This window comes from Erpetoichthys calabaricus, chromosome 5, assembly GCF_900747795.2.
Source record: "Erpetoichthys calabaricus chromosome 5, fErpCal1.3, whole genome shotgun sequence".
Classification (NCBI taxonomy): domain Eukaryota; kingdom Metazoa; phylum Chordata; class Cladistia; order Polypteriformes; family Polypteridae; genus Erpetoichthys; species Erpetoichthys calabaricus.
Genome location: NC_041398.2, coordinates 41,583,829 through 42,143,828, shown reverse-complemented (window position 1 = coordinate 42,143,828; position 560,000 = coordinate 41,583,829). Strand labels below are relative to the sequence as shown.

Here is a 560,000-nt window from a genome sequence, read left to right as displayed (position 1 = left end):
ACATTTAGGATATTTTTGCTGTTTACAATCCTGTTCTCCATTTTTGAAGCCTAGAGTGGCCAAAGCCTGCCAGTAGGGTTTAAGGGTTGGCTACTGTGGTGAAGCCTATTTATGGACAGGATAAGGAAGGTCCTGGCCTGGTTGACGGGTCTTTTGGAGGGCTTAAAACCCTTTTCTATTTCTCATATACTCATTCACAATTCAACAGTAAGCACTATTATCATTTGTGGTCAAGATCATATACTACAGCCCTTATATTCCATAGTTCATTGGCCACATCTCTTACAGCATCCACTATTGCATTTTGTGACTCCAGAACAGCATCCGTCATCACATAGCCAGATGGCCTCCCAGCAGTTTCCAAGGCAAAGAGGTGTGTGCAGCCAGAGCTCAAAGACGTGCTCAGCACAGCAGCCCCATCACCGTTTGACCATTGCATGGGGAGCAGTTTTTGTAATACTGTCTGTAAACCAACAGTGGGCTACAATTTGCCTTTTCAGATTGATTGTGATATCAGACCACTTTTTTTATTCTCGTCACTGTGCGACTTTCTGAACTTGAATTTTTGAGTGTCTCCGCCATGATTTTGTTGCTTATACCACTGCATAAGCCAACAAATAGTTTTACCTTGCCTATTCTTTGCAGTCGTTGAAATTCTTCTTTTTTTCACATGTCTTTACCATTACCTTTTAAACAAACACTGACTGGAACGTGCTATTTATACTGATTTGCACAGTCAAAGGGGTGTAATTAGGGGACGAGTTAGGGTGAGGCAGCTGGCATGTGCATTACATTTCATGCTGAACCGGGATTTATGGAATGAAAGTGCGTGCAAGTGGCTTACGCATGGTTTTGTGCGTACAAACATTTCCACTTTTCTCTGTAGGCCATGTTTTAGAGTGAATTCTACATGCGGCATTATAAATGAGGCCCTGGGCCTTTTCTGGCACACATACATTATAGCCCCAAACTGCCTTTGTGCCAGATCTGGCCCCAGTAGAGTGGAGTTTTTAAAACTATATCAGCTTATAATCTGGATATGACAAATAGGACTAACTTCTGCAGAAATGTTTAAAAACAAAATATATAGATGAAACAATGATCTTGCCATAATGAATGAGTAATACAGGGTCAGCCTTCTAATATTTAATTAATCCTACTTTGGTCTATAAGAACAGCCTCAGGTAATTAAGGAATGGACTAATCAAGGTGTCAAAAGCATTCTGCAGAGATGTTGACTTATTCCAACTCCAGTATCCCTTTGTGGGTGGCAGTTTCCAAATACACAGAATGAAAACAACAACAACAAAAATAAACTCTGGAACTAATGACATACTGTACTTAATTTATAGCAATGTCACCTGCGTACACTCTTGACATGCTCTTAAATATTGTTTTATTATCCATATTCCCTTTCACATACAATTTAAGTCTCTAGTATCCAAGTTAAGAAGAGAAAAATAACTGAATGACAACTTTCAGTAGTTAACTGGTTTATTTATTGTCATGTTATGCAAACTCAACTCATTTGCATGGCTCAAAAGCTGTTAACACACAACTACAATACCAAACAAACACAACAAATTAATATATTGAGCATCTTAAAAGTTCAAGCAGCCAATAATATGGTTAAAATATAGAAATATAAAATGAATATGTTTGCACAACAGTGTAGGATGCAAGTACAAAAATGAAGAAATCTGGTCTAAACAATAAAACAGGCAAAAAACGTGACCGCTAATGTGTATTTACATCAGTCCTGATTGAGAAAGCACTGGTACCTGCACTCTCCTGCAGCCCTTCTTGTAACCACTACTGTGGTCTGATGCCAGCCTGAACCACTCAATGACATATTTATTAATGTCCACATCTGTGGCTTTGGCTGTCATGTGACTCTGGTGAACTGCACCTACAGGCAAACACAGAAAAATAATAATCAGAAGCATTAAATAGCAAGCAGTAGCTTTAATGCACTTCCCACAGTAATAAAAATGGTGATGTAAGGGCTGGCACTTGCACTACAGCATAATGACTACACAGCAAAGCTCTTTGAACAGAGGAGAAGCAAAGATTTGACTAATGATATGATTTAAGTAAACCCATTTTTAATACTGATCAGTAAAGGCTATGTACAGAGTGTGGACTGACCTATTCAAACCCTGAAGATTTTTTTGAAGCAAGCGTAAAAACATTTAATATTGAATACAATTCTAGTGTAAAGTTCAATTAAGGTTGCAGGTTTTCTCTTATTCTTTACTCAGTATTTGGGCTTGTGTATAAAATAGTACAGTTAGCTCATTTCAAATACATGATTCTGTGTTATAAAAGCATAAAAACCTGAAACCCACTTCTAATGCTCTTTCGTGATGTAGAGGAGGCTCTAACTACTCCTAAGGATGTAGATGGAGTTTTAGGAGGAGTGGAAGGTATTAGAGAGAGACCTGGAAAATTCTGTTATTTAATAATTGCTATGTTCCAGAAATCTGTAATATTTAGACTATATCTTAAAATAATACATCATGTAATTTTCTAACCTGCTTAATCCAGACCAGGATCATGGGGGCCTGGAGCCTTCCCAGCTAGTATAGGGAGCCAGCAGGAACAAACCCTGGACTAGGTGCCAGTCCATCACAGGACAAGCACACACAGCAGCCAGTTTAACGCCACCAATACACCAAATCTGTATGCCTTTGGACAGTGGGTAGAAACCAGACCACCCGGGGAAAACCAATGCAGAGATGGGGAGAACATGCAAACTCTACACAGAGAGGACCCGGGAGGCTAACCCTGGTCTCCTTTAGTGCAAGGTGGCATCACTACCACTGCCCCAGCAAAGGTATAAAATATATTAATGCAATTAGATTCATTTCATGTAATTGGACTTGTTGATACTTACACATAATAAGAGTTTTGGTTACCATTTGACTGAAGGCCCGTTTTCCATTCACTCCCCTCCAACTTCTTTTTCGCAACATCATCTGCAAAAATATATGAAAGAATATTCCAAGTGACACGCTCAGTATCTCATCCTCCAATAGATGCCAGTCCAGAAATCTACAAGGACAAAAAATAATACACAGGCAGTGGCCTAAGAATTAAAATAATAACATATATGCAAAATTAGCATCAATAGTTACTCTCAAGCATATGTTTGTTGACTTTGACTTGATGATTGGTATTCTAAAAAATATTGCTAAAAAGTTACAGTTTGCGAAGTAAAAAAAAAAAAAATAGCTGAATATTCATTTCATAATTACCCATAATGTTAGGCTTATTTGTTATAGAAAAAGATGATCTGCTGTGGCAACCCCTAATAGGAGCAGCTGAAAGAAGAAGAAGAAAAAGTTAATTTTATTTGTACCATAATTTGATCCAGCAGACATAAATTTTCTAATACTAATAATACGTAACAAAGGAAACACAAATGCATGGATTGTAATGTTCACAAAGCTCAAATGACATCAATTAGTTTTGTAACTCTTGTTATTGTACAAGGAAGTTTTCATGTAACTGTAGTATACTATTTAGCTATTAAATATTTTTGTTTAAATGCAGTCCCTTGCAATTCAAACATCCTGCAACTGCTAAAGCGACTACATTAGTGTAAATTTAGGATGACACTTAATTTAAATACTACAACTTTATGCAACAATGGTTAAACTGTTCTATATTTATATGGGCATTTTATGCAAAAAATATAGTATTGCCCTGTGAAAAATAATTGCTAAAGAAAAAAAAGACATTCTGGCCCATGTCAAGTCATACCTTAAAAGTAGTTTATTTACAAACATGGAATATTTTTCCATTGAGAATTAACTTAGATTTGACAGTTTTTTTTATGTTGCAGATGATGTACAGTAGATTTGTTCTTGTCCTATTACATACAAAAATTAGTCATTATTTAAAAATAGCGAAGAAAAATCCAGTTGAATATTTTAAATTAGACTAAACCAGAAAGAGAGAAAAGTTTACCTTTGCAATCCATACCATGTTCTTTTTCTTCAAGGCATTGGTTGGTTGTTTCAACCAGGCCTCAAAATCATCCACTTCCTCCAATGAGTCTAAAGGAAACTGGACCTCCTCAGGCATATCAGGTGAGCATTCAATGTTTAGCTGCCCAGATAGTGAACTGATCTTGACAGCCAACTGTGACAGCTGGTGCTTCATTTATTCAAGCAATGTGATGATATTAAATTTTGAGGCTGAAAAACAAATACCAACAAGAAAATTTAAAAAGGATTATACTAATGTGAATACTTTGTTCTTTACTTTATTGGAAAAGGCAATAGATGATACTCCTGCACTTTGGAACAAAGACAGATCTCATGTATGTTAAAAGAACATCCTTTGGAACATATAAAATTAGACATCTTAAAAGTGAAAACACTATCAAGTAATATTAGTGGCACAAAATGAACAAGGCAACAAATACGGTAATGTAACTAAAAAATTGTTGACTTGTGCTCTATTATGTTCAAAAGGTTGTTGAATATTTGAAACAAGTACTATCAACAGAGTCAGGTCATACCTTACCAGTACAAGGTGTTGACAGCACCCGAGTTGCAAAATGTGGGGATAACTTGTGAGGTTCAGTTAACTGTCAAGGTTTTATCAGCTATGTCTTATCTTATCAAAACTATGAACATTCCTGAGTATGTCCAAACTTTGGATTGATACTGTAGCATTAGTTTCATTATAGACCAGTTGCATCCATTTTTAATAAACAATAAAACAGGAGGTTGGTCTGTGCTAATCTGTTCAAATAAAACATTTTATTAAAGTGGAATAAGTAAGTGTATTACTGTCTGAGCAATAAATGTTATATTTGTTCATGAAAACACCAGAGAATATTACATAAAACAGATATAAATAAAATACAAATTAAAAAGAGTATATATAAAATCTTTTTTTGCAGGAAGAGCAATACATTCTAAAATAATGCAAATATTGATAAGAAATACTCTGCTGTTATGTTTTTGACAAAGTAAATAAAGATAAAAACCTATCTAAATAATTTCAAAATAATGCATCAATTAAAATACTCAGCAGTTACATTTTTGACATCTTTGTATCAGCAGAAAAACTTTGGTGCCACCTATTGGTCATAAATAGACAACTCACATTCAAACTTAAGAGGCAGCTCTTCATGAAATACAGCACATGCTGTACATTAAATTAAACCTCAATTGGGCCTTTAATTTTAAATTATTAAAAACAGTAACAACTACACAGAACAAATACAATACCATGTGTGAAAATTAAAAGATGTTAAACGCAATGGATTACAGTAAAATTATTATTATTATATTTTCTTTAAGAAAAATTGCTTGGTGTAGAGCAGTGTTTTTCAACTGCAGATCCGGCAGAAATATCCAGCTGGTCTATGAACAAGTTATTGCCGCTTATACTCCTGGATAATGTGTGAGGTGGCAGTGTGTAGGGATACTTACTCTCCGCCAAGGAGCTATGGAGGGGGCAGGTTCATGCTTTTGATGACAGTACACTGTTATGCTAGTATTCTGACAGCTTGTCTGTCAACAACACATACATATTATTTGTAAATTAAACTGCTTAAAAAAATTAAAGGAACACTTTGAAAACACATCGGAACTCAATGGGAAAAAAATCCTGCTGGATATCTATACTCATATGAACTGGGTAATGTGTTAGGAACAAAAGGATGCCACATCATTTGATGGAAATGAAAATTATCAACCTACAGAAGGCTGAATTCAAAGACACCCCGAAAATCAAAGTGAAAAAATGATGCAGCAGGCTAGCCCATTTTACAGAAATTTCATTGCAGCAACTCCAAATCATACTCAGTAGTTTGTATGGTCCCCACGTGCTTGACAACGTCAGGGCATGCTCCTAATGAGACAACAGATAGTGTCCTGGAGGATCTCCTCCCAGATCTGGACATGGGCATCACTGAGCTCTTGGACAATCTGAGGTGCAACCTGGCGGCATCAGATGGACCGAAACATAATGTCCCAGAGGCGTTCTATTGGATTTAGGTCAGGCGAGTGTGGGGGCCAGTCAATGGTATCAATTCCTTCATCCTACAGGAACTTCCTGCATACTCTCACTACATTTGGCCGGGCATTGTCGTGCACCAGGAGAAACCCAGGACCCACTGCACCACCATAGGGTCTGACAATGGGTTCAAGGATTTCATCCCGATACCTAATGGTAGTCAAGGTGCCGTTGTCTAGCTTGTAGAGGTCTGTGCATCCTCCCATGGATATGCCTCCCCAGACCATCACTGACCCACCACCAAACCGGTCATGCTGAACGATGTTACAGGCAGCATAGCATTCTCCACGGCTTCTTCAGACTCTTTCACGTCTGTCACATCTGCTCAGGGTGAACCTGCTCTCATCTGTGTAAAGCACAGGGCTCCAGTGGTGGACCTGCCAATTCTGTTATTCTATTGCAGTTGAGCTCCACGGTGCCGGGCAGTAAGCACAGGGCTTACTAGAGGATGTCGGGCACTCAGGCCACCCTCATGAAGTCTGTTTCTGATTGTTTGGTCAGAGACATTCACACCAGTGGCCTGCTGGAGGTCATTTTGTAGGGCTCTGGCAGTGCTCATCCTTATCCTCCTTGCCCAAAGGAGCAGATACCGGTCCTGCTGATGGGTTAAGGACCTTCTACAGCCCTGTCCAGCTCTCCTGGAGTAACTGCCTGTCTCCTAGAATCTCCTCCATGCCCTTGAGACTATGCTGGGAGACACAGAAAACCTTCTGGCAATGGCACGTATTGATGTGCCATCCTGGAGAAGTTGGACTATCTGTGCAACATCTATAGGGTCCAGGTATCGCCTCATGCTACCAGTAGTGACACTGACCGTAGCCAAATGCAAAACTAGTGAAAAAACAGATGGGGAGGGAAAAATGTCAGTGGCCTTTACCTTTTAAACCATTCCTGTTTTGGGGGTCTTCTCATTGTTGCCCCCCTAGTGCACCTGTTGTTAATTTAATTAACACCACAGCAGCTGAAACTGATTCACACACCCCTCTGCTACTTAACTGACCAGATCAATAGCCCAGAAGTTTCACTGACTTGATGCTATACTCTGATTAAAAAGTGTTCCTTTAATTTTATGAGCAGTATATTTTGTTGCGGGATGCTGGAAAGCAAGTTATTTCTTGTGTCAATGTGTTGAAAAAATGTAAGCCCTACAAAATTGAAAAAGAAAACACAAAACATTTTAACCTTCTTTAAAAGCAAAAAAAATAGTACAAAGTTGTGATTACACTAAAAGTCAAGCATGAATGCTTCAAGTTTAAAAGAAACAGTGAAAAAGTAATGTGTTGATACTTTGGAATGTGCGAGAGAAGCCAAAAAAACAAAAGGACGCCTTGTAAGGAATTATGGTACTTAAGACTATCTGTAGACCCTGGCAGTGAACTATCGCCACGGCTATTACATTAAAATTTGTGGGAGAAGACATTTTCAGCCCTATCACTGATAAAAAATATCAGAGAAACTGAATGGATGTCAAAGCAGCGCTTTGTCTCTCGAAGGCAACACTGTAGCCACTGAACTGTAACCACTGTCATCAAGTATTTTTGCAAAGAAGCAACAGCAGATTTTGCAGTAAAATATTATGAATATGAATTATTATATTGTTTTCTAAAAATTTCAGTTCTATTATATTCAATTACAGTTTTAAGTTCTTTTATCAGCATTTTTTTCTGCTCGGTTTCTGGTTATTTTTAGAGTATTCATTCTATAGTGTTATTTTTATTTCTGCCTTATTGTGTTCCAAAATAATTGTCCTGTTTTCACCAGACCCCATTTGTAAAAGGTTGAAAATCACTGGTCTAGGGTATTTTGAGATGAACTCTTTCATCTCAAAAACACTATGTTGGAACTAAACCGAATATGAAAAAAACTGATTATACAGAGATACAGAAAAAAAATATATTAAATGTATAAAGAAGACTGGTAAGTGAGACTTAGCACTCAATCATTTAATTAACCATTACGAGTAAACTCCTGGGCAGCACAGTGGCGCAGTGGTAGCGCTGCTGCCTTGCAGTCAGGGGACCCGGTTTCGCTTTCTGGGTCCTCCCTGCGTGGAGTTTGCATGTTCTCCCCGTGTCTGCGTGGTATATCAGTTTTTTTCTGGTGAAAATGGTGGCAGGGTTTTTCATTACTCCAGGAAAGCATCAGCTTATTTACAGTAAGAAAAGTGAAATTCTACATCTCAAGATTCAGATACCATTTAACAAATTTGATCTGTAAAAGTCCATCTAACACAAGTCCATCATGTGATTGGCATTGTACAGGTTTTGCCATCCTAGTGCTATCAGAACAATTGGGCATAATTAATCTAGTTTTTTTTTTTTTGTTATTAATTAGAAATAGGGTGGCACGGTGGCGCAGTGGGTAGCGCTGCTGCCTCGAAGTTAGGAAACCTGGGTTCGCTTCCTGGGTCCTCCTTGTGTGGAGTTTGCATGTTCTCCCTGTGTCTGCGTGGGTTTCCTCCGGGCGCTCCAGTTTCCTCCCACAGTCCAAAGACATGCAGGTTAGGTGGATTGGCGATTCTAAATTGGCCCTAGTGTGTGCTTGGTGTGTGTGTGTGTTTGTGTGTGTCTTGCGGTGGGCTGGCACCCTGCCTGGGGTTGGTTTCTGCCTTGTGTCCTGTTTTGGCTGGGATTGGCTCCAGCAGACCCCCATGACCCTGTGTTCGGATTCAGCGGGTTGGAAAATGGATCGATGGATGGATCTGTAAAAGTCCATCTAACACAAGTCCATCATATGATTGGCATTGTACAGGTTTTGCCATCCTAGTGCTATCAGAACAATTGGGAATAAATAATCTCGTTTTTTTTTTTGTTATTAATTAGAAATAGAGCGGCACAGTGGCGCAGTGGGTAGCGCTGCTGCCTCGCAGTTAGGAGACCCGGGTTCGCTTCCCGGGTCCTCCCTGCGTGGAGTTTGCATGTTCTCCCCGTGGTTGCGTGGGTTTCCTCCGGGCGCTCCGGTTTCCTCCCACAGTCCAAAGACATGCAGGTTAGGTGGATTGGCGATTCTAAATTGGCCCTAGTGTGTGCTTGGTGTGTGTGTCCTGCGGTGGGTTGACGCCCTGCCCGGGATTGTTTCCTGCCTTGCACCTTGTGTGGGCTGGGATTGGCTCCAGCAGACCACAGTGACCCTGTGTTAGGATTAAGCGGGTTGGATAATGGATGGATGGATAGTAAACACCTTAGAAATGTGACAGCCTAATGACACTCTCTAGTGAGTGGCTTCTAAACCAATCCCTTCCACACCATATACAAAGCAGAACCACAATTTTAGAGTTTTTACTCCTTGAAATCATTACACAAATATCTGAAGTATCTTTCAAACTGAATGTAAAAAGAAAGCTTCTGCTTTTCTGCCTAGCAGACAGAAAAGAGAACAAACAAGAATGATGACATTTACCAAGAGCTATGCCATTAGTTATTTATCTGTTGAATGAGAAGTTGGAATGGCAGGGGATCCCTTAATCTTCTCAGCTCAAGTTGAGCCTGAGCTAGTGCATCTTTTGAATGGTTTTATCTTCCCATATCAAATTGGTTCTTCTTCACTCCTTTGTGAAAAATGTGAAGAAACTGCCTCTCCCTTAAATATGAGGGATGTTTCTGTACTTTTCTAAACTCTGTTTGTTTAGAGTTTCAAAAACATATGACATCACTTTTCTACACAGTCACTTTCATTTGCGATATAATTTTCCCAACATCATACCAGCTTTTTAATGCCTAATTACTACTCCTCCTCCTCAATGGGCTGTGCCTTGAAAATCTTCTTTTGGAAGGGATGGGGTTGTTCAAAAACAACTGGGAACAGTTTCATGTTGGATTTTCCATTTTACAAAACACATGTAAGCAGGATTGGCAAAGTCCAACAACACATCAAATATCTGCAGAGGGAAAATGAGTTAATGTGCACAACCAGAATATAATCCACATTTCACATTCTGATTTAAAATGTAGCTATTGTCCCACTACCCTAGCATAGGTTTTACTTACCAGGTAGGCTGAGGAGCATGAATTCTCAGTGATTGTAATAGACACCCCTGTGCTCATTTTTAAAAATGCAGATCACTAACTGAGCCTGCCAATCTCAAGAAAACATACACAATGGAAATGGTGTGTTAGTCACATACCCTCCTACAACCTTCAGTGTTTAGGACATCTGGGGAATGTAATTCTTCCTAGTGAATGTGAAGAGTGAATACTTTTAAATATTTCTAATTATCCATCCATCCATTATCCAACCCGCTATATCCTAACTACAGGGTCACGGGGGTCTGCTGGAGCCAATCCCAGCCAACACAGGGCGCAAGGCAGGAAACAAAGCCGATATATTCTCCCCGTGTCTGCGTGGGTTTCCTCCGGGCGCTCCGGTTTCCTCCCACAGTCCAAAGACATGTAGGTTAGGTGGATTGGCGATTCTAAATTGGCCCTAGTGTGTGCTTGGTGTGTGGGTGTGTTTGTGTGTGTCCTGCGGTGGGTTGGCACCCTGCCCGGGGTTGGTTCCCTGCCTTGTGCCCTGTGTTGGCTGGGATTGGCTCCAGCAGACCCCCGTGACCCTGTGTTCGGATTCAGCGGGTTGGAAAATGGATGGATGGATGTACCATTGTCAGACATGCTTTTTTGCTATACCAGTAAACATGATGAATAACTCAATCCACAGTATTTTGGTGGACAGATGATACAATATTTTTTTTCTCAAAACATTGTATAGTTTCATTTCTATTTATAAAACTAGGGGGGCTCTGCCCCCTGCCTGCTTCGCTCGCCCACCCCCGGGTTTGATTTACCAGATATATAATTTAAAGAGATTGTTAGTTTCATTGGAATTGTTACATATGCATTATTTTCACTTTTACTTTAAAACTTTTGTAAAAACAATACTTGTCCTTTATTTCCGGCCCCGGGCATGGTTACATCTCTTCCATGCAGGACGTATAACGCTGCTCACGTTGTGAAGGGGGTGCAGCTGAACACACGCTAAGGAAAAGCAGTCGGATCATCTGCTGGCTTTCTGTTGCTGGCGAGCTGGATGTTTTGCTTGTCGCTTGTCATTGTTTTAAGAGCTGGGAGCACATGCAACAGCAATTCAACAACTGCTAGGTTAGATGTCTGTGGACTTGTTTTAAATGATGTCTCACTGCCTTATCTCACGTGATGTAAAAACAATACTTGTCCTTTATTTCTAGCCCCGGCCGTGGTTAAATCTGATTCTCGCAGGACGTATAACGCTGCTCACGTTGTGAAGGGGGGGGGGGGCGGCTAAACGCATGCTAAGGAGATGCTGTCGGATCATCTGCTGTCTTTCTGCTGCTGTTGCTGCTGTCGTGCTACCTGTTGATTATTTTAAAGCCTATACAGCAGCTCTCCTTTTGCTACTTCGTGTTCTGCCACTCGCGTTGTGAAAGGGGGGGCTGATCACACGCTAAGGAGAAGTGGTTGGATCTTCTGCTGCTGGCGAGCTGTGTGTTTTGCTTGTCGCTTGTCGTTGTTTTATGAGCTGGGAGCAAGTTAAAGTGTCTCTCGCGGGACTTTAAATTGTCTTCTGAGAAGATCACGTCTCGTCTCCCTAGTCTCCCTCCCGAAGATTTTTTTTTATAATAGAGAGATAACTAGCCATGAATAGAATAAATAACAAAATATTTGCTATTTCTTGCCCTACATGTTCCTTCGGCACCTTTCCTCTGTATTTGCATTTGAGAACATCGCTGTTCCCTTAACGAGAGTTTCTCAGACTCTGTCATTACTTTCGAGGCACCTTTCTCGCCTCCTGTCCAGTTTTATACCTATACCTGATGTCTATAAAGGCAACTTTCTCAGCATGCCTCATCCACCTCCTGTGCCTCACACTCCTCTTTCATTACCAAAGCTAAAGTGGCCAAACACACCAAATCCAAAATGACCATTCAGATTGCTTAGGAGGAAAGGACACACAGACCTTAGTATTTTTACTACTACTTGGGGTGGGAGTTTGATTGAAAAACAGAACACAAAAAAGTCTGAGAGAAGTCGAACAAGGAGAGTCCAAAGAAGCACGGAAGAGCAGTATAGTTTTGAAAAGAGGGAAAAGGGCAAATAGCGGTCATAGAGAATGCACAAGCGGCTGGAAAATTGTTTTTGGAGGAGACAGTGTGTTATAACTGGCATTAGGGTTGTTTTGGAAGTATGTAACTACCTCTCAAAAGTAAGGTGTCTTTGAACCCTGGAACCAGGCTACTGATAGTGGCAAAGCGGTACACCATTTTGGGATCAAATAATTGGTGCCCATACTTTGCTATTTAGAAAATTTTTCTTCCTTTGTATTGTTGTCTGCTTTTGCAGCTTTTACTCACACACTGCAGTCAAATGGCTGTCAGTAGGCTTTAAGTATACTTGGAATTTGATCCTCCCCCTGTAGTCGAGTGCAGTACTCCTTGATGGCTGAACAAGTGATTAAATACTGTGGGAACATGGACTGTTATTTATGGACTGCAATTATTACATGGGAAGTGTTTTAATTATTTTACTGTTTTTGATATTTTTTATTGTAAAATAGCTGTAAAACTCTGCTTTTGGGGTCATTGCGAGTGCCTGTTTCTGGCCCCTGGAGGATGAATAAGAAAAGTGGTGATACTTGGCAATAAAACAAAATATTACAAATTAGAGGAAAGAAACATGGATCCAGATAGTTGGATCTGTTCAAACATTTCCATTTAACCAAAAAAAAAAAAAAGAAAAGTAGGAAGGAGAAGCTGCTCACTTTTGCACACTCACCAAAGAGAAGTGTACACTGACAACATCAAATAACCCAGAAGACAGATTAGGGAAGTAAAATAGAAAAAAAGAAAGAGAACATACATAATAAAAATGCTTTATGATTTGGTGAAGCTCTGAATGGCTACAATAATTATTTTCATACATGACTAGAGAGCACAAAGCTTGCCTTTGCATATGCATGAGAAATATAGTAACAGCAAAAGTGCAAGTTTTCATTGATACACCACTTCAGTCCTTACAATTATAAACCTATCCAATTAGAAATAAAATGTTTTTCAAAAAGATATATGAGTCTTGTTTGGTTGATGTAGTCAGACTACAATCAAACAGCAAATCAGTCTAACTGATCACTTTTATGAGACTGCAGACTTGATGAGTTAGTCTGTTGCAAAAAAGAAAACATTCACATGAAAACATTATTCAAAACAAAGACCCAGTGGTGCAATGAAAAAAGAGAAACAAATGACACCATTGTGCTGTAAACTATACCAAACATTAGACAGAAAGAAAGATGGATGATTTGAGCAAGTATTTTGAAAAAGACGTGAATGCCGCAATTGTAACGAGAACGACTGTGCAGTGTAGGCAGATACAGTATGGCAGGCCGATTTAACATTTAATCCATTTTCTTGATGTCAGCAGTTATAAAGCTGATATCATTGGTTTTAATTTGATACCAAGCTTAAATAATACATCGGGTACAGAGATTGAAGTAGGGAAAGTTCAAAACTTAATACAGGGTCAACTTCACCTTTTCTTTTCTTGTTCGTTTGTGTATTGCAGTGAACTTATGAAAACAGGCTGTACAGTGCAATGCAATATCGTAATAATGAACGTCAATTAAACATTCTTGAAAGGACCACATATCTTTATTGTAAACAGATTACATGTATCTGAGTGCTTCAGTACCTCATACCTAATTGAACTGCATATTGATGCTAAACGGGTAGAAGCATGGTAGCCCTCTGCCTATGGCCCGGTAAAGGTACTAAAGTTGGATCTTAAAGCTGCTTTGATTATAACTGTCACTTATTTTGTCTGTTTATTTATTTATTTTTTAATAACTCTGAAGTGTATTATTATTTTAGAAAAATATTACTTAGGTGAAAAAACATCTAATGTGCTGTGTTAAATTAATTTTCCACTCTGGAAGCCGCTACATGTAATGCAATACTAATGGCATGTCAATTATGAAGGAAAAGCAGTGTACTTTAGCAAATCCTAAGTCTGATATTTACATGTCAAACATTCATCAAAAGAAACTAAAGACAGCAGTTGTGCTTTCACTTTGCCTGCATAAACTTTGAGAAACTTCAGTGCCGTTGGACGGGGTGTTGAAGCACTGTGTGTATCACTCTTAAAAATAATGGGTCTTTAATGGCACTTTATGGTTCTTCATCTGGTCCTGTGGTTTCTCCTAGAGCTACAGCATTGCTTGACAAATTACCATTTCATTCTGGGAAGGATTCTTTGCATATGAAGTTGGTTCTTTTGTGCTTTGAAAAAGTTCCTAATACAGAACTAGAAAAACACACTGAAATCTTCAATATACGGTAGGCTTCCTAGTGGGACACTAACAGATTAAGAAAACCTGGACTTCGCCGAAAAGGCAATATAGTATTTTATGTGTTTTCTCTTTAATTAAGTTGTAGTCCACCTTGAATTTATTAGTCATTGTGATTGGCCTGTACTGAGTTGGAACCTGGCCAATCAGAGTGCTCCACGTTGAACCTTGTAGATTACTTAGGTGGTGTCTTAGCAGTACAGTGAAAGTTTGCATAAGTATATATATATATATATATATATATATAGATAGATATAAGTATATATATATATATATATATATATATATATATATATATATATATATATATATATATATATATATATATATATATTCACGGCATTCGAAGTCTGTGTCACAATCTGATAGTGTGGGTGGTTACTTCGCTTTGTGGTTGGCCAGCAATCTGCTAACATCCGCCACGGTGCCCTCAGTTTTGTGAAGAGCAGATCATAGAATGGTTGAAATAGTTTACTGTCAAATAAATGCAAAGAGTACATGACACGTATTTCGCCCTCATTCTGGGCTCATCAGGCGTACACACTCCACTGCACTCCCTCTCGGGAATCGAACCTCAGACGTCAGCGCCAGAGGCGATGCTCCTAACGTTGCGCCACGGCGTGTGGTTCATTTATTTGACAGCATGTAGATCGGGGTAATTACATTCATGGCATTCGAAGTCTGTGTCACAATCTGATAGTGTGGGTGGTTACCTACCAGGTAACGCTTTGTGGTTGGCCAGAGGTTCGATTCCCGAGAGGGAGTGCAGTGGAGTGTGTACACCTGATGAGCCCAGAATGAGGGCGAAACACGTGTCGTGTACTCTTTGCATTTATTTGACAGTAAACTATTTCAACCATTCTATGATCTGCTCTTCACAAAACTGAGGGCACCATGGCGGATGTTAGCAGATTGCTGGCCAACCACAAAGCGTTACCTAGTAGGTAACCACCCACACTATCAGATTGTGACACAGACTTCGAATGCCGTGATTGTAATTACCCCGATCTACATGCTGTCAAATAAACGAACCACACGACGTGGCGCAACGTTAGGGGCATCGCCGCTGAGGTTCGATTCCCGAGAGGGAGTGCAATGGAGTGTGTACACCTGATGAGCCCAGAATGAGGGCGAAACACGTGTCGTGTACTCTTTGCATTTATTTGACAGTAAACTATTTCAACCATATATATATATATAGATATATAAATATATATAAATTAAATGTAATTTAATTGTTTGTTCTAAAAGTATGTTTTTATGTGGTTAAGTTTCTATATTTGAATGTTTATATAATGTTTCAGTACAACTTCTAAAATGTAGAAATTTTGAGGAAACTAAAGTATGTTTGAACACTCTTTTACTAGTGTTTCATAAATGTTGTTTGTATTAGAATTATAGTGTTATTGTTTCCTCATGTGTAATATACATATAAATTAAGAGTGATTTATTTGTTTAAACAGATGAAATACTTTATATTGTTTTATGTTCTATCAATTTCCGATATTGATGTTATCCTCAGTGTAGTGCACCACCTAGTGGATGAAGAACCCTGTTAATAACTATTGTTAACATTGACACATTTCACAGAAAGAAATTGTGATAGCTGGTTTATGTTTATTGTTAATTTTACACCATACCTTCATATTTGTTTTTCTTTGAAAGAAATTAATAAATAGATTTTGGACATCTTCATTAATTTCTTCATTAGTGGTTGTAATTTAATCCCGAACCAGCTTTATTCTTCACAACACTTTAAAATCTTGAACCATATTTCACAAATCTGCTATGCATCGTTAATTACTGTAGGCGATGGTTATTGACCTAAACAAATAAATGTTCTTTGGAACCTTCATGTGGATGGGTCTTTTGGAAACTAAAAATGGTTCACCTATGGTATCAGTCTGTAGAACCACTCCAATACCTTTATTTTTTAAGAGTGTGATGTAAGCCACTTGTCAAATCTGTTCTTGAACAGCTGTGCCCTTGGAAGTCAATTATTAACCAAGTAATAAAATGTCTACACACACTCCAAATTGCCTATATGTGCAGTCCAACAGAAAGGTTTCTTTATAATATAAAGCATCTAAAACACAACCTACTGTGTTAACACTATATAGACTTAATAGTGTAGTTGCATTACAAAAGGTGACATAATGATTTTATCCCTTTCAGAAACCAATTATGTTTCCTTCTACACTGAAATAGACATGTACTTTTATATAAATAAACATTTAAATCAATTAATGAATGGATATAATGATTAGCAAAGAAAAATTATGAAAGAACCGACTTAAAAGCTAAACTGCGTTGGGTGGTGAGAGGTGGGGATAATTGGAGGCATAGTTACTCATCTTGTCCTCTTTTTTGTGAGTATGGTTTTCATTTTAATAATCAAGCAAACATACAAACATAATAACAAAAAATCAAAAACACAAAAGGCAACAGCAACAAATACAGCAGTAGGACTCTTGTGGTGCGCTCTTTGCCTTTTCTAGATGGGTGAGCAAATTAAACTTTTTGCTGGTTTACGCACTTTTTATTTTTTATTTTTGTTTTTGGATGCACATTCAGAGTATGAGAAGTCTGATGTAGATATAGAACTTTAGATGCAAATTCAGGTATATCAGAGAGCGTTTTGGAGAGTGTGATTATAAATACTGAAGGATTAGTGTACAGTTAAGTCATTAAAGCACACAATGCAAAGTAAAAGTTGAATGTGCAATATAATTAATAGTTTCACGATTATAGTTTTGCCATGACAATTACACTCCAAATTCATTAATGCAAAGACAATAACATTGAAAAAATAGAATATGTCTTCCCTTGGGCACATGCCTCCCTTTGACCCTCGTGCGGATCCCCATACATAAGTACCCCCTTTTTATCAAGGACCATCAAAATCTGAAAACCATGAGGACTGATTTAGATCTTTTATGTTAGGTAGAATGCCCAGTGTGGGCTGGATGGTCTCGTGGCCTTGGAACCCCTGCAGATTTTTTTTTTCTCCAGGCCTCTGGAGTATTTTTTTTGGTTGTTTTTCTATCCTCCTAGCCATCGGACCTTACTTTATTCTTTGTTATTTAGTATTGCCTAATCTTATTTTTATTTTTTAGAAACTTTTCCTTCTTCATCTTGTAAAGCACTTTGAGCTACATCATTTGTATGAAAATGTGCTATATAAATAAATGTTGTTGTTGTTGTTTCATTGGCTCAGTATTACAACCTCTCACTCAATTTATTGGTTTTTATATTTGTGATTATGCCTGTTTAACTCATTCATATACTTGAGATTTCACTGGTTTCACATGTCACATACAAAACATACCATATTGTTAGGATTACATTTTGGCGACTCTCAACATCACATTATTGTGCACAAATATCCCATAAGAATATGTGTTACAAATAGTTCACTCTACCCTTCTTATGAAATCAGTATATCAATTGAATTTTATTGGTCTAATTTACGATTTAACTAAAATCATACTTAACTGGAATTATTTTGGTTTTGACAGTTGTTCCTTAAGACAACATACTGTAAAACGGTGGCTATATGGGTGCTGCTTTCAGTTTCAGTACTGCAAATCTTTATACTTGCTTTCAGAGCTTTTAAACTGAAGAACTTCAGGGGCTTCGATAAGATCTAGCTTTCAAAGTTTTTCTTTGATTTAGAAAAGAGACAAGCCCAGAGCAACATGATCCATACACCAAAAATGGTAATGGACAAAAAACTGAGTGATTTGGAGAACATTAGGCAGTTTGCTGTTTCCTTTTATTCAAATCTGTTTAAAGACCTTAAAATTGATGTCTCTCCAATGAAGGACCAATGATGGGTTACCCAACATCTTGAAGGGATTTGTTTTAAAACTGGATACTGAGCTTAGCGTGCCAAATCTTTCAAACTTGCTTGAGGGTCTAAATGTTGGTAAAACACCAGGGATTGATGGTCTTCCCATTTAGTTTTAAAAAGAATTCTGAAGGATTTTGGGATGGGGCATTCAAAGTGTGCTCACTGAGAGTATGAAAGCCTGTGACCATTTTTTAAGCTGGAGGAGGGAAGTGGTCACATTAATTCCAAAGACAGAAGACCTATGCTAAATCAGGAACTGGTAACCTGTCAGTCTCCTCTGCATTGATTACAAAATCTTCTTCAGAGCTTTGGATGACCGTCTCAAGTCTGTTACAGACTTAATAGACATCTTTGTCAAAGTTGTTTTCTGTCTAATTGATTGCTTTTTGGAATATGTATGTGACATCATTACAGCATCAAAATTATTTGGAAAGAAGTTAATCATAGGTGTCTGTCACTCTGAATAGTTCTGGTTTTGGTGATGATAGCAAAATTTGGGCTGTATTGAAATTTACAGTTCTTAAGTACCATTTTTTTCAATTAAGAGGAATATTAGACCAAAAATTACAGGGCAGAGTTTTCCAAGTGTGGTGTCACTATTTTTGTACAGTGCAAGGATGATATTAAAATGATTGTTTTTGTGCCAACAAACATTTGAAAAAAATTATTGCAATGCATTTTTCCTTGCCTCTTGTGCAAATTAATCTCACCTTAAATAGGCATTGTTTCTGTTTTCTGGGGATGGTGATGGGCAGTGATGGCATGGATGACAGTAACTGGGTCAGGCTTTTAGATAAAGTAACTGCTAATTTAAATCAAATTGAAGTGGATTGTTTCCAAGCTTTCTTTCAGGAGCCAGGTTATCATTATTAATAATTTGGTAGCATATATGCTGTGGCAGAAGTTGATGTATGGGGACTGTTCAAATGGTCTCTTACCTAAATCCAGTGACTGCTGCTCAGTTTTTCTGGGGTGGGCTCAACAAGATTTGGCAGAATGTTTTGTTTTTACCTGTAGATGAAGGACGTCAGGGGCATATTAATATTTTTTTCAAAAGTCACAGGTTGTTAAAAATCTATTTTTTTTTTTTTTTTGCTTTTCATTTTTGGAGGGACTTGGCAGGTGTGCGCGTTTGTGTTTGTGTTTCTGTGCTACAATAATTCTACAAGGATGATTTTAGCAGTTTGCATTTTATTCTCAAAAGAGATTTTATGGTGTCCAGCTGGATGCTTGACAAGTCTTTTGTTTTCATATCTTTGTTCTTGTTTCCTGTAATATAAAGTGACATTTTTATTAGCTTTAATGAAAGACAAAATACACATTTTTATGCATACTTATCACGAAAGAATAAAGTTGTTTGTAGATTGTCCCTTTTTAGCTTCATTCTTATACATGGTATCTTTTAAAAGTATTTAGCTTTTTTTTTTTTTCTTGTATGGCTAAATATTACTTTTGGCTTAATGACTCTATGTGTTATCAGAAGTTTTAAAACAGATACTACAGGGCTAGACATGGAGGAGCAGCCTGCTGATGACCAATCTGTCTTTTATGTCTCCTAGTTCCCAATCTGAGCTCCCCGACAATGCTATCGTGATAGGTTTAATAATGGGATCATCATAAATGTGACTTCTATTTCTAATAAAGAATTATACAATTTTTATTTAAGAGTTATTATTTTTTTTCTTTACATAATGTGGTGGGTACACCTTGGATAGAAAACCTGGGTATAGTAAATATGCCACCTGTTTGGAAGCAATTTTATAAACCTCCAAATAACAAAAGAGCAGGGTGATTTACAGTTAAGTAAATGATATATTGATGTGAGAAAGACAATTGATTAATCAGATTTTTGTTTCCTTTGGCAATGCAAGTAATTACTGTAATTAAATCATTTACTGTAAGAAGGCTTACACTTTATTTTCCTTACCTTTCTCTCTAGGGTAGGTTTCCAGCTGTTAGGCTTACAGTATATGAAGGGAGGTGAAGCACACTTCTTTTAAGAAACAGATTTAAACATTTTTTGATGAATTCAAGTATTATGGAAATATGATAACTGCCTATATATCAACAAGACAGCAGACTAGACTGGCAAGACAGACAAACATATCATACAGAAAAGGCTTCCTGTTTCTTGCTATTTACGTTTCTCATTTATCTTGGCAGAGAGAAACAGTTTTATGATACCAAGTCTTCATGGGTGATAACCAGCGCTGTGTGAAGCTGAATGTTGTTGTTCCAGGTTCAACTGCAGGACTCTACTTGCATTGGAGGGCACTCTCTGTCTTTCTGTCATGGTCCTCTGTCCATGGTGTGGTGTAACTTTGCCTTCCTCAGCTCACTGTTAGGCTCTTTGCGCTGTGCTCTGCAACTTCATAGGGAAATGTACTCCTCTTTCTAGCACAAAAGTGTATGTGCTAAAGTTTCATTTTTGAAGTAATGCTGCTTTTCAGTCTCAGACTTGGCTCTGTCACTGGCACATAGCTTTGCTTGGAAGAGTGGATCTTAGAGATAGTTCAGAATGTCCATCTCCAAGGCTCAATAGAGAGTATAGCTTTCAGGTCAATGAAAGTTTATGAGCTTTTTGCACCGCAGACAGTGAGTTGTGTATTGCTCCAAAGACAGGAACTCATTAGCTTTCAGCTCTCTGAAAAAGAATGACTTGCCAGCTTTCAGCACCTCAAAGACATAGCAGAAATGAATGAAGTTTGTTTAAAAGGAAGGTGTGGCCTCTGGTGACTGAATCAAACTTACTTCCAGTTACACATCCAGTGCTTGTTTATAGGTGCCTTATTTTGTCCATACAATCCAGCCAGAGTTCAGTTTGCAGTTACAAGCAGAAAACAAGTTTCCATTTGGGTGTCTTTTTGTCTGAAGGAGTCTATGCAGAGGTATCAGCTCAACTCTTATTTACACCATTGTTATCTGATGAAATTCAGAGATTACCAAAGTGTTGGTAAGAGCTTCAGTTGAGCCATTCACTTTAGGACTCTCTCAGGAATGCAGGTGAGGTGGTGAAGCAGGGTTTATGCAGCCCTTTTAAATCTGCTGTTATAACAGGCCTTGTGTGTCATTAAAAGCTTAGCAAAACAGGCAATATCCACTAGGTCAAACACAGTGGAAATTATGACATAGCATTATTGCTACAAAATGTTTTCTAAAATTAATACAAAAAACCTGAAGACAAGTGTGTGTTTAGTGGTGAAAAACAAAACAATATTTTGCTTAGTCTTATATTGTTGTAGACTGAAAGTTTTTTTTCACCTTTTTGTGATTTTATGTACAAAATTAGTAATATGATTTAACAATATTATATTTAGTTTTGTATAATGTCACACCTTAAGGTTCTCCAACAAAGGCATTTCACAACCTAAAAACGTTTCATAAGGATGGAGGACCAGCGGGACAATAAGGTAGGCAGACAAAAGAAGTTTATAAAAGAAATTAATTAAAAAATGTATGCCTTTATCTTGCAATAAATTATTTAAAAAAGTTTCTAGTGTTCAGCTTTAATAAATAATATAAAAATAAATAACAGCTATTAAAATGGTGACACAGGAAGACATTTGTTGTATAAGTTTGACTTGATTGAATGCAGTGTTATTTTATTCAAACAAAGAAACATTTTTTTTTAATCTATTCATTTCGCAAAATATGTTGATGTGTTTATACATATGATTTTGTATTGTAATTTTGAGGTAATGAAGTTTTTTTTTAATAACGATCTATCTATCTATCTATCTATCTATCTATCTATCTATCTATCTATCTATCTATCTATCTATCTATCTATCTATCTATCTATCTATCTATCTATCTCATCAGAAAGTTGGCATATTCACTTACATGCCCATGGATTTGTTTGTATCTTTTTAGTCTTAAAACTGGTGAATATCATTTGTTGGAGCAAGTGAAAAATATGTAATGGCTGTGAAAAGATATTTAACTATAGAAACAAAGTCAATGTGATGAAATTACATTTATAAGCCTTAAAATATTATAAAGATTCTAATTGTATTGCAAGCTGTATACCTGAAAGAAACAGGAATCGATGTAATTTACCTCACAGCACACAAAGGACTGAACATTTTTGTAACTGAAAGTATTACTGACACATTTGCATTCATCCTTGTTAAAACATCTGTCTTCCACAGTTAAACACACTCAATGATACCAATCCAATAAGTACTAACCTTCCTAAATCTGATTAAAACTAAATGTAAGCTTATAACGTTGTTCAGTTCTTGTCAATGATTGCACACTACAAACATTTTCATCCTCTCTCTCATAAGCTTTCACTCGATATATCTATGTTTTATAAGTTTGTATAGATTTATTTATGTTTTCTTGATTACCAATTCATTAATACTCTTATCTAATCTTATTTTTTACTTTTCTTTTAATTTTCTCTTTACCATCTTGCAAAGCACTATGAGCTACATTGCTGGTATGAAAATGTGCTAAATAAACAAAATGCACACACGTGCATGATGATACCATCAAAAGCAAGCAATATCATTGCAATATTTTCTTTGTGGTGGTAAAAAGTTTTCGTAGATAGTATCATAGACATAACAATTAAAATAAAATATTGAACGTGTATTTAGAAATCAGCATTTTTAAACCTTGTGGGTCATATAAATTACCAAGCTTACTATATTTACCCCAAAGATCACTCCATTAGCCAATGGTTCCAGGCACAATGGTCATCGGTTCCTTAATAAAAACACTTTTGTACTTAGAAGTGCAAAACCTGATTACCTGCACTACTTTCACTTAATGAATTGTGTGTTATATTTTTCTTTATGTACTACAGTGACACTTTGATCAGGTTTGAACAATAAGAATATTGCTCACTGAAAGCATTTAATTGGTGTGTGGAACTAATATTGTATTTATTGGAAAAACTGAAAAAAAAAACATAAAATAAAAAAACTTATAAACTAATGGATCTACAAGAGAAAGATTAGATTTGAAAGGTTTCTTTGTCATAAAAGCTGTGAAAAAAACTCACTAGCACATATAGCAATTAGCTATCTTAAGAGGACAATAATAGTAATAATTTTACATTATTTAATTTATATAGAGTCTACAGCCTTCTTTTCATTGTTTTCCAACATGCATCATTGGTCTGTGCAGCAGATTATTATTTTTTGGAGGCAAGCCAGTGAAGGTGGGACGTTGGTCTGTAATGAAATGTGGGCCACTAACCTGTGAGGAGCAGGCTACTGGTTCACAAGTGTGGCCTGTGAAAACATAACATTACGGTACACTCAATGCACTAACGGTTAGCAAGTCTAATCTCCCTTACTGCTCCGCACCCCCAACATTCGGCAAAATGTTAACCCAATTTCCTTTTTCGGAAGTCCTCAAACATTCACCTTCATGTATAGGTAAAAAAGTAAAATAAAATAAAGCACAAAAACTTTTACTAGGAGAGAAACTGTTGCAAAAACGTCATTCAAGGCTGCTTAGTGGCAACAAAAAAAAGGTTAAACTTTCATTAACTCTCATTTTACCAAGGATAGAAAATTTTGGTACATCAGCTCAACAGTGGGAAATCCAGTAAGCGTGTAGAGATATCTGTGAGAGCAGGCCATTGACCTGGAGAAACGTAACAGTTCAGTGCTGTAACCTTTGTTTTTCATTGATTATGTTTTACAGCTGTTTTAAATTCAGACGTTACGTATTGTGACGTAATGTTCTTTAAATTCACAAGAAACAATACATTATGAGTTATCACTGCAACTGAACGAGCTAATGGCCCACTGCTATTATAATGAGCATTGTTTTGAATGTGAAGACATGTCAGTAGCCTGTAAGACATGGCAAGCCACTGGACTGTGGAGTCATAATATTACAGTAGACTCAGTGCTCTATACTGCCTGGATTTTAGACTGAAAAAATTAAACTAACAGTAGTTCTAATAGTGGCCCTACTTCCCACATAATTCATAAAACCTTGGCAAAACACTTGTACTCTAAAATTAGTCATGAAATTGCCTTTGATTATTCTTTTTGCACCAAATGTCATTTGAAGTGTACTATTAAATTTTCTTATGGAACTGAGAAAATGTTCCAAGACTGAGTGCAAATGAAATATTAAACTTTTAATAGGCTCTGGTAAGTCTTCAAAATGTGATACTTGATTTTTTTCCACTTTTGAAATACGTTCACTATAAAAAAATAAAATAAAATCCAGCATTTCGGAAGAGTTAACTGTAAATTTTCACAATAAAATACAGTAATGAAAAATATTTTGTGTAACCACAGCAGGCTAAGCCATCTTAGCTTAGCTGCGCACCTCTCTATCTCACTGATCTCCTACAGACTTACTATGGCAAGCCGAATTAACATTTAGAGATATCTCAAAATGAATTTCAGATATCTTAAAATGAAATCTACACTCCCTCTCACTCCCTCAGATCCTCATCTGCAGCTCTACTTTCTGTACCACACATCAAACTCGTTTCTCTGGGAGCTCGAGCGTCTCTTATAGTGCTCCTCAACTTTGGAATTCTCTTCCCTCTCATATCCATCAACTGGACTCAATAACACATTTTAAAACTGCCCTCAAAACTTATCTCTTCAAACTGGCATACCAATTATGAATTTAACACAGTTACTGCCTGTTAAATTTGATGTTTGCTACTACCTCTGTACCTTATTGCTATTTGATTTTATCATCCTCTTTGTTTTATATCTTATTACTGCTGATTAATTTAATTTTAAGGTGACCCTGAGTGTTAAGAAAGGCGCCTATTAAATAAAATATATTTTTATTATTATTATTATATTTTGTCATAAGACAGCAAATTACAGTAAAATTGTATCTGGACTGGTCCACGTTGCAGTGTGAGACATTTTTAGTTTGTACATTTTCATACTGCTTCACTGGGATGTTAAACGTCGTCCAAACATTAGAAAGTTTCATTTACATAGACAACAAAGAATAATTGGCCAAAGAGTGAAGTGGACAGCAGAAGGACTGTAGGGATCTTTAGAACTCAGCTTGAGATAATAGGTGAATATTGTTTGTTACATTTGGATTAAGCAATTGGCCAGTAAAAACAGTGCGCTTGACATTTTGATGTTTTACGAACTTATTGATCTTGCTCAAACTGAAAACTAGTTACAGAAAACATCGCAATTAAGTATATCCCCATACTTATTTGATATGATACTACTAAAACAGGAAAACATAAGTGCTGTCAGCTACAAAAAAAAAAAAATACCAGACTAAATGATATATATATATATATATCATTATGTATATATATGTGTGTGTGTGTGTTACAGAGTACCTGTCAAATAATACAAGTACTGTAGTACATGACACGTATTTCTCCCTAATTGGGGCTCATCAGGTGTATGGACCTTTATTTCCTCTTACTGGGATCGAACCTCCGGACATCAAAGTCCGAAGCAAAGCCTTGACGTTGCACCAAGCTGGCTGGTTCACTTACTATATCCATAGGTCTCCAAATACACGCATGAACATCCAGAAACTCACTTACTAAACATATCTCAAAATATATTGATATGAAAAATTAAACCGCTGGTCGACATAGAAATCAAAAAAGATATCTGACATGGTTTAAAACATACAAGTTTAGATTTAATCGTAATTCGCAAACTGATTATGAATTTAATAAAGAAATTCTAAAAGGATCAATGAATGTTAATTGTCCATATTTGTGCATTGAAATGGTCTAGATCAGTGTTTCCCAAACTCGGTCCTGTGGACCCCCAGTGGCCTCAGGTTTTTGTTCCAACCAGATTCCTAATCAGTGACGACTCCTGATAGCACTGAGCTCACTTAATTAGCTGCTATGTTTTTTTCTCTTATTCTACATTCAGAAAAGCACAGCAGCATGATTTTTACATTTATAAGACATTTAGAAATATTTCTGCTTTTGCTATAGATTTAAATGCTTAACTCTGCTTTTGTTGATGTCATTATACTTTGGCCTTTCTCTCTGCAGTTTTCCCCCTTCATTGTATCTTAATAATGCCAATTTAAAATGAGCAGAGCAGACACCCAGGCAAACAACACTGAATAATCAAAGGCTGCAACTACTTTAGAGTCAGACCCACTAATTAGTAAATAATGGATTAATTAAACAATTAGAAGACCTAGAAATGTAGAATGAAAATCAAGATAAAAATACTGTTAAAAAGAAAAAATTACATTATTCCTATATGACTGCTTGGTATATTTTAATATATTTTTTTTTAGCAAACTTAGTTTTCAATTTCTATTTTCTATATTGTTCCCTAAACACAGAACTTTGGGAAATATCAGTTCACTTAATTAGCCCAGGAGTGCAATTTAAAACAGAAGCTGGTTGGAACAAAAACCTGCAGCCACAGGGGATCCCAGGACCGAGTTTGGTAAACACTGGTCTAGATGAACCACCTGAACGGTTAAAAAACTTTAACAGAATAGTTACAATGGTGATTTTAAAAAAGACAAATGCACATAAACTCATTTAAGCAGTGTTTCAGCTGATAAAATCGATTAACTGTGTCAGTGAGTATGAGTATTTTTTGTACTGCTGTAAAATCACTATATGTCACATCATTTCCTTAAAGTTTAGTATATTTGCATAAGGAAGCAATACAGCAAATTGTTCCTGATGAACCTTGCACCTTAGCACTGTGAAAACCAGAAACTTAAAGATGGCAAGCAAGCTATTTATGTGTGCTGAAGGTTTTTTTAGAGGATACTGATAAAAGAAAGGGAAGTCAAATCCTCATAGCTGGCGGATGACACCAGATTATTTAATTTTATATGGAAAAACAAGCCCCACTATTTAAAGAAATACATAATATTTGGACCCCAAAATAAGTGTGGTTTAAATTCTCTTAATTTTAAACTTCTTCTATGATATTTCAAATTAAATGTTTACAATATCTGCGGTGGGCTGGCGCCCTGCCCAGGGTTTGTTTCCTGACTTGCGTCCTGTGCTAGCTGGGACCCTGTAGTTAGAATATAGCGGGTTGGATAATGGATGGATGGATGGATGGATGTTTACAATATATTCTCAACAATAACTGGCACATATTCTCCAGTTTAATCTTTAAATGGGAAGGGAATTGGAGTTTCTTCTTAAATGCTACTTTGAAAACGGTAAAAGTCCTCTAAAACAATCTAATTTTCATAAACAGGTTCTTTTACATTGGACACTAATTTATAAACATAACTTTTCACCTCATACATATACCATATAGAATAAGGATTTTAAATATCACAACAAATCTTTATTTTTTAAAAAACCTATTTGAAAACAATATTGTATTTGTTAAGCAGATTATTAACAAAGAAAGGAAACTGATGAGCTATGAAGAATTTATCACTAAGTACAATGTTACAATCTCACCTTATGAATTTAGCATTATAAGAAAAGCCCATTTCCCCAAAAGGTTATTCAGTTGAAGGGTTATCATGGAGTCTCTATAGTAGATGCCACAGATTTCACATCATCCCTTTTTTTAGATGAAATTCATAATAGAAGTATTGATTGGAATAAAACATGGTTATTACCTATGAACTAAGTGAAAGAGGTTTCTTTTAAATGGACATATATGATTTATCCTGTTAAAGTTTTTATTCCACATAGATTTAAGATTGTCAATACTCTAAGATGTTCTGGACGGAGTTACAAAACTTGCTGAATTACTCTGTTAATTCTGCATTAAACTTAAATGATAGCAATATATTTTTATGTTTCAAAAGGAGTGATGTTAATCCCAAGATAACATATCCGACAAATCTGTTAATAATTCTTGGACAATATCACATTCATAAAATGAAATGGTCTAAAGGAAAACCACAACTGTAACATTTTTAACACTGAACTTAATCATTACCTCCAGTCTATAAATGGCTGCCAACGCTATGAGAACACTGGATATTGTAAATGCACCGAAATTTCAAGTTGACATAACTATATAATGTGCCTCATATATATATTTTTGTATTCTGTCTATATTGTGTATGTTTTGTACTTCAGATGAATGGAAAGAAATATATACTTTTGATTGTGTCTTGTAATATCTTAAAGTATAAAAACCCCCAAAAACTAGCTTTGGCCGACCTCAGTTTTTCATATGCTGTTTACTCCTCATTGTATTAGCAATCGTGTCATTGCATGTGCCAGGTAAAAGCAGCTAAGCCTTTGTCGGACCTCCAAGCTAAGTTCTGCCCGTTAGTAAAGTGAAAAATGGAAATCGTTGTAAATTTCAGATTAATTCATGCACTTTTGTATGATGGAAAAATACATATTACTTTTTAATGACTGCAATCCATCCATCAGTTTGCTAAACCCACTTTATCCTGAGTAGGATCACGGATTAATAGATTTTCCTGAACACGTTTAAGATGATGCCTTACAAGGTAAAAGGCATACGTTTTAAAAACCATTTTATGAGAATATTTTTGATATTAATAGTCAAATTAGCCACATTGCATTAGGAGCAGTCTGACTTTTCTTTTTAACTAAAAGACATTTGATACTGCATGAAATGTTAAGTTTAAAAAGATCTTACTTGCAAATGCATAGTGCACAGTGAGTTTAAAATCATATTAAAGATAAATATTTTAAATATTAGGCACCAAAAGTACAAACCTTTCAAAATGAAACTACTAAATAATATGCAAGTTCAATATTGAGTTTAAAAATAGAATTTAAAAAAAAATTAAACTGTATTAATTATGTATTAATGCATATAGAAAAAAAACCAATAGAATACAATTTTGGATTGAATAGGATGTGAATATCTTTCATCAATGTTTAAAGTAAGTACCCTTTTCTTAACTGATGAACGAGGAAATAAGTGTCCCCTCCAGCATAAAAGGACCTAGGGGTACAAAAAAGTGCTAAAACCTCATGCGAGCTTACTAAAGGAACTCTGCACATTTTTGCTTGCTAGTATTTATTTTGCAAATTTCAGACAGGGGGCACGCATTTCTATGGCAAATGCCCCTCTGTGGAAACGAGTGTCTCCTCATGGGGCGAAGAGCACAGAACACGTGAAAGTGCTGCGCTTGGGCGTCTGCGAAAGCCATTCCGAGGTTAGCTTTTTCTTAAAAAAAAAAACATTAAGCCAAGTTTTTGTTTTGTTTTTTGTTTTTTTTTAAAAGTAAAATAATTTCCACTTGCTGGATGTCAATGACCCAGATTTCGGGGTTCGCAAGCCGCACGATGCGAGGGACACACATACAACAATACAGCCTACATCCCACCACTTCAAAGTAGGTGGAGTTGACGTCAGTAAGCCAATAACATCTAACAGCGGACCTCCCCTTTATGACTTAAGTGATGACGACTGTCTCATAGCTGCCGAGATTTTAAAAGTGGCTGAGAAACTTTTCAAATATAAACTGTATGTTATTCTTTCAAGTGCCCAAACCACACACACACACCCTCTCTACCGACTTAACAATACGTCTCCTTCTGCTTAATGTCGTATTACCAGTGTGACTACCCGAATCCACGCGTCAAAAACGACCTCTTAACAGGTGGGTGCTGACTTTCTCACCCCTCCAATTCCCAATAAACAGGAGGCAACAGAGTTAAAGATGATAAGATTTGCACTGGGTGTGACGAGGATGGACAGGATTAGAAATGAGGACATTAGAGGGTCAGCTCAAGTTAGACGGTTGGGAGGCAAAGTCAGAGAGGCGAGATTGCGTCGGTTTGAACATGTGCAGAGGAGAGATGCTGGGTATATTGGGAGAAGGATGTTAAAGTTAGAGCTGCCAGGTAAGAGGAAAAGAGGAAGGCCTAAGAGAAGGTTTACAGACGTGGTGATAGAAGACATGCAGGTGATGGGTGTAACAGAACAAGATGTAGAGGACAGGATGATATGAAACAAGATGATCCGCTGTGGCAACCCCTAACGGGAGCAGCCGAACGAAGAATTTTGCACTGCATGTGTGTGGGTGTCTTTGTTCAGATTTAATTCAAAAACGTTTCCATAATTTCATTTGGATAACGTTTTTATTCCTTCATGATTTTTAACAGTTGCAAAAACTGTCAGACTAAGAATGTGTAAAATATCGGGTTAATTATTATTAATAATAAAGGAATCTAATACTTCATTTTACAGTTTATTAATATTAATCAACAGTGAAAAGCTTTTGTTTCGGACACAGATGGCAATGTTCTAGATCCTTCATCCTTCCTTAAAAAATAAACGCAGGAACAGAACCGACTTTGAGATCAGAAATGTATATAAACTTCTCGTTGACTCCGTAATTTTGCACTTTTTTACCTTACGTTTATGTAAGGAATGAATACTTCTTCTGATCGAAATTCATATATAAAACTGTATGTTTTGTATATATTTAAAGAATATACATTTTGGGATTTCTATTTTTTTTTTCTTGTTTATTTCATAACAAAAATATTTGTCTTACATAAGAAAAGATTAATGACGCACACCCACACTCCAGTTAGCATCTGAGCAAAAGAGCGCGTCTTGGTTTTAAGAGATGCAACGATAGGCAACAGGTTTTGTTAAAGCAAGGCTGCTATACTGTCCCATATGGAAATAAAGTTTGGGCTATTATCTCCACATACAAATAAAAAGCTATGAATAATGGTGTGCTGATTGTGTTGTGTTAATGTGACGACGTGCAAGATAGCTGTGATACCTTTTGTCATAAGCCGCGCATATCTTTGATCATAACCTTTTTCTTTTAATTTGCTTGTTATTGCTTTCAGCCATTAATCAAATAACCGTTTTTCGCAGGGCACAGCGTTTTCTGACTGTCAGTTTAATTGTATTACACGGAGATGTACGGGTTCAAAGGGGTGTCTGCAGGTGCGAGTAAAAGAAGAATCCACAGTGATGTAAAGTGCACTGTTTATGTGGTTTTAAAAGAAAATGTGCGACAAATTACAAGATAAATGATGGTCACTGTAAAAGTGTTGCGATGGTGTTATTGGTTTGACTTTTTTACTGAGCTGACATAATATTAATTCTTTAGTATTGCAACATAAATTTTCAGTATAGAACAAGTTAAGCATTTGAATTTGTCCCATCTAAAGAGTAATCATTCCTTTACGTTAATTGTATTGTGCTCATGCGCCCAAAGCATAGGCCTATAGGCTGAGGAGAAAGCGAACAGAGCTTGTTGCTATTTACTTAAACCTCCTTCAATTAAGTCCTGTTTGATCCTACGATTTTTCAGGTAACGCAGTCACGAAATTATAACGGAACATTTTATATTAAATTACCATGTACATGTCTACATTTGGGGCGGCACGGTGGCGTAGTGGGTAGCGCTGCTGCCTCGCAGTTGGGAGATCTGGGGACCTGGGTTCACTTCCCGGGTCCTCCCTGCGTGGAGTTTGCATGTTCTCCCCGTGTCCGGACGCTCCGGTTTCCTCCCACAGTCCAAAGACATGCAGGTTAGGTGGATTGGCGATTCTAAATTGGCCCTAGTGTGTGCTTGGGGTGTGTGTGTGTGTTTGTGTGTGTCCTGTGGTGGGTTGGCACCCTGCCCAGGATTGGTTCCCTGCCTTGTGCCCTGTGTTGGCTGGGATTGGCTCCAGCAGACCCCCGTGACCCTGTGTTCGGATTCAGCGGGTTGGAAAATGGATGGATGGATGTCTACATTTTTAACTGAATTAAGGATTTTAACTCGTAACAACATTGGCAGCTATTTACGGCGCTATACATCGTGTGGACGCAGTTTCCAAAGTATGCTTCGTATTTTTTAACCAGCAAAAAATTAATAACAAAATATGCCAAAATCGTTTAGAAACATTTTATTACGATCATTTATTTTCCTAAAACTAATCGGTTTTTAATCGATCTGAATACGGTAAAGTGTGTATATTTTTTACATGTGCATTTTAAGTAAGCGGTTTGTAAACGGAGCTTGAAAAAAAAAGTTATATTTTTTCATTATTTTATTTAATCTACATAATTATATATCTTGTTGTTTATTATGTGGGTATTTATGAGTTTAGAGAGGTAAGTGATAAGCATAACGCATAACAGCACAGTTAGCTTTTAAAGGAGCCCGATTGTTATAGCTTGTGACGATGAGCAGCCGAGTGAGGGATGCTATTCATGTCATCAGATTCTGAATGCTGTTCAGAACGCAAAGAATTGTAGAGAGCAGAGGGAAGAGGGTTTGCAGGGAACTACAGCAGCTGTGAAACAGCAGCTGCCACATCGCCTGAAACAGCTTCTCACATAAGCAAAAGTAGACAAAAAATGCAGAAGGTGCCACATATGTCCTTTATCACTGGACTGCAAAACAGTTGACCAGGTGACATATTGCTGCGATCACAAAGTGTAACTCTGGTTTTTGATTATTGTACAAAGCAGCACAATATGACTATAATTTATTATTTAGATTTTGTTGAAAATACTGATTTTTTTAAAGATATATAATTTTCAGGAAAGAGGTATTGAAAACATTTTGCACCGTTATGGTAATTTTTGGCTTGATTTGTCTGTAGTTAGCGAGCTAGTAGTCTGCTTTCTGAACAAAATTTATCAGTTGATACAATTATATAAAGTACAGTTTTGTGTGCAGTAATTTATCATATATTTAATTGGTATAGACTATGAGTTAGACTGGATACAGTGCAGTTAATGTGCCAATGTTAAGCTACTTTATCCCATGCCACTGAATGATCAATTTGTAGTGTGTAAAATTAATTACTCAAGTTATTAATCTTTGCGCATATAGTGTTTTTAGAAAATGTCTGAGCTACTGTTAAATGTGAAGCAGTATTGGTGAGTGGAGTGCAGACCATTTTAGAGTGTTTGGATATGATAATACATCATATTAATCAAGAAACCAATGCACAGTGCAAGATGCGGGTAGACATCAGCTAATGTTCTGCGCCTATGGTGGAAAAATAATTTTTATTATATACACAGTCACACACATACATACATATATACATACATACATAAATACATACATTATATATGCGCTTGTAAAACTGAAAGTACACATCAGATGCACAAAATCTGCTGATCTGCAGTGGTGACACTTTGACTTTCGCCAGTTCTTTTTCCACTTTGCTGATAGTTTGCTCCAGCTCCCGTATATTAATGGCAACAGCATCAACTGCATCTGTTAAATACAAAAATTCTACATTTTAAAATGAACTAACACATATCAATCAAAAACAAACCAAAGACAATTTTATTACATAATTTAAAGTCGGAATTGATATTTTCATTATTCTTAATGTTATCGGGTCCGACTTGTATTTGTTTAATTTCTGTGTGAATAATACTTCCTGAGTGATGAGTGCCGGCCAAATGAGAGTGTAAGTCATTGATCTTTTGCCAAGCAGGTGACCTGAGGCTGCCATTTAATTGGTTTCTTTCAGGTTTTTTCCAGGGACACAACTCTCTGCACCCTGGACACTCTCACATTTATTGGCAGTGAAAGAGTACTGTTTTAGGTTTGTTTTTTAATCGAATGTGATTGGACAATCGTCAATGCATTATTTTATGTTCACACCTGCCAAACGAGCGAGCGCGATTTCAGGAAGATGGCAACTTCAAGTGGAACTGCAGAAATCAAAGAAAATGTGGTTATTTCTTTAATGAAACACCCTTCATAAATCGACCACTTTAAGAAAAAAAGAAGTCAAATGAGTTTGTTCTTGACCGACCTGCTTAACAATTCAGCAGCAGGCAGGTGATCCAGGATGAGCTTACAGGCGGACTTTTCCAACACAAGCTCCGCAAGTGACCGAGACCGAGGATGATAGGTTTACATGGAGAAGCTGGCATAAAAGTAGCCATGTTCGAGCACTTTGGATATGTCTACTGGCTGAAAAAGTTCACCCATGCAGCCCTGGGTGTGTGGTCACCAGCTGCCATCAAAGAGCTGTTGCTTGTGGGGACATAAGTTGTCTGTGAGGCAGAGAGGGGCAGGCAAAAGGGCGAAGCAGCTTGGAGGTACCACCAAAGTTCTGACTAAGTGACGTGTCCACGAACACTGATCTCGGAGCTTCCTTTTTAGCGACTTCTTCCAGTATTCTCACCCCTTCAGAGAGTTGAGCAAGTGTCTGAGACATTCTGTATAAGTGTTTGTGGTCAGTAAAATAGTGGTGTGACTTGGGATGATTTTGGTTACAAAAAGTGTGCCACTACAGATAAAAAGATTGGGTAACACTGATTTAGATAATGGCATGTTAGGCCGACTGGCAGACCAACCACAAGCGTTAGGCATCAGACTGCGGTTCAGACCAATAAATGTAATACTCCGATCTTCAATGTGTCGCGTAAGCAAACCAGCTGCTGCGGCGCAACGTCAGAGGCTTCGTCTCAGGTGCTGAAGTCCGAGATTTGATCCTTGTGGGGAAGCAAAGGTGCGTACACCTGACGAGCCCCAAGTTAGGGCGAAACACGGGTCGTGTGCTGTTTGTATTATTTGGCAGGTGCATATATATATATATATATATATATATATATATATATATATATATATATATATATATATATATATATATATATATATGGAAGACATTGTACATATTATTATAATCACAACAATCACATTGTTATGCGCAAAATTCAAAAATGAACTCTAAAGTAGTGTATTGCGTGTATTTGGTTTGCAAACACTTTAAACAAATAAGGTGCATTTTAACAGCAGTATTCCCTTTACACAGCAGCAGTTAAAATATTTGTTATAATCTCAATTTATTCATTAATGTAATCAAATCCAATATAAAAACCAAAGCTATTTGCCACTGCCAGGGCATTAACATTTTATTTAGTTTGTTACAGAAAACGAGTTACCTCAGAGTCCAGAGCCACGATCATGACATTATAACAGGCACCTTCCGAGCAACAGCAAGTTGACTTTTTTTTTTCATAATTCAACGTAATTTTTTGTGTGAAAAAATTTAATGAATTAACCAACACACCACATTAAAAAAATGTCTACTGAATCCAGTTAGTAAATTATTTAATTGTACAGTTATACAAGAGGTAAAAATAAACGTCTTCTTGTTTCTAACATGAATACAAAGAGGTTCCAGGCCATATAGTGTCTGAAGTGCTCGGATCTGTCGGAGGCCTAAAACTGTCCTGACTGCATACTCTTTTTTTGGGCAGGTTTAGTGAAATCACTAAGAAATTATGTTCATGGAAATATAGTTAGATCGTCAAGGATGACTAAGATTTTGGCTGGACTTGTCCTGTGGGTGTAGTACAAGTAAGGTGTGTGTTGGGCGAGGCTATATTTTAAGATGGAAGGGTCTGAGGATCTCACAATGTGAATTTGTGCCCATGTGAGTTAAGCCTGTCAAACTTGCAGTGTGCAATAAAATTAAGGTGGTAATGACTCTGTGCTTGTGGTAAATGATAAGATGGGGTGCAAGACTTGAGAAAAATCAGAGGTCTACTGATTGTATGATGTGGATTTATGGAATACAGTGGAAATGGCCAAGGACTGGGCACTCTATTAGCAGAGGCAGAATAAGATTTGTATTGCAGTTATGCTATTGATGTGTTATGAGACAGAATTCCACCTTATTGGAAGATTACGGAGGTGGGGGTGTGGACATTATGGTGTAGGTTTTGGCAGAATGGGGAACTGGGCAAGTTGGCAGAGGATTGGGCAATTTAGAGATAGTTGTAGTTTAAAATTTGAGTAGGAGGTACACCTGCTCCTTTCGACATCTATAGGGCAAGTTATGGGAAGAATAAGGGTACTCTGGATGTCACGGAAAGAGGTTTTGGATCACAGTAGAAATGAGAAAGCTGATATCAGATCGGGCAGCTTGGTGAAAAGGGTATACAGTAATAATAATAATAATTCATTACATTTATATAGCGCTTTTCTCAGTACTCAAAGCGCTATATAATACATTTTAGTATGGATTTGTCCTTTGGGTCTGGTACTGGACAGGCCAATATGTACATTGACACTATGATGACTACAAGAGCACGTGGAATGACCAGACAAATAAATATGAAAGGCACTATATAATAGATAGATAGATAGATAGATAGATAGATAGATAGATAGATAGATAGATAGATAGATAGATAGATAGATAGATAGATAGATGTAAAAGGCACTATATAAGGAAGGCGCTGCTTCAGTTTGTCCCCCAAAAAACTGCAACCCCGCCCAAAATTTTTTCACCAGCCGCCACTGCCAGCCAGTTTAGTTTTCCTTATCTCCTACACTGCTACCTTCACCAGGCTTAGGCAAGGCAGCGTTGTGAAGATTACTCTTACTAATAAAAGAACCCTACTATACAATATCACATCGTCTCCGTGACCTGCAAAGAGAAAAACTGAAATGAAAACCGGGGTACATTTAATTGCCGCTTTGAATAATAAATAATCCAAGGCTGCATCTCTCGCTTCGTTTCATTCCGCTTTTACTTGAGCTGATCAGACCCAAACCCCGCTACGCCAGCTGCTGTCTCCCGCCCCTCCGGCATCATCTGCATGGCTTCCAAGACAAACTAACCGTTATAATCCCAACCCCCATCCATAGGGGCATGCCCCGAAACTTATCCACATTCCATGACAGCTGATTAGGTGTATCAGCTCCCATTCTACTGGGGGTCCTCTTTGTCATCGAGCGCTAACGCCCTCTATCTCAATCTTTCAGTAACAAAGGTAAACCAAAAATTCTTTCGAAGACTCCCGCCTTGTTAAAACTGTCCAGTGCCAACAAAACTGTCGCTGCTGCGCCGATTTATTATTTAGTGCTGTGATTTTTATTTACTGTCTGACTTCTGGGCTGTTACGGAGGCTTTACTTCTGGGCACGTGCGTCGCCTCCTTTTCCTGATAAAAGTGTTTTTTTCCCCCTTAATTAACCAGCATCAGTGGCACAACCTTTATTTTATATAGTGCTATTCACTAACATTCCGACATAAAATAACAAAATCACACGAAGTCACAGCACGTTTGCTCCTCCCCTTTCGACTTGAGCTGAGGTTCACTTCATAGAAATCGCCAGTGCGCCATTCCAATACAAAGTGCCGCGAACCGCCGCGCACCTGCACTCCTGAAGACAATACTTGAAGGTTTTTATTTATTGCTCTCCGTATTTTAGTCTAATTGCTGGTGGGAAATGAGAGAGCGGTTACGGTGGCTTGGTGTGCTGCTCTGCCTGACAGATCCCGCTTCATGATTACGCTTTCCGCACCTAGTCATTGACTGTGTAGAGTTAGTGGGGTCTCCCCGCGTGTGCGCGACTTTTCCTGCCACATCGAGGGGATGTGAGGGAGGTGTCGACAGCAGCTCACGTTCCAGCTCTTGTGAACATTTTTACACCATCCAACAGGGATCTAGACTGCTGAGGTTGGGAGGGCAATAAGAAACTAACGCAGAAATTTGACACCTTTGACTATGCAACAGCGCAGTACCAGCTTCAGACTAGTGAGTGGGGCACATGAACAGATTAGTTTTTAATGTTTTATTTTAATATTTTTAACTCTGCATTATGTTCTCACAGTCATCTCTCCGATCAAGAAAGACATCCCTCCATCCATTGTCCAACCCGCTGAATCCGAACACAGGGTCACGGGGGTCTGCTGGAGCCAATCCCAGCCAACACAGGGCACAAGGGAGGAACCAATCACGGGCAGGGTGCCAACCCACCGCAGGACACACACAAACACACCCAGCACACACTAGGGCCAATTTAGAATCGCCAATCCACCCAACCTGCATGTCTTTGGACTGTGGGAGGAAACCGGAGCGCCCAGAGGAAACCCACGCAGACACAGGGAGAACATGCAAACTGAAGCGAACCCTGATCGCCAGGTCTCCCAACTGCGAGGCAGCAGCACTACCCACTGCGCCACCGTGCCGCCCTCAAGAAAGAATTATTATTATTATTATTATTATTATTATTATTATTTCTGATTTATCTGAAGTGCATTAGATAGATAGATAGATAGATAGATAGATAGATAGATAGATAGATAGATAGATAGATAGATAGATACTGCTAATCAGGCATAAACGTGACTTATCAACTGGCATAATAAAGGAAAATTTTGAACTCAAACCCATGAGCTGATAAGAATATAAGAATAAAACATGTAAAATGAACAAGAATATAGTGGAGGGATCTTTCCCAAAGACAAAAAAAAATCATTAAAATTTACTAAACCATAAACAAACTGGCTTTGCAAATAAATTTGGAATCTTTGTTTATTTAATAGACAAAAGTGGAAAAATTAGAAAGCTACTAATGATCCTGCTGTAGCCTCTAACCCGTCACTTCAAAGCACCAGTCTTCTGTATTTTTGTTTGTTTGTTTTTGGCAAAAGCTGTAACAAACTCTTCCATGTGTATGCCTTTTGTTATTAATTTTTCATGAGCCAAAATCACCAAATTCTTTTTCCATAGCTTGGTGTGACAGAAAGGGGTCAGGACATGTGACCAGCATAGAGAATGAACACTCACATGCAGCTGAGGATACCCCCATCATCAATGCAGTTACACACATAATACATGAAGTGTAAGAACCTGTATTTGTTGGCAGGCTTGAAATGCTAATTGTTACTGGAGAATTTCTTTAGTGGTATGGATTTTGCTAGGAGAATGTCATGTTGCAGACTCTTGGTTGAAGCATCCATATCAGTGAGGGGAGTGGGGTGGTGGTGGGCTAAAGAGAAAGAAGACAATTTACAGCTCTCATCAGATCAAGATTTTTCTTTGAAAAGCAATTTTCTATTTCTTCAGTAACTCCACCCAGAATGTTCAGAAGGGATTTCCTCAAAGACTGGTTGGGAGTGCTTAAAGAATCCAAGTCACTCTGACCAAGAATGGAGAGAACAATGCTGTCTGTAAGCAGTTTGACCATGGCTCTCTCTTTGCAGCAGGGCTGGGCAGTTTGTGGGAAGAGGGGGATATCTGTTGATATTTTAAGATCATCCCATGAACCTCCTCCTCAGATATCTTTCATTGCTTCCAGAGAAGCACTGATGACCTCCTCAGCATGGCACACATCTATAGACTGTGTTTGTACCATAGAATTTACAGGCTTCAACGTACTTTTTCAAGGAATTTTCCATAGTCACAAAAATGATGCTTCCTCAACTGTACTGAAAGCCCTGCTGCCTCTGTGCAAATAGCCATCGTAATCCCACTGTTTTCAGAAACCTCAGACAAAATGTTCAGGAGAGCCCCCCGATTCTCAACAAGGCATTGTGTCACGTCATAGTGACCTTTAAGTGAGGGGCTGTTATAATTCCAGGCTACATAATAATGATGAAAAAAGAATGGAGTTACCCAGAGAGGTCAAGGAAGTTTTTTGCACATGGCTTCCCCTGATCTGCATGAATCACTGCTAAGTGCAGTTGATGGTTATTGCAGTGCACACATGGAATGTGTCTACCAGGCTTCTTTTGCAGGAATGCCAGCACCCCACTTTTGATCCCACCCATAACTGATGCCCCATCGTAACATTGGCTGATTATATTATCAGGACTGTAACCCTCGGTGGACAGGTGTCTGATTATTTCTGTTGTTGAATATTCAGCATCTAGCTGAGTCAAATCCAGCAAACCAATTAAATCTCTGTAACAAAGTTGCACACAAACCGTATCACAATTGACAGATTCTCTGTGTTACGTCTATCTGAAGTCCCGTCACTTTCATACAGAATCCGGTAATGGCTGCCTTTTCATATTTCTTTTTCACTTCATTCAAAACTAAAGTAGCAAGAGTTTCAATAATCTCATTCTGTATGTTTTCTTATGTATACTGTACATTTTGCAGTATACTTTTTGGTATTTCAGCAAGTTTCCTTGGGCAATATACATTCAAATAAATTAATGAAAAGACCAGTAGAGATGTCTTAATCATTACTTGTGTGAGACTGGGTGGATTCAATGCTCTAATTCTATTTATATAGCGCCTTGAGCACAGAGTCTTAGAACAAAACAGCAGGGTATATGTAACATTGGATGCCTTTAATGTAGTATTGATTATTTTTAGCCTGTGTTTCTCCCAATAAACACAATATAGTTTCACCAGTTTTTTCTCTGTATTTCATTTCTGCCCATTTCTTTGCTGTATTTAAATGTCATTGATTGGATGTGTGCTTTTGGAATCCCCTTTGGAATCTCCTTTCCTTTTCCAACTCAGTTTTCCTGTCTTGGTGAACACCATACTGTGTCTCTGTCAGTTGTGCCAGTAAAAAAGTTCTGACAGGAGAAACAAAAGCATGCATCTAGTTTGACTGAGTATTCCAACCATGACCGTGATTGGCACCACACTGTAAAAAATCAATGCTACTCCCAATTAAAAAATATTAAGTAACTGATTACAATGTGCTTTTTGAGTTTGCTCAACATTACGTTGACAAATCCTGCCAATTACAAAATTTGAGTTCACTGGATACAAGCTACACTATGCCAAACTAAGAAAATTAAATTAGCTCAAGTAGAAATAACTAATATGTAAAAACAGCACTAAGCCCATCTAACATAAATTTTAGGGCTTTGTCAATGTCATCTCTAATTGGCGCAACTAAAAAACCTATGCTGAATAAATGTAAGTAAATTTAGGCAAACTTCAAGGTAGTAATTCAAGAAATGAATATATTTATTTTTTGCAAACTCAAAAAAGCACATTGTAATCAGTTACTTAAGAACTCTGACTTTATTGAGCAACATATTCTATTTTAACAAAAAGAAAAAACAGCTTTTTTGAAAATAATGCAGCTTTATTTTCTTAGACATGGCATTACATTATTATTACAATGTGAAATATGAAAATCACTTATACAAATGTATTTATATTCAGTACGTTCAAATTTTGTCTTAATAACATTGTTATCATTACTAATAACCACAAGCCATGCCATCTCTGATGTTGTGGAATCTTAATTTGAAAAGTGTTACATCAATAATTCCAAAATTTTTGAACAGAACCTGCACAGGGTAAAGAGATTCTGTCATAACATTAACACTAAGGTGCAACTGAGAAAGAATTTCACACAAAGAAAAGTAGCTATCGCAATGTTAATCTAAAATCAAAAGACAAGCACATCCCATTCTGCAGATCTGAGACATATTTGCCTAACATTTATACAGCATATTTTTGAGTGACAATACTCTATGTGAGTATAAGTCTCCAATATTTAGAAACACCTTCTGTACTGTTTCAAAAGTATATTTAAGTTCTTTTGGGTACTGAATGTTTCGAGCATACAGAAGACCAACAAGTATGACAAATGCAGTTGTGAAGTCGACAAGCTCTTCAATTACTACTCGACCTTCTATTACCACAGCCACATTCATTGCTGCAGCTCCAGGATGGGTCTCATGGTGCCTCACAACCTCTAATATTCCTATCTTCATTTCATTTGTATATATTTGAAGGGAGTCTGTATCCTAAAAATACAGTATAGAACAATATAGTTAAAGTGTGAAAAAATAAACCATAGTTGACTCTTTTCCAAAGCCAAGTGAAAGGTTGTCTACCAACTTAACTTTCTAGTTTGTTAATCATTTAGTTTGACATTTCCAACAGAACTTACATGACATGTTGTTGATAACTTCTTGTATTCTCTTAAGTACAGAGGTAGTCCTTGTAGAACCGTTGCCCTCTTGTGTGTGGTAACATCCATAGTCTGAAAAGTACAGTAACAAGAATGATAGTCATAGAGGTAGAATATACAAAGAAATAATATTTGAACCGAATGACAATTTAAGAAAACTTTAAACAAAACAACTAAATATATTTGACATATTTTCTTTCTCATTACTGTACATATACAAAAATCCATCTTTGTTAAATGATCCAAATAATGAAAGGATTTTGCACTTCTGCAAATTATTTAAAATGTATGCACAGATCCAGACACACACAAAAAAAAAATGCTATTAACCTGGGTAATTTAAATTGTCAATTTATAATAAACAGAATAGCTCAGGAATTTACTTTTATTTCTGGTAAAATATTGTTTGTGTAAATCTCACCATCAAATAAAACTGTAAATTAATACATTATGAATTTGTAGTCCATGACATTGGAGGGAATATGTGCAGTGCCAATGACTCAGATATAAACATATACAGTATAATTCACCTTGTTCTATAAAATCATTTTGCATACATTTGATAAGTCTATGGGTTTGCCACATGCACCTTCATAAGCAAACAGTTTAACAGCCTTAATTACAACACTGCCCTGCACATACTACTTTAAGTTCATGCTTATGAATATAAAACAATTCTTTCCTGATCCTTATTACGTACCTGTTCATCTAGTAATTCTAAAAGTGATTTCAATTCATGTGCCGTCTTGCCTCCTTTTGCTCTGTACATTTTGATCAGAGCTGTCGAATACTTGTCCAAGGATGTCAGCGATGTTTCTTTCAATTGCACCTGGGTAATGCAATAATATTCTGTATATACCTGTAACAAAATTCAGGAATTAATAATGTACTTATTTTCAAGATACTAGCATCGCTACTCGACAATTAATTTATAAGATTAGATAAAACTCACCTGTTGCTCTATGAGAAGGCCTGGCCATCTCTGTTGGACTACAGAGACCAGCGGTTCATCCATGACAATCTCCTTTATTCTCAGGGAAAAAGTGAGGTCCTGAAAAAATATCATTTAACCCTTCAAGTATTTGCTGGGTAGCACTTTTTGACATGTGAAGAACAGTTTGCATACAAAAAAAGAGAGAAGCAAATTTGTGCTCAAATGCATCTCCTAAATCCTCATTGTAAGCAACACATCCACTACCTACATGATCATCCTCACCATCAATAAGAGGTCCACTATTGTCTGCAGCTGAGCTACTATCAGGACTGTCTTCTTGGCCTGCATGATTACTACTTAAAATGGATAGCCTGAAATCATGAAAAGACTGACCCTTATGCTTCCTAATTTTATGTACATTAAATGTGGTATATACATTGGTCTGAAAGTCACAGTTTACAAAAGGACATTTCACATATTCATAGTTTTTAGATGTTTTCTTATATGGCTGTAAAAGGTCTTCCCATCACAGATATCTTGAAATTTACAAAGTTCACAGCTCAAACAAGCCAAATCCTTGCTAACTTTTGAAAGGGTAGCATTGGGATGTATTCTGTTGAGATGTGTCCTTAACGCACCTGCAGTCCGGAATGAACAAATACAGTCACTGTGAATGCAAGGAAACGATGAATATGGTCCACGCCAGTGCTTCAATCTGTAATGTCTGAGAAGTGTGTCCTGAGCTGTAGTACAAAATGTACAGAGCTTGCAATGCACGAAGACCCTAAAAATCACAATAAAGAAATAAGAGCTGATTTGGATGGCCTTCAAAAGAGTTTGTATACCATAACACTGCATTAAATAGAATTAAAGTAGGTTCAGTTAATATATGAAATCATATCTTAATAATTCTATCACAAATGTCTAAGGTGGTATCTGAAAATGAACACAGTAAACTACACATCACGTTTACACCTGAGCAGTCGTGTGGTGCGACTTATATTTATTAACATATGTTTGTGAGGGTATATTTTTTTTTCCTTGAAGGAGCTAAGAATTGTTGTTGAGGTCTGCTCAGTGTGTTAATTTTAGGCCCTTCCCCCTTTACCACTCGCTTTCTCCCTCTATGACGCACACCCCAATTTTCCTCTATAAAAGAAACAGCATAAATTGAATGTACACAAGAAAGAAAGGAGTACTCCAACCAGTAATCGTGCGCCTGCCTTTACAAGCTGTTATGCATATGCACCCCAGTGCCCGTAATAATTTACTAGAACATTCAGTTGAAAAAAAAGCGCCGTCACCACAGAAGCGTGCACGCCATCTTTTACTTTTTTTCGACTGTATGCAATTTTACGAAAAAAAACGGTACAGAATAGAATATTGATGTCATTTTATTAATTTACCGTTTAAAAAAACAAAATTATCTGACCGTTGTCGTACTCTCGTATTGCCCAATCCACTTGAATAAAGTGTAATCATCTGCGTTCAGTCTCTACTCTAAACTTTAGTATGGTGCCTCAAAAGCTCGAGTCGGTCACCGCAGCTACTACGGGAATTCAGACCTATAACTTTATGTGAAAAAAGTGTCCTGATGTCGGGTTTTGAGGTATAAAAACACAAGTTGTTATAGTGAAAAAAGGAAAGAGGGAAATATCGCAATTGCGTGGCTTTTGATAAAAACTTATAGCCACCACAGTAAGCACAACTGACCTTTCATTTTATAATTATTCATTTTTCAGATTCTGTTATAGTCACTAAAATCTTCCGTAATTAACGGACCCGCCGTCATTACAAGTTGCAAATAACACAAGCGAACATTAAACACATAAAAAACTTTTTTACGTTCGGCAGTTGGTTATAATCGATGGTCGTCGAAGTTAGTAAGGTTACTCGCGTGGTAACTGTTAATACTTCGTACCCCGATTTTTTATGGTTTTCAACAAAGGAAAGTCCTACTCTTGTAAATGTATGTACTTACCTTAAGTCGGGGCTCTCAAACGTTAGTAATTACAGATTGTGGAGTCGTGGATTCATACACGTGTCCAAATCGCATAAATCAAGAATATTCTCGCAGGACATGCGCATTTCGCACAAGAAAAACTCGCACAAACAACAGATTATTAATTCTCACAATGATGATTTTTACATTTGAACCCAAAAGAAAAATAGAACTCACATCTGCGCCACACAATGAAGAAACGATTGTCAAGCCAAACATTTAACACAGAAATGCTGGAACAACAAACATTTTTACCCTGGGTCGACTATCACTTAGTTACATTTTTTACAGTGGCAGCTTAGATTAAAAGCACAAGATGTCTGACTAAATATTCATTTAGGAAAGGCTTTTAGTGTTGTTTGGGATGGTTCACTATTATTGAGATCGCTTAGATAATTTTCAGTCACAAGAACTACACTGCTATCTGCACTGTGTTGGTGTGTAATGGGCAAGGAAGAAGGTGTAGCATTATTGCTTGAACTGCTTGCTTGATCTGAAGGCGTCAATCCCAAAGCCTGGATGTTACAGTTAACAGCAGGAGTGTCTGAATTGCTGGTAACAAGCTTTGATTTGGGAACCAAAAATCACTGAATGGTGTTTATGGCTTCTTTATGGGATGTCCAGCATGGACTCGATTTAGGTAAGTTTGATTAAACTGAGTGCTAATATCAATTTTAGTAAATGTGTAATTTTAAACACATCAATGCTAAATAATGTCCTGTGAGGTAGCAAGCTAACAACAACTTTAAAACGTAATTTTCTTATTCAACCCAACAATAAAATGAACTACAGCAACAATAACAGAAATTTTAACAAAAAAAACTTTATCAACAATACATAAATATTGTCCTCCAAATAACAGGTGCCCAAAAATGTTCCATAAAATGACATTGGAGGGTCAAGGCAGCACCATTATTTATTGTGTTCAGTCAGCAAATCAGAATTTAGGAAATTGTGACAAGAGCAGAGGAAATAGATGTGAATGGCATTTTCAAATGGTGCAAAATATAGTTGATCGATTAGGTTGGCAGAGAATAAATATGAGTGGCACTACCCAACTCAGCCCCTTTCTAGATCTGGCCGTGCTCAGTAGCACAAGGTATCTGAAGCGTAGGCTAATAATAATTTTGTATACTGTAGATCAGGGGTCCCCAACCCCCGGTCCGCGGCCCACTACCGGTCCGCAGCCGTCTGACAGTCGGGCCGCGAGAGAACTGCCGGCAACGGCGACTCACTCAGACTTTTCAGAACGCTTGGCGGGCGGGGCTTTGCAGCGACGCAGAGAGACAAGAGAGACCGAGGTGAGAGAGTATTACAACAAAGTATTTTTATGGTCCCGACAGTTTCCCCATATGACACGAGTCTATAGAAATCACGTTACTACGAAGTACATTCAACAGATGCTTTCATTAAAACGAAGTGAGCTGGAAATGCTTGGATGAATCATCCACAGAGCAGTTAGATCGTTTGCACAACGATCCCCAAACAGAAACATTGTAAAAAAATCCCTTTCTTCGAACTTTCCTCGTACTGTTTTTTTTTTTTGCTGTTTTTGTTGTCTGTGGTTTTCATTGATTCCTTTTGCTTATTGCTTGTCAACATTTGAAAATCATCCATTGGAATTTAACTCATTGTCACCCTCCTATAGAAACGGCAGACACGAAAAAAAGATTGCAGTGTTAATGTTTGTGATGTGCAATCTGTTGGATTGGCAAATGTAAAGCATATGTCTTTGTTATATGCAAAAAAAGAAGAAAAATCTCAGATTGCAAACGTATGCGAACTGCTTAATAACTTTAATAATAATAGAAATGTTATGTAAATTGTATATAAAACTGCCCCCACCACACCCCCAACCAACCCCCACCCTCCCGACCGGTCCGTGGAAAAATTTGCATCTAATAAAGTGGTCCTTGCTGTCAAAAAGGTTGGGGACCACTGCTATAGATGACAGACAGAAAGTCACGCACGTAGACTACCAAAGCTACACGTGTTTGATATGAGGGGCCAAACAGGCCAAAAATCATATATTTTTGTACGTAAAGTATTGGTTTACGCATGAACATTATTGGTTTATGGATGATTACTATCGGTTTGCGTGCATACTTAATTGGTTTGCGTGCAAACAATACTGGTTTCCTTCATATGAACCATATTGGTTCGTGTCCGTATATTATCGGTTTGTGCGTGAACTATATCCGTTTGTATATGCATAGCACTGGTTTGCATATGAACTATATTGAATTGAACTTTATTACTGGTTCAGGTGCGTTTGCTATCGGTTTGTGAGGGAATTGCATTGGTTTGCGTGCGTATGCAATCGGTTTGCGTATCAACTATATTGGTTTGTGTTCGTATACTACTGGTTTGCTTACGTATAGCACTGGTTTTTCATATGCACTATACTGGTTTCACGTGGGTAATATATCGGTTTCGCATATGAACGCTATTGGTTTTGTGTATGCACTACATTGAGTCCTTGTCAGTCTTCTACCGGTTTTATGTGTGCGTACTATGCCGGCTTTGTGAAAGTAACATGCTGGATTTATGTGTGCACTATATCGGTTTTGCGTATGAAACATACTGGTTTGCAAACGCACACTATCGGAATGTTGTGTATGAACTATATCGGTTCTGCGTGCGAACTATATTGGTTGTTCACGTGATCTTCAGTGGAAATGGGCGGGGCAAGAAACAGGAACTCAGGGGCCGGTAGTGTCATGGAGCGTGACTTACTGGGCTTACTTTAAACAGCGCCGTATTTTTTTCCACACGATAGGTTTGGGAAAGGACTTGGTGGTAATTATTACTATTTAATAGAATCAGCCATTAAGTGTGTAATGAACACAAAGCTGAAGTTAAGTAATAATAATAATAATAAATTTTATTTATATTGCACTTTATATTTTAGCAATCCCAAAGTACGTATTTGGTCGTCTTTTTATTCACTTCCAGCTACATTTACATTTACATCATTTAGCAGACGCTCTTATCCAGAGCGACTTACAACAGTGTTTGTTAGTTTTTTTTTCGCATACCCCTTGGGGTCAGAGCGCAGGGTCAGCCATTGTACAGCGCCCCCTGGAGCAATTACAGGTTAAGGGCCTTGCTCAAGGGCCCAGCAGAGTAGGATCTCTTTTGGCAGTGACGGGGATTCGAACCGGCAACCTTCGGGATACCAGCGCAGATCCTTAGCCTCAGAGCCACCACTCCGCCCATGCTCGCTTGCAACCCGCGACTGTACTTTTTCACACAGCTTTTGCAAACTAGTTACTTATTCTAAAGGCAAAATATTCTACATTTACGACTGACGCCTTTATCCAGTATACATTTAGTTACTACTGGTTACATTTCTGATGCTCAGCGATCCCCGCACCGTGCCGCCTAGACAGGTGAAGTGACATGCTCATGGTCACACAGTGTCACTATCAGGACTTGAACCGACAAATGTAGGGTTTAGAGGGACAAAAGCCCTAACCACAATGCCCCACTGCTTGCACATCTGCATTATTTGACATGATATGATCGTGTCCATTCTTTGAAAAGCTAAATGTTTCCATATTTAGGACCAGTATATGTGAGTTACATCATATTGGGCCACCTTACCTTTCACAGTTTTGTGACAAGGCATATGCGTTTTTTAAGATGCAGCCGATTTTTGCCCTGCCAGGTACGAGTACCTGCGTATTTCCACTCCAATATCTGATAAATAGGATTTACTGTGCTATCATGGGCACTGTAAAGTGTTAAATCACGTTCAGCCACCTTAATTTTCACAGTTTTGTGACAAGACAGATTCCTTTGTTAAATTAAAGTTGTGTTTAACATTTTTGACCTGTGCAGAACCAAAATGTGGAATATTTATTTTTTCAAATAATTGATCGGTTTGTAATGATTCTGATTAATGTACATGCTGTAGAATATTTTGCCATGCTGTTAGAATAAGAAGCTGGTGTGCAAAAGCTGTATGAATAAGTAGCTGACTGCAAGCATATACTGGATGTAGCTAGGATTGAATAAAAAGCCAGCAGAATGTGCACCTCACGTCAGCCCCGTGAATATTTCAGAATTACGGGAAAATACTGTTAAAAATAATAACCACCAAGCCCTTTCAGAAACAAACAGTGACATGCAAAAGTATTCAATCACTTTAAAAGTCATCCTAATTTTCTGTATGACAAAAGATTTTTCCACGTTTATTTATTCATTCTTTTTAATGTGAACTCTTGTGCTGTACCAATACATTTCTAAATAAACCATTTTCTGTAGATATTTAACTGAAGAAGAAAAACTCCAAAGTTGATGTTTGCATTAAGTATTCAAGCCCAACACATACATACTTTGTCAAGAACCCTTTTGTTGCCATAACAGCCTTCGTTCTTTTGTAAGTAGGCCCCAGTTCTGCACACTGCTCAGGAGTGATTCTGCCCCTTTCTTCTTGGCAGGATTTCTAGAGACCCTCTATGTCGGTGAGATGGCACCTCTGAACAGCAGTTTTCAAACAGTTGCACAGATTCTCAACAGGGTTAAGCTTAAGGGCTTTGACTTGGCCTCTCCAAAACATTCACCTTTCTGTTTTTGAGCTATCCTAGTGTCACATTGTCCTAATGCTTAAGGTCATTATCATGTTGAAAGATGAATCTTCTCCTGAGCTTTCATAGCAGACTGGAACAAGTTCTCTTGCAAAATTGTGCAGTATATGTGTCCATCCATTGTCCCTTCCAACTCTGACAAGATTGTCAGACCCAGCACATGAAAAACATCCCCATAGCATGAGACTGCCACCACCATATTCCACTGTAGGAATGTTGTTTCTTGAGGCCTGGGCAATGTTAGTGTTACACTTCACATACCTCTTACGTCTGTCCCAAAAACTTCTATTTTGGTCTCATATGACCATAAAACCTTCTCCCCACATTTTAACTGGGTCTTTCTCATGCTTTGTGGCAAACGCCATACATTGTTTTATGTGGACCTTCTTAAGGAATGGATTCTTTCATGCTACCCCCCCCCCCCCCCCCCCCCCCATAGAAGCCTGTTTTATGGAGAACTCTTGAAATTGTGGACCCCAGCACCTTTACTCCAGCTAAAGATCGTCGCAGACATCTGAGAGTGACAGTTGGATTTCTAGTCGCCTCTCCCACCAGTTGATGTCTCACTCTGATGTTGAGTTTTGAGGGACAGCCTGTTCTAGTCAGAGTCTGTGTACTTTTGATGAACCTTCCACTTTCTGGTGAGAATGCAACAGTGCGCAATGGGACATTCAAACTCTTTTGATATTTTTTATAGTCATTCCCAGTCTTGTGCATTTCAATAACTTTGTTTCTCACATCAGTAGAATGCTCCTGTTGTTCATTTTTGCAGTGACTGTCCACCAAAGATTACGGCCCTTACAAAGGGGGCTGTTTATAATCCAGAGGAGACAGAAAGGACTCACAAGTAGCACCTCATCATTTTAATTATGACTGTTAAACGACTGTCACCTTTTGTAATTAATTTGTCATTGGTGTAATGATGGAGCTTCCAAAGCACAAAGGTTTAAATACCTATGCAAACATTAACTTTGGAGTTTTTTCTCTTCAGTTAAACGTCTACAGAAATGGTTTATTTGTCTTTGGAAATGTTTTGTCACAGCATAAGAAAAATACTGAATGAATAAATGTGTATAAATCTTTTGTCTTGCAGAAAATTATGACTTTCAAGGGGATTGAATACTTTTGTATGCCACTTAATGTTTGTGAAAGGGCTTGGTGATGATTAACGTTTAACATCTGAAATGATCACGGGACTTAAGTTAGGTACACATTCAGGTGGCTTTTTATTCACTCCTAGCTACACATATGCTTGTAGTCAGCTACTTATTCACAAACCAGCTTCTTCTTCAATGTTAAGTGCATGGTAAAATATTATACAGCGTGTACATTAATCTGCAAACTGATACATTATTTGAAAGAATAAATATCCCAGATTTAGCTCTTGAACGGGTTGAAAATGTTACACTCAACTTTAACAAAGGAATCTGTCCTGGACAAGATTATATTATGTCAAATAATATACACATTGCAGATGTGCAAGCATTGGGGCATTGTGGTAAGGGCTTTGCCCTCTAAATCCTACATTTCTCGGTTAAAGTCCTGATAGTGACACTGTGTGACCATGAGCATGTCACTTCACCTGAATACGCGGCACGGTGCGGGATCGCTGGGCATAAGAAATGTAACCAGTAGTAACTAAATGTTATACTGGATAAAGGCGTCAGTCGTAAATGTAGAATATTTTGCCTTTAGAATAAGTAACTAGCTTGCAAAAGCTGTGTGAAAAAGTACAGTCCGCGGGTTGCAAGCGAGCATGTAGCTGGAAGCGAATAAAAAGACGACCAAATACGTACTTAACTTCAGCTTTGTGTTCATTACACACTCAATGGCAGATTCTATTAAATAGTAATAATTACCACCAAGTCCTTTCCCAAACCTATTGTGTGGAAAAAAATACTGCACTGTTTAAAGTAAACCCAGATCCGTCTCCTGTCAGCTTCTCTACACGCTCCATGACACTACCGGCCCCTGAGTTCCTGTTTCTTGCCCCGCCCATTTTCACTGAAGATCACGTGAACAACCAATATAGTTCGTACGCAGAACCGATATAGTTCATACACAGAGTTGCAATAGTGTTCGTTCGCAAACCAGTATGTTTCGTACGAGAAACCGACATGGCACACACATACAACCAATAGAGTTCAAGCGCAAAACCGATATGTTACCCACATGAAACCAATATAGTGCATACACAAATCCATCGTTAGACCGGCACAGAACGCAAGCCAATATAGTTCATACGCAAACCGATAACATACAACCGAAAACCAATAACAAACGTACTGGAACCACTGATATACACACGCGAATCAATATAGTTCATATGCAAACCAGTGCTATGCATATACAAACGGATATAGTTCACGCACAAACCGATAATATACGGACACGAACCAATATAGTTCATATGAATGAAACCAGTATTATACGCACGCAAACCAATTAAGTATGCACGCAAACCGATAGTAAATATTCATAAACCAATAGTGTTGATACGTAAACCAATAGATTACACACAGAAATATATGATTTATGGCCTGTTTGGCCCCTCATAGTTTGAAGAAGTGCTTCTGTTTGCTACGGTATCTCTGTCATTTTAACTTTTGAATCACTAAATGGCATAACAGCAGTATTAAGTGTCAAAGCTCTGCGGCTATTTTGTCATGACGTTTGCATGTCCAGTTACACAGTGATGTTAACTTCCTTTAGTTATTCATTTGGTTGTGCAATCGGAACGTGGATGTTGTGCAACATTCTGCATGCATCACGCGGTGTCGTTTGGTAGATTTGTTGATTTGGGTGTTTTTGATTACTGAAATCGGCATCTCCTGTGTATCTTTGTGACCAGCTCTCTTAATGGCACTCATTTTGATGGAGTGTGACACACCATTTACTTCAAATGCATACTTTGCAGTTCACATTTTCATGAATACAGCTACAAATTCTTTCAAACTTACATCGACTCCTACACTGTCGTCGTAATACTAAACAACTGAGAACACACACAGCCCATGCCATAACATATCTGTCACGTTTACCATTTATCCTTTGTACCGTCAAATGCCAGTGTATAATTTTGATGCTACAGAAAACCTGATGCAAGGGAAATACCTATGTTTCTTTTAAAATTTACAATGTGCACTCTGCTCATTTGTCGCACACTTATGTCTAATATGTTTTCTTAGGGGAATTTTGAGAAGAATCCAGCTGCGAACCTCCACAGCTCTGCGATTCAGCAGCTCCGCTGGACAGCCAACCAGATTGCATCTTTATGTCACATGGTTGAGACCAACGAGATCTGCGTGACCGCAAATCAAATTGTACCTCGACAATTGGCTGGACTGCCAATGAGATTGCAGCTTTTGTCACACGATCTAAGAAGTACTGTACCTTGTAAATTCTGTAGAATGTATCTACATTTTCAATTGCGCTTAGCAAAACAGGAGAAAATAAACTTTGTGTGTGAAGAAGCATTCAGAACAAAAATAAACAGTTAAGTGCCTTTTGAATTTGTTCAAAAGTCAAGATTTTAGGAGACAACGTTCTTCATAGAAATAAACTTTTCCAGGTATAATTGTAATGTGAAGGAAACTAAACGTTTTTATACTAACTTGTTTGCATTCCAGTAAAGTTAAATATCATACAGTTCTCGCTTATCGTTTTATTATATAGCTTCAATTTAAAACAAAAAATCCCCTTTCAATGCGGTATAATTTATGCCAAATATTTTGACATTTAAATCTTATACTTTTTTGTAAAGTGTTGCATTGCAAACTGGGAATCAAACAGTTACGTGTAATAGCAGTATTATTAGTAGGAGTTTTGTCAAATGTTAACATGATGCTCACTCATACTTAAGCATTTTATTTTTCGATGTACAATTCCGTCATCAAAATTGAACAAACACCAACTGTGACCCAGTGCACAGAATACAACGGTCTTTACCACTGTCCATTGTGTCCAGTAGGCGAGTATACTCTATAGGAAGAGTTATAAGGGCACAACTACTTTTGAGAGAACCTTAAAAAAGCAGTATTAAACGCAAGTACGTAGAAGTTATTTAAAAAATGTCAGCTTCTGTGTATAATGGTACTGACTGTTATTTTCTTTTTCCAGCATTTTCCCAGCTGGGCAAATACCCTGGCTGTCCAGGACAGAATATACACACATACAAAGTCAAACCTGCTCAGAGATTGTCCTTTCAGCACTTGGCATAAAACAAGAAACAACCCTGGACAGGGGATCAGTCCATCAGGGGGCCTACTCCAGCACCCACCAACACTCACACAGGGGTCATATGCAACAGATGATTTACTTAACCTGCACATCTTTAGGGACTGTGAGAGTAAAATCAAACTACAATGAACATCAGCACGGGGGGAACATGCAAACTTTTTTTTTCTTTTTCCAGCTTTTCCAATATGTTTATGCAGTTTGGATTGCAGGGAAGAATCTCACAATCATTGCTATCTGAACATCAATGTTATGTTTGAAAAGAACACGACTATGACAAGCATGACAAGTTTCAGGTCTGTGTAATACCAGCGTATCAGTTAACATGCTTGTGGGCAGATCTTTCTGGAAGTTGTATTACTAACATTTTCTAAAATTAAAAAACAAATATATGAGACATTCATAATTTCACTGAGTAATCTTAGCATTGAGCAGCCTGTAAACAGGAGGTTGTTTTTTGAAGATAGAAAGATGGACAAGTAATTATTAATAAAAAAGTTAAAAAAAAATGCCCATCTTGTCTCTGCAAACAAGTGTCATTCTAAGGCCTTTATAGTAGACATAAGCAGAACTGCACTGTATAGTGGACATAAAGTTGCAATACATGTTCTCTTCTTCTTCTTGCAGGAATATTCTGCTATCTGAAGCCTTACAGCAGCCCATCAGTAGTTAATGGATAATACTGATGAGCTGAAGTGCACCATGCAGGAGCCGTTGTTTTTGAAAATGGATTCAGAGAGAGCTCAGGAAATCATTGAAATGTGGAAGAATAGTGAAGACATAAGATAATTTTTTTAATATTTTTAGCATCAGCAGGACATGAACAAGTTCCTGTCTGAACTGCATGATGAAAAGACTGTCTTCATGCTCAAGTTCTGAGCAACGGTGACAATAAATATTCTGAAAAGGAGTCCAAGTAAAGGCGAGTCACCCGCACTCCGATGGTTCAATGACTGTGGCCCACTCACTCGGCCTGCTTTCCTGTGTTTCTTTTTTCTTTCTCTCTTCCTTGTTGTAAATATGCATGTATTGTCTGAGTTGCTCTTTTTGGATATTTCAGCACACCTAATTTTACTTGCAGATAGTGTGGTGGTGTTGTTAAATGTTCTCCTTTAATAAAATATTGCATTGATTGTTTTGTTCAGAATGTTGTTTCTTGATTTTGTGTGTTTTTAATGTACAAACAAATGTTTGTGAAACAGTTGACTGTAGGTTGCTGTTGAATTAGGAACTTTACACAAAAAATAAATAACATAGGAGGCTGTTTTTTTTTTTTTGAGTCAATAGCATTACAGATATCTTGAACCTTGTAGAGTGATTTATTTCAATTGATTTCAGACTTGAATACTTTTACATAAAAATAGCCAAATTTGTAGATACCACTCTTGTTACAACTCGATATTTGTAAAAGTAAGCTTGAAAAATAAACTTTCATGCAACATGGACAGGTTTTCCATCCATTTTCTAACCCGCTGAATCCGAACACAGGGTCACGGGGGGTCTGCTGGAGCCAATACAGGTTTTAATAAATGGCAAAAAACTGAAGTGTGGCACTTTTTCTGAGATACGATACTTTAAGCTTTACAGTGGAGCAGTGGTTAAAAATGGTGCATCTCTGAAATTTCAGCCAAGCTATGGAATTAGACAGAGCTGTCCGATTTCCTTGTGTTTGTTTGTAGTTGCTGCTGTGCTTCTCACTGCATTTGTCACTAATAGAAATTACAGACCTGTATTGTTGATGCAGATTTCACTATTAAAGGTTTAGGCTAAAGCTTTACAGCTGGATGCCCTTCTTGACACTAACCCTCTGTATTTACCTGGCTTGTGACCAGTGCCAGCTGGGCTGGTTTGCCCTTTGGTAGCTCGATTTTGAAGGAAAAGAATCAGACTGAGAAGGAGGTGCGAGACAGAGATTGATGGAAAGGGATCATCAGTTATATAAACCCTACATAGAAGTAGGAAGAGATGAATAATAATAAGAAGAAGATAGTTGATGAATAGACAGTCATCAGCCATCAGGCAATGACAATATATTGGTTTTTTTTTTTCCAAAATGGCTGGCAGGTTATAGCATTAAACTTCATTGAACATTATTTCCTGTATGCACAAGAAATTTTATTAATTATGAACTATTACCCATTAAAGACTGAGTTATCTAATTTGTGATAATATAATTTCCCCTATGAATTGTGACAACTCTAGGGAGCATAGCAGCCACCCAACCTAACAAACACAGATGCAGGCTGCACATTGATAAAAACACCTGTGTTTTTATTTTTCTTTTCCTAGTGGGAAACGCCTTCCCCATTTCCCACAGGTCAAACACAGTCCCAAAGCACAAACACTTCACAATATTTTCCTCCTCCTTCTTTTCTCTTTTTCCTTCACTCCTCCTTGGCATGCTTCGTCCCCTTCCACCCGACTCTGGCTCCCCGAGTAGCATCTGCTGGCTCCTTTTATACATTATCCAGAAGTGCTCCAGGTGCTTGATGACCCATGTGAGCTCAGGAGCAGCTGTAGCACTCCCTGGCAGCACCCACAGATCCCAACAGGGCTGCACCAAACTCCCTACGGTAGTCACAGGCAACGCTGCAACCCAGGAGGGCTGCCATCTAGTGCTCCGAATGAGGTAATGCTCAGGGCATGCTTGCTCCCCTGGTCTTTCCAGCTTAGAGGCGTCCCAGCTGGGCAAAGACCCTGGCTGCCCAGGACAGAATATACATACATACAAAGTCAAATCTGCTCATAGATTGTCTTTCAGCACCTGGCAAAAGGCAAGAAACAACCCTGGACAGGGGATCAGTCCATCAGGGGGCCTACTCCAGCACCCACCAACGCTCACACAGGGGTCATATGCAACAAATGATTTACTTAACCAGCACATCTTTAGGGAATGTGAGAGAAAAATCAAACTACAATGAACATCAGCACAGGGGGAACATGCAAACTTTACACAGAAAACAAAGAGGCACAGGAATCAAACCCATATCACTGCGTCTATGAAATGGCAGATTACCTGCAGGTCATATTATATTTAAAAAGGAGGACAATTACTTGAGAACTGCCATTTCACATGGCAGTAACATTTGATGCTCTTTAAATTTGCATTCTATTACATCTGTAGTACTAGGGTGTTGTACCATGTTAGCCATTATGAATATAGAGAAAAGTCAAACAAAATTACACCTTTTATTGGCTAACTAAAAAGATTACAATATGCAAGCTTTCAAAACAACTCAAATTACGTTTTGCTTGAAGAAGGGGCCTGAGTTGCCTTGAAAGCTTCAGTGTCTCCCATAGGCAATGATGCAATACATTTTGAAGGTCACACATACCATCTTCTGTGCCATCTTCTGCACTTTCGCAACAGCGTCAGAATGTATGGAAGCGTATTTGAGCCACAGAGGAAAAAAATTAGGAACACGGTGATGAAAAAAATGTCTATTTCGTGATCAAGGTGGAAATCTCAACTTTATTTTCATAGTTTATTTTGTCATTAAAGTAGAACGTCATAAACATCATCCTAAAACCTACCTAATTATTAATCGGTACGTGTTTCTGGCAACCCAGCTCAGCAGCAGGCAGTGATACCTACACAGAACACTTCAATTTATGATATTCCAGCTCTCTGCACATTTAGAATCCTTAGATTTATACTTGATATCACTTTTATGATAAAATGTGTTAAAGCATGTGTGTTACATTTTACAGATAAATCGTTAACTTCATTTAAATAATACTGTTAATAATTACACATGTGGGGACGGCACAGTGGAAGGGTGGCAACGCTGCTGCCTCTCAGGAAGTCACATCCCAGGTATTCCCTTCTGGAGTTTGCATGTTTTCCTGGGGGGTTTCCACAGTGTGCTTTGGTTTCCTTCCAAGGACATGCAGGTTTGGGGATTTAGTAATGCTAAAATAATACTAGTGTATATGTGTGCTTGTATTCATCTTGCAATGAGATGATGCCCCTTCCAGGTATCATTTCTGCCTTAAGCCTGATGCTTACTGGAATGGGCACATCCCTTTGATTGATGGATGTAATTATTAATCATCCTTTTCAGAGATACTGGGACAAGGTGTCTTGGGAATTTAATGGATGTTTCAGGCAATTCACAACACAGTTAACCCAAATATTGCTTTCTTACCGTGATGATATTTCGCACTGCTACCTGGTGAAATCTTCCCGTACAAGTATAAACAGTACACCACCACTTGCGTAGAAGTAGTGTCCACAGGTGCATGCGTCGCATCATGTGAAGTATAACCCCGACCTTAGAAACACTGTGCTGACATACACACTGAGAATGAAGTGCGGTTCAAAAGTCTGAGCTGACATGCACACTGGGACTGAAGCATGGAGTTCAGTTTGAAACACTGAGCTGACATGCGCAGTTCAATGTACGCTTTGTGAAGAAGCCTTGACACATTCTAAGCCATTGCGCTGTACATTGTTGTGAGTTTACCAAACAACTGACACTTAACCCTCTAGTGATATTTTGTAATTTGTATTGACACTACACACTTCAGTTGATATAGTTTAGTGACCACTGAATGACAATTCAGGTAGTTGCTGGCAATTCATTATTGCTATTGTGGCTCACTGTGATTTCCTTTGTCTGATATATAGTGTCAAAGATATTTTATATTATATACATTAAGAGCTTCACTGTAAAACATATAAAACTTCATTTCTCAGTGTTTGGAGACACTGGTGTCATACAGAAATTTATATTATAGAAAAACATAACATAAACTACTGTCCAGCATGCTTAAATGTATGTTTTTGTTTCTGATTGCTATTCGGCACTTCCCTTTCAGGACATAGCACTATAAATACTTTCAGCCAATTAGCACCTTCAAAATTTTCAACATGACAGAGTGAATCATCATTGTTATAGACAGAGCTTCATTTACAGTAAGTATTGTTTAGGTTACTGTTTAGTTCTTAGTTCTATACATTGATAAGGAAATGCACACAAACACCTCTTAAAGTATATACTGAATTGCTTACATTTACAGAGTCCATTTTAGAAAGTCGCAATTTTTACTTGGTCCTGTTATTAGGCATTATAATTCTTCAGTGTCTTATATTATTTGTCAATACTCATAAGTCCCGCTTCATTGAGATTCTGTCTCATATGCTGTATATGCAAACATTTTAAAGAGAGTGTTTATTGAACTGATTGTAACAAACTTGTCATCTTTTTCAAATTACTTAAATTATACGATATTGACAAAGAGGTTGTGAGTTTCTGTGGACTGTGCTGTATTTTTTTATTGTCTCAGTGGAGTGTACATGCTGTTAATATTCTGTCCTAAATGATAGCTCACAAACTTTTTTTATATTTCCTAAAGGTCAATGCTTCTCAGTTTGTTATTAATATATTTCAACAGTGTTTTATTTTTAATTTAATCTGAATTAAATTTAGATTTACATAGAGTTTAGATTACTTTAAACGGGTGGCACGGTGGCGCAGTGGGTAGCGCTGCTGCCTTGCAGTTGGGAGACCTGGGGACCTGGGTTCACTTCCTGGGTCCTCCCTGCGTGGAGTTTGCATGTTCTCCCCGTGTCTGCGTGGGTTTTCTCCGGGCGCCCCGGTTTCCTCCCACAGTCCAAAGACATGCTGGTTAGGTGGATTGGCGATTCTAAATTGGCCCTAGTGTGTGGGTATGTTTGTGTGTGTCCTGCGGTGGGTTGGCACCCTGCCCGGGATTGGTTCCTGCCCTGTGTTGGCTGGGATTGGCTCCAGCAGACCCCCCGTGACCCTGTGTTCGGATTCATCGGGTTGGAAAATGGATGGATTATTTTAAACATATCATCCATATTCATTGCATGTGTAGATATGTAACATTTGGTGAGAATAAACAAAAAAGTAACAACACATAATTAGTTATGATGCTTTTTTATAATTAACAAAACTCAAAGTTTGTCTGAAATGTTATGCTTTGTATTTTATGTTTGGTAATGGAATGCTTTAGCATACAGTTGATTTGTTCCACTACTGAAGATGTACATTGTCTGTGTCCTCCATTGCATTTGGTCCCAGGGTAATGTGTGCCAGTGTGGCTGATAAACGGATTGGTGGAAGATGAGCTTAAGTAATGGGAGAAAAGACACATCCTCACCCTGATGCCCAGGCTCTTCTCATAAATATTCCCATTTTGTCTTTTTACTCATTATTGCCACATTACTATTATTAATAGTGAACATGTATGTAGAGAAAAGGTGTGTCTTATTTTGTTTACAACAGGAAGGATGGTATAAAGCCTTGAATAAAACTCAGTGTTCATGATCAGTGACAAGTGACAGCAGGTGCCTGCTTTGGGAAACAGGACAGGAAAGGAGCAGGGGGGGAATATGACATTAAAAGGCATCACCATATTCTCTTCCATGATCTTGGGAACTTTTTTCTTCTCTCTGAGCTCTGCAAACTAGACCTTTATTGTTGTTCCAATCATTGACGGCATAACATGAGACCATTTTCCCAGTGATGCATCTGCAAAAAGGGTGGAATACCGAAGAACTAAGTCTAATTTGTTAATTTGTTTTACTGTACATGCAAATAGAAACTGGCACATAAGAAAAAGGGACACGCATCCACCCACCAGAACACCTGAACTGCAACTTAAATATATAACTCCACAGCACTTTAAAACCACTTAAATTTAAACAAGCACTCAGATAATAAAAAAATCTTCATTTCATACAGTACAGATAGAGTAACATGAAGAATTACCTGTTAATAGTTATTGTCATTTCAGTTGATTTTGCCAACTGAGCAGGCATAGCCAAACTGTAAGCTAATGTCAAATGGCGTTAACCATCATTACTTTCACACGACACGGCACTACACTGCAGCACTTCAACTGTTCATTACTATTACATTAACCAAAACAGAAATTGTAATTAACCATATAGGCAAACATTTTAACGGAAAGATCTAAGCTGAAGTTTTAAACCTTCTAGTCTTCCCACTAAGAAATTAGATAGATAGATAGATAGATAGATAGATAGATAGATAGATAGATAGATAGATAGATAGATAGATAGATAGATAGATAGATAGATAGATACTTTATTAATTAATTATTAATTCCAATGGGAAATTCACATACTCCAGCAGCAGCATACTGAAACAAAAAAAATCATAAGAAGTTACTTTCTGTATCACAACGCGAAGTAGACAAAACGTTTAGAGAGCTACTGGTGAAAACGACACGAAAATGGCAAAGCGCAAAATTTCAAACGAGCATAGAACATTTAACAAAGCATGGGAAAAAGAATTCGCATTCACTGAAATAAACAATAAACATCCATATCTGCTTTGTCAGAGAAGTATAACGGTACCAAAACGCGCAAATATCCAGCATCACCACGAAAGCTGTTATGCTGACTTTAGAAAATGATATCCCCCTCAGACCAATTTAAGAAAGGATAAAATTCGCTTACTTCTAGACGGCCCATGGCCAGCAAAATTTACTACGAAGCAGAGTAAAAGAGTGATTCCATTACAGAAGACTCATATAAAATAACGTGGAACACTGTAAAGAACCGCAGACCTTTTATTGAAGGCGAGCTTATTAAAAAATGTTTCTTGGAGTGCAGTAAATCTCTTTTCGCTGATTTTAAAAATAAAGACAACATCATTGGTCAGATATCCAAATTGCAACTATCAGATTCTACACTAGCCCGAAGAGTTGAAACAATTTCTGATAATCGTTTTGAAAAGCTTGTAACTGACCTAAGTAACGTGGAACATTTAAGTTTGGTCATTGACGAGTCAACCGACATATTAGACATGGCTCGGGTCATGGTGTGGGTGCGCTTTTTTAATGGCGCGAATCTTGCTGTGGAAATGCTCACACTTCTTCCACTTAAAGGCCGAACAAGAGGAGACGATATTTGTTGCTAATAAGCCTCCTGATTGTATTACCGTTTGTATTTATGGTGGATCATGGCAGTATTCATATGTTACTTACATATTATCCTTACATACAGGTATTTAAAGAGCAAAAGTAGATGGGGCAATAAAATGTTAATTGATGTAAATTATATTAACGTTTCAAATAGCTTTCATAATTATTTTAAGATGTATTTTACTTTACTCCCATTTTCAGAAAAATGTTATTTGTTAAACTTCTTCTTATCTATTGATAGGATTACAACAAGGGACATCTTATGTTAGCTCAACTTTAAAGTGCTAATTTCTACGTTTATTATTCTTTTGAAGGATTGTCTATTAAACGTAACCCCAAATGCAAAGAAAATTTGTTAAATAGATTGTTAGCTTTAAAACATTCTAACTTAAATATTTAGGAAAACAACGCCAAAAATGTCAGAAAATGTTAACTTGCTTTGCATTGTGGCCCTTAGTCAGGCTAATTCCCAGTTTGTTGGCCCCTGAAGTACATGAAGTTGAGTAGCACTGGCCTAGACCATCGAGGGCGTGCGCGCGCGCTTCCTCGGGACGCAGTTCACGATCGTCTCGAGTTTGGGCTATATTGCTTTGCTAGATTTGCAGCAGCTAGTTTCTGGTAAAGAAAGCCCGAAGGTTTAAATTAACATAAAGTTGCAATGTCAAAACGAAAGCTTTATTGTTTGTGACAAGATGAAGAGTTACAGAAACAAACGAAAATCCCAACTCGCATAACACGATTAAAGAAAGTTAAGTCTGTGGACTATGCCGTTTGCAATCGTTTTATAATGTATACTCATCTTTGTGTGTGTGTGTGTGTGTGTGTGTGTGTGTGTGTGTGTGTGTGTGTGTGTGTGTGTGTGTGTATGTGTGTGTGTGTGTGTGTTGTTGAAAACATAATAAATGAAAATATACAGAATAACGGTCTTGTGTTAAAATGAATGGTGGTAAAATAACACTAACTTTAGGAAGACAATAACACCCACCGGCCATACATAGAATTATTCCAAAAAGTATATTTTTCCTGCTAACTGCTGTTTTTGTAGTTAATGAATATTTACATTTTAAAGTTGTTTTCCCATAAACAACAAATGCTGTATTTTCATATCCATGAAGAATTGTATTTCTTGCCATAGACCCAGATCTAACACAGATAGATTGCAATAGGAAAGGAAATTTTAAATGACCTGCCTAAACTTATGTATGACAATAATAAATCGTAGCATCTCAAACTGATTAACTGTTTTTTTTTTTACTTTTAAGTGTATATTTATTACAGATTGATTTTCAAATGCTTATACACTTCAGTTGTTAAGAATAGATTTAAATGTTTACTTATTGAGAAAATGTCTTATTATAAATTAGGCTAAATATCCGTGTTTTCCTTATATAATCCATTATTTTACATTAACATGTATCACTTGCACAATACATGTATGTTTAATACTACATATATTTAGTAAGTATTGTGTATGAACAGGGACAGCCATATACTGAGCATTTACTATTTATACAAAACATATTAAAATTATAGTCAATGATTATAGAACTATTTCATATAGGTAATAACGTTTAATGAGGAGTGTCTTGAGCGTATATTGTAAACTTTAACGTAAAGCGTCTCTCAGACTTTCTGACATGATCGACATGGGGTGGAATAGAAGCTGGAGTGAACACGCGTGTTATCTTACGGCAAATACGCTCATCAATTTACGTTGACAAGACTCTACGCCAAGGAACGAAATCCTGTGTAAATCTTACATAATGTATCTTGAAAATATTAGTTAAGTTATAGATAAGAACTACATAACTGATTTTAAAAAAGTCTTCGCTTTTGCTTTGATCGGGCGCGAGTCCTACCTACGGCAACCGCAAAATTCGAACTCATATCAGAGCACCGCTCTTCTGGAAAAGCCGCCGCTTCTACTTTTGAGCTGAAGAAGACCTGGCCCCGCCGCCTGACCAATAGGGCTTCTTATTACGAAAATGCCAGTGACGTTATGGCGCTACCGCGGCTCAAAAATCACGTGACAGCCTCATTTAAAATACGCCTCGAAGCAACGCTTCGATTTAGTACGGAGCAGTCTACTATTACCACTAGATCCTAGACAAGAATTTGCCAGTTTGAGCGAGTGTATCCTGCGATGAACGGCCACCAGCTCCTGCAATCTGCTAGAAGTTGCCGGGTTAATAATAATTAATTACATGTATGCACGCATTTCTAACTACTCAAAGCGCTTTACACATTCAACGAATAGCCGCTTCGGCCACCTGGAGGATGCTACAGTAGTCATTTTTTGTGCCTTTACGGTCACCACACTTTAACTAATGGGTGGTGAAGGGGTGAGAGCGACAGTAAGTTAGATACAGGGAGCAATAAGGGTGGCAGAATGGTTAGTCTCCGACCCCCGAAAACCTGAATTAACGAAGCATGTCACCATTCGTATGAGTGCAGTTTGTTCGATGTTTCAGGTGTTCTTTTAGTGACGAGGTCCCTCGAACAAACCGACTAGAAATGCCACGAGGTTGTCCTGCGGCTCGGACTCCTCTGCCGACGGAAGTGAAAAAGCCTTGGAAAGTCACGCGCTAGATGCTTCGAAATGCATTTAGAAGGTAACGTGAATCACGAGGGAGAACCTCGAGGCAGACAGGCGGTTCCAATTACACGCATTTGTTGGATTCGAGCATTTTGAAGGGTCAGTGCTGTGGTGGACTTCTCAGAAGCGATTTGCCGCATACACAAGCCTCATGTCTGGACATTTACCAGACCGAAATTGGGGACGGAATGGTCAATTGGTACAGTGGTCTGCTTCACCCCGAGTTCTCGCTCATCCTGTCCGCAGACGTTGTACTTGTACCCTCCTGGTTTTCTAAAGACAGCCTTTCATAACACGTGCACAGGTGCTATATAAAAGAAGAAGCAGTTTAGCTCAAGTTCACAGCAATGGGGTGCGGCGGTTCTGATGTGTTAAGACCGCCAGATTTCATAGGGCATGTAGCGTGGAGGGGAAAAGTGACAATTCACGGCGGACATAGCAGCCGCCCTCTGCCCATGACACTAGAATGAGAAAAATAACAAGGTGATGATGACTACAAAAGAGTGCACGTTTGAGGGGATATGTCGTCGCCAGTCATATTGGGAATATTGTGCTCAGATCCATTAGAATTTACTGTAGCGCTGGTCATCTAGTGAGGAGTCAGCCATGTCAGTTTTTGCACCAATGCAACTTAATTCAAACTGTTTTTTTTTAAACACTTTCATAGTGATCGTCATCTCCACTTATATCATAAAGAAGTCACTGTGTCAAAGGTCTGACCTTCTCCATCTCTGGATTTAATGCGACAGCAGCTTCTGAACTTTAGGTGGACATTACTTGACCTGCAGGTTCCTCCTCCATCCTGGCCACTGTCAATTCCGGCCATGAGCATCTTTATCCTGCATTCAAAGTCGCTTAAATGTGCCTGCAATTTACAGATCACTTTGATTACCACAAACCGCTTAATTCAGTTAATGTTGCATTGGGCGAAGAGTTATTAATGCAGCATTGTCCATGAAACCATCCCAGTGGTCCATTAGCCAAACATGGAGGTATTGCGAGATGACACAAAAAAGCCAGGCAGACCAGGGGAAACGTGCAAAGTCTACATAGACAAAAAAAAATCCATATTTGAACCCGGGATACTGACCCGAGACAACAGCAAAACTTTGGGAACAGCTAAATAAGCCAGCCAAACTGGTGCGTCTACCTTTCACTTAACGAATATAGCGCTACTCGTCTTCGGTATTCTGCAGTTTAGCCCCATCTTCACCCCAGACTGCTGCTGAATTCCAGGAGGTGGTCTTAAGAGTCTGAATGTACTTGCCAAACAATTAAATCAGTTGATCATTTTCTACGGAGGTGAAAATGACCACTGCCCGTGGGCACGGACTTGAGGAGGTCTATTGCTTTCATTAAGTCTTCATTTTTTTCTGATACCTTTTCGAGGATTTACTCCCAAAGTCATTTTATCAGTACTTTGTGGCAAGTTCCTGTTGGGCAGTGCAGGATTTATGTATAAGCTACACAAGCTATAGCTTAGGGCCCCCGCCTTCTTGGGGGCCACCAAAACAAATTGTCCGAGTGAGCAATTGTCATATATACTTAAATATACTACAGCATTATTTGTCCCAATCAGGCCCGGCCTTAGGCATAGGCGAAGTAGGCGACCGCCTAGGGCCCCGGCGTCCAGGGGACCCCGGATCGACTCCTTGGTCTAATTTTCACGCATTTCACAGAGCTTCCAGTGGGGCTCCGCCCCCCTTAGGGGGCCCCTGGACCCTCCTTTCGCCTAGGGCCCCATAATACCTAAGACCGGGCCTGCTGTTGGGAAAGGTGCTATATGAGATAAGCATCGATAGGCTGCCTACATATGTATTAATTCAATAAGGGTGACTTAAATTGTATACAGTACTGGTACTGTGAGAGTTGTGAAGAGTGGAGACAGAACCTCTGTGTTTTTCCCAGGTGAATCTGGTGTTCGTCAAGGGTATGTTCTTGCTCCTACTTTGTTCAGTGCTTGCATGGACTGGGTATTGGGCAAGGTTGTGGGGTCCCGCGGCTGTGGGGCATCTAGAAAGATTCACTGATCTTGACTTTGCTAACAATGCTGTGATCTTCGCAGAGTCAATGGAAGCTCTGATCCGCGCTCTTGAGAGACTGAGCAAGGAGTGCGAGTGTCCTGGATAAAAACCGAAATCCAGGCCTTTAGTGAACTCTTAGGCACAGCCATCAGCAGTGTGTCTGTCTGCGTAGAGAATGTCAACCTTGTCGAGAAATGTACTTACCTCAGCAGTGGCATTCATATCTCTGTTGACTCTTCCTATGAAGTTAGTAGACAGATTAGAAGAGCATGGAGGGTCATGAGTTCACTGGAGAGGGGTGAATGGCATTCCTGATATCTATGCAAAAGTACGAAGGTCCAAGTCTTTAGAGTCCTGGTGCTTCCTGTGTTGCTATAAGGTTGTGAGACATGGTCTCTATCCAGTGACCCAAGATGAAGACTGGAATCCTTTGGTACTGTGTCTCTTCGGAGGATCCTCGGGTTCCACTGGTTTGACTTTGTGTCGAATGAGCAGTTGCTCGCGGAGTCCCAATTGAGACACATTACCTGCATTGGGTGGGAACTGCAGTTATGGCACTGTGGCCATGTGACACGATTCCCCAAGGGTGATCCGGCTCGCAGAATCCTCATTGGTGAGGACCTGAGTGGCTGAACCAGGCCAAGGGGATGCCCACATAACACCTGGCTGCGTCAGATAGATGGTCATTTCCGGAGGTTGGGACCGGACCATGTATCTGCCTGGGGATTGCCAACCGGAATCCCAAGCTGTTTCATCATATGGTGGGTGCGGCAATACACTGTATCAGTGCATTCTCCCCATCCTGACCTGACCTGGTAGCAGAGTGGTTAGCGCTACGGCTTTCAGCATCCTGGATTTCAATGACATGTCGGATTGCTCACTGTGTGGATTTTGCCCCTTCTTCGTGTGTGTGTTCCTATTTGAGTGTTAGGTTAGGTGGAATCCCTTCCAGGCTTGGTTCCACTCTTAAACCCGAAGCTGTAGGGATTGCAGTTGGATTGGATTTACGACTGTTTATATATTTCTCACAAAGAAAGACGCTTTATAAAATAAGAGCTGACTTGCAATATTCATTAAGTGCATAGCCTTAGTCTGTTTGCTTCATCAACAGTTTACATACAGTGGTGTGAAAAACTATTTGCCCCCTTCCTGATTTCTTATTCTTTTGCATGTTTGTCACACAAAATGTTTCTGATCATCAAACACATTTAACCATTAGTCAAATATAACACAAGTAAACACAAAATGCAGTTTTTAAATGATGGTTTTTATTATTTAGGGAGAAAAAAAATCCAAACCTACATGGCCCTGTGTGAAAAAGTAATTGCCCCCCTTGTTAAAAAATAACCTAACTGTGGTGTATCACACCTGAGTTCAATTTCTGTAGCCACCCCCAGGCCTGATTACTGCCACACCTGTTTCAATCAAGAAATCACTTAAATAGGAGCTGCCTGACACAGAGAAGTAGACCAAAAGCACCTCAAAAGCTAGACATCATGCCAAGATCCAAAGAAATTCAGGAACAAATGAGAACAGAAGTAATTGAGATCTATCAGTCTGTTAAAGGTTATAAAGCCATTTCTAAAGCTTTGGGACTCCAGCGAACCACAGTGAGAGCCATTATCCACAAATGGCAAAAACATGGAACAGTGGTGAACCTTCCCAGGAGTGGCCGGCTGACCAAAATTACCCCAAGAGCGCAGAGACGACTCATCCGAGAGGTCACAAAAGACCCCAGGACAACGTCTAAAGAACTGCAGGCCTCACTTGCCTCAATTAAGGTCAGTGTTCACGACTCCACCATAAGAAAGAGACTGGGCAAAAACGGCCTGCATGGCAGATTTCCAAGACGCAAACCACTGTTAAGCAAAAAGAACATTAGGACTCGTCTCAATTTTGCTAAGAAACATCTCAATGATTGCCAAGACTTTTGGGAAAATACCTTGTGGACTGATGAGACAAAAGTTGAACTTTTTGGAAGGCAAATGTCCCGTTACATCTGGCGTAAAAGGAACACAGCATTTCAGAAAAAGAACATCATACCAACAGTAAAATATGGTGGTGGTAGTGTGATGGTCTGGGGTTGTTTTGCTGCTTCAGGACCTGGAAGGCTTGCTGTGATAGATGGAACCATGAATTCTACTGTCTACCAAAAAATCCTGAAGGAGAATGTCCGGCCATCTGTTCATCAACTCAAGCTGAAGCAATCGTGGGTGCTGCAACAGGACAATGACCCAAAACACACCAGCAAATCCACCTCTGAATGGCTGAAGAAAAACAAAATGAAGACTTTGGAGTGGCCTAGTCAAAGTCCTGACCTGAATCCAATTGAGATGCTATGGCATGACCTTAAAAAGGCGGTTCATGCTAGAAAACCCTCAAATAAAGCTGAATTACAACAATTTTGCAAAGATGAGTGGGCCAAAATTCCTCCAGAAGCGCTGTAATAGACTCATTGCAAGTTATCGCAAACGCTTGATTGCAGTTATTGCTGCTAAGGGTGGCCCAACCAGTTATTAGGTTCAGGGGGCAATTACTTTTTCACACAGAGCCATGTAGGTTTGGATTTTTTTTTCTCCCTAAATAATAAAAACCACCATTTACAAACTGCATTTTGTGTTTACTTGTGTTATATTTGACTAATGGTTAAATGTGTTTGATGATCAGAAACATTTTGTGTGACAAACATGCAAAAGAATAAGAAATCAGGAAGGGGGCAAATAGTTTTTCACACCACTGTAACTTCAAGGCATTTCAGTTGTCCAAGTCCTGTAATTTTAAACAATGAAAGGTGCTATATAAAGTGAAAATTAATTAGCTTTATACATGGAGTAGGTACCCAGAGTCGATCTGAACTTTAATCTTCATTGTTGATTTTCATCACTTATTAGAACATCATACTGATTGATTAACTGAGTTATGTGCATGCTTAAAGTATTCAAGTAAAGGAACTATATAAAACAAAGATGCATACACTATTTACACAGAATACATTGCCCAATTTAGCTATCCATCCATTATCAAACCTCACTTTGACCATTTCAGGGTCTCAGGAACTGGAGCTTATCCCGACAGCATCATGCACAATGCAGGAACTGACGTGGTCAGGTTCAGGGTTATATGAGATGTGATGTTATACAAGAACCAGAGACATGTATGTCATCAAGCGGTGTGATGGAGAGTAAGGACCTGAAATCAGGGGAGCAGAATTGGCAAACTTTGTTAGGATGAATGGCCTTTTCCCATCAAAATTGTTCTAATGGAGAGGCTCCTCATGGCTCTGGACATAAAGGTGTAGACAGTCTGCTAGTTACTAAATTTATTATGAAAATTCTAAAATATTCTGCAGTTATTACCACTCTGACAAGCACTATATAAAGATTGATATAGTAGTAACATCCCATGGCACTGTTACAGTCAGCATTCACTAATACACCAATGCATTTTCACTTCACTTTAGAAAATGAAGTTTAACATTTTTGCTTCAGTGATCCAAGATCTGTCGGACTGTCACCGCACATACCAGCTAACTGGACACTCTAAATTGGCCAGATGCCCTGCAGTGGATTGATTCTCACCAGTTGCCAAGTGTTGTCAGAATCTACACAGCCTTTCCACAACCCTGAATTGGGATTAGCGAGTTAGGAGTTGGGTAGATAGACAGATTCAACATGAAAATGTGGGTGGGGCCACACAAACATGGGAGGGAGTTGCTGTCAGAAGGGGGGAGGGGGTGGGCACCCTGAGAAGCAGAAGTGCATCTGCAAGTGATGGCAACTTCAGCTTTAGTCACTCTACACAATGCTTCCAGCAATACTGAAATCACTGAGCATATTGTACTTTAACATTTTTATGGATCAATAGTTTGCCTTGCATTACTGGTCACTTGTCTGGCTGAATGCATAACAAAGGCACAGCGTCATGGCACTGGACTATCGTTACATTTGCGCTGGATCACCATTCCACTACATGTATAGTTCAACAAATTACAACTCATAGACCAGGGAACTGGGGTTGGCATTATGGGGTGATATGCAGTGGGGATACGGGCTACTTTTAATCTATTATTAGTGCAAGAGATATTTTAGGTAATATAGATAGTAGTTTGATTTAATACGTGTAAAGTACAGATACAAATAATTTTGTGATCTTCTTATATAATACGTTACCGTGGCTGTTCGTTTATCTGTCTTGGATTTTAAATCACCTGTAGCTCACAAACCGTTTGAGCTATTGTCCTGAAATTTGGTACACATATACTACTTGACGTCTGCTATCTGCTTTCTGGGTGATGATTGACCTCCAGGATTATTATTCTTTTTAATTTTATTTTATTGTAGAATCAACTCTCGGCAGCGGCCAGCAGGGCGGCCATGCAGTGCATGTGTATGGGCGCCGTTCTAATTTCCTACCAACTTCGCCATCACTTTCCCTACCTCTTCAAATCTTAAATCATTCCTGAGGCAGATTGAAGACTTACAGTAAGTGCCATCTTAAGTGAAAAATTAAGGAAAACGTACTAAGTAATTGCAACACAAAAACTGACAATTAGTTTTAATGCAAAAAAATACCGATGAAAGAAGAGAAAAGTGGGCCGCTAGGGTGGAGAAAAGAAGAGCTGCTCAGGAAGCAGCAAACGCATCAACCACTGAGCAAATGAATGATAAACGCACAAAGAAAGAGTATGAAAACTATGAATGCTCAAGTCAAGTGTATTCACTGCACGTTATTATGCAGTGTGCCGTTACTGGGTGTATATAATTCAGTTCAGTTGTTTACGATCTCTTAATTGATTGCTTTTCCTTGGACAAGGTAAATAAAAAGGAGAGGAGTGTTACAAGTGTATGAGAAAAAGAGTCTTTATTCATCTTTTACAAGCTTATATTAGTTAGGAGCCAGCAATTTCGAAAAACAAACAATTTACCCCTGCAATTGTGCAACATAAGGACTACATTTCCCAAAAGACAGTAAGAGTGTGCGGTGGCTGAACTATCGGCACACACAAAGTTTTGTAGTGGCCAGAGTGGGTGCTCCTCTCACACCGCAGCTTTTTTTTGTTTTTTTTACCTCAGACACTTTGATAGATCTTTCATTACCTTGCTCAGTTAGTTCTTGTACGTTATTTTCTTCTCATCATTGGTGATGTTTAACCATGTTATATTTCCAAAATACAATTTATCTCTGTCCTCCCCGCATCCCTTTCTTTTCATCTGGACTCTTTTAAGGGTCCAAAAGGGGGTATAGTGTTAACAAACCCTTAGGGAACAATGCTTCTTTAACACACCTATATAAAACATTAAAAGCCACAAAAGAAGAAGAAGAAAAAAAAAAAAAAGTGAGTTTCGCAATTATAAAATCTCAAGCGAAGCCAATTTTAAAAATCAATCCTGCAAAACAGTATGCAGACACCCGCAGGTGGAACGCATTAAATGATCATTTTCCTTTTCTGCATGATGATCGCACCTATTGGGTTTTTAAACCTTTCAATATTAAAGAAATACCAGTGGAACTACTTCAGAACTTTTTGAATTTTTTATTTTTTTATAAATGTATTCAAAAAGGCAATTTGTTGTTTATTACCATTACATATGTATGTGAAAGTAGATTTTCTCCCTACACTGTAAGAAAAAAAATAAAGAGTTGGATGCCACTCCTGACATTAGAATTGAGTTATCCACAATTTAAACAAATTTCAAAAGGATACGAAAGTGAAAGAAATTTGATACATCACTTTAGTTAACTTTTTTGTATTAATAATGTCTGCATTTTTTATTAATCTGTATATATGTTTTAGTATGTTCAATAAGTGATTTTGTTTTATCTAAAATAAAAAAATTAAAGGTTCGAAATTGTTTGCCAAGTAAAGGGTTCCATGATGTTAAAACAATTAGGTGGCCACTGCTCTTCAGTGTGTCAGAACTGGTATTAGACACCATAACATATTGTACCGTACTTCCACCAGCCTAGAACCTTCTTAACAAGGTGTTCCAGCTGAAGTTTAAGGATCACTTGTGGGCATGCCTCCAGGGGCTGTGTCCATCCAATCAGACTGTTAGGGTCATCCATTAGTAATGCTTTTAATAAGGAGAGAAAAAAAAACTTTTGTATAGAACATTCATACTGTATGTACTGTACCTGTAGATTCACAAACAACCAAAGAGGTGATTTTCTAATTGATATTTAGCACAAGTCCAGCATTTAAAAAAAAAACGCTCATGCCATTAGTGTCATATAAATAACATTTATTACAAACCGGTAACTAAATGAATGACTGGTCAAGGCTTCTATGAATACACAAACTTTGTAACATGCAATAAAACCTCACAAACCTCCAACCATTATTCTTCTTTGGTTGAGATGGTGTTCTCCATACTTCAAAATCTCTGTAACCTTCACTGGAAGTAGACGTGGCCAATGATACTTCCAGTGCTTAAGGGCCCAAATTCTTTTCTGAACACGGCTGAACTTCAGGGCAGAGTCGCAATTCAGAACAGTGTACATTAAGAGGTGGGTTGGACCCATTTACTGGAACAATCGTATACACCAACTAATTATCCAAAACATTAAAAAAAAAAAAATTATATATAAAATATATCTCTGTCTGGTTTCTGCTGTACCAATCGTTTAAGTTCCCGACCTAGGGCGTTATCATATACATTTTCTGCCAACTGATCCCTTAGCATAGCATCTTTATCAAGCACACTCCCCAGGTTTACATCGAATTACCCCTCTAACGATGACATGAATACATACATATTCTTTTAATGATCCCCCTTCATTTGTCTACGATCAAAGAAGCATTTCTGTAACGTTGCAAAGGAATGTGAACCCCCAAAAACATTTTGCAATAATTGAAAAATATTCTACGATTTTATTACGTTCTGCAGTAGATATTTTATCTCCTCCTGTGCCAGTCCTATGCTCGTAAACAACATCTGCTTGTTGTGACGGGGTCATCCGACGAGCGCTCATAACATTTTCACTTTAATCCCTCCATTCATACAGCGATATAGCGTTGGGACCCGATTGTCAGAACATAAATCTTTACCAGGTTCCATCACACCCGACAACCTCTCATTTTCTTGCAGTAGAGCATCCTTTTCAGTCTTCTAATTAACATTTGGAGTTGCTGCTTCAGGTCCTCCATTACAAAACAACGCGTCTTCTGTCCAAGAGCGGTACAGGAAATTTTCAAGTGCTCACCAGACGAATTTTCAGTCCTTGTCACGTTTTTACCTCCTCTGACTACCAGCTCCGATTTGACCACGAACGAACACACACACACACACACACACACACACACACACACACACACACACATACATATACATAAATTCAGGTGAATTCAAAAACAAGGCTACCGACTACGCCAACATTTCTGTAGCACAAGCCGGCATTAAAAACAAATGCCCATGCCCTTATGGAGTCATATAAATAACATTACAAACAAAAGGTACCTAAATACACTCGCCAAGGCTTCTATGAATACAAATTAACTTCGTGAAGTGCATTAAAACCGCAAATAAATAAATAAATAAATAAAAACTATCTATAAACAAACATTGCGGCAATAACAGAGCAAATCAATCTAACAACACAACATTGTGAAAAACGTAAAGAAAAAACGTGACAAGCCCCATTGTATCACATAAAAATGAGCTTTTAAGGCACGAATTTCGCTTCCTTACTGCAAACAGCCAGTTCGCCGTTGCTCTCCTGGCACAACTGCCTTCAGACTGCTTCTGGGCCAGTTTATACAAGTGGGCGAATTAGTCTCTTAAATTCACCCTATTCACAAACCACCTGTACTATTAAGGCCATCCATCTTTATCAGTCCTACAGATAGGCGCCCTTTTAGCGAGTATTTTGACACATAAAATCCAAACTGGTTCATCGGCGCGGGTAGTAACTCGAAATTATCTTCTGCAGGATGTTGTGCGTACGTCCAAAGTCACTAATTGGACTGTTAATAATTACAAAGTACACCGTATCAGTTTTTAAAAAGGCAGACATTGCCCAATCCACCTCCCCAGTCCATAATTACATGTCCATATATTTCATTGGAAGATCCTCATATTGGCAACAAAATTCCACTAACATGCAGTAGAAGCTAAGGCGCCATACAGAGCCGGACCGAATAACGTGTTCCAAGTTCGATCACTGTAGATGACCTGGGCATGGACAACTAACCAATCTGTACTGAGCAAATACCGAGGGACCTGCATACGGGACAAATGTGTACTTTGATCTCCACCTGTAGTTTACTGCGTATGGGGGCGTGTCCAGCCGAAGCCGCCATTTCTCTTTTGCTTTATGCACACGTGCTGTCTGGTTTGGTGATGCGCTATTCTGATGTAGATTGCATTATTAATATACTCCATAGTATTTCATTAATATTCTAAAGACTGAAATGGTTTATTGACTGGTTTAATTATCATTTGTTGGCCTCGGGTTATTACTTTTGTGCGGCGATTGAGCGCGAGGTCTGCTCATTTGCTCAAAGTGGCACCACCGACCTCTTTCACCGACAAATCATCTCTTTAAACTAGCGCTTGACTGATTAATGCGTCAGTAACCTTACCGTTCATTTATTCTGAAATCAGAGCTTTGTTAAAATGGTGCATTAAAAGAGAAAACATCTGACAGTGTGTCCTGGTTACACCTTTTCAGGTTTGTTCGACAAATTAATGAACAAATATATATATATTGTATCCCAAATATGGGCGAACCACGTGTCGCGTACTTTTTGTATTATTTGACAGTAAACTATGCAACAGTCCATGATCTGCTTCTCGCAACTGAAGAGGGCCCCGTGACGGATGTTTGCCGAATGGCAGACCAACCACATGCGTTACCTGGTAGGTAACCACCCATACAATCAAGTCGGGTCTCAGACTACGAATATATATATATATATATATATATATATATATATATATATATATATATATATATATATATATATATATATATATATATATATATATATATATATATAAATGTAATTAGAAGCATTTTCATCTAAAATAAAAATGACCCTCGATTTCTTTTAGCAGTTAAAGTTGCCGAAACTGCATGGGGTATTGTTTTTCTCTAGGGTCCTACCTATAGACAGACAAACGGTTTGTGCTGCTTTAGTACAATACGATAAAGAAAGGCGAATGAATTGAATACGTAAAGCTTACCGTGTCCATGGAAATGTGGAGGCAACTTCTCTAACCGCTGCGCCACTGTGCCGTTCTTTACACTCGACAGCCACCAAGCTCGCTTCTTCGGTAACTGAAAGTCATGTTAATTATTAATTAAACATGTTATACTGAAGAACAGTTTAACGCCGGACAGTCCATCGATTAAATCATTTTTTAATCGGGTAAAACTGCAATGCGTTTTATAAGACTGCGACAGGATTTGAACCCGAGGCAATTACGGCACCGGTGCCTACTGATAGTCACAAGTGGATACTCTTTATAAGCTGAATGAAAGTGGCCATCTGATGTCAGACTGTCACCCAGCCTGCACCACCGCCAACTCATATACAGGTAGATGGAGGAGAGCCAGGCCGGGTGTGCTCTGACGAGCTGCGCCTTTAAGAGCTGCTGACCCGATCACGAACTGGAGGAGTGAGAGAGAGAGAGTGAGAGACAGAGAGAGGAGGACGACAAGCGACTACTGCCTCTGTGAGTACAAACAGAAGCAGCTGCAGCAGCGCAAGGTTGGGACGCACAGTCTAAGACCCTGCTAATTCTACGCCCCACGCCATGCTGCGAGTGTTCATCCTCAGCGCTGGCAACGTGCAGACCCCTGACACGGACATCAGCGATGCCTACTGCAGCGTCCTTTTCCAAGGTAAGGCGTGCCGAGTCACTGGGCACTGGCTGCCGGGAATGCGCAGCCCCCTCATGTCCAGCGGAGAGCTGCGAGCGACGCGAATAAACAGAAAGGCATGTGCACAGGCAAAGGCAGGGGCGGGGGTGCGCCCGGCTAGTCGACAAGGCAGCTCTGCTGTATGGTTGTCCCGCAGCTAGTACCCGATAGTCCGGTAAGCTCTGGCTGTCTGTTATCCTCCTATAAACTTAAACGATGTTCCGACACGATGCGTCAGCTGAATACAAAATTAAAGGGCGCATCTGTTATGCAGACGTCTCTACTGCTCTTGTGCCAAACCTACACGCATCCTGCCGCCGGTGCGTAATTCTGTCTTAAGGATCGAACGGCGGTCTGCTCTCCCTGTTCGCCCGTTTGTCCATAGCGTACAAAAAGATTTGACCAGGATTTTCAAGCCACATACAGCATGTAGGTCCAAAATTTAGTCCATTTGCTTGTCACTCATACAATAACCAATCAATCATGCAGTTTAGGAATGAATTCAATTCAATTTTATTTTCCCAAGAGAGAACTGGATTTGTTAGCAGAGCTTACAAAGAGACTACTAGGTAACATTAAAAGAACATGACAGAGAACACAGCCATCAAATATAAACTTTGTGGAAATACATAAATAATAGCAGTAAACATAATTATAGTGTGACATCAGATTCTGCATATTGCACATAATAGTTAAATGAGTCAACCAATCACCAATTCAATGAATTAAGCAACTGATCAGTCAATCGATCATTCAGTCAGCAAATCAATCACTCAATCAACTAAACAATAAACAAATTACCCAGCCAAAGAATTAATGAATGAATGAATTAATCAATCAATCAATCAATCAATCAACTAAGCAATAAACAAATTATCCAGTCAACGAATGCATTAATGAATCAATCAATCAATCAATCAATCATTCAATTAAACAATGCACAAATTACCCAGTCAACAAATGAATGAATGAATGAGTCATTCAGTTAGCAAATCAATCACTCAATCAACCAAACAATTATCCAGTTAGTCAGTCAATCATTTGTTAATGCATCAATCACTTAATCAACCAATTAATTAACCAGCCAATGAATGAATCAATGAATGATACAATCGATAATTTGGTCAGCAAACAAATCAATCAATCAACCAACCAATCAATCAATCAATTATCCAGTCAGTCCATTAATCAATTATTTTTACTCAGTCAATCAACAAATCAATTACCCAGTCAATGAATGAATGAATCAATCAATCATTCAGTCAGCAAATCAATCAGTAAATCAAGTAATTAATTATCCAGTCAGTCAATCAGTCAATCATTTGGTTAATGAATCAATGAATAAATTAATCAGTCTATGCAGCATTTCGGCAATCTCAGTCTTTCCCAGTGCACTTCAGAGGCCCACACAACTCCATTCTGAACTCCTGTAAACCCTCCCAGTATCTGACAGTTCACCAGGGGGTGCCCTATCAGCTTCTCTGCGCCTCTTTTTTCTCTCTCTCTGTGCCTTTTATTTATCTTTCATTTCAGGTCATCACTTTTGCCCATCTTCCAATTACTTGGTTCGTCTGCCCCCATGTTAGATTTATGTCCTGTTCTGCCTGCTTTCGGCTGCTCTTGGCCAAATCTGTCAGTGGCCATTTCCCTGTGACTGTCCTTCTGCCTGTCCTTGTTTATGTTTTTAGGCCATTGCTTCTTAGCTCGTCTGTTGCCCTTCAGCTTGGACACACTGCCCACTCTTTCACTATAGTGTGTGTCCCACTTCACTCCATACCCTGTCTGTCCATATCAGATGATCACCTATTCAAACAGGTTGATCTGTCTGATATTTCCCCCCAAGCCCTGGACTCACTGACCTTAAATTGCTGTTAATGCCATCCCCAAATGGAGGTCATTATTTCAAATAAAGTTTGAAGTCAGATTAAGACTTTCTTAAAATACAGAAATTAGAAAGGTGCTATGCAATCAGTACACTTTAATAAGTATGGTTTGAATTTATCATTCACTAAGGGGTGAGTGTGGTAGTGTAGTGCTTAGTGCCATTACAACCATGAACTAAAAATTGCTGTTCACCATTCTCTGCAGACCCCCAGATGGCTCACCATGTGACCGTTCAAACCTTCAGCCAGCTCACCAGGTGACTCTTCATTGGTCAACGCTTTTAAATAAGCTGTAATGTGTGGAAAATTTACAAGACAGGCATTTTAGGTCATTTGGTGACCCTGACATAACCCTATAAGGTGAATATGGGTGGAAGCTGTGGTGGACTGGTTCCTGGGCCAGGGCACATACGTACTATTGATAAGTGCTATATAAAGTAAAAGTGAGTGTGCAGGTGTTTCCTTTTGACTTGATCAAGGGGGTTCTGACCCTGGCATCACATAGCTTTTTGTGCTGAGCCTGGCTAGCAGACTTACAGGAGTTGGCATCAGGTGAAGATCTCTTGAGTTTTTTGCAAACCTGTTCAAGACAGAGTGTAATGTAGAGGTACACTACTAAATCTAAGGCCTCAGCCTCTTCAGGACAAGAGTGGAAGGACCACTGGTAGATAAGAAGTAAGCTTCACACCCAGACTGAAAAGTTTAGGTTCTTCAGATGAGAGTATGGGGAACTACCCAGTGGTCAGGTGATGAATGATCTGCAGTGGTGCAGATAAAGACAATGAATAACTTCTCACTTGTAGTAATCAAAAGAAGGCTATCTCGGGTTCAAGTGGCTGAAATGAGGTGCCCCTGAGAGCCTATAGTTCTCGCTGCCCGTGACAGGGCAATGGGGGACTTGAGCTGCTAAGGGTATCTATTGAGGTGCCCACAAAGAACAAGTGCTGACTCACAACATGCAGGTGGGCTTACATCGTTCAGCTCTCTTTGCTGACAAATCAGAAATATCTGAAGAACCTGGAGACTTTTGGATCAAAGAAATGGCTGAGAAGGTCGTGTGTGTGTGGCCAGCAGGGAAAGTGGAGCACAAGTGAGGCACAGCCAGAGGTGTGTCTTTTATTATTTAAAGCAGTCATTAATATTTGAGTACAATAGGAATATTCAGTTTCCATCTCTGAATTCTTTTAACTGGTTTTCATCTCTGTTTTTTTTAGTAGTCAGCGTTCATCTCCATGACACCTACCAAGGCGAGCGAGAGTTGGCTCCTTTCTTAGATGTTCCCAGATATGTTCACTGCCATTCATAAATGTTTGTGTGGTATATGTTTGCATATGTCTGGGGGGTACATTGATGTTCTACTATCAGGTAACATAATATTTTAGTAAATAAATTGAAAGCTTGTGACTATCTAGTGCCAATGTTTGTCAGGATGAGTCACAGACTGGTTGGACTGAGCCGCTGTTAATGTCAGACTACATGACAGTCGGTCACAGTCAGTCGGTGCCGTGCGAACTCTCTCCAGGATGGCGAGTTTAGCGACAATCTTCTAACCTTTCTTTTATATGATGCCGTGGCACATAATGCACAAAACATCAGACAGATGAGCATCTTTTGTGTTTGCAAGGTTCAAACCACCTGTGCTCTTTATTGCTTTATTTCTATATTACCCTCTCATTATTTGTCAGCTGTTGCACACAAAAACTCATCTCTGTGTGGGGCGAGTTGCAGGCTAGTTGCACTGAGTCACTGGATATGTCAGACTACACGAGCAGAAGTCATGGGAGCACAACATGACTGCCCCTAAGTCTCTAAGATTGTTGAAATCAAGTCTGCGACAGAAAATCGAGTGGGGTAAGAGAGTCTTATGGTATAATATGTGTTGTGATTATCTCAAACAGGCCAAACCTGACAAAAGCACAGAATAATTATTATTTACTTTAAATGAGGAGCACATTCATAAAAGGCTACTTTTAAAAATATAAAGACGAAAATCAGGAAAATAGAACCAATAGAATAAAGAACTAATGAAAAGAAATTAAAGGTGGATCTGGGATGAAAATCCAAGCAGACTTGGAGAAAGCATTCAGACTCCACATGAACCATGATTGGGGTGCAGGATGTGTCAAATTACTAACAAAAAGGCAAATGAGTTAAAACTGGTATCACACTACACAACCTTTTCAACATTTTTCAGTTGTAGCCTTGTGTGGAATCCCCAGTGAGTCTGTCATGGAGGTCTACGTGCAGCCACCAGTTTTGATTGGCAGTGAGCTCATGAGATTTTCAAAATTTGAAACTGTGATAAAACGTTTTAAGGAAATTGTGTAATTGGTCATCTCCTGCAATTACTCGTTGTGCAGTCTGACATCCTCAAAGTAGTAAAATCCAGCGAAAGCAGATGTCAAGTTTGACATGCACCCAAATTCAAAATCAGCTAGTGATCTACCAGTCAGTGATGAAGTCAAACTTCACAGAGCCAACATTTCTTAACTAAAAGCAGAATTAACCAAACCAAACAGAGCACAAACCTCCAACAAGCACAAAAAGATTTTCTGCCAATGAATAGGATCATGGTATTATTTAGATAGATAGATAGATAGATAGATAGATAGATAGATAGATAGATAGATAGATAGATAGATAGATAGATAGATAGATAGATAGATAGATAGATAGATAGATAGATAGATAGATAGATAGATAGATAGATAGATAGATAGATAGATAGATAGATAGATAGATAGATAGATAGATCTTTATTGTCATTGTCACTTTTACAAAGGAACAATGAAATTGAAGGTGCAGTCGACTCAGTGTGAGGCATAAGAGTTAAAAAGACAAGAAGAGAGAAAATAATAACAAACCAAATAGTAATAAAAATACTTTACAAAATATACAAATTGCACTGCTTAAATGTACAAATTGCACTGGTTGACTTAAGGTCTGTATTGCACATTGGGAGAATGATATGGAGCAGTTTTATAGATGGAGCAGTTTTAGATAGATAGATAGATAGATAGATAGATAGATAGATAGATAGATAGATAGATAGATAGATAGATAGATAGATAGATAGATAGATAGATAGATAGATAGATAGATAGATAGATAGATAGATAGATAGATAGATAGATAGATAGATAGATAGATAGATCGCATTGGACCAGTTCAGTTTGTCCTACTTTTTGCTCTTAATTGTGGAGGAGGCTGAGACTGCACAACTCTGAGGTATTTGACAGGCAGATGCTGCACTGCAGGGCTTCCCATCACCAACGTGTTAGATGCTTGGGGTGGTGGTTGTGGTGTTTGGAAAGACAGCTAATCGACCTCGGCATTAGGGGGGGTGGAGCAGACGGTTATGTTGGAAAATGCTGCCTCATCGCAAGCAGTGCAGAAAAGAAATGACAGTGAAAGTGAAAGTCAGACAGCTGGTGAACTCGATGGAGGGCCCCCAGAGATTGGACAAAGAAGACCACCACTGCATTTAGCCACGCTGTATTGTTCCATTATTATGAACATGGCATCAGTATGGTCTTACAAAGCTGGCAGCATGGGCCTGTTTTGTAAAATATTTAGCCATCTGTTCATCACCAAACCAGATTAGTCCATTTCAGGTTCATAGAGGACTAAGACTACTAGATAATGTTGGACAAAGAAAGGAACAAAGCTGTGAAAGACATTCACCCACCCACACTCACTTTCCAATTCATGTAATGCACATGCCAATGTAATGTTTAAGGAAAATGGAACAACCAGAAGGAAGACCTTCAAAGAAACCAGGAAAACATGCAAACTCCACATAGGCAGCATGTGGGCAGGGAAACTGAAACTGGAACACTGGAGCTCATAGAAACTGCCAAAATACTCATTAGCATACGGCTACAGTATGCCCAGCTCACCATTTAGGCATTTAGGAACAGGCAGAGGGCTAATTTCAGCACATCAAGAGTCTCTTCAGAAGCAGGTGCAGGGCTATTTATAAGACACATGCAGAAATCTATTTATAGGTGAGAAAATCCAGTATAGCAAACTCCAGTAGAAAGTCAAAAAAAACTCTTGAAAAGTTAACACAGTGACACTACAAAGGGGATTCGATCAACCATCTATCTCTTGGAAGAGACATAAAGTATCATATGAATATGAAGGGGGCTTTTTGTAATCAGCAAGGGTTCTGTAGGAGCATACAGTAAACTAGGGCTACTGATTGGTCAATAAGAGCTGCTTAGGAGCAAACTCAGTGTGGCACACAATATTCCCGAAACCCAACTACCTACTGTCCAGCACACATACAACACAATTTTTTTTTGAAAGGCAAGCACAATTATTAAGGTGCTCAGCCACCCTGCATAGTCATTGTTCTCCCTACTTCCAAACAGTACAGGACCACTGACTCCTGCACCACTAGATTCAGGGACAGTTCCATTTTATATATTGTAAGGTTACTGGGTAGTTTATTATAATAACAAGTACAGAACTGTAACATTAAATAAAAATATCTCTCTCTCTTTCTCTCTCTGTCTCTCTATTAAAGATTGAACTTCAAGGTTCTCATCTTAAGAGTGCCTTGTCAGTTGAAATGAGTCTCTTGGTAGCTTTTAAGCCACCGTATGTTCAGAAAGAGGCACCAGATAGTCAATCATAGGTGTATAAAAATTTGATGGTCTGCTCCCAAAGAGTACCCCAGTAAACTGTTTCTAGGGAGACTCTAAATGGTCGATAAAGAGATCCTCCTTTGGCACTCTGAGTCTGATACTAGGAGCTCATACTCTCTAGTTAATATTCCCCAAGTTATTTAAAACAGCCACCCTATGTTCTTAAAAAGGCCCCAATAATGACTAAAGACAAGATGCCCCCTCCTACTTTGTGCCTCCTTCTAGTGACATGCTTACTGACCAGTCCAGAGTGACCTAATCATGTACAAATAATGTAAGCTTTGCTGCTAACAAGCTCTCTTTGACCAATAAACAGTCTCCATCTTAATCGTAACAGCTTCATGTCTGCTCCTAAAGAGACACTTAATGACCAATAAAAAGTCCTCATCTTATATATAGAATTACATATATATACAGTGTATATATATATATATATATATATATATATATCTATATATATATATATATATATATATATATATATATATATTATATAATATATATATAGAATTTATAACAGTCACTCACCAGTTTATTCTTAAACAGGGGCGGCACGGTGGTGCAGTGGGTAGCGCTGCTGCCTCGCATTTAGGAGACCCGGGTTCGCTTTTTTAACTACAAAAATCTTTAAAACCTAACCTCCTCCTTGATATGCTTGGGTAATGTTTTGGTTTGGACCTGGGTTCGCTTCCCGGGTCCTCCCTGCGTGGAGTCTGCATGTTCTCCCTGTGTCTGCGTGGGCTTCCTCCGGGTGCTCTGGTTTCTTCCCACAGTCCAAAGACATGTAGGTTAGGTGCATTGGCAATTCTAAATTGTCCCTGGTGTGTGTGTGTGTGTGTGTGTGTGTGTGTGTGTGTGTGTGTGTGTGCGTGCCTTGCGCCCTGTTTCCTGCCTTGCGCCCTGTGTTGGTTGGGATTGGCTTCAGCAGACCCCCATGGCCCTGTAGTTAGGCTATAGCTGGTTGGATAATGGATAGATGGATGGATGGATGGGTTTATTCTTAAGCAGGGTCATGGAGGGTGCTGGAATCTTTCCCAGCTTGAATATCGCGCAAGGCAAGAACAAACCCTGGACAGGGTGCCAGCCCATCGCAGGGTGAACACACACGAACCACAACCACACACTAGCGCCAGTTTAGTTTAGCCAATCCATCTAACCAACATGTCTTTGGACTGGGAGAAAATTGGAGCACCCAGAGAAAACCCATGCAGACACGCAGAGAACATGAAAACTCCATGCAGGGAGGATCCAGGATATGCACACTGGTCTCCTTACTGTGAGGCAGCAGCAATACCACTGCACCACTGTGCTGCCCACATTTATAACAGTTTGTTTTTACTATACATTTCTTTTTTGTAAATTTTGTTATTTTCATCCAGTTCTCTTGTTTGTTCTCTGCTGATTTTTTAATTATTTTTTTTTCCTAATCTACCTCAGTCCCTTCCCCAAAATCAATCTAGCAGGCCCTTCAGGTGCGACCTAAGATGGCTCATTTAAGCTACTTGTTGGTCTCAGTTTGGCTGTAAGGCATCAGTGAACTTTTTTTGCTGTTGTTGTTTTGCTCTACTGTTGTAACTTGTAGTTTCCCATTACTGTGAGCATTTTCTTTTTTTGCTCCTTTGATCATTTCATATTACTCATTTTGGCTCTTGTCTTTTGCTTACTTCTTGGCTTTCGCTGTTCATTTCTGCAGGCTTGCTTTTTGTTGTTATGGGATTGTCATATTTTTCGTTTATTTAGCGTAAATATTTTTGAAATTGGGCTGCATGGCAGTTCAGCTGTAGCACTGCTGCCTTGCAATAAGGAGACCAGGGTTTGCATATTGGGTCCTTTATGCATGGAGTTTGCATGTTCTCCCTGTGTCTACATGGGTTTGCTTCAGGTGCTGTGGTTTCCTCCCACATTCCAAAAGACATGCAAGTTGAGTGAGCTGGTGATGAAAAATTGCTACGTTTGTGTTCGACCTTGCGATGGATTGGTGTTCTGTTCTGGTGTCCTGTGCTTGCTGGGATAGACTCCAGTCCCCATGACCCTGTTCAGGATTAAGCAGATATAGAAAATGATATGATATTTTGAAATGTATTCATTGTTCTTGTATTTTTGTGTTGTTTTTGAAACTTTTTGAGTTGTTGGATTTGAATTTTTAATAGCATGATTTTATACATTAACCATTTATAGACTTGTTTACTGGAGCCAGGGGTTTTAGCAGTTCCCCTGTCCCTAAAGTGATTTTTTTGGCTAGTGTTTTTTGGTAGTGTAAACTTTGAAGTGTATTTGAAGAATCAAGACATTTTTTGAGATTTTGGACCCTGAATCACAAAACCAGTGTTTATAAAAAGCATTGGCCCTCAAGTTAAGTTTGAGTTTATTGTCCTGCTTATATAGTATATAGGAGTGGTTCTCAATTACTGGGTCATGATTTGCCATCTTTTGGGTTTAAAAGCCATTTCAACTGCTGACTTGCCCATGGTAGAATAATCTCCCACCATTTATCTGTAGGTATGAGCATGCTGCTTATTCAAATTGTGCTTGTATTACCATGGGAAAGCTCCCCCTAACCTAAAATCCCCCTCAACCCCCACAAACCACTGTTCAAATTCATTTCCCACTGGTAATTGCACTTATTCTACTAAGGACTGGGATAAACTTGACGCTAAACGACGCATACACTTGCGGACACTACTGCAAGCAGTGTACTAACTGTACTTGTGCGTGTATTTTATGTAAATTTGGAGGAATGAGGGATGCTGTTGTGAAGGTGCAAAAAAAGATGCCAACAGTGACAAAGAAGATTGTATGTGAGACCTTTAAATGTATTGTGTTATTACGATGGTAAATATGCGACACTTGTATTACCTATTTGAAAAATGGAGGAAGAAAAGCACCATGAATACTTTTGTATATCAGTATTTAAGTTTGATGATTTACTTCACTGCATCAAACCACTGATCAAACATCAAAGCACACACATTGTTCCTGTTGGCGCTGCAATGTGGCTTGGCGTCATACTGCATTATCTTGCAACAAATGAATCCCCATTTTTCTTGGACATTTTCAGCTTTACACAGATGCATCTATCTCGAAATTGCTTCCATTTCATCTTGCACATTTCCACATCCACCTTCAAAGAGCTGGTGATTTGATGCCAGCTGTTCTAACTGGAGTGTCTGTCAATATGGTGATGTTGATAGTAAATAATGATGCTGATGTCATATACCAAAACTTGAATACACCCACCACCCAAATTTTTGCTGAAACTGCAATGTGCTCGGTGGATGCAAGATGGTTAAGATTAGGGTATGTAAAGGTTAGGGGTTAGTGTCATGTGTGGTATAGACGTGAGGTGACATGACTTCCACCATGAAATTGTTGGTGTATACTTGCGCTACAGCTCTGTAGTTGGATACTTATCTAACTGTTAAGAGAGTGGGACACTCAACTAGTCATTATGGGAATTTTTAGGAACAGACAAAGCTGCTCATAACTGTCCAGGAGTCATTGAAGTGTAACAAAGAAACCTACATATGAAAAGGAAAGGTTACATCAATGACCCAAGAACTCCTTAGGAGTAAAAGTATTTGTAAGTCAGCCCCTTTACTAGTCACCATGGAGCTAAAACCAAATCATTTAGTAATGATTAGTGACTCTGAGGTGGCTCTGTAGGTGTGTATGCAAAGTTACTTAGAAGGTAGCGAGAAACTCTTAATTGGTTAGCAATGCACCCTTCTAAATAAAACCTGTGAAGACAAGTGTTAGTGAGAAAAGGGCTCTTTAGGAGAAGATAAAGGAGTATAATGGAGAAGGGGACTGTTGACTGGTCGATTAGACCAGTTTAGGAGCAGACTCAATACTGTTTATTTATTTGCTGGAAAATCTGTTAAGGAGTAGACACATTGATGCTATAAGTAAGACATGGACTGTTTTTTGGTGAGTAAGGGTTTCTTTAGGAGCAGACAAAAGAAAATCAAGGTGAACTCTTTCTGTTAATTAGGAATTGCTCTTTGGATGAAAACTCCATACCACGGAGGCAAGAGTAATAAAGCACTAGAAGATAAAATGTTTGTCTATAAATGAGAGAAATTCAACAAAAAAAATCAAAAAGAGAGTTTGTTAATTTCAAAATTTTAGATTGAACAGAGGTAAAAAAAACTTTTCCAAGAAAAATCTAATCTTTTACTAAGCAGTACTATAAGCCTTTTAAGCAGATATATCCACAATCTTGGACATTGCATGAATTGCTGTGCTTGTAAAGCATTAACTTTAGGTAAAAAATACGTTTTTAAAGTTTACTATATCATAATCATTAGCCATTAAGATGCTCTTTATGGTTGTACACAGAGTTATTGTATTTAAGACGGGCTGTTTACTGGTTATTAAGGATTTTTTAGATGTAGATATTTTAAAGTCACTCAGAGAACCTCCAGAATTAAGTACATATCTCACATATGTGAGTAGAGATTTCTTCCAGAACATGAAACACATCAAGCAAAAAGCTCTTTATTGAACAGTGACAATACAGCTAATGTCGATGTATAGGAGCAGACTCAACAATGTTTAATGACAGGCATGAGGGTCTATATCAGCTGGTAAAGGGCTCTTAAGGGGGCAGTAGAAAAATTTTGAAGTTTTCAGTATGAGTGAAAACTTCAGTTTGAATGACAAAACATTAGGCATGGAAACCCAGGCTTATGTAAGGGTCAATTACCTGGAGTAACTTAGAAGTAGGACAACGTCTGTTGAATACAGAGATCATGATACAAAGAGTAAGGCTGAGTGCTGACCCAGTAGAGCAGTGAGGGCATAACAGTGCTCATACAGGCCTGTGCCAGACACCGTCTAGGCACTGAACTGAATCTGTAACCTGATCCTGCAGTGAAAGCTTTGGTAACAACATAACATAGGTCATGGTATACATCACATCCTTCATGCATGGGTCAGTGGTTTCCTTTGAAGAATCTGATTTCATAAATTAGCTACCAGATAGGATTATCCATGCAGTAGAAAAGAAAAGCAGCTGGTTGCTTCAAAGCCTTGTTTTCACAGGCTTTTGTACAGATATATAAGTGTCCACCAGTGCTGGACTTTTGAGTTTATTTTAGTTTGTGTGGGGACTTTTTTAAAAAAAAGTATAATTGGTGCAAGGATTCAGAGAAAACAGTCCTCTTCACAAACAGGAGGGCGTGCAGGAACAAAAACTAACCAGCAGGTGGTGCTCCGGGTCAACTGTCCCTGATTCATTCAGGAGCTGCTTGGAGTGCTGAGGACCCAAACTTCAAGCAGCTCCCCCAGACAGATAAAACTGACAGTGGCAAAGATGTTCTATTTGGGTAATAAACAAACATTAATGTTGTCATCAGCAATAGGGAGGGAGTTTGGGCAATCTGAAGGAGTCCATAAAATGCAAGGACAAGGGGGTCTGGGGAAAGGAGCTTCAGAGAAAAAAAGTGAGGACAAAATGCAAGGCTGGCTGGTTTGAAAAGAAATGTACATAAATTCTATCTATCTATCTATCTATCTATCTATCTATCTATCTATCTATCTATCTATCTATCTATCTATCTATCTATCTATCTATCTATCTATCTATCTATCTATCTATCTATCTATCTATCTGTTATAATCTCATACATATATACAAAATTAAAGGAACACTTTTTAAGCTGAGTATAGCATCAAGTCAATGAAACTTCTGGGCTATTGATCTGGTCAGTTATGTAGTAGAGGGGCTTGTTAATCAGTTTCAGCTGCTTTGGTGTTAATGAAATTAACAACAGGTGCACTAGAGGGGCAACAATGAGATGACCCCCAAAACAGGAATGGTTTAACAGGCGGAGGCCACTGACATTTTTTCCTCTTCATCTTTTCTGACTGTTCTTTTCACTAGTTTTGCATTTGACTACGGTCAGTGTCACTACTGGTAGCATGAGGTGATACCTGGACCCTACAGAGGTTGCACAGGTAGTCCAAGTTCTTCAGGATGGTACATCAATACGTGCCATTGCCAGAAGATTTGCTGTGTCTCCCAGCAGAGTCTCAAGGGCATGGAGGAGATTCCAGGAGACAGATAGCTACTCTAGGAGAGCTGGACAGGGCCATAGAATGTCTTTAACCCATCAGTAAGACTGGTATCTGCTCCTTTGGGCAAGGAGGAACCGGATGAGCACTGCCAGAGCCCTACAAAATGACCTCCAGCAGGCCAGTGGTGTGAATGTCTCTGACCAAACAATCAGAAACAGACTTCATGAGGGTGGCCTGAGGGCCCAATGTCCTCTAGTGGGCCCTGTGCTCACTGCCCGGTACCGTGGAGCTTGATTGGCATTTGCCATAGAATACCAAAATTGGCAGGTCCACTACTGGCGCCCTTTGCTTTTCACAGATGACAGCAGGTTCACCATGAGCACATGTGACAGACATGAAAGAGTTTGGAGAAGCCATGGAGAACATTATGCTGCCTGTAACATCGTTCAGCATGAGCAGTTTGGTGGTGGGTCAGTGATTGTCTGGGGAGGCATATCCATGGAGGGACACACAGACCTCTACAAGCTAGACAACGGCACCTTGACTGCCATTAGGTATCGGAATGAAATCTTTGGACCCTTTGTCAGACCCTATGCTGGTGCTGTGGGTCCTGGGTTCCTTCTGGTGCACAACAATGCCCGGCCTCATGTGGTGAGAGTATGCAGACAGTTCATGGAGGATGAAGGAAGTGATACCATTGACTGGCCCCCACACTCAACTGACCTAAATCCAATAGAACACCTCTGGGACATTATGTTTCGGACCATCCGATGCTGCCAGGTTGCACCTCAGGCTGCCCAAAAGCTCAGTGATGCCCTGGTCCAGATCTGGGAGGAAATCCCCCGGGACACCATCCATCATCTCATTAGGAGCATGCCCCCCCTGACGTTGTCAGGCATGCATACAAGCACGTGGGGGCCATACAAACTACTGAGTATGATTTTGAGTTGCTGCAATGAAATTTCAGAAAAACGGATTAGCCTGCTGCATCATTTCTTCACTTTGATTTTCTGGATGTCTTTGAATTCAGCTCAATGTAGATTGATAATTTTCATTTCCAACAAACGATGTAGCATCCTCTCGTTCCTAACGCATTACCCTGTTCATATCAGTAGAGATATCCAGCATGATTTTTTCCCCATTGAGATGTGATGTGCTTTCAAACTGTTCCTTTAATTTTTTTGAGCAGTATATATATATATATATATATATATATATATATATATATCTGCGGTGGGCTGGCACCCTGCCCGGGATTGGTTCCTGCCTTGCGCCCTGTGTTGGCTGGGATTGGCTCCAGCAGACCCCCGTGACCCTGTAGTTAGGAATATAGCGGGTTGGTAAATGGATGGATGGATATATATATATATATATATAGGGCGGCACGGTGGTGCAGTGGGTAGCGCTGCTGCCTCGCAGTTGGGAGACCTTATCTTCCACTCTCTGCAGCACTACCAGGGCCGGATTTATATGAAAAGAGGCCCTAGGCTATTCCACTTATGAGGCCCTTTCACCTTCTATTTTTAAATTTGTAAATTACATGAGAGATAATAAAATATGTAATACGCGTTGATCTTAACCAATACATTTTTATGTTTGTTTATTAGTCATATGCGTAGAATTTCTCCTTATTTTTGGTTCAGTGTTTTAGTGTTCACTGTTTTTAGAATAGTGTAATTTTAATTTTGCTAACAATTTGAATGTAGGCCCCTCTTGATCTTGAGGCCCTAGGCTGAAGCCTAGTTAGCCTATAGGAAAATCCAGCCCTGAGCACTACACACTAATAAATAATGAAAGCAGTCTGTTTTGCTTGTGGTTTATGGCTCGTATATCCAATATTCTAACTGCTGCATAGCCTACTGCTGAATGAAGTGCAGCTATTCTGTAGAAATACAGAATTTTCTCTCTGTGTTTTTCATTTTTTGTGTAGGTATATCAGTTTACATTTCTCAGCCCTTCACCTTTTAGATCATTAAAGTTTATAAACATTCTGGAAAGTCAAGAGTTAAAAGGAGGAGGAGCTCTGCTCTGACATGCAGCCTACAGACGGCCACGGCTGCTCCGGAATTCCACTTTTCTCTGCAGCTGTGCCAGGCAGAGGAGTGCCGGCCCGCCAGGGGGGGGATATCCTCTGTGTACCGCTCTGGAAGCTTTTCTTTCCTGCTGCTCAGCAGCCGCTCTGGGATTGCAGCATGCTGAGGTGCTTCCTCGTGCGAGCCAGCAAGCTCCCAAATGTGGAGAAGGGTGACCGGCAGAGCGACCCTGTGGTCAGCCTAACATTCAAAGGTGAGCTCTTCGTCTATAGCAAGGGGGACGTAGTTGCCAGCTAGGTGGCTTTATCTGGTGCCCAACAAGTACTATGTCTGTCACTGGGGAACATACAAACATGAAGCTATTGATATGGATATGAGAGACTGTAGGGTTCTTCGAGTTTTACCTGCACTCTACATCATCATCATCATTGTCATCTTTGGCTTTGTAGTTTCTGTATTTTGGGTGATGTGTGCATTCTGTGCATGTCATTGAGGCTTGCTGGCATTCTTCTCTACATTCATTTTTTTTTTAATGGCTCTAGAAACATGTTGAGATCTTAGCAGGAATGTGCATATGTCAGTGCTATACTCTATAAGGTGGGCCCTTATGCTACAACTGATCCTCCATATGTAATCCCTTATTTGTATTAGATAGATAGATAGATAGATAGATACTTTATTAATCCCAATGGGAAATTCACATTAAGGGCTAATGAAGTTTCTTTCAGTTGTCACATAACATTACAGAAGCTGCTTAATACATTTTATGGAAAAATATATCATCAATTTTGAAAACAAGATGATAGCAAATCCTGAACTTGACATATGTCCATCGCTGGTCACACTTTCCATACTCACTCATTACTGGCCAATTCAGAGTTGCCAGTTAAACTAAGGACCATGACTTGAGGAATTGGAAGCAAAGAAAGTGTACTTGTAGAACATCATATACTCAGGAATGATGAGTTTACACAAGTGAGAGACTGAAAGAAAATTCTGAATCAGCTGGAGCAATGAGACACCTGAAGGTGTTAACAAAAAGTCAATATTGTTTTTTTGTTAATATAAAAGAAAGGAACATTAATTCTGTTAGTATTTTTCCATTGAGGCACATGGAGAAGGCTAGTTTTGGATATGCCATTTTACTTATGCAATGTTCCTGACACATTTCAGAAATCAAAATGCAGAGTGTGATTGAATCTGTATAGACTGCAATGTTCCTCTGACAAGATGATGGAGTTTGGTCTTACTATGCACTGTATTTAGAACAGTTGCTGCTGCACATTTGTGAGCTGGAAGTAATAACAGCAAGAAGGGGATTTGCTTGTACTAGAATGCCAGTCTGCTAGAGGACAAAATTAAAAATGTAAAATCAATAATGCATTACATTTATGAAATGCGATCCATCCTTTCTCAAAGATGTTTTTTTATTAGCATCTAGAGGACATTTACTGTACTTCTGTCCATTCCATCTACTGAATCCATTTATGTAAAATTTAAAACAGCCAAAATATAAAATAAAACAGCTGTGCTCAAATTAATGACTATGTTTAATATTATTTTTACAATCTATGTGCTTTATATGTGCCTACTGAATTCAGCCATAACAATGTTGGTTTGCTTACTCTAATTCTTGGTCATTGATGGTCTGCACTCTATACTGACAGCATCAGATTTAAGGCAAGAACCAAATCTGGACTGGGTGCCTGTCCATCACAAGGCCTACTGACCCTTCACCAGCCCAGTTTAGAGTCATCTTTTGGAGTAACGGAGAAAAAACTCAAGCAGATATGAGAGAAACATGCAAACTCCACACCTACAAGAAGAACGGGTGTAGGATTTGAACCCAGGACTTAGGAGGTGTGACACAACTGTTCCATTTAAATTCAACATTGTGTTAATTATAACCATGATATATAATGCACAAACCTTAATATTATTACTTCTCAAAAGCACAAATGACCTACAACAATTTTATTTTAGAGGTATTCTAATCATTTATGGTAAATTCAGTATTGTTATTTTTAAGTTAATTATTAAATAATGCATATCTATTCATTTTCTGACCCAAGTTCATTACAGAATGGGTCTAAGGTAGATCTGGAAGTTCATCACAGCGCACAGCCAGTCTTCCCAGGCCAATTTCCAATTGTCAGCATACCCAACCTTCACATGTTTGAGATTTGGGAAGGATAAATGAATGACAGAACCAAGAGAAAGACACAGAAAGGCATGGGGAAAAAACACTATCTTAGACAGATAGTCACTGGGCTGGGCCGGGATTTGACTCTGGGGTCTGGAGCTTGGTTGATTTGGAAAATCTGAACTGATCCTGTTTAAATGAATGAATGAGACACAGTGGCCATTGCTAGCTTCTTGTGAGTCAGTGCTGGTAACTGAATGAATGGGTGGACTTATCATAGATAGACAGATGGACAGGAAAGGCACTATATAATAGATAGGTAAACAGATGGACAGGAAAGGCACTATATAATAGATAGATAGACAGATGGACAGGAAAGGTACTATATAATAGATAGACAGATGGACAGGAAAGGCACTATATAATAGATAGGTAGACAGATGGACAGGAAAGGCACTATATAATAGACAGATAGACAGGAAAGGCACTATATAATAGATAGATAGATAGATAGATAGATAGATAGATAGATAGATAGATAGATAGATAGATAGATAGATAGATAGATAGATAGATAGATAGATAGATAGATAGATAGATAGATAGATTATTTGACCCAAGGAGAAAGTTGACTTTTTCAGAAGCTTACAAAATATAAAAAAATTTATTAACAAAACAAGAACAACAATAAAAACAACCATCCCCTCAATCACATACAAAAATTACAAAAAATCTGAGGGGAGGCATTATTTTTAATCAATAAAGACTCTTACTTATGAACACTCAGGCTTTTTGATTCCCAGTAACCTGATTATGTTGTTTTATATTACTAGGGGGTTTTGCCCCCTACATGATTTGCTTTTCAACCCCTGGGGGCAGGTGCTGGGTGCATCTTGCAGTTCTGCCGCTAGAAGGACACCAATGCACTCCTCCATTAGAGAAAGCAATTGTATTTAAAGTATTTCACTACAAGTATCAATTTTAAATATCAATGACTAATAAAGCCTAGTAAAAAATAAAAGAAGTAAAAAAATAAAATGTAATTAAAAGTAATAAAAAGTAAATAAAAAATTAAAGTACATTAACGTCTCGTCAAAAACAATATTATGATTTACTTTATCCTGTAACTTACATTCTATAAATGTTGCTTTTTTGCATTTCTGTTTGCATATTGTTTGGGGCATTTTTCTGTTTTTCATTTATTGGACAATTCTCTTTGTTTTTGATTTGATTGTATGCAGCTGTTTTTTGTTCATTTTCTTGTTTTTTTCGACATTCATTATTAGCTCTTGCAGCTCTTTTTCTATCGCAATCTAAAATTTGACTTTCTTGAATAGATCATTTGCTTTTCTGCTTGCCAATATAACCGACTCGTTGAAGGGTGAATTAGCACTGAGAGTGTCATGGGGTTGTACGGAGAGAGGATGTGCACAGTAGGAGTAATGATTGGGGTAACGGTGTGAAGGGGATTGGTCAAATCTAAATAATGCAGACACAATGGAAACCTTTTATAATATAATAAACACATGCTGTTTGGTTTTAACGTCTGACAATCTAAATGAGCCTGTGTGGGGGGGGGGGGGGGGGGGGGGGGTCTTCTAGATCCCAGGATGTACTATGCTCAGCTTCTCAAAGGCTGCCTTTACATGGAGTGTTCTCATTTCTGTATTTTTTTCAAAAGCAGGTTTATGTTTTTAGGTGTGTTTTATGTTTGTTTTCATGGGTCCTAATGTATCATAGACATGAAAGCCTGGGCTAAAACATAATTCTCAAACTAGCAAAGCGTAGGACACGCTAATGCTGTAAAATAAAATTAAACAATCAAAAATAAAAATGTAGACCTGCAGCTCTTGAATATTTTGCTAAAGGATGATTTAAATAAAACTAATCATCTCCCACATGAGCTTACATTAAAACTTGCATTAAAACATGGAAAATATGATTATCCATTGTTCACTACCACCTTGGACATTTGCTGTTGGAATGCTAAAGCCACTGGAAAAACACTCTAAGGTTGTACATTGAGTAAATAGTTATATTGCATTATTTGCATATGTTAGCGAGGATGCCAGTTATAAGCTTGTCACTTTATTTCAGTAACCTAAAAGAAATGTATTTGTTTATTTAGCTACTTGGGTAATATTTAGACTAGATTATCACCATCATCGTAAGCTACTTGTTAGGATGGTGGCTTAAATAGTGAGCTACAGAATGTTGTTAAAGTTTAAGTAATAATTTGATTATCTGATACATACGTTTTTGTTTTCTTTGAGAAATAATAAATGCAAAAACAAACCAACAAACAAATAAATAAATAAAGCCTGATAGTTCAGCACAATTCCTATGTATTTTCTGAAAAGTCTCCCCTCAGGCTTGTATTTATCTGAGACAGTCTCCATATTTCGCTCTCCTTGGCTCCTCTCTCGTGTCTTTAGGTTTCTCTGTACAGGTGCGGTGGTGATGATTCCACTCAAAGCAAAGGGTCTGGAGGGGTGCCATGTACAACTTCTAGAGCCGACCCTGAGTGTGTCAGAGACAGAATGTGTAGCCAGTTTTGTCTTCCTTCTCTCCTCCACTACTACCTTCAGCAGGGTGAGGCAAGGCAGCTCTGTGATGGTTACTCACACTAATAAACGAAAACGTCTCCGTGACCTGCAAAGAGTAAAACTGAGAAATGGTGTGTGTAAGGATGGAAACATTTAATTAATGTTTCAAGTAATAAATGATTCAAGGCCGCATATCTCGTTTTGTTTCCATCCGCTTATTTTGAGCGGATCATACCCAGACTCCGTTACGCCAGCTGCTGTCTTCCGCTCCTCCTGTATCATCTGCACGACTTCCAAGAGAAACTAACCGTTATAAGCCCTACTGGCGTGTCATTCAGCGTATCCTCCTTCCATGACAGCTGACTGGGGGGTATCAGTTCCCATTCTACTGGGGGGTCCACCTGTGTCACCGAACTCTTTATCGTCTCGGCCTCTTGTGCTCTCGATCTTAATCATTCTGACAGTGAGGTGCACTGACCAGTAGCCCAAAGTTTCAGTGAAACACTCCCGCATTACTAACGCCGTCCGTTAAACCTTTAACAAAACTGCAGCTATCTCCGCCGCATTATTATTTGATGTCGTGATTTTATTTACTGTCTGCTCTGGGCTGTGTCGGAGGCTTCACTTCTGGGTACGTCCGCAGCCTGCCTGTCCTGTGAAAAGTTTTTTTCAACTTAATTAACCAGCATCAGTGGCACAGTCTTTATTTTGTATAGCGCCATTAACTAAATGTCCTACATGGCAAACAAGACGACGATTTCCTTATAAAAAATGAAAACCTCCGACGTAAAATCAAAAGATCACATCAGGAATGCTCCCCTTTCGACTCGAGCGACTGTTCACTTGACGGAAATCTCCAGTGCGCCGTTCCAAAACAAACCGCCGCGCTGCTGCACTCCCGAAGACGGCAGTTGAAGGTTGTTATTTATGGCTCTCCTTGGAGGATGCATATTTTAGCCTAATTGCTGGTGGGACTGAAGGAGATGGCTTGGGTGGCTTGCTTTGCTGTTCTGTCTGACAGATCCCTCTTCCTGACTTCGAGCTCCGCACCCAGTTGTTGAATGTGCGGAATCTGCGGGTTCCCCTCTCGTGTGCGCGACTTTTCCTCCCACGTCGTGGGAATGTGATGGAGGTAACTACAACAATTCAAGTCTCATCTCTTGTGCTCTTTTTGCACTATCCGATCTGCCAGATGCTTTTTGTTTTCTCCGCCCTGACGGTCCAGTTTTAATACCTAATTGATGTTAGCAACGGGCGGCACGGTGGCGCAGTGGGTAGCACTGCTGCCTCGCAGTTGGGAGACCTGGGGACCTGGGTTCGCTTCCCGGGTCCTCCCTGTGTGGAGTTTGCATGTTCTCCCCGTGTCTGCGTGTGTTTCCTCCGCGCGCTCCGGTTTCCTCCCACAGTCCAAAGACATGCAGATTAGGTGGATTGGCGATTCTAAATTGGCCCTAGTGTGTGTCCTGCGGTGGGTTGGCACCCTGCCCGGGATTGGTTCCTGCCTCGTGCCCTGTGTTGGCTGGGATTGGCTCCAGCAGACCCCCGTGACCCTGTGTTCGGATTCAGCGGGTTGGAAAATGGATGGATGTTAGCAACGGGTTTGAATTATGATTATTTTATATTTTAAATGCATTTGCATTCGTAGAGGCACGAAATTAATCTGTGTTCTAGCGTACGTGAACCGATCCTCTGATCGTCTGGTTCAAAAACCAAAACATCCATCTATCCATCCATCCATTATCCAACCCTCTATATCCTAACAAAGGGTCACGGGGGTCTGCTGGAGCCAATCCCAGCCAACACAGGGCGCAAGGCAGGAACAAATCCGGGGCAGGGCACACACACACGCACACATACACTAAGCACACACTAGGGACAATTTTGGATCGCCAATGCACCTAACCTGCATGTCTTTGGACTGTGGGAGGAAACCGGAGCACCTGGAGGAAACTCACACAGACACTGGGAGAACATGCAAACTCCACGCAGGGAGGACACGGGAAGCAAACCCAGGTCCAAACCAAAACATTACCCAAGAATATCAAGGAGCAGGTTAGGTTTTAAAGATTTTTGTAGTTAAAAAAAAAAAAAAAAAAAAAAAAACTTAAAAACAATTAATATATTTTTTCAGGCAAAACAGAAAAACAAGAACAGTTGTAAGTGAAGTATTGATACTTAGCAAAATACACATTCATTCACATTATCTATCTATCTATCTATCTATCTATCTATCTATCTATCTATCTATCTATCTATCTTTGAACCTGTATTTACACTGAACAGTATCATACATCAAATAATAAGCATGTAAGACTAATCCAAGTATTATCGTAATCAAGTAATAGATTAATAACATAAACAAGTGTTTACGATTTTAGAGAATTGTGATCATTAACATCAAACTGACAAAATTCAGTTCAGTTTTTTATTGCCCCAATTATTGTGGAACCAATCAGAGTGGCCATTTCCGCTGGTGCTGATGTTGAATATAATAAGCCACATCAGCTCCATTTTGAGTCACTGACATACAGTTGGGAGGACACGCTTATGGTTAACTGATCGTTTTAGTTTCTTATATAAACATATACAGTACTGTATATATAAAAGTTAAGATTTTTATTACTTGTAAACACTATAATATAAAGAACAAGATTAGTAGAAAATGTATAGTGGATTCCCTTTTTTAATATTTTTCTATGTTTCAGCCATGTGCTAAAATCATTTAAAATGTATTTTTTCTCCACATCAAGCAATGCTCAATAACCCCAAATTACAAAGAGAACAAGTGGATTTAGAAATTTTTGCAAATACAATAAAAAAAAGTGAAATTTGACATTGACACAAGTATACAGAGTCTTTACTCACTACTTGGTTGAAACACTTTTGGCAGCAATTACAGGCTGGAGCCTTCTTGGGTATGATGCAACAAGGATTCCACACATGAATTTGGGGATTTTCTGCCATTCTTCTTTGCAGTTCCTCAAGTTCTGTTAGGTTAGATGGAGATCATCAGTGGACAGATATTTTTCAGATTTCCCTAAAGTTGTTTGGTTGGGTTCAGGCCTGAGCTCTGTCTGTGCTACTCAAGAACATTCACAGAATAGTCTCTAAAACAACTGCTGTGTTGTCTTTGATTTGTTCTTAGGGTCACCATCCTGTTGGAAGGTGAACTTTTGGCCCAGTCTGAGATCCAGAGTGCTCTGAAGCCAGTGTTAATTAAGGATATCTCTGTACTTTATTCCATTCAGCCTTGTCAACACCTAATGATGAGTGGACACTTGTTTCCTTCAGACATAATGCTTAACTTGATTTCATAAAGACAGAGAATTTTGTTTCTCACACTCTAAGAGTTCTTTTGCTGCATTTTTTGCAAACTCCAAGTGAACTTCCATGTGTCTTTTATTGAGGAGAGGATATTGTCCGGCCACTATGTCATTAAGCTGAAGTCAGTGGAGTGTCGGAGTGATGGTTGTCCTTCGGGAAGTTTCTCCCATCTTCACTTAGGTTGACTAGAGCACATCTAGAGTGAACACTGGATTCTTGGTCACCTTTCTTACCGTGGCCCTTCTGCCATGATTGCGCAGTTTGACCAAGTGACCAGCATTAGAAGGAGTTGTGGTTGATCCAAATTTATTCCATTTAAGAAGTATGGATGACACAGTGCTCTTGGGAACCTTTAATGCTGCAAAAATGTTTTTTGTAGCCTTTTCGAGATCTGTGCCTCAACACAATCCTGTCTCTAAGTTCTGCTGGTATGTCCTTTGACCTCATGGCTTGTTTGTGGCTCTGAATTACATGTAAGACCTTCTATAGACAGGTGTGTGCCTTTCCTAGTCATGTTCAATCATTTGAATTGTCCGCAGGTGGACTTCAAACAAGGTGTAGAAACATCTCAGTGATGATAAAGAGAATGGGGTTCACCTGGGCCAAATTTCAAATGTCATAGCAAAGGTCTGAATACTTGTGTCAATATGATATTTCATTTTTTTTTTTTTTTTAATTAATATTCCAAATACAGTGCATCCGGAAAGTATTCACAACACATCACTTTTTCCACATTTTGTTATGTTACAGCCTTATTCCAAAATGGATTAAATTCATTGTTTTCCTCAGAATTCTACACACAACACCCCATAATGACAACATGAAAAAAGTTTACTTGATGTTTTTGCAAATTTATTAAAAATAAAAAAACTGAGAAATCACATGTACATAAGTATTCACAGCCTTTGCTCAATACTTTTTCGATGCACCTTTGGCAGCAATTACAGCCTCAAGTCTTGTTGAATATGATGCCACAAGCTTGGCACACCTATCCTTGGCCAGTTTCGCCCATTCCTCTTTGCAGCACCTCTCAAGCTCCATCAGGTTGGATGGGAAGCGTTGGTGCACAGCCATTTTAAGATCTCTCCAGAGATGTTCAATCAGATTCAAGTCTGGGCTCTGGCTGGGCCACTCAAGGACATTCACAGAGTTGTCCTGAAGCCACTCCTTTGATATCTTGGCTGTGTGCTTAGGGTCGTTATCCTGCTGAAAGATAAACCGTCGCCCCAGTCTGAGGTCAAGAGCGCTCTGGAGCAGGTTTTCATCCAGGATGTCTCTGTACATTGCTGCAGTCATCTTTCCCTTTATCCTGACTAGTCTCCCAGTCCCTGCCGCTGAAAAACATCCCCACAGCATGATGCTGCCACCACCATGCTTCACTGTAGGGATGGTGCCTGGTTTCCTCCAAGCGTGACGCCTGGAATTCACACCAAAGAGTTCAATCTTTGTCTCATCAGACCAGAGAATTTTCTTTCTCATGGTCTGAGAGTCCTTCAGGTGCCTTTTGACAAACTCCAGGCAGGCTGCCATGTGCCTTTTACTAAGGAGTGGCTTCCGTCTGGCCACTCTACCATACAGGCCTGACTGGTGGATTGCTGCAGAGATGGTTGTCCTTCTGGAAGGTTCTCTTCTCTCCACAGAGGACATCTGGAGCTCTGACAGAGTGACCATCAGGTTCTTGGTCACCTCCCTGACTAAGGCCCTTCTCCCCCGATCTCTCAGTTTAGATGTCTGGCCAGCTCTAGGAAGAGTCCTGGTGGTTTCGAACTTCTTCCACTTATGGATGATGGAGCTCATTGCTCATTGGGACCTTCAAAGCAGCAGAACTTTTTCTGTAACCTTCCCCAGATGTGTGCCTCGAGACAATCCTGTCTCGGAGGTCTACAGACAATTCCTTTGACTTCATGCTTGGTTTGTGCTCTGACATGAACTGTCAACTGCGGGACCTTATATAGACAGGTGTGTGCCTTTCCAAATCATGTCCAATCAACTGAATTTTCCACAGGTGGACTCCAATTAAGCTGCAGAAACATCTCAAGGATGATCAGGAGAAACAGGATGCACCTGAGCTCAATTTCGAGCTTCACGGCAAAGGCTGTGAATACTTACTGTACATGTACTTTCTCAATTTTTTTATTTTTAATAAATTTGCAAAAACCTCAAGTAAACTTTTTTCACATTGTCATTATGGGGTGTTGTGTGTAGAATTCGGAGGGAAAAAATGAATTTAATCCATTTTGGAATAAGGCTGCAACGTAACAAAATGTGGAAAAAGTGATGTGCTGTGAATACTTTCTGGATGCGCTGTATTTCTAAAATTCTGTTGTCTATTTGACATTTTGGGGTATTCAGTGTTCCTTGATGTGGAAAACAAATGAATTTAAATGATTTTATCACAAGTCTGTAACAGAGCAAAATGTAAAAAGTGAAGGGGTCTGAATACTTTCTGAATCTACTCTGAATGCATTTATAACTCTTTATGGATTAACAAGACCCACTAATAAAGCATACATATTATAGACCACCATGCCTTATTAAGCTGTGCACATACAGTAGGCTGTTAACTGTCCCCTATGGAAATAATATTTTGTTTTTTGTTATTAAAGGATCTTAGTATTCCAATAACATAGTAGAGAAAGGACTGACACACAGGCACAGGTAGCAGACTTACTCTTACTGTAGGCCACAGGAGACACCCTCTCTTTCTAAGCTTATTCTGGCTGTTGTCATTAGGAGACGCCCAGTAAGTACTTCAACTTTCTCAGGAGAACTGTCATCTTAGTGTTCTGCATATCTTTACATTCTCTCCAAGTCCATCCTGCCACCCTGTTTAGCATAACGCCTTTTATGCTGCTGAGTCCCCTGCCGATTCTCATCTGTGTATGTCCTCACAGATCACAGTCACAGTAGTATATATAAAACACTTTTACGTTGTTCATCAAGATTCTGGATTATACAAAATTTTGCATTTAGATCTAACATTTTTACTTCCTACATGTCATACTTTACATTTATTTACATTAAATTGTGACTGCCACAAATCTGACTAAGTCTAACTGCTATCCAAGTCACTCTGTAACGACTTAGTTGCTTCTGCCTTATCTGCCCTTCCTCCTACTAAACCATCTTAATCCTTAAATTCCTGTCCAAATTACTTTTGTGTATTTAACATGGCAGCGGCTCCAGCACTGACCCTGAGGTACATCACTTCTAACATTATGTAATTAGGAAAAACTCACTATAACCCGTTGCTTATTGTGTTTGAGCCAATTTTCTACCCACCTACACACTGTGCCCTAAATTCCCACTCCTTTAAGTTTGACTCGTAATTTCTCATGTAGCATCTTATCAAAAGTCTTCTGAAAATTAAGATAAAATAACAACAACAACAACAACATTTATTTATATAGCACATTTTCATACAAAAAGTAGCTCAAAGTGCTTTACATAATGAAGAAAAGAAAAATAAAAGACAAAATAAGAAATTAAAATAAGAATGATAATGAAATGAAAATGATATCATATGCACCTCTGCTATCGTATGCTTTTGTTGTTTCCACACAGCATTCCTTGTCTGAACTAATGCTGACTATTCACTAACATTCTTGTCCTAGTGGATCTTTTCCTTAATAATTACTTCCATTAATTGACCTCTGATACAAATTATGTTTACTGCTGTGTAGTTACTTAGATCAGCCTGATCACCCTTTTTTATATATACTGTAATTGCACAATATTTCCATAGGAATTTCCTCAGGGTGCAGTGGTGTCTGAAAAATATGCCTCAAGGGTTTATATATATGCATAAGAATTTTATCACATCACACAGTGATTTGTTGAATTTAAGTCCTTTTAATCTATGCAGTACATCTCCCTATACAATTTGAAAGTTTCTAGTCATCTCCTTGGCAGTCCCTGTAACTGCAAAGAGGTTATTGACCTTTTTGAAAACTTCAGAAAACAGTGAATTTAGAGTTTTTGCTATTTCACAGATAGTATAATACACTTCATCTCCTCCTTGGCTGTTCTTGTACTACTTAAACTAGCTGTGCTACCCATATAAGGTGTATTGATATCTAAGAATTCAACATAGACCATATGTTTTTATTTGATACATGGGTTGTCGATCTGGTGTGTTATAATAATACAGACCTGGGGCCTCATGTATAAACGGTGCATACGCACAGAAATGTTGCGTACGAATGTTTCCACGCTCAAATCGCGATGTGTAAAACCTAAACTTGGCGTAAAGCCACGCACATTTCCACGGTAACTCATACCTTGGCGTACGCAATTTCTCCGCTCGGTTTTGCAGACTGGCGGCACCCAGCGTCAAAGCAGTGCTACTGTTCCTGTGTGCTCATCCTTTCTTTCTTAGCTCCACATTCCTGATGCGGCTTTATAAATACACTGAAATTAACTGCATATTGTTTATTAGTGTAATGCATCTGATTGTATTTTACCTGTAGCAATATAATGGTCCAGGGAATAGCCATAGTATTCCAAATACCATAACTGCTTTAGCGTTGTTACGCTCACTGCATCTTGTTCTTCTTTTTGCTGCTTCCGTTAAGGGTTGCCACTGCGGATCATCTTTTTCCATATTACTCTCACTGCACCACTCGGAGTATTTATATCACTGTATCTGAGTGTGAATCATAGCAGCAGATGATCGGAAAGAGAATTATCGGTATACAGTTTCAAGTACACACTACCTCAAGCACAGCAAAAAGCGTCAAAGCCTTTCCTGTACGGACCTCGCATTTCAGAAACAGTTTCATCCCAAGAACTATAAACGCACTCAATCAGTCCATCAAGTGCTCCTTGTAGAACTGTTTGTACTTATAAGTACAATCACCTCACTGTAAACTTACACTACAGTTATAATATTGCACAACCTGCACTACTTTATAAAGCGCATATGATGACAATATCATTTTTAAGATGAAATGCAGCAAAATATGTTGCTTATAGTATACAGATAAAACTTTAACTTCATTTAAATAATCTGTATTGTTAATAATTAAACATGTGAGGACACGGTGCCGCAGCGTATAGCTAGTTCACGGATAGCTCCTGCCTTGCGCTATATTCTTGCTAGTGCTGACGCGACACTGGAAGGATAGACGAATAGTATAATTAAACATGTACTACGAAGATATTTCAATGTTCCTTAAAAGTTTTGAAGAATCGGCGTTCTAAGGTTACAAATGGCTTAACGTCTATTACAGAGCTGATTGTGTGGCGATTGGGTTTTTGGAGAAAGAAAAGTAAGGACAGGAATTGGAGGTTAGTACATTTGAAAGAGACAGTACTTCTGTAATAAATTATTTCATCGAAGGTCGCACATGGCGCAGCAAGTCTCTTGCGTGAGATATTAACAATCACTGCGCCACCGTGTTCCCATGTTTAATAACATGCTTTCATTCCTATCATCATGAAAATGATATCACGTATACATCTCAGTATTTTAATTATTCAGAGAGCTGTAATATCTCGAATGTAATGGATTCTGTGTCCTGTCGGAGAAAGAGAAAGAACGGAAGCACGTAGTGATTCACACACATAGAGCACATAGAAGATCAAACACAGAACAAAGCATTTAACGTGCTACTTGAGAAACTAGTAAAATAAACGATTTTAAGATGAAGTTTATGATGTTCTACTTTAATGGCAAAATACACTACGTGATTAAAGTGGAAATTTCGAGATTAAAGTTGACATTTTGTGCTTTTTTCCCACTGTGTGCCTATTTTTTTGTCTGTACCCTAATACGCTTTCATATGACACTCAGATGGTGGGCTACGACTTGCCTTTTCACGGCGACTTTGATATGTGATTTCTTTTTTATATCGGGCACTGTGCGACTTTGTGAACTCGATCTTTCGAGTTTCTCCGACACTCTGTCACTCAATCAACTTCCTTTTGTTGATTATACTACTGTTTATACCAACAAATAGTACGTTTTTCCTTTGCCTCCACTTGGTATTCGCTGAAATTCTTATATTTTCCCCTGTGCTTTTCCCATTGTCTTTTCACAGAAGGCTATTTATATTGATTTGCATATTCAAAGAGGCGTAATTCTGGGAGGAGTTGGGGCGGGACAGAAGGCGCGTGCACGTGCGTTACTTTTCACGCAAATCGGGATTTATGTAGTAGAAGAACGTGAAAGTATGCGTGCGCACAGATTCCTGCATCTGGATTTTTCTGTGCGTACGCACAATCCCGCTTTTGTGCTTATGCCATGTTATAGTGTGAGTTCTACGCACGGCGTTATACATGAGGCCCCTGATCCCTTTGCCTCACGTCTCATGTCTCTTCTCCGCATAGTGCCGTCCATTTTCACTGCTTTCTTTTGCTCATCAGACTAACCACTCTTATAGTCAAAGTGTTTTGCTGTGGAGAAAACACTGCCTTGTGCCCTGTGTTGGCTGGGATTGGCTCCAGCAGACCCCCGTGACCCTGTGTTCGGATTCAGCGGGTTGGAAAATGGATGGATGGATGGATGAAAACACTGTTATGTGCACACTGATGTCTTTATGTGTGTTTTTGTGTGGAAAAATTTCAGCAGGGCCTGTTTTTTAAAGGTTTACTGCAGTCCTCCAAGGCAATGTAAATGAGAGGCATAAATAGAACTGATTTTACCAGTTTGGTACGGATTATATGCATTAGGCAGGTGCAGAAAAAAATACAGGTAATGAAATGTAATGTGAACAAGGCTTTGGGGAGCAATATTTCTTGTTTTCCATCCAAACAAATCATTTAAAACACCAAAAAACTTTACTTAACATAATGTTTTACAACTGCGAAATTCAGTTATTTGAATTCAAAGCTTACCTTTTTCACTTCTCACTATTTGCCAGGATGCTGTAATTTCTACACTCTACCATACTACTTGGTAATTTATTCAATCTGACTATGGGTCTTTGCATAATGAAAAGCTTTCTTACATTTGTATATCCAACCAAGTCCCCATTTTCTTGCTGCAGAGCTGATTTTTAAAATAACAACTTCAATCTACTTTTGCTAACTCATTTAATAACTGAAACACTTCAATCATGCCACCTCTTAATCTCCATTTGCTTAAAATGAAAAGACTCTCCTCATTGCTCATTCTTCTCTGTCCTGGAATCAGTCTAGTCACTCTCCTCTGGACTTTCTCAGGCATTGCTATTTCTTTTTAGTAATATGGAGTACTCCAGGTGAGGTCTCACTAGTGTGTTATACAATTTAAGCATAACCTCCCTTGACTTGTGCCCCTCACATTGTGATAAATAACTTAACATCTTATTAGATTTCTTGATTGCTTCTGTACACTAAATGGATGTAGACAGTGATGAGTCCACAATGACTACTAGGTCCTTCTCTTAAGGTGTACTTTCAAGTTTCAGACCTCCCATTGTGTATCAAAATCTAACACATTTACTTCCTACATGTAATAATTTACATTTACTGACATTAAATTTAATCTGCTACAAATCTGCCCAAGGCTAAATGCTGTCCAAGTGTCTCTGTAACACTTTAGCTGATTCTACATTACCTGCAAACTTAATGATCTTATTGATTATATTCTTGTTGAGATTATTTATGTATATAGAAAGTAGTGGCTCCAGTACTGACCCCAAAGGACACCACGTTTATCATCACCTAATTCTGAAAAGGTTCTCCTCACCATAACCCTTTGATTCCAGTAGCTGAGGCAGTTTTGTACCCACCCACAGCCCACTTCCTGAATTTTAATTTCTTTTATTTTGATCACTAACCTCTCATGTGGTGCTTTAGCAAAAGGCTTTTGAAAATTAAGATAAATAATATTGTATTCTTTTTTTTTTTTTTTTTGCATTCTAAAGGAATTCCAGCATTTTAGTAAAACACAACCTTCCTCATCTACTGCACTGGCAACTCTAAACTGTTCCCAATGTGGGGATGCTCATGTCTGCCCTGTTTTGAACTGGCACCCTGTTCAGGGTTATTTCTTGCCTTGCCCTCAGTAGTGTCTGGATAGATTCCAGACCCCCTGTAACCTTGAACTAGTTAAATGACTTTAAGAATATATGTGTGTATGTTCTGGTATTGGGCTGAGACTAATGAAGGTGCCGGTCTGATGGGATGCATACTCTTCCCTGGACATACTGTATACTGTATGACCAGCCTTCTGTGCTATAGGGACTTTGATGTGGAGATCACACGGGTATGAGGGATCTTCTTCCTGGGTGCAGGTACACAAAATGACAGATTAAAAAGTCCATGCTTGCTGCCTTCAGTTACACTGTGCGGATCCTTCACAGGTTGGTGAATAAATGGATGATAAAGCCCTACAAAGCTTTCTTGGAACTGTTATTTAAACTTCCCACCAGCCCCAGAGGTGAACTTCAAGCTTTTTTAACTTTAATTGAAATCACATCTTCCTCAACTGACTCCCACTTCCCACTTCCAATGGCAGTCTGACTCAGTGGCTTCTATAATTACAATGAGTGCTCATCCTTTCTCAGTGTTATGATTCAGCAAGATAGTGGTGCCCTCATGGCTGCTTCCTGATATTGCGCGGGGCTTTCCAGTTATCACTCATGTTCATGTTGCATATACAGATTTGATCTGCTACTCATGCAATTTCTCAATAGGAGTTTTCAAAGGGCAACTCCATTGATAGAGTTTTTGTACTTTTCTGTGAGTCACTTAATAATGTGAGCTAGTAAAAAGCAGAATATAATTATGGCTGTATAATAACTCAGGAGTCCTCACTAAGGATCTCCATGTTCAGCCCACCAGTGGAGAAGCCATTTTCATATTAAGCATACCATAACATTCTCCGAACCACTTAACCCAATTCATTGTCATGGAACAAATAAAAAGTATGTCTTGGTAGCTTCTGGAACAAGGAGGGAAGCAAACCAGAACATGGTGCCAGTCCATTGAAGGGCAAACATGACAACAGCCACGCATAGACACATTAGAGTCACCTGTTCACTTAACGTATACATCATTTGAGTAAGTGGAAGGGAAATTGAAGTTCACAAAGGAAATCGTACATAGACATCAGTCGGCTCTGCATTCTGTTCTAGAATTATTGTATTTAAAGGCAGCAAGCCTAACCAGTATTATATTATGGTGTTTTTCACATCAATTTTACAATTTTGTTACATTTCACTATTAAAGTATATAATACAAGTCAATTGAAATGATGATAATGAGGAATGGCCTGAGTCTAGAATGTCAGGTACAGAATGCAATTGAAAAGCATCACCATAAAGTGAGTGGGGTGGATTACACTGGTCTTGCTCACACTCCTGATAAGAGCTGAGGATGGCACCCATTGAGGCAACAAGGGGAACTCATTGGGACTCTCACATCTACCATCACGCTTCCAACTAGGCACAAGTCAGACACGTTTAGTCTCCAACACATTAGTAATTTGCGTACACTTTTAAAGGTGAATTAATGCTAGGACCTGTTTTTTATAAGATGGCCAAGGCCAAATGCCAAGGTTGATTCCTGGGAGGTACCACAAGTAAGACAATTGGAGCAAATTTCCACTCTGCTCCACTTTTTCCTTGGAGGTAGAGACAACCAGCCATAGATGGAAAATGCTTGAGTTGAATGAAGCTATGTCCAAAGAAAGATAATTAAGGCCTTTTAGAGTGAACCTAGTAACTTGGAGGACCAAAACACTGATAAAAAATTGCAATAGAGATTCCAAATGTTGTCTGGTAAGTTCTCTACCCCAGATACTGGAAGTGCCCGGACTAATTTTATCTTTCACATTTTAGAACCTAGAAATGTTAAGTAAATGTCCACTAATATAATAATGCACTAATATAATGATATGATACATTTTATTTATAGAACATATAACACAAGACAAAGAAACATCAGCGTGTTGGAAACCTTGTGGCAAACCCTGTATAATTGAAATTGAAAAAAATGCAGAAAAAAACGTGTTAGACACAATCAAGACTTCCTCAGACTTGAGTTCCCTCAGGGTGACTGCATAAGATGGCGGCTCGTCCGGTTATGATGTGTATAGGCAGGAAGATGCAGGTCAAGGTGGGAAAACCCAGAAATGATGTTGGAAGAGGAGAGCCATCAATCTTCCTTTTTGCAGAGTGAGGCAAAGAGAGACCATTATCACATAGTGCCAACCCCTGGATCGGTGGAGAATTACCATCACCAAACACTTTAAACTGTCTCCCATACACACATGTGTGACAAGTGCCATACTCAAAGTACTTTGCAAGTATAGATGTGTGAATTTCCCATTGGGATTAATAAAGTATCTATCTATCTATCTATCTATCTATCTATCTATCTATCTATCTATCTATCTATCTATCTATCTATCTATCTATCTATCTATCTATCTATCTATCTATCTATCTATCTATCTATCTATCTATCTATCTATCTATCTATCTATCTATCTAGATCAACCACACAACTGTTCAAGTATAATTTTTAGAGTTGGAGTTTAAGTGGATTGCTTAGATTCACACAGAGTAGAGGCAGAGAATAAGTGGTGACCCATCATTTCAAAGTTCAGCTATTGAAAAGAGCACCACTTAACCTCACACTTCACCTTGGATCACAAATCGTAGATCATTGGTATTCAGAAATACTGATGTCCACTGTCCTGTATGGATAAACTGGTATTTGGATCTCAACCTAAAAGTGCAATCTCTTTTGGGCCGGGCATTGTTGTAATTTGCCATTGTGCCATGTGGATTGTTTGATGATCTTGTGTCGTTCCAAAACCTAATGTCATTTTTCTCCACAAACATTCTTTGTGGTATTTGAATAGTTGAACTAGTGTTGTCAAAGTATCTCAGAAGCACAATGTGCAAGATTTGAATCCATGTTGGATAGGATCTGATGCAATGGTGAAGTAGAAACTAATACCCTGTAACTTAAACCAGTTGCAATCACATAAAAGTAGCTGTTACTCCATTTTGGGTTGTCAGTGTGTTTTTTGTAGTATAATCACAGTGAACAACACCCTAAAGTGGTTTTCCAATCCATGGACACAGCCATACAACTGCAGCACCAGAAGGAGGTATGACTGGTTTAGGGTCCCTTGCAGATCAAAAGTACAGGTATGGGAGCACACACACACAAATACAAAAGAGTTCTGTTTTCTGCTGCAGTGTGTTAGTTTTGAGACACACTGTGTGTCTAAAGATTACTGTGAGAGTCACAACACCAGGAGATGCGACTCTGGATAAAGTCATAGTTAAGAAGAGCAAAGGGTCAAAGAGGAGATCAAGATAAAAAAGAAGTCAGAAACAATAAAAACAATCAGAGAATTTGAAATAAAAAAGTAGTTACCATAAACGAAAACTGAGATAATGCATTTTAAATGCACCTTTATAATTACAGTCTGATGTTAGTGGAATAACAATCAAGGTCACATGATGCATCCCGACTGTGTCGAGAAAACAAGATGGTAATCAAAATAAACTTTTTAAAAATATTTCATAACAAAAAATAAGCCCCAGAAATAGAATCATTTAGTTAAAAAAATATGAAACAAACAAAAACAGTGCTTAAAACTACAGCTAGCACAACTGGGAGATTCCTGGAGGAAGGCATTAAAGCGATGCTTATCCACTTTGGCATGCTCACAAATAGTGGGAATGTGCGAAGCTCAACAGGAAGCATGGGTCATCTGTGTTTAAGTGCCTCACTATGGATTCGGGAGTTTATTTGGGTTGGATGAGAAAGCAAAAACTACTTGTTTTGGCAGGCTGGCAAATTCTGCCAGTCATAGATTCAGACATCTAAACAGGAGATCTTTGGCGTTACACTAGATGGAGGAAGGAATGAGCACAAAATGAGGGTTTTTAAAACAAAGGTGGCTTGAACCATAGCATTCTCAAGCATGTCTAATCCAGTTCACAGGTAGATGCAGGGTGTCAGGCCACACAGGGCCCACTCACACACCTGTACAACTATGCTCATGTCCATACAACAGCAGTTTGGGGTCACCACTATGGACCCCACAATCTTATTTTATGTTGCCTTTTGCAGAATTTATTTCACCAATAAAACTGAAGTTTATGTTTACATTTACTTGATTGGCAGATGGTTTTATTCAAAACATCTTTCAAAAGAGTCCAGCGTTCCAGTCAAGGGGACAGTTTGGGAACAAGTGTTACATGATAAGATGTCAAAATTGATCATAACAAGAGAAAAGCTCACAGCAAAATACGAGTAGGTTACAGATCCTAGATTACAAAAACCTAACAACTATTATAATTTAGGAAGAGATTCACTAAACAAGAGATGCTAACACATTGAGAGAGTTAGAAGTTTGAGTGGAGGTGGACAGCTCATTCTACCATCTAGGAGCTACAAATGAAAAGACTGGGCTGAGATTTCATGGCATCACCACCAGACACCATTCATCAGCAAATCTGAGTGGGCAAGAAGGAGTATAGGACTCACAAGTGTTTAAATCATCTGCAGTGGCTTGATGGCACATGCCAGTACTCCAGTCAGCAAAAGAGATGCAGTAATCCAGATGTATCAAAACCAAAGCATGGAAGAGGAGTTATGCTACATACTTAAATGTGGAGTAATCTTGCAGATATTGTATAGAGTGGATCTGCAAGACTGCAAAACTGTAGCAACTTGGTCAATAAAGGACAGTTGGACATTGATCACCACACCATGGTTGCACGCAGACTTGGCGAGTGTTAGCGATAGTGAGCCAAGTTGGACAGAGATAGAATGCTGAATAGAAAGATGAGCTGGTATAACAAGAAGGTCCGTATTTGCCAGGTTGAGGCAAAGAAGTTGTTACTTCATTCTGGTTGCAATATCACTAAGTTATCCTGAGATTCTTGATGATAACGTGTGGTCCTCTGGAGTTGCATATCATCGGCATAGTACTAATAATAGAAACCATGGGAGTGGATGATAGGGACTAGTGAGACAGTGTATAAGGAGTAGAATAGAGGGCCCACCACTTTTCCTTGGGGTTCCCCCATGCTTGCCCATTGTACCCTTGATATCTTTTCATGCCAGGACACACAATAGGATCTGCCTGAGAGGGAGGACTTAAACCAGTTTAGGGCATTCCCAATGAGACCAAGATCAGAGCTGGTGAGAAGGAGGATCTGGTGGCTGACTATGTCAATCAAAGGAGATCTAGCAGAATGAGGACAGATGACATTTTGGTAGTTCTAGACTGCCGTAATGTGTTGACAACAGTAAATAGAAATGTGTCGGAGGAACGGCCCTTCCTGAAGCCTGACTTATTAGGATGAAGAAGTCTGTTCTGTAGAAGAAAGGAAAATAGTACTTGAGTTCAACAGCTGTTTTCCAGTTTTATCCAAAGGCAGCTATTTTAGGTTTTCATATGCAAAAGTCACCCTGGGTGAATTTGCCTTTCCTGTTTGCATGTGGCCACTTTACTGTCACTGAATGATGATGTGCATCTGGATTTCCTTTTCTCCAGCTCTTCTTTTTATTCCTCCCTTGCTTAGTTTACCCTGAAAAGAAGGAAACTTTGGGCTTTGTAGTACAAGACTATTAATCACTTTAATGATGTTGTCGTGATAGGAGATACATATTCAGGGAAAGCCTCACTTGGAAGTTTTAGAATTCCACACTGTGCTGCCTCTGTAAGATCTGGAGGTTTTACAAGCCCCCCCCCTAACCCCCCACCCCCACCCCGCCAGCCCATAAGAGTTCAGATTTCACAACACGCTAGTACTGGTCAAGTCAACTTCTCAGCATTCATCTGCTTTAATAGCAAAGTGAAAGTGGAAAATCACAACTTTTGTCTAAGTTTCATTTTTATAGTAATGATCATTTGTAAAATTTACAGTTAATCATGAAAATAATCCAAAAGGGTTTTTTTTTAAACAAATGAAGCTAAAACGTGCAAGTATAACAAGATACAGTATATGTCTTATTTTATATAATAATTTTTTTTGATAATTGTCACAGAGCACTTTATAAATCACACACTTAAGCTTTATGTTATATTTTAGGATTTATGATTACAAATCAAGCAAGGTAAAAGTAATAATAAAAAATAATTATATTTATATAGACGGTGGCGCAGTGGGTAGCACTGCTGCCTCGCAGTTGGGGGACCTGGGTTCGCTTCCCGGGCCCTCCCTGCATGGAGTTTGCATGTTCTCCCCGTGTCTGCGTGGGTTTCCGTCCAAAGACATGCAGGTTAGGTGGATTGGCGATTCTAAATTGGCCCTAGTGTGTGCTTGGTGTGTTTGTGTGTGTCCTGTGGTGGGTTGGCACCCTGCCCGGGATTGGTTCCTGCCTTGTGCCCTGTGTTGGCTGGGATTGGCTCCAGCAGACCCCCGTGACCTTGTGTTCGGATGCAGCGGGTTGGATAATGGATGGATGGATATTTATAAAGATCTTTTCCAACTACTTAATGTGCTTTACACAGAAAGTGGAGAGCCACCTAGATGATGCAATGCCAGCCAGTATGCTCATCACACATTAGCTACAAGGTGGTGAAGGGGTGAGAGATACAGCCAATTGAAGACTGGTACAGTACATCATGTGATGAATGGACAAGACAGGCTGTGGTGGTCAATTTAGACAGGACATTCAGAAGTGCACTGCTCAATTCAAAAGATACCCTGGAATCTTTTATAAGCACAGAAAGTCAGGATTTGGTTTTATGGCTCATTAGAAAGATGGCACCATTTTTTTCAGTACAGTGTTCCTGCCACTGCACTGTAATAATAATAATAATAATAATAATAATAATAATAATAATAATAACCAGAGAATTAAGAACTTGTGCAAAATGTAAAGATCAAAATCCAAGAACCAAAAATAAGAGCCAAACAACACAAGCAAGAGATAATGTCTCAGCAATAGTGCTGTATATTTGTGTATTAAACAGCAGTATATTAAGGCTGTCATCTGAGCTGGTGACTCAGGCATCCATCCTTGCTGCTTTCTACTTGAATCCAAATATCCTCACCAACATATGATTCTCCACCCAGCTGAAGAAAGCATTTTCAAATTCTATTTTATCGAAATGGCAACAGTCACCCACTGATATGATTTGGCAGAAATCAGGGAAAAGGAAAGGTCAAATGCATTAAAACATCTTTCAGTAAAAACAAGTAATCAATTTTTGAGATAACTGGGGGCTTTACCCCCTGCTTGCTTCGCTTGCGAAGCCCCATAGCACTGGCCTCTTTGCAGTTCTGCTGCTCGCGTATGGAGATATGGATGTACAGATTTTTATTTTCATTGGAAATGTTTCATATGCTTCAACGCAACATATAACTTCCCATGATTGGACTTCATTTCTTTTTCTCTATTAAATAAAATTACTTTTTCGAATGTTTGGCTCTGAGATTTGTTAATTGTCTTTGCAAAAGCTATTCTAACGGGAAACTGTTAATGTTTTAATACAAATGGCATATCAAGATCTCATTTGTTGTCTTATGTTATCCACGGAAGATGTACTGTATTACCTTTCTTGGATACATCCTTCTTTCTCTAGTAATTCGTTCGTTGGAAGACCGGACGGTGTTAACGATTGTAGATATTCTTCGGGATATTGTAAGTTGTTGTTTTCATCTTCTGCACGATCACCACCAACTGTTTCCGCATAGTCTATTGATACATATTTAACTAATTGAAAATGTTTGAAAAAAAGAAACAAGTAAGAGCAGGCAATTAAGTTGAATAGACAAAGAATCAATGCAGTTTCTACTAAGAACTGAAAATAGTAAAAGGGGAACAAAAATAAAAATTATTTAAAGAATACTAACGTTTTCAAGGAGAATGAAACACTAAATTAGCCTAAACACATCCCTAAAGGATAATCGAAGAGAGAAGTTGTCCTGATCAGTTATTTTCTACTATTCTTTTGTCATGTTTGCATTGAAATTGTCTTATTACCTGCCAATATATGTTTTTGAATTTAGGGTATGTTTAAAGTATTCATTACTTATTTACATTAAACCCACCCCCCAACCGAGTCTGTATTGTTTTGGCAAATGCACTGCCATTTTGTGTAGTTTTGTTTATTGGGTCTTATGGGGTTGCTAGCAGCAACATCAGGGGTCACGAACTGAATGATTAGGAGACATAGAGTGTAAACATCAATACCTGGGGTCACTTGATTGTATGAGTTTGCAGAATTTTCAGAGAAAAAAAAAAGAGCATTCTTTAATTTAAGTTCCAAAGACTTTATTCTGTCCTCTGAAATTTTTGACTACGATTTAGGGTTATGTTTTTAGTTTTGCCACAGGTTTTCTTTTTTTTTTAATTTTTGACTGTTGCCGGGTTTTACTTCTGTTTATCTCCTTGTCCATCACTTTGTCCTTGTGGCCTGACAAAAATTAAGTGACATAATCAAATAAGGCTAAGCACTAGAGCCAGTAATACCTAAGCAAACTAAAATATATTATCCATCCATTTTCCAACCCGCTGAATCCGAACACAGGGTCAGGGGGGTCTGCTGGAGCCAATCCCAGCCAACACAGGGCACAAGGCAGGAACCAATCCCGGGCAGGGTGCCAACCCACCGCAGGACACACACAAACACACCCACACACCAAGCACACACGAGGGCCAATTTAGAATCGCCAATCCACTTAACTTGCATGTCTTTGGACTGTGGGAGGAAACCGGAGCGCCCGGAGGAAACTCACGCAAACACGGGGAGAACATGCAAACTCCACGCAGGGAGGACCCGGGAAGCGAACCCAGGTCTCCTAACTGCGAGGCAGCAGCGCTACCACTGCGCCACCGTAAATATATTATTATTTTTAAAATATTATTTATTTTCTTATTTTCAAAAATCAGAACAATATAATGGTGTGCTACTCAATCAGACTTATAATAACAACATAATGTATACAACCATTTGCTACAAATGCAATACAAAGGAAACAAACAAAAAGTAGAAACATAAAGGAAAAAAAAGCTTTAACATCCATGCAAGTGAAATGTAATTGATCCAAAGCAATTTACTGATCTTTATTATAGTAAGTATAACAGTCATAACAGTAAAATTACGACCTGATCAAAAACTCACCCTAAAAACAAACAGAGAGGGTGTATGGCAAAATACCATAGTGACTAGTCTTTATATCCCTCAGGTAACTGCAGTCTTTTATTATTCACATTATTTTCTATCATGAATCTTTTCTAATATTCTAATATTCTGTTTTTCTTGTTCATTACCATTTTTATCATTTTTATATCAATGCTATTTTTGATAATCTTGCATGGCTGTGGACATGTTGCTTATGGACACTAAATTTCCCCTCCTCTATATATAAGATGGCAGCATTTGGACAGATTTTGAACAAAACTGTGCGTGCCTCATGCTTATTTTTTTGTTGAAGTCTGTTAGTTTTGGCTCCTCTGACCTTTTTGTTATTTCGAGAGTTTGACATTTTGGTCAATGTTTTGGCTTTAATTTTTGCCTACCTCTAGTTGTCTTGGACCACAATTATTGGTTTTTGTGTGAATCTCATTTGCTGGTTCTTGTTTGCAGAATAACAAAAGATAAAACTCTGAGCACATTATCCTTTAGCATGCCCGCTGCAAAGCTCAAATAGCTCCATCCTCTATGGGCCCTGATCCCATCTACAACCACTTTGAACTCCACAGGAAACTGAAAACAATGAATAGGTAATCAGGGTAAGGACCAGAATACAGCACCTAGGGCATAGAAAGTGGAGCCAGGAGTGAGGCACAGGCAACAACCTGACAAGCACTGTACATTTGCCTAATCAAAATATCAAGTTAAAATACACCATTAAAATGGATATTCAAATGGATTTTTGCATTGAACTTTTGTCAAATGGTCAATTGTTAAACCTTAAATATATCAAACAAGAATTCTTAACCTAAGTCCCATTGTTAACCCTTAACCAAACCAAGTAATTCTAGTAATGTCAATACAGCATTTCTGTTGTGATGGATGGCCATGGCCCTTGCTCGGCCGGGAAGCCCGATATTCCAAAAGGGCTTGAGGAGCAGATGTTCACAGGACTCTGCCTCCCCTGGAGCAATAGAGGGGAGGGCCCCCTGGGTTGCTGTGGCTCCACAGATTCCCACATGGCTTCATGGGAGTTGGAGTTTGGGACAGCCCAGTTGAGTTCTGTGTGGTCCACCAGGTGGAGCTGCAGAGCCCTATATTGGGCATCCTCCACACCAGGGAGTGATTCCAGATCCGGCTAACAAGCCACCTGGAGCACTCCCAGGAGCAGCATAAAAGGAGCCACCTCACTTCACTCAGGGAGCCAGAGTCGGGAGGAAGACGGATGAAGCTTGGCAGTAGAGGAATGGAGGTGTGACGAAGAAGAGAAAGGGAAGAAAGAAGGACTGTGTATTAGTGTTGTGTTGCTTAAGGAACTGTGCTGCTGTGGGGAGTGAGGGAAAAGAGCATCCTCACTGAAATAAACGTGTACTGTGCAACGAGTGTGCCTGTGTCTGTTGTGTTTGGTGCAGCTAGAGCAGTCACACTGTCTAAACTAGGAAACAACATCCATGTATTCCTATTGACGTGCCCCAAGTATCAAAATGGTACAGAAATATAATAACAATAAGTTTCAAATTATAAAACCTTTGTAAGTTCCAAATTTTTCATCCACATATCACTATGTAGTTTATACAACTGTACTATGTCACTGTCATCAGGTTGTGCCTGGTTATTGTACACACTTTGGAAATGTGTAATATTAATTGAAGGCTGTTTGCCCCAGCACAGGTGAAAACATCCCTGTCCCCTTAGTGACTGAGCCCCCTACTATCACTACTTGATCTCTTGCAGATGTTATTTATATGTTGCTTATTAGGGGATCTCAGCCTTTCACAGCATTTCAAAGTTATCATGTCTGTTTTAAGTTTCTAGATGTGATTATTCCTCTACTGTTTTGTCTTGTTGTTTCTCAGAGAGTGACCCAAGTGGCTGTGCAAACCTGGACTGAAGTATTCTCACGTGTCACTTTAGGGGGAAACACTATCTGTGAGTGCACTTTCAGTTCTCTGTTGACGTGCAGGCGAGAGATCTCCTTCTCAGTTTCAGAGACTTTCACCTTGTGTTGTGAGAGAAGCTGACACCATTTCCTTTCATAACTCCACAAATTTGACTCTTTAAGAAACACATTTCTGAAAGTTTGGCAAAGTAGTTTTGTTTAAAAAAATGTAAATTTGTTAACAATGAGTCATGCCCAGGCATCTTCTCACTGCCAACTTGTGCGTATCCCCCTGGCTTCACCCTGACACTGCCCATTACACTTTACCCTGCTGCCACACTTCTGGTCACCCCTTTCACGTTCTGTGTATTGCTACCCATGCCTGAATTATTCATGGGTTGGCAACTTAAAACTTAAAAGTGGATGTAATGAGAAGCTGCTATTAGCTTCTAATTTATAGGACGCCATGGTGGATAAGTTCATGTACAATTTCTGCACCTGAAATGGACTTTTCTTCAGTAATAGTTTGTGCTGGTACTCATATTATGAAATGTGCTAGAATCTAGATATCCATCCATCCATTTTCCAACCCGCTGAATCCGAACACAGGGTCACGGGGGTCTGCTGGAGCCAATCCCAGCCAACACAGGGCACAAGGCAGGTAACCAATCCCGGGCAGGGTGCCAACCCACCGCAGAGAATCTAGATATCCTTTTAATTATTGTATGCAATGCGAACCTTGAAAGACATAAAGTTGTTTTCCTCACTAAACTTTGCAAACAATCAATCAATCAATCAATCGATCAATCAATCAATCAGTCAGTCAGTCTTTCAATCATTCAACCATTGTAACATTTAGATCATTCAGTCAATTGCTTTTATATAACATCTTTCCCCCAATAGATTTCTAAAAGGAAATTCATATTAACAGATTTTATAACTGCTCCTCCTCTGAAAAGAAAACAAAGTCTAAGGAGTCTAAGCTCCTCCCGGTCCAGGACTCACTTAATGCCATTCAGGCACAAAGGTAAGGGTTAAAGGGCTGACAGGACTGTAAAATGAACCTCCTGTCCCTTTCTCATCCATTGATTCATCCCTTCAAGGTGACTTCCCTCAGAGAATAACCTGCTTCATTACGAATCAACTCCCTCCTAAACACCCCGTCTGACCAATCAGGACTGCAAAATTCCCTTGCAGTTGCTCCACTTCAGTGTCCGCACTCCTTTTTTCTTATCGCAGTCCTTCCCAGAATCACTTCAGTTTCCTGAAATGCTTAGGATGGGCAGGTGAGTGGAGTTCACAGGAAGCCATTGCTTTAAAATGGCCCTTTCCACACAATGCCTCTTGCTTCCTGCTATTTTGTTGCAGCCTAATCAGCGTGATTAAACTAAGCTATGACATTTATGCAGTGTCTGTCATTCATAACCCAAATGGAGTCCATAAATCCTGGAACTAATCTCCTGTTTTGCTGGCGCCTGGAATCTGCCAACACACCCTCTTCGGACTGCTGCCAGCTGTTGCCACCATTAAGATCAGCAACATGCTAAACTTCCAAAGAATAGGGAGACAGGTCTCCTTTTCATTTTCATGTCCATTCTACAATTTACACTTCAGATAACACCCTCGTATCATCCACATCGGCTAGGTTTGTTGTTCTGTTCTGCCTTTGATTGACAGAATAGATTGAGTCCTTCAGTCTCTCGTAAGCCCTGATGGCCTGATGGAGTTGGGTGAATTCTGTTCTACACTGGATGTCCATCCTCCTGTCAGTAAAAACCTGAACATAACATAATGTCCTCCTGGAGTTTCCCCTTAGATCTGGGTTTGCCATTTGTGTTTAAAAACGAGGACAGCTCTGAAACAGCAAAAAAAGAAGCATAGGATAGTGGTGGCCATTCATAATTAATTCTTATGAACACAATAAACTACATCTTACGGCAGTGTGTTAAAACAGGATTGAGGTTTTGGGTTTGAGGTTTCAAGGTGGAGTAGTGATACTGATCATGTTGAACAGTGGCTGTATATTGCACATTTATTAGCACATGCAGACACTTCTGAAATTATTGATTTTCTCTTTCTAAGAGCGCTGGTAAAATGTTTTGGGGACTTGAGCAGACCAACATTCATGAGACCTTCATTGTTCTTTATTTTCAGATATTTTATGATGAACATCAGTTGTTTTGGCTCATTTTGTATCTCGTTATAGTTTAGGTACTAATTAAGGAAAAAGAAACAATTAAGTGGTCTGAGTCTTCAAGAGAAAATCAATTAAAATTAGTTCAAAAGAAGTTAATTAGCAGCAAAAACAGGACACTCATTAAGAAAAGGGTTGGAATGAAAACCTGCTGCCATGGTGGTCCTCCAAGACCAGAGCTGGTGACCCCTGCTATAAACTATGAATTAAAAACCTGGCGCACTCCTCATTTATTTATTGTTTAGCCACAGATGCAATAATTTCAGGTTTTTCCATTAGCTGTTTGTGAAGCTGCAAGGGTGAATTGGTTGCCTGTTAGTGAAAGCATCATGGATCTGCACAAATGCAAGGCATAGTTTTACTTGATTTCTTTAAATCTAAGTCTCCAGTTATAGTTATATATGAAAGAGGCATTCTACTTCTAAACATATTTCTGTACTCTGGCGGCGACCATACACTTAGTCAATTTGGACTGTGGAGTGGTTAACTGAAACAACAAAAGTATGTTTTAGGTTCTTCATCATTTGGGTGATATTTTTAAAATTATGACACAATGTCCCACTAGCATATTCATTGCATTTCAACATTTTTAACAATGGATTGTATTTCATTTTGGAACAAATAATCTTCCATACATTGTGGCCTAATGTATCATAAATTCTCTTACCTTTTTCCTCAATGAGAACAAGAGAGTAACAATTTTTCTTGGCTAACACTACAAACAACAAGTAGTAAGTAACTGATAAGAAAATGATCACATTTGGGTTGAATATTTCTTTAACTACCCCCAATTTGGCATTAAAAGAGAAGCTTTCAAAATTAAAGAGGTCCAAATATTTATTCAGACAACTTATTTTACTGTAACTGGTAAGAGAATGATGAATGTTAGTATGGAGCAACCTGTCTGATATAGACAATATGTGTAAATATGTTACCCAGCTTACATTAAGTTGTAGATTTAATTAAATTAGTGAGGAAGTTAACATTTGTAAATGTAAAATCCAGTTCACATGTACAGTATTATTCAAAAATAATTTACCCGGAATGTATATAAGTTATTGCTAGATGAAAAGCTGGGAAAGCTGATCCAATGTTGCAATTAACTTTGGGGTTGTAAAGGGGGGCTTGGCAGCACTGCTGGAAAAGTTAACCTGGCAATGTTCTGATTTTTATAAGTGGAAGAAGCTTAAATAACACACCACACAGCAACTTCCTCACTCTCAATGTGTATTGGTTAGTATAAATAAAAATTACATTTTCTAATCAAGAAATTTGAAGTAGGGGGTTTCATTTTTATTATTGCTGCTTCATATCAACCAAATATACAATACAAGTTTGCTTCTCTTTCCTTTTGGTACTCAGTTTTTTCCTATCAGTATTAAATCTATCATATTTTCCTATTAGTACTTGGTCTGTCTACTGTATTTCCTATTATGTCTCTAACAATGTTCCCTGTTTTTGAGATTCACTTTAATCCCCTTGGAAATTTTCCTTTGATCTCCCATGACTAGAAGTATCCATAATTAACTCTCTTAAATAGTCGTACAGTGTCAGGCCTTCTGGCACAGCGTCTGGTCATCACCATCTGTTTTCCTTTCTCCCTAACAAAGCAACAGTTTTTGGAAACCTGGAAAATGTTTCACCGTTTTACCTTTTCCTTTACTATTATTATCTGCAGTGGGGGGTCTGAAAACAATAAATTCACACTTGGGAAGTTGCTGCCTTATAATAACAACACAGGCATAAATAAGTCTCCATCTATCTATCTATCTATCTATCTATCTATCTATCTATCTATCTATCTATCTATCTATCTATCTATCTATCTATCTATCTATCTATCTATCTATCTATCTATCTATCTATCTATCTATCTATCTATCTATCTATCTATCTATTTTTCTATCTCTATCTCTATCTATCTTTATCTATCTCTATCTATCTATTCCTGATTTCTGTTTTTCTCCTTGGATTTTGTTTTAGGCTTAAAATATTTTTCAGTATTTTTGTGATGTTTCCATACCTGACATTCTGCGTTTTGTTTCAGATTGTGGTCGCCTCCATTTTGTGGTTTTTCTGTGGTACTTTTTTTGTTGGTTACCAGTGCCATTACATCATGTGACACCAGCTGTTATAAATGACATCAAGGCCGGGATGGTGCATGACATGGTGACATACTATTATAATTTTTACACCAGTAAATTATTTACCAAGGATTTCACATATTTTTTGTAGTTTTTTTTTACTTTTTTCATTTTGATTTTAAAATCATATTTTTCGAGTTGTACCTCTGTTTACCTCTGCATTTTCCCAGTTCTTTATATAAGGTTCAAATGGCCACAGCTCGTTTCCTTGGTGATGGCACGGTGCAATGGTCACATCCTCACCTGTAGCTTGCTGCAACATCATTATCAAGTGCATTTATCGTGATAGCTATAAGGCAGCATTGTCTGATTTTGTAACTTACTTACAGACTTACTGCAGACAAGCAGTATTTTCCTAAGTGCTAATCTTTCTCGGTTTTCACATTTCTTTTACAAACACTATTTGACTTCAAGTTGTGTCTGGTGTGTTGGCTGTGTTCCCCTTAACAAGCTGATTTTCAACTTTTTCCTTGTTTAAACTCCAAACCTTGGGCTTCATTTCTTGGTCCCTGGTGTTAAAACCTTCTCCCTTAGGACATCAATCTTTGCATTCACATCTGATAATTCAGCTCTTTCATTTACTAGTTAATCTTTCTGTAGAAATGTTATCATTCACAATCCCTCTTATTCAGAGATACATCTTGCAGTGTGTTTAACGTATAAATGCAAGAAGTCACTTCTACAATTCCTGACACAGACTCACATTTTGACTCTAAGTGTGGAAATCTAATAACAGAAATGTGTGATTAATTTATAAATCATCAACTTAATAAATACTTGTAAAGGCACAGCCAAGACTTTCTGGTGAAATTTCTGGCAGAGATAATGTCCTTGGCTCCACCCTGGCCCTGTCATTCATGTGCTTGGGCCCCATCTCTTTCAAGACAACCATTTCAATATTATTGTGAGATGAAGAGTGGATCAGGAGATATAAAACATACACAAGAGATGTGGTCACAATATAGTCAGAGGTCAGAACCTAAGGGACAAAGAAACTGAGGTATCAAAACAAAGGGACAAAGAAATGATCAAAGTCGAGGAACAAAAAAGATTTCAGAAACATATCAGTAGAGCCTACTTGAATTGATACTATTGCTATGTTCTTTTCAAGATTTGCAATGTATATCACTTTGTGATATGAATGCCAGCATGATGTCAACAGTACGACTGAACCGGTCATGTAGTGCTATTAGGAGCATCACATAAGTAATGAATTCAAGACACAAATAAAAATAAACAGTCAAATAAAGTTGAAGTAAAAAACAATAAGAACAGAATTTTTAACATTAAAAGCATTAACTGAATACAATTATATATATAAAAATGCTCTTAAACACAACATTCTCCATGCACACCTGAGAGCCAATAGCAAGCTGCATCCAATAAGAGTAACCAGGATGGAGCCCAGGCATGGATGTGATGCATTGATAGCAGCCAAAAAGATGAGAAACCTAAAGTCCTGACTCCTACAATATCCACAATCTTGGACACCAGAACTATTATTCTAACATGTTACATACTGTTTAAGCGATGACACACAACATAACTTCTACTTATGACGTGATGGCAACAGACCACCATTGCTAACAACAATCCTGCCATTGCCTTAAAAAAACAGCCAATTTGGTGATGCTGGCAATTAACAAGAGCAAATAAATAAATGAAGCTGAAGATAAAAATATCCAACATGAACAAATAATCACAAACATATGATAAAAATGACCATTCTGCAGTCCAAAATTCTCAATCAATCAATCAAATTTATTTATAAAGCACATTTAAAAACAACAAAAGTTATATCAAACTGCTGTACATAGAAACATGTAAGGCTACTATAAAACAATCAATTTTATAAAACAGTTAATTAAAACTATTTATTATCTATCCTCCCCCTCCTGACAACCTCACTCACCATAGAAGGCAGAGGAGAAAAGGTGGGTTTTGAACCAAGTCTTAGAAACCTCAGTCGAAGGAGAAGATCTGATATGGAGCAACAGATTGTTCCAAAGTCTTGGAGCAATAACTGAAAAAGTCCTGTCACCCTTAAACTTTAGCCATGATCTAAGAACTGCAAGAAGTATTTGAGGAGAAAACCTCAAAACTCTCATTCTCAAGAGGGGCTGAAGGAGATTGCAGATATATTTAGGGGCGACGCCATGCAGGGCCTTATGAACAAACAACAAAACCTTGAAGTCAACCAGAAATCACACTGGCAGCCAATGGAGAGAGGTCAATGCAGGTGAGATATGCTCTCTTCTACTAGTGCAGGCCAGAAATCTAGCTTCTGCATTCTCTATCAACTAAAGGTGCAACAGGGCAGGTTTGGGCAATCCCACATATAAGGAATTGCAATAATGAAATAAAAGCATGAATCACTGTTGTCAGATCCTTCTGTGAAGGGAAGGATTTTAACTTTGAAATTTGCCTCAGTTGATTAAAGCTGGACTTTACTACTGTGGAGATTTATTTGACAAAGCTCAGAGAAAAGCAAAGATGGTACCCAGGTTCCGGACATCATTACAAATTTTTGCCCTCAACGAGCCTAAGTGAATGCCAATTTTATTTACAGAAAAAGTAGGGTCAAAGATAATGACCTCAGATTTATTTTCATTTATTTGGAGAAAATTTTGCAAATTGTAGAGTTTAATATCGTCAACACACTCCATCAACTTATTTACAAATTAAACAATGTCAAGGCTAACTTTAATATAAAGCTGAGTATCATCAGCGTAACAGTGGTAATTGACGCCTTTTTTGGAAAAAGGATCCGAGAGGGATCAAGTATACGGCAAATAATAAAGGGGCCAGAATAGAGCCTTGTGGTACGTCTTGAGTGAGCAGAGCTGGCTGGAAGTAGTTATCACTCGTAGATCTATCATTTAAATAGGACACAAACCTAAATAGGATACCAACTTCACACTCAATCCGTTTAGGACCCTGTGGTCCACCATATCAAAAGCTGCACTAAGGTTCAACAACACCAAAGGTTAGTAGAATATCTTTGTCACCTTCAACAAAAGAAATTCTGTACTATGAAATTTTTTAAAGCCAGATTGAAACATATTGTATAAGTTATTTCCCTCCAAATATGAAAGTAATATTGTGCATAAACAACCTTTTCCATAATTTTGGATAGAAAATGGAGCTTACAGATAGGCTTGTAATTTGAGAGCACTGTAGACTCAAGAGTAGGATTCTTCAGTAGTCACTGAACAATTGCATGCTTGAAATTGGCAGGCATTTCCCCATTTTAAAACAGTTGTTAACTATGGCCAAAACAACTGGACTGATGACCCCAAAAGAGTCTTTAAAATGTTGTGCAAGTAAAATACCAAGAGGATAACTGGAAGGTTTCAAGTGAATGACTATATCAGATAGCTGGGAGGAGGAAACTAGTTTAAACAGATTAAACCAAGTATGCACTGGCCTAAGGGAAGCTGGAATCCCCTCACTGTGGTCTGCAGCTGGAAGGATGATGTCCAACCAAATAACTTGGATTTTATCTATAAAAGAAGTTGAGGAAAAACTCACAAGTCTCAGGTGAGCGCATAAGGGAGACCACTGCCTAGTAGATTTAAAAAAGCACTCTAAGTCTTGAGGCAGCATTTGTAATTAAATCCAAAAGATAATTTGATTTTGCTGTTCTCACCACCCTTGGTAGAGCTTCAAGAAAGTTTTCAGAGTTTTATATGAGACCTGGAGTTTATCCTTTTTCCACCTGTGCTCAGCCTGCATGCATTCCTGCCTGATAGCATGAGTTGTGTCATTTAGCCACGGCTGAACTCTGGCCTTAACTCTGGCTCTCCTTAACTTTAAGGGTGCAATCAGGTCAAGTGTTTGCTTCCATATAGACTCTAGGATTCGAACTAGGCTATGAGCATCGCCATGGCAACCACTGTACCAACATGCCATGCTGCCTCATTATGTTGATTTTTTTTAACACATCACTATTTGTTTTCAACAAACTTAATTTTTAACATCACTATGGCACATCACAGCCTCAATTCATTGAGATATCTATTTAGAGAACCTCATGAAGAAAAGTCCTTGAAAGCAACATGTTATAAAAATGAGCAGATGCTTGTCTGAAACGGGAGTGTTTGATTGCAGCTGAAAGCAGTTTTCAAACAAAACTGAGAATAGGTATATACTCCATCTGCCTCATATTTATTTTACACATTGACTTTAACTGGAAATGGAAAGTATTAGGCACATGCTAAGACTGTTGGAGAGTAACTTCAAAAACAGTTAATCTGCCACCTTTTCACTGAAAGAATAGGCCTATTGTCTTTGGTAAGTTTGTTTCTAACCACATCTAGGAAAGGACAGTCTCAAAGAAAATATCTACTAAAAATGCAGCTTCCTGTTATTTGGGATGTTAAAAATGTCACCTGAGTCACACAGAAGTCCAAACTAGCAGAATGAGACTGCATGCTTATTTGGTTTTGAAATTAAGGATATGATCAGGTTAGTTTCTTGTAGTATTGTTCTTGTCGCTTGGCTAGTATTTGGCCATGAGTTAAAAGAACTGATTCGGTGATTTGTCTTGGGTGGCACATTGGTAGCATTGCTGCCTTTCAACAAGGAGGCTGAGGTTCATATCCTGGGTTCTCCCTGTTAGGTATTTGCATGTTTGCATGGGTTTCCTCCCACAGTCATTGGCAATGCTAAATTGGCCTTAGTATGTGTGTGGAGTGTGAGTGTGTTCACCCTGCGAAGGATTGGTGCCTTGTTAATGCCTTGCAACTTATTCTTACTGGGATAGGCTCCAGCTTCCCTGCTCAGGATAAACTGGGTTATGAAACAGGGTGAAAGAATAATTTGTTTTGTTGGAATAAATTTGGATGATCTCTTCCTCTACTCAAAAATTTCCTCTTTGGATGCTAAAAGAAGGGGTTGAATAACCGGCTTATGTTTAACCAGATTCACTTCAGTTCGTTAGCACTCCCACTGGGGTCCCAGGTCACTAACTCATGTCTGTGAAAAGCAGCCATCCTACCCAGTCAAGCTAAAAGAAGAACTCCGGTAGCTCAAGTGGCTGATTGAACTTCTGAGAAAGGTGTTGTGCCTTCTTTGCAGCAGATACAGTGCATCCGGAAAGTATTCACAGCACATCACTTTTTCCACATTTTGTTATGTTACAGCCTTATTCCAAAGTGGATTAAATTCATTTTTTTCTTCAGAATTCTACACACAACACCCCATAATGACAATGTGAAAAAAGTTTACTTGAGGTTTTTGCAAATTTATTAAAAATAAAAAGACTGAGAAAGCACATGTACATAAGCATTCACAGCCTTTGCCATGAAGCTCAAAATTGAGCTCAGGTGCATCCTGTTTCCCCTGATCATCCTTGAGATGTTTCTGCAGCTTAATTGGAGTCCACCTGTGGTAAATTCAGTTGATTGGACATGATTTGGAAAGGCACACACCTGTCTATATAAGGTCCCACAGTTGACAGTTCATGTCAGAGCACAAACCAAGCATGAAGTCAAAGGAATTGTCTGTAGACCTCCGAGACAGGATTGTCTCGAGGCACAAATCTGGGGAAGGTTACAGAAAAATTTCTGCTGCTTTGAAGGTCCCAATGAGCACAGAGGCCTCCATCATCCGTAAGTGGAAGAAGTTCGAAACCACCAGGACTCTTCCTAGAGCTGACCGGCCATCTAAACTGAGAGATTGGGGGAGAAGGGCCTTAGTCAGGGAGGTGACCAAGAACCCGATGGTCACTCTGTCAGAGCTCCAGAGGTCCTCTGTGGAGAGAGGAGAACCTTCCAGAAGGACAGCCATCTCTGCAGCAATCCACCAATTAGGCCTGTATGGTAGAGTGGCCAGACGGAAGCCACTCCTTAGTAAAAGGCAGATGGCAGCCCGACTGGGGTTTGCCAAAAGGCACCTGAAGGACTTTCAGACCATGAGAAAGAAAATTCTCTGGTCTGATGAGACAAAGATTGAACTCTTTGGTGTGAATGCCAGGCATCATGTTTGGAGGAAACCAGGCACCGCTCATCACCAGGCCAATACCATCCCTACAGTGAAGCATGGTGGTGGCAGCATCATGCTGTGGGGATGTTTTTCAGTGGCAGGGACTGGGAGACTAGTCAGGATAAAGGGAAAGATGACTGCAGAAATGTACAGAGACATTCTGGATGAAAACCTGCTCCAGAGCGCTCTTGACGTTAGACTAGGGTGATGGTTCATCTTTCAGCAGGATAACGACCCTAAGCACACATCCAAGATATCAAAGGAGTGGCTTCAGGACAACTCTGTGAATGTCCTTGAGTGGCCCAGCCAGAACCCAGACTTGAATCCCATTGAACATCTCTGGAGAGATCTTAAAATGGCTGTGCACCGACACTTCCCATCCAACCTGATGGAGCTTGAGAGGTGCTGCAAAGAGGAATGGGTGAAACTGGCAAAGGATAGGTGTGCCAAGCTTGTGGCATCATATTCAACAAGACTTGAGGCTGTAATTGCTGCCAAAGGTGCATCGACAAAGTATTGAGCAAAGGCTGTGAATACTTATGTACATGTGATTTCTCAGTTTTTTTTATTTTTAATAAATTTGCAAAAAACTCAAGTAAACTTTTTTCATGTTGTCATTATGGAGTGTTGTGTGTAGAATTCTGAGGAAAAAAATGAATTTAATCCATTTTGGAATAAGGCTGTAACATAACAAAATGTGGAAAAAGTGATGCGCTGTGAATACTTTCCGGATGCACTGTATATACCATTTGAACTCTGCTACAAATATTAAGGTTCAATATGAAACTCTGCTTCAGTTTGGTCAGTGTTTGCTTCCACTGCTGTCATGAAATGCCTTCTACATGTACTGGGTTCTGAGAGAGATGGTGAGAAGTAGTGTACAGGATGAGCAAACCAATGGAAATTGGGACAGAACTAGCAGATCAAAAGATATGAGCATAAAAGCCAAAACACAACACAAAGAATTGTAATCAAAATTTGCATGTAAAATTTAAATTAAATTTAATTTAAAACAGCTTTTTAAAATATTTGGACTATTGATGAGCCAGTTTATATATCATCACACTTAATGATGTCATATAGACATGACTTTTTGTATGCTTCCCTAGCAAACCATTGTTGACCCCTGACAAGCAAATGTCAAAATGGTTATGCATGTCAAAACAAAGATGGTATTATGGGAATGGTAAATGATAAGTAAATATTACATACTTAATACATGAAATATTAGCAATATAAGAGTAAAATAATAAAATCCACAACACAAAGATTATGTAAAAAAATTAAACCATCAATTAGAAACATTTGTTGAATGAGAAACAAACAATTGTAAACAAATTCCAGTTGAACTCGAGATTCATGATGCTACAGTGATGTCACGTAATGATGTGGTTTGGTGTCTGGTTGGAAGAGATGCCTTCAGGTCTAATGTGGATACATAAGAAAAGAGATGATGTTTCGTGCTTGAGTCATAGTGGATCTAGTGTGCAGGAAGTTGAATCAATTGTTAGTACTTCCATTATATATGTGGCTATGCAGGCACACTGTATGTGTGATATTTGCTAAATTTACATATTAGCATATACAGTAGATTTAACTCACATACTATATATATATATATACCAGTAACGGCGTACTGCACAATAACGTGCAGTGAATACACTTGACTTGAGCATTCATAGTATTTATCCTTTTTCTCTGTACGTTTAGCACTCGTTTGCTCAGAGTTTGATGTGCTTGTTGCTTCCTGAGCAGCTCTTCTTTACTCCACCCTAGTGGCCTGCTGCTTCTCTTCTTTCATCGGCATCTTTTTGCGTTAAAACTGATTAAGTTAGTTTTTTTGTGATGCAATTACTTAGTACGTTTTCTTTAATTTTTCACTTAATCTGGCACTTAAGTCTTCAATCTGCCTCAAGAATGATTAGCGAAGGTGGTAGGGAATGAGAACGGCGCCCTTACGCATGCGCCGCATGGCCTCCCTGCTGCGCGCTGCCGAGAGTGGATTCTACAATAAAATAAAAATAAAAAGAGTAATAAAATCATCACCCCAAAAGCAGATAGTAGATGTCACGTAGTATATGTGTACCAAATTTCAAGTCAATAGGTGAAACGGTTTGTGAGCTACAGGTGATTTAAAATCCTGGACAGACAAACGAACAGCCACGGTAGCGTATTATAGAAGAAGATATATATATATGTAAAAGTATTTAATCTTGTACTTGGAATGTGAGACACAATGTGTACTGTGAGACAAGGTCGTTTTGAAATATAAGTATACAGAAATCAAGTAAAAGACAAGTTACAGATGAATACCTAGCACAGAATCATATTGCCAAGAACTTGCTGAAATATTCCATTTATAGAGAAAATGATAGAGAAGAAAGGTAGTAATGTTTATGGAGATACAGAGTACAGTGAAATTCTTACATGAGTGTCCGACCAACATGAAACGTGTCATTACTCTCTGACATGACATAAACAAAAATGTACCAACAACTAAATGTACATTATATGATATAGCAAGCAACATGTAGTATAAATTCAACAAGTTCTTACAAATAAATAAGCTCACCACTACTCACTCCTTAATGAAATGCTTCTCTGTATCATTGGATTAACATCTGAGTACTTTCTTGTTGGAAGTCATTGAGCCACATTTCTTAACACAAGACACCTGGGCATAATGAATGATCTAAGGCCTCAATCACAAATAAGAAACTTGTCCCTGCCATGTCTTGTTTAATGATGTTAATGTGCTGTCTACACATCTGTTTGTTCCAAATGTTAAAAACATCAGTGCAATTTTCTCCAACTTTTGGGTGTTTTGTTCTCCCCTGCCTGTTTTGAGGTGTGCATGATTATATTTTTGAGGCTAGTATTAGGCTATGAGTTAAAAGAACTGATTTTTTTAAACAGCATATTTGAACAGAGGGTTCAGAGGAAATTCTGGCTGTGTCACTCACCTTTGGACCTTACTTACACTTTGTAGGGTAAAATAAAGCAGACATGCTCTACTATCAGAACCTCAGAGGATGGTATTTCTTTTTCAGGAGTCAAGAAGAAGACCAAAGTCATTAAGAATAATGTGAATCCAGTATGGAATGAGGTAAGTTATCCTTCATAATCAGCGTAGAGTCATAGCTGTTCTACCTTCATAAATGACATGGCCAGGCTGTTCTCTAAAATAGTGTTTGTTTGATTCATGGACTGTGTGTATTTCAGGGATTTGAATGGGACCTGAAGGGGATACCATTGGATGCCAGCTCTGAGCTCCATGTGGTGGTGAAAGACCATGAAACTATGGGAAGGAATCGGTAGGTGCTACTTTTAAAATGTTTTTTGCTCCACGGTTTAGAAAATTTTAAGCATCTGCTATATGCTGTTATTTTTTTTTACTGTTTGTTCCTAAGCTTAATTCTAATGAACAATAGAAGAAGATTAAAAGAACTCTAGTGCTCATGCACACAGGCAGGGATTGTCTCTAAGCATTGCCAGCAGAGTGTTTCCTGGTGATGTCAACTGAGCTCTTTCACTCAGTCCCTACCTTTTTGTATAGCACTCCCACTACACTTAGGAATCATATGTAACTTCTTTTTAATACATGCAGACTTTTCTGAAACTCCTGTTCTGCACAGGAACTTCTTAAAAGAAAACCAAATCCACTGTGATCCTCTGATGGTTTGTAGAACTTACAGTTGTATATATGTAACTAATATTTTGAAATTAAAAACATACTAAGCAGATTCTTTGTTTTCTTTGTACTCTTCTACCTTCACTTCTGCACACACAAAAGAAAAAAAAATCTGATGTGGTACATTTAGTGTTTTGTAGTTCGAAAATGTTTGACCAGAGACAAAACAAATATCATGGATATTTGGAGAAGTTGTTAATCCTAGGTGACCGGGTAACACTTTAGAAAAAGGGCTTCAAGGCCTTCCTGTGGTGAAACTATTAGTCACTTATTATCATGCAAGTTAAACAAATCCTTTCTTAACATTTTGTTACACAGCACTGCAGGTCCATTATAGGTATCTCTTATTCTAATATTACTGGTGCTTTATAAGTCTTATTAACAATAAACAAAGCATTTGTTAAGGTTTTCTTAAATGGAGAGGTTACCTGATCAATTAATGATAGGCAGTGTGCCATAGTGGTTAAGGCTTTGGACCCTGAAGTCATTTGGTTCAAATGCTACTACAGACATTGTGTAACCATGAGCATGTCATTTCACCTGCCTCAGCTCCAATTGGAAAAACAAAAGAAATGGAACCAATTGTATTTTTAATGTAAGTTGCCTTGGATTAAGGCTTCATTCAAACAATAATTAAATGTTAATGCACAATTATTTTGGTCAAGCAGTGTGGTATAGTGTTTAAGGCTTTGGACTTCAAACCCTGAGGTTGTGAACTCAATGACACTGTATGACCAAGAGTAAGACACTTTACCTGCCTGTGCAACAATTGAATCTCAAATGTTGTAAGTCGCCTTGGATAAAGGCATCAGTCTAACAACTGTGAACTTCTCTTTTGTCACCTAACTCTCTGGAAGTTTCTTCTAACTTTATAATAGAATTACTTTGTGACCAGAGAGTGATTCATCTCTAAAAAATTATTAAATTCGAGACTTCTGTTGGCTGTCCTATAAGCCTACCAAACATTCTACTGCCTGACTCATCACATTATTTATATTGCAGCTGCAGTCCCTACTTCTCCCTCCATATAAATATACGTTCATTTATTGGTGACTTCAACATGGCATTCAAGCTTTTCCTCATAGTCACCCTCAAGCTCAATACGCTTTCCATTTGTCAATGCAAGTAACAAAATCAACTTGAGTTAAGTTCTCAAGTTGCTCATTTAACACATCAATCAATTTATCATGCGTCCCTAAAAAGGATGCTAGTTAATCACAGTGAAACACACTCATACTACACACCCACTAGGGCCAATTTAGCATCGCTAATCCACCTAACTCACATGCTGTTGGACTGCAGAAGGAAACCCAGACAGGGAGAACCCAGGATGTGAACCCTGGTCTCTTTACCAGGTTTCTCTTTACCTGTTCTCCCTGGCATGATGGCAATAGCACCATTAGTGCTCCACAATACCACCCATATATATCTATATATCTGTAAAGAGACAAACACAAACAAAGTGTTTTGGGGCACTTTCACAGCTAACCCCATATATTATAAGCGCATCAAAATGTGAAGAAAAAAAAAGAGTATAAAGGCGGAAAATGTTGAGTCTTCCTGAATTTCTTAGCCAGAATCCCCAAGATAGCGTCACTTTGTTTAAAGAGGCATTCTGGAAAGAAGAGGTGGGTCCAGGTGCTCGGACCCCTGAAGTGATGTCATACATAGAATAGTGTCAATCTTCCTTTCAGCAGAAGGAGAAGAAGAACAGAGGACGTTATTACATAGCACCACCTCATGTCTGAGAAAAACTGCTTAGTGTGTATAGATATATATATCTACTCTATATACAGTATAAAATCCTAAGCCTAAAAGTGCCAACGATTTTGTGCAACAATTTTAGGTGATGTTTTTATGTCACTTTTTGTCATGCTTTAAAACTGGCTTATGTTCAAACCTACATATATATGTTTGGTATCATTCTTTTCGGGGCGGCACGGTGGCGCAGTGGGTAGCACTCCTGCCTCGCAGTTGGGAGATCTGGGGACCTGGGTTCAATTCCCGAGTCCTCCCTGTGTGGAGTTTGCATGTTCTCCCCGTGTCTGCGTGGGTTTCCTCCGGGCGCTCCGGTTTCCTCCCATATTCCAAAGACATGCAGGTTAGGTGGATTGGTGATTCTACATTGGCCCTAGTGTGTGCTTGGTGTGTGGGTGTGTTTGTGTGTGTCCTGCGGTGGGTTGGCGCCCTGCCCAGGATTGTTTCCTGCCTTGTGCCCTGTGTTGGCTGGGACTGGCTCCAGCAGACCCCCGTGACCCTGTGTTCGGATTCAGCGGGTTGGAAAATGGATGGATGGATCATTCTTTTCAGAATTTATCAAACTTTAATGTGATGTTGTTAGATTTTCAGATTCCTATTCTGTTTTTAAATTATAAACTAAAAAATATTAAGAACTCACGCTCCACAAGATGAGACTTTGTGCCAAGAGATTTAACCATGCCTGGGGCTGGAAATAAAAGACAAAGAGTAGGACAGCTGCTGTACAGGCTCTTAAATGTTGGAAGCGCCGTGCGAGATGCAGATCATGTGCCATGGCAGCAGCAGCAAGTCAGCAGCTGATCAAGCAAAGAGGAGGTAAAAAAAAAACTGTATTTGTTTTCCATTGCATCACCGTTTAAGAGGGGTTTTTGTATATATATATATATATATACTAAGCATTTTTTCTCAGGGTTTGTTTGTTCCATAAGGTGTCAAGTAATATGAACATTGAATGAGATAAGCTGTTTTGTGTTTTCTATTAGTTAGACTGAAGTTCTGAATTTTAATAAATTCTTGAGTATCATGGTACTGGTGAGTAGCAATATGTTGCAAGTTGGTCAGACATTCCAGTAAGAATATTATCATTCTTTGTACACATGGCATGCTAATTTTTGGTGTCCAAGCATTATTAACAGCACATTTAATGTGGGAACTTAACAATAAGTGAAATGTATCTGTTTTATTTATTTTTTGTATTTTATTTTTGAGAGCTGTTCTGATGAAACATGCAAGCAAGAATTTCATTGTGTTATGTAGGTAATGACTATAAATGTGACTTCACTTGACTAATAGATCACCTCAGTTCAGCAGCAAGTTTCATAGAGCTAAAGTTTATAAATTGTTGTGGATATCCAGAGTGCTCTGTAATCCTGAAAAAAGTTGATTCAGTGCTTGAGAATGGATTGTATAGGCCTATTGAGAGATTTCATTGCTCATGTTGTAAATATTCTATTTTATTTTCTATATAGCAGTCACCATTCTGAGTTTATACAAGCTCAGAATGCTTGCATAAATGTATACTCATAATGCATCAACAGTAAATTGCTAGATAAAAAAGTTACATGCACAAACACACAAACTACATCAAACAGAGCAAATTCAATATATATATAATGGGATAATAATGGTGATACTTTACATAATGTGATTGGTAGGAACAGTCCTCCACTTATTCCTCTACTAGTTGTACACTATCAATAACAAATGCTATCTTCAAGCATGTAGCTACTCATTACCTGCTATCAGAGTACCTTGGACCAGACGTGAATGATCAGATTTGTAGTCTCATTTAAGCTATAGCATTTACACTGGAATAAAGTCAATGGCTCAGCTGTCAACTAACCATCTTTCAGATGAACACAAGTAAGTGACCCAGACAGGTAGTGTCAGTCTGTTAGAAGCACCTTACATGGTAATCTTTAGAAGAGCTTTACAGGGGAGATCAGCAGAAGGCTGACGAGCTCAGTAGTGGAGGAATGTTGTGGTTCAGGGTCCTACCTGTCTGGAACTCAGTTGCAGTCAGTTTTTTTTTGTATAAACTTTGTTTCAGAACCTCTAGTTTTTAATTTTGAACTTTTTGTACACTTATGCTACATTTGATTAAAACTTACATTATTTTATTATTTTTCTAATGATGCCATTTATTTCTCAATTTTGATTTGGGCACCACCATTGTGTGGCGTTCTGTGTGTGGCTATGGTCATATTGTTTATTATCATTAAACCTGTTGCTGGTCACATGACATATCTTGTCATCATTGACCTGCCTGTTATAGATGGCAACACCCAGTTCCAGATATTTCTGCATTGGATCTCACTTTTAAATATCTTTGCTTTTCTTGCTGGTATTGAAGGATCCTATGACTTTTCAAGACAACCTTTTTGCCAATGTATTCTGACTCCAGGTTTGGTTAGTGTTTCTGGTTTACTCTTTTGAGACTTTTTGCTCTGATAGCTTTTTTGACCCATTGCCATTTTGTTAGTCCCTCAAACTGTTAATTTCTTGGTTGCAAACTTCTGTTTGATCTAATAGAGATCATAACAAGGTAAGGAACATGGAGCTGTGGTTGTAAGGTGATTGGGGCCTCATACAGCAGTAACCCTAGGACCAATGGTGAGGGAAATTACCAAGTTAAAAAAAGAGGCTTATTGTGCAGATTTCACCAATAGGTCAAGAAGGTGGCAGATACAGTGGTGGGTTAAACTTAGACCCATGAAAGGGAAGAGATCAATGAGTCAATGGAGAATGTTTTAGATTAGATTAGATATATTTCCAAAGGGAAATAAGAGTTTCTGGTAAATCATTGTGAGACTCGGAAAGTGTGAGGTAGATGTTGACTTGTGAGGGTCATGAATCATTGACCTTGACTAAGGATGTTATCAAGAGAAACCCTGATGTCATACCCTCTTCAGAAGAGGAAGCAGTGCAAAAAGCATCTGTTGGGAGTGGGTCCATTTTATTAGGTGAAGTCACTGTTGAACTTAAAAAGTGTGATTGTTGCAGGGATGCAAGGGTGGAATTGATTTCACCAAAAATGTTGTAAACTCTGAAATTTGTTAAGGTAGCTTTGTTAACATATTCCTTTTAAGACTGTGACCTTGGTGCTATGGGGTAGTTTGTGCACCATAGTCATGGTTAGAGCTGTTGTTAGGATGGTTAAGTTAGTCTGTAATCCTAGTTAGGTCACCCTTATCTAAAGATATGAAGCTTAGCAAAGAAGATGTCAGTATAGTTTTACTTGACAAAAGAGAACTTCACCTACCAAAAGGAATCAGGTGCTTGTGTGGATGGAGGACTGTGCTTCAAGATCAGGGATGGTGGATCCAGTTATTTAAAAATGGGAACAAGATTGTGTGTTTCAATTACTGAGCTATTATGCACAAAAGGAGTGGAAGGTGTTACAAGTCATTTAACTTTCAAATTTATTATGGAGATAAATTTATTTTAGGGAAATCTATGCCTAGTTTAGTGGTCTGAGGGCCAGAGAACATTCTGGCAATGTTTATTAATCATTTATTGGTACTTGATTTTTATTATTTAGTGTTATTGTGTAATGCCATTTTTATCTTGTATGCAACCACTAGGTAACCATCAAGGTGCAACATCTGGTTTGCTAGATGGCACAGTATTGAAAGTCTCAGCTCTTGATATCATTGATGTCAACCTTTAAATACCAACATGACAGATCTCTCTTTATCTAATATTGTGGATAATATGAAAATCCTTAATGCAATTGTGTTATGCCTTTTCTAGACTTGAATTCACTATTGACTTGGTTTCTGGTTAGCGTTTCAGCTTTGGTGACAGTAATATTGACTTCTTTTTTTTTTTTTTTTACTCTTTTCTGGTTTCTGATTTATCTCCCTGTGTGACTCTATAACTTTTGTTACTGTGCTGCACACAAGCAGTACAGAGAGATTAGGAAGGATAAAGAATAATGTACTCCAATGGAGAACCTATTTGATAGCTGACCCTCAGATCCACAGACAGCAGTGTGGCTGCTTTGCATTTATATGAAGTCATGAGAGTGTTCCACTGCTCTCTGTGTCTGCTTTGTAGAGTTGGACTAAAACCTACGTGTACTTTCCCAAATCTTTTAACATCTGTAGCTGGAGCATTGGACTTCTCACACAAATAACCATGATGATCATCATTCCCATTTGAAGTGACAGCCAATGACAATAGCAATGATAATGATGATGCGACTTGAAGAAGTCTGGGAGGAAGTCAAGAGGACAAGGGCAGTGGCTACTCCTTGGTGCCACATGATCTCTGTATTTGCAGAGTGGAAGCTGCATACTCTTTGTTAAGTCAGCTTGGTGTAAAATGGGTGTGAGAGTCTGAAAACATATGTCTTATTTGTGATTTTCATGGGTGATTTTCATGGACAGGATATCAAGGGGCAGCTAAGGCTCGAGAGTCCACTTTAGGGACCTAAAGGTTGCATCGTTAGAGATTGTGGATACTTTTCTCCTCCTGGCCTTGTTAGAATGTGGTCTCTTATTGTGTGTGGCAGCAGGAGGACTTTGGAATAGTCAGTTGAGGTTGTTTAGTTTAAGCATGTAACAAGGATACTATTGAGGTCTGCTGTTCACAGCCTTTTGAGAGCAGTCAAAGGGTATCCCTCACAACATCAAAATAAATATTATAAAATATTTACGAGGGACGTTCAAAAAGTTTCCACACTTTTTTTAACTCTGTTCATTAAGAATTTCAAAAACAAATTACACCATTTTTCTACATGGTCACTTTCATTTGCAATGCAATTTTCCCAGCGTCATACCAACTTTTTAATGCCCAATTACTACTCCTCCACTCTTCACAGTTTCCAACAAAAATATAAAAGTGTGGAAACTTTTTGAATGTCCCTTGTATTGTTGAAAATATATTACTACCTGTCTTCTTCTTCTTCTTTTGGCTTCTCCCGTTAGGAGTTGCCACAGTGGATCATCTTCTTCCATATTTTTCTGTCCTCTTCATCTTGTTCTGTTACACCCATCACCTGCATGTCCTCTCTCACCACATCCATAAACCTTCTCTTAGGCCTTCCTCTTTTTCTCTTGCCTGGCAGCTCTATCCTTAGCATCCTTCTCCCAATATACCCCTCATCTCTCCTCTGCACATGTCCAAACCAACGCAATTTCACCTCTCTGACTTTGTCTCCCAACCTTCCAACCTGAGTTGACCCTCTAATGTACTCATTTCTAATCCTATCCGTCCTCATCACACCCAGTGCAAATCTTAGCATCTTTAACTCTTCCACCTCCAGCTCTGCCTCCTGCTTTCTGGTCTCACTACCGTCCTGTAGACCTTCCCTTTCACTCTTGCTGATACTCGTCTGTCACAATTACTCCTGACACTCTTCTCCACCCATTCCACCCTGACTGCACTCTCTTTTTCACCTCTCTTCCACAATCTCCATTACTCTGTACTGTTGATCCCAAGTATTTAAACTCATCCACCTTCGCTAACTCTACTCCCTGCATCCTCACCATTCCACTGACCTTCCTCTCATTTACACACATGTATTCTGTCTTGTTCCTACTGACCTTCATTCCTCTCCTCTCTAGAGCATATCTCCTCCTATCCAGGGTCTCCTCAACCTTCTCCCTACTATCGCTACAGATCACAATGTCATCAGCAAACATCATAGTCCACGGGGACTCCTGTCTAATCTCGCCTGTCAACCTGTCCATCACCATTGCAAATAAGAAAGGGCTCAGAGCCAATCCCTGATGTAATCCCACCTGCACCTTGAATGCATATGTCACTCCCACCTCAGACCTCACCACTGTCACACTTACCTCATATATATCTGAATATTTTTAAAAATGGATTATAAAATATTTCAGGGATAAGTATACCAACACGTATTGTAAAATATGTAAATAATCAGAGTTTTTGTATATTGCAATATGTTTTCCAGAATATAAATATTGAATGATACTAGAAACAATATACTTTAAGATCCATTTTAGAAAATAATTTTGGAGAAGTCTAGTCAAAAAATAGAGACCCTATAAAAAATGGGAAAAGCTATGGAAGAAGAAGATTACAATATATTTTTAAATATACTGTAAATTCCAGTTCTAATGCATTGTGCAATATATATTTCCATCCATCCATCCATTTTCCAACCCGCTGAATCTGATCACAGGGTCACGGGGGTCCGCTGGAGCCAATCCCAGCCAACACAGGGCACAAGGCAGGAAACAATCCTGGGCAGGGTGCCAACCCACCGCAGGACACACACAAACACACCCACACACCAAGCACACACTAGGTCCAATTTAGAATCGCCAATCCACCTAACCAGCATGTCTTTGGACTGTGGGAGGAAACCGGAGCGCCTGGAGGAAACCCACGCAGACACGGGGAGAACATGCAAACTCCACACAGGGAAGACCTGGGAAGCGAACCCAGGTCCCCAGGTCTCCCAACTGCGAGGCAGCAGCACTACTCACTGCGCCACCGTGCCGCCCACGCAATATATATTTACTGTCATATTATATATTGTCATTTTTGTGTATGAGAACATTAGAATGATTGAAAAATTATGAAAAGAACAGGCCATTCAGCCCAACAAGCTTACCCATCCTATTCACCTTTCACCATTCACATATCCAAAATAACTCCAAGTCAATTTACTAATTTCTTTCATAATTTCAACATTTCAATTACCTTATCTCTTAATCTCTGTTTTCTTAAACTGAAAAGGTTATTCTCCTTTAATCTCTCCTCATATCTCTCAGTACTGAGATCATCTTGCGTTCTTTCTTTATGTCAATACTGCAGCATATTTCAAAATTGTGTTAATCTGTAATTTAAAATATTATTCAACAGACATCTATAAGGTGTTTTGTATGTTAAGATCTAATCTAAATAGCACTGTTACACACACAAATTATAGACCTTTTATTAATTGTGCAGAAGTAAGTAATACGGCTGTAAACTAAAGCACAATTATGCTGGTGGGGCTGCCAGCTTAAATTACTTTTAGCGAGTTACAGGGAGCTCAAAATTAATTACAATTATTGAGCACACTGTGTTTAGTTTTTTTCCAGGTAAAAAGATAAGCCATGAACAATCTGTCTTGGGTCTGGACACACAGGATATTTCATGTTTATACACAATATATTTGGAAAGTGTTTATTACAATATACAGTATTAGGCAAATGCATGTTTCCTTATATTAAAAATATACTATATATTTGAAGTACATATATGATACATTATATTGAAAGATATGTCCACATATTTTTGGATATTGCACATGTATTTCATTTTCATAAGGGATGCAGGTTGAATTATACCGATTGCCAAGGATAATGTAGCGTGGGCAGGTAAGTTTAGCGTATTGCATGCCTTCTAGGGTAAACTGATGAAGTGTGAAGATATTGCAAGCAGTCAAACAAAAATCTTAATCAGTCTGAGTAAATCAAACATAAACTTCGGTATTTTTATTGCTAAACAGCTGGTAGAGAAAACTGATCCTGGGAAGATAACAAGCTACTGCTGCTACTTCTTGGAGTCTTATTTTTCTCTTCTTCAGACAACCTCAAAGATTATGCTTACAGTAGCGTTTCTCAACCTTTAAGTATTTGCGTCCTGAGTTTTCATAACAGTTTTAATCGCACCTCCCTAAAGTTTTTTTGAAAGGAGACCACTAATACCAGTTTGTTCTTTTTTAATTAATAATATATCAACATTTATCTAACTCTATATTTATTTTTCTAGTATCTTAATGTAGTTTAAGTTAATTTGTTTTGGTTTCAATAGATGTATTCAATTCCACCCGGGGGGGTAAACGTTAACATTTAACATTATACAAAGTTATTGTCTGTTTTTTACCTGCATTATTATCAATCTTTAATTTAATATTGTTTATTGTATCAGTATGCTGCTGCTGGAGAATGTGAATTTCCCATTGGGATTAATAAAGTATCTATCTATCTATCTATCTATCTATCTATCTATCTATCTATCTATCTATCTATCTATCTATCTATCTATCTATCTATCTATCTATTTTCAATTCTTGTTTTCTTTTTTTCACATCTTCGCGCCCCCTTTTTTGTTACGCCCCACAGTCTGAGAACCGCTGGCTTAGAGTAAGTGGACTGTGCTTGGAATTGAAGTTTGACACTGTCCTTTATTAATTTATAATTTCATTTTAAGACACTATGGAAAATTCACTGGGGACAAGGCAAAACCCAGACTGAATTACTTGGATAAAGAAATTTGTTTTTATCTTTCATACACATATATTTAAGATACAATACAATACAATACAATTTATTCTTATATAGCCCAAAATCACACAAGAAGTTCCGCAATGGGCTTTACAGGCCCTGCCTTTTGACGGCCCCCCAACTTTAACTCTCTAAGAAGATAAGGAAACACTCCCAAAAAAACCCTTGTTGGGAAAAAAAATGGAAGAAACCTTGGGAAAGGCAATTTAAAGAGAGACCCCTTTCCAGGTAGGTTGGGTGTGCAGTGGGTGTCTAAAGAAGGGGGTTAAATACAATACAATACACAGAACACAAGTAATCCTCGATACAGTATAATAGTGAAATAGAAATCTTACAAGATATAATAATCTGTATTAGTGATACCTTCACTGAGAATTACTTCATAGTGAGACGTCGTCTTAACTTAAACTCAGTTCTCTTCTTTGATTTGCGTTTGCTTGCACAATGGCCATGAAACTAGGTTCTACCCCTAGGCCTCATCACATACACATTGTCTCTGTGCCTTAATCGCTTTTGTTTGAGTCTCCCCACAGGATGTCTGGTCATAGTACGGTGTACTTGCACTCACATCTTGCCACGTTGTGCTAACAGAGATCAACAGTCAGCTGCACAGTGTAGTTTGTTTGCTCCTGAGGAAATCCCTGAAAATACAGCAATAGCATACAGACTCTGGAGTATGCACCAAAAATGGAAAGTGAGCCGCATTCCAAGTATAGGGGGGTTGGGCAGTAAAAGCACTGCACTGCTATCCTAAGATTATTATTATTACTGTTATAGCATAACATAATATTCTCAAATCTTTACAATCCAATTATTAGTCACTAGGTAATAATAACCAAGTGGAGGTCCATACAATTGAATATACAAGTAGCATCTAAATGCATGCAGAAGTTTCTTCTGCTGCGGCTGTTTAGGTATGCAGCTGGCTGGAATGCAGCTTTTATCAGAGTGTCTCAGAAGTAGCTGGAGACAAGCCATGTCTTGATCAGTTAATTCTTCAGTGGAGGATGAAGCTGCAGGGCACAAACAACAGAAACAAGCACGTCAGGGCAGAACTTTCTTTCTTTCTTTCTTTCTTTCTTTCTTTCTTTCTTTCTTTCTTTCTTTCTTTCTTTCTTTCTTTCTTCCAATGGTTAGATCATTTTCCCCAAGTATGAAGCTCCTGCACTAACAGACTTCTTTTTTCCCAAATAAGGACATAGCCTTGCCATTTTGTTCACACAGACTGAGTTTACCTTGGATGTGCCAAAACACTCGAGTAAGCACAGACTGGCCATGTGGATACACTTGGAATTCCTTTTAATCATGTTGAGATCACTGCTGAGGTTACAGACTCTGTATTAAAGCAGGCACCCTGCTTTATTTCCCTTTGCTCAGAGTGACTCAAACTGTTTGCAATTCTAGCATGATTCATTTTGTACCATAAGATAACACAGCTCAAATTCTGAGTCTGTTATGAAAGACACAAGGCAAGGGACCGAGGGAACCCTCAAATAATCCCCTCATGTTCATAGAAGACCAATTAGCTTAGCACCAGTGGTGGAGCAAGGCTTTTGAACTGGGAGAGCAAGCTTGTTTGTGCCCATCCCTTTAAGAAATGACCAAACCCTATTTGGAGCTGCTTTCTTCTGTGTTAAGTCTGAATGAGGGTGCTAAGTAAGCATTGTCAGCACTGCTAATTTGAGATGAGCCCCTGAAACCATCATTTACATCACTTACTGTCTCTACTGTATCATTATAGTTTCCATCTGAATCATTCACACTGTCCTATGTTATTTGAGCAGTCACTTTCTTCATCTAATGATACATTTCGCACTGTCTCTTCACATTCCTCTTCTTCCTGCAGTTTGTCATTGTAGCTTATTCCAGGTGGAGTTGTAAGAGGATTTGAATCAAATTAAGTTTTCAAATAGAATCAAAGTTGTGCTTACCCTAGCAGAGTAGCATGTAGGGGGATAACCTTGTGGCAACTGTGTGTGTTTATGCAATCAACTCATGCCCTTTGTAAGATTCAACACTACATTCTGTAATATATATAAGGTTTTATATTAGTACATACCAGATTTCATTTTGTCAAGTTTGAATGGGACCCGGAGCTAATGACCCCCTGGCCTCTGTTGGCTCTTCCACTGTCTGTCACACACATTTTATTTTTCTGTATTAAATATGACCTTTTTTATTTAAAAGATAATTGCAGTTGTAAGCATGAGTTGCAGTTTTCATTAATCATACATGATAAATGATGAAAGAATGAACTCTGTGTGGTGAAAAAGGTTTTGTTTTCTTCATATTTAGGTCTTTGTCATACCCTGTTATCTCACATAGGAAGCTCTATTTCTATGGACTTTGGAACATGGGGTGAGCAGAATCTGAAGAAATACAGTCAGACTCATAAGAGACTGGGCTGATTGATGATTTCAACAAATGGCCCACTCCTTTATTAAGAAAAATTTTAAATGTGCTACATTAGATAGATAGATAGATAGATAGATAGATAGATAGATAGATAGATAGATAGATAGATAGATAGATAGATAGATAGATAGATAGATAGATAGATAGATAGATAGATAGATAGATAGATAGATAGATAGATAGATAGATAGATAGATAGATAGATAGATAGATAGATAGCATTGTTGTCCTCCACTCCCCATTCCCATTTGCCTAAATGTGGATGATTGGCTTCTTCAATCTATGACCCGGGAGCACTTTGAGTATTAGAGCATAGCCTGTTTGCAGCACTTCTGGGTCAAACAAAAGTCTCTGAAATTAGCCCCACAGAACCCAAGAGGGTTGCTCCGTGGGACTATAGGCCCCAGCATGCACTGCGGGTGTATGTGTGGGAATCCTAACCCAGGGGTGTTAGCATCTAGTCTCCCCCAGTCCTTCTGCTGTGTTGGCCACCTCGCCAGGTATGGATCACTGTTCCATCCTGGCCGGAACATGTGTGCCACCCATTATAATAGATGAATGTTTTGTTTTTAAAACATAATACAAAAAAAAAAAAAGGTAAAACAGTGTACCCATAAGCAACAAATAATCCAATAAATAATTCATGTGTTCATGGTGAAGTTCAAGAAACAATGCAGTAAATAAGTTAAAATGCCCGAAGGTAAATTAAAATCAGGATTTCACTTTTTTGCTTAAATCCCCAGATGTAAGACATCTGTTCAGCATCTCTCTCTCTCTCCTCTGCCTTAGCCACCATCCTTCTGCCGATTACCATCCTGCCTCTCTCACCCAGCTTTACCTCCATCCTCTTCTTACTCTTTTCTTCTCTCCTTCAGCCCAGTGTCTTACCGATTCACCCTTCCAGGACATCAGCAACCGCGGGCCCTTCCAAACACTTAGTCACAACTGCATCCTTCAGCACATCTGCTGTGACTCCCCAAGCCACCTTCTCCCATCAAGCTCACACAAAAAATTGCCCCCTGCCTAGGGAGTCCTTTGATCGTCCGCCACTGTCCCATAACTATTCTGAAGGGAACTGATCTGCCCCAAGAGCTATGATCACTCGTTCCTCTATGGGGCCCCTGACCGTACTCCTCCATACGGGCTGACCAAGTAATGCCTTCACCTCCTCATTTGAGCTTTCTCTATTTGCCTTTGCGTTCTTTCAATTGTGTATGTTCTTTTGCTTCCCACTCTCTAGTCAGTACCCCCTAAACCTCCATAGGTGCAGTAATTCTAACACAGACTGCATGAAGCCAATGAATCAATCAAGACAGACCACACTCTCATGTGCGGATGCACCCTGTCTTGATCACTCCACCAACTCTATGCAACCTCGCGAGCCCACAAACCCAGGTAGTTCAAGCTGGCCACTTATTTATTAATCTGAATGACCACTTGCTTCTTAGCCGCGGACCCATTATACCACAGCCACCTGATATTGTTGGTTGGAGACCGCCCCAGTTCTATTTAAGAACCCAGCAGACCACAAGATGGTTGCTGCAAGATGGCCACTTTTACCTTTTGCCTCCCATTTGGATTTTTTGCAAGTGCTGGTTTTTGAATTTTTGGATTGTTTGAAGCATTTGATTTTGAACATTTAAGACTGGCTTTACTTTTTAAAGTTTACTCTTTAAGCATATTGTTTTGATGCTTTCCTTTTTGCTTGTTTCTTAATATTTTTTAAATATATTTTTATATGGAACCAGGCCACCTCATTTATTATATTTCACAGAACCTCATTTAGTTGTATAAGTTAATTGAATAAGGAAATTAAATCAGAAGACACTCATTGTCTAGTGGCCAGCTGTGTCCCTGAGTCAGGTCACCACCTTTCATAATTTTCCATCAGAGAAGATGACATGGTTTTTTGGTTCAATGAGTAAAACAGAAGAGTCCCACTGGCCATATCTCAGTTCAGCTATTGACTTGGGGTGTGACACCATAACCAGGCCACTTCACCACTTTATGACTGTGATACAAAATATTATAGTCATATGCCGCAGTGTGTGAAGTACTTGAAACATAATCACTCCTACAGCTCCTGACTCCCACAGTGTTCTTGCATAAAACAATCTCACCTCTTAATTTATTTCAGAAATTTAAACAAAGTCATCTGATCAAGTAAATACAGGGAGCTAAAACAGAGGGTTTTCATCTATCTATCTATCTATCTATCTATCTATCTATCTATCTATCTATCTATCTATCTATCTATCTATCTATCTATCTATCTATCTATCTATCTATCTATCTATCTATCTATCTATCTATCTATCTATCTATCTATCTATCTATCTAGAAACTAGAAGAATACTTTGTAAAACTGGAATGCAGGAAGTAATGAGAATATCAGAACACAAAAGTACAGTCCAGAGGGTTTCATCTCTATACGATATTATAAAGGCCTCTCCTTTTAATGTCTTGGAAGGGGCAGCAGCAGTGGGAACTGGGGACTCTATAGTAGGAATGCTAAGCTAAGGAAGCCATTACCAACATGCCAGCAACCTGAGTCATTTCCCGGATATCCTGAGTTCATTGGGCTCCTCTGAATGGCATAGTCCATGGCTGCTTGTTGTCTTATTTTAATTTCTTTTTTGTCTTTTATTCTTTTTTTCTTCATTATGTAAAGCACTTTGAGCTACTTTTTGTATGAAAATGTGCTATATAAATAAATGTTGTTGTTGTTGTTGTTGATTTACTGTTCAGTAAACAAAGCAGAATGAATATGCCAGATGGGCTTGAGTACTTCTCTCGGCACTCTCTTTGCCCCAGAACACTTGTTGATCATTAGATAAGAATGTAGGAGCACTAACAAAGTCACTTGCAATTTTAGAGTAATCTTTTAATTATTTGCATGCCATCCAAAATTGCAAGAACCCAGTGCTGGCATCAGTTGATGCAAGGCAGGTGGACTTCATGGTTTAGTGCACTCTGAAAAAAAATTACTCCACAATATACACTTACTGAGAAAATTATTAGTAACACCACTACTTATCCATGCAAGTATCTAATCAGCCAAACATGTAGCAGCATCCCAATGCATACAATCATACAGATAATGGTCAGAAGCTGCAGTTAATGTTCACATCAAACAACAGAGTGGGAAATAAATGTGATCTCAATGATTTCGACCGTGGCACAATTGTTGGCACCAGACCAGCTGGTTTGAGTATTTCTGTAACTCCTGAGATTTTCACAAACAACAATCTCTAGAATTTACCATTGGGATGTTAGAGGAAAATGCCTAGACGAACTGACAGAAAGGCTACTGTAAGTTAGATAACCACACTCTACACCCATGGTGAGCAGAAAAGCATCTCAGAGAATGCACAACACTGAGGCTACAACAGCAAAGAAAGATATTGGGTCTAACTACTGTCAGCTGAGAACAGAAAACTGAGACTGCAGTGGGCATAGGCTCAATAAAAAACTGAACAGTTGAAGACTGGGGAAATGTACCTGGGCTTAATGAATCTTGATTTCTGCTGTGGTGCACATATGGCAGGGTCAGAACTTGGTAGCAACAGCCAGAGACAATACAATTCTTCAGACTTTTTGCCAAGCATTAATCACTGTCTTTCCTAAGAAAAATAAGGACTTATTAAAATGTACATCACCAATTTCACTTCTGAATAATGATGTTAATAAACTCTCCAAAGTTCTAGCCAAAAGGATTGAGAAAGTGCTTCTTTCGGTAATATCACAAGACCAAACTAAGACTTTTTTAAAGGTAGACACTTAGCTTCCAATCTTTTGTGCCTGTTTAATGTAATATATTCATCCATAAAGTCTAACACTCCAGAGATCGTATTATCTTTGGATGCAGAAAAAGTATCAGAAATGGTTGAATAGGATTACCTATTCACCACATTGCATAAATTTGGGTTTGGCCAGAACATGCTGTATGTGTGGATCAAACTACTGTATACTAGTCCAGAAGCTTCAGTTTGTATTGACATTATTTCAGAAAACTTCAAACTAGAATGCTTTACTAGACAAGGATGTACCCTGACACCACTGCTATTTGCAATCGCTATTGAGCCAATGGCAGTTCACTTTTGAAATGCATCTGAGATAAAGGGGGTTATCAGAGAATAACACTAAATGCAGATGATAGGTACTGTATATATTAGACCCATAAAATTCTGTTCCTGCAGCCCTAACAGCACTAGCAGAATTTCTGAAGATATCTGGACTCAAAATTTATTTGGATAAAAGTGCACTTTTCCCAGTGAATTCTCTAGCACAAAACATTACATTTTATCATCACAGATCAGTTTAAATACCTAGGGGTAAATATCACAAGCAAATATAAAGCTCTTTTCCAACAAAATTTTGCCATGTGCATGGAAAAACTTAAACAAGACGTGCATACGAGAGATAGTCTACGCTCAATCTTACTTTTGCAGGGAGAATTAACATTGTCAAGATGAATATCCTTCCTAAGCTTCTGTTTCTATTTCAAAACATCCCCATATACATTAACAAATCATTTTTTTAAGAAATTAGATTCAATCATAACCTTGTTTATTTAGAATTCAAAACATCCACGCATCCAAAGGGTGATCCTACAATGACCTAGAAGGTTGCATGGCTCTACCTAACTTTCAATTTTATAAATTAAGGTTATAAAAGCTATAAAAACTTACACATTGACACAAATAGGTGAACATACACAATCTTGGTCTGTAATAGAAATAAAATCCTGGAGTACTTTTTTATATTTCTTGCTTTGTATCCCAGTAAATACAAGTTATTCATCAATATACTAACAATCCAATTGCCCTTTATTCATTCATTAGAATATGGAACCAATGTAGGAAGCACTTAGTGAAACTTTTATCTGTGGCACCTCTACATGATAACTACCTTTTTCCACCCTCTCAAACTTCCACAGTTTTTAATGTTTAGAAAACATACTGGATTAAATAATTTAGAGATTTGTATATAGATAATGTCTTTGCATCCTACAAACAATTACACTCCAAATTTAGCTTCCCATCAACAATTTTTTCACAATTTCCAAATTAGAAACTTTGCTGAATTAAATCTGTCCAGTTTTCCACACCTCCCACCTATTTCTATTCCAGAAAAAATATTGATCAGTATTGAAAACTCAGACAGGATTTCCATAATGTTTTAAAACATTTTTTACTCCCTTCCTTTCAAAGATCCCAGAGTACAGTGGGAAAACAAATTCTTACTCAATATTTCAGAAAAGGAATGGAAGGTAGCCTTGCACAGAATTCACTCTAGCTCCATATGTGCAAAGCATACAATTATTCAACTTAAAATCTTTTATTGAGCACATCTATCTCGTTTAAAATTGTCCAAAATGTTTCCAGGGCAAGATCCAACATGTGAACGTTGCAATCAAGCTCCAGCCTCACTAAACCACATGTTTTGGATGTGTACCAAATTAACATAATTTTGGGCCATAATCTTTAAATGCCTATCAGACAGACTTGTTGTAATTGCCTTTACTTCACTATTGACACGTAGAGTTATCTTGCTCAACTGGAAGTATCCTAGCCCACTTCTTTTAAATCAGTGGGTAACTGATGTTCTGTACTATTTGAAATTGAAAAAAAAAAATCAAATTCTCACTTAGAGGATCTGTTCAAAACGTTTTTAAAATCTGGTAAGATCTAATCAATTACATTTTAGAATAAGCATTTATATTGGGGAAAACTCTTTTACTCTTTTTGTTGGTGTTTCTATCTTGTTCTTGGGTGGGGGTTGAATTAAATTTAGTTTGTCAAAGTTTGACTTTATTGTACGGAATGACACATGCTTTTAAAAAAATTAAAAAAAGAACTTGGTACCAACAGCATGAATCCATGCCCCCAAACTGCCTTGTGTCAACAGTCTAGGCTGGTGGTGTAATGGTGTGGGGAATGATTTCTTGCCATATGTTAAGTCCATTAATACCTCACTTGAATACCACAGCCCTTTTCAATGTTGTTGCTGAACATGATCATCCTTTCATGGCCACAATTGACCCATCTTTTAATGGTTACTTTCAGCAGTATAATGGCCCATGTCACAAAGCAATGTGGTCTGAAAATGGTTCAGTGTTCTTCAGTAGCTTTCCCCGTCATTGGATCTGAATCCAATAGAACATCTTTGGGCTGTGGAAGAATGGGACATTTGCAATTCATATCTCCCAACACATTTGTTTCTGTTATTTGATTCCCTATCGTTCCATTCCCTGCTATCCTGCCTCCAACTGGTTCTACCAATATTTCCCAGTTCACTGGAAGTAGCATCTTTCCCATACATCACATATGCTTTCCAGGGCCTAATCCCGCTTAGTACTGGTCCAGTTGTCGCCACCAATATTTACAACCGCAAGTTCATATCTCATATCTGGAGTAGTGGAATTCACTCTCCCCATCCTTCAGTGCACACTTGACCTTCAGCCTATAATATATTGGTGGTTTCTAGCTTATTCAGATACATAAAATAACAGGCCTAAGCCTTTCCAGTTTAATTCTTACAGTGCTTGTGTTTAATCAAATATGATACTTATTTCTTTTATGTGCTCATGATTCGTTTTGAATACATATTAATCAACAGTAAGATAAATATATTCCTCTATAGTACAAAATAGAGGAATTGGCCACAAACTAGAGAGAGAGGATGGGAGCATGAGCTGATAGCTTGTTGCTGCACCCACCACACAACAAACCACCTAGATTGAGACAAGAGTGCTGTGGGTGACACCTCAGCACCACACTGGAACACCAAGAGTTTTTTTTTTCCGTTGGCTGGAGTGCCAATCCTGCCACCAACCCTCAAGTATTCCCTGTATGTTGGAGGACCTGCTTGCAGGGCTGGATGCAGATTAATGTCACACTCAGGACGAAGCAATTGCAGGTTAAGGACTTTGTTCAAGGGCCCAATGGAGTAGAGTCACTTCTGGTGTTTACTGGATTCAAACTGGCAACCTTCCGATTCCCAGCGCAAATCCCTAGCCTCAGAGCCACAAACTAGCAATGAGTAAAAAAGTATAGAGATCACAGAGTTCCTATCTTGCAGCACACATTGGCCATGAATGCATATCAGCCACATAGTGCTACGCTATCAGCCGCACAGGAATCAGTTTTATATATCTGGTGGCAGCACTTATTGCAGTCAGCTCATGTACCCTTCAAATGAAAATACTGTAAGTTTTTTATTTGAATGCATACACTATTGAAATCTGTCTCGCCAATGGTCTTACAGTAGCCATGCGTGAAAGTTCTGCACATTGCTGCTACAGTTCTGTGATGTCATGTTGGCCTTACAAAGCATCATTGAATAACACAAAAAAAATGTTCATTTAAGCTGCTACATAGCGCATTTTCAGGAAAATATTTGGTGAACAAGGTCACCCTACAAAACAGCATCCATCCTTGCAGCGGAAAACACTTTGGTAAATTTCACTGATCAACATACAGGAGACAGAGCTGGAGGTGGTAGAGTTAAAGATGCTAAGATTTGCACTGGGTGTGACAAGGATGGATAGGATTAGAAATGAGTACATTCGAGGGTCAGCTGAAGGTGGACTGTTGGGAGACAAAGTCAGAGAGGCAAGATTGCGTTGGTTTGAACATGTGCAGAGGAGAGATGCTGAGTATATTTGGAAAATGATGCAAAGAATAGAGCTGCCAGGCAAGAGGAAAAGAGGAAGGCCTAAGAGAAGGTTTATGGATGTGGTGAGAGACGACATGCAGGTGATGGGTGTAACAGAAAAAAATGTAGAGGACAGGAAGATATGGAACAAGATGATCCGCTGTGGCAACCCCTAACAGGAGCAGCCAATAGAAGAAGAAGAAGAAGAAGAAGAAGAACACTAGTGGTTAATTTACAAATGAGTTTACATATTGCTTCAATTAGAAATGATTTTGGGAAATGGCCATTATCAAACAATCTTAAAATTCAGGCTAATGAAATCCTTAGTGTTATGATGTGTTTGAGAAATTCATATTGGTGTCAGTGAATGTGCCCTTCAATTGACATGTCCGCAGTTAGTGAGTCAGCAATGTAATAAATACTTGAAAGTTTTAATATCTATTTTTAAAAATTCTTTAATACCTGAAAAAATCACAAAGGACTGAACTTTGGTTTATTTTTTTATGAATGTTGTATATAAAAGAATGACCTGCTTAACATTTGTGGGAATTCAGATCAACAGAAGCCAGCTTTCAGTAAATACATAAGAAATTCAACAAACAAGAGGAGACCATTCAGTCCATCAATTCTGTTTGTTTAGCTAACAGGTAAGCATCCAGATACTTCTTAAAGGTTGTCAAGGTTTCTTCTTCAACAAAATGTCTTGATAGTTTTTTTTCCAGAGTCCAACAACTCTTTGCATGAAGAACTTCATCCTGGCTTCAGTCCTAAATGCTCTTCACCTTAATTTCTACTGATGTCCTTGAGTATGTGATTCACCCTTAAGCTGAAATAATTCTCCAGGATCTACTTTATTGATGCCTTTCAGGATTTTGAAGACCTATATTAGGTCCCCAAGTAGTCTCCTCTGCTTGAAGTTAAACAGGTTAAATTCTCTGAGTCTGTCTGAAAACAACGCATCCTGATGTTCCAGTATGTGCCTGGTTGCTTTTCTCTGCACAGTTTCAACTGCTGCAATGTCTTTTTTACAGTGTGGTGACCAGAATTGTGTACAGTATTCCAGAGGTGGTCTCACTATTGCATTATATAATCTGACCATAACTTCCCTTGACTTAAATGTAGCTGCTTTTACTATATAACCTAATATTTTATTTGCTTCTGTATACAGCTTATGATGAAAATGTGGCAACATAAACCCCTAAATCCTTTTCAGAGGTTATTTCCTATAGGACAGTGTCTCTCATCCTATATTTATAATTGATGTTCCTTTTGCCCAAGTTTGGCACTTCATACTATTTTACATTAACTGCATTTTCCAATTGTTTGCCTAGATTTTTCTTCTCGAAATTTGTCCAAGTTTTTCTTGAATTATTTTTGCTGCTTCCTCTGTGTCTGCCATTGCTCCAGTTTCAGCATTATCTGTTTATTTCAAAAGTTTACAAACTCCCCTGGAATATGCATCTTTAATATAAATCTGAAAAAGTAATGGTCCAGTCCAAGTAGGAGCTTTTTCTTATTATCTGTAGTCTTTGACTCCTGCTGGTTAACCAACTTGAGATCCTGCTTTGCAGGTTACAGTACAATAATATTAGAAGACAATCAACGTATATTCAAAGTTGAGGAGAGGGTAGGGTGGAATTATTATTTACTGTCTGTTTAAGTAAGAGGATGTATCAAAGCATTTCTTTATTTTATTATTGAGGAGTATTTATTTTTTAATACCTTGCCTCATGACAAACTAATAATCAAACTGCATGTACACTTGTGTTGGTATGTGAATAAGTCAATGTTTGAGTGTGCACAAATTATTCAGTGCACTTTCAGTTTCTTCAAACTAGTGATGAGTGAAATAATTTGTACAAAATTAAAACTGTATTTTTCTTTACAAAAACATTAGATAAGCAAATTGTGTTTCTCTTCCAGCAAATTTTGTACCATTGATACAAGAAGAAAATAATTTAGTTTTTTCTGGCAGTGCTTCTATGCATTCATTTCGCAGACATCTACCTGTTATTTAGTATTTAAGTACTAGGGTGTTGTACCGTGTTAGCCATTATGAATGTAGAGAAAAGCCAAGCAAAATGACACCTTTTATTGGCTAACTAGAAAGATTACAATATGCAAGCTTTCGAGGCAACTCAGGCCCCTTCTTCAGGCAAGATGTAATGTAAATAAAGGATTACATCTTGCCTGAAGAAGGGGCCTGAGTTGCCTCGAAAGCTTGCATATTGTAATCTTTCTAGTTAGCCAATAAAAGGTGTCATTTTGCTTGGCTTTTCTCTTAGTATTTAAGGAAAGATTTGTATAGAAAATAAAAATCCCCAACTCAATTCCTCTCATGTGTAAAGATTTTGTTGAACTGCCAGATGTGTTTTGGTAGTACAATCCCCATTTTGTCAATTAGGATGACAATCTTGGGGATCACAGTTCTATAGGGAACAGAAAAGAAACTTGAAGCTTCACCACATTTGGAGGATGCATATCTTTCAACTCTCCTGTAGGCCTCAAGAAATAGGAACGCGTGCTTGCTAGGTGATATGGGGCAGCTTCCTGCATAGTGAGATTTTCCTGTGGATAAAGAAAAGTAATATGCACACTGGTGCATTTCGGTGTGTCTTCATTTGGAAAATGTACTTTATGACACAATTGCTTTGCACCTCCATGGTGATATGAATGAGATGCATAAATAGAACTGATATGATCGGTGCGCTATAGGTTACACACATTATGCAGCTGCAGGAAAGGACGCAAATAAGCCTGGAAGTGTGAACAAGGCATTAGGGAGTCTTAACCTTTGTTTTTAAGGACCCATTAAACCTTCAAATAACACTTCATAGTGAGGTTCAAATTTCACAAGAGTGAAATCGCCTGTAAAAATACATTTTAGTGTTAGTTTTCTTTAGGTTTGTGTCAGTTAAAACCGTTTGGCTCATCACTACTCCTCACCCATTTTCTTCTCCACAATTTAACCAACTGTGCCAACTGTCTGTGCTATCAGCTGTGGCCAGTAGCAGGCAGTATACTGGGTGAATATTTGCACTAATACTTCATATGTATTTGGACTTGCAGGTTTCTTGGAGAAGCACGGTTGCCCCTCAGGGAGGTCCTTTCTTCCTCCAGTCTAGCTGCTAGTTTCAATGCTCCTTTACTGGACAGCAAGAAGCAGAGCACAGGGGTAAGTGAATGAGCCATCTCACTCTGCCTGAGTATTTAATGTGAGAATAAAGACAACAATGGAGTTAGCCTGGATCACACTGCCTGGTGCCCTTTATGAGCACGCCATCTTAGTAAAGGATGAAACAACAGCTCACTGAGGTCAACTTTACTTTTGAAGTGTCCACACAAGGAGCACATGAGACCTTGATGAAGGAGACTGCAACTTTTCAAAACGCTTCTTAGCATATAGTAGTGGAATGAGCCTGTGGCTAAAAGTGCTTTCTTGTACGGCGCCACTGTGTTGTCGGACAAGTCCAGTTTATTGTTTATGTGAACCCCCAGGTACTTGTACCTCTTCACCACTTCCACATCCTCTCCCTGGATGGTGACTAGTCTCAGATACTCTTTGGCATCCCAGATGTCCACAACAGGCTCTCTTGTTTTGCTGATGTTGAATTGTAGGTAGTTCTCCCTGTACCACAAAACAAAGTCCTCCATAAGCCTCCTGTACTCTGACTTGTCTCCATCATTAATGCAGCCTATGACAGAGGAGTCATCTGAGAATTTTTGTTGATGGCAACTCCTGGTATTGCACGGGTAGTCTGTTGTGAAGAGGGTAAACAGGAAGGGAGGCAGGACAGTTCCATGAGGTGCTCCAGTATTACACACCACCATCTCTGGCACACAGTCCCAGAGCCTCAGCTGCTGACTGTTGGTCAGGTAGTCCATGATCCTTGAGATTACAGGTATATCAAGATGTACTGTCTTGAGCTTTTTCCCCAGTCGATGAGGCAGAATGATGTTAAAGGCACTGGAGTAATCAAAGAACATTATCCTGACTGTGGTGTTGGCTTTCTCCAAGTAGAAGTAGGTTCTGTGGAGCATGTAGATTAGAGCAGCCTCCACAGCTATATGTGTCTGATAGACAAACTGCAGAGGATTCAGATGTTCTTAAAGAAGGGGTTGTAGCTGTTTTACGACTAGTCTCTTAAGGGTCTTCATGATGTATGAAGCGCAAGCAACTGGTCTTAAGTCCTTGGGATCACCGGAGTACACTTTCCTTGGTTCTGGGACCACACAGGATATTTTCCATAGCTGGGAATCCTTCTGCAAACTCAGGGAAAGAAAGAATGGAGAAAGATATAAATAATGATAACAAAGAAAGTGGTAAGTGAAAGGATCTGTAGCCAAACTCAGAATTTCCCTAAAAAACATTCAGAATAAACGTCACTTTTTGCTTCTAGTTAAATTTGTGCCATTGACGTATTAAGAATGGTGTTTCGTTCGGCAGCAGCAACTTTCCATGCACTGGGCTTCCTGTGTAAGTGATATGTACACATATGATGTGTCTTCATATGAAAAATATGCAGCACAACATATTTTGTCTTAAAAAAATATTTCACTCCTCTGGGACAATATAAAGAAGAGGCAAAAATAAAATATATTTTACCAGTGTTGTACAGATTGCCTGCTTTAAACAGCTACAGAAAAGTATGAATGATGATCTAGAAAGCAGAACCCTTTGTTTTACATCCAAAAAAAACCTTTCAATGCCCAAAATAGCATTTAGTGAGTGTCAAATTTTGGAATTGTGAAATAAATTTTAGCATCAGTTTCGCAAAAGTGTATGCTTATTGAAAATTATCTGGTTCTCTCATCACTAGTAAGAAATCAAATAGCAATAATTTGAATTAGATGCACCCAAACAGGTGCAAATGATAAGAACATCTTTAGAGAATAACTTGGAGGGTTCGAGCCTTAAATAAACATCAAGAAAAACTGTAGTGCAATTTGGTCTTAGAAATTCAGGTGTGTGGCTACACCATGCCAAGATCAAAATAGCTCTTTGAGGCCATTAGAAGAAAGAGCATTGATGCTAAAAAATCTTGCAGTTCCAAGCAATTCATTTTCAATCATTCAACTGTCATCTACAAATGGTGAAAATTTCAAAAAACTGCCAATCTATACACGTTTAGTCCAATGAAATTCAGCCTCAAACTAAGAGAAAGGTAATATGGGAAGTCTCCAAGAACCTTAGGAGACACAAGTGTTACCCCAGTCAAGTTGAAAGTGTCACGAAACACATACATATTTTGTACATACTACACAGTATATACATTGTGACACATTGCTACTCAACTCCCAGCCTAGAAGTATTCCCAGACATACAACAGAGTTCAATCAAAACAAAAGTTAGGTAGATAAAGACTCCAGAGAGTGTATAACAGAAAGATGGGGTAATATGCAATAAAATAACATAGACCATGCTCCTCAGTAAAAATACAATCATCTTCTTTCCTCTTTGCTTTACTTCATACATCTGGTCACTCCTGCTTCCTCCTGGCCAGGTGAGCCCCTATCTTCTTTTTTCTCCTAAACTCAAGTTCACCCAACTGACCGTTTCAGAGATTCTTTTAAAAGTTGACCCTGGAAGAATTCTGGGGCATTAGACATCCAGCTGAGAAGTTCTTACAAATTGCTCAACACCCTGCCTGCGAGAAGAATGCAAATGGCCCGTTAAAGGGCCAGGCGCCCATAAAATATGACCCTTGGATATGATGTCTTGGTAATGGTCCAGACCAACTCCTGTATGAGTTTTTGGAATTTATTCTGAGATGTGGATGATGCCAACTCTCAGCAAGCCCATGTACTCTGTTTCATTTCTCTTCTGTCCTTCACAACCTTTACAAGTATTTAAGTGCTACTGTACTTCATATATGGTAATGTTTTGCATATTTTTCCTCAGCATGTGCAGTTTCTACAGGACTAGCAATATATATATATATATATAATTAATATTAATTAATAAATTAGACTTTTTAATGAATTACAATTAATAATCAGTCTCGATCAGTTAACCTTTACTAATATAGTCTCCTACCCAAAGATGGCACCATCACAAGGCACCTTTCAAAGAACATGAGACTCCAGTTGGATTCATGATCATATTATTCATCTTCCTAGAATGATGTGCTACTAAAGCAGCTCTTGGTTGTAGGCACATAAATTATATGCTAAGGTCATCTTCTGGTGGTAAATTCTGGAATAATTTTGCTCTGTTTGTGACCCCCACGCCAGGCTACTATCCTTCTTCAGATCTCCTACATCCCCCCACCTGGAGCAGCACCAGTGTTTTCCCCTCCTGCTCCGCCTGAAGCTCAACATGGCCCTATTGAACTCGACTCTGTTACTGGTAAGGGCTGCTGTGAACTTCGGTTTCAAATGCTATAACTTCTGCATCTTGGCCATGGCCTTACTTGCCCTTTCCTTATTCTTTACAGTGACATTGCAATATGTGGCCACTCTTACATCCTCCTTCCCATTGATTGTAAAGATGATGATCATAATAAATCTAAAGTATTTGTGTAGTCAGTTAAGCCAACATGTATCAAAAAATAATTTAGCCAATCTTTAGTTAATACTGTTCCTAAAATCAACCTCCTTGAATGATTTTACATTTTGTTGTACAACATTAAACCACAATGGATTTAATTTAGCTTATTTGATTAACAGAAAAACACTCTTTACTTTCAAAGTGAAAACCGATCTGTGAAAAGTGGTCTTAATTAATTACAAATATAAATGTAATGGTTTATTTATTTATTGTAATGGTTTTGTCTGCTTTTATAAGCATGGGAAAGAAACAAGAAGTGTGTGAGAGAGGAAACATGAGTTGCCATGAGCTTTGAAAGGGTCTAAATGTGGAGGACGTGACGTCTCCACTGACCTTACTGTCACCCATTTCCTCCAGCTGTGTAACATCTGGAAACAATAATGCAAAATTATGTAAGAAGAAAACCATTGGTTCTCTGCACCCTATGTTTTAATTAACTTAATTTATATGTCGCCATTTAATTTATTTAATTAGATAGATAGATAGATAGATAGATAGATAGATAGATAGATAGATAGATAGATAGATAGATAGATAGATAGATAGATAGATAGATAGATAGATAGATAGATAGATAGATAGATAGATAGATAGATAGATAGATAGATAGATAGATAGATACTTTACTTTAGTAAGTGATTTACAAATCAGGAGTTAAATGACAGTTTAAGTAGCAGTCACATAATGAGTAGGCAGTGAGGATTAAACCAGTAGCCACGTTTGTTACACTCCAATACCTTTGCCACTGGGTCATTGTCTCAGTTTACTATTTATTGTGTACATTAAATTTGTATGCATGCACTTTACCAAACATCACTCCAAGTGAGCCTTGCTGCTCATTAGAACAAACAGCAAACAAAAAGGAAAAGCTTAATGCCCTAATCTGTGCTCTAGCACTGAATTATAGTGCCCTCCTCTGTCCTTAGCTTACATAACAATCTCCTGTCATTGGGCCCTCCTACAGAGTGACTGGCATTTTTTTTCTATTAAAATTTTTCAACAGTACCCAAAAAAGTTCAGGTTTGCAAGAGGCAGCATGGGCATTATGAGAAATATTAAACACCCCACATACAAATATATCATTTTTTGATTCTGGATCTTTCTGCTGGCAAATTTTATAATTCATCTATCCATTTACTGAAGAGTGGCACTGTGACACAATGGTAGCACTGCAGCCTCACAGCAAGGAGACCGAGGTCCATGTTCCAGGTCCTCTCTGCATGGAGTTTGCATGTTCTCCCTGTGTCTATGTGGGTTTCCTCCCACAGTCCAAAGACATGCAAGCTTGGTGGAATGGTGATGCTAAATTGGCCTGTGTGCTTGTTCAATCTGCAATGAACTTGTGCCCAGTCCAGAGTTTGCTCCTAACTTATGCCAGGGTCCAGAGTTTGTTCCTGCCCTATGCTATCTGGGATAGGCTCTAGCACCCCCCACAACCCTGGTCTGGATTAAGCAGGTTAGAAAATAATCTCACTTAATCTAATTTCATGGTGACAGGGAGCCATTGTGCCCTAACAACTCCAAGCACAAAGAAAGATTTTACCCTGGACAGGATGTCAGTCCCTTGCAGGACACAATCATACCTACTCATTTATCCCATCCCTCTAATGTCCAAGAGGAAAAACTCAGGAAATGATAAATATATTTTTCTAAATAGAGTGAAACTATAAATGAAGACCTTCATTTGGTACCTTCTAGTGAGCCATAATAGAACTTGCAATTGTACTCAGTGTGGCAGTCTGCTGGGGGCTTATGCCCAGCTGGGATGCCAGGAAGGACCGGGAGAGGGATTATACCTCCCCTGGGCCACGAGAGTGCAGCTGCCCTGGTCTGTATGGGGGCCACGGGAACCAAGCATTGAAGCTCAACCCTACTGGGGCCCTTGGCCACCACATGGGGGTGCCCGGAGGATTGAGGAGCCCTGAATGGCAGCATTTCTGCCACACCCGGAAGTGCTGCCAGAAGGAATACCAGGGACACCCAGAGTGCTTCTGGTGCTCATGAGTACTTCTGCCACACCAGATATCACATTTTCATACTTCAGATGAAATTCAGTCTTTGTGATTTAAAAAACATGAAGATATGAGCATCTCCTTGTACTCCTCCCTTTTGACACTGTGTCCTTAACTTATGCCACCTGGATAGATACAGCCGGTGAAGAAGAAACTGAAGACCAAGCTGAGAGCATAGAAGAGGCAGAGCCAGCAGAGGAAACACCACCACAAGAGCCGACAGCCCCTCTGCCTAAGAAAACTCCTGCAAATGGCGTGCAGGGGATCAAGAAGAGGAGAAAAACCCAAAAGCAGCCCCTCTCCAACAAGCCCCAGGACTTCCAGGTGGGTCTGCTGGCATGCTAGGTTTTCTATAGGGAGTGCTGCCTGCAGCTTAGTTTGGAATGGATATATAACACATAGAAAGTAAAAATGTTAAGTCTGAATACACAATGGGTGGTCTGAAAATCAAAAGTTCACCTTATGAGAAGGTGTTTGGAGTCATAGTGGACTCGACTTTATCAACTTCCAGGCAGCGTTCAGAAGCCATTAAGAAGGAAAACAGAATGTCAGGTTATATAGCACGATTTGTGGTGTACAAGTCCAAGGAGGTTCTGCTCAACCTTTATAATGCACTGATGAGGCCTCATCTGGAGTACTGTGTGTAGTTTTGGTCTCCAGGCTACAAAAAGGACATAGCAGGGCTGGAAAAGGTCCAGAGAAGAGCGACTAGGCTGATTCCAGGGCTACAGGGGATGAGTTATGAGGAAAGATTAAAAGAGTTGAGCATTTTCATTTTAATCCAAAAAAGATTAAGAGAAGACAAGATTGAAGTGTTTAAAATTATGAATGGAATTAGTACAGTGGATTGAGACTATTACTGTAAAATGAATTTATTAAAAACATGGGTAAAAAACAAGGGTAAATTTTGCCCAACGTTTTTCTTTATGCAGAAAATCATAGACACATGGAAAAGGTTAACAATTAGTGTGGTAGACAGTAGGACTTTGGCGGCTTTCAAAACTTGACTTGATGTTATTTTGGAAGAATTAAGTAGTTGGGCAGAATGGCCTGTTCTAGCCTGGATTGTTCTAATGTTTGAAAGTTGTATAAGTGGCTACACCAATTGATGGACAAAAGATGAGGATTTGCCTTACTATAAGTGGTCAGAAATTTAGGAAATATTGAAATTCAGCATTAGCCATGTTTAATCTTTTATAAGAAGGCATTAAATACTACACCATTAACCCTTTCTAATATCCCAGCACCGTTCCACACAGAGAAGGAACCCACACAATGTGCCAGTCTATCATCAACAGACACTCATTCACCCTAGGAGAGTTTAGAGTCACAAGTCAACCCAATCTTCAAAAATTTGAGATGTGGGTGGAAATTAGGGGACCTGGAAAAAATACATATGGCATGAAGAAAATGCTCAGTCTCCCCACAGACAGTGACAGAAATCGCGAGCAAGTCATTGGAGCCATGATGCCGCATTTCTAAATCACATCGCCATTGTGCTATCCAAGAAACAAAATCACAGGTCATGTAACGGAGCGCTGTTACTACTTTCTTTAGAAAGCAATAAGGAACCTTACATTACATAAATGTCACATACTGATTTAAACAGTGTCTTACAAAGTGCCTTACGAGGAAATTAACAATACAAGAGCAGTATGATATACTGGCCATCCATCAATGTAATAATATAGCTCTATCACAAGGTTCTTTACCAGCTCTTTATTGGTTCATCCTTTTTACTTTTATCATTTTTCATTTTTACACATTATTTTGCATAGCAACAAAGTAGTTTGCAAAGTAATTAAAGATATAATTCTGCATGCAGGCTATCCTTCATTATATACAATCCCTAACTTCAGTGATGTGCAAAAGCTCTTCATGAATGCCATTCAGTACATTATGTAATTTTAAATATATGTATTTCATGCACTTTTTAATACAGCTTTTACATCATTGCAAGGTGACACAGTGGTTAGGGGTGCAATCTTAAATATTATGAGAAAATGTGATGTATTTTTTTCTTCATTTGATATAGCTGATTTAAAGTTAGAAAATAATTAGAAACTCAAGTTAACATGCATCTTACCCTTTTTGTAAAGTGCCTTATAATATTTTCAACAACACCACTACAAAGTGCTTTCCAAAATGCCATTTTTTCCAGTCAGAAATTTCTCTACAAGAAATTAAAATGAGAACGCTACATATTTATTGCTCTTTTTTATATAATCCCATAAAGTATATTGGACAACACTACGACAAAGTGCTTTCCAAAGCATTTTAACATTACCACCTTTTTTCTTTATTTTACATAATTCCTTTTAAGTCATAAATTCTTCTACAGTTAAAACCTAAACAATCTGACACAAGTGTCGCTGTTTTTCATACAATGTCTCACTACAGCAAGCACAAATTGCAAACTCAGAAAGTTATTTACAGAGAAGATAGATATAGTCGGACTCACCTCGATGCACAGCTTGGACTCTGGAACCAATCTCCTTGAGAGGGGCTGGACTCTCTACCACCCTGGAGTTGCCCCCAGTGAGAGGTGCCGAGCGGGTGTGGGTATACTTATTGCCCCCCGACTTGGAGCCTGTTCATTGCGGTTTACCCCGGTGGACGAGAGGGTAGCCTCCCTTCGCCTTCAGGTGGGGGGACAGGTCCTAACTGTTGTTTGTGCGTATGTTGCACCGAACAGCAGTTCGGAGTACCCACCCTTTTTTGAGTCCCTGGAGGGGGTGCTAGAGGGCATACCTTCTGGGGACTCCCTCGTTTTGCTGGGAGACTTCGATGCTCACGTGGGCAATGACAATGAGACCAGAAAGGGCGTGATTGGGAGGAATGGCCCCCCCCCGATCTGAACCCGAGCAGTGTTTTGTTATTGGACTTCTGTGCTTGTCACGGATTGTCCATAACGAACACCATGTTCAAGCATACGGGTGTTCATATGTGCACTTGGCACCAGGACACCCTAGGCCTCAGTTCGATGATCGACTTTGTGGTCGTGTCATCGGACTTGCGGCCACATGTCTTGGACACTCGGGTGAAGAGAGGTGCGGAGCTGTCAACTGATCACCACCTGGTGGTGAGTTGGCTTCGATGGTGGGGGAGGATGCCAGTCAGGCCTGGTAGGCCCAAACGTGTTGTGAGGGTCTGCTGGGAACGTCTGGCAGAGCCCCCTGTCAGAAGTAGCTTCAACTCCCACCTCCGGCAGAACTTCGACCACATCCCGAGGGAGGTGGGGGACATTGAGTCCGAATGGCAGCTGACTGGAGCTGTGGCCGTAAGGTGGTTGGTGCCTGTCGTGGCGGCAATCCCCGAACCCGTTGGTGGACACTGGTGGTGAGGGATGCCGTCAAGCTGAAGAAGGAGTCCTACAGGACCCTTTTGTCCTGTGGGACTCTGGAGGCAGCTGATAGGTACCGGCAGGCCAAGCGTAATGCAGCTTTGGTGGTTGCTGAGGCAAAAACTCAGGCATGGGAGGAGTTTGGGGAGGCCATGGAGAACGACTTTCGGACGGCTTCGAGGAGATTCTCATCCACCGTCCGGCGTCTCAGGAGGGGGAAGCAGTGCAGTGTCAACACTGTATATGGTGGTGATGGTGCGCTGCTGACCTCGACTCGGGACATTGTGGGTCGGTGGGGGGGAGTACTTCGAAGACCTCCTCAATCCCACTAACATGCCTTCCAATGTGGAAGCAGAGCCCGGGGACTCAGAGGTGGGCTCCCCCATCTCTGGGACTGAGGTCACCGAGGTGGTCAAAAAACTCCTTGGTGGCAGGGCCCCGGGGGTGGATGAGATACGCCCGGAGTTCCTCAAGGCTCTGGATGTTGTAGGACTGTCTTGGTTGACACGCCTCTGCAACATCACATGGACATCAGGGACAGTGCCTCTGGATTGGCAGACCGGGGTGGTGGTCCCCCTCTTTAAGAAAGGGGACCGGAGGGTGTGTTCCAACTACAGAGGGATCACACTCCTCAGCCTCCCTGGAAAAGTCTATTCAGGGGTCCTGGAGAGGAGGGTCCGTCGGATAGTCGAGCCTCGGATTCAGGAGGAACGGTGTGGTTTTCGTCCTGGTCGCGGAACAGTGGACCAGCTCTACACCCTTAGCAGGGTCTTAGAGGGTGCATGGGAGTTTGCCCAACCAGTCTACATGTGTTTTGTGGACTTGGAAAAGGCATTCGACCGTGTCCCTCGGGGAATCCTGTGGGGGGTACTCCGAGAGTATGGGGTACCGGACCCCCTGATAAGGGCTGTACGGTCCCTGTACGATCGGTGCCAGAGCTTGGTCCGCATTGCCAGCAGTAAGTCAAACCCGTTTCCAGTGAGAGTTGGACTCCGCCAGGGCTGCCCTTTGTCACCGATTCTGTTCATAACTTTTATGAACAGAATTTCTAGGCGCAGCCAGGGCATTGAGGGTGTCCGGTTTGGTGGACTCAGGATTGGGTCATTGCTTTTTGCAGATGATGTTGTCCTGTTTGCTTCATCAAGCCGTGATCTTCAGCTCTCTCTGGATCGGTTCGCAGCCGAGTGTGAAGTGGCTGGGATGGGAATCAGCACCTCCAAATCCGAGACCATGGTCCTCAGCCGGAAAAGGGTGGAGTGCCCTCTCAGGGTTGGTAGCGAGATCCTGCCCCAAGTGGAGGAGTTCAAGTATCTCAGGGTCTTGTTCACGAGTGAGCGAAGAATGGAGCGTGAGATCGACAGGCGGATCGGTGCGGCATCCGCAGTAATGCGGGCTCTGCATCGGTCTGTTGTGATGAAAAAGGAGCTGAGCTGCAAGGCTCAGCTCTCAATTTACCAGTTGATCTGTTCCTACCATCACCTATGGTCATGAGCTATGGGTAGTGACCGAAAGAACGAGATCGCGAATACAAGCGACTGAAATGAGTTTCCTCCACAGGGTGTCTGGGCTTTCCCTTAAAGATAGGGTGAGAAGCTCAGTCATCCGGGAGGGGCTCAGAGTAGAGAGCCGCTGCTCCTCCACATCGAGAGGAGTCAGATGAGGTGGCTCGGGCATCTGATCAGGATGCCTCCTGGACGCCTCCCTGGTGAGGTGTTCCGGGCACGTCCAACCGGGAGGAGGCCCCGGGGAAGACCCAGGACACGCTGGAGGGACTATATCTCTCAGCTGGCCTGGGAACGCCTCGGGATTCTCCCGGAAGAGCTAGAAGAAGTGGCCGGGGAGAAGGAAGTCTGGGCATCTCTGCTCAAGCTGCTGCCCCCCACGACCCGACCTCGGATAAGCAGAAGAGGATGGATGGATGGATGGATGGATGGTTATAGCAAACACTATTGCAAAGTCAGAAAGTGTTGTATAAGAATTTTTAAAATGAGAGCTTGACATATATATTGCTCTTTTTATATAGTACCTTAAAGCATATTCTGGAACACTATGCCAAAGCGCATTTAACATTATCCACTTCATTCTTCATTAAAGAAATTTAAAATGACAACTTGATATACTTATTTCTCTTTTTTATATAGTGCCTTGTGATATATTGAATGATGCTATGACAATGTGCTTTCCAAAGCAGTTACCAGCTTAACATTTTTCTTTTGGGTGATTCAAGTGCTGCTGCTTCACAGTAAGGAGACCAGGGGTCCTCCATGTGTGGAGTCTGCATGTTCTCCCTATGTCTGCATGGGTTTCCTCGGGTGTGGTGGGTTTCTCCCACTGTCCAAAGACATACAGGTTAGGTAAATTGGTGATGTTAAATTCGCCCTAGTGTATGCTGGGTGAGTGTGTGTGTGTATGTGTGTTCATGCCATGTGTCCTATGATAGCTTGGGATAGGCTCCAGCCCCTCCATGCAACCCTGGTCCGGATTTAATGGATTAAAAGATGACATGACCTTTTTCTTTATCTTATGTAACTTTTTTTAAGTCATAAGTGTTTTTAAATTAAAACTTTAACAACTTGACAATTAAAACTTTAACAACTTAACATTACTGTCTCATTTTTTCAAGCTACTCACAGAGAGAACAATTGCAAAGTTCTTTATAAAATGATCAACAGCGTTTAGAAATTTTCCACCCTGAACCATATAGAAGACAGCACCCTCTGCTGGCTGTTTTCATACACAATATTCCAAGCGTTAACTGTGTACTGATGGGTTGATTAACAATATTTAGGATTTAGCTTCTTTTTTTTTTTGTAAATAAACATCTTGTCCCATGTGCTCACAAAGCATGGAGTGAGTGGTGTGCTCATCAAGCAACTTGTGCATCTGCCATGAAGTTCTGTCAGATTTAATTCAACATCTGTTTTTCTTGATTCTATAGTCTGTAGCAGTTCAACAGCAGCTGCTCTCAGAGCCATTAGTAATCCTAAGGATCAGATTACAACGTCTGAAGTCTTACTATAGAGGTTCCACTCCAGGGAGCTTCAAACAAGCCCACTTGCTGCTCTGTTAAACAAAATGTAGGCAGCTGTCGTTTAGTCTGTTGTGCAGATGACCTTCAACCGCAGAGCTAATACTAACTGTTTAATTCATAGAGGGGCCACTTGCCTTACATCTTTCCATATGCTTGATATAACTTGACATGACCTACATGTACAGTTTCTCTTTATAGATATGGAGGTGCAATCATATAACATTCCAGTGTAACGCCCCAGGATAAAAAGGTCAGAAATTTTGTGGCTTCTACTCTGCAGAACTGATTCACCTTAGATCCTCTTGTGAGGCACCAAGTTCAAACTGAATCTTTTTTTCTCTCATTTTAAGGCTATTGCCTTTGTATGGATTTGTTTTGGTAGTGTTTTTTACTGCAGAATTTCCTGATTCTTGTTGTCAAAAGTACCTTTTAAAATTAAAATTAATTGACTAATAAGTCATACCAATATTCATATTATTGTACTTCCAGAAAACTGTCACTTGCCACAACTTAAATGGCAAAAGTCCATAATAAATAACTTTCACTTTCTCTGTTTGTGGTTCAGACATGGTGATGGACTACTTTTCAATAAATAACCCAAACACACTTGCCACAATAAACCAACCAATTCAATTTATTCAAAACATAATGGTAATATAAAATATTTAAGTATTTATAGATGAAGGACAATAGCAAACAGTAGAGAAAAATCTATGCTAGCTTATTTTGATATTTTTCTCTCCAATAAAGGCACACAACTTAAGAATCCTATTTCCACAATTCTTATTTAAAGAATTATGTGACATAGTTTGATATTTCTCTCCAAAAGAAAATGGCACATATCTTATGAATTCTGATCTTTCCAATGTGGGCAAGATGGATAAGATCTTTAATTGGTTATTAAGTTTCTGTCACCTGCATTGTGATGTTGGCATTGATTTACTCACAGTTTGTCTTCACAGGATTTCCCTCCACATGCTAGCTTCTCTGTGTCTGTGTGTGTTTGCATGCGTGAAATCCTACTATGAATGTTCTAAATGAATTTAGAAAGAGAAACATATAACAGCGATACACTTATCTTTAACAAACTTCATTTCTTTTCAGTTATAGTTTTACCAATACTAGAATATTTTAGCTCTCTCCATCCTAACCATTAGGTTGCAGTCAATAGTTCTAGGAATCAAATCAGGTGGACTTATGGTTTGGTTCTTGTAAACTCCTGCTTAAACAGAATTCACATCATGACAGATAGTGGAATCATATTTCTAAATCCGTCTTTTCATGGTGCCAGATAATGACAACGTGTTGCATGTTAATTATCTCTCAGAAGTAAAAATTTCACCGTACTCTGTACACATGACAATATCGGCCCAATAAAACAATAAATGTTGGTGACCAAAGACCACCAGTAACATAAGGTACTTCCAATAGTACAAATATTGCCCAGGAGGAATGCCAGAGGTTAGTGGTTGTAGTGGTGGATGGGATTTTGTATTGCAGAATAGCTGAGGGGTCTCCCAAGCCACTTTGATAGTATGGCACATATATTGCAAACATATGATGACAGAAAAGCTGCCCACCCCAAATATGTTCTATTCTGGAAAATCTCTGCAATACAATGGTGTTTACTATAACCCAAGAAAAACAATGCAGTTCACTGACACCTACTACAACTGTACTGTTCTTCACATCCTGTTTATGCCTCAGAGCTCATTGTGTCCCGAAACAACCTCTCATCCGCTCTTGTGTGGAGCATCTCATGTGTCTGCAATACACAATGCCCACTGATTAGGTCGTCTGTCTTTAAATCAGCCCTTTACTGACTTCCTCCACAGTAGCCTCAAGGATTCACTAGTCATGCATACAGGGAGCACAGGAACAATATGAACAGTAATAGAGTGAGAAGCTGTTTCAGAGCCTGAAGTTGCTTTTTAAATTAATAGCACTGATTTGTTATCTATTCAGTCCTGCCTGGTGATGGCATAAACAGTAAAAGCAGATGCATTTCTCAATATTCCAAACAATAAACAGCGAACGTCCACAGTTTTGGAGTATACTACTATATTGCCAAAAGTATTGGGATGCCTGCCTTTACACACACATGAACTTTAATGACATCCCATTCTTAATAAATAGGGTTTAATATGGGATTGGCACACCCTTTTCAGCTATAACAGCTTCAACTCTTCTGGGAAGGCTTTCCACAAGGTTTAAGAGTGTGTTTATGGGAATTTTTACCATTCTTCCAGGAGAACATTTGTGAGGTCAGGCACTGATGTTGGACAAGAAGGCCTGGGTCGCAGGCTTCACTGTAATTCATCCTAAAGCTGTTATATTGGGTTGAGGTCAGGGCTCTGTGCAGGCCAGTGAAATTCTTCCACAGAAAGCTCACCCATCCATTTCTTTATAGACCTTGCTTAGTGCACTAGTACACAGTCATGTTGGAACAGAATGGGGCCATCCCCAAACTGTTCCCACAAAGTTGGGAGCATTAAATTGTCCAAAATGGCTTTGTATGCTGAAGCATTAAGAGTTCCTTTTACTGGAACTAAGGGGCCAAGCCAAACCCCTGAAAAACAACCCCACACCATAATCCCCCCTCCACCAAACTCTACGCTTGGCACAATGCAGTCAGGCAAATACCATTCTCCTGGCAACCACCAAACCCAGACTCATCTATTGGATTGTCAGACAGAGAAGCATGATTCACTCCAGAGAACACGTCTCCACTACTCTTGAGTCCAGTGGTGGTGTGCTTTACACCACTGCATTCAACGCTTTGCATTGCACTTGGTGATGTAGGGCTTGGATGCAGCTGCTCGGCCATGGAAACCCATTCCATGAAGCTCTCTATGCACTGTTGAGCTAATCTGGAGATCACATGAAGTTTGGAGATCTGTAGCTATTGACTCTGCAGAAAGTCGGTGACTTCTGCACACTGTGCGCCTCAGCATGCGCTGTTCCCGCTCTGTGATTTTACATGGCCTACCACTTCATGGTTGAGTTGCTGTTGTTCCCAATTGCTTACACTTTATTATAATACCACTAACAGCTGACTATAGAATATTAAGTAGTGAGGAAATTTCATGAATGGATTTATTGCACAGGTGGCATCTTATCACAGTACCACGCTTGAATTCACTGAGCTCCTGAGAGCTATCCCATTCTTTCACAAATGTTTGTAGAAGCAGTCTGCATGCCTAGGTGCTTGATTTTATACACCTGTGGCCATGGAAGTGAATGGAATACCTGAATGCAATGATTTGGAGGGGTGTCAAAATACTTTAGGCAATAAAGTGTACCTTGTAATCCTTGTAATACAAGGAGACATGACCACATCTACTGTCAGAATATGTCATAAACCCAAATGCCACAAGGATTGCTGATGAGCAGCAATTGAACCAAATCTACCATGAACATGAACTCCAGGAAAGGCCCAAGGAAAGAATCTACTGGTGAAGAATCCACCCGCGACTCTGGTAAATTAACAGTCTTAATTTTCTTATACACAGTCAAAAGTTTATAGGACAACCAAGCAAAAGAACACTGCTCATTTAAAAATCCAAAGAAAGAGGCAGAGAATTACGGTAAAAGGCACAGTACCCTGAGAAGACAGGCAGTAGCAGTGGCAGCTATATTGTGCCAGCCAACAAGTGCTTGGTCCTCATTTACTGTGTTAAAGGAATTGGATAGCACTAAAAAAATGTATTACTGAGCTCCCAGAAAGATTCACAAAGTTAGTGCATCACTGTTTTTTTTAGTGTTTTAACAGAATTCAGCTTACTTTGGGTGGCTGTGTTGTCCTGAGAGCACCAATTACTCACCTCACCAGCTAACAAATTTCTAAACGAGGAACCTTCTATCAGTTATAATTAACTTCTGGCTGACAGAATGACGAGGTAATATAGTTGAATTTTACTAATTTATTATTTTGGTGAACAGTAATAGATAAGATGCTCTGTGATTAAATGGCACCCTCTCCATTTTATACCAGTTCTGTAATGAAAGACACTGGTGTCTGCAGTCATAAATTATCCAATGTGTGCACAAAAAAATGGATAAGTGGACAGAACAAACAAACAAATGTTTTGAATTGTAGATAATGAGCATAAAATGTGCATTCGATTGGTTGGTTGCTGCATATGCTTTACCATCATCAGGCAGGATTTAAGTGAGGTCTTGTGTTTTCAAGACTAAATCTTGACCCATGTCTGTGCTATATACTCTAGTGCAGGGGTGTTCAAACTTTTTTCACTGGGGGCCACATACAGAGAAATATACGAAGGGCTGGGCCACCCACTAGTGATGAGGTATATTGCCTCACCACTGGTGTATTAAGCTAGCAAAATCAATCAAATATAGGCAAAGTATGCTTGATAATTGAATATGCTTAAAGAAAAAGTAGCATCACACCTCTCACATTAATAGGTTTTCATTTATTGTATTACAAAGTGCTCTCATCACATGCAAAAATCGAGTAAAAATCAAAAGTACAAGCTTTATCTGACACTTGATGTTTTAAGTTAGTTAGCTGACAAATCTTCAGTTCGCCACACAACTGCATTTCTGTACAAGCAAACGTTGAATTCCTGCATTTTCTCAGGGCACATTATTCCTGCGACTTTAGTGAGGCACTGTTTTATGAGGTCACCATCTGAGAAAGGTTTCCTGTGATGGGCAGTGAGTTGTGCTACTTCATAACTGGCTAATGTGGCATTTTCTTGTGTTTTGTTAGCATGGAAAAAATACTATTGTTGAGCTAGCAGGCTAGCTGCCATTTGCTTAACTTTCTGTTCTCGCTCGGCACCAGTGTAGGACGTGTAGGTCGGATATTTGGTTTCATAGTGTCGACACACATTATACTCTTTCATCACTGCAATAGTTTCATTGCAAATAAAATAGACACACTTGCCCTTCTCTTCTAGGAAGAAATATTAATTTTCCCACCATGTCTGAAATTTTCTACACTCACTTGCTATTGTACGTTTCTTTGGTTCTGCCATTTTTAGGCCAGTGTCATCAGGCTTTGTGGTGTGGTAAGTGACTAAGGTGTTAGACTCTAAATTACAGGGGTGTTGATTCATTCCCTGTTACTGGCTCACCGTGTGACCATGTATAAGTCATTTAACTCATTTCTGCTTCAGAAGTAACAGGCACTTGTGACTTCTGAGTCACTTTACATAAACGTATCAACTGAATAAGGAGATAATGCTAGAAATAAACGAAAATATTACAAAACCAGGGATGTGCAATATGTGAACACATGAATCTTTAGCCTACTCAAAATCATACAGACAAATACATAAATTCTATATACACAGTCGTTGAGTACGGGAATGACACAGTCCAGAAATATGAAAAGTTGGGATGCTAGCCAGGTCATCCCATTTAATTTCAACAAAATGAAAGCAAAAACCTTGAATGGTGGTGCAATCTCAGTAGTGAGATGAATGAAAAAAGAAAAAGCAGCCTTGATAAATGAAAGTTAGCCCTCTTTGGCGCTAGTCTCTGTTAGTAAGGGAGCTCCATTTTATGGTTATCTCAGGCTGATAATGGAAGCCCTCATTCCCTCTTTCTGGTAGACCCTGGGTTTTCTAGTGCTCTGACTGGAAGGGTTGGAGTCAGTTGCCCTCATGGGGCATATTCTCAGAGCTGTGGAGGAAAAAGGAGGTGACATGGTTGGCATCAGTGCCACCTGTCATCCTGGGATTGTATGATATACCTATCTATCTATCTATCTATCTATCTATCTATCTATCTATCTATCTATCTATCTATCTATCTATCTATCTATCTATCTATCTATCTATCTATCTATCTATCTATCTATCTATCTATCTATCTATCTAGTGTGAGATGGTCTTGGGTGCAAATACAGGTTTATTTATACAAATTCCTTACAAAAAGGCTTTTTGTAATTATAAATACAGGCACAATACTCATCCTCCCCTTTTTTCTTTCTCCTTCCATTCCTCCAGGTGAGGTTTGTTCTGTTCAATCCAAGTCCAGCTTGCCTGAATGAAGTCAAGCGGCTTCTTTTATCTTGGACCCAGGAGTACTTCTAGTACTAGGGCATAGCCCATTGGAAGTGAATCATTGCAGCATAACCCGGTAGCACCCACAGAACCCAAAAAGGCTGCCTCATGGGCTGAAAGTTCCAGCATGCCTTTCAGGTGTCTGTACAGGTAGCAAAGAAAAAAAAGTTAAAGGTTATTTCAGCACTGAAAAGGAAAGAAGGTAAAAAGCACAATGTTTTGGCTGTATAGCCTTCATCAGGCATACTTCTCAACTATACTGCTAGGTATCATACACCTGCCATCTGGTTAATCTTTCCTGATGAATTGTGTATTTCTGGCTTTTATTCTACAATCACGTATGCGACTTGGGTGATTTATTTTTTTTCCAGACTACCATGACAAATTTTCAAGAGACAATAATAACATTTTTTAAAGCTGACAGATTTGTTACATTAAACTGCTGAGGTGCCTACAAGAAAGAATCAGGAAAAAGCTTCTGAGGACATGATGCAACCAAAAGTGGATTTTGCACTATGACACCACAACTGTACATATTGCTTTGTCAGTCAAAGAGCTTTTTACCAAAAACAATGTGCTTTTTGCGATATGTATAGCATATATACTGTATATATCAGGGGTGTCAGACTCCGGGCCTGGAGGGCCGCAGTGGCTACAGGTTTTCATTCTAGCCTTTTTCCTAATCACTGACCAGATTTCACTGCTAATTAACTTGTTTTCCCTTCATTTTAATAGCCCTGTTTTTAAGGATTCAGTCCTCTGAATTGATTGAATTGATTTGTTTCTTCATTAAATGGCAGCCAAACAGAAATGAGACGTGAAACGAGCCAACAGACGACCAGCTAAACTGGGATTTCAAACTCCAACCAATTTCACTCCAAACAGTCTCTTAATGAGAAGCTGATTCTTGCTGTTAATTAAGCCCGTTATTTAATTCAATGGCTTGTTGCTGCTCTCATTTCCAAATTTGTTGATTTTTCTGTTTTTTCTAAGAACACCGTCAAAATGTTTTGGTGACCTGAGAGATCAACCTTACTGAGACCATCACCTTTCTTTATTTTCAGATATTGTGTGATGGGCACAGGTGAGCTGGTCATATGGTGGCTTTTTTGATGTCTCATTATTGTTTGGCTACTAATTAAGGAAGGGTCTGAGTCAAGTTAATTAAAACTAAAGCAAAAGAAGTTAATTAGCAGTAAAAATGGCTCACTAATGAAGAAGATGGTTAGAATGAAAACTTGCAGCCACTGCGGCCTTCCTGGCCTGGAGTTCGACACCTGTGATATATATAATATACTATACTACTGTAAACACTAGAATGAACACAGCAAGAGTTTCTCACTAATGCAATCCCTTCATTTTTACAACACTAGTGGTCAGATTCTGGCCAACATTGTCAAACATACAGTCAGAGAAGTGACACAGGAAAGTATTTGGTACTGGTTAGAAGTAATACAATAACCAATTAACTCTGGAAAAAACTACTGGTGTTGTGTTGCAGTAAAATCGCGCTCTGTGCAGTATGTGTGCTTTAATCTGTTTCTTATGTACATTTAGGCGTATTTAATGTAAACAGAAAACAATGAGGACTTTATTTGTATTTTAATAATGCATCAGTGCCCCATGAAAATCCAGTACCACTTATTAAATTTATCCTGAAGCTGGCCTTGCTTCACAGTTCACTTAAGAATGTATTGTAAAGGAGAGTGTGCATGGGTGAGCGTTCTTGCCAGTTTGGGACAGGGCTCCTTACCTGAATGGGAGGACAGACCTTCAAAGGCAAAAGAAGAAGGTTAGCCAGGAAGTTGGTAGAAGATGCCATTTTGGATGTGGGTATGCTGTCATCCTGCCAGGGCTGGACTGAGGAACAATACCTGGCCAGGAGGTGAGTGTGATGGAAGAACCTGAGGAGATAACCAGTCAGAACTACATGCTCCTCCAATATGTTTGGTGGAAGCATTCTTATGTACCACTTTCAGTATGGACACCTACAAGGCACACTGGAAACTGTAGTCCCATTAGGCAACCTTGTTGGGTTCTGGGGGTGCTGTCATAGGGTGCTATGATGCGACCCCTGCTTTTGGGGACTTCTACTCAACCTGGAAGTGCTTCCTACAGGCTGTGACCTAGTACCAGAGGTACTCCTGGGTCTAAAATAAAAGAGGCTGTTCAGCCTTATCCAGGAAAGACAGAGTCAGGAGAAGAGCTGGACGACACTTTCATAGGAGGAGTGAAGGAATAAAAGAGAGAGAGAGAGAGAGAAGGAACATACATAATTATACAACATGTGAGAAGCATTTGTTAGGTTTTTTGGTTAATAATACAAGTAGGTAATTAACAGATGTCAAAAGAGTCTTGTTTGCAGTGCATATTTATTTTGTTAATTAACTTAGTAAAATTAATGCAATTCAAATTATGATACATTTCCACACGGTTTTAGATAATAAGATTTTCAAATAACTTCCTGTTAATAGTAAGTAGGCAAATTCAAAGGAGATAAAGGAGAAAAGGTTGAAGGAGTTAGTAAGAGGAGACAAAAAGAGTGACAAAGAGGGAGAAAATGGACCAGCCACCTTACCAAAGAGACATTACTGGTAACCTTAATTTAGCTTGGTCCTGTGTGGTGAGATATTTACTATGTTTCAGTTTTTTTGTACTGTCTCCTCCCTTAACCCTTCTGCGATTTACTGCATTTTGTATGTCTTTTCTTGTGTATAAGTTGGCATTTTTGATTTCATTTTGGGTTCATGCTCAGCTCCCTCAGGCCACTCAGTATAAATATATGTTGTTGGTGGTCTTCTGTGGAAGCGTTGGTGCGAGTGGGGCTTGTGTTCATGCCTTTTGGTGTCCTGTCGCCCGGACTGCTTTATTAGTTCCCATCCCAGTATAGTCAGAAATATCCTCAGTTCATCTTCTCCTCTGTCACCCTCTGCTGCACTTGTTGCATGTTACATCTTTGCAAATGTTAATTAACATACAGCATTTGCTCTTAAATAGCTTTGGTCTTGATTTCTAGTCAGACTGTTTTACTTTTATTTTCTTTTGAAGGGTTTGTGCATTATTTTCAGCTGCACAGGAGCACAACATGTTATGGGTGAAGAATTGAAGTTGCAGCAGGCATGATGTAGCACAGTCAGACAGTATGGAAAACATTAAAAGGCTTTGTATCTGCTAGTAGTAAATTAGTGAACACATTTCTTAATAAGAAAGGAATTACACAATAAAAAAGGAATGTTTATAAATTTGTGGGGTCATTATCACCACAAGAGTAAAGTACTGGGAAAGTCTTATTTGTATGTGCTGATTTGCATGTATACTAGTTAAATCAGGTACAGCACCCTCAAGGTGATGAACATTTGCATTAGGAAGAAAGTGAGAGTAAGAAGCATATTTGAAAGGTGGGGCACTTAAAAAGATATTGCGTACATAGTTGAGTAAAGAAAGAAAGAAAGAAAGAAAGAAAGAAAGAAAGAAAGAAAGAATATTCTGTATGATATTAAACTTTTTAGATTTTTTGGAGGTTTGCTTTGAAGAGGTCTGCCTCAATAGACATACTTATGCAGGAAGTGTCAGCTATCCCAACTCATGGAGCTAACTAGCTTGCATTATCTCAGAACATCGGCAGATCTTGCCCAGGTGTCCTTTAGGAAGGTAGTGTGCATCCAAAAGTGGTGTGAGCAGAGGGTACAGTAGCTAGACAAAAACTGAGAAACCATAATTAAAGTCAACCATTTGCCAAACTTGAGATGCTAAACAAAACTCATGAAAGAAAATGACTTTCCTAATATGCTGTAGATGACATAATGGGTGAACAGGCACCTCAAATGGGATGAAGAACAACATTTGACCTGGCTTTAAAGGACAGAGCGTAAGGACAGCATGGATGGAGGTACAACCCACTTGTGATGATGTTTAATTCTTGTCCCAATCAGAGACAATGTTTGATAGGGGGTAGAACGTCTTTGACACAATCCCAGGTTGGATACCCACAGGGTTGCATGGGGACCTGTACGTCTGAAAAGCAGCTCTGTTTGGGTTGTCAGTTTGTCATGTCAGTTTTATTTGACCTACACATGCTGGCTCTTCTGAAGGTGTATATTGCAAACATAGATATGATATGTGGGAATGTAATTATGTAGTTGTATGTGTGTGTTAATTGATAGATTTTTATTGTTTCTAACACTTGTTTATTTTTGACTTTTTTATAAAAATTTTCCTTTTCCTTCTTTAATATTTTTTGTTTGTTGTTCCAAAGTCTATTGCTCTGAGGATGCACTTCACCTATGAAGAAAAAAGCAGCTGTATCTGCAAACATTTTCCTGAATATTTACTATGAAAAGAACTAAATAGCAATGCCCTGCATTGTTTCTTCATCATTTAATATTACCTGCACTGTACATAACTTTTTTTGGCAATTTAAAAGATGAAAGGCACAGTATACAGTTAACTGAGGGGTTAGGCTACCATTGTTTATGTGCCCTATTTGCAGAAGCTTGTGCTCCAATTTTCAAAATTACTTTAGTAAGTTGTTTTAAGATCTGTACAGCGGTGTAGCCGTTAGTACATTGTGTGATTAGTGTTTACATTTCCTACTCATGTCTCTGTGGGTGTTTCAGTAGGTGTTCTTTAAGAATGCCAATGTTGATATGTCGACAATTGATTGGCACCTTGTTTTATCAACACTTCCTTGTATATTGTAATTATATTAAAATTAGTACTTTACATTTACAGTTTTCCATTCTATTTTTTATTTGTTTATGAACTGAGTTTTCAGTCACCAGACTACTGTGGATGTCAATGGGTGCCAACGAGCCCCTAACCACAGACACAAACTGACACCATTCAGTCACGGCTTGTATTGTCATGGATTTTATTGCCCCAAGTACCTTATATATAATGCAGTATATATATGGGTGGTGAATCCTTCTATTTTATTTCTCTCTCCCTGTTCCTCATGGCGGCACCCATGGTATGTAACAGAGCTGCACCACAGGACTATACCTCCCAGCATACCTGTGTGCTGAAAAAGAGAGCAGCAACATAAGAATGCTGCCCTCTACTGTATCAGCGAAATATAGGCTCCAGGATGGCAATCTCCCCCATTCCCTTCATCATTCTGGCCTCCCTCTCTAGCAAGGGATCAATTCTTGACCTGGTTGGGATGCCAATCCATCATTGATCTACCACTCCAGCCTCTCTGCCTGGCAAGGGGCCACCTTTCTCTCTGGATAGGATGCCGGAAGATCCCTTAGGATGCTTACAATGAGGTTATGAGCTTTGGTGTGACGTTGCTAAAAGTGGTAGTGCTGCTGCTTTGCAGTAAGGAGACTGTGGAAGATCGTGGGTTCGCTTCCTGGTTCCTCCCTGTGTGGATAGCACTTTGAGTACTGAGAAAAGCGCTATATAAATGTAATGAATTATTATTATTATTATTATTATTACGACTGCCAGTTCATAAAGTGGTGACTTCACCACTCACCACTCTGATTTCCACTTCTGATATTACAACCGGAACACTCTTGTCATATGTCTGGTTAAACAATCTTGCTGCTCAGACCCCTCTGTTCACAAAATGCTGGAAACTCCAAGGAAACTATCACCTCTATCTACACGTTTATCAAAACTGCCAGGAGACCCTCACTCACTTATTCACAGTTATAAACTCCTACTTTGGCTAGTTTTATAAATATAATAAGCTAAATAGCAGGTTTTACAGCAGGCTGCAGCCAGAATTTTCCCTTGAAAACAAAATAAATAATGATTGGGAAAATGTACCAATTATCAATGCATGAAAAATTCAACAATTTCAGGCCTAGTTTACTTGATTCATCCATATTTCCAAAGATCGAATTTACTAATCCAGACTGACAATTTGTTGTGAGTATAGGTGTGTGTATTCCAAAGCATTTTGATTTATCGAGTATTGAGAATATTTTTTTTATCTGATGCAGCTGGAATAGGCTCAAGTCCCCACAAATAATTAATATGCACAATAAAGGATGGATGGTTTTTGTTTTAAGCCAGCATACATTTTTCAATAATTGTATTCCAAAGGGAAGAGCCCACATATAAAAATCCTACAGCTCAGCCTGAAGCTAATCATTGATAAGGCTAAGCTCAGAATTTTTTCAGTCAACTTGGAGATCAACATCAGCCTATCTTTTTCTTTTCCCTAATTTGCAGATTCGGGTCCGTGTTATAGAAGGACGGCAGATCCCAGGTGTTAATATCAAAACAGTAGTCAAAGTTACTGTGGCAGGACAGACCAAAAGGACAAGAATTCGAAAGGGGAACAGCCCAATCTTTGATGAGGTAAGTGATCTTGATCTACATTCATCTGAAAAATGTATGCTTAGATCTCAGTTTATCTTTTGCGGAAAAAGCTGACTGTGCAGGACTGAAACTGAGACTTTTTTACGTGATCTATAATAATCCCAGAATGTTACCCAGTCATTTTTTTATTCCTGTCAACTCTATATAGAACCTTTTTAATTAAAGGATTGACTTTTATACTTAGTTGTTTTCCAGTATTCATAGTAAGTCAAAGACGAGATTGGAACCCAAAGTCTATTGATGTATCTACTGAATGGCGAAGTGGTGAAGACATTGTGGTGTAAAACATAGATAGGCATATTTTCAGCTTCAAAAAAAATACATAAACAATAACCTCTAAAACATGCTGCTACTTAAATAGTGGCATGTTCCATGTTACAAGATTGGAAATTCGGAAACTACATCTAAGTTATTCTGAAATCTAAGCAAATCAGTAAACTTCAGCAATGTAAAAGTGTGAAATAATTGTGCCATCAAGATTGTGAAGTGGAGGAGGATAAAATAATCAGATTCATGAGTTATTGAGGTGTGAAACATTGCTTTTAATCAGCCTAAGTCATGTTATCCATTACTGGAGTTTGTTGGATTCCATATACCTGCTGGTATTGAATTTCTGGATAGAGTTGTGGGAGTTTTTTTAAATGTACACATTTTAACTTATTAATGAGAGCAACCCCACTACTCTGGAAGACAGTTAGATAAGTAAACTGATTCTTTGCTCAGTGCAGCCTGGACAAGCAAAAACATAATCCATGCTAAGCATGTGCTAATTAAATAAAACCTACAATGTCTCCTATTAAACAGCAACTGATTAAGCAATCCTTCCAGGTTGTTTTTGTTTTTTTTAAAACATTTGCTTCTTTTTCTCTTTGTTTTGCAGACTTTTTTCTTTAATTTTTTTGAATCTCCTTCTGAGCTGTTTGATGAGCCAGTCTTCATCACTGTGAGTATCTCAAATATCAGTGAATCACACAATCCTGGGTCATTGTGTTTAACTTATGAAGTGCAGTGAGTCCTTAAAACTCCACTTCTCCACCCTCTTCTCATTTTGCAGGTGTTTGATTCACGTTCTCTTCGCACAGATGCTGTGATTGGAGAATTTCGGGTATGTAGTTTTCTTTTCATCACAAGAAAGCCAAAGCTCTGAATCAATCTTTCCAGAATTAAACACTGCCACCATGTCACTCTGCAGCATGCAGTCGCAGAAGTGTCACTTAAGAACATCCTGAGGGTATTCTGGGAGCAGGGTAGTGACATTTATTTTAGTGCTCTCCAGTTTGGGCTTGAAACTAAAATGCTATCATGTTTGTTGTGGCATTATCCTCATAACCTTCTTGTGTTTGTTATGTTACAGCTTGATGTGGGTACAGTTTACTCTGAGCCTAGTAAGTTGCTGTTTTAAAAGTTTTTTTTCACCTAGTTTATTAATAATTAATATTACATAATATGTTTGTAAGTAATTTCTAGAGTAAAATTTTTAGTTGAGGTACTGCAAAAATGTATTGATTATTCATTTACTTTTACGTAACAAGACCTTAACACAGGCATGTTTTGCTCTTCATAACACTTATAAAACATCAGTAGATGGGTTATTGATGTCTCTGTAGTGTGGCATACTGACATGACGGTAGAGTGACTTGTTAATATGAAGGATTCACAGATCTCATACTAAATATCTTATACTAAATCGGATGTGTCAAGAGAAATGCGGCTCAATTTAGCCACCTCAGAGCACTCCAAAGTGAAGTTTTGTTAGTCGGTTACATTGCAGAGATGAATAAACACTTTACTGATTCTTTATGAGCTTTATGAAGAACCAAAGAAGTCTTTGTTGAGGTCTTGTGACATAATAGTAAATGAGGTATAGATGCAATTTTGCACTACCTAAACTAAAATGTTTCAGTTTCTAATAAAATTACTAATTTATAATAATTTTCGTATTGTATGTATTTATGATATCTTTAAATTATTTTCAAATGTAATTCTTTTAAATATATCTGATAGTCTACTGTTAATGTATAATAAATAATACAATTTTTAATTTATCATAATAAATGTAGCACATGATGGCCAGTCCTACTGCCTCCCACCTCCAAATATCCAGGTCACATTTCCCATTCTGGTCACTGGTTTGTGTGGAGTTCATGTGCTCCACAGGGCCTTACTCTGCATATACCCCATAGGAGGAAAAAAAAAAATATATGATGGAGCATATGAATAATGTGCAAACAGCACCCAGGCAGTAACTGGTGTGAACGTAGGAACGTAGCAGCCACCCAACCCGACACAGACAGACGCAGGAGGCACACTTTCGAAAGCACACCTGATTTTATTTTATTTCCTTTCCTTGTGGGAAACATCTTTCCTGTCTCCCACAAGCACAACACAGTCCAAAGCACAAACCACTGCACAATAGTTTCTTTCTCTTCTTTTCTCCTCCACTCCTCCTCAGCAAGCTTTGTCTCCCTCCCCCTGGCTCAGGCTCCCAGAGTGGTGGCTGCTGGCTCCTTTTATAGCCCACCTGGAATTCCTCCTGGTGTAGTGGAAAAGGTGCTTTCCAGGGCTCAGCAGCAGCACCCATGGATCCCAACATGGCAGCATCAAACTCCAACTCCCATGAAGCCCTCCGGGAGTCCTAAACACCACTACAACCCAGGGGGCTGCCATCTAGTGTTCCAGGGAAGGTACTGTCCTGACCAGGCTTGCTTCCCTGGTTCTCCCAGAGAAGAGGTGTCCTGGCCGAGCAAGGACCCCGGCTGTCCATGACACTGGCTAGGATTTCAACCCTGGATACTGCAGTTTTGTGAGAGCAGTGTTAACCACCCTGTTTCTTAAGGAAAAAAGTTTAGAAACATAACATCTCAACTGAAGACCTTTTCTGAGTGTATGCAGAGACTATTTAAAGTATTCACCCCTTGAAAGTTTTCACATTTTATTGTTATACAGTGCCGTGTTAATCACAGTGGGATTAATTTGGGTTTTAAACAGAAACATACTCTTTAACAACAAAATGAAAAGAGATCTCTATAGAATGATTTACAGAAATTACAAATATAAAACACTAAATAATCTACTGCATAAATATCCACAACTCAGTCATTCCCAGTGCAGTCAATTGTTTTTAGAAGACACATAATTAGTTCAATGACATTTTTGACTTTGATCAACAGGGAATAATCCTTTATGTCAAAGTGAAAGTTTCCTATTTTAATTAAAAATATAACACACAAAATAACTGCATGTAGTAAATGCACATTTGGCAGCCATGACAGTGAAATCTGTGTGCTCAGATTTCCATCAGTTCTTTGGGCTCAGCCATTGTTCCCTATTCTTTTTCACAAACCTGTTCAAGTTCTGTCAGGTTGCATGAAGATTGTGAATACAATACACAATACAATACAGTTTATTTTTGTATAGCCCAAAATCACACAAGAAGTGCCGCAATGGGCTTTAACAGGCCCTGCCTCTTGACAGCCCCCCAGCCTTGACTCTCTAAGAAGACAAGGAAAAACTCCCAAAAAAACCTTGTAGGGAAAAATGGAAGAAACCTTGGGAAAGGCAGTTCAAAGAGAGACCCCTTTCCAGGTAGATTGGGCGTGCAGTGGGTGTCAAAAGAAGGGGGTCAATACAATACAATACACAGAACAGAACAAATCCTCAATACAGTATAAAAATAAACATTTTAGAAGTACGAAGCAGAATTTAACAGTAGATGATATCACATAAGAAGATTTGGATATATTTAGAGTCCTGGAGACCTCATCCATCAAGCTGCCTCCCCCATTTGGCCATTCCATGGCTGAAACAGCGCTGGGCCAGCCAATCCAATAAAAGGACCCCTGCTTCCTACGATTCCTGCGATCCTCCATCAGGGATGACTTTACCTTAAGGCTAAACAACTTGGCAGGTGGGCCGTGGCACCAAGTGCCATATTTGAGTACCGAGAAGAGAAACAGAATAGGTGAGGGTTAGTATCCAATTCTAACTATCATGTTACTTATGTTTTAGCACTAATGACTAACAACAGAGATGCAGTCTGTCCAGTTAATCAGCAGCTCTAGTCAGGATATGCTAAACTGAAGTAGTGAGTCTTCAGCTGGGATTTAAAAGCTGAGACCAAAGGGGCATCCCTTATAGTAGCAGGCAGACCATTCCACAGTTTAGGGGCCCTGTAACTAAAAGCTCGACCTCCCATTGTTATCTTATTAATCCTTGGAATCATAAGCAGACTGGCATCTTGAGATCTTAATGTGCGCTCAGGTTTGTAAGTCATGATAAGTTCAGACAAGTAAGCCGGACCTTGGCCATTTAATGCTTTATATGTTAAAAGGAGGATTTTGAAATCTGCCCTAAACTTAACCAGGAGCCAGTGTAAGGATTTAAGAACTGAAGTTATGTTTTAGCATTTTCTTGTTCTTGTAATAATTCTTGCAGCCGCATTTTGTATTAACTGGAGGCTGCATAGAGAACAGTTTGAACATCCAGTGAACACTGCATTGTAGTAGTCAATCCTACTAGAGATAAATGCATGAATTATTTTCTCAGAATCCTGTTTATTTAGAAAGCGCCTTAATTTCCTAACATTTTTAAGATGGAAGAAACATGATTTGGACAACTTTGTAATATGCGCTTTAAATGACATGCTAGAGTCAAAGATAACTCCTAGATTGCGGGCTGATTCAGTAAAATTAATGGGGATTCCAACTGAGTTAAATGATGACAAAATATTGTTATGATCAGCGTCATTCCCTCCAACAATCAACATCTCTGTTTTATCTGTGTTTAAAGACAAGTAGTTCTCATTCATCCTCTCCTTTAATTCATTAACAAAACTAATTAAAGACAACATTGGAGAAACTTCATTTGATTTAAATGAAAAGTATAACTGGGTGTCATCTGCATACGAGTGAAAATTAACATTATGTTTCCTAATGAGAGATCCCAGTGGAAGCGTGTAAAGTGAAAACAATAAAGGTCCCAGAACTGAGCCCTGCGGGACACCATATTGAACTTCTGTGTATAATGATGGAGTACTGTCAGCACATTTCTGTACATATTGGAATCGATTTGATAAATAAGAACTAAACCAAGCGAGCACGGTGCCCGTAAGCCCAACATCACTTTCTAGCCTGTGCAGTAAAATAGAATTATCAATGGTGTCAAATGCTGCACTTAAGTCCAACAACATAATTACAGTGGAGTTTCCTTCATCAGAGGATATCTAAATGTCGTTTACAACCTGTGTTCGTGCCGTTTCTGTACTATGACCAGTGAGGAAACCAGATTGGAATTTCTCAAATAAATTGTAATGCGTAAGGTGTGTCTGAAGCTGACTGGCGACTACTTTTTCTAGTATTTTAGAGAGAAACGGTAAATTTGAAATAGGCCTATAATTATTTAGTATGTGTGGGTCTAGGTCTGACTTTTTAAGTAATGGTTTAATGACTGACACTTTTAGTGCATCGGGTACTGTGCCATGCAATAATGAACTATTAATAATGTTTAGAATAGGCGCTGCCAGAACATCCATTGCACTTTTTACTAGTTTTGTTGGCACTGGATCTAGGGAACAAGTATTGGGCTTCATTTTAGAAATTAAAGTTAAGACTTCCTGCTCAGTTACAGGATTAAAATTACTAAAGTGCTGAATGCAATGTGAGGCAGGGTCTGCTAAGCTAGTATTTGGTTTTTAGTGTGATGCAGAGATCTGGGATCTTATATTTTTAATTTTCTCATTGAAGAAGTTCATAAAGTCTGTGAATGAACAGCCTTTGCCAAGTCCCCCCACAAATTCTCAGTTGGATTAAATATGGACTCTGTGGGACCACTGCAGGACATTAACATTCTTGTTTATAAGGCATTCATGTGTAACTTTGGCTTTATGATTGGTGTCGTTATCTTGAGGGAAAACAAATCTTCTCTCAGTGTGCAGGTTTTTCCTGTGGAAATTCTCCATATTTACCTACATTCATTTTCCCCTCTATCTTCAAAAGCTTTCTAGAACCTGTTGCAGAAAAGCATCCCCACAACATGATGCTGAGGCCATGATGGTTCAGAGTGGACATGGTGTGTTTTGATAATGTACAATGTTCAATAATGAATGGTGTTTAGTCTGATAGCTAAAATGTCTGATTTTGGTCTCATCAATAGCACCTTCTCCCAAATAACTTCAGAATCTCCCATGTGCCTTCTGGCAAACTCTGTTTTTTTGTATTTTTTTTTTTTTGTTAACAGTAGATTTCACATTGCAAATTGTGTAGCATCTGGGCAGCAGTTTGTTCAGACTCATCCAGTGTAGCTTCTAATTCCTTCAGAGTTCTCAAAGGTCTCATGGTGGCCTCCCTCACTGTACTAGCACAAGGTTTTTGTGGACAGCCTGCTCTGTGCAGATTTGTGGCTCTTCCTTTCTCTTTCCATTTCTTCATGTTTGATTTAGCTGGACGCCAAGGGATATTCAGTGATATTTTCTTGTCTCCATCCCCTGACTTGTGCTTTTCAGTCACAGAGGTGCTTGGAGTGTTCTTTTGTCTTCATTGTGTAGATCAGGCCACCATGCTGATTCAACACAACTTAGCCCTTCCTAATTTATAGTACAATCAAGTGAAACTTCACAAAGGTGATCTCCATTGAACTAATTAAAATTTGAAAATGTACACGGGTTGAATGCTTTTCATAGGCACTGTATGTAAACAGCATACTTTATGCATGTGTATATATGGAGCTTATATCTTATCCTACATATTTTAAAATGTATTTATTTTTTCACTTTTTTTAACAAGGGATGTTATATATTTCTTTTACTTATTGTCTTTTTCTGCCCTAACATTAAACATTTTTGCCCGTATTGGACATCATTTTTTTCATTTTCAGTAAAGCCCATACATATTTATAACTCTATGTATATGTCTGACTCTGCAGAACATGCCTTCCTCAGGCGGTGGCTTCTTCTTTCTGACCCTGATGACCTGTCTGCTGGGGCTAAAGGCTATTTGAAAGTCAGTCTCTTTGTCCTTGGTCCAGGAGACGAGGCACCAGTAAGTTAGAAAATGGAGACTTTATGTTATGTAGCTATGCATTGTGATCAGATTTGTATTCAGTTCAGTTGTATAATCATGACTACACATTATAGTGTGATTGTTATGTTTTGTAAACACTGAGCCAGGCTGTCACCCACTACCACTGTCTTGCTGGAAAGAAGGACGAGACCAAGTGCTGTTTCCAATGAAGTGCATTTTCTATCATACATGTGTCTTGATTGCCTCACTATCACCATTAAAGCCAAAGTGTTTCTTCTCCTATCTTTTAGTAAGACAATGAGGCTTCTGTCTTTTTGTTTCAATGGAGATGGGTTGATTTTGTTCAGTGGTGTACCTGCAAGGGTATCAAAGGGTTTATTCAACGCTGCCCTTAACCTTCAAGTAAATAAAGCGAGGTTGTAATAAAATTAAATTTTAATTTCCAAAGACTTATCGTGTTCTTCCAAAAATATTAAACCTGTATATGAGTGAAGATGATCCAAAGACAATTACTTTTAGGATTAATTCTTACACAAAGGTCATTTCCTTAAATAGATGATTTGTAGTATTTTGAGATTTTAACATTCTATGCAAAGAAAGTCCACATGTTTAGCAAATCCAGTCCCTATAACCTAATGAGGTTTGGTAAATTTGCTTTATCCTACCAAGTTCTTGTAAAGGCCAGCCAGGTCCTGTTTCTGTATCCCAGAGATGGCTGACAGTTCCCATGATCACTGTGTCTTTGTCCACTGTGTGGATTTGTCTGCATTTTAGGTTGAGAAAAAGGAAATCTCAGATGATAAAGAAGACATTGAGGGGAACTTGCTGCGGCCAGCTGGTCTGGCTTTGAGGGGAGCCCATTTCACAATGAGGGTGTACAGATCTGAGGATCTGCCACAGAGTGAGTGTTCAAGAATTTCTGCATTGAGATTTTAATCTGTCAACACTTCCCTGACCACCTCTTGCATTCCTATAGTGGATGATGCCTTTTTAGATGGAATGAAGCAAATATTTGGCTTTGACAGCAACCGGAAGAACCTTGTGGACCCCTTTGTTGAAGTCAAATTTGCTGGAAAGACGGTGAGTATAGGATCTTTTACTCATGTCTGTTCAGAATGAGAAGCCAGTGCTCAAGAGGCCAGCACATATTAAATTATCAAATTTAGAAACAGGCTTGAAAGGAACAATGGGTATGGAACCAGTTTGTGAGGGGAATTGGAAGGGCCTGCTCACCATTTTGGGGAAAGTGAAGAGATATTCAATAAGGGAAAGGTAGGGTCCTGGTGCTTACTAGGGTAATTTTCCATTTTCACATTGTTAAAATGATGTCAGGCAGAGCTTTGTTGGGAGTGCTAAGAATCAAAGTACTTTTGTAACTAATGCTGAGAGTACTAGGCTAGGTAACTTAGGAATTAAAGAGAAGTGTTCTTTGTGTCCAACTGTTTGATGTCTAGATGTAAGAATATACTAACAGAAGTTCTCAGATTTTTCTTGAAGTCATCATTACTATTACTGCAGTCATGCAATGAGTGTCTTGTAGTACTATGTGCCTCTTTAATTGCTTCTTGTTGAAAATCTAGCTAGCTGGTCAGGGGTTCTGTAAAATTTAGAATCAAATAGATCAATATAGTACTTAGAACAAGAGAAGGTCAGATGTGTTATGTTGTGCTGCCATCATGTGGCTGAATGTAAAAGTGCACCTGACAAGGTATTTAAATACGGATTGGAGATACCCTTACATTTTCCACACAGCAATTTCTGTGTTTAACATACACTTATATACACTTATACTTTGCATTTATATACACTTGTATACAATAGTGTTTTTATTTATGGGTGACATGTTGACAGTATTTCACTGCTGCCCGACAACACCAAGGACCTGGGTTTAATTACTGGCCCAGTATGGAGTTACCACATTCTTCCCTTTTATCCATTGGTTTTCTCGAAGTTCTCCAGTGTCCACACATGTCCTAGTTTCATAAATATTAAGCTGATATGTTATAGGTGATTGTGCAAGTTTATTTGTGTGTTTTTATCAAGAAGGAAGGCTTGCTTGTGCCTTCACATGGCTGGTTGCCTTTTTGTGGATCAGTGTCACACATTTAAGTTTGCTATAACTGTAACACAGTTCTTCTAATGTTTATTTTTCTTTCAGATTTGTACCAAAGTTCTTGAGAAAAATGCAAATCCAGAGTGGAACCAGAGCCTCATTTTGCCAATTAGGGTAATAAGCAAACCAAATTAAAAATGGTAAAATCACATTATGAGACTTCAGTGACTGAATAAATATTGCTGGATAATAAATCCTTTGTATTAAACTTTGTAACAGTGGGCACACTTATTAATCAAGTGATGCAATTTATGATCAACTACAAAGTGATAATCTTTCAGGTCTTAGGAGGTGATCAGGCAGACTCTGTAGATGGACTCTTGGGTTCCATAGATTGAAATCAATGAATTGTATTTATTCTTGGTGTTCTTTTAAGTCAATCAGTTCAGAACAGTGCACTTATTTTCACATTCAAATAGTTTATTAGTGTAATAAAATAATATAGAAAACACAGAAGATGGCTGCCCTTAATAATAGTGTCTCATTCTGTTGACTAACAGAAAAAGAACTTCAATAAAGTTTATAAACACTTTTGCCACTTGGTGTTAAAAGTTGATAGAGAGATTGCACTGATTGCAGAGTTACTTCATTGCTTTTTTAATATTCCTATAGTCAATTTAAAAAATATTTTTAAAGAACTAAAAACTAAAGTCAACAAAGAAACTTCAGTGCACAGTGTACATATATAATGTATATCATTTTTTAGTTAAAGTTATATTGTGTGGAATATGTTACACAAGTAATGCGAGATTTTTTCACAGAGTTTTTTTATATTGTTTCTCATTGTTGGCTAGTGTTGGTAAAACATATACATATATAAATATATTTTTTTCATATCCAGTTTCCTTCAATGTGTGAAAAAATGAGAATTCGTGCAATTGATCGGTAAGTATCCTCATTGAATGACTGTAATACATGGTAGATCTCACCAGCTTACTGTACTGACGATGGTTTAATTTTATTTCTTAGGGACTGGTCAAGCCAAAATGATGTGATCGGCACCAGCTTCCTCTGCATGTCCAAAATCTCAGCCCCAGGAGGAGAAATTGAAGGTATAGTAGCTCTCAGAGACTGGAGCTGAAGCATGTTTTGCTAATTTCCTACATGTCCTAGGTGTGTAGTCACTGGGAAGAGGAGAGACAAGGAAAGAGTAGAGGAGACAAAGAAAAATGAGGATATTATTAAAGAAAGAAGAGGGGTGGAGAAAGAAGAGTTCATAGAAGTTTGAGAATGAAAAAAAAGCTATTTAGAACATAGTAGGCAGGTGGGGCTGAAGCATGGGAGGAAGAAGAGATTTGAAGATCATTGGCAATAGTGTATTGGTGGGTCTACCTCTTGTTCCCACAGAATTTTCATTTCAACTGATCCTCTGCATTAGATATAATTAAAACAATATTCATCACTCAAACTGTTCATTTACTATACTCCAGCTGAAGTTTCAAGAACACTAAAACTGACCACAGAATTTATACATTCATGTTAGGAAATCACTCAGCGTGTTAAAGAGACCTATACACTCATGGGATAATCAGAAATTCTATGGAGTATGAAAAAAACTGTCATGTTAAGTTTAATTATTTTTTTTTACCTGATTTCACTTAGAAATTTGCTTAGTTTGCCATACAGCAGGAAAATGGAAAGTAATTTATACTTTAACACGTGTGATATATCACCTTGGCATGGTTTCATGATGTATAAATACACAATATGACTAAAAGTATGTGGACGTCATTGACAAATTTTGAGTTGTTCTTAACAGATGCATAAAATCAAGACATAGCCATGCAATTGTTGTTGACAATCATTGGCAAGAGATGGGGCCATTTTATGGCACTGTCATAGAATACCACTTTTGCCACATGTAAGTATGGTAAATTTATGTCCTTCTTGATCTGACCTACTCAATTGTAAGTGCTAATATTGTGAAGTGGAAGCATCTAGGACCAACAACAATTTAGCCACAAAGTGGTGGACCATACAAACTCAGAGTGATGCCGCTGAGTGCTGAATGGGTTCCCATTGTTGAGCACACGAGCCTAAGATTACTATGTGCAATGGAAAGCATTGGCTGCAGTGGTGTAAAGCAGGCTGCTATTGGACTCTGGAACAGTATAAGCATGCTGTATGAAGTGATAAATCATGCTTCACTATCTGGCAATCTGATGGACTAATCTGAGTTAGATGAATGCCAGGAGAATGATACCAAATGAACTGCATAGTGCCTGCTGTAAAGATTGATGGAGGATGGACAAAGGACTGGGGTAGTTTTTCCGATTTTTGGGTTAGGCCCCATGGTTCCAGTGAAGGGTACTGCTAATGCTTGTACAAACACAGACATTTAAAAAACTTTGTGGCAACAGTTTTGTGAAGGTCCTTTTCGGTTAGTGGAAAGCATCCACAGAACAGTGGAGGCTGGTATAGCCACAAAGGGGGAGCCAACTTCATAGTAATGCTCATGGCTTTGGAATGGGGTGTCTAACAAGCTCATATCGGTGTGATGGTCAGGTACCCACAAACTTTTGGCCATATAGTGTATAGCTTAGGCATTAAACTGTAAACCACAGAGTTAACTGGTACATTTGCCACAACTGAGTCATATATTAACACTGGGCAAATCACTTAGTTTACTGGACTGTAGGAAAACGGAAAATAGTTTACACTTGTGAATTATAAGGCTTTAACATGTGTAATATATTATTTTGGTATAGTTTACATGATGTATAAGGAATATAAAATATTAATACAGTATATGCATAGTATAATATAATGATATTTATATCATATTTATATCATATATATATATGGTGAGTCAAAATTATGTTAATGCTAATGGTACTGCAATGTATATACTTACAGGTATATACACTTTTTGTGCACAATTTATGTGCCACATATTTTACATCTGTTGAACATGATGGTGAAGAGGTTGAAACATTCCTAGAAATCATCGTGCACATATGAAGTATGTTTTGTGAATAAATTGTTTCCGCCATTCAATTGTTAAAATAATTTTGACTCACCCTGATATATATATGTATACACACATTATATAACATAATGATTTTTATGATATATACCCACAAACATGTATATATATTATGTATTGTAAGAATAATACAAGAACACATTAGAAAGGGTTTGGGGCAATTTCGTGGGGTTGAGGGCACTTTCGTGAACCTGTATATTTTGATGAGAAAACAAAACAAAAGTGAAACAAGATCAGACTGAGGTGATGTGGATGAGGAGGTGCTTATATGGCATTTAGACAGGGGGAGGCGGGTCCATGATGGCGTGTGACAGAAGTGACGTCAGAAGTGGAACAGGTGTGTCAGTCTTCCATTCTGCCATAATGTTTCCTTGATTTACCCCTCTGTTACACAGGTTAAAATTACAAATTAAATAATTCAGACAAGATTAAAGCACACATTATAGACTTTCATTTAATGGTATTTGCATACATTTTGGTCACATAATGCAGTAATGACAATACTTTTTGTACATGGCACCCACATTAGTCATGAAAACATAGGAAAAAACAATGATAATGTTTTGCAATTAACAATCATATAGTGAACAGCACAAGTGGGAGAATGTTCGATTGCAAGTCAGCAGCATCATGGTTTCAGTTCTGCCTGTATAATTTTCTTTACCTCAGTCTTATATTATTATGTTTATTAAACAAACCTATAAAACTAAAACTACAAAACTACAAAATGATCTACACTATGCAAGTGATATAAAAATAATTATTTATTAATTAGGGGGCTTACCCCCTGCTCGCTTCACTTGCCAACCCCCTTGGCCTGCACTACGCACCAGCCACTTCACATCTGTGCCGCTCACGTTGTAAACAGGGGGGCTGAATGCATCACAAGGAGACACGGTCGGTCCTCCGAAACCCCCTCTTAAACGGTGATATAATAGGAAAAAAATACATTTTTTTTTTAATCTTTATCTCGTGCGGCACTTCGAACATTTAAAAGCCTGTACAGCAGCTGTCTTTGTCATCTACTCTTTGTCTTTAATTTCCGGCTCCCCGGGCATGGTTAAATCTCGTGAGTTCTTGATATTTTTTAGTTTATAATTTAACAACAGAATAAGAAAATCTAACAACATCACATTAACGTTTGATAAATTCTGTAAAGAATGATGCCAAACATATATATGTAGGTTTAAAAAATAAACCCGATTTAAAGCATGACAAAAAATGTCACATAAAATCGTTGAACTTTTAGGCTTAGGATTTTACATATATATAGAGTAGATGCAAGATTCTTTATCAAAAATAAAAATATTAAGCATTGTTAAACAAATAACATATTCACACCACTCAGTCTTTACTTCTGACTATTTCTTATGTTCTGGATGTACATTTATTTTGAAAATTCATAATAATATCTTCTGATTTGCTATGAATTTTCAATTGCTGTCTTCTTTAATCTGTAATTTAAACTAATTATATACTACCAGTGTGACTTTCTTTTAATTATAATTCACAACAAAAAATGTAATTCATCCTTTCAAATGTTACATTTAATCAATGAAACTTTATTACACAACAGCTACATTTTAAATTTAGTATTGTCACAAAACAATGGACAACAGGAAGTAATACATCTCACAGACATTTGTGTAGAAACAGATCACTCTCTAAATGAAATGTAGTTATTTTATATAACTTTCAGTGTGACAGCTGTCACAAAGATGTTTTACAGATCTCTTTACAGTGAGAGATTCCACATAACTCAATCAATATCGACCATTCTGAGACATTTTAGTGTTTTACATTATACTGCAGGTGAAACTGGGCAGTAGTGGTGCTAATGGAGAAGCTCAGTTGAAATGAAAATTCAAAGAGAATGGCATTCAGAAGGGAAAGAAAAGAGAGAGAGAAAGAGAGATGAGGGGGGAAAGTGCCAGTGAGGGACACAGAAGGCTGCAGCAATGAGTTCTCCTTTACTCCTTCCAACACAAGAGGATGGCCTGCTTGCTGTCTTTTGGTGTTATGTTGTAATCAGTGTGGTGGCATCTAAGTAATGCTGTCTGACTTAGCTCTTGTGCATAATGTTTGTTGATATGATATGATATATGATATCATGTTCTGGAGTGGTGGAGGGTATTGGTGGCTGGCTATTTTTCTTATTGCTCCCAGAACAGGGGAAACCTTGCATGGTTTAATTGTGGAAACTAACAGCAGCCTGATCCCCCAAAGGATTACAGTTTGCAGTGCGGAATGCACAGTGTCAGAAGAGTGGGGCGACACAGAGCAACAGAAGCACTCTTTGGAACTTTTATTCTTCAGAATACTCCCCTAAGTACTGCACCACAGGAAGACAAAGCTAATGCTGTTAACAGTTAAACAGACCCTCCAATGATCTTGTGCAATTTCTCTTTATTTCTTCTATTAGTTCTGAATAAAACTTCTCATCCTAATTCTAGGTTTTATTACCCCTCTTACCATACTTTTTCAATAACACTTTTATATTTTGTTTTTGTATCATCACTCTAATTTTATTACTTATTACTCTTTACCATTATGTTGCTTTAGTAATTATTCTTACATTTTTTGTCATGTGTGGTGAGCCTGCAGCTTCAATACTGAAGTAGATAAGTATACATAAATGTACCTAAGTGCTAGCATCCTATGTATTACAATGACTTATTAACGTGAAGAGTGAGGAGCGTGAAGCAGTGGCTCAGATCATCGCAATCCCCTCCATTACCTTCTAGTTGTTGTAAGTTGTTAAGTTGGTAACAGTAAATACTTTAGCTTCTGCTTATATCCCCAGGTATGCTGGCTTCTACATTTCTGATTATTTAATCTGGTGATATTTTTTTAATTAGCCATGCTGGAAAAAAAGTGACTTTTGATTTGTGTTTGATTTTGAGGTTAGTTACCTCACCTCAGATCTTCTTGAAATTCAGAAATCATGCTGCCCGTGTGTGGAATTCAGAGACTAAAAGCTTTGTCCAGCACAAACTAATTATGCTTGTCTCTTTCCCACTGGGGCAAAGGAACCATCATACATATGAACTTTTGTTATCATGTATTCACTGTATCTCACACCTTTATGCAGTAAAGTAATTTTGAAATCTAAAATGTGTAGTACTATTTTTGCCATATTTTGTTGACAAATGAAATACTGGCAATTTCATAATTTCTGCAATGTATTTCAAACTAAATACCTCAATGGTGCATGCACAATAAGATTACATGCATAAATAAAAATATAAAAAGAAAAAAGCATTAAAGGAGGAGCAAATTAAAACATTATGTGACTGTTGAATGTATTTGTATAAAAAGGAACCATGAAAATATCTTGATAGATAGATAGATCATACTTTTTACAGAATTTCAAGAAATATAGCCAACTACAGAAACCTCCTTGAGAGATCAGTCCCAGTCACAGTGAGGCATTATGCAGTCAACAGTAAAGACACTGGAGTATCAGGGCCCTCACCATGTATTCTACCTTATTTTCATAAATGCCTCCTTGTATATGAAACCATTTCACAAAACCAACCAAAGACGTACACTTTCAACCTGTTCTGAAGCTAGCATTTATGTTCATCCATTCAGACCATACTGATTAAAGTAAATAAAAAATATTAAGGATGATGGTAGATCACTATGCCAGTAAAAATTATATATATTCCTTTAAAACAAAATAATGGATGCACCACTCAGGGCCATCTTAACAGCATTGAAGGCCCCTGGGCAAAGCAATACACTGGGGCTCCTACCTACACAACCACTCAGCAAGTCACAGCATACATAGATTAGCACGGGGGGCCCAGTGTGCCCATGCATTAAGACGGCCCTGACACCACTATGATACAAAATGAGACACTCTTATCCAGCTGTTTGCAAGGACGGCTGTTTATGGTAAACTTTAACGAATTAGTAATATATTTATATATCTATATTTTTATAACTTTTAACATTTTTATGCTACATACCTGAAGATAATACAAGGATAGTACCAAGTCTGATACGTGTTCTCTTTTAGCGGTGGGGTATTTCCGATTTCTCCTACATACTGTAGTAGTAGGGTGTTGTACCAGGTTAGCCATTATGGATGCAATGAGAAGTCAAGCAAAATGGCAGCTCAGGCCCCTTCTTCAGGCAAGTTCTAATCAGATTATTTTATTACATCTTGTTTGAAGAAGGGGCCTGAGCTGCCTCAAAAGCTTGCATATTGTAATCTTTTTAGTTAGCTAATAAAAGATGTAATTTTGCTTGACTTCTCATTGCATCTTACATAATGTATAACATATTATATATTGTATATAATTTATACTTTAAAATTTGAATACTACGATACTTTATCAAAAAGAAAGAAGCCTACATGTTTTAAAGTTTAAGCAAAAACTGTGGTCATCAGAATAAAGCAGCTTTGAGTGCAGTCTTCCCTGCTGTTATGAGTGTGGGCAACCTTTGAATAATTTTGCACAAAAAAGGGTTTTGTTTATGCTAATACTACAAGCTGGAGGGAGAAGAATGTCACTTTGCAACCATTTTGCTTTCAAGTGGGGTTCCTCTATATTAACTGGGATTCCACATCTCACAATGAGGGACCTTGTACTGCCTCCTATAGGCCAGATGGTGTTTTGTTTTCCTGCCAGTCCTCTGTAGCTCCTATCCCCCCACTCTATTTAAGGAGAGGGACAGCCATATCTTCTGGATTTTGCATGGATGCTTGCCTTCTGTTGTCCATGGGAAGGCACCTTAAGGTCTACTCTGGCCATGCTTATATCAATTAAACTGTTTTGGTTATTTTGTCCCCTGTTAGTTTCACCCTTCTGACACTGGTATTGTAACTGATAGGGGGTTCCACTGAGCCCCAAACGCTGGACAAAACCAACATAAATACAGTCATGGGTTCAAATATAATGATTTATTCTTACCAGTTCCTTACATGCCCCTCTGGAATCCATTGTATAATATAACACTCAACAAGGTTTTCTTCCTTTTCCTGGATGACTTTCATTTGCCCATTGCCACTTCTTGTTATTTGACTAGTATCATTTTCAACTTGAATTTATTTTTCACTTCATAGGAATTTTGGCTCTGCTTCTCCATGGCTCAACATGGACGCTTTGATCAGACTATAATAATTAATTAAAATGGAATTCAGTGGCATATTTCTACTTTAAACATATAGGATCATACCAGGTGGAGAATTGGGTAGAGTAGCAGCAGCAGTGCATTCTGGGTGTATGTGTGTGTGGCTCACAAGAAGGTCTTTCCTTGTTCTTGCCTGTCTTACTAACAGAGGTTGAAAAGCCTAGTCGTATCTCTGGCTGGTGCATGCTAAGGATGCAGTCCGTTGTGAATTTGTGTTATTGTCTGTTCTATGCATCATTTACTCTTCTGTCTCCTAATCTCTCTCCATTTATCTGTGCTCCAGATGAAATGCCTCCAGTGACCTCCAGCCAAGCCAGGAGTACGTTCGGTATTTATATGTCTTTCTCCGCTGTTCCACTCATTCATATGAGACAGGATAGTAGTGTAGTTGGAAGTGGGTGGGCTAGAGTTATCATGCAATAATGACTTAAATGTGTTCCAAGCAGTCCACAATGCGTTTCATGGAGCCTTCACCTTTTTCAATGGCAGATAGATCAGGGCGTTGTCCACATAACAGTGAATTAGATTCCATATTTATAAAAAAAGATCCTAAAGGAAGCATGTACAGGGAGAAAAGAAGTGGATCATGAATGGACCATTGTGAAACTCCATACAGTAGATAAGAGATGCTGAGAAAGATGAAAAACTACTAAGGCCAACTGAAAAATGCTTCTGGGAAGATACCATCTAAATCATTCAAATGTATTCCACAAATACCAACACAGAGCTCAAGATGAGAAATGAGTATATCATGGGCCACTGTGTTGAACGCATTACTGAAGTCCAAAAGCACAAGAAGAACAGAATCTCTAGAATCAGTAGTTATTAACAGATCATCAGACTCAGTGCTCTTTTTAAATTTTTTTTACTTAAATAACACCCAAACAAAAATGAGATATGACATGAACCAACAGGTGACCAGATATGCTGGGACCTCAAACTCCAACCAACCAGTTTCTTAAGAAGAATCCAATTCTTGTTGTTAATTAAATCTGCTAATTAATTCCATTGCCTGTTGCTGCTCTCTTTCTACCACAGGAGACATTTCCAAAGCTTTTGATTTTCTATTGTTTAACAGTGCCATCAAAATGTTTTATGGACCACAGCCAATCAACATTACTGAGACTTCACCATTCTTAATTTTCAGAAATTGTATGATGGACACATACAGTATGTTTGACTTGGTTTGTACGTCATTATTGATTGTCTGCTAATTAGAAAAAAAAGAAACAATTAAGGGGTCTGATTCTTAAATAGCAAGCCTAGTAAAAGGAAAGGAAAGGAAGTTACTGTAATTAGGTGCCAAAACACAGAAAACAGTGAGAATGAAAGCCTGCAGCTACTGCAGCCCTCCAGGATCAGAACTGGACACCCCCGCCTCAGCCCCACAGGTACACTTAAGCACCACAGTAATAGTATTCTGCGGTGGGCTGGCGCCCTGCCCTGGGTTTGTCCCTGCATTGTGCCCTCTGTTGGCTGGGATTGGCTCCAGCAGACCCCCTTGACCCTGTGTTAGGATATAGCGGGTTGGAAGATGACTGACGGACTGACTGTAATAATATTTTATATTTATCCAGATGGGGCGGCACGGTGGCGCAGTGGGTAGTGCTGCTGCCTCGCAGTTAGGAGACCCAGGTTCATTTCCAAGGTCCTCCCTGCGTGGAGTTTGCATGTTCTCCCCATGTCTGCGTGGGTTTCTTCCCACAGTCCATTGACATGCAGGTTAGGTGCATTGGCGATCCTAACATTGTCCCTTGGTGTGTGTGTGTGTGTGCCCTGTGGTGGGCTGGCAACCTGCCCAGGGTTTGCTTCCTGCCTTGCGCTCTGTGCTGGCTGGGACTGGCTCCAGCAGACCCCCGTGACCCTGTAGTTAGGATATAGCGGGTTGGATAATGGATGGATGGATTTATCGAGATGTATCATATCAAATGGGAATCAATTATGGGCAGATGAATGGACTAAAGTCACCATTCTGCCATGTTCTTACTTTATTTCTTTCTGTCTTTCTTTCTTAAGTGGTAAATTGAATACACTGTACAATATGCAGCAGCAGTGCTTACATTGTATGCAGTAATGGCTTTTATGCAATGATAAAGTTTGTTATCTTAGGAGACATAACATTTCGCTACCTGAATCTATTTTATTCTCATGCAGAATGAGATAAGCAGATAAATGGTTAAATCAATGCATTCATTTGTCTTGCTTTGGGGAACGTTTTCAGCTTTTATGGGAACAAAGGCATAAAAAAGTTCTCTGTGAATATGGAACCCAAAACCTGATCCTAAAAGGCTGCATTGTCAGCAATCTCAAGTTTGGAATAAGCGCTATTAACAAATAATGGAAGGCAGTGGGTGTCCCTCTTTCAGGATTTGTTTATTCAGGACTGGTTGCCCTTAGGAGTTCAATTCAGTGATATTTTTTAATAAGGTCTGTTCAAGAAGTAAATTTGCATGGTATTGCTCATTTTTGTTGTTGGTATTAAAATTTATTATATTACAGTGTAGGGCCATTAAGCCGGCGGGCCAGTAATCCACAAATTCGCTTAAGCTGCGCAAAAAGCTTGGATCCGAATTTATTGACACTATGGATCATACGTACCTAAACATGGCCTCTCAAACACTCGAGACAGGTGTTGACAACTGTCATTTTGGCATTTCGAATGTCCGTGATTGACATGCTATGCACTATCGCGGATTAAATATTTAAATGCTGGTTTATAACTTCAAAGAGGTATTTATAGAAGATTAGTCTTTTATTTATCAATAAACAATAAAATAACTTACAATGAAATTCAAATATTAATCTGTTTTATCCACGCTGAGTGTCAGCGTTATGGAGGCCGCCATTGTAACCGATTCACACCTTACAATGCTACAAAGTTAATCCGCGGTAAATCTGAAAAAAATCGACACGTATTTAAAGTATTATTTATTTAACCCTAATCTGATAAAACTTGAAATTGTATAAATATGACTCACAAACCCAACGTATATCACTTCAGTTTCTGAATCTATAGCAAGCACATCATATTTCTTTAAAAAATTTTACGCCATGAGTAATAAACGTAAACACGCTTCATATGATGTTCAGCAAAAGCTGGATGTCATCGAAATATGCATTTAATATGCAGCACGCAATATCGCGATCGCAAGACTACGGCGCTACTTTCAAAATGGCGATTCGCGGGTCAACACGTGAGAAAGGATTGTGACTCAAAAAACATTTATTTTTCCATTATTTATTGTAATTTATGCATTATCAAAAAATATTTAAGCCGCGGACCACCTAAGCCACGGCTAAGCAGTTTGGACACCAATCACTGCGGCTTAATGGTCCTACACTGTAATTTGTTGATTTTTTTTGAGCTGTGAATCCTACAGTAACAGCTAGAATATTTTCTCAACACTTTAGTATTAGAAATTGAATTATCCTATCTAAAAGTATAAATAATAATAACTTGATTCAATTTTTTGCACATACTGTCATTCATGACAGATGATACCTCAAAGACCTCCTTGTGAACAATATCACCAAAGCCAATCAGAGGCCTGCACCACCAAGTTGAGTAGCGGAAGTGTAAAATGAGCTGATGAGCTGAGCAGAGTAAAGACTAGATAAGTGCTTTAGAAATGTACATCAACAGTGCAGGGAAAGGAACATCAGGGTGTAGACTTAGTATAATTCAGTCACACTCTTGCACCTTGGCTATATACAATATTTTGGTTATAAAAATAATAATGAGTGAAACAGATGAGCTTCAATTTTGATATGGTTTTGCAAAACAGATGCTAAAATTCCTGTTATAGGCGATTTCACAATTGCAAAATATGAGACTCGGCAGGGAGTTTGCAGTTTGAAAGGTTTCTTTTAGGGTGGAAAGCCTCATTCACACTTTTGTGTTTACTTGTTTTCTTGAGGGTAGCTGAATAAACCAACATAATCCATAGAATGTTAATAAAATCAGTTCTTTTTGTGCTTCTTGTTCACATCACTGAGGAAAACTGCAATTTTTCTTTTTTAAAAACATGTAACATACTACATATTTTTAGCACAGACGCACAGTAAAAGGCACCATTGTGTACACTGCTGTATTTTCTCAACAGGAAAACACAGTACACGAAAGGTTGCTGCAGTCAAATCCCCACTCTAGCTGCTACCTACCAACCGCCTCCTCTTAGCTGAGGATACGCACATTTCTGGTGATTTTTTTTTTACCAAATGACCAGCAGATGCTTGCAGAATTAATACGAAAACATATCCAAACAGGAAACAAAACATTTTTCTTCTTCTGTGAATGGCACGATTTTCCCCAAAAGTTAAGCACAATATGCATTTCTTTTTATCAAAGTGAAATACTGATTTTTGCTGCAAATTCAATTTTGTGCAAATCATTTTGCTCATCATTAGTTATGTATACGAATAGAGATTTTTTGCCGTTAAAAGCCACTACAGTGTACACAGCCATCTGTCAAAAATAAAAGAAATGGTGTTCTTCATAGGAGTAAGAGGAATTCAATTGAAGTTGAATAAAAGATGACAACCAAAAGAAAGACTGATTGTACATCTAAAGAAATACTTAATATAAGAAATACTTCTTTAGAATGCACTGTAATAATTTTTATTTAAATATGAGAAAAAACAAATAAAAGTTAATGACAACATTTTAATTTTATTACTGCAAAAATGCATCTATTTCACATTTACTATTATGTAACAAGACCTTTACAAACACTTCTTTGGGTGTTCATAATAGTTACAAAGCAACACTAAAGTGTTTATTCATCTCTGCAATGTGACTGACTAACAAAACCTCACTTTGCAGAGGTCTGAGGTGGCTTAACTGAGACACATTTCTCTTGATATTACCTATTTAGTATAAGATCTATGAAGTCATTTTACCATCATGTTAGTACGGCACACTGCACAGAGACGAATAACTAATCTACTGATGTTTTATACAAGTATTATGAGGACCAAAAAAAGCCTTCTGTTAAGGTCTCGTTACATAAGGGGAAATGAGTAATAGATGCATTTTTGCTGTACCTAAAGTTAATTATTACATGCTAAAGTTATTAGCAATTTATTTTTTTGTTAGCTAATTCTTGATGAGAACTAGTGGGAAAGTAAACGATGACAGCTCTCACACCTCTTCTCTGATTGTTTTGACCTCACAGTGGATGACAGTCTTGGCTTCCTGCCCACATTTGGTCCTTGCTATGTCAACCTGTATGGTAGTCCACGAGAGTTCAGCACCTTCACTGACCCCTATGAACACCTAAACCTTGGGAAGGTATGTGGAGCTCCTTTTAACTCACAACTGTCTGGAAAAAAAAAACTGGAAAATGAATATGTGCTCCTGTTTTGTTTTTTTTTTACTTTTTAAAAAAAAAAGAAAAAATGTTTTTTATTTTCTTCCATTTCCCAGGGAGAGGGAGTGGCATACCGAGGCAGAGTTCTCTTGGAGCTGGACACAAAACTGGTGGACCACACTGAACAAAAAGTGGAGGATATTCCTTCAGATAATTTATTAGTTGTGGAGGTGAGAATTTTGTTCTTTCAGGGTTATATACTCTAAACAGCTTACTGCTAGATTATATTGTATGCTGCAGAAAAGCTATCTGAAGCATTTTCATTCTGATCAATGGAGTAATGTAGGCAGTGGCTTTATCATCAAACTTGTCTAAGACAGGTTGAAATCTAAGTAAAAAGTGTAGACCTCAGTGTATTCAGCATCACCGTTTGCAGTGCACCTTCTATTGGAATGCATTTAGTCATAAAATGCATTGCATTTTTCATACCAACAGCTGGTGCTTCACAAACATTTAATAATAAATGCATTGCCACTTTCATTTTAACACATGGCACATCACAAACATTTATACTAATAAAATGAATTGCATTTTTCATTCCAACAGATGGTGCATCATAGACATTTGCAGTAATAAAATGCATTGAATTTTTCATTTCAACAGATGACATATCACAAAAATTTGCATTGATTAAAATGTATTGCATTTTTCATTCCAACAGATGGTAAATCACAAATGTTAACACTGATTTTACAAATTCCATATGCAATAGCGTATAACAACTGGATGGACACACAGATGCACAGGAACATTCACAGACACTTCTCCTTTTATTAAGAGCAATATTAGCATATAACTGAGACACCTCATATAACAAAGGAAAAAAGCCTGTGTAAGAAAACAGTTATTCACAGTTAAATAGTGTTAGATCCAGCTCTGTAGGCATTACAGTGAAACATTCATCCTTCTCCAGCTTTGTTTGACAGGCTTTGTTGTATGAACCGAACTCTCAATATAACTCAATGTAATTATCAAGATATATAAAGGATTCTTCAAATTTTTATAAATAAACCAGTCCTGCAACATCCTTCTCTCTGCTAACATCTGACTAGCTCCTGACAATTAAAGTAACTTTGGAATCAAATTTAAAATGTTTAGTATAGATTAGAAGTTATTAATCATATACAGTATGACAACTATATGTAAAACTAAAAACTTTGAATGGTGTTAACTAATAGTAATGCATCCACTACACAACTTCCTGCAAACACACACTCATAAGGTTGTCAGCAAGTGACTCAAAGGCCTTGCTCTGCATGGTTGGTCTTTTTTATGGCAGCACTGTAATTAGTCACTTAATCACACTTCATTGAGATATGAATATTGATATGGCTACAGTCTTGCAGACAAATGTATGTAGTGCTGTGCAAATAGCAGCATTTTAAAAGCATTTTAAAAATATTCTAATATATTTACTTAGGATATTAGATAGCTACTGTAAATATTGTCTATTGTTTATGTATAGTCAGTCAAATAGTGACACTGTCTTAGAATAAATTTGCCATCGCTCTTGAAAGTCATAAAAAACAAATAAAGGAAGGGGGCATCAGGACGGTATCTGGTTGTAAAAAATTGGCCTCTAATACCTTCAAGACTTGAGAGTACAACTGTCCCTTAAGTTAACTCAGAAAAGTAGCAGAAAAAGAAAGAAAGCAAAAGGGAGCACCATTAAAAATGCAGTTTCAAAATGTGGTTTACATGGTGTGACAAGAAAGAGTCCAAGACATCACAAAGGTTTGGGGCAGCCACCCATATATTGTTTTTCCCGGCTGCAAAAGTTGAAATAAGTAGCACGATGTGCATAGAACAGAGTCCAAAACAGAACTGATCACAACAGACAAAGATGGAGACTTTAAAGACCTGTATGGGAAGTGACATCATCAAAAGGGCTGGAATCAGAAGTCATGTTGTCGGGACCGGAAGTGACGTCAGCAAAGGCCCCGGTGCCGGATGTTATGTCAGCGAAGGGACCGGCACCAGAAGTGATGTCTTCTGAGGTGCTGGAACCTTGCAGGATTTCCCGGGAAAGGTCTGTAGGGAACTGAGAAAGACGGTCAGCGCACTCCGCTGCCCCCTGGTCGGATGTTTTATTACAACCCTTTAGCTGCCTCCAACTTGCACGTGTGTGATAAGGCCCCCCCCCCCTCAGCCCAGGCCAATCGGGTTGGGTGTCCTGCACCAAGAGGGCATCAGTGTTGGCGTGGAGGTAGCCCTTACGATGAATTAGCGAAAACTTGTAAGGTTAGAGGTCAAGAAACCACCTAGTGACCTGTGGATTCGACTCTTTGTGAAGGGCCATCGACACCATCAACGCTTTGGCTCAGCACGGCCCCTAGGACTGTGTACGAAGCGTCCATCTCAAGAATAAAGGGGAGAGAAAAATTAGGAGCTTTTAATACAGGTGCTGAAGTAAGAGCCTGTTTTAAGTCACAGAATGCAGCGTCCGTCTTGTCAGTCCATACCACATGATTAGGAGCCCTGTTCTTTGTTAGATCAGTCAAGGGCGCCGCTCTCTCTGAAAACCTAGGTACAAACCGGCAGTAGCACCCAGCTAATCCAAGAAATGCTTGGACTTGCTTTTTGGTTCGTGGGCGGGACCATTTTAAAATGGCATCTATTTTTGAACACTGTGCTTTCATGGTACCCTGTCCCACCAGGTAGCCTAAATACATCCAAACATTTCTTTGGATTGATACGAAGCCGGGCTTCCTCTAGTGTCCTCAATACTGCTGTGACCTGTCATACGTGTTCCTTCCATGTGCTGGAATAGATGATGACATCATCCAGATAGGCAGCACTATGTGCATTATGGGGGTGGAGCACTTTGTCCACCAGACACTGGAAAGTCATAGGAGCCCCATGTAACCCGAATGGAAGGACATGACACTACCAGTGTCCGCTAGGGGTGCTAAACGCTGTCTTGACCTTCGCGGAGTCTGTTAAAGGAATCTGCCAGTACCCTTTTGTCATGTCAGGTGTGGTCAAAACTTTTGCTTGGCCAAGCTTATCGAGGAAGTTGTCCACGTGATGCATTGGGTAAGCATCAAATAGGGAGACCTCGTTAAGCCGTCAGGCTTATTAACCAATACGATTGAACTGGACCAGGGACTATAACTTTCCTCTATCACTCCTAGCTCCAGCATTCACTTTGATTTCCAGTTCCACTTCTGCTTTCTTTGCATCAGTAAGTCTATAGGGGCACTCTTGGACTATAACCCCCGGTTCAGTCACTATACCGTGCGCAATCAGGGAGGTCCTTCCTGGTTTTTTACTCACCACCTCCGAAACAGACAGGATAGCTGATTCCAGCTCCTGCCTTTGTCTGGCAGTTAATTCCTCACAGAAATTAAGGGTGTCTGTGTGAGTAAAGAATGAGTAGGGCTGAGCAGAGGAGGGATCAGGTTCCCTTTCCTTCCACGGCTTCAGCAAGTTCACATGATAAACCCGCTCGTTTGGTCTACGATTGGGTTGTTTCACCAAATAGTCGACCAATCCTTTCCTCTCCTTAATTTCATAAGGGCCTTGCCAATGGGCGAGTAGTTTAGAATGGGAGGTGGGAACTAACACCATGACTGGATCCCCCGGATGGAATTCTCAGAGTGTCGTGCCACGGTCATATTAGCGGGCCTGACAAATTGACATTCTGGACAAGAAATACAAAAACAGCGAACCTTCGCGTTAATTCCCAGCCAATAAAATCGAAGCTTGATCCACTGTAAAGTTTTTTCAGAGCCCAATGGCTTCCAAGGAGGTGGGCGTGTGCTAATTCACAAACCTGCCGCCGGTAGGCTCAACAGTTTCCGGACCTCCCCCCCCATGTTCCATGACCCAATATAATAGATAATTTTCTATTACAAAGTGAGGTCCCTGTGGCATGTGCTGATGTGTGCGTTGGCCATTGATGAGGACTACTGCATTCTTTGCAAAAATTAGGGAGTCATCATTCCACTGCTCTCTTTTGAAAGAAGCCGGCATTTTCCTAAACTGAAAGTGTATCTCGGAGAGAGGGTCTGACCTGACCTCAAGGGGCAGGGATTCCTCTCGACTCGTCGAGGCCCAAGTTTTTATCGGGAATAGTCAATAGTTTACCCCATTTGTTATCAGACCAGTCCCGCCTCAGAATCACTGGAAAAAGAGGATTAGGGTGGACCACCATGGGAAATTTTTTTACCAATCCTCCCTGACTGACGAAACATAGGGCAGTATCGTACATGCAGATTTCTCTGTGTACGCATTTTATACTGGTCTTTTCTTTAATTTTTTGTTGCGGTAAGATATAGCGGCAATCAACAATGGAAATGTTGCTGCCAGAATCAAACAGGGCTTCTAGTTTATAACCATTAATGACTACAAGTCCCGTATTTGATAATGTCAGAGGGTTGGCCAGAGCGCAAAAACCATCTCCCACCCTCCACCTACATCCCGCCTTGTTCCTGGGTAAGTTGCACGTATGGTGGCCTGGGAACTCAGAGACAGGATCCGATTTATGTGGAAGAGACTTATTTTGTTAAACATAATCTCTAGGAAATCCACTAGAGGACTGTTTTGCTGTCCCAGATTTCAAAGCTGGCATGGGTGGCTTTATAAGCTGTATAAGCTCTTCCATAGAATGGAACTGGGGATAGCCCATATTTTACTGGGACCGTAGTCTAAATGGGCAGCTCAGCTCTCTCCTCCGAGAGAGCATAATAAGCCCTTTTCGTTTCATCCCCAGAAACCAGCCTATGTCTGTGTGTTTCTTTCACATTCTCCACTTGGTAACTTACTGACCTGGGTTTGTATTTTGGGAACAGAGCCTGTACTGAGTCCTTCCTGACCCCCGAATGCATTTCCCCCTACAGAAATTCTGCCCCGGTACTTTTCTATCTGGTTTCTTATTAGTTCGTGTCCCGGTTTCTTCTGGGACTTCATCCTGCCGGCTACGCCACTGTGACAAGAAAGAGTCCAAGACATCATAAAGGTTTGGGGCAGCCACCCGTATATTGTTTTTCCCAACTGCAAAAGTCAAAATAAGTAACGCGATGTGCATAGAACAGAGTCCAAAACAGAACTGATCACAAGAGACAAAGAATTGATTTCCACCATCAAATAAATAAATAAATAATTGGCAATAGCAACTACAATTCCTAAAGAAATTAAACGTAAGCTACTTTTGTTAGTACTGTATCAGCTCAAAAATAAATCAAATTTAACTACTTGTTAAATGAAATTTATTTTCTCTGACTAGATCTTCTAACTCAATAACATCAGATTGTAACTGAGATAATAAACTAGATTCCTATATATTTGTTATCTGCAATCACTTTGGACAAAATATCAACTAAATAAATATCATCTACTTTTTAATTTATCTGCAGAAATTCATGCGAAAGCGCAGGTACTGCCTTTTTGCAGCTTTCTATTCTGCCACACTGCTACAAGATGTGGATGATGCCATTCAGTTTGAGGTCAGCATTGGTAACTACGGCAACAAATTTGACAACAGTTGCCTGCCGTTAGCATCTACCACACAATTTAGCCGCGCTGTCTTTGATGGTAAGTTTACTTTATTTTGCATGTAAAGTATCAGTATAATGTGCTCGATTTGTATAACAGTCAATCAATCAATCAATCTACGTTCTAAAAGTTTCCGCACTTTGGTATTTTCATTGGAAATGGTTAAGGCATGAGGTGTAGTAATCAGGCATTAAAAAGTTGGTATGACGCCTATGAAAATTGCATCGCAAAGGAAGATGACTATGTAGACAAGAGAGTAATTTGTTTTTTAAATTCTTTTTATTTATTTATTAATTTAGTTTTTAATTTTATTGATTTTATTGTAATCATTTCATACAAATAGATCAATTTTTACAAAAAATTGGATTGAAAACAAATCAACCCCCACCCTTGAGAAAGAAAGTATGGCCAACAGAGTAAAACTTAAAGCTAGTAAAAATAAATAAATTGATGAGTTTAATAGGCGGATAAAGATAAATGGAGAAGAAAAAGAAATGGGAAGAGAATCTGCTACCTCAGTGCTTTAAGAGCTTATTCTAAAATATTATTGATTAGATCCTGCCAGGTTTTGAAAAAGGTCTGCACAGATCTTCTAAGTGAGAATTAGATTTTTTCCAATTTCAAATAATATACAGTAATCCCTCCTCCATCGCGGGGGTTGCGTTCCAGAGCCACCCGCGAAATAAGAAAATCCGCGAAGTAGAAACCATATGTTTATATGGTTATTTTTATATTGTCATGCTTGGGTCACAGATTTGCGCAGAAACACAGGAGGTTGTAGAGAGACAGGAACGTCATTCAAACACTGCAAACAAACATTTGTCTCTTTTTCAAAAGTTTAAACTGTGCTCCATGACAAGACAGAGATGACAGTTCCATCTCACAATTAAAAGAATGCAAACATATCTTCCTCTTCAAAGGAGAGCGCGTCAGGAGCACAGAATGTCACATAGATAGAGAAAACAATCTCTAGCAAAGAAATCAATAGGACTGTTTGGCTTTTAAGTATGCGAAGCACCGCGGCACAAAGCTGTTGAAGGCGGCAGCTCACACCCCCTCCGTCAAGAGCAGGGAGAGAGAGAGAGAGAGATAGAGAGAGACAGAGTTTGTTTTTCAGTCAAAAATCAATACGTGCCCTTCGAGCTTTTAAGTATGCGAAGCACTGTGCAGCATGTCGTTTCAGGAAGCAGCTGCACAAAAGATAGCAACGTGAAGATAATCTTTCAGCATTTTTAGACGAGCGTCCGTATCGTCTAGGTGTGCAAACAGCCTCCCTGCTCAATCCCCCTACGTCAGGATCAGAGAAAGTCAGCGCAAGAGAGACAGAGAAAAGTAAGTTGGGTAGCTTCTCAGCCATCTGCCAATAGCGTCCCTTGTATGAAATCAACTGGGCAAACCAACTGAGGAAGCATGTACCAGAAATTAAAAGACCCATTGTCCGCAGAAATCCGCGAACCAGCAAAAAATCTGCGATATATATTTAAATATGCTTACATATAAAATCTGCGATGGAGTGAAGCCACGAAAGGCGAAGCGCGATATAGCGAGGGATCACTGTAAAACATCAGTTACCCAATGACTCAAAAGAGGAGAGTTAGGATTCTTCCAGTTTAGCAAAATAAGTCTGTGTGCCAATAGTGTAGTAAAGGTAATCACAGTTTGTTTGTCCTTCACAAGTTCAAGCTCATCTGGAAGAACACCAAATACATCTGTCAATGGGTTAGAAGGGATTGTGACACCAAGGCTGTCTGAAAGGCACTTAAAAATCTTTGTCCAGAATGATGTGACCCAGTGAGGCTGGAACTTGATCACAGCATTCGCAGGTTGGATCTTGTCCTGGAAACATTTTAGACAGTTTTAAGCAAGACAGATGTGCTCGATATATAATTTTGAGTTGAATAATTGTATGCTTTGTGCATATGAAGCTCGAGTGAATTCTCTGCATTGCTCCCTTCCACTCCTTTTCTGATATGTTGAATGAGAGATCATTTTCCCATTGTCCTCTTGGGTCTTTGAAAGGGAGAGACTGTAAAATAATTTTATATATTGCAGAAATGTTGTCTGAGTCCTCGAAACTGAGCAATATTTTTTCCAGCATAGAGGAAGGTGGGAGATGAGGAAAATCGGCAGGTTCTTTGTAACAAAGTTCCTAATTTGAAGATAGCGAAAGAAATGTGTTGCAGAAAAGTTAAATTTGAAATGTAATTGTTCATAGGATGCAAAGATGTTGTCTATATAAAGATCTCTAAGTAATTTAATCCCAAATGTTTTCCAGATATTTTAAAACTGCATATGTTTGCGAGGTTTGAAAAAGGTGGTTCTCATGCAGAGGTGCCACAGATAAACGGTTCTCCATCTTAAAATGCTTTCTACATTGGTTCCATATTCTGAGTGAGTGAAGCACAATTGGGTTATTAGTATATCGGCGATAACTTGCATTAATAGAGACACAAAGCAGGGGATATAAAGAAGTACTTCAGGATTTTTTTTCTATTGCGCTCCAAGCCTGTGTATGTTCATCTATTTGTGTCCAGGTTTTTATAGCTTGTATATTTGTTGCCCAGTAATAAAACTGAAAGTTGGGTAGAGCCATGCCACCTTCTGCCTTAGGTCTTTGTAGGGTCGCTCTTTGAATACGTGGATGTTTTAAGTTCCAAATAAATGAGGTTATGGTTGAATCTAATTGCTTAATAAATGATTTATTGATGTATATTGGAATGTTTTGAAATAAAAAGAGAAGCTTAGGAAGGATATTCATCTTAACAACGTTAATTCTTCCAGCTAGAGTGAGATGAAGGTTCGACCATCTATGCAAGTCTTGCTTAATTTTTTCCATACAGATGGCGAAATTTTGTTGATAAAGAGCTTTATGTTTACTTGTGATATTTACCCCTAGGTATTTAAACTGATCTGCAATGATAAAAGGGAAGGTGTCCAATCTAATATTGTATGCTTGTGAATTCACTGGAAAGAGCACACTTTTATTCAAATTAAGACCAGAGACCTTTTGAAATTCTGTAAGTGCTGTTAAAACTGCAGGCACAGTATTTTGTGGGTCTGATACATACAGTACCATATCATCTGCATATAGAGAAATTTTCTGTTCAAGTCCTTCTCTGATAATCCCCTTTATCTGATAAACATTTCGACAGTGAACTGCCAGTGGTTCAATGGCGATTGCAAAGAGCAGTGGTGACAAGGGGCATCCTTGTCTGGTACCACGTTCTAGTTTAAAGTAGTCTGAACAAATGTTGTTAATTCAAACTAAAGCTTCTGGATTGGTATACAGTAGTTTGATCCATGCACAAATGTTCGGGCCAAACCCAAATTTATCTAATGCAGTGAAAAGGTAGTTCCATTCAATCATATCAAATAATAATATCTCTGGGGTGTTTGATTTTGCTGGTGACTATATTACATTAAGCAGGCGTCGAAGATTGGAAGCTAAGTGTTGGCCTTTAATTAATCCAGTTTGATCTTGTGATATTACCGAAGGCAGCACTTTCTCCATCCTTCTAGCTAGGACTTATTCAGAAGTGAAATTGGTCTGTATGATGCACATTATAATAAGTCCTTATACCACTCTCAGATCTGGCATGATTATAATACGCGCTGCCCTCCTTGAGAGGAAGCAAAAAGAAAAAAGAAAATAAATAATCCTGGGTGCGAGTGACCAACACTACTTTTCTACTACACCACTACAATTATGGAGACACAACAGTGAAAGCAGGGTGAAGTCAAATGATTATTGAAAGACAATGCACATTATCACCGTGACAACAACAAAAAAAAACTTATATACATAATATCGCGCTGCAGCGCTTCCCCATCCCACACAAATCACGACACAAACTCTTGAAAACATACATTACTAATAAACATTTGAGCAAATGGAAACACAAAAAAAAAAACAATGGATTTATAGTTTTTTAAGTCTTAACTGTACGGTAGCGTTGAGCTCAGTCTGTAATGGGGAATGAGGCGCCGACCATATCTCTTATTCCGGGAAATGTTCTGATTAACTGTTCCTTGTGCTAGCCCATCAAGTCCTCTCCCGTATGCCTTCCTCCCGAAAGTAAAAATAATTTGACTGGCAATAAACCCGGGTTCACCTGACGATATCCAAGAGGTGTTAATCCTTTCCCTCATGCCTTTTCCTGTTATGGCCTCCTCCTCTCTCCTAGTTCTTCCTTTCTTTTTTCCCGCCACCTATTTACATACAGACAGCTCCTCCCCGTACAGTCTGTTGGCCCTCTAAGCCAGGTGCTCCCCTCCCTCTGTATAAAGGGCCGACCCTAAGCATAAAGGCATACCACTAAAACAGGTATGGGAAAAGGTACAAACTTACAGGTACATACACATATTCCAGTCAACCGTTACATCCTTATTTTGTTTAGGAAAGACAGTGATTAATGCTTGGCGAAAACTTTGAAGTAGAATTTGATTGTCTCTAGCTTCTCTAAATGTTGCTAATAAAAGGGGAGCTAGCTGAGTGGAGAATTAATTATAAAATTCGACAGGGTAGCCATCAGGGCCTGCTGCTTTCCCGCTTTGAAGTGACTTTATAGCATCTAGTAATTCTGATAGCACCAGAGGTTTATCCAATTCCTCTGCACTAAGAGTATCTATTTGTGGTATCTGTAATGCATCCAGAAATGCATTAGATTGTGTTTTGTCTTCTTTAAACTCAGTAGAATATAAGGGTTATAAATTCTTAATAAATAGAGTTAAAATAAAAAATAGAGTTTAAGTGCAAAAACGTTTTGAACATCCTATCTATCTATCTATCTATCTATCTATCTATCTATCTATCTATCTATCTATCTATCTATCTATCTATCTATCTATCTATCTGTCTATCTATCTATCTATCTATCTATCTATCTATCTATCTATCTATCTATCTATCTATCTATCTATCTACATGAAGTGTAGTACAGGGAAGGCAATGACCAACTTTACAATACACTTCTTAAATACACACTGAATTGTAATTGTAACTAATTGCTGAATGTAACTTCTTCTAGCTAATTTTCACCATCCTTGTGAGTTACTGATAAGCAAGGACCTGAGGCCAAAATGTTTTCTTCCCTGCTTGCAGCCATGCCAGGCCTTGTATATGCCACTATAGCTTATATATGGGCAAGACTTGGGCACAGATTAAAGGCTGAATAAAATGCTTGATTATAGTGAAGATGATAATTAACAAATGTTTTCCATACTAAGAATTATGTCAATGGACTGTAAAGCACAGTGCTGATAGTTAATTTATTCAACTGTGAGGACTTTAAACTGCCTGTGTAACACCTGAAAAAATATCTGTAAGCAATTGTATCATAACTCTGTGATTTTTTGCTTTGAAATGATTCTTACTTAGTATTTTATATAGAACATTTTAATTGTTTTTAAAGTAAGTGACTGAATAAGTTAATTAGTTAAGAAATCTAGGGTGTGTTTCCCAAAGAGGATGAACCTTAACTATTAGTAATCAACTTTATATATACATGCTGTCTTGCATTAAGTAAACCTGGATTCACATATCAGGGTATCCTCATGTCAAGTTTGCATGTACTCCCTGTTCCTGTGTGGATTTCCTCCCACTGTTCGAAGACATGCAGGTTAGGTGAATTTCTGATGCTAAATTGGCACTAGTGTATGGTAGGTTTGTCTATTTGGTGTGCGGTTGCCCTGCAATGGATTGGTGCCTTGTCTAAGGTGTGTTTCTGCCTGGTGCCCTATGCTAGCTTGGATAGGTTCCAGAACCCACTGCGATCCTAGTCTGGAATGAGCAGGTTAGGAAATAACAAGACATTTATTTACATTACTTACCTGAAAACCCTTTAAAGTTCTGGTGTTGTACAGGTTGAACTCCCACTCATAGCACCAGGTACTCCCTTATGTTCCCCTCAATACTGAAATATACTGGGGAAGCCCAGACTAGCAGTCCTTTTCAGTATCTTTCCAAGGATACCACATAGTACTTTGTAATGGCATGCAGACCATCATACAATTAATAAAACAGTTTATTCTTGAGTATTACATGATCCAGGGTGTGGGACCCGCTAGTTACGGTGGGTTTCTACTCCTCTTTCTTTCCTATGGTACGTAAAGAAAAAAAAGACATAACGTTCTTAGCATAGGCCTTGAAGAAGGGAGAATTCAAAATTAAATGTATAAAGACGATTTAGTTTAATATTATAGAATCTCAATATTCTTGCTTTGTGCATGATAGACACTTGAAGAAAAAGTTCAGAAGGAATGTGTGTTGTGTTTAATGACTGAAGCTCTCTATCTACCTCTGTCTCCCAGGATGCCATTACTATTACCTGCCCTGGGGCAACATCAAACCAGTTGTGGTCCTGTCATCAGAGTGGGAAGACATCAAATTTCGAACAGATGCACTGAACATGTTGCTGCACATTGCAGACAGGCTGGTGAGCTATTTCCCGTAATTCATTGCCTCACAAAATTAATGTAATACATTTGACTACTAACTCAAATCCAATTTTTAAAATTGGCATTATGCTTTATGAGTGTGTTTTGGAGCAAGCTGTTTAAAATGATGACTGTATTGTTTAAAGCTATATTGTCTCATGTAGAAAGCCCTTGAAATCTTTGTGAAGACTAAGTATTCTAAGTAGCAAAAAATTAATTATAATGTCAATCAAGCCCTACCTTTTCTTTTTTTCCCATCTAACCCCACACAAGTGATCTCCAATCCCACCTTCCTACCTGTCCTTTGCTGAAGTGTTCTAGCTGGAATAATTAGGAGCCATTTGTAGAATCTGAGCTGCAATTATTCCATTTTTACAGAAAGTCTCCTTTCATCCATCTTTGATAGATTTTCCTTCAAATTTATGTCAAAATTTTTCCTTTAATGTACATTCTGATCCTTCATCTCTTATTTCAGCTTGTCTGTTCTACTGTGTATTCTTTTTATATCCATCTAGAGTTTCAAATTCATCAGTAGCTTCAGCTCAGAAGAGTTGTCCATGCAATCTTTCACCCTGTGCTCTGATGCCATTACAGACTTTGCACACTGAGAGAACCTGGCTGATTAGGATGTTTGTCTCCTCATCCTCAGGCTGTACCATCAATGTGACACTGGCTTAATCTTTGGCTGGCCTTTAAGTATTTTTTTTTCTCTCTTGAGGTCTTTCCCTTTAGTTTCCACTTCATGTTTTTAGTATACTTTTTGACAATGCCACTCTGGTTTTTAAGAGGTTGGGAGCATGCACAGATAGCACATTGCCACATCCATCCCTTGATGAACCACCTGGATTGGAATCTGAGTGCAATGGGTGACACCTCCGCACCACGCGACCTGTGCAATGTTTTTTATGGTGGCTGGAGTGCCAATCCTGCCATCAACCCCCAAGTTTTTAACGTGTAAGTTGGAGGTCCTGCTTGCAGGGCAGGATGCAGATTAACGTCATACTCATGACAAAGTAATTGCAGGTTAATGGCTCTGCTAAAGGGCCTAATGGAGTAGAGTAACCTCTGGCATTTATGGGATTCGGACCAGCAACCTTCTGATTGCCAGTGCAGATCCCTAGCCTCAAAGCCACCACTCCGCCCAGGATATTAAGATATATATATAAAAAAAAGAAACAGACACCGCTGCCAGTGGAGCACCATATTAGGCATCCATCTCACACAACAGACATGACCAAAGTCTTTCCTTAAAAACAAATCAGAATAATAACTTAATCAATATAATCACAGTCCAAATGACTTCAGAAAATAACACCAGAATTATAAAAGTATCCTTCAAAATCAATGAAGTATGACACTGGGTTTTATACGTGTGAAGTCCATCAATATCTCCTTTAATGATCTCTTGGGCATAGCCATCAGCAGTGTGTCTGTTTGCGGAGAGAGTGTTGACCTTGTCGAGAGGTTTACTTACATTGGCAGTGACATTCATGTCTCTGGTGACTCTTCCTATGAAGTCAGCAGACTTCATTCATTTTAGAGATCCTCTTATTCTATTATTCTTATTATGTATTATTTACCTAATTAATTCATGCATTAAGTACATGATTTTTGTTCCCCTTGTGATGGACTGGCATCCTCTACAGAGATTGTCTCCAACTTCTTAGCTCCCTCTCCTGAACAAGCAGGTTAAGAAAGTGGATGGATGAATGGAGAAATGAATGATTTTCCCAAAGTGCAAAAGAAAAATCAATAATCATGCAATATATATGTGCTATTGCCTTGTCCTTGATGGTCTACAGTACATTACATTAGAGTCTGTACCATGCCACTCTTGTTGTACGGTTTGTACATCTTCTTCAGTTGCTTCAGTTTGCTTTCACATCCTAAAGACATACATCTGAGGTTTAATGACATTTCTAAACTGCCCCATCATGACTGAACATGATTGTGTGAGTATGATCTGTGATGGACTGACATCCTGTCTAGGCTTCTTTTCCTGACATATATCCGATGCTACTGCCACCTCCTAAAAATCCTACTAGGGAACAAGAGATTTTAGGAAATGAATGGGTTCACAAACAATAACTCCATTGCAAAAAGACAGTTATAAACTCTTCACAAGATTTTAGTAAAATGTAAGTTATATCCAGACACATGTCCACACACTTGATTATTGCTAAAGTTACCAGATTGAGATACAAGAAAATATTTGAGTCACCATTGAAATCTGATGTGGAAAATAAGGAGAACATGAAGACTCTACACATAGTGACCAGGCATGAAATGGAACTGAGGTCCCTGGAGCTGTGACTAACTAACTGTGTTCCTAATAAGGGATATAAATAATCAGGCAATGAATACAGTGAATAAAGATGCTAGGTACATATGAACACACATAGGGGAGAAAAAGAAGATTTAGTTGATAATTAGAACGAACTTGAAAAAGAAGTGTTTAAAATTAAGAATGTTTAATGAATTTGCGTTTTCAACCTACAGAAAGTGAATGAGCCTGCAATTGATTCCAGGACAGCTGAACTTTCCAAGGCTGTTGTCATAAACGTCTTCTCAACATTTTTCACTGTTTTGTACCTCAAGTTGCTTTCAAACTTTTCTGTATTTTAGATGACTTTATTAAGGCTAATGTCTGAAACAAAAGCTATATTTATTTACATCTTACCAAGAATATCAATTCTCTTTTCATCTCTAGGAAGCCAATCTAGAACAGATGCAGCTGGAAATCAAAGCAAACATGTCAGTGGAAGCTGTGAACATCCAAATGGAGCAGCTGCTGGATGATGTCATCAGCGATTGCAGGTATCTGCTGAGTTGCTTCATGGCATTGTGATTTATTTCAAGATATGTTTCAAAATCTTCATTGTAAATTACACATTTAATGTTATGAATGACCTCAAATCACTCCTGAAACATTGTAATTGATCTCTCTATTGATGGGTTTGTTAAGTGGCAGAGAAGTGTGTCTGTTTGATTTCTTATACAGTAGTTCTGCCAACATAGACTCCAACTCTCTGTAATATTGAATTGGATTAAGTAAATTAAAAAGATTAATGAAGAAAATGTAAGACATTTGACAGATACACCATCAAACTTGATTGGCTAATTAATGGCAAAATGTTCTCAAAATCACATTCTGATACTTTTTAAAAAATTGCCAGGGTTTCCACTTCAACTACATAACTCATGAGTTTGTTTGACATTTTTATGATGTTTTTCGTGAAGAGTCACTTTCTGGATTCACTCTTAAATGCTTTTCCTGTTAGTTTTTACTGATGTCCTCAAGTACGTGATTGGCAGTTTAAATGAAAAAGTGAATACATGATTAAAGTAAACAAAAGGTGTTTTATTGTGTTATCAGATCGCCTAACACAAAAGGTATCAACTAACCTCTTAGATGCTTTTTTAAAGTGTGGGATAAGAAGAAATGTCAAAATCAGCTATTTACGTGTTTCCTGTCTGTATTGTACATAACTTTTTCAACTCTACAGACCTCGAGCTGTTAGCTAACTGGGACTGTCTTTACTACAATCCAGTTTTATCATCTATGGAGGGCTTCAGAAGAGCATCCTGTCATGTGCTACAGATACACAAGGAATGGACAATCTAACTTCTCAGCTCGGTAGCAGTAATCAGACAAAGGCATTGACATTTCAGTTTTTACTTGAAAATTATATTTATTTGCATTAAAATAATGCATTATATTAAATGATTATACAATCTAGGTGTGTAAACACTTCATTCAGCCCAAGTAGCAGTAATAAGATGCCAAAGACTACTCTATTACTAGTTGGCTTCTTTTTTTGCACATTTTGTGTTCGCAAGCAAAACAAAATAGCAAGAAAGAGTTAAAGGATTCTTTGGTAGTTTTTAAAAGCAGCTGAGAAAGAAAGGGTAAGGTTGGGGACTACTCTGTAAAGTGTCTTCTTTTACAACAGCATCAGCTCCCACTTTCTTGCCCAAAGATAAGCAAACACTCGCTGGTAACAGAACATGTTGAATTATTTTCTACATTTTCTCACAGCACAGAAAAATGTTTCCTAAATTGTTTTCAAGGTTAGTTCTCTGAGATCCACAGCTAAGTAAGTGAAAATTACAAAAAAAGTCCACTAAATACCTGCTTCGTGTTCCACCTTTCCCATCGTGCATTACCCAGCACTTCTATTCAGCTTGATAAGATTTCAGACTAGAAAGAAAGGGCCTTTTACCTGAACAACTTAAAGTATCTCCTGTTCAAAAGCTCAGTGTGTGAACCAAGAATCGTAGTTGAGAAACAGTGTTTGAAATTACAGCCAAAAAATTAACACTTAACCAAAGCCTAATATTCAATATATTTTTCATAGTAAAGGACCAGAACGATATTTTATTACCAGAATACACCAGCAAGAAGGAATGCTAAATTTTTAAAGTTTGTAGAAGGCACCCACAAATCTCAAATAACCAGAAAATGGCCTTCATACTTTCGCAATAACGACAGCACGTGTGGCATACTCCCAGTCATCTCGTCAAGCAATGCCAGTTGTGAACAAAAAGGTCTCAAAATGCAGCACCCATAAGTAAACAAAATGGGAAAACATAATTATTTTTGAACATTAATAAAAAAAAATAAGAAATCATTGTAAATTTGACTCTTAACAATATTCAAAAAAATGTAAGAGACCATTAAAGGAACTGTGCCCATCAGTTTTTTAATTTTACACACCCTGGGTTCATATCTGTGTTTCCATCTTGGGTTCTGCTTATTCATCTTCAAGTCATACTTTGAATCCACAAAGAATGCATCTAACATGGTGCCTTTTGTTACTTCCACTGAATGTTGTGTTTCTTTAATTGTACAACCATCACTGAGAATGGCCAGATTTAGGATGCCACAAACATAAGAGGAGAAGCCTTCACAGGCCTTTCTGGCCCCCATCACTCCTCATCCTCCTCTTCCCTAGCTTTGTGGATTTGTAAGCTAAAGGTTACTGTCTCTAATGTTGTTTTGTTTGCCTTATATTTCAGTCTCGAGCTTCCTGACCTACAACAGTGGCCCTGCACTACTCCCTTAGATAAATACTTGTATCGTTTTCGGAAAGCAAATCTAATTCAGATTCAGCAGCTGGCTCTGCAGCTCAAACATGGCAATGGCACTGACCCGTCTGCTGTAGTCGAACAGGCTGAGGACTGGCTGCTCCGACTGCATAATATTGCTGAAGAGGTGAGAGATGGCCATAGCTCAGTAATGAATTAATGGACAGATATTGTTGGTTTCCATTTATGTTAATCAATGTCTACTTGTTTTCTGTGTGTTCTGTCAGATCTGTATCTTTATGTGTACTAATTCTGTATTTAGTAATTTATAAAATTTTTTACTTGCATTTTACCCACACACTTTTCACAGCTCACAGTATTCAGTGAAGAGTGCTATACAAAAATAATAAAGTTGAATCAAAGTGGGGGCCACAATGTTAATAGTAATGGTAATATATACAGTGCTCTCCATAGTGTTTGGGACAGAGATGCATTTTTGCTTGATTTATCCTTCTGCTCCACACTTTAAAATAACAAATCAAATGATTCACACATGATTAAAGTGCACATTGCAGACTTTCATTTAAGGGTATTTTCATATATTTCAGTCAAGCCATGTACACATGACAATATTTTTTCTGCTCGGTCTCCCCTTTTCAGGGCACCATAATATTTGGGACAACTGGTGTCACATAGAGAGGTTTACTTACCTTGGCTGTGACATTCATGTCTCTGGTGACTCTTCCTCTGAAGTCAGTAGACTGATTGGGAGAGCATGGGGGATTATGAGATCGCTGGAAAGGGGTGTGTGGCACTCTCAATATCTATGTAAAAGGACGAAGGTCCAAGTCTTTAGAGTCCTGGTGCTTCCTGTCTTGCTATATGGTTGTGAGACATGGACGCTATCCAGTGACCTGAGATGACGACTGGACTCCTTTGGTACTGTGTCTCTCCGGAAAATCCTTGGGTACCGTTGGTTTGACTTTGTGTCGAATGAGTGGTTGCTCATGGAGTTGCTCAGATCTCACCAAACTGAATAATCATGGGGAAAACACCATAGCGGAAGAGGCAACCAACAACCCTAGGCTGAGCTCCAAACAAGCAGTGAGGAGATGGAGGACAACCATCACTTCAACCCTCATCCCGATCTGCACTGTGTGACAAATTGGACAGACAGAAGTCTCTCCTCAGTAACAGACACATGGGAGCTTGCTTGAAGTTTTTTTTTATCACATATGGGACTCTTAAGCTGGGAGAAACAAGATTCCTTTGCCTTAAGAAACTGAGATTAGTATCATATCTGCTAGAAACCAGGTACCGCTCACTGTCTGTCCAATACTATATCAGTGGCCATGCTGTGGGGTTGTTTTTGAACATCAGGGACCTGGGAAGTAACTAGGCTTGAGGAAAAGTTGAATGGAGCTAAAATTCAGTGATATCCATAAAGAAAACCTGCTCCAGAACAGACTAGGTTGATGGTTCATCCTTTATCCGGACAATGACCCTTAGCACAAAGACAACTTTGGGAATGTTCTTGAGTGGCCCAGCCACAGCACAGACTAGACCCCAATCAAACATTGCTGGAGAAACTTGAAAATAGACATCCACTGATGATCTACATCCAACCTCACAGAGCTCGAGAGGTTCTGCAGAGAAGAATGGCAGAAAATCCCCATATTCAAGTTTGTGAAGCTTGCAACATCATACCTAAAGAAGACTCCAGGCTGTAATTGCTGCCCGAGCTGCTTCAACACATTATTGAATAAAGGGTCTAAATATTTGTGTCAATGTATTATTTCAGTTTTTTATTTTTAACAAATTTGCAAAAAGTTCTAAAATTTGGATTACTTTGCCATTCTGAGATATTACATGTGGCTTTATGTGGGAAAAATAATTTAAATGATTTTAGCATAAGACTGCAATATGTATAAAATATAGAGTGGTCTGAATACTTTGTGAAGGTTTAGGTAAATTTCCCTAAATCCTTTCCATTCATACTTGATGTTAGCGGAATCTAATGTATTGTTATTTATTGATTTATTTTTTTATTTCAATTTCTTATCACTTTCATACTGTCCCAAAGGATGATGAAGTTCAGTTTCTTTTGGTTCAGTTAATTATTAATGAACATACCCCTAGAAAATGATAATAAGCAAAAACAAAATAAAACTCTAAGAAATGAATGCTTTATTTTAAGAGACAAAGCTGCCTTTAAGGAGTTGGTGTCTGGCTGGAGTGGTCTGGCAGCTTCTCCGGAAGGTGATCTGTTAGCTTTATCAGGTGTCTGACTGACCTCCTCTGACTGAAGAAGCTCCCTCTTTCTTTCAGCATTTTTAAACAACACATTGTAGAGTTTAATTTGTTCTTGTTATATGAATTTTGGTACAGCAACCTTTGCACTTACTTTGATACAGTAGCTCTTACATGTATGTACAGAAAAAAAATATGAAGTATGGGAGGGTAGGCAGTGCACAGACAAAGAGACGATAGACATTTAGAAGGGGGAGTAGGCAGTGCACAGACAGAGAGACATTGTTTCTGGCCTCCTTTTGTCTTCTTAATGGAAAGCCTTTCTGACCTTCCCAGATAGCATGTAACCCTTTCTTCCCATTAAAGTTAATTTTGCAATAAGTTAGCAAAATTGGTGTTTTGAAAAGGAGGGAAGGAATATCACATTTAATTTTCACTTTCACTAATCCTCATATATATTCTATACAGTTATTTCGACTGCTTTGAAGCTTTCTTGTCTCTCTATTATAATAAAAAAATCCTGGGATGAGACGAGACTTTTTAGCCTGGAACGAGACGTGACTTGTTCAGTGAGATACTTTCACGTCCCGCAAGACGAGACTTTGTACCAAGAGATTTAACCACACCTGGGCCCAGAAATAAAAGACAAAGAGCAGATGACAAAGTAGAATGTCGTAAAGAATTCAAAAACGTTGGTGCGATACACATGCAGAGCAGGTTAGAGTTAATGAAAGTACTAAAATTCAAAAGTCTCAAAAAAATGATAGTATTAGCGCAAACAAATGGAAATTGTTACTCGGTGAAATAACAGAACTGAGAAAAGAGATCGAATATATTGTTCAGATTTAAACTTTAAGTCAGGGACTTGTAGATCGTCTAATTCGTGTTGCCATCAGGGAAAAGTAATGTTTCTTCTCAATAAAGAGGCCTATTTGCGAGAATTAAAAGATTTGTTGCTTGGTGAAAGTGAAATCCACATACACGAGCGGCAGAGATGTGAAGCGGCTGGTACGTAGCGCAGACCGGGGGATTGACGAGAGAAGCGAGCAGAGGGCAAAGCCCCTTAGTTATCTTAATGAAAATCCTTTCCTCTACAAGTTTTTTTTGTAACATCCCCTTTCAAATAATAAATGCCCATAAGGGATGGTAATGCACAGACAGTAATGAACCAAAGTTGATGACAGGTACTTTATTTGCAAATCCCATTGCAATTCATTTATAAGAAAAACTAGATCAACCCCTCTGTTGGGCACCAGTTCGAGTAGGGGGCACAGCAGGTCAATGTAAATTCTGCAACCTGAATGTCTTAAGAATGGGAGACAAAAGCCAAATATACCCTGTAATGTTTTGAACATGCAAATGAAGACTGATGGTGAAATTGTTAGCATTTAAATGTTGGTCTCTAAAGCTGTAATGGCACCCCCTAATTATTCATTTAAAACTAATTTTCAGTTTAATGATTTACTTTCTACTTTAAACGGATATTTTTTTCTACATTTAAATTTAACCACACAAATAAAATTATTAGACACAAGCCTTTTTAGAATTGTGAGAATTTCATATCTTAATAATGGCAAATCATACTTATTTGTCACCAAGCCTCAGAATTCTTTGCCGGACATCATCATCTGGATGCTTCAGGGGGATCGGCGAGTGGCCTACCACAGAATCCCAGCTCATGAGGTTCTCTTCTCCAAGAACAAAGGTGGAGCAATGTTTTGTGGCAAATACTGCGGGCAGCTACAAACCATCTTCATGAAGGTGAGTGCTGGGGCTGTTAGGGGCTAAAATGACAAGCATTTCCTTGTTATGTTTTGATGTATGTTATGTATGATTTGTGGCAGATTAAATGCTGCTTCTTTAGCATTATGTTTACCACCAGAATAAAATTTTTGTAAATATATTTTAGTTGGAATGTTGTAAATGAAGACTCATGGTTTTTGTGACTTTTACCTTTTTGTCTGTGTTTAAGTCTCTCTATCATTTATCAACCTCAGTAAAGAAGTACAAGATACCCAGGGTTCAATGTTATCCATGATTAAGAAGGCATGGGATATCACACCGAGTTTTCAAATTCCTGAAGCCTTTTGATGATCAGTCTTTTGTTTAAAAATAACTCATTTTGTAATCTATTTTTTGGACTAAGATATTTGATTGTTATTTTGGTTTTGGCAATGGTGCCACAATCTTCTTAGTTTTGACTCCTTTTTCTGTCTTTGACTACATCTTTTCTCCCAATTTCCTAAAAAAAAATCTTCCTTGTTAGTGCGCTAGCATAATAGTATTTAGTACTGTGCTGAGTTATGTCTTTGTAGCCTTTGTCTTTACCTTCCATTTTCTATGTAAAATATCTCCAAATTCTTTGGGTGTTTGATCTGACAATTTAAAGACTGTCAATGTTAATCAGAGTTTTGTATTTACAGAGATTTCCATGTGATAGAATGTAGTTTGGTATGACCATTTTGTGGCCCAACCATCTTGGTTTTAACCCTGAGCAGGACTATGAATTCTATGTAATAATGGTTAAAACCATTAGTAATGTGTAATGATACATTTTAAAGTGTTAAGCCCAAATAACTCTCTTGACAGTATTCTGCTGCCATCTAGTGGATGAAATTACCTCATGCTGTTAAAAAAAATACTTATATGCTTTCTGCCACTTTATTTTAACTCTAAGGTAACTCATCAATATTCATAAATGGGTCAAGGCCTCCAACGAAAAACACAAAAGAAAACAAAAAGCTATAAAGGCAGTTTTAGAATGAACTGAAGCTCAACCACTGCTCAAATTGAGCAACAGTGAATTGGTCATCGGACATTGATATGGAAAGTGAAACTGATGCATGATACGGGAATGGACAACCAAACTGTCATAATATGCCCAGTGAATTCGGTCATGTGAAGTTTCACCATGGTGTGACAGTAGCTGAGTGATGAAAAGTCAATCAAGTGCAAGATTAAGCAAGATGTTAGTCTCCTAAGCACTGTTCACAATACGGGAACTGACAGCATCCATGTTGGAAAATGTGAAACTCTCTAAGCCTGCAATAACACAAGAGGCAAATCGTCCGTGCAGGTCAGGAACTGACATTCTACCATCTTGTGTGCAAGCAACAAAAAACATATAAGAAAAGTGCACAAAGAAACATACTTCTACTGTCCCAATTGCAACATCGAGCTGTGCGTTGTTGACACAAACGACTTGTACTAAATTGGAATCAATACAGCAACAACATTTATTTATATAGCACATTTTTATACAAACAATGTAGCTTAAAGTGTCTTACAAGATGACAAAGAGAAAGTTACTAAAATAGAAAAACAAATTAGATTAAGCAAGAAAATCAAAGAATAAGTAACAAAGAAAAAACAAATAAATCTAGAACTAGTAGAATAGTAAGTAGCCTTCTTATATACAATATCATGATGTAATCCTCTACAGATGAGTCTGGTAAGGTGAGACCTGATAAGGTCAAAAGGCTGGGAGGACAGAAAAAAAAACAAAACAAAGCAACAAGACTCCAATTAAGCTGGAGATAAAACAAAATCTGCAGGGGTTCCAAGGTCAAAAGACCACTTAGTTCCCACTGGGCATTCCACCTAACATAAATGTTTTTAAGTTACTCTTTGTTTCCAGGCTTCATATGAGAGGATTTGATGCAGTAGGTTTCTTGGACAGCTGAAGCTTTATTCCAGCATCAAAAGTGGCTGCCTCGTGCCTTGATCAGTTGAAGAACCAGAAAAAACAGTAGAGAAAAGTAGAGATTAGTAAAGACTGCAAATCCCTGAAGAATATGATAATTCTATGCCCATATTGTCTATTAGGAGTACAGCTGAAATACAGCCACGAAAAATCCAAATTAAAATAATGGGTTTTTAGCAATTTTTTTAAAATGTCCAGAGTATTAGCTTGCAAATTTCAAGCAGTCGATGGTAGACATACCCTTTCTACTGTATTTATGTTGACATTTTGGTATTTACATATTTCTGATAAATGTATTAACATTTTTTCTTGTGGTAAACATAATGCTGAGACAAATGTTCTGTTGATACTAAATGGACTTATCTTGTAAAAATCATCGCAAAATGTGTATTTCTTTTCTGTCTTTGATTTCCAGTTTCCACAGGGAGGTGGTAAAGAATTTAAGATCCCTGTACAGGTACGACTTCGAGTGTGGTTTGGACTCTCTACAGATGCAAAAGAATTCAACCAGTTTGCTGAAGGCAAGCTCTCTGTGTTTGCTGAAACGGTAAGGATTATTTACATTGAAGGGTTTTATAAAAATTGTTTGTCTTTGAATAGATGTAATCTTTATATGTATATCTTTATAATGAAACTTTCAGGAATAGGGAATATTAATTTAGGCACAGAACACACTTTAGATAAAGAGTTTTGAGAAACACTAGAAAAGTATGGAGAACTCAATTCACTCATTGAATGTTGTGAGCATGGTTTTCATTTCTATTTCTAGTATGAAAACCAAACCAAATTGGCACTTGTGGGTAACTGGGGTACAACTGGCCTGACATACCCTAAATACTCTGATGTAACTGGAAAAATTAAGCTTCCCAAAGACAGCTTCCGTCCTTCACCTGGATGGACCTGGGTGGGAGATTGGTTTATTAGCCCAGAGAAGACGTGAGTATTGCCCAGCTGAGTCTTCCTCCATCCAGCATGTCAGAATAATAATCTTTACACAAGTTCTTCTTTTGTTCTTTCAGACTCCTCTTTGACTCTGATGCTGGTCACATGACCTTCATGGAAGAGGTGTTTGAAAATCAGATGCGATTACCAGGGAGACAGTGGATCGGCATGTCAGAATGCTTCACAGATGTGGTGAGATCATTTAGGAACATTCACATTAGTTTCATTTTGACTGCCATATGGTAGTTTATGTGATGCAAAAGTACTGTATAAAGATTTTGGGAGCTACTTTCTTTCATAGTGTGTTATTGCAGTTACGTGAAAGAAAAACTACATTGTAAAGAAAACTGAATGAACAAAAATGAGAGAGCAATGAAAATTAAGAATACTGTACTTAAACTTAAATTACACTTTAAGAGATCCTCAATCTGTAAGTTTAATTTCTGTTTTCAATTTGTATACCTTTGTAAGAAAGACAAGTTTCAGTGCAGTATGCTCTATCAAAAAAGTAATTGTAAGAATCCCAGATCAAATATAATGAACATTTAAGTTCTTATATTTTGTACTTGAAGACACAGTTTAAGTTTTTACAGCCAAACGGATCCTTAATTTCATAAACACTTTTTGAGAGTTGCTGCCCTCTTTATGTTTATGGTGGAAACAAAGCTATATTTCTAAACATGTCTAAAAAGCAGATCCATGGCAGAATGTGGATTGTTTTCATCGTGAATTACTACTTCACTGGTTTGATGTCTCTTGATAATTTTCAAGGAAATGTTTTTGATAGACTTCAAATGTTGCATCTCCTTCAGAATGGTGAGAAAGCTCTGCCCAAAGATGAGATTGAGTGTCCTCCTGGCTGGGTTTGGGTGGATGAAGAGTGGTCAACAGATCTCAATAGAGCTGTAGATGATGAAGGTAAATACTGTTGCTGTGCAGACCTTCAATGGATAATTTAAATGTGTACAGATTTGATAAGTTTACATACAAACAAATTGGTACTGTATATAGAATTTCTATATTTTTTTTCACTGTTTTCAATACCAATATGGTGTGTTTTACTGATTTTTCCAAAAATAATATATCTTTTATTTACTATTTTGTTTATTTTTTTCAAGGATGCACTATGTTGTGGATGTATTGTATCATGAAGCCAGTACAGCAACACATATTGTTTGTGAATTCAGCGTAACTTGCCATGCCTAGTAAGGATAGGGGTGGCAGCAAAAATGTACTTTGCCTCAGATGCCATTATTTAACACATTGGCCCTGTCACTATCAGTCAAGTTCCAATAGGCATATGAGAATACAGATACGATCCATTATCACTTGGCAAAAGATATCACTTCCATTAATACTTTAGTGAATGAGGGTTTAAGAAAAAATGATTAACACCCCTTATAGCCGCTTTACAAGGTCCCATCTCACAGCTACTTTTTGAAAGTTGCATTGCTTGCTCTGTTTATGAGATGTCAGGGAAAAATTGAAACAGGCTTAAGACATCTGGTCAGCCCTCATATTTCTATGGAAATAAAAGCCCATTTTGGGTCTGGAGATATTTGATATTGGGTCATGCTGAGTCATGAATTACAATTGAAATGAATGAGAAAGGGTCATGAACGCTTTGCGGAAAGGCTTGAGATGGGTCGCCACTTGCAAGACTGAAACAAACTTCCTGGATGCCATTCATCTCCAAGACCGCACGTCCTTTCACAAAAACACGCAATAGGAAAAATTGGGTCAGAGATGAAGAAAAATATAAGAACCAGTGGTATATAATATTCAATTTAATGTGTACCAGCACCAATCTCTCAAAATATTTCATCACAGTGGAAGCGAGTGGTGCTAGTCTGTAGTGATTGTAATAGTTCATTTTTGGTTTTAGGTACTGGGATAACTGTTACCTTATTTAAACAGATGAAAACTAGACTCTCTCAATTGAGGAATTAAAAATCTAACATCTAACTAATGAACTAATGACTAAAATTATACTTACGGGACTTAGCAAGAGATTTAAAATTCAGTTCATGTGAAGTCAGAGCAATCTGCAGACACTAATGGAGGTGGCTACTTGTAATTGTTAATTTTTTTTTTTTTGCATTCATATGCATGTTTTACGTTATGACAAATACATTTAGATAAAAAAGTGCCATCATGATGTTTAGGAACTGGATTTGGTTTAATTCTGCCCAATTCTGCACATATCCCACTGATTGAACTGCATGGTTCAATTTGGATAATATTTAAATGTTTTTCAGCTTCAATTTCCATTAATTTATTGTCTTATATTGCATTTTGGATAGAATCATAACGGAATAGAGACTGACATCAGCTGCCAGTAAAGTAAGGAAGACTGAAATAGAATAAAAAAACTTTAACTACAGATGGCTATTTTGTGCCTCAAAACATCAAAAATATTTTATGGGTTATTGAAGAAATGGAGATGTCCTTTCTACTGATTTCTGAGAACAGGTGGAATAAATTAGATTCATTGAAGAGGCAGGGTGGAGAATTAGTAGATGGGGCCGTCCACCTTCAGATCATATAATTTTTTTTGTTCAATTATATAATTCAAAATCTCATAAGGGCACCGGTGTATCACATCTTTCTTGGACTAGGACAGAATGTCAAAAGAGGGTCTGTTTGCTAGAGGAAGTGGGGGAGCAAGAGACCTGATCTCAGACCAATATTTGACAGGAGGGAGTGAGGTGGAGCATAGATCTGACAAACCTCATGACATTTCTAAGTTCTAAAGAGGGGTTACTTTATTCTGTATTGTATATGTGTTCCTACCTTGAATCTTCCAAATTTATTGGAATTATTGTTTCTGCCTGTTGCCCATTTTTTCACAGTCTGTAGTAAACCACACACTTCACATGCTACCATTCCTTAGCCATATCTCTCACCCTGGCAACTACAATTATTGGGCAGTCACATCAAGATGGGGTATGGGTATCTCATGAGGCCTCCTTCCTCAGCTGGTTAGTCATTTCAGATCAATCATATTATTTGGAGAAATAAATGGGCCAATACTATGAGATCAGACACTAAATGCATGGAAAGACATCTGAGCTAGAATCCAGGCACATAAACAGTATAACAATCTCTAATCCACATTGAAATCAAACAACTAAAAAGGAGGAAAGCTACAAGAGAAACACATGCCAGTTTAAAATGCTCAAGCCTAAACATGTGTAATTGGGAAACAAAGTGCCCTTCCAAGTAGTCCTTCACCAGATTGGCCAGGAAAGCTGTGTTTGGCCTCAACTTTCCTGTTACAAATTTATTGAACTTGCATCCCTGCTATGTAAGGAGTAAAAAAGGAAAATGCTTATCAGTTACACTTCACCTAGACTAGTTACAGAGCTTCCCCCATGTATGCTTTGCATACAAAACAACCATAAAATTATTCATAAATGCAGCACATGGTGTGTTTTTGTCATTTTTTTTTTTTGTAATGTACAAACATGAAATACTTTTATTAATTTCCTGCTGTTTTGCAAAATCAGAGACTTCATTAGTTTTTATCAACACATTCATTCATTTTCATAGTACCATTTACAGTAAATTTAGAGAAAAAGCAACAAACTTTCTGCTGTGTTTACCACATCTCCTCCCATGACATTCAAGTGCACCTCCTTTACTTTTTCACAGGCTGGGAGTACGGCATCACCATTCCTCCAGACCGCAAGCCCAAATCATGGGTTCCTGCTGAGAAGATGTACCACACAAATCGCCGAAGACGGTGGGTCCGGTTACGCCGTAGAGACCCTAAGCAATTGGATGCTCTGAAAAAGGTGAGACATAAATATGAGTTGATAGGGAACATTTGAGATGAAGTTTAGAAATGTGTAACATAGGTGTTACTGACTATTGATAATAGGGTTTTTAAGGGTGAGGTATTACCCATAGGAAGCAGAAATGTTACATTTGAATACACAATAAGAGGTTTGAAAATTGAAAGTACACCTTAGAAAAAGGACCTAGGAGCCATAGTGGACTCTTCACTATCAACATCAAGACAGTGAACAGAAGTGATGAAGAAAGCTAATAGGATGTTAGGTCATATATTAATATGTGTGGAGTACAAGTTAAAGGAGGTTAGTCTATGTGACATATTCACATGGACTGCTGTGTACAATTTTGTACTCTGGGCTACAAAAAGTCATAGCAGCACTACAGAAAGTTCAGAGAAGAGCAACTATGCTGATTCCAGCACTAAGAGTTATGAGCTATTAAGAAAAATTAAAGGAGTTGAACCTTTTCAGTTTAAACAAACAGATTCAAAGGTGACATGATTGAAGTGTTGAATATTATAAAATTAATTAGTATACAACATCCTATTTGTTACTTTAAAATAAATCCTTCAACAAGAACATGGTGACACAGTTGGAAAGATGTTAAGGGCAGATGTTAGAAAGTTTTTCTTTACAGAAAGAACCATAGACACATGGAATAAATTACCAAGTAGTGTGGCAGACCGTAGGACTTTAGGGACCTTCAAATCTTGACTTGATGTTATTTTAGACAATCACAGTGAAAAGAATGGGAGAGCTTTTTGGGCTAAATGACCCACAATTACCACAATTGTTCTAATTTTCTACTGTAATGTGCAGTATTGTTTTTAATGAGTGCACTCCCTGTGGCATCTGTGTTTGTCAGAAGGTAGCAACGAGGTACTCAGTCCTTTCTTTGTTTACTTCCTGACTTGATAAAATTAACTTTAAGCAGTTAGACAGATAGTAGAGCTCCTCCTTCAGTGAATCTGGAGTGAAGAACCGGATATTAATAACATACTTGTATGTGAATTAGGAGATATCAAGAGAGGTGCAACAAGAACTAATTTCTTTTGCAGCTTAGATTGTTTGCACTAGCATAATAATGAATGGATAATCTTAATAAAGAATACTTGTGGCTTTACAAAGTGTTGAAGCATTATTTTAGCATTAATGCATATTATGAATACCATTCTGCAATCTACAAAACTGCTCAATAATCAACAGAATACTTTCTTTTTTTTTCTGTACAAGCCTCTTAATACATGTCACTCCCAATAACAGACTGCCCCTATAATTAAGTGAATGATAGGGAAGTGTTTTTGAGAAGTAGCCTTTCAGATGTAATGATGTAATGGTGGTGTGCTGTAAAAGGCACTCTTAAAATGAAGATTGATTTATTCCAAAAACATAAATACTGGATGATATAATGGACGGTAGAGCATTTTAAAAACGGAGTAATCCAATCCACACATCTCATCCCTCCATTACCTTCCAACCCAGTATGTTGTGCACTACGTACACTCTCTTTAGCAGTTTGAGTGTCCTTTCCAATCACTCATATATATTTTTTTGATATTTAGATATTCTTTTTTTAATCCTAGAGGGGCAATTGTCTTTTCACATGACCTTTGGGGGTCAGAACACAGGGTTAATTATTGTACAGCACATTTCAGATTAAGGGTTTTGTACAAGGGCCCAATAGAGTAGGATCCCGTCTGGTATGAACAGGATTTGAACCAGCACTAACAATATGTAGAAACTGAAAAGCAGATCCACTCACTGTTAATATTTTTGCTGTTATCTTATTTTCACCTTATATTTTTCCTGTGCCCCATCTACAATTGGTTCCTGGCCCAAATATTGTCAGAAAACACTCTGACACCAATAACCATGAATTAGATTAAGCAGTTTTAATACTGTAGTAAAGGGTTTCTTTTTTATCTTACATATGTGGGATGTCCAGGAATTTACAGGCTGAACCACAACACTAACCAATACCAAAATGCTCCTTTCTAATTCAAGAAGCACTACTGTAAAACACCAATGAGGATTTCTGGATGCTACTGTGTTTTGTTCTGCTGAGAAGCTGCCTCCACATATTCATTCATTCATTCAATTTTTAAAATTTTTGCTTATTCCATTGCAAGATCACAGGATAATAAAGCCTATACACATAGCTTTAGAAAAAGTCAGTAACCTAGATGGGCCAACAGTGCATCTGAGGCCACACTCACTCATACACCCACACTCAATCATATCAGGTCCCTTTAGAGACTTCCGAGTAACCTGATGTCTTTGACATGAAGTCACAAGAAAACACCGCAGTAACCAGATGGGCTTCCAAAGACTGTACAGACATTGGCCAGACCAGGATTTGAATCCAGTATTCTGGAGTTGTGAGGAAGCAGCACTTATCAGTTCATTATCTCAATACCCTGCTTCCACATATCTGCCACTTCTTTTACACACTTAATGAGGAATACCCACCCAGTACATTTTACACGAACACTACACGCATTTTGCTCAAACATGTACTACCTGATCAGCAGTTGCAAAATTACAGCACAAAAAAATGCAGTGTTTCCAGGGAAAGATCCAAACTGCGAACGTTGCAATTGAGCTCCATCCTCATTGGGTCACATGTTTTAGGTGTTTCCAAATTAACATCATTCTGGACCAAAATCTTTAAATGCCTCTCAGACAGCCTTGGTGCCACAATCACTCCTAATCCATTAATAGCTGTGCTTGGTGTACTCCCAGATGAGTTTAAAGTGAGAAGGACAAACAAATTATAATCATCTTTACTTCACAATTAACACGTAGACTTATCTTGCTCAAGTGGGAGAATCCTAGCCCACCTCTTTTAAGTCAGTGGGTAACTGATGATTTACAGTATACTATTTGAAATTGGAAAAAATCCAATTTCCACTTAGAAGATCTGTTCAAAGCTTTTTTAATACCTGGTAGGATCTAATCAATAATATTTTAGAGTAAGATTCTCTTCCCTCTTTTCTACTCTTAGAGATATACTCTGTTATCTTTCCTCTCTTCCTCTCTGGAAACATTCATTTGAGATTATGGACCAACTTCACATGATAGCATCACACAGTTTTTGCTGAATTGTCAGCTGCTCATTCATTCTGTGACCCTCTTCTTCTACCACATTTCAAATGTGTTCTATTGGATTCAGTCTGGAGACTACGAAGGCCATTGAAGGACACTGAACTCATGGTCATGTTTATGAAACCAATTTGAGAACACCATTGCTTTCTGACATGGTGCGTATCTAGAAGTAGCCATTAGAAGATGGGGAAATTGTGGCTATGAAGGGATACCCATGGTCAGAAACAATACTAAAATAGGACATGGCATTCAAGAGGTGATTGATTGGTATTAACAGGCCCAATGTACACCAAGAAAACATTCCTCACACCATTACACCACCACCACCAGTCTGGATTGTTGACACAAGGCAAGTTGGGTGCATGGCTTCATGCTTTTGGTACCAAATTCTGGCCCTACCATCTGTGTGCCTCAGCAGAAATCGGGATTCATCACACCAGGCTTGATTTTTCCAGTCTTCTGCTGTCCACATTTGGTGAGTCCGTGACTACTGCCACTTCAGCTTTCTGTTCTTGTCTGACAAAAGAGAAACCCAATGTGGTCTTCTCCTGTTGTAGCTCATCTGCCTTTCTGTCAGTTTAAATCAGTGTGATACTCTGACCTCTCTCATCAATAAGGTGTTTCCGTCCACAGAACTACTGTTCACTGGATGCTTTTTGATTTTAACACCATTCTGAGTAAACTCTAGAGAGTATTATGTGGGAAAATCCAAGATCAGCAGTTACAGAAATACTCAAACTACCAACTATCATGACAAAGTCAAAATCACTGAGATCACATTTTTCCTGTTCTGGTGTTCAATGTGAACATTAACAACAGACACTGCTGCCACATGATTGGCTGGTTAGATAACTGTGCCTAATCATTTGATCAGCGAGTATACGTAGGTTTAGAAAAATGCACAACTGTTTAAAACAGAACAAAACATTTGTTTTGGAATGAACATGAGAAAATATTTGGTCTTCCTGATGTATGCAGTTGGAAGTCAATGTTCTGCTGTACACATCAGTCTGAACAAAGCCACTGGGCCAAAAAGATTTAAAATAATAACACTGTAAAAATAGGTTTTGGAGACACCACAGATATGATTTTGGAGGCTATTCTGCATAGTTCTGCCTTAGACTTGTGCTAATTCTACAGTTACAGACTCAAAGGAACAAAATTTCTTCTTCTTACATTTCTCCTCTGGCTGTTGTCTACTGTACCACCTCCTTATATGTGTCTACTGTGCCTCTGAACAAGTATACAGTATTAGAATTTATAATAAAGTGCAGTTCAGTTTATCTTCCTCTAGGGGGAGACCTGCACATAAGATTTGGCTTGCATATTTTTAAATGCAGTTTTTTGTGGTATTGCTACCAGCCTTTCTTAAAACAATTTTATTTATGTTGCGCTTTCCTTTTTAAAAATTACTTTCCATATAAACTGGCTCTTAACGTTCATCAGTGTATTTCAGTATCTGGGTTATATTATTTGTTGTATGTATGAGGAGAAAGCTAGAAGAGCTAAGATAGTTTAGAGATATAGCCTTTTGCACTTAAGATCCCAAGAGGACATTTAAACTTGGTGGTGTTCCATTTGAAGATATACTGTATATGAAGAACTTTAGTTATTTAAAATTCATTCTCGGGGAGGGGATTATCTTATGTCAGAATTGTTTTTCTAGAACAAATGAATGCAGCTTGCCCCACACCTGGGAATTAACTATTGGTCTTCATGCTAAAATATTTATTATGAACCAAAGACACTAAAAACCTAACTGGTTCAGCTAAGGAATAATTTATAGCCCAGGAAGCAGGCATTGTTGTGGCTTGCAGGGGTCATACTGCCATTCCCCTGTAAAATGTTGAACATCTGTGTTTATATGTAACATCCTGTGTGATAGACAACCCTTTTCTGCTAATGATGTCCATTTTTTTGCTGGGAACACACTTGGCTAGTTTTCCACATTCCATCCTTCAATCTTACAACTACAGTACATCACCAAAAAGATTCACAGCAGCTACCTTGAACATCCATCCATCCATTTTCTAACCCGCTGAATCTGAACACAGGGTCACGGGGGTCTGCTGGAGCCAATCCCAGCCAACACAGGGCACAAGGCAGGAAACAATCCTGGGCAGGGTGCCAACCCACCGCAGCTACCTTGAACAGCTACAGATATTTTTGAAGCCCAGCTAATTTCAATAGCATTTCATATGTGTGCCTACGTATGTGTGTATATACAATACAGATAGTATATCCAGAAAGTATTCAGACCCTTTCACTTTTTATACATGTTGTTAAATTGCGGCCTTGTTCTAAAATCGTTTAAATGAATGTTATTCCTCATTAAGCAGCACTCAATAGCCCTAGAACATCAAAGCAATAAAAAAGTTTTAGAAATATTTGCAAATTTATTAAAAATATGAAATTTCACCTTTTACTCAGTACTTAATTAAAGTACTTGGTGGCGATAACAGCATTCCAGCAGCTCCATGTATGACTTTATCTTTTTAGCTTTTTTCTGTATTTTTCTCTATTTCACTGTTAATTTAATATTGTTCTTTATTAGTATGCTTCTGCTGGAGTATGTGAATTTCCCCTTCGGATTAATAAAGTATCTATCTATCTATCTATCTATCTATCTATCTATCTATCTATCTATCTATCTATCTATCTATCTATCTATCTAAATGGTTCTAAGACAGAGTGGCACACTGCCCAAGGTTTGTTCCTGCCTCATGCCCAGTGCTGGATTAAGTTGGTTTGAGAATGTTATATTATGTAGAGACAGAAACAATAAAGTAATATTTTAGATACTGTAAATTTAATATAAGGGTATATGTTTTGTGGCATTAATGCATATATGAATGGGTGAGTTAGTTCAAATCACTTTTTTATGATATTATTCAGTAACTCAGCATTTGTCTTTCTGGATATTTTGTATAGTAGCTTATACAGGTCAAGCTACTGTATAGAGGAGCATAAACTAATTAACAATATACCAGAAGAAGGCATTTTGTATTGAAAGTTTGTTTTTAAAACCTTTGAATCTCGTGTGATCAGATTTTCAGCATGTAATTAATTTTAAAATCACAATACCAGTCACAAAGTTTGCTTTGCAAAGCATCATGGTAGAGCACTGTGACCCACAAAATACATTTTAGATACAATAGCTGTCATTGATACTTTTATTAGTGTGGATTTGAATTGTTTTTTAGTGAAGCAGCACTACATGTCAGGCAGCATATAATCAAGAACATGCAAAATCAGGCAAAGAAAAAAAAAACTTTGTAATGTGCACGTGTAGCTCTACTAAAAACATTTCACTTCAGCAGTAAATGCCATTTCAATTCCTTACCCTATTAGTCTTTTTAATTTTTCTTTTTTGCTTGTCAGCATGACAGCTTTTTCAGTAATAACTTTAAAAATGATCAATTGCTCAATTTATTAGATAGATAGATAGATAGATAGATAGATAGATAGATAGATAGATAGATAGATAGATAGATAGATAGATAGATAGATAGATAGATAGATAGATAGATAGATTATATCAATGGTGAACACTTCTTAAAAGTTTAATTCATTTTATAAACTTAGTGAAACTTTTATTACAGTGATAGATTGGTTTAGAGTGCAAGACTCATAAATAATAAGTAAATATGTCACTTTATTTTATGTACATTCCAGTACCTACAGTATGCTTGTACACACTAGAAAACTCAAGATAGGATGCATCAATAAGCAAACAATGAAAGCGTGGGCTGGATATTGATATTTCAATCCATCTGCCCATCCTTGTTCAACCCTGCTTAATCCAAGTACAGGGTAATTGAGGGCGGAAGCAAATCAAATGGTAAATAGTGGCCAACTCTTAATGGAGCAATCAGGCGTTAAATAAATAAACAACAACAGAGATAGTAACCAAGAAAGGTATCGAAACTAGTCTCTTGGAACTGTGTCCCAAAATGACAGCTGCTTGGGAGATACTACTTCGGATAGATTAGACACACTTCATTTGTCCCCAAGGGGAAATTAAAACTTTACAGAAGCTCAAGAAATAAAATAGGTGTATAACAACAGATTCTTAAAAAAATAATATAGTGTAACAAACAAGCAGATACAGAAAGAAGTATTGGGGCACCTGTCGGCAAACCCTGTACAACTGATATCTCAAAAAGAAAAAAAAAATGTGAGTAAGAGCATCAAGATGTGTCTTTTCTGTTTTGAGTCTGATTATGACTACCAAAAATGACAGTTCTTCCAGCTATGAGGCAGGTCCAGGTGGACGGACACTGTAAGTGACATCAGTGGTGGAAAAGATACAAGTCTTCCTGTCTGCAGAAGGAGAAAAAGAGAAATATATATATATATATATATATATATATATATATATATATATATATATATATATATATACTGTGTGTGTATATATATATATATATATATATATATATATATATATATATATATATATAATTATGAGGGGCTGTTCAGGAAAAAAAGATTGGTTCATAAATATATACATTGGTTCAGATATGTATATTGGTTTGGATACATTGGTTTGAATATATACACTGGTTTTAATACATCCGGTCAGATATATACAGTATATCGGTTCAGATATATACATTGGTTGGGATACATTGGTTGAGATATATACATCAGTTTGAATACATCCGGTCAGATATATACATTGGTTTAGATACATTGGTTGAGATGTATATAAATTGGTTTGCATAGATCCATTCTGATATATATACAATGGTTGAGATATATATATTGGTTTAAATAGATTGGTTTAGATATATACATCAGTTCAGATACATCCGTTCAGATATATATATTGGTTCAGATAGATTCGTTCAGATATATACATTGGTTGGGATTTATGGGCAGGCACAACGCGGCCACCCAAGTTTAGCATCTCCCTTTCGCTTCATCATTGCTTCAACACTGTTGTCATTATTGTGCTTATTTTATACAAGTAGCATATGCCTGTCTGTCGCGTTTTGTTTCGTAAACTGTCTTGGTTGGGGGTCCTCAATTTCAAAGCACTTTTTTTCCTTTCATTGTTTAAAACACTCGCACAGATACCCGCCTCCTCGCCCCGCTCCGTTCCACCCCGGCTCAATGCACCCGGCTCACTCGCTCCCTCTTGTCCCTCCCATGACAGATTCTTCTCAAAAGCCGAGTTACCAGAAAGCATTGATCGCAACTGCCGCACCTCCCAGTTTTTCACCTCATGAGACGCTGGTTTATCATTGACCGAAAGCCGCCCTGTGATTTCTGTTATTCCGTATTGGCAGCATTTCATTAAAGGGCGATCTGTTTCATCAAGGACATTAGTCCTGTTTACTGAAAGGATGTTATGGAGGAAAACACTGGAATAGCGCTGTTTCTTCTGAATGTTTATAAGTGATCAGGGATCAGAATGATCAGAATATCCCTGCTTCAGAAATAACGGGTGTTTAACTGTTTTTATAGTAAAACTGACAAAACCACACACATGCACATGCACACAGACACTCATGTACACCCACACACGCACACACACATACACTCAAACGCACAAATCGTGGGTTGCACACACTGCTGATTAAGTGTATCTGTCAGGGGCGAACATTTTTTTCACCCCATAAAACGTTACTTCATCATAGATAGAAAGCAGCGCGGTGATTTCTATTATTCCTTGTTGGCAGCATTTCATTTAAAGATGATTCATGTCAAGAAGGAGAAAGAGTTTCTTATTTTGACCGGACGTTTTTTTTTTTTTTTTTTTGTAGGCGTAAGCATTCACACATGCACGCGCTGATACAAGAAGAGAATGTGCAAACTGGCCTATCTGAACGGATTTATAGTGCTTTATGTTTATACTGTATATATATATATATATATATATATATATATATATATATATATACTGTATATATATATATATATACTGTATATATATATGTGTATATATATATATATATATATATATAGTATACGGTATGTCTCCAAATATAGAAAATACAGCTTGATGTGTCTATAAATCCGGCATGCTAATTCAAGTATGTTCTTTCCAATGTCCCCCGATTAAGTCAACAGCATTCTAGGATCAGAATGATTCATTCATTAAAATATCAGTATAAAGTAAATAATTTCTGTTCCTTAGTTAATAAATATTAATCAGGATGATTAGGCAGTAATTAGTCAGTAACTGGTAAGGGTAAATGCATATACAGGGTATATGGGTATTTGTCAATGACAATGGATAGAAGGTAGACTTGGGCTGAAACAACATCATGAACAAACCTATGGAGAAAGGTCCAGGATGGGGACATGCAAAACTGATATGGGTGTTTATCAAGAAAGCACTGAGTGTTTGTAATGAGGAGAAGGTTCATAAGATCTTGCTTTTCTGGATGATTGGTACAAAAGGCCATGAAACTAATACTGATACTTCAGAGTGACTGCAAAATCAGATGAGATCTTTTAAGAGATGGGATACTTGAGTTGTTTTACAGAAGTAATAAGAATCAGTTCTGTTTTCACTTGTGAAGATTTTGTCATTGCTGACTTGCCCAGAAGTTTTATCAATGTTGAACTGTACTTTGGAATGATTTTCATATAGCATTTCAATAGTGTCATCGGGTCATGATAAACAGTCACATCACCAAATAATTGAAGAAGAGCAGTGAGTGAAGTTAAGAGTCTTGAGGAACAAAGCAGGAGAAACAATGAGAAAAACTTCTTTTGCTTTAAGCAGTTTCCAATCGGTTTGACTATAGCGTGAACCTGGTTACTTTTGATCACTAATTTTGCACTTCATTTTTTATTTAGATATACTGTACACATTCTATTGTAATGTAAAAGGTATTGAAGTGTAAAGCATATGGTTGTTCATTCAGTCTCCACTATTGCTTCACTATGTGAGAAGGTTATATTGATAAAACACAACACATTTGTACCACTCATGACTTGCAAAGTAAGATGGCTTAGAAGAAAGTGTGAGCTTCAAAAATGTATTTTTAACTGCAGTGCACAGCTTAACATTTACTGTTATTGCAGCAACGCCCTGATGACATCGATCGTGAAGGATGGGAGTATGCGTCTCTTTTTGGCTGGAAGTTCCACCTCAAGCCTCGCAAAACGGACAGTTTCCGGCGACGTCGCTGGCGCTGCCGCATGGAGCCTCTGGAAAAGACTGGTGCTGCTGCAGTCTTTGCCTTGGAAGGCTCTCTGGTGAGTAAAAGTTGTGGCTGTAGGGCTTTCAAATAACCAAAACAAATAACCAAATACTTTTAATTAAAAATCTATACATTGGTACCATTGACAATTCTAAACTACCAAAAAAATGACAAAAAACACCACTTCTTACTAGCTGGCACGCACACAAATGAACATGTTACTGAAGTAGTTGTTCTACTTGTCGTTTGTGCCCGTTTCTGTGCTGCTCATCATTTTATTGTAACCATTGGGGTACAATTAAGGGAGCAGATGCCCATATAAAAGGTGACTTAAGGAGAAAATAATACAAGAAGTTAAGTGTTTAAAGCTATTAATAAATAGAAATTTATGAATTTATCCTAAATATGAGCATCATACCAGAGAACTTTTGTGTATGAAAATAAGAGAAAAAAAGGCCATCTAATTAAACAATTAGATTAATTTGGCATAAGAGATTTTTGAAACTTGCAGTCACAGTAGTACCCCAGAACTGAATTTAGATTGCTAAGGGTGAATCCCTCCTGCCTGTGACTTGTTGAGGAGCAAATGTCTGATATCTTCTTTGGGTTTCCAGCTCTAATCATAGACCTAAGTGAATGTGCACCATTTTAAGAGAAGTTCACTGCATGCTTATGTGAATGAAAGCTTCAGATATTCAATAAAGCCAAGAAGGTATCTTTGGCTCCTTTTCAACAAAATTGGACCTGTTAGCTATTGTAGTTGATGGGTTGTACCATCACTGTGTTTCCAACTCCTGTAAACAGTGGGCTGTGGATTTGGTGCTCCACAGCAATGTCACGTTAAGACATTTAAATTGCTGATTGGGTTGATACATCATGAAGATTATTGAAATGTTCATTTACTCACTAAGCAGCTGCTTTTATCTGAAGCACCTTACCAAAGAGGTCAACATAATCAAGTAAACATCAGTCTGTATCTGGCATGACAAAAAAATTAAAAGAAGAAAATTCAGGAGGCTGTAGACATGTAACAAAAGATGAGTATAGGAAATGTTAACAGGAATGTGAGAAGCACTGGGACAAGTGTAACACATTTCAATTGAGAGTGTTTTGAAGATGATTAAAAGGCAGATGATGTAAGTTTTATAATAAAGTTTTTTTTTTTTAGTCCATGAATTTTTGGGTAAACAGTACGTATGTAAAATACAAATTTATGCAAATAATGCATTTATTATATGATCACTTTTTAACCACATTTTTGAGCTTACCTAAATTTTGATCACCAATAGCAAAAGTATTCAAGTTTACTATATAGGTACTTAGAAATGCATACATATTTATCACAGTATATTAACATTAACAAATTTCAGCATTTCATTCCATTATAGAGCAGGAAAAGAGTTTATACTTAATTAACTATTAGTCTAAGGATGAACATCACTCTCATGGTTTTACATACTCTGTTGAGAGCAACTGTTAAGAATTTCTGAACAATCTGTCCCAACAAAGGCTTCTTTGACAACTAAACATTTTAAGTGAACTTCCAACATATCATATGATAACTTTTGCTTATTTAGGCCGCTAGTTTTGTTACTTCATGACTATCCCAAATCAGTTCTTTGCCAGTGGGCCATCATACTGGCCAGGGTGCTATACAATGAGAACACTGTGCGGTTTATATTTCTTATGTTACATTTTATTTGATTCAAACAGGATGAGGAGTTGGTGAAACTGAATCATTCATATTCAGCATGATCTTCATAACCTGGGAGTTGCTAGATTTTTTCTAATTTATTAATGGGATACAAATAAGCTGAAGAGAAGTGTACAAGTTTCATTCAGTTCAAAGTCTGAACTTTTATGGGGTGCAACATGAATTGGAGTGTTCTATTCAACTGAAATCTGACTTCATGACTCAAATTTGTCAAACAAAGCATTATCGGGCCGTGAGGTTGGTTAAGATTTCAAATTTCTCACTTTGTAATATTTGTGGAAAAATCTTCATGAAGGATCACTCTGATTTATACAGGGCAAAGTTAGTCTTTCCACATACTAATGGTCCAGCTAGGGGGTGTTAAAATTGCATCATTTTATAATGTATGCGTCATTGAGTGGGTGTGGAGACAGCTTGTGATTCATCTTAAATTTATCATTTTAATGTGTGGCAAAACATTTGCCCTCCATCATCCAACTGAGTGTAATTTATTGAGATTTCCTTGGGAGGGTCATGTAGTTTAGTTTAAGACAAGAATAACATTGATGATCAGTATTTTAATCCATATTTGCTATAACTTGTTTTACATATCAGCATGGAAATGTTATTAATCAGTATTTTCTTTGGTATAGCTAGGAGATACGTGCAGGAAAGCTGAAGACTGTTGATTGAAAAAAAATGTCAAGGACATGAAAATATGTTTCTCGTTTCTCTTAAAAAGTTTAAAAACTACTGCTAATAAAAATGGCTTTGTTTGTAAAATATGCTCTCTAATTACTGTACCACTAGTAGATTAAGACACCCATCTACAAGAACATAGCAAAGTAAGATATAATAATTTTGGTTTTAAGGAAGAAAAATTAAAGCTGGAAAGTCTCCAACCAGACACGTTTTTCCTGTGTTTTACTTTATTGCGCACCATACCATTAATTCTGCTAACACATTTCACATTGGCAATTTTCATGATTCATGAGTGGCTATGGAGGTACAGCAATACAGTGAGTTCCCCCTTAGCCCCACAGGACTCTATTATTTTCTGCCGGGTCTGACTCATAATGCAACAGAAACATTGTTTTGAGTCAAAATGACTCTGAAAAGTCAGAACTTGTAAGGCAACAACCATCATTATCACGATCGTTAGTTAGTTATCTGCCAGTTCAGTCTCTTGTTAATGTAAGCACAAAGCACTTTAGGCCGATGTCCTACGGCAGGGGTTCTCAAAGTTTGTCCTGGGGGCCCACTGATTCGTAATCAGTGACAACAAATGATAATACTGATCTCATTTAATTAGTTGGTATTTTTTTCTCTTATTCTACATTCAGAAAAGCACAACAGCATGATTTTTACATTTATAAGACATTTAGAAATATGTGTATTGTGCTATAGATTTAAATGCTTCACTCTCTTTTGTTGATTTCATTATACTTTGCCCTTTCTCTGTGCAGTTCGCGCCCTTCATTGTATCCTAATAATGACAATTAAAAACGAGCAGAGCAGACACCCAGGCAAACAACATTGAATCGTGAAATGCTGCTTTGCCGTTAGACTCACTAATTAGAAAACAATGGATTAAGTAAACAATCTGAACACCTGGAAAAGTAGAGTAAAAATCAAGATGAAAATATTATTAAAAAGAAAATTAGTGCATTTAAAAAAATTACCAAACTTAGTTTCCTAATTTCTATAGTGTTCCCAAAACACAAAATCTGGGAATTAACAGTTCACTTAATTAGCGTAGGAGTCTAATTAAAAACAAAAGATGGTTGGAATAAAAACCTGCAGCCACAGTGGGTCTGCAGTTTGAGAACCCGTGCCCTAAGGTATAATACATTATGTAAAATGATGTGTCAAACCATTATGATCACTCCCATATAAAGCGAATGACATTGACTATGCCATAACTATTGAGCTATGTTAGATCATAAACTAATATTAGGTACTCATAGTCAATGTGTTGAATGTCAAAGTCTAGGAGCAAGACCTCAGTGATAATTTCCAGATGACTAGGTCAGAGTATTTCCTGAAACAGGAAAGCTTGTGAGTTGCTCATGGTCAGCTGTGATGTACACCATTCAACAGTGGGCCGAGGAAACAAAAAACTATAAACCATGGACATGGTGTTGGATGGCCAAGACTCATCCCTGAGAGAGGTCAGATAAGGCTGTCCTGTCTGGTAAGAAGCAAAAGAAGGGCTTATGTGGCACAAATAGCAGATAATTTTAACGATTTGTACAGTATAATGTCCTGAAGTAGCTGAGGCAGAGTACTGGAGCCTCATATATAAAGCTTACAAAACATTGTGATTTATAAAAGAAAACTTGACTGGGGAATATGTGTGTGTATTTATGGAAACTCTGACCCATACGCGTGCACCATTTTGAAGAAACTAGGAAGTGATAGCTCAGGGTCAATACCAGCCAATAAAATTCTGCAGCACTGTGACGGCGTATCTAAAAGTTTGATTAGCATGCTCCATGTATCGGTGTTTCTGGGTAGCGTTTGACATGTGTTCCAATTCACATATTTACAAGGTGATTATGATTAATTATAAAGGGTATATTTCATAGAAATATGTGTACAGCATGTTATATATATATATATATGATTTTTTTTTTTTGGTGTGCACAATTTCTTTTTTTTTTTTTTCATTTGTGCATATTTTCACCCTTGAATCTACACAAAGTTTTATAAATGAAGCCCCAGATCTCAATCAGTGGCGCTTCAATTTGCCACCCTCCAACGTATCTGAATATGTTAACCTGTTTAAACAGAAAATTAAAATGACGTATAGAGAAAAGTTAAGATAAATTTTGCATAGATTTATTCATATATATAGAAACAGCAATATTTTTTCACATATAATTATTTATATACATCAACTAGACAAGAATATAGTATAGATGCACTGATAACCCATGTCCTAATTATTAGTTTAATATAATTCCGCTGCGAAAACCAGAACCAGTGTAGTGTACAAGTGATAGGTAGGAATGTTTTCTGCGCAGTGCAAGAACACTTTCGGATTGATAACAAAATGAAATTATAAATTGTAAATTAGTTGTTTATCCTTCCATCCATCCATTATCCATACCGCTATGTCCTAACTACAGTGTCACGGGGGTCTGCTGGAGCCAATCCGAGCCAACACAGGGCGCAAGGCAGGAACAAATCCCCGGGCAGGGCGCCAGCCCACCGCAATAGTTGTTTATCTTCCTAGAAATTATTATCGGTCTAATGTTTATGTTTATTTTTGTTATTGCCTCATAAATTCCAACTGCTGTGTCTGATGCCGTCACAGAAGGACAGTCTGAAAATTATTTTTGAAGCATTTGTGGATAAAAATCAGAGAATTTTACTTTTTTCATTCATGAGTGATATTTTTCCGAAACCCTGCTGCTTACACACGAATTGTACTGAGCCTTTTGGCCAACAATGCCGCCCCCAAAAATGTGGCGCCCAGAGCAGACCGCCCCCTCCACCCGCCCCTGGCTGATCTCAATCCAACTGAGAATTTGTGGCTGGACTTGACAAAAGCTGTTCACTCACAATCACCATGCAACCTGAAAGAGCTTGAGTAGTTTTGCAATGAAGAATGAAGTAAAAAATGCAGTATCCAGATATGCAAAGCTGATAAAGATCTGTGGACAGAGATTTAAGGTTGTCTTGGCTGCCATCTACTAAATAGTAGAGTTGAATATAGATTAGACCACTTTGCAAAGATCTGCTTTCACTTTGACATTAAAAGGCCTTTTTCTGCTGATCAGTGTCAAAAAAGAAAAACAAAATCCACTGTGGTTCAATGTTGTGCAACCAAAAAATGTGAAAACTTCCAAGAGTTTGACTACAGTACTGTATACTTATAGTCCAGACCAAACTCATACATGAATGTGAGAATATCAATTCATATTCTATTTAAACTACCAGATTACAAATAAAATGCTATTTAGGTTATACCGTATCATACTATATGTCATGTTTTGGGGTCACAATTTATAGCTTCATCTAGGGCAGAAAAGTGCTTGAGCTGGTCCTCCTTCACTGGCTGCTAGAACAGAAGAGTGGTTACTTTTTAAGAGGAGCAACTTCAAGTGTTATTTAGATGACATATTTTTCCTTTGTGAAGCTAATTCACTGTATCTTCCATATTTCTACAACTTGAGCACCATCAGTAAACAGCATGCCCACAGGAACAATCATGGCAGCCTTATGCGTTTCTGTCTTAAGTGATTTGCAATTGTTTGGTCACTTTGAGGCAGCATTGTGTTTTAAGAGCTGGAAGACAGATCTAGGTGAATCCCTGAAGCTGTCTGTCATTCCTTCTTTTTCCCATACTAGAGTCTTTTGATCTGTCGAGTTTTCCTTTCACTGCTTTGATTGGCCCGCTTCCATTGAGACACATCCTGGTAGTGGATGAGACCTTAGGTGCTTACAGACCATATGTGAAGTGGTGATTCAAAGTTCAATGACATCATCTGTTCTCCCTGTGATATTTAAAGTCAGAAATTAAATGGGCCGTCTAATGTGGCAAGCATTAATTTTCCATTTACAGTAACTACTTGTAACCCTTTTAGATTAACTCCCAATCATAGTCACCAAAATTGTAGGTTTTAAATGTCATCTGATATTTCAGTGATCAAATCTGCATGTTCCTCCACTGAGCAAATTTTTAAATCTGTCTCTGCCAACATAGGAAGAATATGTGGTATACTTCTATAAAATGTTGTAGCTCTGGGATAGTGTTCTTCATGAAAGATGCTGTACAAAATATGACTAAAGTTATTTATCTGTATGCTGTAACTGGGGAATTTTAAATGAACCTCCTCCCCCCAACTTTCTTATACTCCTTGTCTATACCACATGAATAATGAAACGAGGCCAGGAAAAATGATGAAGGGCAAATATTCCCTGGCCAATTTTGACCATGTGTAGTAAGAAGGGGGAAAATTTGTAATGCATAGATTGTTATTGGCAAATCCCTCCGCTCTTTTCGAGCTTGGAACCGCGTGCATTGTAATGTGAGAAATTAAACCGGTGCTGTGTTACAACCACACCACCCCCGCACCTTCAGTCTGTTCCATAAATAATGAATTCAGGGCAACTCCCTTCTTCCAAGTTGTGATCATGTGACTTATGAAGTAAGACATTTAAACCAAATGGCACCCCCCGTGAATTCTGGACCATGTACATGTGTAAGAAGGCATGTGAAGCCAGAAAATAATCCAAACAAATATGATGGCAAACTTTCTCAGTCTGGATGACTAGAATTAGGCAGTGAGAAAAATAACAATGGAAAAAAGTGTTCAATGGTTGCCACCCAAAGGGCAACACCCTTGCTATTCAGCACACCCATTTTGTACTTTGTGGTTGCTTAGATTATGTAAGTACAGACGAGTCATTTTTGATATGGCACTGCTACCCAGCCTGGTGTCTGAGTGCTAAATGTGCCACCCTCATAAAGTCATTAGGATAAGAGAGTCATCCATCTGAGCTCTTTCTAGAAGGTTTGGTCAGATAGTATCTCCTCAAGATGACAGTCCAGTCCCATTTAGATGGTTCCATATAACAAATTATGGAACCTAGTATTAGTAGTATTGTCCCACATATGAGGTAGAGTATGTGGACAACAATTGAATATGTGACGTGCAGCGGTCAGTGCTGTTGTCTTATAGTGCTTAGTTCAAAGACACACTGGGATGCTAGGATTAAACAATTGAACAAATAATACAGGCAGCTCCGCAGAAATACAGTCATTTGCTAAACCTGCATAATTCATTCTCATGGCTGTACAGACTAATGGGTTGTCAGGCAATTGTGTCTCACCATTTCCATTCCAGGCAGTGCTCATCTTCTTCAGAGAAAAGGAATAATTTGTCTGTTGGTTGTAATGACTTATAAAGCTTTCCAAGGTTTGTGTTTTGATATTTTTATGGTGCCAGTGGTGTTTTGTGGTGTAAATGGCAGTTTAACCTCTGAGATTCTTTTTATACTGGAAATATCCAAACTGGAAATATCCTGTAAAACATACCTATTTGACATTTCACTCAGCACAGATCAGCTCAAATACAAAGCAATAATATCTCAACACTGGCTGAGTCTAGCTATCTCAACTTCAATACCTTACCAGGGGCTAGAAGCCACTCCATTCATGACGTGTCCCTCAATCCATCTTCAGATTGCTTCCCCTGAAAGGGCTATTCTTCAGAATGCCCTAGCAAAAAACCAGGAACCACTACTCCAGTCAGGTTTTTGTATCCTGATGGCTGCCGTTGAAAGGGCTACACAATCTAACAGAAGTCAAAGGGCTCATCACTACCCCGTCAGTACGTTCCTAAATGGATATAGTTCGCTTCATTAACAATCATCAGTAGACAAAAGGACAACTTGAAAAGCAATACTCACACCATTTCACTCATTACTTATATTTATTTGAAGGAGAAACCAGGGGGAAATGTTAGATATAAAAACATACAACCTGAACAATTCAAATCAGGGTCACACAGCAAACTTTGTATCCAGCATCTGTAGCTTTGCTTCTTGCAGTCTTTGTTTTCTCAAACCAGGTGTGATGCTTGGGAGTGGAGCGGTTGTCTTTAAGTGACAAAATCCAACCAATATGTCTTCCGTTTGTTTCTCTCTCCCTTCTCCTCCTCCTGCTTCTTTTAAAATCTTTTGAATTTATAATGCCATGCCGGCTGCCTTATGCAAGATATTGTTATCAGTTAAAAAACTGGGACAACTGATATGTTCCCGTGGTCTGATTGATTGTTAATGAAGTTATTTTTGAAATAAGTCCCAATCTCCATTTTACATATTCTTTCAAGCGTACACACACTTGTCAGTTTATCTAACATTACACATATACATTCTGTGACACAATAAGACACCAAACATAATAAAGGTTTAGGGCAGCCACCCGTATATTATGTCCTGGCTGCAAAAAGGCTGACTTCTCAAAGAGAGTTGTTTACAAGACCGAATCCAAAACAAAACTGATTAAACTAAGGCAAGATGGAGGCTTTAAAGGCCTGTATAGGAAATGACATCATCCTGGGGGCCGAAACAGGAAGTGATGTCTTCATAGGGCCTGTGATGTCGTCAGAACCGAAAGTGACATCATCCAGTACATCAGAGTCGGAAGTGACATCATTGGTGGCTCTGGAACCAGAGGTGACATCATCCAATGCGTCAGAACAGGAAGTGACATAATCAAAGGTGCCGGAACTCAGCGAGATTTCCCGGGAAGGGTCTGCAAGGAACTGAGAAAGCCAGTAAGTGCAACCCACTGCCCCCAGTCTGATGTGGTATTACCATTACTTGAGACCTTTAGCTGCCTCCTACTCGCACGTGTGTGACAATTCTAATAAACAATGTCATTTTTTTAACAATTTTATACTTATTTTCCCAAAATTCCAGGCTATTACTGTCTTGCATACACCCCAGATTTTTATCTCGTCCCAGAATTCAACTCTCTTGGAAAACTCCTTTATGATGAGCTCATTTGTACATGCCTTCTATTTCAGATACAGAACACTCCTCACATGATCTCTGAGTCCACAAGTTAAGAGTCATGATCTAAATAGAAACACAATGAAATAAAACACACAGATTAAATATTAAGAGTCATATTTAGCATACTGTAATTTTCGAACAGCATTACAGGTGATTAGGACTGTCGCCTCATGGATTCAATGTCCTGTGCATAAATCTCACACAGAATTGGTGTCTGTGTGGAGTTCACACATGCTCCTATGTACTCTGTTTTTCCTGGCACATCTTCAAAGATGTGTTTGTTAGGTTAAATAGTAATTCTGAACTGGCACTGTAAGAATGAATATGGTGGTATGCATAATTGGGCCCTAGGATAGACTGCTCCCTGTTTAATGGACAATCATACTTTGTACTCTGTGCTGCCTGGATAAGCTCTGGGCCATACAATACTGGACTGGTGTTCTGGGCTTGATAAAGTAAATCATCCAAAGTAACATGTGGGATTGTGGGTGAGTGAAAAGATGAAAGTGAAAGTTGATAAATCAATTCACTGAATTACTTTGAGAAGTAGCGCACATATTATATCTTTGAATCCAATAGGCTTTATATTGATCCAAATCGTATTAAACTGATAAATTATATGGTGAAAGTTGTGATAATAAATAAATACAAGTGTCCAGTAAATGAGCAATAAGCTCCATGAATGGACCAGGTTAACTGTTGGGAAATGCTCTGTGAGAAAGATAAGTCTGCTTATTTACTGCTTAAAAGCCACTGTGGTAAAAGAAAATATGGCAACAGCAAAAATTGATCACAACAAACAAAACAATTCTGATACTACGCTCAATGTGCTATCAAGACAAGCATAACTTTGCAGAATAGAATGGTATGGGGTGAGTAGATCAGCAGTTGTGGTGGTCCAGCATGTCCAGGCACCAGCAGCCATGGGGTGTCCCATTGCCAGGGTGTGGTAATACTTTTCAAAACTTTAAGCACAGCCACCCATTCCTATGCACACATTACACACAGCACATTAGGGCTCATAGTATGGGAGCATGGGTAACTATCTGCATGAGCCTGGGCTGAACTACCTGTGGATTATGAACTCTCATGCTGTATTGCTTTAGGATTACATAAAAGCTTCTGAAACATTTTTACCTTTTATGTTTTCTCAAAAATAGACTTGTAACTTCATATGGAATGTTCTCTCTAAGGAATGGGTTGATGTGAGCAAAAAGTTTCAATTATATTAATTTTTGAGCACTACTTTTATGCAATACGACAACATATTTATATGTATTAATTTTCTGCATTGTATAATGTACTTTTAAAGGTATTTATTGAGTGGCATGTTTATTTAAGCTATTTAAGTGCTTAACAGATATGATGTATGTTGCTCGTGACTGGGTCTTTAAGAACTGAATGGCCAACTGTGTTCCTTTTTAAACAGCATTACATACATTAAAAAAAAAACATTCAAAGAATTTAGAATTACTGCAAATCAAAAAAAAATTGGCATTACAGTCTAAAAGCAGAAGTGACTGCTTCATCCCATTCTGAACTTTCAAAAATGGCAACAGCTTTCTGAAATGTATTTCTTTCTTTTTAACATGTTTTCCATCCAGCCATTCATTGATGACTGAATGTCTAATCCAATACAGTCTAACCAGATAACATCAAGTGCCAGGCAGAAATGAAATCCAGGAATAAGAAAGTTCTCAAGAAAGAAAATAACTATACAAGAAAATTAGAAAAAAAAAATTATAGCCAACACCAGAAATAGAAGGCACTTGTCCTCCTTCAAACAAGCAGAAGAAGTGACAAAGGCAGGATTAAAAAAATGATTACTAGTTAGCATCTATTGCCATTAGTAAAATGGGAAGGCTTCTGTTTCTCAAACCTGGGATCTCTGACCAACTGCTGATTTGTGCTAGAACAGGGGTAGGCAATGTCGGTCCTGGTGAGCCGCAGTGGCTACAGGTTTTCATTCCAACCCAATTGCTTAATTAGAAACCAATCATTGCCAATCTCAGACCTTATTTAATTTTATGGTTTGTTAGTCTGTGCAATGTAAGGCTTTTATATCGTAGATTTTTTTCTTTTCCAAGGATATCATCCAAATGATTTGAAGCCTAAAACAGATCATTTTCAGTCTGTCACATTTTTCTATTAAGTGTTTTATTAAATCAAACAGTGCATGATGAACACACACAGATGTAATTGGAAAAAAGCTAGCTGGAGAACTGCTGGCTGCTTTGTCTTTTACATTTTATTGCTAATAAGGAGCAATTAAAACACTGAATGCAGCAGTTTAAGATTGAAATAAGCAATTAAGGTTGGAGAACCTTAACAAGCGAGACCACTAAAATGAAGTATCAAAATGTCACTTAAGCAATATGTGCTTCATCAGCAATAATTGAGTTCTCGTTAAGGAACTGGGTTGGAACAAAAACCTGCACATACTGCGGCTCTCCAGGACCGACATTGCCCACCCCTGTGCTAGAACATAATAAGCGAAAGCTGGATGTTTCTGACATTAAAGACAATGAAGAATAAGTGTCCTATTTCTAATTTTCCTTTTGTCATTGAACAGTAACAGCATTAAAATCACCATTTTTAAGAGCCCTTTCAAAGTTAGCAATTTTCATTTTAGTTATCTTGGGCTCAGACAACAAGCAGTCTTATGTGGTTTCTAATGGCTAAAACAATAAAGTAAAATTAAAAGTAAATATTAATGTTGCTTGCATTACAGTTTTGGTCTATCTTTAAAGGTGATACAAAAGTTTACTTTATTCATATATTTTATTTATTTGCCACCCTCTCCTGTCCACAGCACCCAAATGGTCAGCTGCAGCACACCTAATCCATTGTTCACCTATTATGTGTTTTATTTATTTATTTTTTTTTTAAAGAAGACGAGTTGATTAATGACTGCATTTAACTTGTTTGAGCAATCACCAGTGATTTTATCTGGGGTTTTCATGTGAATTTCATGAAGTCCAATTTATATGCAAGGCTTTGTTTTCAAGTGTCAACTTCGTTTGAAGGATGCAGTTTCACCTGATTTTTGCTTTGCTGACATACTGTTAGAAAAAAGTAGTAACAATAATAATAATAAAAAATAAAAAAATACATGTGGTACAAACAAATACTGTATATGCCACCCAGAATATGTAACCTATGCTTAAATATATTATATCGCGTACTCTTTGCATGATTTGACAGTAAACTATTTCAACCATTCTATGATCTGCTTCTCACAACTGAGGGCACCGTGGCAGATGTTAGCAGACTCGCTGGCCAACTACAAGCGTTACATGGTAGGTAACCACCCATACAATCAGATTGTGACACAGACTACAAATGCCATGAATATATATAATATACAGTATATCTGAATATGTAATTATCCATCCATTTTCAAACCCACTGAAGCCGAACACAGGGTCACGGGGGTCTGCTGGAGCCAATCCCAGCCAACACAGGGCACAAGGCAGGAACCAATCCTGGGCAGGGTGCCAACCCACCGCAGTGAATATGTAATTATTTTTGGCCAACTCAACAGCCATACTTATAAGTGAATAACATCCGTGAGGAGCAGGCAAAAGACAAACAAATCAGATCATTACATACCAGTATTTGAAGGATTCACCTAAGGACTTCATTCCAATTTTTAATACAGTATTTGATTTCCAGGAAGAGGGCCATTGTGACATCCATCTTTTGGCAAGTGGCTGATGGGGTGGACTTCATGACTCATTTCTTTGTGTACTACTAGAGCACACTTTAACCTCAGAGGGAACTTTGCCAATATGTATATTAAGCATAACATGATTCTCGTTTTGCTTTTAAATATGCCTCTTAGCTGTTGGTTCTGTTTGATTCTGTTTGCTTCTTTTTTCAGGGTGGAATGATAGATGAAAAAAGTGATGACAAATCCGTAACTCAGAGTTTTGGAGTGAACCGTCCAACCATCTCCTGCATGTTTGATAGTAAGGCACCTAATATTTGTTAATACTTTTATTTCTTCTAACCATATTTCTAAATCTATTTGTATTGATGTCATTTCTTCTATAATCATCACAACTAACAACATTAAGCTCCTATATTAATTATGCAGTTATTACAACACCATATGTCACATACAGAGAAATTCAGAAACAACTGAACACTTTAAAAATGACTCAGTAACTCTTATCGCAACCAATTTGTAAAGGAAGTTTTTCTTAATCTTAAAAGTTTCTCAATATACACCCCTCCTATCACATGGCACATGTCACTCCTGTAGCCTAAGTCATCCCAGACCCCTTTTAGTATATCACCGATCAATTAATTTCCTCTAGTGCCAAAATATAAACAGCAAAAGAGAAATTCTACAATTTTGTGCAAAATAAATGTTAATTTAAGCTTAGTTACTGAGTAAAACATTTTGAAAATGTTCAGTTTTTCCCTGAATCACCCTGTATAATGTCATCTATCCATCCATTTTCTGCCACTTATCTATGTCTGGGTCACGGGAGCAGCAGTCTAAGTAAAGATGCCCAGACATCCGTTTTCCCTGCCACCTCTTCCAACTCCCCTGTTGAGGATACCAAGTCATTCCCAGTCCAGCCAAGCAATATAATCTCTTCAGCATGTCCTTGTTCTTTCCTGTGGTCTTCTCTTGGTTGGACATACCCAAAATGGTTACATGACTATCTGATCTGCCTGTTGATCTCCCACTCCCTTCTTCCCTTACTAGTGAACAAGATCCTTACATACTTCAAACCTTTCTGCTTGAGGCCGCACCTCAACCCCAACCCAGAGGGGGCAGTCCACCCTTTTCCGGCTGAGAACCATTACCTCGGACATGGAGGCGCTGATCTTAATTGCTTTGCCACTTCACTCTAGCTTGCAAAACAACCACAGTGTCTAAGGTCATAGCCCAATGAATCCAGGAGGACCACATAATCCAAAAAAGTAGAGATGTGATTAAGAAGACACTGAACTGGACACCCTCCACTCCTTGGCTATACCTAGAAATTCTGTCCATAAAAATTATGAACAAAATTGAAGTCAAAGGGCAGCCTTGGCGGTTACCACACCCACTCGGAATGAGTCTGACTTACTGCCAGAAGTGCGAACCAAGCTTTCATTCTGGTTGTACAGGGAGGGAATAGCCTGGTACCTTATACTCTCTTGGGACGCATCCACAGGATACCCTGAGCGACCCTGTTGAATGACTTTTCTAAGTCCACAAAAACACGTGTGAACTGGTTGGACATACTCCCATGAACACTCCAGAATCATTGTGAGGGTAAAAAGTTGGTCCAGTGTTCCACAACCAGGACGAAATCTGCATTGTTCCTCCTGAATCTGAGGATTGACCAACAGCTGGATCCTTTTTTCCAGAACCCTGGCTTATGCCTTTCCAGGAAAGGCTAAGGAGTGTGATATACCTAAACTTGAAGCACACTCACTGGTTCCCTTTCTTAAAGATGGAGCCATGCCACAGAGGAGGACAACCTCAGCTACCTCAGCTCTGTGATGGGTGAACCCTCCTCCAAGTCCCCTGACTCTTCTTCCTCAAAGGAAGTCATTTCAGTGGGATTTAGGAGGTCCTCAAAGTGCTCATTTCACTGTTTGACTATATCCTTAGGTGAGGTTAATAGCACTCCGTCCATGCTATAAGCCATATAGGTGAAGTGCTGCTCTATCCTGAGTCACCTGACAGTTTGCCATAATCACTTTGTAACTGACCGACAGTCATCTTACATGGTGTTACCAAACTCCTCCCACAGTTGTGTTTGTTATTCTGCAACTGCTATTGGGACACTACGCCTTTACATGTCGGTACTTGTCAACTGGCTTTGGAGTCCCACAAGCTAACTAAGCTCAAAAGGCCTCCTTCTGTAGTCTGACAGCCATCTTTACTGCTCATGTCCTCCACCAGATTTAGGGATTACTGGTGCGACAGGAAATAGCCATCTCATGGCCCATTGGCCATGGCCCATTGGACTTCAATATCCTCCACCTCCCCCAGTTTGCAAGAGAAAATTTTTTGGAGGTGCAAGACCGGACTGGGGCATATGACGAAAGTTCCTAGCTCACCCTAACTTCTCTGTTGGGTTTGATGGGTCTGCACGGCATCTTCCCCCTCCATCTGATCCAACTCACAGTCAAGTAGTGATCAATTGACAATTCAACCCTTCGTTTCATCTGAGTGGGTTAGGTGACAATCAGGTAGGCCATTTTTCCCAATCACACCTTTCAAGGTTTTACTGTTGTTTCTCGTGTGAGTAGTAAAGTCCCCCATTAGAATGATGTAGTCCCCAATGGGAGCACCCTTCAGCACTCCCCACAGAGTCTCCAAGAAACCCAAATACTCTGACCAATTGTCAGCTCATAAGCAGAGACAAGAATCAGAGCCCTCTCCCTGACTCGAAATCACAGGGAGGCAACCCTCTCATCCACTAGGGTAAACTCCAACGTACATATGCCAAGATGGGGGGGGATTACTGTATATGTAAGTCCAATGTCTCTCACCCTGGCCAACTCCAAAGTGGAATAAAATCCAGCCCCTATCCAGGAGTTTAGTTCCAGAGCCTGTATTATGCATTGAGGTGAGCTCGACTATATCTAGATTGTATCTCTCTACCTCCAGCACTAGTCTGGGCTCCTTCCTCCAAGAGAGGTCACATTCCATGTCCCTACAAGAAATATAGGTATTAGAAACAATTAGACTAGCTTTTGAATTTGCAGATAACTTTATGCATTCTTCTTTTATTTTGCATAACAACATCAACACTACAAACATTTCTAATACTGTATCTTAGAACTGATATCTTATCACTGTCGTATGTGATGAAAACCTTGGAGCGGCTGCTGCTTCACCATCTGAGGCCACAGGTCCGCCACGCCCTTGACCCTCTGCAGTTCGCATACCAGGAGAATCATCATCTACATGCTACACCGATCCCTCTCCCACTTGGACAGAGGCAGTGGTGCTGTAAGAATTATGCTTCTGGACTTCTCTAGTGCCTTCAACACCATCCAACCTCTGCTCCTTAGGGACAAGCTGACAGAGATGGGAGTAGATTCATACCTGGTGGCATGGATCGTGGACTATCTTAAAGAAAGACCTCAGTATGTGCATTTCGGAAACTGCAGTTCTGACATTGTGGTCAGCAACACAGGAGCGCTGCAGGGGACTGTACTTTCTCCGGTCCTGTTCAGCCTATATACATCAGACTTCCAATATAACTCGGAGTCCTGCTACGTGCAAAAGTTCGCTGACAACACTGCTATCGTGGGCTGCATCAGGTGTGGGCAGGAGGAGGAGTATAGGAACCTAATCAAGGACTTTGTTAAATGGTGCGACTCAAACCACCTACACCTGAACACCAGCAAAACCAAGGAGCTGGTGGTGGATTTTAGGAGGACCAGGCCCCTCATGGACCCCGTGATCATCAGAGGTGACTGTGTGCAGAAGGTGCAGACCTATAAATACCTGGGAGTACAGCTGGATGATAAATTGGACTGGACTGCCAATACTGATGCTCTGTGCAAGAGAGGACAGAGTCGACTACACTTCCTTAGAAGGCTGGTGTCCTTCAACATCTGCAATAAGATGCTGCAGATGTTCTATCAGATGGTTGTGGCTAGCGCCCTCTTCTACACAGTGGTGTGCTGGGGAGGCAGCATAAAGAAGAGGGATGCCTCACGCCTGGACAAACTGGTGAGGAAGGCAGGCTCTATTGTAGGTACGGAGCTGGACAGCTTGACATCCATGGCAGAGCGGCGGGCACTGAGCAGGCTCCTGTCAATCATGGAGAAACCACTGCATCCACTAAACAGTATCATCTCCAGACAGTGGAGTAGCTTCAGCGACAGACTGCTGTCACTTTCCTGCTCCACTGACAGACTGAGGAGATCGTTCCTCCCCCACACTATGCGACTCTTCAATTCCACCCGGGGGGGTAAAAAATCTATCTATCTATCTGATACTCAAGAAATAGTGGGCCAGCTCTTTATCAAATTCATGAAGATTCAACTTTTAATCACTTTGCTGGCACCAGAGTATTCTGTCACCTTGCATATTGCTCAAATCCAACCGAGGGATAATAGGTGTCTTTTGGATTTTCACAAAGTTGTCTATTAACATTTCTTAAACCCTCCATTTTTGTACACATGTGATCTTTCATTTCATGGTTGTGGAGAAGCCTATACTCCTAGTATGAGGTGCAAGGAAAGAGCACTGAATGGGATATTAGTTAAGCATGTAGAGCACTCAGTCACTTTTGGTAAGTTGAAATAACAAATTAACCTAAAATGCACAAGTTTGGTATGTAAGAATAAACTATAGTACTTGAAAAAAACCTACACAAACACAGGGAAAGCACAGTAAACCTCATATAGACAGTGACTAGGTGGGGAACTAAATCCAGTTCTGGAGACTTACAAGGTGTATTTACCACTACATCACCCTGTTCATTTTTAAAAGATAATTCAAATGCAAGATGCTTCTTTATTTCTTTTGGTGACAGCACTAGCAATGTTCATTTCTTAATTATGTTCTTCTGTTTTCTCTGCCTTGTAGGTGGGACTCGTTATCATTTGCGGTGTTACATGTACCAGGCACGTGATCTCATCGCCATGGACAAGGACAGTTTCTCAGGTGTGTTTGCTGAAAGCCTCAAAAGGTTCACAAGACCTGTTCCTTGATGTCACTTGTTATATGGCTAAGATATAAAAATAAAGTGTGCTAATGCCGACATTAGCCCTGGGGTTTTATTTCAAATGCGTGACCACCAGCACCTTTTCTCGGTGTCCTAATGTGTCTGAACCTGTCTTTCCCGGTGCTCCCTGTCTCAGTCGTGTTCCTGTAAAGGTTGCTTCTCAGGCTCTGTCATTTCGAGGCACCTTGCTCGTCCCCTGTCTGCTTTTATATTTCCTATCTTTGAAGGCGACTCTCAGCACTCCTCCTATGCCTTTTCTCCTTCTTGTCTGTCTCACATGTGCACTTCCACTATTGATCACATCACCAAAGCCAAACTGAAAAATAACAACATGGCCAAACTGACCAATCAGATTGCTCTGAGGAACTAGACTGTAGCATTTTATGATACTGTATAGTAGATTTAAGCTTAACTGAAAGCTATATGTAAAACTGAATTGTATTATAAATAGTGGAAACACATGCAAACAACAAAGATTTTAGGGGTAATGTTCATATTCTCTATGCCACCAGCTCTTATTTCTGCTCTTTACTTAGTTGAAAGTGCATTCAAGAGTTTATTGAAGATGCAGATCTTTTTCATTGCTTTTCCCCAATCTCCCGTCAATTGGCCTCTCTGTAAAATATTTTTGTCGGGTCATTTCAATCAAGCTTATTCTCAAACCAGATGAAACCAGGATTGTTTGGGTTGGAGAAGAAGCTCTGTTTTCTCCTTATTTGCTCCAGAAGTCAATATCATAATGGAATTTGCCTTCTGCTTTCCATTAGGCTGTGCAGCAGCATTCAATGGGGCCACCGTGTAGGAACCACATTTAGGCCTGGGAGGGAAGAGTATGGCCTCATTTAGAGCACTGCTTTTCTGCTTATTTTGCTCTAGTCCAAACCTGGGTTCAGCAGGGGCTTTAGTGGGAAGCTCATGTTTAGTGGATTACATTCTGTTGCTGTGTCTGTATGAGGCAGTGAAAGACATCTTTCACTAAAGACAGAGCAGAACGTATTCTTTTAATATCCAGAAATTGGCATATGGTTTTATTATAGACTTTGAGAAGAAAAAAGCATTAATTGTACAGCATGCTTTTATTATTATGTTTACATTTGTATTCATTTAATTTTGAAATTTTAACTCCATGAGTAACAAAATAAAATTGAGTTTGCTTGATTTAAGATGTTGCATGACCTCCTTGGGTAAGACCTTTACTCAGCACTATGAGCCAAGTTCAGTTTTTATTGATGCTAATGTCTTTGTGTCTGGGTGGATTTATATGCCTATTCAAACATTATCAATAGCTTTTTGTAGAGCTGCATTTATTCTACAATTGCTACAAAAACAAATGTACATGTACATTTAATATGCACACACACTGCATAGACACTTTTCATATGAGGTGGGCTACAAGAGGGCTTGTAATGAGATAGGTAGATAAGTAAGTAAATAAATATTCACGCTAGTCTGAACATACAACAGAATGACAATAAAGCAAGAAAATTAAAATATCTGATTTTGGCTATCACAGTCATATGGTTAGTGATATAAGACAAAGAGTGGACCCTTCATTTTGTTTGTTTTTTTTAACTTTTATTGAATTTATTTAAAGCATGTAACATTTCATACAATCAAGTCAAACCTGACAAAACTAAATTCAAATCAGCCCCCACCATGAGAAAGACAGCAAGTGTACCACTCCCCCAAGATCACAGTGTACACCCCTTTGGATAAGGAGAGCACCAGCAAATTTAAATTAAATTTAACTCTATGTTCATAACTTTGCTTTTCAGACTCATTGACATAGTTAAATGAATCTCTCAGATTTAGATTATCATTATTTGTCACTACTAGCATTGCAGGTTTATAGTGTCATTACTGTCACGTGTACAAAGTACAATGAAATTCTTACTTGAGTGTGCTAATCAACGCGTAACACACTGCCACTGTCCAGCACTATGGCCAGCAAATATAACTATCATTAACTACCTTACCTTGAAACGTCCATCTACTTTACCTTATGAAATCTCACAACATTAACTGACAAAGATAATAAGGAAATTTATGTTATACACATAAGCCTCTCATTGCTTTTAGTTTAATTTAAAGTTCAGGGCGGGCCATGAAGCAACTATTAGGAAGTGCAAGAACTTTTCATTTCAAAAGTGAAGACAAGTCTCTTGACCCAGGTTTCTAATCGTGACATTTGGATTTTCAGAGTTTCTTTAGTATTATGTATTATCTGCTTGGTTACAGGTGCTGCCTCCTGGTTTTACATAAAGACTACTCTAATTTTCTTATTAAAGGAACATAACATGTACGTTATAATGCCTTAGTGATGGGCTAAGGATGGACTCCATTTTTCTGGAGCTGTGAGACTATAGTTTTAGTCCACATACCATTGTATTGCCTATATTTCAGATTTGCATTTCCAAGTCATGTTAATTCTAAATGTTTCAAGCTGTACAGTGTTCTCACATGAATTTCTTCCATAGGTTTACACAGAAAGAAATCTGTTTCTACCTGCAAATCTATGCTTCCTAACTGATATTTCTCACCTGCAGATCCCTACGCCATTGTCTCTTTCCTTCACCAGAGCCAGAAGACAGTGACAATCCGCAGCACTCTTAATCCTACTTGGGATCAGACCCTCATTTTCTATGAGATCGAGATCTTTGGTGACCCTCAGGCTAATGAGCAAAATCCACCCAACATTGTGGTAGAAATCTACGACCAGGACACTTATGTAAGTCACTGTTGAAATATGGCCTTTATTCTTCTCATTGCATCTTGCTGTGGTATGAAAGAAGAGTAAGGTAGTACTGTGTCTTGTTATTTGTTCAAGACCTTTTTAGTAAATACATTCCAAATATATTCTTAAATATAGTACATAGACTGTTTACCAAATTTACAGCATACAACATAAGAAAAACATTATATCCTGAATACTCACAACATAAAAAATATGAAAATTGGTTTAACTGGTATGGTGACAGTAAACATTGTCGACAGAGACAGAGAGTATTGGTGTATGGTTTACTATGACCCGCTGTGGACTGCCACTCTACTCAGGATTGGTTCTTGTCTTGTGCCCAATGTTGTCAGAAATTTTTGCAAAGTCAATGGAGGCTGTAATCAGAGCTCTCGAGAGACTGAACGAGAAATCTTAGTGTCTGGGCTTGCAAGTGTCCTGGATAAAATTCAAGATCCAGGCCTGTAATGACCTCTTGGGCACAGCCATCAGCAGTGTGTCTGTCTGCAGAGAGAGTGTCGACATTGTCGAGAAGTTTACTTACATCGGCAGTGACATTCATGTCTATGGTGACTCTTCCTATGAAGTCAGTAGATGGATTGGGAGAGCATGGAGGGGTCATGAGGTCGCTGGAAAGGGGTATGTGGCACTCCCAATATCTATGCAAAAGGACAAAGGTCCAAGTCTTTAGAGTCCTAGTGCTCCCTGTTTTGCTATATGGTTGCGAGACATGGACTCTATCCGGTGACCTGAGACAAAAACTAGACTCCTTTGACACTGTGTCTCTTTGGGTACCACTGGTTTGACTTTGTGTTGAAAAAGCTGTTGCTCACAGAATCCCAAATCAGGCACATTAACTGCATTGTGATGGAGTATCACAATGGTGCAGTTCCCCAAGTGTGATCCAGCTCACAAGATCCTCTTTGTTGAGGACCTGAGCAGCTGGACCAGACCATGTAACATCTGGCTGCAGGATATAGATAGTCATTTCCGGGTGGTGGGACTGGACCACATGTCTGCTTAGGGGGTTGTTAACCAACATTTTGAGCTGTTTCGTTGTGTGGTGGGTGTAGTAACGCGCTGTACCAGAGCATGTTCCACAACCTGACTTGACCTGACTGGTACCTGCCAAAGATGGGTAATGGAATAAATTTAAAAAAATTGATAATCTGTCCTATATGATCCTTCAGCACTTTTCCTCTGTATTTGCTTGTGTCACCGTCTCTTAACCAGCATTCTGTTTCTCAAGTGCTTTCCCTTAAAGCCTGCTTCTCAGACTCTATTAGGTACCTTTCTCATGTTCAATTTTATGCCTGCTGTCTTTGAAGGTGACTCTCTCAGCATGCCTCATGTACCTTGTGCGTCTTACATTCGCACTTACCCTTTTCATCGCATCACCAAAACCAAACTGACCAACCACACCAAAGTCAAAAAGACCAATCAGAATGCTCAGGACGACTGGACCCACAGACCTTAGTATTTTATTATATAGTAGATTACATTGTACTCGTACATTGTAGCTCCAGCTCCCCTCAGCTTTTTAAAGGATTACATAATAAAACTGATGGATAATCATGACGAACCAAAGTAAATCCATGAACAGTGGGTGGGATGTAAGTCAATTTCAGTGCATACTCACACACGTCAATTTGGGTGCTTGCTCACGTATGAATCACTATTTACTCAGACCTGGACAATTTATAGACACCAGTTACTTATCTTTTGAATCTGGAAGAAAACCAAACTTTTGGAGAACATGTAAATTCAGAGTGGTGGCTCTGAGGCTAGGGATCTGCACTGGCAATCGAAAGGTTGCCGGTTCAAATCCAGTAAATGCCAAAAGGGACTCTGCTCTGTTGGGCCCTTGAGCAAGGCCCTTAACCTGCAAGTGCTGAGCACTTTGAGTAGTGAGAAAAATGCTATATAAATGCAAAGAATTATTATTATTATTATAATTCCACACAGTTTGCATCTGATCTGAATTCAAGAAACCTGACCTGTGGGCCACATCTCCAAACAATGCACCACCATGCAGTATTAGATGAAATTAAATTAGATTTCTAAATGTAAAAGACAGGGTTAAATACAGATTGAAAAATGAAGACCTGTAACATCAGTTGCTCTGCCCTGTAAACTATTTAATTGTAAGCGGCATGGCAATGTCTCTAAGGGGTTAGACGCTAAAGAAGGTTATGGGTTTAATTCCAACTTCTGACATGCTTTCTGACCCTAAGACAGTAGCCTGCCAGTGCTCAAACTGTTAACAATATTTAAACAGTGTATTTGTACTTGGGTGTTATACAAAAAGTTTGCTTGTTTAGTCTTAGGTCTCCTTGCTGTTTGAGATTAGTTTAAAAAAGATTTTCACTTAGTGAAAGCTAGAGCCATAAGACTAAATAAATGTTCTCCAAAAATTCCAAAATGAGTTATAGGAAATGTGACAAAATATTTGTGTCAGAGGATTTCAGTTGTCTGGCTTGCTCATGTTATATTAACAACAATGTAAGATAACCAGGCATGTTGACATTAACACTGAGAGGTGATAAGTTGGATACATTTGGTCCTTGTTAGAATTCTGGAAGCAGCATTTTGAACGTTCTGAAATTAGTTGACAGTTTGAGCAGCGAGAAAATTTGGACTTTGGCAGTGTTCTATAAATGGTACAGCAAGAAGTATTGACAGTAACTGAGACGAGACTTTTCAAACATCACAATTTTTATGGGGTTGGTAATTTTTGTAAGAGTCAAAATCTAACAAGAATATATCAAGCTTCTTCAATTGGAGTTTAAGATCCTATGAAAAGCTGCTCTGCTGTGTTTGTATTGAGTGGTATAAAGTTAAAAGGCATCCATGCACAAAGAACAAGTGTAAGATGAGTTTTATCTGATATAAAATCATTAAAGACCTTAATGCAAAGAATGCCATTTTATGATGTTTTGAGGTCTACACATCAGTCTGGAAATGTCACATAGATCTTTCTGTCTTTCTCGTTTCTTGTATTTAGTAAGATGCTTGGGATAAGAAGTCTTCTGTCTCTTTGATTACAGGGTGCAGATGAATTCATGGGACGTTGTGTTTGCAAACCCACTTTGCAGTTACCACCAAGCTTATCATGGCATCCAATCACCAGGGGCCAGAGGAATGCAGGGGAGCTGTTAGCTGCCTTCCAGCTGATTCGTAGAGAACAGGTAGGTCACCTTTCTTAAGCTGATTTACTTCAAGTAAAAATGATTTAAGGATATCTTGAAAGCAGATCTGTTTCACCAAACACTTCTCCAAACAGCTTTGTTCTTCACACTGCAATCTTGATTTTTTTATTGTAACTTTTTCCCCTTTGTCTAAATGTCTATTTATTTCCCAAATAATAATGTTACATCTTGGAACGGTTTTGAAAGTAATGCAATCTAAGTACATTTGAGGAGGAAGTGGTGAATGATGAGGATGCTGTAGCCTGAAAATATAAAGCAGCCTGTAACCTGCTGTTTTACTGTACTCTCAAGTCATTACTCTCATTTCTTAAAAGTTGAAATCGCTTTTCACCCAAAACTCCATTAACAAATATCCAGCTGTAAAAACTTTCATGTATCTGTAAGCTTTGGTTACAATTTTCAGTGTAAAAATACATAGGCAGTAAATTTATGACTAAATTGTTGCTTAATGAAAAGACTCAGAGGTTATGATAATCCAGAAAATACACTGCCTTCTAATCATTGTGTACATTTGCTGAACCTTCATCTTTAACGTTACAGCTCACACAGACTTATAACATTAGAAAAATTTTATTGAGAACAGGACACTCAGCCCGACAAAGCTTGTTAATCCTATCCATTTTATTTCACTAAAATAACATCAACTCGAAATTTGAATGTTCCTGAATTTCTACTGTCTACCACACTACTTGTCAACATGTGTCTATTGTACCGTGTATGGAGAGTTGTGGGATATACAATAGATTTAGAAAGTATTGAGACCGCTTTACTTTTATCAGATTTTATTACATTGCAACCTTTGTTTAAATTCATTTTTTCACCACATCAAGCAATGCTTGATACCCCACATTTTAGAAATATTTGCAAATACATTAAAGAAAAAAAGAAATATTAAATTGACACATAAGTTCAGAGCCTTTCTTTGCAAATCCTCTCAGACTCTGTCAGGTTGGATGAAGACAATCAATAGACAGCTATTCAGGTCTCTCCAGAGATGTTTGATTGGGTTCAAGTCTTGGATTTACCTGGGCCACTCTAGGACATTCCCAGAGTTGTCACCAAGCCACTCTTGTTTTCCCTTTGCTTTGTGTTTAGATTGTTTGGCCTTTTGGAAGATGAACATTCAGCCCAGTCTGAGGTCCAGAGTGCTCTGAAGTGGGTTATTTCTGGACTTTGCTCCATTCAGCTTTACCTCAACTCTGTCTAGTCTATCAGTCCCCAGAGCTTCCACCACTGTGCTTCACTGTTTAACTGATGGTACTGGTTTTCTCCAGACACAATGCTAATCTTGGTCTCATCAGACCACAGAATGTTTGTTTCACTGACTGAAATTTCTTTAGATACCATTTTGCAAGGTCCAAGTGGGCTTTCATGTGTCTTCGCTGTGGAAAGGCTTCTGACTGACCACTTTGTCATATAGCCCAGATTGGTGGAATGTTGCAGTGGTGGTCATCCTTCTGGAAGTTTCTCCCATCTCCAGACAGGTTCTTTGGAGCTTAGCCAGAGGGTTCTTGGTCACCTCTCTAATCACAGCCCTTCTTCTATTGCTCAGTTTTTTAGGTGACCAGTTCTAGGAAGATTCATGGTTTTTCCAAATTTCTTACATTTAAGAATAATGAAGGGAACTAAGCTCTTGGGAAACATCAATGCTGATGGATTTTTTTTTGTACTCTGCCCTATATCTGTGCCTCAACAAAACCTTGTGTCTATGTTCTTTCATCCTGATGACTTGGTTTTCGATCTCATATACACTGCCAACTGTGGGACCTTCTACAGGCATTCTATAGACAGGTGTGTGGTTTTCCAAGTCACGTACGATCAATTGAATTGACCACAGGTGGACTCAAAACAGGTGTAGAAACATCTCAATGGAGATCAATAGAATGGGATGTACCTGAGCCAAATTTCAAGTGTCACAGCAAAGGGTCTGAACACCTGTGTCAATGGAATATTTTAGTTTTTTATTTTTTATAAATTTTCAAACTTCCTGTTTTCGCTTTGCTATTTTGGGGTATTGAGTGTTCTTGAATGAGGAGAAAAATTGAATAAGGCTGGAACAAAATATGAAAAAAGTGATGGGCTCTGAATATTTACTGACTCGACAATTTACTATCAACAGTTGCTACTATGGATATCACAAATAACACCCTGAAACAAAGACATAAATAATATGGACCAGTATTTCAGGTACCTGTTGGCAGCACCATTGTAATGGGTGAATTATCCTGAAATTTGAGAAGAATTGGAGACACAAAGAAAGTATTGCTTTAAAGTTCTTAATTAAAATAATTAATTTATTTAACAATATTCCTGTCCATAAAGTACTTGTTGTTTTCCTTCTTTTAAACCAATAAACATTTTGTGTCAGTTTCAACAGAATATTATTCTTAATTTCCATATTCACATCATATTTACATGAAAATAAAATACATTAATTTATTTATCAATGAGTAAACCTATACATTTCATATCACCAGCCAAATTCCTATTTCAGCTCCATTCTGTTTCTAATGGACACCTAATTGAAAATATGTTTTATAAAGTACCAGTTGTTATCATTTTTCCATTTAGATTTATTTTTTGAAGTACTCAGACAAACACGTTAGATCACTGACATGTACTTTTTACAGTAACACGTAAACATCATGTTTGTTAAAATAAATAAAACATTTAACATACCAGAATTTCCTAAAAATAAGAAAACTTTATTATATCAATCGAGAGTACATTTAATCCAAAGATAAAACATACTAGGAAAAATGTTCACATCCCAAACTATTGTTAGCTGCTAATAGAAAAGAAAAAAAGTGACACAGCCATTAAAGTTTTTCACTTGGCCCATATGCTATTTTCCTTTGTGCTAAACAAACGTTTACCTTCACACTTTCACTAAATATACTCCAAGAGACAGATTGTAGCTTGAAAACATTGCACATTTTTCAAAGAAAGTTCTCTCAACAGTAACCTGAAATTCAGAAGGAAAAATAGAGAGGACAGGAAACATAAAGAAAGCATAGTGTTTCTGTTTCAAAGTGTTTGAATTAATGAGGACAAATGTAACCTGTGCAGGTAACAGTGATCTGCGGCTCACTCATGCTGCCATCTGCTGGTATGGAGTTGTATAGCATGATGAGTTCACCAATGGTACAGTGTAATACTAACAGAAAGTGATAAAGTCCATAATGTTTGTAATAATTAACAAAGGACAGTTGTAATACCAAATTTACATAAATGTGACCACACTTTACTGGGCATTTATTATGTTAATTTATTTGTAAATCTTTTTGAGATTGTGTTTTTTGTGCGATGTGCTATATAAAAATGCATGCTGTAATTTTTCCTATTGTTTTAATGCAACTGATGAATCTATTTATAATCTATAAATAACCTTTCTCAGTGCTAATTAACAGAAGATGCTTTACAAATAAGATAACAAGGCAAAGTAATCAAGTATAAAAAAAGAATATTGCAAGATAGGTCAGCCCCAAGATAAAGTAAAGTACAGCAGGGAATTAAGACCCTGAATAGACATAGTAAAGGGCTTCCCACGCAAGGGCCCAAAATAACAAATTCCGAAGTACAAAACACTTGAAATGCTTCTCAATGGTGCTTCTCATTTCTGTGCTTTGACTGTTACGTGGAACTTTCTTTTCCACTGCACTGTTCCTTGACTGGCACGGAGAATGGAAAAAAAAAGCAGATCATTATAGTTTATTTCCATCATTCTGTTTTTAAAAATCATTTGATGCTTGATTATATTTTATTTGGAATTACGCTAATGTAATGGCACTGTGTACCAGTATTCCTTTTTTTTTGTGCTTCTACAAATTCCTCCTTCTCTTTTTTCTCTTGATAGCCAGCGGTCCATCACATTCCAGGTCTGGAGGTAAGGCTGGAAACCCACTAGGACTTTTACATTATTGTCTTGTCTTTGCCAATATTCTGCTAAACCATTACAGAAATAATGTCATCAAATAGTTGAGCTTCAGACTTGCACAAATCACTCGTTACCATAATCAGGATGGTCAATTTTCAGCAAATGCAATCACTCTCGAATCTCACCAGGCAGGGCATAGTGTAGTTATGTGTAATCACTTGCAGATGTCACTGGATTGGTTCATTTGCTGCTTGGAAATCAGCTGCAATACTGGTTGAATAATATCAGAAGAGCGTAGCCAGTCAATGCTTTTGATGGCCCTAAAAGAAGAGCTCAGTGATATAATTAAAGCAGGCAGTTTATTTATTATGAGTAGTCTCTCTAAATATATGAAGATTCTCGACTGCTGGAAAAAACCCTATCTACATTGTGCCCTAGCAGTATGAGAGGCAGCAGCATTAAAAGCTATATTTAGATTTGATTAAAGGCTGCCGGTTATTTAAAACAACTGCAGTTTTGTTAGTCAAGTTTGAAAGGGGGCATTGTGGTGTTCAAAAAAGACAATGACTTTAATTACTCAGAGAAGTTTTGAGTGTTCAAAAGAATTCTTCACATATGTCTTTGCATGACTTCTAGCTAGATCTCACTTCAGTTTATCATAAATCAAAAGTTAACTGATTCAAGCATCTTAAAGAGAGGTCCTTAATGTCCTACACTTTTCTTTAGAAAGAGCAAGATGATACATGAAATACCAAAAACTGTTGAAGATTTATGGGTTTATAGGGTTATTATAGTCCTAATTACAGAACACAGTGAAATTCTTAGCATAGGCTAATCAAAATGCAACATGTCACCACTCTCCGACTCCAAGATTATTAAATCAAAAGTCAAATGTGTACTAGTTCAAGGTGCAGAGCTAAGAATAGGTCAGAATTATTCATCCATCTTTCTATTTTATTAACAAGCCTTAGTCCAACTTTGAGTCACAGAGAGCCTTGCAGTTCATAGGAGTCCATTACACCAAGTGCAAAATTTTTGAATGAAATCTAAACATTATGAAAATAATCATTCATAATTTCTCAGAACATGAAACAGTAAATGTTACGATCCTAATTCTTCAGAAAGTGGAAGTAGTGAGCACATGATAGTTAAGGTATCCAGATTTTAAGGAAATGACCGTAGTTACATGTACAGTAATCCCCCCTCCATCGCGGGGGTTGCGTTCCAGAGCCACCCGCGAAATAAGAAAATCCGTGAAGTAGAAACCATATGTTTATATGGTTATTTTTATATATTTTAAGTCCTTATAAACTCTCCCACATGGTTTATAAATATTCCCCGTACAGTTATACAGCATAAACTCTTTATATTCTCATAGTTATTAGGTAAGATTCGTTGAAATTATGTATGTAAACACAGTTTATATACTACTCACAAACATACGTATCGTATATCATTGAGGAGTTTTATTTAATACGTAATACAGTTTTAAACATATTGTAATTGAGTAGGTAATATAAAAATACGTGAAAAATCTATAACATGTAAATGCTGTACATAAAACCAAAATGTTATTTGAAAGATACTGTAGAGCGTCTCCGATATCACATTTGTTACAGCCATTACGATAGACAGGCCACCGGCAATAAATACCAACAATGCAAGGAAAAAATTGTATAAAATGTGTGCACAGTTACAATAAACGTATATACATGTACTAAGTACATGGAAAAATTATTTTGGGTACTCACCAACTTGTCAGATAACGATGACATTTACTGCACTGTCACAGCTGTTCTAAAGGAGCCTCTTCAGGCGACTGTGTAGCACCGCCGTCATCTTCTTCCACTGAAGGCGTACTAGGCAGTGTTTTGCGTGTAAGGAACATCGTGATGGGCAGTTGCTGGCGCTGCTTTTTCATTTGTGTAAAGAGGTTCCTATACACTTCCGTGGCACCGTCAAGAGCATTTTTAAATTGCAAAGAACAAATCATTTGCGGGTCCCATTCTTCAACTGATGTCTGGAGATCTTTTGCCATTCGTAGAATGGTCGCAAGACGCTCGAGAGTTAGCACAGCACCCAGGAGCTTAACCGCGTGCTCTGATTGGGTAGCTTCTCAGCCATCCGCCAATAGCGTCCCTTGTTTGAATTCAAATGGGCAAATCAACTGAGGAAGCACACGTACTTTAGACCGCAGACATCCGCGAAGCAGTGAAAAATCCGCGATATATATTCACATATGCTTACATTTAAAATCCGCGATGAAGTGAAGCCGCGAAAGACGAAGCGCGATATAGCGAGGCATCACTGTACAGTGGAACCTCGGTTTGCGAGCATAATTCGTTCCGGAAGCGTGCTCGTAGTCCAAAGCATTCGTATATCAAAGTGAATTTCCCCATAAGAAATAATGGAAACTCAGATGATTTGTTCCACAACCCAAAACTATTCATATAAAAATGATTAATACAAAATATAAAGTAAAAATACATAAAACAAAATAACCTGCACTTTACCTTTGAAAAGAATCATGGCTGGTGTGAGCGAGTTTCTAAACTCTTGTGGGATTGCACCCAATGGGACGACACGCGGAAGGGCGTCCCAAAGCAATCGCAGTCTCCCAGTGCTGTAGCAGTAAAAGCGAATCCGAAAAGATCGCGGACATGCTATAAGCGCCTGCCGTCGATGGGTGATACAAGGAAAATTATAAATGCGCAGGGCCCTGCCTGACTGCTGTGTCTGTGTATAGGAGAGCGGCAGATCCTGCTACAATAAATAACCGCGCTGTTGCTGTTTCAAGCTGAATAAAGCTGGTGTTGCTAAAGTACTGAGACTCAGCTTCATGTTTTAGGGTGCAAGACGGGGACTCGCACGTCACAGCACACACACACATGCGCGCGCGAAGACACACACACACACACGAGTGAGCGAGCACACACACACACGCGAGCGAGCACACACACATACACACACGCGCGCGCGCGCCCACACGCAGTCACAATGCTAATGCTGCAGTAAACACTATACGCTCGTACGGATGTTGACTATATGAGTGAGGCACGCTGACTCAGACGGAGAATAGGAGACGATTGCCCACAATCCCGCAGCTTGAGAGAGAGAAGAATTATCAGCTCAGTTGTGATCACATGACACTCAGCAGACAAAACGTATACATACTACTCGTACTGCAAGACCTCGCTCGTTTATCAAGTCAAAATTTATTAAAAATTTTTGCTCATCTTGCAAAACACTCGTAAACCAAGTTACTCGCAAACCGTGGTTCCACTGTATATATAAATAGTTATGATTTGACAGACCACACTGTGGCAGTGTGTCACAAAAGCAATGGGGCTTTTCAGAGTACTGTGAAGTGGGGCGGGCACAGAAAAGCTCCATTTGCCACTCTCAATGAAAGCAGCAACTAGGATGCTGTAGGGCAGGAACTGAAAAGGAAGTATGGGACACTGAAAAGGACTGCTTTCAGGGTACTCAGTGGGATTTTTTAAGACACTGCTACAAATGATTATGGTACTGTTAACCAGGAGGAATACAATTCAGTAGTTTCCAGGTACATAAGCACTTGCGCTGATTTTACTGTGCCCCGCAAACACATTTGGCCATCACCAAACAATAAACCATGGATTAAATCAGAGATCCGCTCTGTGCTTCATACTAACTCGAAGGTATATATGCCTTAGGCAATACCAGTGAGTACAAAAAAGTTCAGATTCGATCTACACAGAGCTATTAAGGATGCCAAGAAGAAATACAGACTTAAACTGGAAGGTCACTACACTACCACTGTCACTCACAGTATGTGGCATTGATTGGAAAACATCACAGGTTACAAAGACAGAAGTAGAGAGTTGACCACTGACAGCCATTTCTCTCTGAGTTCAACAAATTCTATACCCGCTTTTGAGTCTCACAACACTGAGTCAATGGGAGGACACAAATAAGGGTTCATTGGTCCCGTTCACAATATCATCCACAGTTGTGGAAAAGTCTCTGAGGAAGATAAACCCCTGGATGGAAGCTGGTCTACATAACATTGCTGGACGTGCACTCAAAGCCCGTGCTTTCACCCTTGCTGATGTTCTGGCTGACATATTTAATCTCTCCCTTTTACAAGCCACAATCCCCACTGCTACAACACAAGCACCATTATTATACTGCCAAAAAATGGCAAAGCTAACTGTCTGAATGATTACTAGCCTGTTGTATTAACTCCTATAGTCATGAAATACTTCTAGAGAATCATTATGAGCCACATTCAGACATTCATATTCGACACAATGGGCCCTCTACAGTTTCCATACAGAACAAACAGGTCAACAGTGGACACAGTTAGAACAACATTGCATAAAGTTCTTACACACCTAGAGAACAAGGCCTGCCATACCTGATTGCTGTTTATTGATTACAGCTAAGCTTTTAATACAGTGATACCAGCTAAGCTCACCAATAAGCTTTCCACTCTAGGTGTGCCAAAAATTCTCTGCAACTGGGTCCTGGACTTTTTAACAGGCAGACCCCAGTAAGCCAGGTTGGGGAACAACATTTCCAAAACAATAACCATAAATATATATGTGCTCTTCACTCATAATTGTGCCACTTCCCAGCATAACACCAGCATTATTAAATTTGTGGACGATACCACTGTCATTGGACTGATTTCTGGTGGTGCTGAGTCAGCATACAGGGTGGAGATGGCTGGCCAGTAATGTCTTTCTTAACACTAGCAAAATGAAGAAGATGATTATTGACACACAAATGAACAGTACAGCATGTAACCGCCAGACTCTACAGCAAGTGGTAAAATTGGCGCAAAATATCATTGGAACAGCACTCCTTGCACTAAAGGACATCTATAACACCAGAGTAACATTATTAAGGACACAACCCACCCATAACACAAACTATTAAAACTGCTACCATCAGGGTGACGCTATAAGAACATAGCAGCTAGAAGAACAAGGATGAAAGAGAGTTTTTGCCTTTTTGCCATCAGGCTTGTAAATAAAACCCATCCACTGCCCCTCCCCTCAGCACTGCAGGCTAGCTCATGTCAGGAGGATAGAAGGCCTTCTTGAGACCAGATACTTGAAGAGCTTACACTAAAATCATATATTTATTTGCACATGTACTCTTACTTCTTGTCTGCTGCTGTGTGTTCTTGTTTATTGCTGGAGGACATGCAGAATAAGATTATTACTGTACTAAGTACATATGACAATAAAGTTGAAGTTGAAATTGAAGTTGAAGTTGAAGAGAGGACCCACTGTATCAACAACCTAATTAAAAGTGCAAGCTCAGTTATGGAACACACTTTGACATCTAGGAGGTAGTAGCAAAAGACAGAATTAGAACACGACTGAGTGCCATTATGAACAATGATGCACATCGTCTTCATGACACACTATCACTAAGGACTCTCAGCCGACAAACTATTCAGCAGAAGTGTGTCAAGAAGCACTATGGGAATTCCTTTATACCAACAGCAATACGCCTATATAATGCTTCACTGGAACTGTGACTGCCAAGTCAGAATTTATATTTTCTAATTTTTCTTAATTTTGTTCCTTTTTAGTCATTCTGCAGTGTGTTCAGACCAAAGAGTGTGTGTACAGTATATACATTCATTTATCAACCTGATTATTTATTTATTTATTTGAAGAACTACTCTAAAAAGCCCAATTTCCCCCTGGGGACAAATAAAGATCTATCTATCTATCTATCTATCTATCTATCTATCTATCTATCTATCTATCTATCTATCTATCTATCTATCTATCTATCTATCTATCTATCTATCTATCTATCTATCAGACAGGAGTCAGACCATATTATATCCTGGTACAAAGTCCCTTATTGATAACCCATTATGGCTCTGCTAGGTGTTTTGAACTATTGCCAGTAGGGTTCACCATGTTATGGAGACAGCAATGCCCAGGATATCTGCAAATGTAAGAACTGCATGCATACTGTATATATATAGTAACGGCCATAATGGATGAACTGCCATCCCAACTGGGATGGAGGTTGTTCTCTTTCTTGGCCAAGTGACCATTATGGAAGATGTATATTGTTTTTCTGCAGTAGTTTAATACACCCTGGTAAACTTTGCACAATACTGTAATGTTTGGTTCCTACACCAGTAAGTATGTGCAATGTCAAAGACTACTTACAGATTCTAAACTTTGCAAGTTATCATTAGTTTATCATGAACACTAAAGTATCTGGTGTGGCTATACGTAACTAGGTAAACAGTGGTAAGCTATTGATATTTAATTTAAACCACAGTATATCCTGTTTATATGAACAATGTTATCTTTAAATACCATGGTATATCTTATAGGGGCTGATTGGGGCAGAGGGAAAAATTGGCACCTGACTGGTGAGCAATACAGTACATCAGCTGTACGTAGCAGTGGAATTGTTCAAGTTATGATCAATAGTCACTTATAATTTTTGTAACCTCAGTCTGTTCTTTACTTTCTGCAGGGGGAATTCATTCCCATTTCCACGCTGGATGAGGTATGTTTCTTGTTTTATAAAATGAATCTAACTTTTTTTGTTGTTGTTGTTTAACTGAATGGTGCAGCGGGGATCATGAATAAGCTCACTGTTAAGGTTTTTTTTTAAGTTTGACATTTAGTATTTTTGAGTTTTGTGTGTGAATTTTAGCTCACAGAACTTCATTCTACCTCTTCTGTTTTCAATGTGACTGTTGTGCTTTCTGTGTAATCAGTTTTAAAATGGAGAATTTAATTTAAAAAAGCTAATATGGTTTACTTCAACAAACCCTACTGAGGACTCACAAATTGGTCTCAGTGTTCAGGTTACAGTGTGCCAGCCTTTGGCTATTGACTTCAATTGTAACAATTATAGAATTAGTCTACATTACGCCACCAAACCTCAACCAGGGGTCTCAAACTCAATCAAGGCCCAGTTGCTGGATCTTCTTTGTCAGTATTCAAGACATGTTACCTATGGTCTACAAAGATCACTAGTTTTTATATATTGATTTTATCCGCATATAGCTGGATTACATTTACATCTAAAATACATATCCAATGTCCACTTACATTTATCTGTACGACATGATACATCACAACTACTAACCTGTACTTAGAATGGAAATTATCTGTTCATAATGACCAAAAAAGAAAAAAGTCTGCCATGAAGAACTTCAGCATTTTAGCATGGTATCAAAGGAGAAGGAGAAGGTAGATCGACTTCACACACACTGTTGCTAAACCCCTCACTTCTTAATGATGCTTGGGTGTCACCAATTTTATGGCTTACCTCACTGCTGCCATCGCTCTACATGATTCTTTATTCCTTTCCGCTGATTTAGTTGCTGTATAATTCAGTTTCCGCTCATGTTAAATGTGATCTCGCTATATTTCTAACCAACTCTGAATGTGGTCTGTTTCTCCAACTAGTTTTTAATGTGGTCAAGCGTCATCTGATCGTGATGCTGATGTACATTAATGCAGGTGTAAAAAGGTGAAGCTTTGCATTTGCTACAAATCCTTGCATATGTTCGGACTGCTGTTCTCACTCAACTTTAGGTGTTGATATCATTTTTTTTCACTCAATGCTGATTTCAGTCTTGTGACACTGTGTTAAAACAGTTTTAAGAGATATGGGAAGCAGGATATGTGATTGTGTTTGTAAAGAAAATGTGGCAGTTGTTTTATTTATATCCGACCCACCCTAGGTATGTAAAGTGTTATTTTTGGCCCTAAATAAATTTGAGTTTGACACCCCTGGCAACCTAATATGAAAACTATTCATATTTTTTAAACGTATACATTTTGAAAGAAAGAAATAATTATAGTTCTTTTAATAAATTTGTTAGATTATAACTTTGACATATTCATAATTATTCAAGCGAAGATCATTTAATTAAATGTGACAGGTTAATGGATAATATTCAGATTCATTCCATAAAGAAGGGTGCAATGCATTATGGTCCTTATGAAGCAACACATGTCAGGTCATATTTAAATAGTTCACATGATTTAATTTTGGATTATTTTTAAATTTTAAAAATTTGTCCTTCAAACTTAAACTTTCTTACATTACGACTTCATGACCTCAGAAGTTATGGTCAGGGCTAATCACAGCTTCATCTCCAGTACTGTATATTTTACGGCTGAATTAACTTCTTGCCTCCCATAGGTTAGGAGAAAGAACTTCATTCAAGGTGACAGTGCCACTAGTCACAGAGCACATGTGGTTACAGTTAACATTAGAATGTAGTGATCATAAGATGCCATGCCGTCTCCATCACCATAGCTGAATCTAATCCAGCATTTGAGGAATGCTATCTGATGCAATTCTGTTCAGATTTGATTGACATTGTAAGAATGCTGCCAGATCTCTGTAACAGGCAATTTTTCCTCTCCTCTCATTGACTTTTTATTCATGGCTCCTGCTTTTAGGCTACTGATGGTTTAAAGTTATATGTTTGTTGTATGTAATACAGTGAAGATTATTTCTTTATGTCAGCATTCAAAATGGTAACTGAATATGCCAGCCAGTGTAGTAATATCTGTATAAAGGATCTCCCTTGCTCCTGTCTTTCTGATGAAGTACTTGAAATTTCACCTTTTAACTGTAAAAAGCAACAGCCTGATAAGGTCATCAAATATGGCAATGTGGTTAAAACTGACATATAGGATTAGCATCAACCTTGCTCCTCATATACTAAGTAATTTTATTTATATAGCACTTCTCAAGAATAAATGTCTCAGAGTGCTTTACAGACACTCACAGAAACGAGAATTAATAAATTAAAACCAGGATAAAAATGCATAGAAAATAAATAATGTGAAGAAGCCGAAATTGAGTGTAGCTCAATAAAACTCACCAATGCATATGTGAAGATGTGAGATGCTGCATTTAGCATTTAAAATATGATATCTGTCCCCAAGTCATTTGTTTCCACTGATGGCACCAGAGCAAGTGTAAAAAGACAATCATCTGCAAAGAATGACTAGTGGTGTAACTGGTTCTTGTCTTTTATCTCTTTGTTTATTTCTCCTCTCTTTTTCTGGCCTCTTGGACTGTTTTGGGAGTTCAGCTGTGTATTCCTGGTTTCTTCCATGAAAATCTTCAGCAATGGGTACTTTATGTCTTTCTTTCCTGTGCAACAACCTCTTTAAAATTATCTTTTTACCTCATTAACCTTATTCTATTATTTAGCTGGCTACATTTACACATTTCTTCTTTTTTTAATTACTATCTCACAGCACATCTTGTCCTTCTCTCTCATGGAAGTTCTATCTTTCTCCCACACAGCCCACCTTATCCAGTCCCTCATTCACATAACATAAGAAGCTCTTATCCTCCTCTTGCATATCACACCTAATGCCATTTTTTTAGTACAGCCCACCTGATCATTTTAATTATCATTGCAGTCCATGTCCTTCTCTCTTTCTCTCAGCATTTCCCATCCTTCTCCTCTCACAATACATAAATGGCCATTATCTTCATCCCTTACAGCACATACAATGTTCAGATAACATCATTCCTATTTCCGCTGTCATGGGTATGGAAGTCCAGTTTTCCTCAGTCTCACAACACTTATTCACTCTTGCCCTGTTTAAACACAATTGACCACATTCTTAAGTGACGACACACCTAGTCTTTCAATCCCAGAGCAGTTCCAATTCTTCAACACCTTCACAGTGTATGAGATCTTTGTATTTTCTTATTTCTACTCTCATCCTCCTCCTCCTGTACAGTACATATGACCTAGGTCAGTGGTTCTCAATCTGTTGGGTGGGCCCCCCAGGGGGGCGCAAAGTAACAAAAAGGGGGGCGTGAAGATGTGACAAAAAGAAAACAAGAATCGAAAAAATGAAAAATACATCTATTGAAACCAAAACAAATTAACTTAAACTACATTCTGATACTAGAAAAATAAATATAGAGTTAGATAACCCTGCGCTGGGCTGACGCCCTGCCTGGGGTTTGTTTCCTGCCTTGTGCCCTGTGTTGGCTGGGATTGGCTCCAGCAGACCCCCATGACCCTGCAGTTAGGATATAGCGGGTTGGATAATGGATGGACGAGTTAGATAAATGTCGATAAAAGTTAAGTAGGTATAATAAAATATGCATCTATGATATATCATTAATTAAAAAAGAGCAAATTGGTATTAGTGGGCTCCTTTCAAAAAAAATGTTAGTGGGGCACGATTAAAACTGTTATGAAAACTCGGGTCGCAAATAATTAAAGGTTGAGAAACGCTGACCTAGGTGATCATTATTTTCTGTTATATGATTTCAAATCATTGTGTGTGAGATCAATTCACCAAGTTCAACTTTTTAATTACTCCTAGTATCTCTTAGAGAACTTCACAGGGTTCTCCTATTGTATGTTTTAGCTCCCTCAGCTGATGGCACTCCTAGTTTTGCTAATTTCACACAATGAAGCAAGTCCTGCTCTATACCCACAACATGCACTTCTTATTCACATTATTCACTGCCTGTTTTTCCATCTCGCAATGTGATATGATTTCTTGCATTGTCTTTTGGCCATCCAGATTTACTGCTGCATGTTAGGCGTGTTTTAGTTTTCTTCAGATTTTCTTTTTTAAAGATAATTTTTCTTTTAGTGTCAGTCATATTTTCTGTTGCCTGTTAACCATGGATGTAAAACGCATGGTCAGCTTAGAATTGCTTTCTCTTTGAATGCTTTTTTTTTTTTACCCTTTTTTAATTTTGAATGTTATGTATAAAAAGTGCTTCAAGTGCAGTTATTAATAGGATATAAGAGACTTTATAACATTTCATAAGATTTTCTGTAGAAGGTCAGTCAGTCAGTCATTTCCAACCCGCTATATCCTAACATAGGGTCACGGGGGTCTGCTGGAGCCAATCCCAGCCAACACAGGGTGCATGGCAGGAACAAATACCGGGCAGGGTGCCAGCCCTCCACAGGGCACACACACACACACCCACACACCAAGCACACACTAGGGACAATTTAGGATTGCCAATGCACCTAACCTGCATGTCTTTGGACTGTGGGAGGAAACTGGAGCACCCGGAGGTATGACAATAAATTCCTCTGTCACACATATGCAGAAAGGAAGGAAGCCTCACACAGTAATAGGATGTATCAAAGTCAAAGTAAAACAGAATTTGTCCACCCTCTGTGGTCTATCTCATAAACTTCTTGAATTCTTAAGTGGTAAGTTTGCTCTGGCTTCCCAACACAACACTGCTATTTCATTTATTTAAATTCATCCATAACAATTGTTTTCACTCTTTTCTCTCTCAGTCCCAATGTTAGCTTGAAAATGTTAAAAAGTAGGCCATTGTAAATTGAGAATACAGATCAGAGTTACATCTATCTGGGCCACTTTATACTTGGAGAACATTATGTAACATTCATCTCCATGATGTGTTAGCAGCCTCCTTCAGCGGCAGAATTCCCATAAGTAAACATTTACAATTGTCATAGCTGTTAGGAGCTGCTGATTGTTTTCAATTAATAAAAAAAGTCTTCTTTATCTTGTCTGTAATGTGTAATGCAGTTGTCTCCTAACACCTCAGCTTGTATTATGCATTTTTTGTGTTTGCATGCATTTTTAAATGTTGCATAATGAAACCAGAAGTGCTGTGTCTTTCATCCAAGGATTATGTGTTCTTAGTAGGCCTTTTCTTTTGTCCTCAGCCTGCAGATTCCAGCCTTCCTCCTCCTCCACCTCTGAAGGAGCCCAACGTTTTCATGGTGCCACAGGGCATCAAGCCTGTCCTGCAGCGCACAGGCATTGAGGTACATATAAAAAGAAAAGTCATGAAGAAAAGTGAAAAGCTTGGAGATTTTTTATGGGCAGATTAAGGACATGTGTGACACTGCTTGCCAGAGGAGCTCCCTTGGCTTACATTCAGTGGAATCAGAAAGTATTCAGAATCCTACACTTTCAGAACATGTTATTGTATTTTACAGTAGATTTAATTTTAATTGGTTTACCGTTTTTGCTCATAATACTACACTCAACAATCCATAATGACAACATGTTTTGAGAAAAGTGTGCAAATCTATTAAGAATAAAAAAAAGTGAAGAAGTCTGAATACTTTATGAATTCAATGTACATTTTCCTTGTAGTTTGTGTACTTTTACTGTATATAATATCTGGAATGGGCCAGTGTCTTGTTTAGGGTTATTTTCCAACTTCCATATCAGATGCTGCCTGCCTGTGACCCTGAATAGGACTGTGCTGGTTTGAGAATGTTATTTCGCGATAATGAAATATTGCAGTATATTTCATTGCTTTATTTATTAATTATTTAATCCAACACTTGACACGGGCGCCTGTTTTATTTGCAGGTGGTCCCTGTAATTTTTTTTATTGTTCTTTGTTTCACATTCTTAGATTTAATATTTGACTACAAAGACGTTCACAGAGCATGTAGTCTATTCCGCGGAGTATAGACTTCTACACCTTCATGGTATTTGCTTTTGGAATCCTAATGTTTCCATCATATCCCTTTTCAGCCAGAGGTCTTTGTTTTAACATATGCATTTCTGTCTTAAAATTTGTTAACCTCCTTGAAGAAAACATTTATGTCACTTTGAACTCACACTCTGCTGAGTAAACATTGTCAGGTAGTATGATGTTTACGTGCTTGAAATTGACATCCCGCTCATTCTAAGCACTACTTGAGTGGCTCATCAATCTACTGATAAGACAATGACAGCCAACTGTATTTCATTGACCAATATGTCTTCAGTATTTGGTTCCATGTATTCATTCATTGAGTGGGTGCAGTAAGCACCAGGCTACGCAACTGGATTAGACTTGAGCTGCAATTGACTTGAGATGGCATTTAGTCTAGATGTGGGTGTTGAGGGGCTACCCTTGAATTTGGATCACTTGACCACTTGGTGTTTGATTAAATAAAGCATGAAGACATTTTAAATATTTTAAGAAATCTACTACTTGATGGCAAAGAGATGGATTAGTAATAAATCTATACTAAGAACAAAGAGCAGCTATAAGTATCAATGGTGAATTTGGAGAATGGAAGGTATTAAGTAGAGAAGTACGACAAGGTTGTGTTCTTTAATCTGATACTTTCTCATTGTACAGCAAAATGATTCTAAGAGGCATTGAAAAAAATGAAAGGAATAAGTGTAGGATTGTCAATGGTACCCATTTGCAATGATACTGTATTTATTGTTGAATGTGAACAAGAACTACAGGAAATGGTAAATGAAGTAACGAGAAGGGACTAACATTAATTTGCCAGGTAAAAGTAAGATCTGAAAGTATTGATCATGTGACATTCCAGTTTGCCTTCACGCTCCTTGACAGCTTGAACCTGGAAGTCCTCAATAGTTATACATCACACACAGTCAAGAGGTGGTGCAAAGTGTTTCAGTGCTTCATTTTCAAACAAAGTGTCCAAATCAAAGTGCAAGTAATGTACTTGTCTTCATTAAAAAGTTATTTATAGATCCAATAAAAAAGGTTAAAATCTAGAGACAGTTCTTCACTTCTTATAAACATGATCCCCAACGCTAAAATCTGGTATCTCCTCTGTTTATCTCATCCAGGCCTTGGGGCAAGAGGAGATACCCACTCACAGGTGAAGTCAGCCATTAATATCTGGCTCGTGTCCCAAAAGCCAGCCAGCACGCCACACACACATATGTATCCCCCTGTCAGCCCTTGTCAACCTAAAGGAGATAACGGGCCTCTCCTACATCCAAACATTACACTGTATGAGCACATTTCCTCATGCCCATCAGTAGTGCACAAGGCAGGACCAAACCCTGAACAAGGCGCTAGTCCATTGCAGTGCGAACAACACACACACTACACACACAACACACCCACACACACTAGGACCAATTTGCCTAACCTGCATGTCTTTGGACAGTGGGAGGAAACCCATGCAGACATGGGGAGAACATTCAAACTTCATGCAGGGAGGACCCAGGCTGTGAAACCTGGTCTTCTTAATGCATGACAGCAGCACACTGCCACTGTGCTACCCTTAGTTCCAAATGCATTAACATAAATGGAAGTGAACATCATCTATCCACTAAAATTGTTGAAATATGGCTAGTGGACAACAGAGGTTATGAAAACCATTGTCTATGTACTATGTACTTCTTACCACCATTATGCAGAATAATAACTTTAATATGTGCTGTGTGTACTGTGCTAACATGGCTATTTCATCATAATGATTAAAGTAATTACATAGAGTAGCATTGCAACAGCAGCTAGTATAGAAATCAGACAGTCAGACGCAGGTCATTTTAAGGGTAAAGTAGTGTTCCTCAGCAACTCAGACAATGTCAGTTTCATGGGATTGTCGATTTCTACTACCCATTGTCACACTCCAGTAATATGTAGACAAAGGCAAACACTAATGACTGGGCGAGGCTCTTCTTATGCTTTTTCTATAAAAGCTGAGCTTCTTCCTCAAATCCCCTTAATGCTTGTCAAAGGAACATGCTCTTCCTCCCTGCTGGACAGACTGCTGGCTACAACAACAACAACAACATTTATTTATAAAGCACATTTTCATACAAATTATGTAGCTCAAAGTGCTTTACAAGATGCAGAAAGAAAAAATATAAAAATAATATTAGGCAATACTAAGTAACAGAATACAGTAATGTCAGATGGCCAGGAGGACAGAAAAAACAAAAAAAACTCCAGACGGCTGGAGAAAAAAACAAAATCTGCAGGGATTCTGTGGCCACGAGACCACCCAGCATCCCCTGGGCATTCTACCTAACATAAATGATCTCAATCAGTCCTCATGATTTTCAGGTGGTGGTGGTGGCACAGATCACCACCACAGAAAAACGGAAAAAAAACAACAGAGAAAGTAGGGGTTAGTGCGGATTGTGAAGCCATGATAAAAATGATAATTAAATGCATAGTTAGAATATCAGGGTTACAATAAAATGTAGCTAAGAGAACACCATGTTAAAATAATGGGTTTTTAGCAGTTCTCCACCGTATTAGCCTGGTGAATTTCTATCGGTATGCTATTCCAGATTTTAGGAGCATAACAGCAGAAGGCCACCTCACCACTTCTTTTAAGTTTAGCTCTTGGAATTCTAAGCAGACACTCATTTGGAGATCTAAGGTTACGATTTGGAGTGTAAGGTGAAAGGCATTCTGAAATATCAGAATCAGAATCAGATTTATTGGCCAAGTATATGTACACATACAAGGAATTAGACTCCGTCCCTGATGCTGTGAGATTGACTTAAGAGTTCATGAGAGTGATGGCCTGAGGAAAGAAACTGTTCACATGTCTGGTAGTTTTGGCATACAGTGCTCTGTAGCGCCTACCAGAGGGAAGAAGTTGAAAAAGGTTGTAACCAGGGTGTGATGGGTCTGCAATGATGTTTTCTGCCCGTTTCCTGACTCGAGATCTGTATAAGTCTTGAATGGAGGGCAGATCAACACCAATGATTTTTTCTGCAATCCTGACTGTCCGTTGAAGTCTGTTCCTGTCCTGTTTTGTGGCTGAGCCAAACCAGACTGTGATAGATGAACAGAGAACAGACTGGATTACTGCAGAGTAAAATTGGATGAGCAGCTCCTGAGGCAGGTTGAACTTCCTGAGCTGGCGCAGGAAGTACAACCTCTGCTGGGCCTTTTTAACAATTGTGTTTATGTTTAGTTCCCACTTTAGGTCCTGGGAAATTGTGGATCCCAGAAACCTAAAGTTTTCCACAGCAGACACAATGCTGTTGAGTAGTGTGAGAGGGGGCAGCACTGGGGGGCTCCTCCTGAAGTCCACTGTCATCTCCACAGTTTTAAGCTTGTTCAGCTCCAGGTTGTTTTGACCGCACCAGAGGGCCAGCTGTTCGACCTCTCGTCTGTATACAGACTCGTCACTGTCCTTGATGAAGCCAATGACTGTCATATCATCTGCGAACTTCAGGATTTTAACAGAATGGTCTCTTGAGGTGCAGTCATATAAGATGGAGTGAGATTATTTAAGGCTTTGTAGACCATAAGCAGTATTTTAAAGTCAATTCTAAATGGCAGACGTAACCAATGTAGTGACATCCAAACTGGAGAGATGTGCTCGGATTTTCTTTTCCTAGTTAAGATTTCAGCAGCTGCATTCTGCACTAGTTGCAACCGATTGTCTTTTTTACAGTAGGTAGTCCTGAAAGGAGTGTGTTACAGTAATCTACTGTACTAGAATATTTTGTGAGAAATTCAGTAATGGTCAGTGAGTTATTTATAACATTATATAATATTATTTAAAATATAGATTTTCAGGCTTTCAGGGGATACAAATGGTTAATTTGGAGCTCCTGAATTCTCCATGATTACCCATATTTCACACCTTGACCTACTGTAGATGCACTATAAATGTTAGTGTCAATACCTAGCTAGATGTAGGTTTGTGTCTGCAACATTCTTGTTACTTTTTAAACCTGTGTTGGGAAACTACTGACAAAAAACACCAAATAATCAGGTCTTCAGGCCTTCCAAGGCTGACCTTGGCCTCATGGGAAGAAAGTGCTTTCTTCTCACCTCACCATAAGGAGTGTTTAAACAATGATTTCTTTTATATGATTTTACTCTGTCAATACAATGTGTGATAGTTCTCCTTTTTGCTGTGTTTTCAGGTCTAATCTGAGTTTATATCCTGTACAGATCCTTGCATGGGGAGTGCGAAACTTAAAACATTTCCAGTTAGCCAGTGTTTCATCACCCAGCCTTATGGTGGAATGTGGGGAAAAGATGGTTCAGTCATGTGTGATCCGCAACTGCAAGAAGAAGCCCAACTTTGATATCAATGTGCTTTTTATGGATGTGGTAAGTGTCTTGGAATATTAGATCAATTGACTCAATCGATTTTTATTAATAATGAATCAGACAGTTCTCTATACAATCCTAAGGGAGAATGGGTTTTAATGGTATTAAACAATTTCTTTCGTTTACTCCTGAATGGTGAATGGCTAAAAGGTACTTAACTGAATTTTTTGCCTTCTCTTAACCATATATAGTAACCCCATTTACACCATTAGCATGTACAGATATCTGGCAGCTTCTTCATAAGGTAGTGGAAGCTGATCAAGGGCTACAAACGTCTTCCATCTTATTTATCACAAGCGTATTGTTGGTGTTTTCAGCTCAACTGACTACATTCCTCAGTCTTATGTTGCAACTTTAGTGTCTGTAATTACCGTGATCTAACTGGTTTTGTACTGGAAAAAAAGGTTTATAGACTGCTATAACCTAAGTTTGAAATAATTTTTGTAACATTTTAGTTTAGGTACTGCAAAAATGCATCTGTTACTCATTTACTCTAATGCAGTGTTTCACAAACTCTGTCCTGGGGACCCCCTGTGGCTGCAGGTTTTTGTTCCAACCAGATTCCTAATCAGTGACAACACCTGATAACACTCATCTCAATTAATTAGCTGGTATTATTTTTCTTTTATCCTACATTCAGAAAAGCACTGCAGCATGATTTTTACATTTATAAGACATTTAGAAATATTTCTGCTTTTGCTATAGATTTAAATGCTTAATTCTCCTTTGTTGATTTCATCATATTTTCCCCTTTCTCTGGTATATTTTAATATATACAGTATATATATATATATATATTGTGAAGACTGGCTCGGACACAGACAGGCAGACATGTACATGTCACCCAACACACCTTTATTTAATTGACTATTTACAATGTTCCTGTGCCCACGTACCCCAAAGTCCTGGCCACAACACAATGCCTTCTTCAGGCCGCCTCCTTGTCTTCCTCCCGACGTCATCCTACTTCCTCCCAATTCTTGTTTATGACTGGAGGGAGGCGGCCCCTTTTATACACACCCGGATGTGCTCCAGGTGCACTCCGGGTGTCCCTTCTTCTCTTCCCCCCAGCACCTCCGGGTGTGGCGGAAGCGCTGGGGTCCAGGGTCCCCAAGGCATCAGGGCAACCCCTGGCGGTGGCCACGGGCCCCTACAGGGTAGAGCTTCCAAGCTCTGTACCTGTGGCCCCCAATACAACCAGGGCGGACGCCCCCTCGCATTCTGGAGGAAGAATGAGCTCTCCTCCTGTCCTCCTGGGCGTCCCGGCCGGGCATGAACTCCGTCCGGGAGCCACAATATATATATATATATTTGCAGCTGGAGATCCACAAAGGGAGAAAAAATGAATCACGTATCATAAGGTAGTTTTTTATTCCTGAGCTTTCAACCCCTGCCAGGGGTCTTCATCAGAGGATAATGCTTAGACTTACAAGAATCAAAGGCAATATATAGCAACACATTAAGTGGGGGGGGGGGAGATTGGGGGGTGGGGGAGGTGACTAAGTCAGTATGATCAAGGGGGGGGGGGGGTTGTATAGTTTATTTATTATGTACATGTTCTTCTTAAGTTAGCATATGCTGGATTTATGTCCAAGTGTCTGTTGATGGCGTTTTCATTTGATAGCCAAGACTCGGCCAACTCTCTGCCACTTTTAGTATTGGCCTTAAATTTTACTTTTACATTGTCCCAGTTGAATGTGTGTGTATATATATATATATATATATATATATATATATATATATATATATATATATATATATATATATATAACCAAACTTAGTTTTCTAATTTCCATATTGTTCCCAAAACACAGAACTTGGGAAATAACAGTTCACTTAATTAGCCCAGGAGTCCAATTAAACACAGAAGCTGGTTAGAACAAAAACCTACAGCCACAGGGGGACCCCAGGACCGAGTTTGAGAAACACTGCTCTAATGTAACAAGACCTTAACAAAGGCTACTTTGGTCTTCATGACAATTATAAAACATCAGTAGATGGATTATTGATCTTTGTGCAGTGTGGCATACTGACATGATGGTAAAATTGCTTGTTAATATGAAGGATTCACAGGTCTTATACTAAATATGTAACGTGAAGAGACATGCTTCTCAGTTAAGCTACCTCAGAGCACTCCAAAGTGAAATTTTGTTATTCAGTCACATTGCAGAGATGAATAAACACTTTACTGATGCTTTATAAGTGCTATGAAGACCCAATTAAGTATTTGTTAAGTTCTTGTTACATAATAGTGCATGAGTAATTGATGCATGTTTTCAGTACATAAATTAAAATGTTACCATAATTTCTTACTTCAGAGAAGTGCAACGGGTAATGTTGCCAACTCATAACACGAGAGGCTACGGGTCACTTCTGTGTTGATTTTACATGTTCCCTCTTAGGGTGACTTTCATTTGTGAACTCCTGCTTCCTCTAACATTTCAAAGATGTCCTCTCAATTTGTCTGTGAATGTGTATGTGAATGTATCATACCATGAACTGTCATTCCATCCAGGACTGGCTTTGACATTGAAACCCTGTTCTCTGAACATGCAGCAGCATCTTGTCATATTCATAACTGGACTTTTGTCACAATGTTCAGGATCTGTAATAGCATGGGTTGGACTCATCCCACATTGTACAGGCCTACAATTAGTGCCTACAATTTAATGACCAGGATTAGAGTCCTCTTATTTTTGCATAAGGTCCCTTCTACGACAGGTCCATTATATCTACATGCAATGATAGACAAGAAGCCCTCTGTTACTATTCAGTGAGACAAATTCTCACTGTTTATCATAGAGGCTCATTCTAGTGATACTCTTGAGAAGTCACTGAAAAAATACATGTTTAAATCTGCTTTAAATTAACATTTTAATTGGTACTAGCTCATTACCTGTTCAAAAGGTAATATAATTCATTTTGAAATATTTGATATCTCCTATGTATTCCAATTAATAATCAATAAGATACCCAGCCAGAGGAATGCCAATAAATGTAGGAAGGGAAAGATGAATTTTGAATGGTTAATTAATTATCATTTTTGCCTTTTGCAATACTGGTAATGAATCCAATGGTTCCTTCTTTAGTTACAGTACCTTACCTTTCTTTGTTGTAGAAGTGGGTCTCTAGCCATTAGACTTATATCAAGGTAATTGACGCACACTCGTTTTAAGGAACACAATAATACAATTTATTGATAAACACAAGGATTACAGAAAGGTGACAACTGCATATATATGTTGACATATAAGACAGGACACAGACAGACTAGTCAGACAAACACATAACATATAGACTAGATGTATACTTGCTGTTTAGAGTTTTGCTTTATCTTGGCACAGATTAATAGTTTTACAATACAATGCCTTTAAAGATGATATCCAATGTTGTGTAAGGTTGTTACTTTGTTACTGCTCTGAGTTCAAATGGAGGATTCTTCTTGCACTGGAGTGCACTCTTTGCTGCATGATTCTTTGTGTGTGGTGTGCAGTGCTTTCCTTTTCTGTATCATCTGCAACGTCATAGGAAACAGCATTACTCATTCTGGCACAGGAGTTTAGATGCTGAAGTTCCCTTCTTGAAGTGATGACTGCTTCTCAGCCTTCAGACTGACTCACTGGTTAGCTTGTCAAACTGAACTTCAGCTTTGGGTTCCATAAAGAGAGGAGAATTGTCAGTTTCAGCTCCTCCCAGAGGAGCAACAGATTTTTTAGTTTAAGAGAGCAGATTGCAAAAAGGTCATTGTGCAAACTTCTTCCTTACCTGAGAGAATCCCAGGGAGTTCAGTGAGTGTCCAGTGAATACCAAGGATGGTGTAGCAAGTTTTAAGGGAATGTTTAACTTCTCCTGGTTGGATTAAAGTCAGTTCTGGTTACAAAATTAGGTCTCCTTATAAGCAAGTCCTTCTGTCCATCACAGTTTTCCTTCATTGAGTTACAGCTCTGTGTTCTTGCTTGTTTCCATTTCGCGCTTTCTGGCTCAAGCACTTAATTTAGAAAGTCAGTGGGGGAAGGTCAGGGGGAAGGTGCAGCTTGATGTCTGTTAAATCTGTTGCCTTAACAGGCCTGGACTGCCACTAACGCCTAGCAGAATGGGAAATGCCAATTTTTTCCTCCAGTAACCTTGTGTGTCTGAACCTCTCTTCACTGGCTTTCCCTCTTCTCATAAAGTCTGCTTCTCAAACTCTGTCATTTTGAGGCACATCGCTCACCTCCTGTCCACTTTTATACATCTCCTTTTCGAAGATGATTGTACATTGTATGGACAGTTGAGTCACTAACCCTAACCCTTTTAAAATAAAGGTTTACAGACAGCCAAGACTTCAAAATGACCAAGGCCAGACTTTAAGTACTTTTATAAATCAAGATTGAGAATATCAGCAAGTTAAGTACATTTTTCTAAAAAACAGAATTTAATTGTTGTTTGCAGCTGCTGCCTTGTGAAAAGCTGTATAGTCCTCCGATTACAGTTAAGGTGATCGACAACAGGCAGTTTGGCAGAAAACCTGTCGTCGGGCAGTGTACCATCCGATCTTTAGAAGAATTCTACTGGGACCCCAACAGGACTGAGCGAGAGTATTATGAACTTCAGCCAGGTAAGTCCCCCAGAGTATGAGGCAAATTTGTGTAGAGTGTGCATATTTGAAAGAAAAAGGTAGTGTGTTAATGATTAGGAGTGTCATTAAAATGTCCTGCAGAATGATTCATAACTTTAAAAAGGGCTGAAGTTGTTTTAGGTTCCAAGAGGGTATGGAAACTTTTCCAAAAAGAATGAAACAGAGATATAAATCTTGCATGCAAATATAACATAAGACCTTGTATACAGTACAAATTTGGTCCAATAGGTCTGTTAGGGTATCTAACAGTCAAACTCTGGTGAGGCACCATAATGGGAAAAATGCTTAACAGAACCACCAACATTCCAATAGCTGCTCTTCCACTTAACAATGAGCAGCAAAGAGACCTCCAAAAGTATCTTGTATTCTAAGAAAACTGTCCCACTTCAAAATACAAAGCATCTTTGCTGCTTCATATAGCTTCACAGGTCTTGGTGTGACTCCCGTCTTAGGTGACATCAGGGACTGTAGATCAAGAGGGACTCTGCTGACTATGCTGGGGCATCCATACCTAACAGAAGGTAAAGATGACTGACTATGTAATGGAATGAACAAAGTCATGGAGGGGGGTGAAAGGCCAATGGAACTTCTTCTTGTTGGTGAGTGTCAGCAGAAGAAACATCCCTCATGGGATAAGACCAAGTACAGTTCTCAGTACAGAGCGCCGGTAGTCTGGAAACTTCCATGGCACCTTTTAATTCACAATGGCCTAAGGGGTATAGTATTTGAAGAGCCCACTAAGTACTATAACCATTTAGAAGTAATGCAGTGTAAAATACAGACCTGACCCCAGAAGTAGCACTAGTCTTATGTGCTATGCCAAATAAAGGAGGGCAATGCCACTCTGTCCTACAGTTCTTACATCTGAAACTTGAAACTGGTATAGAAAGACTATTGAAACAAGGCTATTTGTTAAAGGCACTATAATAATGATTGTTGGTTGAACTGTGCAGATTAGATTAATCAAGGACTAATCTGGTGATTACTCATTGTGATTTAGAATGTGCAAATCTAAGAATGTGCCTTGCAGTTGATAATTAGGTATGTCACCATCTCATTGTGACTGATGCTGCCAGGATAGGTGGTGACCTTTAAGATCCTGAACTGGGTTAAGTGTGTTTAATAATAAATAGATAAAAGACCCTTTGAAATAAACCATTACAAACTATTTTTTTTTGACTTAGAGACTGTTCATAAAATAACAGCAAGCAAATCCTTGCAGGGTCAAAGATGAACTTCTCTGTGGATGTTCCTCATATAATAATCTCACAATAATAACTGTCAAGTTTCAAACTTATGTGTGAAATATTGTTGGAAAGAACACACTGGTCCCATTGCCTGCCCAGACAGAGTACGCCCTATTTTAAAGTATGTGTCCCTTTTGTGCTGCCAGCCTCAGAATCTTCCAAAGTCTCTTTTGAATTCCCAGTCTTTTTCCTGCAGATTTTTGTTTACTGCTGATCTACTCCATCTTGTTTAGAGATTTATTTCCCATTCCACTCGGTCCTGCTAGTCCACAATCTTTTGATTTGGCCTCTTCCCCAGATTCTTGAATAACTTGGACAGTCCTGACCTATCAGCACCTCCAGTGTTTGAAATTTAAAAAAGTCTACACTGCTTTATGTTTCTCGAGCTAACTCATCCATTAGGTGATGCATACAACAACGTGCTTTTATAAGCAATTATTCAGGCTTTAGTTTATGCATAGTTAAAATGATCACAAAATATCTTACGCTGTAATATTTCAATCATTTTCATAGCTCAGTTAATAGAATTTTTTTGAACCACTTGCTGAGCAATTATCCAACAATTGGTGTTTTGTGTATGTAAAACAGCCAAATTTGTGCCCATTTGTAAATCCTTTGTGCGTAGAAGAAATGGCTTGGGCATAACTCTTCATTCAAACAATTTTTCATGAAATCATGTATGATTTTCTAAAGACTAAAATGTCTACTTGCATTTCCATGCCTCTTTAGCCTATAAAACCATCATTTTTCTTTCCAACCTATGTGAAATGTCACACAACCTCCTTCAGTTAAAATGCAAAACCTGTCAGCTTCACAGATAGTTTCTGTTTATACAACTAATGAAACTTGCAGTCATCCCAACTCCTGCCCAACAATTGGGCAGTACAGTAGGTACCAACCATGAAAAACAGTCTGTTTAAAAAGAGAAAAGCACAACTGGCATCCAAAACAGAAATTCAGAGGTGAGACAACTCCAGTATAAAATGCATTTTTATGGTAACTTTAGTACTCCCAGGGCAGTGGATAAAACTTAAAAATATTTGAAAACAACTCTTCTTTGAGACAGTGTGAAGGGTAGAGCCTGCAGCATAGATGACAACTAATTTTTTTCTTATTTGACTGTAACAATTATAATAAACCATTAAACTCTTAAATACATTCATGCATTTGGCAACATATTTTTTAAAAGGGTGGATTCTGTGTGTACAACATGTATTGTATTTCATCACAATGCTTGCTATTTTTTCCCTTGGGTTTAGTAATGTCTTTTCTTTGAGATAAGGAAAAAGAAACACTGAAGAAGAAAGAAGATAAGAGACATGACATTACGGTGACAAACCTAATGAAAGCTAAATAGTGAAAACATCCTTCACTTTCTTTCCTTTTTAGCATGGAAATAGCCTTTAATTTTTTTCCTTTGCCAATTCATACAGATACAGCCCTGCACTGTCTGTTATGTTGTTTCACCTAACAGAAAAAAGCAACACACATAGCCAAATGGGCTTTTGTCATAATATGTTTCCATCAATCATCAAATATCTAAAGGTGTGGAATTGTACCCTCAGACCTGAATCATTTGGGAAAAATACCCTCAACATATAACTATCTGACCCTGCCTACTCATGCAAATTAAGGACCAATTGACCAATCACAGGAAAGATGTTCAAGGATGTTTGCAGTTTGGGCATAGGAAGGTTGGCAATATGGTGACAATTTGCTTACTTGAAGTGGACTGATCAAAATTGGGTGGGATTTTGTTAGACTGGTTGAGATTTTTGATTGGTCTGTAAAGTGTCTGTGAGTTCTGGAAACCTTAACAGCAACAGCCCCTTGTAATTCTTTAAATCAGTGGTATTTTAGAAACATTGAATGAATTGGAAAAGGAAAATTCTGTAAGTCTGAATGGCCTGTTGAACTTGAGTCCTTTTTTTGGGATGGCTCCAACCCTTTATTCAAGTTTTGCTGGACTATGCCTGGTGTTATCATGGAAGAAACAGTTAAAGAAAATGAATGGATGGATGTACAAATCAGTTTACACAGACATTCATTTATTGTAGTGCTTATCATAGTGAGCAGTTTCATAAAACTCTTTAGAGAGCAATTACCCTTTCAGTGTGGCTTTTTATGTAAAGTTCCTTTCAATTTACAAAGTAATTGGCTGATTTTTAAAGTAGCATATTTGCAGTTCCTCAGTTTGTTTTATAGGGTTACAGATTGGAATCACACATTGGCAAATATTGCAGAGTGACTACATGGAGCAGAAAACAAACCATAGACACATTTCAAATAGGACATAGCTTACCCTTTCCCTTGTGATCCCAGTGAACGTCTCTGTGTTTCAGATGAGGTGAGTCTTACCCCTCGAGATGAGGTCCTCATTGACATCGATGATAAGGAGCCACTTATTAGAGACCAGGTGAGTGTTTTCTGTCTGTAATACTGAACAAGAACTTTTCACTGTCACGCATATGAGCCTGGCCTAAATGAAAACATAACAGCCTTGGCTTTGTTTCTGCTAGAGTGGAGTCACGTCATTTCCAATAATGTTCATTTACAGTGATATAAGGATGGGTGAAAGATTTAAAGGAATGACTTAAAAATAAATGCCAGAATTTTTCAGTGAGCACTTTGGGTCATTGGTTTAATCAAAACCTCTGTTTGTTTTCAATCAGTTCTAATCAGCATAGCTCAATCATTTCTGTAAGGCTGTTTTATCCTCTGAATAAAATTATTTTTCTACATTTTTTTACATTATTGAATATTTAAGGAAAGCACCAAGAAAGGGAATAGTAACCAATAATTCATTTTAACTTACATTTTTGCATTGCACTTTTCCCTGAGTACAGACTCAGAGCTTTTGCACAAATGCATCGCTATAATGCGGTAATGCTAAAATAGATGATGTACGTTTAAGGTATGCATCACTGATATACATGAACACACTAATTACAGTAAATACACAGTATAACTGACCTACTTGTGTTAGATTAAGAAACAAATCATGGCAATATTAATCCATTAACATTATAATTGAGTTGTGGCCACAAAGGAGGAAACAAAAACAAAAACCCCAATCAGCAAACATAAACCTCCAGGATGTCCATGGTCAGTTATTACAGAATAAGTCATAGACATTGTTAGCAGTCTAACTGGCCAGCCCTTCCAGTGGTGGACATTCCACAATACTATTGTTGTGAAAAAGGAGCTTTGCAACAGTTAATGTTAATTGTTTCCATTATTCTGTTACCGTGACTTTTCTTGTTAGGGACGTCTGAATTATTGTTGCCTGACACTCTCTTTCTGTGCCTTTTGATGGTATTTTTATTTTGTACATTTATTTTGTTGAATAATCTTTTTGACTTCCTGGTTCTGACCTTAGCTTAGTTATTTCATCCTGATTTTGATTGTCCTTGGAAGCAACCTTATTTCTCTGTCTCTAAATACATAATAATGTAAAGATTCACTTCTTTGGTGAATCATTGTAAATTTAAGTATATGCTGGGGAGTCTAATGAGCATATTCAGTTCTTTCATCATTGAATTCCAAAACTCCTGATATCTGTAGTGTCACTTCCCATGGTAATATAGTAGTGAATTAGCAGACTACAGAAGAGTTGGTGGTCTGTAACAGCTCATTATGCTCATTTACATTTTTGTGCACTGGGAATAGCTAATCAGCAGCTCTCAGCAGGGTATGCTAGACTAAATTAATGAGTATTCAGTTTGAATTTAAATACACTGAGAGCAAAGATTCATCTCTTACATAAGCCAACAAACTGTTCAACAGCTTCGGAGCTCTATAGCTAAAAGCTTGACCTTTTCCTATTTTATTAGAATATTAGAATATTTAGGACTTCTGGGTCTTGAGATTGAAAGATATACTCTAGCATGTGTATGTTTTTAAGTAAGATATGTAAGCAAGACTTGGGAAGTCTAAAGCTTTATATGTATGTAAGAAGAAGGATTTTGATATTACCTCTAAAGTTAACTGGAAGCAAGTATAATGACTTTAGAACTAGAGTTATGTGGATATACAGTACTTTGTATTTCTAGTAATTATTTCTGCAGCAGCTTTTTAATTTAATGCATGATTTCATTTTACTGTACCCTTCATGGTTGGAAAATTGTTTCATTTTCTGATATTTATAAACTTATAAGCAAATTTTAGTTAGTGTTGTCATACAATATGTGTAGATGGACTGGTGTCAAAGATATTAATTTAATTGGGTGCTGAGTTAATTAAATGAAAAGCTGAGAATCATATGCATATGAGTGAGTAGTGAGTGAGTATTATTTTTTTTTCTAATAACTCTTAGGAGCATCATCTAAAATAAAAACCATAATGGTGTGAGCAGTGGGCCCAAAGACATATCATATCTAACTTCGGAATGTAATACTGGAGTACCGTCAGAACATTTCTATACATGTTGAAACCATTTTTTATTAAGTATGAAGTAAACCATGAAGACACAGTGCCTAAGGGTACAACATCATTTTCAAGTCTGTGTAACAGAATAGTGTAGTCAGTGGTTTCCACGATAGCAGTAGCGTTTCCTCCATCAGAAGAAATCAAAAGCATTTCAGTAGCATTTCCTCCATTAAAAGATATCAAAATGTCTTTTTCAACACTGCATGATGCTGTTTCAGTAGTGTAACTAGTGCAAAAGCCACACTGTCAACAAATACATTGGCCTCACACCCCTCCACATGCTTACTTCATGTGCACCCCACCCACCTGGTAGAGATAACAGAAGCCAGCACCCCAGCTTCCATAACTCATATAGTTTACTGGAATGCCCATACATTTAATATTAGTGGACAGGTGAAGTAAAGAATTTAGAATTAAAGAGGAAGAATAAGAGAAAGAGTGAGAATAACTACTTTTTCCACTTTTCCAGATATCTGAAAGGGCTACTTGTAGCATTAATATTCTTAGAGATAGATGATAAGCTTTACCATTGTGAACATAAACATGTGTCCACATGTGCGTGGGGAATGTTGAACTGCCAACCCAAACAAAATACACAAAACTGCAGATAGTTATTGACTTTTCCTAGTATATATTATTATAGTGTCATTTTGTTGGCCTTCAATTTATGTTCATGAGATACTACTTTAATTACATGAGAATTTGCAGCTAACAAAAAATGAGAACATTTTAAAATACTTTATGAATGTTATAACCAAAAAATGAGGCTAATGTTCACCGATTTTATAAAGGAGACAGGGAAAAAACATAAAACTCAATGAAATTTAACAGTTATTTATTACAAAGAATTAAGAAAAAAGCAATCCAGGAAAAAGTGCAGAAGTAGGTTTTGTCATAAAGATAAAAACCTAAAAACAACAAATCCAACAAGCAGTAAACCAGTATCAGTAGCTAAGTGGTCAAAACCATAAATTCCAAACACAAATAAGTAAATCCAAAATCAGGAGTCAAAAACCTGCAATGCCCAAGGTACAGTAACAACCCTGGCAGAAATATAACAATAGCCAGTCACAAGAAGGAAGGTTTGCACCATTGATGTATTATGATGTCTTTGCACAAGGCAGCCTTGTAGTTTTAAAATACTTCTGACTGCAAGGGGTCTAGCAGTATGCCCCTATAATCAGTACATGCATAGTGAACTCTATGGACATTAATTACTGCCTTTTTCTCAATTAGACGTAAGTAAAAACTGGTGTAATAATTTCTGTATGAGGGTAGAGTTGACTACAAATCAACAGATAACAGAGTTGGATAATGAATTGTAATAGATGAACAGAAAGATAACAACTGTGGCACACAGGAAACTGTAGCCTAATGACAGTTTGTGTTTGGCTGGAGGAAAAACACAGATACACGCTTCATTTCTTTTCTGTTGCTTTCTTCTCCATTTAGCAGATGAAGAAAATACTGAAAGAAACACAAGATAATAAATAATATCTTGCTTTACATGAAAATGGAGTGAATTCTCAAGTGGATTCAATTGTGTTCTTCCACAACCTATGGTACATTAGGAAAGCCCAGAGTGGGTTTTGGTCTGGAATAACATGGCTAATAGGTTTTGATTTCTGTGTAAAACACATCAAGCCATGTTTGCATAGGGGTCTTTGCCCATATTGATCAAGCGTCTCAGGATAGAAAAACGGTTCAAACTGGCTCAAAATTTTCAGAGTGATGCAAATCTGGTCATACTCTTAGGCATTTTATCATTTTTCCTATTTTGGGAAACTTCATCAGGATTTAGGAGAGCTCAAAAGTAAACTCTGTAGGAGCTGCCAGAAGATGGTGTTCAGGAAGAGAGTGGCATGCACATCCTGAAAAAACACTAAATGCTTTGAAAATATTGGACAATAATGAACTCATAAGAAGAAGCTGAGATTGAATAATTTTTATAACAAGTCTCGCTCATTACATGATTGATCCATCTACAAATAAAAATTATTTTATTTTATTAAATAAAATAATTTCATCTATCAGATGAAATGAAAGTGCTGGCAATGTTTTGACCACAAGGAAAATGCAGTTTTGCAGTAATTATGGTTTGGGTATGTTACAAACAAGCATTTCTTGAATTTTGCACCAAACTTTAAAATCCCTTACAATGTGTGAGGTAAAAGGCAAATTTGAACATTTCCCTACTACTCCATGTAAGGTAATGTTTGAGCAAGCTGCATTCATGCAAATATAATCAGCATACACATAAAGATCATTGCCCCAAGTTAGATGAGCACACATATTTAAATCAAAGGGAGTGTCACAGTATCAATTCATAGGCTGTCATGGATGCAGATTGTATCATAGTGGCCAGCATATTACCCTGAAGACAACCCAGGTTAGATGGGTGACTGACTGCGAAATGTCACACATGCATGCAGAGCTTTTCATTTCTTGAACTGCTGGAACATTTTACAATCCTGGGAAGGTACATGAACACTTCTGGGCTATTAGATAAATCTAGTCTTGCAGAGATAAGAGGGGATCTTGGACACAGACACGGCACATGACTCTGGAAGACAAATAGAACTCTGGGAGCGTGACCACAGCTAATAGTCATTGCTAGTTTCAGTATAATAGTTACTTTATGAGGCACTTCCTAGAACTGTAAGTGAGGAGGTGATTCTTCTGAAAGTATGGCTGTGGATTATTCATTGTTAAATAAACGTGCCTGTTGTTGGGTTTTACTCTCATTCAGTATGAATGACTCGGTCTTTCCATCTTGGTGCTGATTACTGTACTATTTTTTGTTATTGTCGTGATCAAGCAGAAACAATTTCAGGCAGCTTAGTGCAGTATCCTACCCTTTTATGTTTTCCTTCTTTCCAGAATGACCATCATGTTCTTGGTCACCTCTCTTACCAAGACCATCTTCCCCAAGGAAGGGTTGCAGTTGTTCCAAACCTCTTCCATTTAAGGATGATGGAGGTCTCTGTGCTCTTGGTAGCCTTCAATGCCTCAGACATTTTGTATAGCCTTCCCCAGATTCGTGCCTCGACACAGTACTATTCTTCTCCCACTAATACGTTTAGTAATACCCTCCTGTCAGTGCACTAACATACGCTGGTGTGTTCGTCAGAAGTCAACCAGACCTCTCAGGCTTTGAATTTGGCGTGTTGTTCAGCTGAAGAGATGTCTAAAAATGTCAGCCGTGTCGAGGAGTACGATCTTTTGGATCTCTTTCACGTTGACTCTACATAGATGTTTGTCCAGCTGCTATTGGGACCCAGTCTTGATGGTTCCCAGTGTGCCTACACCTACTTGTGTTCCACATGTGTCTGATTTTGATCTCAAGGTCTTTATATATGACAATCTTCTTTGTCTCCTTGCTTAGGATGTTATTGTCATGTTGGATTGTCACATTGATGAAGATGCCTAACTTGTTCTTCTTTTCATGGAACATAATGTCCAGCCTATTATTATTATCTTTTTGGTGAAGCCTTACCGTTTCTATTAGAAATTTTCAAAATGTCACCATGGGTGCTGATTTATGGTAAAGGATGCTGTAATATGCTTCATTTCAGATACACATTCCTACTCTTAGCTGTGACTGGGACTAGGACATTTCATAAATATGTGTTATGTTTTACTCTGAAGTAGGACAAATTCTCATTGTAGTGTGACTTTTAGAGCACTTCCTAGGTGTAATTCTGAGACGTGTGATAAATATGTGCCTTGATCTTTGCTGAGATCTGGAGATGGCCCTTACAACACTACATCTTGAGAGCAGGAAGGATAGTAGGTAGTTAGTGATTTACTACTAATCTTTTCATTGGCTGATTAAAACATGTTTATAAGCCTGGTGTCAAAGCTGTCATATCATAAATGCTGATGACTATTTATCTCCCAACCGCTGGACCTTTAATACAACACTTGTCTAATTTTTATGCCACAACACTCTTACTATATTTATTTGCAAAAATATTCACAAAACCCAGGTCTCCGCTCTCCTGTGGTTTTAGTGTAAGGGATGGCATCTAAATGTGCCTCCAAAGAACTGTCAGTGCAGAGAACTGGTTATCCTTGGCTTTAATTACATGTGCTCAAGCCAGGCAGACAGCTGTGACCTTGAACAAAAACTGACTGTGAGCCTCTCCATGACAAGAAGATTAGAGCCAAGGGCACAGAAGACAAATGGTAAGAAAGCAGCTTCTGACAGGATGGATGTTTGCCCCGTATTTCTCTGCCCTTCTCATCTACCACATTAAAATAGCACTTTAGGTAATTTGCTGACTGCCTTTAGGAATGTGTTTAAAAATTCAGAGCAAGTTCAAATTAACTTTCCCCTCCTTTCAAACCGCTAAGCACTGGAAAATTACAAAGAAAATTCCCGCATCTTGAAATTTTTTCACTTTCACAGCTGTGACCCTTCAGTCTCTATTTATTTAATCAAAGAATTGAGAATGAGGGAAAAAAAATTGGGTCCTGTGCAGTATGTTTCCATGGCCATGACCACAAATCTCTTTAAGTCTCTTTACCTTTTATTGAGCTGTTCGGCTAAAGTGGCTGGATGCAGAGTTAAAATATTTCTTTCTCTTTAAGCTGATTTATAGGCGGGCATTGGTTTCTCATTAAAGACTGGTGGCAATGAAAACAGGCAGGCAGCTGCTGTGGTTTGGAAGGGATGTTAAGTGGGACAAGTTATGTGTCTTAATGTAAAGACTGGTATAATGACACCACTCCACTTTGATGTTTGAAATGCTTGACTCAATACATCCAGTTTGAAACCCATCAAGCTGTGCAGAAGGTATGATTTGGTGGTTATGCAATGGTCTGTAAAGCACTGGGTCGCTGGTGCTGGTTTAGTCCTTCACACTGATACACCATGTAACCCTGATAGTGCTTCACTTCGCAGCATGAAATGGTGTTCATTATAGAAATGTATTGTATCCCATAAAGATTGCTTAATAGATTATTTTAATACAGCAAAAGCCTGAGTGCCTTTGTGGGTAAGAAATTCAATTATTAAACACAATTGCTGTGCCAGCAGCAAGTGCCATGGAGGGAGGACAGGCATCCTGCCTGAGACGGACAATGATTTCTTCCCCAACCAGGAGACCATAATGGAAGGATGGCAAGAGTGGAGATTTAACCCAGCCAGAGGACAAAATAACCTGAGACAAAACTGGAGATTTTGGGCAAATAACATCAGCTCTATGTCCACAGATGAAAAGATGAAGCTTTCAAAGAAAAGAACGCCACACCTAATGTGAAACCTGGAGGAGGCCCGGTTATGTTTTGGGGCTGTTTTGCTGCATCTGACATGGGGTGCTTAGAGCCTGTGCAGTTAATAATGAAATCTCAAGACTATCAAGATACTCTGGAATGAAATGTATTGGCCAGTGTCAGAAAGTACCGTCTCAGTTGCAGGTCATGGATCTCCAACAGGATAATGACCTGAAAACACATAGATAAAAGCACCCTTGAATGGCTAAGAACAAAACATTGGACTATTCTGAAGTGGCCTTCTACGAGCCCTGATTTGAATCTTATCAAACATCAATGGAAGGAACTGAAACATGCATTTTGGTGAAGGCCCACAATAAACCTTGACAAAGCTGGAGGAGTTTTCTCAGGAAGAGTGGGCCAAACTACCTGCTGACAGAAGCTCCAGGAACTGCTTGTTTACAGTGATTACCTCTAAAGCAGTGATTCTTAACCTTTTTTTCACTGACTCCTTAAGAATCTGATGAAACCTATTGAACCCCTTCCCCAGAAATATTCACATAAACACAACTTTGCATGCAATGAATATAATATACTTTATTTATTAAGATTTGATTGTCTGATTCATGTATGAGATATACAACATATTATTAAACTTTAAAGTAAACCATCTAAAAAAACACTCCTTTTATGCAAAAAGTAATGGCCACTCATTATAATTATGAAATGCAATCCTCTTGTGCAAATTAAAACAGATCTAGTACTACTATGTTTTCTACTACCATTACTACTACTTCTACTACTACTACATCTACTCTAAATCAACACTACTGGGCTGTATAGTGAATATAAATGTTAATTTTTATCTCACCCTCATGGACCCCTCGAAACCCATCCATGGACACCCTAGGGGTCCACGGACCTCAGGTTAAGAACCCCTGCTCTAAAGGTTGTGCAAGAAAATATTAGGTAAAAGGTCCCATCATTGTTGTCCATGCCATTTTCATTTGTTTTATTATTTGAAATATTTTGTTGAATTAAAACTCTAAAGCAAAATCTGATTTTTGTTAAATACAGAATGAACAATGATGGGTTCCAATTACTTTTGCCAGGTTCAGGTTATTTCAGAGGCAAATGTAGGTTTTATTTTTATTTTTTCATTTTTTGTGGCAAGGTACCAACACATTTGACCACGCCTGTAACCCTCCAGCATGTCCTGGGTTGGCCGCAGGGTCTCAGTCTGGTGAGATGTGCCTAACGCAGCTCTAGGGGGAGTCATCTGGCAGGCATCCTTACAACATGCCCAAACCACCTCAACTGGCTGATCTTGATCTAAAAGAGGAGGACTCTACTTTGAGGATCACCCCACAGCTCATGACCAATTAATGAGGACAGGGATGTAGATCAACCAACAAACTGAATGTTTTGTCTTCACACTCAACTCCTGCTTCACCACCATGGACCAGTACAGCAATCAAAAAAGAGCAGTTGCCACCATTCCAATCCACTTGAAGATTTCACATTCAATTTTTCCACCACTCATAAACAAGACCAAGAGAAACCTGAACTCTTCCACTAAGGACAGCTGTTTCCCCTTCACCTAAAGAGAGCAATTCACTCTTTTCTGAGAGAGGACCATGACCTCCCACTTGGAGATACTGATCCTCATTTCTCTTGCTTCTCACTCTGCAGTGTATTGCCCAGGTGAATGATGAAGGTCAAAGTCAGATGAGGCAAAGCGGTCAACATCATCTGCATTAAGTAAAAATTCTATCCCTTGACTTACCAGATGGATAACCACACATCCTATGTCTTGATATCCTGTCCAAGAAAACCACAAACAGGAGTGGTGATAAAACAGCCCTCACAGAGTTGGACAGCCATAGTGAATGAACATCAAATATTTGGATACAGCTCTCACTGCATTCAAATACAAAGAGCTATGAAAGATATGAGATATGAAAGATACCCTTTATTTCTGCAGCTCCTTCCACAACATGTGCATATGAATTTAGTAGCAGGCATTGGCAGGAAATTCCAGTTGGTTTTAGAAGTCACGTAATTAGGGTTTTTAATTGATTGTAGTCTAAATACTCCTACTTCAGCTTGTGGTGAGTCAGCATGGTAGCCCAGCCTACACCATGAAGACAAAAGAACATTCCAAGCACCTCTGTGGTTATTGAAGGTTATTGAAAAGCACAAGTTTTTATGGAGACAAGAAAATGTCCATTTCACTAAATATCCAGTTATATGAATAGCAAAGAAATGGAAAGAGTATGGCACATTAGTAAATCTGTGTAGAGTGGGCCATCCCCAAAAACCTGAACGATTGTGCAAGAAGAAGATGAGTGAGGGAGGCCACCAATAGATCTATGAGAACTCTGCAGGACTTACAAGCTACATTGGCTAAGAGACTGTACAGACATCAAATGTCGACCAAATGATTCACCAGTTGTAGGTTAATAGGAGAGTTACAATGAGAAAAAACGCACATGACATCACAGCTAGAGTTTGCCAGAAGGCACAATGGGGACTCTAAAGCCAGCTAGAAGACATTTCTATTGTTTGAACTTTTTGGCAATCAGATTAAACAGCATATTTAAGCACTATACATTATCAAAAATATGCCCTCTCTACTGTGATGAATGGCAGCATCATACTGTGGAGATGCTTCTCTGCAGCAGGCCCTGGGAGGCTTGTGAGGGCAGAGGGGAATATGAATGCAACAAAATATGGGAAAATCCTGAATGAAAAACTAATACAGTCTGTAAGAAACCTGTGCATTGGAGGAAGATTTGTTTTCCATTAAGCTACACAAGAATGTTTTAAAACAACAATGTTAATGTCCTGGTGTAGCCAAGGTAGAGTTCAGATCTAATATCACTGAGAATGGCAGTGTCCAGATGTACAAAGCTGATAGAGACCCGTGAACACAGACTCAAGGCTGTCATGGCTGCCAAATGTGCATCTATTAAATACTGACTTGAGGGGGTGAATACTTATGCGATCAGTTATTTTGTGGTTTATATTTATACTTAATTTAGACCACTTTGCAGCGATCTGTTTTCATTTTGACATCATTACTTATTTTTTTTTCTGTTGACTAATGTCAAAAAAGCCAAAGTAATTGCACTGTAATTCAATGTTGAATAAAAGTCAAATGGGAAAACTTACAAGGAGGTGAATCCTCTTTAATAGTATTAGTTTCAGCACTTGAACATAATGTTTAGTCTACACTGCTACTCGCTGTATAAGTTTTGTGAGTAACGTTAACAGCTAGTGCTGGAAGCACTGTCCATCAGTGATTTGTAAGGTGATCTGAATAAAAATGTCAATTAAATGTTGTAAATAGCACAAATAATTTTTCTCAAAGTAGGTCACAACTTATAGAAGCAGAATTCATCTTCTCTGGCTTCACGACATGAAATGACACCAGGGAGCCCAGCAATGCAGCTCTCATACAGTACTGTTACATGAAAGCCTTGTCGAATTCCAGTGCCTCTGCGGCAGGCCTGCTCCTAATTAGGCCTATTACAGAGACTGGCTTTTTGAAGTTTACATTATTGTGTGTATAATGCCCTGGCACAGTGTGAAGGGTGGCTGGTTTAGATGTGGTACATCGTCACGGGCAAACTATTATTCTGCAGAGCTCGCCCCTGTCACCACAGGCGCCACAAAATCCTCTTTATTTCATTTTCAGCCAGGAATTTACTAGGGAAATTTGGTGGGGGATAAGTTAACATTACTAAAAGATAAACCAATTCCCTCATCCCAAGCTCCCACCATTCTTTTTATTTATTTATTAATTTATTTATTTTGGGAAAAAAGTATAATGGTACAAATCAGGCTGTAATTTGCAGTTTTTTTTTCCTGCATGAAGTCACTGGAAAGAAAAGAAAAAAAGCGTAAGCACTTATTCTACGCTTACTGTTATTTATTTAGCTGTGCTTTTATTGCACATCACAAATGTCATCAAAAAGCTTTATGAAAGATTTAGGCAAGATTGTAAATACAATGAATGTTCAATATCATTCCAAGATGTATTACAAATACATTACAAAGTTAATTTTTGCTGCTGGAGTACTATGAGGTGAGATGACTCACTCAGGGTCACACTATAAGTGTGATGAATTCATCCAACTGTGCTCTACACGCTGATTATTTAACTACTTAGCCACATTTGATACCCCATGAGCCCACAGCCACAGACCTCATCCTTTTCTCAGGATATCAAAAGTCACAGTTGAGATGGCCTGGGACAAATGATGACACAAACACCAAGTATAATGCTAATGTATAATGTGTATTTTTATTAACAACATTGTCCACAGTGTAGTACAAAAAGTCTTTAATAAATAATCCTTTAAAAAACAGTGCATTGTGAAGAAGTTAAAATGAATAAATAAAGACAATAGTTTAAATCAAGGATAAAATCAATCAGAATCTGTTTCCTTTCATTATGCTCTCCAGTGCTCTCTTTCTGTCTCTCCTATCTCATCCCACTCACCCAAAAGGCATACTCAGCAGGGCTGAAACACGAGCACATACAGTTCATCCACCAACTCCAGTCGCAGCCACCTCTGTCAGTACCCACTGTGATACTTAGAACCCAACTCCTCTGTCTTGCCATCTTTCTTCAGTCCAGCAAGACCCCTGGAGAATTCTCCTCATAATCAGCAGGGGTTGATCCACTCCTAGAAAAACCTCCACCCACACTCCTCTATGGGGCTCTCCTCCTTCAGCTTGCACTGGCTCCAGCCCTATTTTGCTCTGCTGTCTTTCTCTCTGTCCCCTTGATTTTCGTCCTTCCTGGTTTCTTTCTTGATCATTCTGACCTCCTCAGACCTTTTTATAACCCTGTGAGTGCAGGTGCACTAAGTGATCCACAGAGCCTCAATGAGGGATGGTTGTACCAACTGTGCTGTTCAACGTAAACAAGCAATTAGATAGCTCCCCTATTAAGTTCCCTGTGGCCACACAGCTGTCCTCCTGCACACCTACACTCATTAGGTCTGAGTTGTACAGTCGTGGCCACAAGTTTTGGTTTTCACAAAGTTTGCTGCTTCAGTGTTTTTAGATCTTTTTGTAAGATGTTTCTATGGTATACTGAAGTATAATTACAAGCATTTCATGTTTCAAAGGCATTTGTTGACAGTTACTTTAAGTTAATATAAAGAGTCAATATTTGCAGTGTTGGTTCTTCTTTTTCAAGACCTCTGCAATTCGCCTTGACATTCTGTCAATGAACTTCTGGGCCAAATCTTGACTGATAGCAGTCCATTCTTGTCAATGCTTGGAGTTTGTCAGAATGTGTGGGTTTTTGTTTGTCCACCCGCCTCTTGAGGATTGAGCACAAGTTCTCAATGGGATTAAGGTCTGGGGAGTTTCCTGGCCATGGACCCAAAATTTCAATGTTTTGTTCCCCGAACCACTTAGTCATCACTCCATCATGCTGGAAAAGGCATCGTTCATCACCAAACTCTTCTTGGATGGTTGAGAGAAGTTGTTTTCGGAGGATGTTCAGAATGGTTAGCAAACCAGGGGTACTGCAATTTATTGTGTCATCCTCATACATTGTTTACATTAGTTTGTTTCCTACAGTGTTGTATTCAAGCATTAACAGTTCAATTAGGAGTTGGTACTTCCAATTTTCGATGTATTCTGCTACTAGTAGGGAGAGAATGAAAAAAATAAGTGTAACACAGTTGAAAAAAATTTTAAATAAAGCTTGTTTACAATGTTTATTTGCACTATACACAGGAGTAAACTATACATAGCCTTCCAATATGCAGATCATGCACCATGCATGGAGCCCATGATCACAGGACTGATATGAGAGGTTGGCTTGTTGGCCGTTCAAAGATCTCAGAAATTCAAAAGCTCCATTAGACAGCCAATTGAACTTCATGTTTCTGTCGCTTGGTTTACTTGATTTGAGTCAGGTAACTCCTCCCATCTCCCTAATCTTAACCATAGTGTAACCGGGTGTATTGTGTAACATCACTGACATATAAAGTAAAGCGACAACCTCATCAACCGAGTGGAGCTCTAGAGGTCTACAGCCTGACCTGTGTTATTGCTCCTTCATGAACCATCAAATTAATGATGCTGATAGTCACAATGACTTCCTATTAAGAAAGTTGAGAGATGGCTTCAAGTTAACACCATCCAAGTTAACACCTTTCAGGAGAACAGAAAGGAGAAGCAGCTCATGGTGCACTTGTTGCAGGTGTTGTTTAGAAATCTAAATTCATTCAACTTGCAGTAAGCTAGCTATTGTTACATTAACTGCTATTACGCTAAAGCTAGCGGCTTACTAGGGTAACAATGGAGTTCCATTATATGTAATTGTTTTGATATCGAGTGTGGAAGAGGTTTTATCTGATGTTACATTGCCTAGTTGACATATGCCTGTAGATTATTTATTACCTTCACATAAACCTCAGGACCTACACACATTTTTAAAGGCTGCTAACATTAGTCAACATATCAAGTGTTCTGAGTGCTGTTGCACTGAGAACACGTTTGTAAATTTTACCAACACACACGCTTTCTGACTTACTAATTTGTTACTGGCTAAATTGTGGGAGAACACCACGCAAGCAACTTGACATACAAAAAGAGCAATTAGCTCAGATTAACTTTTACTGTTGTTTATTTTATTGACAGCTAAAATTGCTGATTTAGTTAGTGCCGTATTGCTATCTGCTATCATTGGAAGGACAAAGTGTAGGTGATATATTCACATGTCCATGCTTTAAAATGTCAAAATATTCAGCTTCATTTTGGATTTACTGTATTAAGTTCATTTATTAAACATGTTCAGTAGTAGAGTGGTAGTAGTAGTAGTAGTTGTTGTTTTCTATTTTATTATTATTATAAGTAGTAGTGTTTTATATACTACTAGTAGTAGTAGTTGTAGTCTTTAATGCTTTACCATTATTAATATTATCATTAGTAGTAGTAATATTAATATTGTTTTTGTTGGTGTTGTATAATATGTCACATGTGATACTTTGACCATATCAAGTACCAAAGAGTAACAGCACACTGATACCTTGGACCATTATTATTATTTTTCATATTATTATTAGTATTAGTAGTAGTAATAGTAGTATTACTAATTAGAAACAAATCAAAAATGTACACTTAAGTTTGAGATGTGTGCATCTTTGTTTATTTATTATTTAACCAGTAACGGCACACTGCATAATAACTTGCAGTGAATACACTTGACTTGAGCATTTCTAGATTTCCTACTCTTTCTCTGTATGTTTAACATATGTTTGCTCAGAGGTTGATGCGTTTACTGCTTCCTGAGCAGCTCTTCTTTTCTCCACTCTAGCGGCCCGCTTCTTCTATTCTTCCGTCAGCGTCTTTGTGCGTTAATACTGATTAAGTCAGTGTTTGTGTTGCAATTACTTAGTACATTTTTCTTAATTTTTCACTTAAGCTGCCACTTAAGTCTTCAATCTACCTCAAGAATGATTTAAGATATGAGGTAGGGAAGGTGATGGCGAAGGTGGTAGGGATGAGAACGGCGCCTGTATGCATGCGCCACACGGCCGCCCTGCTGCAAGCTGCCGAAAGTTAATTCTATAATGAAATAAAAAAAAAAAATTAAAAGAGTAATAAAAATCACCCCGAAAGCGGACAGTACAGGTCACATAGTATATGTGTACCAAATTTCAGGTGAATAGGTCAAACGGTTTGCGAGCTACAGGTGATTTAAAATCCTGGACAGACAAATGAACAGCCACGGTAGCAAATTATATAAGAAGATTATATATTTATTGTTCAATATTAAATGTGGTAGATTCTGGGAGGTGCAGGGTGGATACAGGGGTGGGGGGCCCCCAAGAAGTTTTCCGCATAGGGCCTCAGTTTGGCTTGGGACAACACTGCATAGCAGGAGACCCTATCTTGCTTGTAGCAACTTGAAATTTACAGGTGCTTTCACAATTATAGTGCGTGTTACTTCGCTTTTTGTGAGGAGCCGCACTTGTATACCACCAATCTATGTAGTTTGTTTACCAAATTCAGCTCTGTGATCAAAATGAGTTTTCTTTGATAACTAGAATAGCACAAGAAAATAATGTGTTGCTTTGCATGCTACAGAAAGGACACGTTTCGACTGTACAGAAGATGCCAGGCTGTTGTGAGGTCATACAGTGATGAGTTTGATGTCTTTTATTTAGACAGTAAACGTATCAAGTGAGTTTCATTTCATCTGTCGGTGAAATTAAGTCTATAAAGTTAATGTCACTTTTATTTAGTAGGCTTTCCAGCAGACAACTTTTTGAACACTACCTTTATTTAGTTGATTGCAATTTACATGACTACTGTCTTTAGGTCTGCAAATATGTGTTAATGTTCATTTGGAATATCTGATTAATTGTCAGGCGTTCATTTCACGTTAATGCAGTACATGGTTGATCTACTTGAACATAAGTAAATTTAAACATTTTTTTTATTATGCTCAACTGCAATCTGCTCATGAGACAAAGAGATTCTGAGGCTGAATTAGTTGCTAGGATTGATCTCAGTGAATGTTACTTTTATAAGGTGTTCTATGTGAGCTTGTATGTATGTTTGTATTTAATTTTATGCTGAGATTGACTTATTACAAGCAGAAATATTTCCCATAATGCCTAGAATTTCTTTTAGTTTGATTGGTCCCATGTTGGATCACATTCATACTTCATGTGAACTGCCCCAAGGTTCACTTGGTACTACACCAAGACCATTGTTTCTAAAGGCTTTCCGTCCAGTTGCTTTGGTCCACACCAGAGAGCAATTGGAGTGTTCACATCTAACAAAATGAACCAGACTACAGGGAAATTGCTCCCCAAAAAAACTGCTACAGATGAACTAGGTGTGAAAATACCTTAAAATTTGCATTTACCCATCCTGTTAGCTGAGCAACCGGACCATACAGGGTACTATATAGTGTGTGGCATGTAAAGAGTGGAATGAGGGATAAATGTTTTGAGAAAGAGGGAGAGGGAATTTGAGGAGTTCAGTGGAATGAGAGCATGAAGTGAAGATAAAGGGATAAAGGGATGTGGAGCAGCTAGGAGTGGACAAAAAAAAAACTTTTGAAGTCAAACCAGTCCAAGAAAAAGTGTAACTGAGTCAATGAAGTGGCACGTCTGAAAAGGAAAGTGTCATGCCACAGTCAATGGTGTGGTAGTGCAATCTATATCATGCGTGTCGGCAGGAATGCACGCCGTGCAAGAAACAAAAGACAGTTTCATTTGTGGTGAGGGAAAGTTAAGTATATACTGTAGCTTACTTAGTGAGTGAGCTTGCCTGATATTCCAGGAAGACTGACTGAGCATTTCCTGTAATGTCATTTTTGTGCTGGACTGGTTGGGGAGACCTGCAAATCTGCAGCCTGGGGTTGCCAGTGGATGATAATAGGCATTGGCTTATCTGGGAAGAGCTGAATAATGGATCCAAAGGAGCTGTGAAATGCACTCAGCAGTGTTCATTTGTTTTGTTTTGATTTTTAGTCATGACACAGGCCTGCAACATTGGGTGAAAAGATTTAGAAATACTGAGAGGTCATGTGTGTTTATTGACAGGACTTGTTATATTGTGTCTCGTAAACTGGTTTCTAAAGCCAAACTTTACTGAATTTTATGTAAGTGGTTTATATATGACATGCCACAGTACCTGTTGAAGAGAAGTCAATAGAGTAATTTAAAATGATTTGCTATCTCTTGCCCTACGAGTTCCTTCAACACCATTTCTCTGTATTCGCATACGTCTGTTAACCGGTGCTCGTCTCTTGAGTGCGTTCACATAAAGCCTGCTTTTCAGACTCTTTCATTATTTTTGAGGCACCTTTTTCACATCCAGTCCAGTTTTTCGCTTACCATCTTAGAAGACAACTCTATCAGTGTGCACCCTTATGCCTCCTCTTCATGTGTTTCATACTTGCACTCCTGTTATCACGACATCCCCAATGATAAACTGACCAATCAGAATGCTCAGAGGAACTGGACACACAGACCTTAGTGTTTAATAATACGAGGGATGTTCAAAAGGTTTCTGCACTTTTATATTTTCGTTGGAAATGGTGAAGGCGGGAGGAGTAGTAATTGGGCATTAAAAAGTTGGTATGACGCTGGGAAAATTACATCGCAAACGAAGGTGACTATGTAGAAAAGTGATGTTATTTGTTTTTGAAATTCTTAATAAATAGAGTTTAAAAAAGTGCAGAAACATTTTGAACGTCCCTCGTATATGTAGAGGATTATGTATTAATTTCAGCTAAATAGTTTGTGGTACTCATGCATATTCTGCATGTTTAGTTGATTGAGTAAAGTGTAAGTTTGGCTTAGCACTGAACAGAGAGTGGTTTCTGTTATTTAAATATTATTTAAGTTAAACTGTGAATGAGAAGGGGACTGAGTAATTTATTTATAGGATAAACGGGTGAGATTTTATTTAAGTACAGAAAAGCTGCATTCTGCCTACATGACTACTAGTAAAACAACACCACCAAAAAAAGAAACATTCATTTAATATTTTTTTACTGTTAGATGAAGTAAAAGGAACAAGTGCATTTTAATTATTGTGGGGGAGGCACCAATAAGAAAATTAGGAATCCATGGCTTGGCCCGTTTCAGGTACAGAGAGTTGGGTGTTACATGAGAAATGAGAGTTGGGTTTTACATAAATACAAAAATACACCAGCCTTGTAAACTTGAACTGGATAACATTTAAAGAGTGAAGGCTACATTTAAACCAAATAAATTGTGCTTCATTAATATTTTCTGTGTCAAAATGTAAACTGTTTGAGCATACATTAAAGTTGTTGATTTTGCCTGAACATACCACTTAAACTAAACTGGGTTAAACAAGACCCCTGTTCGTAAATTTAGGTAAATGGATGTTGCTTCAGCCAGGATTCAGTGTCGTGTAATATTACAAAGTAATGTATAAAAATAAATTGTTCTGGTAGATGTATGTCATTGCTCCATTTTCTAAGATGTGTTTTCAGGTAAGGTCAGCTTAGTTAAAGCATCCCACAACATTGCAGTCCATCAGCATTGCTTCTGGAAGCCTCTTCATGATCTTTGGTCTCAAAACTCCTGATTTTAACGTCACTTTGTTCAATGGCTGAAGGAAGTGTGGGATCCATCTGCAGATGTGCAATTCTCGCTTCTTTTCTAGTAGAGATGAAAATGTATATACATGCTTAGTTTTCAAATATTTGAATGGCATGTGTTCACATTTTTGCAGTGTGAATCAAACTGGCAACTTTGTGGTTTACAGTCCTACTCTCTAGTGACTCTTTGGACTGTGCTGTGTGAAATAATGATGCCAGGCATAATATGGCTAGTGAAGAAACGGCTTCTCCTCAAGTCTTAAGCAAAATAAATAAAATAATATGCATTTCAGGCCATTTTTCCTCAGGCATTATTTTGTGGCTATCAATACTGCCACCTGGCCCCAGTGACCAAGGTTTAAATTCTAGCGTGGTTAGGGTGTCTCTGTGGATGTGAGAGGAAACTGGAGGTCCTAGAGAAGAAATTGTATGATTTCTTTGAGATGTGCCCACTAACCATTACACCGCAGCTGTCCTTCAATCCATCAAGCTGTTTTACTTTTACTGTGCTTGCTGTTTTTTATAGACAGCATCAACCGAAAGCACTTAATTTTGTAAAATGCCAAATGTGGATTAATTTTTTATGTAGGTTTTGAACAACGATGGAAAAAATGATCAATCATTACCTTACATGGCATTTATTTTATTTTATGTCATTATGTAATAGGATGCTTAATTATTAAGTCTGTAATTTCCAATTAAATTAAGCTTTGCATGAAGCATAAAAAAGTTCAGGGATAAACTTTAAGTGCAATTGGAATAGACTTGATGAATCCATGCTTTTCGAACAATTATATGTGGATTATGTGTGGGATATAAAACTGCAGATGAAGAGATGTGCCCAGAGGCCAACATCTTAAATTTGAGATGAATGATTTTTAATTTGTCAGCTCCCAGCATACCACATATATGACACATGAATAAGATAACTTGTACTGAAATGCATGCAAATTGCTTATTCACACACCTGTCTTTGTGTTTCTGCAGTGTGCAATGATTTTGTGGGTTTCATTTTCTGGAAGCTACTTAGCAATTTGAATGATTTATACAGTGCCCCCATAATGTTTAGGACAAAGACACATTTTTCTCTCAATTTACTCCTTGTTTAAAGTTACAAATCAAACAATTCAAATGTGATTAAAGTGCACATTACAGACTTTCATTTAAGGGTATTTGCATACATTACAGTCACTCGTGATAAAAATTATACTTTTTCTACCTGGTTCTTCTAACCCCCCATTTCAGGGCACCATAATGTTTTGGTGTCAAAGGTCTTTGTGTTCTCTCAGATGTGTTTCATTGCTTCATTGGGTCTGGCATAACACACCTAGGCTTGTTTCTACCCTTTGCAGTATGGAGTTGCCATTGTTTAATTTAAGGACAAGTGCTGTGCCAATAAAAATTAAAGAAGCCATTATGAAGGTTGAAAAACAAGAATAAAACCAATAGAGACATTGTTAAAACCTTAGGATCACCTAAATCAACTGTTTGGAATACATTAAGAAGAAAGAATGAACTGGTGAGCTCAGTAGGCCAAGAAAGACTTCCAATGCTGAGGACAGAATAATCCACACTATGGTTAAGGACACCTGTCTGTCAGATCAGAAACAGTCTTCAGGAGGCAGATGTGCATGGGTCAGAAACTAATAACCACAGTAGACTTCATGAACAGGAATACACAGGCCACACTGCAAAATGCAGATCACTAGTTAGCCACAAAAACAGGATAGGCAGATTAAAGTTTGTGAAAATGTACTTGAAAGAGCCTACAGAATTCTGGAAAGAGGCCCTGTGGACAGATGAGACAAAGATGAACCTGCATCAGAGTGATGTCAAGAGCAAAGTCTTAAGATAAAAAGGAATGGCCCAAGATCCAACACAGACCACCTCATCTGTTAAACATGGTGGTGGGTATGTTATGACTTGGGCAAGTATAGCTTCCACAGGTACTGGAACACTTATTTTCATTGATGATGGAACTGCTGACGGCAGTTGCACGATAAATTCTGGAGTATAAAGACATCTAATTCATCTAATTCTAAAAGACAGCTCAAGTTCCAGTAAATTCCTCCAAACTCATTGGCTTCAACCTACAAGATAATGATCCAGACATATTGCTAAGGCAACACAGGAGTTTTTCAAAGCTTCAAAATTGAAAATACTTGAATGGCCAAGCCAGTCACCTGATTTAAATCCCATTGACCATGCCTTTCATATGCTGACGAGAAAACTTAAGGGGACAAGCCTCTGAAAACAAGCAGGAGTTGAAGAAGATGCTCAGCACCTGGTGATGTCTATGAATCATAGACTTCAAGCAGTCATTGCATGCAAGGGATATGTGACAAAGTACTAAATATACAGTAACTGCTTTAATATACCCACCATTGCTGTGTCCCAAACATTATGGTGACCTGACATGGGGGGGTCATGAAGGAAAATTGTTGCCATTTCAATGTGGTGTGACCGAAATGTATGCAAAGCTTCTTAAATTATAGTCTGCAATTTGCACTTTAATCATGTCTGAATTGTTTAATTTGTAATTTCAAAATGTGGAGGAGGAAGTTGGGAGCATGTACTGATAGTACATTACTGCAACCACCACATTGCAAACCACCTGGATTGGGACCCAAGTGCAGTGGGTGACACTGGAACATTGTGAGGTTTTCTACAGTGTCTGGAGCAGCGGGGTAAATCAGAACAAACACTATGGAGGACCCTGTATGTCGTGTCACTAAACTGGTCCTACTAACTTCAGCTCCCACTATTTCATGGGATGTTTACCATGAAGATGAAACCATAGATGATCAATATATTGTTGCTCATTTCATGTTGTCCTTGACCATCAAGTTTCAAGTGTACTGTGTTTTCATTTAAGGACTTTATGTAACTAGTCTTTAATAACATTGTCTTGAGTCAGAGCTTGTTACTTTAGATGACATGATAGGACATTCCAGATACAATTAGTTATCAGCCCTGTTTAGAACATCCTCATTGGTGTGAGAGATATGTGATGGAAAACAAAAAGGAGGCCCAATCACAACTCCTGATCATGCCTTTTCATAACCAAGTCTCGAGAAGCCACTAGAATATCCAGTCATTTAAAAGAGCTGCTCAGATGTAGTTAGAACCCACATTCACCCATGGTCACCAGTTAATTATCTCAAATGCATTTCAGTCTTCTTGGGAACTAAAAATAAAATCATTTTTCCTGAAGCAGCCTTATTACTTTCTGACATTTTTTCATTTAACTTTTCTTTTTGTCTGGCTAAACTGACCCTGCTAACTAAAAATTTTGATTTGTAGCCAGCGGACAGTGTGACAAGCTCAGCTGCTATTAACCTTACATCCTCAGCATCCAGCCTACATGTATGTATACAAGAAGTTTTTTTTATCTCCCTGTCCTTTAAAACTGAGCAATGTGCTCTTTCCTGTCCATTATGGATTAATATTTTGCATGGTGGTGATGATATCCCTTTTTCTTTAAATGAAAACACATCTCTGCATGTTTATTTGTTCGAATGCGATGCTTTCCACACTGTCTTTGTGCCACACTCTTGATTTGTTTTTGTCAGTCATATTCCCATTCTGAGATCAATTTCTGCCTGCAGTTCATGTCTAGTTTGTTTAGTTTGGTTCCTCTTTCTTACTTTGTTTCTGAAAAGCTTGAAACAAGCCTCTATATGTACTTAAGTCGTCTATCCATTTTGTAATCCTTCTTATTTGACTGCAAGTTTATGGAGAGCCACAGTCCTTCCTGGCTGAACTGGGCGTAGTGCAGAACACATAAGTTGATTGAATGGCACACTCACTCACCTTCACTCCCCTTGCTTCTTCACATTGGGCCCATTTAGAAAAATCAATTTATGTAATCCACACAGTTTGTGATGTATGGGAATGTAACCACAGTATGAAGTCAAATCTGTTCTCTGAAGCTGTTGGACAACAACACTAACCACAATGCCACTCTGTGTATTAACTGTCTTTCTAAATCAAGAATGTAATATGCTGGGTATTCTACAGTGATGTGTGAAACACCTGAGTTTTATTTTGCATACAGTTTTGTGAAATTTGCCCTTGTAATTTGCTTTGTATGTGATTTCACAACTGCAGAACTAAATTTACTGTGGTCGAGTGAAGTACTCAAGTTCCACAGATAAATGTTGAGGTGCCAATCCAGTCGTCCCCATTTAGTTCAGTCCAAAAATTAATGAAAAGAGCCGCTATGCACAACAGTACAGTGATCAAAGAAAATCTAAATATGAAAGCCTTCAGGAATTACTTATGCTAAGTAAATTGTTGCATGCTGGTCAGGGTAGAAGGAGCTCCATCCCAGGGTGCAGTCTGTCCAAACTGAATGCATTCGTGTGGCAGCTGTGGGTTTTATAGGCAGAGAAAATAGAAGGGGCAGAGCCATTTGCCCTCACTGGGCATCTTCTCTGTTCTGTGGAGGGAACAAAAGAGGAGGTTAGCGTGAGCACCACCTCTCAACCCAGTCTGTTATTGCTACCTCAGTTTAGCCCAGGGGGTGATCCACAAGTGGACATGTGTAACATTACTAAAATGTAAAAAATGCTTTTTGGGTTGAAAAATTAAGGAATATTGCTCCCTAAGAGTTATTCCACAGCTGGCTCCTTCTGTGAAACTACTAACAGTATTACTGCACTGCCTTCCTCCATATTCATGTCACCAGTTCCAGCTCATTTGGCTCAATGTAACACCATGTGAACTCATTTTCTCCTAATTTGTAAGCTGATCGCTAGCGGTCACAATTGCAGGCCAATGAAGTTTAGCAATGGCAAAGTACTTCTCAGTATTTGATGTCTAGCTGCGCCTCCCATTTCTATGCTCTGCACAGTAATAATATTGCAGATGAGACGAAAATACATGTGCTAATAGCATGAATTTCCTTTGTGGCAAAGTATTTCTTCAGTGAAATTTTTTTGTGATGCGAAACTCTAAATTATGCTGCAAATTCAGTTTTACATAAATCGTTTTGCTCATCACTAGATAGATAGATAGATAGATAGATAGATAGATAGATAGATAGATAGATAGATAGATAGATAGATAGATAGATAGATAGATAGATAGATAGATAGATAGATAGATAGATAGATAGATAGATAGATAGATACTTTATTAATCCCAATGGGAAATTCACATTCTTCAGCAGCAGCATACTGATACAATAAATAATATTAAATTAAAGAATGATAATAATACAGGTGAAAAAAAACAGACAATAACTATGTATAATGTTAAATATTAACGTTTACCCCCCCTGGTGGAATTAAAGAGTCGCATAGTTTGGGGGAGGAATGATCTCCTCAATCTGTCAGTGGAGCAGGACAGTGACAGCAGTCTGTTGCTGAAGCTGCTCTTCTGTCTGGAGATGATACTGTTTAGTGGATGCAGTGGATTCTCCATAATTGATAGGAGCCTGCTGAGCGCCCGTCGCTCTGCCACAGATGTTAAACTGTCCAGCTCCATGCCAACAATAGAGCTTGCCTTCCTCACCAGTTTGTCCAGGCGTGAGGCGTCTTTCCTCTTAATGCTGCCTCCTCAGCACACCACTGCGTAGAAGAGGGCGCTCGCCACAACTGTTTGATAGAACATCTGCAGCATCTTATTGCAGATGTTGAAGGAAGCCAGCCTTCTAAGGAAGTATAACCGGCTAACACACTAGTGTTCTACTACCCAGGCTAAGACAAAAAGGTGTATAAAATGGATGGACCAATGTAATGCTTCCCAAGCTTTCAGAACTCAAAATGTGTTCATTCATATTTATTTCATTTTGCAGATCAGTGTCTTGTTACTGGAATGCTTTTTATACATGTTCTTAAATAATAATAATAACATAATAATAATTCATTACATTTATAACAGATACAAATAACAGTGAATCCTAAAAGTGAGCTGTGTACTTTTCGTCCTTTATCAGTTTTAGTGATAGTCATTTTGAAAGAAAATAGAAACTTCAAGAAGACAAATCTTTGCTGCGCTTTCTGGAAAATGAGAAAAAAACATTTTAATATTATGAATGAACAAAATGAGATACAGAAACAAACACCCAAAGAATCCAGAAATGAAATGAGTTTTTGCATGAAATACAATTGTAGCGGTCCGATGCCACTAAGATTCACACCATCGATAAAAACGGTGATTTATTTTTTTTTTCCAACCTGCACACACTCACGAGTAGAGACATGAAACTAACAAATGAGTAAATAATATATTAGATGGAAAACCTAATACAAAAGAACAACAATCAAACAAACCTTCCCTTTCCCCTACGGCGACACGATTTTAACACAACAATGAACCACAACAATAACCACTCACAACAATGTTCTTATACAGTCCAATGCGGCAAAAGCGGATGAAATGATTTGGTGTGATGATGACAATCACAAGAACAGTGAGCACAATTGACTTTTCAATAGACACGTCAGACAGATTCCATAAAAACACAGATCTCCCGTTGCTTTGCCGGGTCAACTTTTCAACTTTCCTGCTGTTTTTTCTGATCCCCAGCAGCTCCTGCTTCCGTCATCCAATGTAGCAATCCACTGTGGCCTGCTGGGAAATGGAGTTTTTACCATGGTAGCACTGCTACAAAATGGTAGTTTTTTATAGTCTTTTATCTTGAAATTTTCTAATTTTTGCAAACAAATCATCACAGACAGTTAAGTTCTTATATGTGATGTCACATGTCACAGTGCCTGTGCTCAAAGGTAACAAAGCTACCTGTGACAACAGTACATATATCCATGGCATGCGCTGTTGATATTATTGACATGCATTGTTGAGAATGCCAAAACACAAAAAAACACATAGAAAAGAATCCAAATAAAATTTAGATAAATTTCAGAGGCAGCTCCCTCCTACCTTATTGTGTGCATCTGAACCCACCAGCGTACTATTCTGTTTTTTTAATGTTTTTAAAGTGGCTGCTGTACAGTGACTCAGAACTATTTATACATCCATCCACCCATCCATTATCCAACCCGCTATATCCTAACTACAGGGTCACGGGGGTCTGCTGGAGCCAATCCCAGCCAGCACAGGGTGCAAGGCAGGAAACAAACCCCAGGCAGGGTGCCTGTCCACTGCAGGGCACACACACCAAGCACACACTAGGGACAATTTCGGATCGCCAATGCCCCTAACCCGTATGTCTTTGGACAGTGGGAGGAAACCGGAGCACCCAAATGAAACCCACGCAGACACGGGAAGAACATGCAAACTCTACGCAGGGAGGACCTGGGAAGCGAAGCCAGGTCTCCTTATTACGAGGCAGCAGCACTACCACTGCGCCACCGTGTCGACCCTATTTATACATATATATTGTCACACTTGGGTCACAGATTTGCACAGAAACACAGGTGGTTGTAGAGACAGGAATTTTATTCAAACACTGCAAACGAAAAAATATGTGTCTCTTCCAAAGGAGTGTGCGGCAGGAGCAGAGAATGTCTGAGAAAGAGACACAGAGAGAGAAAAAGCAATCAATCAAAAATCAATAGGTGCTGTTCGGGTTTTTAAGTATGTGAAGTACCTCGTGGAAAGCATATTAAGCAAAAGTGCACCGCAAGCAAGCCCAGCAAGGAAGGGAGCAATGTGAAGGTAGTCTTTCAGCGTTTTTTAGAGGAGCATCCGTATGCTCTAGGGGTGCGATCAGCCCCCCTGCTCACACCCCCTCCCTCAGCTTTATTCACATTCTTGTGAATTAAGCGACTCTCCAAACCAGGTTCAAACAGGCGTGACAGGACATCAGCATTAACGTGTTCAGAGCCAGGACGATGTCTGACAGTAAAAGTATAAGGTTGCAAGCTCAAAACCCTCTCATGAGACGAGAGTTTGTTTCTTTCTGACGGTATAACCATTATAGTGGAGCGTGATCAGTTACTAATGTGAAATTTCATCCCCATAAAAAATAACGACATGCTTCCACAGTGAGTTGTTGTCCCGGTTCCTGTCCATTCCTCTTGTATAACATCCAAGATGCCTCTCGGGCGCCTGCCAAACAACAACTCAAATGGACTCAGGCCAGTGGACGCCTGTGGCAATTCCCGCACCACAAACATAATAAAAGGAAGGACAGAGTCCCAAGACATTGGGTCATTGTGAGCAACTCGTCTGATTGTCTGTTTTAAAGTCTTGTTAAATCGTTCAGTCAAACCATTCGTCTTCGGATGGTAAACAGTGGTACTCAATTTCTTAATAGCAAAGCTGTCACACAATTGTTTCATCACGCGAGAAGTAAAAGGTGTGCCCTGATCAGTTAAAATTTCTGTAGAGATGCCAATACAAGTAAAAATCTCGCACAAAGCTTTGGCTACAGTGGAGGAATTGGCTTTTTTCAAAGTAGCCAACACGAGCATATATTGATACCCATTTTTAGTCTTAGGTAGATAGCAAAATAGGCATAGGAGAAAGGGGAGCCCAAGGAGGTTTATAAGCAGAGACGATCTGGCAATCAGGACATGAAGTACAGAATCGCTCCACATATTTCCCCATATTCAGCCAATAAAATCATTTTACTCTACAACAGAGTATGAGTATGTCCAAAATGGCAGGTCCTGTAAGTTGTTCCTGGTATACAGTAGTTACTACCTACCAAAAGTGTTGAAGGGAGGATAACTGATGAACCAGCAACAGGCTTATGGGCACCCAAAGCTCATTGATGCACGTAGGGAGCAAAGGCTAGCCTGTCTGGTCCAGTCTCACAGAAATGCTACTGTAGCACAAATTGCTAAAAAATGAGAGAAAGGTGCCAGAGCTCACACTGCTTTGCTTCTTGCTGCAAATGGGCTGAGTAGCCACAGCCCAGTCAATGTGACCATGCTGACCCATATTCACCACCCAAAGTGCCTATAATGGGAATATGAGCATCAGAACTGGACAATAGAGCAATGGGTGAAGGTGAATTGGTCTGATGGATTACATTTTCTTTAAGATCTTGTGGGCAGCTGGTTGCATGTGCGTCATTTACCTCAGGAAGAGATGGCAACAGGATGCACTATGGGAAGAAGGCAAGCCGGCAGAAGCAGTGTGATGCTCTGGGGAATGTTCTGCTGAGAAACCTTGGGTCCTGGCATCCATGTGGATGTTACTTTGACACATATCACCTACTTAAAGATTGGTGCAGACCAAGTACACCCCTACATGGTGCCAGAATTTCCTAATGCCAGTGACCCCTTTCAGCAGTTTAATGCGTCCTGAATGCAATCCAAAAATAAATAAATAATGGCAGTGCATTATAAACAAATTAGGAAGTTAACAAAAATTTAAATCACTTAAAATTAAAAAAATGTGTTTAGGGTACAAAATTACGATTAAAAATCTACTAAGCTGTAACAGGGACTGGGATAGTGTTTCCCACACCTCTTTATTGGAATAGCTGAACGTAGAGCCTTCTGGCATTGCACCCTTTACCTACTGGTTTATACTGTGAAAGAAAAATGGAGTGGAGAGCACAGATAGGAAGTTACACCATGGACTGGCAGTCATAACTTTATTACAGGGAATTCCACACTCAAAATGTCAAACTGCAACTTGGGGTTAATTGTGTTGCAGTTAACACAATCTTTTTAACCTAAACGCAAATACGAAGAACATTAATTTTAAATGTTGCTGTGTTTATCTCAAAGAGTTAGTTATTCTCTCTGCTTTTCTTCCTTATTCATATCATTCCTATAATGCTCTGCAAAGCTCTAAACAAGCCAAACTCTGGAGTTTTTTTTTTTGTTCTTTTTGCTAACAAAGATTATTTATTTTAATACAAATATTCAAACCAGATGACGAAACCATATTTTCAGGCATGTGAGAGCCAAAGCAAATAGTGCCATTACAAGCTTTTCTGACACATACTCATCATCCAGCAGCAAACCAAGACATTTGTTTCATCAGTTTCCCTTTAATGACATTTAGAAGTTTTGCATTTTTACCAGAATCACAGCCTTTCTCCTTGACTCGGCTCCATCCAACACTTAAAACTTTAAAAACTGAAAAGGATCAAGTTATTCATTAATATATCTGTGCAGGATGCTTGTGTTACCACAGAAATGTTGTACATCATTTCAGACATTCATATTTAATTGGTTAGCTCTAGTGTAAGTGCCTTCTCTTACCCCAATTCCCAGCAGCCACTTTCTTTTAGCAGAGGCAAACTATTGTCCTAATATGACAAGCAGGCTGTAGAACGATTGCGGGTTACTGGAAAGAGACAATAACGCTTTTGATGTATAACCGATAATGTGTTGCAGGAGACAAGCAAATCTAGGAAAGGCGGTTTGTCCATTTCACAAATGCCAGTTACATTTATAGTTATTTACTGTACATGATACAGTGCCATTTCTTCATCAAAGGGAAGAATGGAGATATATTTTTAGACAATGCCTTCCATATGTATCCCATAACCCTAGTATTAAGAAAGACACCCCGTGTGCCTTATTTTAAAAATAATGTGCACTCATGCTGGGAAGCTGTTGAGAAACTAAAACAAAACGTTGCATCTTTTTCAATGCTTCAATTCATTATGTAATTAGTTAAAGTTGGTATTTATATGTACCTGTTGTGGCCACCAGAGGGATCTCTTGTCACCCAAACCCAACACAAGTTCAACACACACGCTTTTTTTTTCCTGGTGGAAACGCTTTCCCTAATTTCCCACCTGCACAGCATAGTTCCAAAGCACAGTCCACGACACAAAATACACTTCTTTTCTCTTTCCTTCTCTGTTCTTCTCCATCCACCTCCACTACTTCTGGCAAGCTTCTTCCTTTTCCAACTGATTCTAGCTCTCCGAATGGAGTAAGGAAGCTCCTTTTAAGCAGCTCCTGGGAGTGCTCCAGGTGGTTCATCAGTGTAACCTGGAATCACTCCCAGGTGTGTTAGAAGTCCAATGTAGGGCCCTGCAGCTCCCCCCTGTTGGCCCCCACAGAACCCAACAGGGCTGTGCCATACTCCAAATCCCAGCATGCCCTGCGGAAATCCTTGGTGCCACAGCCACCCAGGGGTGCTGTCCTATAGCATCAAGGGGAAGGTAGTGCCTTGTGGATGCTCTCTCCCCCAGTCCTTCCATCCAGCTGCTGTCCAGGCCGGGTAATGGCCATGTGCGCCCGTCATCACTGTCTTGTTACAGTCTTCTGTGCCACTATTAGTAAGAGTCCATCCATCCATCCATTGTCTCCCGCTTATCCGAGGTCGGGTCGCGGGGGCAGCAGCTTGAGCAGAGATGCCCAGACTTCCCTCTCCCCGGCCACTTCTTCTAGCTCTTCCGGGAGAACCCCAAGGCGTTCCCAGGCCAGTCGAGAGACATAGTCCCTCCAGCGTGTCCTGGGTCTTCCCCGGGGCCTCCTCCCGGTTAGACGTGCCCGGAACACCTCACCAGGGAGGCGTCCAGGAGGCATCCTGATCAGATGCCCGAGCCACCTCATCTGACTCCTCTCGATGCAGAGGAGCAGCGGCTCTACTCTGAGCCCCTCCCGGATGACTGAGCTTTTCACCCTATCTTTAAGGGAAAGCCCAGACACCCTGCGGAGGAAACTCATTTCAGCCGCTTGTATTCGCGATCTCGTTCTTTCGGTCACTACCCATAGCTCATGACCATAGGTGAGGGTAGGAACATAGATCGACTGGTAAATTGAGAGCTTCGCCTTGCGGCTCAGCTCCTTTTTCACCACGACAGACCGATGCAGCGCCCGCATTACTGCGGATGCCGCACCGATCCGCCTGTCGATCTCACGCTCCATTCTTCCCTCACTCGTGAACAAGACCCCGAGATACTTGAACTCCTCCACTTGGGGCAGGATCTCGCTACCAACCCTGAGAGGGCACTCCACCCTTTTCCGGCTGAGGACCATGGTCTCGGATTTGGAGGTGCTGATTCTCATCCCAGCCGCTTCACACTCGGCTACGAACCGATCCAGAGAGAGCTGAAGATCACGGCCTGATGAAGCAAACAGGACAACATCATCTGCAAAAAGCAGTGACCCAATCCTGAGCCCACCAAACCGGACCCTCTCAACGCCCTGGCTGCGCCTAGAAATTCTGTCCATAAAAGTTATGAACAGAATCGGTGACAAAGGGCAGCCCTGGCGGAGTCCAACTCTCACTGGAAATGGGTTCGACTTACTGCCGGCAATGCGGACCAAGCTCTGGCACCGATCGTACAGGGACTGAACAGCCCTTATCAGGGGGGCCGGTACCCCATACTCTCGGAGTACCCCCCACAGGATTCCCCGAGGGACACGGTCGAATGCCTTTTCCAAGTCCACAAAACACATGTAGACTGGTTGTATTAGTAAGAGTGCTATATAAAAATAAACAGAAACAAGATATGAAACAGAATCAATCAACTCTGTTCTGTAAAGGTACATGGATGTGTTACATGCAGGAACAAACTGGAAACAAGTTACTTTTAGTTTAAAAAAATTGATGGAAAGAAGACCTTCAAATGCAGAAGCCCCCCAAAAAAGGAAATTCTCTTTGCTTTTTCTCACATACATTTCTGTCATGTGATGCTGATGTTACTGTTTCAAATATTAATCACACTTCATCATACAATTCCTACTGATACTCAGTTAATCCATTAGTCAAATTGATTCTAATAAAAACAAAATATCTTCACAAAACTCCCCATGTTAAAATATGTATTTAATATTGTGTTTTTCAATGCATATAACTCTCTGAATATAACAATAGATACCATGTAATACTGAAATGAATTATATAGATGAGAATTTGAGCACAGGAAGCATTACAGAGGAGATTTCATTGCTGTTGTGTCACAGCTCCAGAGTCTGGTTTGGTGTTCTGACAAGACATCATCTCCATTCAACTTCTTGGCTTCCCATGTTCAAATAACCAAAACAGTCACATTCAAGTTTATTGGAAAAAAAGTAGTTTTGATTATAAATATGAACTGCTCCACTTAATTTGACTAAGCAGGTTCGACAGCACTTGATGGATGGATGTTTCTGAAAATGAAAAAATCAAACTACTAAGTGAAGTAGACATATTAATGAAAATGCTTCAAATACTGACCTTACAAATCTACGGTACTTACTTGATTTATTTTAGTGGTCATATGGTATTGTGCCTATGTAACTAAGTGCTCAACAATTATTCAATAACATCAGATAAAGAACATTTTTAATACTGTAAATGAGAGCATTTCAGCTTTATCTGCAGTAATTCGACTGGTCTGGTTGTCTCCAGCCTGAGGGTCTGCATTGAAAAAATGTTTGTGCTTGTGCTGCTACAAGTGGCTTATAGAGGTACAATCTGTGAAAATGTGCACGATTAATCTAAAAATGTGTGGGCAGATTCATTCTAAATGATTCCCCAACAAATAGATGAGCAGGTGTTTGTATGTTGGTGGTGTCCTCCTTAAAGAATGCATATGTCTGTCTTCATAATAATAATTTATTACATTTATATAGTGCTTTTCTCACAACTGAAAGTGCTTTACATAGGTAGATGGGAACCACTTCAACCTCCACCAATGTGTAGCATTCACCAGGATATTGCAACGGCAGCCATTTTTGAAGTACACTCACCACACATTAGCTATTAGGTGATGAAGGGGTGAGAGAGATAACCAATTAGAATCAGGGGGTGATTAGGGGGCTAGAGTATACAGTGGACAATTTAGCCAGGACATCAGGATAAACACTACTCTTTTCGAAGAATGCCCAGGGATTTTTAAATGACTACCGAGAGTCAGAACTCCAGCTTAACATCTCATCCGAAGGACAGTGTCATTTTTTTACAGCACAGTGTCCATGTCACTGCACTGGGGCATTGGGATCTACACAAAAACCATGGGGTAAGTGCCCACTGCGGGCCTCACCAACATCTCTTCAGCAGGAACCAAAGCTTTTTCTAGATGGTCTTAGCTTTAGGTGGATGGATCTGATCATGTTTGCTTCACATTAGTTTTATCATCAAATTAAATTCTCTTTCCTGTCTCCTGGATTATTTTTAGTGGTCACACATGTGTGCTCGACATGAAAGTGCACAAACTCTAAAAGGTTTTTAGCTTCTGCAGTTTGGTTTTAGCATTTAAGACATTTAAAGACATCCTGGAAGTTTCCTTCTGTGTTCATAAACTTCTAATAGTGTATGCTGGAATCCATCCTTGCTCATTACATCCAGGTATGTCATCCACTCATCCTAGAACTACAACACAATGCAAAAAGTAGTGACTGGATCAGAATATTACCGGTATGTGGTGTGCTTCTGTTTGGAACTTGCAGCATATAACACACACTTCCTTAGAAAGGCAAATAGTGTAATTTAAGACCTCTGTCATCCTGCACTGCCATGTTTCTCATTTGTCTTCTTCTTCTTCTTTTGGCTGCTCCCGTTAGGGGTTGCCACAGCGGATCATCTTCTTCCATAATGTTTCTCATTTGTCCGTTCTTGCAAAAGGCACAGGACCATTAGTACCCACACTACTAAATTCAGGAACAGATTTTGCCCTCGGATTATAACTCTACTCGATAGCCATTTGTGCTGCATGAGTGTTCCGTGTAAAACACAGAGTGGGGTTATAGTCATTATTGTTTTTATTATACTGTTGTCTCTAGTTTATGAGAAACATAAAAGTAGGAATTTCATTGGTCTATGTACACACGACATTAACTTGAAGTATTCTTCATCCTTCAGTATTTTGTATTGTGTACTCCGAGTTATTTATAAACTTCAGCTCTGTGAGTGTTTCAAACCTCCATACCTTGACAATGTTAACTAAACATTTTTTAGATCCATCTCCATATTCTTATAAAGCTAATAACCAAGTTAACCTTTGTATAGCAATATAAAACTGGTCACTTGACCTGTGAAAGCTGATATATCACAGAATACAAGCATCAGTTTTAGACTTTACAGGATTTAAAGTCACAGGGACAAACTTTCCATGTAAACACCTCTCAGAAGACTTCTTTTGTCCTTCTTTCTTTGTTAGGACAACATTTTGAACTTCTAATTTGCATCTCATGTTTGCACTATTTGGTTTCTTTTCTGGTTGGACATGATCAAGATTGATTATACCAAGACGCACACTGACAACCAGGTTGAATAATTGTTTTTTTTTTTATTTATGGCTTTTAAAATCTTTTATCCATTTTCAATCCCACTTACTATACATTAGTTTATTGTTGGAAAGGTAAAACATATAACCTGGCGTTATTGAACTCCAGCCAGAAACCAATCAGGGACCTGTCACCAGTTCATTACAAGACACACTCATTCACACACACACAAACACACCAATACTTATGTTTCCAATTTAGAGTCTTTAAAAATGTGATGTACTGATTCATCCATTACCTGAACTGATTGATGGATCGGAGTCCTTCTTGGCCGCAACAGGCACACAAGCATTTACAGTGAGGCCAAAGATTATATGTACACTGTGAAAAAATGGTCAAAAATGGAAATAAAGTTGAGGATATTGAAGAACAAACTTTTAAAACTATCTAAAATGTAACAAAACTTTTATTCACAACACATTCTGGAAGTGTTTTCAAGTTATTTAATCTACTGCCTTTGTACACATGGCCATTCATAGAGTTGAATGAATATGTCACAATGGGAGGAGTTCCGAGTGACAACTGAGATCATTAAACATAACACATAACAGCAGGTATTCCAAATAGTCAGGTAATTGGGTACCCTTAGTACTACATGTAGCTTTGGTGGTCATTCTCCACACCAGCATTTGTAGAGTTAGTTGAGTTTCCCAACATGGCTATAACCACTGAAATGCCCAATGCATTGAGGGAAAGGGTCATAAAGTTACACAATCAGTGTAATTCTGATCCAAACATTGCCACCAGACTTGATATTAGGCACTCTAATGTGCACTAAATCATTCAGAAATTCAAGACGTCTGGTGAAATTGTTAATCTGGAGGGAAGTGGGAGAAAGAGAATTGACTAGTTCAAAGACAGACAAGTACATCAAAGAGCTTGCCATAAAAAAACAAAAAAGCTGTCTGCTTATCAAATTGCAAAGCAAGTCAAGGAGGCTACTGGAATTCAGGTTTGCATACAAACAATAAAAACAGGCCTAACAAACGTGGGCTGCACAGAAGGGTTCATTGTAGGAAGCCATTTATAAGTAAAAAGTGAAACATCTTAAATTTGCCTAAGAACATACTGACAAGCCTATATGCTTCTGGAAATCAATTTTATGGTATAATAGTCACCAGAGAGTATGGCACAACTCGAAGGAGTAGTATACCTCCTAGGGCCTAAATCCAACTGTCAAGTATGGTGGTGGGAGTGTGTTGGTTTCGGGTTGTGTGGCAGCATGAATTATGGTATATGAGGAGATCCTGTTTACCCAGATGATCCCATCTGCTGCCAAACTGCTTGGGTGTCACCACATTTTCCAGCAAAATAACGACCCCAAGCACACTGCAAAGCATTTGAAAGCCTTCTTCACCCAAAAAAAAAGGTGAAAGTGCTTGAGTGGCCGCCACAAAGTCCGGATCTCAATCCTATTGAGTACCTCTGGGATGAGATGCAAAGGAAATGCCCAGCAGACCCACTAGGCAACAAACAGAATTTGAAAGACATGAGCCTTGACCCAGCCATTGGCAATACCCTTGTTGAAAGCATAATCCAGGAGCCTGCATGCTGTTATTTCTACCGAAGGAGTGCCTTCCAAATGCTGAGCAGGACTTTGAGAAAATTCCAATGGCCAGGTATACAAATAATTGTTTAAAGGCAATACATTACATAATTTGGAAACACTTCCAGAATATGTTTTGAACAAAAGTTTTCTTGTTTCTTTACATAACAAACACATAACTGTTACATTTTAGACCGGTGGTCTCAAACTCCGGTCCTAGAGGGTTGCAGTGACTGCAGGTTTTCATTTTAATGTTTTTCTCAATCAGTGACCAGTTTTCGCTGCTAATTAACTCCTTTTCCTTTCATTTTAAGTGACTTGTTTTTTAAGATTTGTTCCTCCGAATTGCTTCATTCCTTTCCTTAAATGGCACCCAAAGAGAAATGAAATGTGAAGTAAGTGAGCCAATAGAAGACCAACTAAGTCAGGGCCTGAAACTCCAACCAATTTCACTCCAACCAGTTGCTTAATTAGGCTCTGATTCCTGTTGTTAATTAAACCCGTTCTTTAATTCCATGGCTTATTGCTGCTATCATTGTGCAATAGCATAGATTTATGAAACTGTTGATTTTCTAAGAACACTGTTAAAATGTTTTGTGGACCTGAGCAGATCAACATTCCTGAGACCTTCATCTTTCTTTATTTTCAGATATTGTATGATGAACACAGTTTGCTGCTCATGTTTGGGCTTCTTTTTGTATCTCATTATTTTCTGGCAGCTAGTTAAGGACAAAAAAACAATTAAGGGGTCTGAGTCTTCAAGAGCAATTCAATTCAAATTAATTCAAAAGAAGTTAATTAGCAGCAAAAACAGGTCACTAATTAAGAAAAGGGTTAGAATGAAAACCTTCAGCCACTGCGGCCCTCCAGGACCAGTTTTTGAGACCCCTGTTTTAGACCATTGTTAAAGTTTGTTCTTCAATATCCTCAATTTAATTTCCATTTCTGACCATTTTTCCACAGTGTACAAATATGTTGTGGCTGTACTGTATGTTGTGGTGAACTGATCTTCTCAGCTACTGGGACCTGAAAATATGCCTGGTGTACTTTAGAGTTAGACTGGTTACCTTATTATAGGGAGAAAAATGTAAATATATTTACTAAGCTGATGCTTTGAAGACGCCTGACTTACTGACCACAAGTACAGTAATCTCTGACTGTTTCTTTGGGACTCACAGTTTGTCAGAGGTGGGGACACTTGCCTTTTAATCTAGTGCCTTAACTACAGATCAGGCAATTTGTTAATACCCTGTAGTTAGGATATAGCGGGTTGGATAACGGATGGATGGATGGATGTTATACTCTTGCGTCCCAATTCTTCTTCTTTACCAGACTAGCTAGCTCTTCTAACCACCTCTCATCTACACATCACTTTTTTAGATTGCACACAACAAACAAACATACAGATGAGTTAACACAAATGTGAATGTGCAGCCTTCTGTCTCCCCTTGGATTAAGATACATTTCATTTGGAAATTTCCTGGCTCCCACTTTAACACTAGGTTTAATGGCAAGACAATTCATCCATGACATTCATTCCACTTTAGTTGCAAGCACCTGGAACCAGCAATTTATTTTATTTATTTATGTTTTTTTTTTTTTCAATTTAAAGTTGGCTTCTTATTATTAACAGATTGGTTTGCTGCAATCGAGGCAGACCCAGATATCAGGTTTCTGCCAGCCAAATGTGCTAGCTGGCTCGTTTTCTTGTAGGTACTGAGTATGACATGAGATGACTGATTTGTTTTAAATTGATGGAGTCTGTTCAAGGGCACTAATGGGGAGAAGAACCACATGCATCTTTGTACATTCTCTATATTTTTCATTTTTGCTTTCTATTCTTTTGGCTTCAACCATTTAAAATTATCCATCCACCCATTTTCCAAGTCAAGGAGCAGCATCAGTTGTAGGACAATAACTAGCAGTGCATGGGATGCCAGTTTGTCAGAGGGCACACTCACAAAGGCATCCACAGAACTGATTTTCAGAACGGTAAACAGCTGGAGAGGTTTTGCAGCGACCGAATTAGGAATTGAAACTCACAAAAGCAATGTGAGGCAAATCAAAAATAGAAAAGCAATAATTAAAATCATGAGAAACTAGAAAAGTGGAACAGCTCTATTAAAAATCCATCACCTTTTTCGACTACCACATTTAATCTTCAGACAATGGAGCCCTGAAATAGCTCAACAACCACGAGTTTGTTTTCCTACAGCTATTCAACATACCTTCATGTAATAATCAATGTTCTTTCTGTTTTTATTTTCTGCATTCATGTTTCAGCTGATGATGAAATGGGTAAGTAACCAGCAACTGGAACAACCAGTGAGAAATTCAGCAAATAACTCAACTGATCTATGTTACTATGGAAGCACAGACATGGTGATCAATTTAGTGTCTAATATTCAATGCTCACATCTTTTGGATCATTGTAGGCTGGCATTACACATATAAAACTGCTCATAAATCAACCCTGTAACCTCCTGATAAGTCCACAGTTTGGCCTAAATTGTAGCATGATCCACATCAATGATGTTACTTGTTCTTGTTCAACCTGCCTTCATGACACTCAGACTGCTCTAAAGAGCTAATGACTGATGTTTATCATGTTCAGTATTGTGAGATGATCCTTTTGCTTTGTTGTTCTTCACTATATGTTGTATATGATCTTAAACATACAGTATTCTGCTATTTGCAGTACCTTTCTATTTAGTCCCACATGCATTCACAAAAAGCATGTGCAAAGAACACATCTTATGGTATCATAGGATAAATGAAATGAGCTCAGACACCCATCCTCAGTGCTTCCTTCATGCTCTTTTGTGCTTCTCACACTTCACTTCACTGTCCTGTCCTTTTTGCCCTGTTCATCTTTCCAGTACAGGAGTAAATTTAGCACTCTGTCATACATTGATGGATAAGCAAATTTAGAATGCTTGAACTGAGCACAAGCCATGATGCTAACAAATTTATAAAGTGTTCAGATCTTTAAGGTCCTGATGATATTGCAACTGCCTGCACTTGCCAACAGTATATTTGTATTTTCCAAACAGGAGGAAGAGTTTATAGACTGGTGGAGCAAATTCTATGCTTCCACTGGGGAAAGAGCCATGTGTGGGTCTTATCTGGAGAAGGGCTTTGACACTTTAAAGGTAAGTAAATATTAGAAGTGGACAAAAATCAGCAAACTAGAGTGCTGTAGAACTTTACATGAAAATATGTAGATGACAAACAAGGGTCAAGTATCTGGGTTTTGGTTGCAACAATAGGAGTGAAAAAGCAAAACACTTTTAATTATTCTTCCATAACAATTGGATTGCTTCTGTGTTCCCATAGATGGTACTCCAAAAATGTTAGCATTACTTCAGACTTTCCCATATTAAATGCTACAGGAAAGAAAGACATTCAATTGAAACATCCAGTAGGGAACGTTGGCTCCTTTGATGGGGCAGGCCCAAGCCTGGAAAAGTCAGTGCTGCCTCAAAGCCAAAACGGTGACAACATAACCACCACAACAACAACATGACACAAATAATAATTTGATGTTTAGCCTGTATTAAAGAATCTTAGAATAAAAAATGCACAGTTAAGCTCTGCTTGGAAACTCAAGTTAAAAGTTAATCAAGATGAATGCAGCAATTAGCTGAGATACTCTCAGTGTTCAAGCTGTTGTCTTCTCCAGATGCTATAGCGTTGTGCAGACGTTTGGAGTGAAAGGTTACAGAGAGCAGTAATTTCAAAATGTCAGGATTAAGCAGATTAGCACCAGGGGTGTCTAGTATGTCCAAGGTCCAGTGAGGGTGGGGTGTCAAAATGCTAGAGTGTAGTAACACTTTTTATACTATTATGTAATGTTTTGGTAAATACACTAATCAGTGTTTAACTAGGAGTTTTGCTCCTCCTTTTCTACAAGTTCATGTGAAATGGTAGAGCCCAAAAAATACTCCCTCATGAGTTTATATACCACAAGAATGAAAACAAAGAGAGCAATGCATAATAAACAAGAATAACAGTCACTGTAACATAGTCATAATAATAGTAATCATACATAGAAAAATACATGTAATTGATTCAAACACTTTTCAGATCTCTTCACTGTCTGCACACTTTATTGTGTGGTGGATTTAATTTTAAATGGATAAATTTGCCATTTTTGTCCATCAATCTATACTCATTAACCCATAACGACAATATGTCTCTGTATTATAAAAAAAAAAAATCTTGGAAGGAGACGAGACGTGATTATCTCAAAGACACTTTCACGTCCCGCGAGACAAGTCTTTGTGCCAAGCGATGTAACCATGCCCGGTGCTGGAAGCCCCGCGACACAAGAGCTTATACAAAGAGATTTGGAAAAGTCCTACGTGGTAATGTCAGACACATTTCTTGTACAGAGAAAGAAATGATATTCACTCACGGGCAGTTATACATTACGTTGTCATGATGTAATCCCAAACACAGAATCAAAATTCAATGCGATATTGATGAAAAGGTAAAAGTGAAAAGAGGTCGAATATATGGACATAGGTGATATGACAGAAGTCCACCTCGCGAAATGCAGATCATGTGGCTAGGCAGCAACAGCAGCAGCAATCCAGCAGCTGATTGAGCAAAGAGCAGGTAAAAAAATAGTGTATGTGGTTCCCATTGTATCACTGTTTAAGAGGGGTTTCGGAGGTGCAATCGCATCTCCTTGGGGTGCGTTCAGTCGCACTCTTCACAACACGACTGGCAGATACCCGAAGTGGTTGGCGCATAGCACAGGTGGAGTGGGGGTTGGCGAGCAAAGCAAGCAGGGGGCGAAGCCCCCTAGTTTTCCAAAAGTTTTGTCACATGGTCACAGGGTGAATGCACATACATCTACATAACCAATTAAGCCATGCCAGTTCACCCAGTCTGCATGTCTTTGGACTTTGGGAGGAAACCAGAGCACCTGTAAAACAAACAGGGTAACCCATGGATTCCTGCAAGGAAACAGCACTACCACTGCACCCCTGTGCCATAGTATCATAATATTATTGCACAGCTGATTCTCTGAAAATTACAGCTCTTATAGGGCCTGAGGTTGCAACCTCAGGTTAATCTATTTTGACCATCCTATAGACAGTCTCCTCCATTTCCTGATTATCTTCTCCAAATCATCCTGCACATCATTGAGCCATCTTTTTCTTGGGTGTCCTTTTTGTCTCCTTCCTCCAGGTAACCCCAGATACACGTTCTTCCGTACCCTTTTTCTCCTTCATCTGTTCTAAGTATCCTAACCAATCTGATCTTTCTATTTTAATATCTATCACAGTATCCATTTTCTTTTCAATTTATTCTCATTCTCCTCTCTCAATGGCCCAAAAATCTTCCTCAATATAGTTTAATCCCAGGCAATCAAAATATAGGTTGAGCATCCCTAATCAGAAATTCTAAAATCTGAAATGTTCCAAAATCCCAAACTGTTTCAGCAGTGACAAGATGGCACAAGTGAAAAATTCTACACCTGCCCTTAGCTGCCCATGTGGGGCTCTGTTCCCTCTGTCCCCTCTAATTGTTTTTTTTTTTTTTACTGATGAGTGGATTTGAATAACACATCAGCCAGTACTTATTGTATATGACCGAGTTCTTCAATACCCCTTTGAATATCTAGCGGCGCAAAGCACCAACACACAAATGACGAGCACATATGGTGGTGGAGAATCAGGATTGTTAACAAAGAGAAAAAGGCGCAATAACATACTGTATGTGTGGCACTTCCAAACTGCTGCATGAGAGCGGGAATATGTGGCATTATAACAGCTGTGTGAAAGTTCTAAATTGCTGTACAGCACCCAGTAGCTTAGTGGACAAGAGAGCAAATTTCAAATTCCTTTTAACACGCATGGGTCTTTTCCATGAATCAGACCAATTATTTTCTCTTTTTTTGGGTTTCTAAACAGTTAGGAGTTTTAGTGTTAGCCCCACGCTCAACTCTCAGCAGAAAGGTTCTAATTTTAAGGCACTGAAAACTTACCTTGCTGCTTAATACAAAGCATTGCCCAAGGGTCACAAATGTGAATGTGTGTGGTAGGGTTTGCTGGCAGAGCTGCTCAAGTGACAACATGGCTTTTCCGAGGTTTTAATAAGGTTTTGGGATTGACATGTCCCACCTTACCAAGGTCATTTACCAGCCCTGACAATTCCGTTATGTACATACAGTATTTACTATAGATCTTATTACCTTACAAAAATAGATATTGATATTTATATCACTCATATTTATAGCACCTTTCACTACTTTTGTGTATATGCAGTTTTAACTATCTTTTTTTATTGAGATAGACTGTTTTTCTTCTAGGTTTATAACACAGAACTAGAAAAGACAGAAGATTTCGAGGGGCTAACTGACTTTTGTCAAACCTTTAAACTGTACCGAGGCAAATCTCAGGATGACAATGAAGACCCATCTGTTGTTGGTGAATTCAAGGTGAGTTCAGCTGTTTGTTACCAGGTAGCAGTAGGATACAGGAACTGTGCAGAACACAAAAGAGTTCTTACTTTTTAAAAGGGTGATAAATAAGATGAAAGACTTTTTCAATAAACATATTTTTTAGGATGATAATTTATTTGACCCCAAGACATTAGCATGGCCCAATAGGGATTCAGCTCCTATTTGGTCTATATATTGTGTTGACGTTGCATGTTCTTCTTTTGCTTGTGTAAAAACTAGGTCTCTGGTGTGTACCCACTGTGCAAGAACATGTAGTTAATTATATTTCTGAGTTTCGATCTAGTCTAATTAAATGTGTCTTTGAGGCTTCTGATAGATTATCTTTTCATAATGGGTTGGTCGAAATCTTGTATTCATTCCTACTGAAATAAGTATTGGCTCGGCATGGTTGTGAAAAAGATACAGTATAACTGGTTGGAAATGGCCTAATATCTGTCCTTTGTTACTGAATATTATTATATGTGCTACTCTAGGTTTATCATGAACTTACTGACCCTCATGTGTGCAGTGCAGATTTTTTTTTTTTTGCATAATACTCCGCATTGGATTCTGGGGTTCTACAGATTGGCCACTTTAAATTGACCGAGTACGAATGTGTGAAAGTTGCCTATGATGAAGTGGCATCTCATCCATGTCTGGTTTCAGTCTTGAGGCCATTCCTTCTAGTATGTGGTTAGTAGCTTGCTCCTTTGCTCATCTGCCAAGTATCAAAACATCCCATTTCTAACCTTCAATCTCTCTTTTCTTCTTGCCCTTTGGATGAGTGTCCTATTTTCCAGCAATATGATTACAGTCTTTCTCCTGCAAGTCAGGGAACTACTGCTAGTCCTTTCTGTTCTCCTCTTGAATGATCATCCTACCCTCACCTTCCTCAGCTTATGGTGCCACCTTCATGTATCTCCTTGCCTGCCTTCTTTAGGATCAGACATTACTCTCAGTTGTTGGGTTTTTTGGTTCACTTCCTTCTAACATGCAGATGATCCTGAGGGCATACTGACATGCTGTACTGGCAGCAGGCTGCACCCTTCCTAACTGTGATGGTGCACCTGGAAACTGCCTCTCTGAGGTACCCAATTCCTTGGCATAGTTTACTGCCCCCCTCACCCCCCAGAGTTCAGAAAGAAATGTATGTTTAGAATTAGGCATTGTAATGGTGCATGTTCTATAAAAAATGCACTAATCACTTATGCTTAATATTTTAGAAATTTTAAACTTTTTCACGTGCATCAATATGCAAAGAATAAAGAAAAATAAGAATTTAAGTGACACATTGTGTCTTTTACAGGGCATGTTTAAAATCTACCCACTTCCAGATGATCCTTCCATGCCCCCACCATCCCGCCAGTTCCGACAGCTGCCTCCCAATGGTCTTGAGGAATGTCTTGTACGAGTCTACATTGTGCAGGCAACTGGTCTACAACCCAAAGATGCTAATGGAAAGGTAAAGTCGTGTCATCTGAAGGGGTCATGTGTGAGGAGTCAAAGTGATTGTGCGCACCTTGATGTTATTAGCCTCATGTTATTGTTTGAAATTTAGAGTTCTTCACTAAGCTCCAAGGAACCCTGTGGTAACAGTTGCACATCATGTTTCATCCAGCACATTTCTTATTTTTCATCCAGAATTTTCTGCTACTTTGTAAACAGGATATGGAACCTAATGAATTCGATTCTTGAGTTGAATTTAATATACATACTTAAAATGGATCTGAAATCTGATATACTGTTGAATTAGTTTTATTATGTTTGTTAATGATATTAAGGCATCTACAACCTGCTGTCAGACTAAAAAGATACAAGCTTCATTCTTTGTTTAGCAAAACAGAGAAAGACAATCTTTAATTATGAAAAAGGAAACCAAGAATCAAATGAAAACAGACTTACTAAAAAGAGGACTGAACTTTAAGTTTTGGTAATCATCTTATTAGCTTTTATAGCCATATTGTACCTTAAATATTTAATGATTCTAAATTGGCCCTAGTGTGTGCTTGGTGTGTGGGTGTGTTTGTGTGTGTCCTGCGGTGGATTGGCACCCTGCCCGGGATTGATTCCTGCCTTGTGCCCTGTGTTGGCTGGGATTGGCTCCAGCAGACCCCCGTGACCCTGTGTTCGGATTCAGCGGGTTGGAAAATGGATGGATGGATGGATTAAACATGTTTATTCAATCACAAACTCCTTAAATATTAAAGTCCACAATTATACAGAAATGTGCATGTTTGGTAACACAGTTAACACTCAAAACAAACCATTATTAAAATTCAACATTTCTGACACCAATTCAGTTTGACCTACTGCTATACCTTTCTTTGTCTTTGTCAGTACATTTTTGACTAAAGATTTTTTAAAATGTGAAGGTAGTTTCTTTTTTTTTCCTCTCATCATCATTCTCTGATCATTCAGTACCTTTCATTATTAGGCATAATGACCCCTTCAACATCTTTCAAGCAATTCACTCTTACTATTTCCGATTTTTCTTTTGCCATCTGCTTTACAATCCTGAATAGGTCTCTCTTTCTCTTCTCTTTCTGCAGCTCACAAGAAAACTGTCACCTCTTGGTTTCTTGTGCTATTCTTTCTTGAACATTTCCTTGTCATCTTAGGCCTTTTCTTTCGCCACTCCTTTTAGCATCTCCTCTTCACTTCACTTGCCATCTCTATCTAAAAATTCCAAAACCATGCTTCCTTTGTGTCCCAGCAGTCCCTTTGTCCAGCTGCAGACTTCTCTAACTGTTGTCAACATGATGCTTCAGAAACCTCACTCGTTCTTGCTAATAAGGTTTCTGGAAACTTACTTCTCACACTCTCCCACTTCAACTGCCAGACATTTGGCCTTGGTACATAGTTCCTCTTACTTTAGTCCAGCAGAGACTAATCTTAAGATTAAGAGAAGAATCTTCAGCATGTTCATGATACAGTATCTATCTAATGGAACACCTGCACATTTTTCACCATGGCCTAATCAATTCTCCTCACCGAAAAGTCTTGTCATGTTCTTTACACTACCGGTTTCATAAATTACCAACTTGTTTTCTACCTTCTTAAACATGTTGTTGCAAGACACTATTTATAATGCATCAGCAAACACAAGAATCCTCTTGCTCTCAACATTCTTCATACTGAAGCTAAATATCCTGTGTAATCTAACCTTCGGCACTGGCTCCAATATGCTTATTCAGGTCACCACTCGATACACTCACCTTCTACTGAGGCATCCTAGACGTAACATCCCCATCAACCTCTCACAACAGAGAATTTTCTCTTCATTTCTACCAACTGGTAGGTTATATACCAAGGGTATGTGTAACAGTTACTTACCAACAATCATGTAACTACAACATTCTAACTCACTCTTCTCACCTCAACCACTTTATCTGTCCATTTTTATGGCACAAGTACACCAACCCCAGCATTGCCATCACTTCTCCCCTGCCAGAAAAGCAACTATTTTTACCTTTTCAATTTTATCTTCAGTATGCAGCACATATCAGTTCCCCTTCTGTTCAGCACTACCACAACTAGATTTTCTCATTACACTTCCAATATTCCATGTCACAATCCTTATACTCTGTAATTCACATCTTTTAGTAAATGCCACTCATTTCTCTTCTTTGTCACCAAAGTGGCCTGTCTAACCTCTCTAATAAATACTGTGTGTAAACATTACTTGTATTAATCACAACCCCAAACACTACTACATTTCCTACTAAGCTAATTTAATTTGATTTGGCCTAAGTTTGCTGTCATTGAGTTTCCAAGGCATTCTCTTCAACTTTGACCACTCAGAGGCTGTTTTTTGCCTATAGGAGCACAAGGGTACATACAAGACCATGGTGCCCCTGCATTTCTGAGGCCTCAGTAGCCCATAAAGGACTAGGTATCTTGAGCAGATTCCTTCTATCCCTTTTCCATTCCAGCCCCTATGTCCCTTAGCAGGCTGCAGGTGTTTGTCTCAGACTTCCTTGGCACTTGGTTGACACTTTCATTTGCAAGGTAGAACCACCACTGCCACCTTACAGCCAGAATATTATTACCATCTTTCCACTCTCCCTCTTTCACTCTGTTTAGAGTGTCCAATGCCTTCCCAAACACCTCTCTTCGAAACAGCTTTCTACACTGTTACATACAGGACCTCCAATTTTGCCGATGTAGTTTTGTCTCTTGTTTTGGGAGACTCCTTTGCTCTGTGTCACTCCAACACTGTCCTGGACCCTCAGAATCTCTTACCAGTCTGGCACTTTCCTTACCACGGTTTAGTGTCTATGTGAATGGTTCCCTTCTGTTTGTCTAAATTCTCAACATTTGCAAGTCACCATAAATAAATGGGAAATTTTTTAAGACTACTTGGACAAACTCAGAGAGGATGTGTGGTTAGAATTTGAAGCTGCAATCATATATCCACAACAGCACATCAAGAACAACCACACTATAATTTTCAGAATGCCGGCTTTCATTCAGGTCCTCATGTTGTTTCTTCTTATTTATGGCAGTGTGACCCTTATGTGAAGATCTCATTGGGCAAGAAGTCAGTCAGCAACCAGGACAAATACATACCCTGCACTCTGGATCCTGTTTTCGGAAGGTGAGCATTTGATATTTTAACCTTTCTTCTAAATTTTTTGGAATAAAAAAAAACAAAATTGCTTTAGTGGCCAACCAGGAACATCATTTTTAACATATTACACCTGTAATGGTATATATAAAAAAACCTCCAAAATAGCTTTGAAAATGGAAGGCAACATATTAATATTTGAGCCCTAATTCACTCACAAACATCATGTTGTCAGTATGAACAGAAGATGATCCATTGATCATGTAAAGTGTATCCAACCTTACAGAAAGACGTTAAACATCAAAAGGGTGGTTGGAGCAGAGAGTATTAAAGTGACATTACAAATAACATTAGAAATAACATTTAAATAATGTAGAAAAGAACAGGCAATTCATCAAAACAAAGCTCACCAGTCCTATCCACTTTGTCCTAATATTTGTACAAATTTTTGCCACTGTGTTCTTGATGAACTCATTTTAATGTAACAGTCTCGATTCTCTGTACTAAATCACGTCATAATTTTTAACACTTCAATCATGTGTCCTCTTAATTCTCTTTATTTTAAACTGAAAAGACTCGGCTCCTTTTAATCTTTCCTCATAATCCATAAAGGTCAGATTGTTGTCCTTCTGGATGTTTCTTCCATCCCCACACAGGTTCTCAGGAACTCAATCAGAGTAACCAATGGGTTTGTGGCCATGAATTTCACCAAGAACCTTCTTTCCTGATTGCTCACTTTTGCTAGGCAGCCAATTCAAGAAAGAAATGCATTTGTTCCAAACTGAACAGATGTGGTTTTTCCAAACTTATTCTATCTGAGAACAATGGAGGTCACTTTTCTCTTGGGAACATTCAATGCTTTTCAATTCAATGCATTTTTGTAGCCTTCTCCAGATCTGTACCTTAACACAATGCTCTCTTCTAAGTCCTGCAGGCAATTCAGTTGACCTCATGACTTGGGGCCTCATGCATAATGCCGTGTGTAGAATTCACACTATAACATGACGTAAGCACAAAAGCCAAAATGTGCTTATGCACAGAAAAATCCAGATGCAGGAATCTGTGCATTCGCCAACTTCCGCTACATAAATCCCACTCAGCGTGGAAATAAACGCACATGCACACGCTTGCTGTCCCACCCCAACTCCTCCCAGAATTACGCCTCTTTGAATATGCAAATCAATATAAATAGCCCTTAAGCCCAGCTTTCTGTGAAAAGGCAATGGCAAAAGTACAAGGAAAAATAGAAGAATTTCAGCGAATATCAAATGGAGGCAAAGAAAAATGTACTATATGTTGGTTTAAACAGTTATATAAGCAACAAAAGGAAGTTGATCGAGTGACATAGCGTGTCGGAGAAACTCGAAAGCTCAAGTTCACAAAGTCGCACAGTGCCCAAAATAAAAAAGTTGTCACATATCAAAGTTGGCGTGAAAAGGCGACTCGTAGCCCAACGTCTGAGTGTCATATGAAAGCTTATTAGGGTACATTGAAAAAAAAGGCAAACAGTGTGAAAAAAGCACGAAATGTCAACTTTAATCTCGAAATGTCCACTATAATCATGTAGTTTATTTTGTCATTAAAGTAGAACATCATAAACTTCATCTTAAAGTCGTTTATTTTACTAGTTTCTCAAATCCCATCGTAACTGAAGTAGCACATTAAATGCTTTGTTTTGTATTTGATCTTCTATGTGCTCTATGTGCCTGAATCATTATGTGCTCTTCCTCCGACAGGACACAGAATCCATTACGTTCGTAATATTACAGCTCCCTGAGTAATTAAAATACTGAGAAGTATACGTGATATCATTTTCATGATGATATGAGTTAAAGCATGTTATTAAACATGGGAACACGGTGGCGCAGTGATTGTTCATGTCTTACAGCAAGATGCTTGCTGCACCATGCGCGCCCTTCAATGAAATGCTTTATTACAGAAGTATCTATCTATCTATCTATCTATCTATCTATCTATCTATCTATCTATCTATCTATCTATCTATCTATCTATCTATCTATCTATCTATCTATCTATCTATCTATCTATCTATCTATCTATCTATCTATCTATCTATCTATCTATCTATCTATCTACTGTCGTTTTCAAACGTACTAACCCCCAATTCCTGTCCTTTTCTTTCTTCAAATACCCAATCGCCACACAATCAGCTCTGTAATAGACGTTAAGCCATCTGTAAGCTTAGAACGCCGATTCTTCAAAACTTTTAAGGAACATCGAAATATCTTTGTAATGTTTAATTATTCTATCCATCTATCCTTCCAGTGTTGTGCCAGCCACAGCATGAAAACAGCGAGAGGCAGGAACAAACCATGAACGAAGCTCAAGCTCACTAGCGCTGCAGCACCGTGTAGTTAAAGTTTTATCTGTATAATATAATCAACATATTTTGCTGCATTTCATCTTAAAAATGATATCATCATCATATGTAAATACACGCTTTATAAAGTGGCTCAGGTTGTGCAATATTACAACTGTATCATAAGTACAATTACCTCACAGTAACTTGCAAGTACAAACAGTTCTACAAGGAGCACTTGAGCCACCGTCGTGGATGTGGATCTAAGAAAGGGTAACCACACAGGAACAGTAGCACTGCTTTGATGCTGGGTGCCACCAGTCTGCAAAACCTAACGGAGAACTTGCGTACGACAGGGTATAAGGTACCGTGGAAAAGTGCGTGGCTTTACGCCAAGTGTAGGTTTTATACATCGCGATTTGAACGTGGAAACGTTCTTACGCAACATTTCTGTGTGTACGCACCATTTATACATGAGGCCCTTGGTTTTCGCTTAACTGCCGGATCTTTTAAAGACGGTTTGAGTCCAAGCAAGGTGTAGCACCATCTCAATAATAATCAATAGAATGGGATGTACCTCAGCCAAATTTCAAGTGTTATAGCAAAAGGTGAAGAAATTTAAATGATTTTAGCATATGGTTGCAGCAGACGAAAATTGTGAAAAACATGAAGGAGCTGAACAGTTTCTGAAGGCCTTGTATATTGTAGGCATTGTGAACAAGAGATTAAACGTTTGCACATATCTAAGAGAAAATTTGGGTTGTGCTTGTGATGCCACATGAGCTATTAAAATGATTAAAATGAACAGGAGTAACTAAAGGAAGAGTATGGATTTATTATTTTCTAATAATGCTCATAGTAGAGAAGCTCAGAAAAGACAGTTTTATGGTACTTTTACCAAGCTACAGTAATCTGGGAAGGTTTAAGATGCTGCAGTGTAATTGTAACCTAAATCACACAAACTATTAACCTACTGCATGTTACAAAACTGGTTTATTTTACTTTTTACCTCAGTCTAAAAGTTTAATCATTCCAGTAATTCATATCTACCATTTACTCACTGGCTGCTATTTCCCTTTATGAAATCCAAACAAAGAATATTTAAAATATATTTTACAAATAGAATTCATACACTGTACTGAATTGTCAAATACATTATACATAAAAACAACCAGCAGAGGTCATTGTGAGCCAATAAATGTAGGACATTTATCAGCCGCTTTGGATGAAAATGTAGTTTCTTTCTTTCTTTCTTTCTTTCTTTCTTTCTTTCTTTCTTTCTTTCTTTCTTTCTTTCTTTCTTAAATTGTACTCTATTAATCTTTTTTTTTTAATAAACTTACCTCTTATCTTTTCTCACCAGCATGTTTGAGTTGTCCTGTGTCCTTCCACTGGAGAAAGACCTCAAGGTCATGTTGTATGATTATGATCTTCTCTCCAAGGATGAAAAGATTGGGGAGACAGTGATAGACCTGGAGAACCGCTTCTTGTCTAAGTATGGTGCTCGCTGTGGACTGCCGCAAACCTACTGCCTGTGAGTGTCTCATGCAATGAGTAAAATTAATTTTGCTCATAAGTCTGGTTAGACTAGCTGCTGAACTGGCGATTTTTCAGTGTCTTGTCTTTTCCCGATACAGTATTTTTTTTTCATAAGCTCTGTATGGTATTACCTGACAAACAGATCTTGAGAAATTTAAATGACTATTTTTATTTATTGGGAAGATTTACCCATTTAAGGACAATACTTCTTTTAATTATATATCAGTCTTATGTAGGTGTGCATTATTTATTTGTGTATAATTTTAAGAATATTTTTCTTAGCTTATTCTTTTCTTGTTGCTATTTCTTTGACATCTTGTAAAGCACTTTAAGCTACATCTTTTGTATAAAATTTGCTATAGAAAGAAATATTTTTGTTATTGATTGTCAGAGAGGAAAAGGGTGCTGTGCTTATCCTGGTCCATTGCAGCTATAAAGTATTAGAATATTAGAACAAGCTTGTTGGGCCAAGAAGGTTGTCCATTACCTAGATTAAAAAGTCCCAAAAGTCCTACTCTCCACTACGCTTGGCAGTTTCTTTCATGTATCTATGGCTCTTTTTAAAGGCACTCCATAATAGATTGAACATTAGAACATTTTGATGAGAAGAGGCCATTCAACCTAAAACAAAGCTGGCTAATCCTATCCACCTAATTCCTCCAAAATAACGGAGAGTGAAGATTTGAAAGTTCCTAAATTTCTGCTGTCCACCATACTACTTGGAAATGTAATTTCTGTGTTTATGGTTATTTTAGAAAGACACTGTATAATACATTGAACATCAGAAAAAAGTGGATGAGAACAGACCATTCAGCCCAACAATGCATGATAATCCTATCCACTTAATTCCTCCAAAATAACATCAAGTCAAGATTTGAAGGTCCCTATTGTTTTACATTCCACCACACATTACACCTCTTGATAATTTATTCAAGTTGTCTAAGGGATTTTGTGAAAGGCATATAATAGATAGAACATTAGGAAGATTTTGTATGAGAGTAGCCCATTCATCCTAACAAATTTGCCCATCCTTTTTATCTGGATTGCCAAACATAATATTGAATTTTGAATGTCCTTAAATTCCTGCTTTCCATCAATATACTTGATAATTTATTCCATGTGTCTATGGTTCTTTGTGTGAAGGACACATTTGTGCAAAATATGCCCTTAACAAGTGTCCAGTCATGTCCCCGTGTTCTTAGTATGCATGTTAGCTATAGAGTTTTCTCTTAAACCTCTTACACTCTTTGTTGACATATAGTTGATTGGTCCATAAACATTATTGTGGTCTCCTTATTATTTTTTTTTTTTGAGCAGCAGAGATTGGTAATCACAGCAATCTCTTTCTGAGATCTCTCAATCTCAGTTTTCTAACCAAGTAGACTATTTATTGGATAGGTCAATAAAAAGAGAACCAAAATTATTGCCTAAAGCATTTTCCTAAAGGATGGGTTGTGGTGCGTTTTGCCAGCTTTTGGGTCATACAGAGTCATGAATCACTTTTGTAATCAGTGAGAAAGGGTCACACATGGTTTGCGAAGTATCTGGTGATGGGTTGCCACAGGCAGTTTAAGTAAATGACTTTGCTCTGCTATGACTGTCAGCAGCGATTCTCCATGGGGGATTATCCCACCAATCTGACTGTCGTCATTGACGGGGTCTTGAAGACACTAACAAAAAATGTTTAAGAAACACCAGTCTAAAATTGGCAAGTAAAGCCAAGACTTTTTTTGTTATGATTTCTACTCAAAGATTTGCTATAGGCATTTCCACTTTCAACAAACCAAATACAGAAGATGGCTGCAGACTCTGCAAAAATGATTCATGTCACCTCCAAAATTATTTAATAACTCCAAATGATCAGAAACGAAATTTTACAAAAGAAAATAAACAGAAAATGTTTAAATTTGAGTTCAGGTTTCACCATATTCTGATGTTGTAGCTTCCATTATTTTTATCTTTTTTTTACCCCTCACAGGTCGGGAGTAAACCAATGGCGAGACCAGATAAAACCATCTCAGCTCCTGCACCGATTTTGTGAAAGGTGGAACTTCAAGCTTCCTGTGTACAAGGACGACCGGATATTATTCCGTGGCCATGAGTTTACACTGACAGATCTGGGTGATTATTTATATTTTTGTTTTATTTGCTTAAACAAAGCTCTGTACAAGTTACTTTCTGCACACAATAATCTGCTTTCGGGATAGGCTAAAGCTCCCCACAAGAAAGTAATACATCCATGGTTAGAAAAAAGGGAAATGAATGGTTTCATTCAATAGTAGTGAACAAAAATGGCCACACACTAAAACACATTTTTGTGTTGTTTCTTTCTTAACATACTTTTGCTATTTCTTCGTTCTTGACTCAGAAATAACTGCACAATGTACCTATAATATTATGTTCTACTCAGGCTGTCAAAACTGAATTATTGAAGTTTTCCAAAGGTTCTTCTGTATGTGTTTAGCAATTAGCTGATTACTTGCACAGGCATGTGATGTTATGATTAGTACTTGTACTTCATTTTTTCTGTGTCTTCTTGCTTGGGCTTTTAAGTATTACTAGAGGAATTCAAATTCAATATTTGTTTTTTTTTTCATGTTCAGTCAGTTTTAAAGTCATAAAATTATTTTTGTGTCATTTTCAACACCATTGTTTGGCTGCACTGATGTGATACAGTACAGTGAACTGTTCTTAGGTGGCATGGCCTCAAAGGTTGTGACCTGTGACAAACTAATGTGACAGCATAATTGTCAGCACAATGCACTTTATGGCCATGTGAGGCTACAGATAAACCTGAGAGTTAGCAAATGTGTTTCTTTGATGGACTTTGATGATCTTGGGCTTTGACTGTTCACAACAAATTGTGTTTCTTTTTATGCTTGAGTTAATGGTGGGTCAGATCTCTGGTTTAGACTTTTGGCTTTGTTTAATCTTCTGTTCCCACCTACCTGCTGGTTCTCTCTAGATAGGACACATGATATATTTTATTAATTTGCTATAATCATAAAATAACTATGATAGAAAATTTATTTTGCTTATCATTGTGAACACTTAAAATCAAAAATAAACACAGCGAAAATATCAAGGTTGTGTAACCACTGATTGTTCTTAATTATTATACCACTGGTCCCCATATCTACTAATACATGTTCGATTGATCAAACAATAAATTAATGTAACTGTTGTCAAAAGCTTGTATAAACAGTAATACAAAGTCGACACTGCCAGAACTCTTTTGGGGAAAGAAAACAAAAGGCAGTGCAAATATTCCTCTTGGAAAAGTTGTGTTTTCTGAATAAGCATGTGATAAATGGAGGAGGAATTGTAGCATCAAGTCAGTGTTGAAAAAAGAACTTACCACAGACTTCCCTCATGCATGTAACCAAAATGAAAGAATTGATTCATCTTAGTTTGTGAGTCGAGTCCAAGTTTTTAAGGAATCTGGTAGTGCCATCCATTGCTTCGAACATGACAACAGAATATTCCAGAATGATTAAGAAGGCCACAGAAATGTCTAAAATAAATTTGAATTTCCCTTGGCTTAAACATCAAGGGCGAGTGCCAATTGGGGTAATCATAGTTAAAGTCAAGCAGTTGAAAAAGAAACAAATATGCGATAGAATTATGCTGTAGAGCCAACACATGCAGCTCGCAGAAGGGTTTGAATGTGAGTCAACTGGACAGCCAAGCTAAAGAAAACTGTCAGCAATACTGGCAGGAACTAAATCATGCCTTTTGGCAAGGAAGAACATTCGGTACCAAGTTCTGGAAAGTGGCTTTTGCAATGTTCAGAAAGAGGGAAGTCCAGGCCAGTTAAGACAAGCATTTTATTGTCACTCATCATTTCCTGGTTAGGTTTACAATGCCAACATGCCTATCCTTGAAAATATTTCCAGTTCCTCTTGAGAATTTCCAGAAGCTCCTAGACTAGTCAAGGGATATAATCCTCCAGCATGCCCTGTGTTTGGCATACTAGACTATATGCAAATGAACAGGATTGTCAACATCCAAATGTGGGGAACCTAGATAGCAATTGAGGGGTCCTGCTGCACAGCCCCACCTTAAATTAGACAACCACACAAATACTTGACACAGTCGCCATCATTGTAATTTTCCTACTGAGTTTCCTGCAGCATGTCTTTGGGTGTAAAAATAATTTAGATTAAAGTAACATGGTAACACCTCTGAGGTCACTGGCAAGCCGATTAAACAAATCTTCAGCCATAGCAGCTAAAAATGACACCTTCAGGTACCTTCAAGATATATTATATATATATCTCCTGTTTGCATGTTTGTTCTTATCCTTCACTTGACATTTCACTCCAAATACCATGCATTTCCTAGGCTGTGGAAAAAGTACACATTTCCCAGCGGAGCTGGCATTTGCAATGACATTAAGAACAGTCTCACGGCAAACCCTGAAAAGATTAAAAACTTTACTGAAAGATGAAAGTTTCAGCCATGGCCAGTTTTATGTAGCTGCCGGACACATCTGTTTTGCAGTTTTAAAAATGTGTTGCCTTATATTTGAAATGTTGTCCACTACTCTTTGAGTGACTGAGCTGTGGAATTGTATTACTTTTATGGAGGCAGACGTAAAGGAAATGGTTATTATCTTCACATTCAGGCGCTTATTATAAAATTGGTCAGAATTTTCTCCTACACTTCATTAAGTGTATCTCTAATTTTTTTCTGACTGCATTTACTGTTCACTGTATGACCTAAACTAAAACATTTGGTGTATGAACTACAGAAGAAAAAATCTTACATAAGTAAAGGATATCCTGCAGTTTCTTCATACAGTATATTGTATGCTTAAGTTTGAACTGAGCAGAAGGTAATTCTGTAATTCTGCATTTTCTTCTCAGAAGATTCAAAGCCCCCAAATCACCACCTTGGACCAGCATCTGAACGCTTAGCACTGTATGTTCTACGTAGACAGGGGCTGGTTCCTGAGCATGTGGAGACAAGACCTCTGTACAGCCCACTGCAGCCAGACATTGAACAGGTGAGGCTGTGCAAAGCACCCCATGATGGCTTATGAAAAGAGTATGCAGGAGCACACCTGATCTAAGACTTGCATGTGTATTATTAATGTTGTCACCACAGGGAAAACTTCAGCTATGGGTGGACCTGTTTCCAAAGTCACTGGGCCCGCCAGGACCTCCTTTCAACATAACACCTCGCAAAGCAAAGCGGTAAGTCCTCGGTTAAAATCAAGAAACGGTAAGGTAAATAGACCACAGCAACAAGAGAAGGTCTAACATCACTATTTCCTTTTTTTTATCAATCTTCTTTTTCTAAAAATGCATATTGCATACATAAAGTAATTGTTTTTAGTTGCAGGTATGGAACTCTGTGTTTTGTGAATTACAGTTGGATAGCTGGAAAAAAAGTTTAAATTAAAAAAGTGTTATAACATTGTATTTAAAAAATAAATTTGATCCTACATATTTTACTGTATACTATATTCTTGCACCCATTGAAGCAGTCACCTAATGTATTAGTTTAATGAATAAAAGAATATGTTCACTCAAAGGTTGCATCAGCATTCAGTAGCTATTAGTTCTATCTATATTACTAAACCACAGTTGTATAATTATATGCACGGACGCCGGACGCAGGACGCGCCGAGGCGCATGCGCACAGTGCCTCAGTGCCCCAGAGTCAAACCCAGCGGCTTCCCAGAGTCAGTAGGTGGCGCCCAAACAACACAACCTGTAAACTAAATTTGCTGTAATCCACTGTGCCAGCAGTCAGTGTGGCGTATTTGAATCACATAACAGTAATTCAGTATTAAAAGTAAGTTGAATTATTATTCCTAACAGTAAATGACTTCCACCTAACGACACAGCCACAGAAAAACAAAAACGAGACCGCATGGATAAGAACAATAAACAAAGGCTCCTACAACGTGATTCAGAGACACCAGGAGCAAAGAAGTCACGGCTCCAAAAAGAAAGAGCTCAACTAACGGAAATACAAAAATGAGCCCGTATGGATAAAAACAATGAACGAAGGCGCCCACAATGCTCTTCTGAAACAGCAGAGGCAAAGGAGTCACGGCTCCAAAAAGAAAGAGCTCAACAATTAGCATTACAAAAACGAGCCTGTATGGATATGACCTGTAAACTAAACCTGAGGTAAAGCGTGCACGCCAGGTTGTACAGTATATATGCACAGATGCCAGAGGCAACAGGCAAGCCGTACACACTACCACTGCTGCCCGAACGTGACCGCCCACACCACCACATATACCACCTTCGTTTAGTACTGTACCCCTCCAAGCCTGGGTCCGCCGCCATCGTCACTTCAGCACGCGAATCCGCCGCCGTCAGCAAACGACTTCTAGCTGATGACACAGCCATAGAAAAACAAAAATGAGACTGCATGCATAAAAACAATAAATGAAGGCGCCTACAACGCGCTTCTGAAACACCAGAACCAGATGAGTCACAGCTCCAGAAAGAAACCGCTTCAGTACAAATATGTTTATTTAATTGAATGAAAAATTTCCCAGGACGCACCCACCCTCCATGATTTTTCATTCCTCCAAATATCGGAGGGAACAGAAAGTGATTGCCATTCTTGGATTTGCAATTCTTTCGAGAATCGCAGGTTTACTGGTTCTTGCAGAACTGAAATCATTTTTTCCAGCAATATAGCCAACATTTTGATATGACCAGGCCATTCCATTCAACTTAGGCTGCCAGCTTCTGTTCATTCCAAGCTAGAGTAGGTGGAATGGCAGATAATCTACATTCAGTTGAATCTTTACAGTGGGACTTGAATAGCATACAGGTTTGGGCAGATTTGTGGCAGATGAAATTTAATGTCAGTAAATGTAAAGTATTAACTATAGCAAGTAAAAATGTTAGGTTTGAATACTCAATGGGAGTTCTGAAAATCTAAAGTTCTTCTTTTGAGAAGGGCCTACTAGTGGTGGACTCATCACTACCAACTTCCAGGTAGTGTTCAGCAGCCATTAAGAAGGCTAACAGAATGTTACATTATGTAGCGCCCTGATGTGTAGAGTACAAGTCCAAGGAGGTTATGCTGAAGCTGTATAAAACACATGTTGAGGCCTCATCTGGATTACTGTGGGCAGTTTTCGTTTCCAGACTGCAAAAAGGATACAGCAGCACTAGAAAAAGTCCAGAGAAGAGTGACTAGGCTGATTCCTGGGGTACAGGAGATGAATTATGAGGAAAGATTAAAAGAGCTCAGCCTGGTCCACAATAGAAGTAAAATCCTGCAGTACTTCTTTATATTCCATGCTTTGTACCCTAGTAAATACAAGTTATCACCAATATGCTAATAACCCACTTGTGCTGCATTCACTCAGAATATGGAACCAATGTAGGAAGCACTTCAAGTTAGAGAAGCTTTTATCTGTGGCACCTTTGCACTATAACCAACTTTTTGCTCCCTCTCAGATGTACACAGTTTTTAATGTCTGGAAAACATTCAGGAAAAAATCACTTAGAGATCTGTACATAGACAACGTCTTTGCATCCTATGAACAATTACACTCCAAATTTAACTTTCCAGTAACACATTTCTTTCACTATCTTCAAATTAGAAACTTTGTTAAACAAAACCTGCCTAATTTTCCTCACCTTCCACCTACTTCTACTCCAGAAAAAATATTGATCAGTCTTAAGGACTCAGACAGCATTTCTGTAATATATAAAAACATTTTAAAGTCCCTCCCTTTCAAAGATCCCAGAGTACATTGGGAAAAGGATCTCTCCCTCAACTTTTCAGAACATGAATGGAAGGCAGCAAAGCACAGAATTCACTTGAGCTTCATATGTGCAAAGCATACAATCATTCAACTTAAAATCATCTATGGAGTACATCTGTCTCGTTTAAAATTGTCAAAAAAGTTTCCAGAGCAAGATCCAACCATGCATACGTTGCAATCAAGTTCTAGCCTCACTGGGTCACATGCTTTGGGTGAACACCAAATTAACATCATTTTGGACCAAAATCTTTAAATGCCTTTCAGAAAGCCTTGGTGTCACACTCCCTCCTAATCCACTAACAGCTGTGTCTGATGTACTTCCAGATGGGCTTAAAGTGGAGAAGGACAAACAAACTGGAATTGCCTTTACTCCACTATTGTCACGTAGACTTATCTTGCACAACTGGAAGAATCCTAACTCACCTCTTTTCAGTCAGTGGGTAACCGATGTTATATACTACTTGAAATTGGAAAAAATTAAATACTAACTTAGAGGATTTGTGAAATACATTTTTAAAACCTGGCAGGATCTAATTAATAACATTTTAGAATAAGCATTAAAAATGAGGAAGTGGATTCTCGTCCCTTTATATTGTATTTATTTACTTACTTATTTTTTCTACTATTAAAATTTAACTATGTTGGCCCAGCTCTCTTTCTCATGGGGGGAGGTTGACTTGACTTGCTTGTATAGAATGTTGTTTGATTTTAATAAATTCAATAAAATGATTAAAAAAAAAATAGCTGAGCCTTTTTGGTTTAAGCAAAAGAAGATTAAGAGGAGACATGACTGCCATGTTAAAAATTATGAATGGAATTATTACAGCGGATCAAGACTGTGACTTTAAAATGAATTCAGCAAGAACAGAGGGGAACAGTTGGAAACATGTTTAGGGTAAATTTTGCACAAATGTTAGAATGTATTTCTTTACACAGAGAACCACAGGAACACAGGGAATATTTTGCCAAGTAGTGTGGTAAACAGGAGAACTTTAGGGACTATCAAAACTCGACTTGATGTTATTTTGGAGGAATCAGGTGGAGAGGACAGGCAAGCTAAGTTGGGCTGAATGGCCTGTTCTCATCAAAATGTTGTAATGTCTAAAATAATGTGGACTTGATTTCACTTTTCACTGCATTACCAAGTAAATTGTTTGATTTTCCCAAACATATTTTTACATACTGCATATTTTTAAGTATTTATTCTTGATGGGCTTCTACTTTCGCCTCTGTGTCCTTGTTAAATAAAGGATGTCACAATAAGCTGAAACCAAACGTATTTTTTCCTTTTGTCATGCATAATTATATCATGATAAATTTAACCTCAGCTTTGTTACCATAAGAAACAATTACAATACAATCTTTGTAAAAGTAACAGTTCATAGTAATCACCGGTTGTCTATACTAGACACTCTTTTCTTAACAAGCTTGTCATACCCGTTCCACTTTTACATTTCTTTTCTCGTTTTTACTTGAATAACAATGTCATTCATTATTGCTGTAGGAAAACAACATGGTCCAGTAGTTAGCTTTGTTGTTTCATGGATTCAGCATCCTGGATTCAAGTCCAATGCTTGGTTACTGTCAGTGTACAGTTAACATTTGATCTGTTTGTCTGTGTGAGTGTTTCTCTGGATACTCCTAGTTTTCCGTCTTCATCCCAAAATGTGTTTGTGCTTTTGTGTTTATGTGATTAATTTGAAATTCTTAACTGGCCCTATGTGGGCATGAGAGTGTGTATCAATGGGTTTTGTGATGGACTGGCCTCCTGTCCAAAGATGGTTTATATTTTGCTGGTCATTCTACTGTGATTGTGTTCAGATGATCAGTGCACAAAATATAGAAATGGGCTTGAGGCCTTTAAAAGACCCAAAAACCAGACAAGAACCTTCAGTAGTCTGATGAAAAATAGGTCTCACCCATGGCAACCTGATCCCACAGGCAGTGCGTCTGCTTTAAAAATGAAAGAACATCTTAAATGTCCCAAAATATATCACAAATGCCCTTTCAAGGGAGATGAATTATCAAACAACTAGTCTGAAAGACAAGTCAAATACAGAATCGTTGTAAGTATAGCAATGTGTTTGAATTTAACAATAGAAAAAATCTAGTAAATCTAGCAATAAAAACTAAACAGTGTTTACCTAAAAAAGTCAACCCACAGCAAACTGGTCCAAATTCGTAATCCAACAATCAATAAAACAATGGCAGAAGCAATATGTCCAGAATTCAAAAAAATTACTTACAATAACTCTTTGAACATCAACATTTTACTGAAGGACCTACTGACGTTGGTCCTTTAGCAGCAATGTGAGGTCGGTCCCAGCTCTTGGGATTTGACCTGCAAAACTCACAGAATGAAGGTAAAGATATTCATGTAATATTTAAATGCTTAATAATTAATGAACAACTCAATATGAACAAAAAACATGAAATTACATAAATTAAAAAAATCAAAACCATGAACATAACATAAAAAGGCAAATAATGCTTTAAAACCCACTAAACTAACAAACAATAAACTTAAGGCAGGGCTACAGCCCTCACTAAACCATAACAGACAGGCACCAGACTGAGGATGAGGATGTTACCTTTCATTATTTTGTCAGGAACTTTTCTGAATGAATGAAATACAATCAATTAGCTGAAAAGTTACGGATTTCTTTTTCTGTTTTCTTAATGCTCCAGACTTTTCCTTCGGTGCATCATTTGGAACACCAATGACGTTATTCTGGATGATGTCAGCATTACTGGAGAGAAGATGAGTGATATTTATGTGAAAGGGTAAGTGAAACCTGAGCAGCCTTGGTGTGGTTTGTAATGACAATGTCATGAGGTTTGCAGAAGACCAGAATGTCTACTTTATTTTAAGTACTAGATTGACACTACAAAAAATTGGCAGTATAGTACAGTATTTAATGGAAATGTTGAGAACCTATTTCTGCTGTGTTGAAACAGAATAATACAAAGACTGCTACTTGTGGGGACTCATTTTAAAATGCCTAAAATTTTAGTCAATTAGTCAAATTGACTAATAATAAATGGGGTTTATTGCCCACTTTTCAGTTACTATCCGTCAGTCTCCTCTTATCACGGTGTGTCATGATGAAGGTAATTCTAACATTAGTGTGGCCTTTCTCCCACCCCCTATGTGTGTTTATTAAACCAGTGTGTTTTATAGTGAGTTCTGGTAATTGTATTACCAATGTGCTTGCTGTACTTGATCAACAGCTGGGTATTTGGCTATGAGGAGAACAAGCAGAAGACAGATGTCCATTACCGCTCTCTGGGAGGAGAGGGAAATTTCAACTGGAGGTTTGTCTTTCCCTTTGACTACCTTCCAGCTGAGCAAGTGTGCATCGTCAATAAAAAGGTATTTGTTTTTGTTTTCTTTTTTTGTTTGTTTTTTTGCTAGTGAGGTTTGTAAAAATGAAATTGATAGTGTAATTGGTGACACTGTAGTCACACTCTTTTCCTGCCAATTGTTACTTTCTTATAGGAACACTTTTGGAGCTTAGACAAAGCAGAAACAAAAATATCCCCAAAACTAATAGTCCAGATCTGGGACAATGACAAATTCTCATTTGATGATTATCTGGGTAAGAAATGACTTCACTTTCATAGCCTGAATTGATTATTTCTTATTTAAGTTTGTATGTTTTTTTATATTTCAGAAAGTTAGATTAGAAATACATATAGCAGATTAGCTGTATTGAAAATATATGCTTTAAAAATATTTCTTATATGGCTTTGTAGCCTTAGAACCTCTGCTTCTTATGGGATACACATTAGACATTAATTAAATTGATGAACCAAGGTACAACATTTTCCATCATTTACTTTTAATTGTTTTTTTTCTTTGAAATATTATACTCTAAATGAGCATTTTTCAGAAAACAAAATGTTAACATGACATTATGGGTGTGGGATAGTGCTGGGGATAGGGTTTAGGCAAAACAATACTAGCAGTTTAGAGTTGGAAGATTTGGTTATTCAATTTTGTTCCAAGACTATCTTTGGTGTTCTAAGTGGCGGTGTAGTGTGGCCCCATGAAAAATAGGTGAATAGGTCTGTCTCCAGACCATGTAGAGACTATCTTGAAGTTTAAGAAGAAATATTGAAGGTCAGCAATTTAAAAAACATTAGCTCCTACTCTCTTAACATCTTCAACTCCTCCACACCTTGAGTCTTGATCAAATGAGGCCTACATTATTGTGAAGGCCCAGGCAGGCACCACTTGAACCAGAACCATCGATAATGTACTCAAGGATGAGCCACAGAAAAGTGAGGACACATACAGTCACGAGGTGGTGTAGGTATGCAGGTGCTTTTATTTGCAAATGAACAAACAAGGGTGCAAAATCCCAAATGGAAAAATTAGTGCAGTGTATGTTTCCAAACAAATAAATAAATGATCCAAGATAAAAATCAAGTGCAAAGTTGTGGAGGTTAACATCACATAACTGGACAATAAATATTCCAATAAAATTAGGTTAAAAATCCAAGCAGTCATCCTTGTCATAAAACAACCACAAGCTTCCATGCTTCTTCCAAATACCGATTCCCTCAGCTGGAGAAGATACCCACTAACTGGTGCAATCAACCATTAAATCCTAGGCTCAGATCTAACCATCACCAGTCTGTCAGCATATATGGGATGCCACACTGAGCCTCTCATGCTTCTCTGCACTGTTAGTCCATCTGCATCTACTCCTCAAGGTAAATATTTAGGAGCACACCCCCTGGGCTTTCACTCCTGATCATCTGCCTCCACTCCATACATCACAAGCTCTATCCCCACTCCTGATTTCACTCTAATCTTCTCTCTTTTAACCTCCGTCCCCCTTCTCTCATTGAGATTCCCCTTCTTTTATTGCACCCTTACTTTAAATTACTGTGCGATACAGGTGTGGCAATCATGACTCTGGAGCTAGTGAGGGAACAGGTCAACCCCACATGTGCACATATGAATGCGAGATCACCCATTCCCACATCTGCCCCCAGATCCGCTCCACCATGCTGTCTACGCCCCACCCAAAAACTTGAACATGCGGTTTATTTATTCATTTAAAATGCACATACCACAGACCCGATATATCACATTTGCACATTTTACATATTTGGGATTCCTAGTAGGCGGCACGATGGTGCAGTGGGTAGCGCTGTTGCCTCGCAGTTGGGACCCCTGGGGACCTGGGTTCGATTCCCGGGTCCTCCCTGCGTGGAGTTTGCATGTTCTCCCCGTGTCTGCGTGGGTTTCCTCCGGGCGCTCCGGTTTCCTCCCACAGTCCAAAAACATGCAGGTTAGGTGGATTGGCGATTCTAAATTGGCCCTAGTGTGTGCTTGGTGTGTGGGTGTGTTTGTGTGTGTCCTGCGGTGGGTTGGCACCCTGCCCAGGATTGGTTCCTGCCTTGTGCCCTGTGTTGGCTGGGATTGGCTCCAGCAGACCCCCGTGACCCTGTGTTCGGATTCAGCGGGTTGGAAAATGGATGGATGGATGGATTCCTAGTAATGATATGTGGTCAATTAGATTTTAATTTGATTGAATTCTAATATTCAATACTGAGTCTACTTAATCCAACTCAGAATCCTAGGATTTGGAGCCTGTCCCCGCAGCATCCCAGCATCAATTGTAAGTTAGGAACACGCTATGGATGGTTTGTCATCACACTCCCTTAAACAGGGTCAAGGTAGAGCTCCAAGTAAATATAACACACATATCATTATGATTAAGGAGGAAAACCAGTGTACCGAGAGAAAACCCCACACAGACACTGGCCAGGCAGGCATGTGAACCACAGAGTTATCAGCTGTGAGGCCAGTCTAATATTATGAAATCTAAAAGTGTTGTGGCCTTTACTCAAATGTAGCTCTCTTGTTGTCCTTGCAGCCTGCATATTTCAGACCTACTAGTTTTATGTCATCAAACCAAGAATGGCTATACTTTAAACTCAACATAAACATAAGGAATCTCAAAGGGAATTGAATAGCCTTTCTTCTGTGGATGTTAGAGGATTTGAGTTCAATGGCCTTTACTTATGAAGATTGTTAAGGTCTTTGGGCTTCACTTCTGATAATTTAATTTGTTAGTATATCTGAAGGCCCATGATTAAATGAAAAGGGCCTCTCACAAGCTTTGAAAACGACATTGTCACCTATTCCTGTGACATCTAGGATGGCCTGTACTTCATCATAAAAAGTATATTTAAATAAGGTAAATCAATAACCACTGCCGAAGACCTACACAGTTATCTTCAAGATTAAAATGAGTGTTCTCATGGTTGCCATATCTTACACTCCTATACTGTCATTTTTTTCTTTTATTTTTTCCATATATTTATACAATAATCTTTTATATTACTGAGTAATCTTTTTTGTTTTTGCCTGCAGTAACTTTGTTAAATAAAATAAGGCGACACAAACACCTTATACGTCCTTGTTTTTAATATACCAATTTGTGCAGGTTCTATAGAAATGGATCTGAACAAAATGGTTCGGCCATCAAAGACTTCAGAGAAGTGCACGCTGAACATGCTGGAGCAGTTGCAGGATCCAAACAAGCTTGTTTCCCTTTTTGAACAGAAGACTATGAGAGGATGGTGGCCTTGTGTTGGAGAGGCAAATGGAGAAAAGATAATTGCTGTAAGCACTATGATTGGGGTTCCATTTTCTTTTTTAAAAATTAAACTGATATTTGATATAAATCATGACTGGTGACAATCATTGCTACTATTTCCTTATACTGACTTTGATGAAGATGAAGTTTACTAACATTCTTGAACAATCAAGAGATTTTCACTTGTACCTCTCATGTTAAGAGTGTTTTCCTCTCCCGTGGATCCTTTGGTCATTCATTACAAACTTATTAGAATGGCCCAAAAAAAATTAATAGTGTGGAATCTAAATTATCATAAAGGAGAATGATATTCTGTTATCCTATTTGGCTGTCTAGTGTAAGTTTAAGATAAGGTGGAATTAAATTTAGTTTTATTTAATGTGGTATTAACTTTCTTACTTGTGCTTACCCAGCATCCTTCCCAAATGGTCAATGATTAATGCCTTTTTGTCATCTGATGTTGCTGGAAGCACAGAATTACGTTCACTAACAGACCCAGCCTGAGCTGTTACAGATTTCATGTCTTTATTCCTCTGTGCTGAAGTGTTGACATTGCTCACAGAAAGAGAACCGGCCTTTTAATTATTTGTATTTACCATTTGGCGGGAACTGCAAAAAGTGTTAACATACATATGGCTGTGAAACTGAAACCTAAGTAGTTGATAGAATCAGTTCATATTCTTCCTCTTGTGTTTGATAATAAATGTCTGCTCATTATTATTATTATTATTTTTTTTTTTTTTAAGAAAATAACATTGCAAACACCCACGTTAAACTTATACAACAAATAGTTTTATAGTCAACCTAGAAAAAAGAATAAAACAAAAATAAAATCAGAAAGTTATAAAAGAAACCAGGAACAGAAAACAGACAAAGTCTAAAAAAACAGAATTCAACTCCCACCCAAGAGAAAGAGAGGAGAGCAAACAGCACAGTCAAAAATAGTTAGGAAAAAGCGAAAATGTTGTTTTCCCCTGATTATTCTAAAATGTTATTAATTAATTCTTGCCATATTTATAAAACGTTTTGAACAGATCCTCTAAGTGAGAAACTGATTTTTTTAACTATAATTATATAATTATAATTTTTTTTTATTGTATAGACAAGGGTGTTGGGCAAGGTTGTGGGGTCCAGCGGCTGTGGGGCATCTGTTAGTGAAGAAAGATTCATGGATCTTGACTTTGCTGATGATGCTGTGATCTTCGAGGAGTCAATGGAGGCTGTGATCGGGGCGCTCGAAAGACTGAGTGAGGAGTCTTAGTGTCTATGCTTGCGAGTGTCCTGGATAAAATCCAAGATCTAGGGCTTTAATGACCTCTTGGGCACAGCTATCAGCAGTGTGTCTGTTTGCGGAGAGAGTGTCGACTTTGTCGAGAGGTTTACTTACCTTGGCAGTGATATTCATGTCTCTGGTGACTCTTCCTATGAAGTCAGTAGACAGATTGGAAGGGCATGGGGGGTCATGAGGTCGCTGGAAAGGGGTATATGGCGCTCCCGATATCTATGCAAAAGTACGAAGGTTCAAGCCTTTAGAGTCCTGGTGCTTCCTGTCTTGCTATATGGTCGCAAGACATGGACGCTATCCAGTGACCTGAGACGAAGACTGGACTCCTTTGATACTGTGTCTCTTCGGAGAATCCTTGGGTACCGTTGGTTTGACTTTATGTCAACTGAGCGGTTGCTCATGGAGTCCTGAATGAGGCACATTAACTGCATTGTGAGGGAGCGTCAGTTATGGCACTACGGCCATGTGGCGCGTTTCCCCGAGGGTGATCCGGTTCGTAAGATCCTCATTGTTGGGGACCCGAGTGGTTGGACTAGGCCAACTGGCTGCGACAGATAGAAGGTCATTTCCAGAGGGTGGGACTGGACCACGTGTCTGCCTGGAGGGTTTCAAACCGGGATCCCAAGTTGTTTCGTCATGTAGTGGGTGTGGCAACACACTGTGCCAGTGCATGCTCCCCAACTTGACTTGACTTGACTTGATAGACAGTTACCCACTAACTTAAACAATACAATACAATACAATTTATTTTTGTATAGCTAAAAATCACACAAGAAGTGCAGCAATGGGCCTTAACAGGCCCTGCCTTTAAATAGGCCCTACCTTGATTCTCTAAGGAGACTATGAAAAACTCCCAAAAAAAAACCCTTGTAGGAAAAATAATGGAAGAAACCTTGGGAAAGGCAGTTCAAAGAGAGACCCCTTTCCAGTTAGTTTGGGCATGAAGTGGGTGTCAAAAAAAGGGGGTAAATACAATGCAATACACAAGTAATCTTCAAAATTATCCAATAGTACAATAGTAATATTGCGAGTACCGAACAGAATTCAACAGTAGATGATATCACATAATACAACTTATAAAAGGTGGGCTGGGATTCTTCCAGTTAAGCAGGTAAGTCAACATGCTAGTAGCGTGGTATCGTCTATTCCAGTCAGTTTGTCCTTTTCCAGGAGTATACCAGACACATGGCTGTTAAAGGGTTAGAAGTGATTGTGACTCCAAGAGTGTCTGGTAGGCATTCAAAGATTTTTGTCCAAAATTATGTTAATATGGTGCATTCCTAAAACATGTGGCCCAGTGTGGTTGGACTCGATTGCAACACTAAGGTTGGACCTTGCCCTGCATACATATGGGACAATTTTAAACAAGATAAATATGACCAATGAAAGATTTTAAGTTATTGAATTCTTTGGTAACTATAAAACACTCCCCACTTGTAATAGTAAGTGACCATTGCACATAAACATTATTAGGTGCATGTTTTGTGTTGTTTTAAGTGTGAAATGTGGTTTCATTCTTCCTGACTCCATTTAAACCAACCAAATCCAACCCTTCTCAGAGGTTTCCCTAGCTTACTTCTAATCACTCTCACTATACCCTGTTGCATTTGGGCAGTGGAGAAGGTCAGCGTTCCCCGTCCCAGCATTAATAAGGCTGTGTTGTTTTGTTACCTTAGGGTAAAGTGGAGATGACTCTGGAGATTGTCAGTGAGCAAGAGCGGGATGAGAGGCCATCAGGACTGGGAAGAGATGAACCAAACATGAATCCACATTTAGAGGAGCCCAAGTGAGTTTTTAAAATATTATTTTGCAATTTAAATATTTTATTAATTGCTCTGAACATGTTAATTCATTTTGATTTATCAGGGTGTGAACTAGCCCTGGAAGAAGCTGTGACACTTCATCACGTGGTTTTAAATGATCAAAGAAGCTTTGTATTTTGTTGTACAAATTATTGAGACTTCAGATGCAGTATTGTTTGTATACTAAAACTACTAAATTTAATATAAAGAGAAGATAATATGACAAATACAGTAAATACACAAAAAAATTAATTATTTTAGAGCAACAATCCAAAAATAAAAATGGAGTGAAATGAAAGATTATACTGTACGTAATTGTCTGACATTCCTCAATCCAGTAGAGAAGAGAACTACATTTGCAGCCTGATGTTAAATGGTGGGAAGGAATGAACTTCGGAGAAGGATTACAAGTATCTTAAATATGAGTGAAGGTTTGCCAGCAGTTGTCTAGGGGGAGTTTACAATAATGAAAATTCCCACATCAGAATATCTCAGTTTATGAGCAAGTTTATGAAATTAAATCAGTTTTTAAAGTATTCTGGAAGGAATAAACATGGCAGGTGTTTTACAAAGTTATAACAATGACTCTGGAAGTTATAGGAAGTCAGTCTTCTGCTGCAATTTGCTGGCTTACATGGTTAAGGCATTAGACTTTAGTCAGAACTATTACACCAGTATTTTCCTATAGCAGAAGTATCATAATGCTTATACCTGAAAAAGCACTGAAGAACAGAGTTGTAGTTAATAAAAGACAAAGTGAAGAAGTAAACCAAGTTTGTGTTTTTTGTATTCACAGTTACTATTCGTCAGTAACTGTTTCTGAGATGCATTTTTCTGTATCCATGCAGGCGCCCTGAGACATCATTTCTCTGGCTGTCTTCTCCATTCAAGACAATGAAATACATCCTGTGGCGCAGGTTTAAATGGGTCATCATCGGGATCATAATACTCTGCATTTTGCTGCTCTTCATTGGCATATTCTTGTACTCTTTCCCGGTAAGTTACTCACACATTAAAAAACAACATAACTAATGTGAGTATTAAATGATCCGTTGGAATTTCTTTCTTTCTGTCTTTCTTTCTTTCTTTCTTTCTTTCTTTCTTTCTTTCTTTCTTTCTTTCTTTCTTTCTTTTCTTTCTTTTCTTTCTTTCTTTCTTTCTTTCTTTCTTTCTTTCTTTCTTTCTTTCTTTCTTTCTTTAAGATATAACAGCATCCAAATTATTTGCTGTTTCTTTGTTAGCCAGATGCAACAACCTACCATTATTACTCTTTTGTTATTGTTACTCTTTACAATTATAATTAATTTATTGACTTAAATATTCTCATTTAACACTAACATTAATAAAACGTATGATGTTCTTATTTGAGCCTGAGCCTTGGCACTCAAAAGCTGTCACCCTATTTGAATTGCCCTATTTGAATTGCCTAGATCGTTTAAACTACATGAGAGTGTACAGACATGTGCCTTATCCAATTGACTAGTAAGTCATGATTGTCAGATTTTTGCCTGGTTACTCCCTTTAGATAAATAGAACATGGCTAACTCTATCAAGAGCACACATCTCCAGACATCTCCACAGCTGTAACATTTATTGTAGCACACAGTGTCCTCCACCATAGTAATAGGTAGAAGTGATTGTGATATTGACCAATGAAATAGTGCTTTGGCATAGTTTTGCAGATATATTAGGCCTGGTAATAAAGCAGAATCTAGGTACCCATCTGAATCTTTTGATTTACTGGTCAGTCTGTGTCTTGATCGTCACTTATGGTTAATGTGATAACTGAAAGATCTTTAAATATAAGCAGCCAAAATTAGGTTCTAGGCCAGGCTTACTGGGTTCACTCTCTGTAATATGGTCCCTGGATCAAGAAAAGACAGTTTGGACATGTTTTTAGGTGCTGCACACAGGAACTATAGCAGGCCAAGTCCATTGGAAAGAGACCCAGAGCGTGTCCCTAGGCAGGGTGTAGGATTTCCTAGAAATTGTTTACGAGGGGCTAAGACTGTTGCTAAGGATAAGATTACTTGGTATGTTCACCTCAGTGGAGGCATCTCCTGTAAAGTGGATTGAAAGTGAAGTGAATCTTTGACCAACTGATAATACTACGAGGTACATTCAAAAAGTTTCTGTACTTTTTTAACTCTATTTATTAAGAATTTCAAAAATGAATTACATCACTTTTCTACATAGTCACCTTCATTTGCAATGCAATTTTTCTAGCATCATAACAATTTTTTAATGCCCAATTACTACTCCTGCCTCCTTCACTGTTTCCAACGGAAATATAAAATTGCGAAAACTTTTTGAACATCCCTCGTATATATTGCATTAACAGGCTATTTCATAAGAGGATACTTTCAATGCCTCCAGTTTTGACTTGAGAACTTGTATATAATTTGATTGTTTAACAAAAATCTAATGTAGTAAAGACTGTTTTCTTACCAAATCTATTTGACAGAGTTTTCTTAAAATATCCCTCGTTGTCAGTTTTTTTAATGATATCCCAAACATGTGTGTTATAATGGAGTTCTGCTGCTTACACACAGTTGACAGCGAATGCCTGCAGTGGAAATGTACAGAAATTAATTTACATAGCATTGTTGAACACATATGACTGTTCTCTGAACACGGATCTCTAACTGATGAGTACATAGATTTTTCTGCATTTTGCATAAAAGTGTCACTCACACATAACACAATAGTGTATTTTTATTCCTGTCATATTTTAATTTTTTATTTACACTTTAGGAATAAACTAGGGATTTCATAACCTTTAATTGACATTAAAGATGTCACACAGAGTGACCTTAAAAAAATCAAAGTTGAATACAAATTTAATTTTTATTATTGGTAAAGAAATCCAGCAAACTTACACATGTGGTATTTGCAGAACTTACAAAGACAGATCTATGCTGGCAGCTAAATAACAGTCCAAATGACTTTGATTGTCAGATAAAAGGACCTTGCTACTTCTGTTTCAGAGAACTGCTAATGTAGAACAGGAATAAGGAATATATTAACAACGGCTCTTCGAGACTTTTTGATATTGTGTGTCATGAATTCACTCGGCTATTATGTGTTTACACTGATAGCTCCCAGATTTGCCTTCCATAGATGTACCCATTGTGTGCTTACTTAGTCTGTTTACATACTGTATTAAAGCAAAATCCACCAAAAAAAAAATCAAAAGGGTCACAATGGGATGGTTTATCAGCTAATAGACAGCAGAGATTGATTTAAAACCAAAATATTCCATGCATGCCACTGCACTTAAATTCCCCTCCCTATGTATTCCATTAAATAGATTGCTCTATATTTTTGGTACTTAGCTGTTGAAATATACAATTAACTAAAATGTCGCTATTTATTACAAATTAATTACAAATATATGTAGCTGTGCTATTTTGTTAGATAACAAATATCTGAATATTTACACTTTCATTTAATACCATTTTTGCCACCATCAAAACTGTTGTTATTATATTGTGACCACTAGAGGGCTCTTTGGACACTCAGACTACTCTGAGTCTGCTTTAATTCAGTCATTCTGGAAATCTTTTTATTTAAAATTTATTTTTTCCTTTAGAAAAACTTTCCTGTATCCCTAATCAACAGAGTGAGGAAAGAGATCTTTTAGGCATAAGGTAGATAAGCCTTTCAGGAGCTGATTCCTAGTCCTTCCCCAGTTAAAAGAATGGGGAAATGTATTGAATAGTGCCTTGAGGATCCACCATCAAGGTTCTATGTCATGAAGATTGTCATATTTTAAAAAAAAAAAGTAGACTTTTGCTGTGTATAGCCATGATATTTTCTGCCCTCAGGTAGAGTTCATACTTATTATTGATTTATGAATTAAAAAGTGCTTTGAGATAGTGGTCGTTTTCACGGGTGCAACCATTTTGAAGCATGTGTTTCATTGTTACCTGGAAATACTAGTCAGAACAGCATGTCATTGCAGTGATGAGTTAACAGGACAGCACTGGCTTATCTTCCCCATCCATGACTGTGGATGAAGTCTTCACTCTGTGATTGTTAATGAAAATAATCCTGTCAAAAAGATTTCAGAATGTAGTGCATTCTCATTTAATGTAATGCAAAAACACTGCAATAGCCATGTCTGTCGTTCTGTCCTCATGAAACAACTTGTCATCCAGTGGACTTAGTTTGTTGGAATATGGCACACTTACTCTTCAAGAAATCAATTTAGTTTAATTTTCATTGAGACACATTTTTGACATTTCAAAATTTTTCACTGTAAAGCATCGGCAAATTAACAAACTCTGTTTTAAAACAGAGAAACATTCTGGATCAGTTCAGCTACAAATTAGTTTACTGTTTCAATTTTACCTTTAGAGTGGCTACTTCAACTTGTATATTTTTTCTTTTTTTTAACTCTTTTTAATTTCATTTATTTTATTGTAATCATTACATACAAATAGATCAATTTTTACAAAAAATAGGATTGAATACAAATCAACCCCCACCCCTGAGAAAGAGAGCATGGCCAACAGAGTAAAATTTAAAGCTAGTAAAAATAAATAAATTGATGAGTTTAATAAGCAGATAAAGATAAATGGAGAAGAAAAAGAAATTGGAAGAGAATCTGTTTCCTCAGTGCTTTAAGAGCTTATCCATATTACTAACCAAGAATAAACCGGATATGGACGCAGGTACACGGTGATGGGACCATGAGACGTACTGCGCAGGTGCGCGTCTCATACACCGCAAGCGAAGTCTTATCCACCGCGAACGAAGGAGTCACGGCCCAAGAACGAAAGAGCTCAACTAACGTAAATGAGAAATGAAGCAACAACGCGCCCATAGCTAACGACTAACGACACAGCCACACACAAAAGAGGATTCTGCGCTGCACCCCAGAGTCAACCGTGAGAGGCTACGGAGGCCCCACAGGTCTATAAAGATAGTACGGAAGGCGCAGGCGTCACCGCCATAATGTGAGTGGCACTACTGCTGAGTGAAGGTGCAGGCGTCACCGCCATATTGTGAGTGGCACTACTACGGAGTGAAGTTAGGAATAATGTGCTGCTTGGGATTGTACAAACCACTGAACGCTTTACACCAAATTCAAACACAATACAGCTCAACGATACAAACACGAGCCCACCTGGATAAGATCAATGAACGCAGGCGCCTACAACGCGTGTCTGACACTGCGGAAGCAAAGCAGGCACGGGTTCAAAATGAACGAGCTCAATTAATGTGTTTCAGGATACACAACGCCGGGGGTAGGCAAGCAAAGCGAGCCCCTTGTTCTAAAATATTATAGATTAGATCCTGCCAGGTTTTGAAAAAGTCCATCCTTCTAGCTAGGACATGTGACATGTGCTTCTGAGGGCAGAATGCTGAAACAGCTGCCGTTATGCATGCTGAGGCAAAAACATCTCAAGCAGGATATGAGAAGGGTTGGAGGTGGATGGAGGTAGGGTTGGTTGACCATTTAAGGAAGGCTTGACATAAATGTTAATGTGTTTGTTCAATTTGCTTCATTTATTCAATATGGTAATAATGATATTCTTTATTTATTCATTACTGTCCCATGAGGTTGCACTGGCTGAAGAGTTTAAATGTGAGAAGTGGGCAATGGCTCTTATACTTAACATGTAAATTCCTGGTGTACAAGAAAGTAGCTATTAATAAAAGAGAAAATCTGGGTAATGTGAATTGCATGGTAAAATAATTGGGAGTACAACCTTCATATCAAATTTTACACATACTGCACCTCTTTGAAAATTGAGATAAATGAATTATAGTTGTTGTGAAGTAATATTTAAAAGCCCAATAAAAGATGAAAACCCATTTAATAAAGCGAAGCTTCTCTCCATCACACAATCAATTCACTTTAGAGCTCTCGGACCAGAAATTGGACCTTATTTTTGACGTAACATAATTACCAAACAATGAAAAGCAGACAACTGTAGTAAACTATATGAAGCCAATGAGGCAGGGAAAAAAGTCTAATAATGTATTATGTGCAACTAAAGTGCTTTTAATAAAATCTGATGATACCATGAATTTCAAAATCTTAAAGGTCAGTGACTGTCCAGTTGTAGGGACAGAGTTTATAGAAAGTTTGTTAACGCAAATTTTATTAATGTAGCTAACCTTGCCAAGACATATTAGGAGCAGAGACACCAGGGAAAAAAAAGTCTCTCCCCCCACCAAGTTAAATATAATACACCGTTCTTCCATTTGAAGCTCTTGCGATATTTCTATGACTAGCAGAACACACATTAAATAATTCTTAGAAAAACATAGCAGATCTTTTTTCAACAGCTCACTACGCTGATGTACTCAAAAAGGGCGCTGCTTATCACTATTGAAAAGACATTCATCTTAAAACAAAAAACAAAGCCAAATTCTGAGCCACGCGGACTTGCAGAAGGTTAATAAAATCAGTGCACACTAATATTGTTCAAATTTCACTTAACAAAAATGGATCAGGACGTTTTTAGACCACATGGGCTTTTAGAAGTATGATTACTTTTTTGCCTCTGCTGCTACACTGTTGAAAGCTATGATGCCATGTGGTGAAGTGGACCAAAACTTAAACATATTGCAATATGATGAATAATATATAGTATATATACTGTATATAACATATAAAATATATTTTCTACTTACAGTAGATGCATTTCCTTTTAAATGTGATGTAGTGATTAAGGTTTTGTTCTTCAAACCCTGAGGCTGTGAATTTGAATCCCACTACTGACACTGTGTGACCACTTCACCTGCCTGTACTCCAACTGGAAAAAATAAAAGAAATGTAAATAAATGTTTCTCATATGTAGTAAGTTGCCTTGGAAAAAGGCTTCTGCCAAATAATAATAGTAAAATATACCTGAGATATACATTTTGATTTGATTTGAATTGAAATAGTTTGTTAATCACCAAGGGAAAATTGCTTTTTTGCATGACCTTTGGAGGTCAGATTGCAGGGTCAGCCATTGGAGAGCACCCCAGAGCAATTTTCTGGTTAAGAGCCAATTAATATGCATTTCCAGAAATATATCATAAGAAGTATAGTTTATATTTTTGTATTGTGTAATATGCAAAGGAGCATATATTTTAAATATTTATCCCCTAATAATGAGGACCATGCCTATGAAGTTCAAAATGCCTGAAAATGTCCAACAAGGCACATAAATCGTTAAAAACTCTTGCGTGTAAACAAAAGGGAAACAAAAAATCTTTACAAACTGAGAGTTTATTAACAAAAATAGGGGGATATAGGAAAACCTTTTTTTGTAAAACGAGTTATTTGTTTGGAATGTTATTTGATTTTAGTAAATGCAATAAAATAAAAGAAGATATAAGAAAAGTGATCAAAAGAACAAAAAGCATGTGCCTAAAATGACAAATTAAGGTAACCAAGTAATATTCACAATCTAAAAGTGGTAATCCAATAATAAAAGCACAAAGAAACAGTAAACCTAAAAGAAAAATACAATATTTATATACTCCTCCACTACAAACTAAATGCTCCATTGCTAGGTTTCTCCTTCTGCCTGACTTATAAAATTAGATGGAAGACCCAGCAGCAGTGAGACCCCATCTCCCGAGGCTCTACCCACAAAGTACATTTAAAGATACTGTATATAAATGCTAAATCATAAACAAAACTAACAGAAATTACATTAAAAATATGTAAAATAATAAATACAAAATAACAACAACACCAGTAAAACATAAATTAAATACAAACCAGGGGAAACCTTACTGTTACACATCCCCAGTATTAGGACTATAAGTTACAATGATGTGACTAAGTATTTTTCAGACATTACTGGTCAACAAAACTAGAGACCACAGCATTAGGACTATAAATCGGAGCCACATGGCTAGCCCTACTACTCAAAAACTACTTTATACAAGAAGCTGATTAAAAGGAAATAAAACCTATCACTTTGGAGGGTGAAGGAGACTGTTTTGGTACAGGGAGTGAGATTGTGTCTGCCTACCTGAAGCAAAAGATTTGGTAAGAAGGTTATCTGTTCAACAAGCAGGGTGGAGGAATACATTTTATAAGAATATTAAACACCCTGAAAGATGATTTAACATGACTGTATGTACACACACTGAAATGTTTACACCCAGCAGGAGTTATTTGAGAATCACATTTTAACCGTTGTCACCTATTGTATATTTTGCAAATTACATGAGAGAACAAAGAACTTACATGGCTGAAGAACTCCAGTTTAGGGGAATAAAACTAACATATTTTATTTATGTTTATTCTATAACATTTGGTATTGTACCATTCTCTTTTAAAAGTAGTGTTTAAAACAATTTCTAGTAATTAAGGTAACTTCTAGAAGGTACTTGACTAATGAAAAAACTGCATCTAAGATACTTATAAATCCAAGATATTGTAGACCTTCTTTTAAGCTTCTGTTCCATTTTGAAAAGCCTCTTGGTGACGTTTTTGCACTGCTGTCCTATCTGTGACTCTAGCAATTTAGAGTTTTATCATATATTTTCTCCAGGAGTTCATGGAATAGCCTCTCAGGAAGTGTAGATCATTGTTTACAATTTATGGAAGATTAACATGGTTTTCTCAAGGCATTTTTTATAGGCATCTCAGGAGGAATTCCTGAAGGATTTGCTTTTTTCTTGGTTGTGGTCTTTCTTGAGGTTGCTGTTGAATTTTGCGGTCAACTTGCTGAGAGTTGGTTCCAAACCAAAACAGAGGACAGATGCAGCAGGGGTTCTTAACACACTTCCTCTGTGGCCCTCTTCATGGCCGTGGGAAATTCTTTGGGAAGAGACAGAGTTCAGTGTATCAATATATGTACTCAGATCAGTGCTAAAATTTCCATGAATTGTTCTTTAGTTTGGAGTCATGTTTTAGACCTATTAAATACATTTATAAAATCAGGCCATAAAAGCAGTTAATTCAATTTTTTATTACAATGCTACGCAATATCAAAACTTAATTATGGCTCATTTTAAAAATTGGGAAAACTCCTGTTTTCATGCTAGAATTTTATTTTTTTGCCTTAGATAAATGTTTTCTGTTTGTGGGACTTTTAATGCTTTGAATTTATAAGTTTAATGTTAATGTTTGTGTCTTTATTTAACATCTTTGAAAATGATTTTACTATTTTTGTTTATTCTTAAGTGTTATGCCACCATTTTACAAATCCAGCAGGAAGTCAATGGGTTACTATGAAGCACTGCACAATTTGTGTCATGAAAACTTGCTTATAAATTCCAGCATAGCACAATTAATCCTTTGTCCAAAATTACAGATTTGAACTGTGAACAAGTAGTGGTGAATGTTTTCTTGTAATAACTCTGTAACAACCGTGCTCATACTTGTATGATGGCAAGTTATATACTTTGGTTTTACAGCAAAATCTACTTACCCTTCAGTTCCTTACCTACCTTCCACTCAAGCTTCCCAGTCAACAGAAAAAAAACAGATAAATTAGTTAAAGATAAAGGTTCAGAAGGTATAAAATGAATATGTTAGAAGAGGATAAAATATAACACAAATACCCCAAATTTTCCGACCCCAATGCAGATGCAAATATTTACAGGTCAGGTCAAGTCAGGTTGGAGAGCATGCACTGGTACAGAGGGTTACCACACTCAACTATTTACAGTCATAGAAAAAAACGTGAAATTGTCTCAACCTCCCCTGTCTTAACTATGAAACTTACTTAATTATATAAAAAAAAATGTATATACAGTACACACAAAGTCCAATATGAAAACACTGTAACTGCACAGATTGAGAAATGGATGAAAACTGGGAAAGTCACAAATGATGAAATAACAGCAAAACATTGCTCAAATGGGGCTACAACAAAATGTGAACCAAAGCAGTCCCACCAGTGAGTCCAGATAGCAGTCCGACAGCCATGGGTAGTGGATGAGGAAAAGTCCAAACCACCTTATGCCCGTGCATAATTGGATGTTGTTCCTTTTGATGAAATAATAGCAGCATTTGTTATGATAGATCTCTTTTTTCCCTTGCTTCCTTTTCCCCTTTTCTTTTGCAATGTGCAGTCCTTTCTTTTAATATATGCAACCGGAAGTAACAGGAAAAAAGTTCAAGTGCTGTGATTGGTGACATTTGTACAGATGCAGAGGGGAAATTCTTCTTCAGTCGGTATATATTAGTGCTAGGCAATGATTCAAATTTTAAACCGTGATTAATCACAGACAATCACAACAATCACATTGTTATGCTCAAAATTCAAAAATGAACTCAAAAGTAGTGTATTGCGTGTATTTGGTTTGCAAACACTTTAAACAAATAAGGTGCTTTTTAACAGCAGTATTCCCTTTACATAGTAGCAGTTAAAATATTTCTTGTAAATCACAACTTATACATTAATATAATCAAATCAAATATAAAACCAAAGCTATTTGCCACTGCTACGGCATTAACATTTTTTCTAGTTTGTTACAGAAAAAGAGTTACCCTCAGAGTCCAGAGCCATGATCATAACATTATAACAGGCACCTTCTGAGCAACAGCAAGTTACCATTTCTAAATCTGTTTTCTTTTTTATCTGAACAGATACCAGCAGAAATATTTTCTTTTATCAGGGAGCAGCATAAACAGTCTATGTTCAGTAGCAACTCTTTGAGGTACTAATATTTTTTCTAAAAAACTCAGTTTTCTGAAAAGCGCACAAAGCAATGGTTTCACATATAATTCAACATTAAACGTCTGTTGCTGCCTGTTTGCAGCAGCAGTGGCTCGACGGCCAGCAGGGTCGGCACGGTGGGCTGGCTGTCTTTGTGAGACAGGTGCGCGCGGGTGGCAGTTGCAGTGGTTTGTACCTCCTATCATAATAAGTGTCTGTCGTCCCAGGCGAACGCTGCCATAGGTACATCAGAAACACAAATGTGTTCAGCACCACGATCAGCTGGGGACCGATCAGCTGATGCCAGTACCTCACTTTCGTTTTCGACCTATATCTCCAGATCACTTGCATCAAAATCTGAGTCTGACAAATAAGAGTCCGATTAAACGATAATACGAAAAAAAGTTTTGCTTTGAGCATTCACTTTGTTATCTCTCCACATACCGTTTTCGAAGCTGTTTGCTCTTCGCTACTCATGCACTCACAGGGAATCGAGGTCAAATCAACAAAGCTAACTTTCCTTCTAGCAAAAGCATATCGAAGAGCTCTGTAACAAGAAGATCACTGATCTCTATCAATCATTAGCGAGACTGATGGTTTCAAAATAATAATAACAAAAACTGCGTTAATACGCAGTAAAATAATTGTTAACGCAATAATAATGCGTTAACTTGCCCAGTCCTAATATATATATATATATATATATATATATATATATATATATATATATATATATATATATATATATTGTCATGCTTGGGTGACAGAATTGCACAGAAAACAGAGGAGGTTTGATCAAACCGTTCAGTCAAACCATTAGTCTGTGGATGGTAAACAGTGGTACTCAATTTCTTAATAGCAAAGCTGTCACACAATTGCTTCATCACGCGAGAAGTAAAAGGTGTGCCTTGATCAGTCAAAATTTCCCTAGGGATGCCAATACGAGTAAAAATCCCACACAGAGCTTTGGCTACAGCGGAGGAGTTGTCCTTTTTCAAAGCAGCCACCTCTGGATATCGTGTTGCACAGTCAACCAACACCAGCATATACTGATACCCACTTTTAGTGTTAGGCAAAGGGCCTACAATATCTAATCCCACCCTCTGAAACGGGATTTCCAAAATAGGCATAGGGCAAAGGGGAGCCCTAGGAGGCTTATAAGCGGAGACGATCTGACAGTCAGGACATGAAGTACAGAACCGTTCAACATCTTTTCCCATATTCAGCCAATAAAATCATTTTGATAAGCGATCTCTGGTCTTATCAGCCCCCAGGTGCCCTCACAAGATGTGAGAGTGGGACAGCTGCAAAAGAATTTCCCTATGCACTTCAGGTACAACTAGTTGTTCAATAAATTCCCCCATTAAATGGTCTGAAATCACTCTGAAAAGACAACCGTCTTTTTCTAGAAAGTGTGGAGCTTTGAAGCCCCCGGTATCACGTTCTTGGTAATATCAGTCACTAGCAGTGCGAGCCTGGTTAAATGCATATTCTAATGAGCCATCAGCATGCTGCAAGCGCACAAAATCCGCCTGCTCGCTAGTACTCGGTTTGAGTTCCGAGGCATTTGCAATCTGGAAGGATGTAGAAGGGTCTCCCTGCCAGTCTGGGAAATTGTGGGGGGTGTCTCCCTCAGTCTTGCTGGAGAGATCGGGTTCAATATTTAATTGGGGTTCTGGTACAATGTTTAATTGGAGCTCAAGATTATCCCCGACCGCCACTAGTTCTCCTTCTTCTTCCCCCCCACCAAGTTCAACAGGCGACTCAATGACTGGTGCGCGACGTTCAGCAATTAGTTTAGGAAAAAGGGCATTTCTTCTGCCTATCAGTAAAGGCTAGGGGCAGGTGTCTGAAACAGCAGACCAAACTTTAAAGTGACGACCCTTATAAGTTATAGGAAGAAGTAATGTCTGGTAGTCTTTAACATCTCCATGTACACAATGTATCTTTACGGTCTCAGTGTTACTAAGGTATCCGTCGTCAAGACAGTCCCTTCTGACAACACAAAGGTCACTGCCCGAGTCCAACAACGCTGATATCTTGCGGACCCCAAACTTCACCGATATCAATAAGCCATCTTTTTTTGTAGATGAATCGGGAGTACGCGAGCAACAAACTTCCGCCAAACCAGCTTCCATCGATTGAGCTGGAGACAGGTGACACTCCTTTGCCAAGTGACCGGAAACATCTTCGTTCAGTACCACTGCCAAAATATACCGGGCGACGTCCACAGCCTCGGCCGCCTCCCGCGTCTCCAGGAACGGGCATCTCATTAATAACTGTGTTTCCCGGAGGCCTTCCCGACGACATCCGATGATCAGGTCCTGAAGTTTGTCGATGTTCAGGTCTACGGTCAAGGTGACGAGAATGCCCTGGGCGGTCTCTCGGAGGTTGAAAGGCAGCATACGGAGCACCAAATCCACCACTTTTTCTCCAAGCGGTCTGAGAACCTTCTGAACGTTGAGATATAATCGTCAGTGATTCAATATTATGACGGAGAAACTCATCTCGGAGAAGTGCAGGTATCCCGGCTAATACTATGTTCATGACAACCTTTTCTACGACTCGCTCCATCTCGTCCCCCTCAAACCAACAATGTACTTTATGAATCAAATCTTGTATTTGCGACCGGATGGGACCGTCCGTATTCAGTTTCCAGTCATAAAGTGCAAAACCTTTAGACAAAAAGGTCGTGGTCTTACGCAAAAGAACTTGCTCCTTCAAGAAATAATAATTGCCAAGCTTATCATCAGGTACATTCCGTAAAGAAAGTAAGGCGTCACCAGACAAAAAAGGGGTGACGATAACGGCCCAGTGTCATTTGTCCCATCCCAACAAAGTCGCCACTTGCTCAAAAGCCAAAAGAAACATCTCTGGGTTATCGGAAGGACCCATCTTCGTCAGCACATTCTTAGCATTGTCTGGTAGCGGAGGCAGTGGAACGATTCGCCGAATATTTTGAGGCGGAACATTCTGTTGGGGGATCGGATCATCCTCTGGATCGTAAGGTAGTGGAACATTCTGAGTGATTTGAAATATGTCCTCGGCATCCATCTGTGCAACCACCCCTGGTACCACTTGTCACGCTTGGGTCACAGAATTGCACAGAAAACAGAGGAGGTTGAAGAGACTGAAATTTTATTCAAACACTGCAAACAAACATATGTCCCTAAAAGGTTTTAAATGTGCTCCTTGACAGGACAGAGTTGACACTTCCGTTTCTCAATTAAAAGTAAGCACAGGTATCTTCTTCTTCGAAGGAGTATATGTCAGGAGCAGGAAAAGTCTGAGAGAGAGAAGGAGAAGCCAAACAATCAATTCCAAACTGACAGAAGCCCGTACAAGCTTTTTAAGTAAGCAGAGTACCGCGCGAGAGGCAAATTAAGCGACAGAACCGCCAGAAAGGTAAGGAGGAATGTGAAGGTAGTCTGTCAACGTTTTTCAGGGGTTTTCCCAGCATCATCTGTATTCTCTGGAGGTGCGATCAGCTCCGCAGCTCACAATATATACAGTACAGTGCAAAAGTTTTAGGCAGGTGTGAAAAAATGCTGTAAACAAAGAATGCTTTCAGAAATATAAATAATGATTGTTTATTGTTATCAATTTACAAAATGCAAAGTGAGCGAACAAAAGAAAAATCTAAATCAAATCAATATTTAGTGTTACTACCTTTTGCCTTCAAACCAGCATCAATTCTTATAGGTACACTTGCACAAAGTCAGGGATTTTGTAGGATTATAGTCCGGTGTATGATCAACCAATTATACCAAACAGGTGCTAATAATCATCAATGTCACACGTAGGTTGAAACACAGTCATTAACTGAAACAGAAACAGCTGTGTAGGAGGCTTAAAACTCGGTGAGGAACAGCCAAACTCTGCTACCAAGGTGAGGTTGTGGAAGACAGTTTCATGTCATGGCAAGATTGAGCACAGCAACAAGACACAAGGTAGTTATACTGCATCAGCAAGGAGCTGGGACTCCCTGCTATGACTGCCAGAATGTTGTGGGAGCGGATAAACTCTGGTGAAACACTCCCCTCGCTACATACTCTGATCTTGAGAAGTTCCTGTCAGCTGTAGATGCTGTCGGCTCGACAAGATGTAGGTAAAACAAGTAGTAATACAAGCACACACATGCACACTAAACACTGAAACGCTGCAATAGTATGTAATTTGTATCCACTTTATAATTTGTAATTTGTAAGTAATATCCACTCCCTGCTATCCTTAACAGCACAGATGGAAATACGTGGTGACATGACTCACTCAGTGTCATGTAGCAAGTATCTTAGTAGGAAACAGCAGCCTTTTCTGTTACACAGCATATCTTTTCCGCCATTATTCCTTGTCTTGTTGTTATATTGGGTCTTTATTATAAATTGCAGTGGACTCACATCACTAAGCATCTCGGTTTGAAGATTTGCACTGTGGTGAACTGCCAGTGGTCAGTTGCGAACCCACCACATCTGGCTCAGAAGCAATCTCCTTACAGCATGAGCTAAACGGAGAGCTCCTTTACTCAGCCTTGCACACTGGTGACATCAGCTGATCTCTCACTGTATTAGCTCACACCTTTCCTGAGCACTGTCGACACCCCATAGGCAAGTCAGGTCAAGTCAAGTCATTTATTTATATAGCGCATTTAAAAACAACAGCAGTTGACCCAAAGTGGTTTCCAGTTAAAAAGAATACTACATACATAGCAAAAATGTATAAATAAAATCATAAATTAGAATAAAATAAATAAATAAAATCACCTGAGAACATACATACAAGATTAAATAAAATTAAAATGAACCTAAATGTAATACAATCAACAGCTGATTAAGAAGAAAAGGGTAAGAGTTATTAAAATGAGATTAAAAGTAACATAGTGGACTAACTAAAACCCAAGGAGAACCTCAAACTGAAATGAAAGCAAGAGAAAAAAGGTGGGTCATTAATTTAGACTTAAACTCATCAACAGCACGACAGGACTTAATGCTGAAAAGAAGACAATTCCAAAGTTTGGGCGCAGCTACAGAGAAAGCCTGGTCACCTTTGGTTTTGAAACGTGAATGAGGAACTGAGAGAGGAGCTGTTGTGAGGATGACCTAAGTGACCTGGGGGCTGAATACGGAATTAGCAGATCTGAAATGTAAGGAGGGGTTAATCCATTAAGTGCTTTAAAAACAAATAGGAAAATTTTAAAATCAACTCTGCATTTCACAGGTAACCAGTGCAAATAAGCTAGAATAGAAGCGATATGCTGTCTTGTCTTTGTTCCAGTTAAAAGTCTAGCAGCTGCATTCTGAATCATTTGAAGTCTAGAAAGTGTGGACAGGGAATTACAGTAGCCATGCGAAGAGGTGATAAAAGCATGGATAACTATTTCCAGGTCCTTATGAGATAACATTGGCTTTAATTTATTATTATTATTAATTTAGAGTTCTAAGATGATAAAAGATGTCCTTTACAATGCTGCTGACTTATTTATTAAAATTTCCAAAAACACACCAAGGATTTTAACCTTATGCAAATTTACAGATAGTGACAGAGTTTGGGGTCCAAATATAATTACTTCAGTTTTGTATTCATTTAGTTGATGGAAGTTCCTTTCCATCCAGCATTTAATATTATCTAAGCAATTAAAAAGTTTTTTTAGAGAGCAGGTGTTATCAGCTGTAACTGGTGTATAACAACAACAACATTTATTTATATAGAACTTTTTCATACAAATTATGTTACTCAAAGTGGTTTACAAGATGAAGAAAGAAAAATATAAAAATTAGATTAGGCAATACTAAGTAAAAAAGAATAAAGTAAGGTAGATGGCCAGGAGGACAGAAAAAACAAAAAAATTCCAGAGTGTTAGAGAAAAATAACAAAATCTGCAGGGTTTCCAAGGCCACGAGACCACCCAGCATCCATTGGGCATTCTACCTAACATAAATGATCTAAATCATTCCCTGTGCTTTTCAGGCTTCATGTGGAAGAAATAGATGATGATGGTTATGTTGGACATCTGGCCTTCAATCCATCAATGTGAGGAGTGCATGGTGCTTTGATCAGGTGGTGGTGGCGCAGATCGCCAATACAGAAAGCCAGAAAAAGAACAGCAGAGAAAGTAGGGGATTGTAGGTAAAACTGAGTGTCATCTGCGTAACAATAATACAAAAAGTGCATTTTTTTGAAGATAGAGCCAAGGGGGATAATGCATACTGAGAATAAAAAAGGACTTAAATTGAACCTTGGGGAATGCCACAATTAATGGGAGTGGAGAATGAAGAACAGTTGCCTATTCTGACTGAGAAGCGTCTTTCTCTCAGGTAGGAGGTAAAGCATTTTTACACTGGGCCCTGCAAACCAACTTCTGCCTCCAAGCGTTTTAAAAGAATATCATGGTCTATTCTGTCAAAATGCACTAAGATCAAGCAGAACTAAAACTGTACAAGAACCAGAATCGACAGTGACAAGAATGTCATTCTGTACCTTCAGCAGGGCAGATTCTATGCTATGTAGTGCACTAAAGCCAGACTGGAATTTATAAAAGACGTTAAACTTGTTCAAGTAGGTGGAGATCTGGGAGAATATGACTTTTTGTAATATCTTAGAAATAAATGGTAGCTTGGAGATTGGCCTATAGTTTTATGGCCATTGGGATGTAGACTAGGTTTCTTTAATAGTGGTTACACATATCATACAGATCAACTAATTTTTTTTTGTCAGACTGGTGCTCATTAGTAGATTTATAACAGGTTATGCAACATCCCAAAGAGCCCAGAGATGGAAAATTCAACAGTGCTTTCAGAGTGTAAGGGAAGATTCAAACTGATCACACTCAGAAGACAACCTGCAGTTCAAATGGCGTCTGTCATTTTAAGAATTGTGAGGTTCACGCCAGAGTGATAGTGGATGTGGACCTAATTCTCTTGACTATGTGGGTCTATGCTTTCAAGAACCACAGTACATAAAGATACACATGTAGAATATGAATGCTGACTTTGCACTGTCAGATTGTTTAGTCTCAGATGTAAGAATATAGCTTTTGAAGTGAAAGAAACCAAACGTGGTGCTTTGTTAAATAAAGCTATGATTGGGTATTTTGTATGGGCGTATATGAAATGAAAAAACCACGTGGAGCAGTAAATGTACAACTTCTCAAGACCACTTGAATGAGTGGTTCTGGATCTCACTTAAATTTCATTCAGAAAAAAATCTTATTTTGGTAAATGGTTTCAAGGCTGGTTTTCAGTCAAAGGACTGAAAATAATAATAAAAAAAAACCTTTTGAAGATAATAGGCTTTAGTCATCAAATTACAAGCAAGTTCAGTAGGAGTCATTCAGTATCCAGGATCATCTTGACTGGTCCCACTTATCTTTGTTTCCAGCTGCCAAGCAAACAGTTTGAAAACTTAGCTTTAATGTCTGACTGCTTAACCACTAATTACAGAATTAGCTAACACATTAGCTAATTCTGTTATTAGATACATTTCAATGAATGTATACATAATGCAGTTTTATTAAATTAATTTCAGTAGCATATATCAATTTTATTGACTGACAATTTCAACACTCTGTATAGTCTTTTTATATAATACACTTCCGTGGCTGTCCATTTGTCTGTCCAGGATTTTAAATCACCTGTAGCTTGCAAACCGTTTGACCTATTGACCTGAAATTTGGTACACATATACTATGTGACGACTACTATCCGCTTTTGGGGTGATGATTGACCTCCAAGGTTATTCCTCTTTTTATTTTATTTTATTGTACAATAAACTCTCAACAGCATGCAGCAGGGCGGCTGTGTGGCGCATGTGTACGGACGTCATTCTCATCCCTACCACCTTCACCGTCACTTCCTCTACCTCTTCATATCTTAAATCATTCTTGAGGCAGATTGAAGACTTAAGTACCAGCTTAAGTGAAAAATTAAGAAAAAAAACGTAATTGCAACACAAAAACTGACTTAATCAGTTTTAATGCGAAAAGTTGCAGACAGAAGAAGAGAAGAAACAGGCCGCTAGTGTGGAGAAAACAAGAGCTGCTCACGAAGTAGCAAATGCATCAACCTCTGAACAAACGAATGCTAAACGTACAGAGAAAGAGTATGAAAACTATGAATGCTCAAGCCAAGTGTATTCACTGCACGTTATCATGCAGGGCACTGTTACTGGTCAAGTTTGTGCCCAAAATTTCCCTTTGGGCACAAATAAAGTACAGTAGAACCCACATATCCACAAGTTTAGTTTCCGTAGTTTTAGTTTTCTGGAATTTACCTTGGCCCAAAAATATGAAATGTTTAATTGCAGAAATAAACAATCACTTTATTCTGTGTGCAGCATGTGGCGAAAACCAGGGTGTTCATGCTGTATGTGTCTAATAGCACTTTTGCCGTGCTGATGTGTCAAGTACAGTATAAACCAGCCTTTAGCCTCTAGCATTCTCGCTGTCTGCATTCATTACCATATTATCACAATGTTCTTGTGAAAATGACCATTAAATTTCCTTGACAGTGGCCCCAAAGTGCATTCAAAGTATATCTAGTGATGCTGGTAGTTCTTCAACTGCTAAGAGAAGCGGTGTAGTGATTTCTATCAATGAAATCAACGAAGAATGGAGAAGCCATTCTCCATTCCAGGCTCCACTCCAGGCTAGGATATTTTCTAGGAAAAAAATGTAAATATGTAATTGAAAAATATGTTTAAACTGTATGCGTGTACAAGATATTTTTTATTGCTCCATCATCCTTTGACGATTAAGCTAAAATGTCAGAATCCCATTCATTTGTGAGAGTGCACAAGTAAAATAATGTACAATATATTTTATTATTCAACGTTGCTACTGTCTGAAGGTGCAAGTTGTATCAATTAAGATAGGCTAGATTACATTATACGCTATTTGTCCATTAAGATTTAACATAAGTATTTATGTAAATGAAAAATGACTGATAAATAGGGTTCACTATTATCCATGGTTTTAGGCATACAGTGATCCCTCGCTATATCGCGCTTCGCCTTTCGCGGCTTCACTCCATCGCGGATTTTATATGTAAGCATATTTAAATATATATCGCAGATTTTTTGCTGGTTCGCGGATTTCTGCGGACAATGGGTCTTTTAATTTCTGGTACATGCTTCCTCACTTGGTTTGCCCAGTTGATTTCATACAAGGGACGCTATTGGCAGATGGCTGAGAAGCTAGATTGCTTACTCTTCTCTCTCTCTTGCGCTGACTTTCTCTGATCCTGACGTATGGGGATTGAGCAGGGGGGCTGTTCGCACACCTAGACGATACGGACGCTCGTCTAAAAATGCTGAAAGATTATCTTCACGTTGCTATCTTTTGTGCAGCTGCTTCCTGAAACGACATGCTGCACGGTGCTTCGCATACTTAAAAGCTCAAAGGGCACGTATTGATTTTTGAATGAAAAACAAACTCTGTCTCTGTCTCTCTCTCTCTCTCTCTCTCTCCCTGCTCCTGACGGAGGGGGTGTGAGCTGCCGCCTTCAACAGCTTTGTGCCGCGGTGCTTCGCATACTTAAAAGCCAAACAGCCCTATTGATTTGTTTGCTAGAGATTGTTTTCTCTATCTATGTGACATTCTGTGCTCCTGACACGCACTCCTTTGAAGAGGAAGATATGTTTGCATTCTTTTAATTGTGAGACAGAACTGTCATCTCTGTCTTGTCATGGAGCACAGTTTAAACTTTTGAAAAAGAGACAAATGTTTGTTTGCAGTGTTTGAATAACGTTCCTGTCTCTCTACAACCTCCTGTGTTTCTGCGCAAATCTGTGACCCAAGCATGACAATATAAAAATAACCATATAAACATATGGTTTCTACTTCGCGGATTTTCTTATTTCGCGGGTGGCTCTGGAACGCAACCCCCGCGATGGAGGAGGGATTACTGTAAACGGTAGGTCTTGAAATGTATCCCCATCGATACAAGGGTTGTACTATCTATCTATCTATCTATCTATCTATCTATCTATCTATCTATCTATCTATCTATCTATCTATCTATCTATCTATCTATCTATCTATCTATCTATCTATCTATCTATCTATCTATCTATCTATCTATCTATCATATTGTACCTTTCTTATCTGTCTATCTAACAGGCCATTCAGCGCAACAAAGCTCGTCAATCCTATCCACCTAATTTCTCCAAAATAATATCAAGTCTAGTTTTACAGGTTCCTACAGTTCTATTGTCTACCATACCACAAGTACTTAGTAGCTTATTCTAAGTACCTATGTTTCTCTGTGTAATGAAAAACTTCCTAATGTTTGTATGAAATTTACCCTTAACAAGTTTCCAACTGTGTCCCCGTGTTCTTGTTGAACTAATTTTAAAATAACAGTCTCGATCCAAAGTACTAATTCCCTTAATAAATTTAAACCATTCAAAGATGTCACCTCTTAAATTCTGTTTGCTTAAACTGAAAAAGCTGAACTCCTTATAATCTTTCCTCATAACTCATAACCTACATTCCTGAAATTAGCCTAGTTGCTGTTTTCTGGACTTTCTCTAGCACTGCTATGTCTTTTTTGTAATATGGAGACCAACAGAACACATTGTGGTTCAGGTGAGACTATTATAAAGCATAACTTCCTTTGCCTCATACTTTACATGTTGTGCTATATAACCTAACATTCTTTTGGCCTTGCACTTACTTTTTTTACATATCATGTTTTCGAGTTCAAGCCTTTCTGTAATAATTCGACTGAATGTATGTTATCTGCCATTCAACCTCGTGTGGTGAATGCATTGACATTAAAGGTTCCCATGATTACATTCATCTGGTAAAACGTTCACTTCTGTGTAGCCTCTTTCATTTGGGAGTGCCATCTCAAAGCACTGATTTGGATGACTTTTTTGTATGAGCAGGACCAAACAGATTAAGTGACTGGCTGCTGTATATTAAGAATGGCTTCCATTCCAATTTGTAAGAGTTAGTTTCTTGCCATAGTATTGTCTATTGTCTGCAAATTGGAAATTCATATCCAGGACTTCACCAGTCTTCATTTAAGGTTCATATAATATTGCGTTGTGCCTTCAAGTGTTTTTCAATGAGCTCATAAGAACTGCAAAACAATAAAAACAAGATCATAAAATAAATTAATGAGGACGTGTCATTCATCTCTATGTTGAAAATTAGTTCCTCTTTATTTTTGTTTCCAAAATAGTATTGAGTCAAGATGTTGAGTTCCTCAGGGTGCTACTTCATGCCACACTGTTAGGCAGCTGTTTCTTTGCGTGGGAATGAGGTTTTGGACATCTTTGTGAACTGATATTTATGTGACAGCATCCACTCCTTCTGCCTGTCCGTCAGTCTTTATTGTTATCTAGTTTATGATAGGCGGAGTGAGAGTCCGCTTTTTGTTATTCTTGTAGTTGTTACTAAATTCATTTTTTATGATGGGGAAATACACATAGACCAGTAGAAAGGTGGAATGTTCACTTTCAGTACTTCAGTAGGGAAACTGGAAAAGGTGCATTGTGGGGGGCAGCTCTCAGTCGGTGGAGAAGCCATGGTTATATGTTAGTGAACATGTTTGGCAGATAGTATGTTAATATCATGTACATTTGATGTGCTCCAAATTCAATATGGCACAAATACTTGTTTTAACTTAATTCATTAATTGTAATTTCTATCAAACCAAGACACACTCCCTTCAAAATGGGCAATATTTACATTTCTAACTGAAAACAAATGTTGATTGTACTACATGATATTTCTTAAGGGAAGTTATTGTTTACACTTGCTTAGAATTTGTATCTGATAAGGAGCCAAAGACTCTGCTTAGGAATAAGCCAATGTCAACTGAAATAACTGCATTCTGATTGTTTATGCTTTTAAAATGGCCACTAATGAGTGGCAATGTTTAATCTTGTTTCCTGTTTTATTTACCTTCTTTTCCAAAAACAGAATTATGCTGCTATGAAGTTGGTGTCACCTTTCAGCCGTGCACAGTAAGAAATCCTGGGTGACAATTACACAAGAATGAAGAGAAGTTCTCTCTAATCAGCAGACATTCACCAGCCTGAGCAAGAATAAGAGTGATGATCAGAGGGCTGTTTGCGGGTGCACATGGCCTCTCCTTGCCTGTATTTTTTAAAAATAAACTTTTCATTTTCATGGTATTTAGGAAGTTAAGGCTCTGGAAGCCCCAAGAAAATTTTTTAGCTAGTCGAAGAAAGTGTGTAAATGACCATGGTCCTTCAGTAAGATTTGCTTCTATGAGAAATAATGTACAGTAATAGTATTTGATACAAGAAATACATCAGATGCTTCCAGGTTTAAGGCAATGCCTGTTACTGTATTTATAAACAAAAGTTCAAAACCAAAGCCTAATACTAGCATGGCAATTATGTTCCTAAGAGTTATTGCACATTCATTACTGTGCTGCTCAGATCTGTGTACATGAGCATAAGATACCTGACTCAATACAAACATATAAGGTGGAACGTTTACTCCTATCATTAAGCATCAGATACTAATGTGTGACAGAACTCAGATGTTAAACCATTGTAATAGCCAGCTAGTGTGGAAACAGCAAAGTATGGTGGCTGCAATTCTATTATCATCTAATTCAAATATTATGCACAAAAATCAGTCCAAATAATATATTTTCATGCACAGCTTGCTACCTCTCTCTTTCGTTCTGTACATTTTTGCTTATATGAATCTAGTTTGCCTCTAGACATAGATAGATAGATAGATAGATAGATAGATAGATAGATAGATAGATAGATAGATAGATAGATAGATAGATAGATAGATAGATAGATAGATAGATAGATAGATAGATAGATAGAACTTTATATTTACATTTCAAAGGAGCCTAGTTTCACAGTTCCTATAGCCAACATTTCTTGCACAAGCTAAATACATATCCACTGTAGATGAGGTTCAAAGTAAAGTAAATTTGGATGTAAAATACATCAGTCTTGAAAAAACTCACATATATCTACATGACCACGAGATGCAAATTATTGATTATATTTGCTGTTGTGGCCACAAGGGGGTGCACCTGATTCACAAACCACAGACCCAATGTTATCCACCACAATTCCAGGTTCAAATAAAGGATTTTTATTTCTCATCCACCATTTTTTGTGAACACAGCCAAAAAGCACACAATTACAACTACAAGATTCTTTTGCTCGTTCCGCCCTTCCTGATGAGTGTTGCCTGCTCCCTCCCAACTTTGGCTCTTTTTATCTCGGACCCGATGTCCAGTGTTTGTTGAAAGCGCTTCTGGGTCAGGTGAAAGTCCCACAATGCCAGGATTATAAACCACAGCAACACCACCTGGCAGCACCCATGGAGCCCTAAAGGGCAGTACTCTGGTACTCCAGTTCACAGTATGCCCTATGGGTACCGAAGCTCAGGACTGCCACCATCTAGCATATTGGGGGCTGAGGGAAATATTAATCAAATATCATCTTCCCCTGGTCTTTCCATTACATTGGACTCCAGGCTGGATAAGGGTCTCTGTTCAACTCTGGCCCTGATGCTAGTCCATTACACTATACACTACAGTCCTAGTAACCATTTTTCTATATTAAAATATTTAAGCAAAATATGCTGAACTTGATTTGACTAAAGTATCAAGAATATAATGATAAATCAGTTTTAAACATTAATTTGTTTTTTCTTATTTATTTAATTATTTATTTGCCAAGCAGTAAGTAAGAAATTGAGTTCTCAGTCCCTCTGAGTCGACATTACTGATATACAGTACTGTTACAGAGCATACACACTTGTACCAGCAACGTAGCTTATTTCATGAGATATGCATTCGTTACATTTTGTAGCATAAATTCATGTAAAAATGGGCATTGACAAAATATAAAAAAATATTGATTTCATTTGAGGGAAAGAGAGAAGAAACACAATGTTGGGTATGTCTGTTTAACTGTTTAAAGTAAATTGCTCTGTAGAAAATGGCATGTGGTCGAATAGTCTTGTAAATGTTAATAACTCTGGGTGAAAAACCATGACAAGTATTTGAAACTTGGACATTTTTGTTGTCTAAGGGGAGGGTATGTAAATACCCACTTTGCCTGAATACTATGCAACCCGAGGACCACAAATATGTCTACTCCAGATGTGCCTCCATCATCTTGCATTATTGTATATCTCTCTTTCTCACTCTTTCTATTAATTATGTTTTCAAAGCATTTTACACAGCTCATTTTGTGTAAACTTCTACAAGTATCCACATGTAGGCGACTTAATATCTGCCTGTACTGTTTATTTTATATAATATTTGTACTACTGTATAATAAATCACCTGTTGTGATAGGATGAAGGAGAAGTAATAAAAAAATTACTTTTCAAAATCAAAGGTTCTCCTGGAGGAGGTTTCAATGTTAAAATAAGAAGCATGAAAGAGCAAAATAATGTGATTTAAGTAGAAATAGTCAGAATGAACCAGCAAACAACACCTAAAAAGAAGTAGAATTAACATCTGTAACACCTGCCTGGCCAGCCTGTCTGTCCCAATAGTGGCATTCCATTGTTCCCTAATTATCGCCTATATTCTTCTTCACTTTGCTGCTTCCCTTTTCTTGCCTTTTCTGGCCACTCTTAATGCCTGCTTATAAATGGTTTCTCTGCTTCTGTGTGTCTTCTTAGCTGTTTTTGTGTACATACGGGACAGCGTATATGCAGAAACACAGGTTTTCCTGAAAATTCATATATCAATCAGTGGATCATCATTTTGTATAGTGCCTTTGACATTAAGTGCTGGGACAATAATGTTTCATAAAACAATATACCAAAAATATTTAGCATATAGTTTGTGGCAGCAATGACAGTTGTGAATGCAGTGAGGAAGTTTTAGGGTGCTAACTGGGTCATCTGTTTGATTGTCTGGAGGCAGCAAAATCAACGGTAAACAAAAATAACGCTCATTGGCATGTATCGCTTCAGCGGGAATGTCACAGAAAGAGACTAAAGGCAGTCACTCTAGAGGAGCACTGGCCAGTAATGATGCCTCCTTAAGGGACACGTGGAACAAGGTGACAGCTAGACCAGAGGAGCTGGGGCTAAATGCCTTCACCTGGCTCATTGGCACTGTGGGGAAAGAAGGAGATGTCAATGTTAGCTGCAGTGCCCCCTTTCAACGGGGCCTGTGAGGAGGTCCTCCGATGCGCATACGTGACACGTTAATATTGAGAAATTTTGGGAAAAAAAAAACAATACCGAAAAGGAAACCTGAATAACTTTGTTGCTGTTAAAGAAACTAATGCATTTTGAAATCAATTGTGGCTGGGTGCAGGAATGACTGGTCACCACACAAATGGAAATGTGGGACACCAACTAGGTCTTCCCATTTAATAATAGAAGTCCAAACAAAAATAATGCCTCTTTAACGTTAAAGTAAATAACCTCTTGGGCACACCAACAAAGTACAGTATCTGTCTTTTCGCTGTAGAATAAGGGTCAATCACTCGCACTCCTTCTGGCGGGTTGCTCTAAGTGTATATGACACCTTCTTCCGGGCAGCCAAGCTTCTTATCATGCACAAACCGGAAAGGAGGAGCTAAATGCCTTCACTGGGCCATTTCTTGTGTGGTGCGGAGAGAAGGAGAAAAGAATGTTAGCGACAGCGCCCCTTCTCACCCTCTCACTTACCTCGATTGAGCCTAACTTTGTTCTGATCTTATTTAGCTTCGCTCAGATTCTTAGCAGTTGGCTTCATCTGAATTTGGCACTCACCATCTAAGAAAATATCTAAAAAGGTCTAACTGGCAATAAAATTACGTATTAAAGTCTATGGCATGTATTAGGATTTCTTTTAGGTATACACAACAGAAATGTTTCCTCTACTCAGAAAAAAAGTGCATGACATACAGTACAATATCCCTTTCAAGTCAAACAGCTGTAAAATAATTTAACATATTAATTTGACACAAAAAGTCCCCACAATGAACAGTTTTATGGGTCCTTTCAGATGATAGCAGTTAATAGAATAATAAACATTACCATACACTCAGTAAAATTGTTAAATAGCATACTGACAGTTGATTTCATGCATCTTCTTATTATTTTCAAATCTAATTAACCTTTATGTTTTAAAAACTTAACATAGCGTCAAGCTGGATGTTAGTGTGCTTGATGACTTGTTTTAGTTCTGATGCCTGCTTTTCTTTGGAGCCATCTTTAGCATCCAAGGATTAAATTCACAGTGATCATAAACTGAAGAATACCTGTATTCCTGTACAGTATATTTAAATGTAATATATACACATGAAAAACACACCTCATCCATATGTGTAGGTATATTGTACATGTCTGTATATATATTTTATATGCCAAAAATAGCAGTACCTCTTAGGCCATTGCTTGAATTTGTACTGAGATTTCAAGCAAACCTTGACACTGTTGAGTTTTTTTATTGCCTGACATACTGTATGTAGCATAAAATTATGCTGTAATATGTAGCAATTATATACGCTATGCAATTTTTGTAAGGATTCTTTAAATTACTATGACAAAGCAAATATATCACTATAAATGCTGTCTAGAATGACAGGAATGCATTTTAAAGAATTATTGATTTAACACATCTTTGGAAAGCTGTGACTCATGGACATGACGTTTAAAATAAAGTAGCACTACTCTGTTGTTATGTCTAACTCAGTGCACTCCAGTTAGTCCAGAATCAACAGCAGGGGCTAAACAAGTAGGTAGTGCAATCTAGGGGCTCCTAGGCTTATCAGATCAAATCTCACAGCGTACCTATGTTCTTCTTTTCATTATATTCTCCTCAACAGTATTTTTTCTATCAAATATTATTATGCTCTTCATGTATATTGTCTTGTCATGAAGCTCATGTTACAGCAGCTGGCATTTTCCAGTTTTATTTGAGAAAATGACAGCATTGCAAAGATCTATTGTGCAGAGATCAATAGAGAGCACTGTTCAGATATAAGTAACAGACATGTTTTGGTGAGTCATTAATTTATACTACTTGAAATGCCTTGGTTAGATTTGGCAGAAGCACCAGGAAAAAGCAGTGATTTACATTTACATTTATTTATTTAGCTTAGCCACTAGACCACACTGTCTACCCAAGTGAATCCTTAGCTGGTGCCTTAAAGTTGTTTTTTTTTTTGTCAGCTTGTGCCTTCTGTAATTTATCAGAAAATGTACCATGTGACTGTGCTAAATCAATGGTGACAGATTTTTTTATGATGCACTTCATTTGCTGAAAATATTAAAAACACACTGAATATTACCTTTGCTGCTTCCTTTTGTATGTTTATCAGAAAAGGGACAAATGGGGGGTCCATGAGTGGTCACATGTGATCTTGACTCCAGAGCCCCTCAATGTGATAATACTACACAGTCTGTAGTTTGTTTTTTTTTTTAATTAAAAGTGTCACCCCTCACTGGAGTTGCTGTTCTTAATGGAGAATGGCAGACTGAAGAAATCTAACAGAAGACTTTCTTTAATCAGCTGGTTTCATTTACATATATTGACTACGAAGCACGTCAAACACACCAATCAGCATATAGATATCAAGTATTATATAAAATCCCAAAATAGTTAATTATTAAGAGTCATGGGTAATACCTAGTTAAAAGAAATAAGACTTCTTGTATGTAAAGTGCTATCAAACAACAGAATGTACAATTACATTTTTTATATGACCTTGTTTTTGTAATTTAAATCTGCTTTTACAAATGTCAGTATGTCCTAGGTAAACAGGCAGGCAGCTATTTTCTTTTACCTTACACACCACTAACCCCTTAAGTCTGTGGCAGATTGATGTTTGAAGGAATAAAAGATGATAAATGATTAAAAACCCTTGCATTGGCAACAAAGGGCATGGAAATTATAGGCAAGGGACTTAATTAATAAAATTAAAAATCTCAGATTGTGTTATTCCCACATATCTCAATGGCAACCCAAAAGGAACAACTGTCATATTATGCAGGGCATCTGAATGAGACTAAAACCTTATAACAGACAACTTCTTGTTATGATTTGGTATGATTTTGGGTCCTCAAAAGCAACCAGTGTTTATTTCCATTGTTAGGTCTGATTTCAGCATTGCTAGGGGTGTGGCTTCTGAGGTTGGGACCCATGCGTGATTGACGAGATGGGACAAGTGGGCGAGTACGAATACAAATACTTACGTGATATGCAGATACCAAATCTCTAAAGTATTCAAAGCTTCTCTTATTCTCACCTATGATTATTGTCTCTCGTATTGGGCTTCAGTTTTTATATCATTTAATTTATATGTTTCATTTTATTTTGTTTTTATGTGCATTTCCAGTTTTTGCTCAAATGTTTACATGCCAGTTGACTGACAGAACACTTCTACTTTAATCTCAGCTCTACTATTGAAACAATTCCAACATTCTATTTTTTTTCTTTTTTGAAGTTTTAGGGGAATTTAATTAAGGAATTGGGCAGTATCAGAATGAAACAGATCCCAGAATTGATGTATAGCACACTTTACAAAGTGAGACAAATGACAATTTCCGAGGGGGTACCCAAAAGTAATCAGAATCTGTACCTGGCATGCAATCTAGACTTAGTTGCGAATTTTGCTGCTAGGTGTAGGATACTTACAGTACTCTGTGGCAGTTTGCCAAGTGGCGTTGCTCTGTATTGTTTGTACAGCATTCCATGTCATTTTTTCTTGCTGCTTATTAAACGTGTTCTGCGATTTTTGTTAACAGCGAGTCTGCGTTAAATTTTATTTTCTCTTAGGGAAAACAGCTGCTGAAACTGTAGTGATGCTTGAAACTGCTTATAAAGAGGAAGCTTTAAGTAAAACACACGTCTATGAGTGGTTTTCGCATTTCAAATGAGGAGAAATGTCACTTGAACACCAAACAAGATCTGGCTGACCTACCACAATTACAAATGATGAAAATCTTGAAAATGTTTGCAATGCAATTTACGAAGACCATCGTCGGACTATTGAAGAAATTTCTGAATTAACTTGTGTGTCTTGGATTTCTTGCCACCCTCCCTACTCACCTGGGGTCTCATGTATAATGGCGTGCGTAGAAATCACACTATAACATAGCGTATGAACAAAAGTAGAAATATTCGTATGCACAAAAAAATCCAGATGCATAAATCTGTGCGTTGTCCAACTTCTGCGTTCTTCCACTACATAAATCCCGGTCAGCATGAAAAGTAATGCACATGCATGTGCCTGCTGTCCCACCCCAACTCCTCCCAGAATTACACCTCTTTGAATATTCAAATCAATATAAATAGCCCTTAAGTTCAGCTTTCTGTGAAAAGACAATGGCAAAAGCACGGGGGAAAATAGAAGAATTTCAGCAAATACCAAGTGAAGGCAAGGAAAAACTTACTATTTGTTGGTTTAAACTGTGATATAATCATCAAAAGGAAGCTGATCGAGTGACAGAGTGTCGGAGAAACTCGAAAGCTCAAGTTCACAAAGTCGCACAGTGCCCGAAATAAAAAAGAGGTTGTCAGATATCAAAGTCACTGTGAAAAGGCAAGTCGTAGCCCACCACCTGAGTGTCATATGAGAGCTTATTAGGGTACAGAGAAAAAAAAAATAGGGTCACAATGGGAAAAAAAGCACGAAATGTCAACTTTAATCTGGAAATTTCCACTTTGATCACGTAGTTTATTTTGTCATTAAAGTAGAACATCATAAACTTCATCTTAAAATCTTTTAATTTACTAGTTTCTCAAATCCCATCATAACTAAAGTAGCACGTTACATGCTTTGTTTTGTATTTGATCTTCTATGTGCTGTATGTGTGTGAATCACCACGTGTTTCTTAAAAGGGCTTTCTATTCCTCTGACAGGACACAGAACCCATTACATTTGAGATATTACAGCTCTCTGAATAATTAAAATACTGAGATGTATACTTGATATCGTTTTCATGATGATTGGAGTTAATGTATATTATTAAACATGGGAACACGGTGGTGCAGTGATTGTTCCTGCCTTCCTGCATATGAAAAAAAGAACTCAGAGGACAGTATTTTTGTACTGTGGAGGAAGTCAAAAAAAAATCGCTGCTGGCATTGGACAACGTTCCTCTTATTCAATTCCAAAAATGTTTCCACCGTTGGGACAAGTTCATTCATTCACATGGAGAATACTTTGAAGGAGACTAAAGTTTCAGTAAGCAAAAATTATTAAAAACATTTTTTTTCCAATTCCGGTTATTTTTGGGTACCCACTTGTACAGTGCCTCACTAACCAAAGTGAGAGGTATGATGTGCTAATAGCGCATTAATATTTCAGACACCACGCAGGCAGATTATGGACATGAGAGCACCCAAATGAAAATTAGTCATACTCAGCAAGATCACAGTTTCATTAGAAGAAAACTCTTGAGTTATTGTAGAGTCTTCAACAGACGTTTTGTACAATCTGACCATGTAATGGTACATGCAACAATTAATATCAGCTGCAAACTATTGAACAGGTGACAACCAAGTGTCTCTAGTTCAATGTAGGGCTCCTACAGAATGAAGACTCTGGATGGCACTTCAAGCTCAAATTGAAGAATAGATTTGGTCCACTGTCTGCTAATAACATCAATGATCTCCAACCAAAGTACAACAGTCAAGAAAACTCATCCAAAGAAGTTTGTAAATTGACTATTGAGATCAAACAACTGGGTTAGTAATAAAACAATCAATCTTCAAAACCAGCCTTAACAAGCCAAAGCCAACTATCAACAACATCAAACAGTATCTTTTGCAAAAACATGGAAAGAACTTTCTGAAAGAGTCATCTTCTCCTTACTGAGCGACACAAACTCCTGTCTTGTACATCATTTAAAAGAATTTCGAAACAGCAGCCAGATGGCATCAACTCAAGTGTACCTTGAAGATTATTATGGAGCCAAGTGGAAAAACTGAGAAAACTGCTGATATGGCTAAGAAATTAGACAGCTCAACCCTTTAATCACAGCAGAATTTGTGGCAAGAATGGGTCAAATGTTTTGAAACTTCTCTAAACATGCAAGCAATCTCTCCATCTGTAACATGGCCGAATGAGTAAATACAAGGAACCTCTCAAGTGTAGAAGCTGATGAAGCACTAGAGCAGCTTCATTGGATGGCTGAAGTGCTCAAACATGATGGGAATTATATCCCAGCTCACATTCATTGATATGTCAAGAGATTTAAACATCACTTTCCATTAAAAACAGTTAAAAACGATTGCCTATTGTATTTTTTCACCCACAATATACTAGTGCAGGTCTTCAAAGGGGTGGAGGCTTCAAAATATCCAACACCAGACTAGTATTCAGGCGTGGAACTCAAAAGCAGGGGGTCAGCAGCTGAGATATGTGGCCGTTTTAAATAAATGGTTCTAAGTGCCGCACTTGCATCTTTGTGGGAGGGGGTGGGGGGGTGTGGGATCGTGGCAAGAGTGGTTCCCATGTGAGAAGCAGAAGTGGATGCCCTGCATTTAGTGCACAGGTGCAGGATCGCCCTCATTCAGGAGCTGCTGAACGCCGCAGCTGTGCCACGTCCCCATTTTAGAAGGGAAGCGCGAGTGCGAGAAAGGAAGGAAAAAAGAATGCAGGCCAGAGGAAAGGAGAAAACAGTCTGGCCAGTGACTGGGAGAAGCAAAGAAGAATGAGGTTAAAATGAAATGGAAGACAGAGAGGCAGAGATGGACAGCTAGTGAGGCAGGTGGTCAGGAGTGAGCATCAGGGCCGTAGGAGCTGGAGACTGTGAAAGGGCTGCTTCTACTGAATGCTTTCTTGGGAGTAGGAGCAGACCAATTGATGGTGTCACCCCATAAGGGAGGAAGGTGAGTGGTGAGAGAGGCGTGTGGGGCTCGTCAGGTTGCCCTGCAGATGCTGAAGGAAGGGCAGCAGGGAACGGAGCCCAGATAGGAAGATTGACCACGCCTGTTAGTAGACGTCTCCTCCTTCTGCAAGGTCCAGACAGGTTAAGGGGAGGAGACAACAGGTTTAAAGGTAAGCATTTGGGCACATTTTCATTTTTATGGACTTTTTATTTATTGAACAGTTTTTGAAGCACTGCACTATTTGTTTAGACACTTTTGTTTTTGAATTGCTTTAATAAAAGCACTGTTCACCTTTTCACCTTCCCCTTGCTTTGTGTGTGTTTTGTCCTCATCTGCCAAGCTCATCCGGTTACATTATCAGCAGTGTCGGGTTCATGAGGCACCCAAAATGGAAGAGGGAGTGTGGAGCTGACCTGTACTCAACATTGAAAGAAAAGTAAGTGAGAACATGCCTTGCACTTCAACAAGCAAAAGGTAAATATCACCCATGTAGTTTCACAGACTGCCATTAAATAATACTGAGGTAGCCCAGTTGTGTCTCATCGCTATGAATATAAATTTAATGACAGGAGTATATCTGGAATTCAAATACTCCTTTGCATCTGACAATGTTCAATTTTCATTCAAAAGAATGTTTTCCAAAGGTAGTTTATTTAACAATATTTTAATAAAAATACATGTATTTGGGCAACAGCAGGCTGAGAGAGTGATCTCCACTGATGTCACTAGGAAGCACCGCTCCACTCAGAAACATTTGATATGCTACTGAGGCAAGAAGTTTTCCTATTAGCTCATGGGGTAGGGAGTCTGTTTCTGAGCCAGTTGTTGTGGGTTTGCAGATGACCGCTAGTATTTCACCACAGTTTAAACCTCTGAACTAAGATGCTTCAATGTATAAGCTCATAACATATACACCTGGCACTGTGGATGGGTGGAGTGTGGTGGGGGCTGAGAGAGCGTAAGTGGGAGAGCTCAGCTGATATCTCCAGGCACCACTGCGTTCATAGTTTTCAGAAGCATTCTCTACATGGTCAAGACTATAAGTTTTCTTATTAGCTTACGGTGTAAGGAGACCATTTTTGAGCCCAACGTTGTGGGATCATAGCTGACCACTGGCAGTTCACCACATTGCAAATGTGCGACCTGAGCTGCTTCGTGGTGTAAGCCCACAACACACTTGATGACAAAGAGGGGATTTGCACTGTGGATGAATGGAGGGTAGTGGTGATGTTGTACAGAAAAGATGAGAGCTGAAAGAGATAGAACTATGTGAATTTCCCCTTGAGATTAATAAAGTATCTATCTATCTATCTATCTATCTATCTATCTATCTATCTATCTATCTATCTATCTATCTATCTATCTATCTATCTATCTATCTATCTACAGTGGTGTGAAAAACTATTTGCCCCCTTCCTGATTTCTTATTCTTTTGCATGTTTGTCACACAAAATGTTTCTGATCATCAAACACATTTAACCATTAGTCAAATATAACACAAGTAAACACAAAATGCAGTTTTTAAATGATGGTGTTTATTATTTAGGGAGAAAAAAAATCCAAACCTACATGGCCCTGTGTGAAAAAGTAATTGCCCCCTTGTTAAAAAATAACCTAACTGTGGTGTATCACACCTGAGTTCAATTTCCATAGCCACCCCCAGGCCTGATTACTGCCACACCTGTTTCAATCAAGAAATCACTTAAATAGGAGCTGCCTGACACAGAGAAGTAGACCAAAAGCACCTCAAAAGCTAGACATCATGCCAAGATCCAAAGAAATTCAGGAACAAATGAGAACAGAAGTAATTGAGATCTATCAGTCTGGTAAAGGTTATAAAGCCATTTCTAAAGCTTTGGGACTCCAGCGAACCACAGTGAGAGCCATTGTCCACAAATGGCAAAAACATGGAACAGTGGTGAACCTTCCCAGGAGTGGCCGGCCGACCAAAATTACCCCAAGAGCGCAGAGACGACTCATCCGAGAGGTCACAAAAGACCCCAGGACAACGTCTAAAGAACTGCAGGCCTCACTTGCCTCAATTAAGGTCAGTGTTCACGACTCCACCATAAGAAAGAGACTGGGCAAAAACGGCCTGCATGGCAGATTTCCAAGACGCAAACCACTGTTAAGCAAAAAGAACATTAGGGCTCGTCTCAATTTTGCTAAGAAACATCTCAATGATTGCCAAGACTTTTGGGAAAATACCTTGTGGACTGATGAGTCAAAAGTTGAACTTTTTGGAAGGCAAATGTCCCATTACATCTGGCGTGAAAGGAACACAGCATTTCAGAAAAAGAACATCATAGCAACAGAAAAATATGGTGGTGGTAGTGTGATGGTCTGGGGTTGTTTTGCTGCTTCAGGACCTGGAAGGCTTGCTGTGATAGATGGAACCATGAATTCTACAGTCTACCAAAAAATCCTGAAGGAGAATGTCCGGCCATCTGTTCGTCAACTCAAGCTGAAGCGATCTTGGGTGCTGCAACAGGACAATGACCCAAAACACACCAGCAAATCCACCTCTGAATGGCTGAAGAAAAACAAAATGAAGACTTTGGAGTGGCCTAGTCAAAGTCCTGACCTGAATCCAATTGAGATGCTATGGCATGACCTTAAAAAGGCGGTTCATGCTAGAAAACCCTCAAATAAAGCTGAATTACAACAATTTTGCAAAGATGAGTGGGCCAAAATTCCTCCAGAGCGCTGTAAAAGACTCATTGCAAGTTATCGCAAACGCTTGATTGCAGTTATTGCTGCTAAGGGTGGCCCAACCAGTTATTAGGTTCAGGGGGCAATTACTTTTTCACACAGGGCCATGTAGGTTTGGATTTTTTTTTCTCCCTAAATAATAAAAACCACCATTTACAAACTGCATTTTGTGTTTACTTGTGTTATATTTGACTAATGGTTAAATGTGTTTGATGATCAGAAACATTTTGTGTGACAAACATGCAAAAGAATAAGAAATCAGGAAGGGGGCAAATAGTTTTTCACACCACTGTATCTAAGCTTATGTCAACAGGAAGCTCTCCGTTCACAGTATTTTGAAGCAGTCATTTCTCATATTAGTTCACACTGTAAGAAGACTGCTTATGTGCCAGATATTGTGGGTTTATGACTGACTACGGCGGCACGGTGGCGCAGTGGTAGCGCTGCTGCCTCCTTGCGTGGAGTTTGCATGTTCTCCCCGTGTCTGCTGGGTTTCCTCCGGGTGCTCTGGTTTCCTCCCACAGTCCAAAGACATGCAGATTAGGTACATTGGTGATTCTAAATTGTCCCTAGTGTGTGCATGGTGTGTGTGTGTGTGTGCCCTGCGGTGGGCTGGCACCCTGCCCGTAGTTTGTTTCCTGCCTTGCGCCCTGTGTTGGCTGGGATTGGCTCCAGCAGACTGCCATGACCCTGTAGTTTGGATATAGCGGGTTGGATAATGGATGGATGGATAGATGGATGGATGGATGACTGACTACTGGCAATGGCTCTTCACCACAGTGCAAATTTGTGTGGTGCGAGTCCACTGAGCACTATGACCTGGTGTCTTGATATGTGGATTACGCAAAATGAGGTAGATTTTTTCAAGAATTTTTTCAGATTGTTTGCTGCTGTCCACCATTGGCCACCCATGACATCTATTATATCAAAAAATGTGTTTGTGCACGAAAATATGAGATTAAACATTTTTCTCTCTACAAACTTCATGGGGTACAAGTACAATATGCAAATAAATGTCATTTTTCAGTGGAGTATTCCTTTAAATTATTTAGGGTAAATGTTTCTTTGTCCCAGGAATTTGCTTGGATTTTAAGTTCCTGTGATGACCTGGGCAAAACTACCTCCCTTGCACCAATCTTATCATGGGGCATCTTGTAATTCATGACCGACAATAAGCCAACGTGAGAGAGAGATGCAGACAAGAAAAGTCAACAGTAAAAAGACAATGACGGTTCTTCATTAAAAAGTGATATAAAATATCCAAATCTAAGACAAACCAAAATTAGAAGGAAACACAACAATAGCTCAAATCCTTTGCCTTCTTCACTTGACAGGATTTCCAAAAAGAAAATTTACACAAAGAAAAATAAACCACTGTCCAGCTCACCAGATTATCCCCACTCCCACCACTAGGAAATAATTAGCACATACCGTACACTACCCTTCTCACTTACAAATTGTTCAGAAGGACTCAGTGCTGCCATCCTCTGACCACAGACTCATGTAAAGAGATGACCTCAAGCATGAATTTTCCCTTTCAGAATGACTAGAGGATTTTGTTGTCCAATCCCCACTGCTGCCACTTCAGCTCCTTCCAATGAATGTGCACGCCTTCATGCATTTTATGCTACTCACTTCAATCAGGAAGGAACTGTATATAACTTTGAACTCACGCTCTTGTACAATTGTATGTTGACTGACAAGAAAACTTCAGTCCTTCTTCCTGGTGTTGGTTCATGGGCCCTCTATCACTCTTATTAACAGCTTCACCATTACCTTCAACTTCACACTGTGGTGGACGGTTGGCACCCTTATCTGGCCAGGACACCTGCTTTATGGAAGGACCGGGACAGAAAGCGGGTTCAGGGCATTACACCCTCCTGGAGCTCTAGATAGCAGCCCCCATGGATTGCTGCAGCTCCGCACATTCCCACAGTGCACACTGGAACTTGGAGTTTGGAGGCTTAGCTTGGTTGGGTTCTGGAGGTGCCACAGGGGCTCCCACCTTACCTGGAAGTGCTTGTAACCAAGCCTATGGGACATGGAAGTACTCACGGGTGTTACATAAAAGGAGCCTTCAGCCACTGTTCTAGAGTCGGGAAGTGGAGGACAACGTTGGAGGAGGAGTGGAGGCAGAGGCAGAGAGAAAAAGAAGAGGAGTCAAAAACATAGTGTTGCTGTGCTTTGCGCTTACTGTGCTGTGACTGTGCTGTGGGAAACAATTTTGGAAGCATTTCCCACTAAAGAAACCTGTGTGCTGTATGAGACTTGTGCCTCGTGTTTGTGTGTATCAGGTTTGGTGAGCAGGAGTGCCCCCTGCAGGCCACAACACATTTGTTCCCAATTTCGGGATGCCTCCTTCCATCCATGGGCATGTGTGGGCCAAGTGGTGCTCCATAATCCTAATCCCCCACCTCCTAATTTCTAAGTATTTATCAATATTAAACTAGATTATAAATAGTTACACAAAGCAAAATCAAAACCAACTGACTCTTTGACAGGACCCGTCACAGTACTTAGGACTGGTAGTGCGGTCAGCCAGAAGCTGGAAGTGTTGCACCGGGAAGCAGGCTTGTGTTCATTTCAGTATGCCTCATTGGGAATTAGCTGGTGCTTCATTGCTTGTCAGAATGGCATGTTGCACTTCATGGCACAGTTGCTGAGAGATGCAGACCAATGTGCCATGCTGAATTTGATATTATGCTCTTGAACCATGCCTAGACTCCTGAAGTGGAATATTAACCTGTTAAAAACCTGTTGACAAATGGGAAACACCTGACCAAGAATGATATTTCGATATCCTGTGGCATTCAAAACATTTTTTTTAGCAGTGATTTGTCAATTTTTCTAAACTCATAAAATGTATATATGTTTTAAAATGGTATAAAATGCTCAACAACTTATTTGTTTATTTAAGGAATGCACATTTTATTTAAACCTTCATAAAATGTGTGTGAATGTTACTTAAGAAAAAAAGCTTTTTTTCCAGTTCCTAGAATTCCATTAAAAGGCTTGATCACATCTGCCTGTCAGTTTGTTTTATTGTTGCAACCCAGACACATTTTTTTATATATATGTATATTATTATTTGCTTTGCTGTCTATCAGTTGTCCAGCCTGTTGTTTCTTTCATTTTTTTTTTGGTTGCTTTGTCCTTTAAACATATGTCCTATAATCCCAGTCCGCAGCAATGCCGAACCAAAAGCTGTGATGGAATGTAACCTCCAGCTGTAACCACACTCCTCATTCCTCTCTGGTCTTGTTTCCCTTCTCAGAAATAGAGCAGAACACAGTCTTACTCAATAGTCGTAAAAAACGTATGCTCTCAAAGCCTCGCTGCTGACCACTCATAAGTCATAGGGATGTTCTGCCAGGAGTCACGTCAAGCATGAAGCAGAACAAGGGTCCTGAATGCGTGCCCTGCCGCATCTGTCGTGGCTCTGGGATTGCCCAGCCTGCCTCGGGATTGGGTTCAGAGCACAAATCCAGCCTGAATCTGGTTAACCAAAGCATCGCAAACGCATATTTCTCTTGGGTCTCTTGAGGCCTACACAGCCCTGTAGTTCTTCAATATTTATAATCGCACTACTGGAGAATTATTTTTAGCAGACCGACATGCTTTCAACCTCGGGGACGAAATCATTCTGAAATGCTTAGCCTGACCGCAGCGGGGTTTGTTTACCAAGTTTAAAGGGAGGGCAGGCGCATTCTGCTGACAGGCTCTTTGTGCCCATTCCAACTTTAAAACACGTGGACTGAGTACTCATCCTAGTGCTTCACTCTAGTACCAGGCCTCTCCCCACTTTGTGAGAAGAAATAGAAGACTTAGACATGTAGGCAGGCATGGACTGCAGACCAACAGAGAAAAGAACTCTGAGACAGGACAGTGAGACATGAGCGACTATAGTTGCATTTCATAGGCTTAGATGTTTTTTCCTTCAGCATTTAATTCATATTTTTAATGGGATTAACAAAGTATCTATTTACCTGTCTGACAGCATTTTCTGTGTCTGTGCATTTACTTTAGTGACTCCATTTCATCTATATAGTGCCTTTCATGTTTTTTTATTAACCTGTAGTCACTTATATTTATCTAAATAGTGTCCTTCATACGTATGTGTTTATTATCAGTTATTGCCAGCTAACTACATAGTGCCATTATCTATCTATCTATCTATCTATCTATCTATCTATCTATCTATCTATCTATCTATCTATCTATCTATCTATCTATCTATCTATCTATCTATCTATCTATTATACTGCCTTACTTATCTACAGTATCCATTTTAAAGATATACCACCATCCTTATCTATCTATTAATCTATTATAAAGTACCCGTTGTTCTGATTTTGTAACAACATTTATTTTTATACCACATTTTCTGACAATGTAGCTCAAAATAGATAATAGATAATAAGATAATATAAGGATATAAGGTAAGGATAAGGAGACAAAACAACATTAAAATGTTGGGGCTTCACCCTGGTGGTCTTGTATAACTGAAATAAAGCAACATTGAACAAAAAAAAAAATTCAACATTTTGTGGATATTGCCTTTTCAGACTAGAACTCAGAACTGAACTGGTGCAAAATGTCCAAACTTCCAGTCATACAGGTTCCTGGCAGGAGGGGCGTATTCAGGAGAGTGAATAATGGAAGTGACATCAGTGGTGGAACAACCATCCATCTTTTGTTCTGCAGACAGGGGAAGAGAGAAGGCGGTAGAACACAGTGTCAACGCCCAGTTCGAGGAGTAATTACAATCACCAAAGTCCTGTCTAAAATTGTGTTTATTTTTTATGTAGATTGCTGTAGGTCCAAATCTCTATTTGAGTTTCTAGACTCTCATTTTACAAAATTGCATATGGAAATTTTTCACAATTTTAAATGACCATGCTGGTGGACTGCTTTAGCAAAAGTGGGCCATTCATTAGAGTTAGGGAGCTAGCTAAACTGAAGTGGTACCTAGCCAGTGGGGTGGTGTCATTCAATGGCTAAAACAGTAGGCATGGATGGGCCTTAGTACCCTGCGTGTAAATCAGACTGCTCCACTGTGACAAGGTATAATCCAAGAGACGAGAGGCTGCTAAGAATTTCAGGTGCAAAGAAGCCACCACGGAATACAATTAACCTTGCCATATGCACCTACAACTGTTGGTCTTTGGCAAGGGGGACCACAATGAACCATCTTATGCAGGAGAAAACTCAGCGAAAAAAGATATCAAGTGCAAAATGAGAGGATGGAAGCATTGTGAGACTAAGGTGTGGAGAAGGTGCTAGAACAGTTAGTGGCGTGGGGTTCATTGTGAGTTAGGAATTGGTTTCAAATATCGTCCCTTGCCAGTTTTTGTCTTCCCAAAGTGGAGTACTAAACATTCAACTCTCCGGGAAGTCCACCTTGAAGATCATCCGGGCGTACACTCTCATAAGTGCCATAGACAATGAGAAAGCGTAGAAGTTCTACAGCAAGCTAGAATAAGTCCTAGTCCCCAAATCCACTTACACTGTTGTGGTGGGAGATTTTAATGCAAAGGTCGGAAAAGGATGGCAAGATGAAGAGTTTGTGGGAAGGTTAGGACTTGGAGACAGAAATGAAAGAGTAGAATGCTTAGTTACCATGGCAGAGGCAAAAAGGCTATACATTGGAAACAGCCTGTTCAAGAAGACCAATAAGAGATAGACCTGGATTGCATGGAATGTGAGAGACTGCAATGAGATTGACTACATCATAGTAGATAAGCGACAAATTCTGCATGACATTTCAGTCATCACGCCATTCAATGCTGGGAGTAATCAAAACCTTGTGCGAGTAAAGACTGTGTTGGATGAGAAGAAGGAGAAAAAAATGTTGCAATTGACATCAAGGAAGCATAGAGTTTTAGTCATAGATCAAACATAGTTTAAGGAAGCCATTGGAACAGAAGAGTGGGATAACTCAGGGAAATCGATGGTGATTATGAGTTACTGGTTAAAAAGATGAATGGCCTGCTTGAGGAATGCAAAAGTTGTGAGTCTGATGGAAACAAGAGGAAGAATCATGGATCAGATGAAGAAGGTGATGGAGAAGTGGAGAAACATGAAGAGAGATGGGGTAGACCTCATCAATTATTCTGTTCTCTGCAAGATAAGAACATCTGGAGCAAAACTCAAGAGATACAAGAAGAAGAAGCTTCTGAGGACTACACAAGAAAGGAAAAGCCTCAAGAAATAAGAGAGAGAAAGATGGCACTGTACAGGACAAAAGTAACAATGTTGGAGAAAAAGGTAGGCATTGTGGTGAAAGACAGGAGGGAGATAGACAAGGTCTGTCAAGTTTTCTACACCAACATTTTCAAGTTATCTGTGACTGTCGAACCTCCACCGTTAGAACGTGAATGAGAAAGACTGCCATCTACTCTGGTCAGCGAAGTAGAAAGCACCCAGAAACTGATGAGCAGAGGAAAGGTGCCAGGAGAACATTACATCACTTCCAAGATGATGCAGGCGGGTGGAGAGAAGCTCTGGAAAATCCTCGCTTTACGCTTCAACTGGTATCTTGAAGAAGGTCAGATACCTCTCAGTAGAAAGAGTTGAAAACCATCTTGCTATACAAGAAGGGCAATCGGGAAGATCTTAAGAACAATTATCTTATATGCATAAGCTGTTCACTAAGATAATCATTGAATGGCTGCCATGCCATCTAGACAAAAAGCAATCTGGAGAAAAGGATTCAGGAAGAAGTAGAGCATGATGGACTATATATTCATTCTGACCCAATTGCTAGAGCGAATGAGAGAATACAGGCTGTTCCTGTGTGTCGTGTCGCAAGATGTTTTTGACAGTGTTGAGATTAACGTGGTACTTCAGTCCCTCAAAAAGCAAGAAGCTGCAGTGCAATACGTGGACCTCCTTGGGAAGGAAAACTCCAGATGCACCACAGATATGTTGCTGTTGTCATCACTTATATGGGTTCCAGTCAAGAAGGGCATCAGTCAAGGGGACACCATCTCTCTGAAGCTCTTAATGACATGCCTCAAGATGGTAATACAGGACATTGACTGGGACGGAGGCGTGCAGATACACGGTGACTGGCTGACCACCTCTGATTCACAGATGATACTGTACTCATTGCAGAATGCACTGTACATCTACAGAAAATGCTGAATACTCTAGATCACAGAGGATCAGCAGTCAGTTTGAACATCAACCATACGAAAACAAAGTACATGTGGATAGATGGTGTAGTTCCTGGTTGCATTACTATTTGAAACAATGAAGAGGGGTCCGACTATGCATATCTAAGACAGGAGGTGAACATAGATACATGAGTCTGGATATGGAAAAGGAGATCTTGCAGACAATAAGAGCTGGACAGAGGGCGTTTAACTCGATCAAGGATATGTTAAAAGCGAAGTTGGACAGGACCACTTGCACTGACCTCTTCAAAGGCATGAAGAGCATGGTTCTGCTCACATTGCTATATGCAAGCAAAACCTGGGCTATAACGAAGAGGGAAGAGCAATGGCTGATAACAGCACAGTGGGCCATGGAACTGTCAATGTTTAGAATCTCGTTAAGAGATCAAATCCAGAACAAACAGATCAGGAAGAGAACTGGAGTGAAAGACATAATCACTGAGTATTGGCAGAGCAAACTCAGTGGGGCAGGACAATCACATGACTAAATTGGTGGACGCGTGCAGTTGTTGAGTGGTACCCATGTGAGTAGAAGCAACCACATGGAAGGTCCCCACTAAGAATACAAGATACAAAAATGGATGGGACCTATATGGGACCTACATGGAGAAGGATGGCAAGAACAAGAAAGGAATGGGTGCAATGCTGTGACCAGTGGAGTCAAACTATCACTCAATACTCTAGTCAATCAAGGTGATATTTGTTTTAGGAGTTGCAATATCTTGGAAAAATATATATTTAATTGCTATTTTTTGTTGGGGCAAACTACAGTTGTGCTAGAAAGTTTGTGAACCCTTTAGAATTTTCTATGTTTCTGCATAAGTATGACCTAAAACATCATCAGATTTTCACTCAAGTCCTAACAGTAGATAAAGAGAAACCAGTTAAACAAATGAGACAAAAATATTATACTTGGTCATTTATTTATTAAGGAAAATGATCGAATATTACATATTACATATTACATGAATGCCCACATCACCTCAAACTTTTACAGGAGTGTGGTCGAGAGTATGCTAATGGGCTGCATTACCGTCTGGTATGGGAGCTGCTCTGCCAGCAGCCGGAAATCACTACAGAGAGTGGTGAAGGCAGCAGAGCACATCACGGGCAAGAGTCTTCCTGCCATTGAAGACATTTACCTCCATCGGCGCTTGCGTAAGACAAGCAGCATCATAAAGAACCACAGCCATCCAGCACGCCAGCTGTTCTCCTTGTTACCGTCTGGCAGACGATACAGGAGTCTGGCTGCTTGGACTACAAGACTTAAGAACAGCTTTTATCACCAGGCCATTCGACTCCTCAACAGCAACACCTGAACACTTACACACACTCACACACAAACTGTACCTGCACACACTCAGAATACTGACTGGAACATGCATCTGCACTTTATGGAATATGCATCTGCACTTATAAAACATTATCTGTGCAATAACTGTCATTTGTACTTGCTGCTCATTCAACTCATATTGCTCTATAACTTCTTTTAAAACATACACATTTTATTTTATATGACTTGTCTATTTTTAACTTGTAATCTTTTTTTAAGCTTTATTGGATCTAGGCTGAGTGACTTGTTTTTCTCGTCATACACATTTCATTGTATGTTGACCCTGTGTTAACCTATATATGACAAATAAACCTAACCTAAACCTAAACCTAACCTATTTGTGAGTGGCAAGCGTATGTGAACCTTTGCTTTCAGTGTCTGGTGTGACCTCCCTTTGCAGCAATAACTGCAACTAAACGTTTCCGGTGACTGTTGATCAGTCCTGCACACTGGCTTGGAGGAATTTGAGCCCATTCCTCCATACAGAACAGCTTCAACTTTGGGATGTTGGTGGGTTTCCTCAAATTAACTGCTCACTTCAGGTCCTTCCACAACATTTCGATTGGGTTAATGTCAAGACTTTGAGTTGGGCATTCCAAAACATTAACTTTATTCTTCTTTAACCATTATTTGTTAGAACAACTTGTATGCTTAGGGTAGTTGTCTTGCTGCATGACCCACCTTCTCTTGAGATTCAGTTCATGGACAGATGTCCTGACATTTTCCTTTAGAATTCTTTGATATAATTCAGAATTCATTGTTCCATCAATGAAGGCAAGCCGTCCTGGCCCAGATGCAGAAAAACAGGCCCAAACCATGATACTACCACCACCATGTTTCACAGATGGGATAAGGTTCTTATGCTGGAATGCAGTGTTATCCTTTCTCCAAACAGAACGCTTTTCACTTAAACCAAAAAGTTCTATTTTGGTCTCATCCGTCCACAAAACATTCTTCCAATAGTCTTCTGGTTTGTCCACGTGATCTTTAGCAAACTGCAGGCGAGTAGCAATGTTTTTTTTTGGAGAGCAGTGGCTTTCTCCTTGCAACCCTGCCATGCACACCATTGTTGTTCAGTGTTCTCCTGATGGTGCACTCATGAACATGAACATTAGCCAATGTTAGAGAGGCCTTCAGTTGCTTAGAAGTTACCCTGGGGTCCTTTGTGACCTAGCTGACTATTACACGCCTTGATCTTGGCGTGATCTTTGTTGGTCGACCACTCCTGGGGAGGGTAACAATGGTCTTGAATTTCCTCCATTTGTACACAATCTGTCTGACTGTGGATTGGTGGAGTCCAAACTCTTTAGAGATGGTTTTGTAACCTTTTCCAGCCTGATGAGCATCAACAACTTTTTTTCTGAGGTCCTCAGAAATCTCCTTTGTTCATGCCATGATACACTTCCACAAACACTTGTTGTGAAGAGCAGACTTTGATAGATCCTGTTCTTTAAATAACACAGGGTGCCCACTCACACCTGATTGGCATCCCATTGATTGAAAACACCTGACTCGAATTTCACCTTTAAACTAACTGCTAATCCTAGAGGTTCACATACTTTTGCCACTCACAAATATGTAATATTCAATCATTTTCCTCAATAAATAAATGACCAAGTATAATATTTTTGTCTCATTTGTTTAACTGGTTTCTCTTTATCTACTTTTAGGACTTGAGTGAAAATCTGATGATGTTTTAGGTCATATTTATAAAGAAAAATAGACAATTCTAAAGGGTTCACAAACTTTCAAGCACAACTGTAAACTAGCTATTTTAAAATCAAAATTAAATATAGAACAGAATACACTGACTACTGATTTTTTCTTATCTTTAAAGTCTAAGTTAAAAGCAGGTTAAAAATAGAATTTGTATATTATGAACTTGATGACTTAAACATATTTAAATACTTATGGGACTTGAAGAAGTTTACCATGGTCATGACCTCTCAAGACACACCCACTGACAACATGGGACACTTGCCCTAATGACAAATTCACAAAATGGCGGCTACTGTAATGAACCAAATTGTCAGCTAAAACAATACAAAAAATGATACAACTCACCAGGGGATTGGTTATTCAAAAAATAAATGCCACACCTGAATTCTAAAACTTTAAAACAAGTGCTAGATTAACACAAATAATTACAATAAGAATATAAAAAATTAACAAAAATAGTATTCTAGAACCAGCTGGCTTCAGCCTATATGGGCCCAAAAAGGGGGAGATATGTTTAAAAGTAAAAAATTTAAAGTGGGCCCCAAAATATGACTCAAAATGCCTCAAAAAGGAGAGAGACTATCAGGTTCTAGCTTGTAGAGACAAGTACTTGAAGATTTATTTAACAAAATAGAACAACAGAGCAAAAAAGCAAAAAAAAAAAAGATTTGCATCAAAGGCAATCCAAGGTAAACAAGTCCCAATATACTTAACCAAAGTATCTCTTTTAAAATTAATGGAAGCAATTATAAAGGTAAAGATCAAGCAGCATATGTGTATAACAGGTGTTTCAGCAAATGTGTAATATGCAGGACTTCTATCGGGAAGCAACCAAAGAATATGATCAGAGATGCACATATGCTATTATTTATCTTGGCTTTCAGAAGGCATTTATAAAGTACCACATAAAAGGTTAGTGAAATAACTAACAAAAGTGGGAAATCAAGGTGTGTAGGTGGGTAAAAAATTGTCTCAACATGAAGCAAAGAGTTATGATAATGGGGCCTTTTCAAAATATAGGTGATGATTAAAGCGATGTCCCTCAGAGATCTGGACAGGCATATAGTCAGTAAGCTGGTTAAGTCTGCAAATGATACCAAACTAAGTGAAAGGGCAGATAATGTAGAATCAGCTAAATTCTTACAGAGGGTCTTGGATGGCATATAGACTTGTGGTAAATGAAATTTAATATAAGTAAATGTAAAATGGTACGTGTAGTAAGTAAAAATGTTAGATTTGAATACACAGTGGGAGGTCTGAAACTTGAAAGAACACCTTATGAGAAGGACCTAGGAGTCATAGTGGATGCATCAGTATATAAATCCAGGCAGAAGCAATTGAGAAGACAAATGGCATGTTAAGTGATATATCATGATGTGTGGAGTACAAGTCAAGGGAGGTTATGCTTAAGTTAAATAATATACTAATGAGGCCTCAGTTGGAGTACTGCTTACATTTTTGGTCTCCATATTGCAAAAACAACATAGCAGCTTTAGAGAAATACTAGAGAAGAGCAAACAGGCTAATTCCAAGACTACTAAGAAATGTGAGCTATAAGGAGGGCTTTAAGGAGTTAAAACTTTTCAGTTTAAGTAAAAGGATTTTAAGAGGAGACATGATTGGAGTTTTTAAAATTATGAAGGGAATTAGTATGGTGGATCGAGACTGTTACTTTAAAATGAGTTAATCAAGAACATGAGGACATGGTTGGAAACTTGTTAAGGGAATGTTTAGCGCAAATGTCAGAAAGTTTTTCTTCATGCAGACATATGCAATAAATTATCATGTCGTGAGGTAGAGAGTAGAACTTTTAAAAGCCTTCAGATCTTGACTTAATGTTATTTTAGATGATCTAGGGGGACAGGCTTGTTGGGCTGAATGGCTTGTTCTCGGCAGAATTGTTCTAATGTGACTTTTTAAAAGCAGTTAATTCTTCAGGAACTAGTAGATGCGACTTTGACTTTGTGCTTTTGAGTCATCATAACTTTGAATGTGGGTTTGCCAGTGAGCCACGTACCCTGAGAGAAGTGCAGAGTTTGAAGATGACAAGGACATTTTTTTGTTTTTTTGTAATATAGAAAAGTAGGATAACAGCAGACAGTCATGTCAAAACCTAAATGAAAGATCACATGCTGCTGCAGTTGGCTTTACATTAGAACCTTAAATTAGCAATCTTATATTTAAGTTTTTCTCAAATTAAATTTTTTTTGAGTCTGATTGAGGAATTTTGTGGGCTGTTTTCAGAACTAACCACTAGAGGATACCACAGTACCATCTGAGCATATCAGCCTACTATGCAGCTATCACAAATAGCATCAGGTGGGTCCGACTTTTAACTCAATGATGGGTTTGTGTAGGTACTTTAAATTCTGGAAGAAATTTTGTGAAGTCATAAGAATAACAAAGTAATGAAAAAAAGAAGAAAATGAAGAAATGGAAACAAAAGAGGAACAAAAGTAGCCGCTATTTAAAAAATGTGCATGAACTCCAACAAAAATAAAACAAAATGTGTTATATTTTAAGGTTATTTCCTAATGATCTCAATGTGAGTAATTTATACTACAAAATTCATCCATCCATCCATTTTCCAACCCGCTGAATCCGAACACAGGGTCACGGGGGTCTGCTAGAGCCAATCCCAGCCAACACAGGGTGCAAGGCAGGAAACAAACCCCGGGCAGGGCGCCAGCCCACCACAGGGCGCGCACACACCCACACACCAAGCACACACTAGGGACAATTTAGAATTGCCAATGCACCTAACCTGCATGTCTTTGGACTGTGGGAGGAAACCAGAGTACCCGGAGGAAACCCACGCAGACACGGGGAGAACATGCAAACTCCACGCAGGCAGGACCTGAGAAGTGAACACAAGTTCTCCTAACTGCGAGGCAGCAGAGCTACCTACTGCCCCAACATGCCGCCCAGAAAACCATTAAACAGTATTAGTTTAAATACACAATTTGTAATTCTTGACTTTTGCTTGCATTTTAATATTCAGGTTCAGTATGCTATTGATTGAAGCAGGTTGGTAAGGCTATTTAATTACCCTGAATTCTCAAATCTTCTTATATGTACATCTCTGTCACCATGTATCCTTCCTGATGGGTCCCAACCTGGAGTCCTCATTCTTCCTCATTCTTTCCACAAAAACTGAAGGCAACAACATCTGGTTAAAGTTTGCAACTTTATTTTTGCTTCTCCTTGTAAAAGACTGTAATTTAAAATCATTATTGCTTATTTGGATGATACCTTCATCCAAGGCAGCTTACAACAACATTTATTTATATAGCACATTTTCATACAAATAATGTAGCTCAAAGTGCTATACATGATGACAAAAAAAGACAATGTAAGAATTAAAATAAGACACTAATTAACATAGAATAAGAGTATGGTCCGATGGCCAGGGAGGACAGAAAAAACAAAACAAATTCCAGACAGCTGGAGAAATAAAAAAAATCTGCAGGGGTTCCAGGCCATGAGACCGCCCAGCCCCCTCTGGGCATTCTACCTAACATAAATTAACAGTCCTCTTTGCATTTAGGGTTCTCATGGAAGGACTTGATGATGGTCATGTAGACTTCTGGCTTTTAATCCATCAATATAGGAACATCATGGTGCTTTGATTAGGTGGTGGTTCCACGAAAACATGGGAAAAGAAACAGAAGAGAGAGTTGGGGTTAGTACGGATTTTAGAGCCACCATGAATAGTTATGATAATTAATTGAATATACAGAGAATCAGGATTAAACTAAAATGGAGTTATGAGAAAGCCATGTTTAAATAATGTGTTTTTAGCAGTTTTTTAAAGTGCTCCACTGTATTAGCCTGGCGAATTCCTATTGGCAGGCTATTCCAAATTTTAGGTGCATAACAACAGAAGGCCACCTCACCACTTCTTTTAAGTTTTGCTCTCGGAATTCTAAGCAGACACTCATTTGAGGATCTAAGGTTACGATTTGAAGTGTAAGGTGTAAGACATTCTGAAATATAAAATGGAGCGAGATTATTTAAGGATTTATAAACCATAAGCAGTATTTTAAAGTCAATTCTGAATTACACAGGTAACCAGTGTAGTGACATCAAAACAGGAGAGATCTGCTCGGATTTTCTTTTCCTGGTTAGGATTCTAGCAGCTGCATTCTGCACTCGTTGCAAACGATTTATGTCTTTTTTGGGTATTCCTGAGAGGATTGCGTTACAGTAATCTAGCCGACTGAAAACAAATGCGTGAACTAATTTCTCAGCATCTTTTAATGATGTAAGAGGTCTAACTTTTGCTATGTTTCTTAAGTGAAAAAATGATGTCCTAGTGATCTGATTAATATGCAATTTAAAATTCAGGTTACAGTCAACAGTTACCCCTAAGTTCTTTACCTCCATCTTGACTTTTAATCCTAATGCATCAAGTTTATATCTAATAACCTCATTATATCCATTATTGCCAATCACTAAAATTTCTGTTTTCTCTTTATTTACCTTGAGAAAATTACTACTCATCCATTTAGAAACACAACTAAGACATTATGTTAGTGAAACAACAGAGTCGGGGTCGTCAGGCGCTACTGATAAATACAACATTTGAGTTACATTTGGTTGCATGTCTTTTGTTATTTCAATTGGCACTCAGGTGAAGTGACTTGCTCATTGTCACACAGTATCAGTAGCAGGGCTTGAACCCTCAACTTCAGGGTTTGAAATTCAAAGTTTTAACCACTACACTATACTGCCTGCCATCAAGAATATTAAGATAAGATATACAGAACAATGGAAGAAAAGTTAATAAAGAATAGCAGGTCAAGAGAATGCCATCTTTGCCAGTTGGAGCCAAGGGAATGTAAATTGGCATACTTCTATACATTCTTGATGGCATCATGGTAAAGACAAGGAGTGAAGCAGGTGTTGTTTATCTTGGAAAGCCTTTTGGTTATAATTTAATTGGATTCTCTCTCCATGGTGCTGAAGGTCTGATTTCAAGGATTCTGCACAGCCTTCTACACCTCCATGTTGAAAAGCAGTAACTATTGACAGCTGCTGACTTCTTACTTATTAATATACAGGAAATTAAATTTTCTTCATTTGTGTATTATATCTGGTCAGAGTTAATGAAAAAGAGATACTGTATATTTTGTAGCTGGTAAAGTATTTTCAAGTAGCTGTTGTGTGATTTTAGTTAAATAATTTACAAAACAATAAGGCATTACCATTTCAGGTCAAAATTTAGAATACACATTAAAATAAATTAACCGTAGTGTGCTTTTGATTAATAAACATGCCATTTTTATATGCCTTAGAACATATAGACTTTTTTAAAGCCTCTAAAGAATATTACAGTACATGATGAGCCAGACAATACACATAAAATGTTTAAGGGTGATTTGACAATCTGCTTATCTTTATTTTCTACAGCATCAACAACAACAACTGATGTCTTGTTTAGCTTAAAATCACACAAAGAATGCCTCAATAAGCTTTAACAGGCCCAGTTTTTTAACAGCCTTCCCAGCCTTGATTCTCTAAGAAGACAAGGAAAAAACTCCAAAAAGAAAACATCCTTTTAGAAAACAAAATGGAAGAAATCTTGTGAAATGCAATTCAGAGAGAGAGCCTCTTCCAGGTAGGTTGGGTGTGCAATGGGTGTCAAAAAATGGGGTAAATACAATACACAAAACAGAACACAAGTGATCCTCTTCACAGAGCTAGAAGGCCAATTTATCATGTCCACCCTCAGAAATACAATACAATGGAAAAACTTCATAATCAATTACAAGATCAGTTTCATTTCTCTGTCATCCTGGGTCCTAAAATAAATGAATGAAGAAGTGGATTGTTTTCTTTTTATCTGGAAATCACATTACAGTAATAATAATAATAACATATAATAACAATAAAAATAGTAGTACATTTTATTTACAGTATAATGTTAGTTGTGCAAATTGTTTTAGAGTGATTGAATGAATTCTAATTTAAATAATTGTTAATCAGCCTTCATTTCAAATAGTGAGTTTGATAGAGAACATAATCACCAAGAGTTAAAGCAATGAATCTCAGTTCCACACACAGCAAATCAATCTGAAGTGCATACATCTCTAAATGCAGGTGTCAAGTGATCTTCCTTCCATCTGTTGTCCTAATCCATACTTCTAGTACTGAGGGGTCACAAGAGATGCAGCTCCATATAGAGCAGTATAATGCATAGTGTTTTGTATGTTTTGTTTTTTGGTTTTTACTTGCATATCATTTTGTGAAATCTGTAGTTAGTGTATTTGAGATTTTTAATGGAAGTCTACATTGTAAGGATGCATGGAGTTGAATTGCAAAAAAAGCAATAAACAGCAAAGACTACTTCAAGGTGTTTTTTCAGGTAGAGCATACAACAAATACTTAAACAGCTGTAGAGATGAATGTCACACAGGTTAAGTGAATTGCAGAAGGTGAAGTGACTAGCAAAAGGATTGGACCCACATCCTACAACATGTTACTCACTAAGGCAATCTGTGTGAATTTAAACAAACATAAGTAGGAAAGAAAAAATATAAATACTAACATTTTATATACGTAGAATCCTTCTACAGTATCTGAAATTGCTTTACAATTAAACAACAAATGTGTAAATATTTATACAATTAGAGCATTAACAGGTTAAAAACATTTTCAGATTAATATTCAGAATAATGAATGAGCAGCCTCAGGGTTTACTTTGGCCATTAGGCTACACTTGCTGACTATACGAGTCAGTTCATGATGTTTAAAGACATTGCTATTTACCGGACACCTTGTCCAAAGCAACTTACAAAATTTGAGAGCTACAATTAGTTATATTTGTTTTTTTTCCCAAATTGTGACACAAGACAGGTGAAGTGACTTGCATATGGTCATACAGTGTCAGTAGTGGTATTTGAATCCACACTCTCAAGGTTTAAAGTCCAAAGCCTTAACCACAACATCACACTGCCTTACACAGCTGTGGCATGAAGACCTACCAGACATGAATGAGACATTAGAGAAAAGCAAGCCATCTATATCCATAAAACACATTCATGGGGAGAAATCAACAAATTGGCAGAAACGTCTACCTGGCAACTGCTTAACAATGTATATAAAGAAGTTCCTCCTTACATCTGCCATTGATTAACTAAATACAGTATATAATATTTTCTGCCAAAGAACAGAAAGATCTCCAAAAATGTGAAACAAATAGAAAATCCTCACCTTAAGCTATAGGATCAGGAGAACTCTTCATTCATGTGTTATTTGTATTAGCTTTACCAAGTGAACTTCCATGCAAGTGGCATTGTTTTGACAAAAAAAACAATCAATTCTATTTTCCTTTGTTTAATTTTTTAAATGATATGTTAAGTGACAAACTTTGCCAAAGTGTTCTTCACAGCGAATATGAAGTGTTCACTGAATATTTTCCTGGAAATTCACTGTGCGACCAGGTTAGATAAACCCTTTTTCCCAGCTCCACATGATCGTTTGTGAGACCAGTGTGACATTACACAACTGTAGCAGCCATGTGCAGATCTTTCACGCATGCTTATTGTAAGCAAAAAACACATTCATGGGGAGAAATTCAACACAATGGTAGAAACCTCTACCTGAACACTTTTTAATATGTATAGCAGCTCCTCCTTACATCTAATACTGAATAATTACATTTATAATATTTTCTGTCAAAAAACAGAAAGTTGTCAAAAATGTGAAACAAATAGAGGGCCCTTACGTAAATCTATGGGCATACTGTATAAGAACCATTTCATTTAAATATATATGCCAATAATCATTTCCACTGGTCTGAGGCTAGGGATCTGCACTGACAATCGGAAGGTTGCCGGTTCAAATCCCGTAAAAGCCAAAAAAGGGACTCTGCTCTGTTGGGCCCTTGAGCAAGGCCCTTAACCTGCAATTGCTGAGCGCTTTGAGTAGTGAGAAAAGAGCTATATAAATGCAAAGAATTATTATTAGGTGGTATTCTTCATCGGCCCAAAATATGTTAGCTTTAGAAAATGTTTTTACAATTCTATTACTATTATTCCATCTTCATAATACAGTTTATAGATTTTCAAGGATTGATCAGGAAAAGACAAAATGACTCAAGAGGGAGAAGAGAAAATAGAGCTATTAAGGAAACTGCACCCTTCTGATTTAGGAGCTGTTTCAGAATAATGGTTACTGTTGTCCTCTTGTTCCATGTCTGCATTCATGTGTTATTTATTTTAGTTTCACCAAATGAAATTCCATGCCACTGGCATTGTTTTGGCAATAAACCAAAAAAAATTTAATTTTCGTTTGTTTTTTTTTTTAAATATTATGTTAAGTAGTGATAAGTAATGAAATTCACCAAAGTGTTCTTTTACAGAGAATTTGCTGTGTTCACCAAAATATTTCCTGGAAATTTACTGCGCGACTGGTTTACACAAACATTTCTTTCTCAGCTCCACATAACAGTTTGCAAGGCCAGTGTGCATCACAGAGTTGTAGCAGAGTTGTAACTTTTATGCATGCATACAGTAAGCTTACTTCATCTCACACTGATCTGCTTCCCACAAGCATAATGTCACTACCCAATTTGTACTCCAGCTGGATTTGCATCCCAAATGTTTAAAAAAAAAAAAAAATTGAGGGGCATAAAACTAGAATTTGAACCTCAGTTAGGGGAATATCCTGGCTGAAATATAACATTGTGGCAGCCGAATGCATGCATAATTAGCCATGTACCACAGTTACGAGTCAAACCAAGACTTAAAGGAGTCCTCACCGAGTCACAAAACACATGAGGCCCTGTAAAATAATAATATTTATTTACTATTTACAAGGAGTTTCTGTCTTCTTGATGTAATAAAAAAGTGCAAAACATATGCACAGAGATAGGAAACAAAAAAGATGTTCCAGCACATAGGATGAGTTAGTCTCACGCTGTCACTGTGTGGCACGGCCAATGCGTGCCCCAAAGATAAGACCTCTGTAAGCATGTTGTGCTGTCATTTGCTGTATTTTGTTTGTACTTGTCATTCCATTGGTGTCTTTTGTTGTTTCAGATATAATGGCACTGTGGTTCGCACTCCTGTCTCTTATCTCAGGTCACATTCTTGGCTACAATAATCAGTCCAGCATAGTTGACAGATGCTTCCCTGGCCCTCAAGGACAATTAAAGTACCACTGCACCATTATAATCCACTCAGAACTAGTTAGTTTACTCATTCCCTATTGACTACGGTGCATTTAAGTTCCTAAACATTTCTACAATTTCAACAAAATCACAGCAAATCAAACTCTGCAAGGTGCACTCATCACTAATGTTGAGTCCTAAATCAAATCAGAGTGTCTGCTCTGTGGAATATAAAATAAAGAACAATGGATGCCAGTTACTTTTCTCAGTTATCTTATGAATATTTTAATTCTTTTTTAAACAGTGGAATTATACCAATACTTTTGGCCATACCTCTATAATATAATATAATATAATATAATATAATATAATATAATATAATATAATATAATATAATATAATATAATATAATAGATCAATTTTTACTTTATTAAATTATTTTCAAAATGCATCAAAATGAAATAAATATAACCACAATAAATTAGACAGATCAAAGAGTGGCATAGAGTGTCTACCTCTCAGCTCCAGATGACGGGGTAGGAATCCTGGCCGGGGGACTGTCTGCGTGGATTTTTCTCCTGATATTCTGCTTTTCCTCACACATCCAAAGGATGTGCAGAATAGCTTAACTGGTGACTCTAATTGACCTCATATGAGTAAATGTGGCTACATCCAGAGTCGGTTCTCCCCTAGTGCCCAGTTCTTCTGGAGACTCAGTGTCCCTGCACCCTTGAAATAGACTAAGTGAGGTTGAATTATATTATATTATATTATATTATATTATATTATATTATATTATATTATATTATATTATTTCAGTCATTCAATTTGGCTCCTTTTGACAGAGGGTACCATCAAAAGATATTTAAGAAAACACACAAAAATGTGATACAGATGGGAATAATCAGTGTCACAAAATGCACGGGTGAACACTGTGATCAAATTATTGTTCGTGTTTATTTTTCCAGCCAGAATTTTCAGTAAAAGAAGTCTCCAGCAATTAGAAAATCGCCTCTGCATATTGTGCTATTTCAAAGGAGAACAAGAAAGCTTTGATGTATGAATGGGGAGTGCGTGCGACAGGTCATATGGGGCTGATCAGGAGAATGGCCCTTGCCACTGCTAGTAATCAGCCTTCATCATTTGGAATGCTGATCTTTTTAATGGCTTGAACCTGATTCTGGCAGCCAGTCCCTTATTGTACTGCTCATGGCACTGCTTTTCAGTGTTAGGTCAGAAAACAGTGAATGGATTCTGATAACATACAAAGAATGAAAAATATTTAATATCAAACAGATTGATCTGTTTACTTTATGGCTCATTGATGTGGTCCTGATTCTAAGCTAATGAGAGACCAGGGATGCAGCAGGTTCTTCAGAAAACCAAGAGCCTTCCTGTTTATCCATATTTACAATGCGGTTAATCCTTCTGGTCATCAAATATATTCTCACAATATAATCATAAACTCCACCACTTCAACATTTTGTCCTGGTAAAGTGTACGTTAGATTATTTAAAAAAAAATTGCAACTGCATCTTCATTACTTAACAACAAGTCAAATTATTTGGGCCAATGGCACCGAATCAAGAAATTTTACCCTTTCAGTAACATTTGATAAAATTTAATAGGCATTGCTTATTATTATAGTAAAGTGTCTTAAAATATATTAGCACATTTATAATTATAGTGTACACTGAAAAAAAACGGCCAGTTCATACATAGGGGTGTTATGGTCACACATTGTCTAAATCAGGTCTGCTCTGTGTCTTCTACTAGAAATTTGTATCTTTTTTTGTTGTCCTTTCCTCATTTTGATACATTCACATACAATGTGAAAAGCGCCTATTGTTGTTGTCATGTCTGTCTGTCTGTCTGTCTGTCCCACTTGACCGATTCTATTGTAAACCTGGGGCACCTATTTTTCCAAAAAAATGTCTTAGGAAAATTGCATTTTTGTCAAGATATCGCAAAATTTTGAAATTTCCCAATCTCCCAATGAAAACCATTGTTGAATATTCAAACTGTTGTCTAATTTAAAGCAGAGAAACATTCTTTGTGACTTCAATTACAGATCAGTCTGCTGCTTCAAATTTAAGTGAAGAAAGGTGACTTCAGTGTTTATATTTTTTATATTTCCTCTTTTACGTGTCTGAGAGCCACTCCTGACAATAAAACAAAGAAAGCTGGGAATTCGAATTGCAATTAGAAGCCTTTGTTGTCATTATACCATGTATAACAAAATTACAAAGCAGCTACTTCTTCAGATGTAATTAAAAAAAGAAAACAATCAATCATTTTAATAGTAACTATAAAGTATTACATATAAACCGGCTAAATAAAAAGAATATAAAAAGATATTAATTAATATCTAGTAATGCAGTATTGCTAAGCAACAAATGTGGACACATTACTGATCATGCGGGTATTGCACAATGAATTACCAATGATATGAATATTACACAAGAGAATAACAATAACATTTTGCACATAGAACAAATAGAGTAATATTGCTCTAGACTGTGATTATTACACATAGGATTATTGCATATCCAAATAAAATTGGCATAGAGAAGGAGATAGAAAAGAGAGAGGGACAGAGACAGAGGCACAGAGATGTTCATTGCATCCTGAGATTCAATAAATCTGTTTGTTCTGGATTTGAAGACCATGTAGCGTCTACCAGAGGGCAACGGGTCAAACAGGTGAAAACCAGGATGTGAGAGGTCACTCAAAATGTTTTTTGTCCTGCCAAGGCAGTGAGAAGCATACAACACTTGTAGGGAAGGCAGAGAGCAGCTGACAGTTTTGTGAACTGACAATCAGTGAGCCTGCAGATTTGTGTGTGTGCCAGTGACTTGCACAAACCTCTATCACACCAGCAGCTTCTTGAACCAACTATGTAAGACATATGATCTTCAAGACAATCAAAGTTAAAAATATATAAATATAAACGAGAAACCAAAAAAACAAGAGGGTGTGGTGGTAAGCCAAAAATAGAATATTAAAACAAAATAATAAGTAACAAAGGAAACAAAAAATGAAAATAATTTTTCACATCACAGAACATCATTGAAAATTCACAAAAATATGTATTAATAAAGGTAAAAAAATAACAAATTAATCAAGATACAAAGCATTGTGCTGTCCAGGAAACACCTGCTACCTGACAATATGAGAGTTGTGCAGTGTGTATGCGAAGTCAAAGCTGTTTCAGTTCTAACAGATCATAGCCGTATACATTTTCCTAGGCAGTGTTGGTTGCACGTCTCTCAGTTTACTTAATGCTTACATTTATATTGCTGCATTGTGACAGTTAATAACAATATGATAAGGTATCACAATACTCTGATGCTAATGACAGACCAGGGACCAGCATTTCAATTTTGGATTGATTATTTTTTGGCACTAATGGTGAGTGAATTTGAACGTTTCACTAGTTATTGGCAAAAGAAGTACAGTTAATATTAGTTAGCTATGTTAATGTTTATGTTAGAGAAGTCTGCACTCCTAAATTCTGGTATTCCCCATGAGAATTTTCATGGCAAAAAAATAATGATAACTGTATGAATTTGATTCAGTTACAAAACCATTGAAAAAACACAGATGTGACAACCACGTTTTTGATGATGTAATCAAATAAATGTTAGATGCTTCAGCTTCAGAAACAACTAAATCTCCGAGCACATCTAAATGTTATAACATTTGTACATTTACTAAATTGTTCAAAATTAGTTAAGACTGAAAAGAATATCCTTGTGCTTCATATAGATATTAAAATAACAACTAGACATCCCTATTAATATGAGTAGATCCTGCTTATAAAATATTTTGGGATGACATTTGAATGTTGTGGAATGCCCTTTGGTCACATTTTCAATGCAATGAAATTTATTTTGTGAAATTTTTATTAAAATTTATTTGGAATTTATGTCATACCAATGACTTCAAACAAGTTTTAGCTTTCTCAAAAATCAGAGATAAAGCCTATTATGTGCTATTCTTGCTATTGTGCTATGTGCTATTCTTCATTGCAGTCACACATTTATTTTACTGTGTTCTGTAAACCTGCAGTACAACTGCACAGATCTGATCACATCTTATCCTATCAGTGATTGACAGCAGCAGCTCTCTTATTCAAGATGAAATTTCTTATATGTTGTTTTGGGGGGTTGGTTGTTATTCTGTATATATTTTATTATCATTCTTTTTTTTTTTTTTTGCTCTATATTTTTTTCCTAAGTTGCTGTAAAGTTTTAATTTCTCCTTGGGACAAACAAAGTATGTCTATCTATCTACAATGAAGGGCAATTATCTCAACCTTGTATAGACACTACCTCAGTGATATGCTCCAGCATATTCATTATAGATATCAGGCAATAAATTTGAAAAAAGATGTATCAGTGTATATTGCATGATTGAAAAACATTGAATACTGATTTTGACGTGGTTAGAAGAGGCTTTAATGGCTTACGTTGTATTCAAACAGGATTGGTTTTACACCAGGAGATGGTATAAAGTAGTAATTACCAGATGAGCTTACCCATCAGTGAGAAACCCATCAAAGACATCTACCACCTAAATTTTAAGTTTATAAAGAAATGGACTTTAAAGAATTGACTGATATCTGTTGCAAAATAGAGATACATATTGCATGTACATTCTTTTTCAGTTAAATGCTATCCCTTGCTGTTTCTTTGTTCTTTCACTTTTGTAAATTCTTAAGGCGAGAGGGGGCATTGCCATGCTGCAACTTTTATCCATGATACCAGGTCACAGACTATCTGGTTTTAGTCAGTTCATGCCCTGTTACTTCTTATAATGTCAGAGCACTTCTTCTTCAGCATGAAAGTGAATGTATCATCATACAGGCTAAAATTTCAACCAGAGGCCTAGCGACAGGACAGGCAAGGCAATCTAGGAAGACGTCAATTTACATAGGCACTCATTACAAATCTGTGGGAACCCCCAATGAAGCATAGGGTCAACACACTAAAATGACACAGTTGGAAATTCCCCTAAGAGAGGCTCTAATGTCCGTTGTGAGAGTGCTTGTGATTATCTTGTGTTATTTTTTAGTAACTTTAAATGCATCCAGTGTCCTTTTCATAAATCAATGAAGAGGATTTACATGCCTGGAAGCAAAAACTGAAACAAAAGAACAAGAACACGAGGAAAAGACAAAGCAGGACAGTGCTAAGTAGTAGAGAATCTGTAATGTTGATTTGGTTAATTATACCCTTATTAACTTGGGAATGCTCAACTGGATTGGTGCGGAACTGAGCCGCAAAACCAACTGTTAAAGTGGAAGTGAAAGCACAAGAAAGTCTCTCTCATTCTGAAGAAATGGGCCTAGAGTTTTACAGTAACAGAAGAGAAAAGCTGATAACTTGTCTGGAGGGAAAAAGTAATTGAATCCATGAGAAAAGAAAAATTCCTGTTGGAATAAAAGATGACATTCAACTAGGAGAAGAAACCAACAGTGTTAAGTCGATCGAGCGACAGTGAAACCTCAAAACACGAGTGTCTTGCAGAGAACCTGCTAAACTCCAAAAGCACAGAGGTTGGGAGTATGCTGATTACAGTGCACTGCTGCACCCACCACATGACAAACCACCCGGATTGAGATCCAAGTGCAGCTATGCAATGGGGGACACCTCAGCACTGCACTAAACAGTGTGAGGTTTTTTACAGTGGCTGCTGGAGTGCCAATCCTACCACCAACCCGCAGGTTTTCCCTGCAAGTTGCAAAAGCACAGAAGCAACTGAAAATACCCATACAATAAGGAACTCAGCGCTGCCAGATGGAGAGCAAATGGTGCCACTGTGGCTGTATTTGCTGTAGTCAAAGCCTGCAAATGGTGATTTTCCAAGTTACAGTAATAACTTTTTTAAAGACTTTTTAAAATTTTGTATTGTATGCACTTTTTATTACTTTTTTTAAATATTGGGATATGCAGTTTGTATTTATTTTTATTACAATATGCACCTTACATTTATTTTCCATTTAGACGTTTTACTTATTTAGATTTTTGCATTTTTTAAATTGTATTATTATTATTGTTTTTCTATTTCCTGTAGAAAAGTGGTATAAAGTTGTTTTATTTATATTATCTGTCTTTCATAACATTAAAATAAAGTATTAGTGTTTATTGAATTCTCCCTGTTGATCTTATTAAATTCTATTTTGCACTAAAATAATGTTAAATGTTTTTTTTCCCAGAGCCCCCAGAGTTCCTAGAATCATTTCTGGGTTCAACTTGAGCTTTTTTCGCAGATTTACCTTAATTATTTTGATTCTTGATTGTTGCTTGCTGTTCAAATGTTCCAGACTTGGTAAAAAAAAGTGTGAGGCCTCCAATTGCTGCACAAATGGCTTTATTTGCCAGGCCAGTCCTGCAAATAATAATAATGCAACATAATCTTTAAAGATAAATCATTATTCAAAAATAAAAAAGGACAAGGCGAAGATCCTGAAAACATTAGAGGCCAAAAAGGAGATGCCTAAAAAGGCAATCTCGAGCAAACAAGTACCAATACAAATGCCAAAAGAGAAACACCACTAGCAAAGCAAGAAAAAAAAAAAAAAACAGAAACTCATGAGAAAAACAATAATTACATGAAGACTCCAATAACTACAATAGTTGACTGTTGGCTTTAACTTCCGACCAGAATAAATAGCCAGAGGGAGGAGCGAGTAGCTGTGACATCATAGTGGCCTGCCTCCTGGGGCTCCAACCACAAAACACAGGAAATGGTGACACATTTAAAGAGACAATACACAATTGTAAACAACAAAAATCATAAGCATCTGAAAAATAACCATTCAAAATGACAATAAAGCATAAAATACACATACATACACACACATACATACATACCTACCTTATATAACACTCTGTCTTTTCTTGTTGAATACTGTCTGCTGTTAGCAGATTTGTTTCTAGTATTTACAGCTTGGACCTTTGCTTTCTGCCTATTCTACTTCAGGTTCACATTCATGCCCAGCATTGCTGCTTTGCTACAGTAAGACCTGATGATCATTTGCATCAAAGATTTAACTGGCCATTAAGGATTACTACTAAATCTGAAATGAGGTTTCCAAAAAGGATTTGTTTATCTGTAGCACACCTGATTGAAGATGTGTATTTGTGAATTATGTGTCTATTTCTTTGTTTCTGTCTTTCATTGGGTTCATTGGGTCATTATCGTCACATGCGCAGAGTACAGTGAAATTCTTACTTGCATGTGCTACTCAACACACAACACATCACCATTCTTCGGTGCCATGATCAGTGAGTATGACTAACTTACATTGAAACCTCTGCCTTCTTTATCTGAAATAAGTACCTTGTCTCAAAGTTAGAATTGCATAAAGCAATCGCTTATTAACTTTTATAGTATTTTCACTGGATTAAGAAAAATTAAATAATGCACAATTCTTTTCACAATAAAATCAACTGATTAATAGCACACTTTAACACAGTATGTTATAGCGCCAATGTGGGGTGAAGCCTGTCTAGATTTAGTATTTTGTTTTAATCAGGATGGAATTGAGGGTGTAGAGGTGATTGGACCAGTAGGGTCAAGTGACCACAATATAATACATTTATCAGTGCTTTGGAAGAGTGTGGATACAAAGGCTAAAACTGTTAAGCTTAACTTTGGTAGGTCAAACTTTGAGCAGATGTGACAAAGTCTAAGGAGACTGGGATAAGCATTTAAGTGTGGAGACAGTCGAGGAGCAGTGGAACATTTTACATGTAATACAGGACAGGTATCTACCTACGTTTGGAATTAGTAGGACATTTAAAAAAACTCTACAGTGAGTTCATAAAGGGTTGAAAAATGAAGCTGCACAGGAAAAACAGCTGTATAAGGTATAGAAGACTAATATTATTCCAATGTGAACCGTAGGGGATATGAAATGACAGTTATAGTGGAAAACAGAAGATAAGGCAAACAATAACCCAAGAAGATTCTTTCAGTATTTTAGTAATAAAAGAACAATCAAGGAGGAGGTGAAGTGCATCAGGAATAGTAAAGGGGAATTAAAAATACAGACAGTGAAATAGCAGATGCTCTAAAGTTGTTTTTTTCTGAGGTCTTCACATGTGAGGACGTGGATAACCTGTCAGCGGTAAAAGGGACTACTAAGGGGTACTGAGGAATTTGGAAATTGTAGAAGCAGAAGTACTGCTCACATTAAATAGGCTGAAATCAAACAAATCACCAGGGCCAGATAATATTTATTTCTTAAGGAAGTTAGAAAGTACATATATAAACCCTTGATGAATATTTTCATGATATTACTGATATTATGATATTATACTGGGGAAATTTCAGAGGACTGGAAAATGGCAAATGTTATCCTGTTATTTAAAAAGGGTGACTGGGCAGATCCAAGCAATTATAGGCTAGTAAGCTTAATGAGCATCACAGGTAAATTAATAGAAGAAATTATTAAGGATAAGATTGGGTAACACATGGCAAGAATAGAAGTTTTACTGAACAGTCAGCATAGGTTCAGAAGAGGGAGGTCATGTTTTACCAAAATGCTGGAAATCAATGAGGAAGCAACAAAAGAGCTACGTAGAGCTTATGATATTATTTATCTTGACTTTTAGTACTAGGGTATTGTACCTTGTTAGCCATTATGAATGTAGTGAAAAGTCAAGCAAAATTACACCTTTTATTGTCTAACTAAAAAGATTACAATATGCAAGCTATCGAGGCAACTCAGGCCCCTTCTTCAGGCAAAATGTAATGAGGGGCCTGAGATGCCTCAAAAGCTTGCATATTGTAATCTTTTTAGTTAGTCAATAAAAGGTGTCATTTTGCTTGACTTTTAGAAAGCATTCGATACGTTTCCACATGATTTGGATAGGAATGCCAAGATAGGTAGATTGGTCGATAATCTTGAATCCATTCAGACACTACAGAGGAACTTGGACAGGGCAGTGGGCTTAGGAAGATTTGTGACAGAAGAAATTTAATATAAGTAAATGTAAAGTATTACATGTAGGAAGTAAAAATGCTAGGTTTAAATATACAATGGGAGGTCTGAAAATCAAAAGAACACCTTATGAGAAGGATTGAGGAGTCATACTTGACTTGTCAGTATCACTTTCCAGACAGTGTTCAGAAGCCATTAAGAAATCTAGCTAGCGCGGTGTGTAGAGTACAAGTCCAAGGAGGTTATGCTCAAGCTTTATAAAGCACTGGTGAGGCCTCATTTGGAGTACTGTGTGCAGATTTGATTTCCAGGATACAAAAGCTAGAAAAAATGCAGAGAAGAGCTACTAGGCTGACTACAGGGCTACAGGGGATGAAGTATGAGGGAAGACTAAAAGAGCTGAGCCTTTTCAGTTTAAACAAAAGCAGATTATGAGGAGAAATGACTGAAGTGTTTAAAATTATGAAGCGAATTAGTACAGCATATGGAGACGGTTATTTTAAAAGAACACGGGGACACAGTTACAAACTCATTAAGGGTAAATTTCTTAAAACAAACATCAGGAAGTTTTTCTTTATACAGAGAACCATAGACACTTGGAATAAGCAGTCAATTAGTGTGGTAGACAGTAAGACTTTAAGAACTTTCAAAACTATGTTATTTTGGAAGTTTTGAGTGGAGCTTTGTTGGACTGAATGGCCTCTTCTCTTCTATGTAGTTCTCATATTCTAAAGTACTTCATCTGAAAAGGTATGTTTGTTATCTTCATGATTGTAGGGGTGCTTGAATATGTCCCTAATTTGCATGCATGAATTCAGTTTCACGATTATTTTTATTGTCATTTCAAAAATGTTATTGAGCCACCATTTTGTTCATTTGATTTTCATTGCAGGTATCACCATTTTTTGTATTTTTTTTGTGGCCACTGCCAGATGGCTGTTACTGGCAGGTCCCCAGTGTTCCGCATGGGATTGTATGGGATGATCAGGGGCCTCATGTATAACTCTGTGCGTAGAATTCATAATAAAACATTGCTTATGGACAAAAGTGGAAATGCATGTATGCACAAAAACATTCAGATGTACAAAACCGTGTGTAAATCAACATCTACGCACTTCCCCTCCATAAATTCCAGTCAGCATGAAATTTAAGGCACGTGCATCCACCTGCCGCCTCTCTCCAACTCCTTCCAGAATTATGCCCCTTTGAATATGCAAATCGATATAAATAGCTCCTTAAGTTCAGTGTTTTCTGAAAAGACAATGGCAAAAGCACGGGGAAAAAAGAAGAATATCAGTGAAAGTAAAGTAGAGGCAAGGAAAAATGTACTATTTCTTGGCTTAAGCAGTGGTGTAAACAACAAAAGAAAGTTGATTGAGTGATATAAAGTGGCGGAGACACTCAAAAGTTCAAGTTCAGAAAGTCGCACAGTGCACAAAATAAAAAAAAAGTGGTCAGTTATCAAAGTTGTCATGAAAAGGCAAATCATAGTCCACTGTCTGAGTGTCATATGGAAGCGTATTAGAGTACAGAGAAAAGAAATAAATAGGGACACAGTGAAGAAAAAAGATCAAAATGTCAACTTTAATCTTGAAATTTCCACTTTAATCTCATAGTTTATTTTGTCATTAAAGTGGAACTTCGTAAACTCCATCATAACTAAAGTAGCATGTTAAATGCTTCTTATTATATGTGTGTGAATCACTACTGCTTCTTAAACAGGCTTTCTCTTTTGTAGATGTAGGAGCACGTAGGCACTGATGTCCACACAGCATATATTACATTCATAATATTACAGCTCTCTGAACCTTTTAGAATACTAAGATGTATACTTGATATCATTTTTATGGTGAAAGGCATTAAAGCATCTATTAAACATGGGGGTAAGGTGGTGCAGTGGTAGCCATGTGATGGCCAGGGGTGGTTCTTGCCTGGACATGTGCGACTCTTGAAGGAATAATTTATTGCACCAGTACTGTGTCTGTCAAACATACCAACCCCTAATTCCTGTCCTTCCATTTTCTTACTCCACATAAATAATCATCTCCCAATAAGCTCTGTAATTAATGTCAAACCAGCTGTAAGCTTAGAACACCGAATCTTCAAAATTTTTAAGGAACATTGAAAAATCTTTGTAATACATGTTTAATTATTCCATCCATCTATTCATCCAGGGTTGCGCCAGTTCCAGCAAGCATACAGCACAAGGCAGGAACAATCCCCTGACAGGGCGCCAGCTCATCACTACTGTTGCATCACCCTGCCTGCATATGTTTAATTATTAACCGTATACATTATTTAAATTAACAATTTATCATGTAATATACTGTACATACTTTAATGCTTTCCATCTTAAAAATGATATCAACTATACATCCTAGTATTCTAACAGCTCACAACTCAAACAGGATAGTGTTTGGAAATCTAAATCAACTTAGAAGCCAGTCATCATCATCTGTAAATATACGCTCTCTTCTATTGAATTGAATTTAATTCCTTTATTGTCATTGTTTGATACAATGAGATACAATATGCAAATCCTCTGTAAACTTTTCTTACAAGATGATAAAATTACAGTAATATTAATAATAATACGATAAAAAGCAATGGAAAATATACAATATTAAAGCATATGTACAATATACATGTACATATAGTGCAAATGGTTCATGAAGTGGCTCAGGTTGTGCAATATTACAGTTGTAGTGCAAGTTTACAGTGAGGTCATTGTAATTATAAGTACGAACAGTTCTACCGGGAGAACTTGATGGACTGATTGAGTGCATTTATTGCTCTTGGGATGAATCATGATCTCTTACATATTTAGAAGATTTTAGATTGGCCAAGGGGGAAGTTGCTCTACTATGGACCACCAAAACAGTGACTTTGCCTTTTGTGACTTATCTTGGTCCCTCAGAGGTTTATTTTCTCTACTAATGCTGTTGACTGGAGTTTTTGTTTCCTCTTCTCCACTGTCAGCTGACCAAACTTCAGTTTTAATGTTAATGAACTTTAAATTCTCTAAATCTGTTTGAAATCCAAGTGTCTCTCTTATATTGTGTGTTTAAAGTAAATTTTGTGTTTACGTGTTGTTCCAAGAATGGACAGGAGAAATACAAAGGTTTGGGGCAGCCACCCGTATATTATGCCCTGGCTGCAAAAAGGGTTGGATTTTGTAGAGTTGTGTCTGGTTTAAAGTCCAAAACAGAACTGAAGACATGTGGCAAAGGTTTTAAATGTCTGGACCGGAAGTGACATCATCAGGGCCACCGGAACCGGAAAGTGACTTCATCAGGTCCGCTGGAAGTGCCATCATCAGGGCCACCCACCCCCAGCATGGAATCGTCACTATTCTGACCCTTTAGCTGCCTCCCATGCGCATGTTCGTGACAGTGTATAAATATCTCATTAATAGTTTGTTACTTGTAGTAGTGCATCAAAACTGTAAACACATATAAGAACACTGAGCCTCTTAGGACTGGTGGACAGACTGTGAAGGAAGAAAATAGCTGGGGCACCAGACGGGGTACCCTGTTTCATTGTAGCTGTGAAGCCAAAGACACAAACAAAAAGAAGGCAGGTCAGTTCTCTGAGTACAGCAAACAGGCAAAAATCTGGCCAGCATGTAAACTTTAGCACATCAAAAGAAAAATTGTTCTTTTAGTAGGAGCTCCTTCTCCATTGCCAGTTGATTCAAAATGGTCCACAGTCATCAAAGGACCACCTGCTTTTTAATATGCCCCAACCAGAATGAACAGGGCCTACTCTAGGATAAAGGCAGGGCTAGGCTTCTTCCTTGCATGAAAGAGAAGACAGTGTGTGTGACAGTGCCCCCTCTCATTCTGGTGTGGTATTCCTGACCTCGGTGGTGTCAGTAAGGTGACCCCCAAGGTTACATGTGTGACACTCCATAAAAAAATAATATGCATTGAATGTGCTCACATGAATGTGCTCATATATTGACTTTGGCCATATGGATTCTCAGAAATATATATATATTATAATATTATACATTATATAAACATGCAGGTACACATGTGCATATATCCATATAAATCCATGTCTACACACTGACTTGTAGGTAACAAATTATATTGCACACATGTGACTGCATAAGTGCATTTTAGACTTTATGCAAGTGGGAGTTTTGGTGTATATTTAAATTATTCATTTCTGATGTTTAGTTTGTTTCTGGATCCTTTTGGAGGCTCTGTCATTTTTTGTTGTTTTTACATGGCCATGGCCATACCATTTACAGTTGCTATACACATTAATGATCACATGGAATATTATAGCATCATATCTCGCTTATTAAAGATGGCAACTCATAAATCCAAGCCATCTGGTTTTGGACCTATTTAAAAATAAATCTTAAAGGTGCTTCGAAGAAGACATTAATATTAGAGTTTTCTGCCTGGTCTTTTTTGTTTAATTCTCTGCATAGTCTTCTGGTTCTCCTTCTCATTCTTTCATAATATTCAGAATTTTGCTCAGCCCTCAGTAAAAAAAAATCACTTACCCATCTTAGTGTTTTTATCTTCCAGTCTTTACTATTTGTTTGGGAACACCCTACTTAAAACTGTCCTTAACACATACTGTATATACTGTCCAATATATATTCTCATATATTCATTCACAGCACATGAACTTATATATACACATGTAAAAATCCGTTCATAGGTGCATGTGCACATGCAGATGTTTTATATATATAACTCCATGTACTTACAAGCCACAATGATACTCACATGTTTAAAACACAAAGTAAATAACTTTTTGACACACCACCTCAAAAATGTGCACATATTCATACAAGTCCATGTGTAGACACTGACTCATACTGTAAATTATATAGCAAGAATACAGTATGTACTCGTATGCATATATAGTAAATTACATTTCTACATGATAATTGACACTCAGACATACAGTAGATTCAGAACGAATTCAGACCCCTTCACTTTCTGCACATTTTATTGTATTGTAAGTTTAATTTTAAATGGATACATTTTGCCATTTTTGAACCATCACTGTACAGTCTATGACCAATAATGATGAAATGATAATATGTTTTCAGAAAGGTTTGCAAATTTATTACAAATCAAAAACTGAAATCTCTCTCATTCATATTAGTATCCAGTCCCTTAATTCAGTACTTTGTAGAAGCCTCTTTGGCAGCAAATACAGCATGAAATCTTCTTGGGTAAGTATCTACAAGCATTGGATTTGGACAGTACAATATATCCCATTCTTCCTTGCAGATCCCCTGAAGCTCTTTTAGACAGGATCGTAAGCATCTGTAAACTCCCATCTTACTGGTCTCTTCACAGATGTTCTGTTGGATTTTAAGTCTTAGCTTTGGCTGAGCCACTCAAAGATAGTCAGACAGAAGTTTGTCCCAAAGCCACTTTAGTGTTGTCTTGGCTGGATGCTTTGGGTTACTGTCATTCTGAAAGGTGAACTGTCATCTCAATCTGAGATTGCAGGGTCTCTGGAGTAACCTTTTTTAAGGACCTTTCTGGATTTGGCTACATTCATCCTTCTCTCAATTCTGATCAGTCTCTCTGTCCTTGCCACTGAGAAGCACCCAACCGCATGATGCTGCCACCACCATGCTTCACTGTAGGGATGGTATTACACAGGTGTTGAGCAGTGCCTGGTCTTCGACAGACATAGTGCTTGGGTTTTAAAATATCTGGATCTGTTTAATTAAATTTAGAGTTCTAACCAAAGAGATTTTAAATTTTGTCTCATCAGATCAGAGAATTGTTTTCCTCATGTTCTCAGAGATCTTTAAGTGCCATTTGGCAAACTCCAAGTGAGAGTTAGGCACTCTACCAAAAATCCATGATTAATGGAGTGCTGCTGAGGTTGTCATCCTTCCAACAGGTTCTCCCATCTTAGCATAGGACTTCCAGACCTCTGTAAAAGTGATGTTCTGGTTCTTGGCAACCTCCCTGACCAAAGCCCTTCTTCTGGCTATTCATTTTGTCAAGATTGCAAATCAAGGAAGAGTCCTGGTGGTTCCACACTTTCGCAATTATTGAGGCCACTATGATCCTGGAACCACTCAAAGCTTTAGAAATGGTTTTATACCCTTGCACAGGTCTAGACCTCATCACAGTTTTATCTCAGAGGTCTACAGAAAGTTCCTTGGACTTCATGGCTTGGTTTTATTCCTGACATACAGCGTGAATTGTGGAACCTTCTATACACAAGTGCAAGTGTGCCTTTCTAAATAATGTCCAATCAATTTTATTTTCCACAGTGGACTTCAGTCAAGTTCTAAACAAATCTAAAGAAGAATTAAAGCAAAAAGGATGCACCTAACCACAATGTGGAGTGTCCCAGCAAAGTTTCCGAATGCATATTCAAATATAAAGGAGTGATTTCAGCTTTTGATTTTTAATACATTTGCAAACCTTTCTGAAAACTTATTTTCTCTAATTATGGGTTATTAGTTGTAGATTAATGAGCAAAAATTTCAAATTTATTCATTTAAAATTAAATCTACAGCACAGAAAGAGAGTCCATGGGACGCTGTATGTTCACAAGCACATACCCATCCATGTGCACTCTTGTATAATAAACCCATGCAGTATACATAAAAGACACACAGATTTGCATTTATTTATGTGCACAGACCTTGTACAGCCACATTATAATGTGTTTATAAAGTGTGACACGCAAACTAAAATGCTTGCACACACACACTCTCACATACTGAGCTTCTGATGAGCACCATGTGGGACAGGAGGGGAACAGCAGTGGGGAAATCAGTCAGATTTTCCTTAAATAAAGCAGCTAAGCCGCATGTAACTTGAGGCTCAGGCCGTAATTATCCTCTAAGAAGCTGGCAGGTCAGGAAAGCCTTGTTAACCCTGTCAGAGTGACGAGCTGCAGATGGGCTACCGGCAGCTCTCCTTCTAAGAGCTCCTGTTATGTGTGCCATTTGTGTTGACTTTCCACAGGTTGTCACAACAGCCGTTTCACCTCTTCCTAAAATCTGCAAATGCAAGACACACAAGTAATGAAAGGAGAGAATTTTGTCCTGTCATAGCTGGAGCTAATAGCAGTCTGTCAGATTATTCTGTGTTTCTTTTAGGACAACAACTTCAGAGTGTTCTGCTTTTGCCTTCTGACTCTCCATCCTTAGACATAACTGCAAAAAAAGACATCATTAACCACATACACAATACAGAATCGTTGAGGAGGATGTTCTGTTTCTCCTCTTGGTATCCTATTGTGACACTGCTGTACCAACAAGATGACCTCCAGCCCATGATACTCAGATACTGGGAGCATTGGAATAATCAGATGGAAAGCTTCTATAATCAAATTGGACGGCTCATTATTGACTCTGGTGTAGAATGACCAGGAATGGGTGGGCTGCCAGTCGGCCAAGGTGTTCAGGACTGTGCCTGTGTCTGCCTTTGTCAGTTATAACTGACTATGGAAATCCCTAGATGTTATGGGATGCTGCTGATTGGAGTTTTTTGTTTTCCTTTTCTCCATTGCCGTATTGCCATAGTTCAACAATTAATTAATGGATAAGTAGCGTTGGTTTCCATTTTTCTTAATACAGTAATCCCTCGCTATATCGCGCTTCGCCTTACGCGGCTTCACTCCATCGCGGATTTTATATGTAAGCATATTTAAATATATATCGCGGATTTTTCACTGCTTCGTGGGTTTCTGCGGACAATGGGTCTTTTAATTTCTGGTACATGCTTCCTCAGTTGGTTTGCCCAGTTGATTTCATACAAGGGACGCTATTGGCAGATGGCTGAGAAGCTACCCAGCTTACTTTTCTCTTTCTCTTGCGCTGACTTTCTCTGATCCTGACGTAGGGGGATTGAGCAGGGGGGCTGTTCGCACACCTAGACGATATGGACGCTCGTCTAAAAATGCTGAAAGATTATCTTCACGTTGCTATCTTTTGTGCAGCTGCTTCCTGAAAAGACATGCTGCACGGTGCTTCGCATACTTAAAAGCTCGAAGGGCACGTATTGATTTTTGATTGAAAAACAATCTCTGTCTCTCTTTGTCTGCTCCTGACGGAGGGGGTGTGAGCTGCCGCCTTCAACAGCTTTGTGTCGCGGTGCTTCGCATACTTAAAAGCCAAACAGCACCATTGATTTGTTTGCTTTGCTCTCTGTCTCTGTGACAGTCACTGCTCCTGACACACACTCCTTTGAAGAGGAAGATATGTTTGCATTCTTTTAATTGTGAGACGGAACTGTCATCTCTGTCTTGTCATGGAGCACAGTTTAAACTTTTGAAAAAGAGACAAATGTTTGTTTGCAGTATTTGAATAAAGTTCATGTCTCTGTACAACCTCCTGTGTTTCTGCGCAAATCTGTGACCCAAGCATGACAATATAAAAATAACCATATAAACATATGGTTTCTACTTCGCGGATTTTCACCTTTCGCGGGGGGGTCTGGAACGCAACCCCTGCGATGGAGGAGGGATTACTGTACATTTCTACTTTGCTTTCTGTGCATTTAAACAAATCTTTTCATGCACTTGTACTAATGTTAGTTTTAGCAATTTGAAAAATTTACATTTACATTTTACATGAGAACTACAAGAACTAGTATCTATCTATCTATCTATCTATCTATCTATCTATCTATCTATCTATCTATCTATCTATCTATCTATCTATCTATCTATCTATCTATACAAAGTAAAAAACTACATAAACTCTAACTGGTTCCAGCTTTGATCAGTGAGTATCAATGAAGGCCTTTATCACATTCCGTAATGTGTTCAGCAACTTTCAGTTATAGCCTTCATTTTCATTTAACAAGCCATGGACAGCAGGCACCAACATTTGCCAGTTATGAAGTGTAACTTCCCAAGAGACTCAGTCAAGAAGCAGTCTGTGACAAACCACCACAAAACGTTGCTGCTAGTCATTGGGTAGCACTTCTTTGTGTGTGAAAGATGACAGCCCATGAGCACTTAGTTGGAAGTACAATGCATACTTTGCCAAATAGACAGTATGGTCGAATGAGGTACTGCAACATTCCACAGATAAATGTTGGGGTGCCAATGCAGTCATCCATGTTTAATTCAGCTCAAAAATAATAACATAAAATGGCCACTATGCACTCCAGTACAATGATGAAGAAAGAATATTCGGTGGTGCAGTCTGTTCCCAAACTGAACGCCTCCTTCTGGCAGTTCCAGGCTTTAAAGGTGGGGCATAGGAAGGGGCAGAGTCAGTTGCTCTCACAGGGCATCTCTTCTGTAGTGCGGAGGGAACAAAGGAGGAAAAGGTTAGCATGAGCACCCCCTCTGAACCCAGGATGATATTACCTACCTCAGATGAGCCCAGTGGATGATCCACAGTAAACACAACTTTATGAGTCAGAAATTATATTTGAACTCTCTATGAACTGAAGGTACAAGCTGGACAGTTCAGAGAAAACAAAACTACCCAAATTCTCTGAGCTGTGACATAATGTTGACCTTTCACCTAAGTCAACTGTGTAAAATAATAAAATATAACCTGGTCAGCCAGAAATTACATTTTTATGGTCAAACATCAGTGAAGTGATATACATGTGTATAGTTTTCTCTTTATTTTCTTGACTTTCAGATCAAGTAATAAATACATAGCATTTCTGAAAATTCACATGAATGCATGTTTCTACAAACAGTGATGAGCTCAATTAAACCTCCAGGAAAAAGAACAACAATGGCGGCTTTGAAGACCTAAGGAAAACAGGTGTTCTGGACCACGCAAACAGAGAAGAAGCTCATGGAACTTTGGAGGCATTACAAAAGTCTGGTTAACTTATCTTCTTTGCCATGGAGAAAGTACAAGTTTGAAAATGTATGCATAGCGTAATATTCGGGTGTGTTTGGGACTGTGTCAAGCACTGTAGACTTTTCAAGGGATGAGTTCAGTTGGTCAGTTCAAGGACTGCCTCAATCTATTTCAGGGTTGTGTGGGTCAAAGACTATCCTACCAGGATCAAACAAAAGGCTGAAAAAAGGGACCAGTCTCACACACTTACACCCAAACACATACACATACACACCCATTTTCACATACTGTGACAATTTGCAATTGGCAATTTACATAACTTAAATAAAAAAATAAACCTTTATAAACAATTCCTTCTTGGCTTCAGTGTCTGGATGTTGAAATTTTTATGAGATGGAGTTTGCAAAAGTATTATGCCAAATGTTACGGAATAATGTAAGAGAAATGCAAATTCTATTACAGTGACTGTCCAATATCAGGAGAATGTGACACCAGATTTTCAAAGTCCCAAATAGGGACACTTGTACTGCATGTTTGTCTGCACATAAAGCTCACCCTCAGTTGTTTAATGCCTGCTCTATCTCATCATCTTCAAGAAAATAAAACACTTTAACAAATAAACACATAAGATTCCACACAGTGGTTGTAGTGGAAACAAATTAATGGCAGTACAGTCTGTTTTATCTGCTTCTGCTTTGGTCGCCCTCATGATGCTGTTCAGAATTAACAAAGGTACTTAATCCTACTTTCCCTTTTGGAGTTTTGACTTCACTTTAATATTTATTTACTTTGGGGGGAGCTTTAGAGAAGGGTTTGGGATAGCCAGTGGTATGGGTGGTCAGCCCTGGAATTTTGTACATGCTGTCGTAAATATATTGTGAGGATGTTTCTTTCGTCAGATCACTGTTTTATTAGACAGGCAGCTTGTTAAAACCGGCTGTTTTATATTCTTCAGTTCTTTATTGGGTCACAAAGCTGGTCAATGGGACATCTGGTGACCCTAATCAGTTATAGTGACAATGAAATAGTGAATCATTATAATCTGCAGATAATAGAGCTGTGAGCTTGGTTTACTGTAAGGTAAATACTCAGTAAATGTTTATTTGCTCTGTGTAGATTAGCTTACATAGCACAGGGTACATCATTCATATCTACATATTGTTTTGTTTTCCTTGATTGTATTTTATACTTTTACAGTTAGGAAGATTATTTAACTTACTTCTAACAACTTAAAGCATTAGGATGTGTGAAATGCTGATGCACTGGTTCTCTGGAAAGACTTCATAAAGCAGAAACAATTTGGTGATTCAGAGGTCATGGTGAATTCCTAGCTTGTACATGCTGGTGTATCATTAACTTGTACTGAGGATCTGTTTGCTGTCAGAGATGAAAAAGAGGAAAATGTACAAAATATACAAGTTGGTGTAACAGTGTTCAAGGTGAAATTGAAACAGTAAAGGAATTTGTAATTGAAGTTGCACAGAATGCTTATCCATCTTAATACATTTTAAAAAATCAGTGCCATGGAAGGGCTGTGCTGTTTCATGTAGACAGACAGATGGAAATGGCTATTGCAACAGGTGCGTTGCGCATTATATGCAATACTGTATTGATTGGCTACCAAAAGATGTGGACTTTACGATCCTTTTGAGATGAGCTGGGCAAATGAGGACACACATGCAGCAAAGAGATGGTACAAAAGTGTTCGAGTGCTTTTATTAAAATCCAACAGAAAGCAATAATCCATAAAAGTCAAAGTGATGTGGAAGCTAGAAATCCATCAAATAAATAAATCATAAAAATGAGGTTAAAATCCACCAGGTAGCAGTCCTTAAAAACTCCTGAGCCCTGGTGCATCACTCTAAAATCCGACGTCTCTCCAGCTTACCCTATTCGGATCTCATAGCACGAGGAAATCTCAGTGAGCAGGCGCAGACAACCCTCTGATCCTAGCCCATGTACCTGCTGCCAGTCACATGTCGCTCCAGAAGCTGCCTCTGAGCCCAGCTCCTTTTTACTCCCGCTGCCATTCTCTGGCCTTTCTGGGGAGTTTTCTGGGAATATCTCAAGCTACTCAGCAGGAGCAATCCTCAGCCCCATCTTGAGCACCGGCCACACGCTCCATCCCCGGAGGTCACATTCCTGTCCGCCTTGTTCTACACCAGCTCTCTCTCGCTCATGCCCTTTTCTCCATAGTTTAACTTCTGTCATCCCTGTTCTTTCTTCTATTCTACCCTTGTGTCCATTCTTGTCCTGTGCAGGTTCCTTTTATCTTGTCTGATTGGGCGCTTCTGAGGTATGAATAAGGCACCTGATTGACGCTCGCTCTCAACACTTGCTTGCGCAAGCATCCAGGCACCCCAACCAACCCCAGAGTGAAGCATACTTACAAACACCCTTACCTGATTCCAAGTCTGTACATTCTCAGGAGCGATTATTTATCTAAAACATGCCCAACACCACGGACCACTTATCATAAGGGATAACATGGAAACTGCACCTAGTTATGGCCAAGGTTAAGATTCAGACCCAATTTTACACAACTATGAAGCAGCTTGAGAGAAACCTTGATGGTGCAGGATGACTTCCTTTCTCTCTAATCTCAATACACGTCCTTCTCACTCTTTGAGGTACTTTTACTAGGTTTCGCCCATGACCCAGCCAACCCATAATTCCTTGACATGTCAATATGAGGCAACACACTACCCAACCAAAGCCAGTCTCTGCAACTTGGTGGAAATGGAAGAAAGAAGCTGTGATAAACTATGCCCACTGCTCCTTTGGCAAACTGGAAAAACATTTTGGCTAGGATAAGGATTAAGCGTGGAAGTGTACTTTTCAGAATAGGCTTCAAATTTATTGGTAATTAAATGATGGGTCACTAAAATTGACGAACAACTGGGTACCGGTGTATAGAAGTCCCTATGATGTCTCTATCTCTCTCTCCAAAACCTATAAAGTCTGCAAGTCAATGGAAACAAATGAGTAAATGGAAAAGTAAAGTAGAATCCATCTTTGCCTATAGTTGGCAACTTGAGGCTGAACCTCAAAAGCAACCATACCAGTACAGTTCTCCAAACCATCAGTATGGCAGGCACCAGCATTATCCTCACCCTTATCTGGCTTGACAGACAAGGATGCTGGGGTGTAGAAGAAGTGGCTGAAAATTGATGGCTGCATGGGTTACACCAGTGAAAGTAACTACAGCCTGGCACCGTGCCAGCTTTTCCTTGCGAACAGGGTACTGAGCTTTCAAACAGCTGTCAAGATTGTGTGTGATGTCATCATGACCAGAACAGCCTGCTCTCTTTGACTTACCTTCCACTTTGATCCGGAGGCCTCCTCAGGCTCACCCACAAATGACGGAGTCTCTAGAGCCACAGATATTTCTATATACAGAAGCCAAACCGCTTTCCAGGAGCAGCTATCAGACTGTCATCACTTGCTTGTATCAAGATGTAGGCTTATAAGTGCTCCCGTCCATAATGATGTGCAGTGAAAAAAACATTCCAGACAAGCCACCCCAGAAAACCTGGGCATCAGCCATTATTAATAAGTTAAAGCCATCTGATTTACTTTCCCCTGTGCCATACAATACCCACCTTATGAACCCTGCAGTTTTCCTGGCACAAACACTGGGTGAAAGCTTGTGGAGCAGCAATGTATAATTTGCTCATAAAAGAAGGAATTGAGCTGCGCATTGAGGCAAACCCCAGCTATTTGTGCCACATGGCTTCGGCCGTTCATGCGTCTCGCCAGGCCGGATCGAGTTCCCGTGGAATCCTTTTGGAGGTCTTTGCTCATTCCAAGGCAGTGAGCTGCCGGCATTGAAACAAAAGTGTAGAGTTACATGGAAACCTCGATTAGGCAGCCCCCCCACAACAACCACCACCCCTAGTCTTTCAAACAAGAGCTTTTGTTTGGCCTTAGGGAGTCTGGAAGCAAACAAAGCATATCCTCTAGGTGGCACCAAGGCATTCTACATAGAGGATGACAGGACATTTTATTCCTTGATGTATTCTACAGTAGGAAAAAAGTCTACAATCAGATTTTATTCTGCATAATGCTGCCCCAAACCGAAGAAATGAAATGCCTCACAGTGGAGTGACTGGATTTGAGCTTAAACTCATCTGCTGACATCTTCAGTCCATGCCTCTCTAATAGTTACTACAGACATGTTCCGTTTGGCTGTGTGATGACAGCCTGAAAGGATGTGAATCTTGTATGTCACACCCCCCGGGGCAACTTGTTCGCTATAATAGTTTTGGTGATACCTGGGGACGCTTTGCAACTCTGTCAAGTGAAAGGTGAAGGTCTGCGTGTGACTGGCCATTGCTGAATGAGAAAACAGGTGTGAAGAGGTGCTGAGATGGTAGAAGTCAAAGGGTAGTTGGCTCAGGCATTTATGTAGCTTGTAACACACTGATCGCTGCGATACTGTACATCAGATGGTATTTGCAAAAAACGGCTAATTGCAGAGACAAACAGCTCACTACATCCCATTTTACCTCAAACCAAAACTCACAGCTAGTTGAAGAGAGGTCAAGCTTAAGCAACAGTGAATTAAATCAGATGGCCAGTTTCTGTAAACCAACAGAAGTTCTGTGACTCCAAAATATTATGGATGGAACCCAGGTTTAGCTATAAACCTGCTATCTTGTTCACAGCATGGAGCCCAAATCCCTCCTCTTTCTACAAGTGCCCTTGAATCTAATACATACAATGGCTCGCTTGTGCTCTAATATTTTTCTGTTATATACATGTTTACTGTATTTGTGTACAGTAGGTAATGATACCATACAATGCATTGTGGACCAGTGGTTAGTGCTCTCATCGTAGACTTAGTCTCTCTACCTGGTCACTCTTTTTGAGGATGCATGTTCTCTCAAGGGGCGGCACGGTGGCGCAGTGGGTAGCGCTGCTGCCTTGCAGTTGGGAGACCTGGGGACCTGGGTTCGCCTCCCGGGTCCTCCCTGCGTGGAGTTTGCATGTTCTCCCCATTTCTGCGTGGGTTTCCTCCGGGTGCTCCGGTTTCCTCCCACAGTCCAAAGACATGCAGGTTAGGTGGATTGGCGATTCTAAATTGGCCCTAGTGTGTGCTTATGTGTGTGGGTGTGTTTGTGTGTGTCCTGCGGTGGGTTGGCACCCTGCCCAGGATTGGTTCCCTGCCTTGTGCCCTGTGTTGGCTGGGATTGGCTCCAGCAGACCCCCGTGACCCTGTGTTTGGATTCAGCGGGTTGGATAATGGATGGATGGATGTTCTCTCAATTTCTATATGAGTTTTCTTCAGATCCTCTAGTAGTACTCACACATATCAGGTTTGTAGGTGACTCAAAAAAGACCATGTAAGTGGTCCCGGCAGTGGACTAGTTTTCTGTTTAAGGTTAGTTCCTACCTTGTGCCCAGTGTTGCCAGGATAGGGTCTCCCTTCTCTTGCAAACCTGCATTGGATCACACAGATCAAAGGATGTTATACTATAATTTTCTTTGGGTGGCATGATAGCACAGGATTTTGATTCAGTTTTTGGCCCAGCCAATGTCTGAGTAATGAGCTATAGAATGAACATTTCATAATTAAACCTGTACCTTGATGCAATAGCATCAGTAGTTTTAATAGTTTGGGATATGAAATATTAAACTTTCTGAAATAATTTTTGTAGGGAGTAATTCCACGTGAATGTAGACATTGATTCTAGTATGCTCGATGATGTAGGAATGACAACATTTGAAGAGAGAAGTCAATTCTGGTACAATAAGCAATGCCAACGTGGTTCCATGTGAACTGAGAAGTTAATTCTGAGACAATACATAACACAGAGGAGATATATAATAAAGGGCAATTCAGACTCTGTTTTTCTTAGGAGACTGCATTCTTTTAATGAGGGTAGTAATAATAATAATAATAATAATAATAATAATAATACATTTTATTTAATAGGCACCTTTCTTAGTATCTAGGTCACCTTACAAAGAATTAAACAACAGTAAAAATATATAAATAAAAGCAAATAACAGATAAAATCCAATAGCAAAGGATAAAATCCAATAGCAAAAGTAGAAAATAACTGGCTTTAACAACATTAATATCATAGTTGGTATGCCAGTTTGAAGAGATCTGTTTTGAGAGTAGTTTTCAATTGTGTTATTGAGCCCAGTTGGCGGATGTGAGAGGGAAGAGAATTCCAGAGTTGAGGGGCTCTATGAGAGAACACTCTTGCTCCCATAGAACAGAGTTTGATGTGTGGTACACAAAGTAGAGCAGCAGATGAGGATCTGAGGAAGCGAGAGGAAGTTGAAGTCTGTAGGAGATCAATGAGGTAATGGTGGCGAGGCAGAAATTGTGGCGATGTCCCAAATGATTCCTGCTACTATCACTATTCATTTCCGAGATATCCCTGACCCCATCAGGTTTGCCTTTTACTTTTACATGCAGACAATTTCCTGTTAGATTGGCTTTCGCAATGACAATTAATAAGGCATAGGGCCAAACTTTCAAAAAGATATGCCTATATCTGCCAAAACCAGTTTTCAGTCACGGACAATTGTATGTTGCTCTCTCCAGAGTTCCATCTTTTCATTCACTCACAGTCGTATCCTCAAACCCAGCCCATTTGGACAACTGTGTCTTTCAGGAAGTGTTCACCCATCAATAAATAATTATGCGGCGTATGCTACGCCGCGGGTTGGCTAGTTAACTATATTTGTGCTTAAAAATCTTTAAAAAAAATATTTACATACAGTTCATACGGTCTGGAATGGATTAATTGTATGTACATACAATCCTATGGGGGAAATTACTTCGGGTCACGACCAAATCGGGTTACGACCAGAGTTTTGGAACGAATTACGGTCATGACCTGAGGTTAAACTGTATTTGGTAATGTTTTCAGTACTATGTTCAGTGGACTTATACAAAACTCTGCTGCAAGGATAACTTCCTGTTCTAAGTTGTAGACAATGGATAAGTTTTTCAGGGATGCCAGATAGAATGGCATTACAATAATCTATATGTGACGTGACTAAAGCATTGACCAATACTTTGGTACTATGTTTTGTAAGAGCAGGGCAGTGTAGAAATGTTTCAGAGATTAAAAAAATGGCCAGAGAAACGTTGTTAATATCCAATACAATATAATTTATTTTTGTATAGCCCAAAATTACACAAGAAGTGCCGCAATGGGCTTTAACAGGCTCTGCCTCTTGACAACCCCCCAGCCTTGACTCTCTAAGAAGACAAGGAAAAACTCCCAAAAAAAATCTTTGTATGGAAAAAAAATAGAAGAAACCTTGGGAAAGGCAGATCAAAGAGAGACTATCTAGTTAGGTTGGGTGTGCAGTTGGTGTTAAAAAGAAGGGGTTCAATACAATACAATACAAAGAACAGAACACAAGCAATCCTTGATACAATACAATAGTAAAATAAAAATATTACAAGTACAGAGCAGAATTCAACAGTAGATGATATCACATATTAGGATTTGAATTTGTTTAGAGTCCTGGAAACCTCAGCCATCAAGCTGCCTCCCCCATTTGGCCATTCCACTTGAAAACAGCGCTGGGCCGGCCATCCGATGAAAGGACTCCTCTACCCCACGGTTCCTGCGATCCTCAATCAGAGATGACTTTACCTTAGGCAGGCAAAACAACTTGGCAGGTAAGCAGTGGCACCAAGTGCCACATTTGAGTACCGAGAAAAGAAACAGAATAGGTTAGGGTTAGTTAGAAATTATAACTATCATATTACTTATGTTTTATTGCTAATGACCAACAACAGAGTTTGTACAGTTAATCAGCAGCTCTAGTCACGATATACTAAACTGAAGTAGTGAGTCTTCAGCTGGGATTTAAAAGCTGAGACTGAAGGGGCATCTCTTATAGTAGCAGGCAGACCATTCCACAGTTTAGGGGCCCCTCCAACTAAAAGCTCGACCTCCATTTGTTATTTTATTAATCCTTGGAATCATAAGCAGACCGGCATCTTGTGATCTTAATGTGTGCTCTGGTATGTAAGTTCAGATAAGTAAGCCGGGTCTTGGCCATTTAAGGCTTTATATTTTAAAAGAAGGATTTTGAAATGTGCCCTAAACTTAACCGGGAGCCAATGTAAGGATTTAATAACTGGAGTTATATGTTCGTATTTTCTTGTTCTTGTAATAATTTTTGGAGCAGCATTTTGGATTAACTGGAAGCTGTAAACGGGATGAAAAGGAGAGGGGAAAGTCTAGACTGACACCAGGGTAGAGATGTTTGTGAATAGCCTTAGCAAGTATAGATTTATAACCAACGATAAATACCTCAGTTTTAAAGTTGTCTGGGTTTACATGCTTGATATTACAAAATGCAATAACACGCTGAATTTACTGAGAGAAATGTTAACATCAAATGTAATCATTTATGATCCGAAGTGGGTAATTCAGTAGAAATAAGACCGTATGGTATAATGCCAGAGCAGAAGACTATGTTTAAAATATAATCTTTGTTATGGGTTGAGAGGTTCACATATTGAGTTAAATTAAAACAGTCAAGCATTTCGCTAAAATCACTTGTGAGTGCATCAGTGTATGTTGAAATCGCCCATAAGGATGACATTTGGAGACATAGCACAGCGTTTTTGTGATGGCCAGTGATTGTGGTGTGTTAGGTCTGTAACGTCACTTCAAGAGAGGCCCACTGAATCAACAAGCTAATTAAAAAGGCTGGTTCCATTATGGGACACACTTTGGAGTAGTAGAGGAGAAAATGGAAACAAAACTGATGGCCATTATGAACAATGTTGCATGTCCTCTCTATTGTTTGCATTTATATAGCGCTTTGAGTAGTGAGAAAAGCGCTATATAAATGCAAATAATAATTATTATTATTATTATTTATTATTATGACACATTAACATTGAGAACTTTTATTCAGCAAAAGTGTGTCAAGAAGCACCAACGGGGCTCCTTCATACCAAAGGTATAAAACACATGGATAATGCTTCATTGTGACTATTCTCTTATCATGTCTCTTATCCTACAAGTACTTGGGGGTCCACATCAATGACTTGTTGGTCTGGTCTCAGAATACAGAGAAACAATATAAAAAAAGGTTGAGCAGGCTCTTCTTCCTTAGGAGACTGAGTTACTTTAATGTGGAAAGTGACATCCTTCACATCTTCTACAACTGGGATGACCAGTGCAATTTTTTAAACTGTGGTGTGCTGGGCCGGTAAAATCACTTCAAGAGAGGCCCACTGAATCAACAAGCTAATTAAAATGGGGAAGGTTCAGTTTTGAGATACACTCTGTACCCCCTTGTGGTAGTAGCAAGGAAGAGAATTAAAACAAAACTGAGTGTCATTATGAACAATGCTTCACAACTCTCTCTAACAAACTAACTCTGAGGACTTTTATTGAGCTGAATTGTGTCAGGAAACACTATTGGGGCTTCTTTATAACCAAGGGAAATACACCTGTATAATGCCTCACCTTGGCTGTGCTCTTATCATAAACAGAGACTTCTTTTTTATAATGTGTTTGAGGGTGGTTATTGTTGTTTTTGTTATAACATTCCTTGAGTTTCTGTAAAAATCTAAATTTCCTCAATGGGCAATTATGAAGCACTATCTATCTATTTGATATGAATTGAGTGGTAAGTTCAAGTATGATTAATGATATGGGAGTGACTCCAGCAGCAAATCAGTAGATCACTTTCCTTAGGCAGGCAGAGCCCCTGGATGACACCAGCAGAAGGCCAGCACCAATATTACTGGCTCCAGGAGGAAAGTGCAAGCAGGCAGACTCCATTTCTCAGAGGAGATCACTGTGGCCAGACATGGTGCTGGGGTTGCATCTGTAAAATCTGCTGCTGATTGAGCTGACAGTGTCATGGAAGGAAGGAATAAAGGCAGTCCATGTGAGAAAGAGAGTACAATACTCAGACCTTGTTGCAGAGTATTGGGAAGTTGGATGGTGTTTGAGTTTCTACTCAGTTGAAGTAGGAAACAGAGGATTTGTGAGACTATCAACAATGTACCTGCTTAAAAATATGGATTTATGGTGAGACAGATGGTGAAGACAACCAGGGAATTGTAGGATGGAGCAGAGAAGGCAAGCTTCTGGTTGCCACTGAGGAGGAGGACAAGGCATGGGGAGCGAGTAACTCCTGAAGAAAGGCAAGCTGCAGGGAGTGTCAGGGAGATGTCGCCACCAGAAGATGTTCTAACAACAAAGAATGGTGGTCCCCAGCTGATGACCTCTGCGGGTAACCAAGCAAAGACCGATGGAGGTGCGGCAAGCGTGGAGCAGAGCAGGAAATCATTTTCTTGTATATGTTTATTATGTCAACTCTAAACTGACCAGCAATGTGACACAGATTCCGTTTGAAGAGTCAGGTTGACTCTGGTACAATTAAAGATATTGGTGTAATTCCATGTCAACTGACAGGTTGATTAGGGGACAATTTGAGGCATGAGAGTGATTTCATGTGAACTGAGAGGCTTATCTGGATGTAATTTGACTTTTTGAGTTATGGGATGATTCCATGTAAACTGAGAGATCAATTTTAGTATGATTAGTCATGTAGAAATAATTTCTTCATACGACAGAGGTCAATTTGTGGATGATTAGCAATAGTGAAGGAGAGAATTTGTACAAAATTGAACTTTCAAGTATACTTTGTGTTTCACTTCACAAAAAAAATAGCAAAATAAATTGTGTAACACTTTTAGAGAAATTCTGCCCCCTGCTCACTTCACTCGCCAACCCACCCTCACCCTGCGCTACACGCCAGCCACTTTGTGTCTCTGCCGCTTGTGTTGTGAAGAGGGAGGCTGAACGCACCCTCAAGGAGATGCAGTCGCTCCTCCAAAACCCCCTCTTAAACGGTGATACAATGGGAAATAAATACATTTTTTGTTTTACCTCCTCTTTGCTTGATCAGCTCCTGGCTTGTTGCTGCTGCCGTGCCGCATGACCTGCATCACGCACGGCACTTTGAACATTTAAAAGTCTGTACAGCAGCTGTCCTTTTGTCTCACCGCCTTGTCTCTCTTCTCCCCTAGACATTCTCTGTTCCTGTGTAGGGTCCCGCTCCTGAGGCGCACCCCTATGAAGAGGAAGGTTTTCTGTTCTTTTAATTGAGAGATGGAACTGTCCCCTCCAACTACACACGGAGCTCAATTCATGCCTTTTCCTTGATGGCAACATGAATTAGACAATCTACAAGTCTCCGACTTAAAGTTTAAATCCGAACAATATTTTCGATCTCTTTTTGCTGTTCCATTATTTCACCATTTGTTTGCGCTAATGCGATCTTTACTGTCAGTTTTTTGAGACTTTCAAATTTTCGTACTTCCATTATCTCTAACCTGTGCTGCATGTGTATCGCGCCAACGTTTCTGAACTCTTTACGACGTTCTACTTTGTCATCTTGTAGCGGGGCCACATAGTTTTTAAATGTCAGTTCTGAGTGTGTCTCGTTTCATTGTCCCGTTTACTGTTTATTGTGCATCAGTTTATGCCGTCCCCGTAAAAAGGGGACGGATGATGGAAGGAGACCACAGCCGCCAACCTGGAAAACACCTGTTTACAATCATTCAATCACAGCCGTCACAGGATTATTTAAGCCAGCAGGAGGAGAAGGAAGAGAGAGGAGAGAAGGAGATTTTGTTTCACCATCACGACCACGAGCAACCTGTACCAGTGATTGTCCACATCGCGCTTGCCAATCCAGTTTGTTTTTCCATCTGCCGGATTTATTTCAAGGACCTCACCACGAAAGACCCCGGGGTAGGACTTAATCATCCACCATACACACGAGGATTCACGGTGAGGCTGTTCCATTTTTTCCGGGGAGATTCAAACAACTCAATATCACTAATTCAGTCATCCGCTTTCAGGACAGTTTCATTATTACCGGACTCACGTTCTCATTCATTTTCAGTTTATCATTCATTGTTGTTTTCGTGTTGTGTGTTTATTTGTTACAGGGACAAGGGAGGGTTTTTGTTGTGTATATATATATATATTTGGTGGTGTCTTATTGCTGGGGTGGAGGGATATTTATATTTATGTTTCTATTTTGATATTTCATTTAATACATATAATCTGTTTAATTTTACATCCTGTTTTTGTGCTCGTATTTTTCACCGTCGATTGTGAGGGGAAAAGTTTAATTGGTAAGAAGTACGGCTTGATAGTTAGATTATCTCTCAGTAAATTATCCAGGCCACTGGTCTTGGAGGTGTAGCTGCCGGCTGGGTAAAAGGGGTCGGCCGTTACAATCTAGTCTTTGTCTTTTATTTCCGGCCCCAGGCATGGATAAATCTCTTGGCACAAAGTATTTTCTCGCAGGACATGAAAGTGTCTCTCTGAGAAAGTCGTGTCTTGTCCCAAGATTTTTTTTACATAATAGAGAGATCTGTGGTGAAAAAATAAAATCACCAGAAGTGTGCATATCCTCAACTAGGATAAGGTAGTTACTTCCTAACGGGTCTTAGAACTACACTTGCTGTAGTTTTTCTGCATAGAAAACAAAGTTATGTGCACAATGGTGTGTTTTGGTGTGTCTTTGTGTACAGCATGTTACATTTTTAAAAGTGTTCTGTAGTCCTTTGCAGTAATATGAACATGAGGCCTATATAGAAATGATTTCACCATGCATTACTAATTACATGATTTACAGTATGCAGTTGCAGAAAAGAATGCAGGTAAACACAGAAGAGGATAGCTGGTGCTATTTTTATGTTGTGGTGAATGAGACTTTAGGGAGTAGTATTCCTTATTCTCCACCCACAAATCAAAACTTGCCTGTTTCTCTCATCACTTGTTCACAGTATTTTTGAGATTTCATGTGAGTTGAGATTATGAGCATGCCACTGACTTTACACAGTAGTACTAGGAGACTAGACAATTTAGTACATGACATGGTTGAACTGATTTGTACTCCGCTGCCGTGCAGTTAATTTCAGTTTAGTTCAGGTTAGTTTTGATGGCTGTAAATGACAGGAGTGTAACTTTAATGGAATACATGCTATTTAAGAGAATTTATTTTCTATTCAAATATTTAGAAGGGTGTTAAATGATCAAATCGACAAAGTACACCTGATATTGTTCATGTATTAAACTCACATCCACCCTTACTGCCATCTTGACCCATCCTTTATAAAGCTATAAAGTGTAAAGCAAAAGAATAATAGAAAGCTCCTTCCCTTTTTTAACAGGCAACTTGATCAAATTGCTTTTGTGAACCGAACGTCCTGATGTCACAGTGGAGCAGTGTTTATAGTGCTACTTCACTGCTCCAGAAACCTTGGTTTGAATCCTCACCTAGGCATTACCTGTTTTGCTTTTGCATGCACTCTCCACTTCTGGTTTTCCACACACATCCCAAAGACATGTGTGTTAAGTTTATTGGCCTGGTTTGGGTGTGTGCATGTTTGGGCCACTGGTCTGCTTAAGGGTTAGTTCCTGCCCTGTGCTCAGTGCTTCCAGAATAGGCCCTGATCCCTCCCAGAGATGCTGAACTGGCTAAGCCAGTTAGCAAATTGGGTGGATATATGAATATTCTGTATCACTTTGGGAAATGAATCATTCACTTTGGGTCAGGAAATGAAAAAATAAGCTTCAGTCATTTGAAACTCATATTAAAATAAAAATCGTGCCAAGTGCCTAAATGTACTGTAGTTGCAAATAAAATCTTTTAGTGTATGCATGTAGAATTGAATAAATATACATACTGAGTGGCTTATGTAGCTGAACAAAGCTGTAAGTCAATGAAACTTGTCTCTTATTTTCTGGCTGACAACAGAAAGTTATTCCCCCCTTAATGATAAAATGTTGGAATTACAAAATGGAAGAACATTGTGACTCATATATCTATCATAAAGTCATGTTGAGGAGAAACACACCTACTGTATAACCACATACACTCAAGAAGCCACTGGCATGATGCTGCTAAAAGTTCATATAGGTTTCAGAAAATGTTCTATACTCATTTCAAACCAGAATTGTCCCAATGGCTGATAGAGGGCTTTGGATATTCAGAAATGCTTCATTGCAATGGGTCATAATGTGCCCAGGGGGCGACTGCCACGGAGGACCCTCAAACAGACCTGGGGCCTAATGTATAAACGGTGCATGCGCACAAAAATGTTGCATACGCCTGTTTCCACATTCACATCGTGATGTATAAAAACTAAAAATGGCATAAAGCTACGTAAATTCTCACGGCTGCCTACCCCATTGCATATGCACGTTTCTGCTAAGTTTTGCAAACTGGTGGCAACCAGTGTTAAAGCAGTGCTGTTGTTTCTGAGTGGTCTCCCTTTTTTCATATTTGCATCAGTGACACAGGATTTATCAAATATATGTAAATTATCTACATAAAGTTTACAAATTTAATTCACTTGATTGTAATTATTCTGCAACAATATAATGTCCCACAGAATGAACAAACTATTCCAAATACCAAAACTGCTTTAGCGTTGTTACTCTTAGTGCACCACTGAGAGTATTTCAACCCATTGTATGTGTGTGTGGTATCATAGCAGCAGATCAGAAATATCTATGGCAAGTTGTGTTGAGAGCATAGAGGATTATCAGGATACAGCATCTGGCCCTGGAGGACATTTATAGCACACACTGCATAAAGAAAGCCACCAGCATCTGCATGGATTCCACTCAGCCATGCCGTAGTCTATTTGAACTTGTTCCTGCCTCGCGCTTGATGCTTGCTGGGACTGGCACAACCCTGAATGGATGGAATAATTAAACATGCATATCAAAGAATCTGCATTCTAAGCTTACAGCTGGCTTTACATTTATTACGGAGCTCATTTGGTGGCGATTGGTTATGTGGAGAAAGAAAACAAAAGGACAGGAATTGGGGGTTGGTACATTTGACAGAGACAGTACTGCTGCATTAAATTATTCCATTCAGAGTTGTGCGTATCCCAGCAAGCATCTTGTGGAAGGCAGGAACAATCTCTGGACGGGGAGCAAGCTCATTGCTGCCAAAGTGCCACCGTGCCCCCACATGTTTAAAACATGCTTTAATGCATTTCATTATGAAAATTATATCAAGTATACATCTTACCATTCTAAAATGTTCAGAGAGCTGTAAAATCATGAATCTAATGTATTCTGTGTGGCGATCAGTGCCTGTGCACTCCTGTTTATGAAAGAGAAAGCCAGTTTAAGAAGCACATAGTGATTAATGACTGGGTCGGGGAACACATGCTACTTTAGTTACAAGGGGATTTCAGAAACTCAATTAAACATCGATTTCAAGATGAAGTTTACGATGATCTACTTTAATGACAAAATAAACTACGAGATTAAAGTGGAAATTTCAAGATTAAAGTCAATATTTCATCCTTTTTTTTCTATTCTCTGTGCCCTATTACGCTTCCATATGACGGTGGGCTACGACTCAACTTTTCACCTCGACTTTGATATCTGACCACTTCTTTTTTATTTCAGGGACTGTGCGACTTTCTGAACATGACCTTTTGAGTGTCTCTGCCACACAGTATCACTGCATCACTTTCCTTTTGTTGCTTATAACACTGCTTAAGCCAACAAATAGTATGTGTATCCTTGGCTCCACTTCTCACGTTTTTTTTCCCATGCTTTGCCATTGGCTTTTCACAAAATGCTGAACGTAACAGGCTGTTAATATTGATTTGCATATTCAAAGGGGCCTAATTCTAGGAGGAGTCAGGGTGGGGCGGCAGGCACATGCATATGCGTTACTTTTCATGCTGGCCAGGATTTATGGAGTGGAAGTGCGTGGAAGTTGGCTTACGCACAGTTTTGTGCATCTGAATCATTTGTGCATATGCACATTTTCTCTTTTATCCGTACGTCTTGTTTTAGTGTGAATTCTACACATGACGTTATACTTGAGGCCCCAGGACAGTTCTGGAGCACAATAGGATCAGCAGTGTTAGTATAATAAAACATGTTCAGCACAACTATATTTGCATTTTTGGAAGACAACAGCATCAGCAGAGTGGTTGACTATTGAATATTCTGCAGTCTCTACAGGTTGATTTGGCATCATGACCCCATCAGCAGCATTAGCAATTCCATGTTACAAAATGGTCAGCTACTTGAGAGAGTGAGGCATTGTTTCTGGCATACTGTACCAGGACCTTCTTCACTGGGAAACAACATGATCAGCACGCCATTGATTCCAGAGTAAAAGATATTAGCAGCAACACACAGCTTGCCACTTGCTAGTAGAAAGGTCATCCTGTTGCTTGCTATTCAAAATATCTAGAACTGATGGGCAAGTTAAAAGCCAAGGACTACTTTACAGACCCAATGGTGTCATAGCAAGTCCCTCCAATCATTGGATGTTTCTTGAACTCCAATACATCTGAATTCGGTCAATAAGAACACAACTAAGGCTTCAGCATGGAGAGGTCACCAGGCCACTTTAACTTGTCATTGAGCCTTTTCATTATTCTTGGCAAATATCTGCTCCACGTTCCTCTTTGATGACTGGAAGTGTTTCCAGAGATGAAGGAAAAGAACAAAAACCCACAACATTTTTACAATGATTTATTTGCATGTATCATTTAAGTTAATGTGTATATCCAATGTACATAATATCACATTACCAAAAACGAAAAAAGAAATCAGTTCAGTCCAAAACCAACATATCGTCCAGATGTCAGGCTGTGTTCCTAAAAACATGATTTATGCGGTTTTACAATTGCTGTGCCCACACGTTCAATGTGACAGACCCCCAACCCCTGCATGACTGATTATGTGTCCCTGTAATCACAGAGATGAGCTCGGCTGTTGGTCAGGGTGTTGGTGGGTTTACTACATTATGTATGCCACTCATCTGCCCCATTTTGTGTTCCTCCTACTCCTGTCTGAACTGCATTAATGTTTTCCTTGATTAGGAAAAGGCCACATGTGAAACATGAACACATTTAAATTTAAGTACATGAATTTTGTACACAATGGTTAAGTCAAGCCATGATGTTGGGGTGGATAACACAACTCCAAGCAGCTGGAACTGCTGATCTGAACAAATGAATAAGGAGAGCTCATCCTGTCTGGCAAATAAAGCTCAATTGCATTGATCATAGTAAGTGTAAAATTAATAGAGCAGCAACTATGGGTGAGCAACTATTAACGCTTATGAATAAGAATCACATCATCCAAATCAAAGTGACAGACTGTGTAATCTCACAAATATGAATCAAAAAGCCCAACATCTGTGTATCCCTGTGACATCCTGGGGGCCCACAGCCCTGGACATCTTATGCTTCCCGAGATGTCGATAGTCATGAACCGATAACACCAGCGAGAGAATGTGATACTCAGGTTACTGTTTGTTCAGCACATGTGCAAAAAACAAGGCTTTACTGTGAACAGTCTTTCAGTTCAAAAATAAAGTCCCAAACTATGGATGCTTTCCTAGTAAAACTAAAAGAAGATGACTAAAAAGATATGCCTTCACTGAGTATCCAAAATTAGAAGCATGAATCATTACTCTGCTTCCCCAGAAATGGTTTGAGACCTCCCTCCTGTGATCATTGGAGGTCCAACCTCGAAAAATAGATCTCTCCGTGCTAAATCCTGGTATACAGTATTCATTATTTCTCTTATGTTCTATATTCCCATGGAACACTCACTCTCCGTCTGTCCCTCACATTACAGCTAATCTGGGACCTCATCGTGCCTTCATCTCCTCTATGCTCTCTTTGAATCTGTCAGCAGTTTTATAGACACCCTCAAGCTCCTAATGGGACTACTGCCTGATCACCAACACCTATCCAAGAGACCCTTCTTTCTTTTCAGCCCCTTCTCACTACACATATGTATACTTCCTACACTGCCCAGCCCATAATGATCCAGTTCCCATGATACCATCCCTCTCTCCCTGTACAGTACCTTCACATCGCTACACAGCATCTTAATCAGCTCTCTCTTGGTCTCACTCGTGCACGCCTGCAAATGAAACTCACTCTCCACCCTCTTTGGGTAGCTACCTCCAATAATTATTCTTAATTCAGGCCCCTTTCAGCTCCCTTCTCGCAATAGCGCCGGAGACCCGATGCACACTCCCGCTCGTGCGTCCTTGGTGCTCATAGCACTCTACCTGCCCCACTTCCTCACCCAGTACTTACAGGAACCCAGAGTCGATTCCCTCAAAAAACAAATTGTATTGCACAACATGCCACAATCCCTTTGAATAACACCAATACTGCCACAAAATATGTAGGGCTAGAGGAATCCCACTTGTGGTTGACAGAGTGTGTGCTTTGTCTTCACTACATGTTACCCTGTGGCCTGAATGTGGTCTAACATGCAAAGAAACCTTCCTATACCTTCAACAAATAAGATGATAAAAATTTAAACAATTTATTGAAGTAACAGGATGGTGAAACTGAGAATAGGAAAGGATAAAACATGATTATGGTATTGCATTACAACAAACAACAGTTCAATACAGAATACTGTGGGATGAATACAATCACAGGCCTGTACATATGTAACAGAGCTACATGATAACAGCAGAAAGGTGTAGCTGGCAAAACAGAACTATAACAAAATAGTTTATAGGGTATCTCTGCTAGTAGCTGGAACAGTAGCCTAGACAGAAGTTAGTCTTGGAGCTTACTAGAGATGCTGCTACAAAGGAGAAAAAGCAGGATGATCTGCCTCCTCCACAACTCAGTCTACAAACTGGAGCTCCACCTTCCCAGCATGCATCTTAGTCTCACCTACTTTGCTAAAATGAGAAGGGATGAGGGCGGTGCAGAGATCAAATTGCTGCTTCTTCTTCTTCTACATTTTTCTGGCAGTTAACAGAACAATGTAGTTTCATTACTGCCACCAACTGAGCTGGAGTGTGGAGCAGAGATTTAAAACGCATAAACTAACTTTACTTGGTGGGGGTCTTAAAAACAATAGTATCAAAGGTTCAACACTTTATAAAAATTCAAATGAACATGTAGTTATATTACATTTACAGCACGTTTCTAATATACTTTCTATATTAATTAACTCCTCCTCCAAAGATTTCAATTTTTAAAAAAGAAGCACTCTTCATACCTCATTACTATATGCTGTTCATTCCACCAATACCCTCCATCTTACTTTAGCAGGGAGAATTAACATTGTCAAGATGAATATCCTCCCTAAGCTTCTGTTCTTATTTCAAAACATTCCCATATACATTAACAAATCGTTTTTTAAGAAATTAGATTCAATCATAACCTAATTTATTTGAAATTCGAAAAACCCATGCATTCAAAAGGCAGCCCTACAACAACCTAAATCAGAAGGAAGCATGGTTCCAACTAATTTTCAAATTTATTACTGGGTGGCAAACATACTGTACAAGCTAAAAAAACCTGGACATTCACACAAATAGGCATTCACACACACTAGCTTGGTCTGCAATAGAAATGAAATCCTGCAGTACCTCTTTATATTCTTTTCTTTGTACACCAGTAAATACAAGGTATCATCAATATACTTACAATCCAATTATCCTTCATTCACTCAGAATATCCAACCAATGTAGGAAGCACTTCAAGTTAGAGAATATTTTATCTGTGGCACCTCTACACGATAACCACCTCTTTCCATCCTCTCGAATTTACACAGTTTTTAATGTTCGGAAAACAAATGGGATTAAATCATTTAGAAATTTCTATATTAATAATGTCTTTGCATCCTATGAACAATTACACTCCACATTAGGTCTCCCGTCAACACAATTTTTCCACTATCTGCAAATTAGAAACTTTGCTAAACAAAATCTTCCCAACTCTCCTCTCCTCCCACCTATTTCCATTCCAGAAAAGAAATTGATCAGTCTTGGGGACTCATTTTAAAGTCCCTTCCTTTTAAAGATCCCAGAGTAAAGTGGGAAAAGGATCTCTTACTCAGCATTTCAGAAATGGAGTGGAAAGCAGCCAAGCACAGAATTCCCTCTAGCTCCATACAGTATGTGCACAGCATTCAATTATTCAACTTAAAATCTTTTATCGACCACATCTATCTTGCTTAAAGTTGTCCAAATATTTCCAGGGCAAGATCCAACCTGCGAATGTTGCAATCGAGCTCCAGCTTCACTAGGCTACAGATTTTGGGCGTGCACCAAATTAACATCATTATGGACAAAAATCTTTAAATGCCTATCAGACAGCTTTGGTGTCACAATTACTCTTAACCCATTAACAGCTGTGTTTGATGGACTCCCGGATGGGCTTAAAGTGGAGAAGAATAAACAAACTGTAATCACCTTTACTTCATTACTGACACGTAGACTTGTCTTGATCAACTGGAAGAATCCCAACCCACCTCTTTAAGTCAGTGGTAACTGATGTTAATACAGTACTATTTGAAATTGGAAACATCAAATTCCCACTTAGAGGATCTGTTCAAAACTTTTTAAAAACCTAGCAGGACCTAATCAATAATATTTTAGAATAAGCATTTATATTGGGGGGAAAAGACTCCTTTCTCTCTTTACTACTCTCAGTAGTTTTACTCTGGCCGTAGGATTTCCTTTTATTCTCATGGGTAGGAGGTGATTTGAATTTAGTTTTGTTAAGTTTGATTTGATTGTATGGAATGTTTTATGTTTTTAATAAATTCAATAAAAGATAAAAAAAGTGATATGTACATAAATGTTCTTGCACACATTGAACCATAAAATTTTAATTGTGGAGCTTTATGTTTGTTCAGGATGACATGTGTAGGATTCATAGTAATAATATATCTTCTCAGGTGCTTCTCAGAAATACACATTTCAGCAATTGGTGAAACAGAATTATACTACTTGTTTTATGAAAAACAGACAAGAAACCCTTATGCTCGTACAACAGAAGTGCTGCCATCATCACAGATCACATAGAAAGCTCTCATAATACAAAACAGCAGTTATCACAACAGACAGATGTGCCATTAAGGTTATGGGAGTTTGTACTTTATGAATTGAATTGGGTTCTGAAAAGTCAAGCAAGTTATTCACCCAAGTGTCCTGGTGGTAGAATAGGACCTTGCTTTGATTAAATAGTGTCTTTATGCACTTGGTGTATGGACTGAGAATTAACTTTTGTAATGTCTTAAATTGTAAGAACAGTACACCCTAATATGTATAATAGAAATGTCCTTATTTTGTTTATTTGTTAATGAGAACTGGTATAAAGGAACACCATCTCCAGCTTAATCTTCTTATCCAAGCCAATTTGTCACCCCATCTCTGCTCATAATCACTAACCCCAAGTCAGTACACAGTATTAGCTTGGTGATCGATGACCAGCTCTCTTTTCATGAGTAAATTGCAAACGTCTCTTATTTGTGCAGATTCACTTTGTATAACATCCACAAGATCAGACCATAATCAATGCAGTAGGTAGCACAACTTTTGGTCTTATCACTTCTGGGTTACTACAACTCCTTACTGGGAGGAGTATATGCATGTGCTACCAAGCCACTGCTGATGATTTTAAATAAAGTGGCATGCATTCAGCCAACTGTGATGGGTGCATGCCTTTCCTCTTTTCAAGTCTCTACACTGGCTCCCTGTAGCAGCACACATTATATTCATAGTCTTAATAGTTGCCTACAACTTATTCAATAAGTCATCACTGATTTATATGGAGACACTAATGAGGTCATATGTTCCTTGTCCCCCACTCTGGTCTATTAGTTAATGGCATCTGTTGATGCCACTTCTGCCTGGCATCGAATCTCAATCCAAACTCTTTTCATGTCTAGCTGGTAGAATGAGCTGTCCACCTCCATCTACAGAGCTGACTGCCTCACAGTGTTTAAGAAATGTTGGACAGCTCTCTTGTTCTGTGAATATCTGTCTAACTGATAATGGTTTTGATGGCAGGTTTCTCTAAATAAGGAAATATTAACTACAGCTTTTCACCCATATGTTGGTGAAAAACAAAGAAAATCCTTCAGATGTCAATGTGTACCCCTATACTAACAGAAACCAACCCTAAGATGACAACCTGTGTGTGCATATACTGTAAATAAGTCTAGCAGACCATCAAGTTTGTTAAATAATATATAGTGCAAGCAGTGCCTTTGGTTTGAGTCTGAGTGGTGGACCTCACATCCCTAGAAGTAAAGCTTCACAGTACCACTTCTGGGTGACAAACTTTACAACACACAGTAAATAAATAACACAGTTAAGTTTATGGAGGATGGACTGGTTCAGTGCATGGTTTTTGAGTGACCAAGTCTATCTCTATGAATAAAGTAGCAAATCTGGAAAAAGTGCAACACACACACATAGTTTTATCTCTGGCTGATGGATTTTGAAACCCTTTGTATTAGACATACAGGTGCCAATATGTGCGTGGAGTCACTGCAGAGAGTCCTCACACTGAGCGGGTTGACATGGATGCTGGGCCTTAGAGTCAGAAAGTTTTATCAAGTTGAACTATAAGAGAACTCCAACTAAGCAAGTAGGAGTCTAACTGTTAGATTATCACTGCACTTTGCTACATAGTCCACAATGAATAAGACCATCAGATCACCTCCTGTGGGTGACAACTGTGTAGCACTATAAATAATGTTAATAGATTGCCAACTGTGTGAGAACAACTGAGTATCTCTAGTAGTAGCAATAGTAGTGGATATATTGTCACGTATTTAAAGTACTGTGAAATTCTTACTGTCATGTTCAACCATCATGCAACACGTAACCAATCTTCGGCCCATGATGTACAAGAAAGTATTAAAATACAGAACTTCATGTTGATTAACAGAAAACATAAGGCATAGCATCAAGATTGAGGGATGGACCCTGTATCTCTTTAAACAAGGCCAAGAGAGCATTCCATCTGGAAAACAGACTGTGTTTCCCTTTAATTAAGACTAGCAGAGTCTCACCTTAAGTTGCCAGCCTGTCTGCCCCCCACTACTGGCTGATTATCTCATTACATGGACAGTAAGTACCTAAGTGGTGTTGCTCCTGGGATTATTGTTGTTCACTGCAGTGCTGGCATGGAGTGTGGATTTTGCAGTCTTTAGATCTTCTATGTAATCAGGTTTTGCTCTCCTTCTCATGTTTCAGTATCTATTCTTATAACATGGGCCCCAGAACTGGGCCGTGTTGTACTCTTTTTGCTTTCAACAACATGTCAGATTCCATGTAGTCCATGCAGCACCACAGAATAGCCCAACAGCTGGGAATAACTACAGTTAGCTGTGATTATGGAATAAAATGGAGCAGATGTTTTTAATTAGATAAGAAATGAAGGGAAATGTTCCAGTCTGCCCAGGTAGGCAACAGGCAGGCAAGGAGCAAATAAGCCTGAACGGGAGTGCCTCGGGTTATTTTCCTTCTCTTTTTGCCGAGGTGGCTCTTTAGTTTTTAACTACACCACAGTAATTGTGTCTCATATAAAAACTGGTAGAGCCCAGCAGGTAGCATGAAGTTGGCTCCTTAATTATAAAAACAAAATAAAATAAATAAAAACAACCAAGATGGAATAATGAGTTTATTTTAATTGTGGTTTAAAGCTGTGTGGCCTTCTATCAGTTAATCATTCCTTACATATCTAGGCAATAAATACAATTATTGGCTGATTTTACATATTCCATTTGCATTCACTCACAAGGATATCAGAAGTCATTGTTGTGAATCCATCATGCCAGGCAGTGCCGGTGACATCATGTGACTCCATTTTGTGACATGCAGGGTAGAGTTAAGGGTGCAATGGAAGTTGTACAAATGTTGTTAAAGGGGACAAAGTGATAGGTTTTAACGCATTCACACCTATCCACCATTCATTAAATCCATATTGCACTTTATATAATACCTTTCACTGAGAGTAAACTTACAAAGAGTTAAAGTTAATAACCTTACAATAGATAAAGTGACATAAGCAAAAGTTAGTGGCCACCAAAACTTTGTTAGGTCTACAGTCACTTATTTGGTTATCTGTTCATTTTCTGAACATGTTATAATAATGAGGCCTTGGTGACAACTCACGTCAGAGGTGTAGCGACAAGACAGGCAAGACTGGCAATTGCTTGAGACCTCAAACTGGGAAGCGGTCCATTCAATGGCATCTGTTTACATTGGAACTCATTGCAATGACAAATTTCCGGGAACCCCCACTTGAGGCAAAACAAGAACATGCTATAAAAACAAGTCCCCAAGTGGGACCCCAATCTTCGTTGAAACTTTCTCTGATGAACTTACTTTTTCAGTGATGTTTAAAGTAATTAACACTGTTTCCATGTGTCATGAGCAGGAAAAAAAAATAAGAACAGAATGAAGGGACAGTGCTAAGTAGTAGAGAATCTGATATGTTGTATTCAATTAAAACTTAATTAGATGGAGGAACTGATCTGCAGAATCGGAAGGGACATCTGACACACTCTGAACAAAGAGCAGCAGAGGAGAATATCCGAGAACTTGTTTGGAGTGAAAAATAATCAAATCCATCATCCATCCATCCATCTATCCATTGTCTCCTGCTTATCCGAGGTCGGGTCGCGGGGGCAGCAGCTTGAGCAGAGATGCCCAGACTTCCCTCTCCCTGGCCACTTCTTCTAGCTCTTCTGGGAGAATCCCAAGGCGTTCCCAGGCCAGTCGAGAGACATAGTCCCTCCAGTGTGTCCTGGGTCTTCCCCGGGGCCTCCTCCCGGTTAGACGTGCCCGGAACATCATCCATCAGTAAAATTAAAATTATATAATTGGATTAAAATGTGATATTCAACTAGAAGAAGAAACTAAAACCAAGGGACCCAAGTCAATCTTCCAGTTAGTGATGAAAGCTTGAACCCAAGTGTCTCACAGTGAAGTTGGTAAATTCTGAATATACAGATGCAACTGAAAACACCTAGAAAATAATTAACTCAGCCCGAAACGTAAGTTTGATTTGTTCGTTGCCTGTCGAGGGTACGTTTACACATTATGTGTCCTGACTGCAGCTTAGTATTTCAAAAGCGTCTGGCTGCAGACCGTGCACTCTCAGCCACATGCACGCTCAGTCACTGACGTCAGATGCACGCTCAGCCACAACAGGAAGTGCAACCGACGTTCAATCAGCAACTTAGTTTTCGAGGCCAACGCGAACGGTAAGTTACGTTTTATTAGTTCTTTTACCGAATTATATAGTTACATGTTTTATTTTATTTCATGCCATACACACATTATTGCAGTGTAAATGTTTTGGTCAAGTGCGTTAAGTAACTTCTTTCTTTGATGACTGGAGTGAGTTTGTTTTCAGTTACGGTGACTACTAGCCAGTTAGCTCACGTTATCTTACCGTTAAACAGACACATGTCTACGACCTTAAGATATCAGAAGCATATTTAAATTCGTGTGAATTAAAGTGATGTAAAAATGTTTATTAAGCTTATTAATAAAACAAAGATGTGTTGTTTCTTTGTGCTTTTACAGATGCACCCCTCCATAAGATGTGAGGCTATTGTTCCACAGCAGTGCACGAATTGTTGCACTTTGTATCATTGTCCACTATGCCCTGCCCTAAAGTCTATGAGGTTGGCAAGAATCCAACAGCATTTAGATGGACATTTAAAAAATGCAATCATTTTTGAAGGTAATGCAAGGTGGATTATTACAATATAACTAGAGTGAATGCATAATTAATGTGCAAAAATGCACTGAACTCTTGCATGTTATAGCACAAAAAACCTTAATATTTCATGAGAAAAATATTCTTTTAAAAATTTGGTAAGAGTCCCCCATGTAACAGAGTCTGTTTTCACTCTACTTTAAGGCATTGTACAGACATGGAAAATAAGGTGCTTGTAAATTTACTGGACACAGACCATGATATAGCCCACATAATAGCCACAATAGTCCCATTGTTTAGCATCTGAATGCTTTGTTTCAAGATTAATTTATTTACTGACTTGTTACCTTTTACTTGTTCTTATTTCTAACAGATAAGAGAATATGTCGTTGCCATCTGCCATGTAGGTCTGAGGGTCACTACCATTGTCCGTTTTGCATGAAGACAATACTTAGAAGAAACAGTATGGAGTGTCATCTAAAAATATGCTCAAAATCTGCATCTGAGCCTTCCCACAGCCTACTTTTTCCAGCGCAAGAATCTTCCCTCAACCTACCTGTTATGGCACAAGAACCTTCCCATACCATACCGCTACCAGTACAAGAGCCCTCCCAAGCTAATGAGCTGGGTCCAGAAAACAGTTCTAAAACAACAAATACAACAAAGTGCCCTCATTGCTCATTAGATTTGCTCAAAAAGAATTTGGACACACACATCTTAAGAAAACATACAGACATATCCCAGGATGTAACACTCATGTCTCATCTTTCCAGCATTTGTGTTGATGTATCTAATGGAGTGTCAGTAGTACAAGTAAATTTTTTTATCAGTTTTTTATTTATCAATAATAATTGCATAAAACACATAAATACACCAAATTTTTATTCCTGTCTAAGGTATCTGTCCTTGCACATGCAAAAACAGCCAGTCAGTGGTGCAGTGACAGCCAAGACCAATTCATTGGTCTGGTCCAGTTGCCCCAGATACTAACTATGACAAAGGAAGATGCTGGGAAGGCTCTGGAGGAGTACGAAGCAATGAATGCAGAGGAAGATTCACTAGTTAATAGAGATGATGTTCTGGCTCCATTTTGTTTTGGGTTTAGCCATGTGCAAGACATGCACAGATTTTTAGATGAAATGGTGAATTGCAGGAAGTTCACTATGTACTGCTGCCTCCTTAACTAAATTAATGTTTTTTATTGGTTTGTGTTTTGTTGTTGGGTTTTTTTTTTGAGGGGGGGGGTTCTTACGTATAAATAAATATAAACATTTGATTACTGATGTGTCCAATGTCCTTTTCCCTCCACCATTTATTAATCACAGTTTGGTACCTCATGACATGTAAAGTATAGTACGTATTACAGTTCTGATATACTGTATAAGATTATTAACGACACAGAATTGTTCTATTTGTTTTATTTTCATTTTACTCTTTATTCACACGTAAATACTGTATACATTAAACTTAAATGATGTTAACAAGTTATGATGGTTGCATAATTGTTTTTTCCTTGGGATAACAGCGGGAACACTAAACTAGCACGCTCTAAACATCAGCGCTCTCGCTACGCTACCACGACCATGCTGCTAGTAATCACAATAACAGGCAAGCATTTACCTTGGTTAACTTGATCTGTTAAAATGGTAAACATGTTAATAAACCAACACAGGCCAGCCAAACAACGTGAATATGCACAAGTTAACATGATTAAGAATATTCCATATCGTTCATAAATGGTAAGACTATAACTAGCAAACGTACCAACTTAGCAATCAGGAAACGACTCCCCTGTTGCACTTCCTATTGTGGCCTGCAAACAATGAGTTTGAAAGTTACTCTAATACCTTTATGAGCCATTTTTGTTTGTTCTAATCTCCATTATGTGCACTTTATTTGTTTTTGTAAATATTACAATATGAAATTGACATTATATGATGGCATATGGTTCTGACCAGCGCATCTTTAAGTCAGTTTCGTTGTTAAGCATGTTAACATATACTAAGGAGTTAGGGCATGCCATCCTGTCTGATCTCATTTTTGCCACGCTGACTTTGGATACAAGGTGCCGCACCTGCATCTCTGTATTCCATTCGCAGCATGTGGCTATGTTTTTGAAAAGATAGCTGATCGCCAGCAGTGTTCATTGACATGCTTTTATATCATTTTCACAAATGACGTGTCAGGTATATACCAGACCTAACCTAACCAACCCTAAGCTAAGGCTAGCCTAACATTAGCATTATATATACATCATTTTATTTACTTTTAGACATATTTAGATTTTAAAAATATGCTTTATTCTGCTGTTATTGCTTTTCTGTTTTCCACACAAATGTTGATTTTATTGTATTATTTTATTTAGAAAATGTTTTTTTTATCACTAAATTAAAATAAAGTATCTATCTATCTATCTATCTATCTATCTATCTATCTATCTATCTATCTATCTATCTATCTAAAAGATTTGTGTTTATTAAATTCTCCCTGTTGATCTTATTAATTCTAACTTTGTGTTAAATTATTGATAAAAAGTTGGGACTCGGGGGGATGGAAAGTTTTTTGTCTTGGCCCCAAGAGTACCCAGAATGACCTCTGACTCATGCTGACCCCTAAACATCACAATAATGTTTAGGCTGCTTTGTATCCCATCTTGACAACAAGAGATCACAGAAGAGAAGAAAAAAATAAAAGTAAATAGAACTTAGACAGGATAGTTAGGAAACGTCTTTTGTTTAGAGAATGAAAAACTATTAGTGCCTTAAGAAAGAAAAAAAATGTTTTGTTTGATAAGAAACCAAATGAGCAAAAACTATACAACAATCATGAGTGCATAAAGTCATGTCCTGTAACCTTAAGATCCCTTGTGGTACTAAAGGCTGAATTTAGGAATACAGATGAAACCCAAAGATCTGTGTTTGAAAGTGGCATACATATCAACTGGGTTTTGAATAAAATCCAATCATCTGCATGACAATATCAGCAGAAATGAGTCAGCAGCTGCAAGACTGAAACATACCAAGTGATCCTATGAAAGTCATTGCTGGTTGCAGGAACAGAGATAAATCACTAGACCTGATTCCTTTGCCTATTGGTAATAGTTGAAAGATAATATAAAAAAATGGTTACTTGAATTGAAGGACTTTTCAGCAGTTGATAATTCTCTTTTCTGATCTCTTAAAGAAATTCACTGGTCTTTTTTGTAATTCCTCATCCAGAGTTTTGGAACATTCCAAAAATATTTAAAATGGCTCTGTAATTAAGTCTTATTTACCTTTTCTTGGTTGTGTAAAATACCTCAAAAAACAAAACAATTTGTGTACGCCGTAAAGTATGTTTTGTCTATTGGAAGCTTTCTGTCAAAGTAATCCCATCCTCATCGCCAACATATTATCTTGGTGACAGAATAAACAGAGGGGAAGGAAAATAGTTGCTGATTATAAGTAATTTTTACACACAATGAAGAAAACATGCTATTAACAACCTGAAAATTTTCAAAATATGAGTGAAGACATCCCCTTTATTCTCTGGCGCTACATTATATAAAAGAAATGTTACATGATTGACTCTGACAAGGCCTGGAGAAACAGAACTAATGAAGTGATACAGGAATTAAATTCTCCCTCTAAAATATCCGTTAATTTGTTGTAAAATCTGTACTACACCATTAATGATTTTCAGAAACAGGTATAAAAATAAAAATTGCATTTGTTCTATAAAAGAGTAATATTCTGAGCCAGCCATCATCTGGTGAATTCCAACACGTTTCACGCCCTCTGCCCAAAGAATTCTCACTATGGCGCAATTCTGCAGCAGAGCGTCCATGTTTATTTGACCTTGGCTTCATCTAGACTAGCAGCAGTACACTGCGCTGGGCGTATTTGAACTACCCATAAAACATTGGAAACTGGTTGTATTATGTAAGCTGCTATCCGTTATGGTTAGCGCAAATTTTCAAATTGCCTTTAGTTTTGATTTGCCCTCTTATTACAGAAGCAATATTAATATTACAGTGGGTTCAGAACTTGCAGCAAAGCTGAAAGAGACAGCCATGGAAATTACAACTTGCGCTGTATGGAGCTCCTCCAGTAAAGCTTAAGTTGAATATTCTTATTAAAACATACTTCTGTATCTTCGTATCTTGTGTTAGCTGCATACTGTCACCATCAGTGTGCCATTCTTCAGTTACAGTTTCAGTCTGAGAGGCATAGTTCTTTCCAGTCTCAGGGTTAAGTTTCAACCATTTTCTAATTTCCTGTTATGGTACGGCCGGAGTTGTTGCACTTACTAAAGTGTATTCTTTTTATTGTTATTATTTGATTTTATTTTTGTTCTTTCTGTGTTTTGTTTATTTGATATTGTGTTATTTATTCATTATTATATAAGTTTGTATTGTTATACCACACTGTATGTAGTGGCATGCTTTGTTATTGTCGACTGCCCTATTTCCTTCATGTAGAGCAAAAGGAAGCAAGCTCAGCTGATTATGCAGCTGGGCCAGCAGGATAAACGTCCAAGGTGCTGTGTTCACCATTAGTGATTTTCATTCCTGATTTTTGATTTATGATTCTTGCTTGGATACCCAGGGTTTTTTTGTTTTTTTTTTAAATGGGTTTAGGCCTTTCTGATAAATTCAGATCAGAATTTAGGTCAGGTCTGTGGTTCTTTTTGAAATCTTCCATTTTTTTGAGCTTGCAGTGGCAGGAATCACAATATCTTCATAAAGTACTCATTTTTTGGCATGCATAACTCTCTAATTCTCATTCTTGCATTCTGTATCCTGTACTAAGCACATTCCATGATGTGCTTGACACTCAGTAGATGTTACTGGTTTACTTTTTCCTATTACAGAGTTTTTTGTCACGATCAGTGATCAATAAGCGCAAAAATGACACTTGATTATAAATTCAAAAGATGCATGTGGCATGCCCTGGGGATTATCAATACATGGGCTTGTGAGAATTGACCTTTAGTTACAATAAACTCTTCTGCTCACCAGTAAGATGCTCAGCAGATGGCACCGCTTTATCAATCAGTTTACGTCTCATAGGTGCTACAACCAGAGATGTTTTGACTTTCCAGAATGTATCAGGTTATATGCTTTTCATTAAGACCAAGATCAAGGTCCTAGCTCCACTAGTTTGGGAACAAAGCTCTTGTCACACTATATGTTCTACATGTTTAGTGGATGGTGCAGCTGTTATTCTTCTGCTTCCTGTCAAATAATCAGCTTCTTCAATTTGCATCACACTTAGCGGATGTTCCTGCTCTTTTTTTTTTGCCATGTCACCTTCTTGTTCAGTTAGCAGTAAGAAACACATGATCCCATTTCACCTTGGTGAAAGTTGTTGATTCAAAGGCATGTATCAGGTTGTAAGTGTTTAATTAAGACCAAAAGATCAAGGTTCTAGCCTCAGTATTTCATAAGTAATCTCATGACTGACAGACAGAGCTTAGTATTTTACGTATAGACAAGCTATACTACCTGTCCAAGATATGATAACATCTGAGTAATCAACTTAGACCTCAGCATTAATGCTTGCACTGCACCATCAATTGTAATGTATTTTAAAATGCATATAATAATAAAATGCATTGCATTTGTCATTCCAAAAGATGGCTCATCACAAAAATTTGCAATAATAAAATGCATTATTGCAAATGTTTGTGATGTGCATTTTATTATTAAAAATGTTTGTGTTACTCTACTCTACTCTGTGTTACTTGAAATGACAGAGACATAGCAACCAGGTTAACAAAAATAACACAGAGACACTTGTCCCTTCATTAAGATGGATTGAAATGACTGATGAAAGTGACAGCAAAAGATCAAGGTTTTAGCAACAGTATTTCACAAGATAATAATTCCAAACATACTGCTAAGACAACATAGGAGTTTTTCAAAGCTAAAAAATGGAAAATTTCTTGACTGGCCAAGCTAGTCATCTGGTTTAAATCCAATTGAGCATACCTTCCATATGTTCAGGAGAAAACTCAAGGGGACGAGCCCCTGAGGTAAGCACAAGCTGAAGATGGCTGCATTAGAGGTTTGGCAAAGCATCACCAGAGATCATCCTTGGCATGCAGACTTCAAGCAGTCATCACATGGAAGGGATACACAACAAAATCCTAAATATGGTGGCTTTAATAGACCTGCCATTGCCATGTCCCAAACATCATGGTGCCCTAAAATGAAGGGGTCCATGTATTAAAAGTGTGTTAATTTCTACATGGTGTGAGTGAATGTATGCAAATACCCTTAAATTAAAGTCTGCAATGTGCTCTTTAAAATTTCAAATCAAACCATTCGGGTGTGATTTAACTGTGGAGCAGAGGAGAAAATCAAGGCAAAATGTGTCTTTGTCCCAAACATTATGCTAGGTACAATGTTTGAATAGGATGGATGTGCTTATTGTGCTGAATGGCCTGTTCTTGTACAACTGCTCTGCTGTTCTAATGTTCTCATTCCTCTTCCTCTTGTTTCTGTGAACCTGCAGGGAATAGGAAAATGAAACTTTTGTGAAATGGTGACACAAAAATGGCAAAAAGGGTGGAAAGAACCTCAAAAAAGACCCACAACCTAGACTAGGATCTTTACTGGTCTCATTAAAAGAGAGGCAGCCTGAACCCAAGTTGAAAAATATACTTTAAAATTCCCAAATATACAAAAATGCTTTTTTAAGGAAGAAGATGACTTCTGGCTTGGTAAGACAAAAAATAGAACCAAGAACATTTATATTCTTATAATGCTGTATTACAACAGGATTAATTCAATGCATTAATATATATATATTAATATATACACTGGTTGCGTCGGAATTCTGCAGTTTGGTGCAGCCCTGTTGGGTCACGTGGGTCCCACCAGGGGGTGCTGCTGCTGCTACTGAGCTCTTAATTGCAACACCTCCGCCACACCCGAAAGTGCTGCTAGAACTAGCTCAATGAAAACCTGGAGCACTTCCAGGAGCAAGAGATGGATGGGAGAAGACAAAGTTTACCAGGAGGAGTGGAGGCAAAGAGAGAAGGAAGAGTGTTTGGTACTGGACTGTACTTGGGCTGTGATTGGTCTGTACATGTGGGAAACAGGGGAAGGTGTTTTCCATGGGATAAGAAAAATAAAAAACGCATGTGCTCAATTTCTGTACCATGTCTGTCTGTGTCGTGTTGGGGTGGTTGCTGTACCCCTTGATCGTCCACAATATATATATTTCCACAAAAGTATTGTGCCCCATTTTATTATTATTATTGGCTGTCAGAAAATGGGGCAAGCTTGATTGTGCTGAAAGATTGGTACACAATCTCTAAGTTAGATGTGCACAGCAATTTTCAGTCATGCAAATCAACATGGTCTAGAGAGAAGATCAGCAGCAGCAGTCAGAATATGTGACATATCCTATAACTAGAGATCACATAGTGTGACAATGGCTTAACCAGGAGAATTATTTTGATGGTCTTTGAAACACGTCTGGATTGATTAATTCAGATTGTGAAACCTTTGGGTGCATGCTGATGACTTTTTGGATTTAGACCTCAGTCAACCAAAAGAAAGATTTATCAAGTATGAATGTGGACTCTAGCTCCTTTTGTGTTTGCAGTTGTCTTCTAACTCCTCCCTTTTTAGTATGTTGCTCAGCAACTCTAACTACACTGCAGTCACATGATGAGAGGAGCAAAGGAAAAATAAATGGGGATCCTAATAAGAGTTCTTTCCACTACTATTGTGCTTTATGTGCCTTTGCAAAATCTGCTAATCGAGATCCTTTAGTGTTTTTGTGATTTTTGTGCTTTTGAACTTTTGTCTATGATTTTGGATTCTGTTTCATCTACTGCATTGAGATTTCAGCTTTTGATCTTTTTGTAACCAGCTTTATTTACATTTCATGCCATTCACATTGTCATCTAGTCTGATCTTCCAAAGTTTCCAATGTCAACAGCACTCTGCTTTCCCTTCTCTTTTCACAGACAAGAAAACCAAGGTATTAGCTAATAGGGTGTCATCCTCTGAAAGTGTAGTCAGATTGTGAAAAAAACTACATCACCCTTGTCATGGAATAGACAAGACAAGACAAACTCCCAGCATGCTCTTCCGAGAGTTACAATATATATGATGGGTTATAAAAGGCCAGGCTGTTCTCATTGACTGAGAAGAAAGAAAAATTGGAGGAAAAACAGAAGAGAATGATAAGCAACAGCAATAACTTTTTGTTCTTATCATGGTGGTGCTGCATCACCTGGAAAACAGACATGGACTGTACAATGGGCAGCACTTACTTAATTTCTGCTGGTCAATGACGCAGATTCCCCATGACACCAGTTCCAGAAAAGGAATGGGTGTGAAAACTGGGTAAACCAACTAAATGGTTGAACCATAGCAAGGCTTTATTACCTTGCCTACGTGTCATAACCAGATGCAGCAAGGCCAGGTTCAAATTTACACGTACAGTAAAGCACTATACACACACCATACAGTGTTTGTGTGAAACAATAGCTGTTTTGAGGCTTAAGAAATTAAATAAATTGGCATTCACTCTTTTACGATGCCATATCCTACTGCTAGCTTTTTGAAGTCCAATTTAAAGTTTTTCTACTTTCCAGCCCCTTAATGAGGTTCTGGTTTTATGAAATTTCCATACCCTGCTTTTAACCCCAGTAAAACTAATGAGAAAAGGACACCTGGGCCTGGTGCCAGGCCATGCACTATTTTTACTGCTCCTCTTAGTATTCCATAGTAATTGATTAATTCTACTAGCAGTTGTATTCCAGCAGCCATACATTTCTTTCTTTCGTTCTTTCTTTCTTTCTTTCTTTCTTTCTTTCTTTCTTTCTTTCTTTCTTTCTTTCTTTCTTACCTCTGAGTTACTTATTCATTTTCTTGAGCCTCCATTTCCCTCCCCTATTTCAATAAAAGTTAATTCACTTGATGTCTGCGTTCCAGCCTTTGTGTACTGCTTGTGTTGAATATCTGTATTAGAGCCTCAGTCACATATTTCTCTATAAATAGCATGTGTGGGTTCAGGATAATTTCAGGTCATGTTGTCTTCATTTCCCTCTGTTGCTGACATATGATGAGTCCAGATACTGAACCTCTACCCATGAGAAGCCAAGCCACAGAATTCCACTTGTCTGCATAGATTCAGCAGAACCTCATATCCTCTCCTGTTTGTCTGACAAATCCAAGAGACAGCCATTGAAAGATTTCTATTTCTCTGTGCAGATCCAGAGATGTTTTTGTGGATCTTGTAGAAACACAATTGCATAACTCTCCATTAATCACAAAACGCAGCATCTGTGCAGATCAAAAACCCATACCTGCACTCATTGTAGCCACATTTTATAATTACTCCCAAAATAAATCCAAATAAAGATCTCTGTTTTTACATTGTTGCAGAAGGATTCAGGCCACAAACCGCATTTTCTTTGTATAGATTCAGGATAAGTTCAGTCACTCACCTCTGCATTTTTGTAAAAACTCAGGAAAGGTTTATTCATAGTTATATTTAATAAATTGAAAAACTCAATCAAACATTTGGAAATCAGACCATGAATCCAGAAAATGCACACATGACAATTTTGATGCAGGTCTTCATATCTTTGAGCAAGTCAAAACAGAAAACTCTATATTAATCTCTTCAACTCTATATCTCAAAGACATTCATTCTCAGATTTTGTATATTTTTGAATTAATCCATAAGGCTCTTGCTCATAGATCATTAATCTCTGTATTGATTTTAAAGTGGCTCCACCACACATCTCCAGATTATTGTGTCAATCTTAAAAGCATTCATTTAAACATGTTTATATCTTTTCATAGATCCTCAAGATTTCTGTTCATATATATTTATGGAAGACTACTAATACGTCTTCATAAATATGCATATATCTTCAAATATATATATATATATATATATATATATATATATTTATATATATATATATATACAGTATCCATATTACTAACCGAAGGTTGCAAACCGAATGGGCACAGGGCGCAGGGCTCACCGGATGTACGGAAACCCCAAAGGTCCATGCTGTGACAACGCGCTTGCGAAAGGAGTCACGGCACACACCAACTGTGACAACGCGCTCGCCTACAACGCGCTTGCGAAAGGAGTCACGGCTCAAACCAAAGGTCCATGCTGTGACAACGCGCGCGCCTACAAAGCGCTTGCGAAAGGAGTCACGGCTCAAATCCAACTGTGACAACACAGAACAGAAACTGATTGCTATTCTAGGATTTCTGATTCGCTAGCGAATCGCAGGCTTACTTGTATATATATATATATATATATATATATATGAAGAGAGAAAGAGAGAACGAAACAGAGGCCTGTCCACATCTATCCGTAACTCTACCAAAAGCAGCTACTGTACTGTCTCCAAATATAATTACATGACAGACATACGCACAATTGGAAAGTACACACTTGAAATAAATACAAGTCAAAGAATGTAAGTGTATGCATACAAAGTGCAAGTCAGTGCCAAACAAACTGAAATAAATACTGAATTAATTAAGCATTAGCTATAAGTAAGAACAAGCACAGAGAAATATCCATTTAGTAGAACAGGCAAGTCCATCTTTTTTGGTCATATCGTGCATTTAGCAACATCTGTTCACTAGGAGCCTCGTGTATAATGCCATGTGTAGAGTTCATACTAAAACATGGCGTACGGACAAATGTGGAAATGTGCGTACGCAAAGAAAACTTGCCATGCATATGCCAACTTCCTCGCACTTCCACTATATAAACCCCAGTCACCATGAAATGTAACGCACGTGCATGTGCCTGCCTCCCCACCCCAACTCCTCCCAGAATTACTCCCCTTTGAATATACAAATCAATATACTGTAAATAGCCCAATACATTCAGTATTTTGTGAAAAGACAATGGCAAAAGCACAGGAAAAAAAAAAAAAACTTCAGCAAATGTGAAATGGAGACAAGGATAAACATATTATTTGTTGGCTTAAGCAGTGGTACAAGTACCAAAAGGAAAGTGATGGAGTGATATAGCGTGACAGACACACTCAAAAGTTCAAGTTCAGAAAGCTGCACAGTATCTGAAATAAAAAAGTGGTCAGATGTCAAAGCTGAGGTGAAAAGGCGAGGCATAGCCCACCATCAGAGTGTCAAATGGAGTAAAAATAAAAAAAATTACGGACACAGTGAAGAAAAAAAAAAGTCAAAATGTAGACTTTAATCTCTAAATTTCCACTTTAATCTTGTAGTTTATTTTGTCATTAAAGTAGAACGTCATAAACTTCATCTTAAAATCAATGTTTCATTTACTAGAGTTTCTCAAATCCTATCCATATTACTAACCGAGAATAAACCAGATATGGACGCAGGGACACGGCGATGGGACCATGAGACGTACTGCGTAAGCGCACGTCTCATAATCCGCAAGCGAAGTCGTATCCACCGCGAACGAAGGAGTCATGGCCCAAGAACGAAAGAGCTCAACTAACGTAAATGAGAAATGAAGCAACAACGCGCCCATAGCTACCACTAACGACACAACCACACAAAAAACAGGATTCTGCGCTGCACCCCAGAGTCAAACGTGAGAGGCTACGGAGGCCCCACAGGTCCACAAAGATAGTACGAAAGGCGCAGGCGTCACCGCCATATTGTGAGTGGCACTACTGCAGAGTGAAGGCGCAGGCGTCACCGCCATATTGTGAGTGGCACTACTGCGGAGTGAAGTTAGGAATAATGCGCTGCTTGGGATTGTATAAACCGCTGAACGCTTTACACCAAATTCAAACACAATACAGCTCAACGATACAAACACGAGCCCACCTGGATAAGATCAATGAACGCAGGCGCCTACAACGCGCATCTGAAACTGCGGAAGCAAAGCAGGCACGGGTTCAAAACGAACGACCACAACTGACGAAGATAAATAATCTCTTTCAAATCTATTTCGGGTTACCCAAGACCAGGGGTTGGTGAGCGAAGCGAGCAGGGGGCGGAGCCCCCCTAGTTGTAAATTAAATAGCATGTTAAATACTTTGTATTCTGTGTCCAATGTGTGTGAATCACTATGTGCTTCTTAAATGGGCTAAATCTTTCGTAGACAGGAGCATGCAGGGAGTGATTGCAACACAGAATACATTACATTCATGATATTATAGCTCTTTGAACATTTTAGAAGAGTAAGATGTATACTTGATATCATTTTAGTGATGAAATGCATTAAAGCATCTATTAACCATGTGTTGGCATGGTGGCGTTGCGGTAATGAAGAGCTGGCGCCCCATCCAGAGATAGGTGCACATATAGGTCTGATCACAATCTGATACTTGGGTGGTTACTTACCAGGTAATGCTTGCTGTTGGTCAGCCAGTCAGCAGACATCCGCCTTTGCCTCGGGTGATGTCGTCTGAGGTTCGATCCCAGCAAGGGGAACCAAAAGTGCGTACACCTGATAAGCCTGTGTTGTGTACTCTTTGTATTATTTGGCAGGTACTATGTAACGTGTGTGATGTGCTTCTCACAACTAAGAGTTCGTGGCAGATGTCTGCTGACTGGTACAAACATTACCTGGTAGGTAACCACCAAAATATCAGACTGTGATCAGACTTATGCATATATATAGAGAAGGAGCTGACCCTAACGCTATATTCTCCTTTCTTCCCCACAGCTAATAAGAAAAGGGACAAGTGATCTCGCTGTCTGGCTGAGAAACTCTGCCCCTTCCGGTTCTCAGAATATAAGAATGGTTCGTTCCCGGAAGGTGGCGCCAGATCCTAATCTGACAGACAAGGAAGATAGGGCTCCTGTGATTCATGCAATCAGGCAACCTTGAGCCACAATCTTTTTTTATTTCTTTTTTTTTTTGAGCCTTTATTGGCTGTCTTTTCAGTTATTTGATTAAACGGGGCTACCAGGGTGGTACCCCAACCTTTTTCTCTGTGTCTCTGTCTTGTCCACTCATCTGGCTGCTTCTTACACTATATATATTTGGAAAAAAGGTTAAAGACACAAAGTTTCAACTGTATAGCCTTCATCGTATGTTTCAGCATGGACATAACCTTTAACTTTTTATTTTGCAGATGGACAGATGCATGCATGCCATGAGTATGTGAATATATTTACAAACATATACATATATACTATATATACATATATATAGTATATATGAAAATGAGGTCCCCACCTTCTTCCTTCTGTCTTTAAATATTAATTTCTTTGGTCAGCTGAAATGTCATCAACTAAAAGAAGTGATTATAACTTTGTCATCCTTGATCTATATGTTTTACCCATTTTTATTGTTCCAACCATATAGTCAGACGTTCATCCAAGTGTGATTCCCATGTACATGGATCAACCTACATTGACTGTTTTCTTCTGATCTAGTTTCCTGAAACAATCTGTCATTTTCTCTTAGACTTTAAGTTTGAGTTTTCTCATAATGAAGTAGTGTATAAAAATGTCTTAATATAAAATACCATATGCACACTGTTGCTACGGTGAATTAGTGGAAGCAGTTTGAAAATTGGGAGCTTGCCAAATGGAAACATTAAAAACAATGTAGAGTGACAGCTAATAGACCGCACTTTACTACTTAGATTAACCATGTGCTGTTTCCTAATCTTAAATGAACTTTTTATGGTTTAATAGTAAAATGTGTTGCATGGTAATTTAAATAGACTAGTTTATAAGTTATTATAAAAATGTAATAAATGAACACTTAAAAGGCATATTTTGTGCCTTTATGTAACAAAATATCATGCTCTACACTATGATTAATATGTCTGTGGCACTAAAATTTTAATCACCTTTATATTGTATCTTAATAATTTAGTATATCATAAATTATATATTTTGTAGTTACATAGTAATAAAATTCTTAATATTCTTAAGGTACTTTGTTTGCATTTTGAATTTGTCACAATTAAGACTTTATCAAGTACATATTTTATAATGCAGAGTGTTTATTGCCAGATAGAATAGCAACATGTTCAACGGACACACAAAATGAACAGTTAAATTTCCATTCCATTCCTCCATAATTCTATAAAATTTATATTTTTCTTTGCTTGCTGAGTAGCTTAAACAAGATAGACCAGATCCCAGAGTGTGTTCAACAGTGTTGTAGGACACTCAGTTGGCAGGATCACTAGTTGCCTGAAGTCATTTTGACTTTACTTATTCCAAAGGATGCAGACCATCTGAAATATAGTTTCTCCGTGTACTATAGTTTTATTTTCCTTAACTCAGTTGGCATTTGGAGAGGTCTTTGGTTACCCAGTTCTTCTGGTCACTTGGATTCTATTACATTTTAGCAGGATTTTAAAGGGATACTCCACCCATAAATTGAAAATAGGAATCTTGACCAATGAATGAGGGAAAGAGGCGTGGCATCAATTCAAAAGCACATGCAAAGGGGCTTCTTGTTTGTGGACTAGTTTAATTTTTCCAGAGTTATTTATTTAACAATATTTGAGAAAAAAAATACAGTACATGTGTTTTGCATGTTCTGAATATATGATGGGATAACATGGCAGGTGGATTATTCAATGCAACTAACATTAAGATTTTGTTATTTGCTATTGTCCATTGGGACTATTAAAAATGAGATTTTGTTTATTTCTCAGCCACCACTACAAACACATGGGTTAAAATAACCAACAAAAAATTACCTTTCAGGATCTCTCAGTTAATCTTCATTTAAATAGATGTGTGTACCTAGGTGAAGTATGTAAATATTGTATTAATAATGTGAAAGTTTCTGAGCCTTTCTTTAGTGCAGAATGCTATGTACATAAAAATAAACTGAACCGTATTAGATATGCTATATTAGTTCTAGCACCACTAAGGCTTCTTGTCACTTAATGTAGCTGACTATAACCCTGCACTTTGCAGATGATGAACTTATACGGTGGCTCAGGTCTTAGCCTAACTAAGCTACATGGGTGAACCAGCCACCAAAGCCCACCTTTAAATCTCATTCCAAAACAGGGTCTCTTAAATTTGTGTGTAGACTTGGCCTACTTGGGGAAGATGCAGGGCTAGCCTGGTAGAACCTCGATATATTGCTTAGGTGGAGCTACAGCTCGATATACTGCCACCTTAAACCTAACCAGGAAACTAAATTGGAAGTAAAGTGAATATTCACTGGTGCTTTTAGCTTACACATAATACAAATTTGTTGTTTTTGTTTTTTTTTTTAAACTTATGTCTAAGTTTGGATTTCCACTGGCACCCCTGATCAGGCAACAATCTTGTTTATGGGTATGAAATAAAAAACATAAAATGCATCATGTTTATTGAAAATCTATGTGCATTTGTTGTTTTCCTAATTATTCATTTTAGATTTTAAAATTTACTTTATCAGCTTTTTTGAAATCTCTTTAAACCCCGTAATTCACACAGAGGAGAGCGGCATATTTTACATGAACTCTCCCTGATAGCCACTAGATGGCAACCTGCAGCAGAATAAGCTGGACTTTACAGAAGAATTTGCCCATATGTGATTTGCATTTGCTGTGCCATGACATGTCTCTGATTTTCAAGGAAAAGAAAATAGCACAGAATAATGAGGTTTTCTGACAGCAAATAAAGTTTACATTTTTTTAGCAATTGATATAAGATTTTGGGACCTGCACAAAACCCATGGGATAATCAAATCATCTGCGTATTTCATGAATAAAAGGTATGTCAGAAAGCAAACAGCATTTTCTGTTTGACCAGCATTCCATTCTGATGTAGAAAATGCAAGCTATGCTTTTAAACTGAACTGAGCATCACCAAAATAACACACAATGAAGGCAAACAAAAATGTCATGAATGTAATTCAGTTTCTGTGATCCTTGGTATTAAGGGGAGCTCCACATCACACAGTAAAATATTAAAAGCTGGTTTAAGATTTAACAGGACTCCGTACTAATTTCGATTAACCCGTGTGGTTGGTTTTGGGACACTTTGTACCATTTAATTGAAGTCAAGTGGCAAATCTTTAAGATGTGCCATTTCAGAAGATAGTCTCCTTTGTTCTTCATACTGGGGAACAGTGTCAGGGCATTTAGAAGAGCGAATTAGGTTAAAAAAGTGTAAGTGTGTTGTTGCACACAAAAGCCCCAGGAGTGTGCTACTGGCTCTAGTCAGTTAAGTATGACAGAGATGGATGTAAGTGTAACATAGTCAGTAACCACATTTGCCTATTTTTGCTTAGATCGGAAGAAAAAAATAGCAAAGACCTGTGATATCACTTCCACCAGGCCTCCAGATGTTCCATCGCTTCCTGCCCTTTCATTGTCTAAGACAAAGGACAACCAAAAGTTGGCAATCATTTTGGACCCTGCTCCCACAGAGATCGCATCTCCCACCGCGACATCATTACTTTGATCACGCTAACTACTACAGAGTACCTTAGGACCTACAGTTGTTCCTTTTGTGATTTATTTTTGTGTATTAGTTTGTATTAAATGGGGCCATGAGGCTGGTACCCCACCATTTTGATGTTGTTGCCATTTTCATTTTACAATGTATTGTTAAGGACAAAAATAAATACCTTCAATTCTTCAAAGTGTGGATTAAACAATGTTCTAAATAGCTCTTTTCTTAGTATTTCTGACCTCCCACCAATCCAACTATATTTAGATTTAGGCAGAGTGGTGGCTCTGAGGCTAGGGATCTGTACCACCAATCAGAAGGTTGCCAGTTCAAATTCTGTAAATGTTAGAAGTGACTCTACTCCATTGGGCCCTTGAGCAAGGCCCTTAACCTACAATTGCTTTGTCCTGGGTGTGAAATTAATCTGCATCCAGCTCTGCAAACAGGTCCTCCAACTTATAGGGAAATCTTGGGGGTTGGTGGCAGGGTTGGCACTCCAGCCACCATATAAAACCTCACTCTGTTTCAGTGTGGTGCAGAGGTGTCACCCGCTGCATTCAGGTCCCAATCTAGGATGGTTCGTCATGTGGTTTGTGTGGCAATGCGCTATCAGCGCATGCTCCCAACCTTTTTCTTTTCCCTTAGATCACCCATCCTGTAATTCTATCCATGTCTATATACTAAAAATATTAAGTTGCACCCATGTAGTTGTCTACTTGGGGGAGCAGGTGATTTGCATTAATGAACAGATGATAATGTGTCATCGTAGCGATTTAATCTTTGTAAAATAATTGAAAAAAAAAACGCATAAAAAGAGCTGGGGTCCCACCCAGGGATCCCCATTTTATAGAAGGATGTTAAGTTTTTATAATAGAAGTGTTGCCCTCTGAATATGGCCATCATCATACAGAGTAGAGTTTCACTGTACTATAGAAGGTTTTCCAATGACTACTTCTAGGGAAGGTCTTCTTTTGCATTTTGTGGACAGGAAGGGGAGGAGCTAGGTGGTGGCAGAACTGGCAATACAGGGTATCCTTTCTGGCAACTGAAATGGAAATTACAGTTATACACCAGTCCCTTCAACATATGGGAAACAAGATACCCATAAGTCACTCACAATAGTACCTTCTAAGGACTCATTGGGTTACTGGCACAGGAGGTTTCTATAGGTATGTCTGATGCAGCTTCTCTTCACAATCTTGACTTTTTGCTGTCCTGTCAACTCATTGTGAGGAGTCTGATGCACATCTTTGTGCAATGCTTTTACATGTATTTTTATTTATATTTGAAACCACAGATTGCTTAAATATGCTTGAGAATTTAGTTGTTCAGAGTACAAATTTGAAAACCAGTTTCCTTAAATTTCCAGCAAAACTCTCCTGTAATTGCAACTGCTGGATGGACAGAAATCACCTTATATTATATAGATTGGTGGGACAAGTACTCTTCTCACCAATAGGGTGAAAAGTCAAACTAACAATGAAAATTTATACTGTAGATAAGAGGAAAGAGCAAACTATTATTATGTTTATCAGTCCACCAGCTTATCCAGTTCAGGGTCACTGGGAGCATATGCATATCATGGTAGTATTAGTTGAAATACCAGAATCAACCACTCACCAACCCAAACTCCCAAACTTTCCTTTTAACATCTGTAAACAACAATGGTTTGTATACAAGTGTGCTTTTTTATATTAGCTTGTGGAACACAAGAGAAGATTATTAAGATTCAGCTGAATCAATATAAAGACGTCAATGTGAGGTGTGAAACTTGAAGCTACACCTTACTAGAAGAATCTGGGAGTCATGGTGGACTCATTACTATCAATCTCCAGGTGGTGTTCAGAAGCCATCAAGAAGTCAAACAGAATGTTATATTAAGTAGAACAATATGTAGAATACAAGTCAAAGGAGGTTATGTTTAAGCTTTATAATGCACTGGTGAGGCCTAATCTGGACTACTGTGTATAGTTTTCGTCTCTGGGCTACAAAAAAGATGTAGCAGCACTAGAGAAAGTCCAAAAAAGAGCAACTAGGCTGATTCCATGACAAGAGGCATGGGATATGGGTAAAGATCATGATGTTCATTTTGGTAACCTTAAGTGAAAAGGGTTGTTGAGCTGTGTTAGGCTGAATGGCTACTTATCATCAAAAAAGTTTTAACATTATATTGTTCTAAAGGATTCTATTATTGGTGTCAGAAAAGTAAATTGGCCTTAAATGTTTCTACTCAAATAGCCCCTTAATGATGAGATACACAGTACATATAAACAAACTAAACAATACTGTTGATCTAAGATCCCTAGACAGCAGAGGAAAATACAGTGCCTACACAAAGTATTCACCCCTTTGAAGTTTTCACTTCACATTTTAATATTATACAACACTGAATCACAGTGGAATTAATTTTTCTATGCAATGTGGTCTAAATTAATTACAAATACAAAACATGAAATAAATGATCATAGGTATTCACTCCCTTTAATACAACATACCTAAATCATCCCTGGTGCAGCCAATTGGTTTTACAAGTCACATAATCAGTTCAATGCAGGACATCAGCCATTTCTGGAATGAGAATGTAGTACTAAATAATGCAATGGAATAAATTCTGAACTATCACAGAGAAAAAACAAACAAGACCAACCACTCAATACCCTAGTCAGGATTAGGCAGGCTTGGAAAATGGTATGGTTTGGTATAGTATGGTATATAATGCAGTATAATTAAGTCGAATGATCCTATTTGTACTGTACTGTATTTTGTACTGAATAAATGTCAGATATTGATAATATGATTATTGATAAAAGTTCTTTTTAATTAAGAAGTTTACGGTTATGATTAAATTTCTTTAGGGCTCAAAGACGCTTTATTCAGGTTTTGAATAGGTGAGTCTGATCCAGTTATATCATCATAGTTTTATTTCAATGGAGAATAATGACAGCTATGTTTGTCCTCATTATTGTGCAAGGTATGATCATGACAGATGAGACAGTTTATTCTGCCAAGTCTAATCTTGAAAGATCACTTAGCACAGTATAGTAAACCACTGGCATCAATCCTGTGCAACTTCAGTATGTCACATGACATCAACAACATTGTTTCTTTTATAGTTACACAAGAAATGCCTCAATTGGCCTTAACAAGCCCTGTATTTTGACAGCTCCCCCAATCTTGACTCTAAGAATATAAGAAAAAAAAACTAAAAAAAAATGGAAGAAATCTTGAGAAAAGCAATTCAGAAAGATAACCCCTTTCAAGTAGGATGGCCATGCAACGGGTGTCAAAAAATGGGGTAAATATAATACACAAAACAAAACACAAGTAATCCTCCTCACAGAGCTAGACACCCAATGTAACACTGCCACCTCAGAAATACAATAGTACAAACTACTTTGTTCTTGCATAGTGCTACTCACCAAGTGCGGGTGCAGAGTGCAGTGACAACTCTCAAGGCAAAATGCAAGAAGAGATTATATCACTTGCTGAACACAGAACTATCACATATGAGGGTAAAGATTTGTTCAAATACATAAAAAAATTGAAAATAATTAACATAATTGAAAAAAAAAACCTATCCATCAGCTTATTGTAGAATCAGGGCTAGAGTGTAGAAAAGGAGGCAGGCAAACCAGATACAGCCAGATTCATGGAGACCTTGGCCAACTAGCTACCTTCGACGATTGACCGTTCCACAGTTGAGTCAGTGCTGGGCTGACCAATTGAACCAGATGATTTCAGTACTCCTTTATCTGAGATAACTTTTCCAAAGGCAAACAACTTTGCAGTAGGCCAGGGTCACCAAGTACCACATTAAGATACCAAGAAGTGAAACTGAACAGTGAAGGGTTAATAACAGTTTATAAATATCATATTATTTATATTTTAGTACTGATTGTGCACAGCTAATTAGCAGCTCTAGTCAGGGTATGCTAAACTGAAGTTGTGAGTCTTTAGACTGGATTTAAAAGGCCTGCTCTTATAGTAGCAGGCATATCATTCAACAGCTTCAGGGAACTATAACTAAAAACTCAAGTTTCCACTCTTATTTTATTAATCCTTGGAATAATAAGCAGACCGACATCTTCAGATCTTAATATGCACTCTGGTTTGTAAGTAATGATAAGTTAAGATAAGGAAGCAGGCCATTTAAAAATTTTGAAACCTGCCCTAAACCTAACCAAGCTCCAGTGTAAGGACTGAAGAACTGGAGTTCTTCTGTGTTAGTACTTTCTGATTATTGTAATAATTCTTGTAGCATTATTACAACATCTTTAATCGCTGCACTTGTATTTAATTCCATTTGAAAGATGAGCTTGTCGAAACTCTTCATTTTGGAGGGTCTAAGCATTTCTCTATTCTGCTTAGCATGACTTACCTCTGGTGTCTGATGCTGTCAGATCCAAGTATGACATTGTGCAGTGTTCACACTTTGGAGCCTACAACTCATCTTATCACATCTCTTAATCTGGCAGCTTTTTTCCCCCCTCTGAGGGAGATTCCTTATTTAATGAAGCAGCTTTCAGAGCACAATGTCTCACAGATTTGGCTTTGTTGCTCTCTGTGAGTCCCTTTATCCAAAAGTCGTACGTTATTGCCATGCCCCTTTAACCCAGAAGTCTCAAATTTTAAGTGCTCATAGTGATTCCAGCATAATTCACCCAGACTGCAGAAACATAATTGGCTGGTACATGATGAAGGTGAAAAAGAATTAGAAAGGAGGAATGGTTGTGCTTCATACAGCAGATAGCATTTCCATGTCTTTAGGATTTGAGGCATTATCCAAATAAACAAAGCGACATCAGACTTATACTCCAGGGAGACTTGGCTAATTCACAAAATGCAGTCTGATGTTTACAGATGCATGGCTCCTTTGTATAATCTTGACATCCCGTTTGTAAAATTTCCACTGGAGTTTCCAGGATTGTTTTGGCACAATGCTTTCGGAGTATCTTGAAGTGTTTTGAGTCCTCTTGCTTTCATTAACCCCCTCCCAACAACCCCCCTGTAAATGTTTAAACCTCTCCATTTCATAAATTCCAATTGCTGGTAATTTCCTCCAGAAAGTGAATTGCACATGATTTTAGAACTGCTTTACAACATTAAGTTATTTAGATGAAGTAAACAAAAAACAATGACATTTTTTACTTTTACACTGCAAAGACACTCCATTCAGTGTGAACGATGAAGTGGTTTATGAGCAAGTCATTCTTAAAACAAACAAACAAACAAACAAACAAAAGAACAATCTCTGATCTGCTACGAACCTATGACATATGCACTGTTGAAAGGTATGATGTTGAAAAGTTCATCCATCAAGCAGGCTTCATTTGATATAGAAATCATATTCTCTTGCCACTCAAGAACTCATATCGAAAAGACAATTTCCCCTCAGAGATTAATACATTGTATCAAAAAATACCAAATATCAATAAAGAAAATCTAAATCTGTTTGTGTGTTGATTTGTTCACCAATCACGCAAAACTTACTGAAATAATATTCACTAAATTTTGCATGTGCATAGCTATTGTTCTAACTTAAAATATATTCTATAGTATGTATCAGCAAGAGGGGTTATATTTAAGAGGGACAACCCCAAAATCAGCATAGATGCAGGGACTACAATTCCCATCAGGCAGCAGAAGTGTGCTGGGGCAAATGGAGGGCACCAAAATCAGCACACATAGTTTTGTCGTGGCCAAAGCCGAAACACATCTAACTCTCCAGCTACAGAGTGTTATTTTCAACTAATTTTCTTTTGCAAAATTTTATTATTTACTTAAGTCTATCTTTTTGTTTAGAATTATCCATTTTTCTGTTTTGTTTTTATTGTGTAAAGGTTCCTTTTTTTCTGCCTTACATTTAAGTTTGAAGCCTGTGAGGGGGTGTGTGAGAGTGCTTTCCCCGAGTCCTCTAACTGAGACTCTCATATATAAGCAAGTTTCAGGCACCAGCTTAACTGCTGCGGCATTGAGTTGGTTTTCTATGTTGTTGCCTTCCCTGTTCTCACTTCACTAAATTTGGATTGTGTCGCAGAAGGTTAGTTTGGGATTGTTCTTTTATCGTGAATTGTAGCATTTTGGTCTCATTATTTTACTTGTTTATTCCTGCTACTTGTCTTACTTCTTGAATTATTTAAAAGGATATTAATTAGATTTTTGATTTAAGTAATTTATTAGTAAACATTTTAAATGTTCATGCATTCATTTTAGGGCTCACAATCATCCTTTCAGTTCTCATTCTGAAATCATAGGAGCTGCAAAGTGACTAAAGACAGCACCTCGAGCTTGCCACCTTGCCTCACTACCATCAGTAACACTTAAATGATCATCTCTCTATTATAAAAAGAATTCTTGCAATGACAGAGAGATGAGATGTGATCTTTGGAAGAGAGATCTTTTGAAGAGAGAGAGAGAGAGAGAGACACTTTCACATCCCGCGAGATGGACACATTACATCATACTTACAACCTTTGGAAGCATGTCCCGTGATACACATGCAGAGCAGGTTAGAGATAATCGAAGTAGGAAAATTCGAAAGTCTCAAAAAAATGAGAGTAAAGATTCTATTAGCGCAAAAAAAAAAAAATGGAAAATATTACTCGGTGAAATAACGGAACAGCAAAAAGAGACTGCATAGTGTTTGAGGATGTCTGGGGACAAGAGAGACAAAGCAGTGAGACAAAAGGACAGCTGCTGTACAGGCTTTTAAACTTTTGAAGTGCCTCACAAAATGCAGATCACATGGCATGGCAGCAGCAGCAAGCCAGCAGCTGATTGAGCAAAGAGGAGGTAAAGAAAAAAACTGTTATTTGTTTCCCATTGTATCACCATTTAAGAGAGGTTTCGGAGGAGCGACCACGTCACCTTGGAGTGTGTTCTGCCCCCCTCTTCACAACGGTGCTTAGAGCTGGTGGGGGAAAAGGGGTTGGCGAGCAAAGTGAGCAGAAGCCCCCTAATATTATTAATAGAAAACATGAGAGAATTAATTACACTTACAAAAGGGACTAAAAATAGGTTATTCACAAATAGCAAAAGAAAAGCAAATTAAAAGAAAGATTAAAAATTAAATACAAAAGAAGCCCAGCTGGAACTGCAACAATAACTAGTGCCTGCAGAAGAAGTGCCTGAATGGTAATCTGTTAAATACTGTTTGGCAAATATTGATATGTTCCCTATATGATTATGATATACACGTTATTATTCGTTTTCATTCAATACAACACAATTTTTTCTTAATATTTTGCTTCTGTCATTTTGTGACAATCATTGTCATGAGCATGGCCATGTTATTTTGGGCAGTGAGTTTGATGCTGAGCTCATGCCCCAAGGTTATGTTGTGTGTGATGTCATGATGCCAATTGTATTTAAGGTGGCAGCATTCAGGGTCATGTATAGTCTTTTGGATAAATATCCAGCCAAAATGAATTTTTGCAAAGTTTATTTTAGTTATGTAAAGGCATCTCAGTTATAGTTGTACTTTCTCCAATTATTTTTCATTTCTGGGTTTTAATTAATACTTTGGTTTTGTTGATGGGCTTCTTTAGATTTTTTTTCCCACTTTGAGACTGGTGTTTTCTACCTTTGGTCATAACTTTGAAGCATCCAGTACTGGTAACTTGTATCAGAAATAGTTAATCATCAACAATATAATAATACATAATTAATTTTAAAGATAAACTAAGAAGACTTATGATTCAGTAGATTCTGAGAATTATTTTGCCTTGATATATTTTTCTTTGTATAATCATGTTTTTTTGGTTTAGACCTCATAAAATTCACATTCAATTACATTTCCGTATATTTTTTGTATAGCAGTGTATACAACAGGTTCACAGGTACTGTATCCATCCATCCATTTTCCAACCTGCTGAATCCGAACACAGGGTCACGGGGGTCTGCTGGAGCCAATCCCAGCCAACACAGGGCACAAGGCAGGAACCAATCCTGGGCAGGGTGCCAACCCACCGCAGCAGGTACTGTATGGTAAATGCAATTACAAACTTTACAAATTACCAATTTACATTTGTTTAAACACATAGTGAAACAAAGAAGTTCCAAACTGATAAAAAAACAAAAGCCTAACAATATCTGTTCATTATTTTTATTATTCAGCTACGACTAGCTGACATGGAGGAGTGGAAAACAAAAACTCCCATCATCAGCCATTCTGAAGAAAATATACCTCTGGGGACTATGATGTTAATTGTAACAGAGAAAGTCAAAGACAAAGTCAGACTCTGTCAGAGTCCTGGAGACCTTGGGCCTCATATATAAAGGGTGCATATGTACAAAAATGTTGCGTACACCCGTTTCCATGCTGCAGGGATCTCATAGTGAGAACATTGATGAAGTTGTTGACTGCACTACTGACTACATCAACTTCTGTATGGACATTGTAGTTCCAGTAAGAACTGTACGCTGCTATGCTAACAACAAGCCATGGATTACAAGTGACATCAAGAGCCTTTTGAACCAGAAGAAAAGGGCTTTTAAAGACGGTGATCAGCATGAGCTCAAGCGCGTGCAGAAGGAACTCCGAGTCCAGCTCAGGGCAGCGAAGGAGCAGTACAGGAGAAAGCTGGAGCAGAAGTTGCAGAATGACAGCATGAAGGAAGTGTGGGATGGGATGAAGATCATCACTGGCTGCAGCTCGAAGCGGGGTACCACCACCGAGAGAGACGTGAAGAGAGCAAACCAAATGAACAACTTCTTCAACAGGTTTGACCACCCTAACCCACTCTCACTCTCACCTCGGAGTACTGCACCCTCCACACATCCTTCTGCTGATACCAGCATAGGAGAGACATCCCCACCCATAATTACAACAGCGCAAGTGAGCAGAGAGCTGAGGAGACTTCGTGCCAGCAAAGCAGCGGGTCCAGATGGAGTATCGCCACGACTGCTGAAGGTCTGTGCATCGGAGCTGGGGGGTCCTCTACAGCGCATCTTCAACCTGAGCCTGGAACAGGGGAGAGTCCCGAGGCTTTGGAAAACATCTTGTATCACCCCAGTCCCAAAGGTATCATGTCCTAGTGAGCTGAATGACTTTCGGCCTGTTGCTCTGACATCACATGTGATGAAGACCATGGAGAGGGTGCTGCTTCACCACCTTAGGCCACAGGTTCAACACGTCCTTGACCCTTTGCAGTTTGCATATCAGGAGAAGATGGGAGCAGAGGATGCCATCATCTATATGCTACACCAATCCCTCTCTAATTTGGACAGAGGCAGTGGTGCTGTAAGAATTATGTTTCTAGACTTCTCTAGCGCCTTCAACACAATCCAACCTCTGCTCCTTAGGGACAAGCTGACAGAGATGGGATTAGATTCATACCTAGTGGCATGGATCGTGGACTATCTTAAAGACAGACCTCAGTATGTGTGTCTTGGGAACTGCACGTCTGACATTGTGGTCAGCAACACAGGAGCACCACAAGGGACTGTACTTTCTCCGGTCCTGTTCAGCCTATATACATCGGACTTCCAATACAACTCGGAGTCCTGCCATGTGCAAAAGTTCGCTGATGACACTGCTATCGTGGGCTGCATCAGGAATGGGCTGGAGGATGAGTATAGGGACCTAATCAATGACTTTGTTAAATGGTGCGACTCAAACCACCTACAACTCAACACCAGCAAAACCAAGGAGTTGGTGGTGGATTTTAGGAGGCCCAGACCCCTCATAGACCCCGTGATCATCAAAGGTGACTGTGTGCAGATGGTGCAAAGCTATAAATACCTGGGAGTGCAGCTGGATGATAAATTAGACTGGACTGCCGATACTGATGCTCTGTGCAAGAAAGGACAGAGCCGGTTATACTACCTTAGAAGGCTGGCGTCCTTCAACATCTGCAATAAGATGCTGCAGATGTTCTATCAAACAGTTGTGGCGAGCGCCCTCTTCTACGCGGTGGTGTGCTGGGGAGGCAGCATTAAGCGGAAAGACGCCTCACGCCTGGACAAACTGGTGAGGAAGGCAGGCTCTATTGTTGGCATGGAGCTGGACAGTTTAACATCTGTGGCAGAGCGAAGGGCGCTCAGCAGGCTCCTATCAATTATGGAGAATCCACTGCATCCACTAAATAGTATCATCTCCAGACAGAAGAGCAGCTTCAGCGACAGACTGCTGTCAATGTCCTGCTCCACTGACAGATTGAGGAGATCGTTCCTCCCCCAAACTATGCGACTCTTTAATTCCACCCGGGGGTGTAAACGTTAACATTTAACATTATACAAAGTTATTGTCTGTTTTTCACCTGCATTATTATCATTCTTTAATTTAATATTATTTATTGTATCATTATACTGCTGCTGGAGAATGTGAATTTCCCATTGGGATTAATAAAGTTTGTATCTATCTATCTATCTATCTATCTATCTATCTATCTATCTATCTATCTATCTATCAAATCACAGTGTATAAAACCTAAACTTGGCGTAAAGCCATGCACATTTTCACGCTAGCTGAAACTCTGGTGTATGCAAGTTCGGTTTGCAAACTGGCAGCACCCAGCATCAAAGCAGTGGTTTTGTTCCAGTGTGGTTTCCCTTTCCTTTTTCAGATCCACATCCCTGACCTCGCTTTATCATATACACTGAAATTAACCACATATTGTTTATTAGTTTAAGGCATGTGATTGTAATTAACCTGTAACAATATAATGGTCCACGGAATAGCCAAACTATTCCAAATACCATAGCTGCTTTAGCGTTGTTACTCTCACTGCACCTTCTTCTTCTTTCAGCTGCTCCTGTTAGGGGTTGCCACAGCAGATCATCTTTTTCCATATTACTCTCACTGCACTACTCGGAGTATTTATATCACTGTATCTGAGTGTGGAATCACAGTTTTACAGCAGCTGATCGGAAAGAGAATTATCGGTATACAGCATCTAGCACACGCTGCCTCAGCCATGCTGCCTATTTGAACTGCTCTCATACGGCAAACGCTTCAGAGCCTTTCCTGTACTGACCTCGCGGTTCAGAAACAGTTTCATCCTAAGAACAATAGATGCAATCAATCAGTCCATCAAGTGCTCCTTGTAGAACTGATTGTACTTATAAGTACAATTACCTCACTGTAAACTTGCAATAGTTATAATATTGCACAACCTGAGCCACTTTAGCGCGTATTTACATATGATGACAATGTCATTTTTAAGATGAAATGCAGCAAAATATGTTAATTACATTATACAGATAAATCTATATTGTTAATAATTAAACATGTGAGGAAACGGTGTAGCAGCACTAGCAAGCAACTCTGCCTCACGCTGTATTCTTGCTGGGACTGGCGCAACACTGGAAGGATAGAGGGATACAATGATTAAACATGTACAACAAAGAAATTTCAATGTTTCATAAAAGTTTTTAAGAATTGCCGTTCTAAGCTTACAGATGGCTTGGCATCTATTATAGAGCTGATTGTGTGGTGATGGGTTACTTGGAAAAAGAAAAGGAAGGGCAGGAATTGGAGGTTAGTATGTTTTGAGTGAGACAGTACTGCTACAGTAAATTATTTGATAGAAGGTTGCGCACAGCACAGCAAGCATCTTGCGTGAGGCAGGAACAATCTCTGGAAAAGGCGCCAACCCATCACTATCACTGCGCCTCCGTGTTTTCATGTAAAATACATGCTTTAATTCCTATCATCATGAAAATGATATCAAGTATACATCCCAGTATTTAAATTATTCAGAGAGCTGTAATATCATTAATGTAATGGATTCTGTGTCCTGTCGGAGGAAGAGAAAGCCCGTTTAAGAAGCATGTAGTGATTCACACACATTGAGCACATATAAGAACACATACAAAACAAAGCATTTAATGTGCTACTTCAGTTACGATGGGATTTGAGAAACTAGTAAATTAAACGATTTTAAGATGAAATTTATGATGATCTCCTTTAATGGCAAAATAAACTACGTGATTAAAGTGGAAATTTCGAGATTAAAGTTGACATTACGAGCTTTTTTCCCCACTGTGTCCCTATTTTTTTTTTTCTTTTCTCTGTACCCTAATAAGCTTCCATATGACACTCAGATGGTGGGCTACAACTCGCCTGTTCCCGACGACTTTGATATCTGACAACTTTGTTATTTCGAGCACTGTGCGACTTTGTAAACTTGAGCTTTCGAGATTCTCCGACACTCTATGTCACTCGGTCAACTTCCTTTTGTTGTTTATACCACTGTTTAAACCAATAAATAGTACGTTTTTCCTTGCCTCCACTTGGTATTCAATGAAATTCTTCTATTTTCCTGCGTGCTTTTGCCATTGCCTTTTCACAGAACGCCAAGCTTAAGGGCTATTTATACTGATTTGCATATTCAAAGAGGCATACTTCTGGGAGGAGTTGGGGAGTGGCAGCAGGCACATGCACGTGCATTACTTTTCATGCTGACTGGGATTTATGTACCAGAAGACTGTGGAAGTTGGCAAACACACAGATCTGGATTTTTTTGTGCATACGAACATTTCCGCTTTTGTTTGTACGCCATGTTTTAGTGTGAATTCTATGCACGGCGATATGCATGAGGACCCTTGTCCGATTGCATTGCTAAAAATGCATATGCAAAAGCTAAAAGAAAATAAAAAACTTCAAACAGGAGTTGTTTTGTTTTTATTTATCAAAAAAAAAAAAAAATCTTCCAATGGGCTAAGCAAAATGTACTCGACAGGCTTTCCTAAAAAATCTAGATAATCCTAAATCTAAATGTCTTGATAACTCAATATGAAATCATTTTTAATTTTGTTTTAATTTGAATTTATAACATTATATACAAGCAGGTCAAGTTTTTATAAAACTAGGTTCGAAACAAATCAATCCCCACGAATGAGAAAGAGAGGCTAGGCCAACAGAGTAAAACTTTAATAATAGGAAAAATAAGTACATAAATAAATTCAAATAAATAGAATAAAAAAAGGGAAGAGAATCCACTTCATCAATTTAAATGCTTATTCTAAAATATTAATATATTATTCTAAAATAAAAAATTTTGTATTTAAAACCTGAGACTTACATGGCATCTCTTATGCCTGGGACATTTAAAAAAGTTTCTGCTCTTTATATATTCGTTGAAAACAAAAACATTTTTTGTTGATTGCATTAAAAAGTTAGCACAAGACTGGGAAAATTGCATCAAAAACGAAGGTGACTATGTAGAAAAGTGATGTAATTTGTTTTTGACATTCTTAATAAATAGAGTTAAAAACGTTTTGAACGTCCCTCATATTAGCAGGCAGATCCTGTAACTAAAAACTTGACCTCCTACTGTTATCTCATTAATTATTGGAATCTTTAGTAGGCCACCATATTGAGATCTCATAGTACACTCTGGTTTGTAGGTAATGATAAGTTTAAACGAGTAAATAAGGCCTTGGCAATTTAAGGCTTTATATTTTAAGAGGAGGATTTTAAAATTAGTTCTAAGCTTAACTGGGAGCCAGTGCAAGAACTTGACAACCAGAGTTATGTCTTTGTGCTTTCTAGTTCTTGTAATGATTTTTGCAGCAGCACTGTAAATCAATAGAAAGCCTCACAAAGAACTTTTTAAACTGCCAGTGAACAACATACTATAATAGTGAATTATATTAGAAATAAATTCATATATTAATTTCTTAGTATACTCCATATTTTGAAAATGTCTAAATTTTCCTACATATTTAAGATTGAAAAAAAATTGTTTTATAATGTTTGTTTTATAATACTGTATATACAGGTGTCAAATAAAATGCCTACATGTTGATTCTGTAAAACTAATGTTTAGAACATTTGAGTTAAAACGTGACAGAATATTGTTGTAGTCTGCATAATTCCCCCCAATAAGTAAGATCTCTGTTTTATCTGTGTTTAAAGACAAGTAGTTTGTATATATTCACTGTTTTAACTCACTCACGGAATAAACTAAAGCTGCATGATGACTACATTTTGAAGTATTTCAGAAAGAAATGAAATGGGTCTACAATTATTAAGAGAATGTGGGTCTAGCTCCGACTTTTTTTTATATATAACTGACACATAAATGACACTTTTATAACAAGCTATTGATAATGCTAAGAGTATGTGCTGCCAGAACATCCATTTGTTTTTTTGGGGATTTGGTCTAAGGGATAGGTAGTAGGTTTCATTTTAGAAATTTATGTTATGATTTATTTTTCTGTTATCAAGTTAAAATCACTAAAGTGGTGTATGTAAGTAGAGATGCAGCATTTAGTGTGTGAGATGACACTGAAATCTAGGATCTTGTTTTGTCAATGTTATCATTAAAGAACTTCATAAAGTCTGAACTACTAATCTTTGTCAGTGTTTTGAATTGCATTTCAGAATTCCTGTTTGTTGACTAATTTTTTAAATAGTACACATAAATTATTTTTCTTGTCATCTATTAATCCAGCATAGTAGTGATAGTGGGCTGTAAAGAAAGCTTTTTCATACGTTTTAACAATTTCTGTCCATGCATTTTGGAAGAACTGCAGCTTTTTCACTCTCCATTTACAGTCCATTTTTTAGCAATCTAAATTAGGAAAACGGGTACTCTCAGTAAACCAGGGTGAGTTTCAATGTGCTTTAATCACTTTTGTTTTAAGAGAAGTTACTGTATTTAAACATTCATTCAGTTTCACATTATTAATGAGATGGAAGATGAGCTGTTAAGGGCAAAAACAAATCAAACATAACTAAGCCGTGACCAGAGATAACTTAATTTAATGGTTTAATATACATTTTTGAACCTCAACTCTGTAAGTAGTAATTAGATCTAATTTGTAATTATAACAATGAGTCAGGTATTGACAATCTGGTAAAACCCTACTGTGTTTAATAGATAAGAAAAACTCCTGAAAGTGATAGTTTCCACGTGTATAATAATAATAATAATAATTCTTTGCATTTATATAGCGCTTTTCTCACAGAGCAGAGTCTCTTTTGGCATTTACAGGATTCAAACCGGCAACCTTCCGATTGCCAGTGCAGATCCCTAGCCTCAGAGCCACCATTCTGCCACATGTAGATGTAGATATTATGTAGATATTAAAACCCCCCATCAAAACTACATGATCACAATTTATAATTAAATCTGATAAACAGATGTCAAATTCAGTCATGAACACTGAATACACTGATAATCTATAGACTTGTAATGGAATCTATTTTAATATCTAATATGAGAATCTCAAAGGATGCAAAAACATCTACATTTTTAGAGTCAGTATGCAATTCATCACACGGAATAATTCTAAGACCTCCTCCTTGGCCAGTATCTCTTGATTTATTAAGGTGTTGTACCGTGTTAGCCATTATGAATGCAGTTAGAAGTCAAGCAAAATGACACCTTTTAATGGCTAACTAAAAAGATTACAATATGCCAGCTTTCGTCTTGCCTGAAAAAGGGGCTTGAGTTGCCTTGAAAGCTTGCATATTGTAATCTTTTTAGTTAGCCAATAAAAGGTATCATTTTTCTTGACTTCTCACTTGATTTATTAAGGAATGTAAAACAAATTGTTGCTTTTTCATCTATAAGAATAGTTTCAGTTTTACTAAATCAGGATTTCACCAAATGTATTAATATTCAGATTATATATTTTCTCTGCAACAATTACATCTTAATAATGTTAAGGTTTACATTCACCACTTTGCCATTTTGTTTTTAAAGGGTGCTGCCATTTTTTCACTTGGTTGCCATATGATGCCTCATTCCAGCAGCATCAACGCAAGACAAACAAAATCTCTGAATGGGGCATCAGCTCGTCGCAAGGTGAACACAACAAGAACACACATAAACTGGCGTCATTGTAGCTTCACCAAATCCCCAAACCTTCATGTCTTTGGATGGAAAACTGAGCACACTGTGGAAACCCACCAGGAAAACATGCAAACTCCAGGCAGGGATCACAAGGGACGTGACTCCCTGCGAGACAGCAGCGCTACCGCTCTGCCACTGTGCCACCCCATATGTGTAACTATTATCAGTATTCATTATTTAAACAAAGTTAACGATCTTTCTGTAAAATGTAACATACGTGTTTTAATGCATTTCATCGTGAAAGTGATTCAAAATTCCAGAGAGCTGAAATATTATGAATTTAATGTGTTCTGTGTGACGATGCTGCTTGCCGCTGCTGTCAATACAGGAGGACGCCCCAGAAGCGCGTATCAATTTAACAACTGGGTCGGTTTTAAGATGACATTTGCAACCGTCTACTTTAATGATAAAGTAAACTACGAGGTTAAAGAGAACATTTCGAGGTTAAAGCTGAAATTTTCACTTTAGTCACAAAATAGACATTTTCATTATGTCCTTATTTTTTTTTCTCTGTGGCTCAAATATGCCACTGTATATTCTGATGGTATTGTAAAGGTGCAAAAAAAAAAAAAAAAGACAGCACAGAACATTACTTTGGGGAATATGCGACACTTGAATATCAAAGCACAACAAATGCATTTGTATGTCGGCATTTTGCTTCACCACATCGAACCATTCATCAAACATCGAAGCTCGCAAATCAGTCCTGGAGGGTCCTAAAAGCGTTTGGAGTAGCAAGAAATTCAGGGTTTGAATGTGGAGAGTTATGACGATATTCCAGAAGAAGATGACATGACTGTATTTGGATAAATTCCCGGTTTCTCCCTGTGTGGATAGCGCTTTGAGTAATGAGAAAAGCGCTATATAAATGTAATGAATTATTATTATTTTTATTATTATTATAAATCTATATTGTTGTACATGAATAAATATACGATATCCCCTGAAAATAAGCCCAAGTGCATCTTTAAAAGCAAAAATTAATATAAGACTCTGTCTTATTTTCATAGTTGTGTGTTATTGAGGTTAGTGGAGAAAAGATCATTATTATGAGTATAGCTGTTGATTTTGTGTTTTTTTGTAATTTTATTGCTTCTGTATCTGGACTATTGATCTGATCTATTTGCCTTATTTTGCCTTTTTTGTTTACTTTTGTGCTTTGTTTATTTAAATACATTTTTTATTTGTACATTTCTCTACCTTTATGATTTATTCTTTCTTTTAAAGTGTATTTTTGTGTATTCTTGAATAATTAATCCATGTTTTCCCCATTTTGGGCATGTGTAGCCTGTGTGAAAGCCTGGCTCTTGAGTCTTGGTGCCTGGACACCTGAGGTGAGACTTATTTCTAGGCAGGCCAATGAAAGTTCTGGACTAGTTTGTGGGTCTTTTAGGAGGCTTTTCACTCTTTTTGGCATTTTGTGTCACCATTTCACACTAACTAGGGGAATGAGGTTCCCAGAAGATTGTAGATACATTCTAAAAGACTTTGTGTTTGTTGACTGTAGAGTTTTCAGGTATTAGAACTTCTGTCTAGGTTCCTTTTGACTCTCTTCTTTGGCTAATGATCTGATTTAATCTGCAAGTACATTGTCTCTTCGGTTTTGACCTTTGTTACAGTTATGCGTGCTCGTTCATCTGCTGGTTCTTAAACTTGGCCTAGCAGCCTTTCCAAACTTTCCATTTGCTGGCAGAAAGATGCACCTTAATTTTAAGAAAAAAGAAAAATCTAATAAGCAAAGCTGTAACTTGATCCAAGCATACTAAAAAATAACCAGAAAGAAAAGTCCTTTTGATGAAATGTAAGTAATTAAATTTTAAACTCTAAATGTATCAAAGCTGAAAGGCTAATTCAAAACAAAGCAATTATCTTTAAGTAAACACAGGTCAAAATTCAAAAAGCCAAAAAAAAAAAAAAAAATATATATATATATATATATATATATATATATATATATATATATATATATATATATATATACTGTATATATATATATACTGTATTTTCTTGTGACACAAGGATGAGAATTACTCTGTATGCCCACAATGTATGTGTGACATCTGGAAGCTTGTACCAGTGGCTGTTTGGGCCCAGTTTAGCAGTCTGCCAGTCTTTGCTTTTACTTCGGTATAGTGCCCATAATTCATTTGTAACATGAGGCACCCTTACTTTAGAGATGATTAAAATAAAAGCCAAATGTCAAGTGGACAACAGCAGAGCAGTGCTGTGCATAATGGCTATGACATACAGATTAAGGAAGTATGGCAGTCTGGGCAGTGTACCCAGGGCAAGTGTATCTGCTTGTTCTCCTGCCTGACAGGCTCCTTTGATCGCTACCCATTAAAGCCACTCAGCTTTGACCATCAATGCCCTCTGTTTTCTCCCTTTTCTAACAAAGGTGGACAGCTAATCAGTGGTGTCAAATCAGCACTTCATTTGGAGCATGTTGGAGCAAAGAATGGCATGGAAAAGATTTGTTGATGAAAATCAGAACAATAGTAATGTCATTACAACACAAATGACATTTTTGAAACTTTCAGCTTAAGCCACTGAATAACAAAATGACAGAAGGAATGCTGGGAGAAAAAAAACCTTAAAAATAGCCTGTCCAAGAATTTAATAGAAAGTGTGTACAGTTTATGTCTTCAGTCTTACTGAAGAGTCACAGATTTAAACACTCACATGTGGCATTTCCTCATTTATTTCATGGTGTGGTGATGGGGACCTTAACCCCATTCTAGCATTATTGGATGCAAGGCTACCCTGGATGGAATGCCAATTTGAGAACTTATAACTGATTTATTATATATGCCTTAAGTTTCAGATTAAGATGTGTACAGCTTAAAAATGTGTTGTAAAACGATTCACGCAACACAGGAAAATTTTTGGGGGTAGCTGCCTGTATACTTGAAATAGGCTGCCAAAGATGAGGGTTTGGTTCAACAAATGTAAAGGTCTTGACAGACATCAATCCAAAAAAGAACAGTTCAAACAGTGAAACATGGCGTTTTTAAAGTCGGACAAGGGAAATGACGTCATTCTGGCAGGAACTGGAAGTGGCGTCTCCTGGGCCGTAATCTGAAGTGACATCATTGGGCCCAGAACTGGAAGTGACGTCATCAAGTCCAGATGGAATTGACCGTGATTGGTCTGGAGATGAAAAAGAGGAAAGATCAGTGCACTCTAACCCTAACCCTAACCTTTGTAATTTTCCCTTTTTGAGCCCTTCAGTTTCCTCCCATGCGCACATGTGTGACAGTGTATGCTGCAATAAGTTGTACGAGAAAATTAATGCTAATGTTAAATGTACCTAAATGTTTGTTTAATTAGAATATAGTGCAAGTTTCATAAAGTTATATAGAAAATGGAAGTTTTTTTATCCCTTAAAAGTTATATGTGTTAAATGGAACCTTCCTGACAGTCAGCTTAAGTTCTGATATAACAATAGAATGATTTCAGTCAGTTAGTTAGGTAGATACATAGACAGATAAAAACTTGCACTGTTAGATACATTAGATTGTTTGCAAATAGAATGGCACAGAGGCATACATTTTTTTAACCGTATGTCATAGTGAATGTCATAGCGTAAATGTTATCAGACAAAAGGAAAAGTCTAGGCAGATGTAGGAGGAACAAGAATCTGTCCTGAGAGCTGTCAAACACCAGTACTAATTACTGTGCCAACCATCAGATGTTGCCAAGTCTATATGATTAGTAGCAGGGTCTCCAATGAAGTTCATAAGGTGCAGATTATTCACTGAGTAGACATTTCTTAAAGCAGGTGCATTTAAGCATTCTCTTTAGCCTGGTTTATAGTATACCCAAAATTGAAATGGCACCACCAGGTGATTTTCATTAGTTTTCTTCTCTTCACATTCTGCTTAAAATGGGATATTTTCATCTATTTTGTTTTTTCATTTATTTATGTTTCATACTCTCTTTTAAAGCAGGTAAATGTAAAATATTATATATAGGAAGTAAAAATGGGCGGTCTAAAATGTAAAGTTCCCCTTATGAGAAGAACCTGAGAGTGATCACGGACTCACTATTGTCAACCTCCAGACTCCATTAAGAAGGCTTAACAGAATGTCAGGTTATATAGCACTATGTGTAGAGTACAAGTCCAAGGAGGTTATGCTCAAGCATTATAACGCAGGTCTTTGCTGGAGTATTGTGTGCAGTTTTGGCCTCTGGGATACAAAAAAGACACAGCAGCACTAGAAGTAGTCCAGAGATGAACGACTAGGCTGATTCTGGGACTTCATTGTATGAGCTATGAGAAGAGATTGTAGGATTTGTACCTTTCAGTATAAGGAAACGAAGATAAAGAGATGAGGTGATTAAGTATTGAAGTGAAAGTAATTAGTATAATGTGGCACAGTTGGGTACTTCTTAAAGGTAAATTTGGCACAGGTGTTAAGAAGTTTCAGTAAGTGTTTCTTCAGAACAAAAAATATAGACTCATGGATTAAGTCATCAAGTATTATAGTAGACAGTAGGACTTTGGGGACCTATAAAACTCAAATTGATTTTATTTTGGAGGAGTTACATGAATAGGACTGGCAAGCTTTTTTGGGCTGAATGGCCTGTTTTTGATAAAGTTTATGTAATGCTCTAAATTTCTAAACATCTCCCGGTTATATTTTCTCACAATAATCTCCGGTTAATTAGTGTACTCACAATAAATTCTGTTTTGTGTTTTTTTATGTGTTGTAAGTCCAATTATTAGTTATGTTTCTGTTTTCTTGTCTACATACCTGTATGTTTTCTTGATAAAATATTTTATTTAAGTTATTCTTCCGTTATTGTAAAAAAATGATCCGCTGTGGCAACCCCTAATGGGAGCAGCTGAAAGTAGTAGTTCTTTTATCTTGTTCTTTTGTTATGTGTCTTGTATGCTATATGTTCAACATAGAGGGGTGGGGCCACCTGATGGTACAAGTGGGGAAGAGCCCCCCAGCACTATTTAAGGGCCAGTAGTCCATGAATGATCTGCTTCAGCATTGTTGTTGTTCTCCTGGCTTAAACTATTTTCATGGATATTTTGATCGTTTTGAATTTTCTGATTATTGGACCACTTAATAGTACCTTTCTCAAGATTACAGATTTTGAGTTATTTGTTTTTTTATTTCCTTTTATATTTCATTTACTTGTAATAAATCTTTAAATATTACAGGAACTTTTTGAATTTAAAGGGCCTCACGTCTTTGTGTTGGGTCTGTGCAGGAAAAGAAGACTAATTTTAGGGTTCGGGCTGAGTTAGTAGGCCTATTCTGGAGGCAAACACTAGATTATTGTTCCTGGACTACCATTAAACACTAGACTACTGTTCCAGTGACTACCATTCATTATACATTTTGTCTTAGATACACCGATTTCCTACCAAATTCAATTTCATTTTTTTTATATTTTAATAATTGATGGGCTAGTCGGCATCGGGGTGCCAACATGTGGTAATGTGTCAATTTTGGCTCCATAAGGCAAAGGCAAATTCAACAGAATACAGATCACCTAAAAAATGCAGGTCTAGTTTAATTTTCAGCTAATGAAACTGCATGACCTTTCCTTGTGGCTTTCTTCCCATACTCACGACTCTTTCCCTTGAAGTTTATGAGGCTTAATTTATATTTTTATACTCTGAGAGTCATCCTGCCCTCAGACAAATATATGAAAGACGCCAATGCCTCAGTGAAAAATTACTTGAAGCTGGGGTGAATGTTTCTATTTGCTACCACGTCAACCTGCTGATGTCTTTTTTCCTGTTTTTGTAGGAGAAGGTGCACTCTTGGCTATGCTTTACATGGAAACCATAAATATTAAATATGGTGTGCAGATACACAAGAGGGAGATCAACAAAAGGAGACCATCATGCATTTCAAAAGACCCAAGGTGAAAAAAACCCTATGGGTCTTACTAGTGTATATGGGTATGTGCCAATGTCTATTATGTGGGTAGGCTCATCTACGTACCCTCCTACCAAGTGTCTCATTTAATCACTCGCACCTCATCTCCCATCTCTTTTGTTCAATCTTGCTTTTAGGCAGCCTTAAACCACCACATTGAAGCCTCCTGAAATCACTTCTGGATCATGGCAGCCATTCTCCCTAATGTCCTTCTTGTGTTCTTGTATTGCTAAGCCTCCATACCTCTTTACGTGTAGCTCTCTAGCTGCATATTTTAAGCAGACTATACATTGCTACTCATTCTTGTCAATAATATTGTACTTGAATGGTGTGAGTGGGAAAATATAGGCTTCCTGGTAGTTCTCTATGGCTTCTCTCTTAAAGGTGAAGATCTGGTGTGGTTAGTTTCTGACCACTGGTGTACTGATTTTCTGGTCAGACAGCTCTCTAGCCCTGATCATTCACTGTCACTGTTTACATTGGACCTCCTAGCCATGTTAGTATTCAGGGTGTTCCTTTAAAACCGGTGTGGCCTTCTCTTTCCTTGTTTTCATGGTTTGTTGTCGGTCTTTTCTCTGCTCTTTGCTACCCTTCATATTGACATCCTTTCAGCTAGTAACCTCTTGACAGCTGGGCACCCTATCAAGCTTTACACTTAGCTGCTGTGCATGTCATTTCATAGGCCCTTTCTGGTGTCTTCTTTTTAGACTCTTTTGCTAACCCAAATGAATGGACACAGCCAGTTGCACCCAGTCATAGTCATATTTTCATTTAGGCCAATTTTCAAAAGAGATAGGCATGCTGCATATTTTGCATTGGATAAGTTCTCTAATAAGTATAAATAGAAGAAGTTGCACAGACTAAATTAAACCCACAGTATACCAGCTGTAAAGAAGGAACAATGGACAAAATTAAATTTTGGGTACCATCCATGTGAAGCTCAGTTTAATAACGAAAAGACTTACTAAAAAAAAAAGATTACTAAAGTAATGAAATAAAAAGAACATGGTCCCTCAGATAAAGTTAAATTATTGTGAGTCATTCACATCTGAAGTCTTGACTCCTTCAGTTGTGGCTGCGTAAATTAAATCCTCCTCTTTTTGCCAGCTAGTTTATCAACAGTTTACTTCTGGAAAAGGTGAGACGTACCTTGATGTGACAAAAGTGACATAGGCTGACTTCCTGCTGTTCTTTAAACTTCTAGAGGAAACTAGAGAATGGCTTAGCAACCATGCCCTGTCATGGTGTATGGTGGTATCGCTTACCTTGGGCAGCCCTGAAGGTGTCCTCTTAGCACTCATTATTGATACAGTTTAGGGTGCTGATTGGTTTACTCATGAAGTATGTGTTTGTTGGTAACATAAATAAAAACACAACATTTAGCTTAAAGTATGCTTGATGTCCAATGCTGGCAGAACACTGAACTGGAATAAGTGCATCTGGAAAACAAATGATTGACTGAATAAATAAATGAATGGACATTACTAACAATGGTAGCCATGCTGTAAACATCTAGATCTTTTTGTTAAATGAGGTGATTGTCACAGAACAATCTTAGTAAGTGGCAAAAATGATTTTTAAAGGTGTTGGTACAAGGAATTCTCAAACACAAAGGTCCAAGTTTGAAGGGCAGAGCAAACTCAAAATGATTACACTTTTCTGAGGTCAGATACTGGAGACTGTCTTTTGATTTCAATACTCAAGGAATGATCCCTTCATGAAGCAGTCCTTCACGTATTATATAAAGATTCACAGCTTGATCAACATGCATGTCTGTTAATGAGGAAGACGTACTGTCATTTTCTTATTTTTTGGGTTTGAGTGGCAGAGTTTGGAATTGCTAGACTGCCTCAGAAACCGTAAGTCGGGCATGAGTCAGTCGATAATGTGAGCGTTCATAAAAGGGGAAAAAATACATTCTTAGTCATGAAGAAACAAACTAATTATTCTGCTAGACTGAAATAGTCAGGATAAAGGAAAAAGGAAATCAGGAGATGAATATAGGGAACCTTATAGTCAAAATATTTGAAAGGATCTGAGCAAAGAAATCAAAACAAATGAAATTGCAAATGCCAGCTAAAAATTGTAGTAGAAAAGACAAATAAAGTTCTGACTTCCTAAAGTGATTATTACTCTAGCTAACTCAGCAAAAAGGTTTGGTTGTGAATCCAGTTAAAATCACGGAAACACCATCTTAAATACATTTGCAGAGATGCCATCAAGAGTTGCAGCTTCTGGAAGTCACTAGGTGGCAATGGGAGTTGTTACTAAGAACATAAAGGCACATCAGCAGTAATCGTGATGAACAAAGTGGTGATACAAAAAAAAAAATAACAGTTCTAATAACATAACAAAGAAAAATAATTAAATTAAATTCTACAGTATTTAAAAATTCCCACAATCACAATAGTGATAAAAGTGAAATTCGCGAACCCGAGAGAGACTCATCGGGATGCAGGGAGGGGGGTGGGGCCCTCCACACTCACACGTCTGCCACGGGGCGTAATCTTAACTCCGCTTAAGTTAGCGAGTGAGACAACTATTTAACGGATTTAGATCGGGTTTTTTTCTATAATTTGCTTGAACATTCTGGTCGATTTTGCAACTTCTGTAATCACACTAAGAATCATAGTTCGCTTGCAGGAGCGATATATTCACGCTAATCTGAGACAGGCTGTGGGCTGAGGGGAGGGGGAAAAGTGACATCAGGAGTAGAGAGCTAAGTGGGGCCCTCCTCACTGTCCTGTTTCACTAATACGCGGATAGTGCCGCAGGGGATGGCTAGTTTTGATTAAAGTGGAAACTGGCACATCACTTTTTAATGTATGCACTATAAAAAAAAGACATGGTACAGACCTCTGTTTGCTGTAGCCCCCTCTACCTCATCAAGGACCATGTCCATTGAAAAGCTATTAAGGGCCAAGAATATAATTGAGGTGCCTCTATCTACCACAGGGAGCAGGTACTGAAAATTCTGGTTACCTGAAAGGTGCAGGAACCTCCTGAACACTGGCTTCTGTCTAAAGTGTATAGAATGAATAACCAATTAAAAATTTCCAGATAAACCTGCATTTCTTCTGTCCCTGTTGTACAAAATGTTAATACTTTCACCCAAGACCCAAATATAACCTCCTTTGGATTTTAGCCAGTCTGTGTAGATGGAAAGGTGAACGGCCTCTTTTACACTTCAGGGTAACTCCTATGGCATTGCCACTAACTAGAGACCATCTAGACCCTGCTACCTGACAAGTCATATCCCAATAATAATAACACAAGCAAGAGCAAACAAATGAACCATTTTGTTGACTTGTATCTTCCCTACACAAAAAGCAAAACCTGACACCTAGATACAATTGCTGGACCTGAGCAGAACTCTTTCTCACATACATTTAATATGCTCAACAAACACTTTCAACATTTTTTATCTCGGTGATGAAATAATGGTATCAGACACTTAGATGTCATGTGACTTGGGTTAACTTGGTGGTCCTAACTGCACTTATACTTTTCACTTTAAGTGTATGGTCTTCCAAGTTTATTAATGAAATTGAAAATGCAAAACTCATTTAAGTGTTTTTGTATGTTGTTCATACTTCTGTATTTACCTACTGTATGTTGTTTGCTGCTGCTGCATAAATCATGGAATTGGTTACACATCATTAAAATCAATTCTGTGCATGCTTCTCAATTACATCCTCATTGAGAACTACAGTACATTTTTTAAATGAGACATACTGCATATTTCCATGCAAATATACACTAAAGGTCAAAGGTGAAAACAGTGGACATCAAAGCCACTAACAACCAACAAATCAGAGTTGGATTAAAAACAGCAGACCTTCTGAAACCAAAAGTACTGAAAACAGTTGCAGGTAATCACTAAGGGTTTTTAATTGAATATCAAATAAATTAGTACTGCAAGAGGTGAACTTTATACAGTATATAGAGATGCTAATTGTGTCATCATCACAACAACTCATCTCAAAGGCAGTGGGCAATGTGGAACTCTTGAGATGGTGGCGCCATCAAGAATAGCATCTCCAAAAGAAAAACAGATATTAGAAATAAACTCTGTGGAGTCAAAAAAGCCCAGAAAAGATGTATAACTTCATTTTAAATCTTAAGCAGAATCCAAGAGAAATTAATAGAGAATGTCAGACATAAGAGCTTGGGCCTAGCCATCTTAATTGCCTTTGTTTTTAATTACACCATCATTTAAGTTTCTCTTCCTCAGCTCTTCTTGGTGCAGGTAAACATCTGTCTAACACTTTATCAGCCCAACCCATACCTTGTCTATTAGTTATAGGAACTTGGGTAGTGGAGATGCATCAACAACAAAAAATCAGTATTGATGGTAACTCACAATCGATGCTGTCAATATCATCAGTTCATTTCAGTGTTCCAGCCCACACAGCATTCTCGTAGTAGTTTGTTGCAAAAGTCTCAGTAACACCTCAGTCTTGGCAAGCCACAAGCAGGTGATGTTTTTTTATAAAAAGTTGACTCTTACATCATTATGAATTTTGTCATTCACATTTTTGTTAATGGTAAACCCTTGGCCTCTTACATCATACAGCAGCTGTAAAGACTCTTTTGTACTTTACTGTGTTAAACACTTTAATGGGAATAATTGTTGAATGATGTGAACTTCTTTACAATCCAGTGACCTCATGTATAAATGGTGCGTACATCCGTTTCCACACTCACATCAAGATGTATAAAAACTAAACTTGGCAGAAAGCTACATACATTTTCACGGCATGTTTACGCACATTTCTGCTCGGTTTTGTAAACTGGCGGCACATAGCGTCAAAGCAGTGCTATAGTTTCTGTGTGGTTTCCCTTTCTATTTCATATTTGCATCCATGAAGCAGGCTTTATCAAATACACTGAAATTAATTGCATTGACAAATTTAAGGCACTTGATTGTAATCAATCTGTAACAATATAATGGTGCCTGGAATGGATAAACTATTCTAAATACCATAGCTGCTTTAGTGTTGTTAGAAGACATTGCAAATGGAAGAATTAGAAGACAGTGCGTATTTACAGATCATACTGACTTCTTGTCCCATGATGATAACTGGCTTCTAAGTCGTTTTCCAAGAGCTATCCTCTTGCATCTGTGTGCTGTTAAAATACTAGGATGTATATTTGAATGAATTAAGGTATGTACATTGCATTTTACAGATAAATTGTTAACTTCATTTAAATAATATATACTGTTAATAATTAAACATTGTTAAACATTATTCTACCATGTATACATCTTAGTATTCTAAAATGTTCAGACAGCTGTAATATCATGAATGTAAAGTATTCTGTGTGATGATTGATTTTAAGATGAAGATTACAATGTTCTACTTTAATGAAAAAATAAACAATGAGATTAAAGTTGAAATTTTGAGAATAAAGTTGACTTTATTCCAGACATAGACCTTTTTTTTCTTCACTGTGTCCCTATTTTTTTTTCCTTCTTTGTGGCCCTAATAGATAACCTGCTACACTTAATGAGCCTATCCAACCGAATTTTGTCCCAAACTCTTTCGCACCCTTAAAAAAAAAGGTCAAATAAAAGATGATTCTGTACTGAACACTTTTGCATAAAATGTTAAGTTTTGAATACCATACCTCACCCTCATAAGACCTTCTCTGTGTGAAGAACAGTATTGGCAGCATCATGCTACAATGATGCTTTTAATGTTTCACGGGTGGCTAAGCCCGAGATGACTGAATGTTAAACTGTAGAATAAAGATGAAGTCAGCTGTCGACCTAGCACATGGAAGAACATACCTCTACCAGAACAATCACCAAAAGGAACACTTGTGAGAGTTACGAACTTTCAAAGATGAAAATGTGCATGTCCAATAAATGAAAAATTATTTAAATAAGTGAAAAATAAAAAATTGTACTATAACTTTATATTTCGAAGCAGAGCACAAGTTAGTTTGCATGTTTGCTTCTAGGCGGTGCACAAAATACACGCTATTATTGCCTACATTCTCAGTCACATGCATGCATCCTCTACAAGTGGTTGTGCTTTTGGCTGTATCTCTCTTTACGTTGAGTTAACAAGCTTTATTTCAAGCCCAGGATGTCCAAAATTAAGCATAAAAGCAGAGGTTTGATATATTGCTAAGAAGCGGCAAGCGATAACGATGGAAACAAAGTGAAAATCACTGAGATCGCAGAGCGAGGCAAATAGATGGTTGACGTCGCTCATTGGTATAACATGAACTGTTCAACCATTGGCACAATTCTAAAGAACAAGGACAAGATCATGGAACGTGGCTCATGGAGCGTATTTTTGCTGCGTTTGCCAGCTCGCTTGCTGTAAGCAAATCTAGAGATCAACTAACTGACGACATGAAAAGAAAAAGAACTTGGTTGTTTGTTGTTAAAATGCATTCAAAATCAATACAAAAATACTGTACATAAATAATATGTGGGTCACAAACTTGCACAAGAGAGAAGAAGGTGAGTCCAGATTTCTAAAAAAGGTCAAAGTAATCCAAACGGGAGTTGTCTGTTCAGCAATCTCAGAAACCCCAGCACGCATGCAGTGATGCTGTCATCATCTTGCAGTCGCTCCCTTCTCAGAAAAAAAGAGTAGACAGGCTTCAAGCACAAGTGAGAAAACAGCAAGTGAATACACGGCCAAGTCAGCAGCCGGTTTTAAATGTTTCCCGCATCAACCAGTGGCTGACAGAGCATTACATGGCATGACTCTGAACTTGCAGTTATACCAGCGGTGGACAAGCAATCCCTGCCTGCGTTAACAGAGTTTCGGTGCACAGCTCAGTTGTGAAGTTTTGGGGTCTACACAATCTAAAAGTTAAAATATTAACTTTTAAAAGTGATTTGTACTGTACGTACACAGCACAAATAACTTGTTTCCGATAAGAATTGAGGAGAGAGAGGTATGCTAGGTCTGCATACGTAGGCTTGTTTGCTAGCGGTAAGTGAGACTACTGTACCACGATCAGCTGATGGAAAACAACTGGAATAAACAATAACTGTCAGTTGTTTGTTGTTAAAATAGACTATAAGTCTATAACAAAAATTACAAATATTAACTTTTAAAAGCATTTTCTTAAGTACATGTTTCCTATAGGGGTTGAGGGTTGGGGGGTTGAATTGTGTTTGTTGGGAGCATACGCTAAATTTGCTGGACTTACAAACAAATTGGACTTGCAAACACATTCTCGGAATGGAACTCATATGTATGTTGGGGACTTACTGTTATAGGGTTTATACTGTATGATCATTAATGTTTCTTGGCCAGAGTAAAGTGAAATTCTTACTTGCAAGTGTTAAACAACATGCAACATGTCGCCACTCTCCAATGCCAGAACAATGTACACGATATTTCAGATTAAGTATAGCCACTTGTGATTTATAAAAGCACAACATGCAATGTAACCAAGCAATGTGTGAAAATTCAAAGGAGCAGAGAGTATGGTGCTTTTTAAAGCTAGTGTTCACCAAATACAGGTCATCTAACACATTTCACTGAGCCTCCCATTCTGACCTATAGCGCATGTTCGATCACTGCCATATTTGTTTTCTAGACTCCTTTGTTCAGCTCCTGTGACCGCCAGCTGACATGAAAATAAATGCCAGCCAGTGAAATGAGACTATAAAGTCAGACCTTTGTGCCAGAGCACCTCGAGGTAAGTTTCACATGTGGGCCACCTCCTGCCTAGCAGTGTGAGTGAAAGAAAGCAAGCCTTCCAATGTGCCACAGGCGAAAGATACACTGAAGAGAGCAATTTTTAGGTGATTACTGAAGGAAGTGTTTTGTTCTGAACACTCCATTTGTTGCATTTACAGAATATGTTATAAATTGTTAAGGTAAGAATTCAAACAGCTAAAACCTTGGCAGACAACTTGGCAAAGGCTTTGTACATCAGAACACTAGGCTGCTGGTTCAGTTCAAGTTCAAGGTAACTGTCACGTGTATTCACCCAGTGACAGTGACCATGCAACTTACAAGCATCCTGCTCTAAAAATATAGAATGTAATGAAGTGTATGTCATATTTGTGATTTGGATAGAAGTTATTATAGCCAGTGATCAGCTCTTGTGTTAGAATTAGATTAAACACTAGTCATTCATACACGGTGATGCACATGTGCGACTGGGGGTCACCTTTCAGGCTCAACTGAGGTAAGAAATTTCATTCTGAGGCTAATGGGGGCACTGGCACTAACCGTATCTTCTCTTTCTCCCAAAACTATGAGAACACACAAAATGTTAGCACCCAACCCCAACCATGACACCTAGGCTCGGATGGGACTCCATAAAAAGGGACAGCTCCAGAAAGTTGTGTCTCACTCACTCGATATCATACAAACCTCCGTGTGAAATACACGATATAGTGACAAAAGTAGAGAATACCATGGGGGCTGATTCTGATGAGCATCTTTTTTGTTGTGTGCCTATGCACCCTTTTGCTTTTTGCTTCTGCTGCAATTAAATGAGGTTGCAGGGTTGGCAAATCCAAAGATTCGTGCTGCTTCACTCTGATTCCCTTCCGCCAGTCACAATGATGATTCGCATTCATGCCAAAATCAGTCAGACAAGCATTCCTAGCATCAGTTAGTTTTCAACTGAGCTTTGGAATGGCAAAAAAGTGACCTTAGTGAGTCTGAACGTGGCGTGACAATTGACATTAGATGTGTCAGTTCTACAAGGAGAATTATCTGGACTAAGATCAAATGTAATCCAATGTATAAAATACCCTGAAATGGACAGCATACCATTTGTCTATCTATGATATACAGCCATCCCTATCTATCTATCTATCTATCTATCTATCTATCTATCTATCTATCTATCTATCTATCTATCTATCTATCTATCTATCTATCTATCTATGATTTAGCGCCTTTCTTATCACCTTTCCTAATTATCCATATATATATATACAGTATATATATATATATATATATATATATATATATATATATATATATATATATATATATATATATATATACTGCATATATATCTGTATCTGTGTGCTGCATATTTGTGTCATGTATTTAATTTTGACATGTCATAATTGAATTCAAATAAATTAAATAATGCATTATTTTTCAGGGGCGGCACGGTGGCGCAGTGGGTAGCGCTGCTGCCTCGCAGTTGGGAAGATCTGGGGACCTGGGTTCGATTCCCGGGTCCTCCCTGCGTAGAGTTTGCATGTTCTCCCCATGTCTGCGTGGGTTTCCTCTGGGCGCTCCGGTTTCCTCCCACAGTCCAAAGACATGCAGGTTAGGTGGATTGGCAATTCTAAATTGGCCCTAGTGTGTGCTTGGTGTATGGGTGTGTTTGTGTGTGTCCTGAGGTGGGTTGGCGCCCTGCCCAGGACTGATTCCTGCCTTGTGCCCTGTGTTGGCTGGGATTGGCTCCAGCAGACCCCCGTGACCCTGTGTTCGGATTCAGCGGGTTGGAGGATGGATGGATGGATGGATGGATTATTTTTCAGTATTTCACACAATATTTGTGCCAAATTGAAATGCAATACAAAGGCCTATTTTATGTTAATTCATGTCGAATACATTGCACACTGTGCCTTAACTAAAAGTAAAGCAAAGCAAACTCATTTCATTTAACTAAGAGTCTGCTTCTCCTTTCTTTCCATGACCACATGTTCATTGTGCCAAAGCTAAATGAAACTGAATGGCAAATCATTGCTAAGAGTTAGGGCAAGGGGCAAAGGAATGGTGGGAGGTGTAATTCCAGCCTCCCTAGGTAGCCTAATGCTGTTTATTGCTAGTTGGTAACAATTTTAAGATGTTACTAGAGCTTGAAATCGCTGACTATTCTCATTGGGTTTGGATAAGATTTTTTTCAAATATTTCTGGGGCTGGATTCAATATGTTATGTCCAAAGCTGCCGCCAAAACCATGTACTGAAATAAGTAATTTTGAAAAATTACTTTCACCTCCGTAACATATCCCGTGTTCGCTCCTTCCTCTCCTTCTCTAATGCTGAGAAACTTCTCCATGCTTTTATCACATCCCGCATCGATTATTGTAATTCCCAACTGGCAGGTGCCCCTTCTAATCTTATATCACAGCTCCAGCTTATTCAAAACTCAGCTGCAAGAGTCCTTACTCGAACCAGCAGCAGCGAGCACATCACACCCATCCTGCTCCGTCTTCACTGGCTCCCTGTGTCCTACAGAATCGAATATAAAATCCTACTAATAACCTACAAAGCCTTAAATAACCTCGCACCAAACTACATCAGTGACCTCCTCCATCACTATGTGCCTGACCGCCCACTAAGGTCCTCTGACTCTGGTAATCTTGTTGTGCCCCTCACTAATCTACACTCTATGGGTGACAGGGTCTTCAGCTGTATAGCGCCCAGACTAATTAATCAGGTCAGCTGACTCCATGAATTCTTTTAAAAAACAACTCAAAACTCATCTGTTCAGGAAGGCTTTTAGCTCTACTTGACTTTATTACCTTTCTCTCAGTTTACTTCTCTGTCAAGATGCTAATGTAACCTGTATGTGTGTGCTAGACCATCAATTATGTTGTCTGTTTTTTTCAGAATTTACTGTCTTAATATTCTTTATTTATTTGTCTGGTTTGTACAATGCTATATACTGTATATTCTGCCATTCTTTATTATATTCTGTAAGTGCCTTGAGCATGGGAAAGGCGCTATATAAATAAAATGTATTATTATTATTATTATTAATTTTGAAAAATGTATGAAAGTATAAATATTTCAAATGAAGTTTTATTTGTATGACCTTTGCTTTCTAGAATATTCACTCTCCTGGATTTTTAATCTCCTGGCAGCAGTCCGGTGGAAGAAGCAGTTTTACACCAACTAGCTAAGCTTCACATTTTTGAACAAAAAAAATGAACCTAGTTTTTTTTTTATCTCAATCCTGTCCTTTCATTTAATGCACACATTTTCTCAACAAGCAGTTAGATCAGAGATACCCCTTCCTGTGGGGCCAGAGATCAGAGGACTGATGTGTGGGTCTGACATTGGGGGTTCGCAGACTTTGTGAAATCAGGAGCTCTGCTGGACAGCCAATTGGGCTTCACATTTGTTTTGCTTGGTCTACTTGACTTGAGTCGGATAACTCCTCCCATCTCCCTAATCTTAACCATAGTGTAACCGGGCATATCGCGTAACATCACTGACGTATAAAGTAAAGCGACAGCCTCATCAACAGAGTGGGGCACTGGAGGTATGCAGCTTGACTGGGGTTATTGCTGTTTTAGGAATCGTCAAATTAACATCGTTGACAGTCACCTGCTGTGATCATTTTTCATAATGAGCAGAGAGATGGCTTCAAGTCAGCACCAGTCAAAATAAAAAAATGAAAAGCAGCTTCTTCTGCACTTGCAGTTGTGTTTAGAAATCTAAATTTGTCTAGCTTAAAATAAGCTAGCTAACATTACATCAACTCCTACTGCAATAAACCTAACAGTTTACTGGAGTAACGATAGCAATATGTGATACAGCTTTGATATTGAGTGTTTGACAAATATTATCTGATATTACAGTACTTATCTGTCACATGGGTGAGGATTATTTATTACCTCTACGACCTCAGGACCTCAACATGTTGCTACAGGCTGCAACGTTAGTCATTATATGAAGTGTTCTGAGTGTTGTTGCACTGAGAACACGTTTGTAAATTTCACCAGCACACCCAGGCTCTCTGGCTAACTAGTTAGTTACAGGCTGAATTGTAGAAAAGCATAACACAAGCAACTTTGAAATGCAAAAGGAGCCATTAGCTCAGATGAACTTCAACTGTTAGTTAATTTTATTGGCAGTTAATATTACTGATTTAATTAATTTAATTGTTAACTGCTATCATCGGAAGAACATAATGCACTTTAGATAAATTCATAAGTATAAGTGATATATTCACATGTTCGTTTTTAAATTAATATATGTAATATATTCAGCTTCATTTTGATCCTACATTTATTGCACTTTATTGTATGCAGTTTATTAAGCATGATCAATAGTGGTACTAGTACTTTTTATTTTATTATTATTTTTAATAGTAGTAATACTACTAGTAGTAGTTGTTTTATTTTATATTATTATCTTTATTAACAGCACGAGTAGTAGAAGTAGTAGTAGTAATAATAGTATTACAATTGTTTGGCTGTAACAAGTAACAAAGAGATTAGGGTAAATTTCGCACAAACATTAGGAAGTTTTTCTTTACACAAAAAACGATAGACACTTGGAATAAGCTACCAAGTAGTGTGATAGACAGTAAGACTTTAGGGACTTTCAAAACTCGACTTGATGTTTTTTTGTAAGAAATAAGTGGATAGGACTGGCGAGCTTTGTTGGGCTGAATGGCCTGTTCTCATCAAGAATGTTCTAATGTTTTATTATTATCATTATCATTTATAAAGCAAACAAATTAATTGGTTTATCACTGCCATTAAATACAATTGGAGTCCAAATCCATCCAGATTGTAGCAACCTTCCCAGTTACAGTTGCATCTGCTGAGTGAAGACTTTCAAAAGTTTAGCTCATCAAGACATACATACTTGAGGTCATCCATGGCACAGCGAAGTAAAACAAGCTTCGCTATCATCAGCATCGACTCAGACCTTGCAAAGAAGCTGTTGTGTGATGACCTAATAGATTACTTTTGCTCCAGGAAATGAGAAGGGTATTGCCTGAGAAATTATGGATGGATATATGATTAGTTGAAGTCAAAAATGATTGACTGGTGACCATGCCCACCCATAATATCACATAATATTGTACTCTGGGTTGCAGCAGTATCTACTTGGAAAATGTGGATGAGTACTATTGTGATAGGTAGCAAATAGACCCCTAAACATTCGTTTTCAAGTTTTGATTATTTTTAAAAGAGTATTTGTAATTGACATTAAGAGTTATAGTTAAGCTTGTAATGTGTGCTTCATTGTTTATTTATTATTTATATATTTATTGCTCACTTTAAAGCTATTATAAGAAATACTAAAGTAATGGATTCAGAGAGGGGTGAAGGAGCCAAGAAGACTCCACTTAGTACCCCAGTTTGGTTAGGAGTGGCCCTGAGTAATATGGTAGTCATGTAATAACAGGTACAAGCTCACAGTTTATTAATTACTCCTTATTAGCAATAACATGCAAATGACAAAGAAACCAGCAGTTCTCCATCTAATTTGTACCCCTGTGTGTATTCATCATGATCTATCTGGTTTAATAAAATATCTGGGAGGAAACTGTAGAGAAAAATTAAGGACTGAGCTACTCCTCTGTTTTAGGCTTCAGATCATTTGGATGATATCCTTGAAAAGGAGAAAAATCCACAGTATAAGAATGACCTGACATGGCACAATTAAAACATTAAAAATAAAATAAGACGGGCGGCACGGTGGCGCAGTGGTTAGTGCTGCTGCCTCGTAGTTGGGAGACCTGGGGACCTGGGTTCGCTTCCCGGGTCCTCCCTGCGTGGAGTTTGCATCTTCTCCCCGTGTCTGCGTGGGTTTCCTCCGGGCGCTCCGGTTTCCTCCCACATTCCAAAGACATGCAGGTTAGGTGGATTGGTGATTCTAAATTGGCCCTAGTGTGTGCTTGGTGTGTGGGTGTGTTTGTGTGTGTCCTGCGGTGGGTTGGCACCATGCCCGGGATTGTTTCCTGCCTTGCGCCCTGTGTTGGCTGGGATTGGCTCCAGCAGACCCCTGTGACCCTGTGTTCGGATTCAGCGGGTTGGAAAATGGATGGATGGATAAAATAAGACCTGTTATTGGTGAGGACTGGCTTCTAATTAAGCAACTGTGTTAGAACAAAAACCTGCAGCCTCCTGCAGCATGTTCAATGGCAGTACTGACCCTAGTGTGTGCTTGGTTTGTGACTGTGCTAGCTGGGGTAGGCTTCACTCCTCCACACACAACCTTGGTCTGGATTAAGCGAGTTAGAAACTGGCATGACATTTTAATTACATTTTGGGGCTGTATCTCCAACTGATGTATGAATGATTCCCATTTTTCCTATGTGAATAAAACATTTTTAACCTTTTACCACAACTTGGTTTGTCTGCCTGCTCATTGGTAACAGCTATATCCCCAAACTACAAGCTCACCGTTTATTAATTACTCCTTATTAGCAATAACATGCAAATGACACGGCACGGTGGCGCAGTGGGTAGCGCTGCTGCCTCGCAGTTGGGAGATCTGGGGACCTGGGGACCTGGGTTCGATTCCCGGGTCCTCCCTGCGTGGAGTTTGCATGTTCTCCCCGTGTCTGCGTGGGTTTCCTCCGGGCGCTCCGGTTTCCTCCCACAGTCCAAAGACATGCAGGTTAGGTGTATTGGCGATTCTAAATTGGCCCTAGTGTGTGCTTGGTGTGTGGGTGTGTTTGTGTGTGTCCTGCGGTGGGTTGGCACCCTGCCCAGGATTGTTTCCTGCCTTGTGCCCTGTGTTGGCTGGGATTGGCTCCAGCAGACCCCCGTGACCCTGTGTTTGGATTCAGCGGGTTGGAAAATGGATGGATGGATGGATGCAAATGACAAAGAAACCAGCAGTTCTCCATCTAATTTGTACCCCTGTGTGTATTCATCATGATCTATCTGGTTTAATAAAATATCTGGAAGGAAGCTGTAGAGAAAAATTAAGGACTGAGAATTACTCATCCGTTTTAGGCTTCAGATGATTTGGATGATATCCTTGAAAAGGAGAAAAATCTACAGTATAAGAATGACCTGACATGGCACAATTATTTTAATTACATTTTGAAGCAGTATCTTCAACTGAATGACTCCCATTTTCCCTATGTGTATGAAATCTTTTTAAACCTTTTACCACAACTTGGTGTATCTGCCTGCTCACTGGTAACAGCTATATTCCCAAACAACCAGTGAGGTAGGGCCTGAGATTCTAGCTCAGATCGTTTTTGGCATAAGGTGGCATCAGGTCCCTGCAACACTCCTTGCATGATAAGGCCCCCTCATTCAGGGTCATTTTACAGTCTTCAACCAAAACAACTTGAACACATTCGGAAGGAACTTGGAAGTTCCTTAAGGACAAAGGGAAATCATGCAAATTTTGCACAGAGAGTGTAATGGCTGGAAATTAATCACAGGAAGGACTTTAGGTTGGCATGCGCATCTATGGATCACCCTTCAGGATCATCTGAAGCAGGACTACTACCTCGACTCCAGAAGGTGTACTCACGCTAACCTTCTATTCTTTTCTTCCCTCCACAGTATCAAGGAGACACCCAGTAAATGCAATTGACTCCAAGTGCAATTGCCACTGCCAAGAGGACATAGTCAGTTCTGAGCCGACTGCGCCATGGACCAAAAATGTATTATGAAGACAACAACACAGCCAGACAGCTTTTCTTTGACTCAGTTCTTTTCCTTCGTTGATTATCCTGGCACGTATAGCCGCCCTTATGTTTAGTTCTGGTGACTAAATTAATGGGTACAACCAGATTGGCACCCCATCATTTTTCTGTGGGAACATGCAGTGTCTGATTCGACCATAAGGTGTGAAGCAGCGTTTCTAGTCTCTACACCACCACGCTGCTTTGAAAGACTAACTGTCCTGCTCTAAAATGTTCTTCATAAGAATAATTGACTAGTAAAATATTTTACACAAAAATTTCAATTGACAGAAGTATTTTTGGGGTCCACAGTGATCCGACACAGCAAACATTTCCATTTGAAAGTTGAGTAATAGTGTTTATGCACATTGCATTGGCACACTCTGTAACAGCTGGGGTCATTTAGAACTGCCTCCACTGCAATTCAGAGGTCTCATTTCTTTTTTAAAATCTATGACTGTAATGCATAAAAAAGTCCTTTCATTGCCGGATGAATATAGGAGCTGAGACCTTGGAGAGAAAATTCAGAACGTCTGTAGCCTTGTTTCCTTTGATTGATGCTACTTGTCAACCTGAAAAGGTCAGAAGCAGCTCCAAGTGACTGAAGCGGTCACTTCCTATTGTACAGACAAGTCACTAAGTGTACTTCTGGATGAGCCTCACCTCAAGACATAGATGAATATCCCCTCAACCCTAATAGTTTTCTGGCTTCTCAATTATTTTTGGCCATTCTGATGCACCCGGCTCTTTGTAGAATTCATTTCACAAGCAAGCTCCTGTACAATATAGCCTTTGTGTGTGCACAATCAATGCCACATGGAAAGCAAATACCTGAGTCTTATGCAAAGCGGCCAATACAATTGTGCCATTGTAATGTAGCTGTATATTAAAAGCACCCGTCGCAGGGATGATGATCTGCCAGTGACTGAATTCATAGATGATTACAGAAATTTTGACTACCCACTTGATTTAGATTATCGACACAACTAACACTGAGATGGAAAATTAACAGCTCTGACATTTTTATATTCATTAATAATGAAATCTGCAAGCCCAAAATGTGTCAGCAAATGCAGAGCACTGGCTGCTGCTTCTTGCCAAAAGGTCTTTATAAAATGCTCAGTTCTCTGCAGCTTGCCCAGTCAACTTTAGCATTTCTTTTCTAAAAAATGAATATCTTTATAACCCACTAACTGACATCTGAATGATTTTCACACCAACACTTCTCCATTCGACCATTCTAAGATAAGACCCCTATTTTAGAAGCATGCATCTTGGTGTGCGAGTCTGCCTCAGTGTTAATTATGAGCATTTCATTCAGCCTGGGGAAGGTGCTGAGGTTCATTTACCCACAAGATTTCAATTTACATAGCTTTACAACTTTAAAGTAATTACAAATCAAAGTGTGTGGACACAACAGGAACTTGAAATGTTTACACCATGTCAGTACAAAGAGTGGTAGAAATACACTTTTCTACATTTTTGTTTTACTTTACTTACCATATGGAGAAAGGATTATGACAGGCTTTACATTTCAGCTTCACATATTCAGTAGGTTTACACTGGACATTATTTGACACTTTTGGGGTCAGGTCTTGTGTTTCAGGAAATAAGGCTCCTAGTGCAAGTTGTGAAGCTTGCTTCTTGAGTTTGTGGCTAGGCTGATTTTGATTCTAGACCCTTATAATGAGCTTTGAGATAATATTTTTCAATAAAAGCCTCTTTTTTAAGTGTTATAAGTAGGCACATTGTAACAGTGGGTGTCTGCTCTATGGTAGGCTTCCTATTATGTCTGTTACTAACAGAATAGGGCAGATCACTGTAATTACAAAATCAGGTTAAAAGTCAATAAAGAGATGCATACCTCATTTTTTAAGAAGGGAGAAAAGCAGGAAAACCTCTCATTAATATTGTAACCAGTTGAAAAAAGTAGATAAAGGGGTTTAAAAGTTAGTACAAGGGGAATCATCATGGTGAGGTATAACAACTTTATCAGAAAAACAGCTAGTTGGAAGGAAGTCATAAAAATGAGTTAGCAGCTTTATATTTGTAGTGAAACATTTTAGAGACTGAGGTGAGGAAAAGGAGCAAAAAAGAGACCAGAGGGTGAAATGACCAAAAGGGAAATGGCAGAGTTATTGTCAGATTTTCAGGCAAAGGTCAAAAATGCTACATACTACAAAATTCATGAACGACAAAATCAGAACGCAATCCAAATATCAGTGTTAAAAAGTCATGGTGAAAAAGTAAATACTAAGTTAGTAGAATCTTAAGCCCTAACAAAAAATCATTCCCAGGAGCACCACAAGTTATTTTGAATATCTCAAAGCAAGGAAAACTTAGTCTACGGCAAAGCTATTTTAAGTAGGTGGACAACAATAATAAGAAAAGTCACATGATTTGTGACTTTTTGGAGAGTTTGTACAGAGAAAAGTATTGATTTTTGGAGACATTTTTCGCCAAGCCATCATTTTCTAATAAGGGTGGATTGATTTGCCATGGGCCCATTAAGTCAGATAGGCATATTGTTATGAACTACATGATACCTGGATCGTCATTGGTAAGTGGTAATTCATCATAGTTGTATGCTTTAGCCAAATTTGTCAAGTTATAATTAAATAAAGTAAATATTAATTCATGAATATCTATGATATGCTGAAGAGAAAAAGGAATAGTGTCTTGAATGTGGGGAAACAAACCTCAAAACAAATCAGATATTTATACAAACTTTAAAAAAATGTAATTAATGTTGCAAAATTAGAAAAAGTTGACCAGTCCCCAGCCAGTGAATACACTGTACATACTGGGAAGTGAAGACAGAAAAATAGAAATTAATTCACTATCCTGTTTATAATATACTAGCCAGAAATAGTTTAAGTTAATACTGTGCATTTAACAGTTATAGAATGTTATAAAATATGTTCAGTTTAGTGTATCTTTCCATCTATATAATTTTAGAGATGTTGTGAATGCCGGCAGCTTTCTATAAAAGTCCAGGTGAACCAAATTTATTAATTGTGTGGAAGTTGTAAATGGTTGTATGTTGAACCATGATCTCTAAATTCAGATATATAACCCAAAGATTCTAACCAAAAAGAGCACTCAAAAGAAAATTTTTCTCATCAAGCCTTTCCTTTTTTCAGCAAAGTTCAGACACCATTTAATGCGCCTGGTCATCTTTTATATAACAATGTGATTGGTCACATGGCATGTGCATCAAGTAGCCATGTAACATTATAACTGTTTCAAATTTTTTGTCACCTTTCTGCTATGTTTTCCTTATTTTAATACCCATTTTGCATTTTGAAGTATACAGAATTCAAATTTACTAACCCTTTTGAAAAAAAAATTAACTTAGAAAACATATTTTCTTTTATGGGTGCATCCATGTTTGGAACAGTTCTTACAATATTGCTTGGGGGGAAATTCACTGGACATCTTTAGTGCATAAGCTCAGCACTGTGATGGGATAAAGCACAGCATCTGTACTACCTGATCATCTGCGCCACGGATAAATCCTTGAAAGTCGGTGCAAAATAATTCTTCATTTATTGTTTCCTGGGAAAGAACTTAGAGTATGGTTTTTCAACTTCAAGTTGGCCAAATATGTCACCTGCCTATTTGTTAGATAAACTTTAAGAGATTTTTAGCAAATTTCCAAGAACTTCAGTATGAGTTTGGTGTAAATGACAGATTGATTTGAATTATGTATTTCAAACTTTGTTTTGTTTCACAGCTAACATTTCATCTGGTCCCTTTCCCTTGTGCTAGTTGCATCTTTCTAGGAGAACAATAACAACCTGACACATAAAGTAGTTATGTCTAGGAAAAAAATAAACACAAAATGAAGGCTCACATAAAAATTTACCTTTATAATAAGAGACAAAATAATCTAATTAAAATTACATTATAAATAAATTAATTATATAACAAAGAAGGGAATGTTAAAGGGTGTTACATTGTTTTGTTTTTTTACATTTCCTTACATCTGCCAATGTAGCCAATGTGTCTTTTGCAGAAAAGAAATATGCAGAAAATATCTGCATTCAACAACTAAGACATTTTTGAGTTTGAATAAAGCTCTGATACTGTTCCTTCACGTGCCAAAATGAAAATCTTTTTGCCCAGCTCTCTCACTGTATATTTGTGCAACTCAGAAGCCCTTCTTCTTCTTCTTTCAGCTGCTCCCATTAGGGGTCACCACAGCGGATCATCTTCTTCCATATCTTTCTGTCCTCTACATCTTGTTCTGTTACACCCATCGCCTGCATGTCCTCTCTCACCACATCCATAAACCTTCTCTTAGACCTTCCTCTTTTCCTCTTCCCTGGCAGCTCTACCCTTAGCATCCTTCTCCCAATATACCCCTCATCTCTCCTCTGCACATGTCCAAACCAGCGCAATCTTGCCTCTCTGACTTTGTCTCCCAACCGTCCAACTTGAGCTGACCCACTAATGTACTCATTTCTAATCCTATCCATCCTCGTCACACCCAGTGCAAATCTTAGCATCTTTAACTCTGCTACCTCCAGCTCTGTCTCCTGCTTTCTGGCCAGTGCCACCGTCTCCAACCCATATAACATAGCTGGTCTCACTACCGTCCTGTAGACCTTCCCTTTCACTCTTGCTGATACCCGTCTGTCACAAATTACTCCTGACACTCTTCTCCACCCATTCCACCCTGCCTGCACTCTCTTTTTCACCTCTCTTCCACAATCCCCATTACTCTGTACTGTTGATCCCAAGTATTTAAACTCATCCACCTTCGCCAACTCTATGGCCAAATGTGATCATATACATTCACATCTGCATACTTTGGACAACATATAACTGAAGAAAAACACAAAAAAAAAAACACTGTACTTGAGTGAATGATGTAAACGAATGAAAATCATGACCATCGTATAATGATAGCAATATATATTCACATTTCACATTATTCCTACTTGATTTCCCATTTCAATTGAAATGAATACACTTTCCTGTAAAATTGTGTTTTGCGATGAAAATCTAGGAAAGGCAAGTTACTAGAAAAAGCAGGAATTGAACTAATGCAGGAATGTTTTCATCATGGACAATTGTGTATGGCATGTTCAAGTTTAAGAAGCTCTAGTGAAAAAATAATAATATTATTACTTATTATATCACTGATGCCTTTTTCCAAGTTAACTTACAACATTTCAGCACAGGCAGGTGAAATGACTTGCTCAGGGTCACAAGGTGTCAGTAGCAGGATTTAAACCCGTAACCTCAGGGTTTGAAATCCAAAGCCTTCACCATTACGCCATACTGCCTGCCAAAAATATTACCCAGTGGTGGAAAATAAAAATCAAAAATAAAAACTATACAATAGTGTAAACAGAAAAGCACCTACGAGTAGTTAGTTACATAGTACTTCTGATACACCTGACTGATTGATGGCACTGCAACTGACAGCAATTGTCTTATGACGGACCTGTGAAACACAGGTAACAGTGAATAAAAATAAGCTTTCTGATACGAACAATAATTATCTATGAAATGCAACAAGTTTATTGGTAATAAAGTTTAGTAGTATGCTGTTACTTTTTACTTTTCCAGATTCTCATCTGGGCAATGCCAGATAACATGTCTAGTTAAAATAATAATAATAATACTAACAACAACTAATAACATAACTTTTTGGACAGGGTAACCACAGCCTATCTGAGTTGCATTGGGTGTAAGGCAGAACCCAACTGTAGAACAGAATGCCATTCACACACACACACACACACGCACACGCACACACACACACACATGCATTCCTACACTCACATTGGGGCAATTTATTTCCACTTTATCTGTCTTCAATGTTTCCTGGAATGTGAAACAGATATCAGAGAGCCCAGAAGCAACACCCACACAGACATGGAGAGAACATATGAGGTCCACACAGATAGTGAATGGGTGTGAGATTCAAACCCATAACAGTACATACGAGAGGTAGCTACTAGAAACACTATTAAAATAATAATCATTATCATTCCTTTATCATTTTTAACAATACATTTATTTTTGTAGCTCCTTTCATACATAAGGAGCTCAGCTAAAGTATTCAAAGGGTATATGCAAGCACAAAATTAAAATGTAAAAAAAAGGGTAATTATGTTAACAGTATGCTAGGCTAAAATGTGCATAATCAGCAGCTCCATAAAACATGTCACCAAATTTGCTTGTTCAATAACACATATGAATGCATTCCAAGCTTCTGGTGTATAACACCAAGTGGGCTGCTTCACCACCGGTGTTGTATTTCATTTTTTTAACTGTGAGCAGGCCAATGCTAGATGATCTAAGTGAACAATTTGGAACATAGTCCACTGGGCTCCCAGACATATACAAGGGTGCCAAACCATTGAGATCTTAAAAAAATAAATATAAAGGGGTTTTCAAATTAATCCTAAACAAAGACAGACAGCCAGTGCAGCAGTGCCAGAACAGGTGTAAATTCACTGACAACCCCATTTTACCTGTCAATACTTGTTTTTGGCATCCCAGTACAAAGTGATTTAAAGGGGTTTAGACAAAAGAAGACATAAATCAACTTTATAGAAATTATTGTAACAGAGGCTGGCGTACACTGTATTTATAAGATGAAAGATATAAATGAAGTACATTTTAAGATTTAAATCAAAATCAAAGCTAACACCTAGACTCAAAACTACCTCCTTATTCTGCAGAATCAAATTCTCCATTATTTGTGATGATAAGGAACATTCTTCTTTGGCCATTTATCCTGTCCAACCATGCATCCATCCACTCTCAAACCCACTTAATTCAAATCAGTTCAGGGACTAAAGCCTATGCCTTCAGTATTTTGTGCAAGGCAGGAACCAGCACTGAACGAGGTAGTAGTTCTCTGCAGGACATGACCTGATGTTCATCTTTAGAAAATGATCGGTCATTTAATATTCCTGCTAGACAGAGAAATTGCCAATGAATTTAGAGTGTTTAGATATGTTAACCTGTGTATTATCAGTGCGAATCCATGATCATTACTAATTTGAGAGAGAGCAGCAGAATGCACAGCAAAAAACAAATTAAGAGGAATGAATATATCTATATATAACTGAATTTATTTATATATATATTTATATACTAGGGGGCTGTGCCCCCTACTTGCTTCACTCACCCACTCCACAACTCCCACCCCCGGGGGCGCACTTTATGCTAGCCACTTCGCGTCTCTGCCGCTCGCATTGTGAAGGGTGTGGGGCTGAACACACCCTATGGAGAGGCGGATGGATCAGCTGCTGGCTTGCTGCTGCCGTGCTGTGAGATCTACATGTCACGCTGCACGTCAATCATTTAAAAGCCTGTAGAGCAGCTGCTGCTGCCGTGATGCGTGATCTGCATGTCGCGCTACTCAACGATCATTTAAAAGCCTGTACAGCAGCTGTCCTTTTGTTTCACTTCCTTATCTTGTGGGAAGTTAAAGTGTCTCTGAGAAATTGTTTGTAAGTAGGGCGTGACATTCAAGTAGTCTCGCAGGACTTCAAAGTGTCTTCCCGAGATGATCACATCTCGACCCAAAATTTTTTTATATAATAGATAAATAAATATATATATATCTATATATATACATATATATATATATATATATATCTTTTTATATAATACGCTATCGTGGCTGTTCATTTGTCTGTCCAGGATTTTAAATCACCTGTAGCTCGCTAACCGTTTCACCTATTGACATGAAATGTGGTACACATATACTACGTGATGTCTACTATCCTCTTTCGGGGGGGGGGGGGGGTGATGATTTTTTTTACTCTTTTTATTTTTATTTCATTTTATTGTAGAATCAACTCTCGGCAGTGTGCAGCAAGGCGGCCGTGCGGCGCATGCGTACGTGCATCATTTTCATTCCCTTCCACCTTCGCAGTCACTTCCCCTACCTCATCATATCTTGAGGCAGATTGAAGACTTAAGTGCCAGCTTAAGTGAAAAATTAAGAAAAACGTACTAAGTAATTGCAATACATAGGCTAACTTTATCAGTTTTAACGCGAAAAGATGCCGACGAAATAAGGGAAGCAGTGGGCCGCTAGAGTGGAGAAAAGAAGTGCTGCTCAGGAAGCAGCAAGCACATCAACATCTGAGCAAACAAATGCTAAACATACAGAGTAAGAGGATGAAAACTATGAATGGTTAAGTCAAGTGTATTCACTGCACGTTATCGTACAGTACGCCGTTACTGGTATATATATATATATATATATATATAAGCTGTAGGACCAGATGAAGTTCTTGAGTTCTTAAGGCCTGTGCTGACCAACTTTGTGATGGCCTCTGTCACCTGTTCATTTTGTCCCTAAGATTTCAGAAAATGCTGTTGGTATAGAAAACATCCTGCATTTTTCCTGTTCTATCGAAGTCTGGTGCCTCTTCACCTAATGACTACAGACCAATAGCACTTGCATCTCACATCGTGAAGACCTTTGACTCCTCTAGTGGCTGACCACCTGGACTCACTGTAGTTTGCCTGTAGGGACAAAGACTGGAGTGGTGGATGCAATTATTTGTCTGCTCCAGAAGGTTTATTCTCACCTGGACAAAGCTGGCCACACTGAGAGGATTATGTTTTTGATTTCTCTAGTGTATTAAAGACCATCCACCCATCCCTATTAAGGAGTAAACTCAGAGTTAAACAGGTGGATGGGCCTATGGTGACCTAGATAATGGACTATCTGTTGGGCAGACTGCAGTTTGTGAGACTCAAGGACTGTGTATACGGATGTAAGCAACACTGGAGCACCACAAGGAACAGTCCTGTCTGCTTTTCTCTTCACTCTGTACACCTCCAACTATAAATATAACATCAGGTCATCTCACTTGCAGAAATTCTCAGATGATTCTGCACTTAAGGGATGTATTGATAAAGGGGATGAGACAGAGTATAGGAGTCAGGTGGAAAACTTGATTTTAGTGCAAAGAGAATTGTCTGTATCTTAATATCAGCAAAACCAAGGAACTGGTTATTGACTTTTGCTGCACCTCTATGTCCAGTCACTATTTAGGGAAAGGATATAGAGGTCATGCACTTCTACAAGTACTTGTGTTCCACATTAATGACAGGTTGGACTGAGAGGAACTATATAATAAAGGGCAGAGCAGACTCTTCTTCCTTAGGAGATTGCGTTCCTTTAATGTGGGAAGCGACATCCTTAACATATTCTACAACTCTGTGATGGCCAAAGAGTGGCAAAGAGAAGGTCACTGTTAAAAACAGACAGACAGAGTTTCTCAGAAAGCACAAGGGAGACTTGGAAGTCAGATTCTATGATGATTCTGATGAGGTGAAAATGTAACTTTTTCGTTATCACACTAAACAGTATGTTTGACTTAAGCCAAACACTGCACTTTTACAAAAACACACCATCCACAACATGAAGCAACGTGGTGGGACCATCATGATCTGGGGATGTTTTTATACAGCAAGATATGCAAGACTTGTGAGGGAACAGTAGAAAACAAATGCAGAAAAATACAGGAAAATCCTGGAGATAAACCTGATGCTGTCTGCAAAAAGTTCAACCGTGGCAAATGATTTGGTTTCTAGTAAGACAGCTATCCCAAGAACAAAGCCAACGCTACACAGGAAAGGCTTAGAACAATAATGTTAATGCCTCAGATTAGCCAAGTCAGAGTCCAGATTGGCTGGACTTAAAAACGTTTTCCATTCACAATCCCAATGCCATGAGACAACATGAAGAAGAACGGGGTGTCCAGATATGTAAAATTGATAATGACTTGTGCACGCTAAACACTGACTTGAAGGGGGTGAATACTTATGTGTCAATTAGTTTGTGTTTTATATTTGTAATTCATTTAGATCACTCTGTGCAGATCTTGTTTCACTTTGACATTCAAGAGTCTTTTTCTGTTGACTGTCAAAACACCCAAAATTACATCTATTGTACAGTGATCCCTCGCTATATCGCGCTTCGCCTTTCGCGGCTTCACTCCATCGCGGATTTTATATGTAAGCATATTTAAATATATATCGCGGATTTTTCGCTGCTTCGCGGGTTTCTGCGGACAATGGGTCTTTTAATTTCTGGTACATGCTTCCTCAGTTGGTTTGCCCAGTTGATTTCATACAAGGGACGCTATTGGCAGATGGCTGAGAAGCTACCCAACTTACTTTCTCTCTCTCTCTCTCTCTCTTGCGCTGACGTAGGGGGGTGTGAGCAGGGGGGCTGTGTGCAGCTGCTTCCTGAAGGACATGCTGCACGGAGCTTCGCATACTTAAAAGCTCAAAGGGCACGTATTGATTTTTTATCTCTCTCTCTATCTCTCTCTAACTCTCTCTTCCTGCTCCTGACAGAGGGGGTGTGAGCTGCCGCCTTCAACAGCTTTGTACCGGCGGTGCTTCGCATACTTAAAAGCCAAAAAGCCCTATTGATTTTTTTTTTGACCGCTTGCTTTGCACTCCTTTGAAAAGGAAGATATGTTTGCATTCTTTTAATTGTGAGACAGAACTGTCATCTCTGTCTTGTCATGGAGCACAGTTTAAACTTTTGAAAAAGAGACAAATGTTTGTTTGCAGTGTTTGAATAACGTTCCTGTCTCTCTACAACCTCCTGTGTTTCTGCGCAAATCTGTGACCCAAGCATGACATTCTAAAAATAACCATATAAACATATGGTTTCTACTTCGCGGATTTTCCTATTTCGCGGGTGGCTCTGGAACGCAACCCCCGCGATGGAGGAGGGATTACTGTAATTCAATGTTGTATAACATTAAAATGTGAAAACATTCAAGAGGGTGAGGACTTTCTACAGGCACTGTATGTCCTCAGGATGAAGCATTACATTTACCTATTTGGCTGACGCCTTTATCCAAAGCAACATGTAAGATACAATTGGTTACCTTTCTCTTGGCTTACCAAATGGAGCGCAGGCAGGTGAAGTGACTTGCTCATGATCTCACAGTGTCGGTAGTGGGATTTGAACTCACAATCTCAGGGTTTGAAGGCCAAAGTCTTAACCACTACACCTGCACTTGAGTTCAGATTCCTGGAGCTTTGAAGCAGTTGCACTACCCAGTTTGACTTATAGACTTGAATTGATTAAATGGAAGAGCTGAAGAAGCTACTAAGTGGAATGATATTTTTGGCACTTCTTTGAAAAATTATTTTGTATTATGGTGTAAGTTGCTATATAAAATGTAAGAATAAACCGAAAGGGCTTTACAATTGTATCTCTTCCAGTTTTTCCACTGTTTGCTTGGGACGCTGCACCAATGGACCTTTTTACAGTATGTTTGTGCTCTCTATGAAAGCCGTTGCATAAAGCAATGACTGATCAATTAATAACAAGGCCAGCCATTAAAATGGTTCACAATTAATTCTGTCCTTATTTTGTTGACCTAGCAACACAAGATCATGCCCCCACCACTCAACTCCCTCCCCAACCCCGCCACAAAGTCTGAAGTGCCGAAAGCATATTATTATTCTAACACTCTTTTTCCTCATTTTATGTGATTCTTGTAAACTCACTGCTGTGGCTTGTAGGGAGCTGTTTCCAATCAAAAGCAGTACATTTTCCCACATCAGTGTTCAGCCGTTTTATGCAATTTTATTGCACTTTTTTCCTTGTTTTTTGCAGCCTTTCATTGCGGCTTGCATGTTATGTCAGCATACCGACATGTTTTTCCATACAGCATTGGAGAAGCACTTCAGTGACCACATCAAAGGGCTGGAGAGTGATCCTTCGGCCATTGCTGGCTAAGCGCCTGCTGCAAAATGTGACTTGCAGTTACGTTGCTGGAGTTCATGCTGCACGTGCGGACTTAACAAAACAGAATTGTTAAAGCGGAAAAATCTCAGATTTAAACAAGTTGGTACATAAATAAACACAAAATTGCACATTATGGAAACAACTGAATTTTTGTAAACAGCATAACTGGTTTTGTAAGGCAAATAACCATTGTGGACCCCAATGAAACACAAATAGTGCTGCCTTGCGCCATTTATGATCATAAGAAGGCTACAGTATCATTATAAAAATAAATGAATTTGTGTTGCTTATAGCAGATGTTTTAGACTCACTCTTTAATGGGATGCTTTTTTGTTATTAAACCCCATCTGAATTCTGCCTACTGATTGAAATTTTCAAATTCTTGTACTTGTCATTTATTGTTATGATCAGGCAGTGTGGTGTAGAGATTAAGGCTCCAAGCCCTGAGGTTGTGGGTTCAAATCCCGCAACTGACACTGTGTGACCATAAGCAAGGCACTTCACCTGTGCTCCAATCGGAACAAGAAATGTAACCAATTGTATTTCAGATTTTGTAAGTTGCCTTGGGTAAAGGCATTAGCCCAATAATAATAATAATAATTAGCCCCAGCAGACCCCCGTAACCCTGTAGTTAGGATATAGCGGGTTGGATAATGGATGGATGGATAATAATAATAATAATGATCTTAGAAGGGTTGTTCACAGGTAGATGTGTGACTCAATGATCTTAAGATGAAAAACACTAATAAGAGAAGGCAGCAGTGAAATTACAGACAAGCATTTGGTTTGAATACCTTCCTTAAGACTAATAGTCTCATCTTAATGGGGAGCTGCCCACAAGATACATGGACCATAGCACAGGCATAGAAAACAAAGCCGACAATAAACAAAAGTAACATTAGCATACCTTAAAAACTCAAAATTGAACAAAAAAGACACAAAACAAGACGTTTAACCCCAGCTGAGATGTAACACCCAGGAGAAATCAAAATATTGATTGTCAAGTGCAAAACACAAGAGCAAGAATCATAGCTGAGAAGGCAAGGAAAAGTAGTATGTCAGGGGTGGAAAAGCAACCTGGGAAAAGCCTTCCAAAAATAAAGGCAAAATTGAAAGGGGCAAAAATAAACAAAATGGATGCAATGTACTGAATCTAAAGGATCAAAAAAGAAGCTAATGACCAAAGCCAAAAACAAATTCCAAAGTTAAAATTAAAAAACAAAAGTTTAAAATTGTAATCACAAGACACAAATGTTTCAAACACTGTTGTGTCATAAAATTAGAGGGCTCCCCCACAATAGAAGAGGTTGGGCCTCCATCCCAAAACAAATACATTTGTTTTAAAGTCATCTGGCTTTCCTCGGCACATCTTTATTAATAGACTCATAGTCAATGTGTGAAATTTCCTGTGGTGATGGATACAGTCAAATTGGCTGAACAATGAAATCTTGCTCTGCTACTATGGAATACCCAATAAATTAGAAACAGAGAATTGTTAAAATGTATATATCTTGGGCATAGGAATTCCATTATATGCATATATTCAGTCTGCAAACAAAAACACACCAGATTTACATGAAATGCTGTCTTTCAAAAATTGCTGCAGATTTACCTGGACCATTTTGTTTCCCATTGAGTTCTGAATGGCTACTTCTGTCAAAGTTCACTCATGCTGACTGCTGCGAATTGAAGTCCTCTTAGTAGGAGTGCCACTGCCATTTTGTAGGTTCTTTGTATACCAGGATGACTGGAAGTTGTACCCTTTGGGTGATCAAATCAACAATATAAAGGTCAGTGCTACTCACTTCCTGGTTATCTGAACTTAACTTGTTGGTGTGTTCTTGGCTTCATTTTTGACCTTGAATAACCTCTAAGATTTGTTTTTTGGCCGTGATTTTTGTGTAACACTTGGTTTTGATGAAAGATAGGATTTATTTTTGGTATAGACTTTGGCTTGGTATAATAATTTTGTCTTTTCAATTGTACACTTTGTAAAAAAATTAATTTGCATTTACCATAGGGTATCACAGGGTGTCACCACCTTTATCAGGAACATACCATGACATCATGGCGGTGCAACAGCCTTGTCAACCTCCATCCATCTATCCATTTCCCAACCCGCTGAATCCGAACACAGGGTCACGGGGGTCTGCTGGAGCCAATCCCAGCCAACACAGGGCACAAGGCAGGGAACCAATCCTGGGCAGGGTGCCAACCCACCGCAGGACACACACAACACACCACACACCAAGCACACACTAGGGCCAATTTAGAATCGCCAATCCACCTAACCTGCATGTCTTTGGACTGTGGGAGGAAACCAGAGCGCCCGGAGGAAACCCACACAGACACGGGGAGAACATGCAAACTCCACGCAGGGAGGACCCGGGAAGCGAACCCAGGTCCCCAGGTCTCCCAACTGCGAGGGAGCAGCGCTACCCACTGCGCCACCGTGCCGCCCCTTGTCAACCTCTTTGTTCCAAATAATGTAAAATGGTGGTGCTCATGAATTTCAAAATGGTAATCATAAAATAAATCAAAAATGATAAACAATAGCAATAATCTGAATTGTAACAAGAGCAAACACAACATGATCCTGATACTAACTTGTTAAATTACTTCCAACTATAGAAGAATGAAGTAATTTGCATTTCATAGAGAAATCAATACTCTAAAGCTGTCAGCCTCCATCTTTTAGAGGAAGGATAAAATAATACACATGCCATTTCTGTGTTAATTAATGGCAGTGGGTGTACCAGCTGTAGATAATGTCACTGTGGTTATACAAAGGTCAACATAAAACGGTGGTGTCCATACTATCACAAAAACAAAACAGCATTATCAGAATAAAAAGTTGACAAAAATAAAATAGACAAACTCAAAATGGACAAAAACATGTCCTGGGATTTCATCAACCCAGATTATAATAAACTGACTTTTTCATCCTAGAGTACAGTATGCTAAATCTAAAATGAAGTGGGTAATTAGGCCCCTTTTTTACCAATTTTTATGGTAATGGTTGCATAACTGCCCTTTTACATAATTTCATGAAGACATCTCCCCATTTCATGAATGTTTCCACACGTGTTCACTGTACATATTGTCCTGTGCCTCCTATAAACATAAACAGTATGTGAAGTGCCTGATTTCATTTAGGCTGCTAGTGATCCGAATTTTTATGAGAGATTTTCTTGATTTTAATGAATGTTATATTTAAATCTATGTAATCAGAGACCACTTCCTAGTTTACTGACATAATGGATTATATCTCTTCACAGTATTGTGTAAATCTGAATGGTAAAATACAACTTTGTCAAAAATGTTCTTATTTTCACCAGCCCACCAAACCTAAGCAAATGGCATCATGAGGAAGAGTAGTAAGTCATACTCCAAATAGCATTGTACAGGGCAAAATATAGATAAAAAAATGTGTGATAGTAAAAAAATATGTTATTTATTAGAACAAGTCCATGATCCAAAAAGAAAATATTTTAATAGAGCAGACAAGAAGTGATAAACAAGGTGGAGGAAAGACAAGGATGACAAATCAAAAAATTGCAAAGTCACAAATTTAAATAGAATTTGAAATCCAAAATGGACAAGCAGCATCAAATGAAACTCTAGAAAGGTCTTGCCAAATTATTAAGCAAACAGAGCTTTAGATCAGTTGTGTTAGAAGAATGCAATGCTTGAGCAAAACTACCATGCAAGTGCCCCAGTTTGTGTCTCCTTCACCTTCATCACATGACTGTCGCTCAATAAGTGTTGCATAGCAACAGACATGAAGAGGAGGGGCCAGAGACAAATAATAATTTATATAAAGATAAACTAAGAGTGGAGCATCAGTGCAAATAACTGAGTCAGCAAGATACTTTATGGCATATCTAAAAAATATTGTAATTAAAGTTTAAAATATTCTTGGCAATCTTTTCATAAAACTGATAGCACTTTAGTTTAAGTACTGCAAAAATGCATCTATTACTTATTTACTATTATGTAACAAGACCTTAACAAACACTTCTTTGGGTCTTCATAACAGTTACAAAGCATAAGTAAAGTGTTTATTCATTTCTGCAATGTGACCGACTAACAAAAGTTCAGTTTCAAGAGGTCTAAGGTGACTTTGATATTCCATATATAGTAAAAAAAACCTGTGAATCCTTCATATTAAAAAAGTCAGTCTACCATCATGTCAGTATGCCACTCTGTACAAAAATGAATACTCTATATTTTACGTGTGTTGTTATGACCAAAAGAAGCCATTTTTAAGATCTTGTTACATAAGAGGAATTGAATAATAGATGCATTTTTGCATTACCTAATCTTAAGCGTTACCAGAAAATCTTTTCTAACCAGTCCTCAAAAAAAATAAAATACATGTTAACTTCATATATGCAGTATTATACTATTATTTCAGGAAAGAACTTGTAACATCATAGCCCCCAAGAAACCATTTTGATATCTGTCATTGCTATGGTCACAAAAGCACATATGACACAAATTATTCTACCGGACACTCCTACAGTTGTCTTCTTAGCCACCCTTACTTTAAGCCAAAAAAAAAAAACTTCAGAGCAAAATGGTAAAAAGCTGTAACATCTGCTTTCTGTGATCATTTCCAGAGCAGTGAGGAATAAAAGGACCGTTGTGGGATACAAACAAGCTACAAGAGTTCATAGCAGGGCTATGCTGTGGTATAGGCGGCCTAGGAAATTAATTTCTATTTCTTATTCATCTCATATGGTTTGTTTTGAGATGAGGAAACCAAGTCACTCTTTGTGTTCTGGCAAGATGGACAGGTGGCCTCTTCTGTTCTTCCAAGCTGCAGTCGAATGACTAATAAGATGAAATAGTCCATGTTTAAAAAATGTCTTGAAATAGGGAAATAAAATGGCTGATATGGAAATACCAGATCTGCTCCAACTGCTACTGCGCTCTGAACATCACACAGTAACCCTGTACCTCTCCACAACCCCTTTGATAATGTTTTGATTTCACCAAAAGCACTCAGGTGGCAGGTGGCTGAAAAAAGAAAGTATTGAGCAGAAGATAAACCCAAAATAAAAATAAGTCTAGGGCAGGCAGACGGGTATCAGCAAGAGTGAAAGGGAAGGTCTACAGGACAGTAGTGATACAAGAAAATGTTATATGGGCTAGAGTGGCACTGACCAGAAAGCAGGAGACAAAGCTAGAGGTAGCAGAGTTAAAGATGCTAAGATTTGCACTGGGTGTGATGAGGATGGATAGGATTAGAAATAAGTACATTAGTGGGTCGGCTCAAGTCGGACGGTTGGGAGACAAAGTCAGAGATGTGAGATTGCATTGGTTTGGACATGTGCAGAGGAGAGATGCTGAGTGTACTGGGAGAAGGATGCTAAGGATAGAACTGCCAGGTAAAAGTAAAAGAGGAAGGCCCAAAAGAAGGTTTATGGATGTGGTGAAAGAGGACATACAGGTGGTGGGTGTAACAGAGCAAGAAGATGAGGACAGGAAGATATGGAACAAGATGATCCACTGTGGTGACCCTTATGGGAGCAGCCAAAAGAAGAAGAAGGCTAAGATCAATATTCTGGAAGGAAGGCAAAATACACTGGTCTTTTTATTGTCTAGAAGAGGAAAAGTTGTTATTTAAATGGTTTTACATAAATATGAATGGTTGGGTTAATCCTTCTATTGTGTTGACCTTGTGACAAACTGCAAAAAAATACTTTATTGGAAAAAAAGCATGTACCACAATTTTCTTGGAAATACAAAGACAGAGAACTTCAAGAAATTACTTTAGGGGATTTGCTCTGCCCACCTAGAACTTGGGTGCAACATATCTTTAAAAATGCAATAACTAATACTCTCATTTGAATTTTTACCTAGAACATTGGAGCGGTCGCAGATAAACATAGGTGGAGGTTCCAGCAGGACATCACTCAGATGGACAGACAAAGTAGTGGAAATTGGAGTGAGCTTATGTCTGCATACATCTGTTGGTCATTCCATCAAAATATTTTATATATATAGACATATTGTCTTAGAGAGTATCTTCAGGGCACTGTCAAGGTAAGAATTCTGAAATCAGAGCATGGGAAGGCACAGTTGTTGATTGCTTCTCTCTTTCTGTCCTCAAATTGAAGACAAATTCCTGGGAGGAGTTCTAATGTCATTTATGGTGCAGTTATAGAAACCCCACCTCTTCCACCCCATCAAACAAGAAATTGGCATTCATCATTGAACCCATGACTATAGAAGACAGATATCGGTCTTAGAAGTGCCTTCCAACCCAGGAACCAAGGAAAGTCAGGAAAACATTTGTTTAATTTTTTTTAACTTTCACTTTTCCATCATTAAAAGGGGTAACTGTGATGGTTCCCAAACCTTTATCCTGTTTTTCTTTGTTACTATTCCTTTCTAAGTAACTGTAAGAGCCATTTTCCTTGTTCTATAAGATTCATGAATATTTCTTAGATGACAATGCATAAATTATGGGAGGTTCCTATAACCCCCGTAAATCGAATCGTATTGGTATATTCTTGCCATTTCTAATAGCTTGGAGTAAACATTATTCTTCAGTTAGTTAGTGACAGCCTTGCCTTGCATAAGGTGTAGAGGCATACGGTTTTTAACCGTGACCACACGTTACCGTGCCTGGGCATTTGCCTGTGTGCCAACCGGCTTACGAGCCTTTTGAGTGTGAGAAGTAAATATGCAAGAAAACAGCACTTAATTTATGTGTTGTGCCATACGTAAAGCGTACAGAAGAAGAAAATAAGAACCTTTAAGTAGAGAAGAAGAAATTAAGAACCTTTAAGTAGAGAAGAAGAAATTAAGAACCTTTAACTATAGAAATAACTAAAGTCTTTCAAGAAAGGCTAAGTTTATAGAAGATACATTTTTTCCCTTTTTTTTTGCCTTTTATTCTACGTGTGTAACTATTTTTTCTTTTATTCTTGTTTGGATTATTTGCTTTTAACTTTCACTAAATACCTTTAAAAACAAACTCTTGGACTCTGAGAATTCTTTTGACACGAGTCTTACACGTGCCTGATGGCACCTTATATTTCAGCAGCTACAGTTACTATTTCTGATGTGATGATAATATAATGTCACATAAGGTACAGGCATACAGAATTTAGGTTCAAGGGTTGTGGTACAATATTGATAGCCCCCATTTAAAAGCATTCAGGAGTCACTATTCTTTAACAAAAAGCAAAGTAAATATGTATGAGGATGCTCGAAGGCTATTAGCGACAACCTGAGGTGGAAGTGCTTACCTTGACTGAGCCTTTAGGGAAGCCCCTAATCATGTATCTGTGATGAGATATATATAGTCACACATGTGCACATGGGAGGCAGCTAAAGGGCTCGAATGTGGGTAATTCCATGCCAGACCATGGGATGGCGAGGTACACTAATCCTTTCTCTCTTTCCACTGCACCAGTTATATGAAATTCCACCTGGCCTTGATGACATCACTTCCGGTCATGACTCCAGTAACATCATTTCCGGGTCCTGAGGATGTCATTTTCCAGTCCTGAAGACATCACTTCCGGTCATGGCCCCGATGATGTCACTTCCAATTCAGATGATGCAACATGGTTCCAGCCCGATGACATCACTTCCTCTGCCATCTTTGCCTCATGCAGGCAGTTCTCTTGTGGACTTGAACCTGTACTATTGTACTTTCAATTCTCAAATTTTCATCCAGGCTTCAAGTATACGGGAGGCTGCCCCAAACCTTTTTATGGTTCCTGTCAATTCTTTTGACAATATATAGATAGATAGATAGATAGATAGATAGATAGATAGATAGATAGATAGATAGATAGATAGATAGATAGATAGATAGATAGATAGATGCTTTGTCCACCTCTTGAACCCTCAGAATAGACGTCAGACACCAGGTAAAAGTCCAAATATGAATATTTATTTTATAATAATAATGTGCACAAAGCACCCTCCTCTCCACAATACTCAATAATAAATTAATAAACAATACACAATAATCAATCCTCCACACTCCCAGACGCGTTGCCACCCTTCCACCCAGTTCAGCTCCCCGTCTGGGATTTCCCATCGTCCTTTTATACACCCTGACCCGGAGGTGTTCCTGTCCAATCCGTCCACAATTCCTTATCCCTTCCGGGTCAGGGTAAACAGTCCTTTTCTACAACCCGGGAGCATATCGTATCCTTCTGTCACGTGACCATGACGTTCTCCCAGGTTATAGGGCACATAAGAGCCTCCGAGTCCCCCTACAGCGACTCCTGGTGGCCCCCAAGGTATCCAGCAGGGCTGCGTATAAAATCTACATAGTCCATGAGGCCCTGTTGGAACTCGGGGAACGTTCACGCTGTTGGGAGAGCTCCTCCTGGCGGCCTGGGGGTGAGAACCGGAATCGAAAGCCGGCAATCCACCACAATATATATATATACTTTATTAATCTCAAGGGGAAATTCACATACTCCAGCAGCATACTGACTGATAAAAACAATATTAAATTAAAGAGTGATAACAATGCAGGTATACAGACAGACAATATCTTTGTATAAAGTTAACGTTTACCCTCCCGGGTGGAATTGAAGAGTCGCATAGTGTGGGGGAGGAACGATCTCCTCGGTCTGTCAGTGGAGCAGGACAGTGACAGCAGTCTGTTGCTGAAGCTGCTCCTCTGTCTGGAGATGATACTGTTTAGTGGATGTAGTGGATTCTCCATGATTGACAGGAGCCTGCTGAGCGCCCATTGCTCTGCCACAGATTTCAAAGTGACCAGCTCCATGCCTACAATAGAGCCTGCTTTCCTCACCAGTTTGTCCAGGCGTGAGGCGTCTCTCTTCTTTATGCTGCCTCCCCAGCACACCACCGTGTAGAAGAGGGCGCTCGCCACAACCATCTGGTAGAACATCTGCAGCATCTTATTGCAGATGTTGAAGGATGCCAACCTACTAAGGAAGTATAGTCGGCCCTGTCCTTTCTTACACAGAGCATCAGTATTGGCAGTTCAGTCCAATTTATCATCCAGCTGCACTCCCAGGTATTTAGGCCTGGGCCTCCTAAAATCCACCACCAGCTGCTTGGTTTTGCTGGTGTTCAGTTGTAGGTGATTTGAGTCGCACCATTTAACAAAGTCCTTGATTAGGTTCCTGTACTCCTCCTCCTGCCCACTCCTGATGCAGCCCACGATAGCAGTGTCATCAGTGAACTTTGGCACGTGGCAGGACTCCGAGTTGTATTGGAAGTCCGATGTATATAGGCTGAACAGGACTGGAGAAAGTACAGTCCCTTGCGGCGCTCCTGTGTTGCTGACCACAATGTCAGACCTGCAGTTCCCGAGACCCACATACTAAGGTCTGTCTTTAAGACAGTCCATGATCCATACTGCCAGGTATGAATCTACTCACATCATTGTCAGCTTGACCTTAAGGAGCAGAGGTTGGATGGTGTTGAAGGCGCTAGAGAAGTCCAGAAACATAATTCTTACAGCACTACTGCCTCTGTCCAAGTGGGAGAGGGATCGGTGTAGCATATAGATGATGGCATCCTCCGCTCCCAACTTCTCCTGGTATGCGAACTGCAGAGGGTCGAGGGTGTGGTGGACCTGTGGCCTCAGGTGGTGAAGCAGCAGCCGCTCCATGGTCTTCATCACATGTGATGTCAGAGCGACAGGCCGAAATCATTCAGCTCACCTGGACGGGATACCTTTGGGACTGGGGTGATGCAAGATGTTTTCCAAAGCCTCAGGACTCTCCCCTGTTCCAGGTTCAGGTTGAAGATGCTCTGTAGAGGACTCCCCAGCTCCAATGCACAGGCCTTCAACAGTCGTGGCGATACTCCATCTGGACCCTCTGCTTTGCTGGCACAAAGTCTCCTCAGCTCTCTGCTTACCTGGGCTGCTGTAATTGTGGGTTTGAGTAAACTCACACCTATGCTTGTATCAGCAGAACGATGGGTGGAAGGTGCAGTACTCCAAGGTGTAAAAATATATTTAATGTATAAATATATTTAATGCTGTCAGTAGCAATGGCTTAAATAAATGGCCAGTATTCATAACTTCAACAGTTAAAAGCTCCACTATACATCACTGTAACATGGCATTGTTATATATAATTTAGTTATTAATTTTTGAAGCACCAGTGGTAAAGTGAGGTCCATGGCATCTTTTAAATAAATAATCGCTGCACTTGCATCTTTCTGTTGGGGGCATGGTGACATGGCGAGAGAAAAGCCCATGTGTGATGCAGGAGCGGATAGCCGTGCACTTAGCGCACAGGTGCAAGATCGCTCACGACCCTTATTGGCGCTGGAAGCTGCTGATTGTCGCAGCTGTGCCACATCCCTGCTTTAAAAAGGGATGTGCACGTGCATGAGGGGGAGAAAAATAAAAAGCAGATTGGAGGAAAATATACTGGCCATTGATCGTGAAAAAGAGAAGGAGGTTGAAAGGGAAATGGAAGAGAGGCACAGATGGAGAGGGAGAGAGCGCCCAACCTTATTAAGTGAGGCAGGTTGTCAGGAGTGAGGCTCAGGGCCATGGAAACTGGAGGTAGTGATAGTGGCGCTCCTATTGAGTACTTTTTTGGGGGGTTAGAGGCCTGAGTGACACTGTCTCCCCGCAAGGGCTGAAGCTGAGTGGCGGGAGAGATGTGTGGGACTCGTTGGGTTGCCCTGCAGACGCTGAAGGAAGGGTGGCAGAGACGGAGCCCAGTTAAGAAAGTTGACTGCAGCTGTCGGCAGGCGTCTCCTTCTACTGCAAGTGAAGGAGACGCCAGTTTTTAAAGGGAAGCATTGGGGCTCACTGTTTTTATAGTCTGTCTCTGGCTTTTAACCTCATCGTTTCAATGGATTTATTTATTATTATTTACCCCTACTTTCTCTTCTGTTCTTTTTCTGGTTCTCTGTGGTGGCAACCTGCACCACCACCACCTGATCAAAGCACCGTGATGTCCTTACATTGATGGATTAAAGGCCAGAAGTCCACATGACCATCATCATCAAATTCTTCCATGAGAACCCTGAATACAATGAGGACTGATTGAGGTCATTTATGTTAAGTAGAATGCCTAGAGGATGCTGGGTGGTCTCGTAGCCTGGAACTCCTGCAGATTTTTTTTTTCTAAAGCCGTCTGGTGTTTTTTTTTTTTCTGTCCTCCCTGGCCATCAGACCTTACTTTTATTATATGTTAATTAGTGTTCCCTAATTTTAATTATTTATTTTGTCTTTCTTCTCTTTCTTCTTCATGTAAAGCACTTTGAGCTACATTGTTTGTATGAAAATGTGCTATATAAATAAATGTTGTTGTTGTTGTTGTTATTTGCATTTTTAACCTCCACTTTGCACTTTATTTTTATGAATTGTTTATTTATTGACATTTTGGATCACTGTACTTTTTGGACAACTTGTTTTATGATTTTTTTAATAAAAGCACATTTCACCATCCCCCTGCTTGGTGTATTTGTCCTCATCTGCTCAGCTTATCCCAGTCATGATTATCGACGGTTCAAGAGACTCCCAAAAATGAAGAGAAAGCAAGGATCCAACCTGCACCATCTCAGCACTATGTTGTTTTTGCATGGGTGCTACCATTTTGTGTTATTGTGATGCTGCATTGTTTATGGTTTGTGGAAGGAATTGACGAGCACGGGCTCAAACATTTATCAACCCATTAATCTCTGTTTAAGTCTCTGTATTATAAAAAAAATCTTGCGACGATACAAGACTTTTTTCCTTATACAAGATGTGATCTTTTGAAGAAAGACAGAGAGACACTTTCACCTCCTACAAGACGGTCAGGTCATGACATACTTACAACCTTTGGAAGCAAGTCCCGTGATACACATGCACAGCATGTTAGAGATAATGAAAGTAGGAAAATTCGAAAGTCTCAAAAAAATGAGAGTAAAGATCGCATTAGTGTGCATGAAATGCAGATCACATGACACGGCAGCAGCAGCAAACTACCAGCTGATCGAGCAAAGAGGAGGTAAAAAAAACCAACTGTTATTTGTTTCCCATTGTATCAATGTTTACGAGGCGTTTTGGAGAAGCGGCCGCGTCTCCTTCGGGTGCGTTCAGCCCCCCTGTTCACAATGGCTGGCTGGGGGTTGGAGAGCGAAGCGAGCATGGGGCAAAGCCCCCTAGTGATAATAATAATACAAAAACAAGTACTGATGGTACAAACAAAAGCAATATTGACTACTGCAAGGAAATAGTTCTGCAAAGACTCTTGGTATTATCTTGTTCTGTCTCTGTCTCTCTCTCTCCCCTGGGTCAAAAGAAGCCAACCTCACTTGGGCTACTCCTTACACTGTATATCGTTCCTAGCTTGTAGGGAGTAGGGTGTTGGATATCTGAGGGGACGAAATCAGGCATCATCTCGCTCGTGTCTTTCAGAGATATGGAAGGAAGGTAGGAAAAGTTTGTTAGTGACAGTGTCTTCTTGTCATAAAGTTGTAGTGCTTACCTTGTCAGAGCTTTGAAGGAGCTCCCTATGTACATGTCTGTGACAGGTTGTTATGCTTTATTTCTAAACATATGGCTTGCATCATGTGAACCCTGACATCACAGTTCCTTCAGTATGAAACATGTTGGTCTCATTATAAAAACCTTATGGTTCTTTGAAAAGAAGTGGAAGAGTTTGGGAGTATGAGCTGATACAGCAAAAAAAAAGAAGAAAAAACATCGAAATGAGGCCTATTCGTCAGTCATGGAGCCATAGGCTCTTCTGCCTGTATGTCCCATAAACTATAATAGACAGATGAGGGTTTGCCTCCTTAATCTAGGCCCTTGAAATAAAACTAAGGCCTCATAATAAAATGCCTTTTCTTTAAAAAAAGATACACTCGCCGAAAAAAATCCCTAAATAGCTTCACAGAAAAACTTAGAAATAAGGAGAGGAACCCATTAAAAGCCTCTACACAGCAAAAAATGAAATCTAAGCAAGTGAAAAGTATTTATAACATAACATTAAATCTTGTTTTCTTTACTGAAAAAATGATTGACTTGTCAAAAAAGTTATTTAATATTTAATAATATTTTGATTATTTAGCTTACATTAAGAAATCTTGTCAAGTAACTTTTGCTTACACCATTGACGGCGTTTTTTGCTAAATAAAAGCAAATCAACTCCCATTTAAAATTTTTCGTGTAGTTTTTGCACATGCATTTTTTTGCAGTGCACTTACAAAAATAATCAAAGAGCAGCTTCTTAGAAGTGTGGTAGATTTATTTGCAAAATATAAATATTTTTAAAAGCAGACAAAAAGCAAAACTGATCAAAGGCTACCCAAAACAAACAATCCCATTGAAAAATCCAAATTCTTTGTTGAGAAACAGAGTCACTATAATCAAAAAACAGAAAATCTGATATTTGCAGAGAGTTTTTGCCACAAAAACAGGACTGCCAACATTTAGCATTCCACTTTCTGCCATGTTTATATAGGCAGAGGGTGGTCTTTCAAATGATGTCTTAATGGCATTCCCACCTCCTGCAGTTGAACATACAAGACACAGAATGTGTGTTTAAATACAGTATATTAATGTAAACATAATGTATATCTACCATGCATACTTGAGGATAAGCAAAGAATTTTAGGATGCAAAAAGACCCCAAAAATTGTGTTTGGATTATCTGTGGGACATAGCTTAATTTTTTTTTTTTTGACGTTATTCAGTTCATGTGTATGAAAAGACCCTAAAATCCCATTATGAAAAGTAGTGCTGATGAGAGGTACTGTACACATTAGTAGAATTGCATCTGAAATATAATTCTCACGGGCGGCACGGTGGCGCAGTGGGTAGCGCTGCTGCCTCGCAGTTGGGAGATCTGGGGACCTGGGTTCAATTCCCGGGTCCTCCCTGCGTGGAGTTTGCATGTTCTCCCCGTGTCTGCGTGGGTTTCCTCTGGGCGCTCCGGTTTCCTCCCACAGTCCAAAGACATGCAGGTTAGGTGGATTGGTGATTCTAAATTGGCCCTAGTGTGTGCTTAGTGTGTGGGTGTATTTGTGTGTGTCCTGCGGTGGGTTGGCACCCTGCCCAGGATTGTTTCCTGCCTTGTGCCCTGTGTTGGCTGGGATTGGCTCCAGCAGACCCCCGTGACCCTGTGTTCGGATTCAGCGGGTTGGAAAATGGATGGATGGATATAATTCTCACACTGTAACTCATTTCCCAATTACACAGATAACAGAAGAGTTGTCATTCATTAAGCGCCCACCTTTTCCTTATTACCAAATTAATCCAACAGTCACCTAGGTGTATAAAATACCTATTCAGATGCAGGGCAATATTCATATGGAATGACTCATCGCGGCACAATCTTCACTGTTGAACTCAAGCTCTACATAATACATATTGTGAGAGATCTCATATCAGAGCTGGAGGACACCCGCAAAAGGATATCTCCACAGCACTCCGAAGAATTACAGCATTAGAAGAAACTGTCTGGACACCCATCCTAATTATTTAGTTCAGGCGTTTCATTTACATCCATCCAGCACATAGGCATGCTGTCCCCATGGACAAACCTTGGCATTTTTACGAGCTGTACTGTAGAGCTCATTGACTTTAAATGTGGCACTGTCAGTACCTAAAATTTCTGCTCAGTTAGATTTGCCCTGGTCAACTGTAAATGCTATAATTGTGAAGTGGACATGTCTAGGAGCAACAACAGCTAAGCCACCAAGTGGTACAGCTAAGCCACAAAGTAGTAGACCATGCAAATTCTCATAATGGGGCCACTGCGTGCTGAATTGCATTAAGAATAAAAATTGCCCATCCTCTGCTGCATCACTCACTAATGAATTCCAAACTGCTTCTACAAGCAACATCAACCCAAGAACTGTGCATTAGGAGCTTCATGAAATGGATTTTCATGGTCGAGCAGAGGCACTCAAGCCTAAGATCACTATACACAATGCCAAACATTCCGTCATTGGATTCTGGAGCAGTGGAAAGGTGTTCTCTGGAGGGATGAATCATATTTCTCTATCTGGCAGTCTGATGGACAAACCTTGGTTTGGTGGATACTAGGAGAATACTAACCTTCTGGGCTGCAAAGCATAAAGTTTGGTGGATGATGGATAATAGGCTGATTCTGTTTTTCAGGTTCTGGGAGGGCCCCTTTTTCCAATGTTAGTGCTACAATATACAAAGATATTTCAGACAACTTTGTGGTATCTGTTTGAAGAAAGCTCTTTTAATTTTTGTAGGAAAAATCTGAAATTTTACTTGTTTTAATTATCATTGGTTTTGTCTTTGGCAATGCCGGTTCCACTTCTTCTTCATCTTTTCCCACTTCTATGTGGGGTCGATGTGCTTGATCAACCTTCTCCAAACAGCTTGGTCCTGTACTTCATCCCCATCAGACAATTTTCCTTCTAATCTTCTTTTACTCTCCATCCACCTCCACTTTGGCCTCCCACACTTTCCCCTGTACTTCCATTCCCATCATTCTTTTGCCCACATATTCATTGTCTCTCTTCATCACATATCAATGCCACTGCAATATACTTTCCTGTATTTTCTTAGATATCTCTCTTACTTTTGTTATACCTCTAATTGTCTCATTTTTATAATTCTGTCCTTTCTTGTAAATCCTCATATCCATCTCAACATTTTCATTTCTGCCACAACTAACTTTTCCTGCACTTCCTTTACTGCCCATGTCTCAGCTCTATACATCATTGCTGTTGTTACCACTGTCTTAAAAACCTTACCTTTAACCTTCACCTTGATTCTTGATCACACAATACTCTTGATACCTTCCTCCAATAGTTTCATCTACACTGTACTCTATGGATTATCTCTGCATCTTGGTTTCCATCTTGGGCTACACAGATGTTAGATGTTTAAATGTATCCACTCAGTTCAATAGCTCTTCCTGCAGGCTAATGTCTGAATCCTGATCATCATTAGACCTCATATATTCTGTCTTCTTCCTATTAATCTTCAACATTATATCTTCCAAAGGCCTTCTGCATTCTCCCGAATTTCTCTCCATTTCCTCTTTTCTGGTGCTACACAGCACAATTTCATCAGCAAAAAGCAAGTACCAGGAGGATTATTTTTTTATACAATGACTCAACACATCCATAACCAGATCAAAATGGTCAGGACTTATTGATCCCTGGTGCAGACCTACAGTAACTGAGATCTTGCCTGTTATCCCAACACTGCTTTTAACCTGAGTCCTCATTCCCTCATTCATATCCTAGACAATCCTCACATACTTTTTTGTACTTCTTTCTCTCTCATGCACCACCAGACCTCTTGACATAGCACTCTATCATAAACCTTCTCCAAATCAATAAACACCATATGCAAACCATTTTTTGATGCTTCTCTATGAGCTGTCTCAATGCAAAGTCTGTATAAGTTGCTCCTCTCCCAGGCAAAAAAACAAACTGCTCCTACCCAATGGTGGTCTCTTCCCTATGCCTTCTCTCTATAACCTTTTCCCAAATCTAGCCACCAGGGAGGCAAACCAGCTTGGTGCCAGTCTCAACCATACATAAATAGAGAGGGTAGTGTCAAGAACAGCATTTGGCTGTAAAACTTAGCGAAAAACTAATGATGGAATCAATCCAATTAGTTTTGGCAATAAGGGCAATTAATCAAAGAATTAAGTGAGGCCCCTACTTTATTTACCTTACCTATCTATGTTATAGGAGCGGTCTTGAGCCTTTAGACTTACTGGATATTAAGGTAACTGAAGCATTCTCGTTTTAAGAAACAGAATAATACAATTTATTGATAAACACAAGGATTATAGAAATATGATAACTGCATATACAGTACTGTGTATATTGATATATATAGTAGAACAGGGCACAAGACAAGACAAGAGGCTGAATGTTTACTGGTTATTTTCAGTTCTAATTTACTTTGACACAGATAAACAGTTTTATGATACTAGGTCTTTAAAGATGGTGTCCAGTGTTTTGTGGAGGAGTACACACTTTCTCTTTGAATTGTCAACCTTTTTTGTGGTGTGCTATGCTTTTCTCAGGCTTTTTGTTACATTTTCTGCTGTCTCCTCCTCAACTTCATAGAGAAAAGCATTATTATTTCTGGCACAAGAGTTTAGATGCTGAAGTTCCCTTCTTGAAGTAATGATGTTTCACAGGCTTTTCAGACTGGCCTCAGTCACTGGCACAGAGCTTGGATTGGAAGAGTGGATCTTAGCTGTCAGATCCACAAAGAGAAGAGATTGTCAGCTTCCAGCTCCCCAAAGACAGAGCAACTCCTCAGCTTTTAGGTTTGAGAAAGGAGGTTTCAGAACATGCAACAGGGTATTTCAGAGAGAGAGCATTCCTCCAAAGAGTTGAATGCAGATAGTTTTTGAAAGGAAGCTGTAACCTCTTTTCATTGTATTCAAGTCACATCTACAACAACATTTATTTATATACAAAATGATATAGCTCAAAGCTAACCCTAACCCTACCGCTAACCCTAACCCTAAAGTCACATCTAGTTACAAAATCTGTTATTTTGTCCATCACAGCTGTCACCTGTTAAATTATAGATCTTTGTTTGGACTTAAGCATTTATTTGGTGCCTTCTGGTCTGAATGAGTCTGCAGAGATATCAGTTCAACTCTGATTTACACTTTTGATATCAGACAAATTACTGGCTGATCCTGATCTAGGTATGTGCTGAAGTTTAGCCACTTAGTTTGGAAAGTAATTTGGGGATTTAGTGAAGATGGATTTCTGCATCCCTTTTAAATTTTCAGTCTTAACAGCCCTTCTGTGCCACTAAAGCCTAGACAAATGGGATGTGCCAGGTTTGTCCTACATGTTCCAGCATGACTGTGCCCCCATGATGAAAGCTGGGTCCATAAAGACATGGAGGAGCTTGAGTGGCCTACAAAGAGCCCTGACCTCAACCATACTGAACACCTTTGGGATGAATCGGAACGCCAGGTCTTCTTGTATAGCAACAGCATCTGGCTTTTTTGTCTGAAATGGGCACAGATTTCTACAGATAATCTCCAAAATATTGTAGAAAGTGTTCCCAAAAGAGTGACAGTTTTTATAGCTGAAAAGGGGGCCAACACCTTGTTAATTCCCTTGGTTTTGGATGGGATATCCAACAAGCTCATATTGGTGTGATGGCCAAGAGTCCACAAACTTTTGGCCATATAGTGTATAATGGTGGGGTTTATTATTATAACCCTAGCCCTTTAAGATTGAGATGAAGCTTGGGACTGCAGGGACAAATGGAGTGTACGAGATATGGCACAAAAATAGCCAGAGTGGGCTTGGGACTTTCCTGGAAAACCGTCTTGAGATCGGCTGGACGTGAATCATCGAACTATATCCCCACCTACACGCCCTCTCAAACTGCTGACTGGCTAGGTATATCCTGTGAATAGCTCAGTCAATATTTGCACAATAATCGCTACACGAGTTGCCGCAACAATGTTGGGCAGAAAAAACCGAACAGCGAGACAAGACAAGACAATGCTCCTGCGCACAATGCTTTTTCCGTAAAGCAGTTTTTGACTGACAAAAACATTCCTGTCCTCGATCATCCTCCCTTTTCACCCGATTTAGCTCCCTGTGATTTTTACTTGTTCCCAAAAATCAAAAGTGACCTGAAGGGAACACATTTTTCTTCAATGGATGAAGTGAAGACAGAAACGGCAAGCCTGTTGAAGAGCCTCAAGCACTATTTCAATCAATGGAAGATATGTATGGAGCGGTGTAGAGAGCGGCCGGGGGAGTATATAAAAGGTGACAATGTTTAGAATGCTGTAATTCACCAATTGGAATTTACCAATCCGGTTATTTTTGTGTCCGACCTCATATATTGGACAGTCCCTCAGGATGGCCCAGGAGCTCCTGAAGGTGATCCTGATCCTAAAAGCAAAACAAAAGGTAAAAGGAGTAAAGTGTTGCTCCATCTATCTATAACTCCCCTGCATGCTTCATTTATAATGAAGACTTGGCCTCACTGGTGTTCATATTTTTCATGTGTAAAGCAGGAAATACTGTTGTTTAATGTCACTTGCTGAAAAGTGTTCTTTGTTATTTTTTACTGAAAGACACTCTACAGAAAAGGGCTTGTATGATAACAGCACATATTAAAACACATATTAATTTAAATTAATTGTTGATAAGTACTTTAGCATGACCACTAACCAAGCACAGATGTGACTATTGGAATCACCCGCAGTACAGTATGTGGGTCCAGACGCCAGTTCATTTGCACTCTGCAGTATATGGCTCCCCCCCCGCCATGTTTCAATGTTTTGGAGGGCCAACTAACTGGAGAATATACTTGTTCCTCTTTTCTAAATAGTTGCCTTTATCCCCTCAGAAAGAAAGATGGCGCCACATCTCTGTGCAATCTTCAATGACAGAATAAAGCAAAGAAAAGAAAAGAAAAAACAAAGCTTGTTTTAGGCTGCCAGTTTTGACACTAAGTCCAAGTATATTTTCTTTCGCCAAGTATAGCACACCAACTGGAATTTACAAGAGAAGGCTGCTTCATTCTGGCATGGGGCAGTGTCCTTCTGTCGCAGACTGTTGGCGAGATGATCCATATTGGCACAAATCTGAGATTGCCTTTCTGATAAAGGAAAGTTTCTGCTGCACAGCAGAGAAAAGCCATCCATGTGGGAGATGTAATATTTGAATTGTGAAGATTATGAACTCTCCTACCTTTGGATTTAGATGCTCTCAGGTGTGTCACTTCAATCTACTCGAAAGTCCACTTTCAAAGTGCCTGATACTCAGCCAACAGGATGATCAGTGAATAAGAACATGAGAAATTTGTCAAATGAGACGAGACCAAGCCAGTTTGGGTAGCTAAGCACGTCCAAAAACTTTTCCAGAGTAGTCAAGATTGTGCTTGCACTACTGTTATTATTTTGTTCAAATCTGTTCGAGCACACAGGAATTTTTCTTTTGGACTTCTTTATTTTTCACAGGGAATTGAATGTTGCTCTTTCTGTTTTTTTCATGTTTTGTTTAGATTCATTGTTTTATTTTATTATTATTATTATTTCATAACCTGCGGTGGGTTGGCACCCTGCCCGGGATTGGTTCCTGCCTTGTGCCCTATGTTGGCTGGGAATGGCTCCAGCAGACCCCTGTAACCCTGTGTTTGGATTCAGCGGGTTGGAAAATGGATGGATGGATGGATTATTTCATAACAGCATTTTGCCTCCTTTTTGTCTCCTATTGCTAAGAGGTGTGCTTCCATTGCTAGATAACAGCCAACAGAAGTCACATGGTATGACATCATCAACGTGATGATATATAATTCAGTGCTACACAAGGATACTTTGTCAATCTTTTGTGAACTCTCCTTGTTATCATTTGCTTTCCTTTTCATTTTTTCTTTTTACTTGTTTGTGAATTTCTTTTTTGCTGTAAATTTTTGATTCTGTTCTTTAAAATTTTTTAAAAGTATTTAAAGGTATTTGTTTATTTTCACATCTTTTTTCATAGCTATCTTATTTTGTTTATGAATTAGTGACTTCCATTACTTACGTACACACAAAAAGAGGAGAGAAATATGCCTTTACAACTTCCCACACGATTTATAAAAGAAAACTTGACAAAGGAAACAGCATACATTTACATCAACTCTGAGCTACATATGGAACATTTCAGAGAAACTGGGAAATGAAGAATGATGGCACCCTTGATCAAGTAGGGAAATGCAGCCAAACCAGCTAAATGACGACTTGCATACATAATCATACATGTTCCTATAACGTGCATTAAAGTGACAAACATATTACACCGTTAAAGTGATGAATATGATGTACAGACTTTATTTGACTGCGGTGGGTTGGCACCCTGCCCTGGATTGGTTCCTGCCTTGTGCCCTGTGTTGGCTGGGATTGGCTCCAGCAGACCCCCGTGACCCTGTAGTTAGGAATATAGCGGGTTGGAAAATGGATGGATGGATGGATGGACTTTATTTGAATTGCCTTTTAAGACAGCAGTTCCCAAACTCTGGTACGCAGAGCCTTTTCAGGTGGTATGCATCGCGGTCCCTGAAATTTAATTTATCTGTGCAAAACCCTTTATAACAAGCCTGTTGTGAGCAAAAACCAATGAAACTGTTTAAATACAGTAATACGTGGATTCCCAAATTTAGTGTGGTGTGAAATTTCGGCATCTGAATAAATAAAACCTATTATTTGAACCAGTATTTAGTTCATTTAACGCTACCATAATTCCGTTTCGCGGAAGTCAACTTCTACTTCTTCACTGTTTGAGCTTTTGGTCACTAGATGAAAGCACAACGCCGACACTATTTAGTCTTCGGTAACTCTGCCTCGCAGAAACCGCTCGCGTTTATTGTTATACGTGCACTGCCACTGTATCGCATCGTAGTCACTACACAGTTGAACTAACATAAATTCATTCAATATTGTAGTCAGTGTCGTAAATTTGCTGTATATTACCTAATTAAGAAGTTATCATTCATTGCAGTACTTGCTTTTTAATTTTTTTGTTAAAAATTCGGGTGGTACGCAACGCAACTCACTTAACCTCAGGTGGTACTTGACGTCCAAAAGTTTGGGAACCCCTGTTTTAAGAAACCCAGTGCCACATATTTGCACTAAAGAATTTTTTTATATCGGCTACCTGTTGTCACTTCACAGAGAACTAGCTGGCAGGTCAAGAATATCTTAGCCAAGCTTCACTCCATCATGCCCACTGGGCTAGAATCCATTAACAGACCACCGAGGTGCTACGTCCAGTTTTTGATTAGTGTGGGTGCACATAAATAAAACATAACATGTTTTTACCAACATGAAGAGACAATCTGTAACAGTGTCCAGTCCTTCTAACATACATTTACTGCACTTCTATTGCAAAAAGGACAACTAACAAGAATGAAGTTGCTTTTGTTAATTGTGAAAAGTGACACTCCATTAGCACACAAGTTGTTTGACTCTTCCTTTTTTTGTTTGAGTTTAGGTTGTTTTATTCCCAGTTTTGACACTCTGCTAGTTCTTGGTAAAGGTTTCATGTTCTGGTCCATTATTCTTCATTCTCTTGTGATCTGTGCTTTTTCAGACGTGCCAGCACAACTACATAACTTAAGCTTAAATTTGGTTTCTTTAAGTATGAGAGACAGGCTAGTTCTGCCAGATTCAATTTTCCTCCAGCTTGCACCATGTAACCCTGAACAAGTTGTTTAACCTGCCTGTGCCCTAGGTGTAAAAAATACAAGCATTGCGATTTTGAAAATCAGATTGAATATTTAAATATATAATAATTAATCTACAGATTTAGTTAGATTCTTGGAGTCCCTACATATTAGTACTTTTACAATCCCTAGGCTCACTCTGCTCCCTCCTCCATTTTCTTAGAATTTGTATATTAAAAATAAGTTTTTCATCTGAAGTCCCTGCCTATGCAGTCCATAAACGCCATGAATAGAATTCTTATTATGAATCACATGGCAGGCAGCACGTCTCCGGGAGAAAAAAAGAGCAAGAACAAGACCAGGAGATGGAAGGAACAAAATATTAACAGGCACATTTATGGTGAAAATTGTGGCAGGTTTCTATAAAGAAATGCACACAATCAGTTGTCAAAGTGAAAATACATCACCAAAAGTCAGGTGGAGAGATTAAGCAAAAGGCCCTAATGCTAAATTCTTCTTGAAAGTGCCTTGTAGAGATTTTCTCATGTGTTCCAGGAATTTCGAATGTCCTCTCATATTTAACATACTCATTGCTGAAATGAGGAAGGCATACTGTATACTGTACAATATTACAGGCTGACAAATAGTTAGAGGATTTCTGAAAAATCGCATCCAAGATTGTAGGGTGAGAATATTGGGTTTCGGAACAGGAAGAAGACGAAAAAATGTGGAGCAGTTCGAGAAAAACTTGCATAGACATGGAGGACATACTGTATGTGCTGTAGGGGTTGCCTCCAGCTGAGACAATTCGATTACCAGGTTTAGGAATAGGTGGGTGGATGGTGATTTTCACCTCAAATGGCTGACACCATTCCAATCTCATCTCCAAACTCAGTCCATGTGCACTGCCCATATTCTGAGAATTGTCTTCCCCAAGAGGGATGAGAGAATAGTCTGCTGCTTGGTTTCTTGTTTCAAAGTTATATCTCAAAGATTTTTCAAATTATTTACAAAACTTGAATGTTTGTGTGAATACCAAAAGGTAGAAATACGCACAATCTTAAAGCTCTGCTGCTGATTTCCCACTGTACGTTTATGAATGTGTATTTGTCCAACACCTTTACCCAAGAAGACTTACAAAATAAGAAAGTCATCAACTCATTTTCTAATCTGTTTCTGCAGGTGTTTGGGAGCTGAAATGTGTCACAGCATCATGATGAAGGGATAGACAACGTCGGACAGATTGCCAGCCCCTCACAGTGAACATTCACAAATGGGTCAATACACGATTAGCATATCTTTCAGATGCAGAAGAAAAAACAATTTCCATGTAGAAAATTCCAGACGGACACAAGAAAAGCATTATAAACAAGACAAATGCATTTCTCCGGAGCTGTGAGACAAGAACATTGTTGCCTCTAAATACAGAGACAGGTTCAAATTCTGTAATGTGAAATATTACTAATGCGTTATAATTAGAATGCCTTACTTCCCATCTGTGTGTTACTGTGCATGGTGAAAACCACCATATAAACTGAAAATGGATTGATGATGCAAATTTACAATTGAAGTATCCTGTTGAACAAACTATTTACTATACAACACCCTGCATGAAATGGACCAGTAGTGGTCCGGTATCCCATCTAGGGTTAGTCAAAGTGTTTAAAGAAATATTCCACCAAAAAAAATTATAGTTTTATGTTACTTACTCCATGTAGTTTGTAGTGGTGGATGAGAAAAAGTTTTAATCTCATTTTTTCATACAGAATGGAGAAAAAATATTTTATCTATACTAATAAAAGGCAAAGCCCTCAATGACTCACTGACTGACTGACTGACTGACTCATCACTAATTCTCAAACTTCCCGTGTAAGTAGAAGGCTGAAATTTGGCAGGCTCATTCCTTACAGCTTACTTACAAAAGTTAGGCAGGTTTCATTTTGAAATTCTACGCGTAATGGTCATAACTGGAACCTGTTTTTTGTCCATATACTCTAATGGAGGAGGCGAAGTCACATATTGCATCATCACGTATTACGCCTCCTACGTAATCACGTGAACTGAAAATGAGGAAGAGATTTACAGCACAAGTCAAACGCGGGAACGAAGGTAAATGACGTTAATTGTTGACTGTCTTTTAATACTGTGTAATTGTTGAGTGTCTTTTAATACTGTGTAAGCATACATATTAACATGTGCAATTAAACGTGTGCATTTACGGGGTGATTTCTCAGGCTTAAAAGCTTGCCATTTATTAAAAAGGTAAATGCAAACTCTTTTCATTCTGAAGGGCACAAACCACGTTAGATTTCAGCCGTTACCCACGTATCCGAAGAGCGACCCTACAAAGACCTCAGGCAGAAGGTGGCATGGCTTTACCTAATTTTCAGTTTTATTACTGGGCAGCAAACATACAAGCCATAAAAACCTGGACACAAATAAATGCACATACACAGGCTTGGTCTGCAATAGAAGTAAAATCCTGTAGTACTTCTTTATATTCCCTGCTCTGCTCTCCAATAAATGAAAGTTATCGCAAATATACTAATAACCCAATTGTGCTTTACTCACTCAGAATATGGAACCAAATTAGGAAGCATTTTAAGATGGAAAATCTTTTATCAGTGGCACCTCTGCAAGGGAACCACCTCTTTCAACCTTCGCAAGTATATCCAGTTTTTAATACCTGGAAAAGTTTTGGGATTAAAATGCTCAGAGATCTTTATATAGACAACATATTTACATCTTTTGAACAATTACGTTCAAAATTTAACCTCCCAGCTACACATTTCTTTTACTATCTTCAAATTAGAAATTTTGTTAAACAGAAATTGCCCGATTTCCCCCACCTTGCACCCTCCACAATGCTGGAAAAAATACTGCTCAATTCCGAGGAAACAAACACTATTTCCGCAATATATAAAATCTTATTAGAGTCCCTACCTTTCAAAGATCCAAGAGGACATTGGGAAGAAGATCTCTTAATCAATATATCAGAAAAGGAGTGGAAGGTAGCAAAGCAGAGAATTCATTTGAGTTCTATATGCGCAAAGCATAGAATTATTCAACTAAAAATTATATATCGAGCTCATCTGTCTCGCTTAAAACTGTCCAAAATGTTTCCAGGCCAGGATCCAACCTGCGAGCGCTGCAACCAAGCTCCTGCCTCACTGGGTCACATGTTCTGGGCCTGCACCAAACTAACATCATTTTGGACAAAAATTTTTAAGTGCCTCTCAGACAGCCTTGGTATCACAATCCCTCCTAACCCACTAACAGCTGTGTTCGGTGTTCTTCCAGATGGACTTGAATTGGAGAAGGACAAACAAACGGTGATTGCATTCACTACACTCTTGGCACGCAGACTTATTTTGTTAAATTGGAAGAATCCTAATTCTCCTCTTATAAGTCAGTGGGAAACTGATGTTTTATATTATTTGAAATTGGAAAAAATCAAATTTTCAGTTAGAGGATCTGTACAAAATTTTTTCAAAACTTGGCAGGATTTAATCAATATTATTTTAGAATAAGAGAATTAACTATTACCACATTTAACTCCCTTCTCCATCTCTTATTTATATAGATATTTACTTCTCCCCTTCTTTTGTCTAATGTTGCCTTATTAAAAAGCTTAAAGAAATTTTCCTTTAGCTAAGCTCTCCTTCTCAGGGGTGGGGTTTGATTTGTTTTCAAATTTGTTGGGTTATAAATTGATCTGTTTGTATGGAAAGATTACAATGAAAATTAATAAAATAAAAATATTAAAAAAAAAAAAAAAAGATTTCAGCCGTTAAACGCGCAAAAATGTCAGTACACCAGATAAATAAGCACAACATATTATCAGTTGTATTGTATGCTTACAATACATATAGAAATGTGTTAATCGTTAACTAATATTATGGGATGGTGTCTTTCGACTCGTGCCTTGATTTAAACGATTGCATGTCTTGGTGGGTTTGCGTAGCTTATTGTCAATATCTTTACACCTCTTTTTAAGACTTAATTTAAAAAGGTTTTCTTTTCTTCTTAATTAAAATTTAAAAGCAATACTTCACCGCTGTGAAGCCCCTCTAGCGCTGACATCCGAGGTTCGATTACCGTAAGCAAGTGCAGTGAGTGTGTACGCCTGATGAGCCAAGAATAAGGGGGAAAGACGTGTCGCGTACTCTTTGCATTATTTGACAGTAAACTATTTTCATCCATTCTATGATCTGCTTCTCACAACTGAAGGCACCGTGGCTGATGTTACCTGACTTGCTGGCCAACCATAAGCGTTACCTGGTAGGTAACCACCCACTCACTTCACTCCCTTACGGGAATCGAACCTCGGACGTCAGCGCTAGAGGTGAAGCCCCTAAAATTGCGCCACGGCGTGTGGTTCGTTTATTTGACAGCATGTAGATCGGGGTAATTACATTCACGGCATTCGTAGTCTGATTCACAATCTGATTGTATGGGTGGTTACCTACCAGGTAACGCTTATGGTTAGCCAGCAAGTCAGCTCGAAGTGATCACTAGAGTGAAGGCAGCTTCACAAAAAAACAAATCCTTAACAAACTGTTATTGGTATATTTTCCCTCAATTTTAAAAGGTTTTCTTTTCTTCTTAATAAAAATTTAAAAGCAGTACTTCACCGGTGCGAAGCGCAGGGATTTGAGCGACTGACGCATACAGACATATTCATGAGTGCAGGTACTTCAGAAAGAAAGCACCGTGTAAACCTAAACTTTAAATTAAGTTCATAGACCTACAAAAGGTTGCCATTGATTTGAGGCAAGATTGCTTTTCTCATGTACAACTATACGTTGCATTCTTAACAGTAAGCTTGCACAGCTTGGTCATATTACAACCTGAGTGCTGAACTGACAACGTCGTATACAAACAGAACTATAACAATTGTAATAAACAAACAAAAAAAAAAAGCGAAGAACCCTTAGATTTAATAAAAAGGCTCCTTCCTTGGCGAAGCAAGGAAAAAGGAAGACCTTATATGGCATTCGTTTATAAAACAGCGTAAAAGCTGTGTTAAGGCTGCTTCACAAAAAAACAGATCCTTATCAAATTGCTATTGGGATATTTTCCCTCAATTTAAAAAGCTTTTCTTCTTAATAAAAATTTAAAAGCAGTACTTCGCGGGGATTTAGATATAAATATATATAGATATATATATATTTATGTATATATATATATATATATATATATATAGATATATAGATATATAGATGTTTATAGAGATATAGATATATATAGATATACATATATAGATATAGATATATATATATATGTATGTATGTCTATATATATATATATATATATATATATATATATATATATATATATATGTAAGCTTATAAGTACTGCCTTACTTCTCTTTAAGAAAGGAAGATGTAATGATACTTGATTTAAACGATTCCATGTCTTGGTGGGTTTGCGTAGCTTATTGTCAAATTCTTTACACCTGTTTTTAAGACTTATTGACTGAAACGGGCTTTCACAAAAAAAGTTACGGCTTTGCTACAGGATACACCCTCCACAAGTTAAGCAAGTAAAAATAAAAGTGTATATTTCTGTTTTATTTAAACCTTTTAAGTTTGTATGCATAGCCCCATTTGGCTGTTTTAGTTTTTTTTTTTCTTTCTTCAGTAATATTAAATCTCCTTAAAGAAAAAGAACATATGCATTTTACTTTTTTTGTATCTCTTTAGTAATATTTTAGTGTAAAAGGATAACCAGTATTTAAACCTTTTATGTTACTTTATAAAGTTATTTTACACAATGTTGAAAAATTAATAAGAAAGCTACATATTTTGGCAGCTGCTGCTTTAATTTTCAATGAAATGAAAAAAGCTCTCCAAGAGAAAACCTCAATGAAGGAGAAACCCTCATTTATAAAGGTTTGCTGCAGATGACTTGACTGAAAATAAATTAATACTTCCTATGTGTATAATACATATTTATCTATTTTACTTATGCCTTTATTCCAGCAACTTGCAACATCTGAGGTACAATTTGTTACATTACTTTTGTTTTTTGCAGCACAGGCAGGTGAAGTGACTTCCTCAGGGTCACACAGTGGTGTCAGTACCAGGATTTGAACTGACAAGCTCCGGGTTTGCTGAAATATTACTGAAGAAAGAAAAAAAATGAAAATGGGCAAATAGGGCTATGCATACAAATGTCCATCCATCCATTATCCAACCCGCTTTATCCTAAATACAGGAGCCAATAAGTAGATATGTATATATACAGTATATATATATATATATATATATATATATATATATATATATATATATATATATATATGTGAATGTATTTATGTATGTATATATGTATGTCTATATTTATATGTATATATATATATATGTAGATATGTAAATTTGTATATGTACATATATATGTATATGTGGATGTGTATATGTATATACAGTAATCCCTCCTCCATCACCGGGGTTGCGTTCCAGAGCCACCCGCGAAATAAGAAAATCCGCGAAGTAGAAACCATATGTTTATATGGTTATTTTTATATTGTCATGCTTGGGTCACAGATTTGCGCAGAAACACAGGAGGTTGTAGAGAGACAGGAACGTTATTCAAATACTGCAAACAAACATTTGTCTCTTTTTCAAAAGTTTAAACTGTGCTCCATGACAAGACAGAGATGACAGTTCCGTCTCACAATTAAAAAAATGCAAACATATCTTCCTCTTCAAAGGAGTGCGCGTCAGGAGCAAAGCCTGTCAGAAAGAGATAGGAAAGCAAACAAATCAATAGGGCTGTTTGGCTTTTAAGTATGCAAAGCACCGCGGCACAAAGCTGTTGAAGGCGGCAGCTCACACCCCCTCCGTCAGGAGCAGAGAAAGAGAGAGAGAGAGAGACAGAGTTTGTTTTTCAATCAAAAATCAATACGTGCCCTTCGAGCTTTTAAGTATGCGAAGCACTGTGCAGCATGTCGCTTCAGGAAGCAGCTGCACAGAAGGTAGCAACGTGAAGATAATCTTTCAGCATTTTTAGACGAGCATCCGTATAGTCTAGGTGTGCGAACAGCCCCCCTGCTCAATCCCCCTACGTCAGGATCAGAGAAAGTCAGCGCAAGAGAGAGAGAGAGAAAAGTAAGTTGGGTAGCTTCTCAGCCATCTGCCAATAGCGTCCCTTGTATGAAATCAACTGGGCAAACCAACTGAGGAAGCATGTACCAGAAATTAAAAGACCCATTGTCCGCAGAAATCCGCGAACCAGCAAAAAATCCGCGATATATATTTAAATATGCTTGCATATAAAATCCGCGATGGAGTGAAGCCGCGAAAGGCGAAGCGCGATATAGCGAGGGATTACTGTATATGTATATGTAGATATGTGTATATGTAGATATGTATATATATGTATATATGTTTATGTATATATAAATGTTTACATAACCTCTTTAACACACTACTTCTCCGCTGCGAAGCGTGGGTATTTTGCTAGTGATATAATATAAGTCAATAATGATCACTGCTATACAATGGCAAACAATGTGAAAAATGTGAAAAAAAAATCTTTCTTTACTCATGTTGCATAATCCACTCATCAGATATCCAGTTGTATGCTCATAACATGCCAAGTACATTCTTATTTCCTAGAATATTGTTAAATATTTACTTCTGGAATTATCAGAATTATCACATATAAACAGGAAACCTACAACATCATGGGAATGACTTTTTAAACTGAAGACAGGACTCTTAACCAATGATTGGGGAGAGAGGCAATTCTTAATTTCAAAAAGTCATTTTTGGGTGGAGTATTACTTTAAGCGAGTATAATAATAATAACAATAATAATAGGGTGTCATGAGCACTTGATGAAACTTCATAAGAGCTTTTGTTTACTTAGTGGCCACTTAAAATATTGCCTTCAGTTAAGGTTATCTGTGTATCCTTAGAATTCAATCCTAAAGCCACAAACTGTTGTACAGTGGGGAAAGGCAGGATCTGCTTGTGCAAATCTGGGATCTGCTCTCTCTCCTTTAATAACCAACTCTTGTCTTCTACATCAAAGAGGCCAGATAGTCTTGGAGTGATGAATTATATAGTACCACAGGGAACATTCTGCGGCTAGGTCTTCCTAGCTAGTGATATTGGATGGGCCATTTGCAAGGTGGGCTTTGAGAGTATACTTCAGCCACTTTCCTGGCCATCCTAAGATCTCAGATCTTTGAACAAATCTGTATCCTTATATGTAATTGTTCTGTATTTAGTGAATGATATAATCTATTCTTGAGTGTTGTCATGTTGCTCTGCGCCTGCACTTGGTGAGGAGCACTGTGCCAGAACAATGTAGTTTGCACTGTTGTATTGTATTTCGGAGGTGGCAATGATAGATTGCTCATCTAGCTCTGTGAATAGAATTACTTGTGTTCTGTTTTGTGTGTTGTATTTACCCCATTTATGGCTACCCATTGCATGCCCAACCTCTGTGGAAGGGGGTCTCTGTCTAAACTGCCTTTCTCAATGTTTTTTTTTCTTGTCATTTTAAAGAGTCAAAGGTGGGGGCTGACAAAAAAACAAGGTCTTTTAAAGATCATTGACGCATTCCTTGTGTGACTTTGGGCTATACAAAAAATACATTGTGGTTGTTGTTGTTGAAACTGATCTTGGCCCACCTAGGTGTTGAGGATGTGTCACTCGAGATTGGAGTTTGAAATTCTGATAGTAGCAATACATTTTTGGTGACGTAAGTCCCATTACAATAAAAAGAGAAGCAAAGAGCCTTGTAGACCATTAGCTTGGCATGCCTTTTCAGGTCATGGTTCTCAAATACTCAGCATCATAATTCCCTGAAGAAAATGCCAACCCAGGTGATTGCAGTGTTGAACCTCCTCCTTGACTGTTACGCTTTGGGACAATTGACTACTGAGGTGTTGAAAATAGTCAACAACCTCCATAGCTTCACCAGAAATGACAATTGCTGAGGGACCTTGTTACATCTTGGCAGAGAATCTTGGTATTCTCAGTGTTGAGGGACAGTCTTAGACTTTTATATGCCTAATCAAGGAGATTCTGAGTAGTCAAATTTTGTGGAGTAATGTAAAATGGCAAACAGCACTTACTTACATACCTCACTAAAATAATCACTCAGTGAAGCAAGACAATTAACACCTACCAGGTTGGACTGTGGTTTCCAGCAACCCTGTAATGGACAAAGACAGTTAAGCAAAAGCATTCTATAGAACATCTATTAAACAAATTTCCTGTTTTTTACTCTTTCTATGTCTATTTCATTCCTCTTATATTTCAAGTGTAGGAGATCAGCCTCGGCAAAGACAAACACGGACTCCAGATGTCTTCAAAACACACACCCTTTATTTTGTGACACACACAACAATACACGGTGCCCAAATCACCACGCTATACTCAGTCCTTAGTCCTTCACTTCAGGCCACCCCCACTCCTCCTCATAAGCTCCGTCCTCTTCGAATGGAATGAGGTGGCCCCTTTTATAATGCCCTGGATGTGCTCCAGGTGCTCTGAGATAGTCTTCTGGCAGCACTTCCTGGTGTGGTGGAAGTTCTGCCGTTGCACCCAGAAGCACTTCAAGCGTACACAGTTCCTAGAGCGGCAGCACTTCCTAGTGTGGTGAAGGTGCTGTCCTCCAGGGCTCTACGACCGTCCAGGCATCCCCTGGTGGTGGCCACGGGTCCCCACAGGGTTGAGCTTCCCAGTTCCATTTCCGTGGCCCTGATGGAAAACTAAGGGGGCCAGCCTTCTTGCGTCCAGGGAAAGACAGTGCCTCTCTCCCAGTCCATCCTTTTTCCAGGTCGTCCCGATGGGGCAAGATCCCTGGTCGTCTGCCACACAAGTTATAAAGGAATGGTGCAGCAACACTAAATAAGGAATACAATGAATTGTCCAAAAACATTGCTCTCTTAACTGGTGAGTAATATGGCCAAACAGCATGGATATCACTGGTACCCTGTGATGCTCTGGATGTAGCTTTATGTTTAGTGTGGACAAATAATATTGTTGGATTTCCTGTTGAACTGTGCGCTGAAGCCTCAGCTGCTTACTGACCTCCTCATGAACCGCTGTCTGCAAATCATTCAATAAGCTTTTTACATCTTGCTCCCTAATAACGTGCTCAAGGCATTATTTTATATTTCTTTTGCAATAAAATCTTCTTTTTTATGGAGCATCCCCAGCGTGTTCAAAACATAAGTCAGGAAACAAGTAGAGTTTATAAACTTCATAAAAATAAATGAATAGATAAATCACACACATATATGGACATAATAAACAGTGTTTCATTTCTCAACCTTTTGCCTTATAGAAAAGGCATGTGTATGTAGCAAAGAAAAGATGGACATAGCATATCATCTTTATAAAGCAATCCTGATGACATTTCAGATCTCCTGTTGAGAGCACTGTGGGGTCAGTTCAGGTAGATGTGGTGATACGGACAAAAAGGAAATGACTGATTATGACCTCTTTTATTCCATGTTGAACAAACCCTAACTGCATCATCTCTATCAGTCAAGTACCAATCTATATGTTGTATATGCTAGTACTGTATATGAAATTCACAAATGAGTAGTTTAGACATGTGGCATCTGGAAACCTCAAGCTTGCAGATGAAATGTTCAACACTAGATTTTGAATGATTCCTAGTCCTTATGTTCAATAAAGGCTAAATGGCAAAATGAACAAGTCATCCAACAAAATTTTGTATATTTACCACTCTACTTTCTACCTCATCCTCTATAGATCTGTTCTGTTAAGTATTCTAATGAACCAGTCAGTCTGGATCCCTAAGCTCTTTTACGGTCACAAGCTCTGAGTCAGGGGTGTCAAACTCCAGTCCTGGAGTGCCACAGTGGCTGCAGGTTTTCATTCTAACGCTTTTCCTAATCAGTGACCAGTTTTCACTGCTAATTAACTTCTTTTTCCCTTCATTTTAATAGCCCTGTTTTTAAGGATACAGTGCTCTGAATTAATTATTTTCTTCATTAAATGACAGCCAAACAGAAATCAAATATGAAACAAGTCAACAGTTGACCAGCTAAATTAGGGCTTCAGACTCCAACTAATTTCACTCCAACCAGTTTCTTGATGAGAAGCCAATTCTTGCTGTTGATTAAACTCGTTATTTAATTCTATGGCTTGTTGTTGCTCTCATTCTGACACAGCAGACATTTCCATAACTGTTGATTTTCTGTTTTTTCTAAGAACATTGTCAAAATGTTTTGGGGACTTGAGAGATCAACTTTACTGAGACCTTCACCTTTCTTTATTTTCAGATATTGTGTGATGGGCACAGGTGAGCTGGTCATGTGGCACCTTGTGTTGTGTCTCATTATTGTTTGGCAGCTAATTAAATAAAAAGAAACAACTAAGGGGCCTAAATCAAGTTAATTAAAATTAAGGCAAAAGAAGTTAATTAGCAGCAAAAACTAATGAAGAAGATGGTTAGAATGAAAACCTGCAGCCACTGCGGCACTCCAGGACTGGAGTTTGCCACCCCTGCTCTAAGTAATGATTGAAAGAACAAAATTGTGAGTCCAAGCAGCGAAAATATGGTTCTTGTGCAGAGTTGTAGGGCACACTCTCTGTATTATAGTGAAAAGCTCAGCAATATGGGAAATGTTGGAGTAGGAAGACTGCTTTTTGAGATTGAGAACACACAAGTTGAGGTGGTTTGGCCATATGTTATAATATACTTGGGTACCTCTCTTGGTGGACATAATGTGATGATTATGACCTTGGAGTGTCTGGGAGATGTTGAAAAAAAAGGTGATGAGAATAGTGTGGCTTAGTCAGTCCAGCTTGGAATGTTATTAGGAAAAGTGGAAAATAAATGATGATGATGATGATCTGATGATGCATTTAGAATGGAAGCCAGGAGGAAATTCTTTACACAAAGAGTCATGGAAAATCTGAAATAAACTATCAAGTCATTTAGGGGACGTGGAAACCTTGACAGTTTTTAAAAAGTATCTGCATGAGGTATTGAGAAAACTTAGCAATTAGCTTACCAATTGACCTCAGTGATCTGAATGGTCACTTCTTATGTTCTTATGTTTCCAGTGTAGCGGATGGCTGGGGCCCTTGCCCAGCTGGAATGCTCCCACTTTGGAAGGACTGGAAGAGCAAACATGGCTAGAGCGTTACCTCCCCCAGAGTGCTAGATGGCAGCCCCTGTAGGTTGTCACGGTGCTTAGGAGTCCTGCAGAGCTCCATGGGAGATGGAGTTTGATACAGCACTGTCGGGGTCCGTGGGTGCCGCCAGGGGGTGCTGCAGTGGCTGCTGAGCCCTGGAGAGCAGCTCTTCTGTCACACCCAAGAGTGCTGCTGGAAGTAGGCCAACAAACACTTGGAGCACTTCCTGGTGCCTTATAAAAAGAGCCAACAGATACTACTTGGAAGCCGGAGTTGGATGGAAGGTGGATGAAACTTGCTGAGAAAAAGTGGAGGAGAATGGAAAGAAAGAAAAGAAAGGAAAGGTATTGGGTGGTGCTTGTGCTTAGTGGGACTGTGTTGTGCCTATGGGAAACAGGGAAGGCGTTTTCAACAAGGGGAAGAAAAATAAAAGCATTGTCTTTTATAAGTGTGCCTCTTGTGTCTGTCTGTGTCAGGTTGAGTGGCTGGTACACCCCCTACTGGTGTCACACCAGGCTTCCCATAAGGATCTCAGCCTAAATCAGTTTCCTGATTCTTCATGCATCTCAGGACTGGCCAATATGATAATCTACTGGTCACTGATTTTGGTGAATTTGTGCCACTAAATTATCCCTAGTGTGCAGTTGGAGTGTGTGAGTGCATATGTTCACCATGCTTTGTACTGGCACCCTATCCATAGTTTGTTTCTGCCTTGCGCCCCATGCAAGCTGGGATAGACTCCAATACCCACCTCGACCCTGTTCAAGACTAAATGGGTTAGAAGACTTGGGCCTGCAAGGCTGAAGCCTGCCTGTGGAGTTTGGCGTTGGTCTTCCTGGGCTGATACCTATCACAAAGCTTGTCAGCAAGGTCTAGACCTGGTTTGTGGGTCTTTTTTGAGGCCTTTTCTCCCCCTTCTCCATTTGTGTAGGCATAAGGACTGTGTTGATGTGAGTAACACTGGTGTGCCACAAGGAATAGCCTTGTCTCCAATTATCTTCACCTGGTAAATCTTATACTATAAATATAACACCAGATTATGATTCTTGCAGACGTTCTCTGATGATTGTGCACTTGTGTGGTGTATTGATAGGGAGGACACAGAGTAGAGGGGTCACTTGGAGACCATTGGTGCACAGAGAATTGTCTGCAATTTAACATCAGCAAAGAAATGGTTATTGACTTTTGCTGCACAAAAGAGCCTTTATGCCCAGTTACTATTCAGTATGTAGATGTGAAGGTGCTGCACTGCTACATGTACTTGGAGGTCCACATAGGTGACTGACAGAACTAGTCTTGTAATACAAAAGAACTATATATATGAAAGGGCAGAGCAACCTCTTTTTCTTAGAACAGTGTGTTACTTCAGTGTCGGTAGTGAAATCCCTTACATGTCGTCTGTATTGTCCATGTCTGTCTTCAAGACTTAACAATTAAATACCTGTTAGTTCTTTGCATTCTGGGTCCTCTAACTCCATGGACAGGACTGAGCACAATGGGCAACCGAGCCTTTTGTACTACTAAGCCTCACCTGTGGAACAAGCTGCCACTATATGTCCAAAGCTCTGTGAAATTGATTATTTTTAAGAAGAATTTAAAGACTTATTTGTTTCAATGTGCTTTTAATAACATATAATTAGTAATGTCTAATTCACTTTTATTCTCTAAAAATTTTATATAATATTATTTAATATAGAGTTTTAAATATTATTATTGTTTGTATTTATTTTTTTATTTATCTTGATTTGTAAAGCACCTAGACATAACTATGTTATTTAGGGTGTTATATAAATAAAATCTTTTATTATTATGACGCTCTACAACTATGTGAAGGCCAGTGTGGTTTTAGAAGCTGTAGTATATTTATTTATTTATTTACTGAACATCTGTAAAAGCCAAATTTCACCCCTGGGAAATATATATAAGATGGCAGCACAAAATCTATCTATCTATCTATCTATCTATCTATCTATCTATCTATCTATCTATCTATCTATCTATCTATCTATCTATCGTGTGAGACACAACCTCACAGACAAAAGTCTTGGGTAAAAATTCAGGTTTTTTATAATTAGAAATACAGGCACAAGTCTCTTCCTCCCCTTTTTTCTTTCTCCTTCCATTTCTCAGGGTGACCTTTGTTCTCTTTCATCTAAGTCCAGCTTGCCTGAATTAAGTCAAGCGGCTTCTTTTATTTTGGACCCAGGAGTAATTCAGTGACACAAAACTATCAGAAAGTAGTGCAGACATCAAAATAGGTGAAAAAGATTAACCCCAAAATAATCAAAGCCATTGTGAAGTGCAAAAAAATCGAGCAAAATCTAA

General features: G+C 38.5%; 2 protein-coding genes across 10 annotated transcripts; one reads left to right on the top strand and one right to left on the bottom strand.

Moving 5' to 3' along the window:
- Positions 1-40,895: 40,895 nt before the first annotated feature.
- On the bottom strand, positions 40,896-43,321 carry LOC114657284 (uncharacterized). Its single transcript, XM_051928486.1, has 5 exons — positions 43,306-43,321; positions 42,686-42,784; positions 42,434-42,592; positions 41,713-41,805; positions 40,896-41,566 (listed from the first exon to the last, which is right to left on the bottom strand). The coding sequence occupies exons 2-5, from the start codon at positions 42,746-42,748 to the stop codon at positions 41,252-41,254; spliced, it is 630 nt and encodes a 209-aa protein (XP_051784446.1). The 5' UTR covers positions 42,749-42,784; positions 43,306-43,321; the 3' UTR covers positions 40,896-41,251.
- A 32,354-nt stretch (positions 43,322-75,675) lies between these two features.
- dysf (dysferlin, limb girdle muscular dystrophy 2B (autosomal recessive)) lies at positions 75,676-387,414 on the top strand. Of its 9 annotated transcripts, none has more exons than XM_051928467.1 (57): positions 75,676-75,883; positions 130,797-130,852; positions 130,969-131,060; positions 154,591-154,696; positions 157,756-157,870; positions 160,217-160,407; positions 178,676-178,804; positions 179,706-179,768; positions 179,880-179,930; positions 180,180-180,210; positions 185,744-185,859; positions 186,616-186,742; positions 186,818-186,921; positions 188,000-188,068; positions 188,796-188,839; positions 188,924-189,006; positions 196,366-196,401; positions 201,257-201,372; positions 201,508-201,621; positions 206,809-206,986; positions 213,257-213,381; positions 216,093-216,199; positions 218,402-218,597; positions 222,260-222,421; positions 224,779-224,910; positions 225,133-225,299; positions 225,383-225,497; positions 226,118-226,223; positions 228,960-229,102; positions 239,249-239,422; positions 252,474-252,561; positions 257,148-257,225; positions 259,833-260,014; positions 263,068-263,208; positions 267,086-267,115; positions 273,608-273,640; positions 276,198-276,239; positions 278,799-278,900; positions 283,775-283,936; positions 288,368-288,533; positions 292,144-292,217; positions 313,869-313,946; positions 330,266-330,364; positions 333,535-333,663; positions 334,973-335,128; positions 338,172-338,263; positions 341,917-342,087; positions 344,071-344,213; positions 346,961-347,100; positions 347,202-347,290; positions 352,528-352,623; positions 353,071-353,212; positions 353,339-353,438; positions 356,304-356,482; positions 359,418-359,527; positions 360,392-360,539; positions 382,092-387,414. In XM_051928467.1, the coding sequence occupies exons 1-57, from the start codon at positions 75,796-75,798 to the stop codon at positions 382,137-382,139; spliced, it is 6,354 nt and encodes a 2,117-aa protein (XP_051784427.1). In that variant the 5' UTR covers positions 75,676-75,795; the 3' UTR covers positions 382,140-387,414. The 9 variants fall into 9 exon arrangements, with proteins under 9 accessions (XP_051784427.1, XP_051784429.1, XP_051784431.1 ...); XM_028801464.2 differs by lacking the exon at positions 75,676-75,883 and adding an exon at positions 90,542-90,740 and having other exon boundaries at positions 313,869-313,931; XM_051928466.1 differs by lacking the exon at positions 75,676-75,883 and adding an exon at positions 90,542-90,740.
- Positions 387,415-560,000: the final 172,586 nt, after the last annotated feature.

What these genes read in the sequence shown, in the direction of transcription:
- LOC114657284 (XM_051928486.1), bottom strand. Translation starts at nt 42,748, where the DNA reads ATGGATGAACCGCTGGTCTCTGTAGTCCAACAGAGATGGCCAGGCCTT. An exon ending in GCCTTCTCATAGAGCAACAG is followed by an intron (nt 42,593 to 42,685) that starts GTGAGTTTTATC and finishes ATTTTGTTACAG; the next exon opens with GTATATACAGAATATTATTG. An exon ending in AGTTATCAACAACATGTCAT is followed by an intron (nt 41,567 to 41,712) that starts GTAAGTTCTGTT and finishes CTGTATTTTTAG; the next exon opens with GATACAGACTCCCTTCAAAT.
- dysf (XM_051928466.1), top strand. Translation starts at nt 90,647, where the DNA reads ATGCTGAGGTGCTTCCTCGTGCGAGCCAGCAAGCTCCCAAATGTGGAG. An exon ending in CTGTGATTGGAGAATTTCGG is followed by an intron (nt 179,931 to 180,179) that starts GTATGTAGTTTT and finishes GTTATGTTACAG; the next exon opens with CTTGATGTGGGTACAGTTTA. An exon ending in GTCCAGGAGACGAGGCACCA is followed by an intron (nt 185,860 to 186,615) that starts GTAAGTTAGAAA and finishes TCTGCATTTTAG; the next exon opens with GTTGAGAAAAAGGAAATCTC.